The 576,716-nt window shown below is 36.9% G+C and overlaps 1 protein-coding gene across 1 annotated transcript; it reads left to right on the forward strand.

Moving 5' to 3' along the window:
• The first annotated feature begins 45,089 nt into the window (after positions 1–45,089).
• On the forward strand, positions 45,090–355,944 carry LOC131072914 (anaphase-promoting complex subunit 1). Its single transcript, XM_058009211.2, has 37 exons — positions 45,090–45,779; positions 46,828–46,891; positions 57,592–57,676; positions 62,541–62,824; positions 89,864–89,969; positions 90,208–90,371; positions 97,442–97,626; positions 97,710–97,779; positions 99,508–99,693; positions 102,589–103,082; positions 103,644–104,103; positions 112,291–112,641; positions 133,562–133,636; positions 159,977–160,069; positions 160,207–160,266; positions 181,370–181,468; positions 181,874–182,014; positions 198,335–198,415; positions 208,308–208,379; positions 226,574–226,645; positions 248,314–248,407; positions 248,561–248,646; positions 248,826–248,873; positions 249,028–249,105; positions 249,255–249,376; positions 249,463–249,626; positions 290,272–290,348; positions 290,442–290,555; positions 291,078–291,179; positions 321,394–321,534; positions 321,617–321,790; positions 321,936–321,999; positions 322,156–322,295; positions 322,559–322,716; positions 354,722–354,800; positions 354,922–355,020; positions 355,160–355,944. The coding sequence occupies exons 1-37, from the start codon at positions 45,571–45,573 to the stop codon at positions 355,589–355,591; spliced, it is 5,523 nt and encodes a 1,840-aa protein (XP_057865194.2). The 5' UTR covers positions 45,090–45,570; the 3' UTR covers positions 355,592–355,944.
• Positions 355,945–576,716: the final 220,772 nt, after the last annotated feature.

Raw genomic sequence — 576,716 nt, forward strand, 5'->3', positions numbered from 1 at the left:
TCCTTGACAATTCAAATACTATAAAGCTTGATGGTCAACAAATAAAATAAACTATTTTGGCAAAAGATAATGTTGAATCAAGGTAAAAATAGTATGAATATAGATGGTTAGTTAAAACACAAATAAACATAAGCATTCAAATAAACTTAACCAATACCATTATACCTTCACAAGTCCTCACTTGTTCCTTGGATTGAGCATGATGAGGTTGGAACAGCGCCATTTTCCAACCTGATTGGATTTGTTTCTTGATTAGATGTGATTGGCTCTCCAAGTGTGCACAAGATGATTGAGGGGATGATGAAATGGATGGATTGAGGATGAAGCCGGGGTTCAAGATAGATGGCTAAGTGATGGATGGAAGGAAATTTGACTACAGTTTGGGTGCTTGAATGATTTCTTGGACTCAAAAGAGTGGCATGGACTTAGTTAATTTGGAGATGGAAAATGAATGAATGGAGTCTCTAATTTATAGAAGGAGTGAGGAAGTGGAGGGATAGGATTGATCCAAGATGGAGGGCCAGGATTGCATGTGATTCCACACATGGATCAAGAGGAGTTGACAAGAAAAGTGTGGAGTCCAAGAGATATGCCATAAAGGCATTTCTTGTCTCCACACTCCTCAAGGTTTATTGGGAAGGCTTCCCAATGCACCTAGGGAAGACAAAAGGAATAAAAATATTCCTGTAATGATGAGAGGAAGAATTTAAAAATTCTTTAAAAAGGGAGCATAGGGATTGGAGGAATAAAAAGGAATTAAAAATTCCTTGGGTGAAGGGATACCTAGAGGAATGTGAGATTTCTCACATTCACCTAGGAAAAGAGAATTTAAGGAAGGTAGTTGGATGGGGGGATGCATAGAGAGATGTGTGGAGATCATTTAAGGAAGTGGTTGAGTGAGGGGACAAGGAGTTGACTTAATGGCTAATCATGAGGATTAGCCACTAGCAACCCATTAGAAGAAAGATTAGAAGAGGGATTAGGTGAGATTAGAGCAAGTGAGATTTGTAAGAGAATTTGACTAGGGGATATAATGAGTGGAGGCAATTAAAAATTAGGAAATAATGGTAAGTGGGATTAAGAGGGGTTCTAGTAGAATTAATTAGGCTAATGATGGCTTAGGAAAAGGTGATTTGTAGGAAACACCTGGGTTAATTAATTAATTGAGATTAATTAATTAAATGGAAGATTTAGGAAGAATTAATTTTGGATACCTTAGAAGAATGGGGGAGGATTGATTTATTAAATCAATCAATCATTGGACTATAGTGACAATATTAATTAAATTTAATTTAATTAATATTGAGAAGAACAGGGATTAACATAATTAAATAAATTAGCTATGTGGGAGAGTTAAATTAATTAAAATAATTAATTTAAGTGTCTACAAATGTCTCCATTTTCTTAATGCATGAACTATAGCATAAAACTTATGATCATAAACAAAATATTTTACATCATTCAACTTTTCACTTAAATAAGCAATGGGTTTACCTCCTAGAATCAAAATAGCTCCAATAACATTGTCACTAGCATCACAGTCTACCTAAAATACCTTATTAAGATTTGAAAGTGTTAAAACAAGTTGCATTGTAACTTTTCTTTTCAACAAATAAAAAATCCTTGCTAGTCCTTTAGTCCATTTGAATCCTTTCTTGCCTCCTCTCATTGTTTCGATTAGTGGTGCACAAATGCTACTAACACATATGATAAACTTTCTATAAAAACTTGCCAAACTATTAGGGATAGCCAAACTAAAGCAATATCTTAACTCTGTAGCACTCTGTTGGGTAGTCCATTTAGGGATAGTCTTCTTTTTTGGGTCCATTCTAAGGCCAACTGTTGACATAACAAATCCTAGGTATACCAACTCTTTCTTCACAAAGGTACATTTTTTTAGGTTAATAAACAACTTTACTTCTCTTAAGTTTTCAAAGAGATTATTGATATGCTTCAAATATTCGTCTAATGTCATATTGAAAAAATTAAAATATCATCCAAGTAAAAGATAACAATTTACCCAAAAAATCTTTTAGTACCTGTTCATGCATTGCATGAATGTACTTTGTGCATTAGTTGGCCCAAAGGGCATGACTAACCATTCATACAAGCCCTCCTTTGTTTTAGAGGTTGTTTTCCATTCATCTCCTTCTCTAATCCGTATTTGGTGATATCCACTCTTTAGATCTATCTTTGTGAAGTACTCAGCTCCACTCAAACAATCCATAACGTCTTCCATCCTTGGTAAAGAATCTATACTTAATAATAAGCTTGTTAATAGCTTAAGAGTTTCTACACATCCTCCATTCCCCATTCTTCTTCGATGTTAGTACTGTAGGTACCACACATGGACTCAAACTCTTTCAAATCAATCCCTTCTACAACAACTCTTTTACTTTTCTATTCAACTCTTCATTTACTAATGGATTCATTATGTGGGCTATCTTATTTGGCAAACTGAATCCAGGAATCGGGTCTATTTGGTGACTTATCTTCCTCATCGATGGTAATCCTTTAGGTAGATTATTGGATTAAATATCCTAAAAATCATCCAACAAATCTGCAACTTCTATAGATATATTTTTTTCTTCCTCGTTGTTAAATTTAGGAATTAAAGCAAAACACATATGCTCATGCTTGATGCCATCTAGAAATTTGCTTCCATATACTAAACATATTCTTGCATCACTTCACACTTTTTCCTCAACCTCCTTCAGTGACTTTACTTTGTGTCAAACTCCATCCTTTGTCAAATAATAGGTATTTGCATGCCCATCATGTATTACACGACGATCAAATTCCCATGGTCTCCCTAACAACATCCGACAAACATCCATGGGTATAATATCACATAATACCTCATCATGATAGTTTCTAGTTTTAAACTTTACCAAATAGTGTTCGTTGACCAAAGCCTTGTGGTCCTTCTTCAACCAAGCAATCTAGTAGGAATTCAGATGCTTTCTCTCTAACTTCAATTTACTAACCATTTCCTCCAAAATAAGGATACCAGTACTATCACCATATCTAATAGCATTGGAAACTTTATCATTACACTTACATCTTGTGCAAAACAAATTCTTCCTTTGGGTTGGTTCTTTCTCATCATTCAAGAAGGCTCTTTTAGTAACAAAACCTCTCCTCTCTCAACATCTTTAAAATTTAAAGACTCGACATCTTCATCTACATGGGCAACTCGTGCACTACCATCATGTCTTCCATTTGTCATCCCTTGATGTTGGCGACACTAATATGCTCTATGTGCTTCTTCTCTAGATTGGAAACATGTTCCATAGAATCCTCCTCTTCATCTTTCTCTTTGATCTCCATTGTTTTGATCACAAGGATGATAGGAATGATTTCCCTTCTAATTTCGACTAACTAGATTCTTCATTCTTCTTCTTCTAATCTTAATTACAACCTCCATAAGACCATCCACTAGTCTTTGCATCATGACCTCTTCCATTTTACCTCAAATCTTCTTTTCAATATCTCTTCTACCTTCAAAGCAAATTGATATGCATCTTAAATTCTACACATTCTTACCAAACTCAATTTTTCTTGAATACTCGGCTTCAACCCATTTATGTAATGAGAAACTTTCTCCTTGTTGGCCTCCAAATGGCTTATTCAGATAAGGGATCAATAAAACTCTTGTGTATACTCCTTGAGATATTTTCCCACTTGCTTCAACCCTTGTATCTTCTTGAACAAATCAATCTTATAGTCAACATGAATGAATTGTCTCTTCAATTTGTCCATCATCCGATCACATCTTGTTATTTTCTCATTTTCTCTTCTATTTATCTCTAACTAAACTTCTTTCCACCAAATATTGGCAAGTCCTTTCAACTCGGTCTTTGCAAAATCAACACTCTTGAGATCTTCTACTTCTTCATACTCAAAATACTCTTCCATATCATTGCTCCAATCAATCTTTTCTAGGGATTAAGATTTCTATAAAATGTGGAAACTTAAATCTTTGGTATTTTTCCAATCTTGGAAATGGCCCTAAAAAACCTACCCTCGTCAGGATCTTTGGTTGCTTCTTGTTCTTCTTCGAATTGTCCTTCTTTTTCAGATTCATTCTCACTTTCATATCTTGCCCAAATATCAACTCATGTGTAGCTCCTCTTATAGTGCATTGACTTGTTTATGGAGGGCTCTAAAACTCTCTTCTATCACAACATCATTTCTTCCACCACACTTCCTCCATGGAGGCATTTTTATCACCTTTATCAAAGACATAACGATAGTCTTGGTACAACCTACCTCATGTTCCATGATCTATTTACACACTTAGGAACATTTGCTCTGGTACCACTTGATGAAGGGTACTCCCCTTACAAACCCAAACACACAACAACAATAGAGTAATAAACACAAAGTGCAAGAAAGGAAACAATTCCTTTTTATTTTCCCAATGAAATGAACCTACAACGTTCATAAAATAACATGCTACGACCACATAGGTTTTCTCATTACAATAATCTACAAGGCGAAGCCAAAATTTGCACTATTAGAGCTGTCTTTTGTTACCCCCATTCATTTTCTTTATCTAGAATGTACAACTACCCTCTAATGTACTAGAAAGTGAAATCCCCTATTTTTGGGTGCCAAAAGCCTAACCGATGAATTTTTGACTTACGAAAATATTTTACTGGATTTTCTATATTCAAAATTCTGGGAGCCATAACTTTCAAACCGGTCATCGAAAATTTAATCATCATATATCATTGGAAAGCTTGTGAGGAAACCTACGATAAGAAGTGTTTTAATGCAACTCTTGTCAAATTTTGAGCCTATTCAAGGCTTCTAAGGCTCTCAAAATTGCATTTGAAGTTATATTAGAGAAATTTTCTAGAAAACTTGAAATATTTCTTAAATCCATAAGATATTGGGATGATTATTTCATCAGTTAAGAGGCTTGTGTAAGATTTTGTGCAAAAATGAAAACTTATTAAAAATAGTAGCCTTACCAAAAACAGCCCTTATTGAAAAGTTAAACAATATTTTTGTGTGATGCAAGATTTCTCTTACGCCTTGGATGCTCTTGCATCATAAATGAAAAGTAAACTTAAAACCCTACATTTTATATTACTATATTACTATATTACTATAGGTTTTCAAATTTCCAATTGTGACAAAATATGATTTTTAAATACTACCATTTTTTTTTTGGCTAAAAATGGATCCAATTTCTGGTAATATCGTCTAGTTTTTTTTCCTTGTCTCAATCCAATATCTTCTCTTTTCCTCCAAGCATGAGGTCTCCCATTAAATTAAAAGGATGCATTTGGAATCATTGGAACCTTCTCATATGGATATTTTTTTAATGCCTTTCAAAAGTTTGCTTGCCTTGTAATTTGTTTGCTTGACATTAGAGATAGGAACAGTTGATAGAATTACTTTGATTGTTTGGCTTTTTCCAAACAATGTAAGCCATCAACCCTTCTGTGAAGAGATTTTGTGATGACATTTGACAATTTTCACCTTCCACAAATTTGATCTCATTGCCCCTTTGAAGAGCAACACACGAAGGTATTTTTCAAGGAGATCAACGATACTTAACTTGTCAAGTGCATATGAAGATGCAATTGGCATATACATTATGGCATCTAACAAAGAGATGCATAGAAGCATGCATATTCTTACATTATTAATATCTTATATGTCTTATGTCACATCTCGATCCTATGCTTACATTTATCATTAGTATAATTGATAGACCATTAGACATAATTCACGTTATTTGGTTATTTTGATTTTTAATATGAGCATGATTGGTAAAATTAGATGGTTAAATTCAAATGCATGGAAATAAAACTAAAATTAAAATGAAGTTAAATTATGATTACGAGCTTAATATCTCACACATGCTTTGGATATGGTTTATGGCATTGACCTATTGATGCAAATTTGAGTACAAGTTAGTGCAAATACACATTGAAGACGAGAACTTGGTTGAGGTAGAAGTGCCCTAGCCACTTGGTAAGAATATGCATGATGGAACCCAATGTGCTTGCACATAGTCACATACTATATTCATATTGTAATTGGGATGTTTAAGTTTTGCATTCATGGTATTTTCCATTTTTGGTAATCTTGGTGTGTAGTTTGAACATAGAATGTAAATGATATTTATGAAGATACATTAATTACATTATGTTTTGTTTTGAAATGATATGATAAAAAAATTAAACTGTCATCTTTGATGTATTTCATTATTAAATAAACTAAATTTAATATATAATATTATTTGCATGTTTAAAATAAACTTTTATAAAAAGAATTTTTTTATATATATATTAAAAAAAAAAATTATTAAATTTTTTTATAGAAAAGTGGTTTTTTTAAAAGCATGTTGAGTTTATTTTAATTAAAGTTTAGTCTTATTATAAAAAAAGAAGAATCACTGCTTTTATCTTAAGTTAGTGTTTAGTTTAAACAAGTCAAAGTAAATTGACTTTAGAAAGCATAGTCATTTATTTTTATCTTTTTAAACAAGCAAAGCCCTTCATTTGGAAATCGTTCAAATAAAAGACTAAAGTATGTGTTTTAAAAAAATGAATGAATGATTTCTTTATAAGTATAGGCTTTCAATAAACCAATTATGGTGAATTTTTTTGTATTGAATGCAACTCAAACATATAAACAAAAGCAATTTATAAGGAAAGTTCTTCTATATCGAAAGCAAGTATGAAAATATAATTGTGTTAGACTTACAGGCTGGTGCAACAACAACATGGGAAGGTAGATGCATGAACAATATTTTAAGTGTGACAGAATAACACTTAAAGTGTGAAAAAGAGTTCAATATTTTTTCCATGAGAAATCAACTCTCATGCATGCATCTAACCGATATTTCTTTTGAAGTTTATTATTAATGTTTTATACATTTAAAATCATATAATAAAAGCAGATTTTGAGGAGGGAATACATCGAATAATCAATTTCCTTTTTACACAACAAAACTACTATTTTAGATAGAGGTTTTTTTTGGGTTTAGAAGGATAGATTGGGGGGTTTACATCAATATTTTGTCTAAGAAAACCAACACTCTCTAGGGTTTATTATACATCAAATTTTTTAGGGTTTCTATTTGGATTATTAATTTCAGCTTTGGGGATTTATCTTCTAGTTGTTTGGACGGTTTTTAGTAGAGTTGAAGTACTATTTTCAGACACTCTTCAAGCAAATCCAAATTAGGAAGAGGTTAATTTCTCCCTTGTTTCTATGTTTTTCTTGATTTTAGTTTATTTTGGAATGGAAAATGGGTTTAGGAAGAGGTTAATTTCTCCCTTGTTTCTATGTTTTTCTTGATTTTAGTTTATTTTGGAATGGAAAATGGGTTTAAAATGAGAAAACTAGATAATGGGTTGCTATTTGATATTATTTTCCCAAATTTATGTATATACAAGATTATATACATATATGTGCATAAATGAAACCAAGCACCCTTATTTCTTCAAGTGTTATGAAAGCTAATAAAATTCACAATTTTTAATAAACCTACAATTATATACACAATGAATGGAAAAATAATCCCGTAGACTCTTATTTTCAAATTTATATGATTGTATTTTACAAACCAAACTTGCTTGGAAAAAAGTAAAAAATATTTTTTGTAGTTAAGAGCATAAAGGCACATGGAATACTTCTTTTCTTTTATTGTAGCATATGCATATGAACACTTTTGTTTGTTTTGCACCTGCTAGTTTTGCTTGCTCAATGGTTGACAAACTATTCAATAAGTATGAAAATCAACATGCATGTATTAATGGATATTGTTTGACGTATGAATACAAGGACGGTTAAATTATGCTATTCTTTATAGACAATTAAATGCATACAGCCATGTAGATCCCTTGAAAGCATGAAAGATAGATATTTGAGTTCATCCTATTATGCATGAAAAAAGGTATTCATCTTAAGAAATTTTGCATGATTCACAATAGGAAAAAGGATGCATGTAGATTCATGATGCTATCAAAAGGAGAGATAGTTTCTGATTGCATGCATATTTGTTGTTTATATCATTATTGAACATATTAATTTATGCACATGCATGTTTGCATGAGTATTTTCTTTAAGGAGAGAAGTTTTGTTTTGCTTTGTGAGTTATGGGTTTACACTTTTTGGAATGGGTTTCGAATATGGAATAATTTAGAGACGGTCGATCCTCTTTTTAGGATCTTGCCTGAAATATCAAAGCACTGTGGCCAAAGTCATGTATCCATTGAAATAGATGAATTGGCCTAACAGATTATATATTGTGTTTCTCTACCATATTGTGATAGTAGGACATTACATTTCATACAAAAAAATGCATGTAGATAGATCAAGTTGCACCAATATTCTCTCTTGCCTATTGTTTCTAGGTAGTTAGGCATTTTGTGCAAGGTCGAGTATCTTTCATGTCATGAAATATTTTGGGGGAGCATAAGGTTTGCGGTTGGGAAGAGTGCCTGAGACATGTTCTTATCTCGTGAGTTGCAGATGACAAATGTGGTCGATAACACACGAAGGCTCATGATTATTTTTCATATATTTATCATCCTTTATATATGCTTGTACATTGTATAATGTTCTTGTATTAAGTTATCTCTTGGAAATGAAGACCTATGATGTAATTATTAATTATCTCTTGTATATGTGCTAATGCCTGGATTAAGCACTACATTATTGAGAGGTATTGATATTATTTGTGGATATTGAGATATTATCTTTCATTTTTCTATTATTGTAATTATGAACAATTATCTAGTTGTGAGATTTAGTTTAAGGATTATGTTCCTTGCATCTTACTTAATGTCTTACACGTTATTGCAAGTCTTACATGACACAGCATGAAAGACATTAAATTATATTAAACTATAATTATATAGTATTATATTATTAGATTACTAAATATATTAATATTATTTTAGATTTGGTGGTAGGATTAGGGTTAATGGTAGGATTAGAGTTAGGTTTAGGGGAATTATGATTAGCGTTGGAGTTAGCATTAGGATTAAGGTTAGAGTTGTCATTAGGGTTAGGGTTAGACAACTAATAATCATAGCTCTAACCCTTAACATAACTCTAGTTGAACCCTATCCCTAACCTTGACACTAATCCTTACCTTGATTGAACCTTGACCCTAATAAAACACCAACCATAATTGAACCCTAGCTCAAACCCTTTCCATAGTTCTAGTTGAACCCTAAACGTAATCTACTTAAAACTTAATCTTAACCCTAATTTAACTTTGATTCCAACACTAACTCTAATTGAACCCTAACCCTAATTAAACCACAACCCTTATTAAAGGCTAATATTTAATTTAATTGAATGTTAATTCTAATTGAGACCTAATCTTAAACATAACCTTAACTTTAATTCTATTTATAATTGTAACCTCAATTCTACCTCTAATGTAACTAATTGTAGCCTATTTGAACCTAATCACAAGACTAACCCTAATTAAACCTTGATCCCAACCCTAATTGAATGATAACTCTTGTTTAACCATAACCCCAACACTAACTCTAATCAATTTGTAACTCTAGCTGGTAAGTAACCCCAACCCTAATCCAATCATAACCATAAGTTAATTTAAACCCTAAACATACTTTAATCCTGACCCTAAATAAAATATCTTGTTGTAACTGTAATTGAACCCTAGCCGTATCTAATCTTAACTATAAATTAACCGCAATCCTAACACTGTCTCTAATTCTAGTTTTAACCCTAACCTTGATTCTAATTTTTACTCTTAACCCTAACCTAATCCCAAGTGGACCCCAACCCCAACCTTTATTGAACCCCAATCTTAAATTTACTCAAACCCAAGATTTTAACCCTCATTAAACCCCAAACCAAATTGAAGTACAACCTTCAACCTAACCCCGTTTGAACACTAACCCTAGCCCTAACTAAATTATTTTCCCTTAATTGAGCCCTAACCCAACCTTAATCTTCATTCTATTTAAACTTAAACCCTAGCCCTAATTCAACTTTAACCCTAACACTAAGCATATTTGAATTACAATCACATTTTGACCCTAACCTAACCCTAACCTTAATTCAAATATTTCTCCTATAACTCTAATCAAAGCCTAACCCTATCTCAATTGCAATCATAATTATAACCCTAACCATAATCTAACATTAGCCTTAAATCAAATGTTTCTCATATAACCCTAATTGAACCCTAACTAAATCTTAGCGCCAAGACTAACCTTACCTCATCTTAAATTTAATTAAGCACCAAGCTTTTAACCCTTATTAATCACTAACCCAAATTGAAAACTTACTTAAACCTAACCCTACTTGAACCTTAACCCTAACCCTAACCCTAACTCTATAATTTATCCTGATTGAACCCTAACTTAACCTTAAACCCAAGATTTCAACCCTTATTAATCAATAACCCAAATTGAAAACTTACTTAAACCTAACCCTAATTGAACCTTAACTCCAACCCTAACCCTTACTCTATACATTGAGAAGGATATATCTCAATGTATTTCTCACACACACACATGCACTAAACTAAATTTAGTTAATGTGTAAACAATAAATAAATTTAAAGATTGGTATAGTTTGAGATTTTTTTTATTTAAGTTCAAGCTAGACTAATATAACCTCTATTATAAAAATTTCAAGAACTATTGTTAGTAGCAGCCAAGAGGGAAGACTGAGAGGGGGGGGTGAATCAGTCTTCACCAAAATATCAAACTTAATCACAAAATATAGATCAGATAAACTGCAATAATGAGATAGATAAGCAAATTGAAAGCACAACACACAACACCAAGATTTTGATGTGGAAAACTCGGTTAAGGAAAAAACCACGATGGGAACCTACCCACAATAAGATGATACTCTCCAGTAATATGTGAAAATATTACAATGGGGAATGCACATTCATTCAGGCACACTGCCTAGAGCTCACTGCTCAAAAGATAATGGCCTAGAAGGCTACAACCCTCGGGGAAGTCTCATTGACTTACAATAAGATTCAGACTACAATCCAGAAGAAATGAACTGAAAGAATAGCATATCCAAATGCCTGATTACAGTTCCAGTTAAGCACATATGTCTACTCTGCAACACCAATCTCTCCTCAATCACAACTACAAAGGATGAATCACTTGTTCACCATAAACCTCTCTCTAATAATGTATACATAACATCGACACCTAAATTACATGAACATGTCACCTATATATACAAATCATCAACCTCGATAACAAGGTTGACTAAACACTCAACCCTCAATTACAAAATTACAACACACGATACAAAGATCAACCACCAGACCAATATAATGTTTTACATAGCATAACATGGACCTAAAAAAAATTCCCAAATGCTCAACTCCACCGAAAATCACACCAAGATCAAATGCAACACGCTACACCACCAGGAAAGACACATAACATGAAAATCATCACTGGCTAATACAAACCATCAAAAACTCGCACAACAATCAATGTGGATCATCAAAACAAATAGGACACAACTAGGAAACACTAGAAAGCACATTAGAATCATCAAGAATAGTTGCACCAACACCACTTATCAAATCTTTATCGATCAACATCTGAAAGCTCAAAAACACAACCAATCAACAATTGTCACAAAGAAAGATAACTTCCAGAGCACGAAATTACGATCCATCTAAAATGAAGATACACAAGACCATCCCAATCAATATCCCAAAAAATCAGCACAAGATCTGATCACACCGAAATATACCGAAGGAAATACTGAGCTTTACAAAACAGTGACAAGTAAAACAACACTACAAACAGGATCATAAGATCTTTCCCAATCTGCAATCACCGAAGAAATACATAGGAGTATGTTGACATCAATGACAACAACATATCCAAGCAGAGGCAATAACCAACAATCACCAACAATCTCCCCCTTTGGCATTGATGACAACATATGAATGTGAAAACAATCAATGCAAAGAAAGAAAATATCTCTAGCAAACTCCCCCTAAGATTAGGACATATAAAGCAGTTTTTCACGTGATCTATCTCCCCCTTTGACAAAAAAGTCAAAGATCTCAAAACAGAAAACCAAACTTACTCTCCCCCTTGGAATATGAAACATGAATCTCTCCCCAAAACACAGACTACACTAGCAAAGGAGCAACACCAACTCACTAATCCGGATAAAAGGATAATATTGTGAAGTCCACTAGATTGATGCAACTCAATGCATCTAGTTCTCATCAGGAGGGGTGGATACCCCTAACTTGTCTCTCAAATAGAAAAATGTATCTGAATATCCTCTTCACAACTGTGACATGACTCTCTTTTGGATCAACTTGATATCTAGCAGCCATGCACACAATATGCATAACGTTCACCCTAGTCTAAGGAAGATAAAGCAGTCCAACAACCATAGATCTATACAAACTCTGATTAGCTTTTGGAGATTCATCACTCTTAGAAAATTTACAACTAGTCACCATAGGAGCTCCAACAGGTTTGGATTCATTTAACCCAAACTTCTTCAACAATTCCTTCACATACTTAGTTTGAGATATGAATATACCTTTTCCAATCTATGAAATCTGTAAACCTAAGAATTTTTTTATCTCACCTATCATAGACATTTCAAATTCTATCTGCATATCACTGGAAAATTTCATGCTCAAGCCATCATCACCTCCAAAGATAATATCATCAACAGAGACTTCAACAATCATGATGTTATCATTTTCTATCTTAAAGTACAGATTATTGTTAGCAACACCTTTACTAAATCCCAATTTCAACAAATATTTATCTAGTCTAGCATACCGAACTCTAGGGGCTTGCTTCAGTCCATAAAGAGATTTCTTCAGCTTACATACCATGTCTCCTTCATTTGATAGTTAAAATCCACCAGGTTGCTTAATGTAGACTTCTTCCTCAAGGTCACCATTCAAAAAGGCAGATTTTGATGGGCAAGGTCGTTGATGTCACAACTTGGATCATTTCAATTCTTATATTATCGACTTGGGGTGTGTCTAAAAGTTGTTCGCGATAAGGATAGTCTCAATTGTGAGGGTTGTGCACTACAAAACAACGACTTAGGTTGGATCATGCTCCATCAGGAGCTGTCAGGATCTATCTAGAGTTATTCCTAAGACTGCGATTTTTAAAACTTAAAGGCTTCCCAAGATTTAAACTACGAAAATCAATGATCCTAAAAAAGAATTTGAATCTGTTACGAGAGATCTAAACATCACATAATTTAAGACTTTAACCATGGAATTTCCTAATCCTATGCTTAAACAACTTTTATCTTCTTAAGAAATCAAATCTATTTTAAATACTGAAAAAGAAACCTAATGTACATTTGCTAAATGAAATCTACTTTACACTTGCATAAATAATCCTAAATTAAAGTTGCAGAATTGAAATCTAATTAATAACAAGAAAGCAATTAAATTCCATGATTAAATTCCAACAAAGCTTTTGTTCTTTTCTTAGTACCAGATTCTTCATCTTGAAAAAATGAGAAATTGCATCCACTTACCGTAAAGAAACTAATTAACGACTGAAGACTACAACTTCCATGCATTTATTAAATCAAGATCTTAATGAAAATGAAATAACTACGACTTAACACTTTATTTTAATTGGGTATCTAACAATATGAAATGAATTCTAAATAATGAAATCAAACATAAAAGGGAATCAACACAAGGATCACCTCCCTTCAGTTGAGCAGACCTTGCTCTCCCTCTGGTGGTATCCTTTAACACAAAAACTCTTAGATCAACTTGTTGATTTTCACTAAAATTGTACTTCCACCAGGAAGTAAAAATAGACTTGTTGGTTACAAAATGCGGAGCTCCTATCACTGACTAACTTACTGACTAATTTTCCTATTACCTAATACAGGACTCAATGAGATATTTATAGATATCCATTTATTCAAATTCAAATTATGTTACACTCTTAAAACAGAGTAACAACTACAACAGAACTGAAATAACCTTAACAAAGAACATGAAAACTTCAGAGCGAAGTGAATACTTCAAAGACAACCAATGAAATAAGCATCAGGAATATCAAGAAGATCTTTGACCTAGAGCATCACAAAATTTGTCATCCAACAGGTGGTCATTAAACTGGAGTTAATTGGTTCGGTTTGCTTGTCCCTCAAAGTATATTCAAAAATATATTTATGACAATAAAACAAAACAAAGCAACACATTACGACATTCATACTTGCAATCTAATTAAAAATTAAAACATTTAATCCATAAGATACTATTTCTAATATTACTTCTAATTAGCAGAGTATAATAGCAAAAATGAATAAACATGCAAGTATTTAGGATGCCGCCAGGCATTTTTGTTCACAAATAATCAAAAAGTTTTAAACATAAAGTATGATTAATAATGTCATGATGAGCCCTCGTCAGATTTTACATCCATCTAATATACTTGAAATATTTATAAGTGGAATAAGCAAGCAACAGTCTAACAACTTCAAGTCTGGTAGCTGAAGCAAAAGTCTCATCATAATCTATTCCTTCTGTCAGAGAATATCCTTTGCAAACTAGTCTATCTTAATTTCTGACAACTTCACCGGCTTGATTCAATTTGTTCCTAAATAACCATTTAGTACCAATAACATTCTTATCCTTAGGTCTAGGCACAAGTTCCCGAGTATTATTCTTTTCAATCTGATCTAGTTCTTTTTCCATAGCTCTCATCCAATTTTCATCTTTGCAAGCTTCAACAACATCTTTAGGTTCAACTTTAGAAATCAAGTGTACTTCTTCAACATCTAACCTTCTTCTAGTCATTACACCTTTATTTTTATCACCAATAATCGGATTTTTAGAATGATTTAGTCTTACATACCTCGGAGTCTTCTGATTGTTCTGATTATCAGGTTCTTGCACCTCTTCACCGCCAACAACAACATCCAGATTAACTGTCTCTACCAGATCATTCTGCTTAGGCTCCTCATTCTGAATAGGAGCTAAAACAATATGTTTTCCATCATCATAACCACGTGCTCTAATCTCTTTTCCAAGGTTCTCATCCACCTTCACATTTTCACTCTCCACTATCTTTCTTAGTCTCTTGTTGTAGCACCGATAGGCTTTTCTTTTTGTAGAATATCCCAAGAAAATTCCTTCATCACTTCTAGCATCAAACTTTCCTATATCCTTGTCTCTCTTGATATAAAACTTTCTACCAAATACTTTTAAATATCTCATAGTAGGAACATGACCAACCATAGTTCATAAGGAGTCTTACCAGTTTCACCTTTGATGTGAACTCTGTTGAATGTGTAAACAATAGTGCCAATGGCTTCTTTCCACTAGATCTTCAGAACATTCCCTTCAATCAACATAGTCCTTGCAACATCCAAGACAATTTTGTTCTTCCTTTCGAGAACTCCATTTTGTTGAGGGGTTCTAGGAGCAGATAATTATCTTCTAATCCCATGCTTCTCACAAAATGAATTGAACTCACCAGAACAAAATTCTCCACCTCCATCAAATCTCAGATACTTTGCCTTCAATCTAGACTCAGTCTCAACCTTTTCTTTGAATATCTTGAACTTGTCCAACACTTATGATTTCTCCTTCAAAAAGACAACCCACATCATCCTAGAATAATCATCAATTAGTAGCATAAAATATCTATCACCTGCACAATTCTAACATTTGTAGGTCCACATAGGTCAGTATGCACAAGATCTAGCAGTCCATCTGATGTATATTGTTTTCTCTTGAAATAAATCCTTATTTGCTTACCCAACTGACATTCCTTACATATCGAATTAATAGGCTTAACAAACTTAGGCAAATCTCTAACAACATGTGTAGAACTAATCTTAATCATCGAATCAAAATTTATATGACACATTCTCCTATGCAACAACCAACTCTCATCAATCTAAGAAATCAAACAACTTTTCTCGCTAGAATTCAAATGAAAAATGTTACCTTCAGTCTTAGTTCCAGTTGCAATCTCTATACTAGAGGCATTTATGATCTTGCATTTTTCATCCTTGAATTGTAGATCGTGAGCTTTATCAACCATTTGTCCAGCACTCAAAAGATTATGCTTCAAACCTTCAACATACAAGAATCGTCAGTGTTATGCTTACCATCAAAAGAAATAGAGCCCCTCCCACGGATCACATAGGCTTTGTCATCTCCAAATCTAACTATTCCACCATCATATCTTTCCATACTCACAAATCTGCTTTTATTATTGGTCATATGACGTGAATAACCATTGTTAATTACTCATTCATCTTTCTCTTCAACCTTAGCAGTTAAGACTTTCTCCTTAACAATACACCTAGTGGAATCAACATGTACAGGTCTTGCTTCCTTGATGCCAAGGAATATTGTATACACATAAAAATTGGCTATGAACAATTAAATAAATATTTTATATTTATTTAATAATTATTCTTCTATTAAATAGTTAATTTGAAAAGATTAATGTATTTAATTCATTTTCAAGTCTTTCTATTAATTAATATTTTATTAATTAGTTCATCTATCCTATTCTTCTAATTAATTAAATATCTAATATTTAATTATTCTTTTAACCAAGTTAATTAAATATCTCCTCCAATCAATTAAATATCCAATATTTAATGGTTATTCTCCTATCCTATAGTCTCAAGTTTTAAATAATTCTCAAAATTATTTAATCCCTTTTCCAACTCATCTTCCATCTCCACTTCATTTTCCCCTTTGCCAACTCATCCATCATGTGGCTAAGGAAATTAATATTTCTTAAATATTAATTCATCATTTATCTTCAACCTCCAAACTTAATGAAAATTATGTAAGTACACATATTTCATAACCATTTCCTATATTCTCTCCAACACCCCCTACATCTTAGGAAGGACTTGAGTCCACTTGTCCTATCATGCCTAAATTTCCTCCAACCATCCCTAGATTCTCTCAGTCAGCAACCCAGTCAAGGTGAGATGAGTGACACTTGTCTTCTCCTTCCCCCTTTCTCTCAACCTTCACCTTTGCTCACAGCCATTCAAATTTGCAGATCTGATCAGGACCGTTGATTTGAGCCACATCATCTAATCCTCTCAAGGTCTATCAAATCAAGAGCTTCAGTTGAGAGAGAGTTAGTCTTCAAATTAATCATATGCATCTGTGAGTTTTAGTTTTGAAGCAAATAGCAAATAGCAATTATCATATAATATCATTTAGCATAATCATGTAGTATTTGCAGATCATAGTATCAGTTAACTACAAGTTATCAGTCCATTCTTCATATGTCATCTTGGAAGCTATCAGTGCATTGTCTAAGAGCACACCATCTGCAACCAGGAACAATGGAGTTAGGACACAATGAGACATAAGCCATGAAGGTAATAATAGTATTTTATTTTATATGTACTTCATGTAGTTTCATTGGTTGAGGTTGGATTTCCTGTAGTATTTCCATTTGTATTTTGTGAAACTAACTTATTGCAGGTAACATTCTGAAGATGAAATTCAAGTCGACACATTTTGGTACCCACCGTGGGGCTCATAGACCTCGCATATACCTTTAAAAATCTCGCAAAAAGTTAACTTAATGCATTTGTAATGCAGATTCACGCATGTGTGAATTCTGACAGCGCTTTTGTTCTGTAGGTTAGCGCATTTGCCTTCTAGGTTAGCACATTTGTACTATAGGTTAGCGCATGAGCATTTTAGGTTAGCGCTTTTGTTTTAAAGTTTGCGCATTTGCATTACAGGTTCGCGCATTTGTGTCCTAGGTTAGTGCATTTGTCAAAAAAAAATCACGTTTTGTATCCACAGAGTAGCGCTTTTGTAGTCTAGGTTAGTGCTTTTGAGCAAACAAATAGCGCATGTGTTAGATTAGCGCTTTTGTTTACAAACTGCCAAAAAATTCTTGCAGGTCCGAATGTCCAAGAAATCAGATTTTTCAGACTACTAACATGCATGTGCAGGATGGTGTTTAAGGCAAATTTTATGCATTTCCTCATCTAGTTAATTAAAAGTCTTTATTCGAGAAGTACTATATCATATCTTGTTCATCTAGTTTAACTAAGAGGATGAATTGACAGCATGCAACTTGCATTTTTTAGTATTTTCTCTAAAATAGTTACACATAGACTTTTAAAAGGCTAAAATGAACACCATGCTTGTTGGAGCAACATCTCCAAATAGGACTTAGTCATCAATTACTTTGAAAAGGTTAAAAATAACACTTGTATTATGTGTCTCGAAAGTGGTAGGTATATGCTCTCCCCTTAATTGGGTGACCAAAAAGACAAACCCACTCTTTTAGGCTTTCTTTACTTTCAAGCAATTAAATCCTTTAAAGGGCCTACCTTCCCGAGCTTCCTTGAGGGGGCCAGTGAGAGGGGAATGACCTAAAGTGGAAACAGGCTAATACCGAGTCCTTCCAATCCACTATAAATAAATCGTGTTTGTGACAAAAGTCCCAAACAACATGTGCTGATAAGTTCATATCGACACTATGTTTCCCTATAAACCCCATGGAGCATAACCTCTATAGGCTGGGAACCTTCTATATTTATAGGGCTGAAAGTGTCGCATGTATGGCCACATGACCGAAAGCCTTTAATAAAAACCACTTGCTAGTTGCCAAAATCCTTCTAGTTATTGGCACAGGAGGTCGGACCTCTGAAGCGGCTCACATACATACGATTCCTAGTAGAGATATAAAGTTTTCCATGGAGAGTTTTCATAGAAACGGGTGCTTGGTTGCCCCGAAGAAGTGAGTGCCGAGGGTGGAGCCAGTAGGGTCAAGCATCTAAATATCCGCTTTGAATAGTGTAGCCTCGGGGGAAACCCCACGTGAGATTCAACAACTATTGTCTCAGCCTACCATAGGGATTGTACTTGCTTGTGCATTTTGTTTATTAAACATCGTGTCTTCTATGTCTGTAACATGTTCCAAATGGTCAAAAATTGAAGAAAATTATCATCTACAAGAGAGCAAAAATCCAACAGATTATTGAAAAAGTTTGATCAAAAAGAGTAATACAAAAATCTTCCTAACACTTGAAACACCAGATCAAAATGAACATGTACAAACATCAATATCAAAATAATTCTTGAAGTGAGTTTGTCTCTATACCATCACATATTGTCAAAACTAGCTAAAACAACTAGGTCACTAATCCTATAGGTTATTCCCAAAAAATTCTATAAACATTGACATTCAACAAGCTATTGATTCAAACATCTTAAGTGCAAAATCAACATCCTTATCAAGTTTCTCATCAGGATAATCAAATCCTCTATCACAAAGTTTGATCAATCTATACTAGGTTCCTAATCTTGGATATATCTTTCCTATTTTGAACCTAGGTTATATCAAAACCAGAATCGCACCAACATTGGAATCAAACAAACTTGTGAATTTCCAAATGCTTATATGACTTTGAAGTATCACCTTAAGAAAAGGAAACCCAGTTATAAAGCTACTCAGAAAAGGATAAGATTCTTGTATATCAATCGCAAGATCTTATTGAAACATAGGACATTCCTACACCGTTTTCGTCACTATCTATGTGGCTGCAGTACAGAATTTGACGGTGAAATTTTGAAAAGACATGCTTTTCAACAAAGAGACGCTTTATCTCAATGAACAAACAATAGTGGTAAAATCAAAAAGGGATATCTTCCTAAACCAATAATCACCTATTGACTTTGTCCTTTGGAACTTTCAACAACATTGAGATAATCACATGCCAGTTTGGACTAGAGCCCAGCACAAACAATTTAGAAAACAACAACAAATGGAGGAAGAAGATACTCTTGTATTCAACACTTTTGGATTTACCGTTGTTGACGAAGAAGCAGTCCAAATTGTTAGGCTAATGGAAAAATTGTTAGCAAAACAAAAACAAAAATATCTCTTGATGTTGGCAAAATCTGGAGCTAAACTACCACAAGACTTTAACATAGAAAAGCTTGAAACAAGACGCGGAAACAAGTAACACCCAAAACACAGATGATCCAAATAATGAGGATGTGAACAAAGAAAGTCACGAAGAAACAAGGAAATAAAGGGATGACACAAGAAAAGAGCGTAGTGATAAGAGAACTCATGAAGAAACAAGGAGAAACTATGTGGATAATCCATTGTCAAATCTTACTCAACAAATACAAACTCTACAACAACAAATGCAAGACATGCAAAATGGGACAAGCTCCAAGAAGTATTCACTAGAAGATATATGCCCATATTCGTTCGATAAAAATCTGAATATGATACCATTTCTGCAACATTGTGAGATTCCTAAATATGACAAATACGATGGAAAATCTGATCCTCAAGATCACATTAGGGAGTTTTGTACTATGAGCATGGAATTTTCTCATGATGAAACTTACCTTATGCGTCTTTTTCCTAGGAGTTTAAATGGATAATCAATGGAGTGGTTTTCAAGATTACCATCCGGAATCAAATCCTTTGAAGAACTTGTGAATAGGTTTATTTCACAATACTCCTACAATATAAGGAATGAAATAACAATGTTGGATCTCTACAATGTTAAACAAAAGAATGGTGAATCCTTTATGATGTTCTTACAATGATGGAAACGCATGTTTAATAGGTATCCCCGAGATGTACCTGATCAAGAAAAAATGGACATATTCATTGATAATCTTATCAGTGAAATGAGTTATCGACTAAGGATGCAATATCCTCCCTCTTTTGTCAAAATGATCGAGAATGGTCTGAAAATAGAGAACGCAATGGTAAAGAAAGGAGAACTAAAACTTTACAATAATTCATACAACGACAACAAAACAACAACAATGACAAACCCAAGTTCTGGTCAAAGAATAGGAATGTCAGCAATGAAGGGAATGACGATAATAGTACTACAAAACAACAACAACAACAACCAATTTTTAATCTATCAAGTCAAATCCCAAGCAATAACAATCTCAAAAATGATAAAGCCAAGTCCTTTTTCTCCAATCCTCGGAGGAAATTCACAAAAGTTTGAGAATCCTTGGAATCAACCCTAAAAACTTTACTTGCCAACAAATTGATTGTTTTACTAGAAGCAAGAAGTTATGAACCACCAGTCAAGCCCAATTGGTGGAATGACAATCATTTTTGCAATTATCATCAGAATAAAGGACACCTAACAAAGTATTGTCAGAGATTGAAACACCTTATCCAAGATCTAATCGATAATGGAACCATCACAGTGGATAGCCATAAGACAAACGAATCACACTTGGCTTTCAAAACTCCACTTCCGAATTATGACAAAGGCAAACCATCCCAATTAAAAGATGACAAAGGAAAAGCCAAAGTGAATTACACTTATACATACGACGATGTAGTAAATGTAATCATCGTTAACAAAAATGCATCTTCAGAACCAATCAATGTTATCAAGAGAAGCAAAGCAAAGGTTGCCTTTCCAGGTATAGCAAAAGATTCAACATCCACGTCACAACAATACAATTTAGTAGAGCAATTACAAAGAATACCCACTCAAATATCAATTCTAGAACTTCTCAAGGTTTCACCTATGCATAAGGAAATTTTGGAGAAAGCTTTAGTGGAAACAATAGTTTTAAAAGATTTGGATGTAGATCAGTTCCAAAACATGGTAGGACACCTTATAGCTCTTCATTGCTTATCATTTTCTGAAAATGATGATGCATCCTTACAACATCCTCACAATGCTCCCTTACATGTTGAAGTCTCCATTAATAAAACTCGTGTCAAACGTGTCCTCATAGATGGAGGAGTTGGCTTAAACATTTGTGCATTAAGTTTGATAAAAGCTTTGGGATATTCAAAGAATGCAGTAGACCCGAAAAAGAAAATAACCATCAAGGCTTATGATGAAGCAGAATGTTCTTCTAAAGGAATTTTTGTGCTACCAATAAGGATAGGACCTGTGGAAAGGGACACATTGTATCAAGTTTTAGATTTGAACCTCTCTTACAACATTCTTCTAGGAAGACCATGGATTCACAAGATGCAAGCAGTTCCTTCTACATATCATCAATGTGTGAAATTTCCTCATGAAGGAAAAGAGATCACTATAATTGCATATTCCAGTCAATATTGAAATAATTTGAAGCCAACACAAGATACAAGAGTTCCACATAACAGAAAATCAGTATATCCTACCAAAAAAATTCAAGCAAAGTTATGGGAAACTTTTGAAGAAAAACTCAAGTTAAATGATGAAGGAATGGGAAAATACTCTTTGCATAATTTTCCACTTTCCCCTAAGTCATATGGTAAGCCTACAAATATTCAATCAAAGCCATCAGAAAGATCAAAACATATGTTTAATAGAACATTTGTTAGTGCTGGAACTCTTGAAGAAGAAAATGAAGACAAAGACATTCTTGGTTGGTTGTACAAGGATGAAGACAAAACTATAGCAATAGCAACAAAAGTCAATATTCCCATAAAACAATATGTCAAAGGATATGAAATCATGCAAAAGATGGGATATGAAGGAACATGACCAATTGGTAAGCAACATCAAGGTATTTCAAAACCTCTTTGTCCGCACTCACAATCCATAGAAGATAAATCTGGGCTGGGATATCTAAAGTCTAATCAAAAGCAACATATCATCAACAACAAAAGTGGAGAAAGAAACCAGTTTCTAGAGAAGAAAATTGGCAAGAAAATCTACATCAAGCGGTCGAAACAATAACCAATAAATAAAAAGAGCAAGAAGAACATGAAAAGAAAGAAGAAGAGATTACCATCGAAGGTGAAGAAAAATCTTGTCAAACAAAGGCAAAATTTGAACAAGATATTCCGGAAGCAGTAAAAATAGAGATGGCAGAAATCAGAGAACTTTTTGCACCATACGACATTCCAGTATGGTATAGTGGAATAATCTTAGGTCAGAATTCAGAGACAGATTCCAATGAATATGAATGGGGTCCAGATGCCTTATCCACTACATCAAGTAAGGAACACAATGAAGATCAAGCATTTATCACGAAAGAAGACTTGTCTATTGTAGAACAAAAGATGAAGTTAGAAAGAAGACAAGAAAAACTTAGAATTCAGAGAAAAGAGACATATGCAAAAAGGAAAGGAAATGACAAAGACAAAGAAGTAATGCCACGAGAATTACAAACAAAGATAGATCAAGCATCTGAAAATGTAAGATTTTCATCAAAAGAAGAACAAGATGTATCCAGATGTGACAGAACCCTAGAAGAACTAAGAGATAGTCAAGTTGGATTGACTATTAGTCCAGAAGAAGTTGAGTTTGAAAGGAGACAAAATCTATTAAAAGAACCCTCTTTATCATATGCACAAATATGTCAACTTCTAAATGCAAATGAGGTCAATCAAGAAGGAATTTGCAGTGTAAAAGATGTGTGTGTGGACATAATCCATTCATTTAAGGGACAAACATCAGTTGAAGAACCACTTGAATGTGAACTACACAATGCTAATATTAATTTTGTTAAGACTAATTTGGAGACACTTGGGAAAGATAATTCTCAAAAACATTTAATCTATGATAGTACCTATTCTATGCCAAGCTATGATAATTATGTCATGAACGTTGAAACACCTAATGATGACAGTGATTACGATTTACCCCTTCTTCATCTTGAATTAATTGATTGGGATAATTTAGACAACCCCGAACTGAATGTCTTTTCCAATGATCATGACTTAGCCGTGTACCTTAACACTATTGAACCCATACCAACTAAGATATCTTCCATTGTAGAATCAAGTGATGTTTCTCATAGTCAGGAGAATGCCAAACTTTCTAGTCACAAAAGCGAAATAAAACAAGGAAAGAGACCTATTGTTGAAAACCATTTCATGGCAACATTAGATCAATCAAAAGAGAAAACAAAGGACATATCTGATGGTGAAAACCTCCTTGAGGCGCTAGAAGATGGAAAGTTTGACATTCTTCCTACATATTTTTAAGAGAGATCTGCTATCCTGATAGAACCAACAAAAGCAGTAAACATTGATACATCAAAGGATCCTAAAATACTTCATTTTGCTGCCTCATTATCAGAAAAAGAGAGGAAAGAATACATGGAATTCTTTAAGCAAACACAAATAAATTTTGCTTGGTCTTATGCCGATATGCTAGGACTTAATCCTGATCTTATCATGCATCATCTTAATGTGGATTTAAAAGCAAAACATGTTAAGCAGAAGCTAAGAAAGATGCATCTGCACATTGCTCTTCCTGTAAAGACCAAGCTGAATAAACTATTAGAAGTGGGTTTCATTAGGCCAATTGCTTATCTAGAATGGGTTTCAAGTATTGTCCCAGTATCAAAGCCAAATAAGAGCATAAGAGTCTATACAGATTTCAGAGATCTAAATAAAGCATGTCCAAAAGATGATTTCCCGCTACCAAACATTGATATCATAGTGGACTTATCAACAGGACATGCGATGTTTTCATTAATGGGTTGCTTCTCAAGATATAATCAAATAAGAATAGCACCTGAAGATCAAGAGAAAACAACTTTCACATGTGCATGGGGAACATATTGCTGGAATGTTATGTCATTTGGGCTCAAGAATGTTGGAGCAACTTATCAAAGGGCTATGATGACAATTTTCCATGATATGATGCACACATTTGTGGAAGATTATGTTGATGACATACTTGCAAAATCTCACACAAGAAAAGAGCATTTGAACATTTTAAGCAAGATTTTTGATAGGCTGGAAAGGTATCAATTGAGATTAAATCCAAAGAAATGTGCATTTGGGGTAACCTCTGGAAAGCTCCTTGGGTACATTATATCAGCTCATGGCATTGAAGTAGATCCTGAAAAAGTCAAAGCTATCATGGAGATGGAGTCACCCAAGAACATAAGTCAATTGCGATCTTTACAAGGAAGGTTGCAATCAATCAGGAGATTTGTTTCTCAGTTGGCCGATAGATGTGTTCCATTTACCCATCTTCTACATAAAAATGTTCCATTCAAATGGGATCTAAAATGTGAAAAAGCTTTCTTGCAAATAAAATAATATCTTATGAGTCCTCCAGTACTGATATCACTAATCAAAGGGAAACCATTGTTACTCTATATCTCCACAACAAGTGTATCATTAGGTGCTCTCCTAGCTCAACATGATGATGAAGGAAAAGAAAGAGCAGTTTACTATATTAGTAGAATGCTTGTTGGCTACGAATTAAATTATTCCTCAATTGAAAAGATATGTCTAGCAGTTGTATTTGCAACTCATAAGCTGCGACATTAAATGTTGATTCATTATGTGAAACTAATAGCAAAGATAGATCCCCTCAAATATTTGTTGAGCAAGTCAACATTGACAGGGAGACTCGCCAAATGGGTTATGATACTGAGTGAATTTGACATAGAATATGTTGATCGAAAAGCTATCAAGGGACAAGTCATCGTTGATCAATTGGCTGATGCACCTTTACAAAATGACATGCCTTTGCACATCGAAGTTCCTGATGCAGATATCCTGACAATAAGTACAAACTTTTGGGAATTATACTTTGATGGTTCTTATACCCAATATGGATCAGGCATAGGAACCTTTTTCATCACACCTTGAGGACACACAATTCCAAAATCATATAGACTATGATTTCCATGCACCAATAACATTGCAGAGTATGAAGCATTAGCTATAGGGCTTAAAATGGCCATTGAGTGGAACATCAAAGAACTCCATGTCTATGGTGATTCACAACTTTTCATTAATAAAGTAAATGATGAATATCAAACAAAGGATGATAAGCTTATGCCATACAAACAGTTGGTAGAAGAATTTAAATAACACTTTAAAGAAATCACATTCACCCAGATTCCCATAAATGAGAATAAGGCAGCAGATGCAATGGCTACAATAGCATCTCTCTTGCAAAATAAGGAGAATCAACAGTGTTACGAATTTCTCATGGAAGATATCTTAACCCCTACTATCCAATCCCAACATACCTATCGAATTTGCCATATGTCAGGAACCAGTCAATCCTTATATGGTCAAACCTACCAATATTTGAAAGATCATATCCTTCCTTGTGAATTATCTCGTAATCAAAGAAGAAACTTTATCTGTCAGTCCTCTCGCTATACTCTAATTTATGATATCCTATATAGGCATGGTCTAGATGGTACTTTGTTGAGATGTCTTGAAAAAGCTGAATTTGAGAGAGTTCTTAATGACATTCATGTGGGTATTTGTGGTACACACTCAAGTGGTTCAACATTGGCTAAGAAACTTCTTCATATGGGTTACTTTTGGCCTACTATGGAAAGAGATTCATTCACCTATGCTAGAAAATGTAAACAATGTCAAATCCATGGAAATCTCATTCGTGCGCCAGCACAAGAGTTATATCTTATGACAAGATCATGGTCATTTTCATAGTGAGGCCTTGATTTGGTAGGAAAGATCAATCCCTCATCTTCTAGTGGACATAAGTTCATTCTAATTGCTACTGAATATTTCACTAAGTGGATTGAAGCAGTGCCTCTAACAACAGTGATAGGAAAACAAATATCATCATTCATTTTGAATTACATAATTTGTTGCTATGGAGTTCCTATGACCATTATCACTGATAATGGAAGACCATTCAAAAATCAAGATGTGAAAGAGCTATGTGAACAGTTTCATATCCAACATAGGTTATCTACTCCATATTATCCACAAGGTAATGGTCAAGCTAAGGCATCAAACAAAACCATCTTGAAAATCTTGAAGAAAATAGTCAACGAAGCTGGAAAAGACTGGCACATTCAGCTAAATCCTACTCTTTGGGAATACCAAACTAGCGTCCAAACTCCAATAGGGGAAACTCCATATTGTTTGGTCTATGGATCATAAGCTATATTACCTATAGAAGTAGAGATACCTTCTCGACGAGTATCCTTACACAGTCTTATACCAGAAGAAGAACAACGAGTCTCTCGACTCCAGGAACTAGAACTGATTCAGGAACGTCGCCAAAATGCAACAGAACATTTGAAATTATACCAACAAAGAATGGAAAGAATCTATAACCATAGAGTCAAGCCATGTATTTTCCAGATTGGAGATATAGTTCTAAGGGAGAATCCAAGAAATCAGCAAGACCGGGAAAATAAGGGAAAATTTGAACCAAATTGGCTAGGACCTTTTGTCATAGTAGCAACATATGGATCAGGAGCATACAAGTTATCTACCCCCGAAAGTGATTGGTTTGATGAACCTATCAATTCTATCCATCTCAAGAAATTATATGCTTGAGATATACAGTCCTAGAAGAAATCAATAAAAAGCATATAAAGTCCTGAAAAAATCAATAAAAAGCATATAAAGTACTGAAAAAATCAATATAAAACATATAAAGTCCTGAAAAAATCAATAAAAAGCATATAAAGTCCTGAAAAAATCAACAAAAAGCATATAAAAAAATAAAAAATAAAAAAATGCAATAAATTTAGATGGTGAAAACCTGGTAAACGGGCACTATCTAAGAAGTAGGTTCCTCCATCTATGAGATTGCTTTACACACCTATCCACTCCATCCTATCGCATCTATCACTTCCATATATTTTAGCTTATTTATTCCATCTTTCGCATCCATTGCTCTGAACCATTTAGCAAGAAATATGCAGCTTACCAACAGTTATCAAAATAAATCAATTTGCATTTGTATCCCTCCATGGTTTGGATCTTGATCAATTCATACATCCATAATAAATTTATATTTCCGCTGGGGGCAAAATCCTAATTCCTTTTGCTAAGGTGATCTTTTAAATCTTTGAAAAATCCAAAACATTCAAAAAACTTGGAAAACCAAAAACACCTAGGGTTTTGAAATAGATAACGAGCAACAAAGCAACGACAATCAAGGCATTTTATCAATAATTGAATCGTGAAACTCAGGAAAACGAAGAATCGATCAACAAGTAATACAAGATTATTAAAAGATCATTCATCAAGATGATTATATTAGTTAATGACCATAAGAACATGTGAATGACATGCAAGATTCAGTGTTTATATCTTGATTTTATTGCTAATCATGTACTCTATGCAACTCAAGGATGTCCATGACTAGAGAAGCTATGATGGGGCATGATTATTTTCTTTGATTTTTGTATGTGGTTTATATCTTACTACGGTATGAACTTGTCTCGGGATATGATCAACAAAAGATCAAGGAGCACGTTCCAAGTCATGCATGAAAGGAGATACTCCTTGTTTGTTCTGCAAGCAATACTCAGGTCAACTTGATCCATTATATCAAGTTGCTTGTATTAACTTGCTATATCAAAATCCATGTAAGGAATACTCAAGTCATCTTGAATCATTATGTCAAGTTGCTTGTATTTTCTTACAACATTTTAAAGCTCAATGATGAAATCAAAACACTGTTAGAAGATAGCATATGAAGAATGGCAGTACAATTTTTAGTTAGATCATTTTTTTTGTATGCATTATAAGCACTCATTTGTCAGTTGCATTATAAGCATAGCATTTCATTAACAGATCAATGGTCATAAATAAAGATTGAGTATACTTGGACAAACAAAAATAATTTGCATTTAATCATTATAGGTGCATTCATTTCAGAATAATTTTAAATCATTATCCATTTCATTTAGTTGCATTTCAAAAATTGCATTAGTTTGCATTCAATTAAGTGCATTTTATTCATCATATAGTGTATCATCATTATAGTTTATATTATCATTTCATTTAAGATCATTTAGCTACATCTTTGCACTTAGATTCATAATCATCATAAACATTACATATAAAAATACAAAAACATTTTCATATAAGTCATTTGTATTTACATCATCATAAGCATTAAAGCAATCATTCATTTGAATTCCATATAGATTATTGCATTTGCATCATTTAAGATAAAATTTATTTTCATTTGCATCCAAGATCATCAAAATCAAAAATCAAAATCAAAATATTTATCATTGCATCATATAGATTATAATCATTGCATCCATATCATCATCACATAGAATAACATGCATAAAGAAACATCATCCATATAATCACTGCATCCATAAAATCAAAGCATATAAAGCATCATCATCAAATAGAGTAACATGCATATAAATTATCATCATCATATAGAGTCCATGTCTGCATATAGATCATCATAAAACAATAAAATTCCAAGAATATAATGATATCAAATAAACAATACAAATGCCTCATCAAATACAAATCAAGTCATGACTGTCCTGTACCACTACCACCTGACTCTGTCCATCTCTGTGGTTGTGGGCAAGAAGATCCTCCAGATGCTTGTCTCCCATGATCACCACACCTTTGAGGAGGTCCCATGACCCCACCACTGCTAGTATCCATCAACACGGTGGTATGATAGCTACCTGCTCTCTGGCTCTCTGTAACTACCTCCTCATATCGTCGTCGCCAGTGGGAAGTCTCCTTCCCGGCCTGAACTAATGCTCTAACAGTGTCAGCCGAGAGAGTACTTGATCCAACCTGTTGAATGTGATCAAGAAGGCCTTGAGTATCCTATTGTCTCCTAACAACTCTATCCCTCTTAGTCATAAGAGTCTGCACTTGTGCTCGAAGCTGATCAATCTGTGCTCTAAGACTATCAATGGTCTCCTGCTATGGTTCATGAACCCCAATCCACTCCTCACCCCCAACCTGTCCAACTATTGGAATCTCAGTCCGAGTAACTCTTAGAACCCGTCGTCTAATCAGGGGAACATGATCCTCAGGATCCTCATCATCTCCACCATGCTCTGCAATAACCCAAGGATTTGGTTGAATCTGACCAAAATCAATACCTCTCCCATAACCCCCATCCAGTCCACTCACCCTGCCTCCTGTCAATGGCAACCCTCTTGGTGATCTCATACCTGCCCTGCCACGCTCCCTCCCAATTTGTCCAACATCTCTCCCACCCATAGGACGTGCTCTCTCAATCATGCTAGCCGGTCCAAACGGTCCTCCACGGACTCTCAGTCGACCTCCCCTCCGTCCAGGTCTCCTCCCACCACCACCTCCATCCCCACCCTCATCTCCACCTCCCCCACCCTCATGAGCAGCTCTGAGCTCTCGTCTCTGTCTTTGTCTCCTAACAACTGGATCATCTGAATCATCATCCTCATCTCCTGAGCTAGGAGGAGGATCTGCTGGATCAGTAATGCGAGGAAATGGATGAGCTAATATGTACTGAGCATAATCTGCAGTAACCCCAGGATCAAGAATGTGCAATCTCATATCATAGGCCACTCTCGGAGTAGCAACAAACTCTGCACGAGCAATCTCAAATGACAAAGAAGGTCCCCAATCTCGCCTATCTCTGTACCGTCGAGCATATATCGTCACACCAGTAGGCATAGCCTGGATGATACCAAATTGTCTCAAAATGTGACCAATCAACTGTCGCTTAACAATATAAGGAGTCTGACCAATGAGATATCTACTCTGCATGATAAATGGTAATGTTTGTGCATCATCCATCCATGGCTCACAATCAACATATGGTCTCCAAGTAATGCTATCCAATGAATCAATCACCCAACGCCAATACTCCATCTTACCTAGCTTATGCTGAGTAAGAATACCTGCATAAAAATATACATATGGCTGCCTCTCTCCACGAACTCTGTGATGGATAGGTCGCATAATAGCAATGTACTCCCAACACCAGATCTACAATAAAGTGCATCCTATAGACAAACTTGCACTCTCATCATACACTACCTGATGAAGACCATGATATAAATGTGTCAGCATACAAACACCCCAAGCATATCGAGTACGATGTTGCATCATACTCAGGAGAATCTCCCCCCATCTAACGGAAAAACCTCGTGATCTCCTATCAGGACATATAAATCCTCCAATCGGACCATAAAGAATAATGGGAAGAGCCTCGTAATACATCACCATATCAACCCATCAGATCTCTCCTCTGCCAATGCTCTCATCAACAAACATGACTCTGTAAGCCTCTGTCCCAACCCGATCCTGAAAATCATACTGCACTAGCTCGCTAGTCACTAGGATGTGCAGAATCCTGTAGAGATCCTCAAGAGTCACACTAATCTCACCCGTAGGCAGGTGGAAAGTGTTATGCTCACTGTGCCATCTCTCAGCTAACGCTGTCAATAATCATCTATTATGCATAATCTCAGGCATATATAACAAATGGCGTAAACCACAGGCATCTATGTGTCTAATCTCTGCCTGAGCCAGCTCTAGAACTAAATGATGCATTGCCGGTAATTTCTCCCAACACTGAAGAACATCAAGTTTCTCCTATTTATTGAAGCAATCAAATTATAAATCAATCTATCAAATCGATCAACAATCATTATCTATCTATCAAATCAGACTGAAACAATCTATGCTACCTATCTATCAAATCAAATTGAAGCAACTTAAGCTATCAAATCATTTTAAAACCTATCAATCATGGTTTTCTATCAATCACTGAGTTCAAACGAAACTCTGCTAAGTTCTTGCATCAGAAACTAAATCGGTTTCTTAGAGCTACTCTATCAATCTATCAAATCTATTGATCAACAATCAATTAAATCTATTGATCAATCAAATCAATCAATCACGCAATCACAACAATCCTATCAATCAATCCAGCAATAAAAGTTGTCTATCAATCTATCAAGCACAAATCACTCAATCAAGTCCCTGTTTCGTCATCAATGTGTATTAAACACGTTAAATCTAATCATCAAAGTGATTTTTAACATTTGCACTTATCAAAAACATCAAACTTTGAGCAAAAACGCTATCCTATTGAGCATTTGCACTAAACTACAACAAATGCGTTAAATCTAAAGGCATTTGTGCTAAAGTAGTGCATATGCGCTATCCTTTTAAACAAATGCGCTAAATATACAAACATCAACTTTGAGCAAAAACGCTATCCTACTGAGCATTTGCGCTAAACTACAACAAATGCGTTAAATCTAAAGGCATTTGCGTTAAACTAATGCATATGCGCTATCCTTTTGAACAAATGGGCTAAATATACAAACATATGCGCTATCCTTTTGGACAAATGCGCTAAATATATAAGTATATGCGCAAACCCATGCAAATGCGCTACCTTAATGAGCATAAGCGTTAACAAATGAAACATATACGCTAATCTATGCACAAACGCTAACATTCTTAACATATGTGCTAACAGAAAGAGCATATGCGCTAATCTATGCATTTGCACTAAAACAAATTGCATTTGTGCTAAAACAAATTGCAAAAGTGCTAACCTAATGCCAAAAAAACTGCAAAAAAAATTTTAAAGCTCAAAAACGTGCTAAAAAACATAAAATTTTGCACGAAAACTTGAAAACAAAGTCCGGGATAAGATACCCATGATCGACAGGTCGCTGATAATGTCGAACACGCTCGAATCGATGGTTCTCCACGGGAATCACCATTTCGCCACCTCAGCAAGAATATTTTCTCCACAAACTGACAATGATAACAATGAAATTAAATTTAGCCTTGGTTAATTTTATATTTACGATTTGAAGAGTGATTAATTTCTAAAGGAATTGGGAAAATACAACAGCACAGGAGCCCAAATAATCTCTACAAGCTGAAAAACTTGTTACAAGGAGAAGCAATGAAGCAAATCGCAGAAGGAAAGAATACACAGGAAAAATATGCTCCAAAACACGAGAGCTCAATAATCTCCAAAATGTATTGTCAATAATAATCCTTCTTCATACAATAAAAAGAAAAAACTCAACCTTTAATAGGTCAAGAAACCCTAAAAGGGAAAACCTAAGTTTGCACATAATAATTAATTATATGCACCTAAAGTTAGCTTAAGTGTAAAAGAGATAAAGGGAACTTAAATAATTAAACAAATAATGTTCAATTAATCAAGTAAATACTCGAATACTCTAACACGCCCCCTTAAGCTAGACTTAGGGAGAAGCTAAAACCTAGAACTACTAATGAAAGCAAAAAAGATGGGTCCTGGCAACAAGGCTTGATCAGGTACCCAAATACAATGAAATCTCTATAAACTGGAGAAATAGAGAAAACCACGCGGGAACAAAACTCCACTCCAAAAAGAGATGGAAAAGAATACCACTGAAGCATGAAGAACCTGCAAACTTTGTCTCTGAGAAACTTTTGATCTGAAGAAATTCCATTGAAATAGAACATGACCAGGTAGAGAAGACTATAATCTGCATGAGTGCCCTCAAATGACACTACTCGAATCAGAAGGCAAACAAGGCAAACAACTTGAAATCGAAGATACAAATGGCATGAGAAACCAAAGCCTGAAGAGCTGATCAATCGAACCATGGAAGCAGTAGAACCAACGGGATAAACCTCCCCATAATGCGGAAGTGGGAGAGGGACAGGAACACTGAAAATGACAGCCAAAAAAAACTACATGACGAAGAACCAAGAACATCAAAGGTGTTGAGACAATTACATGGTGTCGTGGAAGGAACACTCACTTGACATTCTCATTTGACAAAGGAAGATGGCAGACAACAGGCAAACATCAACCCCCTCATGGCACTTGATCAATAGTGCATGTACAACAAGACACAAGATATGCAAGATTCCAAGTAAACAATGCATGATGGCACTTTATCTTAGTGTGTTTGCATAAATACAAGCTACAATGATAAGAAGACTGGAAATTGGAACGTGAACCAAAATAGAGACATCCTACTCAGAGAAGAGATCCTAGGACCTGAAACAACCATGATATCCACCAGAGTGCTGAAAAGAAAAAAATTGAATAAAATATGCATGGAGCAGAATCTAGAAATAAAACTCAGATGGCTAGAAAGTACACAACACATGCTTTCCAAAAATATAAAATTTCAAAAAATGGAGGTCGGATGCTCATTCTATGGCTCCCGGAGTGCAAAAACTAGACCTCACTTTGACTGGAAAAAAAAACACACTCAAACAGAAAAATTGGAAAAAAATACCAACACCATGAGGTTTGGCTCGGAACCAGCTTTCCAACGCCTATTCGTTTTCAAAAAAACGACTTCGTATGTCCAAGATAGAGCCAAAAAACCAAACCCCCCCTGAAAAAGGCCAAAAAAGGAGGTCTGGTGGCTCTTTGGTGGTCCAGTGGCCAGTGGGTGGTAGTCGGGTGGGGGTCTGGTGGCGGGCTGTTGTTTCCGATGGAGCCTGAGCAGCCGGATGCCGGCGGCGGGAAAGCCGGGCGGCGGAAGCCGGTGACGGGAAGGCCAGGCCGGGCGGTGATCGCTGGGGTGGCGGGGCCAGCAGGCGGCGGTGGCTGGCGATGCAAAGCCGCTGGAGAGGGTCGGGCCGACGAGGAGAGGTGGTGCCGGAAGGGCTGCTGGGCGGTCGCTAGGGAACGTAGGGAGCCGACAAGTGGTCGAGCCGACGGGGGCTGGGAGCTGACAGCGCGAGGCCCAATGCCTGCAGGACTGCGGCAGGGGCCCCATGGTACCTTGCGTACCATGGGAACCCCCTCCCCCCCCCAAAAAAAAAAAAAAAAAATTGCAAAACAACAAAAAAAATTTAAACCCTCTTTTTTCTCGCCCCTTGTTTTTTAATTTTTGAAATTTTTTTAATAAAAAATCAAAATCCGACCTACATGCCGTAAAAAGGCAAAATATTATTTTTTTCAAATTTTTTTCTTGATCTACGTGCCAAGGTCGTATGACCTGGATCTGAGAAAAAAATTCACCCAGAGGCAAAGGAACCAAAATAGGTCAAATTTTATATGACCATAGGGGTTTTTGGGCCTTTTGAGCACGATGGTGAGGTTTGTTTAGGCCCAAAGTGCTTAGAAAAAAGGTCAAACCCTAGGTACATAAAAAATTCTTGAAACCCTAGATCTGCTTCCAAAGCAAAATTCTCAAAACAAGAACAGGTAGCTGCAGATCTGAAGCTCTGATACCATAAAGGAGTTGAGAAATACAACCCCACAGTAGCTTGAAGATCTTCTGCAAGCCGAATAACTTGTTACAAGGAAAAGCAATGAAGCAAAACGCAGAAGGAAAAAATACACAGGAAAAATATGCTCCAAAACACAAGAGCTCAATAATCTCCAAAATGTATTGTCAATAATAATCCTTCTTCATACAATAAATAAAAAGAATTCAACCTTTAATAGGTCAAGAAACCCTAAAAGGGAAAACCTAGGTTTGCACATAATAATTAATTAAAATAATTAATTATATGCACCTAAAGTTAGCTTAAGTGTAAAAGAGATAAAGGGAACTTAAATAATTAAACAAATAATGTTTAATTAATCAAGTAAATACCTGAATACTCTAACAATTTCAGTGGGACAATTTAATTTGTTTTTTCCAAATGAATTTAATTGACGAAATTTTTATCAATTATCATGAGATCAATCGTTTAAACAAGAATTTTCGACAATTTCACGATTAATCTCCTGAGGGGACACACAATCAAGATTTTTATCTCTATCAGGTGCATTATCAAGACTTGATTTAATCTTTGAAACAATGTTGTCTCGAAATCATTTCAAAGAGGGGCAAAATGTATACACATAAAAATTGGCTATGAGCAATCAAATAAATATTTTTTATTTATTTAATTATTATTCTTCTATAAATAGTTAATTTGAAAAGATTAATGTATTTAATTCATTTTCATGTCTTTCTATTAATTAATATTTTATTAATTAATTCATCTATCCTATTCTTCTAATTAATTAAATATCTAATATTTAATTATCTCCTCTAATCAATTAAATATCCAATATTTAATGATTATTCTCCTATCCTATAGTCTCAAATATTAAATAATTCTCAAAATTATTTAATCCCTTTTCCAACTCATCTTCCATCTCCACTTCATCTTCCCCTTTGCCAACTCACTCATCATGTGGCTAAGGAAATTAATATTTCTTAAATATTAATTCATCATTTTTCTTCAACCTCCAAACTTAATGAAAATTGTGTATGTACACATATTTCATAACCATTTCCTATATTCTCTCCAACACCCCCTACATCTTAAGAAGGACTTGAGTCCACTTGTCCTATCATGCCTAAATTTCCTCCAACCATCCATAGATTCTCTCAGTCAACAACCCAGTCAACGTGAGATGAGTGACACTTGTCTTCTCCTTCCCCCTTTCTCTCAACCTTCACCTTTGCTCACAGCCATTCAAATTTCCAGATCTAATCAGGATTGTTGATTTGAACCACATCATCTAATCCTCCCAAGGTCTATAAAATCAAGAGCTTCAGTTGAGAGAGAGTTAGTCTTCAAATTAATCATATGCATCTGTGAGTTTAAGTTTTGAAGCAAATAACAAATAACAATTATCATATAATATCATTTAGCATAATCATGTAGTATTTGCATATCATAGTATCAGTTAACTACAAGTTATCAGTCCATTCTTCATATACCATCTTGGAAGCTATCAGTGCATTGTCTGAGAGCACACCATGTACAACTAGGAACAGTGGAGTTAGGACACAATGAGACATAAGCCGTGAAGGTAATATTAGTATTTTATTTCATATGTACTTCATGTAGTTTCATTGGTTGAGTTTGGATTTCCTGTAGTATTTCCATTTGTACTTTGTGAAACTAACTTATTGCGGGTAACATTCTAAGGATGAAATTCAAGTTGACACAAATACAACTTCATCTCTTTCTGATTCTCCATCTGTAATACCTTCATCAACAACATAATAATAGTTCTTCTGATTCTATACTTCCGGTTAGGCTTGCAAGGCTTATCATACTTCTCATGCTTTTCATTGCTATCATTCTTATCATGCTTATCAAACTTATCATGCTTGTATACTTAGCCATTCTCTTCGAGCATCTAGAAGAAAAATGTCCTATCTTATTATGAGAGAAACATTTCAAAGGCAAGTTTCCATCATACTTACCGGCTCCTTTAGGCAATCTTCGGGCAATCAGTGCTTCAAGCTCATCTAGCTCTCTTTCTTGCTCTTCCATCTCTCTTCTCTCTCTTTTATACATAGATATTCTACACTCGTCAAGATCATATTTCTTCTTATCGGATATAGATGCAGATGCTTTGAATGCAGTTTCAAACTTTCCATGTGATTCTCCAAACTCACTTAGCTCAAATGCAACAAGCTTTCCAACCAACATATCTCTTGTCACTATAGTCACACTCTGGATCTCATCAATAGCAACAACTTTATGTTTATAAGGAGGCAAAGATCTCAGTACCTTAGCAACAATTTCATCTTCCTCGATGGTTCCACTGGCACATCTGATACCTAGGACAAGATCATTCACCTTATCCATGAAAGAGTGTATGTTTTCATCATATCCCATCTTCAACATCTTGTATTTTCCTTTCAAACTCTACAACCTTCACCTGTTTATCACCTTCACATAGAATCTCAAGCTTTAACTAGATCTCATGTGCGGTCTGAAGTCCCATTACATTTTTCATCTCTGAATCAGTCAGGGCATTGAGAAATTCTTCCTTCGCTCTAATATTATGTTTAGCTTCCTTCATCTCACCAGGAGTAGTCGGTCCATTCAGAGGAATAGTATGGGCATTCTTTGTAATCTTCCAATAATCTTCACCAAGATATTTCAAGTACACTTCCGTCTGGTCCTTCCATATAGCATAGTTACTCCTATCAAATCTCAGACTGTCCTTCTTAAAGATAACACCTTGAGCTGCCATCCCGGATCTCCTCAAGTGATTAAGCTTCTATCAAAGGCTCTAGCTCTGATACCAATTATTAGGAACAACCAAGAGGGAAGATTGAGAGGGGGGGTGAATCAGTCTTCACCTGAACATCTAACTTAATCACAAAACATAGATATGATAAACTGTAGTAATACGACTGATAAGAAAATTGAAAGCACAACATACAACACCAAAATTATGATGTGGAAAACTCAGTTAATGGAAAAACCATGGCAGGAACCTACCCACAGTAAGATGATACTCTGCAGTAGTATATAAAAATATTACAATGGGGAATGCACATGCAATTAGGCACACTGCTTAAGAGATAATGGCCCAAAGGCTACAACCCTTAGAGAAGTCTCACTAACTTACAATAAGATACAGACTACAATCTGGAAGAAATGAACTAAAATAATAGCATCTCCAAATGCCTAATTACAGTTTCGGTTAAACACAAATGTCTGCTCTACAACACCAATCTCTCCTGAATCACAAAATCGAAGGATGAATCACTTGTTCGCAGATAAACCTCTCTACGATAATACAAACGTAACATCAACACCTAAATTACATGAGCATGTCACCTATATATATACAAACCATCAACCTTGATAACAAGGTCGACTAAACCCTCAACCCTTAATTATAAAATTACAACACATGATACAAAGATCTACCATCAGACCAATATAATGGTTTATATAGCATAACATGGACCTAAAACAAATTCCCAAATGCTCAAATTCACCAGAAATCACGCTGAGATCAAACGCAACACGCTACACCACCAGGAAAGCCGCATAACACAAAAATCATCACCGATTGATAGAAACCATAAAAAAATTGCACAACGATCAATATAGATCATCAAAACAAATAGGACACAACTAGGAAACACCAACAAGCACGTTATAATCATCAGGAACAGTTGCACCAACACCACTTATCAAATCTTCATCGATCAACATCTGAAAGCTCAAAAACACAACCAATCAACAACTGTCACGAAGAAAGATAACTTGCGGAGCACCAAATCATGATCCATCTGAAATGAAGATACACAAGACCATCCCAAGAAATATCCCAAAAACTCAACACAAGATCTGATCACACCGGAATATGTCGAAGGAAATACCGAGCTCTGCAAAACAGTGATCAGTAAAACAACACTACAAACCGGATCACAAGATCTTCCCAATCTGCAATCATCGGACCAATACATAGGAGTATGTTGACATCAATGACAAAAACATATACTAGCAGCAACAATGAACAATAATCACCAACAACTACCACAATTTTTTACTGTCATAACTTATGGCTAGTTTTATGTATAGAAAAAAAAAATGGAATATAAAAATTTACCCAAAACATAAACTCATCTTATTGAAGAAGTATTATTATAAATCAATATTTAGAAAATATTTTTTTTTACAAAGTTTAAAAGTAAAACTAAAATAATATTTTAAATTTTTTACAAAAATACAAAACCAAAAGTAGATTTAAAACTATAAAAAGTGCATTGCAATATAATCTAGAACATAAAATTTTACAAGAATACATACTATAAATTATAAGAATTATTCAAAACGACTTATTATGGCCAACATATATTGATACAATGTGTTGACATGCTAAACAATGGTATATAATTTCCATATTTTTGGTTTGGGTAAGAAGTTGTGGGTCAAACTCTACCAATTCTATTGTTATAATTATTCTTCCTTTAGTATTATATAGTGATTGTTTCTCTCCTGCAACTAATATGCATCCATTGCTAGTAGCTACTATACTACTATTTTTTTTAGGTAAACTGATATGTAAAAAAGGCCATATATTTCTTTCTTCACCTTGTTTATCTACTTTATCTGACTTCCAGATTTGACGATATTCTTTGTCAACCAACATTATGTAACCTCACATCTAGCTAATTCTTAGGACGTAGTAAAAATCTTCTAGTGAATCATAACTTCATAATATTTTTCATAAACTTCTGTTTGTACTTCTTCAGAGAATAAACTTGCAATTGAAGGGTAGTTCGCAATATGATCTACTACAAATGGAATTATCATCCAAGTCTTTTAGCATAATCAAATTCAATAATCTCACTATTGTTTGTATAATTTTTCAACCTGTAAAATCATCCTTCAGAGTAAAAGCCTGTTCCCAAAAGAAAATAGGAATGTTCAATAAACAATTGATTTCATAATTTAGATTTTGAGTCATAAATCTCAACCATACTTCAACTATTCGTGTGCTAGTAATATTGTCCAAACAAGATTATATGTTGATTGATGGAAGAGAAAAAAGTTGTTGCTATAGAATCAATACATAAAGTGGTTGTGATTTATCTTAGACGAGGAACTTTTGTCCAAGTTGGAGTACTTGCATTAGCTTTATTATTTATGTAGAAATCAAAATGACCATCTCTTACTCGTTTTGACCAACAATAGATATCACCTTCTCCTCTCCTCTCTCTCTCTCCACATCTCTACATGTCTCTCACTTTTGCCTCCTCTATCTCCATCTCCACATCTCTCTCTCTCTCTCTCTCTCTCTCTCTCTCTCTCTCTCTCTCTCTCTCTCTCTCTCTCTCTCTCTCTCTCTCTCTCTCTCTCTCACACACACACACACACACACACACACACACATTATCTCTCCCACTCTACATCTATATCTCTGTTTATCTCCCATCTCGATCACCTCTCTCTATTTCTATTTATCCATATCTCTCTCCCTCCATCTCCTTATCTCTCTCCCTACCCCTCTACGTCCACGTCTCCCTCTATCTATATATCACTCCCTCTCTTCCAGACTCTCTCTCTCTCTCTCTCTCTCTCTCTCTCTATTTATTTACATTTATCTCTTTCTCTTCCTATATATATCCATCTCTATCTCTCTCTCTTCTTGTGTATCTCTACCTCCCCCTCTCTCACTCTCTTATTTCTATCCCACTATCTCCATTTCTCCCTCACTATTTGTCTAACTCTTCTTCTCTCTTTGTTCGTCACTTTCTCTCTCTTTGTCTTTATGTCCTTCCCCCCACTCTATGTGTCTCCATATATCTCCACCTCTTTATCACTTCACCTCAACCACACCATCTACATCTCTGCTTATCTCTCCCTTTCCCTCTATATATCTCTCTATCCTCCTCTGTATCTCTCACTACCTCTCTCCCTATCTCTCTATCTCTCCCTCCACCTCTCTTCATCTCTCTCCCTTTTTCTCTTTGCATCCATCTTCATCTTTGCCTCTATCTTTCTCTCTCCGCCTCTATATCTAGACATCTCTCTCTCTCTCTCTCTCTCTCTCTCTCTCTCTCTCTCTCTCTCTCTCTCTCTCTCTCTCTCTCTCTCTAAATCTCTCTTTATCTATATCTATTTACCTCTCTTTCTCCATCTCTCCAGATTTCTTCTTCCAACTCTCCTTGTATCTCTATCTCATTAACTTTTCATCTTTCTCGACCCATGTATCTCCCCCTCTCTTCCAACCTCTCTTCCCATTTCTCTCTCTATATCTTTTCCTTCTCCATCTCTACCCCTCTCTATCTCTATCTTCCTCTCTATTTGTATCTTATATCTCTATCCCCTTACCCTCCTCACCTCCGCCCCGCCCCCTCCCCTGTCTCCCTCTCTCTCTCTCTTCCCATTACAAACATAAGATGAGCTAAATGGTAATGAAGCTTGATTATCTTTCTAATTCAAATATTTTGTTTCAATCATGTTTGGATCCTTGTAGGTGGATGCACTATTGATTTAAAGCTATCATTTTTCCATTAAAACCTTTGTTACACAAACAATATAATTTGCTAAATGACATTCCAATGAACTTTTGTATAACCTTCTAGACCTCTTCACTATACCCATTAGGCACCTCCCAATCCCTATGAAGCTTTCCATTGAAATGCCGACAATGGCGATTTATTATTGAAAGTCAAACAAAGGTCGAGGGTGAATGACCATTTAACTGTTTTCTCACTCGCATCGGCAGTAGCAGCTTGGGAAGAAAACTACTCATATTAAGCAACATCTGCCTTTTCTCAAAAAAACTATGATACTTTCCAAATGGCTCTAAAGAGGTCTCTTAAGAACAAGAAAATCCCATTCCATGGTCTTCATAGCTCCAAACTAACAAACATTATTCAAGAAGCACTTAATGAATGCAAGAGAGCTAAGAATAAGAAGTCCGATACAAATTGTTTTCTGGTTGATGCTTGGTTTGATGAAGAATGCAAAAAAACTAGAAGGGTCATGAAAGAAACCGACAATTATAAAATAAATCACAAAGCCTACAAGCAGATTTCAAGAAAGAAAAAAGTTGATTTTATGGTCACAAGAAGAGAAGAGTTAATCTCCCTTGGGAAAAATAACCCCAAACTATTTTGGCAGGAGCTCTAGTCGAGAAATAAACAAACTGAAAATACAATTGTTGCATCTCAGTGGTTCGACTATGCTAGACAACTCTATGAGCAAGATTCTCAGGTTGACCCGCCACCCTTGGTCAACACCAACACTAAGCTTTTCACTGTTCAAGGGATTGAAATGGGTATTAAAAATATGAGTATTGGCAAAGCAAAGGACTTAGTTGAGCTTCAAGTGGAATATCTAAAGTGGGGTATGAAAATCCTTGCTCCTCATATTACAAATATTTTCAACAGTATCACTCAACATGGCTTACCCATAGATTGGACTACTAGCTTAGCAATATCTCTTTTCAAAAGTGGTGATATCAACAATCCCTCCAATTATAGAGCCATTATGATCAATCCTTTATTTGCAAAATTGTTTGGGAGTATGATAGAGAGCAGGATCAACAATTGGGGGGAACAAGGCAATAAACGTGCTAAAGGTCAAGTTGGTTTTAGAGCTAAACATTCCACACTTGATCATGGTGTCACTCTAAGACACATCATTGAAAAAGTTTGGGATTATAAGGCTGAAGTCTTTTGCTGCTTTGTAGATTTCAAAAAAGCATTTGACATGATCCCTAGGGACAAACTTTGGCATAGAATGGAGAAACTCGGAGTTCCTAGCCATCTCAGGGTAGCTGTTCATAGGTTGTATGAAGAGGTCAAAGTTAAAATTAGAACTTCGGCTGGCATCTCAGAAAGTTTTAGGAGTGACATTGAGGTCAAGCAAGGTTTCCCTCTATCCCCTACACTTTTTGGTTTATACATTGACAAAATCGAAGATTGGTTAAACTTACAAATTGGGGATGGTGTTCACTTGGGCAAGTTTGACATAAGACTCCTTTTATATGCAGATGACCTTATCGTTATTGCTAAGTCTGCTATTGGTTTACAGGAACACCTACTCTCCCTTGAGAAATTTTGTAGAACTGTGGGGATGCAAGTTAACATTAGCAAAACAAAAGTGATGATTTTCTATACCAAAAGAAAACATGACCAACACGTGTTCCATTTTGAAGGTTACTCTTGAAGAAGTAACATATTACAAGTACCTTGCTATTGACTTCAACAAAAACTTAAGTTGGGAAGGGTGTAGAAACAAGAGAGTTTTTGGGAGGATGGAAAGCGTTTTATGCTTTTCAGAATAGGTGTAGAGAGGTTGAGTTATGGGACTGGAAGACCTTTCAAACTCTTTTTGGTCTTTTAGTGCTTCCAGTTGTCCTTTATGGTTGTGAAGTGTGGGGCAAAATTACTTCTGTCTTGCAATGGAAACAAATTGAGAAAAATCAAAATGTTTGATTACAAACAAGTTCAAGCTTAAAAAATCAATATCTTATGACATGATGTTGAGTGAAGTGGGGGCAACACCCATTGAGGCTATTGTTATGATGAGACTCGTAAGTTACTTAAAAGAATCGAGAGAATGGATCAGGACCAATGGCCTAGGATTGTCTTTAATGATACTCTATGCAAAATAAAGAAGACTTGGATGCAACAAAATAACAAATGGTTAAGTAAATGGAATATCTACTTGAACGCTATAATAGACATATGCTTATCACACCGTCTAGTTTTTTCCTTTTCTAAACTTCATAAGAAGCTACAATGTTTTTACATATTTTTTCAACCCTCCAATAAAGTCTGCCGCAGTAGTAGGAGGAGAAGTTGCCAACAACAATACCCTCAAAGCTGAGAATTGTCCATCTTGAATCTGTGAGGACCACATGAGGCCAAGGGGGACATAGTTTATGCCCTTGGGCCTAGGGTAGTAGATATTTAGGGTACCTTATCATGTCTCCCATCTGAACACTCAGTATGGTTGAACCTCCACATAATCATTTAGATTTGTTATGTGTTATATTTATATATATTTCTTAACCCTATAAATGGATATATCTCATGAGTTATATCTACATTATTATGTAACTCGGTTGCAGGTTTCCAAAGCAGACTTATCTCATCTTATTCTTGGGCGAGGATTACATCTCTAACTATATTATGCTCTTTGTTTCGTTTTGGATTTGTGAATTTAGGGCAAAGTATAATGTGATACAAGAAAGGGACATTACAAGTTGGACCACATGAGGCCAAGGGGCACAAAGTTTTTGCCCTTGGGCCTAGAGTAGGGGATATTTAGGGCACCTTATCATGTCTCCCATCTCAACTCTCATTATGGTCGAACCCCCACATAATCGTTTAGATTTGTTATAAGTTATAAATATATATATTTCTTAACCCTAGAAAGGGATGTATCTCATGAACATATCTACATTATTATCTAACTCGGTTGTAGGTTTCCAAAGCAGACTTATCTCATCTTATTCTTGGGTGAGGATTACATCTCTGACTATTTTATGCTCTTTGTTTCATTTTGGACTTGTGAATTTAGGGCAAAGTATAAGGTGATCCAAGAAAGGGACATTACAAGTGGTATTAGAGCATGATCTTGCCAGCTTGTTGGGTAAAGCTAAATCAATGGATGTGTTCTAGTCAATGAGAAGGGACCTAACAATATGTGTCTTTGTGTGTATGCTCCGTGTTCTCATATATCCATGTGTATGCTTTGTGTTTTTGTGTATGCTCCATGTTTGGTTCATACATGATATGTTTCCAGCATGTCTACTCCATGAATATCTATGATATGAGAATAACTACAAGTGCACTTGGGATAAAAACCTTGGGAGAAAGAAAAAATACTATATTGAAGAGTTTAACCCCGCTTGTAATTATCAACAAAAGACGTACATAGGGGTCAATATTCCTTGGAGAGCCAAAATCCTTATTGCTCAATTAAGAACTAATTCTCACCAGTTTCGTAGTGAAACCGATCGTTGGAAAAGACCTAAAGAAGGTTGGGAGGAGAGAGTATGCATTTTCTGCTCAACGGGTAAAATGGAAACGAAAAGACACTTCATTTTAGAATGTGATGCTTTCAAGGACAACAAGGACAACTATATTAACATCTTGACAACTAACTCTTGGGACAATCTTTTTAGTGAGGGAATTGTTGAGAAGCTGGGAGCACTTATCATTACGCTACATAAGAAGAGAGCAGAAATGCAGAGGGCAATCAATGTTTAATCCAGTATGGTTGACGTTTTTGTCCGATAGACTATATTTAATCTCGTGGACGTTCTTCTTCTTCGGTTCCTATTCTAAATGCGTTAAGAACCCTCTCACAATTTAAAACGGGTTTATCAAAACATATATTTTTTTATAATTCTCCCGCCTGAGAGACTTCTTTATTTGCATAAGCGAATCTTCGTTCTGTTTGTATTGCACACTCAATCCAAACCAGGGCTCGTTCCATTAAAAGATATCTCACAATCCCTCTTCAATTTTCCTTTATACTGTTCATCTGAAAATTTTCGTCCCACAGGTTTCTTCGATTGAAAGCTGCGAGAATTTCAAACGGATTGTATTGAACTGAAATCACCTGCGACCACTCGTATATATTTTTGATTTTCTTTTAAAGCACTTGCGATTGCAAAATAAAAATGGGAGTCGGCGTGCGCACACTAACTGTCCTCAAACAATTCGAACCCTTTGGCTTGACCGTCGAAGCCTCTGACAATGGCGATGAGAAGCCCTTCGAGGGAGAATACAAGTACTCTTTATTCGATTCACAACTTATAAGATCAAATGAAGACATCATTTCTGCCTCCTGCAACGACTGCGATCACGAACTTTTCATTCGTGGAAAACAGTAAGTGATTTCTTGCTTTTTGGGTCCTCTCTCTATTACAGCGGGCAATGCTTTTAGTTTCGAAAGATTCAATTCATTCCTCTTATTTACCCTACTCTGTTTCACTCCATCTGTTACATTAAGTAATGGATTTTATTTTTGGAACATATATCTTGAAGCAACTTCGTTCTGTCCATTTTTATGTATTTTGTACTTGTGTTGGAAATACAAGCGACATGCCGAGTATAACGGGAGCCGAAAACTCAGTGATAAAGCTCTTGAAGTGTACCTGGGAGGTCCTAGGTTCTGGTATTCCTTAGTACATAGTTTTTTTACAATATTCGTTTCAAAAGGAAATGTAAAACTTGTGTGCATTGTCCAAGTTCAAAGCGTTATAAATTTTTCTGATGGGAAGGATGAAAGACTGGACAAATTATATATTTTTACAGCTGAGAGTCACGGGAATTTCAGGTATGTACAACATAGATGAGGAAAATTATAGAACCCAACAATGATGGTCCAGCGGTTTAGGAGACTGCAATCTTACTCAGGAGGTTCTAAACCAACTGATGAGTTTGTTTTTGGAAATTCAGTATTAAAATCAAAGAAATATTAAATTCATAATCTTAAAGCAACTAGTGGGTAAAGTAGAAATTTGCAAGGCATATTATTGTAAAGCATTTCCTGAGAGTGAGAAGCTCGAGGAGGAAATACAACAATTTAAGGCTTGTTATTATTTGATACCAGAGCATACATGGCCACATTGCTCATCGCCTCTTGATAATGAGCAACACACCCCTTCTGAATCATTATTACTTCTTATGTTATTCAAAACCTTTCTTCTTAAGAGGGCATAGATATTGGAGAATTTTGGCGAACCAAATAGAAAATTATTGGTTGGCAGTAGTACTACACGCATTGTTTCATGCAAATGAAATTACTGTCTAGTGTGGCAATCCCGATATTTTATATCAAGCCATTCTCTCATTGGTGTTCTTCAAAGTAAGGATTGAATGCGTCAGTGTTTTTCACTCTCTTATTACAATTTCTTGTTTAATACTCTTTGCAGTTTGGTGTGGAGCTCAAGTTCTCAAGTTCTTAGAAGATACACTGCACCATCAACGATCATTAAGGTACTTTAGAGTAATTTTTTAAATTTATATAATCATCTATGAATAAAACATTGATACCTTATTGGCATTAATACAGATTAGGGCACCTGATTATTTGATCTACTTGTGAGAACTCAATGGTTCAAACTTAAAATCTGATTTGGTTGTCTAATTTTAAGTTTTCAACTCCATATATCGTTCTGTATAACGCTTGTACATTTTTCACCATAATTTTATATGCTTTTCAAGTTTGAGACATTTTCTACTTGGTGTTAAACTGTTGTTTTGAGGTGCAAGTTTTCTACTAGGTATCCCAATTTGTTTTTTTCCTGTATAATTATTGAAAAGGGACCCAAGATGCAAAAGGTCTGGTTTTTTGCTTTTTGCCAATGCCTGCATGGTAATTGTTTCGCCACACGGAGTCAATGATAAATTAAAAAGAAGGCTAATTAGAGGCAAATAATAGGACTCTATCCAAAATTCAAATCAAGGCTAATAATAGGACTCTATCCAAATTGAGGCTAATAATAGGACTCTATCCAAATCGAGGCTAGAAACCATCAACATAAAAGCTGCATTAACATTGCTTTGTCCATACAGGGATTAGATCCTGGTCTGGTTTGGCAGATTTGGTTTGTGGATGGGCATTTTTTTTAGGGATAGCTTCTTCCATACCGAAAACATGTAAAAATTATTGACATAAAAATATTTTAACATAAAACCAAGGATAATCACATACCACACGTTTAATAAACAAAACAAGCATAAAATTTTATAAATTCAAATGTTGCTAATACAAAAAGCTTAACCCCATTTGTGTGGACCCCTCAGAAAGCATAAAAAACAGTATTCCACAAGTTTGCAGAAAGAGGATCTAATAACAGTGAATATCTATCTGTAATAGACCAATTTTTTCTGCATCGGGAACAGTGACGAAACATCTCCTTGCCATACTTATAGGTGTCACCTGCAAAGGGGGTTGTTTTTGGGAAGGCCATGCAATGCAGGCAATCTCCCTTGGGACATTCCTCTCTGCAGGGGATGGCCCTTCACTGCAATGACATTCTCTGTAGGGTCCATCTGGGGATGTGTTCTCATCTTCTGAATTGCTGTGGTACGTCTAGACATCCCTCAATCATAGTGTGGATAGTAGGGCAGCCCCACACCATTATAAGAAAACACATTTATTTAAATCATAGTTATCTGTACATTTTCTTTTTATTAAATTTTTTAGTATTTGATCTTCATTACTCCTTTGTAACCTTAATACTATCCTCTCATTGAGTCTTAAATTCAAAAAATCATAAATAATTAATTAAGTTTTTTTTCCTTGATTGGTACATCAGGAAGTTTAACTTTTAAGTTTTAAGTCCAACCCAAGCTGGTTGAGGACACAAATACCTCATCCCTTGAAGTAGTGCAAAGTGTCTAAACCTGGAGCCCAACAGCCCAATAGGGGCAACAAAGCTCACAAGCTCAATGGCCTGTGAAGATTTGAACTTTGGTGGCAATAACAGCACTACCAAGTAAACCACTGGATCATGTCCTTAAGAGCCAAAAATATTGTTAACTTAATATTAGTTGATTGTCTTTTTAAACCTTGACTCTCATCTTGATATAAGAATCAAACACTTCAAGTTTGAATTTTCCACCATGCATGCATGTTGTCATCAAATTTGATAAATTGTATATTTCTACTTGTACCACTTAAGCTCAGTACGTTTGATAATATCCTGTTGTATATGCTATCTCTTATTAAAAGACCAACTTAAACAAGCAAAGAAATGGTTTGCCTTGGGGAATTAGGACCAGTGTTCCACGGAAACACGTTCCCACCCCCCCTGCCTGGCCCAAGTCCCCCCGTCCCGGAAACCTGTCCCCAAAACTTTTTCCCTTTGTCCCCCCATCCCTGAAGCCCATCATCGCATCCACCCGTCTCCCCGTCTCCAACGGCCGTGGTGTTATTTTTACTACTTTCAGATTAATATAAACTCAGAAATCAGAATTTAGTTTGATTAGCTGAAAGATTTAGAGATTTCTAGATTTAGGCATAACATAGAAATGAACAAAGAAATAAGAACAACACATCGTTACCCTGGGAAAACCTCCTAGGAGGAAAAACCCAGCCAAAAAAGATCCTCAGATCTGATTATGGATTATATTCATATAACAGTTACAACACTTATCTTAGGTCTTTGAAGATGTCTGAAGTGTTTGCTCTTAGGGCTGATGGAATCAACCACAGGTCTGCACTTTCATGTATATCAGGTCTGCTCCTTCAACACACCAATCAGCACTCAGACTCAAGCCCTAGATCTGCACTCTTGATGTGTCTTAGATCTGCACTGATTCAGTAACCCTGGCACTTTAATTCTGGAACAGCTCAGCCTTCTTTATGACAGCAAGAACTTGATGTTTTCTTCTTTAATTGGCAGGGATGATTTGCATAAATTCCTTCACCAGCTTTTGCATTAATCAGATTGTATACTTTGCATCATTAGGCATGTGTGAACTCAGATGTATACTTCGCATCCTTAGGCATGTGTGAACTTCGCATCATTAGCAGATATGTATTTCGCTTGAAGGATGTGTATTAAATTGTATTTTGAATGAGGCAGATATGTCTTATATATATGTGATGCAAAATTCTTTTTATGTCGGCCTAATATAAATTAAATTACTTTTAATTTAATTTGAATCTCTTTAATCTGAAATGCCTTGATAGATAGGGTCAGCCCTCTTTAAGCAAGTACATTATTATGCATGTAGCGTGGGGTTTCATTATGTAGCGTGGAGTGAAGTGAGGTATAGGGCCCAGCCCTACATGTTGGAGAAAGGGGCTGGCCCCCTTGGGTGGATTCCAATGTTGCCCAAGGCAATTGGAATCCACCATTCCCTAATTATAATCAACACGTGGAACATTGATTAGGAGTGAAAAAGGGATTTTTGTTTAACAGTTCTAGAAATGATGAATATAAAAGAACATTTGTATTGGACAATGAGTTTGGCAAACCTAGGAGGACCTTGAAAAGTAGGGAATTTTAACAAATTGGATATCATGCTAAAATAGATAAAAACTAAGTTGCTAAATCGTGAGATTTTTTGGGCGATTCCGGGTACGAAATGTACCAGAATCAGATTCTGAAACGAATCTCTTGTGGGTGCATGGTTTGTGTTTTTAGATGCCGAAATTTTTCCAAAATGTTTAGTGATTTTGGTTTGATCTTTTTGATATTCTTAAGACCTACAGTGTTGATTAGTGAACTCAAAACTTATCTATCATGAGATTCTAGTTTGATTATTTTGATATTGAAAACTGAATATAAATTAGTATGTTATGTTTCAAAGTTTGAAATTTCTAATGATTTTGTTTACCATATGTATTGGTATATGACATTCTAACCTTAGTTCTATTTTTTAGCTACATATAGATGTATGTATTTGTATACATATACATATATATGTATGTATGTATACGTATACATATATGTTTATATATATCATTGTTGGACTACTTGCCGAATTTTGGCGAGTAGTTAAAAACTTGCGAGTTTTTCTTCAGAGCTTGTTTTTATGACTTTTACTCACCAAGTTTTTGGCGAGTTTTTCACTAAAACTTGACAAGTTTCTATAACAAACTCGGTGCATTAAAAAAAGAGGCCCCAAACATGTCAAAAATTTATCTATTTTTTTCTTTCTTTTCAAGTCAGTCTCATTCTCTTCATCAGAATATATACATGAAATATAACATTTCAATATGTCTTTTTCCTTTCTTATACTTTAAGTTATATTTCATGTATATATTGGCAAGATGTTTGAGAGTGGTTTTAGATCTCTAGGAGTTATGATGCAAATTCTAGGTTTTAGAATATCTTTGAAATTTTTAGACTTAGTCAAATGTCAGTAATCAATATGCTCCTATCAACATTCTCTTGCCTCTCGATCTCACTCACTTTATCTGCCCCGAATTTTAGACCTATCTATCTCCCTATCACTCTTCCTCTATCCCCCTTTCTACCACTCTCCATCTCACTCTCTCCTCTCTCCCCCAAGATCTAGACCTATCTCTCTACCCCTCTCTTTCTCACCCTCAGACCCCCGCGAGGGGTGCTACCCTCAACCTAATTTTATTTTGCAGATGCTTGGTGGGAAAGTTGGGGGTGGAAATACCCCAAATCTCAAAAAATATGCCCTTGGAATCTTATGTTAACCTTGTAGTTCATCTAGTTGTGAGCGCAATTGGAGCTTGTTTGAGGCCATCCACATGAAGAAGAGGAGCAAGTTAGCTCAAAAACGCCTCAATGACCTTGTCTCGGTGCAATATAATCTTCGGTTGTGCATAAGGAAGGTAGAGGAAGCACTAGTTGGTCCAATTGATTTGGATGATATAGATCCTTACAGTGGCTGAACATCGCAGGAGTAGCCTCCATTGTTTACAGAGGATGACATCAATGATTTGGAGAGGCATGCTACAGAGGAGGAGGGGGGTGGATTTGGTTTCACACTGGATGACATTGAGTAGGATGAGGAGTCATTGCCAGTGCCTGGTGTAGCTAGAGGTAGAGCTACAACTAGGATGGAGGATGAGCCACAGCCTAAGCCAGTCATAACGAGCGAGGAGGCACAATCATGCCCACAACAGGCTTCTAGGACTAGACCCTTTAGTTCTACCTTCCCCCTAGATTTTATTAGAGTTGGGAAGAGGAAGATGTAATTGTATTGATTTATTTACTTTTAGTTCTACAAAAACTATTGACTATTTTGCTTCTAGCCATCAACATTCCTCACGAGGATGCGATTTTGTACCCGCTTTGCATGTAAATATATCCAGATTCAACTTGTTTCTTTTGTGTTCTCATTTATTGACTCATGGGATGCATCTTCTCATTGAATTTTGCAAAAAATATGCATTTCTAATCAAATTTAAGCAATTTTAAGTTCACGAGTTTTTTGCCGAGTATTGTCCTAGTTTTTCTCAAGTTTTTTTTTCGGGACTTGGCGAGTTTTTGGTTTTGGTGAGTAGTTCAACTATGATATATATATATATATGTGTGATTTATATGTTTACACACACACACACACACACACACACATATATATATACATACATATGTATATATGTATATATATTATGTATGTGGTAAAGAAGTGCTATGAAGGAAATAAGGTGGAAGAAATGAAGGGGTAGAGTGAGGTGGATTCCCTTAAAAAAAAAACTTCTTTCATTTCAAAATTTTGGTGGGGCCCAGGCAATGCAAAAAAATATTCTAAATTCCCAATCCAAAGGTTAGTGGGCCCAACAAAGAGTCCTTTAAAAACTTATTTAATTCTCAATTTTGGAGTGTGTGGGGCCAACATGTAATGTGATACGGCGGAGAGAAAAAATGAGGGGGGGAGTGGTAGGAAATGTTAAGGGTAGCTGCTACGTGGAGAAAGAGGGGGAATGAGATGTTGGAGGAAAGGGGGACATAAGAGATATAAATGATGGAAGTAGGAGATACGTGGGGTTAGGAGGTATAAGGGGTAGTGGATGGAGTTAGGGGAGGTTGGGGAGTAAAATTTAATGGGAGGTATAAGGGGGTAATGAAAGGGTAGAAGGGGTGTAGGTTATAATGGGATGGGGTTTAGGCTAGGGAAAGGAAGGTGGGATAGGATAGGGGTAGGGGTAATGTGGTAGGTAAGGGAAAGGGTAGGCTAAGGGAAGTAGAAGGGTAAGGGGGTGTGAGATGGAGGGTAGAGGATATGTAGGTGTAAGGTCATAGGTAAAGGGTAGGGAGGTATAGGTAAGTGTAGGTGAAGGGTAGGGGATGAGTATGCTAGGATGAGAAGAGGGTTAGGTAGGTGAGGGTATAGGTGAAGGTAGGGAGGTGAATGAGATGGAAGGGGTAATGGAGGTAAAGGTAAAGGTAGTGGAAGGGGTAGGTTAAGGATGTGGGATGGAAGTTAGGAAATATAAGGTAGGTTATGTAGGTGAAGTAGGTTAGGGTATGGGGATGGGTGGAAAGAAGGATAGATGGAGTATAGAAAGGTAGGTGGGTAGAGGATATGGTAAATGGAAGTGAAGTGTTGTAGGGGAGGTGGAAATGGAAGGAAATGGAATGGTGAAATGGTGATGGTAATGATGAGAAATGGAAATGGGAGTGATCGGGTTTGGGCACCCACTGATAGGATTGGGAGAAGTGGAAGGGATTATGTTTTGGCTGGGCAAAGGGAGTGTTGAACCTCACTTCATTCTTAAGAGGGAGACTTGATCAACCCCTGAGCAACTACAAACAAAAGGTTAATAGCAAAGACTCGACAACAACTAACAACTAAACTAAGACGAGTAACCTAGAAAGAGAAAAAGTGGGGGCCCCCCATTGGTAATGGGGCGATGTGTGAATACCTCACAACAAAACCTTAGGTGCAAAACCCTAATACTAAAATTTGGAGAACTAAAGCAATGCAAAGTAGGAGGTAAATTAAGCTCAACTACTGCTAGAACTAATGCAAGATAAGAAAACTCTAGATAACAAAAAGCATTTAAGTTTAGCTTAAGTGAAAAAGTAATAAAGGTCCTAATTATTCCAACACCCCCCTTAAGATTAACTTAGGGATAAGCTAAAAAGCTAATGATGAAAGCAAAATGCATGCATGTATGATTCTTGACAACTAGGCTGGATCAAGCACTCATGTACAAACCAATGCATCTCAAACCAATGCAACTCTCACAAATGGAGAAAAGGAGAAATACCCATTGGGAGAGAACTCCTTTCCAAAAGAGAGAAAAAAAAAAAGAAAAAGAAAGTACATGTGACAAGAATGAAGGACTCAAGATGTTCCCCCAAGTACTGAATCGGTCACATAAGTACAATCAAGATTCCCCGTAAGAGAGAAATGGAGAGACTATGTATCCCCCCATAAGAGAAAAGCTCCAATGCCGAAGATGAAGGCTCAAGGATGAATTTTGATGGAGATCCAAGAGCAGCAAACTACGTTCCTCCCCTTAGGAAGAAACAAATCAAGTGGCCAGGGCTGAAACAACTCTATGAAAGGAGCTAGAAGGAATAGTCTCAAGATGTGTGCCATTGAAAATTGCTCAATTGTCCAACTATCTGACTCAAAATAGATCAAGCTAGGATTGTATGCTCTATATCAACCAGAGGTTTCTGTATTTTTGTACAATTGATTGGAGATACAATTACAATGAATGAATGAATCCTTATAAAGGGTGAATGAAACCTTAGGTGCAAAACCCTAATGCTAAAATTGGGAGAACTAAAACAATGCAAAGTAGGAGCTAAATTAAGCTCAACAACAGCTAGAACTAATGCTAGAAAAACAAACTCTAGATAACAAAACGCACTTAAGTTTAGCTTAAATGAAAAAGTAATAAAGGTCCTAATTAATAAATAACTAGATAAAATGTCCTAATTACTCCAACAAAAAGGTACAAGGGCATGGGTTTTGAGAAGGTGCGTAGCACTTTATTTTAAAAAGAGGTGAAATTTGTAGAGGACTCCTTGAAGTCCATAAGGAAATTGTGGGTCAAAACAAAGGTGTCCATTATTTCTGTTGAATGGAACGATGCAAAAAATTGGTCATCAATTAATGTTATTGTAGTGTCCCCTAAAGGGGCAATTTTTTTTGAGAACAACTGATTGTGAAGGGGAGGTGAAGGATTGTGCATTTATTGCTAACATTCTTTGTCAAGCCATTGCGGAAGTGGGCCCTCGAAACGATGTGCAAGTTATAATAAACAATGCCAAAAATTGGGTGATTGGTTGAGGAGCATTATTCACACATTTTTTGGACACCTTATGTTGCCCACTCCCTTAGCCTTATGCTTAAAAAAATTGGCACCAAAATTGATTGGATCAAACAAGTGAATGGTGAAGCCGAAGTGATCCAAATGCTCGTCACCAACCACCATATGTCACAAGGCATATGTTTCATTTTTGTAAATTTTTTAATTTTAATTTTGATTTTCAAATAGGTTGTTGAGACCTATTTTGCCTCCAACACAATTTTGAGGCACTTTCTAGCATGGTCATTAGCCCAAATTGGTCCATATGGAGGCAATCTAGCACTACAAGAGCAGAAAAGGTTAAGTAAATGATCCTAAATAACATTTGGTGTGATTGTGTTGAGTATCCTTTTGCATGATCCCTTATACAGACATGGATAGGCCTTGTTTGGGTGAGATATGATGTCATTGAATCAATGATTGAGAAGGTGGTTGTTGTAAATGCAAAAAAGCAAGATCCTGAAGAAAAGTTCTTCAACAACTACACAAAATCATTGAAGAGCGATGGAACAAAATGACCACTTTGCTACATCTTCTTTCTTTTGTATCAAGTTCCAAATATTATAGTGTTGAGCTCTTTTCTGTTGCAACAGGGGTTGCCCCATGTAGGGATTTTGAAGTCATTCAAGGGTACACGGTGACACTTCGTAGATTCTTCATTGATTGTGACATATGGGATGCAATGAGGGTCGAGTTCATGGTTTTTGCGTGGTGGAGCAATTGTGGTTTTGATTCTCTTTGGGAGAAGTATATGATCTATGTTTGTAGCTGGTGGTACTTCCATGGCCAACCGTTTACACACCTACAACCTCTTGTGAACAAAATTTTATAATTTAAATTCTTAAATTTTCAACTCTTAATTCTAATTTTTTTCAAATAGGTTGCTAGTTCATCTGCAACTACGAGGAATTGGAGCACATAATCCTTCATCCACTTAGTAAAATGCAATTGACTATACTCGAAAAAAGGTAGAGGACTTGGTGTATGTGCATTCAAACTTGCAGCTCCTTACAAACAAAGAAAGTGGCTACAAAGAAGGGGACACAAGGAAGTGGGATATCAAGCCAAAGCATATTGAATTGGATGCTTGCACTGCCCATTTAGTTGCACTTGATGTTGAGGATGACTATGAGCCAACTAGTGAGCATGGGAGTGCTACTGCCAGTGCTAGTGCCAATGCCAGTGCCGATGCCAGTGGCAGCGATAGTGCTAGTGTCAGTGCCACTTTTTCTATTTGTGGGTCTTCTAATTTATCACTACCTACATCATCTAATATGGATGGTGATGATGATAATTTTGAAGTCCCATATGATTTTTGATCAATGAGGGCTGATTGTTGACACTTGACTGTATTATTTCTTAACTTTAATATATATCATAACATTTGAGTTCAACTAATATTTGACTATTAATATGGTGGTTTTGTTTATTATATAATAGAAGATGCTATGTGTGGTGTATTTTGAACTTAAAACTAATGCTGCAAATATGTATATATTTCTGATTTTTATATGTTTATGTATGGATGAACCCCAAATGAACACAACCCCAATTTTTTTTTGATTGAGTTTGCGAATCGAACCCTGAAACCCAAACCCAGACCTGAACTAGTACCAGTACCAGTAACTTAGCAATGTTGCAAAAATATTCTTTTAAGATATTAGATTTCCATGCTCCAAAGCAGTCTTGTATTTAAATTCAAATTGGATATGTAGAATGCAATTTGGTCATATTGCTAGTGGATATTATTTTTTATGTACGTAAAATTTATCTATTCACAAATCAATGCTTTATGAAGTAAGAAAGCAATTGATCATTGAAGTTATTTCCTAACATTATCCATGCGTGGATCCATCCACTGATGCGTCCTCACACATTTTGCATGTGTATGTGCATAAGTTTGACAATAATTTGAACTATGATTAGTTTATATTATTATTTTTTATATTAGACTAATATACTAATATATTAGAATTATGAGGTAATTGATTGCATCTTGATATTCTAGAACTCTTTGATCTTTATTTATATTAATATTTTTTTGATAAAATGACTTCTTTTTCTTACTTGTTATATGTAATGAATTGATTACTATGAATGTCCTATTCAGCTGAATATTTTCTGGGAGAAGAATTTCTAGACAATTTTATTGATTTCCTCTTCAAGGTTTGCATACATACACGTCCGGATCAACAATAAGTTTTTACAATCTTCATGATAAGGAGTGAAGGATGGTTTCAACAAGAACTGTCAGTGCAATATTTACAAGTCATTTGGTGTTTGCTTTTGACTTCTTATTGCGATTTCAGCTGTTAGTAATTCATTCCTTCAACAAAGTTTGTTGTATCCATCTCACCCAATCATATTTTATCCTCAAAAGACCCAAAAGGCTGGTAATACAAATCTTAGATGTATTATCAACTGAATCCTTACCAACTGTTCTCTGTGGTTTACTAAGCAAGAACATTGAGGAAATTGCAAAGCTACAATTGCAAGCTGATTGGATTGGGCAGAATGCCAGTTTGATTGTCAAATTACAATTCTTATAGACATGCTTTCACGTACTTTCTATTTGGTATAACATTTGTTTCTAAATGATATGGTTAGTCATTGATTGTAATGAATTTGGGACATGTATGCACAGCTTCACAAGTAGAATTCCTCCTTTACATATAGGCTTCTTTTGTTTGCCAGCAGGCTACTTTTATGGCTATGCCTGATTGCCAACAGACATAGATTTCTAGTTGAAATGTGGCATGCTTAGGAAAACAATTCCACAGATTTTCAGTGCTGGTTCATGAATGATATCTCTGTTAAAACTTAAAACAATCATAAAATTCTGTGTAAGATTTCTGTACTTATATTGCATTCTTCTTCTTTCAAAAGAAGTGGATATTATTCTGACTTTTATGATAATCATGAATTGGTTTTTCAGGCTTCCTGGTGCCACATGGGATCCATACCCGAGCCACTTCTGTGTATTTTGCATCTTGATAGCTTGTTAACATACACATCATCTGGTGAGAAGAAGATGTTCTTAAACCTTTCCAGAAATTCTTTGTTGACGAAGGCATATTGGCTTTTTAAAATGTCTTTTTCTACTAACTCTGTATGCAAGAAGATACTTTTGTCGAAACTAGAATTGTAAAACAAAAAATCTAATTTAATTGAATCTAGTTTTGTTAATTGTCAAAGGGACATTCTTCTTCTATGAATAAGCATTGGATTATTTTTTCTATCATTTTTTCTAATTATTTTTCAAAGTGACCAAATACATCTGTCATATTATTTTGAGCCTTTGCATGTTGGTTTGGTTCCGAGTTCATCAAATTAGTCCAATTTTTTATTTCATTTGTCCTAATTACTTTTGATCGTAGTCAAATACATTTATCATATTATTTGGGAACCTGTGCATATAAGTGTTGGCTCGGTGTTCAACTTCTAAAGTCATTGAGGCCCATGTCTGGGTTCTGATTTCATCATCTTCTAAGCATTGATTGCATTGGCTCCGACACTTGTATTGTCTCCAGTCTCAAGATTCACAGGAAGAATGTAGGCTTTTGCATAGGTTGTTGTATGGGCCTGTCTTTGTTATCTTCCTGTACTTTGGAAGTAACTCGTATATAATTTGCTTGTTTTTTGTTCAAGTCTACGAAGCAGCTCTCTCAATCTCCCCTTGTAAGTGTCAATTGTCTATTTTCTCTATTTGGTCTTATATATCTCATATCATAATTTCATTATCATCTCTCAACAGCTGAAATTCTTTTTAAAGGTAATACTTAATTATTCCAAATTCTGAAAATGGTTTCTTTCATGCTCCATGCGCTCCTCAATCACTATTCCTTAAAGGGTAGGTGCAAATGACTGCAGGCAATAGTTTCATCAATCTGAACATATCCTGTGCAGTATGGTCTCACTAGTTCTACAATGTTTGACATGGTCTCTTTTTGTCTCTCTAGAACAGAGGTAGTTTTTCCTACTGACATGGATATGGCCACCTTGGGTCCTATTCATTTTTCCCAAAACTTGGTACAACAATGGTATGGACACTCTTTCCTTCTTTGTCGCTTGATAAGCTGCTAGAGTTTCCTGCTTTGGTAGAATCCTTGCAGCTTGGATTTCTACCCCTTGGTCATCTCAGAATGTGCTTCCTCCTCACTTCATATTTATTTGGCAACAGGGTACTGATTTGTCCTCTTCTCTTTGTTTGTTGTCCGTATTACTTTTTAGAAATTGTTCCAGTCCATGAGTGTTCACTGTTGGACATTACCTTCCTTGTTGGAGCTGGGGTCATATCATGTCACATATTGTAAATTGACTTTCATTTTGATGGGACAATACAAATCTTTGACAGTGAATTGGGCCTTGTCTCTATTGTTCCTTTGCCTCAAATGGCATGTATTCTTGTTGCCATTTCATGCAACTTCTACTTCCTTTCTTGTTTGTCCATCAGTTGTACAAACCTTCTGAGTTCCTGCTCTGCTCTCCTTTTATTCTGTATTATCTCTTTGAAGTATGCCGATTTTTTTGCAAGTGGGAGATGAGGTATATATGTCTTCAATGCCTTTTGTTTTCTTCTTCTTATCTCAATGTATGTTTACGCCATTCTCTGACATTTTCTCATTCAACTTCATTCTTTTCTTGTCATGCAAATATTACATGAACATAAGTCAACATGCTAGGAACTTGGGTAGGTTGACCACCAAATGATTTATATGCTTGTCCAGGTTATAAAAGACTTAATGAGGTGAAGTCTGTGCGTGCTTTGCTTCTCTTTGGACATCATATTCAATTGCTGTATCTTAGGGACTATTGGAAGCTTCTACCAATTGATCTTTTATTTGATTTGTGTTCTCTCCAGCTTCCTACTAATGAATGATTATATAGTATAACTATATACAGCATTTTCAAAAGCTTATCTTCTTCCTATTTGCTAGGAATTCATATTCTGTGAGTGCATTTGACATCTGTGGATCCAACTTTGTGTCATTGATGCCAAATATACAATGTAGTGAGTTAACAACAAATTATTCTAAACATTGTTAGGCAACTCAGCTGCATATAAAATTCAAACTATTTGGACCAAGAGCATAAAATCAGATCTGTGATTTAGAAAATTGTTTTTATTCTCATTGTAATCAACTACAATGGACAGGTTTTCCAGAATACAAGGATGATATTGTACATGAAAAATGACAAGAGAGCTTTCTTATTAGCTTAAAAAAGGGAACATATAGCAATGACTCCCATGGGTATTGTTGATGTGTTTTTTTAGGACACTTCAAACACATAATAAAATACCAAGGTATTCTATCCCCTCTTGAACAAAGAAACCTTATATGCTGAATGATGTGATCAAATAAGGAAACTCCAAGGTTTACAATGCGAACAATCAACTTTATGCTTAGGATTGACTCAGTGTTTATGATGTGATTTTGTTGGAAGCACAAGGTGACTTACGTTTGTGAACACTGTAGGAACGTGGAAACTAAACTTAAACTCACTTGGATAAATGAAGGACAAAAGGAAAGGGTTAAGAGATCTAATCCGATCCTAAGAACAATAATGATAATGGATGATGCTTTGATAGACAAATTCCTTCAAATCAAGCCTTGCTTCATCATGATGACAACAACTACACAAAACTAATGCAATCTTCTAAGGGAATGGAAGATTTTCACAATGTGAATACATCATCCAAATACCCAATGTTGGCACAACTTGAACAAGTATCCACAATCGAACTTAGCACAATGATTAGGCTCAGGCTAGCTTTACACTATAGCTTATAATCAACAAATCACAAAAAGTATGAACCAAGGGATTCATCACATATCATTGCATTTCTCCATTAAGATCAATGAACTTGAACTAAATTTGAGAAGTAACAAATTTTAGAAATAACACAAAGATCCACCATAATTTCAATGAAATCAAGTATTTATTTCAACAAGTTTTGGCAACAACCTCTAGTTTTCTCCTACTCTACTGCTACCTTTTATTAACCCTTACAAATGAGAGAACTGAGCCTTATATAGAGGTCTCATTACAATTCAAGGGCTAAGATTGATTCAAGATCAATGTTCAAGATTACAAATTGAAATCCTAATTAGGGTTAGTTACAACTAACTCCATTCAACAAATAATAAAATTACAATATTTGGGACTCATGCTTCTCTTTGAATGTGCACCAATAGAAAATGAGGTTAGGTATGTGAAACAATATTTGATGAAGTTCGGTGTGTCACTTGCTCCACCTTAAAATGAATCAGGTACATTAAATCTAGACATGTTGACTTGTCACAACTTGATTGGCTTGACAATGATTGGATGCTACATCATCACTCCTCATGTAAATCATCACAAAGGGTTTGTGATTGAGAAATATCTCTTGATACTCAACATTATCCAGTTTGCTCAATATGATATTGATGGGGCATATTCCCAAATTGCATCATCAAGATCAAGCATCTAACTTTTCTTAACTCTTCTGAAACTATTTACTTGATCATCCTTGTATTTCCATTCACTAACTTGGGAAGTTTGACCTTGTGATGTATTTCATTTGCATGCTAGGGAATTTGCCTCTTGATGGTACACTCTATCCTTCATTCTGTATTTTCTCATCTTCACAATGCCTAAGCTTGATCCTCTTGGCCGATGAATCTATGCCTTGATTCTTGCTTTTGATTCGAATTTGCTTGTCTTGTTGTGTGGTATCTCTAGGTTACTACACCCCTCAACCAAGAATCATCTCCTTGCATTGACAGCTATTCTTGGACTTCCAGAGGAAATTCAAGATTGTCAAATTCGTCCCCATTTCATTGCTATGTCTTTACCATGCCTTGAGTATTCTGATGTTGTGACGTGTAGAAGAACACTGCCTCTTCCTTGCATATACAAGTGTAATTACTTGTACTAAGCCCTTGATGTTGCTTGATTCACTGCCTTGTGTTGCCTTTCATATGCTTGCTTGATGAAGTCCTTCACTTTGATCTCATTGTATGTGATGCACAACCTATTTTTTGACTTGGAGTTCAACCTCCACCCTACCTTAAGTATTGATCCTAACCATAGCTCAATTTTCTTGAAAGTGATTGCATATGAGGTCTTAGGGTGGGATTGCAAACTAGGCTTGCAATAGTGCTCAGCATCTTTCAATGTTCCTCCTTTGGTGGAGATTGCAAATTAATGGTTCAATTGTACCCTTCTTTTTCATCATGGTGAAATCCTTCCATGAATATGATCTGCATTCTTTGGCGGGATTTCATGACTCTCATGCAATAGTGCCATGTTTGAGCACAATATCTCTAAATCAATCTTGCAAGTGAATATTAATGGTCTGATCTACCTTCTTTCTCAGGTCCTGTTCTGCTTTCCTTTTTTCCTCATGCCAAGCCTGCAAAACAAACACATAGCATTAGTCCTTTCTTAAACTCTATCATTCAAAATTCTTGCATAGTACTGATGTGATTCACATTTTAATGTCCTCAGGTCTGCCTTTCATTTCTGCTTCCTAATTCTTCCTTCCTTTTCACCAATTTGCACCTCCTAACCTTGATTTTGTTAATTTTGCCCTAGGGTGCTGGTGAAAACTTTAGGTGATGAATGCCATATTTAAGGCCATTTCATCACTTATTTAATAACTAAATCATAACAACAAGTCTTAATATGGCCATAAAAGAACTCATATGCTCATATATATTTTTAAATGATTATATGTTTTTTATGCAACTCTGTTTATTACAAAAGCGTAAAAGATTTGTATGTACTTTATAAACTTTGGCTATAGCAAGTGCTCTTGAATATTTTCATAAAATACAGTCTTTTCTCTATCCAATACTAAATTTTTATGCATTCTAAATTTGGATGAAATAATGACAGGAGACATGGTATCAATTCCAACTCCTCCTGGTACTGCGTCAATTTGGCCTGTTCCTTGTGGATTGCTGCTAGAAAGAGTAGCTGACAGAAATTATCTACCTAGTAGTGCAAGTTCTTCTCCAGGTCAGTCTATGCCGGGCGCACGGGAGTTGGGTCGTGTTAGTAGAGAGAGTTCTCTGACTCCTTTTAATAGTCACTCTCCTTCTAATTTTCGGTGGCCAGCTCATGATCGTCAAGTAATCTCCTCACACTACATTCTGAAAGATACTTTGGAAGAGCCTCAGGTTCGTATTATTTTTTCCTTTTCCTATTTTGTTTGATGTCTCTTTTGTTTTCAGTTAACTAGATGATTATTGGCAGGAGAAATTAAGATAGCTCTAGATTTTTCTTGCTTTGGTTTGAATTGGACTTAGGAACTTCCTTATCAAGGACTTCAGCTGATGAGGATAGTCCCGTCATTGTTTATAGTAAATACCTTCTCTGACAGAATTTAGAGGCTCCACATTCTTAGTGTGCTCTCCTGTTTCCTTGTTTCTCACAGATAAACTTGCTTCGCTCATAGCAGTGGTCATCTCTCATATTCAGGACATTCGTGTCTCACATCTTCCCCTTTGGATGACTCTGCTGTTTTGATCTTCACCCTCCATGTGTTTCGACTCTCTCCCTCCCTGTACCACGACCCGTTTTGATGCCGAATACTCCCTTTAATATCCTTTCAGACTTTCCTAGCTTATGTCTAGATTCTACTCCCTTCCACCCTCCACTGCTGCTGCATTGTGTAAGATTCTCTCTGCTGCTGACTCTTTAACCCACATTGTTGATTAGTCTACTCCACCCCATCTTCATAGTTTTTGCCCTTTGAGTTGTTGGTCTGGTGATGAATGTTAAGGCTTGTATGGGAGAATTCATTTTATCATTGTCCACAATCTTCCCTCTGCTTTTACCACCCCTAGAGACCATCGTTGGTTCTTTGAGTATAAGAAACACAAGTTTCTTTTGTCAAGATAGAACAAGATCTTTGCTACCTTCCATAACTCACGTGAGGTCTTTTGGTGTTTGATTGGGTCACTGATGCCAGCTCTCTTTATGTTATCTTTGATCAGCTTACCAATAGAGTCCCCTACCCCTCCCACCTTTGTCACATGTTTTTGATAGCTCATGTTTGGACAGCTATTTTAAAGGTTGCTCCAACAATGTGGCAAATTGTTAGGGGCTGTAAGTTGAGTATGGATTCACTTGCTTACCCTACTTCACAACTATTGAATGAGATTAATAATTACAGGTTACCCTGCATGGTCACAATATTTTATTGAATACATATCACAAATTTGAGGATCGCTCCAATATAATTAACTACAAGTAAATCATAATTGGACATACTTTTGTGAAATTCTATGCTATAATGCTTGATAGGTTGCTTTTCAAGGTGCTGGTTTTCAGAAAGTTTTCCAGAATATTGTCTGATATCCATGTTTCATTGAATTGACATGCGTGGGACACCCTCGTGCTCATCTGTATGCTTCTCAATGGGCGAGAGATGATTGCTAGAGAAGTACATAGTAGTGAGGGTTGGTTTTGTTCATTTGTGCCTATTATTTTTTAGTTTTGGACGGTTTCCTATATTCTAAGGGCATTTTTTAAATTTTAGGTCATTGGTTGGATGGTGGAGCTTTACACGAAGGGTATTAGAATATTTAATTCTATGTTAGTCACCTATTTTTAGTTCCTTGGTTAATGGCCATTTTTTTTTTATGTAATTAGCTTTTAAGCTTAATTTAGCTTTCACGCTTAATTTAGCGCTTAGCTCTTTAGTCTTTTACTTTAACATTATGTTCTAATTATAGAACATCGTCTTGTAACCTCTATATATACGTCTGTATATCGTTCAATGTAATTATCCGATTATTGAATCATTCATTCAATTTATTTTTCATGGTATCAGAGCTATGTATTAAGTATTTGTTCCTATGTACTAGGCGGATGCAGCGACAAGTTACCCATGCATTTTGGTGAGATGGAATACTTACCATATGGACACTCTTGCATTCCTATTTTCTGGAGGCGACCTTCTATTTTTCATTTGATTAGTTCTTCAGATTGTTGGTACTTGTGCCATCTGTATCTTTGGGTTCCAGATGTTTTTCCTGTGTTTGCCATTTGATTCGGATTCAAGTAGTGTCATTGTGGACACTCATGTAGATTTATGTCTTCTTGATCTTGACCATCTTTTGTTTTAGAGGAGGTTCTTATTTCAGCGTCTTAGCAGTCATTCTACGATAGAGTTTGCAGCTTCTTCATGCTTCAGTGATTCTTCATGCTCGTCTTTTGTTCCTATCTTTTGGAACATTCTTGTTTGGAGGTTTCTTAGTCCTTCACTTGAGCTTTCATCTCTTCTTGGAGAGGAGTTTTGTTCCCACTGGGTTTTCTCCACTTTACAAAGATTTCATTGTACTTGGGTACCTCATCTGGCCTTGTTGCCGAGACCCATTTTTAGCTTTCTAGCATCTAGTCCTTAGTTTTTTAAGCTTCTCCCTAACTTCATCTTAAGGGGGGGTGTTAGAGTAAAAGGTATTAGTTTACTTAATTAATTAAATCATATTGATTTATTAATTATTAAGTTTAGCTTCCTAAATTTAGCTTAAGTGAAATAGAGAAAAGGTGACTTAATTATTAAATCAATATGATTTAATTAATTTACTTAATTATTAATATTACTAAGTTTAGCTTCTTAAATTTAGCTTAAGTGAAATAGAGAAAAGGTGACTGAATTATTAAATCAATATGATTTAATTAAATAAGTAAACTAATACCTTTTACTCTAACAGTCATGTCCAAAGTGTGTGAGGACAATTATGTCTGATGCAACACATATAGTGTTAGGAGCAACACTAGAACTTAACTCCTAGTCTCCTACAACATGGTCAATGATAATACCCCAAGCTGATCTACCCTCTGGTGTGGCTGGTTTAGCTACAAGTCCATACAAATAAGGCAAAAGATCTAGTCACTTGAGATGTGTTAGGATGAGACATTTCACCAAGATTCAATAGTTATCCTCTTCTAGGATGAGAACAACAGGATGAATAGAAAAACACATGATAACTCAAGATGAAAATATCAGACCCCAATAACCTCAGTGCATGTAAAAAAGATCGAATGAAGTCCTCTCAAGTCTCATGCAAACAGATCCTTTCCAGGTGCCAAAACATCCAAGTAATTGACTAGAATGTGAAAACACAAAAAAATGATTAAAATGTACTTGGGGTAAATCTGGGAAAAGTTCATGAGTGGATCAGAAGAGCAGTAAAGCACATTTCCAATGCTGCTATAATTGTGGAAATTGGAGATACTGGCAAAAGTTGTGAGCATGGAAGCAAAAAATAATGATCTGACTGTAATGTCCACCCCTAATTTTTGTTTTTGGAAATGTATATATGAAACAATATAGAAACTAAAGTAGAATGACTGCTGATTGTTAGCTTCAGATTAATGCAAATACGTAAACTAACAAATGCAATGCTCATAACAATAAACTATATGGAGTAGGGGGTTTAGAACCATTGCCACTCAGTCAGGGAGCTAGAAGCTGAAATCAGAATTCCTGATCATTAAAATCAAACCATAAAGCATGCAGCAAACTTAAACTTGACAAGAAAGGTCATATGCAAGTGCCAATGACCCCAATAATCACTTTTTTTGTCAAATTTAACCACCCAATACATTACATAAGTCACCACAATGAGCTGATTTCAGACTTCTTAAAGGACTCTAGATTTGCCTTCCTTCAGAAGATATGAGCAAAATATGAATTCAGCCACGCAAAGAGCACAACTCCAGAAATCAGAAATCTCTGCAATGGCCCCCTTTTTAAATAGGATTTAATAATAAATAATAATAAATAATAATAATAAATTAAAACATAAAATAATAAAAATATAATATACCATAATCAAAATGTAATCAAGTTAATGAAAGGTCAAAAGGCATGGAATGAAGAGTTGTGACTCTCTCAAACGATGAGATATAAAAAGGAGAAAGATAATTTGGAAAGAAAAAAAGGGAGTTGGGAAGAAATGGATGGAAGAATGTGAACCAAGGAAGGATTAATGGAAGAAGAAAGGTTGTGTCTCTTTCAAAGGACAAAAACTATGAAGGCTTGTACTATTTCAAAGGGTGAAAATTGTGAAAGGTTGTGTCTCTTGGCAAAGGCCAGGCGTGATGTAGAGATGTGATCTCTCTTTCACATGGAAGATATAAAAGGAAGAAGGTTCATTTGAGGAAGAGATGAAAGAGGGATCGATTTGGAAAATAATTTATTATACTCAAAGGTAGCAATGAAGGGTGGCGACCCAATTCTAATGAAGGGTGCTGACTCAAGTCTTCTGAAAGGTGGTGACCCTTTCACCAATGAAGTATAAAAGAGATCATTCCAATCATTCAAGGTTCACTTATCAATCATCATATCAATCATTCAAATCGAGCAGCAAATCATTCTACGAAATCAACAATCATCACTTAATCATCACTCACCAATACCTCAAATCATCAAATCAAAAGGAACTCATTCATTCAATCAATCAATCACTGAATGAATCAGACTTGGTTTTACATAAGATATTGAAATACACAGCAGTTCGATCTAATACGGTAGTGTGGTATGAGTTCTCTATATATGGCGTAGTGAATATATATATCTGCACACTGTCATGCATTACTGTTTAAATTGCTTAACATAGCATAGTGAATATTAATTGTATCTGCTCATTATTGTATCATGATATGCTATGGTTTATGTCTGTTTATTATATGTAGAATACATGCATAATACTGGAATTCTTTATATGTTCTAAATGATTATTAAAGTCAGCCATCATAGAGGAAATGAGGGATTACAAGAGGGGTACGGCGATGGGTTACTCTTCTAGGTACACCACCTCATGGTGATGATCAAATAGTCCCATGAGGCCAAGAGGGTACAAAGATTACTGCCTTTGGGCTTAGAGGGGATGGCTTTTGGGGCACCCTGTTGTAACCTCTTTCGCCTGTCATGTTGCATGAATGCAAGGAGACCAATCATAGAGAGAAGGAAAAGGTTGGCAAGATGAAGGGATAATGGAAAGTGGACAACTCACTGGGTAGATCACCTCTTATGGATGGCATAGGCCACATGAGGCCAAGAGGGACTGCATATCCGCTCTTGGGCCTAGGGTAGGGGGATCTAGGACACCCTATCGAGTCACCTTATCCTAGCTTCTTGATGGTTGAATTTCCCCAATAAATTAGAGATATCTTATGATTAAGTTTATGTCCCTAACCCTAGTAGGAAAGTTACTTGGAACTGTGATTTTAGGGCAAAAACGTGGGCATTGACAAAAAGGGACATTGCATATGGTATTAGAGCTTCATCTCGCCATCCCACAGGAAAAAGATTAAACAATAAAATGCAATCTATTTAAAGAGATATGAAGGTCTAAGAATGTGATCTATAAACTCAGTCAAAAAAATAAAATCAAGTAGGCCAACATTGCACTTCTATATGGTGTGCCTTCAAATGTACGTTTCATGCTTGGTGTGTATTTATATGGCTTTATGCCCTACGTGTATTTTGTTGTGCGTTATGCACACCCCACCCTGCTTCACAGGGGGCCCCCCTTTTTTTTTTTTGAAAGTTTGCCCGATAGAGAGAAAAGGCACGTGACTGAGTCGACATAATACCCCAAACTCGGGATTTGATTTGTATTTTGAGAGAAAGAGGGGAATACAATGAAGTTCGCTCAATCTGAGAGCATTGACTGAATTTCTCATGGGCAAATTGGGTGTTCAAACCAAACCTAAATCGTGCAATCCCTCTCATAGGTCCGAAATCGCATGAAAAGGGCGGATCACTAATTCGTTAGGGGCGAAAGTGTATATCAGAGGTTGCGCGTTTTATCTGAGATGCCCGAGTTTGCCAGTGCAAGGAGGAAAGTCGCTTTGAAATGCCAAAATCGTACCATCTACTGAGCTGAAAATATTCCAAGTTAAAAATCGCACATCTTTGGCAAAATACTCGAAGTTGCAAAGCAAACCAAACCCTAAACTTTGGGCGAATCCTCAAAAACCCGAATATTAGTAAAGTGAAAAGTGTAGAAACGGATTCGACGTCGCATCCTTTAGGCGAAGTCGTCTCAAATCGCGTGAGTTTCTCAGTACAGAGGAATTCTTTCAAAGGTCAAGTCACACTCTTTCACCAAAATTGCCAAGTTTCATAGAGAAATGGGGGAGGTATTCAAAGCTAAAAAAAAAGGCCCTCGCAAACGCCTTCACAATGTTGAGAAAGGCCTCGATATTTGCTCCCAATTTCGCCCATAAAGTATTAAGGTTTAGGTTTTATTAAAATGAAAATTTAAATCACTCACTTCAACCAAAAGGCCCAATTTTTACTCTACAAAAGGTCAACGATTTTGTTAAGAAAAACAAAATCGCTCAATTAATCCCAAATAGTCGATTTCTGTCCAGGTCAGCCTTTTCATTCATTTTGAGAGAAACAAATTCGTTCATTTGGGGACAAAAGCTCGAATTTCACTTAAGGGGGGCACTTTAAATCATAACTTAGAAAATTCGCGAGTTTTGTAATAGGCTAGTTAGGCGTTTAAAACTAAAGGATGAAATCACACAATTAGCCTCAAATAGCCGAACTTAAAAGGAGAGTTTAAAGTGAAATCTCACATATCAACTGAAAGTCACACTTTTATAATGGAATGTTCGAGTTTCATCTCAAGTCAAAAGGGGTCACTAAAGTTCGCTCATTTAGAGAAAAATGGTTGAATTTCATGTAAGTAAGGAGGATGTTTAAAACTAAGAGCAAAATTGCACATTTTAAATCTTGAAACCCTAATTTTGCAAAGGAGGTTTTATATTGCTTTAAAGTAAACGTCTTTCGTCTTCGCCAAAACAAAACCCGACATCCCCTACAAATTTAATATTTGTTAAATTAATTTATTTAATTTTTCAAAATGATTAATTCAAGTCAAAAATCGATCGTTTGCAGAATCAACGACATTGGGAAGAGCTAGAGCGTCAACTTGAAGCGCAAAGTGAAGACTTGATTGTGATCGACACCGAGAGGTGAAAATGCCAAGCGCAAGATTAAAACGAGCAACGCCAAGAAGCGCTGCCAATAAAGAACACGCCGCAGAGCGCAAGGTCGAAGTGATGAAATACGGAGAAACGTGCCACCATCAGACGACAAGTTGAAGTCCTAACAAGACCGAAGACAAAAGAACACTCAGAATACAACAAGTGTATGCATTCTCAGAAATGCACAACTGGAATTAATTCTAGAAATTCAGTTTAAAAAGAACTACCTGTGGGTGCCGTCTAATGTATTTAAAATAAGGGGACACAGGTCAGTTATTTCCAACTACCAGATTGACATAAATTGATGCCAAATAGTTGTAGGTAGTTGAGAAAGTGGTTGGGAGGACAGTTGAAGAGTAACTAGGCATGGGTTAAGATAGCCAAGTTCTAGAAGGCAGATCAGGGCCCTTGGTTGTAGTCAATCTTGGCCTTCGATTCAATTTGTAAAATCTATAAAAGGCAGTATGCCTTCTCTTGTAAAGGTTTAGATTTCAGTAGTTAAAATTTGCTAGATAGTTAGATTTTAGTAGTGTTACTCGGGGACGCGTTTCCGACATAATTTGACCCGTCCCAGAAACGGGGACGTCTCGGAAACTCAAAAACTTTCAGAAACCTATACTCTGGCTGTCCCATAAAATTAATGATTGAATTTTGATTATTTGTTTGACTTCCACTCTCATGCAAACTCTCAATTTGAATTATTTAACACAAACGTCATATGTTAAGGTTTTATAGTGTATATAAGCATGCTTTATCCATGTTTTTATACGAATATTTCAAATTTCCCTATATATTTTAAATTTTCCCTATTTTTTTATAGCTGTCCCCACTGCCGTCCCCTACCGTCCCCTACTTTGGGAAAAAAAAATTCGTCCTGGAAACCCGTTTCTTCGTCCCCCCATCCCCCCGTCCCCCCATCCCGGAAACTCGGGGTAACATAGGATTTTAGTAGTTAGATGCAGTTTACAGATTAGGAGTAGCATAGAATTGCTGCAGAAATAGTTGTAATAGCAGTTGAAGCAAATATATGAACATTGAAATATGGTGTTTGTTGTCTTTGTTTTCTTCTGTTTGCATGGTTTGCCTTTAGTTGGTTAGTTAGAATTCAATGGTTTTAATGACAAAATGTGGGGGTATTTGATGCATTTCAGGTTCATACCATTGGGGGCCTGCTGATTGTAGGTCACCGTGCATGGTTAGTCTAAACCTTACCTGTGCTTAGTTCAATCGTATGTATTCGTTTTAGGCTGCGCTAGAATTGGGTGCCTAGATGAGTATCTCCAGTCTGAAAATCCTTCATCCCCTTGGAGATTGCACTGTTCTTGTTGAGTTGTGAGGGTGTCTCTGGCAAAACAAGAATCAGTTTATGGAAATCTGTCTACCCGCCGCATTAACTGTTATCATCACCGTCCTTAGGTATCCTAAACCCTTCCCTTTTGATTTTATTTCCCAATCCGAGAATCACAACATCGTTGGATACAAACCAGCTTGTTGTAAACTAAGGCCCCTTGTGTTTCCGACAAAACACATCAACCGCTGAACTATCCCGTAGTCATGAACTGACATTTGGAACCTTGAGGTTGTCCCCTTTGATCAACTAAAACAACATTAGGGATTTACAAAAGAGAGGATAGAATACTCAGCAAGAACATTCTATTCTGCATTGGCCGGGGAGAGTTGGTTATCCGACTTTAGCCACGTTAACATATTTATACTTTATGTTTAGCATGTACACTTCTTGCCTTACGTGTATTACTTCATGCCTTATGTGTATACTTCATGCCTTACATGTATGCTTCACGCCTTGTGTGTATTTATGTATATTACTTCATGCCTTATGTGAAATTATGTATGCTTCATGCCTTGATGTGTTACAGGTATTCATGTGTATTTATCATGTTTTGCATCTTATGTGTATTTGTGTGTGTGATCCATGCGTATTTGCATTCGTGTGTATACTTAATGCTTTATGCTTTACATGTATTCATACTTTATGTGTATTCACATGTATACTTCATGCTTTAAGTGTTTGCTTCATGTCTAATGTGTTTTCATCATGTTTACTCCATGTGTGTTTTATATATGCTTTGTATTTATGTGTTTGCCCCATGTCTATCATGTTTTTAGCATGATAACTTCATGTGTGTGTGCCTTCCTAATGAATGCCTTATGTCTTGATAATGATTCGCATCATGTTTGATGTGTTTTCAGCAAGTTTATTCGATGTGTTTCCAAAGCCATTTCATTCGGGGAATCATGTTGAACACTCCATGATCATTGGTTGAGGACAAGCAATCGTGGGTAGGGTGGACTGTAATGTCTCCCTTTTGAATAGGATTCAATAATAAATAATAAAATAAATTAAAACATAAAATAATAAAAATATAATATAACATGTAAATGAAAGGTCAAAAGGCATGGAATGGAGAGTTATGAGTCTCTCAAACAATGAGATATAAAAAGGAGAATGGTAATTTGAAAAGAAAAAAAAGGGAGGAGGGAAGATTAATGGAAGAAGAAAGGAATTGGAAGTAGAAAGGCTGTGTCTCTTTCAAAGGGAAAAAAATATGAAGGATTGTACTATTTTAAAGGGTGGAAATTGTGAAAAGTTGTGTCTCTTTCCAAAGGGCAGGCATGATGAAGAGATGTGATCTCTCCTTCACATGGGAAGATATAAAGGGAAGAAGTTTCATTTGAGGAAGTGATGGAAGGGAGATTAATTTGGAGAATAATTTATTATTCTTAAAGGTAGCAATGCAGGTTGGTGACTCAATTTAATGAATGGTGGTGACTCAAGTCTAATGAAAGGTGGTGACCCTTTCACCAATGAAGTATAAAAGAGATCATTCCAATCATTCAAGGTTCACTTATCAATCATCATTCCAATCATTAAAATCAAGCAAATAATCAATCAACAAATCATTCTATCAAATCAACAATCACTTAATCATCACTCACCAATACCTCAATTCATCAAATCAAAGGAATTCATTCATTCATTCAATCAATCACCGAATGAATCACACTTGGCTTTACATAAGCTATTGAAATATACAACAGTTCAATCCAATATTAGTATTGTGGTATCAGTTTGTTGGCCCAAGGTTTGCCATTACACCAAAAGGTCGACCTCTTAATGCTTGACACTAACACCAGATATAAACAAACCAGGAGAGTTGGTTAAGCCATATCATGAATCCTTAAGGGCGACACTCAACAACCAAGGGGATGAAGGCATGAACCTTTCAACAATCCCCCCGCTTCCAACGCGACTGAGGGATTCAAACCCATGACTTGATCTCTGGTACCACTTGTTGGCCCAAGGTTTGACGTTGTACCAAAAGATCAACCTCTTAATGCTTGATAAACACTAGAGATAAACAAACCACGAGAGGCGCTTAAGCCATGTCACGAATCCCCAAGGGCGGTGTTGAACAACCAAGGGGACAAAGGTACAACCTTCCAACATTGTTCTCTATATATGGCATAATGTATATATATATGTTTATATATAGGCCAAGGGGGTACAAAAGGTATTGCCTTTGGGCCTAGAGGAGATGGCTATTAGGGCACCCTGTTGTAACCTCTTTCCCTTGTCATATTGCGTCGATACAAGGAGCCCAATCATAGAGAGAATGAAAAGGTTGGCAGGATGAGGGGATAACAGAAAGTGGACACCTCACTGGGTAGTCCGCCTCGTATGGATGGCATACGCCACATGAGGCCAAGAGGGATGGTATATCCGCTCTTGGGCCTAGGGTAGAGGGTTTGAGACATCCCGTCAAAGTCACTCTTTCCCATACTCTCTTATGGTTGAGTCCTCCAAATATCTTTAATGCTTTATGACTGAATTGATCATTTTGCCATGTATTTACTAATGTTAACTATTATAATCAGCTTATTGAAATTACTGTTGTAGTAAATGATTTCTAATTTGTTTGTAGGGTTTCAATCAAGCGGAGATGATGCAAAGGCAATAAGGATGATTTCAAACTCAAAAAGGAGGTGTTGTGCATTATGCACACCTCGCTCCGTCCTTGATGGAAAGACGAAATCGCGTAGTAGGGGGGGAAAATGGCCGAAAACTTAGAAGAGTCCAAATTGCACAAGTTTGCCGAATGCTCTTCCAGCCCGAAAATGGCGTAACTTTCAAAATAACCTTTCATACCGAAAACGCAAGGGATGAAGGAAGGCGTCATTTTTTTATGAAGTTTGCAGAGTGCATTCCTCAGCCCGAAAATGTGAAGTATCGCGTGATGAGGTAAAACATGAAAACTTTTCAAAAGGCTTCCTAAGCCCGAAATCGCGGAGGGGGAAAAAAAAGATGAAAAGCGTTAAACTTCAAACTTTTCAAAAGCCCTCTTTAGCTCGAAAATAAGTAAGGCGTTTTTTAAAAACTTTGCAAAATGGCTGAAAATATAAAAAATAAGAATATCGCGAAATTGGTAAAGTGTTTTAACTTTAAATAACTTTGCAAAGTGGCTTCTCAACCCGAAAAATGAAGTAGGGCGTCATTTTTACGAACTTTTCCAAAGGGCCTTTTAGCCCGAAATTGGAAAATGAAGTAAAGCGTTGAAACATAAAACTTTCCAAAAAGCATTCCTCAGCTGAAAATTGCGAAATAGGGAAAGGCATTTTTTTTATAAAGTTTGCAAAAGTAGGTTTTAGCCCGAAAATAGAGAATGATGTGAAAAGGGCGTTATTTTTTTAAAAAAACCTTTCCAAAACGCCTCTTTAGGCTGAAAATGGATAAACCAAGGGAAAGCGTTTAACTTTAGACATTTTCAAAATCTTCTTCAGGCCCAAAATTCTTGAAAGCCTTACAAAGTCCCTTTTAGTCCGAAATTGCAAAGGAGGGTGATTAGAGTGTCTAGTGAATCTCCCATTTAGGCTAAAATTCCCGAAATTTGGATTACAAAGTGTTGACATGTATTTTGTACACTATCAAACACAGAATAAAATACCTAAAGGTACCTTATCCTCTCTTGAGTAAAGCCTCCGAATGCTGAAGATGTTGCGAAAAGGATCAATCGGGATGACTTCAAGGTTCTTGTATGTAGGGTCTCTACGTGTGGATAAGCTCTCTGTGGTATGATGTGATTTGCTGGAATCACAAGGGGACTTACATTTGATGATTGAACGTCTGATCTGCTTTGGATATTGCTGGAACACAGACTCTTACTAGCTTAGACTTGAAAAAAAAGGAAAAAAAAACGAGGGCGAGGAGAGGATCTAATCCTAACACTAAGAATGTAAGAGCAATGAATGATCTTTGATGAAATTCTAACTAAGTCTTGTTTTGACATCCCAGGACCATCTCCACAAGGTTAGTGCGATCTTCGAAGGAAAGCTTTATGATGTTCAAATCATCACTGCAGGCATAGACACCATCAGGTTGATGCATATCAATGAAGAAGCGACAATTGAAGTTAAGCTTAAGCTGAATGATTCCAGTTGACTACACAAGGCAAGTCTGCAATCAACAAACTGCTAGTAGTATGGATATAAAATTCCACCATCAATCAAGCACATTTCTTCCACTCATCTAATCATAAAATCAAATATGAGAAGTATAAAGACCATGCAAATTGTCGAATCGACCCATAAATTTCACCATTTCTTCAATGAAGTTACAAGTCTTTTACAACAACATCTTGGCAACAATCTTTGCCTTCTCTCTCTACTCTACTCTAATTGCTATTTTATCAACTAGCTAACTACTCTCTATTCACTAACTCCTTTCTAACTGCTTCCAACTCCTATTCTATTCTAACCATTCCCTTTACAAAATGAAATGCCAGGGCTTATATAGTGCCCTCAATACAATTTGATGGCTTAGATCAATTCGAGATCAATGGCCAAGATTTTACAATGAAAACCCTAATTAGGGTTTGTTACAACCATTACATAACATTTAATGCTTGACCAATGAAATAATTGTATTGCTTGGACACATGTCCTCTCTGGAAAAATCGACCAATGGATAGCCGGGTAGGTACATCGGAGTTTGTGCCACCTTCCATGAGTTCGGTACATTGAATCTGGAAATGCTGAGGTGGACCACACTGACTGGAGAAGTGATGACTAGGATGCCACCTCGTTTGACACTTGTAACTTGGTAAATATTCAACTTGATGTTGTTGGGAAGCTGGCTTTAATTAATTCATCTGGAACTATCTGCTTCTTCAACGAACCCTTGTTCTAACTTCTTGTGTCCTTGATGTGCAGGATGATTGATGTACCTCGCCTTGGAATGCTGGATTGGAAGAGGTCGCCCCTTGATGACGTTAGTCCAAAGAAGGCCGTCCTTGTCGATGCTAGGCTGGAGGAGGTCGCCCTTGTCCTTGCTTGATCGTCCTTGATGAGAACCTGCCAACTTTGTAGATCCTCCGGGCTTTGGAGTCGCCATCTTGATGCCTACACAACATTTCAAAATTAGTAATATATCTTGAAATCTAAAAATTAAACTTTAAAAAGAAGATTCAAGATTTTAATTAGGAAACCTCATGATAAATCTTGAGTTATCATTTCCTAATTAACTATGCAATTTTCAAAACAAATGTCTAAAAAATCAAACCTTGAACAAGGGTGTCAAGATGATTTCGCCATACCTCCTCTTGAGTTTTAAACTCTAAGAAATGATGTAAAAAAAAAAAAGATTTCGCTAGGCAAAGTGTAGATCAAAGCCTTCTCTTGAACAAATTGCGCCTCCTTTAGCTTGGAAAAGAACTCCACCTTCCACTAGCTTCTTCAAGATCTGGAAATTCGCCTTCAAATGTCTTCAAAAATCTGGAAATTATCTTCCAATCTAGCAAGAAATTCACCTCTCCAATAGCCTTCAATATGAATTTCGCCCTCCTCAAATTGCTCTTCAAGTTCGCATGAGAGATAATGCAAGAATGATTTGAATTGTGAAAAAACACCTCCAATATATAGAGCGCTCACCTTCCACTTACCCATGAGGCCGACCTTGCAAATAAAGGCAAAAAAATAAATAAAATTAAAAAAAAAAAGAAGAGGCCGACTTGATAAAATGAATAAAAAATAATGCCTCAAGCGCTTCATCTTTTAATTTTAATTTAATAAAAATTAATTTTAAATGCCTTTATAATTAAAATTCGATTTTTTGAGGCCCAAAATTAATTTATTAAATGCCAATTTAATTAATTTTTTCAAATATTTCGAAGTTGATGATTTTGGCATTTCATGCGATTTGGAGGATATTAACACCCAAGTAGAAAATAGTGAATGCCGATAACTTTGCTCTGGTCCCTTGGAGAGGGACAGGAGCGCCTTTTCACTTTTGTCTTTAATCCTTCATTTTTTAATTGCCAATTCACGTTGTGGGGCTAGCAATGATCCCTTTCGTCCCTTCAGTGCATTTTCAACTCGTTTTTTGCAAGGCAAAATAGACTCTCCAAAGATTTTCGCCCTGGTCCTCCAATGAAGGATAGGAGCGCCCTAGCCCATTTTCATCGAATTATGTGGTCCTTGCAACTCCATTCTTCCTTGAAGCATTTTTAAATATCACTCCAATCTTATGCCTTGACTTGGATTCGTCCCAATTTGGGGAGGAAGGCTTGTTAATGTGTTTTTCGCCCTGGTCCCTTGGTGAGGGACAGGAGCGCCTTGGCAATTATGAGTTCACTTATGTTTTGCTAATTTTCAAAATTATCTTCAATGGACCGATTATGCCTCCCTTCATTCATTTCAAACATGAAACTTGCTTTACCTTTGCCAGAAATTTGTCTTGTGAGAAAATCGCTCTGGTCCCCTGGAGAGGGACAGGAGCGCCTATTGCCATTTGGGTTGATTCTCTTCTTTGTGGCCTACTCAAGTTATATTCAACGGGCAAAACATACTTCCCTTGACCTCTTCAAATCGCGAAATCCCTTAAATCTTGCAAGGATAATGCAAATTTGGAATTCAAGCTCCGGTCCTTCAGTGAGGGACAGGAGTGATTTGTCTTAATCCTTCAAATTTCATTATTTTCAAACCCTCAAAATCCTCAAAATCTTCAATTCACGTCCAATTATCTCCCCTGGAGACCCTGCACAAAACAATTAAAGGAAGTTAGAGACAAATATGCACTAAATAACATTTTCGCCTTGGTCCCTGGGAGAGGGACAAGAGCGATTTCACCTTTCCAAGCTTATCTGTCCTTTGTTAGCCTTCCAAATTATATTCAATGGATAAATCATGTTTTCCTTGGTCTCTTCAAATCATAAAATTGTCTTGATCTTGCAAGAACAGTGCAAATTTGAAATTCAAGCTTTGGTCCTTCAGTGAGGGACAGGAGCGAATTTTGTCTTCTAGGCCAAAATGCTTCACTTTTCACCATGAAATGTCTTGGCTAAGGAAGATATAATCTTGTTACACGCCATGAATAAGAGTTCAAGTCTAAGAAAGGTCTAAAAATGTGTATATAAAGAAAATTGCTCTGGTCCCTTGGTGAGGGACAGGAGCGCTTTTACCTTTGTAGACAAAAACTCCATCATTTCATTGTCTTTGATCAAGTCTGGATGCTCTATCACGTTCATTTCGTCCTCCACCATGCCTTTGATGTCTCAATTTGACGAAACAAGGTCAAGAATGACTCAAACAAGCCTTTTCGCCTTGGACCCTTGGTGAGGGACAGGAGCGCTTTGCCTTGGTCCCTTGGAGAGGGACAAGAGCGAATTTCGCTCTGGATCCTCAGTGAAGGACAGGAGCGAAATTTGACTTTTTGAACTCTCTATCAGGATAATTTTTATGGAATATAACATTTAAGTATAAGAAAGAAGAAAGATATTTCTTATACTTTAAGTTATATTCCATATATACTTTCAGGATGTTTGAGAGTGGTTTCAGACCTCCAGGAGTTATAGCAAAATCTAGTTTTTGGAGGTTTTTCAGTTTCCAGACTTAGTCAAATTCAGGATCAGGACATTCCAGACTTAGCCAAATTTCAGGATCAGGACTTTCCAGATTTAGCCAAATTTCAGGATCGGGACTTTCAGACTTAGCCGAATTTTCAGGATCAGGACTTCACTCCAGTAGGACCTGCTATCCTATTGATCTCCCTGACAGCACTCAAAAATGCAAAAGCCAACTGCCAAAACCCTAAAAGACCTAAAAAAAACAAAAAACAAAAAAAAAAACCCTAAAAAGCAAAAAAAAAAAACAGGGGTCCCCATTTGCAATGGGGCGATGTGTGAAAACGTCACAACACAAAGGCAAGTAACTTGAAAACGAAATCTCACATTTCGCCTAATATGGTCAAAATTCATCAAAAGGACGCATTTAAAAGACACTATAGTTCAACCTTTTAATAAAAATGTTGAATTTTAATCAAGTTAGCCATTTTTTATAGCAAAGTGAAAATCACACATCTTGGACGAGGATCGAATTTCACGTTCGAAGAAAAAGACGACATTTAAAAGATACATCTCACAAAGAGCTTCTCGAGCGAGACGTTAAAATTTAATATTTGTTAAATTAATTTTAATTTTTCAAATTGGTTTATTAAGATAAGATTAATTGTTCGCCGGTTGAAGGCATCGTCCCGAAGAACCAGGAGAAGGCCTGAAACATCAAGGAGCCATGCACTGAACGTTGAAGAAGAAGATGCAGGAACGTGCTGCAGGAGCGCGAGATCTGAACCAAGCATTTGGAAGCGTGCTGCTGGACGACAAGCCAAAGTCCACCATCGAGACCAAAGACCAAAGAACACTCCGGATGCAGCAAGTCTCTGCATTCTCGAGAAATACACAGCTGGATTTAATTCCAGAAGTTCAGTTTCTAAAAAACTGAAACTGTTTTATTGTAAAACTGCTTGTGGGTCTCGTGCAAGATATTTTAAAACAGAGGGGACATAGGTCAGTTATGTCCAACTACCGGATAGACCCAAATTAAAGTCAAATAGTTGTAGGTAGTTGGAATTATGGTTGGTTGGATAACTGAGAATTGAATTGGCATGGGTTAAAGCTGCCAGTTTCTGGGAGGCAGATCAGGACCCTTGGATGCAGTCCATCCTAGCCTTCGATTCAAAATTGTAAATTCTATAAAAGGCAAAGGCCTTTCTTTTGTAAAGGTGAGATTGTTAGAGAGTTAGATTTTAGAAGTTAGAATAGGTTAGATCTTAGCAGTAGCATAGAGATGCTGCAAAAATTGTTGTAATAGGCAACCGAAATCAATATATAGACATTGATTTGGTGTTTATCATCTTGTTTTCATCCTGTTTGCATGGTTTCTTTCAGCATTTTAGATAGATCTTTTTGTTTTGGGTGTGCAGGTATTTGATAAATTCAGGTTCATACCATTGAGGATATATTGATTGTGTATCCTTTCGTATAGTTAACCTGAGCCTTTAATTGTGCTTAGTTCAATTGGAGGTGTCCGTCTAGGCTTCGCCAGAATTGGGTGCTTAGTCATGCGTTTGCAGTCTGAAAATCTTCCAAGTCCCCTTGAAGATTGCACCGTTCCTGCAAGGTTATGAGCTATTCTGGCCAAGCAGGAATTGGTTATGTTGAATCCGTCTACCCACATACCAGTCTTGTTAGTTTTAGATCTCCTATCCCTTCCCTTTTGATTTTATTTTGTAGTTCGAGAATCATAGAAGACCATCTAGTTGCAAAATCGTAAGTCCCCTTGTGCTCCCAACAAATCACATCAATCACTAAGCTATCCTGCAGTCAAGACCTGACAACTGAAACATTGAGGTCATCCCCATTGATCAAATTAACACAGCATTAGGGATTTCCTTATCTCAAGAGAGGATAGGATTTTTAGTATTCTATTCTGCGTTGGCCGGATGAAGTCGTAGCAATGCGATTTTAGACACGTCAACAAGAGGTTTCACAAATTTAGCAAAACATTGGAATTACAAAACCCTTCAATGGTCAACCTATCGGGTGACATAGGAGCATTCCAATTGGACTACAAATGGCAGCAAAGGGGCAGATCTTTCATGGCGTGAAACTACTGTCGTTGACAAGTTTTGAACATTGGGAACCGTTAAACTATTCATTCCAACCCTTAATATTGAGTATTTTCCACATACTAACTCACTTCTTTCACTAACGCCTACTAGGTCTCCTAGACCAAAATTAGGCTTTGGCATAGAAAAACTTGGTCATGAACACATGGTGAGACCTTTATCAGACACTTATCATGGATTATGATGACATATGAGATTCCCACATAAGGTTTCTTCAGACTTTTAGGGCCAAAGGTATGACTGTCCCAGTTTCAGGCTTCCAATTACGCCACTTTAAAGGAGGTGTCTCAAAAACCACACACACTTGCACAACTCCACTTTGGAAGGCAGGGGCATATCACAAATGAACTGATTTCACAGGTTTTAGCATCTCCTTGGCTTGTTTGGCACCAAACTTCAAAATCTTCACCATGCCTATGCTCCACGGCCTAACACATGGGGATGTTAGGCATTCAATGCCTCAAAAGTGCATCAAAACTTGAACCCTGCAAAAATGGACAAAAACCCATCTGGAGGACTCCTTATTTACCATTCCCCAAGATTTGGCTTTCTTGTTCCAAGGGAATGGCGAGTTATTCACATTTTTCAGTCCAAACCCTTACACCTAGGGTTTCAGAACAGATTTCGGAAAAAATGCCCACCAAATGCACAAATCTCAGTCAAATCTCAGAAAATCAGTCTTGAATGAAAGGTGATTCATAGAGCTTTCCAATGAGACTGGTCTCACATTGCAATCTGTCTGTACAAGGAAGATATGAGCAGTTTTGCAGTGATATTGCAGGAAATCGCAGAGAAAAAGCTTCAAGATTTATTGATTCTTTTCTCCAAAACTTACATACAGCAACAACAGCAACTCCCCGACCCAAGGGAGGCTTTTTATACATGCCTTAACCATTTCCAATGGTTATAACCATATTTTGAACTTGGTTAGCCATTGGGATTACAATTTGATATTGTTGCTTGACAACTTGTAAATGTTGCAAGCAACTTTAACATTTTGTGACACCATTTTGCCAAATGACTTCAAACCCACCAAAAACCTTTCCAACATGCTGGAAATGACTTCAAGACACAAGTTACATCATTTTCACCTATCATTAACACATTTGAGTGATTTGACTATCATTGACCCAACTAGGACCTTATAGGTCTTTATGGCAACAATTGGCATCAAAGGCCTTACAATTGATTTGAAATGATTGACAAAGACTACAAATGGATTGATATGGCATCAAATGGTCCATAGGACCTTATATAATCTTGACTCAAAAAAAAAAATAAAACATCATGATAAAAGCCTTTGTGAGGCATCATTGTAGCCTGTTAAGGATATAGCCTCATTCGGATTGAAGCAAGTAATATATATATATATATATATATATTAATTGAGATGTTGCAAATTTCTTGCAGCAGAATTATCCCGATGACTGTCGAAGTCGGAAGACATAGATGGTGACTGTCATCGTCATCCGATGACTGTCGAAGTAGTTAATCCGAGCACCGTAAACAAACCCAAGCATTGTAAGGAAGTCGAGCACCGTAAATGAAGTTAACCAAATGGTGAACGATATACGAAGAGTCATGTTCTCGTAGGGGCATGACTCTACGTGGCATAATCCGAGCACCGTAAACAAACCCAAGCATTGTAAGGAAGTCGAGCACCGTAAATGAAGTTAACCAAATGGTGAACGATATACGAAGAGTCATGTTCTCGTAGGGTCATGACTCTACGTGGCATAAGCCACGTAGAAGTCATGCCCCTACGTGGACATGACCTTTCACTCTATTTATGCATCAGCATCGACACTTGCTGCAGAGTGAAACTAATAACCGTGGCAATTTCACGAACCAACAAGCTGTTGATGTTATCATAGAAGGTTAATAAATAGATTTATACATATACATCGGAGGTAAACATCTTCATCGTAGTGATCTCATTAAAGTCTATCCTGACTACGTATTATCAGACTATTGTCTTCTCTATCTCTGATCTAGATTCCTTAACATGGTATTAGAGCTGGGATAAGAGAATAATAGAGAAAAGTGAGATAGAATAGAGGCATTTTTTATCGGATAGCTCCTTATGCTTGTAGCGTTGGTAGATTCAGATCCCTTTATTGGATCACATGGATTCCATGCTTGAGTCGAGCTGTTCATGATAGGCTCGATCGTTTTTCTGACTTTGCATTGAACTGTGACATCCATTCGACTTGAGGCGACTGTGACATCTGAACCAAACTTGGCATGGAATAAGTGTCGGTTTGCGGTGGCTTCTTTTCTATTGGCGACGGTACAACAGAAGACCGATTCAACTGCATCAAGTGGTCTCTCTGCCATTCTTGACTGTAGCGATCATTTGGCCAGCGTATACACTGCTTGATTGTTGCTTCCCTGGCACACGATTTTTGGGTGGTGATCGATCTATGGAGGTCCAAGAAAAGAAGAAAGACGGTACATTGGCAGCAGGTATACAATCAAATAATGAATGCATGTTGCATCTTTTCTCTTCTCAGGCTTCAGACCTATGCCGGTCGTGGGTTTGAGTTTACAGAGGTACCAAGACTTGGTCAAGATTAGGTCTCATGTATGTAGATTTTTAATTACGCTCACAGGTTTTGCCCAAAAAGAAAGAAAGCCCAAGCAACCATAGCTGAAGTCAAGGAAGTAGAGAATCCTCTATTCTTCTTAGCCTTATCAAGCGAACTAAATTCAAACAAACATATGTGGATAATTGATAGCGGAGCATCACGACACATAACCGGATTTAGAGATCAATTCGAAACCTTTGAAGGGCACTCAACTGAAGAAGTTACAATAGGAGACAATTCTACCTATCTAGTGAAAGGAATTGGGACTTGCTCAATTCAATTAAGAACATGAGTTACATTACAATTGAAAGATGTTCTTTTTGTACGGGGTATCAAAAGGAATTTGGTCTCTATTTCAGGACTAGCTGATCAAGGATATTACGTCACCTTCCATGAAGATAAAGTTCTACTCTAGCCTAAAAATTCCAACATAAAGAATGATATTCCTATAGGATCTAGAGAGGGTAGTTTTACTCAAAAACAAGCACTAAATCATGAAGTATCAAATTCTAATGAAATTTGGCATAGAAGTTTAGGACATCTTTGATTTATTGCCCTACCTTCTATAGGAAAGATCACCACAGGATTACCTAATCTAAAATCTGATCGTGTTGGAACTTGTAGAGGATGTACTCTAGGGAAGAACTCAAAAGGGTCTTTTCCATCAAGTGAACACAAATCAAAAGTTGTACTAGAACTTGTCCACACTGATTTGTGTGGTCCAATGTCATTACCATCACTGGGGGGATTTTTGTATTACGTGATATTTGTTGATGACTACTCTAGGAAAACTTGGATCTATTTCATAAAACTCAAAGAATCAAATGAAGTGTTATTAAAATTCAAAGAATTTAAAGCCTTAGTGGAAAATCAAACTGGGAAGAAAATAAAGACTCGAAGATCAGATAATAGGGGTGAATATATCTCTGAAAATTTTAAAGAATTCTACATTTCTGTTGGGATTAAGAGGGAGTGTACAATACCTTATAATCCTCAATAGAATGGAGTTGCAGAAAGGAAAAACAGAACCATCATCGAAGCCGCTAAAGCCATGATGCATGATCAAAATCTACATATCTCATTCTGGGTTGAAGCATCAAATACAACTGTTTACATTCAAAACAGATGCCCTCATTCAATCCTAGAGAATATAACACCTGAAGAAGCCTTTACAGGGAATGAACCAGATTTAAGCCATCTAAGAATCTTTGGTTGCCACGTGTATATTCACGTTCCTAAAGAAAAAAGAACCAAACTAGAACCCTCCGGGAAGAAAGGCATATTTGTTGGCTACAGTGAAACCACTAAAGGATACAAAGTCTATATTCCAGGACGAAGATCTATTGAAATCAGTAGAGATGTCAAATTTGAAGAAGATGCTGCTTATAAACCCTCTCTAAGTGCAGAAGATGATCAAACCACAGAATCAAATGAAAATCTTACAATTGAGAATCAGAGGGAGAATAGCATAGAAGATTGTGAACCTCAATCATCTAATTTTGAGAATGCTGAAAATCCTAACAACAAGAAAAGACCACTATGGGCAAGAAAGATGATTGAAGAAAATAATGTGGAACCTGATGAAATCTTCAGAGAGAATAAGAAAATAAGAAGTCAATCATGCTATGTTGCACTCATGACTGAGCTTACAAAATCTGAACCATAAAATGTTGAAGAGGCTTTAACATGTCAAGCTTGGAAAGATGTAATGATTGAGGAATACCAATCTATCTTAAAAAAATGATGTTTGGGACATTGTACCTAGACCAAAAGACAAATCAGTTGTCTCTTCAAAATGGTTATTCAAAATCAAATATGCACCTATATCAAAGTGGTTATTCAAAATCAAATATGGTACCATTGGACTTGACTTGAAGTATGAAAATGTTGAGATACAACTCCAAGGTTATTTTGATTCCGACTGGGCAGGCAGTTCCATTGATTGTAAAAGTACAATGGGGTGTTGTTTTAGTCTTGGATCGGCTATGATATCTTGGTTTAGCAGAAAATAGTCAGTAGTTGCTCAGAGTTCCACTGAAGCCGAATATATGGCTGCGTCCATGGGAGCTTGTAAAGCAGTGTGGTTAAGGAAATTGCTAGTTGGACTATCTGGGAAGCCCCTGAACCCCACTGTGATTCACTGTGATAATCAAAGCTGCATCAAACTTTCTGTAAATCCAGTTTTTCATAATCGATCGAAGCATATAGAAATCCCTTACCATTACATAAGAGATATGGTAGATAGAGATGCTATCAAATTGACCTACATCAACACTGAAGAGCAAAGTGCCGACATATTCACCAAACCTCTTGCAAAGTTGAAAGTGGAGTACTTTAGAGGTAAACTTGGTATGACTAAATTATAATTGAAATTGAGTCTTAATCATATGTAATTTGATATATTCATGAATATCTTGGATGCAAAATTGCATGTATGTGTTATGTCATGAAAGGTGACGATCTTTCATGTGATGTAAGTGTAAGATCGCTATTGTAAGGTGACTTTCACAATAGCCCGATCTGTTATCAAGATTGACTACATTAGGTTGCTGTCCCGGAATGTGCCGGAAATCTTGATACTAAATTTGTTATGTTGAGCTATTAAATTGTTATCATTAAGTTTTTTTTCCGAAATGTGTCAGAAATTATGATAACAATCATATCATGATTGACTACATTAAATTGCTGTCCCGGAATGTGCCGGATATCATGATACTGAAATTATTTCACCTGTGATAATGACAATGTTACAGTTGTCACTAGGATCAAGGTTGTTATCTGATTAGACTTCATGTAGTTGTTGTCCCAGAGTGTTGGATATCAGATAATTCATATCTTTCTGAGATATGAAGTATTTCACTAGTAAGCATTACTGAGTGAATGATCATGTCAAATGAATATGTATGTATAGAATGTTGTTCCTTAAACTTAATTATGAAATTCAAACCTCTTTTGCTAAGAGGTAGTGTTAAGGGTATAGCCTCATTCAGATTGAAGCAAGTAATATATATATATATATATATATATTAATTGACATGTTGCAAATTTCCTATAGTAGAATTATCCCGATGATTGTCGAAGTCGGAAGACATAGATAGTGACTGTCATCGTCATCCGATGACAGTCGAAGTAGTTAACCCGAGCACCGTAAACAAACCCAAGCACCTTAAGGAAGTCGAGCACCGTAAATGAAGTTAACCAAATGGTGAACGATATACGAAGAGTCATGTTCCCGTAGGGTCATGACTCTACGTGGCATAAGCCACGTAGAAGTCATGCCCCTACGTGGACACGACCTTTCACTCCTCTATTTATGCATCGGCATCGACACTTGCTGCAGAGTGAAACTAATAACCATGGCAATTTCACGAACCAGCAAGCTGTTGATGTTATCATAGAAGGTTAATAAATAGATTTATACATATACATCAGAGGTAAACATATTCATTGCAGTGATCTCATTAATGTCTATCCTGACTACATATTATCAGACTATTGTCTTCTCTATCTTTGATCTAGATTCCTTAACATAGCCTAGGTGCTCCTGCACCAGAAGGTACACACCAAACCCACCTATTTACTTAGAAATTGAGAATTAGGGTGAACTTAGGGCATTCACAATTAGGGGACATTGTAATCTCGCACCAGCATTCTGAAAACACTTAAAATCACTTCCAAAATCACACCACACAGCTGAAAACTGCACTATACATGAAATACTAGAAACTCACATTAGAAAACTGCAAAGGACTTCATCACTCCAGACCAAAATCTTCTCGAAAGCTTCAAGAACATTGGAAAAACTTGGCACTATGAGAGCCAACCAGCTAGGGTGGTCTTTCACCATCGAAACCAGCAATCTGAATGAGGGGTATTGTCCTCAACCAGTCAAAACATAAACTTCAGAGTCATTCCAGCAGCATAACATTAGATATCAACTTACACAAATAGAAATGAGAGCTCAAAATATGTTTATACAGGCCATCTTTCAATTTCAAACCTTTTACCTCCAAAACTGAAACTTCAAATCCCTTCGAACTTTTTGAGTTCTCAAATAAAAAATTTAAATTTACTTTTGTCTCCTTGTAACACTTGGCATCCCCTTAGGCATGAAATATAAACTCATAAAATTTAAATACAGTTTCCTTCACTTACGTGCCCCTTTAGGATGACAAGATGGCTCCACTTTAAGAACATGCCAACGGGGGATATTCTAATAACACTTAATAAGACTTAGTGAATGAAATTAAATACAATTTTTTTGAAAACAATAAAAATTCACTAAGTTCAACTGAAATCCATTGCTTTGAATTGAGGAAGGAATTGAGACCATGGCCAAGTGCTAAAAATAACACTTACTAAAAATAACAGTATGCCAAAAATAGTTAAGTTGCTGGAAATACTGAACATCACTAAAAGAGTTCACCTCAAGACACTAAGTCCCCTAACCATATCCACTTAGCCTACAGGATCCCAAAAATAGGCTAATGGAAAACTCACGCTAAGCTAGGTGCAAGAAGGGGACATGACATTGACTTTGATTGAGAATAATAGGAACCAAGAACAAAATCTTAGAATTAGAGTTGCACCACTAAAAAAGGTGTGGAACCAGCTTTTTGACAATATCTTGTTTGCTTGATTTCAACTCTATATGCCTAAGTTATGCCAAAAAGAAAAAAACGGCTCCTTTAGGGCAAATGGGGGCTAGGAGGGGGTAGAGGTGTTCATATAGATGACGTCAATGAATATTGTCACCAAAAAAATCCCTTTTGTCGACAGAAGTTTCTTGGAAGTTGCTAGATACCCAGATCCATTGGAATATTTTGGCTTGGTGCCTTGGACTATGTGCTCGCCTGAGGGAATATTCCCACTCCACCAAATCATTGGGAAAATTCATTGTATGTTGGAAAATTAATAGGCCCTTGGCTATTGCCTCGTTGTCGAGAGGATTTTAATTTTAATTTTGCTGGTTAGAAAACTTGTGAAATCGTTGTATAGTTTTTGGTTGTTGGAATTTGAAAGGCTGGCAATATGGCAAGCATTGATATGGTGGATGCTATCGGTGATGGTGGAGGTGGGGCCCACCACATGAATAACTGAGCACAAACCAATTAATGTTGCCCAATCCTTTATTTGACAACACATGTAGATAAATGATCGTTGGTGTTAATGTTGATTGGGAAGAAGGTGTTGACCGACCAAAGATGCAACATGTAAATTTAAATACATTCCCGCTACTAATAATATAGTCCACTGTACATTGTGTAGAATTATATAGGGTATGAAACCTTGTGACCCTTTTTCAATTTTTTTTTTCTTATTAAAAACAAAATAAATTTTTGGAAAAAGTTTAAAATTAGAATAATGTTTTTTGAAACCTTGATGTACCATTGAGCTGTATAGTTGACCCAAGGCTGCATACATCACCTCAAGATCTATGCAACGAGCAACTCTAAATTTTTTTCCAACTGCTCTAAATTTGGTGAATTGACAAATGATCTTAGGGTTTTTGGCCGTTTTGGATCCAACAACGATGCATGTTTTACTCTAGGATGAGCCAATTTTTCCCTCAATGGTGGATCTCAAAGAAAACGTGCAAGAAATTATTGTTTTGGTGCTTTGATACCATGTTGGGGTTGATAGCTAACCCCACAACTCCTAGAAATCACTTGTGACCAAAACGCCTATCACATTTGAAGAGAAGAAGCCACGATTGATGCTATGCAACCTTGAGAGAGTGATTGATCGAAGAGAGAATCAGATATTGAGTTAACATGAATTATCCAGATAGCTTAGAATGAATACAATGAATGCTTATGAAAGCATAAAGATAAAACCCTAGATGAAAACCCTAGGAGAGGATTAAATTAGAGCATGGCAAGTGTCTTGATCATATGACTTGAGACAACTTGAATTATAACTAGCTCAATCTGATAATAGAAATGCACTGTTAAGTTTAGCTTAAGAGTAATAAAGTAATAAGGGACCTATGTAATTAATGATTGATTCATTAATTGCTAAGGTGATATCCTAATTATTTGTACATTTAATCCTTTATAGGGTGTTAAGAAGCTTGCAAACCAAATGATCGCTACCTTGCACCTGAAATCCTTATGCTGCACCATGTACAAATCCGTTTTTAGGAAGGCACTACTGACATCCATATGATACACTTTTCAGCCAAAAAAAAGCTGCTACAGAGTATACTAATTTTATTAATGTTTAGCATGAATGTGGCAGGATTAGATGGAGCATTTCAGATGACCCATTAATTTTAGACAACTGGGAATGATATCATGAATTAGTATGAATTTTGCTAAACTTTTCGTTATATGTGTTAAGTTACACAAGAATTTTATTTGGCAATTGTAATTTATGCATTTTTAGATGAACTGATTAGGTTTCTGTCTATGCAGCTTAATATATATGCTGTTAATAAAATTACTTTTGAAGTATGCTTAATTTTAGCCTTTAGGTACGTTTGGCTTGGATCTCCTCATTGGTGAGGCAGGTTCGATTGCATCTGAATTTAAATTGGTTAATGCAACTTACATAGTGTAAATATGAATACGAAGGCTTTGTTTTTCTTAATCTAGTTGTTGATATGCAACATTTTGTGACATGCAATGTTTGTACAGGCTTTATTAGTTGAAGAGAGGGGAAAAACACTCCCAATTAATGATCCGCATGAACAAATACTTTGGACAAGTGAAGTTGTACCTTATATCGTATCCTACCACAAGGGTATGTTTGTCTTTGATTTCAATTTAAATCTTTGGACGTTTACTCTTTTATCTCAGAATTTTAATAGTTTATGATCTGTACACTGTTGATTGTATGCAAGAGAAAAATTTAATGTGTTTTTTTGTTCATTTTATTTCAGAGTTCCTAAAACTAAAATATAAATATTGAGGTCAGTACATTTTCAGATGATAATTAAGAAATTGTTCGATGATATTAATCAGGTTTGACTGTCTAATAGGGAACATGCGGCATTCCTTGTGGTATTTAAAGACAGTTAATTATAATATGGAAACACCATCGACCTTTATAGTCCACAACGTGGTTTCTCTTGGAGAGCAAACAAAAGGTTTGTGCTTGCAGCGGATTTGGCAAGATAGGGGTCTTCAACCAGTTGCTAATCAGGTATGTTTTCCATTTCTTGATGCATGGACCTTGTAGTAGTTGGCTATTGGGTTACTAGAACACATTGCTGGATTAGTTGAATAAAATTTAGTTTCTTTTGTGTTTTGAGTTATCTTTACTGCTTTTTTTATTTTCAAATATGGTATTTTGCCATGCTTATAGATGACAGAGTGTTGTCTTATTTGCTACATTGCAACTTTTGTTTAATATTTTACCAATGCATTGATTCATAGGTGAAAAGTTTTCTTGGAGTGTTCAATTTTTCGCCCTAAATTGTAACATAAAACATGTTTTGAGGACAAGTTTTGAATATGATTGTCATATAGCATTCACATTGTTCATTCGATGTTCAAGTGAAGGTGTGTATACTGAAATATTATCTATAAAGATTATGAGCTCTACAAAGTGCCTTAAGCAAATGGTTCATAAAGTTTAGTTATAGCACTGCTTAATTCATTGATTGATCTGAAAATACCAATCCCTTTGCTAATTGTATTCTCATTCAAACAGGGCTCTATTATTTGGTTTAGTGCTACTGCTGGAACTGATTAAACATGAGGGAATCGAAAAGCGAACGTGAAAGGAAGATATTCAGCTGTACTTAAATCACCATCAGCATAAATTTAAAATTAACCTTGGAGAAATCCATGTTGGATGAGAACTCCAATTAAGATAGGGCTGTGCATCCTCCCAAATTCCCAGTTCAAAAGATTGCAGCCTATATGCATGAACTATGGATAATCACAAGACCATTGTGAGATTGAAAAAGATTCCTTCAATGACCTTCACACTTGCTTTGCATCATTTTCATTTCTAAGATTGATAATCAGACATGCACCTTTTGACACTGTTTTGAATCAACTCCTCAATTTGTTTACACGTAACTATGCTTATTGAATGTACATTGAGACTTTTTTCATAGATAGCTTCTGGGGGAGGTGGAACTTACATATTGTATGCCTGCTGACAAATATGACTTTGCTGAACTTGCATTTTTTTGATTGTTGTGCGGAATTCAGCTGCCAAACTTGTTGAGATGACCTAGTTTCCTTTCTGTTCTGGGATATTGGGGTGTGGACAATTCCTCATGACCTTTGTCTTAGACCAATTATGTTTTTGCACCAGAATGTCTCATCGATTCCTGTTTTTCTTTTTGGTTTTGGTCTTTGATTTGGGGTTTTGTGTCTTTAGTGTGCTTGGTTAGAAATAGCCCATAGGTACCTTTTCCTTCATCAAGACATGTGATGTTCATTTCTCTACCTCAGCACTTCCTTGCTTTCTTGACATTGAATTTGCTGTATTCACTTTGTTGGTATGCTTGACATTTGACAACCTTCTCTCTCAGACCTTGTAAATGTGTCAATCTAGAATTGATAATGACAAACTTGACAACTTCTAGAAAAGGACTCAAGGATGACATATAAGTGACAAATGACAAAATTTTCACTTTAATTTGAATCAGTACAAAATCTCTCTTTCTCTGCATGTGCACATGATGTGCTGTATATGTGTGTGATGATGAATAAATGAGGGCATATGTTAATTGAGTAGAGGAAAACAAATTGTCAAATACCAATCATCGTTAAGAATCTCTCTCTCTCTCTCTCTCTCTCTTTGCATGTGCACATGATGTGCTGTATATGTGTGTGACAATGAATAAATGAGGGCATATGTTAGTTTAATAGAAGAAAGCAAATTGTCAAATACCAATCATCATCAAGAATGATATTCCTAATATTGTTTGCTCATACTTTTTGGAACTGTCTTGACATTAACATGTCTTTTAATGCTTGTTTTTACTACCATCCTTTTAAAAACAATGTAATGTATGGCAAAGCAAATTTTAACCACTTTCAAGTTCATGCGGATCAAATTGAAAAAGGTGTTTTAAGAAAAATGGAATGACCAGTTGGTAAAACCTAATTTGAAATTTAATTGAGAATTTAGAAAGTAAAACCTGAAAATTTAACCTTTAGTTGCTCCAATTGAGTGAACTGCAGAAAAATTAGCTTATGAGATGTACTTATTACAAGCAAACATTGAATTTATATATTGCCATCATAATATTTTTGTACTCACTTGATTTTGCCAATTTTCCATAGCATTGAGTTCAAAGAATGAAATTTGTAAGGAGCTGAGCAAATATAGGAATATCTCATGTTCAGAGCACCTTTTGTTATTCTACATACGTTGGCATTATCTATGGTAAATTGGACACAAATTTATGACTTGACCAACTCAATCGCCCCAATAAGAATTCTGGCAACAGTTATTGTCTCCTTGTCAGCTTTGTATTCAAATGTTTCTGAAAACATTGTTCCCTTTGGGCTCATTACTTCCTAACATTCTTGTGTTGATCACAAAGGATGACCCTTCTTGAGATATGGCTTGAAGACAAATCCAAGAATGTTGCTCATAAAGCATCACATGATCATAAGGAGTTGACTATAAATGTATAAGTTACTAATCTACATGAAACAACACCTGCACATCCATGCCATCTGCTAACCAATGCGAGCATCTCCAAACCATCAAAGTTATCAACAAAGCAAACAAGAATACTAAATAAAGTAGTATAACCAATTGTCTCAAACCTAGGATGTTATTTCCAAAATGAACATCAAGTCATTAAAAGCATCCACAAAACATTAGAAGATCCTCAAAAACAGCATAGAGCAGCTCCCAAGGTTTCCAAACAGCTTGAAACACACTAAACACTACTGGACAACATCAAAAAAGGCAAGGAAACGATAGTGTACAGGTTTGATAATCATTTCAGTCATGCCCATCACTGAACATGGTGTTGAAAACAGGGGCGACAAGCATAAAGTACTCATAAATCCTCGTAACTCCATTTTTTCAATGCATAATGGCCTGGAATAGATAGACAATTCAAGGCACCACCATAAAGATGAAACAGGACCAAAAAACTAGGTGCTTCAGCCTAGGATGCTCACATGAGGTCTCTAGGAAGTTTGTACAGCTAGCAGTGACATTGATCCAACACTGATAAATCTACTAAATGTCTTGTTCAACTTGCAAAGACAAGGAATGGCATTGGATTATAGACAATAGTAATCTGCAAACTCTTATACCTGGCCAAAGTTGTATGACCAAGCCTAGAAATGAAATGGTAGGACTAGCAATGGGTCTTTCCTAGTCATCCAAGCTCAAACTTCGAACAAACTTTGCAAAAACTGAAATTGACAATACAAATCCGCAAACTAAGACACATCATAAACCTTCCAAAAATTGGAAACTTTAATCAGAAAAATAGTGATTCCTGAAATAAAAGCACACTGGGTCTAGCTATGGATTATCTTTCAAGTCTGAAACTAGAAATGTAAAGAGGGTTTCTTCCTCAAAATATAAAGGAAGAACTTGCAGGTTCAATCCAACAGCATAACGGTATCAAATCTTTAGCATATGCAAAATGAGCCCCCTCAACCTCCCTTAATAGTTTTTGAGGGAAAAAGCCAATTTGAAAATATAAAATAATTCATTTTCCAACCAAAAGACCTTTTTAAAATATAAAATGGCTTTTCAAGTGCAACTCCCTTATCTTTTCCCCTAGGTGTGCACTTTGAGGGGACATAAGCAACTTAATAAAATATAACATTGCAACAAATATTTTATCATTATACTCTAGAAACTTAAAGAGTACATTTTAAATATTCCACCTGAGTTGCGGAAAGAACTGCCAAGACTTCGAAATCCAATTATGATCTTGCTATGATGAAATTGAAGAAGTGGAATGATGGCTGGTGCCAACTTGGAGACTTATTGTAAATGGACATGGTCTCCAAGAAGTTTGGAAAACACACCAGGAGTTCGAAAACAGTTCTGCAATTATCATTGCTATCCATAACGCCAACTAGACTCCATGCCATCAATGAAAACCAAGAAAGATTGAACATGTGGCCTCAAAAATATTTGGAGTCCCCTTAGCAATACCAATTAGCTTATGGGAACTTAGGAAATAGGCTAATGGTCACCTTACTGACCAGGCTTTAGAAGGTTACAATACAGGGAATGATAGAGCACTTGTAAAAATAGGACGAGCCCATTTGGTAGGAATATTTTAAGTATGCCCCCTTAAAAAATTCATGAAATTGGGGTGACATTATGTCGATGTCCCTAGGTTGTTTGGGACATCACCCAAGCCCCTTGGTGTAGTCAAGGATTTTGGGGATAATATGGCATCCATAGGCATAAACAAGGACATGCCCATTTGCTAGGAGTGTTTTAAAGATACCCCCTAAAAGAAATTTCTGAAACATGAAGGGATGTTTCAACCCCATTCATAGGATGTCTATGATGTCATCTAGACTATGCATTGTCGTGGAACTATGTTGATATGTGACTGCGATGAAAGTTGTGGAGAGAGCTTTCCCATGCTTTGAATAGAGCAAAAAATATGGCTGGCATGCAAAAACTATGATTGTTGAAAATTTGGCTTCTCAAAATACTTATACTTACATTTTCTTTTCTGAGATATTAATCATTGTAAAAAAAGTAATAAGCTTTATTTTTAAATAAGTGACCATGCTAGCCTATCACGTGTCATTGATTGATTAAAAATTGATTGATGTCATCTAGACTACACATTGTCATGGAACTATGTTGATTTTTCACTACGATGAAAGTTGTGGAGAGAGCTTTCTTATTCTTTGAGTAGGGCAAAAATTATGGTTAGCATGCAAAAATTATGATTGTTGAAAATTTGGCTTCTCAAAATACTTATACTTAAATTTTCTTTTTCAAGATAATCATTCTAAAAAAAGTAATAAGCTATATTTTTTAAATAAGTGACCATGCTAGCCTATCATGTGTCATTGATTGATTAAAAAATGTCTCCATCTTGACTTTGCTACTTGCTTCCAACAAATTGGATGGGAAATCAAAAGATCTATTATATTTTGTTAATTTAGCATGTCTGGAAACTAAGAACATTTTTCAATGAGTTTGTGGCCTAGACACTTGCTTGGGTGTTTTGTTGGTAGTGAAATGATAACAATGATTGTTTGTACCCTACTACAACTTTTAAGTTATAAATGTATTTGCCACTAATACAATTTGCCATGATTGTTGCTCCTACAACAGTAGTTCTCACCACGTTCATCTTTGCTAGATCCTTTTGCTTTGAATGCTATGGAACCCCTTGTGAGCTTGATGTAATATCCCCTGCTGTTATGTGACTGAAATGTGTAGGGTATATTGACAAATAGTTGTCTGATAATCTTCAATCTGCTGGTCTAGTTTTCAGACTGAATAACCCTGCGTGTTATTGATACTGGACAGCTTGTATAATTCTGCGTGTTATGCAGTTTCCTTTGGTTTTGCTTGTAGGAATATATGAGTACAATGCAATGAATCTAAGAGTAGGTTTACCAACTAATAATGCACACAAACATCATATTTATGTAGTTGACATTTAGTCAAATATATAGCATGAAACCTCAGATTGGAAACCAAATTTGTTACAACACATATAGAGCTCACAACTGAATTATTTATTCATTGCAGTCCTGATTTACAAATATTTATGCAAAGGCCAAGACTCTTGGCTCACACTAAAATATCATTCAGAATTTGTGAGTACTAATGGCAGCCCATTAATTCATGCATACATAACTGAAATCTCAATGTAAACAATGCCAAAAAGAACCTGGATGAAGCGCCTAGGTGTGAGGATGAAGAAGCAAGCAATATCGATACACCTTGTGCTTTCCCTTTGCCAAATCGAACTATTCTCCAAAATCGCCCCTGTTCTAATTGCTGCAGACCATAATAAATATCTATCAGCTGATACGCCCCCTTTCATGTATCAAATAGCATTGTCGGCTTCTCCTAAGGTGAACGCTTCATTCTAGGGGTAGATCGATGCACCAATAAGGTACTATAAACAAAATCGTGGCACCTCTCCAATCTGATATGAAATCTGAAAAATTACTGAGATAGGAACTCGGTGAATGGTAGATACAATCAGCTCCAAATATCAAAATCGTTGAAGACACCAGATGCCAAAATGTCTCCAATTCGAACCCAAGCAAAATTGGCCCTTGGCCACCAAATAAGCTCAAATAGAAAGACTGAAATGTCTTCCTCTCAGCTGCAACCCTTTGGAGGAATCTTTCACCACCTCAGTTATGCTATCAATGGGAGTTTTCATTCCCAAAGACAAATTGATCAACTGCAGAAACCTTCGGCTCCACAAGTTAGTCACAAAGAAGAGATTTCAAATAAACGATGATCAAAACCATGAGGCTCCTCCCCTATTTATTCTTTTTCACACATGAATCAGCCTCCCTTCTAGAAGATTCCTTCATAATAAAATAATATTTAATTGCTCCCCCTTTAAACAATAAATAATTGCACTTTAGGAAATATTAAAATATTTTTATAATATAAAGTGCAATTAGCAACATATGTGACATCATACGTGAGAACACATTATCTCACCATAAAATCATTAAAACAATATGTGAAGCCATAAATAACTGCCAAAACGATCCCCTCATAAACTCCTTGGCCTACGAGGGTCAAATAATAGGCCAAACTCCACAGATATCTGAGTACTAGGGAGAAAGGGGACATTACATTTGATTCACCCTTGTCTTCAGCCTTGGCTATACCTTCTATGAGGGCTGTGAGTATAACCCTTTATCCTACATCAATCCAATATCAATATTCCTAGCCTCCCATGCATTTTGGGCATATTTTAGAATGAAGATGGTTCAAATAGATTCTTTTTGAAGCACAAGTTATAGTGGTTTAATGAAAATCCCTAGATTGTCTCTAAAAAATGCACATATTGGACATTGAAGCTGAAATTTGTAGCACGATCTCTTTTACTTTGTCCTCCAAAGCATGGGGGAGTTATGTTTAGGCATTGAATACTATATTAGAACATTTAACCTTATTCTTTAATATTAATTAATTCCTCAAGCACAAGAGTGTTGGACACGTGTTGTATGGTTTGCTTTTTACACCCATTGTGTATATGACATATTGACACAATAATTTGGGCTAAATAATTCTTAATACATCTTTCTTAAAACATTATGTAGGTATTTTTTGCAACAGATGAAGATGGGGTGCCACTTATCTGCTTTATGCTAAAAGATAAAAAGTGCTTACTTTCTCTAAGACTTCATTCTAGAGAAAGAGAGCAAGATATTCTGACAGAATTAACAGATATAAGTTGGAGAATTCCTGCAATTGATGCAGCACCAGTTGTTGTGACTCGTCCAAGGTATATTCCTTAAATTTTGATTTGAGCTCGGACAGTGTTTATCACTAAGTATCAATCTTCTTATTGCTGTCTCTGGTTGGCAGACTAAAGAGACAAGGAATGCATCAATTTGATTTGCTTATCTTAGCTCCAGATGGTGAGCTTTTTCTATATGTAAGTGGCTGTTAGGACCTTTCTCATTTTTCGTTCATTGAGCATTATTCTTATGATCAGAAAACAATTTGTAGACAGTTATCTCGACTTTCTACACAGTCTATCCCTTTAGAAGATTCTACATTGTACTATAAAATGCATATACAGTAGACAGTTGATATTGATTTTCCACTGAGTCTTTTTGCAATAAATTGTACTATTCTATGCAAAATTCTCATATTATTCAAATGCATGTTCGCTTATAATTCTATTGAAGTTTGCTGCATCAGTATGACGTATATTTCAGTTTTTTGTTGAATTATTTTGCTTTTGTTGTCATTTGAGACTCTTAGTGTTAAACAATATTTTGAAATTGAGAGCACAGCAGCATTTTTTTGGGACAAAATAATGTATATATTGATTCAAAAAGGAATACACTGTAGATTAGAGATAAACAAAAGTAGCAGGCTAGTTTCTTACACATTAAAGGACTTATGAAGTAAGTGATTTTAACAAGTGCCCCTGTTTTGACACTTAGCGGTAGTTACTCAGAAAAAATGCTCAAATAACAAACACAGAATATGCTGATACTACTGTAATAACTTATACGAACAATGCATATAACAGACATGGAAAGTACTCCAACAACAATAATATATATTTTTTATATTAGATGTCATCTTCAAGAAAGAGGATTACAATATAAGGAGCTGGAGCTCCAACAGTATCAAAAAGCCATCATCAACTAAATAACAGTCTTAATACAAATCACTCTGTTGGTGTAATTAAGTGTTGTACCTAGTCATGTCTTCACCTAGGTTGATATTCACTTATCACTTATGTTTACTTTGTGTCCACTATAGGAACATTTCCGCTATAAGTGGAAGTTCCACCTTTGGTGGACTTATTACACTACCACTTATCCACCTTATGTTTCTGATAATTAATTATTTTCATAGGCTTATGACACTTGTCAACATCATGTGCAATCCTTCATTTGACCTTGCCTTTATATGCAAGTGTCATCATGTACATTTTAATGTCCATTAGCAATATTCATCAGTCTTGCATTGTTCAAACAATCTTTCTTGCCATTCTTTCTTGTGGAAGTTATTCTAGTCTTTCAAAGATCCTGGGGTGTTGTAGAGTTACCAAATACTATAACATGGTATCAGAGCTTTCTAGATTTGAGGACTCCTCCTTTTGAGAGTTGTGTTTTGGCATTAAGCAGTTGCTGGGTGCAGTTTGAGGCTGAATCAATCCATGATCCAGACCAGTTTGCTCTGTGTATGTAGGTGTTTGGTGTTGAACTTGATAGCTTAGATAATTACCAATAAAGATTTAATCTTTCTTGATTCTCTGCTTGATTCCATTCCTTTCTAGAGTAACATAGTAGGATTTAACTTTCAGATCCATGTGCCAAGAAAAGTTGCAATTTTCTCAGGATCATTTTTAAATTTATGGGATTATACACGATCCTTGAATCCATTCAAAAACGGGTTTTGTTCCTATCTTAGATTCTGTTGAAGAATTCCTATGATAATAAATTGTGGCAACAAATGGCAATTGGTTGAAACTTGAAACATGTTTGTACAGTATTGCAAGATATTAAGGTCCTTGGCAAAGTATCATCTGTTAATACATGCTGATGTTAAACAAGTTCATCAATTGTTTATTTTTGTTTGCATCAAACAGTTTTTATCCTAAAATATATATTCTATCTTAGACTGACAATTTAATGAATTTTAGGTAGGGCGCCATTGTCTTTGCAAATATATTCTACCACGAAGTGTGCTTGATGTTCCAAATATACCTGTTTCACATTTCAATCAACATATGAAGGATGTTGTACTAGAGGATGAGAACAAATTTGATATAGCTGGATTGTCTGATGCAGTTCGAGGACGGATAAATTGTATAACTGCTTCAGGAGAGGTAATATTATGTCTTTGTAAAAATAGTTGGACAGTGATATATTATCATCTATCAATCTGATTTTACAAACATATGTAGGCGTGCATAAAATGTGTGTGTGTTGTGCGTGCATATGAACTGATGCAGACATGTAAGCATTCTCTACATGTTTTCTTGTTAGTTTAATCATTATTAGTCAAGATCCAATTGGGCCATAGTAAATTACTGATAGATTTCATTTTTATGCTTATATGTTTTTCCTCATTACCTGTTTTATTGTTTGATATTAAAACACCAGTTTTGATGGTTTTTAGTGAATTTTACTCCTTAAATGTAAATTTCAAATTGATATTATTTGATTATTTTATAATGGTAATAGTAAAAAATCAGTTTTAAATAAATTACAAAACAATAGGTCTGGGATAATCCTCATTGAATGGCTGTTCCAAGATACAATGTGGTTTTGTCAATGGCTTGCCTTTCTTAACTTGAATTTATGTGTTTTTTCGGTGCTTATCTTTGTTTATATACAGCATCAATTCCAATGATAGGAAACACTCTAAATGCTTATCAGAAGTTTTTTTTTTGGTTTTAATATAAGAAATTCATCTGCTAGTAAATCAAGAAACAAAGTTTTTTTTTTGGTTTTAATATAAGAAATTCATCTGCTAGTAAATCAAGAAACAAAGTTTTTTTGGGTTTAATATAAGAAATACATCTGCTAGTAAATCAAGAAACAAAGTTTTCATATCAATAAAACAATAGTTTAGCTGAGAGGGGATGGTTCTTGAAAGGTGGCCTTACCTTGCAGTCACTGAAATCCAATAGCTCTCAGCTGAATTGTGTGCTGGTGAAAATTTGTTGCTATCCCTGATAACTTAAGTTCACCCAAGTGAGTATCTTTCCATGATAGGTCACCATAGAATGGATAACTAGATTAGCTTAACTTCAAATCTAGGATGTCTTGTAGGCAGAGTAGCCAGATACTCCTTTGTCCCTCCCTGGGCATGCATATCCCTGTATCTGAAACAGAAACGTATCTGATACGGAGTAGATACACTTCGGATATTGTATCCATGTGTGCCCAAGAAACCTTTTTTCAAACCACACTAGATACTATGTGATTTTTGAAAAAAAAAAAAAAATTGATGTAAATCTTCCTAAATTTAATTTAAAAAACTCCATTCATGCATTAAAATAAAAGTAAAAATTGGTATAAACAAAACCTATACCAAATGAGAAAGACGAATGAATTGTTTTTCTATTTCAGCGACCCATTTTTTGGGATATCAACTCTACTATTTTTGTATATTGTAAATTGTGAAATCAAATTATAATTATTAATGTAGCAATTATGTGTCTATATTGCCTTTGAAGTAATGAAAATCTCCTCTAATAACTTAAGAAAATTGAGTCAATAAAAATAGTCCAGCCAAAATTGAATTATGGATCTAGTCCATGATTAGGATAGTTTCTTGCATTCGTAAATCTTCGCACACATCCTAACACCCAGAAATTCTGATATTATTAATTGAGAATTGTGATGCCTTGAGTGCTAAAATTTGATAAGTATTTGCATAAAATAAAATCAGGAAATAAAAGATTGAAGCAACCCATAGAGAGGAAAATCAACACAAGAAGGGTTCTTGGAAAAACTGAATGTGGAAAAATTTGTTGAGACTCTAGTCTCCTCATTTCCTCTATTATCATACAAGATTTACAAGCCATTTGTTTGAATGGATACTTTGTTTTCCTTTTCCATTTTTAATGCTTCTTTTTTTAACTTGATCCATTTTGGATTATTGTACTTCTTAAAGCCACATATACTTTTTGTCTTAACAGATTATTATAAAATACTCAATTAGTCACAAAGTGCCATCACATAGAATACTCAAATATTTGCAACATGTTCTATTGTTGAATACTCAAATATTGGCAACATTTCTTCTCTTTTTATTGTCATATCTTTTTGAGATATCATCTTTTGTGTGCTTCTATCCATGGCTATGTACTATGCCAACATTGACAAGGCTATTGATTGCTGCTAATTGGTGTTGGCTGTTAATATACTGTTCAGTTACAATTTCTTTCCGTGTTAAAGCCATTGTTGCAGTGACATGATACAAAAATCCTTGTGAAATTCAAATTTAGTCTTGTAGAACACTCAAATATTGGCAACACGTGTTATTGTAGTATACTCAAATATTTGCAGCCTGTCCTTGGCTCTTTTTGTCATAGCTGTTTTTGAGATGTCCTCTTGTGTTTGCTTCTATGTATGGCTATGCACTAGTCAACATTGTCAAGGCTATTGATTTAGAGACACGAGTGCTGCTCCCTAACATTGATGATTAACATAATTATAAGTTAATATCTCTATTTCCATGTTAAGGCAATTGATACAATTCCATTATATGACTATCCTTGTGAAATTCAAGCTCAGTCTTTATTTGAAAACATGCATATTTTGTGCATGGTTAATCTTCATGATGTTTGCTAAAATCTGAAAAGGTAACCAAGAACTATTTCTTAGTATAACAATCTTTTAAGAAGCTTTTTATAGTTACTGTTCCCATTACTCGTGAGTTTTCATATTCTTTAGTATGTTTGCACAAATTTTCTTTGGGATGAATTGATTTATCTGATTCTTGAGCTTTGGAGTGTGGATAAACCGAAGCTTTAAATTGGCATCTATTATAGATGCTTGCAATGAAAGAGCAAGATTTCTCACTTAGTGGATATTGTAATTATGGATACTTGCAAAGCATTGGTCATTGATATCGTCTTTAGTTCACTCAGAACATTTCTATTTTATGCATTTTTTCTATAAAGTGCAAGTTCTTTATTTGTTCTATATATATACTGCTGACAGATTTATTTTCAATCTTACTGATGAGAATTTTTTTGACTTTGTTGTAGGTCTTGAGATGTACGTTGAGGGCTGATCCAGTTTCCTCAGTAATGGAAGATTGTATCAATGCATTGTCAGAGGGACTTAGCCCTTCAGTTTTTCTATTTTTTTTGAAATCACTCTGGGGCCAAGATTGTCGTTTGTCTTTGTCAGAGACAAATTTTGGAGTTGATTCTGAGTGGGAGATCTTTTCAAGGCTGATGATGGAGTGGATGAGAAATGTAAATAATGTATATCCAGTACAAGTGGAGGCCAAGAAAAATTCAGCCTGGGATTTCTTGCTGTGCAGTAAGATGCACATGGATTATGTCAAGAATCCTAGCTTAACTGGCCTTTCACTTCCTCCTGTTGTTCCAGGTTTAAAAATATCACCCCAATCTGCACAAACTACTGCTAAGGTGTCAACTGACAATATCTCTTTCTATGAAAAAGGTTTGGTCGAAGTGCTAGACACATTACATGCTGTATATGAAGACTACAAGCTGGATATACTTCACAAACAGTATGTATCTTGGCCTTGTAGTTCAATAAATATTAGGGATATTGTTGATTTGAAAACAGAAAACAGCATAAGGAAGTTTTAGGGAAAGGCAAACAGGAGTTAAGAGATGTTTACACTGAAACATTTCTTGCAGATACCAATACCTAAGACAGAAATGTTGACAATGTGATGTGATGGAGCACAGCATTACATATATCTTTTGTTTTATTCTGTTTATAGGAAATGTTTCATTGCACTTTAAGATTCACCATTTTTATCCAGAAATGTTTGTCATTTTTATCCCCTGTCTCCTTAAGTTATTTTTCCACAGCATAGTTTTGTCAGTACCTGAGAGCAGAGAATTTTCTTTCAGAAACTGTTTAATTTCTAACTTGTGCATAAGCTATTTGATTGTCAATCAGAACTGGACTTGTCAGTCAACTTTTTTAATTAATTTTTATCTCTCTATATGGTATTCACCTCCTCAATAACATAATCGATAATCATTTATGGTTCTTATATCTTCACTTGTTCCAACCTTTCAATTTTCAGTTTTTGTACTCTTACTGGTGGTTTGTTCAGGGATTTACACCTACTTGCTTCTCTCTTGAGTAACATAGCAGCATGCCTAGGCGAGGCAAACTATGTCGATTATTATGTTCGTGATTTCCCAGGGTTTTCGCTGCATTTTCCTGTCCTTAGAAGAGCATCCAATCTCAAGAATCCACCTAATTTGTTACAGTGGCTGCAGAATCGGTTAAAATATGGATGCAGTTCCAAAGATAGGGAAGGACTGCCCTCATTGCTTTGTAAGGAAGGAATTATGTCTGTAGATTGGTCTCGAAAAGTTGTAGCATTTTATTGCCTTTTGCTAGGCAGTGAAAGCACTGGTAAACATCTTGTTTCAGGTATATCTTTTAATGTTGCCAGTGGTACTGTTAACTCTCCAGAACAGTGGACCGTCTTGTCAATGGTTGCTGAAGGGTTTGGTTTACCACAATTAGATCGACTACCTTGTGGAGTTTCTCTTCCACTGAGGCATGTAAGTTTGTTGGTCTTTATATTCAAATGACTGTTTGGATTGGTTTTCTTGTCCTTCTTGATGCATGTTAAAGGATGCATAATCTTCTGGTTACAATAATGCCCAGTAGCATACAATGATATATTACTTTGTTTTTGATTTATGTCTATATACCTATGAGTGCAATCTTTATTTATTCTTGTTATTTCTATTGAGGTTGGTTTGGAGTTTCTCACACTCAGAGGGCATGCCTGATATAGATTACATTTAGAAGCAAAAGCAATAGTTTAAACACTATTCCTTCCATGCTACGTGTATCTATTAAATGTTTTAACATCCTTGCCTTGGGCAACAATATAGCATTTTGTGTGTTAACAGTTATAAAGACATTGATCATGCACAAGTTTTACTCGATGTGCACTAAAAATGATTGTCTGTATGAAATGCAAGATTGTGGAATTTGGAATGCTACAAGGAGTTTTATCAGAGAAAAATGAAGTTTGGTGAATATTCTGACTATTGCTAATGTCTCATGCACTGCCCTTTCATGTACGATGCTCTTTGAAAGAAAACTAAGTCTGATATTCCCTTAAGTGATACATGTACATCAGATTGGTCTTTAACTGTAATGCATCATATTCCCAGTCAAGTGAGAAGAGTAAATGGTAGAAATTGTGATTTTTTATGTAATCAACACATGCTTTAGTAAACAAACTGCTGTGAGTTTCTAAAGAATGTGCTTGACTAGACTTTCTCAAATTGATGATGCAACCTTAGAAAAATCCAGATTCATGCACTCTTCTTTGACCATATACACAAAGGGAAAAAAATATTAGAGTAACTTATATAAGTACTCTTTTGTTGTATGCAAGTTTATCAGATGAGGATTTCATTGTTCCCCCTCAATTTTGCTGTATGCAAGTTTATTAGAGTAACTTATATAAGTACTCTTTTGTTGTATGCAAGTTTATCAGATCTTGATTGAGACCCCTCAATTTTGTTGTATGCTTGACTAGACTTTCTAAAATGTTTGATTCAAAGTTTTACATTAGAATCACTATTAACTTTCTACGTTGCTTCTCTTCCCCAGGTTTTCTTCAGCTCGTCCTCTTATTTTGCTTGTAGTGTGTCCCCATTTGTCTAGCTCTGAATCAACAATAGAAATCACTTTTGAGATAATAACCTTTGGCAATGATGGCATAGTGTAAATGGCTTTCTGTGATTCTATTATAGGCCAGGGACATTTTTATTAGAATAATATCTTAGTTGTTTATTATTTAATGGTCAATTTTATATCTTAGTGTAAATATTAGATGTTTCTAATTTTGCTTCAGTTATCGATTGTTTTATAATGGAAACATCAATCTTGTAACTCTATAAATGATCGTTTGATAATTCATTTAATTCATTCATTATTTTACCAATTACTTGCGTAATATGGTATTAGAGCAGGAGTTCTAACTTCAAAAAAAACCGTTCCACGATCTTCAACCTTTTTTGAATTAGAATTTTTGAAAGGCTTTTTTTTGAAGGCTTCTGTTTTATGAAAAATTCGTGGGCCTGTTTGTGACTCGTCACGGATTTGGTTTCATTTTTTTTGACGCCTTTTTCTTCAGTTACAAATTGTGTGTGGATTTTTTTTTTGCGCCTGCGTTCTGTGTTGTGTGTTTTTCGCGCCAATGTTCTGCTCTCTATGCTCGCGCAAATTCTGTCTCGTCTCTGCGTTGTTTTTTTCTGTGCTTTGTTGTTTTCTCTCTGCGTGTTCACGACCCGCAAATTACTTTTTCGCGTTGCTGTTCGTGCCTTATCGTGTCTGCGGCGATCTTCTTCGAGCCCGTATTCTAGTTATTTCGGTTTTTTCTGAACCCGCACGAAGGTTATATTTTGAAAATCGCATGTCTTCTTCAATCCGTGACGTAGCTATGCATGACCCGTAGATTCGCACCTAGGGTTTCTGTTTCAGCGCCTAGGGGGACACGTTGTTGAAGAATTTTTTTTTGGGTCCTATCAATATTTTTTTGGGTTTTTAGGCAAATTTTTGGGTTGTCATCAAAATTTCCTGGGTCCTCCAAAATTTGTACATTGGGATTTGTGCAAACAGATTTCTTTAATATGCCTCGAAATTCGTGCTATTTTTTTGCACCAGTTTCGTACGTTATGCGTTGCATTGACGCGATTTCACGCGTTGATAACCTCCAACCTCGATATTCGTGCTGTCAATTGCGCAACTAGCTTTGACCTTAGTTCTCTTGATGGCATCCTTGACAAATATTTTGCTTGAGGGGAGTTTAGAAATTCAACATCAGAAACTACAATACCTAGAAGTAGCGGATGTTCACAATTTTCAAGTGTCGTGTCATTGATCAATTAGTTCTTGGAAAGGCCACCCGTTCTTACTGAGGATCAAATTGCAGATATCCTCACCGAATCTTTGAATCCGGATAGGTTTGTTAAGTTCAGAGGGCAACTTGGTGTAGTAGGCAGATTGACCATTAAGGGAGGGTATTAGAATAATACCTTAGTTGTTTATTATTTAATGGTCAATTTTGTATCTTAGTGTAAATATTGGATGTTTCTAATTTTCCTTCAGTTATCGATTGTTTCATAATGGAAACATCAATCTTGTAACTGTATAAATGATCATTTGATCATTCATTATTTTACGAATTACTTGTGTAATAATTTTCACTTTACTGGTTAATTTAGATTTGCCCCTGAAACTGGGTTCACTTCATACCGAGTCCATGTATGTAGTCCAGTTTGTTGTGGATGTGGAAAGGGCTTGGCAAAGGTTGTGGTGATTCGTTTGACTATGCTCTACAATGTGTTTGACCTTAACGCACGTATGGAGGTTAGGATTTGCTGAATGTCAAGAGGGGAGAAAGTTTCCCACAAGTCACACCCAAAAACAGGTTAACACAACATATATGTGAAAGAAAGCCACAAACATACACTTACAATGAAGGTAAGAACACATACACAACATACATAAGTTGAAGTAAGGCAAGAATGATGATCTCAATTCATTATAAGGCCAATGGTGAAACTTACAGTTGCAAAAATGCAAGATAAATACAAGTCTTTAAGAGAAGTGAAAGAGCATAGAATAGCTCAAGCTAGTAGGGGGAGAACCCTTTACAATGAGGCATAACAACCTTATATAGAAAACTGGTCGCATAGGAGAGACCATTGGTCAAGGGAGAGAAGCCTTGACCCTTGTGTGTGTAGGGAAATGTCAGTCAGGGAATGCAGGGAAGTGCATGCACCTGACATTGTGTACATGCAAGCAAACTGGCCATACCCTAAAAATGTAATCCCAAGAAGAAATGTACTTCTAGAAGGTGGATTGACTGACATTCCAAAGTCAGAGTATGCATGCATGACATAAGTAACCACAAATAAGCATGGCCTTGTACTTCTCTTGATGGAAATCCTACAAAAATCATTAAATGCGCCCCTTTAGCTTCACAAAAGGTGTACAAGTCGCAAGAGTTGTTGGAGCATTAAGAGCCTTAAGTGTTGATCATGCCATCTGGAAGTGTTGCAAGCCGGAAGGAAGTTGGGAAGACTTCGGAAACACAGGTTACCGAAGTTGGGAAGACTTAGGCTTGGGATTTCGGAATTCTGGGGTTCCGGGGTTGAGGACTTAGGAACTTGGGAACCTGGGGGTTCCGGAGTTCCGGGGTTGAGGAAGAGAAGACTTAGGAACTTGGGAACCTGGGGGTTCTGGAGTTCCGGGGTTGAGGAAGAGAAGACTTAGGAACTTGGGAACCTGGGGGTTTTGAAGTTTCGGGGTTGAGGAAGAGAAGACTTAGGAACTTGGGAGCTTGGGGGTTCCGGATTTTCGGGGTTGAGGACTTAGGAACTTGGGAACATGGGGGTTCTGGAGGTCTGGGGTTTAGGAAGAGAAGATTTAGGAACTTGGGAATTTGGGGGTTCCGGTGTTCCGGGTTTGAGGACTTAGGAACTTGGGAACCTGGGGGTTCCGGGGTTGAGGAAGAGAAGACTTAGGAATTTGGGAACCTGGGGGTTCCGGGGTTGAGGAAGAGAAGACTTAGGAACTTGGGATTTTGGGAGTTGCGGAGTTTCGGCAAGACAACACTTCATACTTCATGATTCCATTGTTTTCTCTTTGATCAACTAAGGTGGCGCTTGTCCATAGAACATATCTTTGATTGGTTTTGACTGATGGACCAAGGGTGTCATAAAATGACAACAGTGACCATTGAGGAGGCGGAAGAGGGGCCTCAACAACCGTTTGTTTTGTATATTCTAGGTCAATAATTTCTCCATCATCTATTATTCCCTCTAGAATCTTTGTTAGATCCAGATCTACAATTCGCTCCAAGGTGAGCCTGCTATAGTCCATTTTCTTGACATCTTCCTCTGTGCAAAGATCAACCCATATATACTCAAGGCAATGAACATGAGTGAAGGCTCTCTTAATTTTGTCCTTCATCCCTCGATAATTAAATTGTTTCCTCGCCTTGAACTTCTTCAACCTGATTTCTTGAAGTTCAGTTTCCATTGCCTTGTCTCTCCTTGAGGTTGTCAAGGAATAACGATCAATCTGCAATGGATTGTGGGAGGATATATTGATGCCTAGCTTATGATTGTCTAATTGGACTGCATGAACTGTCATTTGCTGCCTAGCCAATTCCATTAGAATGATCTTGTCAGTGGGATATCTGGGTAGCATGTATGGTTGATCTTCAGAACATCCAACCCTCATGTAGGTGAAATTTGGGAATTATAGGAATAGGCATCCATAGTCGTTTACCTTCTTCCAGGCTGCCTTAGACACTCTCTGATTCTTGAGTGTTTTGTTAAATAAGCACATGAAATGACCAAAGAAGGCATCCCTCCTGTAGTGAATCCTACTAGGCCTCAAAGTAAGTTTCTCATAATACCTCCATACTGGTACCGACGATTTGCCATCCTTGTTGGAAAGACCAGGAAATTGTCTAAGTGACGCTGCTATGTACAGCAAGTAGGAATTCATATATGACTTGAGACTTGTGACAGCTGCTCGCACAAGTTATCATTGATGACTTCAGCCCAGAAGATATGTGATTGCCCATTCTTTATGACTACAATGTACTTGTACATCTAGATCTCAAACACATTGGAATGTTTCAACCCCATTATTCTACTGAGAAGTGTGATCATATTGTTGACTTCCTCAATGAAATCAAATCGATACAACTTGGGCCATCTTGAGAAACAAGTTCGGAGAGTCTTGAGCCATTTAGAGTTAATATACCTTATGTGATATGATCTTTTTTGGTTGTAATGTTCCAACACACTTTTCATAAAGATATTTGCATATACTGGGTCAGCAGGAACCTTGAATAGCTTGTCAATAGTCTCTGCATCCAATCTGATAATGATATTGCCATCATCATCCTTAATTGTTTTGGATCCGCTGGCAAAATGAGTAGCACATGCAAGCACAAACTTGGGCTCCAAGGCAGCCTTTGGGAAAATCGAGACCAAATGGATGTGACTATTCATGAGCAGCTACATGCCATGGGTTGGCGATCCCTCTGCCCTCTCAACATGCCAACATGTTGAGACATATCAGACATATCAACATGTCTGATTTCTGTGTAATTAATTTCATCCACTAGAGAGCTCACTTGAGAAGGAGCAATCTCGTCTTTAGAAGCTATTGGGATGTCATGACACTTGCTTGGAAAACCATTGTCCAACCTTAGACTTATCCTTACACTTTCATGATATTTATCATAGAAAGGGTACAAAGATGAAAGGATGAACTTGAGTGATGCGGAATGGATAAGGTTTGACAATGACAAAAGGTGGATTGCAAGTGCATGGAAGCAAGCTTAGAATACGAAGACTTGAGAATAATGATGAAACCATTACTTGCAATTGGGTCTTTGAGATCCAAATGCAAGCATACTTGCTTTTGAAATTGGATCTTCGAGATTTGATGGCAAGAAAGCAAGTTTGACATATTTAGAAATTACTTGCAATCGGGTCTTGCATATGTGATGTGCACAACTGGAAGAAGTTTATCATTCTACACTTGGAATCAGGCCCTTAGGACCCGATTGCAAGTGAAAGTGTCTTGCAAATGGATGATGAAAAGCTTGCAACATTTATCACAAATAGGTGAAAGGCTTGTTATCGGGTAAGGAAAATTTCCACATTTTCACTTTTAGTCGGGTGTTAAATACCCAATTGTAAGCAAACGTGACTTAGCATTTACAAGGGAAGGATATTAATGAGCTAGCATTTGGGTCTTTAAAACCCAATTGCAAGCGATCATGAAAGTCATATAACAAACTTACAATCGAACCTTAAAGGTCCAAATGCAAGGCCTCGTGAATACAAATTGGAGGGAAGAAAAGACTTGCAATTGGGTTTGAAAAACCCAACTACAAGTAATACGATTTGAAGGCACAATAAACACGAACTGCATACAAGGGTGCAAATTCCGACGGGAAGAAAATGCACAAGGAAATGCATGGGAGGCACTAAAAACTCATAGGAAAGATATGCATATATGGATCGAAACAATTGCTAGCGGGGAACAAAGAAACTTGCAAGAAGAAAAATAATGGCCCTCAAATACATTGCTGGAATGTTGAAACCATATCGCCCAAAGGGATGCAAAACAAAAAAACACGACTAAGCAAACACAAAGGAAAAAGATTGACAAGAAAAGAAAAGAAAACATTGAAGAACATACCTAGAAAGATAGAAATCGCACAACTCTCAAATACAACTTCAAAGAACCAAAAGAAACTTCAAAGGCTCATATAAACGATTTGAAAAGAAGACTCCTTGTATAATGCAATCACTGCATCATTAATGCAATGAAACGCATAACACCCTTCACTGATGAGTTTGGAGATGAATCGAGCTACTAAAAACCCGATGCAAATGTTGCATTTGTTTGAGAGACATCCGCTTGTAGTCAGGGTTTCAACACCCGATTACAAATGAGAAGGAACATTTTAAAAGAAAGAAATAAAAAAGGACCACTTGTAATCGAGTTCCTAAGACCCGATTATAAGTGAACACAAGACATAAAACTAAACCTTCCTTTACTTGCAACTTGGTCTACAATACCCGAATTTGCACAAGAAGAGAGGGAAAAGACATTAAAAATGAACCAAAACTGAAACAAAGATGACAAGAACAATTCCACATGACTAGAAGAACATTTTAGAAGAGACTTCGCCTCGTAAAACACGCTCAAGTAATGAAAACTTTGAATTTTTAAGGGAAAATTCATAGGGGTTGTCACATTTTTGAAAATTAAAAAATGAGGACAACAATATGTAACTAGTAGATTCATTCTGATCACATCTGATATGACAATATTTGACATCTAAAGATAAAATCGTATCTGAACTCAGATATGGTAAGAATATAAATTCTCTTTATACAACATTGCAGGAGTGCTTATTTCTTGATCTATATTACTAGAATTCTAGGTTGCAAATTTTGGAACATTATGCTTTTATGGTCTTGTTGCTTTTCATCAATTCATAGAATAAGAAGATATGGTTTGAGGACATTAGGAAGAAGGTGAAGAAGGAGAGGGAAATTTTGGCTGCAATTCATGTTGACGACTGACATTCTAATGTTAAGAAACATTGGCTATTGAGGTCATTATTAGATGGCTATTAGACTGGTTGAGGATTACCTTTATCTTATGCATATATTGTAACTTGTGTGTCGTTCTTAATTTTATCTCTAACAAGGCTATCTATTACTGTATGGATGCATGCAGCAAGCATAGCGCATAGTTTAGGGAGATACTATTTTCATGTCAATGGCTTTTGAATTCCCCTGGAACATTATTTGTATTACTATTTATAATGATAAAGGGTTATGGTCCTTTCTTTTACCATGCACTTTGCCTAGGAAAATCTGTTTGATTAGATTAGTTGATTAACCATCTGGTTTCTCTCCTTTTGTTGAAATTTATATTCCAGAAATGTGCTTTATAAGGCTAATGTAAATTTATACAGTTGCTTGAGATTGCTTTTACATCTGGGACACTGGCTTACAATTTATTGTTAAATTCACTCAGTATAAATTATCTCCACCTGTTTTTTCTTTCTGGTAGTTCATATTTATGCTGTAAAATCAGTTAAAAGAAACAATGTTGGTTGTACTACATGTTGTTCTATGGATATTCTTATTGTAAGTTTGGCTTTTACTTTCTGTTAGGCTCTTGACAGATGTCGAGAATCTGTTCCATTTGATTGGCCTGCACCTGCTTATGTGCTTGTTGGGCGTGAAGATTTGGCATTAACTGCCATTGGCCGTTCAACTGCAGAGAGATCACCACATAAAGTTCAGAGTGTGTCTAATTATCTTAATCTAATATCTATGTCTGCACCGTACACATTACACTTGCACCCGTTGATTGTTCCTTCATCTACCACTGATCTTGAAGCGACTGTTGTCTCTGGGAAGCAGAGGGTCGATTCTGCAGCAGAATCAGTTGTTGATGGGATGGAACATATGTTCAACCCATCCACACAGTTACGATTTGGCCGTGATCTGCGACTAAGTGAGGTATCTTTTTTCCTGATGGTTGACCTTTTTTGTTAATGCATTGAAAAATGCAGTTAAATGCTTTTTACAGTCAAAAATATTGGCAAAAAACCAATCAGACTATCAATATTTATGAGAATCTTTTCGCTATTTTATAAATCTGTATTTATGCCTATAAAATTATTTCTACTATGGCACGATTTCTTTCACAGAATTGAGAGTTTATCCTGTAGTTTTAGTACAGCTGGTTTTTCTGATTTATGAAAATACAAATACTTTTCCTTTTCATGATTTGTTTTTCTAATTTTCAGTAAATTCCACTTGCTTTTCAAAATGTTTGATTTTTGTGCACTGTCCTCTTTGTATCTGCTTGAGTAAAGAGATAATTTCTGCTGAGAAATGAGTTGCTTAAGTTACATAATAATGTAGACTGTTGCATGCATGAAAGAAACTAGAAAGAAACAAACATGCAGAAAACATGAATTTAACAGGTGGGATTTATCTTATTGTATCCTAGAGGCCATCAAGGTTACTAGCAACGTGCAATGCTGTTCTAATTGCTTAAATGCTTGCTATCTTAATGTACTACTTAGTAGAACTACCTGGAAAACTCTATCCAAGGATTAATGAAATAAATACATTTCTGCTTAGAAATTGTAGAGATCAGTAAGAATGATCCTTAAAAGTCAGTTCAAAATTCTGTCATATTCATGACCACCGTAACAGTAGTGCAACAACCCCCTTACTATGGTTGGCAGTATTGTCCTTGTGCAGAATCTTTTCTGTTTTTCTTCTGGATTTACGACCCTCCTGTAGATGTTTATGATGCCAATGTTTGTGGATCATCTTACAATCCTTTGGCAACTTCTGTAGATCCCTGAACAAATTTTTTTTACTGCGTTCTTTCAGAAATTCAGCATATTGGATGTGATAAAGATGGCACTAGAATTATCTACCTAGTCAATTTGATTAGTGAATAATGGTAGTCAATTTGACTAATGAACAAGAATACTGACTTAGAAAGCTGAGCTTACTGACTTTCCCTGATTCAATTCAGATCACATTATATATACAATATGGGGAATTCTTGTATAGAATTGGGCTTTTGTCGTCCAGTTTGAGAACAATAAGATTTGTTAATTCTTTATAAGTTCAGCTATTGTCCTTTGCTTCTAGATCTGCTTGTGGACATCACTTCTTGGTATGAATTTTTCTCAAATCTTTTGTAATGGTAGTATGAACAATCAAGATTTTATAATGCAAAACAAGGATTCAAACAATGAAATCAAATCCAATTCTACACCTACTTGCACCTACAACTAAGCAAAGGCATTTAACAAAAGTTGAAAATAAAACAAATATTCTCTCACCCACAACTTCTTGTTGCACATACAAGATGCGTTTGGTTGTTCTCCAATGAATTTGTGCTTGGGAGATTGTGTTTGTTTTCTTTTCAAACTTACAACATGACTTCACATCCAAGAGGCTTCTTGCAAATCACCTATGATAGATCTATTTATAGATTGGAGGGATGATTGATCAAGGGTTGAGATTAATTGAAGCTATTGATGGTTGAGGATGATTAAGAGGATTGAGAGAAAGAGAAGCTTCCAAGTGGTACCTTGTGATTAGTGCATTTGAAGAGGGCAAGGATTAAAAGGATTTGGATGGAGAAGATTGTCCTGGAAAGAGATAAAGGGTAAATAAAGTATCTTCTTGGAGACATGTGAAGGGTGACAAATATCTCTGAGAAACAAATGGATAGGATTTGCTGAGAGGACTATATCAATTTGACATTTTCCATCTTTCACATAATGTTTAATTAAACATAATTTTGTGTTGATGTTTTCTGATTTCTTGCCATTTTGATGTTTTCTGTTTCCTGTTTTCCATTTTTGTTGCAAATCTTGACAAATCCTTCTAAGCCACATATTTCATTGGTTGTCTTTGAAGTTGCCATATATTCTACTTCTAGTAAAGTGTAATGTCCCCTTTTTCCAATGCCCTAGATTTTGCCCAAAAATTACAATCCCAAGTAAAATAAGGAATGAAATAGAGATATCAATTACCAAGTAGATCTTGATTGAGACCCCTCAATTATGCTAGATATAAAATCAATTGTAATGTTCCCTATTGGGACTTTGCTTGATTTGCCTTAGGATTCCTGAATAGGGTTTGGATTATGCTCGGAAATGTAAATTGTCAACTTCGTAGTTTGATTTAGAGCCTGCAACTAGGTTAGTTATCACAAGATAAACATATAGCTAAAAATAGGATTCTAATCAGCTTAATAATATTCATAATGTACACACGAAATTCCCTTAAGCTTTCCCCAAATAATTAATCCACTTTAAGAAGCACACTGAGAGGTACTATAAGGCACCTTGAGGTTGTGAGAGGTACTATAAGGCACCTTGAGGTTGTCCACCAAGCTGAGGAGCATGGAATGACACCTGCTATTCAGCCTCCCAGCCCACCCCAAGGTTACACAACTCAAATGGACCCTTAAGCCTCTTGCTCTCCTCATATACACTACCTTCCCTCTATAACGGAACAGTAGTTTGGTTAAAGTTTAAAGGAATCCATTTACTAAAAGTAGAAGCACTTAAGGTAAATTGGATCATGCCTATTGTGTTGTGGATAGCTTAGCCTTAAAAACGTTTTTCAAACAAATATCATGGAAATGAGTTAGCAAGGGGCAGGGAGCTTAGTTTTGGCTAATAGCATAGAAGAGAAAATCGTGATGTTATTCATAGAATAGAAGAGAAAATCATGATGTTATTCATGTGATTAATGCCATTTCATCAAAATATTGACTTGCATGCTACGAAGTAGATGCAAGGTACAATCAATAATAGTAGCTATACCAAAGTGGACAGTGACCTGGCCTCATTAAAGCACTAATATACAAACGAATATCAGTTTGTGGTTAAGCGACACATTTTCCCATACCAACCTCAATGACACATGACATTTCTTTTTCTATCTCAACACTAACATTTTTTCATATGATATAGAGGGACTGATCTCGTCATTCATTATTGAAGGTGTCCCAACTCTTGCAAAATTTTGAAGTTGCTATATACTTTGATTTTTGAATCACTTTAGTCTTAAATAATAATGAAGATCGTCCAATTTTGCTTTGACTTTTGAACTGTAATTCTCACTATTTGTTGTTATGAGTAGGTCATTCACATAGACTACTAGGTAGATAACAGTTTTGTTAACTATTTTTGACAAAAGCAATGGCATCGAGAAGTTCAAATTGCTTGAAGTTCATGCTTAAGAGGTGCTTGGAGCGTTTTTCATACCAACCTCTTGGCGCTTATTTCATCTATGCAATAAATTTACCAAATTACACACTTTTTGTTCATGACCTTGAATTCAAAATGTCTTGGCTGAGTTATGTAAACTACTTGTTTGAGATCATCGTTTAGAAAAACAATTTTCACATCCATTTGATCAACTTTCCATAGTTTTGTGCTAATAAAGCCAAAAAGATTAGAATGGTGGTCGATTTTGTTGTTAGTGCTAATGTCTCATAGGCTATCCCCTATTTTTGAGCATATCTCTTTGTGACAAACGTTGCTTTGTGTTTGTCAAGTGAGCCATCTGCTTCATATTTGTTTCGTCAGATCCATTTTGCAGCCAATAGGTTTATAGTTGAATGGAGAAATCAACCAACTTCCAAGTTCCATTGTTGACCAAGGCATCGTATTCAACTTTGACATCAACTTTGACTTCTTTTCTGCACACATCAACTATTTTCAGCTTGTTTGGATTTGTATGCATCTTGTGAAGATTGACTTCTTTATATGTCTATGTGTAATGTTCTCTCTCTAATTGACAGGCAGTTGAACAGGATTGGCCTATCATTAGGGTTCCCGTAGGTTAGTAGAGTGGTTAGAGGACCCAACTAGGGGTTGTGGAGCTTAGCATGGATCTTTATGAGCCATTCCAGATAGTTTGAGGTAGTCTCCTATTTTTTAGGAGGGTTCCTACTTTTTAGGAGGAGACTAACAGTTAGCCTGATGACCACCTAGAGGGTGGGGAGCAACACGAGGTCTTTGGAGCAGTCTTGGATGATCAGGGACAATTTCCTAAATTTTAGGAGGATTCCTATTTTAAAGGGATTGTTTGAGAGTTGACCAGAACGCATCAGGAGACCTCAGGGATCATTTGGAGGCTGTGGTTGCAGTTCCTATTTTTAGGGAGGATCCCTATTTATTACTAGGGGACTAGCATCGACCTTGCTATATTTAGAAATCACCAGGATGGCACGCGCATTATCAATTTTCAGTTCGGGTGGGCAGGTGATCTGGTTTGAAAAAAAATAATTTAAAGTATTGACTTTAATATTTAATTAAAATAAAATAAAGTGATTTTATCATAATGTCACTTTATAATAAATTATTAAATTAATAAAGGACCCCATATCCTAGTATGACAACGTTGTTTTAAAAGGTGGCCATTTGAGGGGGTGTTCATTCATGAATAAAATTAATTTAATAAATGTCATAAGGGCCTAGAATTCCAATGCCCAACTTTGAGGAGGTTTTATTTATTAAAAATTACTTTATGAAAGTTTATAAAAGCCCCCAAGATGAACGTCCAACCTTGAGGAGGAATTATTTCATGAAATAAACTTTAATAAAGTCGCTTGAAAACCCTAATTAGGGCGTGGGTTTTTGGAGGACAATAAAGTAATATGTGGGGCTTCATTTTGAGCATTCACTCTTTCATTTTCACAACAGGAAATTGCACGTGAGCTCAGAGGAAGGGTTTATACAGCAGAACAGCCTCTTATTAACGAAATCTCCTAAGGGGAATAGTAAATTGGATGAAAACCCAGTTAATATTTGAGGTGAATCTAGATAGGGATCCTGTTTGGGCTTCATTGGAGAGATTCTTATGTAGGTTTGGAGTTATTTTCAGAGAGAAATTAGACATTTTGGTAACAGCAGGCTGAATACACCAATTAGTTGCAGATCTGGAATGTTTGGGCCTATGTCATCAGCATTTAGCAGCAAATCCAGCCTGCCGTACCATTATTCAGTGATAATATAACCTACTACAGCTGGGTCTTAGGGTTTGGAATCATAATCAGATCTGTAGTTGTATATATAGTGGCTGGAAAGTGCATATCAGATTCGTGGCAGCAAATATGATGGCTGGAAATTGCATATCAGACCTGTAGCAGCTCATATCAGTCCTGCTGTTGCAGATCAGACTTCATGTCAGACTTGAAAGTGGTCATTTCACAAACCAGAATTAAACATCAGCTTATATGCATGAATTTGGTCCTTGTATGTGCTAGAAGGACACCTCAATAACTTCTAGATTTGTATCATGCACAACCATTGGCATTGAAACTTAAAACCAAAACCTTGGTAAAACCCTTAAAACCATTTCAATCAGCAGTCAAACAATCAGAAAAATTCAGATTAGAATTGGTGGGGATCTTTCACTATGTGATTCATTTTGGCATCTTTTTATGTTACTTGTAGAACATTATCTGCCACATCCTTTAATTTATTCATACAATTGTGCTCACCTAACTGTATATTGTAAACTCTTTTGAATTCAATCTGAAAATTAAATCACTTTATATTAGTGCTCTTGTAAGCAAGAGCTTCTAACTTATACTTTCTGATACTTTTCCTACTATATCGTGCTCTTGTAAGCAAGAGCTTCTAACTTTTGAGTTTTTTTCCCACTCACACTTGTACCCTAGATTTTACCCTTTGTTTCAAAAGTGAATTTTGGTCTTTGGTGAGGTTGCCCTTTTGCCAAAGCATGCAATTTCCAATGAATGATCAAGGCATGAATTTCATTTCTTGCTGCTCAATTTTTGGTATAAGTGCACCTAGAAAATCAATATACGAGACCTTAGATCTCACATGCAGAAATTTAAAGAGAATACTCTGCAGTGCACGATTCATAACATCATTATGCTTAAGATTCATGCATCGAATATATTGGATAATGTAAGAAAATGCAAGCTTTTTGATTTCATTGTTGTCGAGTGTTTGAAGCATCTTATTCCTTTGTTGCCACAACGACCCACACTTGGAGTTGGCACGAATACGAACCCAACATGAATGTGGACCTGCATCCGAGCTTCGGATGCCGAACCTGGTAACTTAGTGTATATCTAAACTATAGTCACTATGCCGAACCTGGTAACTTAGTGTATATCTAAACTATAGTCACTATGTATATGAACACTACGTTTTGTTTTAGGTTTAGGTAATTTGTTTCAATTTTGAATTTTGTGCAACAAAAAAAAAGACTAATTGTTTGCAATACTCGAGAAGTCTAAAAATTAAATAATTTCCGCTATTTGTAGACCTGAAAATAAACTCTTGAATTTGAAATGGTAAATGATTGATTAAACAAGGAGATGAAAGACTCGTTAAATAAATAAATTACATAACGATGTTTCTATAAGAAACAATTGTGAACTAAAGAGCTGAAATAGAAAGATACTAAACTACATAAATGACCATTATACTAAACTACATAAATGACCATTAAATATAATAGTAACTACACCAAGTTGCCCCCTAAATTTTACAAACTTGTCTGGGCTCAGAGATTTGCTAAGGATGTCTACAGTTTGGTACACTGTTGGAACATACTGCAAGACTATAGCTCCATCTTCAACAAGTTGTCTGATGAAGTGACAATGAAGCCCTACATGTTTGGTTCACTTGTGAAAGATTGGATTCTTGGCAAGTTTAGCAATGGTGAAAGCAGTGTTTGAGACATTTTCATGTCAGAAAGCATCCTCCGTAATCATACTACCTCATATGCTGCTTTAACAGTTACTTGATACTTTGCTTTGTTCGAGGAAAGAGGTACTGCTTGTTGCTTCTTACTAGTCCATGTGACTGCACCCATACCTAGAATGAAGACATACCTAGAAGTAGACTTCTTGTCATCAACAAAACCTGCCCTATCTGAGTTTGTAAAACCAATCAGCCAAGGATCTTTTCTTGTGCTGTATAGAATGCTAAAGTCAGGTGTCCCTTTCACATTGAGATATGTAGCTCACAACATAACAGGGATCAGGTCTAGTAGTTGTAAGATAGATAAGGCTGCCAACTAGTTGCTTGAAAGATGACTTGTTCACCACAGATGATCAGATGAATCTGATTTAATTGATAGTTTCAGCCCTTTCTCCATAGGTCTAGATGAAGGTTTGCAATCTTTCATCGTAAACTTATCCAACAAACTCCTAGCATACTTCGACTAAGAAATGAAAATGCTACGACCTGTTTGCCAAACCTCTACACGAGACAATAATGCAGGAGTCCCAAATCTGTAATATCAAATGCTTGACGCACATTCAGTTTGATTTACTCAAGCAACTGTGCACCATTACCAGTAATGATGATATCATCCACATAAATGTCAAGGAAAATGATGTCATTACCAACACTCTTGACATAAAAGTTGGGATTCGAAGGACCTCTTTGAAAGCCCTGCCCAATCAAATGTTAATCAATCTTGATGTACCATGCCCTCAGGGCTTGCTTTAGGCCATAAAGAGCCTTCACTAGTCTACATACCTGGTGTTTGTTGCTTGCAACCTTGAAACCTTGAGGCTGCCTTATGTAAACCTCTTCCTTCAAATCACCATTGAGGAAGGCATTCTTCACATCCATTTGATGGACTTTCCAGCCAGACTGTGCTGGAATGACTAGAACCAGTTGGATGGTGCTCATCTTTGTTGTAGGAGCAAAGGTTTCCTCATAGTGAACACCTTCTTTTGTGAGAAGCCTTTAGCTAGCAACTGAGCTTTGTATTTATCAAGTGTTCCATCAACTTTGTACTTCACTTTATAGACCCATTTGCAGCGAATTGCTTTCTTCCCTGGTGGAAGATTTGACAGAACCCAAGTGTTATTCTTCAAAAGATTATGATGTTCAGCTTCCATAGCCTTTTGCCTCTAAATATGTTTGGGGCTCATAAACACTTTGAATGTCAGCGATAAGAGAAAAATTGACTTTGTTGTTCTTCTTGGTCTTGCATGTAGAAGATCTACCCTCAACAAGCTCATCATCCCAAACATCACTAATAAGCTGTTCCCAACACTTATGATGGAGAGCAGATTCATCTACTTCAAAATCAGGTGTATCAACTTGACTTGGGCTGCTTGGAACAAAATAATCTGGATGCTGATTCAGGTCTTCTTGAGGGAACTCTGGTGGTACAATGTCATGCCTAGGGGATTCCACAACTTCTTGTTCAAAATCATCAGAATGCCTTCCTTCAGGTGGAGCTAATGGAAGCCTAATACCTATATCTTTTTTTTGTAGAGGTTGCTCTTCAAGATGTTGGATGGGGGAAGAGAGCAGAAGGGATCCACCTTTTTCATCAAAAACTACATCTCTACTAAATGTGAGACGATCAATGTCCACAAAAATTAGTTGATAGGCCTTATGATTGTCATTGTAGCCTGTAAGCATCAACTTTTGACTTTTGGAATCCAGTTTGGTTCTCTTTGCATTTGGAATCCTGTTGACGTGTATTTTGTACACAATCATACACAGAATAAAATACCGACAGGCATCTTATCCTCTCTTGAGAAAATAGTCTCTAACTGCTGAAGATCTGCAAAAAGGATCAGTTAGATGGACTCCAAGGTTCTTTTAGTGGGGTCTCCACGTGTGGACAAGCTTTTTTAGTGGTATGATGTGATTTGCTGTTTCCTCCAAGGCGTCTTACGGATTCCAAAAGTTCGAAGATTTACTAAACTAAAAGGAACTTTCAAAAAAACCAGAAAAAGGACAGGGTTTAAGGAAGTCTAATCTAGCCTAACCCTATGAACGACTTAGCATGAATGAGATTTGGCAAGACTCAACTAACTTCAATTTTGCCATAAGGTAACAACTCAATTGAAATTAGTGCGATCTTCTAAGGTAATATAATGGTATTCAATGCATCAAAGACCAAGGACACTACTACGAAAGTACATATCCTAGATGCGAAAATGCTTGAAGGTTAAGGACTCAAAATGTTTTCCAGTCGACCACGCAAGGCGTTCCTACAATCAGCAAGAAGCTAGTGGTTTGGATTGCGAATCCTACCAAATATCAAATCTCACACTTAGCCTTTCAAATTAACAAACTACTTTGATTGAGCGTGATTCAAGTACATCCAACAACCATGAAGATAACTTAAGAAATTTGCAACAAAACACCATAACTTCAATATTTTATTGATTTCCAAGTCATCATATACAACAATTGCTTGAATTTCTCTCTTCAAGACTCAATCTTGCTACAAAATAAAAATTGCTTACAACTCTAATCTCTCTATTTCACTTTTATCTGACTATTCGACTATTAACTCACTCCAAATGAAATGAAAAATGGGGGTATAAATAGCATCCCCAGTTACAATGAAAGGTCCAGATTGAAAGCAAATCAATGGACAAGATCATGACACCTAAACCCTAATTAGGGTTTGTTACAAATGACCTCCTTTTTACTGAACAATATTAAATACATAGCCAAATATTAAATTTGGCACAAAAATCTAGGAGGTATCAACCAATGAGAAATAAGATGTCATGTCATCTGTAACAACCTTTCATCTAGAATCTTATTCCCTTTCCAATTCTCTTTCTTAGCATATGCAATGAATTTTGTCACGATTTCTTCGATTTCTGTGCTTGGAATCTCGGGAAGATTCTTGATACTCTCTTCTAAGTGGATAACCTGATCAAATGCATCTAGAAGAGCTGTGTCCCAAGTAGGTTCAAGTTCCTTTGTTCTATCAATCAGGAGCATGGTGGCATACATTTGATCATACTGCTCATCTGTAACATCTGCGTCCTTGCGAAAGATGATCTTGATTCTATCCTCAAATTCTTGTATATCCACATCTGTCTCGACCTCGATCCTTCTGCCAAGAATGGTACGAAGTACCTCAAATACTCTGTCCTGGATTGGATTGATCACCTCCTCAACTTGACCACATCTAACACTGATGTCCTCAAAGAGAACACTCTTTATATGGAGTAAGGTTGACCACTGAAACAAACTGTGAGAATCACCTTCTAAGATCCTCTCTTGTGCTAAAATTCTTCTGGATGTGTGTCTTATAACTTTCAAGACAGGGATGACAACGTCCTTGGTATGGGCAAATGCAGCTACTGTTGCCATCAATCTGTGAATAATCTCAAGAACTTGGATAGCCTGATGGGTGATCTTCGACATCCTTGTAACAAACTCAATGGCCACCGTGTGAGATCTATCCATCCAACTACATGTACGCTGGACCATATTCCTAAATCTTTCTGCTTCATTGATTGATTGAAGGGGTAATGCCTGCAATGGTGATCTAACTGGATCCTGACGTCCCAAAGGTTCATTGATGTGACTGAAATAAGTCCTCCATGCACCGACCTCTCTCTCAAGCTTTCTATTCTTTTCTACTTCTTCTCTAAACTTGTCCTTCAATGCCTCAAATGTGTCGGTGGCATCATCTAAAGTCTGCTCTGCTGTGGATGGTCCTAACTCAATAGTCTGTATATGATAGTCCTCTGCTAGGATCTCACCCTCATATTTGTCTGCTGCCGGTGTAGCTATCTGCAGTTTTCTAGATCCAGTCTCATCTCGAATCATCTTGGACATCTTTGTAGCCTTCTTCTTCTCTGTTGTCATATGTGAACGTCCAACAAGGCTCTCTAAATCAATTGCACTGTCCTCGTCCTCAATTACGATCACCTTAGTCAATCTTTCCTTCAACCAATCTGGGATATTCGATCTTGTCTCTTGAACTTGAATTTCTTTATGTACCATTTCTTCTTGTCTGGGAGGAGATGTCACTTCATTATCATTGTTTAAATCATAGTCTTGGAGAGATCCATCGGATGAAACATGCTGCATCTGTCCTTCCTCCTGCCTATCATTCTGTACCATCGATTCCATGGATTCTTCCACTCGAATTGTTCTATCCTCTGGTCTGGAAGAAGTACCTGGTGTTTGATCTTTGTTGGCACCTTGCTTTTTCTTGGACGGCTCTTTCTTTTCTGATCTTTCCTTTCTCTTCGAACCTCTCGAATGGAGATTGCCCTCACTGGCACATCGAAGGTTACCTTCACCTGAATTCCTAGGATTAGGATTGCCTTCACTAACACTGGCTCCACCTTCGGCTGGCCTTTCTTCCAAAGTAAAAGACATGGCTATGCCTTGTTCTCTCAACTTCTGATGCTGAACGTCTACCCATCTGCGAGTACAAGACAAGACTGGTGCCATCAAATCATCTAAATCCACGGCCTCGGGCTCATTCCAATTCAAACTTATTGTCTTGCTTTCTCTATCATATGAAGATTGGATGTGCCTGCCGTTGTCCTGAGCTTGGTCGGCTACTCTGTAAATCTTACATTTCCTGATGAAGTCCAAAGGCAATCTAGAATGTATCTTTCGTTTCACTTCGAGATCATCTAGGAGATTCATCATAAAATCTTCAATCTGGTACTCATGTCTAAATCTTCTACCGACCGTCTCCTCTAAATGTCCATGTGGATCAAAACTATTCCTCCAAGCAAAAGATGAAAAAGGATACAAGGCTAACTCCTTCTCTGCGTCATCCATGGCTAAGACATTAGGACATACCTCAACTGAATTACCCAAAATAATAGGTACCTGAACTCCATTCTGATGTCTGTGTCTGAATGCCTTCACATATGCTGCCAACTGCCTTGTTACTTCAAGTAACACAATTCTGTCTGTCGGGTACCTCGGCAACATGTATGGAGGTAAAGGACATCCATACACTCTAATGTAAGTGAACTTGGGAAACTGAATGAACCAAGCACCGTATCTCTTGATGAACTCCTGGGCATCCTGAGATAATCTGTTGTGAATTCCACCTTGCAACGTCCTTGTGATGTTCATCGTGAAAGTATCATTGATTAACTTGTAGTTCTTCCCTGGTGGATGATGCAAGTAGGTATAGGATTCACAAACTCTGACCTCGCCGGGTCCTCTTCCAATCACTCCTCTGTGAGGTAGTCCTGCGTACTCAACGCTCCTGATTAAGGCATAGATGACGTATGAACTCATGTGGAAGGACTTAGTAGCCCTGAGTCTTCTCAACTGTACGTCTAAGCAATGGCTAATTATCCTAGCCCAATGTATTGTACCCTTTCCTTGAACAATCACCTGGATGAAGTAAAACATCCATTTCTCAAAATAGAAGGCATGAGGTGCTCCTGTAACTCTGTTGAGCATGGTAATCAAATCTCTGTACTCCTCCTGGAAATCAATCCTGTGTGGTGTGTTCGGTACTTTGCTCAGACGGGGACGACTCTTAAGTAGCCAGTTCTTGTTGATTATGCTTAGGCAAGCATCTGGATCATCATCGTACACTGATCTGGCTCCTTCAATGCTCTTGTATATCATGTCCCTGTGCTCTGGAAGATGGAAGGCTTCACTTATGGCTTCCTCTGAAAGGTACGCCAAAGTGTTTCCCTCGTTGGACACAATCGTCCTGGACTGTGGATTGTAATGACGGGCACACTCGATCATCAACTCGTGGCACTGAATAGCTGGAGGAAAACCGGCCGCCTTGATGATGCCACTCTCTATTATTCTCCGGGCGACAGGTGATGGCTTGCCGATGTAAGGGACCTCTCGGAACTTCTTCGTGCTAAAGTTCCCCAAGTTGGTATCTCCAATGTTGCTCCACTTAGACACGATCTTGGTCTCCACTTCTTCGGTCTTCTGATCTTCTTTCATGAGAGCTGAGCGACTAGTGGATGCTCCCGCCTTTGGGGTCGCCATACCTACACAACATTTCATTATAAGAAATAGATTTTGCAATAAATAACGTAAATAAGAGAGATAAATTTTAGGAAACCTCATGATAAGTCTCTAGAGTTATCATTTCCTAAAATACAACGATTGAGCCAAGAGATTCAAAATTCAAAATTTCAAAATTTGAAATATGACGATGAATGAATAAAACAATAATAATAAATCGCCATACCTCGACAGAGAGCTAACTCTAGAATGCAAAAACAAAATTTGCCTAGGCAAAATTGAGGTATAAAAGTAATCTTCAATATGATCTCCTCAAAATTGACTTCGCCACCTCTGGACAGGACGTGATCTTCAATTATCGCCTTGGACGTGGTTTTAGATGGATCTTCAAGTTCGCACAAACAAATCTCCAAGTTCGCCTTTGGTGTGGTCTTCAAATTCGCACTTAGTGTGGTCTTCAAATGAATCTTCAAACTCGCACCACCCTTGGTCTTCAATGTAATTCGCACTCTATATTAGCGCCACCTTTGGTATGAATGAAACTCGCGCCACCTTGGATAATATTCGCACTATCTTTGAACACACTTAACACTTTCCTTCGTCTTCCTTAATTCGCATGTAGAGAGGTAAAATAATGCTGTGAAAATAATAGTTTTCACCCCCCTATATATATAGCGCTCTCATCGATTTATTTACTAAGGCCGACTTGGTAAAATATAAACGATTTTTAAATGATTTGCAATGACATAACAAGGCCGACCTCCATATATGAGCGCTTGAAATCGATTTTTTATTAATTAAATAATTAATTATTAATGCCTTGCGTTTTTTATTTGCAAATTTCGATTTTAATAAAGGCAAAAATAATTAATAAAGATTAACGCCATATTAAATGCCAATTTAAATAGGATTTTCAATTTTTTAAATCGATTTAGCATTTAAGGATATTTGAATTGTTTAATTTGGCGCCAAAAATATGAAAATAAAGGGACGTACCTCATCGCTCTGGTCCCTTGGAGAGGGACAGGAGCGATTCACCATCTTTGGCGTGATTCTTGCGTTTTCAACGTTCAACTCCTTCATTTCCACGTTCCAAATCGATCATCTGGTGGTCCTTCGAATTTGAATTTCTTTCTTGTGCGAGCAAATGCATTTTATGACCATTATCGCCCTGGTCCCTTGGAGAGGGACAGGAGCGATCCTAAGTTTTTTGCTTGAAATTCTCCATTTTGGTACGATCCTTTCCTTGTATCATCTTCCAAATGCTATTTAAAACCTTGTGCGTCCTTGTCTTAACGTGATTTTCAAAGAATATCATGTGTTTTGCCTAACATCGCCCTTGTCCCTTGGAGAGGGACAGGAGCGATCTCCATGTCTTCACGTTCATCTTGTATCTTTGACCTTCGAACTTCCATTGTAAGGCGAATAATATCATTGTTTGTGTCCTTTGCGCTTATTCCATTTGCTTTTGCAAGGTACCTTCGATGTTATAAGGATCATCGCCCTTGTTCCTTGGAGAGGGACAGGAGCGATCTATTATTTCTCCTTGATCTTGGCGACTTTTAAACTTCGATCTCCTTTGCAATGTCCTTCAAACGTCGTCCTTCGCACTTCCTAACCTTGCTTCGCCTTGATCTTTAAAGGAACGTGAGTGTTTTGATAGTATCGCCTTGGTCCTTGTCCAAAGGACAGGAGCGATCTTGATTTTTTCACGTTCAATATGCATTTTTGACCTTCGATCTTCCATTGTGATGTTTTCCAAACGCCGTCCCTTGTCTCGCTTAACCTCGCCTTGTTTCGATTTTGGAGGAATATGAGCGCTTTTGATAGGATCGCCCTGGTCCTTGTCCAAAGGACAGGAGCGATATGAGCTTTTACCTTGATGGACGTTTAAAACTCTTGTATGTTATCATCAAATGATGGCTTGAACCTTGTTTATCCTTATGGAGTCTTGACTTAGCACGTACTTGAAGCAAAACGAAGGATCCAAAGCAAATCGCCCTGGTCCCTTGGAGAGGGACAAGAGCGATATGGTCCCTAGGTCCATCTTGGTGATTATCTAACGTTTGAAATCTTCATGCATCACCTTTCTACCCTTCCGTGGACCATCTAAGACCTTGCGAAATCTTGTCCTTACGTAAATTTTGCCTGAAATGGTTAATACATCTAACATCGCTCTGGTCCCTTCCTGAGGGATAGGAGCGAAGTTCATTATTATGTGCTTGTTCTTGTTTTTATCAACTTGCCATCATCTTCATTACGTGAAATGATGTCCTTTCGACCTTCTTGGTTGCTCGAAACTTGTTCGCCTTTTGAAATTTATGCCATTATGTAGGTATCGCTCTGGTCCCTTTCCATGGGACAAGAGCGATCTGGGTCTTAGAGTGCACGTTCCTTCCATGTGATGACCTTTACAACCTTGCGCTTGATGGAAATGCTCTAAAATGTCTTCGCCACCCTTCGTCTTGACTTGGATCGGCCTTGAACTTTGGAGGAACGACCTTGAACTTGCGTAGAGAGTATTATCATCATCATCGCCCTGGTCCCTTGGAGAGGGACAGGAGCGATCCTTCCCTTGTGGCCACTATCTCACTTTGCCTGGTTCCAAGTTTATATTCAACGGACTCGTCCTTCTTCCCTCTATTCGTTCATGCCTTGACATCATTTGTAACTTTGCAAGAAAAGCAATTATATCAAAAATCGCTCTGGTCCCTTCCTGAGGGACAGGAGCGAACTAGGCATTTAACACTGATATGGACGTCCAAAAAATCTTCAAATTATATTCAATGCGTTCACCTCATGTTCCCCTTTGTTTTTGAACGTAAACTTGCCTTGACCCTTATCTGGATTTTGCAAAATGAGTGAAATCGCTCTGGTCCCTGGGAGAGGGACGAGAGCTACAAGGTACTTCGCCCTGGTCCCTTGGAGAGGGACAGGAGCGATTTGGTCAATATAGGTCATTCTCCTTCGTTTTTGCATCTCAAATTATATTCATTTGGCAAAACATCTTCTCTTGGACGTCCTCAAATCATTAAGTTGTCGAAATCTTGCAAGGACGAGGCGAAATTTGATTTGTAGCTCCGGTCCTTCACTGAGGGACAGGAGCGATTTTCCTCCTGGAGGCCTTTCTGTGCTCATGAAAATCTTCAATTTATATTCAATGGAAAGATCTCGCCGTTCTCCATCACTTCAAACGTAAAATTTGTCTGGACTTTGCAAGGATGATGAGATATTTGAGATTGAGCTCCCGTCCTTCACTGAGGGACAGGAGCGATTTTGCTCCTACAGGCCAAAATAACAAGATTTTTCACATTTTAACACTTCACGAGGCGAAAACAAATCAATTCCAACGCCCAGGATCAAAATTCAAAAAAGTCAAAATTTGGTCAAAATATTCAATCAGACAAAAATTCATATTGACGGTCAACACTTAGACAAATTTAAGCTCTGCATGAACATTCCAATTGAAAATTAGACCATTTTGGCGAAATCATTGCATTCAAAATTTGCATTCTAGAAAAAAAGCTCAGAAGCTCTCAAAAATGACTGGATTTTGGCTTGAAAAGGCAAAATTTAAAACCCTAAGGCTTGGCCCTAAATCCAGACGACTAACCGACTAACAAAACCCTAAAAACGAAAGCGAAAACGAGCGAAAAACAAGCAAAAAGAGGGGGTCCCCATTTGCTATGGGGCGATGTGTGAAATGGTCACAACAAATCCTAACAGGTTTTGTTGAACCAAAAACAATGAGGCTGCTGATTTTTGGTTTCATCCCAGACCAAGCTTCCTTGAGAGTCTTCTTAATGGCCTATGTGGGAGATCGATTTAGAAGGTATACTACAGTATACATTGCTTTTGCCTAATACTTCTTAGGCACATTATTGTTTTGTAGCATACATTGAGCCATCTTTGTTATGGTTTGGTTCCTCTACTCAACAACACCATTTTGCTGAGGGGTATAGGGTGTGGTAAGTTGATGTTTAATACCCTGTTTAGCACAGAAGCTTGTTAATTTAGTGGAACAAAATTCGCCCCCATTATCTGACCTAAGAGTTATGATTTGATGTCATAACTCTTTTTCAACTATTGCTTTGAACTTCTGAAATTCATTAAACACATCTAATTTTGCTTTGACAATAAATACCCACATTTTTCTACTAAAATCATCAACAAACAAAAGAAAATACCTTGCACCAGTGATCAATGCCATATTCATTGGTCCACAAACATTTGCATGAACCAGCTGGAAGACCTTGGATGCTATCCAAGCTTGTCTGTTTGAGAATGGAGTTCGATGCCGCTTCCCTACTTGGCTGTTGAATCTCAGGTAAGCCTTCTACTAGATTCTCCAAAGCCAATTGAGAGATATGATAGGTTGAGATGCCCATACTGTTGATGCCAAAGAGTGCTGACGAATGAACTCTTTTTAGCCATTGCAATCTCTTGAGACTCTCTAGTATCAACCAACCTATACAATCCATGATCTTCGAGGCCAACTATAATTGTTTGCTTGGACTCCTTATGAACAATGCGACACTTTTGTGCACTGAAGACAACATCCAACTTTGGATTGTGTCACATAATTTGACTTACAGAAAGTAGATTGAGCTCCATGCCCGAAACATAGTATACATTGAGAAATATGAGATTCCTCCCACTAGATGTAATGTGATCGTTGCCCTTGCTGACAACTGTATTTTTACACCTGCGCTGAAGATCACTGGATCAGAGCATGCCTTGTACTTCGTGAACCAATCTCTCATGTGTGTAAAATGCTGAGAAGCTCCAAAATCAATATACCAAGTAGGTGATTTCTTATTGTTGATTTTTTGGCCATAAATGCATAAAATAGCAGACTCCTGCTCAGAATACTTTGCAACATGGGCCTTTTGTTGAGACCCACCATAGTTGGATTTCTCATCAACAAACCATTTTCTGCACTATTTCCTCATGTGGCCAAGCTTTAAACAATAATGACATCTGATAACTTTCTTGGAGCTGTCCTCAGGTTTGCTTTGTGCTTTTGGCTAAAAGCACTTGCCTTTAACGTTGCCTTTATCCTTGGCTTTGACAGTAAATGCTTGTTCTGCAGTGGATGATTTGCTGTTGCTTCCAAACTGTTTCCATCTATCTTGCTGCAAAAGTTGTTGTATAGGTCAACAAACTTGAAGTGAATATTCATGAATGTAATGTTGAGTGTTTCAATGAAGTGTTCGTAGGATTTTGGTAATCTTTACAGCATGATAACCACCATATCTTCTTCCATCTTGCGACCGATAGCCTCCAATTGATGGTAAATATCCTTGATCTTTGTAACATGCTCTTGTAGGGACATCTTACGTCCATCATGTTTGAATACAACATATTCTTCAAAAGGAATGCTCTGCCCTTGTCTGACGTTTCATGTAGATCCTTTAGGTGTGTCCAAGTCTTCGCAATTGTCTTGCCAAAGAGGCATATCGTCGGTGACTAACAACTTAATGAACACAACCCCTTCCCGATTGCGCTCATGGAACTTGTCCTGGTCTTTTCCTGTTGTTGTGGGATGAATAGTCTTACCTAGAACTATATGATCTAGACATTGGTATTCAAAGATGTTGAGCATACGCTGTTTACATGTTTTGTAATTTTTGCCATTATAACATTGGTTGCTTTCGAGCATAATGTTGGTTAATGTCACCGTCCCTCTTAATTTCCAATGCAGAAAAATTGAGGTAAAAAGTCACATGCATGTACAAATTCTGATTTTTGAAAAAAGTTCTCGAAACCCTTCTGGCATAGATCACGAGGTATTGAAAACTGTGAAAGTTCTTTCTGACACAAATATGGAGGTGGCAAATTTTCAAGAAAATTTGAAAAAACCCTTAAATTTTTAAAAAATCGGAAAACAAAAACCTTAGTTTTATCCAAAAATTGGGGAAAAAATGTTCCACAGGAAGAAAAAAAGGGCCAGGTTTGAAACCTTAGCCGGACAGAAATTCAGACCCTCTAAAAGTGAAAAATTTGCAAAACCCTAGTCGTGCAGTAGACAAGGCTAGTCACCTTAGAATAGAAACAAAGAAAACCGTAGTTGTAAATTGTGAGCAAAAACATATAGAAAATTGTGATTTCTGAAAAACTATATTGGGATCATTGAGCACAGAAGAAAGTCTGTATAAGTAACAAAAATTTCCAAACCCAGCGCGTGGAGTTGCACAGGCACATAATAACTTGAAGCCACTAAAATACACACAATACCCCTCAATTATGTAAGCAAAGGTGACAGGAAATAATTTGATCAGGCATGAAATGCTTGTTCATCTATAAAAACTCCTTCGTGCAGTTTGTGCTACCCAGAAAGACAGACAAAATAAACCTCGCGATAAAAGAAGATCCTGACACACAATTCCACAAAAATGCGATTTTTCATTGGAAGAACCCACAAATCTCCACAAAAATCCGACGTGAAAATACACCTTCAATTTTTAATAAAAAACCAAGTAATGACTTCTGAAAACAAAGTTTAGGATTAACACAAATTTTTAGTGATAAAAAAATTTGCCAAGAAAATGTTTACTGGCTCTAATTCCATGAAATGGTAAATGATTGATTGAACAAGGAGACAAAAGACTCCTTAAATAAATAAATTACATAATGATGTTTCTATCAGACACAATCGTGGACTAAAGAGCAGAGATAGGAAGATACTAAACCAAAATATACGACCTTTAAATATAACAATAATTACTTTAATAGAATTGAAAGGTTTCAAACTTGGAATTGAGCAGCGTACATGAGAAGGTTTTGCAAGCTTTTTTGGGAAGACATGGTCTAGAACAATAAACCCTCACAAGCCATGGATGGAAATGAAAGGGTCTTTACCTGATGGAAACTGGAGGATATTTGAAGTCTTTTTGCTGTCTTATGAGCTATGAACCAGAAACAGTAACCATCATTAGCTGTTTTTTCTTTGTTGTTTCCTTGTTTTTGAACTGCTTTCCCTGTACAAATTGGGTTAGAGATTTCTTTGCCTTTGCAATGAATGATGCTGCTTGTTGAGTATGGAGGGGCTTGAAAAACAATAGGACGCACATATCGGCGAGCACATGAACCAGTTTGTGAGTGCGTTAGAAGGATTATTGGTCAGGGAATATAAAATGTGATGAATCATGAAACATGAAGACACACAAAAATGGGGCAACTTGGTGCACATAAAGCAAAAATGTGACAGGTTTGATACCAATGGCAGCTTGGAAATTGGACTGTGAAAATGAAATTTAAAAGGAAACACAAACTTAAAATTACATTCATTCAAATGAGATGCAATGTACCTGTTTATGAACAATATGAAAACTCCATACATCTCGAGATAATTATTGGGTTCATCTTCAACATGACTTCAGATTCTTCTAGAAAATAGAATGCCATAATCTATGATTATGTACATAACATTATAGTTTTACTTTTAACTTTTATTTTGTAAGCACATTAGTAGAATTCTATCTACATGAATATAACTGGAATGTGAGTGTATGTGCATATAAAGTAAATCCAGAAAAAAGAGAAAGAGTATTATTAGTAATTAGGAAGATATATGGGATTGATAGCTGTGACTTGAGTGGTCAGGTAGTAATCCATCATCTTCAAATTGAGGTACTTTTTCAGAGCGTGCTTACTCAAAGGAGATTCTTAAAAGAGATATTTCATGTTTTGTTGGGACATTATCTGTTTTGTCTGGAAACTAAAATGTTAATCTAGTGCTTTTTTTCATAATCATTATGTTTGGGGGAAGCTACATGTGTTGTAACCTATCGAATTAGGTGCAATTTCTATGGAAGCCTGTTTGTTGTCTGGAATTTTGAGAAGCAAGATTGATAATCTATGATTTTGGTTTTGATCCTTCCAACGCATCAATAGCAATAATAAGTTATTACCTTGTCATGGTCACAATTACTGCTTTTTGGCTTAATTGAATAGGTTGGATTCAAAAAGTGGAATATGTGAAATAGTTGTGAATTTTTTCAGGTTTGATCATGGAGAAGAAATAATTTATTTTTTATTTATTTCTGAACTTGTGCATACATTTGCTAGTTTTGTGAAAAACCCATAGATTTAGTTGTTGTAGTCATAGAAGATATTCTGTAAATGTTTGTGCAATGGTTTATTTAATCATTTATTTACAGGTTAGGCGTCTTTTATGTACTGCAACACCTGTAGTTATTCATGCGGTACATGGTGCTGTTGATGAAGATCACCAGGTAAAACAATACAGATGTTTAGAATCTAACTTTTCTTTTTGATTTATACAAATGGCTTTTATGCACTGGAAATCAGCAGTCGTGAAATGTTAAATAATTATTGCAACTCAAGGAATTTAGCTACAAATGAATATTGATCCTTTTAAATTACCAAAGGAACTCTAATTGCAATTGCAAATTTAATGGCATATTTGAACAGTTTGCCATTTTTGTTTTCTTATATTCAGGGCAGATATTCATTAATGAGTTTATGTGTTATGGAACACTTCACCACAGCTGCTATAATCATACTCAATTAAAATAGGAAGCCAGAAAACTTAAATCAATTCAAAAGAAATAGAAACCTATTCCTTCATCTATCAAAAATATGCTAGTTAGTTTAAAGAAATACGAGAAAGAAAAGTATTATTAAAGGGCAAATGCATGATTTAATGATGCTTAATTGGGAGGAAGCAAGACTGCATCTTGTCTGGATAGTTTTAGGAAAAAAATTGGTTACTTTCCCTAAAGCCTTCAGTGTAGATAAAAATTTAATGTGTTTACATTTGTGAACAAAGCTACAGAGAAGGAGAAGGCCGTTGATGTCAATATGAAGCAGATCTATTATACCTAGACTTATCTCGAGGCAACGAGGAGGCTGGAAAACTCTAGTAGTCTATAATACACTTGTATCTAGATTATGATGTTTATTGCTTGGTCAAAATGAACTGGTTAGGACTTCAACTGAGGACATCCGAAACAGGTTCTCTAAGAATTGATCTATCAATCACATTTGTTTTAGAGATGGATTGGCTAGGGCTTGAACCTGAGAACTCCTAAACTCCGTTATGGGTGCTCTATAAAGTGAGTTATTACCCCTTTGTCTATTCAATATTTGAAATTTAACATTCCTTAAGGTTATACTTAAGTTGTTAAGTGTCCTGCAACCAAATAAATTTATACATACACATTTGGATTATGTTGTGCTGGGTAGTGTGTCTGTGATGCTCAATCTATTCTTCTTTCTTATACTCATGTTGTGATACTGATTTGGTTGTAGCTAGGAAAACCATCTAGACAATGGTAGATCTCATCTCTTGTCACTTTCCTAAAGAAGGAATATATGAAGGAAAATGGAAGGACATTCATACTTTTGAAATTGAAATAGATGCAAGTCTGGTTACAATCCTTAGTATTGATTATGAGTGTTACCCATTCATTCACAATAATATTCACTTTTGAGAGTATTCCTGCTTTGAGAATTTTCTCTATCTTGAAGAGATAGAGAAAATTGCGAAAGCTGGAGCCTTCATGAATGGATTACAAGTGTTAAATTTTAGCAATCAGATTAGCAGTAAAGAACAGAAAATCAGAATGCAAGATAAATAAAACACATAACACACATATACCCTGGGAAAACCTCCCTCTTGGAGGAAAAACCCAGCAACAAGATTCAGATCAAATTATATTAATGTCAAAGATAGCCAAGTAAAAATTCGCCCACCTAGGGCATGAACAAACTGACTTACCTGAATCTTGAATTCTGATCAGAATTTGACTTGTCCTTCAATCTGATGATAATTGCCACCTTTGATTGGATTCGCTCAGCGAGAATGAATTCGCTATTCTCCAAGATGAGTTTGCTGACCTTAGAGCTTAATGGCAGACCTTCAAAGTATATTCACCGAGTCTTGTAAGAATTCACTGTATCTTGAATCACTTGCAGATCAGATCGCTGAATTGGATGAATGTATGAATGGTGGTAGAATGGGTTAGATTGCCTTATTTATATAGGAGATACAAGTGATCGATTTGCCTTAGTCGGCCATAATGAACTTGGCACCAAAATACAATAAGTTCGAATTCCATTCACAAGTTACATGAATAGGTCTTGACCTGTCATGTCATCACAAGTTACATTTGTATTTACCCTAGCATGTTATACTTAGTTTATGTGCCCAAGTAGGACCAATCTCATATGGTCACAAGTTACATTAAGTTATTACAATATGTCTTTATAATTCAAATTAAATAATCCGATCTAGCTATTAATTTCAACAACAATCACTCCTACATTTTTTTAATTGTGGGTTCCCTTCCAACCCCATATTGACTTTGACAGTTAGAGGTCCTTTGAACTTAATTTCTTTGGCATTTTCATTGGCCAACTTGTATGCAGCCTTGTTGTTAGCTTTTGCTTCACGCTTCCGATGCTTTGTGAATTGTTGAGGGTGTTTGGTGTCTAGAGTTGGGGGTATATGAGGAGGTGACTAAAAAGTGTTTCTCCTAGAAATAAAGTGGAATGAAACCCGAAATATTGAAATAAATATTAATTTAAATCAATAAAGGTCCCATAATGCATAGAGGAAAGGGAAATACTAAAATAGGTGCTAGGAGAGTGTGAAATTGGACACACTAATAAAGGTGTGCAATGTATGACGCTACATTTAGCCCGCATTTAGCGGAGTATGATTTTATTGTCATATTTTCAGTAAAGTAGAAATGAAGAGATAGAGCATCTGAGAGAAAGACAAACTAGGGATAGGACAATAGTGAGGGATGGACAAGCTCCCAAGCATAGGATCGTATCAATCCATGCAAGTAACCTTCAGATATACACAAAAGAAAACAATGTTAGTACTAAAACACAAAGCTCCAAGTCAACTAGTTGAAAAGACTTCGATAATCAAAATGTCTCAACCAGTAATATCATTCTTGATATGTTATTGCAAGAGCACAAGTGGACTTATAGAAAGAAGAAGGATGTACACCAATTGAAAGTGGAATAAACCATGATCCAACACTACCAAAGTGTGTTATGCTATGGGTTAATGGGAGGGAAAGAAGGAACATGGATTCCACGGACTAGCAAGTTGTGTTATACTAGATGATCCATGTATGAAGTGTCATAATAGTCTAACAAGTTGTGCTCTGCTAGTTCCACTCATCTTGCTTAAATGTCATTTGGTTTCGGGAATGAAAACATCTCGTCTAAGACTTTAGATTTGGTTTCGAGATTGTACACCCCATATAAGACATGCAAAAGGATTGCATTTGGTTTCGGGAATGAAGCATCTTGTATAAGAGATAGGTTTGGTTTTGAGAATGTACACCCCGTAGAAGACAAATGATGGACAAGATGAAGATGAAGCATGAAGATGCAACAATCCCATAAATGATAGATAAGATGAGGATTAAGCATGAGGATGCAATAATCCCAAATCGATAATTGATAACTGAAATGTAACTAGGAGGCCACATATATGGCCCCCCCCCCTTAAGTTGTCAACATAGTCCTATGTTGATGTCTTAAGGTAGTTAGAAACACGGATACCCATCTTCAACACCAAGGAGATATCCATTAAGCAATAATGCATGCATTCCAAGCTAGGAAGAAAGATTCCTGAATAGGCTTCATTTCTTTAAGCAAGGAAGAGATAATTCTAAAAGAGATATCTTGCAAAAAATGTAAAGCGATCCTTTTGAGGGATGCATGATTGACAAAGGAGGAAGAGATCTTTGGATAAAGATTCCTACTTCCAAGAGTAGAGGAGATCCTTAATAAAGATAACATCTTGGAAAGGAGAAGAGGACTAAGAATACACACCTTGTCCCATGTTTAGGAAAAAGTGGATTCTTAGTGAAGGATTGCATACTTTCACTAAGGAGATTTTGTTCATAAGAGATGCACTGTTTCAAACAAGGAATAGGTCCTAAACAAGGAACACACATGTACACGCGTGAAGCATAATTCTATGCAAGAAATAACATCAAATGAAAGATGCAACTCAACAAAGGAAAAGGCAATCTTTGGAAAAGGAGAGATAATTTTAATATTATCAATGCCCCCAAAGTATGGAGACAAGGATACTGTCGATGTGTTTTTTATGCACATGTGAACACAAAATAAAATACCAAGGTATCTTATCCTCTCTTGAACAAAGTTTCCCCGAATGCTGAAGATTTCGCCGAAGGATCAATCGAGGCAACTCCAAGGTTCTTATATGTAGGGTCTCTACGTGTGGATAAGCACAGTTGGTTTGATGTGATTATGTTGGAATCACAAGGGGACTTACATTCGAATGCTTGAATGTTGGATTTGCTGGAACTTGATCATCTGATATTTCAATTGGGCGATGCTCTTTGTCCTAGACTAACTTGAATTGAAAAAATGGCAAAGGACAAAGGGTTGAGAGATTCTATTCTAATCCTAAGAATGTAGGAAGATGAGTGAATGGTTAGATGGAATCCTACTAAGCGAGGTCTCACCATCAAAATGAACAATTTGACACAAGCTCAGTGCAATCTTCTAAGGACGTTTCAAAGATGTTCGAACCATTACCACCAAACATTGATCACCATTCAAGTTAATGCATAAACAATGAGTGTAGGATGATTCGAGGTTAGGCTCATATCAATCCAGTTGACCACACAAGGCACGCTCACAATTAGTAAGAGGCTAGTGGTATGGACTAAAAGATTCCACACAATTACATTCAACAATTTTCTCCATTCAATTTAGTTATCTACCATCTAATATGAAGATCTAACAAGAAACCATGCGTATTGCAAGAAACGACACATTTCACCATAACCTCAATGAAAAATGAAGTTTATTTACAATTTTAGGCAACAATCTCTTTCTCTTCCTACTCTACTCTAATTGCTATCTAAGCTTCTATTCTTCTATCCTATTCACAAACTATTCACTATTAACCTTTACAAATGAAGATCCAGAGCTTTATATAGAAAGTTCATTACAATTCAATGGCTCAGATTGATTTACAATCAATGGCTAGGATTACAAGATGGAAACCCTAAGTAGGGTTTGTTACAACAAACTCTCTTAGCCAATGAGAAAATTATATTTCATGAGTGTGGACCAATAGATGTCAGGGGTAGGTGCCTCGAAGTTTGTGCCATCATTGGTGAGTCAGGTACATTGTATCTAGACATGCTGATGTGGAACCCTCGAATTGGTGAAGTAGTGCCTGGGATGCCACCTCAATCTTGCGCTTTGTAGACTTGAGTTGATTCATCATCATGAAGGGATGTTGAGAGATATCTCTTGACACTCAACATTATTCAGTTGCTTAATGCGATGATGATGATGAGAATTATTGATGTAGCTGGGTCCTTCTTCCATCCTTGCTTGCTTGCCTTAGGGTGATTGCATGATCTCTTCCTTTAGATCCTTACTCCAATCTTCCCCCAATATGGTCCTTTTGTATTTCTTTCCTCGCTTCCTGCAAAAGAAACAAATGGGTATCAATCTCACATGATATATAACCTTTATACACTCCCACTTTGACTTGATTTCTTATTCTACATTTGCAGGTCTGATATGTGTTTCTATAGGGGAGATTCCTCCTTTTGATAAGTGAATTCTCTGTTCAGGAAGTATCCTTATTGTCTAAGGGTGAATTTGAGCTGTCTAATGATGAGATCTGTCTTCCTTGATCATCAGGTCTGCACCTTCAAAGTCTGATTTCGCCTTTGTGAGAATGATATTATTGCTTCTTTTGTAAATTCGCCTTGCTAATGATTGAATTCTTTTCGCCGACTATTGGAGCTGCTTACAAAATTTGCTGATAGAAAAGATGCTGTTTTGTTTTTATGTTAGAATGATCTAATGAACTCCTCTATATATGTGGCCTTGGGTAGAGACATGTCTTTGGGATGCAAGGCCGACTTGATCTAGTGTAAACAGCATTGTAAATTATCCCTCTTAGTGCTGGCCGACTTCTATTAAAAAATTCGAAGTTGCTTTTGCCGCCAAAGTGAGATTGGTTTATTAATGCATCAAATATTTCTTGGTTGACTTGCACTTAGTCTTCTCTTGATCTTTTCGGTTTATCACAAAGCACTTTACTCTCAACAAACTTCGCTCTTGTATCTTAGAGAGCGACATGAGCGAGCTAGGATATAAGTCAAATTTTCATCAATATTTGATGAAGGCAAGCTTAGTTCTCACGATTTGCATGAAGTTTAGGATGCTTGAACATTTGAAACCACCATGAAGAAGACTTACAACACACCATCATTAGCATTTTACTCATCCTCAATGCTTTTTGCTCCTATACCTTTGGAAGGTACATGAGCGAACTAGGGGTTGCTCTTAGTTCTCTCGCCTTTCAAATGAAAGCACACTCAATACTTATGTTTTCCAAGATACTTAGAATGTTTTGAACATTAAAATGACCTTCAAGAAGTCCTTTAACACATCTTAACTAGCAAATCACTCCTTTTCAAGAGGTTTCGCTCCTGTACCTTTCGAAGGGTCAGGAGCGAAATTCTTCTTTTGATTCAATTCACGCTTCATTCCTCAATACTTCACCTTGAACCTAGTTTTTGAATCCTTCTTCCATCATGATCAAGTCGATTTGCTCCCTAACAAGATTCGTCCAGTTGCTTGAGTGAGAAATTAGGACCTTTCAAGGATTTCTCTCCTGTACCTTTGGAAGGGTCAAGAGCGAAATGGAAGCAAGAAGCTTAGATGTTGATCAAATGCTCATTCTTCACCTCCATTCACGTTGCTTTAGCCTTGGTCCATGCTAATAAATCACCTTAAGGTTTTTATGCATCGAAATTTTGGATCAAACATCAAGTTTTAACACCTTCGCTTGTGTACCTTAGCAAGGTACAAGATTTCTTAGTCAATTCGCTCTTGTACCTCTGAGAGGTACATGAGCGAATTTGGCAAATATGTCTTAGGCTTTGACAAAATACTCATTTCTCTTCCTTGCTCATGCTGTTTTAGCTTTGGATCATCCTAGGAAAGCACCTTGAGATAACTCTGCTTGGAATTTGGGAGCAAAGTCTATGTTTTAGCAGATTCGCTTGGGTACCTTAGCAAGGTACATGACCTCTTAGATATCCTGTCCCTTTGAGAGGTACAGGAGCGAATTTGGCATTTTGGCTCAAATTCTTTATTATTTTATGATCAAAGTTTGTTTTAATACATCTTCAAAGGCATGTCTAAGTCAATCTCTCTCTAATCAAGGCTTTGGAGCATGAGTTTGATTCAAATTGGAAGCAAGAGGGAGGCTTTAGAAGAATTCGCTCCTGTCCCTTTGAGAGGTACAGGGGCGAATTTGAGCTTTTCAGTCAAATTCCTTAGTTCTTAGCTCCATTTTCATCAAAAAAATATCAAAGTTATATCAAGCTAGAGACGTTGGGAGGTCCTAAGGACAAGACTTCATTCCAACTTGCAAGCAAAGCATTGATCCATCTTAGTTCCTTCCTGTACCTTGGCGAGGTACCTGAGTGAATTTCTCCTTTCTTCTTTTGTTGCTTGCTAACTGGCTGGCTTATGAAATGTTTTGAACCCGGTATGTCGTTCTCAAAGGCACAAGGTTGAACTTGGATAATCACTGGAATGTTTCAAGTCTCAGATCTGAACCTTTATATTGCCACCTTGGAGGTCAAACTTGCTGAGGAGTGACAAATTCGTTGTCCTTTCAATCACTGTTGAAGTATCAAAACTTGACATTGTGTTTCTTCAAGCCTGATTTCAAAAAGAAATCTCCTTGATCATATAGTGAGTGAACCAAATTGTCTTTGGGGTGATCTTTGATGACTAAAATGCCAAGATGAATTCTTTGATGCGAAGGATCAGGATCTCTATCTCAGAATTTGAACAATTGCTGCTGTATGCACTAACTGGGTGAGTCTCATCTTCCCTTCCAAGTGTAGTTATAGTTCTTCCTCTTACATCGTTCGAATACTCCTCATGATCTCAGGTTGATGAGCAGTTTTCTTAGTAATTTGCCAACCTTCATCAATTTGGTGCTTTATTTGTAGCAGATGATTAAATTGATCAACTTTGATCACTTAATTGCCCCTCATGAAATCGGTCCTCAAGGCTTGGTTTGTGTAATCTGTTTTGAAGCAGCTTTGTAAGCTTCATCCGTACAATCTTGGACTTATACTGAGCAAGCACTCATCAAGGTCACTTTCTTCTTTGAAAGTTGATCCCATTGTATAGATGCAGCCTATATGATATGAATTCACACATGATCTTCACTTAGATCTGAATTGAGCTGAATCTGTGATTGAATTGCATGGATATCCACCACTTTTCCTTCTTAAAATTTGCATTTCTGAGTTCTTTACTCCCCCTGTATTGGATGTAAAACCTGAATTCTTGATTGATCTCCTTCGTTCCATGCTCCATGCATCCTTGCTCCCATTAGACCTGGAAACAAACATATTTTGATCAAGATACTAGAAAGAGAACAATGTTTTCTCAAATCTGGAAATAAATTTCGGATCTGATTTCCCTTATTTCTAATATGGATTTGCTCCTTTATGTTGTTATTTGCTTATGCTCTTTTATACTCTGATTTTGAATTTGCTTTGATTTACTTCATTTGAATTTAAATCGCAAATGGTTTTGGTCTAAAGGACACGTCTTTAATTTCAAGGGCCAGCTTCCTTATCATTAACTCCACACCTTGCAAGGAAACGGTGAGGTGGATGCTTTCTTCTTTTCTTTTTCTTAAAAAAAATGTCTTAAAACTTTTAACTCTCCACCTTAGAGTTTGGTGGGGCCCAAGCAATATGTGGCATGGTAATTAAAAACACTTAAAATCCCCAGGCTAAAACTCGGTGGGTCCCAGCAAGGAAAGTCCTTAAAAATCTTGTTTGATTCTCCATTTTTGAGTGTGTGTGGGGCCCAAAGGATGATGAGAGGAATATGGGGAAGTGGTAAGGGAATGTTAAGGGGAGCTGCTACGTGGAGAAAGAGGGGGAATGGGTTGTTGGAAGAAAGAGAGACATAAGGGTGTGGATAATGAAGGGAAATAGGAGATACTAGGGGTAGGGAGGTTTAGGATGTGGGAGGTATAAGGGGTAATTGAAAGTGGATACGGGGTTATAGGAAGTGTTGCGGTGGGAGGTAGGAGTTAGGATAGGGGGATAAAGGGGGTAAGGAAGGTGGTAAAGAAGGGTAATTGAAAGTGGAGCGAACTTCATGTGCTCAAGTCTAAGAGTGAAATTCCTCCTAAGACCTCATGTTGAGCATGCTATGACGTATTAGAGTTGAGAAAGTGAGTGTAAGTGAGCGAAGGAGAGTTAGAGTGTTGATTTTAAATGAACTGCAAGTGCTCCTTCTTTGGAGCTTCTTTCACTTCATGTGCTCTTTGATAGGAGTGAATTTTCCTTTTTGGCCTTCCACGAGGTAAGTTTGACATGTTTGCATGAATAAATATTTGAAAAACCTAAGGTTTGAGTCGATGAAACAATGAAAATGATTGAGAGCGAGTTTACTTTTGATTTGAAATTCACTTCAAGTGCATAATATTTGGAGTGAACTTCAAGTGCATAGCCTTAGGAGCGAACTTCAAGTGGATGACCTTAGGAACGAACTGCAGGTGCATGAGAGTTGGAGCAAACTTCAAGTGCATGGATCATGGAGCGAACTTCAAGTGCATGAATCATGGAGCGAATTCTACTTCAGGTACTCCTAATTGAGAGCGAATTTGCCTCATTTGCCCAAGAGATGATGTGAGATTGCTTATAAAATCATTGCCTTGAGCCGATTTGATGCTTAGAAAAGATTAATTTTGAGTTTAAGATGATGAAAGGCAAAATTTGAGAGTAACTTCAAGTGCATGTGATTTGGAGCGAACTTCATGTGCATGTGATTTGGAGCGAAATTCATGTGCATGTGAGTAGGAGCAAACTTAATGTGCACACCTTCAAGAGCAAACTTCATGTGATCATTGTTGAGAGTGAAATGCCTTTCATAAGGTGAATTATGTTTGAATGCTCTTTCATGCTTATCAACGACTAATCAAACATGAATTTGGCGCCAAAAGAAAATATAAATTTCTTCAATTTGTGTCGAGTCGGCCAGCAAGGGAAAACAAACTTAATTTTACTTTTATTAAGCCAAGTCGGCCTACATAGGGAGAGACACAACCTTTCCTTTAGGTGCCTATATAAGGGTATTCAAACAATCATTTCAACATCAAATCAAAATAATTTCTTCCTCTCTAATGAGCGAATTTTAACAACAGGCAGTGAATTTCATTGGAGAATTCAATCAACACCCAAAGCGAATTTATGCATTAAGATTGCAGATTTAAGAGAGAACTTTGCAGATTTAAGAGAGAACTTCATCATTGAATAACAAAATTCATCAAAGGATAAGCGAATTCCATCTGCAAGAAGGGATATTACCAGCGAATTTGTCCTAAGGAGAACGAATCCATCTCTACAAGGGCTAATTTATTCACTCACATTCAGCAACAGCAGGTTCCTCAATTACATCGTTTGATCAATAGCACCCATATCAGGTTGAAATATCAAAAATTCAGAGGTGAAGAATGGCGGCACCTAAACCTAGTGGAACTGTGAACCGTCAAGTACTCATCAAAGAAGACTTGAGGAGCGGTACATTAGAAACCAAGATCACCTCTCATTGGAGAAGAATAGGAGACACCAATCTTGGGAAATTCGACACAAAGAAGTTCCGGAGCCCATTATACACAAGTGAACCTACAACTACAGCGAAGAAGATGATGTATAGTGGGATTATAAATGCAGCTGGCTTCCCTCCCGCAGTGCGATGCTATGAGTTAAGTGTTGAATGTGCTCAACACTATGGTTCCCACTCAAGAAGAATAGGGGCGAATGATGGAAGAGTACTTGCTTATCTCTCGGAGATAGCCATTAGTGAAGCATTTCATCTACTTGAGCCTAAAGACATAATCTATGTGAGTGTGGAAGGAGCTAAGTCAGCCCATGATGATGATCCAGAAGCTTGTTTAAGGATCATCGACAAATTTTGGTTATCAAAGAGTAGAGGTGGTAAGAGGAGAATGCACGACAGATTACACAGAGTGGACTTCAAAGATGAACTCAGAGACTTCATCACCCTACTTCATCGTGTGGTGGGTGCACCCGAGGCTTCATATTTTGAGGACTAGATGTTTTACTTCATAGAGACAGTCACTCATGGCAATGATCACTATTCCAAAGAAAGATAGTAAGCAACATCTCTACCACACGAAGTATGGAGAGCATCTCCATTGGGTTAAGTCAATCAATCTTATGAGGAAGTTACAAGGTTCAATACAATCATCAGCACCTTCATCAAAAAGGAGGCAACATGATTGTCACCTTCAAGGCATCATGAACATCCCCTAAGTACTATCACTGATATAAGGATTGCATCATGAATTCTGTAATCAGTTTGTGAAGATCAGTCAGTCAACATCAGCAGAGCCATAACTATGCCAGATAAAAGATAACATTTGAGTATATTTAGTCATCTTGACAAGGTATTTACTGTGGAAGGAACGTTAAGCATTGATTAATTGGGGACATCGAGTTGTATCAAGTTAAGACAGCAACTGATATTGTTGATTGATCTAAGGAGATGACAAAGGATTACTCATCGGTAATAGCAGCATTTTAAGAGATCAATAAGTGAATGATTCAGATAAAGCACAGTAATTTGTACAACAATTAATAATATCAATTAACAAATGCTAACTATTACAATATCGATTAAGACACGGATGCTAACCATCCACTAATTGATATCGGTTTTGAAGAGGCACAATATTAAGAATTCATTGGACAACAATTTATTATAATCGGACATCTATCTTGAAGAAGATTAAGAAGGCAATCTAATTAATGACAAACAGTTGTTATGAAGAGGATTAGGGGAAGCGATCTATTATCATGAAGACAACGATTAGTAAGAAGACTAACTGGTTGTCATGAGACAACTAACCGATTGTATGAGAACTGGTGCGATTAGTATAAAGGAAAGGAGGCGATGATGAATGGACATTAGACACGTCATAGGAACGCAATCAATCAATCTGACTTACAAGATATAAGGAGGCATTTGACCTCACTTCAGTGATCATTGAAGTTGTCTTTGTTTATTCTTGTATCCTATTAAATCTGCTCATTAGAGCGTTTTGCCCTTGGCACAATCAGGTTGCATAGTTCAAAGGTGATATTTGGAAACAGCGCCAAACACCATTGCATATTCTCAAAGACCAATCAGATTCAGAAATATAGCATTCTTGCTTCAGCAAGTGAGAAGGAGATTCATTGCATAACTTCATCGATATATCAGGAAGAGCAGAGATCTCTATATATCTGCAGATTGGAATATCTTAACTTTGGATAATCCCTGAAGTCATATCAGATACAGCAGTGATCTAATATCCAATCTATATATTGTCATTTGCAAACTATACATACTATCAAGATAATCTTAGTATTACTATTATCTATATATATATAGATTTAATCACTTGCATATATCCAATTGTCATAATAGAGATAGCAGTGATATTTTCATCAAATATATATAAACATTCATAAGTGGTATCATACATTGTCATTCTTAGTGTAAAGTAAGATTTTGAAGGAAGAAGTCTCTTGCAATTGTTTTTGCAAGTTAATTGTCCCTATTTCCTAAATGTTAACTTAAGGGGACATCACAAGTGGTATCAGAGCATTACATTTTGTGGTTATATTGCATTGTCTCTAAAACAGGACATTACATTTAGATCTTCTTCTTCACACACCACACTTATATCACTTCATGAATCTGATCTAAATCATGGACAATCTTCTTTTACAAAACTGATCACAAATATGGCAATATCTGCACACAAATTTCTGCCTTAAGTTCTGTTCAAACTTTCCCTACAAATCTGTTTTCAAGCTAAGTTACCGGTTCCGGTTCGGATTCGGGTACAGATTCGCGAATTCGGCAAAAAAAAAAAAAATCTTGGGTACGGGTTCGGGTTCGTCCGTACACACATATATATACCCATATATTATATATATGTTCAATATATACAATCCATACAAAAATAAAATATACAATGTGACTTTCCATACATAAATGATAAACGATAAATCATAAATCCTTAATTGCCAATGCCAATAAATATTCATATATCGCAAATATAATCAATAAACTAATAACTAAAGTCTAATATCATATTCATAATTTGCAAAAAAGATAATATTCAAGTTTCAAGTCTTTTTAAAAAAGTCATAGAGGGGCGAATTAGAGTTTTATTATAAAAAAACTATTTTAAAAAGTCTTTTTGTATTGTTTTTTATTGTTTTTTTGACCCGTGGGCCCCGTTGTTGGAAAACCACGGGCCTGGGTTCACGCGGGTCCTTCTGGGTTCACCCGGGTCCTCCTGGGTTCTCCTTGGGTTCCACCCGGGTCCTTCCCAGGTGGCCGGGTTCCCTGTGGGTCCTGCGAGAACCCAGGGAGAACCCGGTGAGAACCAGAACTGGGCAAGAACCAGAACCTGGACCTAGGCCAAAAGGGGAAGAACCGGTATCTTAGTTTTCAAGTTATGCATTAAATAATTTTAACATTCTCTTCATATATTCAGATATAAATCTGAATTACACTTAATATTCTCTGCTGTAGATCTGCTTGAATACATGAATGATTTATATTATTTTCTTTTCAGAATGCTCTCCACACCATCCTTTTATACTGCACAATGTCTCTTATATCTTCTTGAATAGAAACGAATCCATGAAAGAATGGTACTCTTTATTAAGAAACAACCTTTCAAAAGGTTTTCACCTTTTAAATAATTATAATTAATTTCTGACTTTTCAAGACAGATCGCAACACTTCACCATTTTGAATAAGACAAATATGAATCTTATATAACTTTTTCTTTTATAAATTTGTCTTCTTCATTTTGAATAAGACATTTGAATAAGACAAATTTTGTCGTGTATAACATTTGTCTTTTATAAATTCTGTCTTCTTCATTTTGAATAAGACAAAATTTTGGCTTATATAACTTTTTTCTTTTATGAATTGTGTTGTTGCCTTTGCTAAACCACTCAAACCTTGTAAAATCTGATTGTAGACTTTATGATTTTCTTTAAACTTTATTAAGCGCTGTCATAATACAATCACTTGTGTTTACAAAGGTAATCGCTGCACCTCATAATTAATAAATTGCTGTTCTTACAGTATACCATTTGCTGTGCATACATTTGCCATGTATTATGCCATTCGTTGTCCATACTTTATGCCATTTGCTGTCCATCCATTATACTATGCTCATTGTAAATGAGATTCAAATTTATGTTCAAGTCTGAAGTTATATAATCTTATTATTCTTTTACTGATATTTTTTCTGTTATTTCTTATGTCACAGGTTGCTGAAGATAACATTAATATTTTCTATACTTCTACAGCTTTTCATTGACATGTACATATAGGCAATGCCCACCAATCAAGGCATGCCTTGACCGGTCATGTCTTTTGACATGCCCGATCAAGACATGTCTTGATCGTTGCATATGCACCGCTTCACTTAAGCGATGTACCGATAACTTTCGGTCACGTCACATTTAATATATTAAACCGATTGCTATCGGGGCATGTTAGTTAGTATGTTTGACCGATTAGTAATCGGGTCACGTCAGGAATATAATCATCCGATAAATAAGATAATCATTGATCAGTATAAATTGAGATTAAGATGATAACTGTCTGATCTTATTACAATTATAGTATGATCGATTATGCATATAAGATGATTATAACAATTATAATCATAAGATGAATTATGAGTTATCATAATTCTGGTATGATCTTATTACAATTATAGTATGATCGATTATGCATATAAGATGATTATAACAAGTTCATTTATTTAATCATGAGGTCTGCATTTAGATTTTAGTTATATCGATAAGGTATATGATTGAATGAGAGATAAATGAAGTCTCTCATTCAATCATTTATCTTACCGAAGCTACTAAGTTTCAACACTCATTAATAATTTCTTTGTTTTTTAATGGAATTGCTTCTATTAATCAGACTATAGGCATCATAACTTCCATACCTTTGACATCAATGACATTATCAATTATGACAAACTTGTTCATACCAGTGTTACAAGACCCAGACTTGCCTTGGACTCCGCAAGCTGATTTTGGACTCGGGCTCAGACTCGATGCTTAGACTCGGCAAATTGAAAAACCCGAGAAATCAGGGAGTTTTAAGGATTTAAAACTTGTTTCATTCACCCTTTAATAAATAAACATTAAATACAAAATAATCTCATGAAATAGAAGCTACTTTGAACTCATAGACAAGCATACATTTATCACATAAGTATAAATGCAAATTATAGTTGAAGGAAATAACACATTAGATATATAAGTAGTGTCAAATGTCTACAAAGTCATGGAATATGAAATCCATGGCACCAAAATTTTCAAACAAATATCAAAATAAAAGCTTGAAGTCTATTGCTCAGAGGAGCCTATATCACTTGGCAACCTTGCCCTCCTACGTGTGTGCCTAATATAGATCCTGGATGATGCTGCAACCATGATATCTGCCTATGTCTTAGGGACAGGCTCAATGACATCCACATCATCATCCTCCTCCAATGAGTTTCCTCATGCTCTAACCTCCTCCTTTGCCATGGCTACTGCCTTTGCCTCTCGATCCACCAGATCAACCCATGTCGAGTCATCGTCGCTGAAGATAGGATCATCACTCTCAGTGATCTACTTTGACTGTGGATCAACCTCCACTAAAATGATCGGTGGCGCGTTAGTGCCCAAGATCTATTTATGACGAAGGCAAAGGTTGTAATGAACATATACAAGATCATTCAAATTTTGCACTGATAACCTATTGTGTTTTTTGGAGTGTTGTGGTCAAACATACTACAATTACGGTCACATCTTGAAGCACTGCATAGCTGGCTTAAGATATGAATTGCAATCCTTTGTAGATTTGGCACCTTAGCACCAAAACATTTCCCACCACACATCTGAAATGTGAAAAAATAGAAATCAATTGTATTCTATAACTTTGAGTTATTAACGTAAAATGGTAAAAGATAGAAAAGTTCATTACTTGGCTGCATTAGCACTCGATTTTGCTTGCATAAGTTTTGTGCAAAGAGGTCTTCTTGTGCATTCTTGAACATCTCTATCTCATGGCCTATGTGTGCTCCAAGTGATGACTCAAATGGCATTTTCTCTACAACTATGTAAAACCCACTCAACACCTCCTTATCGGCCTTAAATACGTCAATGCAAGCGACTAACCTGCTCAAATGATCTTCAATGAATATTTTGTCTTCAACAATCTTGCTGGTTTTTTGTTCGATGACAACTATTTTTTTCTCAAAGTCCTCTTTGTCTCTCCTCCTTGTGTTTGAAAACAATAAGAATGCCTTTTAGGGGTTGGGGAAATGTTGTGACATTTTCACACATCGCCCGATTGCAAATGGGGACCCCCACTTTTTGCTTCTTGGGGTTAGCCGTTTTGGTTTTGTTGTTAGTCGTTTTAGTGTCTTAGCCTTTGCATTGAAGGGATTGAGTCAGGTGGATCTCCTCAAGAGGTCAGGTCAATTGAGTGATTAAGGGTTATTTAGATCATTCCTAGGGTGTTTTTTGTGTACTATTTGATCGCACTTCAAGTTGCTAAATCAAACCTTGGTTGAATGCATAATGTCCTCCTAGGTCCCATCCCTTACATCAAGGACAAAGCGACTTCGCCTTAAGAAGTCTAGAATGTCATCCTGATCCTCAAATGTCCTGAAATTTGGCTAAGTCTGGAATGTCATCCTGATCCTGAAATTTGACTGTCTGGAAAATTGAAGAATCCTCCAAAAACTAGATTTTGCATTATAACTCTTGGAGGTCCAAAACCACTCTCAAATTTCGGAGAGACTAACATGTCAAATTTCGCTCCTGACCCTTCCAAAGGGTCCAGAGCGAATTTCAATGTCGCTCATGACGCTTCCAAACGGTCCAGAGCGAATTTCCTAATATCTCCCTTCTTGGTCTTAATTTGCCTCATAAACCTTGTCCTTATGGAGGAGTGAAGAGAGAATTGATGTGTGAAACAAAGTGAAGTGATAAAAAGTAAGGAATTTGAACATAATTGCAAATTTCGCTCCTGACCCTCTCAAAGGGTCCAGAGCGAAATTTTTTCAAGCTCCTGACCCTTCCAAAGGGTCCAGAGCGAATTTCTCAAAAACATGGATTTTCCTCACAATTTTAAAGCAAATTGCCCTTAAGGTATTTTCCTAAGATGGTTTGAAGCTAAACAAGCAAGCTAGGAGAAAGCTTTCTCAAGGACAAGACCTATCTTGCAAATTTCGCTCTTGACCCTTCCAAAGGGTCCAGAGTGAAATTTTTCTTGACCCTTCCAAAGGGTCCAGAGTGAAATTTTCTCAGGCTCCCGACCCTTCCAAAGGGTCCAGAGCGAAGTCCTTGGGATAGCCTAAATCCTTGCCAAAGCGTTGAAATGGACACCACTTTGAGAACAAGTTGGCTTCAATATGATAGGATAAAGGAGAATGGGTAAGTCCAAAGACAAATTGGATGTGAATTGAGCTTAGAAATGTAAATTTTGCTCCTCACCCTTCGAAAGGGTCCAGAGCGAAATTCCTAGGTTTCCAAAAGTGATGATTTTAGGCCAAAGGAGGATTTTCGCTCCTGACCCTTCCAAAGGGTCCAGGGCGAAAATCCTAAAAGCTCCTATTCTGCCTTGCAAAAACAAATCAAACTTGGATTGGGTGAAAGAAGAAAACTATTTCCTAGCCTGGTGAAGTAGATCGAAGTTGGAATGATGAAAAATGAGCTACAAGCAAAGAAAATCGCTCTTGACCCTTCCAAAGGGTCCAGGGCGAAAAACACTAAAGGCACCGTTTCCTTCAAGGTTTGAGTAAAACTAAGCCTGGATTGCAGTAAAAGAAGCCATTTGGAATTCCTTGGAAAGATTTGGATCTTCAAAAAATGTGAATTTTGAGCTCAAGAGAGAATTTCGCTCCTGACCCTTCCAAAGGGTCCAGAGCGAAATTCTGGATAGGTCCTGTCCCTGGCTAGGTTATTGAGCAAAATTGACCTTTTTCGCCTTGTGAAGATCAAACCAATGCTAGTAGGTTGGGAAGTGGGTTCAAACTGAGCGAATGTTGATGAATTGAAGTGAAGGAGATTGGAAAATTGGCCTGAGAGATGAATTTCGCTCTTGACCCTTCCAAAGGGTCCAGAGCGAAAATCCCTAAAATGCAGTGTTTCCTTCAAAATCCTGTTAAGCTAACTCATTGGTTGAGATGAATAGACCCTGGAGATTGCCTTGGAGGAAGTTAATGATCAAGCAAAGATGAATTTTGACCTAAAAAGAGAAAATCGCTCCTGACCCTTCCAAAGGGTCCAGAGCGAATTTTCTCAAAACCTATCTTTTCCCTCAAATTTATGCCAAGTTTAGTGTGGGTCAAGATTAGAGGTGCCTCTGGGCATGTCCTTGAATGATCAACAATTATCAAGTTTGAAGGAATTGAGCCAAATGATGAAAATCGCTCCTGACCCTTCCAAAGGGTCTAGAGCGAAATACCTATTTTCACCATATTTACTCATGTGAAGAACTAAAAATTGAAATCCAAGACTTTGTTAGGCCAAAACAAGCGTAAGCTCGCCTTCCGGAAGATTTAGAGGTGAAGAAAGTATGGTATTCATGGCCTAGTCAGGAAAATCGCTCTTGACCCTCCCAAAGGGTCCAGGGTGAAATCCTCAAAAACACCTATTTTTCATCCTTGTTAGATTGAGTCAAGGGCAAGTTGCAAAATTGTGAAGACAAGGACATGGGAGATTGCAAATCTAGGTTGTAAAGATTTTGATTCATGAAGTGAACAAGCCTAGAAAAGGGGTCCAAACAAGACTTGGAAGGATTTAGACCTACATCAGTTTGGATATTCTTAATGCCTAAGGAGAATAAAAAATTCATCAAGCCTTTATCAAGCTTTGACATTCCTAAGCTAGCCCATAATTATTTGCTAAAATTAGCCTATTACAAGACATTTGGGAGGCTGAAACGAGTTCACATGAATCAAGGCATTTATAATTTAATTAATTAATTTCTAAGCCTTGAAATAAATGAAAAATCCACCCTTGAAGCTTTGAAATTAATTTAAAAAATAAAAAATTATGATTGAGCACTCAACACTCATTATTTTGCCTTTATTTGCCAAGTTGGCCATCCTTCAAAAGGGGGTTTTATTTCATTTTATTTCCTTTTTGTCAAGTCGGCCTCAAGGAGAATTAAGTTGAGCGCCCTATATAAGGGAGGTGTATTTTGATAAATTTAAATCATTCATTCGTTGTTCTCATGCGAACTTGAAGAACAGATCTAGAGGAGCGAATTTCTTGCTAGTTAGAGGTTAATTTCCAGAATTTGCTAAGTATTTGAAGGCTAGTAGAAGGCGAAATTCTTTTGAAGGTTGATTGGAGCATAATTCATCCAAAGGAAGACCAGAAATTCAGATCAAACATCCTTGCCTAGCAAATTCATCATCTTCCTTCTTTCATTTTTTCAAGGTTGATAGCTAAAATTCAAGGAAGAGGTATGAAGAATCAGATTTTTGAAGTTTTTTATTCAAGATTTAGTTTGATTTTCCATAGTAATCATTTTGAAAATCTAAGTCTTGTACAATCTGATTTTAATTTAATTTGAAAATCCATAATTCTTAGATTTATCATTATTTTCAAATTAATGTTTAGTTATTTCCTTGAAAGGTCTCAAATCTCCTATAACGAATATATTATGCTCAAATCCTAACTTTAAGCTTTTGTGTAGGTGTCAAATGACGACCCCCAAGGCCGGAGGATCCATTACTCGACAGGCTCTCATCAAGGAGGATCAGAGAAATGACGAATTAGAGACCAGGATCGTGTCCAAGTGGAGTAATATCGGAGACACCAACCTAGGAAACTTCAATGTGAAGAAGTTTCGGGAAGCGCCCTACATTGGCAAGCCGTCACCTGTTGCAAAGAAAATAATTGAGAGTCGCATCATCAAAGCTGCAGGTTTCCCTCCCGCAGTCAAGTGTCATGAGTTGATGATTGAGTGTGCCCGACACTATGATTGACACTCAAGGACGATCGTGGCCGAGGATGGAACTATCCTAGCCTATCTTTCGGAGGAAGCTATAAGTGAGATTTTTCATCTCCCGGAACATAGAGACATGGTCTACAAAAGTCTAGAAGGAGCTAGGTCGATCTATGAGGATGATCCTGATTCTTGCCTGAACTTCATCAACAAGAATTGGCTACTCAAGAGCAGACCTCACCTGAACAAGATTCCCAATACACCGCACAAAATCGACTTCCAAGAAGAGTTCAAGGATTTGATAACCTTGCCTAATTGGGTCACAGGTGCTTCTCAAACTTTCTTCTTTGATAAATGGATGTTCTTCTTCATACAACTGATTGTCCAAGTAAAGGGAATGCTCAATTGGGCTAGAATCATTAGCAATAGCCTGGATGTGCAGTTGAGAAGACTAAGGCCTACCAAGTCATTCCACATGAGTTCATATGTTGTATACGCCTTGATCAGAGGTTTTGAGCATGCAGAACTACCTCACAGAGGAGTTGTTGGAAGGGGACCCGGAGAAATAAGAGTTTGTGATTCTTATGTTCAACTACATCATCCACCCAGAAGTGACTACAAGCTAGTCAATGATACCTTCACAATGAATATTACCAGGATATTGCAAGGTGGGATTCACAATCGACTATCTCTGGACGCACAAGAGCTCGTGAAGAAGCATGGTGCATGGTTCATTCAGTTTCCAAAATTCACATACATCAGAGTTCATGGGTGTCCTTCACCTCCCTACATGTTGCCAAGATATCCTACTGACAGGATAGTACTACTTGGGGTGACTAGACAGTTGGCAGCTTATGTGAAGGCATCCAGACACAAACATGGAAATGGAATTCCCGTGCCCATCATACTAGGGAACTCAGTTGAAGTGTGTCCTAATACTCAAGCCGCGGAAGATGCAGAGAAGGAATTATCTCTATACTCATTCACGTCCTTTGCCTCGAGAGAGAATTTTGATCCTCATGGTCATATAGAAGAAACAGTCGGGAAGAAGTACATGCATGAGTCTCCGGTGGAGGAATTTTGGATGAATGTCCAAGATGATGTCGAGGTCAAAAGAAAGATACATTCCAGGTTACCCTTGGATCTCATCAGGAAATGCAAAATTTATAGAGTAGCCGATCAAGCCCAGGATAATGGTAGATACCTCCAGTCATCCTATGAAAAGGAAGACAAAGAAGTGAAGATAGATTGGAATGAGCCCGAGGTTTTAGACTTGAGAGCTTTGATGGGTCCCGTTTTATCTTGCACTCGCAAATGGGTGGATGTACAACATCAAAAGTTGAAGGAGCAGAATGTATCTATGACATTCACCTTGGAAGCAAGGCCAGAAGAAGGAGAGGCAAGTGTGAGTGAGAATACTTCTCATTCCAAAGGCTCAAAGAGGAAAGAAGGACCCGAGAGGAAAGAATCTTCCAAGAAGAAGCAAAAAATAAATCCTGATCGCCCACCAAGCACATCTTCTAGGCATGAAAAGGAAGCAAGTCAAGGAGAGGATCAGAGGCAGATAGTATATGAAATTGATGAGTCTATGGAATCCATGGTACACAATGATAAACAAGGCAAAGGACAGACACTTCAACATTCATCAAGTCAATCTCCCCAAGTGGGTGCTAATGAGCAACGTGAAGAAAAGAATGATGATGAAGCAACATCTCCTTTTCGGGAAGATAGACCTCTACCTAAAGAAATACAAGTGAGGGAAACAAGATCTGCCATTTCGGATTGGCTGAAAGAGAGGCTGACAAGGCTAGTTGTGGTTGAAGAGGAAGAAGATGTATTTGACTTGGAAAGCCTTATAGGAAATTCTCATGAAGTAATAGAGAAGAAGAAGGCCACAAAGATGTCAAAGGTAATTAGAGATGAGACAGGATCTAGAAAAGTGCAGATAGCTACACCAGTGGTGGACAAATATGAGGATGAGATTTTGGCAGAAGAATATGATCTAGAAACATTTGATCTTGGTCCACTTACCACCGAGCAGGCTATGGAAGAAGCAACTGATTCACTGAAAACACTCAAAGACAAACTCAAAGAGGAAGTGGAAAAGAATAAGAAGCTTGAAAAGGAGGTCAGTGCTTGAAGGAATTATTTTAGCCATCTTAACTAGCCTTTGAGACGACAGGATCCAGCAATCTCCTTTACATGCACTTCCTCTTGAATCAATAAGTGAGGCAGAAAGGGCGAAGAGCCTAGTTCAACTCATGAGTTCTTGGATTGATGAATCGCACAAGGGAGCCGTTGAATTTGCAACAAGAATGATGAAGACAGTTCATCAGGCTATCCAGGCCCTTGAGATTATCCATAATCTAATGATAACTGTGGTTGCATTCACTCACACTAGAAATGTTATCATCCCAGTCTTACAAGTGATAAGAGAAACACCAAGACGGATTCTGACACAAGAGAAGATAATGGATGGAGGAACCCATAGCCTCCTACAGTGGTCAGCTCTGCTCCAGATGAAGGAAGTCCTTTTTGAAGACGTCAACACCAGATGTAGCCGAGTTGAAGGCATCATCCATCCAATTCAAGACAAGGTGTTTGAGGTGTTGTGTACCATCCTTGACAGGCGGATTGAGATCAAGACAGATGTGGACATCCAAGAGTTGGAGGACAGAATCAAGGTCATCTTTTGCAAGGAAGAGAACATCAGCACAGAAAGGCAACGAGATCAAATGTATGCTACTATGTTCCTGATTGAGAAGACCAAAGAACTTGAGCCTGGGTGGGAGACGACTCTTCTCACTGCTTTTGATCAAGTCCTTCATTTGGAAGAACGAATGAAGAATCTTCCTGAGATTCCCATTGTTGAGATTGAAGGAATTGTGTCCAGATTCATTGAATATGCTAGAAAAGAGCATAGGGAAGGGAACAAAGTTCTAGATGAAAAGTTGTTATAAGATGATGTTTTAACTTAATTCTTATTGGTCTCTGTCTCCTCGGTATTTGTGCCAATTTTGTATTGGCTATGGATTAATAATGTTTATCTAAATGGGGACTTTTTTGTAACAAACCCTAATTAGGGTTTAGGTGTCAAAATCTTAGCCATTGATCTTTTTTTGATCCGGGCCGTTCATTGTACTTGAGGATGCTATATAAGCCCTCACTCATTTCATTTTAAAAAAGTTAGAGACAGAGAGAAAAAAAGTTAGAAAGTTGGAGAGAAATAAGTTTAATTTTGTTAGTAGCAAATTTGAGTAGTGAAGAGATAAAGTTGAACAATTGTTGTTTATTTGGCTATGAGATCAATGAAATATTGAAGTTATGGTGTTTTGTTGCAATCCTTGTGGCTATCTTCATGGTTGTTTATCTTCTTGAATCACTCTTAGTAGAAATATCATTTAGATTTTAAGTTTGAAGGACGATTGTTGTGCTTGATCTTTGATAAGACTCACATTCCAAACTACTAGCTTCTTATTGATTGTAAGAACGCCTTGTGTGGTCAACTGGAAACATTGAAATTGATTAAGAGTTCAATTATCATTGGAAGTATTGGTACGTATCTCTTTGATAGTATCTACCTCCTTGGTGATTTGAAAATCGTTGAGTACCCTTAGAAGATCGCACCAATTCCAGTGGAGTTGTAATCCTTTGGCAATACTGAAATTGGTAGAATCTTATCAAGACCAGCCTTCATCAAGTCATTCTTAGGGTTAGTTTAAGTATCTCTTCCTTGAAACCCTCTATCTTTTGATCTTTTTGAAAATCTATTAGTATTAGGAAAATCCTGTTTCCTCATTTGGAAAGATAGTAACACGGACAAGCTTTCTTTGAAAGTACGTAAGGCTCCTTGAAGAAACAGCAAACACAACGACCACTGGTGCTTATCCGCGAGTAGAGATCCTACAAAGCAGAACCTTGAAGTCCTTTCGATTGATCCTTTTTGCGGTATCTTCAGCATTCAGAGACTTTACTCAAGAGAGGATAAGATACCTCTGGGTATTTTATTCTGTGTTTGGTTGTGTGCAAAATAACATCAACAATTACCTAAAATGAACATGTGTAGATAAGTTGTTTTTTCTGTTGGCAATATGCTGGATTTGGTTAAGTGTTGTCATTGATGTCAAACTGTATCCCGGTTGGACCTATCCCGGTTAGTCTAGGTGATCATCTTGGTTTTGGCTATGATTCTTATTTGGAATGATCGGATCTTTGGAATCGGTTTTGGATCCTTAATCTGGATGGTTATATGCTTGCTATATTCTATTGGTTCATGATTTGGTGCTTTGTCTGTTATTACTTTTGGTATTTACCGGTACCAGCTAGCTTCTAGCTTTCTTGATAAGTGATATTTGGTGTTTTGGTCAGACCATCTTGGTCCGGCTTATGGAATCGGTTTCTATCATGTTGAAGGTGCTTCTTGATCATATTCCAAGTGTTTGGTGACTTTGCATTGGCTGACGTGCTATTATGGTGGTCCTATTTGGATCTGGTTAGACTTTCTGTGTTACTTCACTAAGGGTTTCTATCGGCTGGTGAAGTGTGTTGGATTTTGGTCTTAGTGGAATTTCCGGTGGATGGAATTGTTTGGTTACTTGTTTTAGGTCCATGCTATGTAATGTTAATCATAATATTGGTCCGATGGTACCATGTAATGTAATTTTTTGTTATTATGGGTTTATTGGTTTAGGGTTTAGCCGACCTTGTTAATAAGGTTGATGATCTGTATTTATAGGTGACTTATTCATGTAATTTGGATATCAATGGGATGGATGGTTATGTTTGCATTATCAGAGGAAGGTTTATGTGTGAACAAGTGATATATCATACGGTGAAGGTTTTTGTATTGTAGGGCAGACATCTGTGCTTAACCGAAATTGTATCAATCATTAGGAGATGCTACTTTCAGAGTTCATTCTTTTTGGATTGTAGTCCGATGTTTTTGTAAGCCAGTGAGACTTCTTTTTGTGATGAGCAGTGCGCTCTAGGTTGTTGGCCTTTCTGCAAGTGCAAACCCCATTGTAATTGTTCACAATGCTACTGCAGAGTATTCATCTGATTGTGGGTAGGGTTTCCCACCGTGGTTTTTCCCTTTATCGGGTTTTCCACGTCAAAATATTGGTGTTGTGTGTACTTAGCTTTCATGTTCTATTCTTCGTTGTGTTGGTTCCTTTGTGCTCCGGTTTAATGGTTTTGATATGCATTAAGTTCTGATTTCTGATAGTAAACTGATTCACCCCTCCTTCTCAGTTTCTCCCGGTATCATATCTGTCTAACATTTTCAACTTAAATTTATTAATTTTTGTTATTCATTTTTAGAATGATTTGGGCATGGCCACATGCTTGACTAGGTGTGGATACCATTTTTGTTTCTTAAAACCCTTCCTAAGTTGGCCAAAATGTCCATGTCCTGTGGTTTATAAAATATAGGAGAATGCAGTATGTGCGTGTGGCAAAGAGATTGTTTAATATTTTATCCTTAGTGAGCCGTTTTATCTTACGCTCACAATTTTGTTGTAGAGTGCTGGTCATAAATTGATCTTGTAATACTGAAGTCGACACGTGGACACAACATAGTACAATACCTTGGTGCTTTAAGGTGTAGGTTTTGGAATGCTGGAGAATCACATGCCTCAATTTTGGCTAGTCAGTGGGATCCACTGTTATTGTACTATTCTTTGACTAATAATATTTTTTTGGCAGTAACAATTGCTGGACTCCTAAACTATTGTATAACAATGAGTCAGTATTGTAGAAACAAATTGAGAATAGATAAGGGACTCTATTATTAAATTTGGAAAGGGTTTATTTATTTATTTATTAAGGAAATATCTTTTATGATTTACTATTTAAGTACAGATGCTTCAAGAATGTAATGTGATATACGTGAAATATGGATGTATGCATTTGATTTTTTATATGTTCTTTGTACAGACAAATCCAAAGAAGACCGAACTTCAAAAATCTGAACTGACGACTGAACTTTTAATAACAAGCTTTATTATGTAAATGATATGTCATACCATGTGGAAATTTCCAGTTAAGAAGCTTTAGCTGGTTGTGCTTGTTAGATTGAATTTTACCTCAGACACAACTGTGAAATTTAAGTGGTGTTACTCACATAGTTGTGTCTTTGAACTTACTTATGTAAAGACTCTGCTTGCTAGAATAAGTTGGAGGTAGGAATCCCACACATGCTTTGCTTACAATCTGCACCGACTTTAGTCTGATTATACATGTTCATCTGATGTTAATCAGACCCTATTAACTATTAGTTTACTCCAGATCATACTCAAGCTCCTGATGTCACTGGACTGTGTTTGTTCATAAAGAATTCTTTAATTGACTTTGGAATGCTAGCTGGTTATATGTATGGATAGTGTGGTATTGAATGCTGAGATCTAAAAAATGCAACCATTTATTTTTTAAGTAACTAGTTACATTTTCTGATTAAACATTCGCTGGTAAATTGCGTGCAGGCATACTTAATGCATTTGACACAACGAACTACAGCCCAACCATTTGGCCGTGGTGCATTTACCCTTGCTACTACATGGACTCTCTTGACAGAGGTTTTTTCCATCTTTCTCCCTTGCCTTACAAAAAAGAGACATACATGTAATAAGTCTACATCCATGATGGCAATAGGTTATGGATTTATCTTTTGTGCTTTTATTTGATGATATTTTCTCCTATACCAAATTTGCAGGCATTGACAATTCCTACTCTTGAAGTGTGTGGGCGTGTACCGTCCATGCGTAATATGATTGTAAGTTTCATTTATAGTCCGTTTTCCTCAAAAGTCCTTCTCCAGTGATTTTGTTTTAAATTTTTAATACAGGGAGGATTCCTGAAAACATGTCAGTTAAAGTTAATTTGTTGAATCTGTTTGTTTTGATTACAATGCTATAATATATGACAAAAGCTAGCTTGCGATAATAGCTAATCAAGGCCAGGAAAACAAAACCAGAGCTAAAATGAGAGCTCTGTGATGTTTTTTCATGCAAACGGTATTTCATGTTGGTAATAAATGGTGACCCAAAATACCTAAAGAAATAATTGCCAAAATAATATGTTTTTACTGCAATATATGTGCAAAAAATACCAGAAATATGAAGTATGACACGGTAGTCTATTTACAAGCATATTTGAAAAATCTCCACCATTTCAGTCACGAAAGTGTATATACAATCATCTTTGAAAAGTTGAAGGCAGTCAAGTTATGAAAGTATATGCACAATCATCTTTGAAAAGTCTTCAAGGCATTCAAGTTATGAAAGTTTATACACAATATCTTCGAAAAATCTCTCAAGCATCTGAATTATGAATGCTTTCTTAAACTTCAAAGCATTATTTGGAAACTTTTACATTGTAATGTTGAAAAAGGAAATGAGAGATTATAATGTAATGTGACAAATCCATTCTTTGCTACATTTTTTGAAAGTCATTCGAACTGGTGGCCTTTATACTTAATAGTATATCTTTTTTGATTTTCCCCTTCATTGGTAATGGACACCTTTCAGTATTCTAGCTAGATGATCACTTTTTGTTGCCGAATAATTTTGGCTTCTCGTTGTCAATTCTGAATTATTTAGGCTAGGGGTTTAAGGTGATTTTATCAAAATGCCTGTTAACATAGATAGATGTTTGGGAATATGATAGTAGACATGATAAGGGCTGAACTGTGGATGGAATAGATTGAAAAAGAAAATTTATAAAGCTTTAGCAGGTTAAACTGGGAAAATCTCTTTTTTTTTAATTTGAAATAATTTTCTATTAGGTGGAAATGAGTAAAGTGAATGTCAGATTGAAAACACAGGGATCTGCATCTCAGTATATTAAGAAAATGTAATATCCCCTAATTGGGTATGCCCTAAGTTTGCCCTAATTCTTGATTTCCAAATGAATGTGGATTTAGAGAATACGTTTCACCTGACTGAAGCCCTGCAAGCAGATTAGAAAATCTCTTACAACAATAATCCCAGTAAAATGATTAGTGAGTTCATATCAGAACAGTAGTCAGATTAGTGAATCCATATCAGAACAGGAAATCAGATTAGAACAGTAAACCAGATTAGTGAATTCATCTCAGAGCAGTGAATCATATTATCATAATCAGTAGCAGAATGATCGATTCAATCATTAAACATTCCAAATATCTTGGAGGGCTCAACCATAGGAGAGCATGGGAGAATGTGACTTCGATGGGGTGTCTCAGACCCTCTACCCTAGGCCCAAGAGTGGATATTCAATCCCTCTTGGCCTCATGTGGCCAATGCCATCCAGATGAGGTGGTCTACCCAGTGAGGTGTACGCTTTTCGTTATCCCCTTATCTTTCCAACCTTCTCCTTATCTCTATGATTGGTCTCCTTGTATTTATGCACCGCAATAGGAGAAATAGGTTGCAATGGGGTGCCTTGGAAACCATCTCCTCTAAGCCCAAGGGTAGTACCTTCTGTACCCCCCTGGCTTCATGGAACCATCTATTCCCCTCATAGAGGTGGCGTATCTAGAGGAATGCCCCTTCACCGCGCCCCTCTTGCAGACCCATTTCCCTCATGGCCGGAAACACTTATTAAATATAAAGGAATATAGTAACACAACTAACTGCAGAATGTTATTAAATCAGACTGGTATCTATTAGAGTATGTATAATCAATTATGACACAGTATATTAATAATAATAACAAATATGCAGAAATATAAATACACAGTCACGGTGCCGAATATCTATGCATAGAGAACACATACCACACTGTTTTAGTTAATTTCTCTGCTGTATACTTAATGCCTTATCCAATATATCCAGAGTCAGATCGATCTGCTGTATATTCAATGCCTTATCAATTATTAATGCTTTGTTTAATGGATGATGATTATTCCATTTCCCCCTTCTTTGCTTCTCTCATTGTGGTTCTTTATCTTTATAGCCTCATGTCTCGTGGAGAGAGATGACTTTCGGAAGTTGCTGTCTCAGCAGGAGGGTCACACCCCTTTCTTATTGACGTCTCTCCATAATTCAAAACAATTGCTTTTGTTAAGTGCTTTTAATTTCTGTTAGTCATTTTGATTAATTAGTGCTTCTTCTAAAGGGAATTCACTGTCATACTATTCTTTCTATTAATCTCTGTCCAATTTATGGTTTCTCTTGATCGCTGATCTCTAAGGAGTGACTTCTGCTTATCCACATGTGATGTTAGTAGAGGCATAGATGGACTACTCACCGAAAACTCGGCAAGTAGCAAAAAGTCGCCGAGTTTTTGGGCTAGGCGAGTAGTTACGACTTCTACTCGTGGCGAGTTTTTGGCAAAAACTTGGTGACTCCGAGCCAAAAACTCGGCCGCGCAAGCACATAACAAGAAAACGTCAAAAGTTCATTGCATTTCATTTTCTGAGCTGGGTTTTTTGGTGAGAAGGGGGAAGAGTGACCAGCAAGGAGATTTCAAACTATTCTTGCTCATTTCAAGTGGATTTGAAGGGGATTTGAGGTGATTTTTCAAGGAAAATCAGATTCCCAGGTTAGCTTTTTAATTTTTTTTCTATGCTTTTTTAAAACAATTTGTTTATTTTTTGTTGCATTTAGATGAGTTAGAAATGATTCCTAGGTAGTCTAAATCCTTTCTAAGTTATTTGCATAAGATTTAACACTAGATTTGACAAGTTTTGTTGAATTTTTCACAATTTTTTTTTGAAGAATTTCTAGTTTTCAAAAAAAAATCAAACCCTAATATTTAAAAAAAAACAAAGTTTGAATGATGTCTAAATTTATTTAAACTAATGTAGATAGTTTGCTAAATTGTTTAACTAAAATGTTAACTTTCTTTTTCACTTTGTATGTGTAGATTAAGTAAGCATTAATCATGGCAAGGGAGGAATGGCCACTAGATCCATGCCCATCTGGATATATAGGCACCCATCCTAAAGGTGCTGGAGATGGGGCATGGAGGTATGCCTATGAGGGACCCGATCTTGGGTCAGTTATATGCATAAAGTGTGAGAAAATACTTCATGGAGGCATCAACCGCCTCAAATACCACCTTGTAGGAATATACAGACATGATGCTAGAGCATGCCCTGGGACCAATGAAGAAATAAAAAGACAAATGAATGCCCTACTTGCAGCTGGGGAAGAGAAGAAATTGCAAAGGGAGAGGGAAAAGCTAGCCATGAGATCAACCATAGCTGAATCTCAAGGTGTTTTTGTTGACATTGAAGAGGAACAAGAAACACTTGAGGGCATAGTAGGCTCTCGGCGTGGCCCACGTATCTGCAAACCCACCACTACCTCGGCCATCATTTCTGCTTCCTCTAGTAGATACTTGGCATTGTTCCATCATCACGATCAGGGTCCATAGGTGATTATTTTGTGCCTAGGAACACACCTGGAGCACAACCATCATTAGAGGCCACTGTATGGAATAGGGAGGTACATGAGAAAACCGACATTGTAGCAGCTGATTTTTGGTACTTCAACAACATTCCATTCAATGCGGCGGACAATCCTTATTGGCTGAATTTGGTGACTGCTATGATAGTTTCAGGAAACGGGTACAAGGCCCCTTCTCGCAAGGATTTGAGTGGGAGTTTAGTAAATTACTACATAGTCCACTTGATTTCATTTTTAATTATTTTTAGATTTCTTGTTTATTAAATCAAAATTGTGTACTGAGACCTAATTTCACTTTGCTCTTACAGGTTGCTCGCAAATGCAGTTTCTAGGGCAAGAGAAGTGATGGAGGAACAAAAAATTGAATGGGCAAATTATGGCTGCAACATTCTTTCTGATGGGTGGATAGATGCCAAGAACCGCACCATCATCAATTTTTTGGTTGCCTTCACAATCTCTGCAGCCCTTTGTGTAAATTATTTAATCTTTTTGTAATTTGTATTTTTCAATTGTAGGTGTCAGAGCCCTTGGTTTGAGTTCTTCGCTTGGTGGATGGGGATAAAACCCCAATGGGATATCTTTATGAGGCCATGGATAGGGCTAAGGAGTCTATCAAAAATTACTACAAGGGGGATAGACTCAAATTTGATCCCATTTGGGAAATTGTTGATAGGAGGTGGAACAATCAGCTCCACCAACCCATTCATGTAGCAGGGTACTTCCTCAACCCTCGTTTTAGGTTCGGGGGTTCTTACTCAGATTCGAATGGAGAAGTCATGGAGGGCCTCAGTACATGCATTGAGAGGATGGTACCTGATGTTGAGGAGAGAGACCTCATTGTGAGTGAGCTCCAAAATTATGAGGGAGGAAGGGGTAAGCTATTCTCTTCAGAGCTGGCTAGGAGAGGAAGAACCACTCAAACCCCAGGTATAACATTTGCCATTTGGATTTTGGGATCTAAAGTGATTGATAAACTGATAAATTATGTTTTCTCTTTTCTCTTTGCTTTCTAACTTTTCAATTTTTTTTATTTTCCAGATGTTTTGTGGCAAAATTGGGGTGGAAACACCCCCCACCTAAAAAATTTTGCCTTCAAAGTCTTATGTTAGCCTTGCAGTTCATCCAATTGTGAGTGCAATTGGAGGTTGTTTGAAGCAATCCACATGAAGAAGAGGAGCAAGTTAGCACATAAACGCGTCAATGACCTTGTCTTCGTGCAATATAACCTTCGATTGCACGTAAGGAAGGTAGAGGAAGTAGAAGGTGGTCCAATTGACTTGGATGATATAGATCCTTACAGTGATTGGACAACACAGGAGCAGCCTCCATTGTTTTTCGAGGGTGAGATCACTGATTTGAAGAGGTAGGCTATGGAGGAGGAGGGGGGTGGATTTGGGCTGGATGACATTGATGAGGAAGTAGAAGAGGAAGAGGATGAGGATTCATTGCTAGTGCCAGAACAGGTGGAGACATAGCTTCATCCAGGATGGAGGATGAGCCAGCCATACCAAGCGAGGAGGCATAGTCACGCCCACTGTAGACGTCTAGGACTAGACCCTCTAGTTCTACCTCTCCCCAAGTTTTTACTAGAGCTGGGAAGAGGAAGTTGTAATTTTATTTTGTAATGATGTATTTACTTTTGGTTTTACAAAAACTATTTACTATACTGCTTTCAGGCTTCCAACCATCAGCATTCCTCATGAGGATGCGATTTTGTAGAGACTTTGCATTTAAATATATCTAGAATCAGCTTGTTTCTTTTGTGTTATCATTTATTGACTCATTGGATGCATCTTCTCATTAAATTTTGCAAAAAAATTTGAATTTTTTATTAAGTTTAAGCGTGTTTTTAAGTTGCCAAGTTTTTCGCTGAGTTTTTCCCGAGTTTTTTTCCCAAGGGCTTGGCGAGTCTGGCCGAGTCGCGAGTAGTCCAACTATGAGTAGAGGTATTATTCCTTCGCTGCCTTGCATGGATTTAAATTTGTGATGTCTTATGAATAAGACAAATTTTCTGTTGGTTATGTCTAGGTTAATATTTCTATTTTTGTTAGAGGCATGACAGTCTGCCCTTCCCAAAATTGGATGTCCTCAAGCAACTTAGTTTCATTGAATCTGTAACCCTTAGAGTTTAAGGTGCATTTAGCTTCTGCTGTGCAACTCTGATATCACCATAGTTGCGATCTAGAGTTGGTAAGGTTCGTAAGTTTCTCTTATGAATCATTTTGTAACTGTAGAGAGATGATTTACGTTGTCCAACGTTGGCACAATAATGTAGATATCTCTTAATGTCAAGGGTAGAACTTATATATCTTGAGATGAGGATTAGAAGCATCACACACATCTATAACCTCATTTGTGAGATGATCATGCTGACTATGCCTTACAAAAGGAAGATTGAATCTTATTGTTTGAGAGAGGGTAAAATGCTATAACATTTGTGTAGAAGCTTGATTGACAGATGACTATGTTCAGTCATGCTGTGTACAATTTTTGAATATGATTTTAGTGATGTTTTGCAATGTGTTATAAGTAGTTTGTGAAATGTTAAGTGCTGTTTATAGAATAGAAGAGCTTTTGGAACATAGAGATATTGAGTACCACTTATGACTGTTAATGAGAAGAATATAGATATGTCCAAATTTCTTGCTTTATAAGTTGGTGGGTGAAAATGTCCAAGTCAATAATTAAGACAATTGGCAAGATAAAATTTTTAAGAATGCATAAAGGTTTTATAAATTTGAGAATGTGAAAGATGTTTGATCTTGATTAAATAGGTCTAGATGATGATGTGAAAGATAATAATAATAGCTATACTTGGGGTCAATAATTAAAGTATGTATCTTGAACTCTTAACATTGGAATGTGATTAAGCAATGAGAAATTTCGATTGGTAGTGTGAATATTGCTGACATCGTAGTTACCAAATAAAAGTGATTAATGAAAAATATTTCAATTTTTAACACTGATTACAGAAATCTGTCACCACCCCTTTTTTCCATACAGTTTGTATGCACATAGATTGTTATTGTTGGATATTGACATATCGGTAAACTTAGGTGATAGATTGAGATTAAATGTATCATGAGTAAATTAAACATGGCTAGTATTATCATTGTCTCATCACATTCTTAACATCTTTCCTTTCTCCTTTTATGACGATTTATTGGTTACTTACTACACTCATTGAGTTCTTACACTATCACTTTGCAGTTTGAGCAATTGTACTCTCACACATTCTTCCTTCCTATAGGTTTTCATAGTATCATTATGTTCAATAATCCCTAGGTTGTCCTTCCCATGTTATTATGAGTATGGGACTCATGTTTGCAGAAAGGAGGGCCTTAGTGATCTAAAACATGGACCTCATTTTAGATGGGATGTAAGAGTATAGGTCTTAAAACATTTATAAGTGTTCGTGAAACATGCTCATGGGATAACTAAACATATTCAAGGAAGGGACACACACACATGAATTAAGCATGCTGAAAACATGACAAACATGGGTCAAACACATAATTAAGCGTAGAGTATGAAGCATACATACAAGATACATACATGAGAAAGGTACACATACAAAAAACCCATAAGTTTTCATGTTGAAGACACATTGGACATGAAGCAAGCATATAAATACGCATAGACATATGTAAGGCATGGAGAATTTGCATGTAGCAACACACTAAGACATGAAGCTTGAATACGTGTAATACACATGAATACACACAAGGCATGAGTCATACACACGAATACATAGGAGGCATAAAGCATGGAGTGTACACATGAATACACATAAGGTACACATGAACATACATGTAATACATGTAAGACATGAATTATACACGCGAATACACATAAGACATGAATCACACTCTTGAATACATGTAACGCATGCATCATATGCACAGATACATGCAATGCATGAATCACACACTTGAAGACACGTAAAGCATGCAGCATACATGTGTAAAGCATAAAGTATACGATTGAAAGGTACTCATGGAGTAAACATGCTGAAGACACATCAATTGCAAGGCACACATATAAATACACGTAAGTCACAAAGCATACATATAAAACACATATGTTGAAAACATATCAGATCTGAAGCAACACAAATCATACATTACAAAAGCATTCATATACAATACACATGGAGCAAGCATACTCAACACACATAGAGGAATGCACTGTTGGCCTTAAGAGAATGACTGTCAAAGTAGGTTCGCCCTGCATGCTGGCAGAATCATGCTCTGATACCATTTGTAACTTCCCCTAATTGGGTATGCACTAATTTTGCCCTAATTCTTGATTTCCGAATAAATAAGTGGATTTAGAGAACACCTTTCACCTGACTAAATTCTTGCAAGTACATTGGAAAATTTCTTACAACAATAATCCTAGTAAACAAATTAGTGAGTTCGTATCAAAACAATAGTCATATTAGTGAATTCATATCAGAACAACAAATCAGATTAGAACAGTAAACCAGATCAGTGAATTCATCTCATAACAGTAAATCAGATTATCATAATCAGTAGAAGAATTATCGACTCAACCATTAAACATTCCAAATGTCTTGGAGGGCTCAACCATAGGAGAACATGGGAGAATGTGACTTGGATGGGTGTCTTAGACCCTCTACCCTAGGCCCAAGAGTGGATATACCATCCCTCTTGGCCTCATGTGTCCCATGCCATCCAAATGAGGTGGTCTACTCAGTGAGGTATTCCCTTTCCGTTATCCCCTCATCTTGCCAACCTTCTTCTCTCTATGATTGGTCTCCTTGTGTTTATGCACTAGGATAGGAGAAAGAGGTTGCAACAGGGTACCCAGACCTATTGTCTCTAAATTGGAGCTGTTTCATTTTGGCAGGTAAGGGCTATACCATGTATAATGGAGTTGTTTCATTTTGGGAGGTAAGGACTATACTATATACAATGGAACTGTTATAGAACTTATTGAGATATTTTCTGGGTTAGAAAATATCTTTGCAAGCGACGTGTGATTGGAGTAGTGTTACAAGGCCTGGACACGCCTTAGCCTCGGCAAGCTGATTTTGGACTCGGACTCGGTCTCAGGTTCAACACCTAGACTCGACAAAGACTCATCAAATTGAAGAACTCAAGAAATTTAGAGATTTTTAAGGATTTAAAACTTGTTTTATGCACCCTTTAATAAATAAACATTAAATACACAATAATCTCATGAAATAGAAGCTACATTGAACACATACACAAGTACACACTGATCTCATAAGTAAATGCAAATTTTGGTTGAAGGAAATAACACATTAGATATATAAATAGTGTCAAATGTCTACAAAAGTCATGGAATATGAAATCCATGGCACCAAAAGTTCCAAACAAATATCAAAATAAAAGCTAGAAGTCTATTGCTTAGAGGAGGCTTTATCACTGGCCTGCCTGTGTGCTCCTAAGATAGATCTCGGATGATGTTGTAGTGATGATATCTTTTTGTGTCTCAAGCTCAGGCCCAATGACATCCACATCATTATCCTCCTCCAATGGATCTCCTCGTGCTCTAACCTCCTCTTTTGCCATGGCTACTGCCTCTACCTCTTGATCCACTTGATTAACCCATGCGGGGGGGGGGGGCGGGTGAGTCAGTAGTAGATTATATTTTAGATCCATAATCAATTAGAACTTTTGATGAACCTAGCGAAACTTGAAAGTGAAACTGAAAGGGATGCGACTGCACAATGAAGCCAATACACATGAAATACGTGGAAAATCCATAATGGGAAAACCATGGTGAGAAGTGCTGCTAGGATCTACTGTCCTAATCCTGCCCTAGAAAAATAACATGTAAAATGTTCAAGGGCACCAACCCCTTATCAAACGCCTTAAGTGCACCAACTCTTATTGTCACAAACTTTCCAGTCTGGACTCTGAGCACCAACTCAACCAACTGTAAGAATGTTACAAATAAGTTATTACTGATTTCAATCTGCAATATTATGTTTCACAATTATGAAAATATACAAACAAAGTATTCTAAACCGAATAGAACCACCCTTCAGATGTTTTGATATGTTCTATATATCATAACAATAGTAGTCTGCAGATGAACCTTTACAAACTCAGTACTATCAGCAACCTAGAGGTCCTGTCCACAAATTCAGACAAACTTGTCAAGAGCTATTATCAACAATATACAGTCTGCAATTTTTAGAGAAGCCCTGTTCACACCAACTTAACACAACTTCATTAAACAGATAATCCACTGCATTATCGGATCTTATTTACCATTTGAATCAATTAATCAACATAAACTTGCAGCACTATTTGTATTTGCCAAAATAAATAAATGATACAAGTACTATATACCTCAAATTTTGCATACTTTTAGCATCTTGTATTCGATCTAATTTTCTTCATTGTTCATTCTGTATAATGTCTCTCTGCAACTTTATTACTGGTTTCATTTCAGGATTCTCTTGATAATGTAGGCAACAATATACTCACAGAACCTCACCGGTTTTACATAACTGAATTCTTCATACAGGTTGATACAAAACTCATCATGAATGCCACACCTTTTACTTTGCTAAAGTAGTCAACAATCAACACAACTGCATCGGAGATATTGCACTCTATTTCCAAGATTGAATGTAGTTTCAACCAGCTCAGCAGTTACAACCGAACCCAAGCAGTTTGAGAAGTTGTATAACTATCCAACTGCCCATGCAACTAATCATAACTGATTCAATTTGCAGTTAATGATTGGTTCTAACCTCTTTCAACCAATCTTTAGATACTCAGGCTTCACATCGATGATAAAATATAGTATGTTACAATTTCTCCCCTCACAATGACTCAAACTTCTTTGTAACTGATCAGTCTTTACCAACAATGTGTTATTGGAAAATGTATTAATGAATAATACATCAGGTGTGACAGTCGGAACAAATTATCAACTGAATCTAACATAAGTACATTCATTACTGCATCTGACACATTTGCCATGCATTCTTAGTTTGTGAGACTTTCATGGAGATACAGTCCGAGATACAGAAGACATAATGGTAACGTAAAATTTGATCCAACTGATAATCTGAAATCACAGTGAATATAGAATTTATTGTTTTGTTGGTTAGCACACTAACATGGTTTACTGTGTGTTGCTTCTGTCAGATCAGAGGGTACAAAGCCAATAGATTCAAGACACACAATCTTCAATAACATGAGATGATGCAACTATTGAAGATAGGGTTTTAAAATCTCTTGACATCAATCTATAACACCCAAATTCTACCAACTAGTTAAAATATCTGTAGTGTCATTATCAATTTAGGGTTTTAGAATCTCTTGACATCAATGACAAATATACAGACCTTTAACAATCTGCCCCATTGGCATTGATGTCAAAAGCTCCAACCAACAACCTTTTCGATCTGTATCAACACAATAAGCTGATGAGAATGAAATCTAGAAGAAAAATCAAATTTGAATCTATATCAACATCTGAAATTCACAACAAAACTCCCCCCTAAACCATAAACAAAGCAACTGCAAAACTCTGCAACAAAACTGAAATAAACCCGCAAGTTCTCCTGCTTTGACATCATTGACAAAGGGCTAGGGACAACAAATAAGACAATAAAATACTCCCCTTGAGTGGATGTGTGCACGTGGATATAACTAGGTAGGAGAAGCCACAACCCCAAGCTTCTAATCATGAGTCTCAAAAGCTAAGTTATCAATTCAGGTACGGGTATGGACTTGTAATCGCAGGTACAATAATTTTTTTTTTTCCTTGGGTATGGGTATGGGTATGGGTATGTCCGTGTATATATATATTTATATAATTTTGAATAAATATTCATAATATCGTAATTGTCATATCATATTCATAATTTGCAAAAATGATAATATTCAACTTTCAATTCTCAAAATGTCATGACACAATGAAAACTCAAATTACAAGCCATATGAGATTTAATTTTCATCTTCATTTGAAGCATCAAGTGCAAGCTGTAATGTCCCCTGTTTAATCATAATTAATCTTATTTCAATATGACTTAGATTAGTTAAAATAAGAAACTGGCCCTGCAAAAATAATTAAATGTGTGTCATTCCATATTCTATTGATTTGATTGATTGATAAGCAAATTGTTCATCAATTAATTTAAGGTGATTATCTTCAACAATTATAACTTTTAACCTTTGCATTACTCCAGTCTAAGAGGAAGAGAATGACTATGTTGCCAAGCGCTTTGATACCAATTTCAATAGGCTTCCTTCAAAGTTTACAGATCCAAGCCCTTACCCCATTTTGGACCCTGTCCTCAAGGTTCTCGGGTTGCTGATCCCCACCCTCTCTTGGGAAACAACCTATTGACTGGATTTAGACTGCCCCTCTTGGAAACAAGTCCATCACCTCTCCTTAGTTACTGGTAGTAATGGCAGGAATATTTTAAAGTAATTCCACTATTATACTGATTTTACAATCGAATATTGTTATTAGTCTGATCAAACATTATATCTCTATATATACGTTAATAAATGAATCAAATAATATTACCTATTATATAAACTATTAACACTACCATTGCCGAAACACTAATTATTAGTCTATCTAGTGGCTGTAAAGGTAGACAGATCTGACATGCATCAGATCTGGTCTACCAGTATATATGATATTAAATATGACTGTCATACCTATTGCAGCCTATAAATATTACTAATAATATTCATATATTAATATTACTATTAAATTCTGTGTAAAAACATTATCAGGCTTCATATATTAAGCATACTTAATAAGCATATCCCCATGCATACCACCCAAAACAAGGATGTTACTGCCTGTAACTTAATAACAGATCTGATCGATGGCTGCTAGATAATATCTATTCCCCCCTTTTTAATAGTCTACTCCAATGTCTTGTATACCTCACCGTACCTTTTCATGAATAGAGTCCACTTTTAGTCACCACTTTTATTAATTAGTAAAACATACCTCTTGATACAAATTGCACCTTTCCTCGTGCTAATTGCTAACTTCTTCTTAATCACCATTTATGTTTATTAACCAAGGGATCGTTTGATAAAACTTAACATAATTGACAACTCCTTTAATGGATGGCGATAATGTTGATATTATGCTTGCTTATCTGATACAATGACTCATGGATGCTTTGCTGTTTGCTAAGTCTACCCTTTGGCTCGATGTAAACATTACTTAGTGTGATAATTAATTTCTTGTCATTTAATACCTGATACGATATATTATTTTATGGATGCTTCGGTACATATGAATTTGCTGTCCCATGCGATATTCTATCTTCTTGATCAGCAATATTAAATATATAAATTATATATTTATTATTTTATATATATAAATTGTGTTTACAATTAAGAACATGTAAATTATGTTTATAATTTATAACATATAAATTATGTTTATAATTTATAACATATAAATTATGTTTATAATATAAGATTAATTTTATTTTTATTTGAATATTTCAAGAATATTATTAGTAATAAATATTAATAAATATAAATTAAATAATAATATTTAATAAATAAATTTCAAATAATCATTCATTGTTAATTATTATATTAATTAATAGTAATTGTTTCATTTAGGATATATATAACGATCAAGGAGGGGACATGACACACGCCCAAGGTCATCATTTGGTTGAAATTCAACATCATTTGAACCACAATCCATTGGAATGTGACTCCCACTAGCTACGTCTTTGTCAAGTTCCACAACTGTTGTGCAACTGTAGCATCTAAATCAGCACACTTAGGCGCTAGATCCCAATTCCTTGTTGCACCCGCATTATATTTAGGTTTCTTATGTCACAATAGACAAAGTTTGGAGTGTATGTAGACCAAATCCTTTACTTTTTTTGCACCCGAACGATTGCCGCCTAGTACTTGGATTTTTATTATTATATAAGTATTATTTGAATTGAATAATTTTCCTTATTATTATTGTTTGAATATGATATCATGAATTCTATTGACGAAAGAAAAATATGAACTAGAGTTTGTCTATTTAAACTTTTTCTTGTTAGAAAACACAAAAAATAATAATAAAGTCCTAAAAGTTCTAAGAAAAGATTTTAGTGGAAACTTGTCGAGAATTGTGAAGAAGGTATATCTTAGCATTGGGAAGCAATAGCGTTAGTGGCAATCCTGTAGGACTTTGCTTGGACCCCATAGAGACACACTCGTAGAAGTATTTAATTATTGTTGGATAGAGATGATTGGAGGTGTCAACTGCCTTAAATATCATTTTTTATAGATAAATGGAATAGATTTTTCACTTTGCAATAAAGTAATGCGCAAGGTTACTTCAAAGTTTAAAAGGAGAAGCAGCAAAATGGTGGGCAGCAACTAAGGAATTAAAAGGCAGAATTTAATGTGTTAGAAAGGCAGTGATTAAGCATAAAGATTTCTTAACAAAAGGTCATGTCTATTTAGATGGCCATCTCTATTCAAAGTGATACCTACGACATTTATGAGAGTTCTATATAAGAAATATTTTGCTGTGGTTTTCTCCAAAAAGGGTTTCTATGTAAATCTTGTGTTCTTGTGTTGCATTATTATTAGATCTTGTGTGATTGATATTGTTATGGTGCTTAAGTCTTTTTTCTGTGATCGGTAATCAAGAGTATTTTGTTAATATGATCTGAGTCAAATACATAAAAGATAGCAAAATCAAGGATTAACCCCTGCATCAAGTCTCTGAACACAGACAAACACTTCTTCTACCTATTCTCCCTGAACAAAAAGGTGCTTTATTGCAGAAGCTACATTCTATAGACAAAAAAATTCAAACATTTTCCTGCACCCATTAAACTATATGAAAATTACCAAAATGTGGCTTTATTGCCACCATTACTCTATACAAAAGCCATTGAAAAATCAGGCCCTGAATCTATAAACCTACAGGACAAATAGAAATGGAGACAAATTTACAGTTTTTTCTTCTTTTTACCCAGTCCATTAACCAAAAAGTCTTCAGGTTCAAATTTCATTTTCTTTTCAACTTCCTTCTTCGCCTCCCTCGCCATCCATTGCTCCACTTCCATTTTACAGATAAAGTCCTTCAATGGCTCCCAGCCATACGCGCCTCCTCCGTTTGAGCGGTTTAGTCTACTCCATCGTTCCAAAGGACGAAGGGGCTGAATTCTAAGTCGTGTCCATCTTGCATCATGCCTTCTCCAAACTGTTGCCGCAACCCTCTACCTACTTCTGCTCTTGCAAGAATAAAAGTCATCCCAAATGTGTAATGGTCTGGGACACAAGCTTGCAGCACCCACACCACTTCCTCCTTCATGCCAAGCACCAACCCCCACATGACCACCATGGAGATAATGTCCATGTTCATTTTGTAATGAAACTCCGACTTCATGTAATCTTCACCGAGCAGCACATCCAAAATTTGCAGAAAAATGGGGTCATCGAATTTAAACAATCCCCCAAGTCTTTTCTCTGAGATTTTGCCAAAAAAGGCAAGTTGTTGTTTATGGTGGTTAAGTCTTGAAAATGTAAACCTTTGATTTATATGATTTTAGCAGCCATTTGAGAATACATTTATTTATTTCTTCAAGATGCGTCTAATTGTAATAGTCTAGCAAATTCCCTGTGAAATCATCTCATGGATTTGTGTGGTGTCTTGTGAATAGGAAGGAGACCAGCCTTTTGAGTTCACGAGAGTTGTGTTAACGATGTTTTATGACCACACCAACACTATCCAAAGGACACTCTATCCTCTCTTAAGCAAAATACCGTGTATGCTAAGATTGTGTAAGATCATACTAGTGATTCCAATGTTCCTACTCCGAACGTGCGACTTTATGTTGGGTATGAGCTAGTTTGGCTTCATGTATGCTGGTAACACAAAGGGATTTACGTTTGAATCATTCTTCACTTCTTCTGCAATGCTGGCTGGAACTTCTTCATCGGATATTGCAATATCGTGATGCTTCTTTTTCGAACGAACATAATTGAAATGAACTAAAATTAAAGGGGAAAGGGTTAGAGAATCTTTTCTACTCGTAAGGACAATGATATCAATGGATAGTGCTCCAATGGACGAAGTCCACATTAACCAAGTTCTGCTTCGCCAAGCTCAGCGACAACTCCACAAGACCGGTGCAATCTTCCAAGAGTTATGGAAAGAATTTTAATATCATGGAAGAATACTTTTCCGAGTTTAACGATGAATTTGCAAGGCTTTGAACCATGACTGATGTCATATTGCTCTTGCACATCCCGAGAAATCATGTTAGGAGTTGTATTTATTTAGGTCTTGTGAGTATTGCTCATTCGAAACTTTTGTTCGTGTTTAGTTTAGGTTTTCTTTCTGTCTGCTTCGAGTAGTTGTCGTTTAGTTTAGGTTTCCTTTGGTGGATCCCATTTGTGAGAAGGGTGTTGTTAGCTTAAGTGTGCTCAAGCATCTGTACTCAATTATGTTCAGTTCATTTCTTGGATGACTATTTATGAAGTGCTTTGGAATCAAAGGCTGTTCTTTTCTGGTTTTAACCTCCTTATCGTGGTGGTAAGACCACCATCAATGGTCACGTCTTTTATAGAGCGAGCGATCCCTTTGAAAGGTCGTTGCCTTTCCTTCATCGCTTTTCTCAACCACGAAAACCTTTCTTAAATCATGAATATTAATAAATGTTTTAATGTGAATACATTAATAATAAAAATCAGTTAATAATAGTAATCACTAGATAATTTAGAATATAAATAATAGGAATCAATTAATATCATTAATAATTGCTAGACAACATTATTGTTTGTGCCTATAACTTAACAACAGTTCTGTTTTGATCTGATTGATGATGATGCCACTAGATGCTTTTGATTCCTTTCCTTTATATCTCTCAATGCGAGGGAGAGGTCACACCTCTTCATCATGTATGCCCTTTGGCAATAGACACACTATTTTACCATTAGCACCCTTTGAAAGAGTGCAACTCTTCATTATTTCTGCCCTTTGAAAGGGACACAACCTTCCACAATCAGATCTGCACTTATCTAAATCAGCTCTTCACTTCTGATTCCCAGTTTATCCCCTCTCAAATGAGGTACTCTTCTCCCTTTTATATCTCATATTTGAGGGAGTCACAACTTTACATACCATGTCTTTTGATCATTCATTATCTTAATTAAATTTATATTTATTTATATTCTTTTATATTTTAATTTTAATTTCATTTTTATTCTTGTGAATTTTAATTTTATTATTATTTGTCAATAAATTCTATTTCAAAGTGGGGACATTACAATATTATCAGGATTGGTGGGAAGCAATAGTTCCAGGGTGGGAGGAAGATAAAGCAAGAAAGTATGTGTGTGTATACACACACACACACACACACACACACACATATTTGTATATGTATATATAAACATACATATACATATACATATATGTATGTATATATGTATATATATATATATGTGTGTGTGTGTATATATACACACACACACACATGTATGTATGTAAATGTATATATATACACACACACACATATTTGTATATACACACATATATATATTTATTCAGTTTATGTATATAATATACATGTATGTGTATTTGTGTGTATATACTATATATACAAATAATATGTATATATACACACATATACATACATATATACACATATACAAGTTCACTGGTATGTATGTATGTATCCATACACATACATACACAAATGTAATACATACATACACGTGCGTATGTGTGTATTACATTGTATATGTATACACACGTGTGTGTGTGTGTGTGTATCATGTCTATATGTGTGTATGTATCTTTGTATGTATATGCATACATACATACATACATACATACATACACATACACATATACACTTGTAATGCTCATACACACATATATTCATAGATGTGTAATATATATATGTTTGTATGTGTGTATATATATGCATGTACATATATACACACATATATATTTGTATATATATAACATGTATTACATATATATGTGTGTGTATATACATATACAAACACATATTTATGTATATATGTGTATATATACAAAAATATATAAATATACATTTGTATATGTTCATATATACATATATGTATATCTATATGTATGTATATATGCATAGATATGTATATAGTATATACATAAATATGTACATTATGTACATATATGCATATGCATGCATGTGTGTATGCATGTATATGTTTATACACACACACATCTGTCTATTATAATGTGTTTGTGTGTATATATATATGTACGTATGTATGTGTAAGAACCCCTGCCGGTTCTGACTTAAATTTTCATTTTTAAACACTTAGGAATTTTGTTAAACACTTTGAATACAACCCCTTTACTTGCTGTTTCTATGTTTCAGTCTGATAAAGATTGCTTGAAATGATGTCAAATGTGATTTAAATGCCGTCAAATGGTTACTCAGATGTGTAGGCAAAGAACCATAATGTAAATGCAATTCTTTCTGTCTTTATGAATGCATATAGATGACCCACACCTTGTAAATATGCACCTACAACAACTAGACATTACTTAAAACAATTGGCATGCAATCTATTATGCTGTCTATGAAGATTATAACCATAGGCATTACATCAAACATTTATCATGCAACCTCTCCTTCCTTTCATTGATGTTCTACCTCATTACAATACTAGCATAGAATGAGCAGCCTAGACTACTTTCCTTACAATGATTTCCCAATGCTACACAAGTCTGATTTAAAATGATCATCTACAACAGCTCCCTTAAGTCTGATATAACAATTCATCGTTCAGAAAATAACACTGCAATGCATGAAGTGACTATGAAAGAACCTGATTACGAAGCCTCCTCAATTGGTGAAGAGCTGACAACTTTAACTCATACAATCCCTTCAATCGGGTGTGAAACCCTTGTGTATATTTCCACCAAATTGCCAAAGTACTGTAGCGTGTACTGTAGCAGCCGATACAAATTATGCTATGCCAATGATTAACTCTTAAAATTTTGATCTGCTGGTAAAACCCTTATGAATTCTCACAATTTGTGCACAATGTTGACCTCCAATATTCACAAATTTGACTGCTGGTTACAGCCAACTCAAAAGAAACCCTCGAAAGATATTTCACTACCCCAGGTAGCTGTCACAATGAAATAGCTACACACTCGAATGCTAAAAAGCTCTGAAAACTTGCAGAAACCCTTGGTCTCTCCAAATCCAATCAATTTTCTCGAAACAAATGCATCTAGAATGAGTTTATTGGCTTCTTCAATGTATATTTATATCTTTCCAAGAGGGGGTCGACTTTCTCCAAAAAAGCACTTTTTTAACTCATTAAACTTTTGTAATGTTGGCATTATAACTTAATTTCACCCCCTTGGCCTAGGCACATCACTTAAATAATCAATTGGCCCCTTTTTAATTATGCAAAGACCCCTTCTTTATGAAATATTAATAATTTTATAATATAACATTACATGCCTTATTATAATTAATTATTAATAAAGTGGTCACTTAATTAATACTTAAATAATCATAACTCCCCAAATAAACATTATTTCTCAATTTCGTCTGCACTCGGAAGTTAATCATTCAATCCTCTATACGTGCAACCACGTTACTAAAAATAGAAAGGGTCCCTCTCTATGTAACTCCGACTTACTATAAATAGTAAGTAATGCATATGGAGCCCAAACGAATTCCAATCTGAACCAAACAAAGACCAAATTGGAACATACTGAATTCTGAAGAAGACGAGAACCTCCCATTAACCAAGCCCCTGCCTCAGAAGACCCTCTATCCACAATTATTATCCTACGAGGGTCAAAATGATAGGCTAATCACTCAGAAATAGGAAAGAACTAAAAAGGGGACATTATAGTATGTATACACACATATATATACATTATATTTGTGTGCGTGTGTGTGTATTCTGTGCTTAAAATGGTGTATTTTGAGAACAGTTGTGGTTAAGAATGTGTTAAAGTTTGATCAGATTTATATATATGGTAATTTTCAAAATTTTATAGTCACTTAGTTTTATTCTAACATTGTAACTTCTTATATATTTCAGTTTGTAGAATATATATAGAATGGATCACTGATGTCTTTGACAATTTTTAGATTGCAATGTAATGTTGAATTATACTCAGCAGTATATATATACTATAATGTTGTTTACACTATATATTGAACTATCCATAGTTCGATTATATTAGTCAAGTACTGTCAATCACCAACAGCATCACAGACTTATGAAATGCAGATCGTTTCACTATATATATTGAATGATATTGCCTTCGCACAGAAATATATCAGTATCGACTCCTTTATGTTGACCGTGTACTATGATTTGTTTGTTCGCTGTATATGTATCATCGACTTAATGTGATAGTCAATGATTTATAAGCATAGCAATTAACATAGAGTCACGACTCTATGTGGAACCATGTCGGTTCTACATAGAGTCGTGACTCCTATGTGGAGGCATGCTAACCAATAATCACCAACATATAACAAACAGTCAAAAACGATTGTATAATCGGGATTACATGCAAACACAATTGGTAAACTAAACCGATTAATAAGCATAGTCAATCCATTAACAATTAGTGAAACCGATAATAGATTATGACGACAATATTTAATCATTGGATATACACAGATCGGTATATAATACACTCGATGCTATTTATAATCAGTAATATAAAATTATTACTGATTATACATATGATCGATTATATGTAGAATCTGATTGTCATCACAATGATGAAATCGATTATCATACAATATTCTAATTTGTGATCAGAATGCTAATTTGCAGTGAAGGATAGGAATAAGGAAGAATCACACAAATGTCTAAGGCCGTTAGGCCAATTAGACATTTGAACGATTAGAGTCATCCGACTGTTGCTACATAATTTCAACAAAATGCTGATATAGATGACCAAAATATCTTTTACAAGAAGAATTGTGTAGAATGGAAATACAGAACAATTTAGAATATTATATGAACACATGGGATGGGTGAATAGCCTTCCTACTCAAATTATGTGAAAATGAAAGTTTTATTTATTAAGTTGGTTTCATAGTGAATATGTATGTATGTATGTATGTATGCATGTATTCTGTGCTAAAAATGGTGTATTTTGAGAACTGTTGTGGTTGAGAATGTTGATATAGATGACCAAAATATCTTTTATAAGAATTGTGTGGAATGAATAAATGAACAATTTACAATCTTATAGTAACACATAGGGTGGGTGAATAGCCTTCCTATTTAAATTATGTGAAAATGAAAGTTTTATTTATCGAGTTTGTTTCATAGTTCCTTCGGTAAGATTGCTTTGATGCTCTTTTTTTTCTGGGTAATTTTCAATTTCTATTTTATGCAAGTGACTTGACTCTTTTAGATATTTGTTAGCAAATTTGTGCGATTTGTCCATTTTGGTGTATAAAAATATATCATTTATATGCTGCAGGTGCACCTGTCTAACCCAACTGGAAACATAGGAGATATCATTTCTTGGTCCGAGTTTCACAATGGTGTGGCTGCAGGTTTAAGGATCGCACCCCATCAGGTACCCTACACATGGTTTGATAAATTTGTAATTACATGAAAACATTCCTCTAACACATTTGTGCTGATAAATTATGGAAGGAATTAATTCAGGAGGGCAGTTTCTGCTATGCTTAAGAAGCTTGATGTTATGCTTTTTTTCTGGTTAATTTGCATGTTTTATGCAGTTCTAATCTTCAATTCCTTACTATGAAAGTCTTATTCTATCACCTTGCTGTTTGTTCTTTCAGTGATGCCATTTGTTCATGAGGTCATATGTTCATTGCATCTCTAAATGCCAGTGTTGCATAGGTTCAGATTCAAGTTTGTTTGGAAATTCAAGTTCAACTTGAGAAACAAATTGCAGAATTTTATTTAAAACTAGATGGATTTAATTTCTTATCAAACTTTGGATTGCATTCTGCAGGCAAGAATGTCCCGTACATGGATAACATACAACAAACCCGAGGAACCTAATTTTTCTCATGCAGGATTTCTTATGGCCTTGGGTTTGCATGGGCACTTACGAATTTTAGCACGGAGTGATATTTTTGAATATCTTACTCAGGTTTGTTTTTTCTTTCTATAGGTCTTGTTTGTATTACATTAACTATTACATGATACTTATTTTAAATATAAATGGAATGATCTTTTTCGATTTATTTTTATATGGTAATACTGGGGAAATGTTATGGATTTGCAGGCCAACAAGAACAACATTCATGCTACTTCCCACTGAAAACTTGTGCAAGGCTAATAGGACAAAAAATAAAAGCATGAAACACAACTCAGTACCATACAATCATTTTTCCTATGTGACCTGAGAACCATATGGCTATTAACAAATTTTTTGGGTAGCATTTTCTTGGAAATCAGTTTAGTTTTAACCGTTAACCTGTTGGAAATGTTGCCATTGATGTCAAATTTACAAAGGCGAAGTTGTCATTGATGTCAAAGTCATGTCAAGAAGGGTTTTGTTGTCTAAGCATATTATCATTGGTGTATAGATGAGATTGTATGAATATCATCAACATAAACTACAACAATCAATAGGTCATCTCCTTCATCTTTGATATAAAGATTGCTATTCGTAATTCCTCTTTTGAAACCTTCTTGTTGAAGATACTTGTCTAGTCTTGAATACCAAGTTTGCAGGCCTTGTTTTAGCCCATAAATTGCCTTCTTTAGCTTGCAAACATACACTTCTTCCTCCATGCTTCCATTTAGAAAGGTTGATTTCACATCCATTTGGTAGACTTTGAAATTCTTAAAATTGGCAAGGGCTGAAATCATCCTTATAGCTTCTAAATGAGCAACATGGCCAAATGTTTCTTTGAAATCAATTCCTTCGACTTGAGCATATCTTTTACATACTAATCTTGCCTTGTTTCCCACAACTTGGCCATCCTCATTTAGCTTTTTCCTAAATACCGACTTAGTGCCAATCACATTCTTATCCTTAGGTCTTGGGACAAGTTCCCAAGTTTTATTCTTCTCAATCTGATTCTCCATAGCCTTTATCCAATGCTTGTTTTCACTTGATTCTGTAAAGTTCTTCAGTTCTATCTTGGAGAGGAAGCACAGGTTCATATGTTCTGTAGTCTTTAGATAATTATTTTGGACAACATTTGATGGAGTCTTGGATGGCTCTCTTGATGGTGTCTTTGGTTCTCTTTGCTCAACTTCTCCAGTTTCAATTTCTTCTTCTACTTCCTGTTTTTTGCTGTTTCCTTTTTCTTGATGATCAACTTCTTGAACCGTTTCCTTGTGATGCCTTTCTTTATCAACTCTCATAGTTGCACTTTCAACAATTTTGTGCAGTTTTTTATGAAATTTTTTTTTAGGCTTTCCTCCTTGTGGAATATCCAAGAAAGATACCTTCATCACATGTATAATCATACTTTCTCAAGTCTTGATTGTCTTTTCTTATATGGCACTTGCTCTCAAATAGCTTGAAATACTTCATTGATGGAGGTCTTCCCTTCCAAAGTCCATTCGGTGTTTTATTGTTGTTCACCTTGATTTGTGCTTAGTTCAAAATGTAGTGTTGTATGAACCGCTTCTCTCCAAAAAGTATTGGATAGTTTGGACTCATTTAATATGGTTGTTGCCATTTTTTGAACTGTTGTATTTTTCCCCTCAATATCTTCATTTTCCTGTGGAGTTCTTGTGGTTGAATATTGTCTTCTTATTTCATGATCATAGAATTCTTCAAATTCATTTGAAGTGAAATCTCCTTCTCTATCAGGTCTTAGGCATTTGATTTCATTAAGGATGTAGAGATTATTGGCTGTTTAATTGCATTTGCTATCAATTTCCCTTCCTTTTTGATTTTACCTCCTTCAAAATGAAATTTGAGAGTGTGCCCTTGGTCACACATTTGATTGACACTTATGAGATTATGCTTCAATCCTTCAATATATAGAACATTCTCATTTTTTGTTTTTCAATTATCCAAATTAAGATTACCTTTTCCTTTTATATTTGATATAGCGCTGTCCCCAAATTTCATTGTCCGTTCATTCACTTTCTTCATGGTGAGGAATTTGCTCTTATCACCTGTCATGTGGCTTGAGCATCCACTACCAACATATCATTTGTATTTCTAATTTTCAGAATGTAGGGAAATTTGTACAAGCTTGGATCTTTCCTTCATTTTTTGCTCTCGCTTCTTCCAAACTTTAGTGTGTTCCTTCTTTTGCTTGTCACAAACATCCTCTTTTTTGTTTTGTCTTAGAAGTTCCATAATAGCATGTACAAAAACATGTTACAGGTTTGTAGTTGTTGCACTTGTGGCATATGATGTTGTATTCCATTACAGGGGCAAATGAATTATAGTTCCTCTTGGAGAAACGAAAATCATTCCTTGTATGAATTCTACAATCCACTGCTTTATGGTCAAACTAATAGCAAAAGAAGTAATAGCCAAGGAAGGAATGTTGGAACTTGGACATATGAGAATGCCTTGGTGGGAATGATCTTTTGAATCTCTCATGGTTGTCTTTGCAAGGAATGTTATTCTTTTGTGAGATATTACCTCTTTCCTTCTTGGTGCTACTATTGATAGAGTTCTTGAGTGTAGTGGCATAACCTTTAGACTTTTCTTCATTCATCTTCTTTCATAGTTCTATGGCCTTAGAACTTGCGTCATCTTTGGTTGTCTTTTGATTTTCCTCAAAGCCAAGACTAGTATTGATTAAAGGTGATCTTTGGGAGTTGATAATTTCCTCTAGTATTCTGGCGTTCTTTTCAAACTTTATGCTTCGATTTAATTGATCACCATATTTCTCCAAGTCATTCCTTAGGGAAACAATTTCGAGCTCTAATTTCTCACAATCCAATTCCTGTCCCTTTCTAATCTTTTACAATTTCTTCAATTCTTTTTGCTTCCTCAATTTGAATCTTTAGATCCATGATCATCCTTTCCGATTCAAAGATTTTGAGATAGCTTTGCCTTAGACTCATCATCCTCTTGAATTTGTAGTTTTAGCTTTGAATTATTCTTGAGCTTCTTGATTTCGTCTGTAGCACAAATAAGTTCTTCCCGCAAATCTACTACAACATCCCCTTCTCTTGCCCTTCTAACTTTGCTTCTTTTTCTTTGTTTTTACATCCGGAGGCATCATCTCTTGTTTCCATTTCCATGAATAGAATCTCTTGTCGACCACTGTCAAAGAAGCTTCCATCGCTTTCTTTAGATGAGCTATTATCTTCTTAGATGTAGAGGCTTTTCTTATGCTTTTAGAGGTTATTCTTCTTTTCATGCTTCCCTAATGTGGACTTTGTCTTGTTATGTTGATGTTTCCTTCATTTCCTTTTGCTATAGTTTTCTTCGTCTTCACTACTTTCACTCTAAGCCTATAAATCTTAGTAGCAAAAATGAACTATATTACTAGAACAAAAGCATTTAAGAGTATACTTACCTTGGTGCTTGCTAGATCCTTTCTTGAGCTTCCTCACAAAGTGAGTTTCTTCTTCATCACTTGAATTTTCACTTGATTTGGGTTGTTTCTTCTTCATCTTCTTAGATGCTTTGAAAGTGGCTTCTAGCTTTTATCTCTTCTCCTTCTCAATTCTCATTTCATATGTTGTGAGGATCCCATGCAACTTGTCCATCTTCAAAGTGTCTAGATCCTTCATTTATTAAATGGTAGAAACTCTTGCATCAAATCACATGGGGAGAGAGCTTAATACCTTTTGCACGATTGTTCCATCCTCAATCTTCTCTGTAAGACCATGGATAGTGTTGACAATTTGATCCACACAAAGTAGATAGCTTGCATTTTTTTCTCTTGCCCTTCATCTTCAAACTTTCAAATCGTCTCCTGTGGGTTTGGAGCTTGGCCTTCTTCACTTCATCATCTCCTTAATAGGTTTTTTGAAGCTTGTCCTACATTTCTTTTGGTGATGTGCATTGCATAACGCTGACAAATTAGGATTCAGATAGGTCACATAGAATTGTATTCATTGCTTTAGTATTATTTTCACTTGACCTCTTTTTGGCTTGCTTTGTCAGTGGAGAAGATGGTGCCACATATCCATTCACAATTGATTGCCATATATTAAATCCAAGAGTCATTAAATAAGTGCGCATCCTTATGCTCCAAAAGGCATAGTTAGTTTCATCAAACAGTGGAGCTTGATTTGAAGAGAAACCTTCTTGGTACGCGATGTGTATTATTGAGATCTTCCTTCAAGTGGTTAGGCTATTTTTAAAAAAACCCACTTTGATCAATTGAAGAAACACAGACATTTATACTGGGAGGGGGCGTTGAATCAGTATAAGACAATCTTTTACTTATCAAAATTTTATTATTCCCAATGAATAAATGGGAAACATCCACACAAATAAGAGGCAATATGAGGAAACCCTTTGGGGTGAAAACGACGGTGAATTACTGCTTGATCTGCCATCCAAATCCAACCTCAACAAATTGAAAATCTTCTTTACAAAGCTTTGTAGGCAGCAATCCACAAGAGACACTAATCCCTTTCAAGTGGGTAACAACCCAGCGAGAGACAGCAATTTCTTTTAATGAGAGACACCAACCTCCCGATCTCCTTAGATAGAAGGCACTGACCTTCAAAATAACTATATGATAATTATGTGGAATGTCTTCTTGGATCAGCTCCTATTCCCCTTTGTTTACCTCACTGGGTAAACAGGAAGAATACAGAAATCGAACAGCAATGCACAATGCAAATACAAAAGAAGTACCAGAATAAGCTTGCCATTAATGTCAAAAGATGTTCATATTATAATCTGTCGCCAACATTACATGTCCCCCAACACCCGGAGGTGGTACAATATATGACAGCCGAAGGGGTGCGACACAACCGTCGCGAATCCAACTACCTACCCGTCGGCTAACTAACTATCAATAATTAACATTACTAAACTATACATTTTTTCCGATAACATCATCCCCCCCAAAAAGAAGTCGTCTCCGACGACTAACAACAAAATGGAGACAATGCATATGTACACCCAAAACAAAGTCAAGGAGGGGGCTGAGGAAGCGTCCCTGAAGTCGAAGGCTGGGATACTGGTGTCTGGGCCGCCAGGCGGGCGCGGAGGTCATAAACCTGCTGAGTGCGTGCTGCCACATCCCGCTCCGCCACCAATACCTTCTCTAAAGCCGTCTTCACCATATGCGCAGCTTCCAGCAACTCCTCCTCCTTGGTATTCGTGGACTCTGTCATATCGACCAACTGAGTCTGTAACAAACCTCGCTCTGCAGTAACAGCCTCCAACCCCTGCTGCACAAGGCTCCGCGCCCTCTGCTCCTCCGACAGGCGGATGTCAACCGCAACCTTCTCTGCACGGGCTGTCTCAAGCTGTGCTAACAGCTGCGTCCTCTTGGCTGCCCACGAAGCCTGCTATCTGGCGAGATCTCTCTCTATCTCTACACGAGCAGCCTCGCGGACCGCGGACTCATGCTGCGTTTGCCGCAGTGCATAGTAGGCATCCCTGTGAACCTGCTCAATCTGTCGGACGAGAGTAGTCACCCTACTCTCCACGACAGGCTGAGGCACTCTCCAAGCCTTGAGCATTGCATCTGTCTGAATAGCTGGCCACCCTTGTGACTCAGCATGTAACAAAAGCTGTCGAACAACCGACCCGCATAAACTGGAGGACCTGCTCTAATTCCTCCACAACTTGCTGCAAAGCTCGTGTCTGAGCCGTTGCCACCACTCGCCGACCCCTCGTCACCATGTCTGCTAAGTACGCCTCAATGTCCTCCCCATCCTGCCCCGAAGGCTGGGACCCCGATATAGGTGCAGGAGGCTCGAGTGGAACCAAAACTGCTGTATCCTGCTGGCACAAGGGTGTCTCCTCTACCCTTACCTGCTCCTGGATAGCAGGGATGACTTCTCCTATCTCATGCCCTACTGGTGTCTCGCTCGATGAATCCACCAAGTCTAACACCTTCGTCAGAGGCTCTCGCCGGGGTGAAAATACAGTAGCTCCTACTGGTGGCATCATCGTCATCTGAAATCGCCAGGTCAGCCAACTCCCCATAGCCTCCACTGATGGATCCGTACTGAACACCTCCGGGCCTCTCTCCACTTCTACAGTGTGTCTCTCCAGAGGCTCCTCCAACAAAGAGGCCGACACAGTCACTACTGCCTTGGATCCCACAACGTCCAACCGCACCTGAGGCTCTGCGTCGACCCCCTCCCTGTGCTCCTCCTCTGCCACTACCTGCTGCGGTGATCCACACGACTCCACCATGCCTTCTGCACGTGCCTCTATGGCTGGAGGCGGTCCCGCGGGTGGCGCACTAGCCTGCGGAGGTGGTACGATGGAAGGTGATGCCACCTACTGCATGGGCCCAAGCGCAACGGGTGTGTGGCCCTCCCCAAAAGCTGGAATCGACGTGCCTCCCACTCCCGCGGATGACCTCACAAGTGTGCCAAGTGGTAGTGAGGGTGGCGCAAACAAGACTCGCTCCCCCGCAGGCTCCATCCTCTCCTCTTCTGTCGCCCTACTGCTACTATCCTCCGCCGAATCCTCTTCTTCCGAAGTCTCTTCGCTGTTGGAAGTCTCTCTTCCACTATCAGGTTCTGCCGAGGGGGTCTCTACTATCCTTTTCCGTTTCGCGGAGGAATGACCAATGTCAAGGTGTCTCCAATGCATGATAGGAGGCTCACCATCTTCCAATGGTCTTTGTGGCTGTATCTCCAATTCTGCCTCCGGTACTACTTCTCGCGTGGCCTCCAAAAACAATTCGATGGCATAGTGGGGCATGTAAAACGTGCGATGCTCCATCATCAAGAACTCGCACATCCGCTCTGATAACAATGTAGCCCAATCATACACAACGCCATTCAGAAGTCCATTCATCAATATGATCTGCGGGAGAGCGATGTCCGATGCCCTACCAGACCCTGTCAACCTACTCTTGATGACGTCCATTATACACCGCCAATGGCCCTCTGCAACAAAAGACCTACGCATCCCACGGCTCTTCGTGGCACCAACAATGCTCTCTAATTCTGCTGTGGTCAAGTCTTGGGATACTCGTTTAATCCAATACTTTTTCCTCCCGCGTCATCTTTTTAGCTTTCAATTCCACTTTCTTGCCATGTACTCCTGGAATGCCAAACACTCTCGTAAAATCTGCAGGTTTGAAGGATACCGTGATATCTTTCCCCAGGTACTCAAAAGTACTCGTCTGTGAATGGCTATCAAATGTATCAACCATGAATCGTAATGCTCCCTCATACTCACGGATAGCAAACACAGGCATTCGGACGACCCACTTCACTCCTGCTTTCCGAAGGCTCTTCTTCACCAAATCATCATCTGGTGTATCCTGCCACCACTTCCTACATTCGGACCCATTCAATCCCTCAAAGGTGATATGCTGTGGGGTCAATGCGTTCTTCCCTTGTGCGGCATGCTGCTGTGGTGCCTTTCTCTTCTACCTGGCGTGCATTGTGTTACCGGCTATGCGAACACCCGAAGGAAGAACTTGCGTATCCTTATTCATGTGGCTGTCCTCCTGCAACCGTTTTTTCCAATTCCTTTTTCCTGCAGACTCCATTAGTTTCCTGCAACTGATTCTTGACTTTAGCCGTGTCGTTGCAAAAAGCGGCTAACTGCCTCCGGGCAGCTAAAACTGTGCGGAGGTGATCCCTTGTATGTGCCTGTGCGTTGGGCGTGTGGTAGACACCGGGAGGAGCCAACCCAAGCTTGTCGCTGTGGACTTGTTTGTGTCTACGTGCCCACCGCACGGTAGACTTTGTTCGTGGCTTCGCGCTGCATGTGTGCGGTGCGTTTTGTTTTATTGACCGCACGGTGTTCACAGAAATATCAAGCCCCAGGTCCAATGTTGACAAAAAAATCAACTGTATGACTTCTGGAAACGGGCACGGACACCGTGACTCCTATGATTTAATTGGCATCAACTCCTTTGGTAGCGCTTCTTCCTTCTTCGCTTCCACCGCACGGTGGCTTCCTTCTTCCTTCCTCAGCGGTGCCTCCTCCTTGCGGCGTGGTGTTCCTTCGTACGATGGCATTTTATCTTTTCGCGGCTTCGGTGGCTTCTTCTATCCCCGGCAGTATCTCCTTGTTTCCCTTCGGCGGTTTAAACTTGCTGCGTTTTGTGCGTTCCCCTTCCCCTTCGGCGACGTTCCTTACCGCGTGGTGGCGTGTGTTTTATTTCCTACGTTGGGCGCCCTTTATACTCACGCGGGCCTTCGGTGACTTCCACCGCACGGTGGCTTCCACCGTCGGTGGTTCCACCGCACGGTGGTCCCACCGTCGGTGGTGCCACCGCGTGTCCACCGTACGGTGGCCTTTTTTTTTTTTTTTTTTTTCCAAAATTTCGTATATATATATATTTTATTTTATTTTTAATTTTCTAATTTTTTGGAGCGACTGACTGACTGGGGGTTCCCGGTTCCCTCCGTTCGTGATAGATTTTCAGTTTCGATCCGTTGACCGCGTCTGGTATCTCCTTCCCATCCAGTGTCCATAACTTTATTGCCCCGTTCGTGTTGACCTCACGTATCCGGAAGGGCCCTAACCATCGGACTTTGAATTTCCCCGGTTTAATTTCGTTTCGTCCATTATATTTCAAGACTAACTGCCCCGGGGTGAACCTCGCCCGCTGAATGTGTTGGTCGTGCCAATGTTTCCTTCGTTGCTGGGCCACATCTGTCACCCATTGTGCCATCAGCCTTCGTTCATCGAGTTTGTTTAGGGCATACAGGCGCTCCCTCAGGCTCTCCATATCGCCAAGTTTATTCTCAATAGCAATTTGGAGACTTGGCACCATGAACTCTATCGGTACTACCGCTTCCTGTCCGTACATTAATTGAAATGGTGTCTGGCCCGTCGTTACTTTGTAGGTGGTGCGGTATGCCCATAACACTGACGGTAGTCGCTCCTCCCAATCTTCCTTTTCTACCCCGCACGACTTATAGATGACTGAAACCAGAATCTTGTTGGTCGCCTCCGCCTGACCATTGGCCCTCGGATAATACGGACTGGACAAGGAGTGAAAAATTTTGAACTCCGTCGTGAGGAGTCTCACCACATGGTTCACAAAATGGCCTCCTCTGTCACTGGTTATCTGGAGCGGAATTCCATATCTCGTGATAATTTGTTTATAGATAAATCTGGCTATACTCACAGCGGTGTTATTAGGTAGGGCCCGTGCTTCGACCCATTTTGTCAAGTATTCTGTAGCTACCACGTTGTATGTACATCGCCGCGGTCTGCTGACTTTTAAAGGCCCCACAAAATCAAGCCCCCAACGTTCGAATAACTCTTGTGCCGCTGAAGGGTTTAATGGCATGAAGTCTCGTTTTAGTGGTTTTCCGGCCCTCTGGCATGTATCACAGCTTCCGACCCATTCTCTGGTGTCGCTGTGTAGCGTCGGCCACCATAGTCCGGCTAACAGTACTTTCCTGGCCGTCGTGTCCGGCCCCATATGACCTCCTGCGGGTCCTTCGTGTGCTTCCTTCAAAATCCCCGGTATCTCTTCCTCCATCACGCATCGGCGGAGTACTTGATCTGTCCCCATTTTGTAAAGGAGTCCATTGATCAGTTGGAACATTCGGCTCCTTAGGACCAATTTGCGTCGTTCCCCTGGTGGCATGTCCTGAGGGAACTGGGATGTCGATAGGTATTCGCCAATATGAGTGTACCAGGATGGTAAAACCTCAATCCGGAATAAGTGCGCATCGGGGAAATCATCATTCACCCCCTCCGCTCGTTCTCCCGACTTGATTCGTGACAGTTGGTCAGTGATCACATGGCTCTTCCCTGACCGTACTATAATGTTGAATGTGAATTCTTGCAGTAATAACAGCCACCGACTCACCCGTCCTTGAATAATAGGTTTATTCACCAAGTACATCAAAGCTTGGTGGTCTACATAGAAGGTGAAGGGTGTCGCCAACAAATAATGCCGGAACTTCTGTACTGCGTAAACCATGCCGAGCGCTTCCCGTTCAGTTGTACTATAATTCTTCTCAGCTTTCGAGAGTAGTCTACTGGCGAAGTAGACCGGGTGATCCAACCCATGATCCCCAACTTGTGCTAATGTTGCACGTATTGCATAGTTGGAGGCGTCGACGTGCACATGAAATTCTCTGTCCCAGTTTGGGTAGGCCAATATTGGTGCCGCCAACAGTCGTGATTTCAATTCTTCGAAGGATTCCGACTGCGCCGTTCCCCATACGTACGGTTCCCCTTTTCTTGTGAGGTTATCCAGGGGGTAAGATATCTGGGAGAAATTTTTTATAAACCTTCGGTAATATCCGATGTGTCCCAAAAAAGATTTTACCCCTGAGACATCATGTGGGGGTTCCATCTCCACAATCACCCGAACTTTGTCCGGGTCTGTTTTAAGTCCCGCTTTACACACTATGTGCCCGAGTAGTCTACCCTGAGGTACCATGAATCTGCATTTCTTAGGTTTCAGTGCGAGTCGTGCCCTCCGGCACCTGTCCATACATTCTCCCAGTGCCTTCAGATGCGTCTCCTCCCCGCTGTAGATGGACCAATGATCTAGGAACGCCTTGAATTTACCCACGGACATCTTATCAAAAATGTGGAGAATTATTCGTTGGAACGTTGCCGGAGCATTGCAGAGACCGAAGGGCATCCGGTTGTAAGCATATACTCCATCCTCCACCACAAATGTCGTCTTCAGTGTATCTTCCTCCGCTATTGATATTTGATTATAGTCGGAAAATCCATCCATAAATGAATAGATTTCATGGCCGGCCACCTCTTCAAGAATGGAGTCCGTGAACGGTATGGGAAATGGATCCTTGATGGTAACTGCATTGAGTCGCCGGAAGTCCACACAAATCCGGATCTCGTTACCATCCTTTTTGAGAGATATTACGATGGGGGATACCCATTCGCTATTCTATACTCTAAAGATAATCTTGGCCTCCAGCATTCGTTCAATCTCTTTTTGTACTTTTGCTGCATAGTTTTTATTCATCCTGTACGGTCGCTGCCGTACTGGTACTGCGCCTGGTACCAACAGAATACAATGAACACATAACTCCGGTGGGACTCCCTTCAAATCCTTATAAGTCCATGCGAATACATCTTTGTACTCGGTGAAAATCTTGAATGCGGCCGTTTTCAGTACTGGGTTCCAATCATCTCCTACCAAGATGATTTTCTTATCCGTCTCCGTACCTAGATTCAAAGGTTTCAGCGTCGGTTCTTCATACTTCATAGCCTCCTTGTTTCTAAATTGATGTGCGGGTACGGTGTCCATTGTGGCTTCTCCTTCCTTATACTCCCCGTATTCTGGAGGATATTGATCTGGCTCCTCTCCTTCTCCTTCGACGCTTAATATGTTATAGGAGGGTGAAAACATCTCATAGTCCTCCTGCTGCCAATGGAACAATCCATTTAGTGAATCTGTGTCATCCTTCGAACAGCAACCTCCGATTTTTAATATGTCTTCGGCATCTGGATCCATCCCCTCTCTCCCTTCGTCTCGTGGGTCATTTTCCCTTTCGGATTCAGATCCCGAGGAAGAGGCAAGTTCCTTGCTCACCAACTGCGTCCGGAGATCAATAGTGAATTTCTTGCCTCCGCTCTCCATCGAGAGTGTATTTCGTTTCCAATTGTGGTTTGCTTTCGCTGCCACCAACCATCCTCTTCCAAGTATGGCGTCGTACCCTTTCTGCTTCAATGGAATGACCACGAAGTCGAGTACAAAAGGTTGTGCACCCAGGTGACTTGCTGTGCCATCAACATGCCGAGGGGTTTAATCCCGTGCTGGTCTGCACCTAGTAGGTTAAACGTAGGTGGCCACAGAGTGGGCTTTCCTAGCTTTTTCCATGTGTCCTCCGGAAGGACATTTACTCCGGAACCGCCGTCTACTATAGTATCTGTCAGGATGGTGCCCAGGATGCCCATCTCCACCACGGCTGGGTGTCGGCCATTGTTGACGGTAAGTACAACTGGGTTTGTTGCCGAGTTTCCTAGTATGGGAGCGTCCATGTCTCCCGGTTTGGGTTTATCAACCTTTGTGCCCAACAACATTGTCCCCAATTGCGGTATGGTGTGTAGGAGGTCTTCCAGTTTCACAGGTACCTCCATTTGGAGCATCTGCCATACAATGTTCCTCTCCGCGTCTGTGCAGTAGGGTCCAGATGACTCGTGTGTCTCTCTCCGTTGGGCTTTCATGGCCCTTTCTATTTCCTCCCTTGCCTCCGTCATTCTCTGCTTCTCCGTGCGGGGATGGGGGTATCGGGCTTCCTTTGCCTGCCCTCGGGTAAGAGCAAGGATGGCTTCTTTACCCCGTGTGTTGCCTTCGATATCGATCAGATTGGCCCCTACGCCAGACTTCGGACATTCGGCATCTTCATGGTCACCGGGCCCACACCACCGACATAGCTTTTGAGCGGTGTCATTGTTATTACACTCTCGTGCGTAATGACCCCATTGATTGCAAGCCCTACATTGAATCATCGGGCGTCCCTTTGCATCATATTGGACCCTGTTTCTGGTGGTATTATTATTATTCCCTCGTCCGCCTCGTCGGTTTCCCCGGTAGCCTCCGGAAGATGCATTATTGTTTGAATCCGATGTGGAGGGCTGCTCATGTGCAAAGAGCACTTGTTGGTTACGTGCCTTCAGATTGTATGGGCATTCCTTCGTAGAATGTCCCATGATCTGGCAGATGTCACAGAGTGCCTTCTTGGGACAGGCACCCTTTGTGTGGCCGCTCTCCTTACAATCCGTGCACCACAGTTCATCATCCTTGCCTGTGGTCCCCTTCATTGTCTTAAACTCTTTTAACATCCGTTCCATATCCTTCTGAAGAGCCGTGACTTTCTTCTTCGGCTTCTCATCACTGCTACTCTCTTCTTCCGACGTATCATCTTCAGAGGATGACAAAGATCTATTCTTCTTCTTTTTGGCCGTCTTATTTTCACTTTCCAAATCCATGGCCCGGTTGTATGCATCATCGTAGGAGGTCGGAGGCACAATTTTCATCTTTCGTCGTAGCTTAGGGTTCAGACCCTCGACAAACCACCGCTTCTTTAAGCCATCAGCCGGTTGGCTTTCCATCTTTCCGACTAATTCCTTTAGCCGGCGGCCATATGCCCGTACGGTCTCCTTCTTTCCTTGCTTTGTTCCATAGATTTCCGAGACTATCTCATTATCATCTCGGAGAAGCCGAAATTCCTTCTCGAATGCTTTCTTCAGTTCATCCCACGTAGTTACCCCGGTTTTATCCAAGTCTGAATACCAGTCAATAGCCACTCCTCTCAGTGTGGCGGGGAACTGCTTTCTCCATTCATCCTGGTCAGTCACCCCGTTGGCTGTCCAGATGGTTTCGCAGGTACGGCAATGCCGTGCGGGATCATCTTTGCTATCCCCGTTGAATTTGGGCAACTTCTGTTTGGTCGCCATTGATGGAAGTCGTCCACTTGGAGGTGGTTGTGGCCGTGTCTGCCCTCCGGCGCTGCTCCCTCTGATGCCGCTGATGTCTCTTGTGGTGGTGACCAAAGGTACGGTGTTCTGCCTTGTACCTACCGTGCGGTTAGCTTCCCCTTCGCCGTCACCCGTGCCCGGCTCCCTTCGGTGATCCTCCCTTTGTGGCGTGAGAGCGACTACCGTGCGGTTAGCTTCCCCTTCGCCGGTGCCTGGCTCCCTTCGGTGATCCTCCCTTTGTGGTGTGAGAGCGACTACCGTGCGGTTAGCTCCCCCTTCGCTGTCACCTGTGCTCGGCTCCCTTCTGTGATCCTCCCTTTGTGGCGTGAGAGATAAGTTTTTGAACCGATCTCGAGTCTCTTCAACTAGTTCTCTCCGTAACCTAGTTTCCTCCAGAAACTCTTCGAGGCTTCTTGCTCTACAGTAGTCCGGCGATGCGTAGAAATTCCCCTCGGCTTCTGCACCTTCCGTGACACCTCCTTGGTTCCCTTCGGGCAACCCTTCGGCAGGTCGTCCTTCGGCAAGTTGCCTCAGCCTCCGTCTACGTTCTACACGTTGTTCCAGAATCAAAGCCTTCTGCGCAGCCTCCCACTCGTCGGTTTCTAATTTCTTATTTCTGTCTTTATTCAATAAATTGGGCATTAATTGTGGTACAATTTCATGTTTCACAACACATAAACCAAAACACAACAGTCTTTATTAATTCATTCTTTTGTATACAATCAACATAATTCTTCGCTTCCAACAGTGTTCTTTATTTCTCTCCCTTCACAATTTAAGGATTATTTGTCCTTCGTCGGTCCTCTCTACGTCCGTCATCCTGGCGCTCATGAAATTCTCGTAAGATGTGTTGTCGTCGGTTCTCACGGTAGGTGTCTTCTCTGCGGTTTTGAAGAGCCAAAAATGCTTGAGCCAAAAGGTTAGGCAAATTGCTCATCAACCGATTCACCGCCGGGCTTACACCAAGCGTGCTCCACGCAGCATCCTCTGGAACAGCCTCAATGGTGGCTTCCCTCCGTACGTGTGTTTCGATGGCCGCCTGAAGGATGCAAGAGAAATCTTTTGTGAGTGCTCGTTCTCCTTCGAACAGTTCTTGGTGATCCTCGTCAGGTTTACTGCTCGTCCCCTCGGGCAATGGTTGTCCCATTATCCCTGTGCCATGTAGTATATTCCCGTCCCTCCCGAAAAAATTTCGGCAACGGCGCCAAATGTTTACCTCACTGGGTAAACAGGAAGAATACAGAAATCGAACAGCAATGCACAATGCAAATACAAAAGAAGTACCAGAATAAGCTTGCCATTAATGTCAAAAGATGTTCATATTATAATCTGTCGCCAACATTACATGTCCCCCAACACCCGGAGGTGGTACAATATATGACAGCCGAAGGGGTGCGACACAACCGTCGCGACTCCAACTACCTACCCGTCGGCTAACTAACTATCAATAATTAACATTACTAAACTATACATTTTTTCCGATAACACCCTTCTCAAATTTTGTCAAAACCTCTTCAAAATTTGCTTAAAACCTCTTTCAAGAATCTGCAATAAATCTGCTCCAGTATGTCTCATAAATGTGCTCAGATATTTCTTATAAATCTGCTCAAATATCTTTTTCAGTTTTGCTCTTCATATGAATGATATTCAAATGGAAAAATGCTTACAACTCTCATCTCAAAATTATCTTCTAATATTCTTTGCCAAATACACCCTTTCACCTGAGAGGGGTGACTTTTGAAGGAGATCAGCCATGAGGGCATACAACAAATTTTTATTTTATTCAAACACCCTTTCAAATTGGGCGCCAAAGTCAAGAGGGGTTGGCGCCTTTGGAAATTAATTGATTTATAATTTTAATACCCACAAATTGGGTGGCTCCCTATGCAATGTGGGCCCTAGTGAGATGTACTTTTATTTTTATTTTTATTTTTAAACACCTCTTAATATGGGCACCATCTAGAGATGGGTTGGCCAGGCCTGCATAAAATGAGGAACTTTATCTAATATTATTGCTGCCATTGATAGATGAAATCCTGCCTTTGGATATAGTGGGCTTTGGTGATTTGCTTTAGCAACTATCTCCTTTGACATCAATGACAATAAATCATGGGGACATGTCCGTGTATCATAGGCCATGATGTCTATAAATGTGTCAGATTCAGCTATAGACTTAAACATTATTTCCTGTACTTCCAGATATGAAATATTTTAGATCTTAAAGTCAATCTGGGTGAGTAATTGTAAAATTGATCCTACAAATCTAATTTTATGACAACCTGGATGAGCATTCTAATGGATTGTTTACATCAAAATAGTTACCAGCGCAGAATAAATCTACCATAGTTCAATGGACCACAGCAATGCTTTTTTTGAGAAAATAATGTGCTTCCCAAATGATGCTTATCGTTTACAGAAGTTCATTTGATGTTTTCATTTTTATTTAAAAATGGGGACTTAATGTGCTTCCTATGGTTTCTCTCATTGTCTTGAACATATCTTTTCACATGACTGCATCTTTAGTGATGCCTTGCACAGCCCCCGCTTCTATAAATAGGTAATTGTATGTATTTCGTGGAATTGTCACTTCTATGTGATTTTATTAGTATGGCAAAAGGCAAAGGTGCATAGTTATTTATGCAGAAATATGATGTTTACAAACAATACAACTTTTTCTCCATATCACAAAGGTGTTCTTATTGTCTAAAGACAATGCTTGCAATACTATTTCTGAATTTATGTTTCTGGAATAATCTTGAATATTACAAGTGGGCCTGACGAACAACTTGCAACAAGTGCTAGACCCAGTCAAAAGGATTGCAGAATTACAATTAATATGACAATTACTAAAAAATTGAATACATTATTTCCATTCTGACTTTTCCGGTCATCTTGTTTTTAGCATCTACAGCTATTTGTATGAAATTGGGTTATTCTAATTTTTTCATCTCTTAACAGACCCATGAAGCTACAATGATTGGAACAATGCTCGGACTGGCAGCATCACACAAAGGGACAATGCATCCTACCATTTCCAAGGTCAATTCTATGATTCATTTTATTCTCTAGGACATAAATGCTTCATGAATAATTTATGTTTGTGAGAGATTTGTTCTTTAGATAGCTTTCCTCTATATGCTAGTAAAAGGGAGATATTTAGTTAGATTTTGTCTTTCCACACATTTTAAACAGAGCAAAGGTTAGAACTATAAGCTATCTTAATCATCAATTTCCTCCAGTTCCCATTGCAAACACATGACAAAAAGGATGATCATAGAAGTCAAACTGACAATGTAAGTCAAGTATACACAACGGATAATACTTTATGGAAGGATTTGTTGATGTCAAATTACAGTAGGGAAAAATATTCCATTAAGCTTCTAGACAGGAAAAGCAGCCTGAGGTCTCTGGCTGAATATAGTATCATTTACCTGTAATAGGCTAGAGTCAAAATGGGCACCAGTAAATCAGTTTTTAAAATGCCATGCAAAATATAATGTATTGACAGGAAGAAAGGTGGTCCAATGAAGAAGAAGGAATCTCAGGGACAGATTGGTTTGTTTAAGAAAAATCTTATATTGATGATAAAGAAACCTACATTTTTAGCATGATAATTTTTTGATTTTTGTGCCCGTCAGTTGTATTTTTGAAATATCTATTTTTTCTAATAAATAAAATTTGAAACTAATTTATCAAAGGAATTTAACATGAAGTTTGAACAGGATAAAATTCTATTTGGTAAAACCCTTACTAAGTTGAGACTCGAGAGAAAGATCTAGAGAAATATAGTGTTTCAACCTATAGATAGAAAAGTAGTAACATATTTAGATATGTTAGTGTAACACAAGAGTACCAAGCAACTGTTTTGGAACAAGAAGCTATAAACAACAACAATGGCTGTTTACTGTTTAGTAATCTGTAAGTCTGAAGGCTGGTGGTGACATGTAGTATGGAAGATGAACTTGTTTCCATTGTTTTGTTCTGAAATTCATTGTAGATGGGTCCAATTTCTGGGAATGGTAAGAGGGATCGTTTTTGGAAGATTGAGATCTCACGTACCATTTAGGTTCTAAGCCTCATGATTATTTTGATTGGTAACATTTATATGTTGTCTCTTTGTCCTTCGTTTTGTGCCTTGTACTGATAACTTCAGTTAGCTTCTTTTGTTACTTCAATTAGAGAATAGTTCCCAAATAGCTGTTATCTCTTATGTAGATGCTGATGGTACATCCTTGGCAAGTACAAGCATTTCATTTGAGGTCATGCTGTTTTGGAGACCAATCTGATTTTTTTTTGCCATTGAATTTTGACAGTGACATACACTGTTGAAAAAGTGCAATACCAGCCCCTTCTTCCATTTTTTGAAGTAGCGTATAGATTGTTATAGAGGTTTGCTAATAAGATGTTGAGGGAAGACTTATAGGGCAGATTTCATGTGAGGGATTTTTAGGGGTTGCAGGATTAGCAAGGGAAATGGGCTTGATTGGGAAGACTTTTTTTAGCAGTTGACTTTGTTGCAGCTGGAGTCTTGGATATTTAGTATAGATGTAGTTGACATTTGAAGGATGCAATTGAATTGAGTAGAGGAAAGTGGCAGGTTTAAATTTTTTAGTAAAATATTGCTTTCCATATTGATTTTAGTTTATTTTGGATTGTACTGCTTATTTCTTACATTGCAGGGTACATAGGTTTTGCCTGCTGCACGCAAACCCGATTCACCTGGGTTTGGGTTCACTTGTGGGTACACTCGAGTACACCCAGGGTACACCCCAGACGCATTGAGTTCCTTGGGGCGTACTTGGGGCTAACTGGGGGTGAACTGCATACTCATAGGGAAACTTGGGCGTTTGGGGCACACTCGTTGGTCCTAGGGCCAAAAAGTGCCCAAAACAAAATTAAAATATATATTTTAAATTTTTTTTCTGCATTGAAACCCTAAAAAATGTCCCTAAAAGCATCATTTCACCCTACACAGAATATTTTACTCTCCACTCCAAGTTCTCATTTTGGCATTTTGAAGGGCAGCTGGTTTTTTTTCGAAGGTGATTGATCAAGGAGTGCCAAAGGAGGAAAGATAGCTTGCACAAAAGAGATTTAATCATCTAAGGTAAACATATTACCCTATTCTCTAGTCTTTTAACAAATTTTTTCAATTTTTTTGATGAATTTTTTAGGTTTCTTTTTTAGAAAAAAAGAAACAAGTTTCATCATTTGTTATAATGTATTTTGATCTTTGTTTTGAACTTTTGTTAGTTTGTACATATTGTAGGTTTTCATGTTTTTTTATAATTTAAAATTGTATTTCTTATAATAGCAAAATGAGATTACAAGAATGGCCAGTAGTTCAAGTTCAATGGGTGTGGATGCAAACAAAAAAATATAAAAGTGATAAAGCATCTCCTTTATGGAGACATTCTATGATGCTTGAACAATTCTAGGAGGTGGGGGATACCTTTGGAATTGTAATGTGTGATGTCCCCACTAGACTCCAACAGTCTTGCGTTGGCTATACCTTTGGAATTGTAATGTGTGATGTCCCCACTAGACTCCAACAGTCTTGCGTTGGCTTGCCGTGAAAGCTTGTAGTTTGAGGAATCGAAGAAAAGGTTTCTAAAGCACAAGGCTATAGTAATGGTATGAAACGAAATTATCTTAGTCGTAGAAGATGACGAAATTGTAAACCGATACCAATTATGGAAGGCATTCTATATGGGTGATCATATGAGTATCAGAAGATAATTGAAATCATGACGATGGTGTTTATTGATCAAGAGAAGTATGTGTGTGTTGCTGTAACCATAAACATCATGTGATATACTCAGTGGTAATAACTTGAGCACGACACTATGATTTATTCTCCATTGTCGAGCACCTCTATGCAGCTACACGATTATGTGGAAGAATACTGGTTCTGTAGTAGGGGCCTCCAACATGTGCACCGTATCACCATGGATTGATCAGATGTAGAGATGAAGACATAAGGCTACAAGGAATAGACCAAAGCATAAGTAGTGATCGAAATCTGAATATGAGTATCAATCAAGAAATATCAGTGCTTTATACTCGCGTGTTTCTAATCAAGGGAAGACCTTTATAAAGAAAACATGGCATCCGTGTATCAGCAAGATTATCATTGAACAGATGACTAAAAGCAATTAAAGATATCGAATACCATATCGGTCATCACTAACAATACAAATTATTGGGGAGGTATTGAATCAAAGCATGGTGAGGAGATCACTGATCTCTATCAAGGACGAAAGGACCAATGTGGTTGTCAAGAGACCGACCAGGTTTATAGCAATAATTGTGATTAATATTTACCATTGGGAACATTTGGGCATAATCACAATATCGGCAAAGGCTAACATATAAATAAACACCATTAATAAACGGCGACTATTCAATTAAGGAAAGAAGACCATCCATCCTTGAGGGCAACATGATATTGTCCAAGCTTTAAGTATATTAATTGATTAGTGGAGAAGATATATTAATCACCGGTTTGTAAGAAGACTAATAAAAGGTCATGACTCATTAATTATAGATAAATCGACATAAGGATAATGATGCGGTGGATAACATTAATAATGAAAGGATGCAACTACAAGGAAGTAGTGTGATGAAGGTAGGCAATCGCCACAATCCACGAGACATGTCTCATCTACGTAGTTCCTCATCCCAATCACATGGTATAGAAGAAGAATCGCAATCTCTCATTAGGGGGGACATACACTGATAGATCATATGAAGAAGATATAATAGAAGTTTGATCAAAAGCTGATATTTCACAATATCCAAAAAGGAAGAGATATTATTATTACTGGTTCTGGTCTTCTCAATCAAGCATCCGCCTTGGGCTTACTCAGTTGCTCGGATTAGAAGTCAACAATGAGGAATGACACCATTATCCGTATACTTCAAAGGAATAATCAGACATAGCTATAAATGTCAGGGAGAACTCTGGCAACCTGAGTTTACAGTTGTATCAGAAACAACATAAAGGTTTCTCTGTAATATAGGACAGCACATAGTCATTGCACAGTTCCCACCAGAGATGTTACATGTAACAGATTAATAAGGGTCATACATTACAAATTCTGAATAACACTTTCATTGTAATCCTTAGACACCAGCTGTATCATGTTAGAGGCATAAGTATATTCCTATAGCAGATTATAACTATCATTCTTATTACAAGTGGTATCTAGTATCGACTATTTCAGTTTATATGAAGATTTTTGGGTTAATTATTTAGAAGGAAGTCATCTAGGATTAAAGTGTAAGCTAATAGTCCCTTATTTCTAAGGATTCACAAAAGGGGACATCACATAATGAGTGTAAAACCAACTTTAAGAGCTTGTATTATCAAGTGAGACTTCACTTTTGTGGCCAAATAAGAAGAGGTTATTTGTTGAAAGAATTGCAGCAATCGTTAGAGAAAAATAATAAGCTGATGCAATGGTTGAAAGAGAAAAACTAAGATCTCATCCTTCAACAAAGAAAAATTCATTTACATTACCTACAAATTCTCAATCAGTAATGTCCTCACAACATCTTTTTTGGAGACTCCCTCTATCCAATTAGAAAATCCCTATCCTTCCCGCAAAAGAAGCCCATTGGAGAAGGCATTAAAAAATGAAGCAAGAGACTTGCTAAGGAAAAGTTGCATGTTGCATTTATGCCAATGACCTTTCTATCAACATGGTGATATCACCATATTGGTGGGAAATGGTGGTGGCAATCAATTGTGCACCTTCTAGTTTCACAAGTCCTAGGTATGAAAGGGTGTGCACCGCCTTATTGGTAAGAGAAAATAATTTTGTCCAGACATCACTTAAACCAATTAGGGATTCTTGGATTGAAATGAGGGTTTCTATTGTTTCTGATGGATGGAAACATTGTGGGAACCATCCTTAAATAAATGTTAATGCAATGTCCCCCAAAGGGGCAATGCTTTTGAAGGCAGTTGATTGTGGGGCAAATCAAAGATGCATAATTCATTTCCAAAATATTGAGATGGTGGGCCCTAGGAATGTTTTCAAAATCATTATAGACAGTGCAAAAAATTGCAGGGATGTAGGTGCTTTGGTTGAGCAAAGGTTTGATCACTTTATTTGGACACAATGCACCTTATAGTCCTTGAACTTGGTGATGCAAGCAATTGGCACTCAAATAAAGTGGGCGAAAAATATATACCAAGAGGGTGAGGAGATCCAAATGTTTGTGGCAAACCATGATATGTCACAAGTAATTTTTTGGACCATCTCAAGGTTGGAATTGTTGAGGGTAAATTTAGTTTATTTTAGTTAATTTTTAATTTTATGTATGTCCTCTTTAATAAGTATGTAATAGTTGTTTAATGTGTTAATAACATATTTTTACATGATCCTAGGTTGCGGAGACTCGATTTGCATCACATACAATCATTTTGAAATGACTTTTGAAGGTGATCTCATCTCTTCTCTTTCCTTTATAAGGAGATCTTTTATATATTATTAATCACATCATCAATATTTCATTTTCGGGTGATTTATTATTTCTCTCTATTGTGAAGGTTATATTGCTATTTGATGTCCTAGAGTTGAGTTTTTTATCATCGAATGGAGCCGTTATTTATTCTGGCTGAGATCTTAGTTATTCGATCTAATTTGTGAGCCGTTATTGCAGAGGTGTTGGACTTTATGGTGCTCAATTTTTGCTCGAGTGTGGCATCAACGATTTCAATCAGTGAAATTATTATCCTTTTGTTGTGATGGTTGCATTGACTATAGTTTGTGCCTTCAAATTGCTCTTTTTGCATCAAGTTTGTCGCATTTGGCAGGTTTCTTATTTCCTTTGGAGTCATCTTGTGGCAAGTGCAAGGTGATTCATATAAAACCAATAATCTTTGGCTTCCATTCGTTTGGCACGAGCTTCTTTGATTGGGGTTTATTGCTTATATTAGCAAGCATTTATTTATACGATTGGCTGACCAGACCTCTATTGGTGGCCATATTACTTTGATCGACTTTTGTGTTTTTAGTAGAAGTTTTTTATTAGATCGGGTGGCCTTACATATTTCATGGTGTTTCCTGCGCTATTATTGATTCATACTCATTTACATTCGGCTGATTGGCTTAGCGGATCCATGGAGGTTGTGTTTATGGCAAAGATCTGCGGTTGTCAAAGCCTGTCTTTTAATCGTGTTTGGAGGATTTAATTGCAGGCTCATCATTCCTTAAGTATTTTGCATGGACTGTTTGATATCGTCTTCTATCAAACAACCATATTGCTGTGCAGTTTGTATGCTTCTAGCAAACTCGTGTTTCATCGCTTTTGAGTAACTTTGTCCATTGATCTGGTGCTGTGAGTTCAACATTAGGTGTCATGTCCCCATCTTTTTGATGCAATTCCCACATTGCATTTGATGAATAAAGACACTTGAAAATTTCTAAGTGTCAAAAGTTAATAAGGAAAAAGTAACTTTAATAAAGTTACTTTATAAGCCTAAGTTTTTTTTTTAATAAAGGCTTATGTTTGAATAAAGTGCTATGCGTACCTTTTAATAAAGTGGCCCCTTTAATGTCAACGCCACCCCTTTGCTCAAATCACTTAAATAACATGGCATGGTGGGACCCTTGTCATTCTTTAAAAGCCTTTAAGCCTTTAAGCTACGTGGACCCAAAAGATGCCAAGGAAGATGTTTTTTTAGTTGGATTCCAATGGGATATTCCATTTAGGGTTACGCCACTCTTTGGAAAAGGTTATTAGACATTTTGGAGGAGGGAATTGGTATTATGTTATTATTTTATTTCTGATTTTTCTCTGCTCTGCATTAGCAGCAGAAATTGCAGGTTTTTGGAGGACGTAAACCCTCAGATCTGCATTGGTAGTGGAGGTGTACCCACTAATTTGCCCAAGTGGGACAAGGATGTGCCTTGTCTAGACCCATTGGGGGTCAATTTAGTGACAAAACCAGCCCAACAATCACCATTAGGTACGATACATCAGTTCTGAGCAGTTTGTCTTGAAATTGTAGCAAGTGTGAGTTTCATAATTGCAGCCATACCATTCCAGGCAGGGCCGTACCATTCTAGAAGGCTGTGCATCAATTTAAAATTAAATGGAGGGTTCTAACTCCATTTCTTTTGCTTGATCTCATTGTTGGGATTAGAAAGGGGAGTGTGGAAGAAATCACAGTAAACTGACTGGATTTGCAAACAGGGTGAGCAAAACAGTGGGAAAAGAAGGTCAAAATTGTATAATTTTGCTTGACAAAGGTTGGATTTCCAGCTGGTAATTGGGTTCTTGCCCAATATGTTATTAGTAATTCATCTTATGGCAGAATAAGCAGATTGGATAGCAAACCAGCTTCAAACCCTAGCACTGGATTTTTGGTATGTTTTCTGCTTGTACATGTGAATGTTATTTCACTTCTAGATGATTGTAATCTGCTGTCATATAAAAAATCAGAAGCTGATCTCTTGATTACAGTTCATTTTTATGTCTAGTCTCTAAGAAACAAACTCTTCTGCATCTTCTGCATCTTCTGTCTAGTCTCTAAGAACACCAAAAAGGCCCCAAATATAGTTTATTAAATTAAAATTAAAACAGGGCATCCAAAGGCCTATTTAGGGATCTTTCATTAGGTCTGAGTTTTTATTGGCAATTGATTACTTTGGAGCCATATTGTTTCATTGTCTTGTTCTGTGCAATCCATTTTCCTGGTTAATACAATATATCTTGAAACTCAAGCAACTCTAAAGTTTCTCAAATATTTGCATTTAGGGTTTCACCTTCTTCAATTATCGTTGAGGCATGTGGGGCCAGGCGATAGTTGGGATGATCTAATATTCTTTCATTTGGGAATGATTTTTTGTCATGCATTTCTGTTGTGAGAAGCTTTTGGGGACTTTATATATCTCGGTTCACTCATCATTCATTGTGAGCATGTGTTCACGCCCCTCATTGGCTTGTCTCTCTCGCTCATGGTGCTTGGAGTGTTGACTCATTTTTGACCCATGATTGTTGACTTGGTGTGCTCGAGGTGACTTTGATTTAATGGTATTGTGTCTTGCGGACCTTATGTGTTTGACTTGGAGTTGACGTGGTGTGGTAACCTGCCATATCTTATTTATCAAGGTCCTCATCACCCAATCAGTGGGCCCCATATATTTTGCAACAAATCAAGTTTTCTTGTTGCCTCATTTTAACCTCATAGGCTATCTTTATCATGTTTGGGAGTTTCTATTATAATGTGTTGGTGCCATCTTTGAGTGCTTTTTGAAGAATCATCATAGTTTGCTATGGGGTTTTCTTTTCATCCATCTTTGATTATTTTGAAGAGGGGGAACTACAAAAAATGGTGAGATGGGATCGTTAGTCATCTTCGTTGGCTACATTTGCTGCCACACTTGTATGGTCTTGTTCCTCTACCTAGCATACCCAATAAAAGATTTGCTTGGACTTGCAAAAGGGATCATGTCCTAGGAGTTATTAGTATGCATGTAGATGATGACATCTTGGAGTCTATTGTTGGTTTGAGTGTCATGCTTTGTGGACTTACATTTGGGAGTTATATGGAGATATTGATTCTCAACAATTCCTCGATGATCCTATTTTAGATTGCAGTGTGCCTCTTCACCCTTTAAAGAAGATACCCTATGATTGTGATACTATCAGGGAATTCGAGACCCCGGAGTATCTTGAGACTTCAAATGAGGATGAGGTTGCTTCTAACGTTCTCGATTCTGCATCCTACGAATTCCTATTTAGAATGGGAAGCATACCTGCATCTATACATGGTTTTGTTTCTCCCTAAGGGGAGACAAGTGGTTTGTATGCATTAGAGCATTTTTTGCCTCCAGTCACCATTTTTGCTACATAGTCTCTTTCTTTCCCTCCTATGAGGGGGCTATTGATTGTATTTTCGATGGATGTAGTTCTTGGGGGATATTAGTGTTGAGACCTCCATTCATCACTCATCCTATCACTTACCTTCATTTGCATTATCTCTTTTTTGGAGAGAAATTTTGACCCATGATTTTTTCTCCTTTTGTCCAGTTTGTAAGAGATTAGTTTGTACATGGATACCAAACATGGCCTAGTTGTTTGGACCCATCATCATATCATATTGCATAATCAATCTTCTCCCTAAGTTGCATTTAAGGCGGGGTGTTGGGATAAACAAGTTTTCATCTATTTATGGTGTTTAAGTCCAACTCAAGCATCTCACATTTAGTATTTAGGAGAGTAGGTAAACTTTATTATTATTTTATGTTCACCTGTATTTAATAATTTGTGTTAATTGGTTGTACCTACCCTCGCATCTCATTGGTGCTCTCATCTCCATGCTTGCCTTTATAAGCATAGCTCATCTCATTAATATATCATTTCCTAGTGATTTATTATTTCTCTCTCTGCTATGGAAGTTGTAGCTGTTGTGTTCTTGGCTCAAGTGCTTTGCTCTAACAAATAGTTAAGGAAAAAATAAATTTCTGTTGGTTAGATCAGATCTCACTAATATCTCTTTGATAGAATTGTCATCACAGAGGGGTTCATCTATACTAATCATTTCACAAGGTAATAGGCAAGGCAGACATGTGTGCATGAGGGCTTAATTTAGGATATTATTTATATACAAAGGGTTGTAACATTATCTCTGATGCAAGAATTGTGATGTCACCAGATTGTAATTCCTTTTCTAGGCAATTCTTAATATTGTTGCAATTTTGGTTAATTAGTGATGATAGTTTATTTTTAAGGTTTTATTGTTGTACATTCTTGTAATTATTTTCAATTTCTAGAATGATTTTGCATGTGATGCATGCAAGCAATTCTTTACATATTCCAATGGAATAAGAAACAATCTTTAATGTGATGCTAGATTTTCCCTTTTTTTAACTGCTGGTATCTTGCATTTATAAACTATTTATGTGCATGTGTATAGATGCTTTATGTGCATATACCGTCTCGACACCCACCTTCATTTCCAGAATTGGAGTTACCAACACATGTGCAGGTGAATTATTTTTTAGTTACTTATATTTTATGTTGACATTTGGGAATGGGAACAATTTTATTTGTTACCGATTATCAGTTGTTCATTATACTTTATTTTACTATCAACTTAATTGCTGTGTGCTGGCTTTCTTTTGCAGATCTATTGATAAAGTGGATTAATAGTAGTGTAAATTTTTTAAATTGGAATCTGCCATTTCACGAGTCTCTTCGTTCTTGGATATAATGTTGTCATTAGAAGCATTCACTAATTTGGAACTTGATTCCAAATGCATATTCTTACCAGTCTGCTTTCTTGATTTGACCATAGTAAAGATAAACAATGAATAACAAATACTTTTCCTTTTTCGATGAATTATTTCACTGGCAACTGAATAAGTTGACCCACTTATATGTCTTGATCTTGGTATGCTATGAATTTCAGAGTTACTTTGTGTATTGTTTAACATAGAACATTTGTTAATGTGATTTTTTCTCCTTTTTTGTTTGATCTTTTTAAGAGATTGATAATGAATTCAACAAGCTAATGATTTAGAAAAAAGTTTGTTTATGAATATGGTCAAAATCATTTTAACAAATGATTATTATAAAGTAGGTCAAATTTACACTACATTGCTGTGAAGTTGAAAATCAGAACAATTTTGAAATGGGAAATTTTACTATATTTATTAAGGGAGTTGTATATCTGTGAATAAAGGGATATAAAAGTACAGAAACCTAGGAACATGAATAAAATGGATATCACCTGAAGCATTATGAATGATATTGTTTACTTTTAACTTGCATCTTTAATTGGAAAAAATAGAACAATGTGTAAGGTAATACCTTTCTTCAAAATTGTAGGGGAAGTTAGTTTTTAAAAGAGTGAAGGAAATAATCAGTTTCTTCTCAAAGAAAATGATACAAGTGCCTAGAATGTAAAAAAATAAATTAAATATATTTGTTTGTTGCGAGGCAAAGGCCCAAGGGGATTCAATACTTCTGCACTAGGCCAGAGGCTTTGTAGTTTAATATTGAAGGTGAAAAACCCAGATAATAGACATATACATTTTTAAGGTGAAAGAGGAGATAGAAAAATCATAAGTATAATGTCTTAGAATTGGATAAAGCACATGCATAATCTACACTATGAATCAAATAGGAAGAATCGAATAGAAGGGTGCAGATCTTAAATCAATAAGAGCTGCAATACAGAGCTTGGATTAATTATCAAATTATGTTGAACTCATAAGACTTATAAACTAAGTTACTAGTCTTGGTACGGGTATAGTTACTGGGTATTGTGGCACAGCAGTCTTTTTCTGTTTGGTATAGGTGTGAGTTCAGATATTTCTATATTTATATCTACACACACACACACATGTATGTATGTATGTATATGTGTGTGTGTATGTATGTATATCTATATATGTATGTATGTATATATGTATATATATACATATATTTGTACACACACACACACACACACACACACACACATATGTATATTGTTATCCTCGTTTTTAGTATTAGCAAAAAATGAGGGTACCCCACAAATTTTGGCTCATTTGTGGCTTTTCCTACTCTATGGTTCGCTTTACGAGATATTTTTGTTGTCATAAGCGCATTTTTCCCATGTTTTACACCTTTTCAGTTTTATGTGATGTCTAGGTGCAAATCGGGTTTACGAACCCAATTTACACTAACGCATTGAAGAGTGGGTTTAGGAGTCTTTTATCTTGGTTTTTAAGACTTATTTATCTCCTTTTACCGCATTTTAATGTTTCCCAAGTTGATGTCGTGGTTGGAGGGAGAAGATTTCGAATAGACATTTCGGGTATGTATCTATTTTTCCCTCTTGTAAGGGTTTTAAAAACCCTTTTTGTTCTTCCTTATTTTATTTTTGTATGCATTTCATTGGTTTTTATTACTTGATTTTTCGCTTGGATCATATGATCCTAAGAAATTTGTATTGTTTCTTTTGGTTTTACCCTTTGGTGTTGTGGCGGGACCGTAGGCCTGTCACGCACCACTGAGTGGTCTATGACAGGTTTGCGACCTCGCCACAACCCCACCTTTCCTTATTTTTGTGTTATATCGAATGCTATCAAATGTATTGTGGTGTGGATGGGGTCGTAGGCCCGTGTGGTGTGTGGCGGGTCTTGACCTCGACCACACATTGTTCCCTCGCGTTTTATTTTATAGTGTTGGCAGGTCTGCAATCCCGACCAACACATGTTTTACCCTTGTTTTTGTAGTGTTTTTCCATGGTGTTTGGCGGGTCCTCGCCATACACCATTAACGGTGTATGGCGGGTCTACAGCCCCGCCCAACACCATTTTCTTATATGCTATGGTATATGGACGGGCTCTAAACCCGCCCTCCACGATTTCTTTTGATCTTCCTTTTTTGGTGTTCGGCGGGTCTATGAACCCGACCGACACCTCTTTGCCATTTTATTTTTTTTCCAAATGTAATTAGAATTTAAAAATTCCTAATTACGTCTTTTGACCTACACGTTGTAAATGTTTTTCAAAATATATTTATTTGAAATTCATTTATCGCACACACGTAAATGGTGATTTTTCATTTAATTTACCATGGAGATCAATGTGTCAAAAAGGGGTTTTTGGAGAACCTAATTGTTTCAAATACACTATTTTTGAGAATTTGTTCAAGTCATATGAACAAAAGTGAATTGATCCAATGTATCATTATAATGCTGATGAATGTCTTTTTCTCCCCGAATTACACCTATTTTTGATTTTTCCAAATGTAATTAGAATTAAAAAAACCCTAATTACATCTTTTGACCCACATGTTGTAAATGTTTTTCAAAATGTATTTATTTTAAATTCATTTATCGCACACACGTAAATGGTGATTTTTCATCCAATTTACCATATTGTTTCAAATACACTATTTTTAGAATTTGTTCAAGTCATATGAACAAAAGTGAATTGATCCAATATATCATTATAATGCTGATGAATATCTTTTTCTCTCATTATTATTATTATATCAATGACAGAGGCTTCTCCAAACAAAAGAGGGATGAAATTCAAGAAGCAGGACCCACATTTGGTTTTTCCACCTTTAGTTACTTCTAATATTGATCACATTAGAGACACATACATAGGTCATGTTGATCTAGAAGCATTTTAGAAAAGAATCAAGAAACCACCTTCATATCGTGTCATGGAAGCTATTATCAATAGTGGCATCAACTTAGTAGCATCTTTTCCCATGTCAGCTCAAGATCCTGAATTTGTAATAGTAGTGGCAAATCATTTTGATTCAGATAGCACAAGTGTGAAGGATGAATCCGAGAAGAAATTGATCAGGCTTGATGAAGAATTCTTTGATTCAGTCTTCAAGTGTCCCAGTATTGAGAAGTATATTGATATTACAATGCAGTCAGCTATAACCTACTTTGATAGAAATTCAGATAAGTGTAGGTGTAATATGAATGACAATTGGCTTAAAACCCCAAGACCTACTATTGCAAGGTGGTCGAAGACTCTTCCTAGATGTGACTTCATTGAAGAGGTCAATGATTTGATAACTCTTTTAAGTAGAGTTAAAGGACTTCCTACTTCTAATACCTTCTATAAATGGATGTATCAGTAGATTCATGTGATCAGACAAAACAAGGAGAAGATATTTTAGGGAAAACAAATCAGTGATGCCATCTGTAAACAACTCACCAAGGTTTCTACTACACTTAAGTTCTATATGACTTTTTACTTGGTAAATGCTGCGGCTTCAATGAGACATTTTCCTGGATTGTCTATCAATGGCGATAGGAGGCAGATTGAGGTACACAAATATTATTCCTAGTTGGTTCTTCAAGAAAGTCATAATCATTTCCGAAGGGTGAATGATGCTTTCTTTGGTTATTATATGGTTATGCTGAATAAGAACTTGTATAATAAGAGAGTGTCTGATCACCCATAGGAAGTAGTGAATCAATATGGATGCATGTTCCTCTTTTTTTCCAACCTTCACATATATTAGGGTTGGATGTTTCAATGGTGAGCACTTCATGCTCCCTAGATACCCTTTCGGCAAGATTGTATTGATGGAGCTAGCTCGTTAGATGAATGCTGTGCACGAGGCCCAATCAAGTTCTCATAAGACAGGTTTGAAATTTTCTCTTTCAATTGGTAGGTATTCTATCAATTCCATCTTTAAGGCCAAGGCAATGGAGGAGGAGATGAGAAGAGTTACCATGAGGTTCTTTAAGGCTAGAAAGGACTTTGATTACAGAGGAATGAGAAACAAACTGAAGAAGGTGTATTGTAATGTCCCCTACTAGGTTTAGGCTTGTTTTAACCCTAATTAAGCTATTTCAATATACTTATGACTTAAACTAAGTTGATTAGGAGACATATCTATCTTAACATGAATCAAATCAGTGATATTCCATAGCGCAATCAATCAATTTATCAATAAGTAACTTGCTCATCTATCATACATCCATAATTCTTAATGCAAGTGTCAAACTTTGGTACTACTTCGGTTTTAAGGAAAAAGAGTATGTGGATGTTACCAAAGCGCTTAGATACCAAAGCCAATAGGTTCCCTTAAAGTTTACAGATCCAAGCCCTTACCCTATCTTGGGACCCTGTCCCTCAAGGTTCCTTGGACACTGATCCCCACCCTCTCTTTGGAATCACCCTATTGCCTGGATTTAGACTGCCCCTCTTTGGAAACATCTCAATTCCCAACTTCTTAAATACTGACAGTAGTACAAATTCTTCTTACTGTTTATAAGCTCTTCCTGATTTTCTATCTAGTATTGTTATTTATCTGATTAAGGCATCATAAATATATATTATATAACTTAATTAATTATCAAGTGTTATGATAATATATATTACTGTAGAATAGTTTCCAGGAAAAATATTGTAATAATTATAATTACTATATATATCATCAATATTTATAATACTATTAAATCCTCTATAAGAACATCAACAGGCTTCATATATTAAGCATATATATTAAGTGCATACCATGCATACTACCTAGAACAAGAATGTTACTGCCTATAATTAATAACAGTTCTTATATGATCTGTATAGTTCTTTTTCTTTTTATTCTGCTGTTCGATTCATTTATTTTCCCCCTCTCCTTCTCCTTGAATACCGATCTCCAATAAATATCCTCCTTCCTTGGAGTGGGAGAGTCATGTCCTTCCATAATTCACGTCCCTTTCTTCTAAGTTAGTGTCTTCTTCTTAGTGACTGCTGGCCTTTTGACAACCACTAATTGTAATTAATTTAATAATTTTTTTTTTGTGCCTCTTCCATAAGGGCTTGTGGCTGGTGGAATACAATCGCATCTTCTTAATTATACATATCTTAATAAAACATCCTCCTACATCCTATCACTGCAGAATTACTCTCTTACGTAGCTATTGGAGGACTGACTAGTTTAATGAATTGTTAAGACTCTAAACTAAGTGATCAATAGAGTTTCAACCAAGGGAGAAGAGGGATATATTGACTAGCGAAACACACTTTGATTTCTTTTATTTATATTGCTCTTAAGGATATATTAAACAATAAAACATTAATAATAATAATAATAATAAATATTAATAAATATCAATTAATATATATATATATATATATATTTTTTAAGCAAGCGCTTTTGACTGGAGCTATGAATCAGTGAGATCACAACGAGAACCTCATCTCTGAATCGAGGGTCAAGGCATCCTCTTTGAAGCATCCTACACAGCCTGAGAGCACAACTGTCAATTTCCTAGCCAATGAACAAAGAGCAATCGACCAACGAGCATCGGGGGGACCAAGAGCACGCTCCAAATTTATCAATCTCTCCTCGGCGTGCACCAACAACGAACTACCTCTCCGGCCAAAGCAAACCTTTGTCTGCCAAGTCAGCAGATCGGTGCAGGGATAGATGATGTGGAATGGCGGGGGCAGAAAGGGGCCAAGCCCCGTGCATCGAACTCACGACCTCCATTGAGGGAGGCTCGTAGCAGTACCGCTGCGCTATGGGGTGAACCCCAAATATCAATTAATATTAAATATTAATAAGTATTCAATAATAAATATTAATATTGATTATTATTTAATAATATTAATAAAACATTAATGATACATATATAATAAATATTATTTAGAAAATAATATTTAATAAATAAAACATTAATAATAAATATTAATAATTATTACTTAGAAAATAATATTTAATAAATAAATATTTAATAATTTCAAATAATTAATAATAATTATTTTATTTTAAGTTATATATATAACGATCAAGGACGGGACATGACACGTATGTACATGTGCGTTGGATTGAAGATAGCCCTAATTGGATGTAGAAGAGGAGTATGAGCAAGAACAAAATGAATCGGATGTAGAAGAGATGCCACGAGCAGAGGAATCCTTATAAGCCTAAGCCTCCATTGGTCACATGTATTTACCCTTCAAGTGTTATTCATGTATCTTCCAGTAGTGCTTGTGAGTTCGCTCTAGATACACCCCGTGACAATATTGAGAATGTTTTTTTTTTTGATTTTCCCTCATTGTTTGAAGTATCTGCAACCATGATGGATGATTTTGATAAATTCATGAATAAAGCGATCCCTAGATCCAATGAATCAGCCCTTGAGAATCCTCGCCATGTTATTACCATGACCTCTCCTATAGTAACCACCACTGTTTAGGATTCTATCAATCCCTCTCAGGAGATGGTAGCAAGTGAGGATGATGATACGGCTTTACCTACTTGGTTAATGTCAAATGTGCCTAAAAGGAAGAAACAAGCTGTTTCTCCTGAAGACTTTGATTTCAGTCAAGCTTGTTCCTGTGAAATCCAAGACGGTCAAGAAAGCCAAAACTTTGTCAAGGGTAAAAGTTGATAAGAATAGGAATAATTATGCTGAGATTGCTATTCCTCCTCAAGATGCTATAATTGGACAGGTCCAGGACTCAGATTATACCATTCAAAGGATTGATCTAGATAAGCAAACTCATGATTCTGTGGCACAAGACACTTAGTCCGCCTTGGAGTCTTTAGTTTCTAGGTATGACGAGGATAAGGTCTAGAAAGATCAGCTTAAGGCATGAATTGAGCAACTCACTTCAATTCTTATAAAAGTGACTAAGTCTTCAGAAGTTGTTGAACTAGTGGCGACTTCTTTGGATGACCAAGTTGCTATGTGAGCTAAGCAGGCCATATCAAGGAGCAAAGCCGTAGGAGAATGGATGATTGAATGCTAAGCCAAGGTACACGGCTCTTGAGTTCATCTTGCGCCATTGTCAACAACCTTGATGGTGCAAGTACAGAGGTGAGAATAACATAGGAGTTTTCTCCTAGGAACTTGAAACACAAGAAAAGGATTTTGAAGATTATGATCTTGATAACCTCACCCAAAATGGTGGTATTCCTTCACGGCGCATGTACATCGAGCAACGAGAAGCTTTGAAGTAGCGAATGAATATTCTTGAGCGCCTAGTTAAGGATATGAGGAAGGCGCAAAAAGAATGTGTTGATAGGAAAACAAAGATCGTTGCCAAAATCTCCGAAATCCCATGTGCTTTCCTTTATAAAAATTAAAAGGTGCTCAATGAAGATGAAATCATCAAAGAGTTTAGCCTACTCTTGACTGTTGAGGTTGATAGGGAAGACTTCTCTTTGTCCTATATTGATAAATTACTTGATCTTCAATTAATTATGGATTTTCTTGATTCACTTCTAAAGAAACATAAGAAGTGTTGTATTGAGTTCGAAGATTCTATCACAAGGCTCAAAGTCATCATCGGAAACACCTTGAGACCTAATAGAATTCAAATGAAGAATGCTTTGTAGAAGATCGAGGAGTTCCAGAAGCGAGATTTGGCTCAAATGAATGACACTTAGTCATTTCTGCGTTTTTCTAGTGGCATTTTATTATGTCTATTGGCACCTCAGATGTCATTTTGTAACTGCACGTGCACCTGTTGAGTGCACAAGTCCTAAGTCATATCAAACTCTTCTTTTTAATTGGTCATAGAATTAGTTATAATTTCCTATTTTCATGCTGCACCCCTCTCCTCTATATATGAGGGTTTTTATTTTAATAAGGATGTTTTTTCATCTTTGTTTATGTAACAAAACTCTGCCAAAGTGAAGAGCAAATTGAGACTTGGTGTTCATTTTGTAAATTTGCAATTTAATCAAGAAAGACAGAAGCTTGGCATTCAAACTTTGTTTTGAGTTCAATCTTTTATATGGTATGAATGTTCTTATGTCATTGGTGTCATATGTTCTTGAATGATTAAAGTTGGGTATAGTCTTGGTGTTAAAAATTGAAGAGTATTTTGAGTCTTTACAAGTAATTTTTGAGTTACTTTGAAGTTTCAAGAATTGGAAATTGGTTAAGGGAAGAATTGCTTCAAGTCTTTGAGCTTTTACAAATTTTTCTAAAAACTGTATTTGGAAGGTAGAAAGTAGAGTCTTTGTGCTCTACAGACTATCTGGTTAGAGCAGAATATCTTTCAATATGTTCGTGAGTCGTTGAGCTGACAATATATTTGGGTTACAGTGGTTGATAGGAATTTTGGTACATAGAAAGAATCTTTGTGTCCCTAAGTGTGCTAACCCCTGTCCCTAAGTCATTTTGAGAAAAAGAGAAGTAACGAAAGACTTTGTTCTTTCATGTACACTTTACTTCTGTTGTGATGTATTCACACATCGCCCCATTGCAAATGGGGACCCCTGCTTCTTTGCTTTCTGGGGTTTGTTTTCTAGGTCTTTTAAGGGTTTTGCCTGTTAGCCTTTGCATGATGAGTGTTGGCAGAGGGATTGCTAGATAGCAGGCTCTGCTTGAGCTAGGATGAGTCAGTAGATGCTCCAATTTAGGGTTTCTTTCAAGGTCTTCCTTAGGCTTGGTTTTGCTGGTGGTGTCCCGTTTGAGTTCGAGGAAGTCAGTGAGTGGTTGAACAAATTTGGCTAAGACAGGGAAGGAATGAATCAAGGATCTAGCCTAGGACAAAGTCAAGCTAGTTTCAGGCTAAATTAAGCCAAGAATGTAAATTTCACTCCTGACCCTTCCAAAGGGTCCAGAGCGAAATTCATATTTCCTCTATTTTGCTTCTTAGCTTGACCAAGTTAGGAGCTTCTGTGGCATGGTTTGGTAGGTTCTGATGCATATTTGCCTTGAGGGGGAGTTTTTGGACCTCAAAATGATGAAAGCTAGCCTCAAATGAGGATTTTGCTCCTGACCCTTCCAAAGGGTCCAGAGCGAAATCTTCCCTTTTTGCCTTCCTTTGGCCTTAAAACCTAGTCTGACCTTGCTTGGACCCAGTTGAGTGATGGAATATCTTGATCGTGAAAGAAGGAAGTTGATTTGATCAAGTTTGGTGGAGAATGAAGTGAACCTAAGTGAGAAGCTAGCCAAGAGTGTGATTTTCGCTCTTGACCCTTCCAAAGGGTCCAGAGCGAAATTCATTATATACTTCATTTGCTCACTTGTTTTGGCTTGAAACCTTGCTCCTTTGATGGAAAACGATCTATATTTGCCCCTAGGAGAAAATTGAAGTTTAAAAAATGAACAATCAAGCCCGAATGGTGATTTTCGCTCCTGACCCTTCCAAAGGGTCCAGAGCGAAAATCCTCCTAATGCTCATTTCCTCCCTAGTTTGACCAAATTTTGAGTTGCAAGGCATCTTGAGGGGAAGAGTGGACATGTTTGGACTTTGGAAATGTGTGAGAGCTTTGAAAAAATGAAGGATTCTAGCCAAGAAGGTGAATTTCGCTCCTAACCGTTCCAAAGGGTCCAGAGCGAAATTCCTTACGAGCCTACCTTTTTGACCTTGCTTGGGCTTAAGACTTTGTTCCTTGAATGAGAATGATGTTTAGTTACCTTCTAGAGAAGATTGGAGGTGAAAAGATGAAGGATCAAATCAAGAATGAGATTTTTGCTCCTGACCCTTCCAAAGGGTCTAGAGCGAAAATCCTAAATCCACCTATTCCTTTCACATTTGTGCCAAGTCAGGCCTAGACAAGGATGATAGAAGCCCTTGCGATTGCCCTTGAATGGATTTTTGTCTCAAAAAATGATGATTTTGAGCTAAAATGAGAATTTCGCTCTTGACCCTTCCAAAGGGTCCAGAGCGAAATTCTGGATAGGTCCTGTCCCTGGCTAGGTTTTTGAGCAAATTCTCCTTTTTGGGCCTTGTGAAGATCAAACAAATGTTGCCAAGTTGAGAAGTGGATTCAATGTGAGGGAGTCTAGGTGAAGTGAGGTGAAGAAAGTGAAATTTAGTGTGAATAGACAACCAAAAAGCGAATTTCGCTCCTGACCCTTCCAAAGGGTCCAAAGCGAAATTCTTCAAAATCACTATTTCCCCTTTGTGTCAAGACAAGATTTTGATTCCTAAGGCATGAAAAGACTGGAGGGAGGTTATTTAAGCCTTGTAGGGTGAATTGAGGTAAAGGAAGTGCAAAATAAAGCCAAGGAAGGAAAGTTCGCTCCTGACCCTTCCAGAGGGTCCAGGGCAAAATCCTTTGAAACTACTATTTTTCACCTAATTTGGGCTTGGCGAGGAGCTGGTTGTGAGGTAATGTTGAAAAGAGGTCTAAGTTGGCCAGGAATGCAAATTTCGCTCTTGACCCTTCCAGAGGGTCCAGGGCGAAATTCTTATAGGGCCTGTCCCTGGGGAGAACCTTGAGCAAACTTTATTTTGATGTCTTCTTGTTGATGGTTTAAGGTATAAAATGCTATGTTAAAATGAATTTATTATGTGTCCTTAATCATCTTTTGGTTTGTCTTGCAGTTAAAAGAAGACCAGGCCAGGGCAAGGACGACGTTCTCCAGTCCAGCATCATCAGGGACGACCTCTTTCGGTCCAGCATTTGAAGGAAAGGTACACCATCCATCCTGCACATCAAAGACAAAGGAGGTCAGTGCAAGGGTCCGTTGGAGAAGCAGATAGTTTCAGAAGAGTTAATTAATGTTAGCTTCTCAGCATCACCAAATTGAACATCAACCAAGTGTCAGACAAGGTGGTGTCCCAGTCATCACTCCTCCAGTTGGATTGGTCCACCTCAACGTGTCCAGATTCAATGTACCTGACTCATCAAAGATGGCACAAACTTCGATGTACCTACCTGTTGATGTGTTTTTCATGCACATGTGAACACAAAATAAAATACCTAAAGGTACCTTATCCTCTCTTGAGCAAAGTTTCTCGACTGCTGAAGATTTCGCCGAAGGATCAGTCGAGGCAACTCCAAGGTTCTTGTATGTAGGTTCTCTACTCGTGGATAAGCTCTCTGTGGTATGATGTGATTTTGCTGGAATCACAAGGGGACTTACACTTGATGACTGAACGTTTGACTTGCTTTGAATATTACTGGAACATAGGATTTCACTAGTCTAGACTTTGAAAAAAAAAAAGGAAAAGGATGAGGGCGAGCAAAGGATCTAATTCTGACACTAAGAATGTAGGAGCAATGAATAACCTTTGATGAAATTCTAACTAAGTCTTGTTTTGACATCCCAGGACCATCTCCACAAGGTTAGTGCAATCTTCGTAGGAAAACTTTATGATGTTCAGATCATCGCTACAGGCATAGACACCATTAGGCTGATGCATATCAGTGAAGAAGCAACAATTGAAGTTAAGGTTAAACTGAATGATTCCATTTGACTACACAAGGCAAGTCTGCAATCAACAAACTGCTAGTAGTATGGATATACGAATTTCACCATCAATCAAACACATTTCTTCCACTCATCTAATAACATGAAATCAAATATGAGAAGTATAGAGACCATGCAAATTGTTGAATCGACCCATAGATTTCACCATTTCTTCAATGAAGTTTTACAAGTCTTTAACAACATCTTGACAACAATCTTTGCCTTCTCTTTCTATTCTACTCTAATTGCTATTCTATCAATTGACTATTCACTGTTTCTAACTATTCACCTTCTAACTACTGACTAACTATTAGCTATTAGCCTTTACAAATGAGGAGCCAGGGCTTATATAGCGCCCACAATACAATTCAATGGCTTAGATCAATTTGAAATCAATGGCCGAGATCTTACAATAAAAACCCTAATTAGGGTTTGTTACAACAAACTCAATTCTGGCCAATGAAATAATTGCATTATTTGGACACGTCTTCTTTGGAATATTCGACCAATGGATAACCGGGGTAGGTACATCGAAGTTTGTGCCATCTTTGATGAGTTAGGTACATTGAATCTGGACACGCTGAGGTGGACCAATCCGACTGGAGGAGTGATGACTGGGATGCCACCTTGTCTGACACTTGCAACTTGGTAGATATTCAATTTGATGATGTTGAGAAGCTAACTTTAATTAACTCTTCTGAAACTGTCTGCCTCTTCAACAAATCCTTGCTTTAAACTCCTTTGTCTTCAATGTGCAGGATGGATGGTGTACCTTTCCTTGGAACGCTGGACTGGAAGATGTCGTCCTTGATGATGCTAGACTGGAGAAGGTCGTCCCTGATGATGCTGGACTGGAGAAGGTCGTCCTTGTTGATGCTGGACTGGAGGAGGTCGTCCTTGCCCTGGCTTGGTCTTCTTTCATCTGCAAGACAAACCATAAGATGATTAAGGACACATAATATATTTATTCTAACATAGCATTTTATACCTTAAATCATCAACAAGAAGACATCAAAATGAAGTTTGCTCAAGATTCTCCCCAAGGACAGGCCCTATTAGAATTTCGCCCTGGACCCTTTGGAAGGGTGAGGAGCGAAATTTGCTATTTTGCCCAATTTAGACCTCTCTTCAACATTACCTCACAACCAGCGCTTTGCCTGGCCCAAACAAGGTGAAGAATAGGCTTCCCTAAGGTTTTCGCCCTGGACCCTTTGGAAGGGTTAGGAGCGAAATTCTTGATTAGGCCTCAATCACCCCATTTTTTCACTCCAAAATCCTTCGGAAGGTGAGCATATGCTTGTTTTAGTCCAACAAAGTCTAGGGATCCATCCTTTTAGCTTCTCACATGGGCAAATTAGGTGATAATAAGAATTTTGCTCTGGACCCTTTGGAAGGGTCAGGAGCGAAATTCCTTCTTTAGGCTTTATTTTGCATTTCCTTTACCTCAATTCACCCTACAAGGCAAGAATATCTCACTCCAGCCTCAATCATGCCATAGGAATGAAAATCTTGTCTTGACATAATGGGGAAATAGTGATTTTGATGAATTTCGCTCTAGACCCTTTGGAAGGGTTAGGAGCGAAATTCCAATTTTAGCTCAAAATTTGCATCATTGGTGATCAAACATCTTTCCAAGCCATTCCAAATAGCTTCTCTTACCCTAGTCTAGGCCTGACTTAGCACAAAATTTGGAGAAAAGGGTGGTTTTAGTGTTTTTCGCTCTGGACCCTTTGGAAGGGTCAGGAGCGAATTTCTTGTTTTGAGCTCATTTCCTCATATTTGATGACTTCAATTCACTTTCAAGACTAAGGACACATTGCCTCACTTCTATCAAGGCCATAAAAATCAAAATTTTAACTTGTCTTGCAAAGAAAGTAGGTGATCCTAGGATTTTCGCTCTGGACCCTTTGGAAGGGTCAGGAGCGAAATCCTTGGTTTGGGCCAATTTCCATCATTTTTCAACACCAATTAACTTCAAAAGGTAAGAACATGTCTCCTTGCACCCATCCAAGCCATGAAAACCTAATGTTTGACTAGACTTGCAAGGAAAATAGGTGGTTTTAAGATTTTCACTCTGGACCCTTTGGAAAGGTCAGGAGCGAAATTCTTATTTTGGTACTACTTCGGTTTTAAGGAAAAAGAGGATGTGAATGTTACCAAAGCGCTTAGATACCAAAGCCAATAGGTTCCCTTAAAGTTTACAGATCCAAGCCCTTACCCTATCTTGGGACCCTGTCCCTCAAGGTTCTCTGAACACTTATCCCCACCCTCTCTTTGGAATCACCCTATTGCCTGGATTTAGACTGCCCCTCTTTGGAAACATCTCAATTCCCAACTTCTTAAATACTGACAGTAGTACAACTTCATAATAACTTTCAAGGCTAGGATTAAGGAAAGAGGTAACCTAGCATTGTTCGTGCTTAGATGGAACTGCATTATCGGAAGCGAGATCACCAACTGCTTCAGGAGGTCGCCATTGATGATGAACTATTCCACGAGCATCCACAACATGTTGATCTTGATTAGGAAGTTCTTCTTGAAACAAGCTTAGCGCCCCTTTGAATAGCTCAACTTTCTTTGTTTTCATTGAAATATCTTTCATAAACTAGGCATCTTCATGAAATTTTGTTAGCATATCCTCAAAAATGAGAGTCTCCTTGAGGGATTGATTTTCAAAGGTCTCCTCTAGTTGATCAAATATAATTTCTGGCCGCCTTTCTTCTTCAAGCGTAATGTCGGGAGGTCGAAGCTGGTGATGGATCATATCACTCACAGTAACTTGCTTATCTTGAAAAAATTTTGGCAGTGATTCCACTTGTGCTTCCTCTATATGGTCCTTCAGTGCTTCCTCAAATAATATGATGGTGATGAAATCTTTAAGCGCCCCTTTGAATTGTTCTTCATATCTGGGCTCACCTATGATGATTTGTATTTCTTTGTTCAACATCTCAACTTGATTGTCTTCTTCAATGATGCTATTTGAAACCTCCTACAATTCAATCTCTAGGATCTCCTTTTGTACCATAAACGAGAATTCTTCAAGGAATGAGTCATCTTCTCCTTTAATTGCTTGTTCAACTCCTGGATCTTCCTTTATCACTGTTTGAGTATTCTCAACTGATCCTTCAACTTTTGTTTCATGGTATTCCTTTTCAGGTGCAAGGCATGGCGAGCTATCTATACATTGATCATCAGGTGTATTTGTATCGTCAATGTACAACTGATCCCTCTCACAAGCAAGTACTGGAGCAATGTCCTCTTCATAGGTTCTCCTGAATTCAATTGCAAGATGTGCACCCCAAGATCTGTTCATAATACATTCTTCCTCGGACAAAGTTGGCATTCCAAACTGGTTTCTGACTTGATTGATAGCCATTTTACATATCGAGCAAGTAAATTCTGAGTGAGGCGACGACTTGGTTGTTATTGTACCTTGAATTAGTGTAAAGTTAGCAGGTAGAAAAAATAGAAATCAATTGCAGTAGAAAGGGGGAGCCTTCCTTTATGATTAGGAGGGGTTATATCTTGCCTTCTGAGAGATATCATCCTATGTACAGTCGTGAAACACACATTTTGTGAACCTTCATCAATTTACAAAATTTTCACCCAACATATATATATATATATATATATATATATGTATGTATGTATGTATGTATGTATGTATGTATGTATGTATGTGTGTGTGTATGTATATATATGTATATGTAGATATACATATGCATATATGTATATATATGTATATGTAGATATACATATATGTATATATATGTATATGTAGATATACATATATGTGCATATGCATATATGTATATGTGTGTGTGTGTGTGTGTGTGTGTGTGTGTGTGTGTGTGTGTGTGTGTGTGTGTGTGTGTGTGTTTTGGTGGGGGGGGGGAAGGGGAGGGGTGAAACTAGGTATGTAGGCACTTTTTTGTATATAAAAATGTTTTAAGGTTAGTTTTTGTTTTAAAAAGATGCTTTTTTAAACATAAAAATCACAAGGACTCTTGAACAACAATCTTAGTAACATTTCAAATTGAAGTCCAAGTGTAATTTATTTGCATGTGTTTACAAAGTTTTGCATGAGAAATAATAAAAGTTATGATTAAGTTTCTTGCACTCAAAGCAAGCTTAATGTACACTTTTTGTCTACAAATTCCAAATCTTAATTCTTCAAATCTTTAAAACGATAACTGAGAAGGATGACTATCAGCTAAAAGAAGACCTAAAGAGATATCTAAAAACTGTCGATCCAATACAAATTAAAAATTTATTATTCCTGGAATATGAATACCTCCTCAAAAACACTAACAGTTTTAAACAGCAGGGGCTATAAAGTGGTCAAGTTATTAAAAGAAACTCTAATAGCTGGCTCTTTGTAGTGATTGTGATGTGGCTCTTCCATTTTGAACATGATAAATCCTGTAAAGAAACATTAAAACCTTGAAGAGCAATCTTGGTGCCTTGAATTTGAAAAGTCCATTCTGAAATCTGGAACTTTGGAGTATTTTAAAATTGTTGTTTTCTGTATGAAAATCATCATGAAGCTCCATGAATTTGCAATAATGACTCTTGTTGCTTCACTTGTTGAAACTTGTCACAGAAACCCTTGTTTTATGTCTGAATATCAGCCATAGTCATTGAGCCACTCTTCAACAACATCTGTGACATTTTGCCCCAAACGATGCTTTGTTGCAGTAAGTGTATCTTCCATGTGGCTACACATGGCCTTGGCAAATAATTAGTAAATGGGCGATTAAATATGCCATTTGGATGTTAGTGTTTCCCATGGAATTTCAGACTTAGTTGGCAACACTCGTCAAAGAAAGTAGAGCTTGTGTCGATGATTTTCGTCCATTTTCTCCTCCATAGCATCATGAACACCTACATCCTTGAATTGAAATTATTATTGTGTATAAATTCTAAATATTTGCCTTTCAAAAAGAAAGATAATTAAGAAATTGCCACAATAGAACCAAATGAAGCTTTGTAAAGGACATAAATGCATAGTTGATTGTCATGACATTTACAAATTGGAAGTCACTTGTTAACTATGTGAAATCCCTTGACTTTCAAATTCTTTTCGTGCGACATGATAGTGTCGATGCATATTAAGAATGGAGGAGTTCTCTATATTTATGTTTACATTCTTTTCACCCACAATAAATGCTTCTCACCAAATCCAAATAACAGAAAGTTGAATGAGGTCAATTATAATCTCCACCACATCATTCTTAGGTGTAGTATATGGGGAATTTACAAGGGTCGCTGCCCACTTTTGTGCCACTTGTATGCTCATTGTCATGGAATCTAGGCCAACTAGCATAAAGTATTGCCCCTCATCTTGGCAATTTTTGTGTGTCACATATAATGAGTTTTAGTTGTCCTACGTGATCAATTTTGCTAGAAAAAAGTTTTTAAATTTAAATGCAGTACTATAATATCCATTGTTCTATGGAATCTTGTGATGTAAAATGGGGGGACCAATGACCTAGCTTTGGGGATTGTGTTTGTCACCATGGTTTTTCCTATACCAAGTCCTCATTCGCTCTAATCAAATCTTCATTATTTAAAGAACTAGCAGTGAAACGATCTAAATAATGAGAGCTACATAGTTTTTATAGGCTTTTTCAGTGTTTAGGATGTGAGTGGGGCCCATTAGACTACTAGTAGGGTTAGTTGTCCAATTTTAAAATAATACACAAGTTTTTAAAAAATATTTTGTTTAGATATTTGATACGAGGGATGGCTAAGGTTTTTAGTTGTGTTTGAAGGACATTGACAAGTCTACGCAGGGTCCTAGGGATGCCTGTTCTTTCCTTTTAGTGTCCAAATCAGGGCAATTTTTTGAAAACATCTTTTCTTTGAGGGAGACGTCCCCTATATATTGGTTGTGGTGGTGGCCCAATGGGGGGACATTTTCTTGAGTGCTTGCAACTCAGGGGTGTTCTTGTCTTCAAAATTGTGAGAATTTTTGGTGTGATGCATCACTTTGGAACATTGTTAATATCTCTTCGAAGATAATTGATTTTGATTAGGCCTTCAACAAATTGCTTTGTAAATCAAGAGGGTGGCCTGAGTATGCTTCTGAATTTCTTCTGGTTTATATTTTTTAAATGTAAAATCAAATGGTTTTAAAAGATAGTTTTGTACAATATTCCTTTATATAATATAATATAATAATCTTTTATCACAAAATAAAAGTAATTCTTTTAAATTTGTTTGTTTCAATAAATATGGTTTATTGTTTTCTATATTGTAATAGAGCTTTGTTTCTGTTTTCCTTATTTTTCGTTATTGTAGTACAAAGATAAATTATTGTAAATTCTCACAATTATAATCAGGGTGAATATATAAGGAATATTCATTCCTTTGTCAACAATCTGGGAAATATTTTTTTGGTATCTGGTTGCATTCAATACATTGAGCTTGACATTGACTTATTGTTGTGAATTTTCCCTTGTTTTCTTTATTATGTATGAAAGAATGGATCTAAATTTTTACCGTATATGGGTACTTGAATGTTGCTTTACTCTGTTTTGTTATTACAGTCTGCAGCAATATTGGCAGTGGGACTACTTTATCAGGAATCAACACATCCAATGACTATGAAAATTCTTCTTGTATGTGCTTTCTATGAAATTTTCCCGTCTTGCTTTCTTTGACTTAATTTTGGCTGCATTTTACTTTAATAATGATTCTTATATACTAAAAACTAGGTAAAAAAATAAAAAATAAAAACTAACCTCAATTAGAAGCTATTTTTGTATTCTTTCAAACATCTTAAGAAAATAATCATGGTATGGTGCTTAGGTTTATCTTTGTTCCAACTTTATCTGAGTAAGGGAGGGAACTTTTGGATGCCATGTGGATTTCTTATTAAAGCCTTTTCTACTGTGAACATAAAATATTATTGTTTGTAAGGATGTAAATAATTTCTAGTTTTTTAACAAAGAAACAAATGTCTGAATTGAGTTGGTTAGCTCCAATACATATATTATTTGTTAGTTACATACTTTCTAAAACATTGAATAACATATGAAGAAAGGAATTTGGTTGGCTCAATGGAAGTTTATTGCTTATGATAAACAGCTTCTCAAGTTAATGTTTGGTCCCACAAATTGGTCATAAACCATGCAAACAAAGGTCATTTTATGCTAGTATTTCTATTATCTCTTGTTAGTTTTCATCTAAGTTATAGCAACTTACAGTTATAGAGGATGACTTTGATTGAAATAAATTTGAAAAAAGGCAACAGAGGATGCAAATCATTAAGCACAAGATACGTGCTTCGTTGTTTTTATTCAAATACATCACATATTTATAAGATTCACATAGCCTATTTTATTGGAAACTTTCCAAACAACTTTCCTAAATATAGAGTTGTTTTAACAACTCAACACAAACACATCTGTACCACTAAAATATTAACTTATTTAACGAACTACAAACCTAACAATAATTATTATATGCATCCTATGATGCAATATTGCTAACACAAATACCAACATCCCCCCTTAATGACAAACCTAATAGGTTTTGTCGTTACATCATTTTGAACACACGTATTTACTTTTTTGATGTACTGGGACATACAAATAGTTCACTTCTATGAATCCATCCTGAAACCCATAGATAGTTGCCTCTATAAATCCATCCTGAAATTTACAGACAGTCTACCAAGCAACCTCTTCTTATGAACCTATCCTGAAATCTACAAATCGCATCATGTGTGAAAGAGCTTTGTAATAGATCCATACTAAAATCTATAAAGCTTGTCAGGGTTCCCTTAACCTTCACATCAAATCAAGACAACTCATTATTTGTCAAACTACACCTGCTATCTCAGCATCAAGCTAGAATACAAGCACACCTGCCATCCTTGTACCTTCCTAGTGGTTTATTCCACAATTTGATGTCAGGACAGAGATTTGGTACAGCACCTCTTTTGTCCTACATTGTTCATCAAGATTAGTGGATGACTTAACAATAGACTTTAACTGACACAGTTTGAAAACAACTTTTACAAATAAGTAAAGACACTCACACTCAACAATAACATTTTAAAATGCAAATTCCTCATCAAATGTTTGAGAAACATCATCACCACCTTCATCAGTGTCATACCCTTCAATGTTTTCAGATGCGATCAATGCTTCTGGCTTGAGCTTGCCATTCAGCAAGTCCTTAGCCCTTTTAAATCAGTTGATTTCAATATGGCCATTTTTGTTACAATAGTAACATACTAACATGTATGACAATCTTTGGATGAGGATTCTACCTTTACTATTGATGTGTTGAACTTGACTTTTGTTGACGACTTTCTGTTGAATTGGTGTCCCTTGAATACTCAACCTGATCATATCACTATGGATGAGGCACCTATTGAGGATGTTGTAGTTGTACCATCTTCTTCAGCAACACCCACACAATGGGTGCAAATTTTTTTGAGCTTTAGTTATAGATGAAATGTATGATTTATAATTTTCATTGATACAAAAACTTGAAATTAATATGTATTCAGAAGTTCTTGTTTTGTGATCTACGATATATATTGAACTCAAATTTTGATTTATATACAATGTTACCCCGAGTTTCCGGGACGGGGACGACAGGGGACGATAGGACGCGTTTCCAGGACGACAAATTTTTTTGCGAAATTTTGGGACGGCGGGGGACGGCAAAGGGGACAACTATATAAAATATAGGAAAAATTTAAAATATATAGGAAAATTTCAAAATTCTAAATGTTCATGTGAAAACATGGATAAAGCATGCATACATACATTATATTCATATGAAAACAATAAAACATGGATATAGCATGTGTATGATACTATGAAAAGTTGAAAACATTTTAGAATGTAAATTCTGAACATGCAACATTGTTAATACTCAATAGACAATATGCAAGTATGCATTCATAAATCAGAATTTCAATTCATTCACATTGTCAATATGCATATCATAATAGATATTAAAGAAATAACATACAAAATGTCAAAACAAAGAAGTTAAATTTTCCCTACTTCTATCGACGCAGTTTCCCCCCATATTTTTCAACGGGGGTTTGGGGGCAGCGCCCTCAAGGTGGGGTCAAGGGGCATCGCCCCTTGCGCGCTCCCTGTCGTGATACAGGGCGGGGTCGAGGGGTAGCGCCCCATGAGGCCAAAAAAACTTATTCTTTAATAAAGGCGTTGGGTGTTATTTTTCTATTGACTCACCGAGTTTGGCGATTTTTGGGCGATTTTCTAATCTTTGTGTCAAAATGCCCAAAGGCTACACTGCTGCCATATAGTTTCATTGTCAAAATTATGAATTAAATTAATAGATTTAAAATTTAATTAATGTTATCTTTTAATTTTTTATTTTTAATAACAATTTGAATTAATAATGGGCCTATATTAGAAAAAATTTTAAAAAAATTGAAAATACAACTTTTTTTATTTTTTTAATATTTTTTAATGGCCTTAGATATGGGGGACGTCTAGCCGTCCCTGGGATGGATTGGGGACGTCCCAGCCATCCCCAGTCGTCCCTGGGACGTACGGACGTCCCCCAGAGTTAGGGCAGGCGTCCCCCCGTTTCGGGGACGTCCCCTCAAAATACAGGGCAATTTGGGGACGTTGGGAAACATCCCTTGGCCATCCCCAAGTCCTCGAAGCGTCCTCGGGATGGGGATGGGGTTGTTCAGGTCGGGGTAACATTGTATATAAATCAAAATTTGAAACTCCTTCATTCCTCCTCTAAATCTGCACTCCAAATCCTTCAGTAATTTGGAAATCCTCTATTAATATAAATCTGTGCTAATCCAAATTGAGCTTCTTGTGTGAAAACTCCAAGTGATTCTCCTGACTGTATCTTGCAACAGTGTGAAGAATCTTGCTTATGAGGGTTTTTGCCCTCACAAACCTTAGATAAATAATCTCCAGCAAACAATCTTTAAAAATTTCCAACCAAGCATGCTGAAAATGAACTCTTAAGAGTCTTTTATAACATTCCTAGAAGAGCTGACACACTTTTCCAGCCAATGTGGGATAAATAAAAATACCTCCCTTTTAATATTTGAGTCTCCAAGTACCTTTAATGAAGGGGAACTTTTAATATCTAAATAACCTCCTCTTTAACTTAAGTCCCCATATGAATAAAGTTCAATATTTTAATTTTAACTTAATAACTTAACTTTATCGATAAATAAATAAATAATATCAAATGACCATTAAAATCTCCAGTTCGTTTAAACAATTACCATTGACATAAAAGCCATTCAAGATTTCTCTGGTGATATTGACTTGACCCACATTGACTTACTATTCCGAAAACCACACCCAAACACCGCGGAATCGCTTGAAACTGAAATTGTCTAGGCGAAATATCCTCAAGATCCCTTAAATGTCCTAGTTAGCCTATAGGACAATGGAGAAATAGGCTAACGATAACATCATACAACATGTGCTAGAAAGGGGACATTACACTGTACAACTGTTCATTCTTTTTCTTCTTGCTGTCCTTTCCTCTTCATGAAAAATATCATCATAACTCACCACCAATAGCTTAGTAATGGGCAATGTAAAGCCAGTCTATGTGATGTTGGAAACAACTTGTGCGAGGTGATTAGCAGTTAAACTACCATCTAACTTTTGTTGTTTGGTAGGTATTTGAGTCTAGCACAATTGAAGAGGCTGAAGAAGCCTAAATGGCAAGATTTGGGTGTTGCTGACCTTCCCCCCAAGGAAGAAATCTATTGGGTGTAAATAGATTTATAAAGCCAAGTGTAAATAATGTGGCTCTTTACACAAGTATGAAATTTATCTTGTTGCCAAAAGATATGCACAAGAGGAAGTAGTAGATGATGAAGACACCTTTGAGCCTGCTATATAGATAGTAACGTTTTGGTTAGGTATCTCCATTACGCCTTGTTAAAGGGTCTAAAGTAATATAAAAAGATACTTTAAGTAATTTCTAAAAGAAAAATGTGAAAAAAGAAGTATTAAATTTCCTCAAAAAAGTATAAATGAGGCATTTGGGAAAGAGCAAGGTATTCCCTTTTTGTAAAGCAAAAAGTTCTTTCAAGTTTGAACAAAGTTAATTTTTGCAACCAGAGGTCAGAATTTCTCGAGTTTTAGATTGAGTACAAAAACCCTTCAATCCATTCAATGATTTCACATAGCGGTAGCACTTGAGCTAAGTATTGCAGTTGAATAACTTTATGCATTCTTCCGGACTTGTGTTGTAGGCTTTTGTTTTGACATTTTCCTTGTTTGGGTTTGTTTCTTCTATTCAAAGCTGGCCACAGATTTTGGGAAGTTTATATCTGCATTTATTACTTCTTTTTCCAGCTGTATTTTGCTATAGTAGCATTTTCTAGTATCTCCTTGGGTGCATAGGAGGAAGGTGATTGGAAGTTTGAGTGGCCTAATTGCCCTCATCATTGTTCCATTCTTGCTTACTGTATAGAGGTTTAGGCACATGTGACACCTTTAAGCTTGGTTTTTGGGTTATTAATGCCTACTTATAACAGTGGCAATTTAGGCATTTTCTATAGCAGAAATTTGGTTGTTTTCTTCAACAGTTCATCAGGTTTTGGATCAGTTTGCAAGACTTGTTCATTCTACATTTATACTCTCAATTATATCAGCTTCTATTCTCGGTAATTTTTCATTTTGCATGTTATACAATTTGCTTTCCAATAGTTCAACAATTTTTTTTCCCCCAGTCTGTTGGACAACTATTTGTTGATTCCTTAAATTGAAAATAGAAGAGTACTTCATTTTCTTTATCATTCATTGTGTAAAAATTTCTGCAATTCATTACCAGATTACCTTTAAATTGTAGATTGGATAGCTTGCTACTAGTGAGTTTGAAATTTAATTGCTTATTGTCTACATCTTAGTTTTCTGTATGCTCTCACTTTCCCCACCTCTAGATCTTGGTACTAAAAAAGAACTTGGGTTTGTGTTGATAAAAAAATATGGTGAAGTTCGGCTTACATTCCTACAAGGGACATTATACTAGTATCAAAGCAATGATCTTGCCAATAGGAGGAAAAGAGTTTGAGAAAATTGTTTTAGTACACTTGATATGCAAGGAAGTAATAGGGAATACAAATACTAATTTGAGGGAAAGGAGAAAAACACAATCTCCATAACCTTCGATTGCAAAGGAAGAAAAGCTGGGAATAGTTTGTGAAGAGGTTAAGAGGGGAAAAGAGCTATGTTAGATGATGATGCAAAATTTAATGCCCTTATCCAAGGCCAATAGCAATCGACCAATATGATGGCACAGGTAGTGCAAGCTATTGAAAAAATCAATGTACCAAAGGCCACTCTACATCATAATGGGGAAGGAAACTCATCAACAAACAACAACAAAAATCATAATAGTTACAATTCTAGAGCCATTATTGGTTTTGTTATTAGACATCTTCAACGTAGTTTCCTGCAATGAGAAGAGGGGCCTTTGATGGGTAAAGATTAGAATCCTATTAAGGATGACATCATATCCTACTAATATGAGTATAGATATTCTGCACCAGGAATCCAAGCATAAATGACTTACTGATTTTTGCAATCTCAGAATGAGAATGTGTCAAGACATATGATGGTTTGTCATGAATATTTGAATCTCCTCACCCTTGCATATGTTTTTTTCACTCTCTCTTTGAGTGCCAATATTTTGTATCAAGACATATGCAATCTCAGAATGAGAATGTGTCAAGATACAAAATATGCAATCTCAGAATGAGAATGTGTCAAGATACAAAATATGCAATCTCAGAATGAGAATGTGTCAAGATACAAAATATGCAATCTCAGAATGAGTATGTGTCAAGACATATGATGGTTTGTCATGAATATTTGAATCTCCTCACCCTTGCATATGTTTTTCTCACTCTCTCTTTGAGTGCCAATATTTTGTATCACTAAGTTGAGGGAGTGGGTTCTATAGAGTGAGAAAAACATATGCAATCTCAGAATGAGAATGTGTCAAGACATATGATGGTTTGTCATGAATATTTGAATCTCCTCACCCTTGCATATGTTTTTCTCATTCTCTCTTTGAGTGCCAATATTTTGTATCACCAAGTTGAGGGAGTGGGTTCTATATGGTGTCAAAAAAATGTGCTTGTATCCATCTTCAACCAAACCACTTGCTGCCCTACGATTTTTTGCATTGTTTGTTACGACTTGGAAAGTGTTCTTAGCACCCACCATTGTTAGGGACTCAATAAGGATTTTTGAAAATGAAGCTTTCATCTTTCACTTGCCGTTCATAATTGATCACCTTAAAAATATTTCTCTTCTAGGGGACATTGCAATGACATGCATTAAAAGGATGATTTTTACAATCCTTCCATCTATTATAAATGATGGACACCCTTCTTTCAACCCATGAGTCCTTGACTGGTTTTAGTAGTATCTCTACATTTTATTTGTCAACATGGTGGTGCACACCTTCTCATATTGAAAACCTATATAACTAGAGGTTGTTTGATTGATTATCGTCAACATTTTCATCCAATATGGTGATATCACTAGGTTGAAAGGAAAACCATTGGCATAAATACGGTGTGCTATTCATTTGAATCGCTCCTTGTTTCATTTTGAAAGCCTTCTCTAATGGGCCTCCTTTATGAGAAGAAATAAAGGGATCTTTTTGATAAATGGCATCTCCAAGAAAGGGTGAGGGCTAGCCATTGTTGAAGGAGATCTTGTAGGTGGCTTCCTTTATCCTTCACTAAAAGATGATATTTTAATTTCGTTCTCTCATTCATGACATTTGCTTCTCCTTCTTCAATATATATGTTACTGGGTTCTTTTGAACACTCTCATACTCGTGTGGTTATGGTTCTATTTCTAGTCCTTTATCGGTTCTCCTCTAAGCTCTCCTAGGGTCACTCTCAAGCACCCCAAGTGCTCGGGAGTGACGTTGGGCAAACTTGGGCCAAACCTAGGCAAACCTAGGAGGACTTGAGAGTTGACCCCCCTAAAAAAGAAAAAAAAGTTATTTTTAAAAAGTACTTTTAAGTTTATGAACAAAAAATGCTTATACAGATAGTTTTGCCCTCTAAGTGATAAATTTGTGAACATGTCATGTAATATAAAGGTTTATCACAGAAGAAATTCAATTGCAATGACGGGGTGATGAGGAATTGGGATCTAACTCACGAGTGTGTTGTCTTAGACATTATTGCTGCGCTTGCGAAAAAATATCTCTAGATGAGGCAACTTGTATAGTACATGGCAAGTGGAAGTGGCATTGTAACTTATTGTGGTTCAAATCAAATTGAACCAAATGTTAGACTTCGATGCTTTTGATGAAGAGCAATATGAAGATTGTTAAATATTGATTGTAATTTTTATCGTGTATTGACAATTTGACAAATCATTGAATTATGAATTTATAAGTATTTTCATTTTTGCAAATTATGAGGTATTCAAATATTTTTTTATTGGCAATTATGAGTATCATTGTTTTATATTATATAATTTAAATTATTTAATACATATATTATATACATACATGTATACATACACACATATTCCTATACTCGTACCCAAGGAAAAAAAATTGTTATATTGCCATACCATGTTTCAATATCCATACCTGCACCCGAATTGGTACTAGTAACTCAATTTAACATATTTCATAATCTGTTCCTTTGCAACCTCTTCTTACTTGGCTTTTGACAAACTTTGATTACTTGGCTGGTTGTCGCACAAGGTGAGCTTTGCTTGACTATACAAGCTCTTAGACTCAATTCGACAATGACTGCAACGTTAAAGAGAAGCTCCACCTCTTGGAAGTTGTTTAATCACTGTAACATATTTCCATAGAGGTGATGTTTGATCATATTTGAAGCACCTATCTATCTTTAGGACCACCAAATTTAAACTGTTAGCTATTCTAAATAGAGTGTTATAAGAAATTAGTTTAGAAATTGAAAATTTGGGGTACATGAACTTAGATAAATAAAGCAAAAGAAAAAATACAACCTTAAAAAAAACAAAAAAACATTTATATAAACACAGTGAAATCAAAAAATAAAATTAAAAACATTTAAAATATACTAAAAAGTAATTTTTTTAAAAAGAAAAAACCTGAAAAGAACTTCAAAATCTTGAAAGTATCTCATACAATACTTAGCTTGGAACAATAAATTGCTTTTGTGCTAAAGAAAATCAAAATGTAACCTTGGGGTAAATGACCTTAGAAATTTAAAGAAAAAGCAAAAATACAACATTACAATACATATAAACATATTAGAAACAAGAGACATTTAAAATGTTTATTAATTCTCTTTTTGAGGAGAAATTTGAAAAAAACTTCAAAAACCTAGAGAATCTCAAAAAATACTTACTAGCAAATGTCTGTCACCTTTGCAACTCTTCACCTTTAAAAATAAGTGATGAGTTTCACAAATGCAAGAATGCCAGAGGGGAATGATATTGGTATTTTTTGTGCTTTATGATTGTGAAATGGTGATATTGGTCACTTTTAGGTTTGTCATTCATGTATTAATGTATGTTTAGCCTCAATTTTTTTTAATATCAAGAAAGGTTTTTTAATACCTATTAGCGAGTTTGTGGACACAACATAGGTATTGTTCGGCCATCTCGTGTTCTTCCCGTCTAGCTCTGGCTCCCACTCTTGTTTGATAATGATGTTGCACAAATTCTTGATATTTCCGTAACATAGAGTTCATATTGTCACACTGTGTTGTCCTAATTTTTGAACTTGCACAAATTGGGATGACCCCACAGATTTTGGCTTGAAATTTGCGATTTTAAGGCTCTAGACACATTTTCCAAGGCATTTTTCCATCACCTAGGAATCCATTGATGAATCCAAGCCTTTCACCTCCGTTCTTGTCAATTTTCATTGTCTTAAAGTTGGGTTTTTCTTCAATTTCGGGTTTCAGAGCAGTCAGTGCAAGTAGGAGATTTTACAAAATTTCAAGATTTTAAGGCTCTAAGGCATGCTTTTCAAGGTGGAGAGTCTACATTTCTTGATGATAAATCAATCATGAGCTTATCTTCCATCTCTGTGAAAAGTTTGGTTACTTTTGGCTTTCGTTTTGGCCATTTTTTGTGCAATTTCGGGTTTCAGAGCAGTCACTACAAGTTGGGGAACTTGTAAATGTCATTGCAAGTTGGGGAACTTTTAGATGCCATCGCAAGTAAAGTCATTGCAGGTAGGAACTTTTTGATGCAATTACAAGTTTTAAATTTCACTTTATGTTTCTTTTTCACTTTAAGTGTTTGTAGGAACTTTTTGAGTTGAATGCAAGTGTTTGAAATTACAAGTCTTTTCAACTTGTAAAGTGTCCTTCAAAATGCAAAATTGGCCTTTAAGTGATTTTTTCAAACTTGTAAAGTGATTTTAAAAGCTCCCATTACAAGTTATTTTCAAAAAGCAACTTGTAATGAACCAAAAATAACTTGATTTGCTTCGAGTAAAGCATTACAAGACATTTTCAAGTTGTAATGGGTCTTGAAAAACCCAAAATGCTTGCAATGAGGTATTACAAGTTATTTTGAATTTGTAATGAGTTTCCCCAAACCCAAAATTAGTTTTGCAAGTGTTTTTGTTGATTTTTAACTTGGTCTTGCTCATATGTACCCCGATTGGAGAGATTCTTGGCATGAAAAACAGTTGGCAAAGTCTGTAACTTTATTGAATTCCCCATTTTCGCTCTACCATTGCGATGTTTTTGCAGATTTGAGTTTGATTTTAATGCCCTTCCCTCCATGGTCGGATCTTGACAAGGCGGCTGCAGGTTTCTTTCATTCATAAGCAAGTTTTAAATGTTCCCTCTTTGCAAATAAAGAACACTTGTAGTCGGATCTTCAAGACCCGATTATAAGTGGTTGTGTTAAAGTTTTTCCCTATACTTGCACTTGCAGTCAGCCTTCGAAAACCTGAAATTGGTTCAAAATGCACTCAAAAACACTTGAAAATGAGTCTCTAGGAACCGATTACAAGTGCAAACTTGTATTTTCCCATTACACATCTGAAATATCATGTTCATTGTCCACAATTGCAAGTCAATTCTCTTGTTTGTCTACACATGTAATGCAGTCCTCAAAACCCGAAATTCACTTGTGAGACCATTTTTGCATCAATTTATCCCTTACCTTGTCAGTCTTGTTTACACACACGATCTATCAAACCAACAAATCAAGGCATGGGCATTGCTTTATAACAATTCATCTTGAATAAGGTGTTATGGGTTCTTCATCAGTGAACAAAAGAAGAGATACAACAGTAATTCATGGGGCAGCCCAAGGGTCAATAATCCTCATGAAGTCATCTAGTGACAAAGTGAATCAACCATGGAAAAAGAACACAACGAAGAGAAGAATTTTCTTCCTAAAGAAATGGTACTACATGTTGTGACCTAATTCACTCATCGCCTCATCGCAGATGGGGACCCCCAGTTTTTGCCTTTTAGGGTTTTGTCCTAGCTCTGTAGTTTTGTAAGCCCAATTTCAAAGAGAGTTTTGAGTTTGAATTTCTGAAGTCATCCTGAGCCAAGTTGAGAAACCATGCTCAGAATCATGTATGAGTGTTGTCAAAGTGCCTAGGGGGTTTGAAGGATGAGGATCGCAATTGCTTTAGGTCATTTCTGACAACTTTCTATTTTTAGGAATTTTTGCTTTTTTCTGCTTTTTTGAAAGTGGAATCTGGGTTTTGTTCCTCAGGTCATTTCATCTCTGCCCATATTGTCAGAATTTGAAAATCTTGTCTCTAGGTATAAAAAGCAAGGCTTCAAAATTTTTGCTTTTTTTTGAGATAAGGGTTTGTTCTTTAGGTCATATCAATCCTGCCCATGTCTTTAGATTCGAGAAATTTTGCTTTTGAGTATAAAAAGCAAGGGTTTGTTTTTTTGCTTTTTTTCGAGATTAGGGTTTTGATCTTCATGCCAAATTATTCCTACCTATGTTCTCAGATTTGAAAAATTAGGTCTCCAAGTGCAAAAAGCAAAGTGCAAACCCTTTTTAGGGTTTTGTTCCAGATGAATTGTTGACCAAGTGGGAGATGGCACATTGAAAATTTCGCCTAAGTTGAAGAAATGAAATTGGCAGATGATCGGTCAAGTCCATCCAAGAATGTCAACCATGGAAGATGTCCAAGCATGATCAATGTTTGCCAAGGCATAAGAAAGTTGTCCAATGAAGATCCAAGTCCACTTCATGTCCAAGTGAAATTGTCCAACAGTTGGTAAACTCCTATCAAGGGTTAATTAACTCATGATATTGGTGAATCACACTCCTACCAGAGGTTAAGCTCATTCACACACAAGGATGTCTGAAAGTCTTCAAGGTCCGCCTCATGATAAAGCAAAAATGTCCGACACTTGGTAAACTCCTACCAATGGTTAATTAACTCTTGGGCTAGAGTTAGTTAAACTCCTACTTGAGTCAAGCAAGCAAAATCAAGTTGAAAATCAACTATGGCATGGACGAAGTCAAGCAGATAGGATGGTGATTATCCAAGATTGTCCAAGACAACAAAGCATAGAACATGGCGAAGTCTTTGTCAAGTCCGCCAAGACATGACAAGACTCTATCCAACACCACCTTGCCTAAGGCTCATCCAAGTCCGCCTAGGAGCCTTCCAAGTTGGTATGAATATGTCAAGACATCACCCAAACTCACCATGTTGGAATAAAGCAAAGTTGGCATGAGAATTGCCAAGTTGGCAATGATATTAATGACAAGGCACCAAGGTTCGCCCAAGCAAATAAAACAAGTGACATGGCACTCACAAATTCGCTTAAAAGATAGCAAAATGGAAATCAAAGATATTAACCAATAAAGCTAATAAGGAAAGTTCACTTATGTTTTGAATTAGAAACATTATGACATGGCATCTAGAAGAAAACAAATAATGCTTTCCCAAACTCGCATTCTAGAAGAGGGCAAAGGGATTGAAGAAAACAAATAAAGCTTTCTAAAAATCGCACATATTGAAGAAGCTTCCAAAAAAGAAAAGGAATAAAACAAAGAAAGCTTTCCCAAGTTTGCCTTCTAGAATAAAACAAATGAAACTTTCCCAAAGTTCGCTCAAATTGAAGATGAAGCTAAGGCAAGACTTCATGAAGCTTCCAAAGTTCGCTAAGATAGAAGGAGCTTTCTAAAGTTCGAATAAAGCACGGAATAATGCTTCTAGAAACCGCCAAGGAGCTATAAAACATATTTTTTACTTCATTAAAGATTTCTTTATTTGCCAAGCAGCTTCCACGCAAGGTTTGAAGCATAAGCCTATGTCAAAATTCGCTAAGGTTGAGCAAAGCAAGCAGCTTCTAAACATGATAGAACTTGATCAGATTATCAAACTTCAGACAGAGATAGCAAAATCTGCCAAGAAATTATATGAAGCAAGGTTATCCAAACCTTCCAAGTTCACTCAAGCTTTGTCCAAGGGAAAACAAATCAAAACAAGTTAGCAATCAAACTTCCAAGAGGCATGTTGAAAGTATAGAGCATGTTCGCCTAAACAACTTGACAAAGATACACCAAAATCTGCCAAAGAGAAAGCAGATTGAGAGCAAATCGTAAAAGATAGCACAAACTCAGTCAAGACTGCCCTATTAAAGAAGTTTCCAAACTTTGTCCAAGATCGCCTTGACAGATTGGCAAGAGATTGTTGAAAGATGGCAAGGAGTCTTCCAACCCTGCCTCCTCTAGCAAAGGTTTTGTCCAAAGAAGTAAAGCACAAATTGAAACTTGTCCAATGGATTGAGAACTCCACTTTTCCAAGATGAAAGGATTCAAGCATAACAATCAATCCAAAGTTCGAAATCTTTCTTAGAAAAGCATGGCATAACATGATCCAAGTTCGCCTAGGGTTGGGTAATAAAACATGACAAAGAGCAAGACAAACTGTCTGATCACCATTAAAGTCCGCCATGAACAGTGAGCACATGTCAAGACAGCTTCCAAACATACATGCCCATCAAGACATAAAAGACATATGACTTGTCCAAAATCCTTCCAAGTCTGATCCAAGACATAAGTTGGCAAGCCAAACATAAAGCATGTCCATGATCAAAAAGAATGCTTAAAACCTTTCAAACTTCGCCATGACAAGACAAACAATGTTCAAGTTCGCCTAAAGGAATAGAGATTAAAGCAAATTGAAGGATGATTGTCCAAGAACATTCCAAATCCAAGAGCAAAACCAATTGACATGAAGCATGCCAAGACATGGAAGGTACAGATTGAAACTCTAAAGCATGACATATCCACAATCAAGATATAAGACAAAACTGAAAAATTGTCCAAACCGTTGTCCAAACAAATTTAATCAAGCATAGACACAAATTCATTCATCCAGGCATAAATGGAATATGATGCCTGACTAAAGATAAAATTTTGCCATACCAAAAGAAGACAAATTTTCGCAAATTACACATGAAATCAAGCACACAAGCTGGAAAATAATTTCAACATGTGAAATAAATTTTTAATTATTTTCCCAAATTAAGATTATTTTCAAGGATTATTTTCAACACTTAGAATTATTTGAAGAAACTGAAGAATCTTGGAAAATTCTAGAAGATTCTGCCTTTTTTGAAATTGACAGAGAAATAAAAACTTTCCATTTTGGAAAAGATTAAAAAAAAAGAAAGAAAATAATTAAAAAATGAAAAAAAACAAAAATAAAACTTCTAAGTTTAAAAATTCTAGACTCTATATATTTTCAACCAATTCATTTTCACAATTCACTATTCAAGTTGAGAATTCAGGGAGCAACTGAAAATGAGTTTTCTCTCGAGTTTTTGAATTTTGATTTTCAAGAGAAATTTTTCAAGAAGTAAAAATCTTCTATAGTGTTAGAGGTCAAGAAATTGAGTGCTTTCTCTGATTTTAAGACGGATTTTCAGAATGGAAGGCAAATTTCAGTCATAAAGAGGACCTAAAAATTTGAATGACTGAATTTTATTACATTTCTGTCTTATTTTCGTCAATTTTATCAATTTCTTGGCCAAAACCTTCACTTTCAGTATGCTTTTTCGCAGAAACTTAACCTTTTAACAGGGTGAAAGTGAAACTTTTAGAAAAGAGGATTAAAAATCAGAATTAAAATCTGAAAATAACATTAAGTTTTCATGTGTTTTCAGGTGGATGACCAAGGAAGCACCAATGAAGTTCGCTAGCAAGGGAGTGCAATTGAAATCCAAGGTCAAATCGAAATGGAAAAACATTACAGACACTGACCTCAGACATGTGGATATAGAAGAATTCAGAAAGAGAATGTATAGGCACGATGGACACATCCCAACACCCATTGCTTGAAAGATAATGCGAAATGGAATCGTCCAAGCAGTTGGATTCCCACTAGTCAAGGAGTGTGTTGAGCTGATAGTTGAATGTGCTTTGCACTATAACGCACAATCAAGAGAGATAATTGCACCAGATGGAAGAGTCCTAGGTAATCTTTCAGAATTGTCCATTCAAGAGACATTTGGCATACCAGGCCATAGTAAGACCACATAAAAGATTAAGGAGCAAAGGGTCTATGACAGTCAGTTTGAACTCTGTGCTGCGAATGCTAACAAGTCTTGGTGAGAGAAGAAAAGACCTCAGGGGAAAGTGCCAAAGCATTTGCTGCGTCCTTACTTCAAGGAAGAATATGGTGATATCATCCTACCATTGAACAAAATAATGGGCAGTCCTGAAGGTACACCATTGCACACATGGATGTATTATTTCATAGATGAAATCACCTCAGAAACCAAGTTATTCAATTGGTGCCGCATAAATAGCGACAACCTTCATGAACAGTTGATTTACTTGGAAATAACAAAAAGATTTTACTTGAGTTCTTACATAATCTATCTACTGGCTGCCTAAAATGCAAAATTGAAGCAAGGGCTGCCTATGACTTCAATAGTTGGCACAGGACACTGGTTGCATGGAATGAATTCTTAGAAAAGGTAAAGGGTGATGCTGATAGAATAAAAGAAGAGATAAGGGCAATTTAGGACAAGATTTTCCTTATAGTTGTAGAGATACTTGGGAAAGAAACTATCCAAGAAAGGGATATGCAGTTGGAGAATCTAAAATTGGATAATGGAAAGATATTGGAAAGATAATTGAAGTAGGGGCTGCCTATGACTTCAACAGGTGTCACTAGACGTTGGTTGCACGGAATGAATTCTTAGAAAAGGTAAAGGGTGATGCTGATAGAATAGAAGAAGAGATAAAGGCAATTCAGGACAAGATTTTCCTTATAGTTGTAGAGATACTTGGGAAAGAAACTATCCGAGAAAGGGATATGCAGTTGGAGAATCTAAAAGTCAGAACACAAGAAACCTTTTTTGACATCATAGGACCAGTCTTTAGGAGCAATTTGGCTAAGGCATCGAACCTCCTGTCCATTAGAGATGCTTTTTAGAAGCAAGAACTAGATTGGGAAATCACAATGGAGGAAGTTGACCAGATTGTGTCTAGGTTCATCGAATATCAAAAGAAGGGGGTGCAATCTTAAAAGATAGCATCTTGTGCCACTTGTCTCATTTGCAGTTGATCTTGGATCTTCTTTTAAGAAACCCTAATTAATGTTAGATTGTCTTAATCTTGATCTTTGATCTTAAATTGATCTCGACCATTCATTTGATTTTAGAACCTCTATATAAACTCATTCTCTCATTTCATTTCAATGTGGAGAGATTGATGAAATTGTTGCTTAGAGCTATTTGAGTAATAAAAGTTCATTATGAGTATTGTCTTGAAATCTTTTTATAGCTAAATGGTTGCATGGTTGCATATTTCCTTCAACACTTAGATAAAATTTGCTTAAGTTATTTCTTTGAAGTTGTTAGATGAATGATAGATTTGATAATATAGATTGGTGAGATTTTGCTCATACTTTCTTTGTATGGATGATTTCCATTCAATTTGTAAAGTTAGCTTGAGCTTTTAATGTGGATGTTTAACTTCTACTTGGAATAATATTGTTCAATTATTGGTAGTAAGTGTGAAAATCATAAGCACAATCCTAGAAGATTGCACATACTTTGCATAGTTGTCCCAAGTGTGGCGAAACAAAGTATTGTTATTAGTTTCACCCAGTTTATATCGTCTCTTGAGTTCCTAGAATTAGTTAGAATTCGTAAACCCTATCCTCTTTTGTCCTTTTTTGAAGTCCGAAACATAGAGCATAAATTGCTAAATCTGCCTAAGTACAGCTTGAATGATATAAGTTGACAGTGTAAGTCCCCCTTGAGATTTTCAGCATACACTATTGTTGTGACGTATTCACACATCGCCTCATTGTAAATGGGGACCCCTGCCTTTTGCTTTCTAGGGTTAGTTTTCTTTTGCTTAGTTGTTTGGTCTTGGCTTTTAGCCTTTGCATTTGAGAATTGCCAAAGGGTTCATTAGGATAGGATGGTCTGCTTGGGCTCAAATTGGTCAGTAGGTGGTCCAGGTCAGGGTCTCTTCAAAGGCCTTCTCTAGGTCAAACCTTTGCTCTTGTTTCTAGGTTAAGTCTTGATTGAGTTTGACGAAGTCCTTATATCCTGCTAAGGAGTCCTGTCTTTTTGACCCATGTCTTTGAATTAAGGAAGTAGTGTTCTCAAAGATTCTTCCCTTTGAGGGTTTGAGATTGGTCCAGTTGATGAATGATGAAGTTCTAGGCATTGATTGATGTGAAATGAACTTATTTATTTTGGGAAAATGCCTAATGATCAAGTCTAGACTTGAAAATTTGGAGAACGGTTAAGAATTTGAGCATTTTAGAAAATTTCGCTCCTGACCCTTCCAAATGGTCCAGAGCGAAATCCTTAGAAAGGCCTATTTTGTCATCAAAAGCTTTGAGTTGACATCACCTTGAAGACAAATGGACTTGATTAAGATGAGGGAAAGACCCAAAAGCCAAGTCTAAGAAGCAAAGTTGAGGGGAAAGTGAGGAATTTGTGCAAAAAGAGAAATTTCACTCCTAACCCTTCCAAAGGGTCCAGATCGAATTGCCTTATATCTCCCTTCCTAGTCCTACTTTGCATCACAAACCTTGCTCCCATGGCATCTTTGAAGAAGATGAATACACTTGGAACATGAAGAAATGGAGAATTTGTGCAAAAGCACCAAATTCGCTCCTGACCCTTCCAAGGGTACAGGAGCGAATTTGGTGCTTTTGCACAAATTCTCCATTTCTTCATACAGGAGCGAATTTTCTTAAAACACCTATTTGCTTCTTGTTTGGGTTGAACTCTTTGTTCCTGTGGTGTGATTAAGGCAATATTAATGACTTAAAGTGATTTGGGACCTAGAAGAATGGCCTTAGACCTTGAATGAGTTAGGAAATTGACCAAGAATGCAAATTTCACTCTCGACCCTTCCAAAGGGTCTAGAGCGAAATCCTCCTAATAGCTTATCTCTTCACTAGGGACATTGAATGGTGGTCATGCATGGCAGAGAAAAGGATCAAGGATCAAGTTTAAAGCAAAGATGAGTGAAATAGGGATGTGAATTAAGCCTAAAATACAAAATTCGCTCCTGACCCTTCCAAAGGGTCCAGAGCAAATTTCATTATAGGTCCTGTCCTTGGCCAAGTTCCAAAGCGAAATCCTTCTTTTAGGCCTTTTTGGAGGTCAAATCAATGATGTCTTCAGGAGAGAGGGATTGAAAGGTCAAGTCTAAGACAAGACTAAGTGAAAAGGAGTATGAATTGAGCTTAGAGGATCAAATTCGCTCCTGACCCTTCCAAAGGTGCAGTAGTGAATTCTTTCAAAATCTACATGTAACCTTCAGTTTGGGTAGAATCCTTGTTTCAAGAACTTTGCATATGGAAGAATGACCTCATCCAAGCCTTAAGGACCTATAATGATGGTTTGAGCTAGTAGAAATGAGTAAACTTGATGAATTTGAACACAAATGTCAAATTCGCTCCTGACCCTCTCTAAGGTACAAAAGCGAATTTCTTCTAAAAGTGTGTCTTTTCCTCCTAGCTTCAAGGGAAATTGATTCAAATATCTTCTTATTGATGATTCAAGGCAAGAAATGCTATGTTAGTATGAATATATCGTGTATTCTTAATCATCTTTTGTTTGTTTTGCATGTCGACAAAATTAAGATGGAGGAAGATCAGGCCAGGACAAGGGTGACCTATTCCAACTCCATCATCATTAAAGACACCTCAAATGCATGGAGGAGGACTCAACGTGCTTCTAAAGTGTTGGAAGACTTAAAGTGTTCAAAGAGTTGCAAGCTATCCTCAAGATCTTCATTCTACCACATGGAGAAACCACAGGATATCAAAAGAAGGATCTTGTAAACATTTCAAGGCAAGATGGGCTACTAGAGAAGGAGTGACTTGATCGTGAAGAGGACTCATCAAACACAGGAGGGTCAAGGAGAGATATGAGCAAGTACCAGACAAGGTGGCATCCCAATCACCATTCCTCCAGTCAGATAGCTCCACCTCAGCATGTCCATATTCAATGTACTTGAGTCACCAGTGATGACACAAACTTCGAGGCACCTACCCCTGACATCTATTGGTCCATTCTCATGAAATGTAATTTTATCATTGGCTAAAGGAGTTTGTTATAACAAACCCTAACTAGGGTTTCTATCTTGTAATCCTAGCCATTCATTCTAAATCAATCAGAGCCATCAAATTGTGAAGAGCTCCCTATATAAGGCTTTGGCTCTTCATTTGTAAAAAGAGTTAGCTAATAGAGGTTAGAATAGCTAAGAATTAATAGCTAGAATAGTGAATAGAATAACAATTAGAGTACATTAGGAAGAGAAGGCAAGAAATTGTTGCCTTGATTGTAAATGAACCCCATTTTCATTGAAGATATGGTGAAATATGTCGTTTCTTTGCAATATGCATGGTCTCTTGTTGAATCTTCATTTTAGATGTTAAATAATTAGATTGAATGAAAGAAGTTATTGAATGCACTCGCATGGAATCCGCCTAGTCCAAAACACTAGCCTCTTGCTGATTGTAAGGGCACCTTGCGTGGTCAACTGGCATAGAATGAGCTTAATCTCAAGTTGTTACACGTCTATTGTTCATGCATTAACTTGAGTGATGATCAATGTTTGACAATAATGATTTGAACATATTCAGAACTACCTTAGAAGATCGCACTGAGCTGGTGTTGAATTGTTCAGTTTGATGGTGAGACCTAGCCCAGTAGGACTCCAACTAGTCATTCATCCATCTTCTTACATTCTAGGTCTTAGAGTAAACTTTCTGAGTCCTGTATCTTTTGATGTTTCTTTATCTTCCAGCTAGTAGATGGGACTTGTGTTCTAGCAAATCAGACGCTCAGGTATTCGAATGTAAGTCCCCTTGTGATTCCAGCATAATCACATCAAACCACAGAACTTATCCACACGTAGAGAACCTACATATAAGAACCTTGGAGTTGCCTCGATTGATCCTTAGGCGAAATCTTCAGCATTCGAGGAAACTTTGTTCAAGAGAGGATAAGATACCTTGTTATTTTATTCTTTGTTCGCATGTGCATAAAAAACACGTCAACAACTACCTAGGAAAGTATCCCACTAAAGTTGCTTGTTTGCACATATAGACCTTGGAATCGCCATATGATCTTCTTGCAATCTTAGCATAAGCGGTTGTTTTTCAGGAGAGGATAAAATATCCTTGGGGTATTTTATTCTAATGTTTGGTAGATGATAAAATAGACACCAACACTACCCCAAGCCTGTGATAAGGTTGAAGTTCGTTGGCCAAGGACACAAAAATCATTAAGGATGCAAATTCCCGTTTTGGTTCAAGATGTCTTCACTAATCCTGAATACTTCGAGTTCTAAAATCTTGAAGCAACATGAAGATCATCTCAGACAAAGGATGATGTAGTTAGAGTTGTGTCTTCAATTATGCATTTGTCATTTTTTTTGACAAGTTACATGTAAAAACAAGTTTTGTAATTGCAAGTGTCACTTTTACTTGCATTTTTGTAAAATGTAATTATATGTAAAGCAACTGCAAGTTGAGTTAAATTAGGATTGTAGTTGGAATAAGTCATGGTGGTTGAGAGAATTTCTCAAGTTAGTTGGGATCCTCCCACCTTTTTCTTAAGGCTCGTCTCCTATAAATACTTGAGGGGGCCTATTGTAATCGATATCTTTTGGCAATGCAACAAAATTCTGCTAGTTTGTATTTGCACTCTAAGACTTTGAGCTTAGATGTAAATCAAATTGCTTTCAATAAAAGAGGCAAGTTGTGTTGAGACTTTGTGCCAATTGAAGTTGTTATGTGATGACATTTTCTGGAATTGAGTGATATTTGTTCTATTGTTCAAGAGGGATTTAAATTCAATCCTATAGACTTCGAGCTGCTAATTGTATTTAAAGTTATAGGTTTGGTTTTTAGACTCGGTCTTGCAGACTTTGAGCTGCTTATCATGTTTGAAGCTAGTGTAGAAAGCTCAAGTAAGGAGATAACTTGTAGACTTTGTGTTGCTTTTATTTTTAAGACTTGTGCATGTAAGGTGAAGTGCATCATGTAGACAGACCTTGAGCTGTTGTGTGTTCTACACTGTTATCATTTTGAGAAGGTTGCTAGGATAGTAGAAGTGCTGAAGTCTTTGTGTTTTCATTTCTATTTTCCTGTTCCGGGGAAGTGGCAAAAGTTTTTGTGCTTTAATGGAAACTTTGCTTCCCTTTATGTTCTAAAAATTCTACAAAAAGTTTCATTTCTGTATTTACTGTTGTTGCTGTAACTTCTTTTCTGAAATAAGACAAAGAATATCACTTGTTTCTAAGAAAGAGAATAAGATGTTATCCCACCTAAATTAGTTTAGTGTTAGTAGTAGTAAAGGGGGAGCCTTCCCTAAATTGGTAGAGTTTTATACTCACAAATTGTGGCTGAAACCACAATTTCGCACATCTTCCCAGGTGTGCAAAATTTTCAACCAAGACACTGCATGTCATAGCGTTGTATGGTGGGTCTTAGAAAATAGGAAGTTAATTTTTTTTAAAACCAGTTGAAAATTTTGTGGGCATAGCAAGGGCATGCACCTGGTAGTCCCATGCGTGCTCCCACTCCTACTCCCACTCCCGTTCTTGTTCAATTCAATCTCAATATTGCATTGATTCTTTCTATTTCTAGTAACATACAGTTAATGTTGTCACATTGCATGCCATCATGTTGTATGGTGAGTCTTCAAAAATAGGAAGGAAAATATGTATATTTAACATTGCTTGAAAGCCATTATAATAGATTTTTAGTATTGAATTTAAACTCTTATTGTAAATAGGTAAATGATCTCTGACAAAATAATTCTTGTTGGATTATGAAGGATGAAATTGGACGTAGAAGTGGCGGTGACAATGTGCTTGAACGGGAACGTTATGCTATTGCTGCAGGCCTTGCATTGGGCTTAGTAACATTGGGTGAGAACATTGGCATGTACTCATAAATTTTTAGATTGAATCTTGATTTTCCTCTATTGCATATTTGATCATTAGATTACAATAAACTTAGTGCCTGATATTTGACAATGACTAAGATGATTGTAAAAACTGTGGAATAACTTTTGTCTTCAGGACGAGGGAATGATGCATCTGGATTTGCAGAAACCTTGGTGAACCGTTTATTTCAGTACATGTCAGGTTCCATTGAACCGCAGAATGTATGTTCCTATTGATAGCTAATTTCTAACACCTTTTACAATGAATAAATGAGAAATAAAATAATAATTAATAAAATTGATGATGACTTGAATACATTGAATCAAGAAATGGATTTGTTGTGGTTGTGATGGCATCTGTCATTTTTAATTTAAAAAAATATGGATCAACTCTTTTTCAGGAGTCATTTTCTATGGAGTACAGTCTGGAAACACCTAGTATTGGGCAAGTATGTTGATGCTAAGTTGCATATTGTCTTTGTTTATTTGGTAAACACTAGAGTTTTGAGAATAGAAAGGAAGCAAGATGGACAATCTTCATTATTATGGGTTATAGAATGATTGTTAGTGCAAACGTTTATCACTGCATCTTATTTTGTTTAGGTAATGGATGGATCGTTTGTAAACCTTGATGTGACTGCACCTGCAGCAACAGTTGCCTTAGCTTTGATGTTCTTAAAGGTAGCATCAAAATATAATGTCCTTTTTTAGGATACTATTTGTAGTTAATATAGTTTGTGGTTCTTTAACTCACAGAAATATTTGAACATGTTAGTTTTCTTTGTTGTTATTTACACTAAATTTATTTATTTTTTATTGTGTATATCCAGTCAGAATGTGAAGCTGTGGCATCAAGACTTTCTGTTCCAGATACTCATTACGGGCTACAGTTTGTGAGGCCTGATTTCATTTTGTTGCGTGTTGTTGCTCGCAATATGATCTTATGGGAGAGGTACTATAAAATTGTTTTCTATCTATGACTGGGTCATGTAGACTTAGATAATATACTTTAGGTCCTAACACTCTTTGAACCTGCAGAATCAACCCAAGTGAGAGTTGGATACAAAGTCAGATTCCAGATATAATGAAGGAAGGAGTTAGGATTATGGCAGATAATTCAGATGACATACCAGGAAATGTAGATATGGAGGCTATCATTCAGTCTTTTGCTAATATTGTGTGTGGGACTTGCCTTTCGATAGGTACACTTCCATTTATAGTTTTATCTACTGATACTTCTTTTGTTAGAAAACTATTGTGTATGATCAGTGATCACTTCTATGAATACATCTTTTTCCTTTCAATTCTTACTTTTTCATGTTGTTAAAGTGCATCTCAAGTACGTAAGTCCATTAAGAGTTTAGTTAGAAATTTCTTCTATATTAATAAATTTTTCCATTTAGTATAAAAAATATTTGTTAAGAAATGGAAAAATAAAAATTGGGCTTTCACCCAATTGTATGAGCTTGAATACCTGATACGACACCCATTGAGAATCTAAATATAACTCCCACCATCTGGAAGCTGTTGCCCTGTCCTCTTTTCAAAATAATTTAAGTAATTAATCTAATGGTAATATTTACTGTTGGATCCAATAACCTTATTTTATAAAGACAGTTTAAATATTATTATTGTAATAAAGTGACCATCTAAATTGGACATTATAAGGCTTCATGTAATATTTAATTGAAAAGTGTTTTCAATCACTTTTGGAGGGAAACAAAAATTCAAATGTAAAAGGACCTAAAAGGAATTCATAAAAGTAGGGCAAATGGATCACGGGGACCATCCATGCTTTTGTAATCAAATCCTTTTTGAAGTTTGAGCATTTGTTTTTATCTCTTCATTTCAATATAAAAACCCTTGGTGTGTGGGAATTTCTTGATTTCCAGTTGGGTTTCGAGGATGAAATCCTTGCCCTTTGAGGCAATCTTATTTAGGAATTGCGTTTGTGCTAAAAGTTCACAATTTATTTTAGTTTCAGTTTGTTGTAGAGTTGCTATAGTACCACCATAGTGTTGGGAATGTTGTCATTGATGTCCAGAATGGAAATATTATTATGGTGTCAATATGCAGTGATGAGTCTATAAGAGAAACAGTTTTATTGATGTCTCAAGAAAGCCTCTTGTATTTTCTTTATAAATGAGACTTGTACAATTGGAAATCTTATGATACCGAAGATCCAGAACAATAAAAGTAATGTCAGTATTATGTCAGTTGTTTAAGACACTTCATGGTGTAAAGAGATTTGCAACATATATTTTGAAAAAGGGATATATTTTGGTATATCCAAAATGGAGTGGCTAATTTGTGTGGCCTCCAAAGAAATGCAGGTCAACAGCATAAGATTCTATAGTTGACAATAATTAGCAGCCTACTGTTAAGTAATGATTAGGCAGTGACCACAGTAATTTATTGAGTGCTCAAGCCAAAGTATTATAAATACATAATACTGCGATGTCCTAATACACATCAGCAAGAAAACGATTTGTCTGATGACAACAAAGAGCAACTGATTTAGAAGGTGACAGTGATCATAGGTAGCAATCAGCGAGCAGCATTCTTGCATCTACGGCGTTCTGTATAATTCAAAGTTAGCAATTATAAAGAAGCAATCACAAATTAAGAGCAGCGGTTTCTATTATCTGTTTGTGTCAGCTGATTCAAGAAGTACCATTTTGGTAGTAAACAAGTGACTTTGTTAAGAACAAAGGATTCAAGATCATTTTAATATTGTCAACTTTATTGGAGCCCAAGAATAAAAGGATCTTGGTCGACTTTGTTGGTCAAGTTTCTAAGTGCCCAGCAAACCGCCTAGACAACAAGTTATGTGATCAATAATGACAGCAGCGCTTAGTCAAAGGAATGCATTCGTAAATATTGACATGATTTCAAGGCTCTGAATACATAAAGGAAGATGCATGGAGCATTGAAGATGATTACCAGAAGATCAATATCAAGTGCATGTTGTTCCAGCTTTCTCACTGTGCAGTGTTTCCATAATGCAGCGATCTCAATATACAAGCAGTAAATAGCATATATGGTCGACTTTATGAAACAGTTGACTACATTCATGATTGAGATGGTAACGAGGAAAATATGATTGATCAACATTCTATAATGGCAGCGATAGAAACCAAAGAAATATTATGTTCGATGCAAGGATCATACTTGTGCAAACAGTGAATGGTATAAGTTGAAGATTAGCAATTATGAATATGAAAAGATTAATTTATATAAAAATCAGCGACTTAAGTTAGACAGGATGATTATATTAAGCAGAATATTTTGCAGGTCTACACGTGAAGGAATACATATTGGTTTGAAGCATATATGATTTCCTTATTAATGGTGTGGTACTTAATAATTTGCAAAACTAAGCAATTCGTAAGAATTAAAGAACAAGCCCAAATTTATATTACATTCCAAGTCAGAAGTTTAATACAATATGGAGACTTGCCACATAACTTTGTATCATGATCGAACAGAAGAGAGCATAATTTTGGGCCAAAGAAATAAGTTCGATTAACTATACGATTATCATTAAACAGTCACAAAGACAAATGATTGTGTTTAGATCACTATTTAAAGTGATTATTAGAAAGTTCAGAATCAATGTTCAAAGACAGCAGTAAGACAGAGGATCGATGTGGTATTTGCCAAATACGTGAGATTCTTCCAAATGTTATAATTTGTAAAGGCATTGACAATCGTTATTAAAATTAATGCAAGGAAACAACGTTAAAAGGTCAAAGTCAATACATTGTTTATTGTAAGGAGGTGTGGTTTCTTAAAAATGAGGTACTTTCTATTAAGATAATGAAACATTAATATAAGAGTTGTGACTATATGAAGAGACATGTCTTTCGATATAAGAAAGATACAAATATTGATTAAAAATAGAGTTTCGAAGTGTGTGGTGTATGTGTATTGAAGATAAAAGCTTATACACCAAGGTTTGTTGAAGAGAAGAATATTAAAGGAAAATACACATATACAAGGATATAATTTTCAGAATTAAGAGGAGGTTTTTGTGAAGTATTGCTGCAGATTTCAAAAGGCAGATTTCCGAGTATATGGCAGCAAATATATAAGCTAAGTTACCGGTTTGGGTTCGGATTTGGGTACGAATTCGAGTGCGGAATCGCGGATTCAGCAATTTTTTTTTTTCTTGGGTATGGGTACGGGTTCGTCCATACACACACACACACACACACACACACATATATTATATGTTCAAACATCAAAATTATAAAAAATATAATTATATAATTTTTAAACTATCACTACCATTATTGCTTATTACAATGATACAATCCATACAAAAATGAAATATACAATGTGGCTGCTGCAATGATATATTACAACAGTTATAAACATATTAGATATTACAGAGAATAATATAATACAACATCATTCAACCACGAAAAAAGGATCCTAAGTTAGAGCACGACAGAGATGGATAAGAATAGAATTAGGACAGAAGGATGAACAAAATAAGGGCATAAATAAAAGCAGATCTGCAATAGTCTAGAACAGCTTGGTTCGATAGAACAAGAGAATATATGAGAATAGAGGATAAGAACAGATTTCAGAGCAGACTGGTGAAGCATATTCGAAAAGATTAGAGAGACATGGGTTCACATGTTAAAAAAATATTAAAAAAAGTGTTTTTTAATTGGTTTTTGTGTTTGTATGACCTTTGTCCCCTTTTTGGGAACTGTTGATGTGTCTTTTGTACACGACCAAACACAGAATAAAATACCTAAAGGTACCTTATCCTCTCCTGAATAAAGCTCCCAAATGCTGAAGATATCGCAAAAGGATCAATTGGAGGAGCTTCAATGTCATGTCCCCTTTCTAGAGTGGACATCGGAGACGGAGGAGTTGGCCTATCATTAGAGTCTCGTAGGCTAGCAGAGGTTGATTGGGACTCATTCAGTGCATATAGTGATTGGATTTTGGCTTTACAGCCAGTTTGGAGCCAGTTTGGAGCAGTTCCTAGATTTTAGGGGGTATCCCTAAATTTTAGGAGGTCGTGACAGTTGCCAGTCGTGAGGTTATTCATGACCTTTAAGATGGTTTCAGTTTCAAAGAGATTGGGCTTGTTTCCTAAATTTTAGGAACATCCCTAGATTTTAGGGATGAGACTACCAGTGAATCCTTGATTTCCGACTTCAGTCACAGACAGGTGACAGGATGATTTTAGGGTTTGTAATGTCAGTTGGGCATTTTGTGGCTATTTGGGTTATATTTTTAATATTTCCTAAGTTAGCGTTTAATAATTAAATAAGGCTAAGTTGTTAGCCATTTTGGAGTAATAAGGGGATTTTTGGTCTCATCTGGATGCGCATCCTATTGTGTGATAGCTCGTTGGAAAGATCTTGAAATTCTTTAAATCTTTCTCTTTGGTCTCAGGGCAATTCAGTGAGCGGATTTCTGTCTATGGGGAAAAAGGTCATTTTCTAGTAACATGACCACTTTAAAATAAGAAATTATAACATTTCCACTAGACCACGCCACTTGGAGACAATTAGGGTTCGATTTGCAATTGAGAGGGGTTATAAGGGGATAGGAGCTTCATTCTATGATTATCTTTTACACATTTTACATCTTGGATTTGAGATTTGGCTCTGGAAGAGCTTTTCAGCATCTGGGACGCCAACCCCAATGCCTTGCCTGTTTGGGACGTAGCCCCCAATACAGTGGTTTGGATTTGTTTGCAGCTATTAGCATCTTGGAGATTGTACGGCATTCTTTCTAGAGGTTCAGCAATTCTGACAGAGTTCAGCGTGGGGTTTGGGGTTTCTAACCAGTTGGGTGTACTTGGCAACCATACGGCTGTACCTGGCAGCCACTTTCCTTCCCACGTGCAGCACTTGGAGGGCTGGAATCTTGCCACAACTTCATTCCTAGTTATGTTACTCTTTTAGCATCCAGGTTGGAATTATTCCTGATTGTAATCTTCCTGAAATTATTGGAAATCTTCATCTGGTCAAATATTTGATTTTATATTCAGAAATCTGCCTTGAATCGAATTTGTTTTGGCTGTATATGAACTTCATTTTCAGTACTTTGTTCATGTACTTGTACTTCATTATTTACTTGTTGAAAAATCATCAAAATACAAAAAGAATTCAACCCTTCTGCAACTTCTGTCTATTTCTGAAAGAAAATATTAATAAGCAGGAAAAATCAATTTAAATAAATAAAAATTACAGCAGATTGGTAAAAGAGATCCATCAGGGATCTTTCATTCAAGGTTCTGTTATGTAGGATCTCTACTCGTGGATAAGCTCTTCATGGTATGATGTGATTTTGCTGGAATCACAAGGGGACTTACACTCGATGACCTGAACATCTGATTTGCTGGAATCACAAGTCCTATTTACTAAATGGAAGACAAACAAATGGTAAAAGATGCAGGGTTCAGGAAGTCTACTCTACTACCTAGAATGCGAGAAGATGGATGAATGACTAGGTGGAGTCCTACTGGGCTGGGTCTCACCATCAGGCTTGAACAATTCGACGCCAACTCTGTGCGATCTTCTAAGGGATGCTTCCAATACGTTCAAATCGTACACCATCAGACTCTGATCACCATTCAAGATAATGCATGAACAATAGACATGTAACGACTTAAGATTAAACTCATTTTATGCCAGTTGACCACACATGGCGCACTTACAATCAGTAAGAGGCTAGTGGTATGGACTAGACGGATTCCACACAGGTGCATTCAACAATTTTCTTCATTCAATCTAATCATTTACCATCTACAATGAAGGTTCAACAATAGACCATGCATATTGTAAAGAAACGACACATTTCACCATATCTTCAATGAAAAAAGGGTTCATTTTCAATGAAGGCAACAATTTCTTGCCTCCTCTTCCTACTTTACTCTAATTTCTATTCTATTCTCTATCGATCATTAGCTATTCTAACCTCTATGAACTAACTCTTGACTACTAGCTTGCTATTATCTATTAACCTCTACAAAATGAAGAGCTTGAGCGTTTTATAATATTCTCAATACAATTCAATGGCCCAGATCAATTTGAGATCAATGGCCGATATTTTACAATGAAAACCCTAATTAGGGTTTATTACAACAAACTCAATTTTGGCCAATGAAATAATTGCATTATTTGGACATGTCTTCTCTAGAATATTTGACCAATGGATAATCGGGGTAGTGTTGACGTGTATTTTGTACACAATCATACACAGAATAAAATACCCAAGGGTACCTTATCCTCTCTTGAATAAAGCCTTTGATTGCTGATGATGTCGCAAAAAAGGATCAATCAGGGTGACTCCAATGTTCTTTTATGTAGGGTCTCTACGTGTGGATAAGCACCAGTGGTTGTTGTGAATGCTGTTTCATCAAGGGGCCTTACGTCCTCCGAGTTGCAGGAACAAGATTTCCTTAAACTAACAAGTTCTCAAAAAGATCAAAAGGTAGGGTTTGCAAGGGGTAAATTCTAATCTAATCCTAAGAATGACCCAATGTAGGCTAGACTTGGCAAGATTCTACCAATTTCAATATTGCCATGAAATAACAACCTAACTGAAATTGATGCGATCTTCTAAGGTAACAAATGATTTTTCAATTCATCAAGGATCATGGACACTACCACAAAGGCACATATCCAAAGCTCAATGACGATTGAAGGTTTAAGTAATTCAAGTCTCTCCAGTTGACCACACAAGGCATTCCTACAATCAGTAAGAAGCTAGTGGTTTGGAACGTGAATCTCACCAAAGATCAAGCCCAACGCTTAGTCCTTCAAACTTAAATACTACTCTGACTGAGAATGATTCAAGAAAACAAACAACCATGAAGATAGCCACAAGAATTGCAATAAAACACCATAACTTCAATATTTTATTGATCTCAAAGCCAAAATAGACAACAATTACTTGAAATCCTTTCTTCAAAACTCAATCTTGCTACAAAATAACTTTCTTCTCTCCAAAAGCTCTAATCTTCTAACTATTTCTTATTGCTAACTATTTCTAATGACAAAATGAAAATGAATGAGGGTATATATAGCATCCTCAATTACAATGAACGGCCCAGATCAAAAGAAGATCAACGGCTGAGATTCTGACACCTAAACCCTAATTAGGGTTTTATTACAAAAGTTCCCTTTTTTTTGAACAATATTAAATGCATAGCCAAATATTTAATTTGGCACAAAAATCTAGGAAACATAGACCAATGATAATTAAGGTGCCATGTCATCTATAACAACCTCTCTTCTAGAACCTTATTCCCTTTCCAATGCTCCTTTTTAGCATATGCAATGAATCTGGACACGATTCCTTCAATCTCAGCAATAGGAATCTCAGGAAGATTCCTCATTCGTTCCTCCAAGTGAATAATCTGATCAAAGGCCTTGAGAAGAGCTGCGTTCCATTCAGGTTCGAGTTCCTTGATTTTCTCAATCAGGAGCATAGTAGCAAACATTTGATCTCTTTGCTCATCTGTAATAACATTCTCACCTTTGCAAAAGATGACCTTGACCCTTTCTTCCAACTCTTGAAGATCCACATCTGTCTCAACTTCGATTCTTTTGCCAAGAATAGTACATAACACCCCAAACACCTTGTCCTGGATTGGATGGATGACCTCCTCCACTTGATTGCATTTGGCGCTGGTGTCCTCGAAAAGAACTTCCTTCATCTGGAGTAAAGTAGACCACTGGAGTAAATTATGAGCTCCTCCATCCATTATCTTTTCTTGTGCTAAGGTCTTCCTTGGTGTTTGCCTGATTACTTGAAGAACAGGAATGATAACATCTTTAGTATGAGCAAAGGCGGCTACTGTTATCATTAGGTTGTGGATGATCTCAAGGACCTGGATAGCCCAATGAATGGTCTGCATCATTCTTGTTGCAAACTCAACGGCAACTGTATGGGATTTGTCAATCCAAGAGCTCATAAGCTGGACCAAGCTCTTAACTCTCTCTGCCTCACCAACTGATTCAAGGGGAAGTGCTTGCACAGGAGATACTGTTGGATCCTGACGTCCCAAAGGCTGACTGAGGTGGCTAAAGTAGCCTCTCCAAGCACCGACCTCTCTCTCAAGTTTTCTATTCTTTTCCATTTCTTCCTTAAGTTTATCTTTAAGTGCCTCAAATGAATCAGTTGCCTCATCCATTGCTTGCTCGATGGTGAGTGGACCAAGCTCAACGGTTTCTACATCATATTCTTCTGCAAGGATTTCACCCTCGTACTTGTCCACTGCCTGTGTAGCTATCTGCAACTTCCTAGACCCTGTCTCATCTCTGATCATCTTGGACATTTTGGTGGCCTTCTTCCTTTCTGTTACTCCCTGAGAATTTCCAACAAGGCTATCTAAATCAATCACATTATCTTCGTCTTCGATCACAATCACCCTTGTTAGTCTCTCCTTCAACCAATCTGGAATGGCGGACTTGGTCTCTCTAACTTGTATTTCTTTAGGTAATGGCTCTTCTTTCCGGAGAGGAGATTTCGCTTCATCACCATTCTTGTCTTCATGTAGCTCATTGACCTGGGGAGATTGACTTGATGAACGTTGAGATGCCCGTCCTTCTTCATGTTTATCATTCTGAACCATTGATTCCATAGATTCCTCCACTTCAAGTGTCCTCTTCTCTTGTCGAGAAGATGTGCTGGATGAGCGATCTCGATTGGCCTCTTGCCTCTTCTTGGAAGATTCTCTTTTCTCGGGTCTTTCTTTCCTCTTCGCACCTCTAGGATGAGGATTGCCTTCACTTATGCTTCTGGGGTGAGGATTGCCTTCGCTTGTGCTTCTAGGATGAGGATGGCCTTCACTTGCGCTTGCTCCTCCTTCTGTCGATCTTTCCTCCAAAGTAAAAGTCATAGGTATGTTCTGCTCTCTCAACTTTTGATGTTGCACATCAACCCATCTGCGAGTACAGGACAAAACTGGGGCCATCAAAGCTTTTAAGTCCACAACCTCAGGTTCATTCCAATCTATCTTTACTGCCTTGTCCTCTCTATCATAGGATGATTGGAAGTGCCTGCCACTGTCCTGAGCTTGATCGGCCACTCTGTAAACTTTGCATTTCCTGATGAAATCCAAAGGCAATCTAGAATGCATCTTTCTTTTCACTTCTAAATCATCTGAGAGATTCATCCAAAAGTCCTCTACCTGACATTCATGTTTGTATTTTCTACCAACTGTCTCTTCTATATACCCATAAGGATCAAAATTCTCCTTCAATGAAAAGAATGAAAATGAATATAAGGCCAACTCTCTTTCTACATCATCTAAAGCTGGAGCATTAGGACATACCTCTACTGAATTTCCTAGTATGATAGGTACAGGAATTCCATTTCCATGCCTATGTCTGAATGCCTTCGCATAAGCTGCCAACTGCCTATCACCTCAAGTAGTACTATCCGATCTGTCGGATATCTTGGCAACATATATGGAGGTGAAGGACACCCATGAACTCTAATATATGTAAACTTCTGGAATTGGATAAACCAAGCACCATACCTCTTTACAAGCTCTTGTGCCTCTTGAGATAGCCGATTGTGAATCCCGCCTTGCAGTGTCCTGGTGATGTTCATTGTGAAGGTATCATTGACTAACTTGTAATTACTTCCAGGTGGATGATGCAAGTGTATATAAGAGTCACAAACTCTGACTTCTCCAGGTCCTCTTCCAATCACTCCTCTGTGAGGTATTCCTGCATATTCAAAACTCCTGATCAAGGCATACATGATGTACGAGCTCATGTGGAAGGATTTAGTAGCCTTCAGTCTTCTCAACTGCACGTCCAAGCAATGGCTAATGATTCTAGCCCAATGAATTGTTCCTTTTCCTTGAACTATCACTTGGATGAAGAAGAACATCCACTTCTCAAAATAGAAGGCTTGAGGAGCCCCTATAACTCGATTGAGTAAGGTTATCAAATCTCTGTACTCCTCCTGGAAGTCGATCCTATGTGGTGTGTTGGGAATCTTGCTCAGGCGAGGACGACTTTTGAGTAACCAATTCTTGTTGATGATGCTCAAGCAAGCGTCTGGATCATCTTCGTACATGGATCTAGCTCCTTCCAAGCTTTTGTAAATCATATCTTTATGTTCTGGTAGATGAAGAGCTTCACTGATAGCCTCCTCTGAAAGATAAGCCAAAGTGTTTCCTTCCTTGGACACGATCGATCTTGACTGTGGGTCGTAATGGCGGGCACACTCGATCATCAGCTCATGGCACTGGATTGCTGGAGGGAAGCCGGCCGCCTTGATAATGCCACTTTCAATTATTCTCCTTGTGACAGGTGATGGCTATCCAATGTAAGGGACCTCTCGAAATTTCTTCACACTGAAGTTTCCCAAGTTGGTATCTCCAATGTTGCTCCATTTTGACACGATCTTGGTCTCCATTTCTTCATTCCTTTGATCTTCTTTCATGAGGGCTGGACGACTGGTGGATGCTCCTGCCTTTTGGGTCGCCATCTTGACACCTACACAACATTTCATAATGAGCAATATACCTTGGAACGTAGAAATATAGACTGGATTTAAGTTTTAAATTTAGGAAACTTGATGATAAGTCTTTGAATTATCATTTCCTAAATATGACTATGCAATTGGAAATTCAAAATTTCAAAATTTGAACAAGGGAGATCTTGCCATACCTCTCTTTGAGAACTAGCTCTAAGAAATAATGCAAAATTAGGCAAGTTTGCTAGGCAAAGTGTGGATCGAAGTCCTCTGGCAAATGCGCCTCCTTCATCAACTTCAGCACCCTTTGGGTCTTCAACGCCTTGAGGAAAACTCGCTCCACCTCTAACCTCCAACAAAGTTCGCACTCCTTCTTGGATCAAAATTCGCACTTCTCCTTGGATCAAAATTCGCACTTCTATTGCTTCTCCAAATCGCATTTAAATAAATGATTGAATGATGGATTAAAATGCTTCAAAATACCTCCCTTATATAGGTGCTCACTATTGCAATTGCCCATAGGCCGACCTTGCAAACAAAAACATTAAAATAATACCCCAAGCGCTCTCTTCTTTATTTAATTTAATAATAATTAATTTAAATGCCTTTGCAATTAAAATTTTGATTTTTTAAAAGGCTTAAATTAATTATTAAATGCCCATGCGTTCTTATTAAATGTCAATTTAATAAAAAATATTTCAAAGTTTTAGCGAATTTAGCATTTAATGCAATTTGAAAAATATTGGCGCCTCAGCATGGGAGGAATAAGGGACATTAACAACATCGCTTTGGTCCCTGGGTGAGGGACAGGAGCGCCCATGCATTTTAGCCTTGTATTTCTCGCTTTTCACGTTCAAAGTCTTATCTTGGACGTCCAAAATGGCATTTTCGCTTGGAATCTTGAGTTTGATTTATTCCATCTTTGGAAGAGTGTATCTTAAAACATTTTCGCCCTAGTCCCTTGGTGAGGGACAGGAGCGATCCCACCTTTCGTCCTTGGTCCTTGTCTTTTCCAATCACCAATTCATGTTGCAGGGCAATCAATGATCTTCCTTGTTTGTTTTATGCACGCCTAACTCATTTCTCCAAGACAAAATGAGCTCTTCCAAGGATATTCGCCCTGGTCCTTCAGTGAAGGACAGGAGCGATTTTTGCTTTTGAGCTTAAAATTGTCGATTCTTGAGGTTAATTCCTTGTTCACTATCTTCCTAAAGACATTTCTCACTTTGCATAATCTCGCCTTGACGTGGTTTTTGAAAGGAATGATTGATTCTATAGAAATTGCCCTGGTCCTCCAGTGAAGGACAGGAGCGATCTTTAGTCCATGGCACAAATCCTTAATCATATCAATATCTAATTATCTTCAAGGCGTAAAACGTCATTGCTTACTCCATCTCGAGTGTTGGAAACGAAAGTGGCATTTTAAAATTAGGCATACTTGAATATTTTGCTCTGGTCCCTTGGTGAGGGACAGGAGCGCCTTAGCCAATTTCATCAAGTTTTGTGGTTTTTCGCAACTTCGTTCTTCTTTGAAACATTCCAAATATCATTGCCATTCATGTGCCTTGGCCTAGATTCGACCAAATTTGGAAGGGAAGACTTGGTAATGCATTTTTCGCCCTGGTCCCTGGGTGAGGGACAGGAGCGCTTTGGCCATTATAGGCTCCACTTGTGTTTTGCAATCTTTCAAAATTATCTTCAATGGAGTGATTATGCCTTCCTTTACTCATCTCAAACGTAAAACTTGCTTTTCCTTTACCAAAAACTTGTCTCTTGAGAAAATCGCTCTGGTCCCTGGGTGAGGGACAGGAGCTTCCTTTTTTAAAAATCGCTCTGGTCCCTTGGAGAGGGACTGGAGCGCTTTAGTTACTTAGGTTGATTTTCTTCATTGTGGTCCATTCAAGTTATATTCAATGAGCAAAACATACTTTCCTTGTCCTCCTCAAATCGCGAAATCACTTAAATCTTGTGAGGACAATGTAATTTAGGAACTCAAGCTCCGGTCCTTCAGTGAGGGACACGAGCGCCCTTTGTAAACCCAAGCTTATCCGTCCTTTGTTAGCCTTCCAAATTATATTCAACGGATAAATCATGCTTTCCTTGGTCTCTTCAAATCATAAAATTGTCTTGATCCTGCAAGAACAGTGCAAATTTGAAATTCAAGCTCCGGTCCTTCAGTGAGGGACAGGAGCGCTTTTTGTCCTTAAGGTCAAATCTTTACAATTTTCATCTCAAATTTCCTTTGCTGGGGAAGATACCATCATTTTGCAAGCTATGAACAAAAGCCCAAATCCAAAAAAATGTCCAAGAAGGTGTGTTTGAAGAAAATCGCTCTGGTCCCTGGGTGAGGGACAGGAGCGAACTTGTCTTGCTAGGCCAAAAGTTCAACCTTTCATTGCCAACGACTAAGTTTGGATACTCCTTCATGCTCATTTCATCCTTCATTGCGTCCTTGATGCTTCAGTTCGATCAAATGAGGCCCAAAAACGATCTAGGTGAGCCACTTCGCCTTGGTCCTTCAGTGAGGGACAGGAGCGATTTGGTCTTAAACTTTAAAAACTTGTCATTTTTGAGTCTTCAAAATCTTCAAAATCTTCAATTTACGTCCAATTGTATCCCCTGGCGACCCTGCACAAAACAATTAAAACAAGTCAATAACCAAGATGCACCAAATATCACCTTCGCCCTGGTCCCTGAGAGAGGGACAGGAGCGATTTTGCCCTTATAAGCCAAAATATCAAAAATTTAGGTCTTCAGATCACTTCATCATGCAGGGTTAGGTCGTCTCTAAGTCCAGGAATCGGTTACCTTGCTTCCAAAATTTGGTTAGAGTTTGCCCAGACAAAATGTATAATTTAATCATTAAAATGCTAACACTTAGACCTAACTTGAATTTGCCCTCAAAATCCTGACTGGACCCATCCTGAGACATACTCAACTTCCTGACAGACTCATCCTATTTCAAAATTGCAATCATCAGGAGGATGCTTAATAATCTTCAAAATTTGACTGGACTTCGGTTTGAAAATATCAAAAGGGAACTCCTAAGGCTTAACCCTAGTCCAGACGACTCACTCACTTACTCAAAACCCTAAAAGCAGAGAGAAGAACAGGCAAAACAAAAGCAAAAAAAAGAGGGGGTCCCCATTCTAATGGGGCGATGTGTGAAATGGTCACAACAGGTAGGTACATCGAAGTTAGTGCCACCTTTGATGAGTCAGGTACATTGAATCTTGACACGTTGTGGTGGACCAATCCGACTGGAGGAGTGATGAGTGGGATGCCACTTTGTCTGACACTTGTAACTTGGTAGATGTTCAATTTGATGATGCTGAGAAGCTAACTTTAATTAACTCTTCTGAAATTATCTGCTTCTTCAATAGACCCTTGCTTTGACCTCCTTTGTCTTTGATGCGCTGGATGGGTGGTGTACCTTTCCTTGAAATGCTGGCAATGCCCTTTATTGTCATCTTGTGGTTCCTTAGTGTGGCAAAGTTAAGGTTCTGGAGGTAGCTGGCGAATTGGTCGTCCTTGATGATGCGGGACTAGAGGAGGTCGTGCTTGTTGATGCCTGGTCTTCTTTCATCTACAAAACAAACCAAAAGATGATTAAGGTCATATAACAAATTCATTTCAACATAGCATTTTCCACCTTAAATCATCAACAAGAAGATATAAAAATGAAGCTTGCTCAACATTCTCCCTAGGGACAAACCCTATAAGAATTTCGCCCTGGACCCTTTGGAAGGGTTAGGAGCGAATTTTGCATTCTTGGCTCAAATTCTTCTCACTCTGTGACCGTACGTGCTTAGATACATGCCCAAGGATGCCCTCATTCTCAACCAACACTAAGCTTGATGTAAATTTGGGGCAAAAGAGAGGTTTTAAGAATTTCGCTTTGGACCCTTTGGAAGGGTCAGGAGCGAAATTTACATTTTAGGACAAAATCCATTATGTCTCTACTCCAAAATGCCTTCCAAGGCAAGCATACACTAGTCTTCTCTCCACCAAGGTCTGGGAATCCATCTCCTGGTCTTCATCATGAGTAATTTAAGTGAAATTGGGAATTTCGCTCTGGACCCTTTGGAAGGGTCAGGAGCGAAATTTAGGTTTTAGGTCACAACTCTTCATTTCCTTCACTTCAATTCATCTTGCAGGGCAAAGTAACATCATTTCAACCTCAACCACGCCTTAGGACTCAAAGTCTTGACTTGACACAAGGAGGAAATAGGTAGATTGAGGAATTTCGCTCTGGACCGTTTGGAAGGGTCAGGAGCGAAATTCTCTTTTTAGCTCAAAATTTGCATTTTAAATGGTCAAAAATATTTCGAAGGCATTCCAAATGGCTTCTTTCACCTTAGTCTAGGCCCGACTTCACTCAAAATTTGGAGAAAAGGATGGTTTTAGGGTTTTTTGCTCTGGACCCTTTGGAAGGGTCAGGAGCGAAAATCCTATTTTAGGCTTCTTCCTCCATTCTTTCAACATCAATTAACTTCGAAAGGCAAGAACATGTCTCCTCGCACCCATCCAAGCTATAAAAACCTAAAGTTTGACTAGTCTGGCAAGGAAAGTAGGTGATTGTAGGATTTTCGCTCTGGACCCTTTGGAAGGGTCAGGAGTGAAAATCCTGGTTTAGCTCAATTCCTTCAATTTCAATGATTTCTAGCAACGTGAAGCCACTCCTAAGGACCTCTCCCATCTCAATTCACTTTAGTTTGCAATTGCCTTGGCATAAAATTGAGGAAAAAGGTGGTTTAGTGAAATTTCGCCCTGGACCCTTTGGAAGGGTCAGGAGCGAATTTCCCTTTCTAGGCTTGATTTTTCATCTTTTCAATCTCATTCTTCTTTACAAGATAAATTTCATCATTTCTCACCTAAGGAACAAAGTCTCAAGCTTAAGCAAGGTTAAAAGAATAGGTTTGCAAGGAATTTCGCTCTGGACCCTTTGGAAGGGTCAGGAGCGAAATTTCCTTTCTTGGCTATACCCTCACTCTTCAACGCTTTCAAACATTCCCAAAGGCAATAACATGTCCATTCTCCCTTTCAACATGCCTTGGACATCAAAATTTGGTCAAACAAGGGAGGAACTGAGTCCTAGGTAGATTTTCGCTTTGGATCCTTTGGAAGGGTCAGGAGCGAAAATCATGATTTGGGTTAGATTGCTCACTTTTCCAACTTCAATCTTCTCTTGGAGGCAAACATAGATCGTTTTCCACCTAAGGAACAAGGTTTCAAGCCCAAACAAGGTAGCAAATGAGGTTTATAATGAATTTTGCTCTAGACTCTTTGGAAGGGTCAAGAGCGAAATTCTCTTTTAGGCTAAAATATTGATCTTCCAAAGCACCCAACTCCCTCTCAAGGCAAGAACATACCAATTCATCCTCCATCATGCCAATGCCTAGCCAAAATAAGGAAGAAAACAAGAGCTATAAGGATTTTCGCTCTGGACCCTTTGGAAGGGTCAGGAGCGAAAATCATGGTTTGAGCTTGATTCTTGCTTCTTCCAACTTAAATCCTCTTTGGGAGGCAAACATAGACTATTTTTCTTGCATCTCCATGTTGGTCCTATGTTTGGCAAAGGGGAAGAGGAGTGTTTTCAAGAATTTCACTCTGGACCCTTTGGAAGGGTCAGGAGCAAAATTCAATTTTTAAGCCAAATCCTTCATATCCTCCACCTCAAGTTACTCCCTAAGACTAGAACATGTCAAAATGGTTCCATACATGCCTTAGGAATTATGAACTTGGCCTTGATAAGTGAGAAATTGAGGTTTAAGGGGATTTTCGCTCTGGACCCTTTGGAAGGGTAGGAGCGAAATCCCTATCCTTAGTTAGTTTCTCACCTAGGTTCACTTCATTCTCCTCCAAACTAGATCAATTCAACTTCCTTCCATCGCAATCCAAACAATCCATCATCCAACTGGGTTTAGGCAAGGTCAAACCAAGTTTTGAAGGCCAAAGGAAGGCAAAATGGAGGATTTTGCTCTGGACCCTTTGGAAGGGTCTGGAGCAAAATTCTCCTCCCAGGCTAGCTTTCATCATCTCAAAGTCCAAAAACCTCGTTTCTAAGGCAAACATGCATCAAAACCTACCAAACTATGCCTTGGAAGTTCCAAACTTGGTCAAGCTAAGGAGCAAAATAGAGGAAATATGAATTTCGCTCTGGACCCTTTGGAAGGGTCAGGAGCGAAATTCATGCTTTAGACAAAATCCACACTTTCAAACACCACGAATCACTTCCTAAGGCAAGAATATGTCAATTTGCCCTTACCATGCCCAAGGAATCAAGGTTTCCAGTGCAAACAAGGAGAAAAAGGTGTCTAGGGAGAATTTTGCTCTGGACCCTTTGGAAGGGTCAGGAGCGAAATTCACATTTAGGCTCAAATCTTGACTTCATTTCTCACATTTCTACATCCAAACAAGTGTTTTGCCCTCAATAATGCCTGGGAATGAGTTAGTTCTAATTTTGGGTCAAACTAGAATGTCTTATGGAGAATTTCGCTCTGGACCCTTTGGAAGGGTCAGGAGCGAAATTCGCTTTGGACCCTTTGGAAGGTTCAAGAGCGAAATTTGACATTTTGGTCTCTTCGTTAGGATTCATGTATGGAATATATCTTTCTTCTTTCTTATACTTTAAGTTATATTCCATATATATTGTCAGGATGTTTGAGAGTGGTTTCAGACCTCCAGGAGTTATAATGCAAAATCTAGTTTTTGGAGGATTCTTCAGTTTTCCAGACTTAGTCAAATTTCAGGATCAGGAAGACATTCCAGACTTGGCGAAATTTTAGGGCATTTGAAGATCAGGATGACATTCCAGACTTCATTGCTCACCAACTTGACCTGGCTCAGACCTTCAAGGATGATACTCACTCACCAAGCAAGACACAATTAGCAACAAGAGCAAAATCAATCCCTAAGGAAGACTCTCAAAGAAACTCTATTTCTGGGGCCTCGTGGACTCACCCTGGCTCAAGCAGAGCCTGCCGTCCTAGTGATCCCTCTGGCAACACTCAGCATGCAAAGGCTAACAGACAAACCCTAAAATCCTAGAAAGCAAACCCTAGAAAGCAAAAAAGTAGGGGTCCCCATTTGTAATGGGGCGATGTGTGAATATGTCACAATAGGAACCCACGGGCCTGGGTTCTCCTGGGTCCACCCGGGTTCTCCTTGGGTTCCACCTAGGTCCTGCCCATGTCTTGCCCACAGAGAACCCATCCACCTGGGCAGGACCCGAGTGGAACCCGAGGAGGACTAGGACCAGGCAAGAACTAGGACTCGGACCCAGCCTAAAATGCCAAGAACCAGTATCTTAGGTATACATATGCAGATATAAAGAAAATATATGCAGATATGGGAAGGGAACGTGAGCAGATTAATATAGGTGAATTTGGAAGGAAAGTATATGCAGATTTAAAGGAGAAAGAGGAGAATAAAGAAGGAAATTAGATAGCAACATTGTCAAGGTGGAAATTCAGATTGATGTGAAGTGGAGTGGGTTGGCGCTCAAAAAATCAGATTTGGCAGTTGGTGCTTCCAGTGGGTTGGTCCTCAAAAAATCAAATTTGGGAGTTGGTGCTTCCAGTGGGTTGGTGCTCACAAACAGTTTTAGGGGTTGGTGCCTACAAACATTGTAAAAGAAGAAATTTATGAAAGCATTGATTTGCCATGGTTTTCTCCCATAAGGGTTTCCACGTATATATCTTGTGTTCTACTTGTGTCCATATTAGTTAGATTACATATGAATGTTGGTATGCAATGAATATGTTAATGAGATAAGTTATATATTTGTGATGGGAGATGAAAAAGTTTAAATTTGTTATACTGATTCAAACCCACCCTCCCCCGCCCTCAATTTAACCGTGTGCTCTTCACATAGTGCTACAACAATGCTTGATCAGTGTGATAAGTATCCATTTCATTCTATGTTACGCCAAGTATTTGGAATAGGGAAATGGGTTTTCGAAACAGATTTTTTTTTTCTGCCATTTTAGGGGATGGGGGGACGGTAGAAGGGATGACTATATAGAAAAATAGGGAAAATTAAAAATATATAGGGAAATTTAAAATATATTCATATGATAACAATGTAACATTGATAAATCTAAGTTGAAACTCTAAACTTTAAATCATTCATCAATCATCATAAACATTATACATAGCAATTGAGTTGAAAAGAGAGTTGAAACTTGAAATTGATAAATTCGTACACATTCATAAATATAATTCATTGAATTTGGAATCACTGTCAATATCATGCATTTAATTATATCAATATCAAAATGCCCAAAGGCTGCAAGTTTTAATGTGTCATATATGTGAAAAGTTTCAAAAGAGTTAGACTCAAAACCAAAAGTAAGAAAGAAAGCATGTTGCTGCCCCTTATCTTCATCAAATCCAGATTCACTGTCACTGTTAGCCTCAGCCTCTAAGTTTGCATCATCCAACGAAATCCCAACCAATCCCTCTTGTGCCTCCTCATCAACTTGGGTGGCGTCTTCGGAGTTAATATCCCACCATAACGTTGGACTTTGGTAATACACTATAGTCTGACGATCCTCAAGTCACAAAGCACTATGCATAGCCACTAACTTCTCCTCTCATCTAGAGGTAAGCTTATTCCTCTTGATGGAGTGGATAAAGCTATGTGTAGACCAATTCCTCTTTGTATTAGAGGAACTAGCAACCTATGGAAGTAAGCGAATGACAAGCATCCTAAACTTTGGTGCCTCCGACCCATGCCATTGCCACCATCCAATAGGGTTCTTTTGTGCCATTATCGCTCTATCCATCGTCACCTCCAATGTGTTGAAGTTTGGACCATCAAGATTTGAAAAGGCAACCCATTGCTCGTGAAGTCTACTAGCCTCCTCAGGTAAATATATCTTTTGAAGGGCCTTCATCTACCCACGTCTCACCTCGTCATCATCACAAGGAGGGCACCTTTGAGGCTTGGGCTCATACCATTTTGGTTTTAGTGGAAAGGCTTCCATATTAAGTGAAGTGTTCATAGTATTCTACCTCCGCATGACAATGGGCTTAAGATTGTAATGTCCCCTTTTCCTTAGCACATGGACAATCATGAGGTTGGCCTATTATTTGACCCTCGTAGGCCAAGGTGTTGATTAGAGGGTTGGTTGGCGGATATGGATGGCTTCATATTTTTATTTCTTCATGGTTTTGATGAGATTACACGTATGATGTTATAATCGCACTTTATAATATAATATTATTTTTACTTAATAATTAAAGTGCAATTAAATAATTAAAGTGTAAAAAGAGAATATGAGTTAGTTAAAGAAGAATCTTCTAGAAGGAACCAATCATGTGGAGAAATAAGGATTAATAGAGGAGGTTGGTTTATTGTGCATCATTGGTGATTTGACATATTCTCTTGTATTGTGGTTGTGGAACCAAGGGTTGTCGGCAGATTTGGTCTTAGGGAACGATACCTCCCTTTGATCTGCATAACTGAGGGGGTGAGAGATCCTTTGAAGGGTTGCGTTGAGATTGGGGGACATTCAGTCCATATTGAGCTAATTGAGTTTTGATATCAGTTTCCATGGTGTACGATTTGGTGAAGACTTCAGCTCTTGGGTGTATGGTGTTTCAGCACATCACTTTGACATTCATATGCATCGAATTTATTAAGGAGACTAGGTGATTCGTCTAGGAGCACTTTGAAGGAGAAACAAGGTGATTGCTGGTGACATTCTCAGATCTGAAGCAGTTTGACTCAGATCTCCCATACCCACGATTTTGCTCTTAGGTCATTGTGGATGCACCATTTCAAGACTTTGAAGACAGCGACATTTTGTGTGAAGTACGGCAACTCTTTTGAGGGCAATTTAAGGGAGATTTTGTTAAGATTCAGTGATATATCAGTCTGAATTAGAAATCATATCAGACTTTAACTTCCTGCGAAATTGCTCATAAGTCCTCTATTTGGCATCTAACTTCATCCTAGGAGATAGCGCTCAACTTGGAGGAAGAAGGCGATTATTTTCAGAGGTTTTGGCAAGGGTTAAGAAGCTGTTCACAATATATTTTCAGACCTCCATTGCTACAGCAGGGGCGATTTTGATACTTGTTTGATTTGGCAAGAGGAGGCACCTAAAATTGGGGATGTTGATTGCTTCTTCAGACTCCAAGCTAGGAAACTTCAAACCAGGTTTCTTGGCATCATTTCATGTACTTTCAGTTATGTATGTGTAAATCCATGGCTTGTCATTTGTACTCGGACATTCTGAAAATTATCTTTGCTAGCCAAGAGTCTTTAGCTCTAATTTAGACATTGTAATGAGTCTATCGCCTTTAATAAAGGGAGATATAAGATTTCTTTAGTCTACATGTTGTTTCATGATTGCATGCCAACTATTTGTCATAATTACAGTCTGCTGTAGTCACATATTTCTGCATACTAATTTATGATATTGCATCAAACATTAAGAATTACAGTTGCATATTCATCTTAGTTCATTATTCTATTGTTTGCAAGTCACCCATGTTGATAAAACAAAAGTTTATGTTGTCAAAACAAGTCTGAAGTTTTTGTATCAGTCATATGCCAAGTGTTTGACGAAATATCTAGGCCAAAAAGATCAGAATTTCATATCAGAATTGGCAAGGGATATTACAAAGATACTCCTCATATAATTCCAAATTATTATCCTTAGCCAAAATTACTTCATCTTTTGAATCATGTTGTCTAAAGTCTTATATCTCTCTCCAGGATTAGGAGAGTCCGTATCAACATATCTGACGACATCTACAATAGACGAGTTGATGGAGCAAATATATCTGCAAAATGCAAAAACAAATTCAAATAAGAATAAGATTAAAGATTATCAATCTCAAAGTTAATTGATAACTGGGAAACTTAGAAACTTTGAAAAAGTCAACAATAAAATTATATTATTAAAATCAGGAATTTTTAAATAAAATCTGAAAATCAGCAATATTTTACCTCACTGTGGACTAGCAATTGTCATGAAAATCAGCAATATTTTACCTCACTGTGGACTAGCAATCGTCATCAAGGATCCTTTGTTTGATAGCTTTTACTTCTGCAGTGGTTGCATTAGGCCATCTATTCCATTCTAAATTCACCATCATCACTATAGGGCATCATGTACCTCAATCATCCTCTCTAACAAAATGAAGTAACTGGTATATCTTGTCTCCATAGGTTTGAGAAATTCCTTCTTTGAAAAAGTTCTGAAGAGAGCAAGTGAGGTGTGGTGGTTGCAAATGAACATTTGAATATTTCTAGCTTGTGCCACTATTTCCTTTACCCAATCTAATCTGTATTAAGAAACTGAGTATCACACAGTCCTATACATGCATTTATAATAGCAGTTTGCATTCATTCATATGCTACTATGATTAGTGGCAGAATTCTATTTTTTAAGTGGTTGATTAGTTGTTGCATATTTCCACTGCTATTTTGCATCAGAGATTTCATAATAAGCAAATCCTATGACCAGCCTGTTGTTGTAACTAAATTGGGTGAAGATTCTGCTAACTGTCATATTTCTAGAATATACATAAGTTGAGCCCTTATGCATGTTCATAGTATGCTCCCATCTCACCCTCATGGGATCTTGGTTATCAAAGAAAGCAGCATCTCGCTAATCCTAGCGTAGCTAGGAATCTCAAAATTTGTAGGGTTTATTAATAATATTTGGTCTTTGTTGTGCAATGCAAGTGAGGCTTTTTGAATGTACTTTGTATCGGCATTATGTTAGTTTCGAGAACACTGCCATATGCTTATCATTTGAAGTGTTAAAAAGATTCCAATAATTCATATTGGCATGTATTATATTGGTGATCAATATTTGGTTTAATTATTGCCATCTCGTTTAAATATTGCATGAATAGAAACACAAAACAACTACAGAGTTTATGAAGTTATTAGAAAGGACCATTACAACATATTTCGAAAGGATAGATTTTGTGTCTTCTTTGATGTGGGATTGGCCCATGGAGCTAGAATTGGTTCCCTGTAATCCCTATAGCAACAAGTTCAATAAGCAATACATTCAAAAAATGTAAACAAAATAATATTTATACAATTTAACTGATTAAAAAAAGCATATGCCATAGATTCATAGTAGAATGAAGACAACGTAGGAATTTCAAAGCAAAACAAGAGATTTCCTTTGTAAAATGAGAAATGTAGGGAATACAAATAAAACCAAGAACATGGAAAAGCCTACCTCTTTTGCAAGATTCTTTCTCTATGATCTCCTTGGCAAAACGTGGGCTTTTGCACATGTGTATGAATAGCAATTCAACCATTTTGGAACTTTCACTAACTAGTCTTCAACTTTATTCATGCAATGGTAAGGAAGAATGGAATTTCTGCAAGGATGAATCATATTTTTTGTCCCTCATTCACAATGAGGGAAATCGCTCCTTTTTTTGGTCATTAAAATATCTTGGAATGCATATTTTAGGGTTAGGAGAGTGTTTTAGGCATATAGTCAAAGTCAAATGCGGCAATACAAATAAAAATCCTGAAACGGTGACTAGTTTGTTGTGACAAGATTGGCTATGCATCAAATTTATCCTAGGTTTACTTGGGTTCGGCTTGGACGAACCCACAAGTCTTTAACCGTCCTGTTGTCTTCATTTTCTAACAAAGGTGAATTTGTGAGACGATCCGTACAATTTTTGCCCAAATTGTAGTTTGCATTCTCCAAGTTGCATTTGTCAATTTTTAAGTCATGTCTTGAGGCAAAGTTCACTTTAGTCATCTTCTTGTCAAGCATCTAGTTTAGACTTATCATTTTTATTGGTCTTTATAGTCAGACCTCCAAAACCCGATTACTACTACAAGCTGCATTTATTGCTTATGAGAATTACAAACAAAATCAGTTAATGACTCCTAAGAGTTTTTAAATGCATTCTTGATCTTTGTATTTGCATTTCAACTGCGTCTATTTTTTTCAGTTCATTCTTATGCTTGCTGCATTTCGTTTGAAGGAGATTGGTGTTTTGGGAGAATAATTGTTTTCCTCCCTGTTTGTCTAGGTAATTGTCGTTCTTCTTTGTGTTGCTTTTATCTTTTCGTTTCCCTTATGGAACCATATGTTTGATTTGACAGTCGTGTCATTGCAACCATTGTTCATCTTTTTACCCTCAAATTAGGGTTTTATATGTTTGATTTTGTCTGCATTGTTTCTATTGTCAAGTAAGGTGTAATGTCCCTTTTTGTAAATACCCTAGTTTTTGCCCAAAATTCACAAATCCATAATGAAAGAAGGGCAAACATAGTTAGGAATATAATCTTCATTTAAGAATAAGATGAGATAAGCCTATTTTTTTGAAACCCACAATGAGATTAGACAACAATGTAGATATAACTCATGAAAGACATCCAATTCTAGGGTTAGGATGTGTATATATTGATCTTCACAACCAAAAACAACAGCTACATGGAAACTCAACCATAACGAGGGTTGAGTTGGAAGACATGATGAGGTGTCTTAAGTATCCTCTTCCCTAGGCCCAACAACAAGACCTTATCCTCTGTGGCCTCATGTGGTCCTTAACTGATGGTCCTCAACCATCATCATGAGGTGGTGTACCTAGTGAGGGCTTTACACCGTTCCCCTCCATCATATCAACCTCTCACCTCTTATGATTGGTTCACTTCAACAATAAAGTGCCTTTGACCCTCATCTATTTATCATCCTAATACCTTAACGATTTTACTTCTTGTATTTGTGAGCCATGGTTGAGAAGAAGGGAAAGATTGTGGAGAGTGCCCCAGAAACCATCTCTTCTTAGACCCAAAGACCGTACCCTTTGTACTCATTTGGCCTCTATGGGCTCATCTTATCCCACATTGAGGTGGCATATCTAGAAGAGTGTCCATACACCGTACCCCTCCCACAATACTTCCACACTTCCCCTTATAATGTTTAGAAATGTTGTAATACATATTTACGTTCACTACAATATTATTTGTAAATAATATTTATTAGCAACTTATGTTGCATTATCATTTATGCAAGAAATGGTGTCAGTATTGGTAGTGTCTTATTGTTATCAGCTTTACCTTGCATTAACAGTATTAAATTCATGTGAACAGTATTATACTATTTTAGCAATGCCATATCAGTTTGTATTAACAGCTTTGGCTTTAGATCACTATGTTATGTTGGCATCATTATTTTACATCATATTAATAATATTATTATGTACCATCAGAATTGAGTTGGTTAACAATATTAAATTGTATAAAATGTTCTCTTGAAAAGTATGAAATTTTATTGTTTCTCTTTAATGAAATTGAATTTTTCCTCTAATTATTAGAGATTGAATGCATGCAACAGTTGGACTAACTCATTTCTTTAAATTCTCAAACTTTATATGCATAGTATTATTATTGCGTTCAGGAAAAATAGACAGCAATTACAACCTGCTTTTCTAATCTGCATCTCTCAAATTTTCAGAGAACTCATTGATGAATGTCACATGCCCAAACTGGAACTCTTGATATTATCTTCCCTTCAAAAACAGCTAACAGCAGTGAGGTTGATTACAGCGATGTGGAAAAAGCAAGATAATGAAGGCTGTTGCGATTAGATCGATTAAAATTACCTCCAGAATTCTGCCGTCCAAAATCCCTATTATATTTGCCACTGATTTTGATTGCTGATTGCTGGAAATGTCTCCTCCAAAATGCAGCGATAGTGATGGATGCTTTGAATCGCTGCTTCTACTGCAGGTGAATACGGTGAGAATTAGTAAACACAGGCCTGGGGCTACGTCCAGCCTGAGACACGGGTTTCATCCTGTAGGTTGCACCAGATTGCAGAGAAAATCATAATAACTTTAGGCTGAATGAATGAATGAAATGCTACATTGGCCCCTTAATAAAATAACTCCAGCCAATACAAAAAGTCATTGATGCTTCTAGAGACTCCTTTGGCTGACTTAGGCAATGAATACAATTTTATTAATTATTTTATAACCCATAAGTATCATTGCCTAGAGGAAATATTGTTATAACATAAAATGTCCCCTCTTTAAGTCATAATACATTAGTTTTTTGGCCATAATTCAATTATTCCCTTTATTATTTATTTATTCTAGCCTAGGGAATATGGCAGACTAGAATTTGACTTCCTGTGGCTTGTCATTTGAGAAGGGACATTACATTGTACTAATATTAATTGTATTAGTAGTATTAATATTGAATTGTATTAGCAATATTTGATTGTATTAGGAGTATCAATATTGAATTGTATTAACAAGATTAGATTTTATTAGTAGTGCTAATGGTTTTAACCAAGGAAGCAATAATCGTTTGGGGAAATAATCGGCAAAACAAAAGTATAAGATTTTTTCAAAAAATCGGTAAAAATTGGGAAAAAATCAGATATACAAAAAAACGTAAAAAATTGTAGAAAAACAATCAAAAACTATTTTTTTTGATATTTTAGGGTATTTCCATAGCATAGAGATATTGTAGGCAAATAAAATAGACACCTGAGCACATGAATTGCAGGAAATAGATTTTCGTTGTTTATATTCATATCATTGATTACGTTGCACAAAATATACTGCACCATAAATAATATCTAGATGGTGATAGATGTCAAAATGTCAATTACAATATACTTTGTGACTTCGAACAAAGTCAACTTGTAAACTAAGTACGAAATTCCAAAATATCAAATGTAGGCAATGACATGCTAGAGGGCAGGAGGCCTTGATGATGAATCTCTTGGGTAAGAGCCTGTCCTAATTCGTTCATCCCATTCAGGACCAAAGTTGGCTTGCCTCATGAGATCAAAATCTTCAGTCTCAAGCAGACGATCAACAACAACATAATCATCATCAACATCGTCATGAGCATCATCAACAACAATCAACTCACACTCTGGATATATCACATCAAGGTCAATTGGAAAGCCTTCCTCAATAGTTCTTGATTTTGCCCATGTAGAAATTAGTATTTCCCTTACAAGTGAAAAACACAATGAATGGTGAATACAATTTCAAAAACTCAACTATATATTAATATTCTCACCTTGAGCTTTCCTTATCTTCAAGCGAAGGTTGTGATGAACAAATACCAAGTCATTCAGTCGTTGTTGTGATAGGCGGTTGCGTTTCTTGGAATGTATGTGTTCAAAAATACTCCAATTACGCTCACAAGCTGATGAGCTGCACGGTTGGCTCAAAATGCGCACTGCCATCTACCTTAATTTTGGTATTTCGTCTCCAAAAGATGCACACCATGCAGCTGAAAAACATTATATGGAGATGATATTGTAAGACTAAGAATATCTTATAATCTTAACGAACTTAATGAGCATGTTGGCAAAATAAAGAGATTGTCAAAAGTTTTTAGAGTCTACTTGGTTGAATAGTCTTTTTGCTTTATATAGCAGCCCTACAAGAGAGAAAACCCTTAGCATGCTTGTACACTTCCAACTCTATCGTAACCGCATCAAATTTTTCCAAGTTAGTTAACATTTTTTCCATGCACTTGAAGAAGCCTTGTTTGATCTTAGCATCAATTTCCAAGAAGTCAGTCTTATAGAATAACAAAGGATTGAGAAAGTATCTCGCAGCATGGAGAGGAGTGCGCATCCCATCTCCTATCAATTATGTCCCACAACAGCATATACCTATCCCTGTTATTTTCTAGCTTACTCCTTATCACCTCCTTGGCTCCATCCATGGCCTCATACACATATCCCATGGGGGGTTTAACCCCATCCACTAGTCTCAAGACTTATGCTAAAGCCTCTGAAAATTCTACAATCTGTTCAATAGATTCCTAAAAGGTGGTAGAATACATATACTTTGCCATTGCTATGGCATTTGCTTGAGTTGTGAAACCAAACTCCATCCACTTAGCTGAAACAAACATTCGCCTCAAATTACCTTTTTGTTCACATAATGTTTGTAATGCAAGGAAATATGTTGCAAATCTTGTCAGCCCTGGTCGAGCTAGCTCCTTGCCTCCTGTGAAAGAGCACATTATAGCCAAAACCCTTGTGTGATTATAAACAAATTTGGTAACCTTGTGAGCTTTTTGAAATGCCACCTTAACCCATTCAATTTTTCCAATGTCCTCTAGGGTTAGATCAAGGCAATGTGCTGCACATGGTGTAAAAAACATGGAAGGGTATTTATCTATCAGAAGTCTCCCTGCAACAACACAAGCCGCAACATTCTCAGTGATAAATTGAACCACATTTTGTTGCCCTACATCCGTAACTACCACATCATACATCTCAAACAATGCATTTGTGGATTTCATCATATTAGATGCATCCACAGATTTCAAAAAAACAGTGCCAATCTCACAAGAGACAAGGAAGTTAATGAGAGTTTGGTTCCTTCTATCTATTCAACCATCTGACATGATGCTGCAACTAGTTCTAGCCCATTGTAACCGATGTTGTTTAACATCATCTTGAAAATCCTCTACTGCATCTTTTAGCATACCAACCCTCAATGATTCATAAGACGGGGCTTGAAACCTAGGACCTACAACTGCAATAGCATCTACCATGGGTTGCCAATATGGCTTTCTGGAAGCATGGAATGCCGTGTGAGAGGAGTACCAATAATTAGTAATTGCCTTCTTTGCTTGTTCAGTGACAGTTTTCCTCCATCCTGTACTCTCCAAAGTGGTTTGTGATCCTGGTGTAGTACGAGGTTGGAAGAAAGCATTAGTGTTTCCTCCATCTCTGTTTGGTCCACGTGCTATAGAAGTATGTGTCGACCCAGATTCCCTGAAACCCCCATCTTCACCATCCTCACCCAAAATCGTGCATCCTAGGATTTGTCGCCTCATATGGAATTGTATATGAATTGGTTCCTCTTTCTTCCAAGTCGTGGGTGTCATTTCAGTTTTTTAATTTCTCTTATTTTTTTTTTGTTGCACCATCTCTTTCCACTATACCTCGTAATTGATTTATATTCCAATTGATGCCTTTGCGTTTCTTGGCAATTTGATTGATTTGAATTTCTCATTGTATCTGCAGTTTTATTATTCGATGTCTATCAATTTTATTGAATCGTTTCATTTCTTTATCTTTGCCATTTCAAAACACTCATCTCTTCATTCCTTGTGGGCTTGGAATTTGGTTTTACACATGCCACGTTGTGCATATTCTGCAATCATAGTGCCTCTTTGAAGCATTCTATCGAATAATCAACGTCCCTTGTTTTGCTTCCATATGTTGCCAACACGTCTACCAGGGTAATTAGAACATCTGTATTTTAAGTACATTCATGCTCTGATCGAAAGCTCCTTTTCAACACAAGCAAGTAGGATGCAGAGCAATGATGATTAGAGAAATATTTTGACGAATCTGATGAAGCTAGGCTAGTGCTTAGAAATTGACAACCATTACAATGGAGAGATGCCAAGATTGAGACAAACCAAAATAACCAAAACTTGAAAAAAAAAAAGAAGAAAAATATTTTTGGGTGATGTTGATTACCAGTCCACTCGGGCGCTCCTGCACCAATGTGCCTCTCATTTTCATAAGGAGACAAGGACTATTAAAGATGTTGATGGTAAAGTTATTATCAGATTAGATCTCGAAAATATTGATAAAATTTTCAAGGTTCTAGCTCCTCTTGCACATGCCAACATCAGTATAGAGAAAGCTCAAGCTCATTATAGTGAAAATGAAGAATCTTGTAAAAAGAATATTAATGCTAGATGTCCTAGGCTTTACCGAAGTGATTTCAAAGAGGAGATTAATGACATGAATACTCTCCTTAGTAGACTCAATGGATTGAAGAAATCCAATATATTTGAGACAAGGGTGTACACATATATATCTATCATGAAGAAAGGCATACGTCAGATTTTTTGGGGTGAACAGATGAGCGATGTCTTATGTGAACAACTTTCACAGGTGCCCACTACTCTCACCTTTTATATGATTTCATATTTGGTCTACATTGCGGCTTCATTCAAGCAGTTTCCTGGTCTCACCATTTTGAGAGACAACACAAAAGTGCCAAGGTGGACATACTATGATTAGCTAACCATGAAGACTGGTAGACATCATTATAGAAGAGTATCAGAAGCAGCTTGGAAGAAAGTTAATGAGTATGGGTGCCTCTTCTTACAATTTCCTACATTCACATACATGAGAGTAGGTTATTTTGATGATCTTTCGTAATGCTCCTGAGGTGCCCCACGAACAAGATTATCTTGATGGAGTTAGCAAGGCAAATAATGGCTGTTCATACAAAGCGGTTGGCTGCTCATAAAGCAGGTTTTATTATATCCACTTAGAATCCTCTTGCCATTGGGAGATATTCATTGACAATCTCTGCCAAGGCCAAAGCTATGGAAACAAAACTTTAGGAGGTCAAATTAAAGAAGTTGAAAATCAGAAGGGACTTTGACTATAGAGGAATGAAAGATAAGATAAAAAGAGCCTTCACTTATGTACACCACATTGAAGATGTTTGGATTGATCCCCGTACTGAGGAGGATGTTAGAAAGATGGACTATAGTAGGCTCACTTTGGAGGAAATTGTTGACTTAGATCTGACTAATACTCTAGAAGGTATGGAAGATGAAGAAGGGGTGGTTGATCCAATCTATGAGTAGTGAAGGATTGCAGAAACTCCTCTTCCTCCCATTCATTGGTCATAGAAGGAATGTACATTTATTAAGGAAGTGTTTCAACCTATCTTGACCAACACTAATACGTGGTTGAAAAGAAAAGGTATAAAGTTGAAAAATTTTAAAACTAGGTCAAAGGATGATACAATAGAGCTAGTTGGTCGGAAATCTAATTTGAGAACCAAGAACAAGGAAGATGCTTCTTTCTAAAGGGATTAAAATAAAGATCAATATTGGGAAGGCCAAGAGTAAGTCTCAAGAAGGAACATTTGATAAGGGAAAAGAGCAGATTGAAGAACAAGGTGATGATCAAGGCAAGCAGGATCGAGAAGGAATACAAGAATCTCCTGTTGCCTTATATTCAGAAACTCCCCTTGGTAATGTTTCTCAGATATCCACTCTTGCTAGTGCTTCGGAATTTTCTTTGGATACTGTTGTGACATATTCACACATTGCCCCATAGCAAATGGGGACCCCCACTTTTTTTTGCTTTTGAGGTTTGTAGTTAGAGTCTTTTGTTATTAACCTTTGCATTGGAGAGGTATGTTTGGTCAAGAGGCCAGGAGTCAAGAGGATAGACCTTCTTGTGAGGGGTGAAATGAAGTGATGTGAGAAGAGAAGTCAAGTCAAGAGGGTCGCATAGGGCGAGAATTTGTCTAAGTATGGGAAAACTTCCATTGCTCATGCTTTGGAGCGAACTTTCTTTGCCTGGGCATTGGAGTAAATTTCTTCCTTGGCCATCAAAGTGGAGTGATTGCACTTTTTCTAGAGGAAGGTAGCATGGGGAAGATGAGATTAAGATTGATAAACTTCCTTTGCTCCTTTGGAGGAGCGAACTTCCTAAGTTGATTGACCTTGCTCATGAGCTTGGCATAAGCAAGAGATAGAAGAGAATTTGGTGGAGGAATCCCTTAGATCAAGTCTAGCTAAATATGCAGGTGTTTCCTTCATCATCCAAGTGACCCAATTGCACTTCAGTGAGAGGTGAGATACAAGAGAAAAATTTCACTAAGTATCCAAGAATTTCCATTGCTCCTCCCTAGGAGCGAAATTCACTTCCTTTGCTCCTCACTTTGAGCGAATTTTGCTTCCATTGCTCCCCTTTAGGAGCGAAATCCCTCTCCAAGCCTTCCAAATTATCTAAAATTACTTCTAGCCATCATGGGATGTCTTGGTTCGAACAATGAATGCAATCTTTGATCAACAACCTTGAAATGGGATAATTGTGGGGGCCATTTCCATTGCTCCCTCTCAGGAGTGAAATCTTCTTCCTTTGCCCTCACCTTGGAGTGATTTTGCTTCCTGTGCATATTTAAGGGCAATTTGATGAATTTCAATTAAAGCAACCTTGTTTTGATCATTAAAAGGATCAACTTCATCAAGTTCATCATGATTTTGACTAAGGAATAGAGGGGAGATGGCAAATCCGAGGTCACTTCCTTTGCTCCTATCTAGGAGCAAAAAACACTTCCAGTACTCCTGTCTAGGAGCAAAAAACACTTCCATTGCTCTCCTTTGGGAGCGAATTTCCCTTCCATTGCCTTTGTGTAATGTTCCCAGTTGGGGATTGGATTATTTGGCATTCAAGTCCTGCAAACAAACGTTAGTATACAAACAATATGAAAGATAATTAAACATATATATTTATTTGTGCAATTATACAAGAAAGAATGCCATACGTTATTCTACATATTTAACAAATAATGTTAACTGATTTATTGTTATCTATAAAAAAGGATACAATACTCAGTTGGACCTTACCTGGATTGACCGAACCCTCTATTGAGAAATATTTCTCAGTTAGGAGCAACCTAGGATGTCGTCCTCCTAAGGTCTCTATTTGGGATCTCTATTAATGAGTGAAATCATTAATGTTCTCAAAGCTTGGCAGAGATCCCACCCCTGCTCAAGCTTCTCTATTTCTAACATATGCATATGGTTAACCTCTACAATATATATATATATATATATATATATATATATATATATTGTCTCTAAGAGATTCCCTATGAATCTCTCTCTATATTCCTCTTGGAATCTTGGCATTCAATTTTGCCCTCTGGTCTCTATGGCTTCTTTAAAGGGAGCAATCATCCTAGACATTATCAGGGACTTAAATATAATTCTGCTCTGAAATGCCTCAATGATCCCTAGCTCTGTAAATTGCCTCTGAAGCAATCTCTATTTCCTCTATTTTAATTCTGAGTGTATCTCTACAATCTTATGGTAATTGTTATTTAACATCACTAATATATCACTATTATATTATAATCCTGAGTGTATCTCTGTCTCTAGAAGTGTCGTTACAATTCTAAGTGCATCTCTATTATGCTAATTTTGAATGTATCTCTGCAACATTGATTCTAAATGCATCTTTGATATATTAATCTAGAATGTATCTCTGTTATTTACCGGCCATTCTGCTTTAATTTATCTTGCGGTATGATTCGAATTCCACGACATTATTCATGAAGTATTTCCTACGGTTTAGGGCAAACCACTTACCGTTCACTTGCTGGTGGTGTATCTTGGATATGCTGGGTACGCTCTACTCCTTCCATGGTTTTTGCTTCCAACGTGGCTATAACTGTTAGCACTATCCCCATGCATACCACCAAGAACACAAATGTTACTGCCTGTAACTTTATAACAATTCTGATCTGATCTGATCAATGGTGATCTCCCTAGATGCTTTTGATTCCTTCCCTTTATATCTCTCAATTTGAGGGAGAGGTCACAACTCTTCATCATGTATGCCCTTTGGCAAGAAGCACACCCTTTCACCATTAGCACCCTTTGAAAGAGTGCAATTCTTCATTATTTCTACCCTTTGAAAGGGACACAACCTTCCATAATCAGATGTGCACTTATTATTTAAATCAGATCTGCACTTCTCATTTCCAAATTATCCCCCCTCTCAATGAGGTTCTCTTCTCCCTTTTATATCTCATTGTTGAGGGAGTCACAACTTTTTCTTTCATGTCTTTTCACTTTTCATTAACCTTATTAATTTTTAATTAATTATATTTAATTATATTATTTTATATTTTAATTTAGTTTTTTATGTTTTAATTTTATTATTATCATTTATTATTAAATTCTATTTCAAAGTGGGGACATTACACTTTGGGTAGGAGAAAAATCATCTCCAAGGCCTTCATAGAGGGTAACTTGATAACATTTTGTGCATGAAACAAAAACCCTAAGGTATAAGTTGATAAGACTGAGTTAGAGGATGAACTTGAGTTCATTTCCATTGCTCAAGGATCCGAGGAAAAATTCTTTCTTTTGCTCTCTTCCAGGAGCAAATATGCTTCCTTTGCTCTCCCATGAGAGCAAATTTGCTTCTAGAACCTCACATGAGCGTAATTCATTGCATTTGAGTTGAGGGAATGAAGGTAAATAAGCAAAAATGAGTTAAAGTGTTAAATTGGAGACTATTTCCATTGCTCTTCATTTGGAGCAAAATTTACTTCCATTGCTCCTTAGTGGGAGCGAATTTCACTTCCATTGCCCTAGTTTAGGAGCGAAATTATCCTTGAGGTCAAATTGGCACATTTCCATGCATGAATGGCTAAAAAATTAAGGTTTGAGTTGATTAATCGAAGTAAGAGGATAAAATTGAGCGAAGTGTCCAAATTGCAATGATTTCCATTGCTTCTCAATTGGAGCGATTTTTACTTCCATTGCTCCTCCTTGAGAGCGAAAATGCCTTCCTTTGCTTGAGATTGGGAGCGAAATTGATCTCAAAGCCTTCTCCAAGGTTGAATTGACTCCTTCACGAGTATAGATGGCAAATTACTCAAACATGAAGTGATGAAGAGCAAATTTGAAGTCATTTCCCTTGCCTTCTCCTTGGAGCGATATGTTCTTCCATTGCTCCTCTCCAGGAGCGAATTTCACATCTATTGCCCCAATCTTAGAGCGAAATCATCCTTAAAGCATTTGATGAAGGTGATTTAATGATTTTGAACACGAGGATAAAAATTTTAAGGAAATGAATTGTTCGAATGAAGGAGGAGGACGAAAATTTGGTTAATTATCAAAAAATTTCCTTTGCTCCTCTCTAGGAGCGAATTATGCTTCCATTGCTCGTCAAGTGGAGCGAAATTACCTTCCTTTACTCCTCCTTGAGAGCAAAAACCTTCCTTAAGCATTTTGATGACCATTTGGAGCATTTCACATAGGAGAGATGATAAACTTGAGGCATAAGAAGGTGAAATGGATAAAATCTAGCTAAACAAATTTGAGTTTCATGCGAAATTCGCTTCCATTGCCGTGATGTTGAGGCAAACTTGACTTCCTTCGCTACTTTGGAGGAGCGGATTTCCGTTTTGCTCATTAAAAGAGATCAGTTGATGAAGAAGTGATGTAAGGATGTTGAACTTCTTTGCTTCTCGTCAGGAGCAAACTTGATTTCCATTGCTCTCACATTTAAGCAACTTCCTTTGCTCCTTCTTAGGAGCGAACTCCCCTTTGAATGCACTCATCAAACCTGGAACACATAAAAAATCAGAATTCATATAAAATTCAAAGAATGTGTAAAGGTTATATATCATATGTGTTTGATATCATGTTTGTTTTGTTTTGCATATGAGAGGATGATGATGCAAATTGCAAAGCAACACCTTGATAGAATAAGGGGGAAGACCGCAAGACTTACACTACTATGCAACTTCAAGGGGAAAACTTCATCGGCAAGCACAAGGGTATCAAGGAAGGAAGGATCTCATGGTAGTCAAGAACTCTCACCTCATCATGATGATATAAAGAGGACAAAACTTCACAAAGTATAAAGGAGAGATTACACAACTACCTCAAGGTAGGATAAGAAAGCAAATATGGAGGATTGACTCGACCACAATGATGCTTCCCATCATCACCACATTGAGCGAGCTTGAAAATGTTGAGTATCAAGAGATATTGCTGAACATTCCTTCATGATGATCTACTAAGTGTAAATTGAGGTGGTGTCCCAGTCTCTGCTCCACCAATCAAAAAGGTTCCTGCATCAGCATGTCTAGATGCAGTGCACCTGATTCATCTTGTGAAGACACAAACTCCAATACACCTACCCCACACTATTTATTGGTCGAATATTCTAAAGCGGACATGTGTCCAAGCATTGTAATTATTCCATTACAATTAGGGTTGTAATAAACCCTAATTAGAGTTTTTTATCTTGTAATCTTGGCCATTGATTATGGATCAATCCTAGCCACCAATTGTAATGAGCTTTGTATATAAAGCTCACACTTCTCATTTGAAAAGGTGAATACAACAGAGGTTAATAGTTAAGAGTCTATAGAGAATAGTGAGTAGTTGATAGATATTAGATAGCAAGCAGTTAGAATAGATTAGGAGAAGGAGGAATTGTTGTTAAGACTTGTAAATGGAGAAACTCTTTTCATTGAAGTTATGGTGAAATGTGTTATTTCAACAAGTCCCATGGTTTCTACTTGTCATTTGCTTTCATGTTAATTAGATTGAATGGAGGAAATTGTTGAATGCATTTGCGTGGAATCCATTTAGTCCATACCACTAGCCTCTTGGTAATTGTAAGTGTACCTTGCATGGTCCACTGGAATTGTATAAGCTTAACTTCAATTGTTATACATCCATTGTTTAGGCATTAACTTGAATTGTAATCAATGTTTGATGATAATGATTTGAACATCTTTGAATTGCACCTTAGATGATTGCACCAAGCTTGTGTCAAAATTGTTCGGTGTAATGTCCCCATTTTGCGAGCATCAGAGTTTGTAAGAATTAGCGTATCATTTGACCCTCGTAGGCTAACAATTATTGATAGAGGGCCTCGTGTGGCAGTTACTTGGTGATTAGAGACATTACTCTTCAGCTGGATTCAGGTTTTGGCCTTTGCACAGGTTTTTTGACTCAGATTGGCACACTTACTATTTATAGTAAGTTACTATTTTGGGAGAGTCAGGGTTTCTATTAATAGAAAGACACCTGAGCAAAGCTTATTGGCAGTGTTGACCTTGATTGGGCCTTTGCAGCTATTTCTAGACTCAGTTCCACATACTTACTATTTATAGTAAGTCACTATTCAGGGTTTCTATTTTTAGACAGGCATCCAATCACATGGAGAATAGGGAGAGTCGACTCCTGGCTCAGACGGCTTAGCAATCAGACAAGTACATCAAGAGATATTAAAGTTTAAGTGACTTAAGTGATTTATTTAATATTTTAATATTATTATAAAGTTCTAAAGTAACTTTATAATAATAAAGTCACTTTAATATAATAAAGTGCGTTAAGTGAATAATTTAATGTGGGAATAAATCTTTTATCCCACATTGGCCAGGAAGGTGTTTGAGCTCTCTTAAGGAAAGAATAAAAGGAAAGGCAAGAGTTCATTCTCGGCATCCAGTTGATGAATAGTATTTTGATTGATTTTTATTGTGGAGCCTAGGGCTTTCGCAATTTTCTTCTTTGATCATAGGAAACGGAAACTTCCTATTGATAGCAATTTTGAAGGTGTGAAATAACATCTGAATTATTGCAGTTGTGGGAAAGAATACTTCAGTTCTTTCATTTGTGCAAATTGGTGAAGTTTTCTACAAGGGTTTGAAGTTTATTGTTGAAGAACATTTATAGTTGGTTGTGAATCATCCTTCTTTGGCACATGGAGTTATATCATTCTTGTTGGGAGAGATTATCAACAAATTATTCAAGGTTTTAAGAGCAGATTGCAAGTTTTTTCATCCACTGCTACAGTACTCGCGTGAATAGTACCCCCATGAACAGTGCCGTGAACAGTGCCATGAACAGTGCCGTTGCCGTGAACAGTGCACTACAGTGCCGTGAATAGTGCGCTACAGTAGTTTGAGTTCTATAGAAGGGGATTTAGAAAGGTTGAACAGCTATATATATTTGACAAGGGATTTGCATATGAGGAGAATCAAACCAATATATCAAGGCAGCCATTGAAATACCAGGTTTTCTATCTATGGTCATTGGATTAGAAAATCATTACTTCATTGCATCATTTTCTATTATGATTATATCATGAAATATTTGGAGGTTGCATATGTTTAATGGAGATATAATTTGCATATTCCACATTCATGGTAACATTCAACATTGATCAGCCGCTTAGCTTTCATGCCAATTGTTTGCTTAAATGCCTAATGGCTGTAGGTATACATTGGGATGCATGACAAGTGTTTGTCTTAATGTCAACTAGCTGTACTAGTTAATTTCAGTCATTACATATGTGTGGAAAGGTCTAAAACAGCTAGTATATCATTTCTATAACAACTTTGCATTGTTAGAAGCTTTCCATAACTTCATTTGCAACCTACAAACCCAAAGAAGACAAATAAAGAATTCACTACAGCGGCTTCAAACATTGTATGCCAAGTGTATGACAATATTCCTTGGTGTTCAAATAAGCAACCAGGGTCAGATTAGCCAAGGGATATTACATTCGGTTTGATGGTGAGACCTTGCCTAGTAGGACTCCATCGGAGCATTCACCCCTTTCTTGCATTCTAAGTCTTAGGATAGAATTCCTCAACCCTTTCCCTTTTGCCTTTTTTTTTCAACTCAAGCTAGTTTAGGGTAAAAAGCATCAGAAGATTGCAACATTAGATGATCAAGTTCCAACAATTCAAGTATTCGATGTAAGTCCCCTTGTGATTCCAGCATTATCACATCAAATCACTGAGTTTATCCACACGTCATGATTCGACATATTAGGAACCTTGGAGTTGTCTCAAGTAATCCTGATGCGAATCTTCAGCATTTGAGAGACTTTGTTCAAGAGAGGATAAGATCCTTGGTATTTTATTCTGTGTTCACATGTGCCTAAAAAACACATCAACAAATACCAATGTTGACACCTTCTCTACAGTAATGCTAACCCCAATAGGTCCCTTGGTTCCTTCCCAGAATATCTCCACCCTAGCTACCAAGTTTGTCCTAGATGCTCCACAAGATAATTTGGACAATATTTATGACTCATACACATCTATCCGAACTTGTCAGATGTATCTACTTCCACCGTTATTGACTTTGCTAAGTTTATGTCCGGGTCTATGTCCCATGTAATGATTGAGCATATTCCCTCTGTAGTATAAACCGATGTTCCATCCATAGTGTCAATAATAGTGCAGATAGAGTTTGTCCCTTTACAAGCTATAGTTGAAGCTACTCAGCTTGATGTTTTTTGATCTTCCTGCATGGTTGAGAACAATTACTCCTAAAAAGGAAGAAACAATAGATTCTCTTGATGATTTTGAATTTAAGTAGCTTGTTCTTGCAAAGCCTAAAGCCACCAAGTGGTCTAAGACTGTTTCAAAGGTGATGGTAAGGAAAAAGTGAAATATGCTGAGGTTGCAGAGCCTATTTCAGATAAGCTTGATGAGGAGATGCAAACTACAAATTACAGAATTACAAGGTTTGAACTTGGGAAACAAACATATGATAGTACCAAGCATGATGCACAAGAATCTGTAGTGTCATTGATTCGGAGATATGATGAGCTCAAAGAGAAGAAAGATCAGTTGAAACAATAGAATGAACAACTCATTTCAGTACTCCTGAAGATCACTCAGACCACTGAAACAGTTGACCTAGTATCATCTCCCATTGCTGAAGAATCTATCAAAAAGGCTGAAAAGGCCGGAGAAAAAGCAAGTACAATAGATTCTTGGGCAGACAGACTGTTGTGGCAAGGTACTAAACTGGTGAGGATAACTCTTTGAATGCTAAAGGATTCGAAAGAAGTCAAGTTTGGATTGAAGCATGCCCTTGAGGTTTTGTTTCAAGATTTGCAATCTCAGTAGGAGGATCTGAAAACTTGGCTTAAGTTTACAGACTACCGATTGGATGCACTATGTGAAAATGGTGTTTTGTCTTCCAGAAGGCAATATATTGAATTCAAAGAGCTTATGACCAACAAAGTTGAGGTTACTGAAGACTTGATGAGTGATTTAGAATCGGCCCTAAAATCATGTGTTGAAGATGAGCAAGAAATTATTGCCCAATTTGAGAAGGTCTATTGTGAATTGGTAGATAAGGATAAGAAGTTATTGTCAGAAGATACAGTGTTTCCAAAATTCAATTCCTTAATTCGTGTAGAAATGGAGGTTGATCACTTCACCTTAACTTCCATTGATAAGTTAACAAATCTCTAGACTCTCCTAAGAAAAATGCAAAATGCTTTAAAGAAGTATCAAACTTCTTTCACCAATTATTCAGATGTTGTTCCCAGGATCACAGCAGTAGCAAGTCACACTTCTGGGCCAAATGATGATGAAGTGCAAGCTTCATTGCGCAAGTTTGCGAGTTTGTGGAATTTGTGGCCTAGGATGAAGGTCAAGAAAAAGTACCCCAAAATATTTAGTCATTTTTTGTATGATTTCTAGAAAATAATTTTGTAATTTTGTATAGACATATCACGTGAAAAGCCACAATATGTAAATTGCATGTGATCACATTACAAGTCAAAATAGTTTAGGACTTATGATGTTAAATAAGTGAAAATTTGTTAGAACTTTTCCACCTTTTTCTCATGGCTCCTCATTTATATATAGAAGGGGACTCATTATAAATTTTTATCTTTAAGTATTGCAACAAAACTCTGCCGAATTCTGTAGCATTATGAGACTTTGAGCTAATTTTGTGAAACAATTTCAAGTCAATAATGGAGCACATGTGCCTTCAAACTATGTGTTGAAGCATTATTTTTATGTGAATGCATTGTTCTTATGTTAGTGTAATCATTTGACCTTTGAATTTACTTGAAGCATAGTTTTATGGTTGAGAGTTATTTTATAAGAGGATTGAATTTGATATCTGAAAGTGTTTGAGCTACAATATCAAGTTTATAATTTAGGAATTAGAGTTAGCAGATAAGGAAGTTTTAGTAAGTCTTTGAGCTTCAAATATTCCTTCTCTCACATGTTCTAGATAGCATTATATCTGAAAGTCTTTGAGCTTCAATAAATTACCATCTTTTGTCATTAAAATATTTATAAGGAATTGTGACAGTCTTTGTGCTACACAAATTCCCTAGTTGAAATCATTACACTGGTACTACACGGGATTACTCTTTTGTGTGATTTCATGGTATCGGTTATTATCATCCTTTTTAACTTCCGTAGTTGTAAGTCTTGTGAGAAATACCTACTCTGAAATAAGAGAATAGGAAGAGCATTAATTCTGAAATAAGAGGAATTAATGATTGTAAAACCCAAATTGTAATTTTGTTTCAAGTTCTTCAAGAGTGGATAGGTAATAGGTGATAAGAAGGCAGCCCCCTTTTTGTGAGGAGAGATTTAATCTCACACACTATGGATGAAACCGTAATTTTTGTGAACTTCTCCAGTTTAGAAAATTTTCACCCAACAAGAACTTTGGATGGACTCCACTATGTACCAAACCTGGATCTGTATTTGGGCCAAATCAAACTTGAATTGGTAAGTCCCATGGGCTGAACCAGTAACTTGGCTTTTAATTAATAAAATATTTGCGTCAAAACAAAAGGTGGCTAGTTATTTCATTTTGGTGTTCAAAGTGGTTGGTGCTGATACTCTGCATGCTATGGATCAAATATATAATTCCAGAGTGTTGTCTCATTAATTTTTCCTTGAAGTGAGTGGAATGATAAAGAATATTTTTTTTATGCTTTATAGGTATCAACATAGTTTGTATTGTCTCATCACATTTTATACATGGGAATAGTATGTTGCCTCGATTATAAGTGCAATATTTTCATTTTGTCACAGGTTTGAGGTATGCAGGCACAGCAAATGCAGATGCTCAGGAGTTGTTGTATTCTTATTCCATATATTTTTTGAATGAGGTGGTGCATTGTTATATGAATCTTATTTAATGGTGCAATTAAACATGACTTTTTCTATGATTCCATCCTGATTTGTTTGCTTGGATCTTTCAGATCAAACCTGTTGCAGCATCGAGTATAGCTAGACATCCAAAAGGCCTCTCAAAATATGTTGATCGAGCAACTTTAGAGACGTGTCTTAGTGTCACAATTCTTTCTCTTTCTCTGGTAAGGCGATTTGACTTTTATCAAGATTCTTAATGGTTTTGGATCACAATTATCCATTTCAGGTTTAGATTTGCTTGGATGTGCTTCTGTTTGGAAACTTAAGGGACCAACATGATTTCATTTTCAGGAATTAATCCTGAAAATGTTACATAGTTTCATATTCAGTTAAATCTTTGAAAGTCTGCACAACAGTAGGGAAAACATGTAAAGTAAAGAGCAATACACTCTGTTTTTGTTTATCTTTATAAAGCTTGTATAGTAAGATGCTGTATTTTCAAACCATGTTCTATGTTACTGAACTTATGCGATGGAAAATGGTTTCATCATTTATTACCCTGGCCATGGTGACTGATTTTCTATAGTGTAGCATGGGTCTTTTAATACAGTTAGGAATAGTAATGAAAATAATGTCTGGCAAGTTACCTTTCTTGTCTCAAGTGAAAGGCTTAGTCTTACTTGATGAAACTGATAAATAGCTTTCTATTTTAATGTCTAATTCAATTCTTGTGTGTTCTTGACCAGGTTATGGCTGGCACTGGTCACTTAGGGACATTTAAATTGTTGCGATATCTTCGAAGCCGGATTGATCTTCATGGACATACCAAATATGGAAACCACATGGCTGTATAATCAATCTTCCCAATGACTATTTGAATCTTTATCTAAGAGATTAAATATGTTTGAATCTATATTGAAATGAAGCATGCTTGTGGAATGCTTATTATCACGTGTACTTTTTAATTTTGTTCTAGGAGAATAGTGAAAAATTGTGCCATTTTGAAATATGGCTTGGATTATTTTAGCATTTTTGGTAACTTGACATTTTTTTGTATTGAAGTCTGGATAATATTATTGAAATTGGCTTGGAATTTTGACTTGTGCTTTGTTAAACTAACAAACTATTCTCTTACAAGTAATAATTTTTGATAGGACATTTGAAAGGAGTAAACCCTAGTTACTTTGAGAAGACAACCTGGTTTGCTTTGGGTATTGAATTTGTGTGTTCATCTTTGTTACGGTAAATGTAACGACAAGGCTCTATTTCATATTGAGATGGACAAAATGCGGTTTCCATTGCAAACGACCATTTCTTTGCTTTTCATGACATTGCTAGGGAGTTTTGCATTTTAAGTGAATGTGAACAAAAAATTCTGCAATATTTTCAATGTTCCACAAAGACACGTCCCCTCGTAAAAAACCCACATCCCCTGTAGGGGGATGTTTCCGGGACTTGGGGACTTGGGGGAAACATCCCCCCCACAACAGCACCACTTCCACCATCTCTGCCACCGTTGATGAGACACTGCTCGATCGCTTGCTATATGGCACATGCCATTACATGTTGATTGCAACCTTTAACTTTGTGAAAACTACTTGGCCTTTCATGGGGCAATCACAAAGATGTTATATTGCAGATTTTGCGGTGAAAATTTGAATTAACCTTTATTTTTATATAAGCACCCCCCCCCTCGCTTTCCACTGTTGTCCCCTCCCCATCCCCAAATTTAGGCCCTTGGTCCTCTTGTCCCCAAAACCCACCCTTGCATCCCCCCCCTCTTGAAACTTTGTGGAACATTGGATCATGTTTTTAGCCTTTTCCATTCTTCAAGGGAGTTATTAGGAAGTTTTTATTTTTTATTATTAAAAATTTCTAACTTAGTCCAAGTTGCATGTATGTTCATCTTTTATAAAAATCTTTGAAAACTTTGTCATGTGATTTTTATTCTATACAAATTTATTTACTTTTTAAAATCTTCTCATTTTATATGTTTTTAATTTAAATTATTGGTTCTGGTTCGGGATTGGATTTGGTTTCGAGGGTCTTGTTCTCAGGTATGGCTAAGATTTTTTGGATGGCTGGGTTCATTTTGGGTTGGTCCATACAAAAACATATAAAAAATAAGAAATATATGCATATTTGTTGGCATTGTGTTGTCATTGATGTCAACCGGTATAGCATGGCAACCTATATGGGAGATTGATGTGTATTGTTGTCATTGGTGTATACCAGTAATGGTGTCAACTAGTATAGGATGTCAACCAGCATTGTGGTTATTGGAGTCACCGGTACACTAGTCAGTGTTGGCTTGTGTTGAAGACAAGTATTGGAGATTGGTATAGTATGACAACTGGTAAGTGATGTGTTGGCAGTGTATGGTTGCCAACCGGGAAGCATGTGGCCAGTAATAAAGCAAGGAGGATCCAATGAAGAAGTGATGAACCGATATGCAGTTGGATGTCTTATTGCAGGACTCCCATCGGATAGAGATGCTATCATAGGATGAAGAAAAGACTGACAAAAAGTGTGCTACCTCAGATAGCAAGAAAGACATATGGAAGTCTACCGTGGTATCTGTAGATGATGTATCTGCTCGATGTCAGCTTAGGCATATCTGTACAATGCCGGAAGTAGATGACAAGGATCCACTCCCACCGGTAACTAGAGCTTATCCCCCAGCATGTATAAAATGCATCATACACTTCTGAAATAAGACATAAAAGTAGAAGGCAGCTGATTGAGGGCTCACATCGGATGAACCGGTGAAACATGAGGATGTCTCAGGTGTGTGAAACTAGAGATGTGAATCTGATCAGTTAGTGTTGGCAAATTGAGCCACCGGGACAGAGAAGGAACAATAAAGAAGTGAAGGGTTTGTCACTTTGACAAACCGGTTGAGATGATGTGAAACCAGAGATGTGAATCTGATCAGTTAGTGTTGGCAAATTGAGCCACCGGGACAGAGAAGGAACAATAAAGAAGTGAAGGGTTTGTCACTTTGACAAACCGGTTGAGATGATGTTCGACTTGATGAAGATGAAGGTAAGGCTGAGCAGCTGTAGACAGAGAGTGCAACCAAAATGCAGATGCAAACAGAAGGAGACTGTTGTAGTTTGATGAGATGGTGTCATCAAGGTGGTTACTGGTAAGTATGTCCATTGGTAAAGCTGGTAAAGTGCAAAAGTGATAGCCTCCTATTTGATAAAGATGTGCTGCTATGTTTTGGCAAGTGAAATGATCGGGCAAAGGTGTTCCACCAACAAAACAATAAAGTGCTGGCTTGAAGGTTGACCGATTAGGGTAGAATCGACAAGGTTACAGAACCGGTGACAGAGTCTAAAGCGATGGTGATTGAGCTGAGGTGCATGCCGACAATGATGACACGTAAGAGACAGGTGTCATGCATGTGTGGTCGGTAAGGTAGCTGCCGATTGAGTCTGCATTTATGGTCAACCTCGAAAATCACGGGTATATTGTAGGGGTTTGCGGCTCGAAATCAAACGAATAGAGGAGATCTAGGACACACTGATCGAGCATATCAGAGTAGGTGAAGAAAATTGCATCATGCATGATAAGCGACAAATCAAAAGGCCGACATATCAGGATGCATGTCGTCGTGTTTGCTAAATATGGCAAACGTGTTTTGGACACAACAAGATTGGTGGAGTGGATTGATCCGTTGCAGGTGGTCGATATCTGGAAGGAGATCTGATTGGATTTGATATGCCTCGTGGTTGATGAAGGAACCCTAGCGCACCAGAAGTTTGAATGTCGGTTTTGGCGGGAATGCTGGAGTATATATATGCAGATCGAAGACCAGATATGTTGAACAAGATAGTGAAGCTAGAGAAGGGAGTGAAACCAGAGAGTTAATCAGTCAAGTGTCATCGACAATCACAGAGGAGACTGAGTGCGTGAGAGAGAATCGGTAAGAAGAGCTAAACTTGCAAGGGTAAGGCAACCAGTAGATTGTCAGAGTTTGACAGTGGGGTGAACCGGTAAGAAGGCAATAGTGAGAGAATCGGCGAGAGTGTCAGAGAAGATAAGACACAACAAAGATTGAGCAGAGGAGAGATCAAAACTAGTAGAGAGTAGAGTACCGACAGAGAGCAGAGTACCGACAGAGAAGAGTTAGAGGCCGAACCGGTAAGGTTGCAACAGAGAAGAAAGAAGATTAGAGAACCGGTGAGCAGAGCAGAGGAAGACGGGTTGAGAAGAGTAAAATTGGAAGGAAGATTGCAGAGGTTACAAAACTCATTTTTAACCAGGAGATTACTTTTGCATTGAATACAAACTTTGTAATCACTGAGTTGGAGCTTAGTGCAGGGGTTGGTGTTGTAAAATCAGGGGTTTGTGCTCCTTGGGGTGATGCCCTAAATCAGTAGGGGTGGTACTCCTTGGGTTGGTGCCCTAAATGTTGTAACCATTGTTTTATAGTGAGGCTGGATTGGAGCAGTAGACTCCAGTAGCATTTCTTACCGAGGTTTTTCCCATGTTGTGTTTTTCTCGTACATCTAGTGTTATGTGATGTCCCTTTTGTGTGTGGTTGCATTTGTGTCATCCTCCTTTCTCATCGGTATGTTTGCTTTGTGTAAGATTTGCCAACCGGTATACACACACTTAGGATTAAAAGGTTAAAGTTTGGAAAGATGAAAAGCCTCACTTATAGCTTCTTCTGAAAGATAGGCGAGGATAGTTCCATCCTTGGCTATGATTGTCCTTGAACGTGAATCATAGTGCCTGGCACATTCGATCATTAGCTCATGACATCTGACTGTGGGAGGGAAGCCTGCGGCCTTGATGATGCGACTCTCAATTATCTTCTTGGCTATGGGTGATGGCTTGCCGATGTAAGGTGCTTCTCGAAACTTCTTCACATTGAAGTTTCCTAAGCTGGTGTCTCCAATACTGCTCCATTTGGATACGATCCTTGTCTCCAAGTCGTCACTCTTTTGATCTTCTTTAATGAGAGCTTGCCGGGTAGCAGATCCACTTGCCTTGGGGGCCGCCATTTGCTACCTACAAAAAGGTTGAAAGTTAGGTTTAGGTATAGTACCGTAGATAGGTGATTTGAGATCTCTTAATTGAATTTTAATTTGAAAATAAAATGATAAATCTTTAAAATTATGAATATTCAAATTGACATCACCTTCAAATCAAACTAGATTATTGAAGACCTAACCTTAAGAAGATTGATATAGAAATTTGAATCAGACCTTCAATACATCTTCAAAAATCAGATTGCACATACCTTATCTTTGATTTCTAATTATCAACCTGAAAAGATGGATAAAAAGGGAGATTGCTGCTGGATTCGCCTTCCTTCCAAGTGATATTCAAAGGGGGTCAAAAGCTTCAGGTCTGCATCTCAGGTTCGCCTTTGCAGATCTAGACCTTGACTAGCCTTCCTAGATCAGAAATTCGTCTACATCTGCTGCAATTCGCTCCTCCAGTTCTGCTCCTCAAATTCGCTTAGGAAGAAAGTATGAATGAATGATTAGTGATTGCAAAATTTACTTTCCTTTATAGGGCGCTTTCATCCCTTTTCAAAGAGGCCGACCTCTTAAATAAACAAATACAATAAAAAAAATCCATCTCTAAGGTGATTGACCTAGCAATAAAGCTTAAAAAAAAATTCTTGGGTGGCAAAGAGTGAATTTTTTGAATTTTAAAGCTCAAAGATCAATTTAGCCTATTTGACAAGTGTTTAATCAAGGTGGATTTGCATTATTTATTCAAAATGAGGTCTGATTAGTAATTTAGGAGAGGAATAATGTGTTTTGAATGTGACTTGCTTGTGAATCTTTTGAAGAGACATAGGCAACCCTAGGAGATGTTGAAGTTTATTCAAGATTTGATGTTTGCCATTTTACTCCATTCACCCCATCTTTCGATTATTTCAGCATCTTGATCCTTAACCTCTCATGTCCTTGCAATTTACCTTTTACCTAGCTCAAACGAGGTGAAAAATAGGGATTTCAAAGGATTTCGCCCTGGACCCTCTGGAAGGGTTAGGAGCGATTTTCATGATTAGGTCCAAATTACATCATTTCTTTACCCCAAATTGCTTCCCAAGGCAAGTATGCACTAGTCTTCTCTCTACCAAGGCCTAGGAATCCATATCTTAGCCTCCATCATGAGCAAATTAGGTGATTTTGAGAATTTCACTCTGGACCCTTTGGAAGGGTCAGGAGCAAAATTCATGATTTGCTTGATTTTCCCTCTCTTAGCTTCATTCTTCATCCCTTAAGTCATCCAGAACAAGTCTTTGGGCTTTAAAATGAGGAATGCACTAGCTTGTTGATTGTAGCAAGGAATAGTGTCTGGTGAAGAAATTCGCTCTGGACCCTTTGGAAGGGTCAGGAGTGATTTTCTTCCTTTAGGTTGAATTCTACTTTCTTCTTACCTTGCTTTGTCACGATTTTCACGTTTGGATTCCTCTCTCATGAAGAAAAACTTGTTCTATCCTTAGGAAGGCCTGAAAGGAGAAATTTGCTCAAAACCATGGCCAGGCACAGGTTGTATTTAGGATTTTGCTCTGGACCCTTTGGGAGGGTCAGGAGCGAAATTCAAGTTTTAGCTCAATTCCTTTACATTTGGTGGTCACAAGCTATTCAAAGGCACGCCTAGGGACCTCTTCAAGCTCAATTCACCCTGATCAACACTTGTCTTAACATAAAATTTGAAGAAAGAAGAGATTTTGTGAATTTCGCTCTGGACCCTTTGGAAGGGTCAGGAGCGAAATTCAAGTTTTGAGCTCATTTCTTCATTTTTTCAACTCCCATCTCCATTGCAAAGCTAATATAAACCAATCCACCTTCAACCACGCCATAGAAACCAAGGATTTGACCTCATCAAAGGGAAAAATAGGTGTTTTCAAGAATTTCGCTCTGGACCCTTTGGAAGGGTTAGGAGCGAAATTCATGATTTAGGACAAAATCCTTTACTCCTTCACATTCCATCACTTCAAAAGGCAAAGACATGTTAATCCACTTCCAAATATGCCCAAGGAACTTAAAATATTGGCCTAAACAAGGAAGAAAATGAGGTTTATGGAGAATTTTGCTTTGGACCCTTTGGAAGGGTCAGGAGCGAAATTCCCAATCTTGGACAAAATCCTCACTTTTCAATGCTTTCGTTCACTTCCTAAGGCAAGAACATGTCCATTTACCCCCACTATGTCCAAGGAACAAGGCTTTTAGTCTAAAGAAGGAAGAAAATAGTGCTTATGGGGAATTTCGCTCTGGACCCTTTGGAAGGGTCAGGAGCGAAATTCCTAGTCTAGGTTTATTTCTCACTTCTTCCATTCAATTTACCTTCAAATTTGATCAAACTCACCTCTCCTCACCACAATCAAGTCCATTTGCCATCCACTTAGCTCAAAATCCTCACTTTTCAACGTCTTGGGCAAAATAGGGGGTCAAATTGAGGATTTCGCTCTGGACCCTTTAGAAGGCTCAGGAGCGAAATTCCTACTCTAGGTTGATTTTCACTATTCCATCACCTGAATCCACCTTTCAAAGGCAAGAACACATCAACGTTACTCCAACCATGCCTTAGAAGTCCAAAACTTGGCCATAACAAGGAAGAAAATGAAGTTTATGGAGAATTTTGCTCTGGACCCTTTGGAAGGGTCAGGAGCAAAATTCTCACTTGAGCTCATTTCTCACCTTTTTTCTCCCTTCCTTGGCTTGGATATAACTTCTTAGGCCTCCCCTATCATTATCCAGTTCAAATTGGCATTCATTTGAAGATTTTGTGAAGAAAATAGGGTCTTATATGAATTTCGCTCTGGACCCTTTGGAAGGGTCAGGAGCGAAATTCTTCCTTGGGCTTAAATCCTATCTTCATTTTTCACATTTGTTCACTCAAACAAGTGTTTTGCCTTCACTCAAGCCTGGGAATGAGCTAGCTCCTAATTTGGGTCAAGGTGGAGTGTCTTATAGAGGAATTCGCTCTGGACCCTTTGGAAGGGTCAGGAGCGAAACTCCTATTCTTGGCTCAATTCACCTTGGATTCGACTCGACTTTGCCTTAGAATCAACCCTTTGATGAATTTCCTTTCATATCTTTGCAAATTTGCTCAACCCCTCTTTGACTTAGGTGAAATCTTAGGTCCTTTGTGAAATTTCGCTCTGGACCCTTTGGAAGGGTAAGGAGCGAAATTCATTATTAGCTCGAGTTTCTTGATCTTTTCCACCCATCATGCCTTAGATTCATCCTCTTGAGTCTACTCTTTGTCATCCAAGTCTATTATTTGCTTACTGGCTCCATTCAATTGTCTCTGACTTGACAGAAGACAAGACTTTGACCTAAAAAACCTACAACTTTGACTGATTCTGATCAGCTAGTGTTGGCAAGTTGAGCCATCGGGTCAGAGAAGGAAGAGTAAAGAAGTGATGGGTTTGTCTTTGACAAACCAGTTGACATGATGTTCGGCCTGATGAAGATGAAGGTAAGGTTGAGCAGCTACAGACAGAAAGCACAATCGAAATGCAGATGCAGACAGATGGAGACTGTTGTAATTTGATGAAATGGTGTCATCAAGGTGGTTACCGGTAAGTATGTCCACTAGTAAAGCTGGCAAAGAGCAAAAGTGATAGCTTCCTATTTGATAAAGATGTGCTGCTATGTTTTGGCAAGTGAAGTGACTGAGCAATGGTGTTCCACTGGTAGGACATCAAAGTGCAGGCTTGAAGGTTGACCGGTTAGGGTAGAACTGACAGGGTTAGAGAATCGGTAGATGAATCCGGTTGAGTGTTGGTCGGTGACAAAGTCTAAACCGACACGGTGATTGAGATGAGGTGCATGCCGACAATGATGACACGTAGGAGACAGGTGTCATGCATGCTGTGGTCAGTGAAGTGTGGGTCGGTGAGGTAGCTGTGGACTGAGTCTGCATTTATGGTCGACCCCGAAAATCACGGTTATATTGCAGGGGTTTGCGACTCGAAATCAAACGAACAAAGGAGATCCAGGACACATTGATCGAGCAGATCGGAGTAGGTGAAGGAAAGCACATCATGCATGGTAATGGACAAATCACAAGGTCAACATATTAGGATGCAGGTTGTCGTGTTTGCTAAATATGGAAAACGTGTATTGGACGCAACGGGATTGGCGGAGTTGATTGATCCGTTGTAGGTGGTCGATCTTTGGAAGGAGATCTGATTGGATTTGATATGCCTCGTGGTTGATGAAGGAACCCTAGCGCGCCAAAAGTTTGAAAGTTGGTTTTGGCAGGAATGCTTGAGTATATATATGCAGATCGAAGACCAGATCTGTTGGTGCTGAACAAGATAGTGAAGCTGGAGAAGGGAGTGAAACTAGAGAGTTGATCAGTCAAGTGCCCATTGACAATCACAGAGGAGATTGAGTGCGTGAGAGAGAACCGTTAAGCAGAGCTAAACCGGCAAGGGTAAGGCAACCTGTAGCCTGTCAAAGAGTTTGAAAGTGGAGTGAACCGGTAGTGTTAGAACCGGTAAGAAGGCGACAGTGAGAGAACCAATGAGAGTGTTAGAGAAGATAAGGCACAACAAATATTGAGCAGAGGAGAGATCAGAATTGACAGAGAAGAGGTAGGGGCTGAATCGGTAAGGTTGCAGCAGAGAGGAAAGAAGAATAGAGAATCGGTGAGCAGAGAATTGGTAGAGAGCAGAGCAGAGGAAGACCGGTTGAGAAGAGTAAAACCGGAAGAAAGATTGCAGAGGTTACATAACTCATTTGTAACTGGGAGATTACTTTTGCATTGAATACAAAGTTTGTAATCACTGAGTTGGAGCTCGGTGCAAGGGTTGGTGCTCCTTGGGTTGGTGCCCTAAAATCAGGGGTTGGTGCCTAAATTAGTAGGGGTGGTACTCCTTGGGTTGGTGCCCTAAATGTTGTAACCATTGTTTTATTGTGAGGCTGGATTGGAGCAGTAGACTCCAACAATATGTCTCATTGAGGTTTTTCCCATGTTCGGTTTTCCTTGTACATCCGGTGTTATGTGATGTTCCTTTTGTGTGTGGTTGCATTTGTGTCATCCTCCTTTCTCATTGGTATGTTTGCTTTGTGTAAGATCTACCAATCGGTATACACACACTTAGGATTAAAAAGTTAAAGTTTGGAAACCATTCTTTCAACCCCCCCCCCCCCCCCCCCCCTCAATAGCATCTTGTGTTTAACAATATTTGCAAAATTAATTATGTTCAAAATACACCACCATATGAATAGTCAAATAACATAACAAAATATACCATAATAGTCAAACTTGAATGTCATGATATATATTAAACTTTAAAGTTAAAAAATAATAATGTCGAGTGTCAACAATCATCCATCATTGATCAAATATCATACGGTTCATCAAAAATATCATCATCTATATTAGATGACTATCTTCTTGTAGGTTATTTGACTTGGGTTTACTTGACATGACAATCATTTGTGATGATGAGCTCTATAGACTGTAGTCACAATAGATTATGAATGACATTTCATAGATAACAACTTGAGGACTATCATATCCATGGCTCTTCTTAGAATACCGTGATACATAGGATACTCCTCATAGAACAAACACTATGATCTCTCTTTTGATACCACTGTCATTTGAAATTTTGAAGTTTAATATGACTCTTATGATGGCTTATCTGTGCGCTATCTTTGTTTGGTGTTGTATTAAAAGGTCTTTACACATTAATACTACTTTATGAGTTTATAGGACCTTTTAAGTGTTTCAAGAATTTGCATAAGGCTTAAGGTATCCTTAAAGTAATGAACTGGCCCAAAGATTTTAACTTGGTTCTAACCCTTGCGCACTATTATCTCTAGATCTGTACCCCTACACACTTGATAGAGTGTTGAAGGTAGTTTTAGACACAATCCACTCTCGTTAACAATGATAAACATGATTCGTGCATAGTTATGCATTTGATAACATTAGAGATTGAGAATTGTATGTGCAAGGGTTTATGATTTGTATTACTTGTTCCATCTTTTTTTCTAGCATAGCAACTTGGTGATTATTTCTTGATGCCATGGTTTTGACAATATTTTTAGTACCTCTTTTGAAAAACTCACCAAAAACTCTCTTGACTTGTGAGTACTCCCGAGTCAAAATGCCAGGTGAGTTACTTGCTTGAAAAACTCTGAAAGATTTTTTTTCTATAAAACTCCCAAGTAAAGCAAAAACTTGAGTTTTGTATTTAAAACTCCTTCGAATTCTTATAATTTATTTTTTCTTGCTTGCATTTAAAAAAACACAATTTTCATTGTGTTGACGTGTATTTTGTACACTATCAAACACAAAATAAAATACCTAAAGGTACCTTATCCTCTCTTGAGTAAAGCCTCTGATTGCTGAAGATATCGCGAAAAAGGATCAATCAGGATGACTCCAAGGTTCTTGTATGTAGGATCTCTACGTGTGGATAAGCTCTCTGTGGTATGATGTGATTTGCTGGAATCACGAGGGGACTTACATTTGATGATTCAACGTTTGATCTGCTTTGAATATTGCTGGAACACGGGCTCTTACTAGCTTTGACTTGAAAAAAGGAAAAAAGATGAGGGCAAGGAAAGGATCTAATCCTAACACTATGAATGTAAGAGCAATGAATGATCTTTGATGGAATTCTAACTAAGTCTTGTTTTGACATCCCAGGACCATCTCCACAAGGTTAGTGCGATCTTCGAAGGAAAGCATTATGATGTTCAAATCATCACTGCAGGCATAGACACCATCAGGTTGATGCATATCGATGAAGAAGCGACAATTGAAGTTAAGCTTAAGCTGAATGATTCCTGTTGACTACGCAAGGCAAGTCTGCAATCAACAAACTGCTAGTAGTATGGGTATATGAATTTCACCATCAATCAAGCACATTTCTTCCACTCATCTTATAACATGAAATCAAATATGAGAAGTATAAAGACCATGCAAATTGCCGAATCGACCCATAAATTTCACCATTTTTTCAATGAAGTTACAAGTCTCTTACAACAACATCTTGGCAACAATCTTTGCCTTCTCTCTCTACTCTACTCTAATTGCTATTTTATCAACTAGCTAACTACTCTCTATCTATCTTCTAACTGCTTCCAACTATATCCCTTATCTAACCATCCTCTTTACAAAATGAAATGCCAGGGCTTATATAGTGCCCTCAATACAATTCGATGGCTTAGATCAATTCGAGATCAATGGCCAAGATTTTACAATGAAAACCCTAATTAGGGTTTGTTACAACCATTACATAATATTTAATGCTCGACCAATGAAATAATTGTATTGCTTGGACACATGTCCTCTCTGAAAAAATCGACCAATGGATAGCCGGGGTAGGTACATCGGAGTTTGTGCCACCTTCCATGAGTTAGGTACATTGAATCTGGAAATGCTGAGGTGGACCACACTGACTGGAGAAGTGATGACTAGGATGCCACCTCGTCTGACACTTGTAACTTGGTAAATATTCAACTTGATGTTGTTGAGAAGCTAGCTTTAATTAATTCATCTGGAACTATCTGCTTCTTCAATGAACCCTTGTTCTAACTTCTTGTGTCCTTGATGTGCAGGATGATTGATGTACCTCGCCTTGGAATACTGGATTGGAGAAGTCGCCCTTGATGACTTTAGTCCAAAGAAGGCCATCCTCGTCGATGCTAGGCTGGAGGAGGTCGCCCTTGTCCTTGCTTGATCGTCCTTGAGGAGAGTCTTCCGACTTGTAGATCTTTCGAGCTTGGGAGTCGCCATCTTGATACCTACACAACATTTCACAATTAATAATATATCTTGAAGTGTAGAAAGGAAGATTCAAGATTCTAATTAGGAAACTTCATGATAAATCTTGAGTTATCATTTCCTAATTTAGGATTTTCAAAGCAAAATTTAAATCTTCAAAAAAAATGGTGCCAAGGTGATTACGCCATACCTCCACTTGGGAATTAATTCTAAAAAATGACGCAAAAGTAAAGTGAATTTGCTAGGCAAAATGTAGATCAAGACTCCCTTTAGCAAAATGCGCCTCCTTTAGCTTGGAAAAGAACTCCACCTTCCACTTGCTTCTTCAAGATCTGGAAATTCGCCTGCAAATGTCTTCAAAAATCTGGAAATTATCCTCCAATCTAGCAAGAAATACGCCTCTCCAATAGCCTTCAAGATGAATTTCGCCTTCCTTAGTCTCCACACTTGGTAGAAATTCGCTCCACACAAGCTAGATTTCGCACCTCCTTCCTTGCTTGTCCAAATCGCACTTGAAACAATGAGTGAATGATTTGAATAATGAAAAACACACCCCAAATATATAGAGCGCTCACCATTTCACCTCCCCATAGGCCGACTTGATGAAAATAGGCCAAAAAATTAAATAAAACTAAAAAGGAAGAGGCCGACTTAATTAAGCAATAAAAAAATGATACCTCAAGTGCTCTTCTTTTAAATTTTAAATTAATAATAATTAATTTCGAAATGCCTCAATTAAAAAAAACGATTTTCCAAGGCTCAAAATTAATTATTAAATGCTATGCGATTTTCATTAAATGCCAATTTAATTAAAAATTTTTAAAATATTTCGAAGTTTTGGGCGAACTTGGCATCTAGTGCGATTTGCTAAAATAAGGCAAAAAAAAAAATAATGAATTTTGATAACTTCGCTATGGTCCCTTGGAGAGGGACAGGAGCGATTTTGCAACTATGAGCTTACTTGTGTTTTGCTAGCCTTCGAAATTATCTTCATTGTACCAATCACGCCCCTTTTCATTCATTTCAAACATAAAACTTGCTTTGCTTGTGCTCGAAGTTTGTCTTGTGAGAAAATTGCTTTGGTCCCTTGGAGGGGGATAGGAGCGCCTAGTGCAACTTGGGTTGATTCTCTCCTTTGTGGCCTATTCAAGTTATATTCAACGGGCAAAACATACTTCTTTTGACCTCTTCAAATCGCAAAATCACTTAAATCTTGCGAGGATAATGCAAATTCGGAATTCAAGCTCCGGTCCTTCAGTGAGGGACAGGAGTGATTTTTGTCCTCAAGGCCAAAATGCTTCACTTTTCACCATGAAATGTCTTGGCTAAGGAAGATATCATCTTGTTACACGCCATGAATAAAAGTTAATGTCCAAAAAAGGTCTAAAATTGTGCATATAAAGAAAATCGCTCTGGTCCCTTGGTGAGGGACAGGAGCGCTTTTACGTTTGTAGACAAAAACTCCATCATTTCATTGACTTTGATCAAGTCTGGATGCTCTATCATGTTCATTTCGTCCTCCACCATGCCTTTGATGTTCCAATTTGACCAAACAAGGCCAGGAATGACTCAAATAAGCCTTTTCGCCCTGGACCCTTGGTGAGGGACAGGAGCGCTTTGCCTTGGTCCCTTGGAGAGGGACAGGAGTGAAATTCGCTCTGGATCCTTAGTGAAGGACAGGAGCGAAATTTGACTTTTTGAACTCTCTATCAGGATAATTTTTATGGAATATAACATTTAAGTATAACACTTATACTTTAAGTTATATTCCATATATACTTTCAGGATGTTTGAGAGTGGTTTCAGACCTCCAGGAGTTATATTGCAAAATCTAGTTTTTTGAGGTTTTTCAGTTTCCAGACTTAGTCAAATTTCAGGATCAGGACTTTCAGACTTAGCCAAATTTCAGGATCAGGACTTTCAGACTTAGCCAAATTTCAGGATCAGGACTTCAGACTTAGCCAAATTTCAAGATCAGGACTTCACTCCAGCAGGACCTGCTATCCTATTGATCTCCCCGACAACACTCAAAATGCAAAGGCTAACTAACAAAACCCTAAAAGACCCAAAAAACAAACCCTAAAAAGCAAAAAGAAAGGGTCCCCATTTGCAATGGGGCGATGTGTGAAAACATCACAACACATTGGTGGTAAAGATTTCGAGGGCCTTAATTTGGGCTTGCCCTTCGACCCCGTTAGGAGCATTGCCCCCAAACACCCACAAGGGGCATTGCCCTTAATCCTATTGGGGGAATCACCTCTTGAAGCCCATGAGGGGCACTACCCCTCCTCATTGGGGTCTCCACTCCCAAATCCCTATTAGCAATTTGAATCTGTAATATTAAAAATTTGATTACAATGAGGGGGTGATAGGGAATTGGGATATAACTCTTGACTGTGACTAACCTTATTATTGCTCAACTTGCTCAAAATCTCTTTAGAGGAGTGGTGCAGGGGCACCTAACCTTATTTCATGAATATGGTCAAGTAATGAATTTTTGATGTTTTGAGTCATTTTTGGATGTAATGAGGTCAAACTAGACCATTCTTGACGTAATAGGGGTCATTGGAGTTGATAAGGTCATAGTTTGCAAAAGTTGTCAAGTTGCAAGACAAGTAGATTGAACTGTGATAAGGGTTTTGTGGAGTAAGGAAAGATTGATCATTTGAAACGCTCAAACTTGTGAATTTATGTTGTTTATAACATGTTCCAACCCTTGGATGCAGTATAGAAGTTTGGGAGCTAACATTCAATGAGTTGCTATGTAAAGGAGGCCTAATTAGGCCTAGGTTGTACAATAACAGTCCTAATTAGAATCACTTGTTCCAAAACAACTGTATCACCATTTTACATATGTTTTGTAATTCTCAAAAGGGTATTTGAATCTAGGTTTAGGTTGCGAGTATCTGCCCTGTATTGGAAATTGTGCCTTGTTTTGTCATTTGCAAGGGCTAGTAGGACATAAGCCAGTTAGAGGGTGCATATAGGGATTTGATGAAATCAGTGTTCTTGATAGTTGCCAAGGGTGTATAAATGTTGTATTTGTTTGATCTAAGATGTCCCCAAGGTGGATTAAGCCTTGTGAACTATTGAGCCTTTAGTTGGTGTTTATAGCCTATGAGCCATGGTGACCTTGTGGAAGGGAAGCTTGGTGTTCGAAAAGTGTCATGGTTGGAAACAAACTTTAGGGGAATCCTTATCCATTTTGAAGTCTTGAAGTCAAGAACCTGTCATTAAGAGAGGAAAGATTGCCAATATAGTTACCTGATTGGGTTATGAGGGAGTCATGAGCCCATTGTTGTGAAATATACCTACATGTTGATTGAAACCCCACCTTTGCATCAAGGAGGCAACTTGTACATATGACATGGGTAGTGCAACTGGCATTATAATTCATTTAGAGTTGAACTTGTTTTCTGGTCTATGGTGTGTAGTAAATTCTAATTTTGATTTATATATGATGAAAATTAGTAATATGCTCAACAAATTTTGTAATATGTGTGTTTTTGAATGTTTTTTTTAAACATTTATGTATGTAAATAGTTCGATAAAATTGTTGAGTTCTTGCCTAGTCCCAAGTTTTTCAAAATTTTGAGCCAAAAGAGTTCTTGCCGAGTAAGAGTTTTTCAACTATGATTTTTAACACTACTATAGATGAATACCTTACAATAAAAAGTCAAAAAATATTAAAAGAACATCTAAAGTCACTGGCTGGACAGTTTTGGAGGTGAAATTCAGTTTGGGTTTGCTTGGGTTCGTCTAGGCCAAACTCGTAGGTTGTGGGTACTGGGTAGGACCTTGGCCGAACCCACAAAGGATCAGACCAAGACCCTAAACCTAGTCAAACCAGACTAGGACCTAGGGGATGCAGGGAAGGACTCGGTAACATAGTTTTAAATGATATTTTGCTAAATTCTTTGTTTTAATTTTGTCACAAGTTATAATTTACATTGACATATATAATTATAATATAATTTTTTGCATTTTCTAAATTAATTTAAAAAGTTGTTTTAAATATAACCATTTTTTAATTTTTTATATTCAAACTTTTGAAAATGTATATGTATATAAAATTTGTTTCTTATATGCAACCTCCAAATATCTTGTTTCTCGGCAGTTTGCCTTTGCCCTCTTGGCTTATGCTTCTTGGTTTTGGTAACATAGGTGCATGTGTTTGTGCACTTGCATGTAGTTGTGCTCGTGTGTGTGTATGTGCATGCTCATGCATATGGTGTGTGAGGAAATTAGGTAGCGGAATACAACTTCCTACATTGATATATAGTGAGAGTGAATGTGAAAAAAATTAAAACCCTTTAACAATTACAAATTCAAATTCACATCTAATTAAAACATAAGCAGATATTCAAAATAGAATAAACTCATAACACATAATATACATGGAAAAATCCATCTAGGAAAAAAACCACACTCCAAATTGTTGTGACCTTTTCACACATCGCCCCATTGCAAACAGGGACCCCTCTTTTCAGCTTTTTGGTTTTTGTTAGTTTAGGGTTTTGGCAGTCAAGTGACAATTTTGAGCTTTATTGTACGAGTCCTGCCCTTAGATATGGACATGTTTCCATGTCTTCACAATGCAAACAATGTTAGATCTTTAAGTTTTAATGACAATGGGATCAAAATGTTGAAAAGATGTTAAAATGTTAAAATGATCCTAAGTGTTGGTGTGTTGAAGTTGCAACTTGCCTTAAAATGTGAGCGAAAAGTGATGAAAATTTTGCAAACTGATGTGATTTTAGTTGTTTTTCCACTCCTAAGAGGTGAAATTAGTCAAAAATGCACAAAGTCCCGATGGCCTTTTATTTTCCACCCCTCAAATCTTGAAAAACTGTTAAAAGTCCCGATTGAAATAGAATTTCCACTACGGAAATTGATGAAATTGGATAAGTATGAACTTTTAAAGTGTTAAAATTAACTTAGTCCCGACGGAAAACATATTTATGCTAAGCAATTAAGTCATAAAACATAGTCCCGATGGGAGGCGCTTTTCCACCGAGCGATAAAGATAAAAATGGACAAAGTCCCAAGGGGGGTCATTTTCCACTCCATTTTGAGCATGAAGGTACAATTTGATGTTAAGGACTATGAAAGCCTTGATGGAGGTCGAATTTCCACTCCACGACTGAGTTTATAAGTGATATTGTGGAATGCTCTAATGACTAAGGAATTTCCATTGAGTACAAAACAAAGGACAAAGTGATTCCCAATGGAGGTCGTTTTTCCAGCAGGCTTACAAGAATGAAAATTCATAAGGAAAGTGAGTCCTTATGACCCACGTTTTTCCACTTGATGGTAAAATGACCAAGTTAAGGTGAAAGTTAAGTATCTTGATGAGGTTCGATTTTCCACCTGAGGGGAAAATGATGGAGTGATGCAAAAACAACCAAATTTTATGAGTCTTGATGAAAGTCAATTTTCCACTTGGATGATTAATGTGTTTTTTATCCCACATTCATTGTGTGGTGAAAGTTAAAGGTGAAAAGTTGAATAAAAGCCCCAGGCCAGCGATCATTATTATATCATTAAGTGACTGATTCAACTCTTGGTGAGCTGGAAGAGGAAGATTGAGGATTGCCATATCTGGGAGGCTTGTGATTTTGTCTAAGGCCTTAGTGGCGCCTTCATTGGGAGATATTTTGAGCATTGACGAGGGCGCCATTATTGGCTAAAGACACCATTATCAGACCTGATACAAAATTTCCAGCCAACATTTCCAGCCATTGTTTATGCCAAAAACATGTCATTTACAGCCAAGCAAGGGCAGATCTCTTTAGACATATGTTTGCGCCATGAATAAGATGATTTCCATCCATTGAAATGCGTTCGTCAGAGATATTTTCAGACCCTAACACTCAGAAATCAGACCTGGAACAGTGCATTTGGTTGCAATATCACTCATTTTCTGAGTTTTAAAAGGCGTATCTAAACTTAAGCATCAAAATCAGCCCTATCCTAAGTCTGAAAATCAGGTTTCTTGAGGGCAAATTTTCCAGATTTTAATCAAATCACTTGTATTTTTCAGAATTATGTTACATAATGTTGAATTTCTGATTTTAGAAAGCTCCTAATCTGAAAATCATTTAAAAATCAGAACTTAGATCAATTATGAAAAATAATTATTAGAGTTATTTTGCAAGGTTATTGACTTTTAGCTTCATACAGGTAGCGTGTCAAAGGCGGGGATAGCTGCAAGGAAGACCAAGTTGAAGAATGTGCTTGAAAGATACCATCTGGAGTTGCAAATGTCTTACAAGTGAGAGGAAGTTGGAGATACTAACTTGGAGTACTTGGATAGGAAGAGGATGAAGTGGAGAATGTGTGGAATGAAGAACTAGCTACCCTCTCCCTTGGCGATCAACATCACGAAGAGTGAAATCTACCACGCAGCTGGCTTTCCACCATCAATACAATGCAATGAGCTTGTGGTTGAGTGTGCAAGGCACTACGATCCACAGTCAAGAACAATCCAAACACCTAAGGGATTGGTGCTTGCATACCTAGCCGAGGAGTCAATAAAAAAGGCGTTTAGAATTCCTAGCCACCGAGACATGCAAGTAAGAACTAAGGAGGACGCACAAGCTATGTTCGAGAAAGCATCCGAAGCATGCAAGACGCTCATCAATAATGGGTGGGTCCCAGAGACAATGTGTCACCATTCCAAGTTACCCAAGTGACTCCTATGTTCGGATTTGAAAGAAGAGTATAGTGACCTAATATTTTTACTCAATAGGATCATGGGAGCACCTCAAGGAGCTTTATTTGGGACATGGCTATTCTATTTCATTGAAGAGATATCAGATGGAATAGTGATGATCAATTGGGCGAAGATTATAAGTGACAACCTAGACATCCGGTTGAGAAGTTTGGAGAGAACGAAGTCTTTCTACATGACTTCCTATCTGGTCTAAATGCTAGCAAGGGATGTAGAGCAGTGTGCAAAGGTGAAGTTGGAAATAGGCTTGGACAATAGAAGGTGTATGATTGTTATCCATAGCTCCACCTACATGAGAAAGACCGATATAGAAGAGTGAATGATATCTTCACCATGGACATCAGATGGTTGCTACAACATGGAGTGCATAAGAGGTTGTCGAAGGAGGCAATGCCATTAGTAAAGAAGTATGGATCATGGTATATTCAGTTCCCTACCTTCAGATACCTAAGGATTCAAGGATTCACTTCCGAACCATACAAGCTTCCTAGGTATCCGATTGACAAGATGGTGTTGCTTGAGGTAGTGAGGCAACTATCAGAGTTTGATTGTATTCAGGAAGGGAAATGTAGGCAAGGTATTACTTTTCCTATCACGCTTGGAAAGACGATGGAGATATACCCCATCGCAGTGGCAACAAGAGCTTCAAGAGCTGAATGATTCTGCCAGGGCAATTGAGGCACGATTGAATAGAGTTGAAGAGAGAAATGCTAGAGATGGAGAACAAGAGACTCAAGGAGTACATTGAAGGGTTGAATCCTCTAAGGCATGAGGATCCTACATTTGTTTCGCTTATTGCTATTGCTCATGGATCACCTAATGATCATGAGGCAATGAGGAATACATACTAAGAGATTGGAAAATGGATAGAAGATATTTCAAAGCAAGCAAATGATTTCCTAGTCTAGTTCGTCCAAGCCTATTATAGAATAATGCTACTCATATGAAGGATACAATACTCGGAAGGAGTATGGGAAGAGTTAGCTAGTGCAAGACAAGACTATTCCTCGCCTCAAAGTGTTCAAGCGGATTACTACATCTACATTGATCTAGTAGGGAGCTATCCAAGAGGGAAATGTGTATGATTTCCATGGATGGTATTGTTCTTTGGCCATGAAGAAGTCAGTATTTGATCACACAAAAGATGAGTGCGTAGAGATGGAAGGATTGATTCAAGAGATGCAATCGAAGATCCTCGCATCAATTGAAATTTTTTTGGGATAAGATGTCCACACTTCCAATAGTTTGAATTTGGAAGGATTGAAGGAAAAGATGGAGGTTGTTTACTTCAAAAAGTTGGAGTCCATCAAGAAGAATCAGCTGAACAATTTGGTTTCCCTCATGATCCACATCAACAACTTGCAAAAGCTTACATTAGATTGACAAAACATTTTCGATACTTGGATGTGATCAAATTGCAGCTAGATGGTTTGGCAAGTGTCGCAGTGGAGGAGCTCAATTCAATTATGTCCGGATTGTTTTATATGCAGCTAGAGATAGGAATGGAGGAAGGAATCTTCTAGAAGACAACTTGCTTGATGACTAGGTGACACCTCATTCGACCTCATTCCTCGAGTTTTGTGATATGGATAAGATGCCACTTTTTATGTAAACCCTAATTAGGGTTGTATTGGCATGATCTTGACCCTTGATTCTAAATGAATCTTGGCCCTTCATTTCATTTTGAGACTCTATATAATCCCCTTCTCTCATTTTTAAGAGATGGATTTTGAGAATTGTCATTTAGATGCTGCCAAAATTGAATTAAGTCATTGAACTTGGTGATTTTTTAGGAGATCTTGGAGTATTGTGTGGTTCTCTAACCTCCAATTCGGTTTAGAATTTGGTTTAAGTATTGTAGTTGAATGAAGAAAATTGTTGAGTGAATCTATATGAAATTCGTTTATCCATACCACTAGCTATTTGCTGATTGTGAATTTGCCTTGTGTGGTCAACTGGAATCTAATTTGAGCTTAACATCAATTTTACTTGCACATTGATATTGATCGAATAGATGCTGTTAGTGTTGTGAGTAAGAATTTGAATACCAATTGGTTACCTTAGAAGATTGTACTAAGCTTGTGTGGAGTTGTTCATAGTATGACTTTACTAAGCCTAGTTGAGTTTCATTGAATCATTCACTATCTCTTGCATTCTAGGATTAAGATAGGACTAGAGTAGAACTCTCTAAACCCTTTCCTTTTGCATTTTAACTTAAAATCTTTGTTAGAAATAGATGAAGCGCTCATCTTGGGCAATCATAAGTCATTTGAAAATCGTGGCAAACCTACTTCCATTCATGATAAGTTTGAGTCAAATTGTAAGTCCCTTTGTGCATACAACAAATCACATTCACCATTGAGTTACCCACATGTCAAGAACTGATATTAGAAACCTTGGAGTCGTCTTGGTTGATCATATATTTAGCATCCGAGGTGATTTTGTTCAAGAGAGGGTAAAATACTTTTGTATTTTATTCCGTGTTAGAGGTGTCTAAAAAACACATGAACACAAATGCTCAACTGAATTGTATTAATCAGCAACAACAACAGTTACAATACAATCTCAAAGATATGCTCTTTAAGAGTCTTGACACTATTACAAGATTTTGGAATAATTTTGGTAGCATAACGGTCTCTCAAAATCTTCAACGTGTCATACAAAATGAGCTAAGGTGCCACTTATTTATAGAGGTCAACACAAAGAGGTAGGCACCCATGGTTTTTGAAACCAACTTCAACCCCTAAGAGGTAAGTTATGTCAAAAATAACAAATTACCATTGCCATGACATGTTGCACATAGAAACTTTTCAAAGCAACATCACCTATGCCATCCATAACGGTTCAACATAGATAATGCCATAACCAAGAATAGGTGCTTTCCTTACGTCACACACTTGTCAAAAGTGAATTCTACCATAAATGCCTGCTACTAAAATACAACTCCAAACCATAATGGAAATTACAAACCAAGACTCTTTGGTCAACATTGGAAATTTCCAAATCAATTTCCACTCCAAATGGAAATATATGACAACATCTTCCCAAATAATAGAATCTTCCAAGTGGGTGCCAACTTCGTAAAATTATGGATTATGCCATTTCATCACTTGCCATGTAGGATGCCACCTTACAAGAGGTCCCACAAAGATGAATGACAACTTAGGAAATTAATTACTTGGGATAAATGCATTATGCAAAACAACATTTAATTAATTAAGTCAAATAGCTAACATTAGGACTTAAAGGTTGAGACAACTTAATCCCAACAATGTGTTAGTGTGTGTGTGCACATGTGCATGTTTGTGATGTGCATCTACTAAGAAGTGTACTAGAAAATTATTGTATTTAGAAAGCAATGTTTTAATGATAAGTTGCCAGTCCCGATTCGTATTTAGATTCGGGTTTGAGATTGAAGTTCGCGAGTTCATTCAAATTTTTCTTTGAGTGGGTTCGGGTTTCCTTTGGGTTTATCTGTAAAAAAACATATAAAATAAAAAATATATACATATATGCAGCAGCAAATAGGTTCATAATACACCACTATCAACTATGCTAATAGTAAAGTAACATAGCAAAATACACCACCATATATATATTAATGTTTTAGTCCAAATAACATAGCAAAATGTGATAACCCTCTACTGTATCACCTGATGTAAATCTTATAAAATACACCAATAATGACAATAGCATATATCACTGAGTCTAGTAGAAATATATATAAATGAAGAAATCAATTATTAAAATGATGTTAATATATTAAATAATGTTAATATATTAAAAGAGGAAATAAATTATTAAATAATGTTAATATATTAAATAAGGTTAATATAAGAAATAAATTATTAAAAAATGTTAATATATTTAATATATTAAATGATGAAGAGGTGAATTGTTAAATAATTAAATAATGTTAATTATTAAATGGAATTTAGTTTTAATATAAGTTAAGTTCATTTTAAAAAGGGAGGAGTTAATGCCACGGGTACCCCCTCCCCCCTGTTGAAATGTGGCGACTGATCAGCAAAGTACACTCAGCACATATGAGAAACCCTCGGCTTCGAATAAGGTATTTCTTATGAAGCGTTTGTTTAATTTGAAAATGAGTGAGGGAGGATCTGTAGCGGAGCACTTAAATGAATTTAATACAATTACCAGTCAATTGTCTTCGGTAAAAATTACCTTTGCAGAAGAGGTTAGGGCTCTCTTGATTTTATGTTCTTTGCCAGAAAGCTGGAATAGCTTGGTTATGGCTGTAAGTAACTCTGTCTCTGGTAAAAATACTTTGGTATTTGAGGATATTGTTGGTGTTATCCTAAGCGAGGAAATGCGAAGGAAAAGCACAGGTGAGACTCCAACATCATCGGGTAGTGTTTTGAATGTGGAGAACAGAGGAAGATCAAAGGAAAGAGGAAAAGGCCCTGGGAATGAGAAGTCACGAGGGAAGTCAAAGAAAGGACGCTCTCAATCTAGAGGAAAGAAAGATTGTTGGTACTGCGGAAAGCCTGGTCATCTAAAGAAAGACTGTTGGTCTCGAAAAAACAAAGAAGGAGACAAAAATGAAAATGACAGTAAGGAAGCTAATATTGCAAGTAATACTTTACAAGATGCTTTAATCTTATGTTTGGATAATGTTAATGATTCCTGGGTAATAGATTCTGGGGCTTCATTTCATGCTACACCCCATAGAAAATATTTTCTAGATTATGTTCAAGGTGATTTTGGACAGGTATATTTGGGTGATGATGAGCCCTGTCAAATTGTTGGGAAAGGAAAGATAAAGATCAAGTTGCAGAATGGTAATGATTGGTTTCTGTAGGAGGTAAGACATGTTCCTAATTTAAGAAGAAATTTAATTTCTGCAGGGCAACTAGGTAGTGAAGGTTGCATAGTTACCTTCTTAGACAGTATGTGGAAGGTCACTAAAGGATCATTAGTAGTAGTTAAAGGTGCGAAGGTAGGCACATTATATCTATGTACTGGTAACACTTACTCTACCTTAGCTGCTACAGATAAAGTTACTGTAGGGACAACAACAATAAATGTTGCAAGAACAGATTCGATAATGTGGCACCATAGGCTTGGGCACATGAGTGAGAAAGGGATGAAAATCCTTCACTCCAAAAATCTATTGCCAGGACTAAAGAAGATTGATTTAGAGTTATGTGAAAACTGTGTTTATGGTAAACAGAAAAGAGTCAAATTTCTCAAGGTTGGGAAAGAGAAGAAGAGTGAGAAGTTAGAGCTTGTACATTCAGATGTATGGGGACCGGCTCAGGTATCATCTCTTGGTGGCTCTTGTTATTATGTTATTTTTATTGATGACTCAACCAGAAAAACATGGGTATATTTCCTAAAACAAAAATCAGATGTTTTTGAAACTTTTAAGAAATGGAAAGATTTGGTTGAGAATGAGATAGGAAAAAAGTTGAAGTGTCTCAGATCAGATAATGGAGGTGAGTATTGCAGCAAAGCATTTGAAGATTACTGTTCCTTAAATGGGATTCGAAAGCAGAAGACAGTTCCAGGAATTCCACAGGAAAATGGTGTGTCAGAGAGAATGAATAGGACCATCATGGAACGTGTGAGGAGCATGAGATTGCATGCTGGATTGCCCTTACATTTTTGGGCAGACGTTGTACATATTGCTGTCTATTTGATAAATAGAGGACCTTCAACCCCTTTGGATGGTGGTATTCCAAAGGAGGCATGGACTGGTAAAAAGGTAAATTTTTCTTTTCTAAAAACTTTTGGTTGCGAAGCTTTTGTCCATGTTGATAAAGAAAACAGAACCAAGCTTGATGCTAAATCTCAGAAATGTACCTTCATTGGATATGGGATAGATGAATATGGCTATCGATTATGGGATTTTGAAAATAAGAAAATAATTAGAAGTAGAGATGTTATATTTAATGAGAAGGTTATGTATAAAGAAGAGATGCAGGAAAAGAAGCATGAACATGACAAACAAGAATATGTGGTGTTGGATGAGATTCCTGAAAATGAAATGCCACAGGTACCTGATGCTCAGCAACAACAGATTGTTCCACAAATTCCTGCAAGTGTTAGACGTTCTATGAGGACAAGTAGACCCCCTCAAAGATTTTCTCCTTCTTTGTATTCTATTTTATTAACGGATTCTGGTGAACCAAAAGAATATGAAGAAGCAATGCAGGTAGATGCCAAACAACAGTGGGAGCTAGGCATGAAAGAGGAGATGGACTCCTTGATGAAAAATAAGACTTGGGACTTAGTCCCTTTACCTGCAGAAAAACGAGCCTTGCCTAACAAATGGGTTTATCAGCTGAACGAGGAGGAAGGAGGTCAGAAAAGATATAAGGCCAGACTTGTGGTAAAAGGTTTTGCACAGAAAAAGGGTATAGATTATGATGAAATATTTTCTCCAGTTGTAAAAATGATTTCAATTAGAACTATACTTAGTCTTGTGGTTGCAGATGATTTACATCTTGAACAATTAGATGTCAAAATAGCTTTTCTCCATGGAGATTTGGAGGAGGAAATTTACATATTGCAACCACAAGGATATGAGGTCAAAGGTAAGGAGAACTTGGTGTGTAGGTTGAAGAAAAGTCTGTATGGCCTAAAGCAAGCACCCCGACAATGGTATTTAAAATTTGATAGTTTCATGGCTGAACACGGTTATCATAGATGTCATTCTGATCATTGTGTATATTTTAAGAGATTTGATAATGGCAGTTATATTATCCTGTTGCTTTATGTTGATGACATGCTTGTTGCTGGGTCTAACATGCAACATATAAATGATCTTAAACAGAAATTAGCTAGGTCATTTGCTATGAAGGATTTGGGTGCAGCTAAGCAAATTCTCGGTATGAGGATTACACGGGACAGGAAAAATAGAACCTTGAATTTGTCCCAAAGTGAGTATATAAAGAAGGTGTTGAAAAGATTTAACATGCAGGATGCAAAAGCGGTTAGTACACCTTTGGCTAGTCATTTCAAATTGACTAAGGAGATGTGCCCAAAGGCACAGGAAGAGGTTAATAAAATGTGTAACATCCCGTATTCATTAGCTGTTGGCAGTCTGATGTATGCAATGGTATGCACAAGGCTAGATATTGCACATGCAGTGGGAGTTGTGAGCAGGTTTATGAGTAATCCGGGTATGGAACATTGGAATGCTGTGAAATGGATTCTTCGGTATTTGAAAGGAACTACTACGAAGGCATTATGTTTCAAAAGATCTAATGTTGCTCTAAGTGGATTTGTTGACTCTGATCTGGCGGGTGATATTGATTCACGGAGGAGTACTACAGGGTATGTTTTTATTATAGGGGGAACTGTAGTCAGTTGGATTTCTAGGCTGGAAAAGGTTGTTGCACTTTCAACCACTGAAGCTGAGTATGTTGCTGCTACAGAAGCCAGCAAGGAGATGATTTGGTTGCAATGTTTTCTGGAGGAATTGGGTCAGACACAAGAGGATAGCCCATTGTATACTGATAGCCAGAGTGCCATTCATCTTGCGAAGAACTCTGCTTTTTATTCAAGGACAAAGCACATTCAGCTCAGGTACCACTTCATCCGGACTGTTTTGGAGGAGGGTCAGTTATGGCTTGAGAAGATTCACACAAGTGAGAATCCTGCCGATATGTTCACAAAGACATTTCCACAGGAGAAGCTGATTTCTTCATCAGTTTCTGTTGGTCTTCTTGATTGATAATTGTGGAATTTATACCAGCTAAGTCCTAGTGTTTTATCCAGTAGATGTTGCATGTATAGTGGTGTTGTGTAGTATCAGTCTCCAAGTGGGAGATTGTTGAAATGTGGCGACTGATCAGCAAAGTACTGTACACTCAGCACGTATCCTCGCTGGGGTCCGGGGTCGGGCCGGGCCTCGGGCAGGGGTTCGGGGGCGGCAGCCCTCGAGAAATTTTTTTTTTGCCGTTTTTTGTTGATGAAAACCGACATTGTAATAAAATCCTAAAAAGGCCGACTTTGTTTGTTGCTCTAAAAACGCATGTTATAAGCGGTTGGGATGCTTAACGCATTGTAAGGTTGATGTACTGTTTTTGTTGGATAATAAGAAAGATTGGACGGCTGTGTATGGTGGACGTAACCCATTCTGGGTGAACCACGTTAAATCTCTGTGTTATCTGTGTCCTATTTTATTTTTTTATCATTTGTAATTAAATCTGCATATAATTGTTAGTTCATATTTGCTTCGGATCTGCTTGAAACCCTAACACCCCCCTCCTCCCCCCACGGGAAGTGGTGGGACGGGAGTCGCAGCCTGGGCTGCAACCACCGTCACACCCCTTCCCATGGAAGGGACCCCGTGGTGGGATGCAACCTTTCCCTTCCACGGGTATATAATAAAGACAACCCGCAGAGCAAAGAGGAGGCACAGGGGGAATAAGGGAAAATAGGAGGCAGAGAAGTTGTGCCAATAGTCTGCGAGAAGGTAAGTGGTCAAGTTTTACGCTACAAGAATATATATGTGTGTAGATGTGTGTGCCATACACAAACATATATGTTTATAATGGATCTGTCTCTTTGACAGAGTTGTAGTTTTATAATAGTATTGTCTCATATGTAGCAATAGATATATGTATGTATGCAGGATATTTGTATGTATATAGGATCAATAATAGTAATTAAGGAATATGTAGATGCAGGCATAAGTTATAGATTAAAAAATGATAATGAAATATAAAATGTTATATGAATGACAATAATTTGGCTATGTGATGGAGGCTATTGGGAGGAAATTCTCTTAGCCTAATTTAGGGATTATGATAATCCCTGGTAGGCAGTATATACTGAGTATTCATATGCATATGTGTTAAAGGCTTGGGTGTCAAAGACTCACCCAAGAAGAGACGGATCTTGCCGGTCCTCTCTGGTAGACTTGGATGATAAAGTGTATCATCCGAGGCAAGGAATTGATCATATATGACGATCTTCCTTGGTAGGCTTGGTTGTAAGATGCTACATCCAAGACGGGGATCGACTTATCCATCGATTTCCCTGGTAAGGCTTGGAACCATGATGGGTTCCAGGAAGGCGGGCATTACAACTGCCTAAGGACATATCCCAATACTGCATTCATATAAGAATTGAGATTAGTTTTAATTAAGTAATTGAAGTTTAATTGCAAATTAGATTAGTAATATATATATTTTGTTGCATTCTAACAGCCTATTTTGCAGGATAGTGATCTCTAACTAGTAGGGACACTACACAAAATGCCAAAATACACCACCATATCAATGTTTCAGTTCAAAAATAATAATGTCAACAGTAACAATCAGCCATCACTGATCAAATATCATTAAAAGCAGTGAACCACGGGGACGCGTCCCCCCCCTTTTTGGGCGCGTCCCCCCGTCAGAAACGTCTCGGGGACGGGGGGACGGGGACGCGACGTCCCCCGCTGTCCCGCCACCGCCACCCAAACGCCACCGGGACGCGGAGACGTCCCCGCGTCCCCGCGTCTCCCAGGGAGACGTGGAGACGTGGAGACGTCTCCTTGGGAGACGTTTGGGCGTCTCCCCGTCCTTCAAGAGACGTGCAGACGTCTCTCCAAGGACGGGGAGACGCGCAGACGTCTCCTGTCGCCCCCACTTATATGCAATGTTTAAAATTAAAATTTTTAAAAAAAGTGAGTTTTTAAGTTTTTGGAGGGTTAAGGGGTAACTCTAATTGGACGTGGGCCAATAGAAAAATAACACCCGATGCCTTTAGAAAATAATAAAAGTATTTTTGGCTGCCCCTTGACCCCGCAAGGGGCGATGCCCCTTGACCCCAACTTGGGGGCGCTGCCCCCAAACCCCCGTTGAAAAATATAGGGGGAAACCGCGCCGATAGAAGTAGGGAAAATCTAACCTCCGAGTTTGATTAGGCTCCATATAACAACACAACTTAGAAATCTTGGTATTTAGATTTAGTATTTCAAATTTCCTATAGTCTCATTTCAAATGTAATTCTTACACTGTAATACTGTCATACATCTTTTCAAAACTAGTTTTTCAAGTACTATATGTATATGTACAAGTATATAAGCACCACCACCCCGCCACCCCCCCCGCCGCCGTCCCCCCGCCGTCCCCCCGCCGTCCCCAAATTTAGGCCCTTGGTCCCCCCGTCCCGGAAACGCGTCCCCCCCGTCCCCCCGTCCCCCCGTCCCCAACGCCCGTGGAACACTGATTAAAAGTCATCAAACATATCATCCTCCTCCTGTTGTGGCTAATTCACAAATGCACAAATGAGATATGCTTTGCCTTTTTTGCCTTTTTTGTTGATTTTATTGTAGTGCTTGTTAACCACAGGCAAACATCAGATCTGTTGCCTTCCCAACCATAGACGATAAGCTCTTATTGTCACCCCCGAGCACACTACATGACCTTCATGTTGTTGAATTCATGTCTATTGATGCAATCATGACCTTGCATATATATGAATCAATACCTCCTAGTAGACCTCAAGTCGGCCATATACTTTTGGCGCCAAGTATAGGGTCAGACCTATATATTATATGTTACATATGACTCTCCCTTAGTTGCAAGTTACATTTAACTTAATCACAAGTTACATATGACGCCCAATTAGGTCCCGACTATTAATGTCTTCTAAGGCCGGCAGGGCCACATGCACGCTAGGCGAGCTAGGTCGGCCCTAGAAGGGCTCCGACCTAGCTACATACATCAACATTTTTAGTGGTCTATTTTAGGGATGGAGGGTTGAGTTGACCAAAATAGACCAAAAAGGAACTTTAAAAAAATAAACAAAATGTCTTAATTCCGTCAAATTCTTCCCGGGTTCTGCCATTGATATTAAAATCTGCTCAAAATTCTTCCAAATTCTCCCTGGGTCCTTCACAGCGAATCTACAGGCAAACTGCAGGACCTTGGCCGTATTTGGGCCGGACCGGACCAGGACCCGGGGCTGCCATGGAAGAATCTGGCAACTTAGTTTTTATACATTAGTTTTCAGAAGCTCTTATATTAGATCATGAATCAAAGTATTGTTTTTTTTCAAATGAATGAGTACTTTTTGTGGATTCATTTATGAACACATTAATACGGACAAAGCTATTTTAATGTATGTCTTTATGATACCTGCAAATACTTTGAGTTTAATTTGAGTTTAGTTATCTCAGATTCTAAATTAAAGTTAAAACATAGGAAAATCTTAAGTTCATGTGTCACCTTTTTAAATAGTTTCAAGCAAAGCTATTTCTGTGTCTATACGGTTTTATTCTATGTGGAGTATTGTAATTTCAATTTATGAGCTTGAGCTGCAATCAATTTGGAACAATTTTTCTCCTTTAATCCTTTCTCTTTTTTCGGTTTCGAATGGAACATATCATAAAATTATAAAGCATATATTATTATTGCATTTTGTATTTCATATGTTCCCTTGGTTAATTTTGTGTCTCTGAAAAAGTCCACAGCCTTTTTCTTAACTTGTCTTTGGAAACCTGTGTGTTATCCCATCATTATTGAATATTTTTTAATTACTTTAATTACTCAAAAAATAATGATCTAGTGAATATTTAAATTTCAGACATTGAAATAGTATCTAAAGCTATTTTAACTGGTAAGAGTTCACTGCAGGTTAGTATGGCAATCGGTTTCCTGTTCCTTGGAGGAGGGAGGTGTACATTTTCAACTAACAAGGGTGCCATTGCTGCATTGCTGATTTCCTTGTATCCTGTTTTTCCAACAAAGCCAAATGATAACAACACACATCTTCAGGTGAAATTTCAAATTTTTCTTAAATTTTCAAGATGGTCAATCTTGACTAATGCTCATCATAGATTAATAGCATATATTGTAGGCTTTCCGCCACCTCTATGTCCTGGCTACAGAAACACGTTATGTTCAAGCAGTTGATGTGGATACCGGTCGAGATGTATATATCCCCTTGGAGATAACAATCAAGGAAACAACCAACCATTCAGAAACAACATATTGCCAAGTGACTCCTTGTACTTTGCCTGAACGTTCAATTGTGAGTTCTTTGGTTCCTTCTTTTTTGGTTTCATTTCTTGGAAAAAATCATTCTAAGTGCAATTATTCTATTGTCTTGGTGACCCTCATATATATATATATATATAGATATACACACTAAGGTTTCTGGCAAATATCTTCAACAGTTAAAGCGAGTACAAGTTTGTGGACCTCGGTACTGGCCTCAAGACATTCAACTTTCTCCTACTGGTAATATTCCATTTCCAGGAAACTGCTAAGGAGCTATGCTCCTGTCTATAGGAAAGAAGTGAGCAAAGAAAACTTTATAATTTGTATAACATGAATGTCCTTTATTGCATGCTTTCATTTTTTTATTTTTATTTTTCTAAAGAGTTGTCTGGACAGATGATCCATGGTGGGGACCAGCGGATAAAGATGACCCATTCAGTGGAGGTGTACTCTATGTCAAACGCAAAGTTGGAGTTTGTTCATATGCTGATGATCCAACAGGGTGCCAGTCTTTGCTGTCCCGTGTGATGCACAAGGTTAGGTCTATCTTTCAGTATGTACAATGCTGTTGATATATGTGACCTTGTCAAAGGTAGACTTTTTCCTTTGACTCAGTGGTCTTGTTTCTCATTGCGGCATTTTTCCCAGTAAAGTCAGGTTGAGATAGATTTAAGTTTCTATGCTTTAAGTAACTGTGAATGAAAAGGAATAAAACTCAAGCAGCAGAGACCAGGATAGTTGAGCACAAACACAACTGTTCTATAGACTTAATGTTTTCAAATGATTTTTTATCAATCAGGTATCTGACAGAAGCAAAGGATCAGGTACTGGCACAAACATAAGCAAAAGTTGTGGATCTGCACTTTCAAAGGTTGACCAGTTAGTTAGTACATTTTCAGCCGATCCAAGTCTACAGGCATTTGCACAACTATGCTGTGATGTCACTTGGAAAAATAGGTAACTTGACTGCTTTTATGAAGTGTTTCAAAATCTAAGAATACATAGCATTTCATTATCTAAATACCTTCTCTTTATAATAAAATGGTCATCATATAGTGTTGGATGTTTATAGATTTTTTCAGTATTGTATTGTCTTAGTATGTTCATAAATTAGAAAGCATTTGCTGCAATGCCATCTGTGTATGCTATGCTATTATTAAGTATGTTGTACCCATTCTAGACTTCGAGCCAAAATGTTAGAAGTTTGAAGTGTATTCCATGTGCATTATCTATAAAAACAGAAATACAACTTGATTATTTCATGAGGTAAAAATTACCTTCATACCTTTATTATGAAAGCTAAACATTTGATTAAGTTTTGAATGTATAGGTTAATAAAGTCCCAGTAAAATTCCACATTTCATCTCTACCCATGGCAAATAGCCAAGACTTTACCTACACGGACATAATTTGCCTCTACTTGGAGGCCCCAAAAATTTGAGAAGATTTTCTGCTGTCCCTGAAATGCTTTTCTCTGTTCTCCTGTTCTCCCTTCCTGGAAATTTAGAGAGACATAAAAAGATTCTTAATTCGCAGATTTAAGAAAATGCTATGAATTTACTGTTAAAAAATATTAAGACTTTCGAGAAGATTATATCCACAAAACATGTCCTCGTTCACCCATTAATCTGTATATATACATTCACTGACACCAAATCAAACATTCTGAGCCCTGATTAGTGGAAATTATGTATCAATATTCTAACATTAAAATGCTATTATATATTTTAAAACTAAAACAATTTGTAATTTTAAGGTTACCCTAAAGACTAGAATTTGTTCCCAGTGTGGGTATGGGTATGTCAGTATGATATGCTGGTATAGCAGATTTTTTTAGTTAGGTTGGGTATGTTTTGGGCCCATCCTATATACATATCCAAAAAGTAGAATTAAGTTTAGAATGCCATACAACATGCATATGCTAAACAAAATCACTACATATGGGATGACATTGCCACTTGGGCTAAAAATATGTTGGCTACTCAACTCCTTGAAAATTGAAGATTGTGCATTAAAAGAAAGATCCAAGTCAGTTTGCTCGTATTCTACATCCTAGAACTTTGTTGCCCCATTGTTGTACTCATAATCTTTGTGAGAAAGAAGGTGCAAGAAGGTGCAAGTTGGAATGCACGTAAACTAGCTCCTCTACTTTACTTGAGGCTAATTTGTTGTGCTTCATTGAGTGGATGGAGATTGTACTCCAATTCTGTTCAGTTGAACGTGAACTAACAACCAATTGAAGAAAAGGGAACTTCTTGTGACCTAATCACACATCACCCCATTCGAAATGGGGACCCCCTACATTTTTGTTCACTTGGTCTTTTGGTTGGGGTCCCTTGGGTCCTTTAGTATTAGTCTCTTCAATCTCCCCGAGCCTGCAAGTGTTTTGGCAAATTCTCTGATTAGGTCTGCAAGTATTTTGAGTGAATTTGACTAAGTCTGGAGCTTGTTTTGTCTATTTTAGGGTTTTTGCCCTTCAAACTTAGAGTTGAAGTTAGTAGCTTAGGGTTTTAGAAAATCTGAATGAAGCAATGAAGTCAAAACCCTTCAAGGAAGCTGCCAGTGAAATTTGCACGAATTCTAAGGACTTACTATTTTTAGTAAGTCTATTTTTAGTTTCAGTCTATGTTACCCCGAGTTTCCGGGACGGGGACGGTTGGGGATGGCGGGACGAGTTTTCGGGACGACAATTTTTTTTTGCTAATTTTGGGGATGGCAAGGGGATGGCAAATGGGACGGCTATATAAAATATAGGGAAATTTTAAAATATATAGGGAACTTTTAAATGTTTATATGAAAAATAGATAAATCATGTATATATACATTATATTCATATGAAAACATGGATAAAGCAGCTATATGTACATTATAGAACCTTAACATACCACGTTTGTGTTTAGAATTCATTTTTAAATTTTCAATACTCAATATGCATTCATAATTCATTGTCAATTCTCAATATGCATTCAAAATTCAAAATTCGTTGTCAATGCTCAATATGCATTCATAATTGAAAATTCATTATCAATATGCCTGCACTTGTCTGCATGTAGTTCATTGTTTCTCTCTAGTTGGAGGATATTTTGATAGTCTTCCATTACTATTATGACCTACAACCGCTTCTTTATGCACTACAAAGTTATGGGTGTTTGCAAAATTCATTACCAAGCTGTTATTCATATTTCTGAGTGCTTTTGGCTATGATTCAAACCTGTTTACCTTTCATATTAGTGAAAAGTCCAATATTGCAAACCTGCAACCACTTTTTTACACACTACCGAGTTCTAAGTGTTATTGAAATTTATTACTAGGTTGCTGCTCATTATTTCTGTGTAGGGGAAAAAGCGAGATCGGGTGACTAGGACCTATTCCACTTTTGCCAACACACTGGGAATACGAAAGAGCTTAGGGAGATAGCTCACTTTGGCTACTTCTTGTGACAAAGAGAGAGCCAAGGATTATCTCTTAGGGTTTCTATTCCTCTTGTTGTATATGAAGATAAGATGTGAAAGATTGATCAACTAGCTTAGGAGATGAACACTGAAGCATATATGAACTGAAATTGCATACACTTGCAGATCTGAAACTGAGATACTGAAAGCAGAGAAGGGGGAGGAATTTGGATGTGTACCCAATGCTGAAAACTGAGCCAAACTGACTAGGACTAGGGCGCCATGCCCCTGTCCCTGGTGATTTGACAGACAGCTGCAACTGAAAGGCTGCAAACCTGAGATCCTGAGCTTTCACCCTTTTAAAATTCACTGAAATTGAGGGGGACCAGGGCACCACGCCCCTGTCTTGGGCAGGACTAGGACGCCACGCCCCTGTCCCTGATGGATTTGGGGCAATCTGAGGCCTTGGGACTGTCCTTGTGCCTTTTTCTGATTCTAGAAGCCTTCTGGCTACCTGTAACTGCACCTGTAACTGAAAAGAGATGGTTTGGGTGGCTATGTAGGGTTTTGCCTCGGTCAAAACCTTGTTTTGGTGATTTCCACCTCAACAAATCGCCGATTTGTATAGTAAAATAGTGTGTGTAGGAATCTTGTGTGTGTGCAAGACCCTAAGATGAATGCAAACAATCTAGAGCAACCCTAAAGAGTAAACCCTAAATGCTTGTAATTGACAAAGTAAATGCCCTAAATCAATGATGCAAAGTGATCTAAAGCATGAATGCAAATATGCAAAGCGATGTAATGAACCTCATGCAAAGACATGAAAAGAACGTGAAATCATACCCAACCCCTAAGGGAGGGGTACAAGCCAATCGTCAGTCGGTGATCTCCTATTATTCTTCAATGTCTTCAAGGCTCCTAATTGACGATGAATGCTTGACAAATACTTGATGAATGCTTGATGAATGTTGTTGAAGACTCCACATAGGTTTCTCTTTCACTACATAGAAGGCTCCTTTATGCTCGCTAGCTCTTTTCGCCAAAAACTCATTTTTCGTAGCTCTTAGTTCTTAGATTAGATAGATCTTAGTTGTCTTAAAATGAAGAAAGAGAGCTCTTATGTATGAAACCCTAGATCTTAATTTCATCTTTAGGCCAACCTAGGATCTGAATTTCCCACCAATTTCTTGGGGTTAAGTATTATAATATCATAGAATTATGCTCCCGAAATTTCGGGAAAAATGTCAGGGACGAGGTGCACTTTGCACCTGGTTCGACCAACTTTTCACGAAATTTTCAGGGCCGTTAGATATGATGATATTAGAGCGAATCCCAAAGTTACAGCTGATTTCAAGATGTTTTGATATGCGAAATCGGGCCTTAAAGGTCGAAGTAAGACATAATTAGGGTTTATGATTTAATGATTTATTGGAGGAATAAAATGAAAAGGGGCACACTTAGGGTAAAGGGCCCAATTTTATGATGTGGCGAGTGATGAAATATGACTTTAGATTTAATTAAATTATTTAATTAAATGCTTAAAGAGAAATTACAATGCAAGATGCAAACACACTAAGGCGGGTGCTACACTAAGCGTAGAATTGTACCACCCTAGCAAGGGTGTACAATTTACGACGCTACAATTTCTAAGTGCTTTTGGAAGTGATTCAGACATGTTTACCTATCATATTAGTGAAAATCCAGTTTTACAAACCTATAATAAAATTAAAAAATGTTTTTTTGAACATTTGAGTCTTTTTTTTTTAATGTGTTGGGAAAAGGGGGACAGCTGTACGGTTACGGGATGCCATAGACGTCCCCAACCATATTGGGGACGGGGGAAAGTCTCCTTGAGAATCACTACTGTCCCCAAGTTTTCGGGACGTTTTGTATATTTATTGCAATTTTGGGGACGGTGGGTCGATGTCCCCTAGCTGTCCTTGAAATATCCCCCTCCCCCCCTCCCGCCCCCCGTCTATTGTGGATTGATATCAAGGAGATATTTGATGCCAGGGACTGTGTGTTTGTTGTTTGCTACTGTCTCAGATTTGTTTCAGATTGATATTGAACCTCCACACGAGCATTAATTCATTGAAAGAACAGTCTATCTTAAGGATATGATATTTCAAAATGTATAGATTGACAGTCAAATGATATTTTTTCACAAATTTGGACATACAAATCAGATTATGGTCTAGCTGTCATTATGTCAAATGGTTTGCATACGTTGTCAGAAAAAAGGGTAAACTATGGGATTGATTTGATGCACACCTCTAATTCCTTACTGCATTTCAAGATTTCCACAATGTAGTACAAAGGCATACATCAACAATATCTGAGACTTTTATGCATCAATATAGCTAATCTGAATACATGTGACAGACAAGGCTAATATAGCAAGATCAAACAATGAAATGATAGTAGGAGAACCTGAAGCAATTCGCTGTGGAGGAAGTAGTAATATCTACGCTTAATAGCCCTTGAAAGTGCCAAATCAAACCAACTGTGATACCACCCCTGCTGCTATGGAAGACGGACTGAGATCACTAAGTTTTGACTGCTGAATAACCTCCAAATTGCCTCCCAAATGGATCAGATTTAGTGCAGGATGACAGTGCCTTACTAACTTGCGAGTTTGGAGGTTTTAGCAAGTGCTAACACCCAAATCAATGGGTCTCCCCTCTGCACAGGTCCGTCTAGGTCTGATCACTGAATCGTGGTTGTATGGACACCAAAACTCATTCAAATGAATCCCACATGAATCGTCTTGCTCCTCAATAGGAATCATTGCCTTCTAAGATGTGTTTTTGTGCATCAATTAAGAGTAACAAGCAAAATCCAGGGTAGGGGAATGTCTGCACAGTTCAGGTATATGCCTGCAAAACACTTTGATTTCATCCTCAAACCTCCATAATGATATCGCCCTCCTCAATGAACAACAATGCTGAAGTCAATCATTTATATCTTGCATCAAACATGTTTTCATGGCAAATCATAGCACAATAAAGTCTGAAGCAATCTCCAAACTGCAGAAACCGGTATGAATCTCCAATTAGCTCTATATGAGAAGCTGAGTGCCCCTCATTCTCTAAGCAACCCCTTGAGAGATCTTTCACTCTCTCAGTTATGCGATCAATGGGAGTTTTCGTTCCCAAAGACCCTTAGTCTGCAGACACCACTTGGTCCTACAAACCAATTCAATTATCAAATCCAAATTCCAAGCTTGCTTTCCTTCTCGTACCCTCTTCTATTTAACCTTTTCCATAACCCGTCATGAGACACCTTCTAGAAGGGGGTAGGTACAATATATTTATTTTTAATTAAGTGACTATTAATTATTATTCTATTTTTATACTTTAGTCACTTTTAATTAAATTAATTAAATATAAAGTCACTTTTTAATAAATAATTTATTTTAATGACTTTATAAGAAATTAATTTAATTAATTTCTCCTTATAACACCGATTAGCCTAAAGGCTAAAATTGGGGACATTACAGTCCCCAAGTACCTGAAATGTCCCAGGTACAGGGACAAGGGATTTTAGCTTGGGGATGCGTCCCTAGGTAACGTAGATTTCATTGCATCCCGGATTGGCCTAATTTTGCGTTTAAACAAACTTATTGTTTTTAGCAGTGTCTAATTTTAGTTAGTCTATTTTTAGCTAAGTTACCGGTACTTCCCATTTTCCCCACGAATCCGAATGCGGTGCGTATCGGATTCGGATTCGCCCCGGAATCCCTGTGGATTCGGACAGGGTACCGATTTTTTCCCCTTGAAACGTATCCGATATTTGACTCACGAATCTCGACGCATCTGGTGTAGACGTGGCGATTCCATACGGTTTTTTTGATGAATCCACATCATTTGCAAATTTCGAGGGTTTTTTCCACGGGTCGAATATGTCGTTTAACATTTAAAACCCTAAAGCAAAGGCAAAAATAAAAAATCGTGAAAACCGAAAAAACGCGAAATTTTGAAACCATATCGCGCGACGGCACAGGGGTTTGAGGACGCGCGACGGCACACAGGTGAAAGGAGGCACGCAGACACAGAGGAGGCACCACGGCAGGAGGGCAACGACACAGAGGAGGCCCGCGACGACGGCGGGAGGCGCCACGGCAGGAGGGCGACGGCACAGAGGAGGCGCGCGACGACGGCGGGAGGCGCCACGGCAGGAGGGCTTTGGGATCAGGTATGATATTAATTTTTTTATTATAGTGTGCTATAGTTTATTAAATTTTATTATAGTTAAAAAAATAATTAAAATTTATTAGTTTGTTAAATTTTAATATTTATTATAGTTTTTTTTTTTGTTTAATAGTTTGCTAATTAAATTGTTTGTTAAATGAAACAAACAATCTAATAAAAATATAATTTTTCATTAGATTGTTTGTTTTCATTTAACAAACAATTTACAAACTATTAAATAAAGTTAAACTATAATAATTTTTTTTAAAAACTACTCATTTTTAAAATATTAAAAATAATAATAATTTAATAATAGGTATATTTTTTAAAAACCTAATAACTTTCATAATTATAATAATTTCACTTTTATTTTAAATAAATTATTAAATTTAATTTTATATATTTAACATTTATAATCTATTGTTTAATATTAAATATTAATAATTTTTTTTTTAATTTGTTGTAGAAATCATAATGGCAACGACTACTAGCTCTACTCCTCAAAGCTCTACTCCTCAACGGACTTTCAAAACTGACCCAAATTCACCTTTATGGAAATATGTCAAAATAATAGACCAAGTAAAAGGTGGTGGAACATTTTTATGGATATGCAACTTCTGTAGTACGAAAAAAACTAGCTCCTACAGTCGTGTCAAAGCCCATTTTTGTGCCATTCACCAACAAGGAATCAAACCATGTCTAGGAAAGAATGGAAATGGGATGTCACCTCAAGAAATAGCAGGATATATTAGAGAGCAAGAGGAAGCAGATGCAAGAGTTGGTCGTGCCTCAAACCATCCTTTGTTGACAGGAAGAGGAAGTAAATCAAAGAGGCCCCCTACTTCTCCATCTTATAGCGATTTTCCTGATATCGTGGTAGAGAGCCACCCATTCTTGGACCCAATTAGTGAAGAACTTGTTATTGTGAAGAGAAGCAGGGGACCATTAGAGAGAGCATTTAAGAATGATGCTAGAGAGATTGCAGATCAATCCGTTGGAAGATGTCTATATGCAAACGGTTTGTCATTTAATGTGGTACGATCACCATATTGGCAGGATATGTTGAAAAAGGTAAATGAGGCTCCACAAGGGTACACAGGGCCAGGTTATGAGAAGGTGTGTAGCACCTTACTAGCAAAGGAGGTAAAAAACATAGACAATGCATTGGCTCCCATTAGAAATTCATGGAAACAAACAGGGGTGTCCATCATTTCAGATGGATGGAAGGATACCAAAAATCGGCCATTAATTAATGTAATTGCAGTGTGCCCTAAAGGGGCAATGTTTCTGAAAGCTGTGGATTGTGAAGGACAGGTGAAGGATGCACAATTTATTGCTAACATCCTTATACAATGCATTCAGGATGTGGGACCTCAAAATGTTGTCCAAGTAATAACGGACAATGCAAAGAATTGTAGAGCTGCAGGTATGTTGATTGAGACACGGTTTGAACACATATTTTGGACACCTTGTGCTGTCCACTCTCTCAACCTCATGCTACAAAAGATAGGCAGGAAAATAGATTGGATCAAACAAATTTATGTTGAGGCTGAAGAGATCCAAATGTTCATCACAAACCATAACATGTCACAGGCCATTTTCAGATCATTTTCACAGTTGGAGTTGCTAAAGGTAATTGAAACACTTCAATTTTTAAAATCTACATTTCACTTTGATGGTTACTTAATTTTTATTTTTTTATCATGTCTTCTTTGTATTCTAATTTTTATTTTTAATTTTTGAATAGGTTGCCGAGACCCGATTTGCATCCAACACAATCGTCTTGAGGCGACTTGTGAAGGTGCGACAGCCACTTGCTAGCATGGTAATTAGTCAAAGTTGGTCCCTATGGAGGCAATCCAATACTGAAAGGGCAGCAAATGTAAAGCGCATGATCCTAGATGACACTTGGTGGGATCGAGTGGAATATCTTTTGAGTTTCACTGAGCCCATCATGAGTATGATCCGTTATACTGACATGGATCACCCATGTTTGGGAGAGGTATATGATGGCATTGACTCGATGATTGAGAAAATGAAAGCCATCATCAATGCAAAAGAGCAAGATCTCGAAGAAACTTTCTTCAAAGAGGTTCAATCAATTTGTGTTGAGCGGTGGAACAAAATGACCACCCCACTACATCTTCTTGCATTTGCATTGACTCCCAAATTTTATAGTGATGAAATGCTTGCTAAGCCATCAAGGGTACCACCATATAGAGATTCAGAAGTCAGTGAAGGGTGTAGGACAGCACTTACTAAACTCTTCCCAGATTCTGAAATGGAGGATTTAATGACAAGTGAGTTTGCTGATTTTGTAGCCTCCAATGGTCAAAGTGTTTCCGCTCTCCGTGACAAGTATAAAAAGGATTCTCATGCTTGGTGGTACCTCAATGGCCATACATCACCAAACCTTCAAACTCTTGCAATCAAAGTTTTATCGCAAGTAAGTTTCTTAATTTTTATTGCTCTCTAAATTTAGATTTTTTACTATTTTATAATTGTCACCCTCTCACTTTGTGTCAATTATTCAATAGGTTGCTAGTTCCTCTTCATCTGAGCGAAATTGGAGCACATACTCCTTTATCCACTCAGTGAAACGCAACCGACAGGCAGCAAGTAAGGCAGAAGAGCTCGTTTATGTGCATTCAAACTTGCGCCTTCTTACTCATAAACAAAATGAGTATAAGGATGGGAGCACAAAGTTTTGGGATGTAGATCCAGAGCGAACTGATTTGGATTTTTCAGTTGCCACACAATCTTTACTTTCTGGGGAGTCTGATAGCCAATGTGTTGCTAGTGCAAGTGGCAGTGAGGCTGCATGTGGTTCCAGTACTCTACCTACATCATCTAATGTCAATGATGATGTTGATCTTGATCTTCCTAGTGACCCATATGATGCTATTGCTGATTATTAGTTGTGTCATTTTATTGTTGAATGGTTGAGCCAGTGAACAATGAATTCGATATCTATCATAACATTCAAAGTTTGTAATTTAGTTATAGACTTATAGTTATATCAATATGAATTATATATGATAGTTCCAAGTTTTGTTTAGCATATGGATGATATGTGGGATTCTAAATTTAATTTTTGTTTCTACTTATTAGAGTGTATATATGTATATATTTATGATTTTTACATTTTTTTGTACGGACGTACCCATACGTACCCAGGCCCCCCCTAAAAAAAATGCCGTACCCACGTACCCGTACCCGTACCCGTACCCGTACCCGTACTGGCAACTTAGATTTTTAGTAAGTGTCACCTTACCTTGGTTTGCCCTAATTTGATGTTTGGAAGAACTTACTATTATTAGTAAGTCTATTTTTGGTAGGTCTATCTCAAGCAATGGGCAAGACACTAATGGCAGAGCATTCCTGAAAATTCAAGTTCCAAATACGAAAAGTTGAAAAAACAAGCAATTGGTCAGAAAAATGGCGAAGTCTAGAATTCTTTCCTGAAGTGGCAAAAAGCATGAAAAATCTATCCTAAGGAAGGAAAGTGTTCCTTCAATGAGAAATCTTCCTCAATCCAAAAATGGCATTCAAGTCCAAATGTTGAGCTCAAAATCCAAGGTCATGAAGGAAAAGTTCAAAATCGCAAATTTCCTCCTCTATATGTGAAATGCGCTCCAAGCTAGACTTGGACACCAAAATGAGGTCGAGGAAATTTCTCGTCCATCGAAAATTCCTTCCTCCATGAAGAAATGCGCTCCAAAGGGGTAGAGGATGCTAGAAACAAGTTAAGGAGGAATTTCTAAGTTTCTCCAAAATCCTCCACCTTGGTCCAATAGCGCCCAAGCAAGAAGTAGAGCACAGAAGTGAGGGCATGGAGGAATTTTCTCCCAAAGTCAAAATCCTTCTTCTTGGTCAAATAGTGCCCAAGCAAGAAGTAGGGAGCCAAAATGAGGTTAAGGAGGAATTTTCCTCCACACCCAAAATTCCTTCTCTAGGTAGAAATTGCACCAAGTTAGGTGGTTGAGTGCCAAAGTCAGTACAAGGAGGAAATTTTTCCTTCAAGCAAAATTCTTGCTCCATGGTAGAAATGTGCTCCAGGTTGAAGTTGGGCACAAAAATGGCATCATGGAGGAATTTGCACATTTTTCAAAAATCCTTCCCTTCATGGAAATGTGCCTAAGGAAGATGAAGAACGTGAAATTTGGCTAAGGCATAAATAAATTCCTTCCTCGAGAAAAAATTCAAAGTTTCAAAATTCCTCCACCTCATCAAAACTACACTCAAGGACAGAGGAAGAACTTGGAAACAAGGACAAGGAGGGATTTTTTCCTCTTCATATAAATTCCTTCCTTATGGTGAAGAATTTTAAGGCACGAGAGAATTTGGTTGTGAGATTTTTCTCTCTCCAGGACTCAGGTTGACAAAATTCCCTAGACATGAGGATGAAATGTGCACAAGAACACAAAAAATTTCCTTCACGAATAAAAATCTCTCTAGAAAGATTTTCTCTCCTAGAATTCCAAATGTACAGGATTCCTTCAAAGGTGGACAAAATTGTTAAAATTCTTCCAAGGAAGGAAAATCTTTCAAAGTATCTTTATGTGCCCGGAATGGAAAGATTTTCGCAATAAATGAGTTGGCGACATGCAAAGGGAATGTTCTGTATTTATGACACAACTTGAAAACTTATAGAAGTTTCCTTTTTTGAACTCAAAATGATGACGGGGTCCATGTGAGTGGCGAGTTGTTGAAGGAAACGTGACGCATATTAATGCAACTACCAGTTTTAACCCCTCGCCAACTTAACAGCTTGGTGGGAGATTTCTATTTAAATTGCAATTTGGAATTCATTTCCCTCAACGGTTTTTGGAGAAATTGGAGGCTAGAGAGAAGTGGAGAAAAGTTAGAAGTGAAGTTTTATTATTTTCCAGAAGTTCTCGTTCTTGAGGTTTTATTTTATTCCAACAGTCTGGAACCGTAGCATGGAATTCCTTCCTCAATGGATTTATAATACTCTTTTGTCACGAATTTAATGTTTATTATTTTATTTTGCGAGAATGGTGGAATCCAACAAGGCTGCAAACACCTCCCGGTAGGTGCAAATCAAGAATGAACAAAGAGGGTTTCTTCTGGAATTAAAGATTATTTCGAATTGGAAAGAAGTCAGCAACACCAACTTGGGAACATTCAGGCTGGGAGAGTTCAAGAAAAGAGTATTTGGAATAGTTGGACGTGCTCCATTAGCCATTGCCACAAAGTTTGTCAAGAGTGGTATTGTTGCAGTTGTCGGCTTCCCTCCAACCATCCAGTGCCTGAAGCTGTTTATGGAGTGTGAAGCATTACAATACAAAAAGAAGGGCAATTTTGGCACTAGATGACAAACTCCTGGCCAACCTTTCAGTTGAAGCAATTGGAGAAACATTTGGAATTCCGGCATACCAGTCCATGACGTACAAGAGAAAGGAAAGAGGAACGATGATATATGGTGCTAGCTTCGAGAGATGTGCTGGAATAGTTAACAAAGTCTAGATGCAGAGGCCAAAGCCACATATTTTCAAGGTGTCCAAGGAGATCACCAGCATGGATTTCAAATAAGAGTATGCCGACCTTATGCTGATGATGAGCAAAATCATGGGATGTTCGTAGGCCTTCATGTTTGAACCTTGGATGTTTTACTTCGTTGGCGAAGTAATGGAAGGCAAAATAATGATCGATTGGGCAAAGATAATCAGCCACAACTTGGGCCAGCAGCTGAAGAATTTGAAGCAAACCCAATCTTTCTACATGAGTTCATATGTCATCTACTCGCTGGCTAGAATGGGCAAATTCAATGGATTGCTAGGAAAAGGACCCATGGGATGCGGACCAGGATAATTAAAAGTTCATGAGGGTTATTGGTAGTTGCACTTATACAATAGTACTTCTTTCAAGGAAGCAAGTGACACACTCATAATGCACATCACCAGATCCTTGCAAGGAGGACTTCATGCGAGGTTGTCGCAAGAGGCAAGAAAGTTAGTAAAGAAGTACGGAGCCTAGTATATCCAATTTATGAAATTCGCTTACATCCAGGTCTAAGGGTTCTCAGATCAGCCATATAAATTGCCAATAAATCCAATAGACAAGATGGTGCTATTGGAGGTTACTAGACAGTTGATCGACTATGACAAAATCCAAAAGAAAAGTTGTCACTTGATTTCCCAATTGTCATAGGAGATTACGAGGAAAAGTGTCCAACACTAATGACGACAGAAAAGTCAGTAGATGAACTCTTATTCTATCTCTTAGAATTTAATACTGCAAGGACATTCTTTGATCCATACAACAAAATTAGGATGGTTGCTGGAGTGAAGCACAAGCACAAGATTCGGTTGGAAGATTACTGGGCCAATGCCAGAGATGACTTTGAAGTTTGGAAGAGGATGTTTTCCAGGTTGCCTCTCAATTTGATAAGGCTTTGTGAAGTTATACAAGTGCTAGATCAAGTTGAGGAAGATGAAAATATGGTTCAACTAGAGTATGAAAATCTGAAGGATAGGCCTATTCAAGCTCAAGATTGGTCAAAGTCGGAAGTTGATGATTTAAATGTTCTAAGTAGGCATTGGGTTGAGCGGCACATCACAAAGTTAAAGGCCAAGAATGCTCACCTAACTTACCCGTTGATGGGAGACCTAGATTCCCATAGCGAGGCAACAAAAGGGTCATTAGGAGTCCAAGCCAAGGAAGAGGAAATTCCACATGAAAGGTCAGAGAGTAGGAAGAAGAAAAGCATTCTTGGAAATCAACAAGCATAGAAGAGAAAATAAATTCAATCGAAAGAGCTGCAACAGAAGAGGCCAAGGTTAGAAGAAACACTGTCACTTGCTAGCTCTTCCAGCGTGCAAGAAGTTGAAATGTTCTCGGAAAGAGTTGCAAGAAATCAGCCATAGGAAGATGATCTTGACACTACACAAACACTAGATATTCTCAACATTAGTGCTTCCTGTAGACGTGTTCAGTAGAGGAGTCAAATATAGGAACTTCCTCCTAATCCAAAACAATAGGATCAAGATTGTTTCATGGAAACAAATCTTGGATACTTAGGAACTTTTGAGGAAGTCTCATAGGAATAAGCACAAATGGAAGTTTAGGATCAACCAACAGCTGGTCCAGATTGGCTGAAGGAAAGAATGCCAAAGGAGCCAAAAGAAGAGATAGATCCTACGTAGGAATTGGAAGAACTTCTAAGCAGGATAGATAAGCCAACGGAGAAGAAGGTGGTGTTGTGCGTTGCACACGCTCCCTGTCGCCGACAGGGTCCCCCTTCCTTTTTTGGGCCTTTTTGTCTTCGCCCTATTGAGTTCCGCGCAGAGTGTCTCGCTTCCTTTCAAGCGAGCCTGCGATTAGTCCATGAGATGATGATGTTGAGGGGAGGAGCTTATAAATCCGTAGATGATGATGTTGAGGGGAGGAGCTTATAAATCCGTATGGTTAGTTAAGCCCTCGGGCATGAATTCCAAGAGATTGGTCAAGCTTGTAAAATTGTCGTGAATAGGCACGTGATGATAGAAACTGGCGAAGTCCGCCAAGTAAAAGGACAGCGCATTTGAAGGTTGCATGAGGACCCAAAGACGCCAATTTTCGCATAAGAATAATGGGAGAGATTACATGATGTTTCTAGAAGTTTGCACGATTTGTATGAATGTTGATTTTCGCCATTCGGAAGGTAAAGGAGGGGCAAAAGCCTTAAACATGCCCAAGTGCCGAAATTCGGACCTTTAGGTCGAAATGTCAAAATGTGAAAGTTTGCAAAATGGCCAAAAGGGCCGAAATTCGGACCTTTAGGCCGAAATGTCAAAAAGGAAGAAAGTTTGCAAAATGGCCAAAAGGGCCGAAATTCGGACCTTTAGGCCGAAATGTCAAAATGTGAAAGTTTGCAGAATGGCCAAAAGGGCCGAAATTCGGACCTTTAGGCCGAAATGTCAAAAAGGAAGAAAGTTTGCAAAATGGCCGAAATTCGGACCTTTAGGCCGAAATGTCAAAAAGGAAGAAAGTTTTCAAAATGGCCAAAAGGGCCGAAATTCGGACCTCTAGGCCAAAATGTCAAAAAATATGAAAGTTTGCAAAATGGCCAAAAGGCCCAAAATTCGGACCTTTAGGCCAAAATATTAGAAAGTCAAGTTTGAAAGTTTGCAAATGACCAAAAAGGTCCGAAATTGACAAAGGGTGTAAAAGTTCCGAACTTTGTAAAAATCCCAAAAGCACCGAAAATTGCCTGAAGAGGTAAAATGCGTGGAAGATGAAAAGTTTTCAAAAGGCACCAAAACCTCGAAAAGCGCACTATAAGGGGTAAATACCAAAAGTTGGAAGATTTAAAATTCACAAAGGGCTCAAAAACCTCGAAGTTTGCCATAGAAGGGTAAATGGTGAAGTTTGAAAGTTTGCAAATAACTTAGAAATGCCGAAATTCGCCATCCACGAAAACCGCGATTTTCATTAACTGGCGAAATCAACCTAAGTGCCGAAAATGTGTGGTAGGAGAAATCGCGTGAAAGTGTGACCTAGCAAAGCAACTTCAACCCTCGAAAATCACGATTTAAGAGAAACACGTGAAAGGTTAAGCTTGAGGATAGAGGAAAAACCCCGAAGTTTGCCAGGGTTCACGATTTTGAGGCATATTGCGCAGTAAATGTTTCCCACAGACTCCTTTCTCCTTCACTGAAACTTCGCGTAGGGTCGAAACCACGATTTCTAGAAGAGTAAACTTGCAAAGACGCCTCGTTCTCCGAAATTCGCCATTTAAAGGTACCACCGTAATTCTTCTTTAAAGTATTGAAAGTCAAGAGGTTTTCATACCTTGTAGGGAACAATAAAATTGCTGAAGTTAATAACCAAAATCGCCCAAGGTAAATTACTAAGTAAGTGTAAATCCGCAAGTTCTTTTCAAACCATGGGCGCGAAAATTTGAATTAGAAGTTAACCGTTGAGATTAAAATTGCAGAACTCTTCCATTCAAATTTGCAAATCGTGCAATTTCTCGCCATTCATTTTCACCAGGTAAGTGTGCTTTACCTCTCTCAATCCTTCGAAATATTTATAAATTGGATAGATGTGCGTGTAGAAAAATTGATTAAAATGCTAAGTCTTCAAAATTGCATCTTTTTATGTTTGTAAGGCGTCGTGCAAAGCGATTGAAATCAGAACTTACTCCTAAGAATCAGCTAGAAAATGCATTTTTTAAACTTAGGGAAATTTCTCAAGCTTTGTCCATTTTGAAATTAATGCCTAAATATAAATTCGCAATCAAAAGCTTCATAACTATTCATGTTTAAATCAATCAAGCTTTCGGCTAACAATATCATGTTGTTCTTTCAATTCGATTTTTGAATTGATCTTGGATGCTGACATATCCTTTATCTAACCTGCTTTACTTCCCTTTTATCGCCCCGTAATCCGCGTCCGACTGTGCAGGATAAATGCCTAAATTGGTGGTAGAATCATCAAAGACGCCTGCTACAGCCAAGACATCACGAGCATCCAAATCAGATATCCCTCGCCGAGTCGAAAGGATGAACTACCAGTATCAAAGAGGGGGACTGAGGGAGTCAAAAGTTCAGAGTGTTTGGGACAATGTCGGTGATACTGACCTAGGCCATATCGATATCCAAGATTTCAGAAGCCGAGTCTTCTCCCCTGATGCCTATGGCAGGCCTAGGCAGATGATGGAAAGTGGCATCACCCAAGCAGCGGGATTTCCCCCAGCAGTGCAAAACTATGAGTTAGTAGTGGAGGCTGCCCGACATTACAAACTAGGTTCTAGATTGGTGCTCCTTGAGGACACGGTCCTCGCTAACTTCACTCCTGAGGCCATTGGCGACGCATTTGATATTCCCTTCCCAAACAATCCCACAACCACGACTATAGATGAAGCGTAGGGGGCGTATGATATGAATCCTGCCAGATGCAGAACACTGATCAATGAAGAGTGGTACAGGGAGAGAAGACCTCCAAGTGTCAGAATTGGGAAAAAGACCCCAAGAAGTGACTTTCACAATGAGCATGGGGAATTGCTCAGTAGGGTTATGGGACTCCCCAAATCCAACTACTTTGAAGAATGGATGTTTTACTTCACAGAACAGGTCATAAGCGACAACATCCACACTCAGCTGATCGAACTTGAGGCAAAGAAGTACTTCACTATGACATCCTATTTAGTCTACATGTTCGCTAGGAACCAGGCGCTGCCAGGTTTGATTAATGAAAGGTCAAATCGAGAATGGACTTGATCAAGTAAAAGTATACGATTGTTACCCACAGCTACACTATCAGGATATAGCTCCGAGGGAAAAGAACAGCCCGGCCTATGTAGTTGGCCAGTTTGAGCGCATCAATGACACCTTCACAATGTGCTTGGTTAGGCTTATGCAGGGAGGATTACACATAAAGCTCTCGGAGCAAGCTACTATTTTAGTACAAAGATACAGAGCCTGGTTCATCCAGTTCCCAAGGTTCTCCTACATCCGGATAGCTGGCTTCGATGGTGCCCCTCTCCGGCTTCCATGGTACCCAACTGACAAGATAGTTCTCATGGAGGTCGCAAGGCAGTCACGTCCGGCTGGTAGCTTACTCAGAGACAACAAACAGGCTGGATTTGCATTCCCCATGATTATAGGCAACCAGGATGTCCATCTAAAGACCCCATCCCAGGTGGAGGAATCCTTTTCAGAGCTGGCCTCCTATGGCCTACAGGAGCATTTTCCAAGGAAATGCTTCGATCGCGACAATCTGGCGAAGAGAGCCTATGGCAGGCGGTATAGAGCAAAAGAATCAGTTGAAGATTATTGGAAAAACTACTCTGATGACTATGAGGTCCAAAGGCGTGAATATTCAAGGCTGAGTGTGCAGCAAATGCGAGTCTATGAATATCGCTGGGTCGCAGATCTTCAAGGCTGAGTGTGCAGCAAATGCGAGTCTATGAATATCGCTGGGTCGCAAATCAACTTGCAGATTCAGGAAATTGCCTGCAAGTCCGAGAATTTGAGGCAGTAAGGCATCTTTTGCCAGACGTTGATTGGTCGCAAAACTCGATCACTGATTTTGAGGCAGTCATGGCAGCCCCAGGAAGATATACTGACCAATGGTTGCATTAGCAGATTGAGCGACTAATTCATGAAGGAGTCCAGTTCACTTACCACTTAATGGGTAACCTTGATTCTCAGTCCTTTGGAGATGAGGGAACTTCCAATGCACCTAAGGAAGAGATTGAAAAGCCTGAGAAAAGGAAGAAGGCTAAGGCCGACAGAGGAACTCGAACATCCAAAAGAACAAGAAGGGAAAAGATTCCCATTAGGAGACCAGAGGTCACTTCGTCATCAAAGGACCCTAGTTCGTCCGATGATGTAGTAGAATTGGATTATATACTTGCTCCGCCTTCCCAGAGTGACATCGATGCATTTGGAGCTGATGAACCTCCCGCACCCGACATGCTGGACGCCGAGCTAAGAGTAATTGGATCAACTGAACCACATAACCAAATTGAGGAAGGAGAGGTTCCATCCAATCAGGGGATCAAAGTACATGAACCCACCCAACAGAGCCGCCATGAATTGCTACTCCATAACACTTACCAAGGATGACTCCACTATTGAAGGAGAGCAAAAGACAGATAATACCCGCGGGCTTGAAAAGACTAGAGAGCAATCGTCAGACGAAGGCACCGGGCAATTGTTCAGTGAAGTGGGGGAAAACTCGGCTGCAAGCAAAGAACTCGACACCTCCTCTACTCCTCCTATAGCGGAACAACTGCAAATTTGTGATGAGACGGCTGAAAACGTCAAAGAACAGAGTGCAAACTTAACCATAGCATCTACCCAGACTCTACCTCAAGAATGGTTAATTGCCCGAGCCCAGCGCAAGGCCGCCACAAAGCCACCCATCGATTTGGAGGACATCTTCTCACGTATAGATCAAGCTAAAGCCAAGGGGAAGAAAAAGCCCAAGGCATATTCCAGAATAACCAAAGATGAGCAAAGGAACCGTACTCTTCACATCGCCACCCCGCCTATAGACAAGCCAGCAGATCAGATTACACTGGCGGATTATAGCATCACGACTGTCCCCATCGGACGAGCCACTAAGGAAGAAGAAAAGGAGGAATTCAGGGATTCAGTACATAACATACTCAGGCAACTTGAAGAGATAACAGCTGAAAAGAACATGTATCAAGCTCGTGCTGAGCAGGTCGAGGGGTACATTGATCAACTCCCAAGGCCATTACACAATGCTTCCGAATCCCACATTCCCCCGACGGCATTGCACAAAGAATTACAACGAAATTTGAAAGAGTACGGGATACTGCAAGGGTTGTCAGAGAATGGATACAAGGCATCAAAGGGAGGGGAGAACGAATCCTCGAAGAAGTAAAAGAAATGGCCCACCATCAAGAGACCACCCTGGTCAGACTATTGGAGGTAAAAAGGGAATCCCTCAGGATGCATGAAGTGGCTGCCACAACTCTTCCCCTCGTAAGAGCTCTCTTTTGGATCCAGGCACAAATCCCCACACTCTCCGACATCCTGCACCCCCATGATATTGGCATTTTCAAAGAATGGTACTGGACTATCACCATGAAGAATGACACGAGAAATCATTGATAAAGAACACGATGCATGCGAGACAATTCTGAAAACCATGCAAGAACTCGGCAAGATGATCCTCCGATCAGTGGTCTTGGGATGGCAAAATGACCTGTCCGATGAAGTGATACAGCCGGACTAGGAGGAAAGACTAGGGACGAATAGGATCACCTATCCTACTAGGGACCTAATTTTTGCTAGTCAATTCCATTCAGACATGTTGTGCTTTGAGTGTAATCGTTCCAGCTGGAAAGATGGTTTGAAGCACGTAGACCAATACCTTGAAGGCATGCAGTATAAAATTCGTCATCCTCCTATGCCTCTATTCAATTTGCTATTCCAATTGTGCCTCAGGTTCCAGGAATATGTTCGTGAGGAACGTACAACAGGTCGGGACCTTTGGCAAGAATATTTGCACGGCAAGGATGAATTCTTGGAAAAGGGATGTGAAGCTGAAAAGAAAAAAGTGCTCTCCTAAAGTGCTTTTTTCCTTTTGATTTTGAAAAGTGCACTTTTTGGCCAAAGGGTCATATTTGACTTCCAAGTCAACTAAATGTAAAGCTTTATGTGTGCGCACTTTTGGATTATTTTTGATAAGTTTTAATTACCTTTTTGGGTAGTTATTGCTCCCTTTGGGGTAGTTGCTGATATTTACCCTCCATTTATGGGTATGGGTACTCTTTTGTAAGGATGAATCTGGGCCTCTTGTTTAGATTAGATCTTGGCCATTCATCCATTTTTGAAGCCTATTTAAGGGATTGGTTTTCCCTCATTTTGTAAGAAGTTCATGGATTGTTGCTAAAGCTTTGGCGAAATTTACAGGTTTTAATGCAAAGTTAAGATTGTTTCAAGTTTCCTTGTGAGTGCATGGTCTCCTTCTTCATCAATTTAGAATTTTCAGTTATGTTTCCTTCCTTTATAAAGCATTTTCTAAGTAAACATCTTATAGAATCCTTGCTGTTCATACCATTAGGGAATGGCTGATTGTCTTTCCTTCTGCATGGTTAATTTGAATCCTTCATATGCTTAGTTCGGTTATTGAATGCTCACTGAATGAATGTTAAAGTTCTGATGTTGTATTTAATAGCATGAAAACTCAGCTTTCCCTTGAAAATTGCACTAGATTGATGCAAGTATTGTGCTCAAATGGCTGGTAATGCTTAATCTAGTTATCTGGAGGTGTCTGTCTGTTTACTGAATCTGCTATCTTAGTTAAATCATTTATATTTTCTGTACCTCTCTCTCTCCCTATCCCTCTTTTTTCCTTTTTTTACCAAGAGAATCCACAGTCCTACTGAAAACAATATCAACCCGGCTTAAACCATTTGATAAGCAAGACTATTAAAGTTATAGGGAACTCATCCAGCAATTGCCTATTTTATCGTAAGTCCCCTTGTGTTTCCAACAAAACCACATCAAACCACTAAGTAATCCCACAGTCAAGACCTGACAAACGAAACCTTGAGGTTGTCCCCTTTGATCAAATGTGAGAAACAACATTAGGGATTTCCTTATCTCAAGAGAGGATAGGATACTCAGCGAGTACATTTTATTTTGCGTTGGCCGTATGGAGTTTGTAGCAATGCGATTTCAGACACGTCAACAGGTGGTTAGGAAGTTTTCAAAAATTACAAGGGATGAGTCAAGATCTAGGACATTGCATGTAGCTGTGCCTAAAGTCGACAAGGATAGGAATGAGATCACACCTGATGAACATGAGATCACAGAGGTCGACTTAGGGCATGCCTCCAGGGCAGAGGTGGTGGAAGACTTTGATGCATCTTCCTTAGCACTGAAGGAACAAATGAAAATAATGGAAGAGAAGAATAAGAAGTTAAAGAGCATGAACAAAGCCTTGTGCGAATATCTGTGGTGCTTGAAGCATCCACTTAGAGAAGAAGATTAGTCTTTTGTTCCTCCCTCTTCTCTTCCCATTTCCCAAGGAATCCATTGATGGCATTGAAGAAATAAGGAGAAGAGCTGAGTGCTTTAAGGAGTGGGTAGAAGACATCTTCACTTTAGCTAGTAAATTTGTTGAAGACCTGGCTCATTCCCCTTAGGGAATTCTTGCTATCCTAAACAAGCTTGAAACTATGGACAGTTCATGGGAAGATATGCATATCTATCAGAACTTAACCATTCCACGCCTGAAAGCACTAATGGGAATTCACAGTCAGATTTTGATTAGTGGGAAGGTCATCCAGGAAAATGAAATCTATGACTTCCCTCAGTGGTTTTATGCAGTCTGCATTAGGAAGGAATTATTTGAAAGGCTTAGTAAGGAGTTAGCATCATTGAAGGAATTAGTCAGAAAGGATCAAGAAGAAATCCTCAATGCAGTTGAGGCATTATTTGCAAGAAAGTTGACTGATGATGAGCTGACAGTTGACCATTTGAAGAATAGGTTGCACAAATTCTTCTTTGGGGAATCCTTCTTGAAAGGAACATTTGGAAAATGTTTCCTTGTTCTCCACCACAATGCAAAGGACTCAAGAAGCAGCATCAGGATGGGAGAAGTTTTTCTTCATGTGTGAAGAGGACATTTCATTGCTGGAATTCAAACGAGAGACTGTGCCAAGTGTCTCCGTTGGGGAGTTTGAAGCCATCAATGGCCAGGTTTGTCGCATTCACCATAAATGAACATGATAATGGTCATCCACTTTTGGATGAGAATCTATTGATTGCATGAGGGCATGATGGCACATTTATTGCTAGTGGGCATTTTGACCAAGTAGTAGTTGATTTATTACATGGCGGCTGCCATATTCAAGGAGATAGTGGCTCATTCAATGCATGATTGGGGATTTGAGAGGTGATGGGCATTTATTGCATTATGGACGCCCTTTTTGGGAAGCAAAGAGGAATTAATTATTGGTGGGCAAGATTCCTCATTAATGACTCTCCCCACTACTTGATGTCATATTTGGGAATCTTTGGTCAAAACCTAATTAGGGTTTTGCATGTTTAATTTTAGCCATTGATTGAATTGTAATCTAGGCTGTCCAGTTTTCTCTTGGAGGCCTATAAAAGGGGGTCACCCCTTCATTCGTAACAGAGGGAGAATTGTATGAGATTGTTGCGATAAGTTTATGAGAAAATAATAGTGATACATTGGCTTTTGGTGTTCACTTGTGTTGTATCAAAATGTGCATGGTTTCATCTTCCTCAATTTAGATTTGCTTTGAGTACTTAGATGAACAAAATAGATTACATTGCTTTATGTTGAGATTACTTGCTCGTACCTTTTGCTAGTAGGTGATTTCTATTTGTAGTGTAAGGTTAGACTGAGCTATTACATGTGCATTCTCCACTTAGGTTATTGGATGAACATTGTTCCTTGATGGTGTTCATTGATGGTTTAAAATCCTACAAGCACAACCTTTGAAGATTGCACCTCCTTTGTGTAGTTCTTTGAAAGTGGCGAAGCAAAGTGTGGTCAATCTCACTTGAGTCATTGTTATCTGTTAAGTTCTTAGATTTAGTTAAGTCTTTCTAAACCCTTTCCCATTTTACTTTTTGCATTATCTTATCAAAAAGACCCCAAAAGAGCTATTTCATCGCCAAATCATTCTTAAAGTCTCCTTTAAGTCTTAGAAATTGGTTTAAGTCTTCTTCAATGTGTGTAAGTCCCCTTGGATTACCAGCAACATCAACCAAACGAGTCTATATCCATCGTAAAGTCGCTAGTATGCAGTTGGAACCTTGAAATCATTGTATGATCTTGCTGCAATCTTAGCATACACATGATTTTGATCAAGAGAGGATAAAGTGACCATTGGAACTTTATTTTGTGTTGGTGTGGTCATAAAACACGCGTCAACAGAACTCTCATTAGAGTTGTTAAATTAATAAATGGTGAATCAAATTTGAGTGTAATAATTTTGAAAAGATAAAACCAAATTTAGAGATGGTAAAAATTCATAAACTTGTAAAATTTTGATTGCAAGGACTTGGAGATGTGGCAATTTGTGGCCATTGACACACCACCAAGAGTGAGCATCTTTCCTATCCTTGTCATGGAGTGGAAACACTTTGACGAGTGGAGGCTACAAAATTAACAAACTCACTTTTAATTGCATCTTCCATATTAGGATCAGAGAAGAGTTTAGAATAAGCTTTCCTAAACCTTTCTTTGACTAATACCTATGTTACCCTAAGTTTTCGGGATGACAAATTATTTTGCCAATGTTGGGGACGACAAAGGGTACGGCTATATAAAATATAGGGAAAATTTAAAATATATAGGAAACTTTTAATTTTCATATGAAAAATAGATAAAGCGTGTATATATACATTATATTCATATGAAAACATGGATAAAGCAGCTATATGTACATTATAGAACCTTAAAATACCACATTTGTGTTCAGAATTCATTGTCAATACTCAATATGCATTCATAATTCAGAATTCATTGTCAATACTCAATATACGTTCGTAATTGAAAATTCATTGTCAATATGCCAGCACTTGTTTGATTTGCTGAAAATTTGATTGCTCGGCTTAAACAATTATTGTCGGAAATAATTGTTTTTGTCGCTTGTTTGGCATATCCTTCCCTTTTAAATATATGAATATCATATGGTAAGAGATGAAATATTTATGTCGTTCCCTTTTAAAGTTTTAAATATATCATATAGTCAAACATGAAATATGGCCCGATATGAAACATAAATATTTATCGTTGCTTTTAATAATTTATCTCAGTCATGATCTTCAGATGATATTTAATTTTAATATAAAGGAACAATATTATGAATTATTGCATAGTCAAGACTTATATTAAAAATTTAATATTGTTGCCTTTTAAACTTTTAATAATTGGAACAATTTAGGGCAAATAATTTGGGCCCACGTTAGGAAGAAAATAATTAAAAATGACATTTTTTTAATGTTTGTAACTAGCCCCAGCCGCGGGGTACGTCAAATTGTCTCTAGGATGGATTGGGGACATCTCGACCATCCCTCTCCATCCTCGAGACGTATGGACGTCCCCCACGGTTGGGGCAAACGTCCCCTCGTTTCCGGGACATCCCCAACAAATTCCCACATTTTGGGGATGGGGGGAAATGTACCCTAGCCATCCCCAAGTCCTTGAAATGTCCCTAGTATCGGGGCAAGGGTTTTTCAAGTTGGGGACGTGTCCCCGAGTTACGTAGACTAATACATCATGGTATGGTGGCATCCTTGTTGGCATAGCAAGGATCTCTTTTTTGCAAGGTTGCAAGGGTACACGTACCTAGCCCCTTGGGACGCATCCCAGGGATTGGGACATGACTCCTGCACCGAAAACGCTTCAGGAGATGTTGCCGCAAAGAGGAGATGCCCCACCAACAAACCCTCGTCTCTCAGTGTGCCTTACAAATACAAACATAAAAACCCTAAAAAATGTGTGTGAATGTTAAAAAGTTTGTGTGATGGGAAAAAACTCTAATTATTATTGGTGCCTTTCATTCCATCAATCGGTTGCGGGACCTAATCTTAGAGCCCAGGCTTCATTAGGTGGATATGGCATCATTTCCATCTGCTCAATCGTTCTAGCACATTTTTTATGGTTTTCGCCATTTCGTTGAAAGCTCCACTTCCAAATTTACATTTTATCGATTGCTTTGCCTAATTTTATTTTTTGCTTTCTTTAAATGACATTAATGTATTTTTTATTTTTTAATTTATTTAAAAGTTTAATATTTTTTAATGTATTAAATCTTATATTCATATCTAATTACATGTAAATTTCTATTTTATCTTCTTATTACTTTTAATTTTTATTTAATTTCTTTCTGATTTTTCATATTTTATAATTAATTCTCTTACAAATAATAATCTTAAATCTTGTTTTTCTTATTTAATTATTTTGTGAATGTTTTTTTTTTTTTTGGTATTTTGAATTATTATTATTATTATGTTTGATTAGATTGACCCTAGACCTTCCCCATTTTTTATGGAAGGGCAAGAGTCACAACTTAGAATTCATTTTAGATGTCCCTATTGGGAATTGAACTTGGGTCTCCGTAGTGAGAACCCAGTGTTTTAACCAGTTAAGCTCAACCCCTTGGACATTTTGTGAATGTTTTTTATTTATATAATTAACATGAATTATTTTCTTAGGATTTTACTTATTTAAAATGATTTCCTATAATTTTTTTATTTTTAAAGATATTTTAAAATTATATTTACTTATTCATATCTATAAGATATTATTTCTTTATTTTCTAAAATTTGTTAAGTTATATTAAAAAAAATTGATAGACTCCAAGTATCCTCATCTCCTAATTTTGAAAATTTGCCATATCGGAACCGTTCCAGTCTCGGAAGTCTCCTAGTACCCCGTCTCCTAGTAATCAGGCTTTTTTGTAATATTTGGGAGTCAATGCGAAAGCAAGAAGATGGAGTGTCATTGCTCAACACAAATTGATTGCACCTCTTTGAAGAAATTTTCTTCGGGGCCGTGGTCTTTCACATTTATAATGGATTTCATCTTATCAATCAAGTTGATACAATCATAAATTTTTTTGAAGCAAAGCTTATCCATGGTAATAATGTGGATCATACCCATAATGGACTTGGTGAAACTGGGAAGATATTCCACAAAATCCCTCCAAGTATCATCTAGAATCATTTGTTTTGCATTTGCTTCTCTCTTAGTGTTGGATTGCTTCCATATGGACCATGATTGGCTGATGACAATACCAAAAAGCCTCTCACACCTTCACAAGTTGTCTTAAGGTAATTTTGTTGGATGCAAATCTAGTCTCAACAACTTATTTGAAAATAAAAAATTAGAAAACAAAGAAGAATTTATACTGTAAAAACAATAAAAATTATCAAAGGGAAGCATAAAATTAAAAGAATGCATTGTTTGAATTACCTTTCATAGCTATAGTCACAAGAATGATCTAAAAATAGCTTGTGACGTGTGTTTTGTGAGGAAGATTTGGATCTCTACAACATCAAGATAGACTTGTTTGATCCGATCTGTTTTCATATCCAACTATTGTAGTGTGAGGTTGAGTGATTGCACAACACAAGGTGTCCAAAATATATGTGAGAACTGTCTCAACTAACATACTCGCCACTTTGCAATTCTTTGCATCGTTTGTTATAACTTGAACAATATTTTGAGGACTCACTTCGTGAATGAATTGTATTAAGATGCTAGCAATAGATTGTGCATCACTCATTTGTCTCTCACAGCCATGGCTTTCAAAAGCATTACCCCTTTAGGGTACAATGCAATCACATTGATTAACGGTTTATCTTATACATCCTTCCATGCGTTGAAAATGATAGACATGCATGTTTTTTTCCACGAGGCCTTAAATGGGAGCTAATGAAGTTTCTATATCAGGGATGCAAGTATAAGTATGAGATGGAGAAGCAAGTAGCTTTTATGAGCGCCTTCCTGTCCTCAAAGAATGCCCTATTCTATTGAAAACTCTCGCATTTGCTTCTTCTTGCTCTTTGATATATTCTACCATTTTGTAAGTTGGTATAGGTGCATCAGGTTTTCTTGGATATTTTGATTCCGAATCCAAGAATGACATAGAAATGTAGGAACTTATTTAGCGGGTGGTCGGGAAGCATCCCAGATTCAAATGGAGATGGGGAACCTCTATACTGGGATGACTCAGCTTTACTTGGAATCACCAATTACAACGGAAGAATCTTTGGTGGTGACATTACCAGTAGTTCAAACGCTCGCTGCTGCTGCTGCTGATGATCCCACTTACTCAAGCCCTACCAATTCTCCTCCTTATTTGGTCTTGCAATAAAGTTTCCAAAGCCATTCGCCTGATTGTAGGAACTTGTATAGTGCTTATCAGACCTGCTACATATCCAAACATATGTCCCATCACATGAAATGCACCTGAAATGTTTGTCTTCTACCATTTCCACAAGCCTCCACAAAGGTGATTTCAAGTCAATTTTGCAGGATGGTTTGCTAACAGAATCAGAACTTGTTGCCATCATAAAGATCTACGTGCAAAACCCTGCAAAAAGAAGTTTGAAACTTTGAACGATGAAAAAAAACAAATATCAAACAATTTACAAAACATCTAAATTTTTTGATTCAGGCAAAATTGCAAATAAAAATTATAATACATTATTTAACAATTAATCATTTTAAATTTATATAAAAATTGATATTTTGGCACATTATTTATTATTCTTTGTGACAAATACAAAAGAAATTAATTTTAAAAATAAATTAAAATCAAAACAACAAACGATTTACAATACAAACTAGTAATTCTTATAATATATTGTATATGTTTACTATTTTAATTTAGTCATACAGCTTAATAAATATTTTGAAATACAACTTAATTAAGTCAACATTAAATATTAAATAAATGTTTTTAATTTATTGTAGTCCCAACTAAATATTAACATTGTTTTCTAATCTAATGTTTGCCCTAGTTTCGACTATGTTTATGTGTTTTATAATCTTCATGTTTGCCCTAGTTTCGAGTTGCACTTACTAGGTTAGAAAAGTGGCTTGAAACATTTGCATGTTTAATAAAAACATTGAATATGCGTTGGTAAAATGAATCTGTATCATTGTGGACCATTGTCTCTAGTGAGTCCATGAAATGCTTTTTATTTTAGGGTGTTTTTCTTGGAAAAAGTTAAACCTATGCTTGGAATCGATCCAGAAATGGTGTAAAAATGCAATTTTTGTCATGCGCGTATGGGAGGCTTTTGATGGATTAAATTCGGCACCAAAAAAAACCAATCCCTCGACGGTTCCATAGGAGTTTTGGTTTAGATTCTGATTTCAGGACGTTTCGTAGCCAAAATCACCAAGGAAATATGAGGATTCGGCAATATAGATGCATAATTGTTTTTCTGTATTGCTTAGTGAAAATATGCATGAATGCTCGACTTTTCTGCCACTTAGATGAATGCATAAAACTATAGTGCTAATTATCTTAGTCAATTCTAGTATTATGTAAAATAAGTTTAGACGTGCTAAATATTTGATCTTCTGGCCAGCAGTGTATCATTAAATCGTACTAGTATAAAACTCATTCTGCAGGAATGCAGTTGCAGTCTACTGTGACAAGTTACACTAACTTGCTTGTAGCTTGTATATGAAAAGCACACGGACAACAATCTTTACCAATTTAAACTTTTTCAACTTTATCACAAGTACATAACTTATTTCATTAACATATTCATTGCATACCAACATTCATATGTGATCTAACTAATCTGAACACAAGTAGAACAACATGATAGATACGTGGAAATCCTTATGGGAGAAAACCACGGCAAATTAATGCTTTTATAAGTTTCTCCTTTTACAATGTTCATAGGCACCAACCCCTAAGTTTGTTTGTGAGCACCAACTCCCACTTCACGTAAATCTGATTTTCCACCTTGAAAATGTTGCTGTACCAACAGATGATAGATACTATAATCTCCTTTATTCTCCTCTTTCTTCTTTAAATCTACATATACTTTTTCAAATCTGCACATACATATATATCTGCTCAGAAATCTGTAACAGTATCTTTTATATTGCTGATCACAGTTTTATCACAAGGAGATCACACTCTCTGTCTTCAAAACTGATCCTTAACTCCTCTGCAAGTCTGCTCAATAGAGATCTATTCTCCCTTTTAATATTCTGCTCTCACTCTCAGGTGTATGCATTTTATTTTCTTTTATCATATTACTCAGACAGCTCTGAGATCCTTTTTGTTTTTCTGTATTATTATCTAGATATCATATTCCCACACTTAATATTTCTCCACATGCCTGAATTTTTCTTTTCAATATTTTCCTACACAGCACTTACACATGTTTTTCATACTCAACATACACTATATTTCTTGCACACTCCATACATATGCAGCAGTGTCCTCCTTTATCCTTTATACTTTCGATTCTTATCACAGTATTATATTCATACCTTTTTTATTCTTCACACACATACAACTTATACTCACAAAATGATTTTAATTCCTTAATATACTTCTCACGTAACTTTCTGGAGGGTTGCATCCTTTTGTATCAATGGTTATGACCAGTAATAATGCCCTTTCCTTAATCGATGAATGGATATGTTAAATTATCGTGGGTTATAGCTATCGGTTGATTAGCATATACTATGTAATCATTAAAGGTCGCATCTTGTTCTCAATCCTCGTCCAAGGTAGTGACTTTGTCAAACATAGAACATGGATGAAATCCTTGTTATCGCTACTCCTTAATTTATATCGCTCGTCTTATTATCAATGTCCACTGTTCTTAATTTATATCACTTTTCTTATTATCAATGTGCACCGTTGTTGAATGAAACTTAATCGTTTCATATAAGAATTAAATCACTTGTCTAAGAATATCGCACAGCACATAAGCGTTGACTTGACCAAATCATTTAATCATTGTTTACACCCTTTCATTAACAAATCTCCATACAGATTGCTGACTTTTTTATTCAATAGTGGGTAATCGCTGCCTTTTCAACTGTCTTTAATCATCTTAATTATTGCCTGTTATTTTTTGCCGATTAATGCTGATCGCTATCTTTGTCAATGTAATAATTAGCGATGCATTCAATATCTCTTCAATGTAATTGACTTAGGAACATATCATAATCTGCGTCTTTGTATGTTGCTCTCGCTGGTCATTCTCTGGAAGTCGCTGATTGCTATAATTATTTCTTTCATGAAGTCGCATCATTTAGACACCCCATCGGGTTTTTGCCTTTAACATATGTTCAGCGATATCATTTAGAACCAGTCTTTATTAACATCTGTTCGAATGTAATATATAATTCGTATCCCTTAATTAAGTCACTCTAAACTAGTGTTTTATTTCTTAACAAATACGTGCTGTCTGATTGTATCCTTCAGTCACCGTAGATTATATGTATCAAATCGATGCTTTATCTTAATGGTCATCACTGTCTTTAATTAACCTTCACATCTTAAAATATTCGCACCTTTCTCATTTGTAGTCGGCCTTTAACTCGCATCTTTTAATAATTTGTATACTGCCGTATTTCTCTGCATATCTTCACCATGGATGTGAAGTCGTATTTTAACAATCATCGCTTGCATCATGAACATGCTACCGTCCATTGTTATTAACACCATTACTTACTTCAGTTTGCTGACTTATAACTGGTTTTAAAATATGATCAAAGCCACTGCTGTATGGTAATTATCCCTGCCGCCTTCAGGATTTAACCTTCATGAATTTGTTGCTTGAATATTATTCACGTCCTCGGCAAACAATAACAGTCTTTCTTTGAAGTCTGGTCTCCGCCCTTTATATTTTCATCGCTCCTTATATGAATAAGTATTGCTGCTTGAATGTTTGAATTTCTTAATAAATGTTTTCCTCCATGACCACGACTTTGATATTTATTATCCTCGCTATCATGACTAGAGCATCTGAATCAGTATGTCTTACTCCAAGCATTCTGAAAGCACCATTAATTTTGCCATCACTATATTTAATCACTTCTCTTAGAAACTCTTCTAACATGATCGCTGTCATAAGGAGGTCGCTGTTCATGTTCACTGCATGTGTTGAACTCCATGAAGTCGCCATTCATTCTAAATGAAACTTGCTATCTGAGAATAATTAATTACGCTGCATAAAGGATCACCGTGTGGTCTGTTTTGTATTCTTTTAGTCGCTGTTCTTGACACGATCATGATCGCTAACACTTGTTTTACAAACATTCATTGCTATCATTAACAAGCTAGTTGCTGCATTATATAATATGAACTGCTTCTCCTTTATAGACTTTAACTGTTTTGACTTCTATCGTCTTCAAACATATTGCCTAGTGCTTTATGGCCCAATCAGATCAGCTATCTTCATATTGATTTTGCTGTTGATATTCTTCATCATAGTCTTACACATAGTAAGATATTAACATAATAGATATCATTCACTATCAAACCTATTGCATCAACTTCAATAATACAAGAGCTTTCTCAAGGCATCAATAGAGCTATAACTTATCACTGTATAACAATATTTCCATGCTTGACATCGATGACAAACTTATTTATAACATTGTCTACTTACCTTCTTGACATCAATGACAACCTTTCCAACAGTATATACGTATGCCTTTTCTATTGCGACTTCTGAATGAAAGTTGTTTTTTAATATGCCATATTTCGTGCCTTATTCATTGTCCAAAAGACCATCATCTATGGAAAGTAGCTAAGGGAGATGCGATAAAGCATCCAGCTAGTGGTATATTTATCTTCTAGTTAAGACTGTTTTAATGTTCTCGTGTTACTAGTTAACTATTAAATAAGACAACCATCACCTGCAACATTTTATTCGCTCACTTGTGCTTTCTGTTTCTATTTTCTCTTCCCATGACTTTACAGCTTGTCTCTGATTTGTTCATCAGTCTCTTTCTAAGCTGTTGAAATAACCCCTTGCTTTTCAGTTTCTTTTTCTGTTTATCAAGTTTCCTTGTTTGGGCTAGGCTTCTTTCAATTTATATCTATATGTGCATTAACCATCAAGGAAAATGAAACAGAGGAAGAGTCAAATAAAATCGAGTCAAACAGGATGAAATATAAACAAATCATTCAAATTGGAGCCTCTTGCATTAGTCTTCTAGATAGAACCTGCTTATATATCAGAATTCAATTGACATATTATCAATTAAATGAAGTTTGATTTCCAAAGATTTTATATGGTAATCACACAAACATAACTCCAATAACTTGACTAGTAGATTTTAATATTGGAGGAGAAATGGACAAATTTAATATCAATGAGGCATCATAATTGGAAGAGGGAATCCTTGAATTTGCAGGACTGAAAATGAATTCCAAGAGTTTTGTGTACAAGTTCTCTTTGAATGTGTCAGCGCAGATCGGCCAGCCCTTCTACAGGTGCCTCTCATTTCATTGCATCTTTTAGAGAATTTCTTTTTCTTCCTCGGGCATTATAATGTTTTCTCCATTTGGAAACCAATTATGATACGTAGCTGAAATTTTTCTGTTTCAATCTCAGACATATCTTTACCTCTTCACAACAGTTGGCTCGCTTGCTGAGTATGCATCAAGTCAAGGAATTATGTGCAATGACACCTTAGCTCTTTCCAATCTGCAGGTTCTTTACCTTTTATGGAAATAAGACCATCTTAATATTCCATATGGTCATTAAGTAAATGCCCATTGCTTTGTTTCTTTAATCCTACAACTTTATCGCTTTCAATGAAAGTTTATTAATGTCTTGATCTTTCTTGCAGGTGGCAGTGGCGTACAGTGGAGCTCTAGTTAGTGGTAAACTACAGAATGCCAGTGGAGAGCTCATTCAATCTACTTTTCTTGCAACTCTTGCAAAGCGTGTGGAAGACATACTTAATTATTGGCGTTGTTTGCGGATGGATGGAGATAATCGTTACATTGATCTTGCTGATTATTTGCTCAATGGAAAATGGCCTTCCCTAGTGGAACCTAATCAGAATAGAATTCAACCTGGCATGTTTCTTGCTATTTATCTTAGGTGGTATGACATGCCACCTCCTCCTGTTGTAAATTTAGCCATGCAAAGGTTAACAGAGTGCCTTCCTAGATGTCTTGCATCTTCAAAGGATCATCCTAGGATGCCTTTCTTGGCATCAATGTTACCAGGCACACATGTCCGTGCTCTTGCTCATATAGATGAATGCTATCCGTAAGTGTCTAGGAACATCTCATTCAACAGAGAATGGTCAAGTGTCCTGGGACATTGAATTTTATATTTCAAGGATAATTTTTAATATGCTTTCAATTGTATTGGAAGGCCTCAGCAGAAAGGTTAAGTTATTATTGAAAGATCTAATACCAAACATACGAAAAATGATTTATGTATCATATTATTCAGAGGAGATTGAAAAACCTTTGACCTGTGAGATGGGATGCAAGCCTTTTCAACTCTCTATACATGGCAGAATTTTACGCTTTGTATTCTGCTGCTGTAAATATTTTTTATTTTAATAATGCTACTGCTGTTCTTTGTTTCTAATGAATATAAGAATGCTTTTACCATTGATCTGCACGATTTTCTGGTATCGAAAAGCCAAATTTTGACTAGTTACAGTAAGGTATTTTTGAACCAGAAAACTATCATGCAAATTTGTTTTGTTGCAAATCAATGATGCTTCTCGATCAATTAAAAATATTTCAAGGTGCCCTAGGTTTGATGGGGTGTATTAGAATGTAACCATTACCTGAAATTCTATCCAAGAACTATCAAGAATAAAATCAGGTTTCATTATGAAGTCAAGGTACAATCAGATCAAAGTTCAATACATGTAAAGATCAGCATACAAAAAGATCTTCAACATCAAGAGAAAATGCAACAAAATGAAAAGAAAGAGACTACTCAAGGTACAATCCTTTTGATGCATGAAAACCATGAAACCTTTCAAAAAAACACTTGAAAAACAACTGCACAAAGTGAGAACCAATGGGATGGTCAATCCAAAGGTCTGGGCCTAAAAGAAGCAACAAAAATAGCTTTCCAGCAAACCCCTGGTATGATAAGGATTGTAAGGCAGCAAAGAAAACGGCCAAAATATGGATTAATAATAGGGAATATGTAAAGCTGGTCAGACTGAAAAAAAAGTTTATATGCAAACAAGAAGAAAGGAGTTGATTTTGCTTGGGAGGCACAATCCAAGAGGTTGTTGGAAAGAACTGCAGCAAAAGACATGAATAAAAGAAATATCACAGATCTTGAATGGAGAGTATGCAAAGCAACTATATGAGAGAGGACAAGATAAAGACAACCAGACAACCCTCCAATGATCAGTTCAAGAGCTGAACTTTTCTCTTTGAAAAACTTTAAAGGAGTAAAGAAGCTTGCAATGGGTAAGGCTCAAGACATAAATGGTCTATGAGTAGAACACTTAAAATGGGGCTCGGAGTTCCTAATGCCTCACATTAAAAGAATATTTAGCGGGGTCATTCAGTACGGGTTTTTGATGAATTGGATTGGTGTTGTCATCTCCTTGCTCAAAAGCACTGACATTAACAATCCTTCAAATTATCGAATTATAATGATCAATCATTTTTTTTGGTTAACTTTTTGGGAGCATGATAGAAAACTGGAATAGTGTTTGGGCTGAAAAGGAGGGAAAGAGGGTGAAAGGGCAAGTGGGCTTTAGACCAAATCATTCTACCATTGACCATTGCTTGACACTTGGACACTTGATCGAGAAGGTTTGGGATAAATAGGGAGGGGAGATCTTTTGTTGTTTTGTTGACTTCAAAAACCTTTTTCATACAGTACTTAGAAGCAAATTGTGGAGTAGAATGGAAGAATTGGAAATTCCAAAACAAGACAGTGTCGTCGTTCATAAGTTGTATGAATAAGTTTGGGTTAAAATTCGAATCAAACATAGATTTTCAATGTATTGGAAATGATATTGGGGTCAAGCAGGGATGCCCATTATCCCCTACTTATTTAGAATATACATTGACAAATTAGATGAATGGATAGACAAATTTGATGGTGGGGGGGTTTACTTGACCAATTATGTTATAAAGTTGGTTCTTTATGTTGATGATCTTATTTTAATGGAAAAAACAACACAGATTTGAGGGAACACTTAAAAGCTCTAGAGCTATTTTGTCATGAGGTGGGGATGGAGGTGAACACTAGCAAAACTAAGGTCATGAGTTTTACCTTGACGAGAAAGAAGGTTCATAGGGAATTTGTTTTTGAAGGCAACCTCTTATAGGTGGTCAATGAATATAAGTACCTTGGTCTTGATTTCCACAACAAACTTAGTTGGGAAACATGTAGAGAAAAGAAGATACAAGAGGGATGGAAAGCTTTATACTCATTGCAAAATAGATGTAGAAGAGTCGAGCTATGGGATTGGAAGACTAAGAAAACTCTTTTTGGGCTTCTAGTAGTTTTGGTGGTACTATACGGATGTGAAGTATGGGGTAGCAACACTTTTTTTCTCCAAAAAAGTGGAGACAAATAGAGAGATTACAAAAACATTTAATCACAAATAGCCTCAAGATTAAATCAACTATTCCATATGAAATTGACTTGGTAGAAGATCGGGCTTTCCCCATTGATGCATCAACTATGTTCCGGTTGTTATCGAGGAAGATTAGATAACATGGAGACTCATAGCTGGTCAAAAATGGCAACTAGAGAACAATTAAATAGAAGGAAGAGCACGTGGATGAAACAAAACATTAAATTGATGAACAAGGGGGGTAATAGCATACGTGAATGTTCAAATAACAATGGGGAAATAAAAAAGTATGTGCAAGGAAAATTCAAAGAAAGCATGTGGAAATGATCAATTGGGAAAAAAAAAGGAATACTATATCAAACATTTCAATCCTACATGTGACCATATAGAAAATACCTACATAGGTATGAAAATAAAATGGAAAGCAAAAATGCTAATCGCTCATATAAGAACTAGTTCACACCAATTTAGATGTGAGATGAAAGATGGATGATACCTAAAAAGGAGTGCGCAGACAGAAGATGTAGTTATTGCACTCAATAAGTGGTAGAGACTAAATGGCATTACATCATGGAATGTTCAACTAACAAGGACATTTGAATCAAGTATATTGAGACACTAAAAGTGAACACTTTGGGTAATTTGTTAGAAGAAGAGAAGATAACAAGAGTTGTAAATTTATTGGTCAAGATATACAGTAGAAGATCCAAGATGCAAAAGGAAAATGAAATTTAGGTGTCATGTTTTGGGTGTGCATTTTTTTCTTTGCTAGCTATCTATGGGTCCCATAGGTTGCTTGGCCTCGTGGATGTGATTATAACATTCATTCATTCATTCAAGTAAGATCGATTTTGATTTACAGTATTTGGAATAGTTAAAAAAAGGCTTTAGCAAGGAAATATCAAAAGTGAGGTGTCTTCCATTTTATTATTTGTTTCTAGTTGCACTTGGGTGGTTCATACACAAAATTAAATAATGGTCAATGTTTCTAGGGGTAAATTAAGCGTAAATAACATAATTAGATTATCAGAGCGAGTCACCAACTCTAATCTAATCAAATTACTCCTAAATTACAATGAAATGATGCTAATATCAATTGAATTATGAAATGATTTGAAATCTAATTTAAGACTCCCTCAATTGATTTTACAAGGCTTCCATTGCTCTTCTCCTTAGTTGTTGTTGAATTGGCTCTTAGATGTTGCACTGATTTCCTGCATAAGATAGACATTAATTTTGAAGATTGTGATTCTAGATTGAATTGAGAAAAGAGGTTGAATTTATAGATTTTCAACACAAAGGAGGTGAGAAATAGAACTCAAGTGTTGATTAATAGATAACTAAGTTTGATTGATCAGTGAACTCAATTGATTGGTCTGTTAACTCAGATTGATTGAAGAGTGAACTGAATAGATTAGCTAGTTGACTGATTTGATTGAAAGATGATTGATTAGATGGATTAGAAAACTGAATTGATTGATTAGTCAAAAAAAGCTGATTTTGAGTGAAAATGAGTGATTGAAGAGTTAACTAAGTTAACTGATTTGATCAATCAGTTTGATTTGTTGTAGGAGATTCATTTGAAATTCAATTTCATTTTGATTTGGATTTGCATTTGGATTTTTGAATGCTGAAATGCACATGAGATTCAGTGAAATTCAAATTTAGTGAAATGTGAATTTGGAAGAAATGAAATTAATTGAAATGATATGAAATTCAAATTTGGGGAAATGTGAAATGAAATTAGATGAAATTAATTGGAATTAGAATTTGGGAGATTGGAGGAATAAGTTAATTTATTGGAATAAGTTAATTTATTTAATTAATTTAAATGAAATTATTTAAACCTTATAAACGAGTTTAATTAAATAATAAACATTATTTAACTAAAGAATTAATCATGATTAAAATAAATAATTAATATTTAATTAATATTTAGAAGAGGATTAAATGATTAAATTGATTAGATAATAGAAATTCGATAATTAGGAGTGTTGAATGGTGATGATTAGAAGGAATAGTTAGTTTAATCAAATAATTAAAGAATTACTTAATTAAATAGACAAATAATTAGTGTATGATCGATGAGACATTTTTAGGTGTTTACATTTGCCCCTCTTTGACACAATGTTGAAATGACGTTGTTTCAAAGAAAACGAAATTTTTTTTGCCCCAATATGCCCTGGTGATATTTAGGGTATAATGCCCCCTCGAGAGATTATTTGTGCATTGACAACATGAATGATCTCTCGAAAGAAGAAGGATGTTAGATGAGATATGGAAGAATCGTTAACTTGGTGACACAAATGAGTTTTATTAGAGGAAAGAAATAGTTAGAATGATTTGTAGATTGATGAGATTGATAGGATAAAGATAAAGTCTGGTTTTAGGAAGGACACATCCTATATAAGACAAAAATGATCAAAACGTCTAGTTTCAGGAAAGATACATCTTGTATAAGATTGATATGTCTGGTTTTAGGAAAGACTAATCCTGTATAAGACAAATGGTAGATCAAAAACGTCTGGTTTCAGGAAGGATACATTCTATATAAGACGAAGATAGATAAAAATTGGATGAATGATGAAAGTGAAGAATAATTGATTGAAAGATAGAATAGTTGATGTGAGGAAATGATAGAATTATAGATGGAAAGATTAGAATTAAGTGATGAGAGAGATCATGTTAGAATGATTGGAAGATTTGAAAAGGTTGATTCAAGAAAATATTTTTGATGAGAGAATGATCTTGATTGATACAATCGGCATGATGAGATTTAAAAAAATGAAATGATATGATGATGATGAATAGTCTTCTTGTCTTTATTCATAGTGCAACTTTTTCATCACTGAGCCTCATTATGTAACAATGAAGCTTTGTACATCAGGGTATGAAGAACCAAGATGTAAAGATATCTCATTGCAAATAAACAAACACGTAGCAGACAAGGAGTGAACCCTCCATTCTAGGAATAACAATAGGAGTTGAGGTATGTGCAGTACTCACAAGCATAGTTATCCTTCATGAGATACTTGCCAAATGAACGTATCAATCACATACACCCACTGGAACTATTGCCCCAAAACTTCATTGGTTCACACCACAAACAACAAACAAAGAAAAAAATCATGCCCATCATAGCTCCTCTAGTCACTTGTGGACATCCTTGAGTAGCATAGTAACATAATCTGTCGCCAAATGTTGAAAGATAAAAACTAACTAGGACAAAATCCAACAACCATATTGATCCGTGTCTTCGTGTGATTGCTTGATGTGATAGTTGATAATGTATGGTTTCAAAAAGTTGTGGGCCCCGTTTAAGATTGACTTGTCCGGTTTTGAGTGTATCCTCTTCTGTTTAAGACAAGATAATGATCACGTGATAAGGATAGATTGTCGATTGATAAGACTTGATTAATTTGATTGTAGATGTTTGGTTTAAGATAGTTATATCCTTTGTGAACTTCACGCGAAGTGTTGGTTGGATAGGTGCTAGGATATTTGATTCTTGCGAGACATGTTATTGCAAGTTTTTTGATGTTTTTCAATTTTTAGTTTGTGTTCGAAGAGCTTTTCGATGTTTAGGGTTTTTGGTATTTTTTCAACGTTTTTTTTTTTTTTTTTTTTTTGTTTTCAAGATCGTATTTGAATGTTTTTGTTGTGATTTTGATGTTTTCTATTTTTTAATTTTTTCAGGACCTTTTTCGAATGTTTTGGTATTTTTATGGTTTTCAAATGTTTTTGGTATATTGATGTTTTTGATTGATTTTTGGATTTTTTGAAACATGACCTGCCATTAATTGATAAAGATAAGACTAACCTAGACAAAATCTAGCAACCAAACTGATCTATGTCATTGTTTTGATTTGTGTGATCATTGATAGGAATGTTTGGTTTCAAAGAGTGAGTACCTCGTATAAGACTGATCTGCCTGGTTTATTAGAGTGTACCCTTCCTTGTATAAAACATGTTGATGCTTGATAAAGTTTGAGCGATAGATTGATTAACAAGACATATGATCAGTTTGATTGCAGACTTTGATTGTAGACTTTGAGAGCTTGTTTGTTATTGATTTGATTTGATGGATGGTCTATGGTTTCTTGCTTTGATTTTTGAGTTTTTGATTTTGTGATTTTGATTGCTTTTTTAAGGACATTTTCATATTTTTAGATTTTTTCGGTTATGCCCCCAAGTATGCAAACCTGTATGATATGATGATCTAGGCAATGCACATGGAGACACTGAATTTTTGATATGAGTTATGTTAATGCAAGATGCATGATGAAAACGAAGTTCCTATTCGAACAAAGATGATTGTGTGTGTTCTTCATTTTGAAATGCACTAATTGAATCAAAGCTAGAAAACGTTTCAGAGATAGGAGTTCAATCCATTCTCGGAAAACCTTAGACCATCCAACCTAACACACTATGTAACCAAGATTTACGAATGGAGGCGCAGAAAACTTCTCCATCAATTCTCGAAACTTTGATCTTCTTTTGCCCATGTGTGTGCAATTGAATTTATTCTGACTCTTATAACCATCAAAGACCCTTGGAATCCTATGTGACTAGCTACGTGGGTTATTCTGACTTCAAAAGCAACCTGGATAGAGCCTTGTTGGCAGCAAACTTTTAGGGCTTCGATGAGGTTATGCACTGTAATCTCTCAAATATTGCTTTATTGCCAATAGTTGTCCACAGCCCTGATGGAGTTATTCACATGTTCCCATACTCAAGTTTTATTATTGCACTTGTATGCATGATGTTTCATTTATATATCTTTTCTCTTTTTGCCATGATATTTTATTATTGATTTTGGCATAGAACTTTTTTTTTTTCCTTGTAAGTAACGAAACCTTCTTGGGTATGACGATTACAGCGGCGCAGAAGTAGAACTTTAGGTTTTTCATTAGCCACATGACCAACTAGGTATCTGTAATGACTTAGAGCTATTGATTAATGTGTGAGATATAGCAATTGATAGATTTTGGGTAACAAGACTTGATAGTGGAACTTCTACCCAACCAAGCATAAAGCTTAATCATAAGGTGACGTTGAAGATGAATGACTAAAGGCCTCCTAAAGACTTCATGAACAAGTATCTAGGAAATGAGACAACCTTCGTTCCTTTCAATGTAGACAGGTGAATGACTCAGACAATCATCATGTTTTTATTGATGCAACTATATGAGAAAGCAATAATGATATGCAACTATATGTCGTTCAATGGTGATATGCAAACAACTATGATGCACTCTTAAATGGAGATATGTGATGCAATGCAATACATAAATATGCTTAATGCGGTACTAAAAAATGAACCCACCCTTATATGTAATACCTTTTTAGGTGCATGTTGTTATTGAATTGGTATGAACTTAGTGTATATAATTCACTGGTCTTTGTTTGAAAAGTTGGATGAACCTATCTTTTTCAATAGGATATTCATCTGGGAGTCTTTCATGTATAGTTTCTGCTATAGCCTCCTTATTTTCAAACCAATCCAGTTGTGGTAGACCTTCTTGCCCCTAGTCTTTCAAGTGTGGGTGTATGAGGCAAATAGATTTTGTTTTTAGAAGAAATGTAATTAAGTGAAATTCGAATTTGGGGAAGAATGAAATGAAATTAGGTAAATTTAATTAGAATTAGAATTTGAGGATTGGAGGAATAATTGTCAATTTAATGAAATAATTTAAATGAAACTATTTAAATATTAGAAATGAGTTTAATTAAATAATAAAGATTATTTAACTAAAGAATAAGTCATAATTAATTAAATAAATAATGTTTAATTATTTGAAATAGGGTTAACTGATTAAAATGATTTGATTAATAGATAACTAAGTTTGATTGATCAGTGAACTCAATTGATTGGTCTGTTAACTCAGATTGATTGAAGAATTAACTCAATTGATTGAAGAGTGAACTGAATAGATTAGCCAGTTGATTGAGAGATGACTGATTAGATGGATTAGAAGACTGAATTGATTGATTAGTCAGAAAAAGATGATTTTGAGTGAAAATGGGTGATTGAAGAGTTAACTAAGTTAACTCATTTGATCAATTAGTTTGATTGTCAACATGTGTTGTAGGAGATTCATTTGATATTCAATTTTATTTTGATTTGGATTTGCATTTGGATTTTTGAATGAAAAAATGCACATGAGATTCAGTGAAATTCAGATTTGGTGAAATGTGAATTTGGAAAAAATGAAATTACTTGAAATGATATGAAATTCGAATTTGGGGAAATGTGAAATAAAATTAGATGAAATTAATTGGAATTAGAATTTGGGAGATTGAAGGAATACGTTAATTTATTTAAATAATTTAAATGAAATTATTTAAACATTAGAAATGAGTTTAATTAAATAATAAAGATTATTTAACTAAAGAATTAATTGTGATTAATTAAATAAATAATATTTAATTAATATTTAGAAGAGGAATAACTGATTAAATTTATTAGAGAATATAAATTTGATGATTAGGAGTGTTGAATGGTGATGATTAGAAGAAATAGTTAGTATAATCAAATAATTAAAGAATTATTTAATTAAATAGACAAATAATTAGTGTATGACCGATGAGACATTTTTAGGTGTCTATAGTCAACATTTTTCAACAATCAAGTAATGAGCATGGCTAGAACCCTAAATCTCATAACAATTGAGACTTGAAGCAATTTGAGATTGAGGTGATTAAAATCTATAGACCTCAAGGTTTTGGTAAAAGGGCTCCATTGCAACTTCACAATTGCTCTTTGTTGTAGATAATAGTAAGTGCATTGTTTCCACCCCAAGGCTCAATCCAAAGGATAATGTAATGTGCCCTTTGGATTTTTAATATCTCATAGGGAATATTTCATAATATTCAATCAAATTCAAGTTTAATTTCTATACAATAGTATATACATCGCAAATTGTACTTTGAAAAATAAAATTAATTGTCGAATTCGCACAATTAAATAATTTTTTTAAAGACGACAATTAGATTTGTTGATAAATAACAAATGTTATTAAAGACGACAATTAGATTTGTTGATAAATAACAAATGTTATTAACTTGAAATTGTTATGTCTATTAGAAGATCAATCAACTTAGCACAATGGTGATTTTTGTGTGGAAACACTATTGAGAAATTATGGTTCAAGGGGGGTTTTGTCCTCAAATTATATGAATTGCACTTCCATGCTTCAAAGCAATAATAATTATATAATAAAAGATGCATTATTTGTATGGTGGTTACTTCTTGTTTGGTGCCTCTCATATTAAATTTTCCTTCAATAGTCATGGTTCTTCACATGTCCCTTGACAATTGATAAAATAAAATTTTAATTCAAAATTTTATAATTATAATATATTTTACATTTTAGTTTATTTATGTTTTTTATTTCTAATTTTTATCATCCCAGAATGAAAAGGGGACATTGTAGTTTGTCCTTGCCAAGATTGCTTGTCTACAATATTCAAAGGCTATGATACTCTTAGAATTTCTTTTTTAGTTGATTGAATTTTTTTGAAGATGTTAGGATACCAAATTGATGCTAACAATGTTAGGGGGGCTAATCAGACTACCCAACCTTGCAATGAAAGCAACTCACAAACCCATTGCAAGAACATCACACAAAACAGAAAACAATATATACGACAACATTCAAAATACTGTATTTTTGTAAGATTCCAAACATTATATTCATTAGTAGATTACAAGATCGATTCTCTCTTTCTCCCTTTGACAACCTTCTTCTCTTGGTCTCTTCTAGTCACAAATCTCCTCTCATCCAACTATCAACCCTACTTTAATCCTTCTTCTCTCACTTTTTCTCCTCGCTCGACTTCTGAAAAAGCTTTCTTGGTCTCTACCACTCTTGTAGTCAGATGACTCATATCATTGCATAAATCTTACCTTTTATACTTCATAGTTTGGCAATTGAACCTTTTGCATTTGTTATGAATCTGAACTATTGCTTTTCCATTTATATGCTTCTTCCATATATTGGCATCAAAATGACTTCAAAGAGTATTTCAAGATTCGTCTAACCTTGCACACCTAATCAAAACTTTCAGTGAGTTCTTTTGCGGCCAGTAATCAATCCTTCGATTTCATCATAAGGATCCAATATTCATATCTAGATAATTTTTGAGGTTCAAACCTAGGAAAATGTGTCTTTAATTTGTTGTTGAAACTTTCCACCCTATTAGAAACTTGTCCCAAAACTTGCTTGAGTTGCGGATGAGAACATGAACCTTATCAATGTTGGCATTCTACACTCTTATGCGAATAGTTGATGTTTTCATTGATGGCAACCAACTGACAACTCACTGAAAATTGGTTTCTACATGCCCGACATCACAAACTTCATACATCGGTGGACACCGACACTAACAGGCACTTCACCGGTATTCAGATTACATCGGCAACAATGCATACTAGTACTCCAGTCGACATGGGATAAAGTTTCGCTTATATAAATTGTTTTGTAATGAAATTATCTTTTGTAAAGCCGACATGGTATATTGTAAAAGACTCATATATGTATGAGATCTTATAAGACATTTTGAGAATGTGTTATGAGAGAATTTTGTATAAGGTGATATAGTTGACAGCGAAGGTTTTGCTTATTGACTGAGCTTAAACCGGTACTGAACCTGGCATGAGAGATGTTGTTTTGAGAAGTACATTGTATTGGATTTGATAATCCATTTTGTAGTCAGTGTGACTCTTTATTGAGCAGTGAGCTCTAGGCTATTGGCCTCCCTGCATGTGCAAGCCCCTCATTGTAAGTAGTATTTATTCATTGGCCAGTGAATAAATATTGTGGGTCACAAATCCCACCGAGATTTTTTCCACATCGGGTTTTCTCGTTAAATATCTTGTGTTATGGTGTGTTTCTATGCTGTCTCTATTATTTCTATTTATTGCAATAATTCTTATTTACCGGTACACTGTTTTGGGATGCAAAGTTATTAATAAGTTTAAATATTCTGCTAATCGGTTAGACATTGATTCACCCCCCGCTCTCAGTGTCTTTGGGACTATCATTGAATCTAACAATCAAAAGGTTTCAAAGTTTTAAGAACTATAAGAAGTTTTGATTTTCTTTACATGTAAGCCTTTGTTGGGGTTTTTTGTTCCATTGGGAACTTTGTAATAATTATGAAATCAAACTAAACTTATAAATGTTTTTTACTTTGCCTCATGGTTGGGGTTGTTGGATTTTCATTTCGTCAGGAATTTTGAGCCTATTTGAAACTTGGCATAAAACTCTTCATTTGTTCTTTGTTGGGAGCTTTGTCCGTTCAGGAACTCTAAACCTTAATAGTTGTTGGGTCTTTCAAGCTTATTAGCAACTCTCAAAAAGCCAATTGTGAAAAGCTTTGTTGCCTTTTGACAAGCATAAGAATGAGAATCAAAACCCATCAGGGGACTCAAGTGTTGTCAAAATCACTCCCTCCTCCAACTCAAATAATTCTTTCCTTTATTGAAGCTTACAATTGAACTGAGTACTGTGTGAAGACTCTTAAGTGTTGAAGACTTATGCAAGCTTCTTGCCCTTAGGAACCATGCAAACATTTGGGCAAAAACCTAATTTGAGACTAAGAAGATAACCAACTATGATGGTGAAAATGTTAGGGTTTCCGCAATTAGGTGTATGAAAACCACTAATATTTAGAGTTACGGACCACCACATTAAAGAGGGGTGAACCTAATAGATCTAGCCTCAAACCAATAGGGATAGGGCTGAGAATTCTTATTAGATTCACCTTGCAGGAGGTTGTTCATCCTTTTTAAATTGAATGTTGGAATTAGGGTAAATGTGCTAGAATTGAAATGAAAACACATGAACAATGAGGTACTATCTTCAAATTGAGCCATAAACTTGGATCTAAGAAATGTTGGAGTGTTCGGATCTGTTCCCAAAAGGAGCTCTGGAATGCTCCACACTTTTTTCTGTCCAAAGGGGAACATGTTGGTCTTTGTAAAGAAAGCAAATTTTGAAGATCATAGCTCTGTGCATGTTCTTGTGCACACTAGAAAAGAGAAATAGGTTAGGAATAGGGGTTTGCCTTAGGTCAAACCCCAATTTTGGAATTAACCATGGAATAGAAATGAAATGTAATTGAATTGCATAATGAAAATTATCTCCTCTTGAGGGAAATGTTGAATTAGTGTGAAACACCAATGTTGTACCTTTTAATGGAGTTTTGTTTGTCTCCACAAAGAATTAGGATTTTATATAGTCTTCATATACATAGAACATGAATGTCAATTCTAATGCTTGAATCTTGACCTTACTTCTGCTTCAATGCTTGAAATAAGACTGATTGCTTGCTCACTTGGATTTGAATGCTTGAATTGATTGATCGAATATTCTTGTCGGTTATCAAAATGAGAGGGGATAGACCTCCTTTTATACATGCTTGTCCAAAAAAAAAATTTAATTTTCCAACATGAGTTGACACAGGATCAAGATTCCCGCTCAAATGATGTTACCGTTGAGGAGCCCCAAAATAGGTCCTAATTAGGAGGACCAAATCGGTAGTGCACTGGTCCTGACCAATCAAGGATGGAAGAAATGGGGTAAGAAATTTTACATTCTGAAAAAAAATAGATTATTTGCATGGTGTGAGTAGAATCAATGCTCCAATCAGGCCTCGAGACGCGAATGCCAAGGTGAGAGCCCAAATGAGGACAAAATTGTAAGGGAGTACAATTTAGGACGCTACATTTAGCCCCAAATTTAATGGGAGTATGAGACTAAGCATACTCTTGGTAAAGAACAAAGGTTCACATTGAAAAGCTTTCATCAAGTCATCAAAGGGGCAAGATACACCAAGCTCCTAGAGGACTTTAGGATCTTACTACTTCAATATGAAGATAAAAGGGACATCATAAGAGAAAAAGATAGAATCACGACTACTAGCCTAGTAAGGTTCTCTTACTATGAGTCATGAAAAGGAAAATACCAAAATTACAAAGCAAAAGGCTCAGTTTGCAAAGTAACTTGAGTATCGAGATATGCAAAGAATTAATTATTGAAGCAAAGTGTATGCCCCCATGTTAAAGTGATTGTATACATTGCAATGGGAGAAATTTCTTTAAGGTAGCATGCATCCAAAAGGTAAGCACGTTACCACAATGATATGCCCCCAAGGAAGGACAAATCAACGAATAATGGTCACAAAATACAAGGATTCTACTTAACTTTGGGGTCAGTATGCTTTAATGATAAATAATGTATATCATGAAGTATATTTTCATTGAATTGAACTCATTACCCAAGGGAAGTATAACCACAATGGAAGAAGGGAACGTGTCTTTTGAGTTAACATGGAAGAGACCACAATCGATCTCAACACTTTGCATCATCCTCAAGTAGACAACACTGGGGACAACAAATAGAAGAATTGAGAAACAAATAGAGGAAAGTCACAAACAAGCAAAAGAAGAGAGAGAGAGAGAATCTATGGCACAAATGAAGCTAATCAAGCAAATCATCTACCTCCCAATCTTGTTAAACATTGTTTTGGGAAGGTGGAAATTATGCAAGAGGAGCAACTTTGAGAAAGGTAGATGGATCTATTGCAAGTTCCAAACAAGGACCATGCTCTAATGATGAGTCGATTTGTTTGTTACTAGGAGTTGGGATTAATGCTTGTGAAAATTATTTAGATAAACCATTGCCAACATCAACAAGTTCATATTCATCATTAGAATCATTAGCATTGAAACATTGTTAGCATGAGCATAATTTTCATCCATCTCTTCATCATGATTAATAAAAATAGGATCTTTAACATGAATAGAACATGAACCATAATCTTTCTTAATCATATTTAATTTTGGATATTTAGGTTGATCTTCATCCCTAGGATTAGGTGAAGGCTGGACAAATGGGATCATGTCAACATTTGGTGTCTTCGAGGTGGAAATGGGTTGAGAAGCGATTTCATGAGCCTCAACATGATGTTTGTGTCAGCGTTCTCTCACACAATGGTTTCGTTTAGTTTTAGCTGAGGGTTGTGAAGGTTTAGGATCAATAGACATAGTATTTTTCTCTTCCTTTAAAGAAGGAGGGATATGAGAAGGTCTACTAGGTTGAAAAATAGGAGATGTTGGGTGCTTCCCTTTGTAAGATGTAGGAGGCAGAACCACAACATATAAAGGAGGAATACAAGGTATATGAAGTAGACTGGGTCAAATTTTTTAGACCAAAAGTAATCAAGATTAACATCTCCACACCTCACCATGGGTTGGTACATGCTGTGATTAATTGTTATGATTTTTTTATTATGAGGAAATTTATGATATTTATGAATGGCAGAAGGGATCACTTTCATGGAAGAGAGCCAAGGATGTCCCAACTTCACGCAAAATTGATCTGATGTAGGAATGATAAGAAAATTGACATCTAAGCACTTAGTACCAACGTCAATGAGGAGTAATAGAACCAATAGTACGACAAGAGAAACCATCATAGCCCTTAATTGCTACTCAGATTTATCATATGTTACTTGATGCAATTGTAAAGTATATAGATATTCTTTAGTTATGATATTCACCATGCAAGATGGATGAATGAGCACCCCTCATGAGAGTTTGCCTTTGATCTTCACAATAATATATAGTGGGCCATCAGGTGCTTTAATAGTTTCACTAGGATCAAAGGTAATGCATAGATCCTTAGGAGGTATAGGTATATCAACAAGATTCACCATATTGTTAGGCTGAAGCCCAAGGTCATTGGGAGAAAATATAAGATGTTTAGACTCAACCACATTAGTAGAATGGGAAGTCAAAGGATTAGTAAAGATTTGAAGATTTTGATTAGTAGGAGTGTTGGTGTAATTATTTATTCTTATAGGATATAGTTACACTTTACTTAAGTTAACTTAGGATAATGCATCTCATCGTAGTTTGGATATGAGACACTTAGGGAAGTGTGCACATAGGGATGTAGCTTGTAGAAGATTCCACCTTTTGTGGTCTTATCTTGTTGTTACACTCCACCTCTTGTGGAATATTATATTATTTCTCCTACCTAGCCCTACTTTTTCTTACCTACCCTTGTTTCTCATTGAGCCGCATGTCATGATTGTGTACTCACATATCCATTTGGCCTTGCCTATATATGTAGGCCTATATTCATTGTATTGGTTAATCTAGTTGATCATTTGTATATTGATGAGAATACAGTTTATTCTTGTCATACTTTTGTCTCTCTTTTGTGCCTTTCATTGTGCCCTTGATCTTGGAAAAATCTCACATGGTATCAAAGCCATTGGGGCTTCATTGATTTCTTTTGGGAGACATCTTAGAAGGCTTCTATTTTCATATCTCAAGTACTACACATTTTGGAGGCATCTCAGAGTGATTTTGACCTCATCATTGCATCCAGGAGGCAATTTCCATAAAAATCGAGTATAAAATCGACCTATTTTGGAGAAAATCAAATTTTGGGTGTTGGAGGATTTTTTTGCCCAATTTGGGCAATACTGTACCCTGCATCCTCTGTAGCGTTGACCTCTAGTAGCATCCGCTGGCACCAAGCAGCCGCCCAACCTCCCGTTGGCTCGATAGCCTCTCATCGGCCCTGACTGCCTGCCAACTTTGGCACCCTGCCTCCTGTCGGCCCCGACAACCCTGCTCGGCTCTGACCCATCACTGGACTCCGGCTCTGGCTCCGATCAGTCACCAGACTCTAGTTCCGGCCATCAGCCTATCACTAGTTCAGCCACCAGTACCCACCAGCAGACGCTGACAACCTCACCTTCAGTTGCGACACGTCACCTCCTGACGAACCCACGTCCGCCACGTGGCAAGAGGCCATTGGCCTATGGAAAAAATTCTAACACGTCATCCGCTCAGTTAGTGCCAGGGAAAAGGGCGCGACGACCATTTTGATAGTCATACGACCGTCAAATTTAACACAGTGATTTGCTAACATCGTCTTGCGTCGACACTTTTTTGAAAATTTTAGACCCCTCTGCGTTGAGCAGTTTGGTTTTTTGGGTCAACTTTGGAGGCTCACAAGTTGCTCAATTTTGCTCCTTTTTGGGTGCAATTTTTTTTATTTGGGCTAATTTTTCATGCTCTCCACAGTGGTTTGGTTATTTTCTGATTTTTATGCACAGGTGTTTCATAATTTTTAGATTCTCTCTGTTGTACCTATCCAATCCTCAATTTTGCAACTTCAAAGGCTTCGTTTGGGCTCATACGACCTCCTTTTCAGGTGTCATTTTTTCGAAAGTGCATATTTTTTCATCTACTTTCATAATCTAAGATCAATTTTTAGAGATTTTGAATGGATATTGTACTTTCAGATATTGGTCTTTTTTGGCCTACTTGGTACTTGTAATTTGCTTGGATATTAGTTTAGATCTCTTGCATTATTAGTTTGAGTCTCCTTTGAAATTAGAAATCCACTTTTCCATTTTTTGCAAGTGGCCCATTGTACACGCACTAAGTATAAAGTGCCAAATCATAATTTTTTTTTGTGGGGGGGGGTTTCTTTGATTGAATGAATTTGGGGGGGTGTCTTGTGTGATTGTGCCTCTCTTTCCTTGTGCTCTTTCATTTTTGTTGCTATGAGTCGTCATAATTTCCACCTTTAACTCCTCATAATTATGCATCTTGGAAAATTAAAGCATGGAGCAAACTAATGGAAAAAGGACTCACACATTACATAGATGGAACAATAGCAGCACCACTAGATCCCAAGGCTGATCCTAATGCTCAGTTAGAATGGTTTATTAAGAATTTCATGGCTCTTGGAACTTTGCGTAAGTATGTATCAGATGACTTCATTTTTCTCATTGAGAAGTGTTCTACAATCAAAGAGGCTTGGGACATCTTTCATAAATTGTATGGTCAAGTTGATGAAATCAGAGGTTACAAGATTGACAATGATCTCACCAACTTGGATCCCAAGTGTTTTGATAGAATCCAAGATTATGTCACCAAAACAAATGAGCTAAGAGCAAAGCTTAAGGATTGTGGAATTGACAAAAAAGAGGCTCAGTTGATATTCAACTTGTTGGACAAGATTTCACCTGAATATGTAGCATTTCTTTCTAGCTTCCAAACTCATTGTTTGACAATGGGGAGTTCCTACACTATTACTTCATTTGATGCTTTCACATAAATGTTGATGTTGGAACAATCTAAGTTGTTGAACATGGGGATTCTCAAGTCTTCAAAGTCCAATGCTTTGGTGGCTAATCAAGGGAGTCAAGGCAAAGATTCCAAGAAGAAGAAGAAGCAATCTAAGTCAAAGCCACAACAGGAAAAAGGACAATCAACCTCTCCATCACAAGGTAATTTTTCATCCTCTTCCAAGAAGGGGACTCCACCTAAGAAGGATAAACTAATTTATGCTTATTGCAAGAAGTATGGTCATGATGAGCATCGATGGCACACCAAGCAAGTTGATGAGTTGACAAATCTTCTTAAGAAGAACAACATCAATTTTCCATCTGCCTACAACAAGAAGGATTCATCTCCTTCCTCTTCCCCACAGTCTAAGGGAAAAGGACAAGCATTTGTGGCTAAAACAAGTTCTTTACAGCAGTGGATACTTGACTCGGGTGCCTCTTATCACATGGGCTCTACAAAGGAGCAGTTTTCTTCATTGGAGCCATCAAAGGTACCTCATATTTACATAGGTGATGATACTCAAGTTGAGGTTGAAGGGAAAGGTTTGGTTGACATGGATGATGGAACATTTGAGAATGTTCTTTGTGTTCCTAACTTGTCTACCAATCTTCTCTCTATATACCAAATCTCTCACTATGGGAATGGGAAAAAGGTTGAGTTTACACCTAATTCAGTTGTGGTAAAGGAAGTTGATAATGATGCCTTGGTTGCAGCGGGACAAGTCAATGACAACTCAAGACTTTATTCATTCTCCCACTTTGTGCCAAGTTCTCCTCATAGGGCTTTTCTTACTCATTCAAATTCAGAAAGTAAGCTATGACATGAGTGGTTTGGTCACCTCAACTACTGCTATCTTCAGCAGCTTAGCACTAAAGACATGGTCACGGGTCTACCTTGAATCAGTTTCTTAGAGGGTGTATGTTTAGAATGTTCCATGGGCAAGCATCCCAAGGAGAAGTTTGATAAGGGGAAAGCTTGGAGGGCTTTGGAAGTTCTTCAACTTGTTCATAGCGATGTAGCAGGTCCAGTTCCATCACCTTCATTTAGTAGGGCCCACTATGTCCTTGCCTTCATTGATGACTAATCCCGCTTCACTTGGGTCTATTTTCTTATTCATAAGAGTGAAGTATTTGACAAATTTCTAGACTTCAAGGCTCATGTGGAGAAGCAATCAGGGAAAGTGGTCAAGATTCTTCGCACAGATAATGGAAGGGAATATGTGAACAAAATACTTGAGGATTTTTGTACATTTGAGGGGATTGATCTTTAGCATTTATTTGCCTACACTCCACAACAGAATGGAGTTGCAAAATGCAAGAATAGAACTCTCAAATAAATAGCTAGTTGTATGATACATGCACGTACTCTTGATCCTGCCTTTTTGGTAGAGGCTATCAGTTGTGCCACACACATCCAAAATCAGGTTCCTCACAAAGCTTTGACAAGTATTACTTCTTTTGAGGCTTGGGTTGGTAGGAAACCGATTGTGAGACATTTCGGAGTCTTTGGATGTCTAGCATGGGCTCGCATTCCTCCGCAGAAATGCAAGGCATTGGAACCTTAGAGTAGGCCTTGTATTTTTGTTGGATATCCCGAGGGTGTTAAGACATATGGATTGATGGATCCTGAGATGCATGAGGTGTTTATTGAGAGGAGTGTTCATTTAGAGGAAATCTCTCCTAGCTTAACCTCCCTTCCTCCTCTACCTTCCTCCATTGTGGATAGTGATGAGAGTGATTCAGATGGTGAGACTCCTTCAACTTCAACTCACAAGGCAACACCTCCGCAGGGTCCACTTGTAGTTGAGGAGCCTTGTTCTCCACCTCCACCTAGACCTTGTTGGGCTCGACAGACACTTGAGTCAGCGGGTTCTCTTGTTGGGGATCGTTCAAATACACGGAGAACTCAATCACAACACCAGAACCTTCCACATGCATACATTTCTACCGCTTTCAATCCAGAGACATTTCAGGGAGCATCAGGGGTTCCCGAGTGGGACCAAGCTATGGAGGAAGAGTATAGTTCCTTGATGAGGAACAACACGTGGGAGTTAGTCCCTCTCCCTAAGGGGAGAAAGATGGCTCAATGTAAGTGGATCTATCAGACCAAGTTTGCAGCAGATGGTAGTGTTGATAAGTATAAGGATCGAGTTGTTGTGAAAGGTTTCTCTCAGGTTCCAGATGTTGACTATATTGAGACCTTTACGCCCGTAGCCAAGATGAACTCCATTCGCTTGACACTTTCTATTGCTGCAACTCATGGTTGGGTTGTACATCAGATGGATGTGAAGAGTTCTTTTATTCATGGGGATCTTGATGAGGAGATATATATGGAGCAACCACAGGGTTTCATCCATGATTCTTCCTTGATTTGTAGACTGAGAAAATCTCTCTATGGCCTTAAGCAGCCCCCCAGGGCTTGGTACACCAAAATGGATTCCTTTCTTCTCTCAGCAAGGTTCACTGGGTGTCATTTTGATCCGAATGTCTACATTTTGCATCAGGATGACTCACACTTGATACTTGTGCTCTATTTTGATGATTTGATCATTACAAGGAGTACCTCATCCATGATTAGTAGTGTCAAATATGCTTTGCATGACATATTTACTATGACTAACTTGGCTCTTTTGCACTACTTTCTTGGGATAGAGATTTCACAGTCATCTTTTGGGATTACTCTTTTGCAGCCCAAGTATGCTCTTGATCTACTTGCACGCTTTCATATGGCTAATTGTTAGCCTGCATCAACTCCCTTTCTTTTAGGAGTCAAGCTTGAGGATAGGTTCTCTTCTCCACTTGTTGATGCCACATTGTATCGTCAACTTGTGGGTAGTCTCATCTACTTGACTCACACATGCCCTGACATTTCATTTGTGGTTGGCATGGTTTCTTGCTTCATGCAGGAACCACATGAGCTTCATTGAAAAGCCACCAAACACATCCTTTGTTGGCATATGGACACTCCAATGAGACATTGTGTGTGATTGAAGGTTTTGTCATTGATGGCAACCTTGCAATCCTATGGCACCGGCAAGACATTACACCGACAAAGCATTACACATGCAACCTTGCAATCCCATGGCACCGACAAGACATTATACCGGCAAAGCATTATTCAAACAAGACAGTGCACCGGCATTAGCAAGATCAATCTACACCGGCACCGACACAGAAGATGTACACCGGCACAGAAGGAAATATGTATACCGACACAGAGACTGATAGGATTTTTGATATGTAATATTTTTCTTATTATTATAAGCCGACTTGGCAAATTTTAAAATGACTCTTGTATATAAAAGAGATCATTGTAGTCATTTGTAGGATATGGATAGGAAGCATAATAATTATAAGGCAGACCTAATGTGCGAATTGTAGGTCAAGGGTATATGTAAAGAACAGAGCAAGAACCGGTACTGAATCTGGCATTGAAGATGCTATTCTAAAGTAGTACATATCATTGGATTTGCATAATCCTCATTGTAAGTCAGTGTGACTTCTTATTGAGCAGTGTGCTCTAGGCAGTTGGCCTTCCTGCATGTGCAGGCCCCTATTGTAAGTAATATTCTCTTATTGGCCAGTAAGTGAATATTGTGGGTCACAAATCCCACCGAGGTTTTTCCCACACCAGGTTTCCTCATTAAACATCTTGTGTTATGGTGTTCTTTTCATGTGGATGTTTTTGATTCTGTTATTTACATTAATTCTTGCATACTGTTATACTGTTACTTTATGTTCTGCATATTCAGTTTTAAGAAAATTTCATTACCGGTCAGATAATGATTCACCCCCCCCCTCTCAGTATCTGTGGGAACCCTAACATCCTTCACTACATCCAGGGTACATATCATTATGGGATTCACTATGCAACAGGCACAAGACTTCGCTTGGTTGGTTACACAGACTCCGATTGGGCTGGTGATCTTGATGATAATAAGTCTACTTCTGGTTACAACTTCCACCTTGGTTCGGGCCCCATTTGTTGGCAAAGCAAGAAGCAGCATGTTATTTCTCTCTCTTAGAATGAGGCTGAGTATTGAGGGGTTGTTAACGTAGCAATTGAGACTATTTGGATTCAGCATATTCTCACAGAGTTTGGGTTCTCCACTCCACGATCGATAGTTCTACATTGTGACAATCATAGTGCTATTGCAATCTCAAAGAACCTCGTTCAGCATCAGTGGACCAAACACATCGAGATTCATATGCACTACATCCGAGAGCTGATTCAGGAGCAGGTCATTGATTTGCAGTATTGTTCTATAGTGGAGTAGGTTGCAGACATCTTCACCAAACCCTTCATTGAGAGTAAGTTCCAGTAGTTGCAAGATCTCTTAGGGGTGCGAGATGATTCATTAGGGGGGGTCAGCTGACTTCTCCTTCCTCTCTTATGGGGGGACTTTTTCCTCTTAGAGGTTTTTTCCTTCTTCTTTGAGAGTCTTTTGTACATTTATCTCTCTTTTGGGGGGAGTTTTTTCCCACTGGGTTTTCTCCCTTTCTCCATTTGTGAGAGATTGCATTGCATAGGTTTTCTTGCATTTGCATATTGTACATGGGTACCTATCATGGGCTAGTAGCTGGGATCCATATTGCATTGTTGACTTGAGTCTTCATTCCCCTAAGTTGCACTTAAGGGGGAGTGTTGGTGTAATTATTTATTCTTATAGTATATAATTACACTTTACTTAAGTTAACTTAGGATAATGCATCTCATCGTAGTTTGGATATGAGACACTTAGGGAAGTGTGCACATAGGGATGTAGCTTATAGGAGAAATTCCACCTTTTGTGCTCTTATCTTGCTGTTACACTCTACATTCAGTGGTTCATCCACCTCTTGTGGAATATTATATTATTTCTCCTACCTACCCCTACTTTTTCTTACCTACGCTTGTTTCTCATTGAGCCACATGTCATGATTGTGTGCTCACATATCCATTTGGCCTTGCCTATATATACGAGTCTATATTCATTGTATTGGTTAATCTAGTTGATCATTTGTATATTGATGAGAATACAGTTCATTCTTGTCATACTTTTGTCTCTCTTTTGTTCTTTTCATTGTGCCCTTGATCTTGGCAAAATCTCACAAGGAGCTACATATTTGTTTCCTTTACATTCACACTAGCTACAAATATGGTATTGTTATCAATAAAATATTGAATTCTACTCCTTAAGGAATAACACTTTTCGGTGTCATGATTGGGTTGACGATGATATTGGAAAAAATATTTGGGATCATGATAGGGTGGCACAGGTTTGGATTTGTCAATTGGTTTGATAGGAGAAAGTTTCAACATATTCTTATTCAACAATCGTGTCATGGTACTATGTAAAGATTTGGAAAGAGGAGTAAATTCTTTGCTAAAATACTTGGATAAAGGAGGCACACCTGTTGTTGTTGCTAATACTTGGGTAATGTTGTTGTCATTGAACTTGATGAATCCCTTGTTCAATTTAAACTTCACAAAATATTGTTGAGCACTTTCATTCTTATCAGCCAATGCCATTGAAGGAGATTATTCAAATTGACTCACTTGAAGCTGATAATTATGAAGCACCGCACACAACTGCATAAAGGAAGCAAACTCAGAAAAGAGAAGCTTATCCCTAATGTCTTTTTTGTAAATTAGAAATAAAATTTCTTTGAACACCTTGACTAAGCATAGGAAAAGTAATTTGAGAATAAAAATGTTTACATCAACCAATAAAATCTATCAATTTTTATTTAACACCTTGCTTACAATGAATAAAATCAATTAAAGTAATCTTAGGACCAATATTATTGTGAAATTGTTGAATGAAATCATTAGCCAATTGTTGAAATGATGTAATAGAATAAGGAGGCAAAGAACACTACCATTGCAATGCTTTATTCTTAAAAGTTCTAGTAAACAATTTAGCCAAAAGTCTTTGATCATGAGCAAAATCACTACACAAAGTTTGAAATGTTTTTACATGAGTCAAGTGATCACCTTTTTCATTATAAATCTCCATTTGAGGGATTTGAATGTGTTTAGGAGGGATGGTATGGACAATGTAATCAAGTAATGGGCTTGCTACATCGAACGTGGGTAAATTAAACTTGGATTGGTTCATAGAAGCTATTTTTTGTTTTAAGGATGAGACGATTTGAGCTGGGTTATTGATGGTTGCTTCGGTGGATGGATTGAAATTGGTTATGTTGGATTGAGATGGAGGAGTAACATTGTTGAATGAAGGTGGAGGTTGAGAATAAGAAGGTGGAACACTATGATATGTATGTGTAGCGTCATAAATTGTACACCCTTTATTAGTGTGTCCAATTTCACACTCTCCTAGCACCTATTTTAGTATTTCCCTTTAATCTATGCATTATATGACCTTTATTGTAGTTAATTAATATTTAACTCAATATTATGGGTCTTATTTCACTTTATTACATCATCAGATTCTTATTTGGGCCCTCTATTCTAGATGTGTCCTTTATCATTTTATCTCGATTTTTCCTTAATCTTGCCCTAATTTCAACTCTCAAAGCATATTTTTCATATCTAAACACATTGGATTGTCGCACCAAGATGGATTTAACATTAGAATCACGATAGATCACATCCCTATAAATTTTGAGATCTTAATTTGGTGGTATTATAATGTTTAAATATATATTTGTGTGAAATTATATCAATTCTAAGTCGACCTAAAGGTGATTTTAATTATGAAATCCCTATATAAGGCATCTCTCTGAATTGATTTTTTCAACAATTACATCATATACAAATACTATCATAAATTCAAGATCAGATCTGATTCAAGGAGCAACAAACTACATGAGCGCATCTTCAACTTATGTTTCAATTATGATTTCATGATGGATTTTGTATGATTTATCATGTTATTGCATCAACACATAGAGGACTTATCCTAAGAGCATTGCATCACCTATTGAAGGTATGATCGTTTACATTCAAGCATTTTAGCCTTGCCCTCAAAAGGCAAAATTTCCCAATTCAATTCAAGGTCAATTTATATTTCAATTAGGGTTTATTCCAAATCTGGGTTTGACCTAAAGAAAACCCCTATCCACAACCCCCCTTTCTTTCCTTCTTCTGTATAGTTTCAGGTATCCAGTGGAGCCAGGAAGATCAGAACAACTTCAAGACCCAAAGACAGAGCATTCAGCCAAAATTCAATAGAAATTGCCTGGATCAGAGCACCTAATTCCCTAGTCCACCAGGACCATGACGCACAACACCCCAGTGCTCCCCAATCAACTCCAGATTTGACAGGCAGGGTCCAAATCAACCCAATTTGTAGATTTCCAATTTTTCGCTCAATTTGGTAACAAGGACCAAGTTGCCCAGCACCCCGGTCGGGCTAAATCAGGCCCAATTTTCAGTATCAGGTGCACAACATAATTCTATTCTTAGATTTGCACTTGTTGTCTCAGTTCAGTTAAATTATTAGTCTTTGTCTAATTGTTTTAGTCACTTGTATCCATGTTCTTTTGCATAGTTTCATATCCTCCCATATTTTGGACATTCCCTTTCATAGCAACAAAGGAATTGAAACCCTGAAAGTATTCCTTGACTCTCTTTCACAAGAGTTAGTCAAAGAGAATCACTCCTTTAGGTGATTTCGTATTCTGGTGTATGAATGAAAGTGGGATTTGGACCTAATCTACCTGATTCCATTTTCATCCATCATAGTAGGTATGAGAGATGATTGGGTTACAAACAGAAGATTCATGAAAGGAGGTATGAAAGACTTTTGATTAGCAATATTTCCCCCTTGAATAACATGTATAGGATTAACATTTCGTGTGGAAGTAGCCATGATTGTAGATGTGAAAGTAGGCACACTAGGCATAGATGTAGCCATAGGAATAGAATGATTAACTTGACTAGGAGCTTGAGTGCAACCAAGGACTCTAGCATAATTTTTCATAAGCATGACATTAGTGTCAACAATGTGAGAAAGGCCACACATCAAATCAAAACCAGCTTTATGACTTTAAACCATTCTCTATAATCCTTCAATCAATGGATTACTTCGCTTTACGGGTATTGTTGACTCATCCATTGTTGAAGATTTTGAAATTCATTGTCAATATTATCTAATTGATTAATAGAAACCTTAGATAGCAATTCACCCTCATCATGAGAATTATGTAAATAATGGGGATAAATGATATCAATTGTTGGAATATAAGAACCACCAACGTTCTCATGAAACAAGTTATCCAAATTAGGCTCCATGTCCTTAGTAATTAAACCTTGGGAAGCCTTAATTCTACGTCTTATCATGAGAATATTATAGGTAGGACTAATGGTAGCAAAACTCATCCACAAAGGAGGAAATTTGAAATTGAAATTGAAAACTTTTGATTAAACAATGCAAAATTTTATAAAAAATGATTGATTAACCAATTAATTAAGCAATTTGATTTGTGAATTTGAAAGATAAATGCATCTAGATCATAGCATAGCATATTATAAATATCAGATCTGAACATTTACTACCAAAGATTCTGAAATACTTAACTGTAGGTGTATTCCCAAACCATAACTCATAAGGTGTCTTACCGGTTTCTCCTTTGATATGTTTGATGTTTTGTCATTGATGCCAACACTAGTTGTTTGGATGCTTTACCAACAACCTTCTAGTCCTAGTGGTTTTTGGTTTTTTCGGATCCGACATGATCCGATAGGCTCCGGTATGATTTGGTTATGGAATTGGCTTATTCATGATACTCATGTTCAAGACTTGAAGGATGGAGATCATTGTTGTAACATGTGGACCTATACTGGGTCCCGATTGATCTAGGTTATGGACCGACTTTAATGTAACGTGTGGACTGGACCTCTTGATGTGTTTCTAGGATGTCTTATGTGTTGGATATTATTTGTTTGGTCTAAGGCCAACATTTTTTGTAATTATATAATTAGTTTATTATCTGGTGGCCGACCTGATTATTTATGGTCGAGGGTTTGTATATATAGATGCAAGATCTCATTGTAGAATATATATATGGTTATAGTCAAGAGATGTAATGTGCGAATAATGTAATATCATTCAGGAAGAGGATTTGGTCGATCATTGGAGATCAAATTAGGTTTATGTAAGATGATTTAGTCCTCTGGTATTGAGCTTAACTGGAACTATACTTAGGCATAGGAGATGTTATCGTTTGCAGTTCAACACTTCTCTAGATTGTAGTCTGGATTTCTATGTAGTCAGGTAGACTCCTTTTGTGATGAGCACTCCGCTCTAGGTTGTTGGCCTTCCTGCAAGTGCAGGCCCCTAAATTTTAATTCACATACTTTCTACAAAAGTATTATCTGACTATGGGTAGGCTTCCCACTGTGGTTTTTCCATTTATCAGGTTTCCACATACAAATCTTGGTGTCATGTGGATGGTATTTATTCCGTGATTATTGTTTATGCTTAATTGATTTAAATTTTATTCTGGTATTTGGTTTAAGAATTCCGGTATTAAATTTTTAATTGCTAAAGGTTCTATTAATCTATGACAACTGATTCACCCCCCCTCTCAATTGTCTTCTGGTTATTTGAACTGTCTAATAATTGGTATCAGAGCTTTGGTCCTCTCTGCAGAAAGCTTATTCGTTTGAGGAAGATCCTATGGCATCTAATAGTTCAAGTTCATCCAGTTCATCTAGAGCTATCTTTCGGAGAGATATTTTGAGGCTTGATGGAACAAATTACATAGTATGGAAGATTCAGATGGAGACTCATCTGAGAGGTCTTGGCAAGGAAATTTGGGAGATCACACAGAATGGTGTCACACCTCATAATCTGACATTTGACAATCCTCCTCTGAAAAACTTGGATAAGGAACTTGAGAATGATTGTAGAGCAATAGAAGCCTTCTTGTTTGCACTTTCTGATCAACAAATAATTGGATTAACCGACAAATCATCTGGAAAGGCTATATGGGACAAGTTGGAGACTCTTAATGAAGGTGACCCTACAGTGAAGATTGCTAAAATTTATGGTTACTGGGTGAGATATGAAAACCTAAAGATGGAAGAAGATGAAAGGATTACTGCATTCATGGAAAGGGTAAATGAGATTGTTATGGGAATTCAATGTTGTGGTGGAACTCTGACCGAAGATAAAATTGTTTCTAAAGTTCTGAGAGCCCTACCACTGGCTCACAAAATGAAGGCTACTACTATTAATGAGTTAAGAACAATGACTAGTACATCTATCAACAAAGATACCTTGGTTGGGAAATTATCTGCTTTTGAGCTTGAAGAATTTGGACCTTCTGGAGCTATGAAGATTGAACTTGATTTTCATGCATCTACAACTGCAACCAGTAAGAAAGATTGGAAAGATTTATATGAAAAGGAATTGGAAGATATGAAGAGAGAAGATGAAGAGTTTGAGCAACTTGAAGCACTATTTTCTAGAAGAGTACCTAAAGGACCGGTAGGATGTAAGTATGAAGGAAAAGCACCTTTTAAATGTTTTGCATGTAATAAGATTGGTCATTTTTCATCTAGATGTCCTGAAAGGAATTCAATATTTGAAGAAAGAATTAGAAGATCTTTTAAGCCTAACCCTAGATATCAAACAAAGTATAAGTACAATAAAAACAAAGACAAATCATGCTACATAGAGGATGAGGAAGGAATCGCTGATTCTGATGATGAACCGACATAAGACTCTGCTAGTGGTTCTAGCAATGGGAAGGAATGGGTGTTCCTGGCTATCAAGGAAGATGTTCCAACATTGGAAGAGAATGTACTTGAAGAGAAGGAACTTGCTACTAAAATTGAAGACAAGGATGAATGGGTAATTGACAGTGGTTGTTCACATCATATGACAGGAGATAAAGGGAAGTTTCTATCTTTACAAGAATTTAAGGGTGGTCTAGTTAGATTTGGAGATGACAAAGCATGTATGATCAAAGGAAAAGGAACTATATCATTGGATGGTAAGAACAATACTAACAATGTTTATTATGTTGAAGGTTTGAAGCATAATCTTTTGAGTGTAGGACAATTGGTAGATAAGGGATTTCAATTACAGTTCAAGGATGGAAAATGCAAAATCATTAACAGATCTGGTTTGGAGATTGCAACCGGTACATAAACAAAAGGTAATATATTTCATTTGAATTCTGGTGAGAAGACATGTTTGATTACATAGATTGATGAGAGTTGGCTATGGCATAAAAGGCTGTGCCATGTGAATTTTGATTACATTATAAAGATTAGTTCAACTCAAGTAGTTAGAGATATACCAAAGATTATGAAGCCCCATAATCTAGTATGTAAAGAATGTCAAATGGGTAAATAGGTCAGAACCTCTTTTAGGAGTATACAAGATAAATCTAATAATGTTCTTGATCTTATTCATACTGATTTGTGTGGCTCTGTTAGAGTTAAAAGTTTTCAAGTTGATAGATATTTCATGTTGATCATTGATGATTATTCTAGAATGGTGTGGGTTACTTTTGTAAAAGAAAAATCTGAGGCATTTGAAAAGTTTAAAATATTTAAAGCTAAAGTGGAAACTGAGATAGGATTGAAGATTAATGTTTGAGGTCAGATCATGGTGGAGAATTCACATCCAATGAGTTTAATAACTTTTGTGAGAAGCATGGTATAAGAAGACAATTTTCTGTTCCTCAGACACCTCAGCAAAATGGAGTTGTGGAAAGAAAGAACATAACTATCCTGGATGTTGCTAGAACAATGATGATGGAATCGAGTCTACCTCATATCTATTGGAGAGAAGCAGTGAGAACAATAGTTTATACATTCAGTGGACTACATATCAAAGGAGAAACCGATTAGACACCTTATGAGTTTTGGTTTGGCAATACAACTACAGTTAAGTATTTTAGAATCTTTGGTAAATGTCATATTAGGAGAGATGATATCATTGGAAAATTTGATCCTAGATGTGATGAAGGCATATTTCTTGGTTATTCTAATGAAAGAAAAGCATATAGATGTTATAACAAGAGATTGCAAAAAATTGTGAAGAGCGCTAATGTCAAAGTAGATGAGCTGAATAGAAGTCAAATTAGAGTTTATGAGAAGGAACCGATAATGGAAATGATTATATCTGAACTAGTAGCACCTTTACCAGAACAAAGTGTTGAACTAGTTAATACGGATGTATCAGAAAATTCTACAGTAAATGAAGATCAGTGAAGAGGAACAGAGAGTCAGAGGACTCCTAGGTATGTGAGATTGAATCATTCAGAAGATCGGATCATTGGGGATACGAGCAATGGAGTAATGACAAGAAGAAGACTGACAACTAATGAGGTATATTTAATTTCACAAATTGAACCGGTATCGGTAATTGAGGCATGTAAAGATGAATATTGGTTGAAAGCTATGGAAGAAGAATTAGATCAGTTTGAGAAAAATAATACATGGACTTTGGTTCCCTATCCTAAAAATAAAAATGTTATTGGAACTAAATGGGTTTTTAGGAATAAATTGAATGAGGATGGTCGAGTTATAAGGAATAAGGCTAGTTGGTTTGTAAAGGATATTCCTAGAAGGAAGGAATTGATAATGGAGAGGCTTTTGCACCTATAGCTAGGATTGAAGTTGTAATATTATTTCTTGCCTATGCTGCTTATAAAAACTACAAGGTTTATCAGATGGATGTTAAATGTGCATTTTTGAATGGGGATCTTGATGAGAAAGTTTATATTGAGTAACTTGATGGGTTTTCACTATGAGATGATACAAACATGGTTTGAAAGTTAAGGAAAGCTTTATATGGATTGAAACAAGCACCTAGAGCTTGGTATGCAAGGTTGGATAAATATCTTTTGAAGCTTGGTTTTACTAAGGGTAATACTGATAACAATTTATATTATAAAATCATTAATGATGATATACTGATTATTGAAGTATTTGTTGATGACATTATTTTTGGAGGTGATGATGAGTTATGCATAGGATTATCTAAGAATATGGCGAAAGAGTTTGAGATGTCTATGATTGGAGAAATGAAGATTTTCTTAGGTTTGCATATTACTCAGGTTGACAAAGGTATTTTCATCTGTCAAAATAAGTATGCTAAGGAATTGTTGAAGGAATTTGGTATGGGAGATTCTAAACTGGTAAGTACTCTTATGGTTACAAGTGAAAAATTGACAAGAAAAGATATTTCAGCATCTGTAAATCCTACAAGATACAAATCTATGATTGGAGGTCTTCTTTATTTGGCTCAGACTAGGCATGACATAATGAATGTTGTTTGTATTGTTTCAAGATTTCAGAGTGATCCTAGAGAGAACCATGAGAGTGCGGTGAAAATGATTTTTAGATACTTACAAGGTACATTAGAATATGGTTTGTGGTACCCTAAGGATGATAACTTTACTTTATGTCCATATACATATGTTGATTGGGTTGGAGATGTTGATGACCGGAAAAGTTCTTCCAGTGGAGCTTTCTTTCTTGGAAAGAGATTGGTTTCATGGATCAACAACATGTACTTCTTTATCTACTATTGAAGCTGAGTATGTTGTTGTTGCTACTAACTATACACAAATTTTATGGATGAATCAAATTTTGAAGGATATAAAGGTGGCTTGTGATGCACCGGTAGTTATTCACTATGATAACTCTGCTGCTATTGATATATCAAAGAATCTGGTATTTCATTCTAAGACAAAGCACATATCTATCAAGTACAACTTTTTGAAGGAAAAGGTGGAAGCAAATGAAGTTAGATTGGTTTATGTGAACACTAAAGAGAAAATTGCAGATATTTTCACTAAACCTTTGTCTAAAGAATCATTTGAGTACCTGAGAAACAGATTGGGAGTTTCTGCCCCTCCAATAGAGACTTGATTGATGCAGTTTGGCATCAGTCCGGTATGCATTATCAAAGATACTATTCATTCTGGCACTGATGTGGGGATGCTATTTCTCAGGGGAGGTAGTAAGCTTTGTGATTTAGTGGTTTATGTTTTTGCTTTGATATTTTTGTTAGATTTCTGACATTGATGTCAAAGGAGGAGAGATATTGATGTGAAAAAGGAAAAGTAATGGAGAGAGATATTGGTAAGGGGAGAGATATATGTATAATTCAGAGCTTTACAAAGATATCATTCACAGGGAGAGTTTGGCCTTTGTTTCAAAATTTCATTACTATGTGGGAGATTGTTGGTTGTCTTCCATTGAGGGAGACTTGTTTGACATTCCTTGGTACTTAAATGTTTTTCACATCTAGTGTTGCCATCAATGCCAAAGGGGGAGATTGTTGGCCAGTTGGAGGAATTGATTATGTGTTGCATTGATGTTTTATCATTGATGTCAACAATACCTATTTGGATGCTTTACCGACACCCTTCTGGTCCTGGTAGGTTGAGTAGTTTTTGGTTGTTTTGGATCCGACATGATCCAGTAGGCTCCGGTATGATTTGGTTATGGAATTGTCTTATTCATGATACTCATGTTCATATCCAGTAAGATGGTTTTGGTCTGGTGATTGGATGCTATCCTGTTTGCTTAGAAGCTTGGCTTTTGGTTCCAGCGAGGGTTTCACCGACAAAGTTTTTGATGAAGATCTTTGATGAATTGCATAAGTGGTGTTGGTGCAGCCTCTGGTGGAGTTTTAGGATGTTGTTGGTGATCATGTTCAAGACTTGGCGGATGGAGATCATTGTTGTAACGTGTGGACCTATACTGGGTCTCGATTGATCTAGGTTATGGACCGACTTTAATGTAACGTGCGGATTGGACCTCTCGATGTGTTGGATATTATTTGTTTGGTCTAAGGTCGACATGTTTTGTAATTATGTAATTGGTTTATTATATGGTATTCGACTTGATTGTTTATGGTCGAGGGTTTGTATATATAAATATAAGATCTCATTGTAGAATATATATGGTTATGGTCAAGAGATGTAATGTGCGAATAATGTAATATCATTCAGGCAGAGGATTTGGTCGATCATTGGAGATCAAATTAGGTTTATGTAAGAGGATTTAGTCCTCCGGTATTGAGGTTAACCAGAATTGTACTCAAGCATAGGAGATGTTATCTTTGGTAGTTCAACACTTCTCCAAATTGTAGTATGGATTTCTATGTAGTCAGTGAGACTCCTTTTGTGATGAGCAGTGCGCTCTAGGCTATTGGCCTTCCTGCAAGTGCAAGATCATCAATTATAATTCACATACTTTCTGCAGAAGTATTATCTGACTGTGGGTAGGCTTCCCACCGTGATTTTTTCCTTTATCAGGTTTCCACGTACAAATCTTGGTGTCATGTGGATCATATTTATTTTGTGATTATTGGTTATGCTTAATTGGTTTAACTGCTATTCCGGTATTTGGTTTAAGGATTTCAATATTAATGTTTTGGATTCTTGTATTAAAGTTTTAATTTCTAATAATTTTGGTAATCTACGACAACTAATTCACCCCCCCTCTCGGTTGTCTTCTGGTTATTTGAACTATCTAACAAAAATTGATTTAAAAAATTATGTCACCCACATGTAAATTTTAGAATTATAAATTAGGGTTTTTGTAATTTCAACCACTAAATTTATGTAATTCAATTTGAAAATGAGATCTAGGAGGGAAAAATTGAATTGTATATTTTGAATTATCAGATCTGAAGTAATAAATCCAAATTAGATAAGCCACAAATTCAATTTTAGAATTAAAAATTAGGGTTTTTGTGAAATTAACCTCTAAATTTTTTAATTTCAATTGAAAATTAAACTTGTAAATGCAAATTTGTATTTGAAATGCATGAGCACTCAAATTTGAGAACATAAATAAGAAAATAAAAGTGTAAGATATCATGTTCACCAAAATGTGATGGTGAAAATATTAGAGTTTCCACAATTAGATGTATGAAAACTGCTAATATTTAGAAAAGAGGGGTGAACCTAATAGATCTAGCCTCAAATCAACAAGGATGGGGCTGAGAATTCCTATTAGATTCACCTTGGGGGTTGTTGTTTATCCTCTTTTAAATTGAATATTGAAATTAGGGTACATGTGCTAGAATTGAAGTGAAAACACATGAACAGTGAGCTACAGTTGTCGGATTGAGCCACGAACTTGGATTTGAGCAGTATTAAAGTGTTCGGATCTATTCCCAGAATGCCCATCACTCTAGTCCTCTGCACTTTTTGTCATCCAAAGGGGAACCTGTTCATCTCTATAAATAAAGCCAATTCTAAAGATTGTCGCTTTGTACTTTTTCCTATGGACACTAGAGAAGGGAAATAGGTTGGCAATAGGGGTTTGCCTTAGGTAAAACTCCAATTTTGAAATTAACCATGAAATAGAAATGAAATGTAACTGAATTACAGTAATGGAAAGGATCTCCTTTTGAGAGAAACGTTGAATAATGTCTCAAACAATAATGTTGTACCTTTTAATGGAGTTTTGTTTGTCTCCACAAGGAATTAGGGTTTTTTAAAGTCTTCATAAACATAGAATATGAATGTCAACTCCAATGCTTGAAATAATATTGATTGGTTTCTCATTTGAATTTGAATGCTTGATTTCTTGAATTTATTAATCAAATATGCTTGTTGGTTATCAAAATGAGAGGGGATAGACCTCCTTTTATACATGCTTGTCAATTTTTTTTTTAATTTTTCAACATTGGGCAACATGGGATCAGGATTCCTGCTCAAATGATGTTATAGTTGAGGGGCCCCCAAATAGATCCTAATTGGGAGGACCAGAGCGTCGACACCAATGCTAGTGCCCTAGTCTTGAACAATTAATGACATATGAAATCGGGTAAGAAAGTGTACATTCTAAAAAAAATGGATTATTTGCATGGTGTGAGCAGAATCAGGGCTCCAATTAGGCCTTGGGACATGAATGCCAAGGTGAGGGCCCAAATGAGGACAAAATTGTGAGGGAGCACAATTTAGGATGGTACACCAACAAATAAAAATTTATACATCTAAGAGCTTGTTGAACTTTGAGATTGGTCTAGGCACATGTTTAATTGTCAATGCTTGGAACTCATTTGGGCATGGAGAAGGAATAGGTACTTGTTGAGGTTCTTAGGGTTCTTGAAACACCCCAAATTGTTGATTTAGTTTTGGAGTATGAAACCTTCAACCTGATATAACTTGATCAATTTTTCGCCTTTTCCATCAAATGGAAATGATGATACCTATTAAGGCCTTTAGCAAGAGGGCATCATCATTTGGCCAAAATCTTAACTTCAAAAATTCCTCTTTAAGGAAGCATCCAAATAAACAAAAACAAAGCAAGACTAAACCATTAATGAAAATTGAACTTGAATTTTTTCTTTGGTTGATGTTGATCGTTCATTCATTTCAATGCTCTTGCATCACAAATTTATCATGAAAAATTGTAATTTGTATACCTTAATCCAACTAAGACCTATATGCTCAATTTCAAGAAATTGAAGATAATTTAGCATGATCTGATCATCTTGAGCAGTCATCTCTTTTAATTTTTTATACAATTTGGTAGTTGATTTTAATCTTCATAAAATTTGATGTTTGAGAAGGTAATCTATTTACCTCAAAAATACTAATGTTAATATTGAGTGTATTTACTATTTTATGACTAATGCTTGCAATTTGACTCGATTTTGGTTTTCATTGGATAGTTCCCATTGCTTTTTAAGGATAACTAGCATGAAATATGTTGATATAAAGGTGGTAACTTGGGGTTGTGCTTTTGATAAACAATGATTCCCATATATTGCTTGAGACTTATTGACACACTAATCATGAGAAAATGAATGTAGAGTTGTAGAGGAACACATTGCTATTGAGTTGAAACTTCTTGTGCATTATTTGACTTCAAAACATCAATCATAATACTTAATCGAACAATTGTACTCCAACCTCTAATCAAAAATTGAAATTGTGGAGTGCGTACATTCGATGAGATCCTATTAGGTTAATATGAACCTCAATCATAGTCATTGGCATTAATTTTTTTTCCATGACATTTGTCTTAGATTCTGCATTATTTGATATTGTTAGATGGATGATAAAATTTGTAAAAGGCATAGCATAGTTGGATTTTGGTGGGAAGATTTTAATAATCTACATAAATGGTGTGAATATCATGGTGTAAGTTTATTGTCATTAATTTATGAATTGTGTTCTCATTAAAGATATTTGAAGTTTTCATTCTCAAAGTGGCTTGTTATTCTTACTTTTTTAAAGACATTTATAGAATATTTCATATTACATTTTTTGTGTGCAAGTTATTTCATTACAATTGATATCAGAGCATGTTCTTGGCATCAAGAAGAGAAGAAACAAGGTAATTATTTTAGTATTTGATGCAAGAGCATCCTAGAGAACCACATAGGACCATACCACATCAAGAAAAGTTCTCCTATAGAATGAAATGGAAGCAACATGGGAAGCCTAATACAACATATGATAATGACACCAGTTGAAAACATTGATTTGGAGATATCTTTGCCAAAAGATCATCTTATCAAACAACATGCCAGATGTAAAGGTGGTAGCATGTAGATCCTCCGCAAACCTTGTGGAGCCTACACAACATGTCACATAGTAGATATAAGGCAAGACAACCTTCAAATGGGTCTGGACCCATTCATGTCAAGTTTTGATCCCTCTCCAATCATCTGAGGTTAAAATACATGTTATACTAGAGTTGGGACTTGGAATCCAAGGGAGGCTGACGTGGATTATTTCTAGCACTTGGGATTGATATATAAACACCATCAAAGATCTTTGGCAAGGGACATCCATAGTGAGGGAGTGGGAGCTAGGGTAAATAGATTCAAAAGACTTATTTTAGTATTTTCTATGTAATAAGTCCATGATAGTCTATGTGGTAACATATGGGGCCAATGGGTCGAATGTATTGAGCATATGAGGGCCTACATGCATGTGAGCATTCTATTATGATTGATAAAACTCATGTTTCTATTTTACATTCATTTTTTATTGAAATTTTAAAGAGTTTGGCTACAAGGTTGGAAAATCCATTTTAGACCCTCAAACCTTGTTTGCATCAAGTGGTATCAAAGCCATATTCAAATCCTATGGAAGTGTGTGTTGTGAAATATCCTATTGTGGATAGATCGTTGACTAGAGGCAAGTTTGAAGTGTTGTCAACCGAGCATCAAATTGAGGAAGTTTTACCCAATCCAAAGGAAAGATGTCATTGAGGAGGATGTCAGTGATGGTCAATGTTATAAGAAGGGTAGAGGAGATGATGGATGTGATGAGAGCCATGAAGAATTGGCTAGATGTCATGGAGGACTAGAGAAAGGGCATAAACCATAGACCAAAAGGGAAGAGTGATGATGAGGAATGGAGGACACAAGATTAGGATAAGGAGAGCCAAGAAGAAGAAGAAGGGTCAGATAAAATCAAGATGATAAAGGCTATCACCAAGAATGAGAAGAGGTAGAGGATTGAAATCTCTAATTATAACAAAATTTTGAATTTAGAGGAGCTTATTGTTTGGATTAATGATATTGAAGAGTATTTCAAATATGAGGAGGTTGAAGATTATGAGGGAGTCAAGTTTACCAAATCAAGTTGAAGGGACATGTTTCCATTTGGTAGAAGGAGGTAGAATTAGACAGAAAATAAAGGGGGAAGGTGTGAATCACAAAATGGTAAAGGATGGTGGTGAAACTAAAAATTTAATTCATACAGGAAAATTATTAACTAGAAATGCTAAAAAAACTCCAAAACTTGCAACATAGAGAGAAGATAGTGAAGGAGTACACTAAGGATTTCCATAAGATGATGATTGGGACCGGATGTATTCAAGTCAAAAGGGAGAAGGTGGCATGATACATTCGTAAAGGGGGGAAATTTTGATTTGGCAATTTGCAACATAGAAGGGAGATATCACCAAATCAATTTTCATTTGAGAACTTTACATTCAAAAGAGTGTGAAGAATCCACTAGATTCAATCACAAATCATATAAGAACTGAATCTTAAGTGGATTGGATTGATTTGGGTTCCCTCTTTTGTAAGTTGAAATGCTAAAAATAGGTAAAATGTTGGAAAATGGGGGTAAAACTAAGAAAACAGTGAGCTACAGATGCAGGATTGAAATGGGCACCTGGAATTGAGAAGAATAAGCCAAATTGGATCTGACCCTTAAAAAAGCTCCTAAAAATATGGGACCAAGAGGTGGCACCATGATCCTCTGAATGTTCCTCGTGCTAAAAAGGGTTATTCATCTCTGTGAATGGAGCTTATTCTGAAGAGTACAACTCCATACCTATTTCATGCACATAGAAAGAATGGCAAAAAGGTTGGGAATAGGGGTTTTCCTAAGTCAGACCCTGGTTTGGAATCAACCTTGAATGAAATACTGCAAATACTTGAAATAAATGATAGAAAGGTATACCTCAGATTTGGAATGAATGATAATGATGATTTGCTTCTTGAATGTAATCACATATATGGAGTATGAAAATGACATGAAGATGACAAAACCCTAATCACACACACATGCTTGTAAATGAATGATGTAATGTTTCTCCATAATGGATAGATGAAGAATATGTAGCCTTGAAGACCTATAGAAAGGCTTAATGATGAATACTTCAATTCTTGAATGCTTGATTTCTTGAATGTAGATCACCTTATGTTCACCTATCTCCTTTCTTTATTTGCCTTATATCCAAATGAGAGGGGAATACCTCCTTATATACTTTCCCATTGTCAAACATATTAATTTTTTGACATAGGTCGACACGGAGAGGGGATTCCTGCCCAAAATTTGGATAGGGAAAAGGGTTTGAAATGGGCCCCAATTAGGGAGGACCATGGCGTGGCACCCTAGTCCAATCCCATATTTGGGGCAGGGTTAAGGTGCAATGCAAGGTATAATGTGATAATATGACATTTATTAAATGGTGAGGGCATAAATAGATCTTGATTAAGCATGAGGATAAGAAGACTAAGGTGAGGGGCCCAAATATGGTCAAAATTGCAAAGGGGTGCAATTTTAGGATGCTACAACATCAAAATTTCTCATAATCAACATTTAGGAGGAATAAAGCCTATTTCAAATGATCAACATGGAGAAAGACTAACAGTTTGCACTAAAGGTAGAAGAAAAAATATCTAGGAGAGTAGAGTGGATTCCAATTAGCAAATTCGAAGGGTTCTAGAACATTGAACACAATGCACTAGCCTTACACTAAGAAAAACAAAGGGAGGAGTTCCTATTGAAAAGAGGGAAAGAAGACCAAAAGAGAACTCATATTTGAATTTGAGGGAGGAGGAAGAATACCATCATGATGATGGATAGTGAAGGAATGAGAAGAGGTTTGACTAATGGTCATACCAAGTGTAAGATAGAGGAAATGAGAAACTAAACCATTTATCTAACTTGTTCCAACATCCTTACAATAGAGTACCTGCAAGAATAAAACAAGTTCAAACAAACTAACATGCAGATTTAACAGACATTTTCACTCTATTGCCTTCCTATCTTCAAGATCTTGCAATAAATAGTGAGTGCTCTCATATTTTTGCACTTAAACACCAAAATCTATGAAGAACAAAAGAATGATTGATTCAAAAACAAAAAATAAGTATGCAAGTAAGCCAAATGACATTACCAAAAAAAAGATTTCAATCAGAGAGAGAGAGAGAGAGAGAGAGAGAGAGAGAGGCAAATATATTTTATAGGTATTATCATTGGCAAATCAAGTCGAGTGATGAATGTGCGATAAATGAGGTACTTATCGATAAGAATTATCCCACATTCATTGAGTGAATGCAATTTGTGGAGCATGTAAGGATAAATAGAAGATAGTTTGTGATAGGATGGAGATTAAAGATTGAGATTAATAAATAGATAAATGTAATGTTTTAATAATTAAAATGGAAGAAGAATAATGATTTAATGAATTGATGAAAATGATTTAATAAATTAATGAATTCTAATGATTTAGACAATGAAATCCATTTCACTAATAAGATGGTTACGAGGATAATTTTTTATGTGTGTACACCAGGGAACGTGTTCTAAGTGCAAGCAAGTATGACATCATGCCTTCAAATTTTGCCAAGGAAGCATAAGGAAGTAGAGAGATTCCAAAGCCATAATTTCCTATGCTAAGGAGGAATTGGATAGATCGTTCAGGTCCATGGGACATTGGGAAGGAGGAGAATTATTGGTCATAAGGAGAGCCCTACTACTGGCATAAAGAAAGAGCTTGTTTCAAACAAGATGCAAGTTGAGAGTAAAGTGTTGTAATTTCATCATTGATAGTGGTAGTATATACAATTTTCTCTCAGAAGAGATGGTTCAAAAGTTGAAGTTGAAGAGGATGAAACACCCAAACCCATATTGGATTTCTTGGATTCACGATGATCACAAAGTTTTGGTATGTGAGTAGTCCCTTATCATTTTTGACATTGGTTCAGGTATAAGGATGAAGTGTTATGTAATATCACATCGATGGATGTCCATCATTTATTGTTGGGGATACCCTAGTAGTATGATAGAAGAGCCATACATGATGGGAGTAAACACTCCAACACTGTAACCATGAATGGGAACAAGCATATCTTGATTTCTATAGAGGAAAAATAGAAGAAAGTAGTGTGTGTTAGCACAATAATTTGTTTGATGGATGAGAGGAAGTTCCTAGATGGAGAAAATACCTATTTTGCACTCATTTCAAGGAAGTACAACAACCAAGGGCTTGGAAGTGCCAACACAAAACAAATAGAGGTACCACAGAAGGAGGTTTGAGAGTTATTCAAGGACTACTATAATATTGTGTCAAATATTCTAAAAATATGAAGTATTAGCCATCACATAACCCTCATACTGAGGATGATTTTACCTAACAAAGTGACACACTAGATGACACCAACAAAGAATGTAAATTTTGTTGGAAACTTGAGTTATGTTGAGTTGTGTTGTCGTTAATGTAAACCTGTCAAGTGTTGTCATTGATGTCACTATGTATTGTAGATGGTTCAAAAAATGAGTGTTCTAATGTTGTTGTGTGGTCTAGTGGTGATGTTGAGTAAGTATGAGGTGTTTCCAGAAGGATGGTGTAGTGGAAGTTTCAATATTCATGAAACAATATTTATATGTAGGAAAGAGTATTTAATGTCCTAATCGCATTCTTCTAGTTTGTGAAGATTATGGATTGCAACTCTGGATATAATGTTTATGATCTAGTATATTACACTATTATGATTTCAAGTGCTCTATTGCTCAAATGATAGAGTTAGTTGTTGTTTTTTAAAATGAGGTTGTCTATTAGAAATGGTCCAAAGAATGCTTGACAATTATTGAATTGTAAAGCAGAAAAATCTAACCCTAGTTGTTCTCCCCTCCCCAACTCCAAGGAGAGAGAAGGGAGGTCACTAGGGTTGATGGTTTTCACTTAGGAGAGACTTTACATTCAAAAGAGGGGTTGAAACCCACAAGATCCAATCCCACGCAATGCAAGATTGGATTCTAAATGAGGTATAGTAAGGAACACAATTTTGATATGAATTTTAATTTCAACAATTTTTGAATGATTAGAAGCCTTTATCCAAGCAATCACTAGACCAACTTTGACTTTAATTTTGAAAGTGTTAAAATTGATAAAATCAGCCAAAATTCTGGATTTTAGCAGAAAAATACAGTAAGATCTAGCTCCCGAAATTTCAGAAAAAATGTCGGGGACGATGGCGCTCGGGGTGCACACGGTCCTCGCAACTTTTTTCCAAATTTTCAACGATGAGAGATATTGTGATTTTGTTGCGGAATCCAAAGTTACAGCCGATTTGGAGGTGTTTTGATTAGTGAAATTATCGGTCAAAGGTTGAATCAAGAAGGTTTTAAAAATTAGGGTTTTGACATTTAACCACTTAATTTTCAGAATTAAAGCACAAATATGAATTGACAATTTGCAATAGAAGGGTAAATCTGAAACAAGGATTAACAATTAAACATTTCACAAGTTTAATTACTAAAAAGAAAATTTTAGGGTTTTTATGCAATTAGCCTCTAAAATTTGCAAAAGATCAAACATGGAAATGTAATTAAGGAAACAAAATTTTTAGATCTAACCATGAATAATCAAAATGAGGATGTTCACGTCGGGTTCACCAAAATGTAAAGCGGAAAAACTGAACCCTATTTGTTCTCCCCTCCCCAACTCCAAGGAGAGAGAAGGGAGGTCACTAGGGTTGATGGTTTTCACTTAGGAGAGACTTTACATTCAAAAGAGGGGTTGAAACCCACAAGATCCAATCCCACGCAATGCAAGATTGGATTCTAAATGAGTTTCAAGGGTTGTGACATCAAGATACCCTCTTTTGTAAAGAATGTAGATAGAATGATTGAACTAAGAATGCATGTAAAGTAAGAAAGATTCACTTATAAACAGAGATAGGGATACGCAATGAAGTTGTGGACCTAGAATTAACAGTAAAATGTCGAGATGGTGCTATTCTGCAAATTTGAGCAAAAGTTGATGGGACGATGGCGCCCGACGTGCACATGGTCCTCCGAAAAATCCACGAAATGAAGGTGGATCTGTTCGTCTCTGCACAAGGATTCTAGATCTTCAATTACAGCCGCGTACCTACATCATGCGAAGGTGTAATGTATGTAGTATGTTGTATGTTGTATGTGATCTCCTCTTCAATGGTTGAATCCTTGTCTTGAATGCAACACCTAGCCATGAATGGAGACTTAGAATGCTCAATTGCTTGAAGGAATACTTGAATGCTTGAATGTTTGAATGTTTGAATATCGCTTCCGCCTTTTGCACACATATATCTTCCTCCTTCTTGCCTCCTCAATTGGGAGGGGAAATGTAGTTTATATACTTGTCAATTAGGGTTGATAGACTGATTTTTCTGACCTTAGGCTGACCAGGAAACATTATTTCCTGAATTGCAAACTTAAAGACCCGATGCCCAAAAGGAGATCGGGCCCAAAATAGGGCCAGGGACCAGGGCACTGGGCGCCATGGTGCCACCTCTCGGGATAGTAGGGTGCAAGGAGGGATCAGGCCAAGGTGCAGAAAAATGCAGTTTTTGATGTCGTAAACAGGTTTTGGGGGTCTCCATTCAGGTTCAACGTTGTGCCACCATTGTGAAGACCCAAATGCAGTCGAAATTGCAAGTGTCGCAATTTTAGGACACTACATTTAGCCCCCAGTTTAGCGAGAGTATAAGCGTACGCTCATACTTCTCGTAAGGTACAAGGAAACAACATTGAAAGACTTTCACCACGTCAAGGAGGCAAGATATACCAAGCCCCCAGTGGACTAAGGATCTTACGACTTTGATTGACAAAGTAAAAGGGAAGATCATGAGGGAGAACCATGACTGTCAGTAGTAAGGCTCCCTCACTATGAGTCATGCAAGAAAGATATCAAAAATTTTCAAGGCAAAGCTAAATTTGTCAAGAAATTTTCAAGTATCTTGGAGAGATATGAACGGGGTGTATGCCCCCCTATGTTAAAGCGATCGCACACACCTCATCGGGGGTGATTGATTTAAGGTAGTGATACATATAAGAAATGAGAAAGGGAAGGAGCACGTTATCACAAGGATTTAGCCCCCAAGTGTGAGATAAGCCCAAGGATAATAGACACAAAACACAAAGCACAAGGTGACTTCGCTTTCCTCGGGGTCAGTATGTTGTATGATAATTCATGTATATCATATGTATGTATGCATAATTGTTCTTCATTCCCCAATCAAGGAAGGTCACCTAGAAGAAGGGAACACATGTGTCTTTTGAGTCAGCATGAGAGAGACCGAAAGAGATCTCAATGTTTTGCATCATCCTCAAGTAGACAACACTAAGGACAACAAATAGAAGAATGAGAATAACACATCGAAGAAGTAACAAAAGAGGTCAAGAGAGGAGGAGAGAGTCTGCTATGCTAATGAAACTAGTCTAGCACGTCATCTACCCCCCGATCTTGCTGATCAATATTTCGGGAATGTAGGAAACACGCTAGAGGAGGAACATCCAACACAGCAGATGGAGCTATCACAAGATCCAAACAAGGGCTATGTTCATGTTCCGAGCCACGTTGTTGTTGTCTAGGAGCTAGGATAAGTGCTTTAGAAAATTCTTTAGATAAATGGTTATCAACATCAACATATTCATATTCACTATCAGAATGAATAGAAGTAACATTTTCATCATGAATAACATTTTCATCTATATCATCATCAAGATTTATAAAAATAGGATCTTTAACTCGCACAGTATCAAGACCATCATGCATCTTATGTTTAGGAGATTTCGGCTCAATCTTCGGCTAAGGAGATAATGGAATAATACTGGCTGAAGGTGTTTTTGGGGATTGCAAAGTTTGAGAAGCAGCTGCCTGAGCTGTAAGATGATGCTTTCGTCGGCGTTCACGTGCAGAACGATTTCGTCTAGTCTTAGTAGGAAGTTGAGAAGATTGAGGAGGAGGAATGTTCTCATCCTTATCACTTGGGTGTTTAGGTTGTGGTCTCTTAGGTTGGGTAATAGGAGAAGAGGAAGGTCTCTTCTCTGCATAAGAGGAAGGAGGAACTGCTCCATATAAAGGAGGAATATTTGGTTTAGGAAGGAGACCAAGTCCATCATGACGAGGAGGTATAGGTCTACTTTTAGGAAGTTTATTAGATATAGGCATAGTCACATTCATAGGGATGGGTTGGGAATCTTCTTGAGGAAAGACATTAGTTTTATCTTTCAAAGGAAGAACTTCCTTCTCAAGAATGATAGGAATATCAAGTTTGGGTGTTCTAGGTTTGCTTAGAGATAGGATCATATCTTTTTTCCACTTTTGATAAGATTTAAAAAGATGATCACTTCACGGAGGAAGAGATTGGAATTGTTTAGGCCAAAAGTAATCAATAGGAATGCTAGAAGTTCTTTCAGCTGGTTTAAAGAGACTATGATTGACAGTAACAACTTCACCATTATGGGGAAATTTCAAACACTTGTGAATAGGAGAAGCAATAGCTTTCATGGAAGATAGCCAAGGATAGCCTAGCTTCACACGAAATTGTTTGGATGAGGGAATAATAGCAAAGTCCACATCAAGGGATTTTTCTATGGACCTCAATAGGTAATGTAATAGAACCAATTGCAGGAGAAGAAAATGCATCAAATAGTTTCACAACCACATTTGATTCAATTGCAAAGTAAAAAGAAATTCTTTAGTAATGATATTAATCATACAAGAAGGATCAATAAGCACTCCACGACAAGGTGTATTCTTGACGTTTGCAACTATATATAAAGCACCATCAGGTGCCCTGATAGTTTCACTGGAATCAAATGTGATGGAAGGTTCCTTAGGGATTTTCTGCTGCTCTACAAAGTTAATCACATTCGGAGTCATAGACACAAGATCATCAGGTGAGACAGAGGAATCATTAGTATCAATCACATTAGAGGTATGAGAAGGTAATGGATCAGTAAAAATCTTTAGATTTTGGTTAGGAGGAGCTACAGATGTGTTGCCTTTATCATTCACACCAGAAACAGAGATAGTGTTATTGTCAATCAAATCTTGAATTTTACCCTTTAAAGCAAAACATTTTTCAGTATCATGCCCAGGTTGATGATGAAATTGACAAAAAGATTTGTTATCAAAATAGGGCGAATTAATCTTTGCAGAATCTATTTGCTTTATAGGAGGGAGAGTAAGCACATTTTGCTCCAATAACTTATTCATAATACTATGCAATGATTCATTCAAAGGAGTAAACTTTCTTTCTTTCTTGAAAAACTTAGAAATAGGAGGCACACCTGATGCTGCATTCACATTGTTGTTGATGATGTTTTCATTGAATTTAATGGACTCTCTGTTCGGTTTAAACTTCCCAAATGGTTGTTGACTACTATCACCCTTATCACTCGGAGCCATAGGATTTGCTTGTTCCATTTGACTCATAGTCAGTTGATAATTGTGAAGAGTTGCGCACAACTGTTGGAAAGAAGTAAACTCAGAAAACAGAAGTTTTTCTCTAATATCTTTTTGTAAATTAGAAACAAAGATTCTTAGAATATCATTGTCAGGTACTGGAAAAGAAATTTGAGCATACAAATGCTTATATCTACCAATGAAATCAGTCACTTTTTCTTTAACACCTTGTTTACAATGCATTAAATCAATCAAAGTAACTTTAGGACTTATATTGTTTTGAAATTGTTGAATAAAAGCATTTGCAAGTTGTTCGAAAGAAGTAATAGAATAGGAAGGCAACGAGCAATACCATTGTAGGGCTTTATCTCTTAATGTTGTAGTAAACAGTTTTGCAAGCATCCTTTGGTCATAAGCAAAATCAGTACATCTTGTTTGAAAGGTCTTAACATGTGTTAGAGGGTCACCCTTACCATTATAAAGCTCCAAATGCGGAATTTCGACATGTTTAGGGGGGATAGATCGAACAATGTCAAGAGAAAGTGGGCTCGCAACATCGAATGTGGGCACACTAAACTTAGATTGATTCATAGAGGCAATTTGTTGTTGTAAACAAGAGACAGTTTGTGCAAGATTGTTAATGGTTGCTTCAGTCGAAGAGTTCATATTAGATGTGTTAGATTGTGATGGAGGTATTATGTTGTTGAAAGAAGGTATTGATCGAGAGTAAGGTGGTGGGACACTATGATAGTTAGTCATAGGAGATGATTGGAAAGGAGGAACACTACAAGGAGGAATGGAATGGTTAAATGAATTGCCCCCTTGCATCATGTTTATTTGTGGAGATGAAATAGGGACACTCATTGAAGGAATGAATGAAGAAGTTTGATTGAATGAAGGAAGAGGGTTGATTGAAGAAGAAGGATTGCCCCCATGACTAGTGATCATAGGAGGAATGTCTTGTATTGAAGTAGTCATTATGTTTGATGTAAAAGTAGGTATACTAGCAATAGGAGTTGTCAAAGGAATAGAATGATTAACTTGAGTAGGAGGTTGTGTATAACCTAAAGTTTCGGCACAACTCTTCATAGGCATCACATTCGAATCCACAATGTGTGCAATACCACGCAAAATATCAATTCCATTCTTATCATTTTGAACCATACGTTTTAGACCCTCAATTAATGAAAGAGCTTCACTATCAGGGTATTCTTGAGACATCCATTGTCGAAAATCATCAAATTGTTTATCCAATTTTGAAAGTTGTTCTACAGAAACCTCATGGAGAGCTTCTTCATCATTAAGAGGATTAGAGGAATTACCCATGTCCTCGTTAAAAGGGCCATTCAAATTAGGTTCCATTTCCTCGGTAATTACACCTTGGAAGGACTTAATTCCAAGGCTTCGTCTAACGAGAATAGTGTAAGTAGGGCTTATTGTTGTAAAACTCATGCACTAAAGAGAGAGAGAAGATTTTGAATTTTGGAGGTAGTAAATTTCAATAAAATCAGCCAATCTCTTAGATTTAAGCTGTTAAATACAATCAGGACAATCTCCCAAAATTTCAGAAAAAATGTCAGGGACCGTGGTGAACGGAGTGCACACGGTCCTCGCAACTTTTTTCAAAATTTTCAGGGATGAAAGTTATGATGATTTTAAAGCTAATCTGAAAAAATTGAGTGATTTTACGATCTGTAGATAGGCCAAATTAAAGTTGCAATCTCAAAATTGAACCCTACCAAGATTGCTGAAAAATGTAAAATTTGAATTTTGAAAAAGAGGGGGAAACTAAAATTTTGAATTTTATGATTTTAGAGGGAATGCTGAAAGCAATGCAGGCTTTGAAATTTAAAAGTTGACTCAATTTCATGCAAAATTCAATTTTGAAAGTGGAAATCAAGGTTGCTGCAATTAAACACTTAATTTCAAAAGTCACAAACTGCAAAAATTTGAATAAAGCACTGAAATTTCGAATGAATGCTATCACACTTTTCAGATTTAGTATAGTAAGGAACACAATTTTGATATGAATTTTAATTTCAACAATTTTTGAATGATTAGAAGCCTTTATCCAAGCAATCACTAGACCAACTTTGACTTTAATTTTGAAAGTGTTAAAATTGATAAAATCAGCCAAAATTCTGGATTTTAGCAGAAAAATACAGTAAGATCTAGCTCCCGAAATTTCAGAAAAAATGTCGGGGAAGATGGCGCTCGGGGTGCACACGGTCCTCGCAACTTTTTTCCAAATTTTCAGGGATGAGAGATATTGTGATTTTGTTGCGGAATCCAAAGTTACAACCGATTTGGAGGTGTTTTGATCAGTGAAATTATCGGTCAAAGGTTGAATCAAGAAGGTTTTAAAAATTAGGGTTTTGACATTTAACCACTTAATTTTCAGAATTAAAGCACAAATATGAATTGACAATTTGCAACAGAAGGGTAAATCTGAAACAAGCATTAACAATTAAACATTTCACAAGTTTAATTACTAAAAAGAAAATTTTAGGGTTTTTATGCAATTAGTCTCTAAAATTTGCAAAAGATCAAACATGGAAATGTAATTAAGGAAACAAAATTTTCAGATCTAACCATGAATAATCAAAATGAGGATGTTCACATCGGGTTCACCAAAATGTAAAGCGGAAAAATCGAACCCTAGTTGTTCTCCCCTCCCCAACTCCAAGGAGAGAGAAGGGAGGTCACTAGGGTTGATGGTTTTCACTTAGGAGAGACTTTACATTCAAAAGAGGGGTTGAAACCCACAAGATCCAATCCCACGCAATGCAAGATTGGATTCTAAATGAGTTTCAAGGGTTGTGACATCAAGATACCCTCTTTTGTAAAGAATGTAGATAGAATGATTGAACTAAGAATGTATGTAAAGTAGGAAAGATTCGCTTATAAACAGAGATAGGGATACAGGATGAAGTTGTGGACCTAGAATTAATAGTAAAATGTCGAGACGGTGCTATTCTGCAAATTTGAACGAAAGTTGACGGGACGATGGCATCCGGCGTGCACACGGTCCTCCGAAAAATCTGCGAAATGAAGGTGGATTTGTTCGTCTCTGCACAAGGATTCCAGATCTTCAATTACAGCCGCGTACCTGCAACATGCAAAGGTGTAATGTATGTAGTATGTTGTATGTTGTAGGTGATCTCCTCTTCAATGGTTGAATCCTTGTCTTGAATGCAACACCTAGCCTTGAATGGAGACTTAGAATGCTCAATTGCTTGAAGGAATACTTGAATGCTTGAATGTTTGAATGTTTGAATATCGCTTCCGCCTTTTGCACACATATATCTTCCTCCTTCTTGCCTCCTCAAATGGGAGGGGAAATGTAGTTTATATACTTGTCAATTAGGGTTGATAGACTGATTTTTCTGATGTTAGGCCGACTAGGAAACATTATTTCCCAAATTGCAAACTTAAAGACCCAATGCCCAAAAGGAGACCAGGCCCAAAATAGGGCCAGGGACTAGGGCGCTGGGTGCCATGGTCCCACCTCCCGGGACAGTAGGGTGCAAGGAGGGATCAGGCCAAGGTGCAGAAAAATGCAGTTTTTGATGTCGTAAATAGGTTTCGGGGTCTCCATTCAGGTTCAACGTTGCGCCGCCATTGTGAAGACCCAAATGCAGTTGAAATTGCAAGTGTCACAATTTTAGGATGCTACATGAATATGTGGACTCAAGTGTTGTGGCTTGGAGGAAATGTTCATTTGGTTTGTGTAGTGTTCTAGTTCAATGTCCTAGTTTTATTTTGATTGGTAAATGAATTTATGTTGTTTTGTGTTCAGTGTTTTCAGATGATTTGGTTTCTAGCTGATTAATGTGGTGTATCTTATTTGGATCTTACTCATTTGGTTTGGATATGCATTGAAGATTGAGTTTGGATGTTGATATGAATCTCACCATGGCATGTGTAGATTTGCATTGGAGGATGTTTCTAAGCTAATTGGTTAATGTTCTTTATTTATTATCTACATGTTTCGTTTGATCCCAAATTTGGAGGATGTGTTAACATGTGTGATTTATTAAAATTGTTTTAGAAGGATGTGTTGTGATGTGTTTGATTCCCCTCTATCTCCATGAGTAGATTGCATTATATGATCTGTTTGGTGGCCTAATTTATATAATATTGTATATTATGTTTGTGGTCAACCTAGTTGAGGGATTTAATGAATGACCTTGTTTATATAGATGTGTGGTTGTATGAGTTGAGTAATGGAACGCTTGTGAATTGATGTGAAGTGGATGTGAATGATATGCAAGCAGATTTGGTGTGAAACTCATTTTGTGAAGAGCTTTGATGATGATATCTTCAATGTGACAGTGTTTTGAGATGGTAATTGATGTTAGATGTGTTTGTCATGATATTGGTCGCTTGACATAGTGGTACAAGGATAATTTCATGATCAAGAGATATTGTTCATTTAAATTCATCCATTCCATGTGCTTGTTAGAAAATATGTTCTTTTGGTAGTTTGTGCAATTCTTTTTATCTTTCCCTAAGGTTGTGTGCCTCGGCCTTGAGCCTAAAACACTGTAATCAATTTTTCATATTGTGAGTGTGATTCTCACCATGGTTTTTCTCTTTTTAGGGTTTTTTATGTAAATCTAGTCTTCATATGTTTATTGTGCATTGTTCTTTCATATTTCTTCATTGCAGTAATTAGTTAATTGTGGTTTGAAGTTTAAAAGAGAAGAAGTAGAGTTTTTGAGGTCTGAATTGATTAGACCTCCTCTCAGTCATGTGGTGTGTTCAACAATTGCTATCAGAGAAAGGTTCCTCTTAGAGAAGCTTAACCACTTGAGAAAGATCCAAAATGGTGAAATAAGTTAATTACAAAGCACCAAAGTTGTATGGCACAAATTAATCCTATTCAAAGGAAAGGATGGACCAATTATTATCAAGATTGGGTGTACTTCTCTGAAAAATGATCCTCAGACTTTAGAAGAGATCAAGACACGTGATAATAATGCAAAGGCTAGAGTTGCAATTATCAGTTGCTTAAGTGATTCAATAGTTGCTAAAGTTATGGGATTGAAGTTTGATAAACAAATCTAGGAGAAGTCGAGTAGTGTGTGTGAAGGTAATTTTAAGACAATGAAAGCCAACTTGACAAATCTAATGCAAAATTTTGAGAACCTAAGGATGTCTGACGATCACGACATAGAAGGATATTTATATTGTGTAAATGAGATTATGAGTTCCATTAGGGGTATTGGTGGAACATTAGAAGAAAGTGAATTTGTGAGAAATGTGGTGTTAACACTACCTAAATGCTACAAACCTATGATGTATGCCATTGAAGAAAGTCATGATATGGACAAATACACTTTAGATTAGCTCTATGACTCACTCTTTGCATTTGAGATTGTTGAACTAGATGAGTTACAAAAAGAGAAGAAAGAAGCAACATTCAAAGCTACCAAGAATATTTAAGATGAGCCTAAAGAAAGCAGTGACATGGATGAGATAGAAGCAAACTTTGTGAGAAGATCAAAGAAAGGATCAGAAAAAATATAAAGGTAACTGAAGCAGTCATTGGTGAGGAGGGACCTCAAAGAGATCAATCCAGACCAGTCAACATGAGTAACACAACAAAAACACAAAGATATGATGGAAGCAATGCAGAACAGATTGTTTTATTTCATAAAAATGCATTACAACTAATCAATAACAACCTAGTTACAACATAATTGGCTCACAGGCTTGGTAGAACATACACAATAGGTCACAACTGGGACCTTGAATCTTAAGATCTATCTTCTACGTACAGTATCACTACTTGTTTCTTTGATTGATTACATTCTAATGCATAATTACAATTATATATATGATTGAAAGGATCATGTTGACCCAAAAGGGAACAAAACTTGAAGAATAAGACCTAACGTGTAAAATTAACAAGGTCGACCTTTGCCAAAATATTCCTCTAGAAAATCCAAAGGATGAACTGTAGATCATGGGAAAAGGTCAGCCACACGCCAAGGAACATCAGAATCAATGCCCAAGGCTCTACAAGCTTTAGAAGGGGTTCTATTAGATCACCAAAATAGGTATAGGCAACCGATAACAAGAACTATCAACCGATAGTAGGAAACTATCAAGGAAACCGATAGCGATAACCTGCCAAAAAATGATCCAAACGTGATGCGGTCTGGAACTAAGAGAGATGATCAAGTCTTCAAGTAGAATCCAACTCCATAGGATCCGGTGAGACAAAACCAAAACATAGAGAAAGAAAAGCTGAAACTACAAACAAAAGAAAATGTTTTTGGTTGATGCAAGATTACTATGAATCGGGGATGCTCCTACATCAGACATCCAAGGTTATTGAAAAAGTGAGCCTCTCACTTTGTTGGGGTCAGGGAAAAACCAAGGCAGTTTACCTTTTCCTAAGAAATCCAAGATGAATCTTCAACTGGTCTGTCCTTCCACTTCACAAGATACTCCTTATATTGACTGCTTCGAGTACTATGCCCAATCCGACTATCTAAAATTTACTCAATCTGATCTGGTTCATTCCAGGGAAACTGTTTCTCCAAGTCTGCAATACTGTCCTCACTGAATTTTGGTCCATAATACTCATAAAGATATGGAATGTTAAACACAGGTGAAATACTTAGACTATTCGGTAACTCCACTTCATATGCATTTCTAGAACTGAACTTCCTCAAAATCTTGCAAGGTCCAAACTTCTTCATCTACAATTTGTTATAAGTTCCAACCGGGAATCTCACTTTTCCCAGATATACCATCACTTCATCACCAACTTAAAATTCCTTATGTCTCCTCTTCTCATCTGCCTTCTCCTTATATTTGTTGTTCATGTCTTCCAAATGCTTCTTAACCTTAGTATGGAATGCTGCCATGTGATCTACAAAGTCTTCTACTTCTGAAATTCTTTGGTCTTGACTGCTAATATCTCTCAATTCTGATAAACCACTAGGATGCACTCTAGTAACAATCTCAGAATGTGTTCTTCCAGTAGTCTTATTCGCTGAATTGTTGTAGGAAAAAGGATCAAATCCCAACTTCTGATTTTGTCTCCCACTAAACATCTGAACAAATTTCCCAAACTCCAGTTAACTACTTCTATTTGTCCATCAGTCTGTGGATGAAAAGTAAAACTGAACTTCAAATCTGTCTTCATCTTCTTCCAAAGTGTTGTCCAAAAATAGTCAACAAACTTAGTGTCTCTGTCCAAAATTATGCTCTTAGTTAATCCATGCAATCTCACTACTTCCTTGAAAAATAGGTCTGCTACATGTAATGCATTTGATGTCTTCTTACAAGATATGAAATGAGCCATCTTTGAGAATCTATCCACTACCACAAATATAGAATTATTCCCTCTCGATGTTCTAGATGATCCTAGTACAAAATCCATGCTTATATCCTCCCAAGGTCTTACCGGTACTGTCAAAGGTTTATACAATCCTACATTATGACTACTACCCTTTGCAACTTGACAAACTCTACAACTCTGCACACATCTCTTAACATCCTTATGAATCTAGGGCCAAAAGTACTGCTCACTCACCAATGCTACTATTTTGTCAATACCAAAATGTCCAGCAAAACCTCCAATGTGTTTCTTCTTTATCAGATTATCCCTCATAGAACTCTTAGGTATGCACAACTGAAATCCTATGAATAACATCCCATCCTGAATGAAGTAATCCAACCACTTGCTTCTATCTACCATAACCGGTTCTCTACATACTTTCTAGGGTTCTGCAAAATCCGGGTCTTCATCATACAAGGTCTTAAAATCTTCAAATCCTAATACTGTCACTCTCATTTCTATCTGTAAATTCTTTCTTCTACTCAATGCATCAACAACTTCATTAGATTTCTCACTTCTATTCTTCAACACAAAGGTGTAACTCTGCAAGAATTCTACCCATCTCATATGTCTTTGATTCAACTTACTCTGACAATTCAAATACTGCAAAGCTTGATGATCTGTATACAACACAAACTCCTTAGGCAATAAATAATGTCTCCACTTCTTCAAGGCTTTAACTATGGCATAAAACTCTTGATCATATATTGAATATCTCCTTCGGGCATCAATCATTTCTCACTAAAATAAGCTACTTCTCTCCCTTTTTGACTCAAGACTGCTCATATTGTTGTTCCACTTGCATCACAATCCACTTGAAATACTTTATTAAAATCCGGTAAAGCCAACACAGGCTACTTAGTCACTTTCTGCTTCAAGAGTTCAAAACTTTTGTTTTCTCAGGTGGTCCACTTAAATTCCTTCTGATCTCCTCTCATGGTCTCAATCATAGGGTTACAAACTGAACTAAAATTTCTTATAAACTTTTGCTAAAAACTAGCCAATCCATGAAGTGATCTTACCTCTCTAATGCTTTCCGGTATAGGCCATTCAAAAATTGCTTTCACTTTCTTAGGGTCCATCTTCAAACCATCCCTAGATATCACAAATCCCAAATATACTAACTCATCCTTCATGAAAGTACACTTATTAATATTTATCAACAACTTCTCTTCTCTCAACCCCTGTAAAACTTGTCTCAAATGCAACAAATGCTCCTCTTTTGTCTTACTGAAAATTAGAATGTCATCCAAATACACAATAACAAACTTACCCAAGAATATCTTCAATACCTCATTCATCAGCCTCATGAAAGTACTTAGTGCATTAGTTAACCCAAAAGGCATCACCAACCACTCATACAGTCCTTCATTTGTCTTAAATTCTATCTTTCACTCATCTCCTTCTATGATCCTGATACGATGATATCTACTCTTCAAATTTATCTTTGTAAAGTATTTTTCTCCACTCAAACAGTCCATTATGTCATCCATCCTAGGCAAAGGAAACCGATATTTCACTGTGATCTTGTTTGTTGCTATGGAATCAGTAGACATTCTCCACTATCCATTCTTCTTAGGTTCTAATACTACTCGTACTACACAAGGGCTTAGCCTTTCCCTAATCAAAACTTTCTTCAACAACTCCTGCACTTGTCTATTTAGTTCTTCATTCTCTGTCAGTGTCAACCAATGTGCAACTTTGTTAGGCAAACTAGTTCTAGGAACCAAGTCCATGCAATGACTAATACTTCTCACAAGTGGCAATCCATCAAGTATATTATCTGAAATGATGTCTTCATATTCTGTCAGCAAATCTTTTATCTCTTCCATTTGTTATCCTTTCGGTTTTGGTTTCTCAATCTTCTTAGGAATTAAGGCAAAACACACATTCTCATGTCTCAATCCATCTAGGAATTTCCTTCCATCTACCAAATAGATTCTAGCATTTGTACAAACTTCATTCTTCAAAGGTTCCTCCAAGGGTAACAAGGTTTTCTTTATCCCATTGGCCACAGTAGTGTATGTATTCTTCCTCTGATCATGTACTTCTTGTCTATCAAACTACCAAGGTCTACCCAATAAAAGATGACAAATATCTATAGGCATAATATCACACAAGACTTCATCATGATAATTCCCAATTTTTAATTTCACCAAACATTGGTCACTTACTAACAACTTATGTTCATCCTAAATCCATGCTATCTGATAAGTCTTAGGATGTTTCAATCACTCCAAATTCAACTTATTCACCATTTCTTTTGAAACAAGATTATCTGAACTACCACTATCAATAACAACTTTACAACACTTACCAAATACCTTACATCTAATCTTGAACATATTCTTCCTTTGCAAGGGCTCTTCGTCTCCTTTGGTATGACACAAAGCTCTCCTCATCATCAACAGTTCTTCATCTTTTGGTTTATTGTCTGATCCAGTGGGGTTTTCTTCCACCACTGCTACTCTTTTGGTATTCTCTATCTTCTTGCACTTGAATGCATGATGTCCTTCTCCTCCACACTTATAGAAAGTTCCTCTAAATTTTCTCTTGACTTGTCTTCCAAAATTCTCATTTTGGTAGCCATCTGGTTCTCTCCTCTAGTAGAAATTTCTATCATCCTTCTGGTATGAATTACCTTCTTTGTTCACTTCCTTGTCCTTGTTTTAATTTGTATTGGTTCCTCTTCCTCCTTGAAATATTCCTCTGATAAACCTTCCACCTCTGCTTCTTTGCCTCTACTCATGTCTTTTGTTTAGCTTCTCATGTGCCTTTAGGGCATACTGGTAAGCCTCTTCAACACTCTCCAATTTGATCAAACTGAGTTTATCTTGTATAGACATTTGCAATCCATTCAAATATCTTGCAACTTGTTCAACTTCATCATCAACATGTCCAAATTTGATATTCAATTTGTAAAATGCTTCGCTGTACTCCTTCACACTAGATTCCTTTTGTCTCAAATTTTGCAACTTTTGGAATAGATTCACTTGATAATCAGCTAGCATAAACTTTGATTTCAACTTAGCAATCATCTTATCCCATGTCTTAATCTTCTCTTTACCTCTTCTTTGTCAATAAACTTGCAAATTCTCTCACCAAAGAGATGCATGACCTTTCAAGTGGGTACAGGCATATTTCACCTTCCTCTCTTCTGCAGTGTTTTCAAAATAAAAATACTTCTCCATCTTTGACATCCAATCCATCAATTCATCCGAATCTAACTTCCCATCATATTTCGGTGGGGTAAAATGAGGTTTAGTATTCTCCCCACTCAAAACCCTCAAAAACCTTTCCTCATTCGGATCAACTACCGGTGGGTTTGCTTATTTTGTCGGGGCTTCTTCTCCTTTATCTTCACTTATATCTTCGATATGCCGACCTCTTCTCTAGGCTATCTTCACGGGTTCCAATCAGGCTTCTATACCTCGCAACATCTCCATCATAGCATGACATGCATTCCCATGTGCTTCATCATTCCTAGCTCCTCTCCATTCCATCATTCACGTCGGTCCTCTGCAACTGTAGGTCAGATCCACAATCCGCCACCCTACGACAAAAATTTTAAGATACGCAACCTCTGAATCGAAACTCTGCTCTAATACCACTTGAAGCAGTCACAAGCGAGGAGGAACCTCAAAGAGATCAATCCGGACCGGTCAACAAGAGTAACACAATGGAAACACAAATATATGATGGAGGTAATGCAGAATAGATTGTTTTATTTCATGAAAATTGATTACAACAAACCAGTAACAACCGGGTTACATCATAACTGGCTCACAGTCCTAGTAGAACATATAGAATAGGTCACAATCGAGACCTTGAATCTTAAGATCTATCTTCTATGCACAATCTTGCTACTTGATTCTTTGATTGATTACATTCTAATGCGCAATTACAATTATATATGATCCAAAGGATCCTATCGGCCCAAAAGGGAACAAAACCTGAAGAACAAGACCTAACATGTAAAATTAACAAGGTCGGCCTCTGCTAATAGATTCCTTCAAAAAATACAAAGGATGAAGTGTAGATCATAGGAAAAGGTCGACTACATGCCAAGGAACATAAAAATCAACACCCAAGGCTCTACAAGTTTTAGAAGGGGTTTCGGTAGATCACCAAAATAGTTCCAGGAAACTGGTAACAAGAACTGTTAACCGGTAACATGAAAGTGTGAAGGAAATCAATAGCAATAACTTGCCGAAAAATGATCCAAATGCGATGCAGTCTCGAACTAAGAAAGATGATCCATTCTTCAATTAGAATCCAACTCCATAGGATCCAGTGAGCCAAAATTGGGACACACAGAAAGAAAAGATGAAACTGCAAACAAAAACCAAAACATAAAGAAAATATTTTTGGTTGATACAAGATTGCTATGAACCATGTCTCTAGGAAGATGTAAACATATCCCTATGTTGATATCTTAAGGAATCTATAAACAAGGATACCCACCTTCAACACCAAGGAGATATCCATTAGGCAACAATGTTCATAAATCCTAGCCAAAGAGGCAATACTCTTGCAAGCAAGGATAATATAGTTGAAAAAGAGATATCTTAAAACAAGTGTAAAGAGGATCCTTGGAGGAGAAGATATATTGTCTCAAAAGACATCTACCTCCAAGAGGATTTCTTAAACAAACATAGCATCTTCTACCAAAAGAAGGGAAGGAGAAGAAGAATGCATAACTTTCTCCTATTGCTAGGTGAAAGGGATCCTCGATGAAAGATGACTGCACACTTTTGACCCAATGTGAGGGTTGACTCTATAATAGATATGCATTACCAAGTGTAAAAGAGTTTTTGGTTAAGGATACACACCTCTTGCATAAGAGGTAATCCTACATTAAACAACAACTTCACTCAAGGCATAACATCAAAAAATTAGCAAACATCACACAACAAAGGAAAAGTGGATCCTTAGAAAGATAAAGAAAGATCAATGCCTCCCAAGCATACATACAATGAGAATAATAAACCAACCTCTGAGGAGAGACTAGACATAATAAAATGCACAACATAATTATATGAAGGAATATTCAATGCAAGAAAAGACATTAATATATGTAAAATGCAACTCTAAAGAAGAGGTAATATTCAAAGAGAAAGAAATTTAGATGACAGATCACAAACTCCCCTAAGCAGAGATTAATCATAAGAGACATACCATTCCATGCAATAAAGGACATCAAAATATGACAAATGCAACCCTTAAAGGGAATAGTGAGACCTTGGATAGAGAGAAAAGATTGGATAAGATTCTTGCCCCCCAAGCATAAAGGAAAGAAGGAAATATGTTTCTACCCCAAAATGTTTGTTATTAAAAAATCATTACCTCTTATTACAAAGAGCCCCCAATGAAGTTAACTACTTGTTTCATAGGTTGAGGAGCGACACAAAGGGTGAATGGAGGGCTAATGCACTACTTCTCCAGCAAGGAAGAGTGCAAGACTGATTGTAAGAGCTATGTGAGCCCTATCATATTGGTTTTGAACAAATATTTTAAATTATTTACAACTTCCAAGATAATAAGGATAACTACGATGAAAAAGACAATATGCATCACCTTTCTTATGCTTATAGTTATAATTAAGTCTAATGAAAGGAAAGACAAAATTCTTATCATACTTCAATTTCCATAAGATTCTAGTAGCTAACTTCTCTTGGTCATCAATAGGATTAGGCCTTGTCTCTTGAGATTTAGGACAAGCGTTGTTAGAAGATGATGGATTTTCATCTGTGATTTTTAATAGTTCCATTATCAACTAGTTCTTGCATACTTTTTTTTAAATCGGGACAATCATTAGCATGATGATCATGAGTTTGATGATATGAACAAAAATGAGTGTTTAATGAAGAAGCAACCTTATATGGATGATAAGTCTTATGTCTTGCAAGATAATCCTTAAATTTTTGAATCCTAAGGAGATCATCCATAGGTGAATCATGATAATGTCCTAGACCTTCGGAAATAGTTTTTGTAGGATGTTTTATAGGGACTCTAATTCCTTGTTCAAATTTTCCAAGTCCTTGTCCTCTAAAACCTTGTTTTGATATTATGATATAGCCACTCCTATAAAAAAAATATTAATTGAGAAGGGGAAGGAACATTAAAATGAATTTATTTTTAGTTTGTAGTGTAAGTGTTTATAGAAGGAGAAAAGGGAAAAGTAGATGAAGAAGGAATATCTTGTGTAGGGAGATTTTCGTTTATATCATCTTTCATATCCTCTTTGATGGGTTGGGCAAGAAGGTACTTATCATCTAAGGACTCATCTTTACTTAATGTTATGTGGGGAGATATATCATGAATGAAATGCATAACATCATATTCTCTATAAATGTTTTGATGGTTAAGATAGGCTCTAGGAGAATAAGGGGGGTCTAGAGGGATTGAAACACCAATATTCCGATCTTGCCCCACTTGCACTAGGGTATGTGTATGAGAAGAAGATGGTGCCATGTTTCTCTTCAATGTTTTCTCTCCATTAGAGAGATCATTTATAGGATTATTAGCTCTTTCTTCATTCACATTAGATACCCTAGGAGAGATACAAGTATTAGATTTTCCATTAGCATCTCTAGGATTAGGATCTACAAAAGCTTTGATATGCTTTACATATGTAATATATTTTCCTACTAATATCACCATACAACAATGTGCATTATGGTTAAAATCTTTGAGATTCAATTGATTAATAAAAACCAATTTGGAAATTCGAAAAATGCAATATGCCAAAGTGCTATGAATGAGAAAAGGCAATGTGAAATGAACGAAACCACTATCCAACAAATGATGATGATAAATGTAAGTCAAAATCAATGTAACCATATGTGAAATAGAAAATAAATAATATCTATTAAGTGCCATTACGAATGTTTAAAAATTAGATATGAAAATAAATTTGAAAAGTTATGTAACCCACAAATCAAATTAACCAAAATAAATTAGGGGTTTTTATAAATTAAACCACTAAATTTATGTAAGTTTATTAAAATAAGATCTATGAATGCAAAATTGAAAATTAAAATGTTCTCAAAGAAAATCTAAGACAATTAATCCAAATTAGACAACTTGCAAGTTTAATTTTAGAATTATAAATTAGGGGTTGTTCAATTTAGCCTCTAAATTTATGTAATTCGATTGAAAATTAAACTTGTAAACGTAAATTTGAATTTGAAAATGCACAAAAAATTATATCTAAGAAAATAAATAAAAAATAAGGGTGTAAGATGTTGGGTTCACCAAAATGTAAAGGTGAAAATATTAGGGTTTCACCCAATGATGTAGTAAAACCACTAATATTTTTCTTAGGGACCAATTACATTAAAGAGGGGCAAGGATCCTCAATCCAGTCAAGATAGGGTTGAGAATTCTAATTAGATTCACTGATTGGAGTTTGATACCCTCTTTTTAAGTTGAATTGTGAAAATGTTGAAATCAGGGGAAATGTGTTGATATTGAAGAGATTGTGCATAAAAAGTGATCTATAGTCATCAAACGAAGCCAAAAACCTATATCTTAGCAGTATGTGAATTTTTGGACCTTTTCCCAAAAGGTCGACCTAAATTTTTGGGACCAAAGTTCCCGTCGCTCTGGTCCTCCACACTTTTCATCATCCAAAGGTGAACCTATTCATCTTTGTGAATTATGTCAATCTTGAAAGTTACAACTCTGTACCTATTCATGTGCACAATAGAGAAGGGAAAATGGTTGGGAATAAGGGTTTTCTTAAATCAAACCTCAGTTCAGGAATTAACCTTGAATAAAATAAATGCAAATACTAAAATAAATAATGAAAAGATATACCTCAGATTTGCAATTGTTGATGATGATGCAGATAACACCTACCCCATTTTAAATTGGGGCTAGATAAGGAGGGACCATGGCATTTTGGGGTGCCATGGTCCACAGGGGCTTCACTTAGTGAACCTAAGTTATAGCACGTGCATTCATGGCATACTAAAGAATCCCCCTATTTTCAAAATATATTGCCCTAAACTCATTTTTTTCATCCCCTCCCAATACACGGGCTGAATTAAAATCCCCCCTAATTTTGCCAAATATTGCATTTTTTCATAGCCCTAATTAAAAAACCCCCTATTTCATCGATAAGCAATATATTATACCCTCATTTTTGGGATATTAAACCCCCCAATATGAATGTATGTGATATAATATTGCTTAGCTAGTGAAACCCCTGTGCCATGGTCTAGACCAGAGCACTCCACACCCTAGTCCCTCTCCAATCAAGGATCAACACAATGTTAAAATAGGGTGGGTGTCCCATGGTAGAAGCCACAAAAGGTTGTTCATGGCTTCAACCTTGGAGACTAGGCACAAATAGACTCATAAAGGTGATGAGGATAAGACACACTATAGTAAAAGACACAAACATGAGGTGTAAATTGGCTCGGTGACAATTTATGATGCTACAATGTATTATACTCCAAAAACTTTTAAAAGAGCGTTCTAGACCAATTTTCTTCAAAATAATATCCAAGAAGAAAAGACTTCATCTTTTTCCTTTTAACCTTTTTTCTATTTTCTATTTTGAAAATTTGAAATTTCCAATTTCACTTTTCTTTATTTGCTTTCATTTATAAATTCTTACATTTCATTTGAATAAAATAAAACATGCCATGATAATTCATTTACAAATTTATTTAATCAATGATTAAACCAAAAATGCATTCCCAACCTAATGAATTTCTTTAAAATAATTAGCTTAATTTTATTTTGCTCTTTTTTCTCAAAACATGAAAATATTTTTGTAGGATAACATATGAAACATTTAATTCTCAGAATTCCATTTATCAAAAATATAATTAAACCATTAAATTAAATCAAACAATTAATTCTAATTCCCAACATAAGTAGACTCTAAAACTTCCTCCAAAATAACCACCATTGCAGAATAACTTGGAACTACATAATTAGGTGGAGAAATGACTTTGTATCTATATCCACTCAACAAAAATGTCAAGCGTACTTGCTCGATATACAATAACCAAAGCATAGAATAATCATCCAATGGGTGCAATATCATGTAATGTAAATTGGTGAATCTAAACCTCATAAAATCATTATAAAATTTCATCACAACATGAATAATAATACGTATTTCTATGAACTAAAGCATCAAGATAAAATATACATAAAATAATCACACATACATCTCAAGAAATACGACAAAAATGAACAACATCAATCACTTGCAATAAACTTGGCACACTACCAAACATGCATCTCAAAGCATATAAAATATCAACAATTGGTATGTTAAGGAACCTCATCTTGAAATGTGTGGGTGGTCCAAACACAACATATAGAAAAAGAACATTATCCATAATGAAAATGGTGAAGCTAAAACATTAATCACTTCCCAAAGAAACAAACACAAACATAGCATATTCATCCATTGATGCATTATCAAAAACAGATTCTAAAATTTAGAAATCTTAAGGCTACAAACGTGAGAATATTATAAAATATGCACTAAATGTGTAATGCCCACCAAAATACGCTAGAGAAAATAAATAAACCAACTAACAAATAGGATTTTTTTTTATCATTTACTAATGCACATAGTGAACTATCATATCTTTTGTACGTAGGAAAAGGTGGTGATCAAAACAAATAAATCAAGATCAGATGACCTACATACCAATGAGACTCTTAGTGCAAGTATAAACTAATTTGAACTAGTTTAACTTCACAAGGGGTGTCCCATTGTTCTCTTTCTCACAGGATCCCTAAAGCCAATGTTTTGCTCTCAAATCATTGAGCAAATGACATAGGAATGACAACTCCAAGAACAAGTGATATTGTGATCTATATGATGTTTAAAACTATGATGATTAAGCTAGTATGAAGATAGTGATATGATAAAGATATTACTAAATTATCCTAACATGATATACTAGCATGGATATACTATTGATATGAAAATGAAATGCTTCTAAATGTTTATGATGATATTTTAACAAAGAGAGGCTAAAATGTTTAGTAAATTAGACTATAATGTAGATGCATAAAACTTGGATATCTTTTTTTAGAATGAAGAATGAGAGCTCTATTTATATGGAAAATAGGGCAATGGATGGTTAAGATTGAATAATCTCAACAAGGGCTAGGATTGAAAGTTACTCAATCCATGTTTATAATTTTCACTAATGAAATGGTGACAATTGTCAACAATAAGTGGCTTGAGAGGATATGCAAGAGGCATTAAATGCCTGAGAAGACATGAAGGTTACCTTAGGAGGTAAGGGTTAAGGTTAGGTTAGGGTTATCGATTGGATAAAGCTTTTACCCAAGGTGATGCAGGAGCATCCAAGAGACCACATGAGACCAAGAAGATTAAAAGCATGAATGAAGACCCCAAAGCATCCTTGAAAGTGAATTGGAATGTTTTGAAGCCAATAATGGCCATTTGTAATGACCAATATGATTTTAAAGTAAAAAATCCTAAAGGTCCTGATAAAGGCCTTAGGACCAAAAATGCTATGTAAATGGGCAAATGATGCCTAGGAGTCTAGATAGATTGAATAGGGTTCTAATATGCTTTAATGGTCATATCATGTCAAAATAATTTGATTAGGATAGGTTTTAGTTGATGAAATGCTTTAGAAATAAAGTTAGAAATTCAAATTTTGAATTTTAATGGCTAGTTACAGTTTTGGAGGGAAAGTGGTTTATGAGTTGTTTTGTCACTCTAATCACTCAAACTAATTGGATTTCGGTTTGGGAAGTTAGAGGAAGGATTTATAAAGCTTTTTAATGCCATTTTGGCTAGGTTGGATGTATTGTACGGACATAGTACGGACAGAACAGTAAAATCAATAAAAACTAGTCTTTTCTTGCTTTTCCTTTGATTTTATTGATGGTTTATTGATTGGGAAGTGTTGTATGTTCATGGTGGAGGCTAAAGGAATTTAGGAATAATTATTAAACATTGTTTTGAATGATTTTATAGAAGGTTTTGATCAGATATTGTCATTTTTTTGTTGGCTGTCCTAAATTTTCTGAGTGTTACATTGGCATTGAAGGCCCAAAATGCAATTTGGAGCCCTTCTATGGATGTAAGAATCTGATTCTCATAGGAGAGGCTCTGCCTAACATGTATAATACATTTCTAACCCTTATAACATGCTGGAGATGTGAAGTTGCAGGTGTAAACCATGGGTTTTGACTGGGAAAATACATGGTTTTGATGCCATAGTTGTAGCAGCAGAAGATCTACCTCAAGGAGGTAGTATTTTTATGTGAAACAACATTAGGGGATGGTAAATGCATGGTGAGTATTGAAGGAGAAGTTCTGGAAGTGAGTTTTGGGGTTTGAACAAGAAGGCCCTAGTTTTTAAGCCATTTTAAGGAGGGTTTTGGTGTTTGGGTATTTAGGAGTGCAACTAAGACTTAAAACCTTGAAAATCCTTGGATTGGGAGCCCAACTAAAGACTTTACAAAAGGGTTTAATCTGGTTGTGAGTTTGGAGGGTACTTCCTTCACAAAGTGGACCTAATTAACCCTCTTGGGGAATGAGGACAGCGGTTTTTTGAAGGCTTTGTTCCAAAACAGCCATAGGCAATATTTTGGGAGTTGATAGAGGTTTATATTGTGCATCTAAATCAGTCATAACATTGGTCCATGTTTTGGGAAATGTGTGTGAAAAGAGCCAAAAACAGCCCAGCAGGCTACTAGGAAACTAGGCCTAGTGAAGGGCTAGATTTGGGTTTTGATATCAATTGAAGGTTTGATGGTTTGAAAACATTTGGAACATGTTAAGTGAAGTTTTTTGAAGTGTGTTGAGGCAGGGGAAACACCTGATTAAGGTGAAGACAAGTTTTGAGCCTATTGAGGCATATTGAGCATTTGAAACACCATAGGAGTGTTGGGGTTTGGGTCCATATTCCACTTTAGTTTACAAGATTGCAACTAGATCCTCTAGCCTCTGCATCACAAGGGGTAAACTCTTGTGCAAGGGTTAAATGGATAACTATGGTCAAAGCCATAAGTGCTTGATGAGACCCTTGAGTCAAAATAATGGTTAAGTTAGAGGAAAGTCTCTAACCAAAGGTCAAAGGTGAGTTAACCATAAATGGTTATATAAGAGTCTCTAATGGTTTGGAAGACTTTATAGGCTAATCATTTGAAGACATAAAGCCTTTAATGTTTATTGAAGACTTTGGAGGTTTTTGAGAAGTGACTTCCTTTTAATTAGGAATGTGCAAATGTTTAAGAGATGAATTAGGCTACATTGGAAGTGATTAGAAGAATCTAGAAGGGGTTTAGGAGGCAAGTGGGAGATGTAGGAAAATGTAAGTGGAGGAGGGAAAATAATTTTAATTAAAATAAAATTGCTTTATTTCAACCAAAATAGATGCAACTTGCATAAATACAAGTGGGGGAATTTAATTAAATGTAAATTTAATTAAAATGAAGAAAGGGGAATTAATTAAATAAAGTGATTTATTTAATTAAAGGCTAGAAAAGGTTTAGGTGAATTTAATCAAATAAATTGAGTAATTTATTTAATCAAATAGATGAAAATGAAGAAATTAATTAAATCAGATTTAATTAATAGGAGGATAGGGTTAAAATAAATATTAAATATTTATCTAAGAAAGTGGTTAGATTTATACGTCTACATTTTGCCCCTCTTTGAAGTGATGTGTGTGCACATGTTGATTCAAAGAAAATCGTTGGATATGCTGCCAAATTTTATCAATATGATGTTGTCGCCAAAGTTGTTGATATGATGCCCCAGATGTAGATTTGATTTGATATGAAAAGTTGATATGAAGATGGTCTCGATATGAGACTGATATGAAATTGAAATGGAGATTCGATATGATAATGCCCCCTCGGGAGATTGTTCATGCACTAAAGGCATGAATGATCTCTTGAAAGATAGAAGAGTGCATAGTTGATGACATGCATGGGTTTGATAAGATTGATCAGATTGATTGGATTTATAAGATTGATCAAATTGAGATTAAGTTTGGTTTTAGGAATGACACCTCTTGTATAAGACAAAGATGATCAAAATGTCTAGTTTCGGGAACGATTTATCCTGTATAAGACTTGATCAAAACGTTTGATTTCAAGAAAGATACATCTTGTATAAGACATTATAGAATGGATCAGATGAAATAGATTGATAAAATTGATAAGATTGAGATCAAGTCTGGTTTTAGAAATGACACCTCCTGTATAAGACAAAGATGATCAAAATGTCTGGTTTCGGGAACAATATATCCTGTATAAGACTTGATCAAAATGTCTAGTTTCAGGAAAGATACATCCTATATAAGACATGATAGAATGGATAAGATGAAATAGATTGATAGAATTGATAAGATTGAAATCAAGTCTAGTTTTAGAAATGACACCTCATGTATAAGACAAACATGATCAAAATGTCTGGTTTCAGGGATGATATATCCTGTATAAGACTTGATCAAAATGTCTAGTTTTAGGAAAGATACATCCTATATAAGACATGATAGATGAGAGTTGGATGAATGATGAAGATATGAAAGTGAAGAAAGATTCCATGATGATGTGATAGATATGCATGTGAGGGATGCAATGATGAATGTGACTAGATGATGATGGTGAGATGTATCTTAAAAATGAGATGTATGATGTGAGATGTATATTGAAAATGAGATGTAAATGATAATGATAGTGATATGAGATGTATACATGCAACTAAATGAATGCAACTAAGTATGAAATGCCACTAAATGATCATTGCAATCTTGTCATTATCATTCATGTTAGTCACTTTGTGCTCTACCACTAAGCTATTGGCCCCTCTTAGACCAGTCCATCGTCGGTCTGGGTGTCACTTATTTCCAACACCAACACAAATTTCCCCTTCTTTTCTTGATCTTGCCGATTTATGGGATTTTCTTTTAGAACTACATCACCATTTTTTGAATGCCCTCGGGATGACTTCATGATTATAGCTTTTGCACATTTGTTGTTGATATGCCTTGAGATGATCATAGGCAAGTTGTTGTTTTGCGTCAAGAAGCTCTAGTTCCTGCAACCTGTTTACTCGATATTCCTCCTTTGGTATGAGGCACTTCAAAGATAATCAGAGAGATGGGATTTCTATCTCAAGAGGTAGAATTGCTTCTGAACCATACACAAATGAATATGGTGTAGCCCCTGTGGGTGTGCGGATACAGTTTTGTAGGCCCAAAGTGCCAGATTGAGTTGTACATAACAATCCTTTCCTGCATCATTAATTATTTTCCTGAGGTTTTTTAGGATTGTTTTGTTTGATGCTTCTTCTTGGCCATTCCCTCATGGGTAGTATGGTGTGGAAAAGAGATTGTGGATTTTGAATCATTTGCATAGCTCTTGCACATCTTGATTCTTGAAAGGACGTCTGTTATCTATGATGATGGAACTAGGAATGCCATATTTGTAAATGAGATAGTTGAGGATGAATGATGAGATCTCCTTTCCAGTTATGATGATCATTGGGACTACTTTGATCCACTTGGTGAAGTACTATGTGGTGGTGATAATGAACTTATGCCCATTTGAAGAAGAAGGATGAATCTTTCCTACCAGATCAATTCCCCATTGACTAAATGGCCAAGATGTGGTGAATGGTTGCAACTCCTGTGTTGGTACATGTATGAGGTTACCATGAATTGGCATTTAGGACATTTCCTAAAAAATTGATAGGACTCTCTTTCCATTGTCATTTAGTAATATCCCATTCTCAGAAGTTTCTTGGTGAGAGTAGGACCACTTGAATGTGTACCACAAATACCTACGTGAAGATCATGTAAGGCAGAGTCAGATTCATTACGATCTATTTATTGAACAAGAGTACCATCTAGACCTCGATGGTAAAGTGTGTTAGCGGTTAAGGTATAATAGGTAGCTTGTCGAATGAAGCTTCATTTTTGGTTGTGAGATAGGTTGGGTGGGAGGGTATTGTTTTTGAGATAGTCATATATCTTCTCGTATAGAGGGGAATCAAAACCAGTCAGGGCACAAATGACTTGGGATACGAAATTGTCATAGGTTGGGAAAAACAATTGCTCCACTAGGAATTTGTAACGATTCCATTTATCTAGAATTTGTAGAAGAGAGTCGATACTGGCCGTTGCATCGATAACTCTATTTTCCAATCTTGGAATCTACTCAAAGGTCATGTGCACAAAGTACTTTTTAAAGTCATCCACCATTCTCTTGTAAGGCATTAGCTTATCATCTTTCATCTAACAGTCATCATTGATCTGATTGATAACTAATTGAGAATCTCCATAGACTCTTAATCCTGTGATTATCCATTCTACAACTACCTTGAATCATGTCATTGGGGTTTCATATTCAGCAATATTGTTGGTGCATGGAAACATTAGTCTATAATATCTTGGAATTATGTGCCCCTTTGGAGTGACGAACAAGATGGCGACACCTTATCTATGTTGTGTATAGGATCCATCAAAGTACAGGGTCCATTGCTTGGGTGTGATAGTGAGTACATCCATATCTGGAAATTCTACTTGTAGTGGGTGTTGGTCTACTAGTGGTGCTTCTGCCAGTTGATTTGCAATTTCTTGTCCTTCGATAGCCCATCGTTCTGTGTACTAAATATCATACTCACTTAGGATCATGATTCATTTAGCTAATCTTCCTATGAGAGTGGCCTTGCTAAGTAGATACTTGAGAGGATCGATCTTCGCTACTAGCTTGATTGTGTGGGCTAACATATAGTGGTGGAACTTTTGAGAAGAAAACACCACTGCTAAGAAAGCCTTTTCGATGAATGTATAATTGAGTCCATATTCTTTCAAATTCCTGCTGATGTAATAGATAGCCCTTTTTTTGCCTATTGGATCTTCTTGTGCTAGCAGTGCCCCTAGTGATACTTTTGTTGTTGATATATAGAGGATGAGTGGCTTGCCTGCTATTGGTGGTACCAAAACTGGTGGATTCATCAGATATTATTTGAGCTGGTGGAATGAGTCTACACATTTGTATTCCCACCTGAAAGGTATATTCTTATGAAGCAGATGATTGAATGGAAAACATCTATCTACTAATTGAGAAATGAATCGTCTGATGGATTGTAGTCTTCCCTAGAGAGATTGTAGCTGGATGATGTTTTCAAGAGGTGTAATCTCCATGATAGACTTAATATTTGTTGGATCCACTTTGATGCTCTTTTCTAGTGCAATGTAGCCCAAAAGTATTCCAAATGTGACCTTGAAGGAACACTTCTTAAGGTTTAATCTGACACTGAATTGTTCCAATCGTTGAAACATTTTATCTAGGATGTCAAGGTGTTCAACTCTTGTGAATGATTTAGCTAGCAAATAATCCACATAATCCTCCATGAAAGTATGCATGATGTCGTGGAAGATTGTTGTCATGGCTCTCTGATAAGTTGCACTGGCATTTTTCAAGACAAAAGGTATGATGTTCCAACAATATGTTCCCCATGGACATTTAAATGCAGTTTTATCTTGATCCTTTGGAGCCATCTTGATTTGATTATAGCCAGAGAAGCCATCCATGAGAGATAGTATTGTGTGCCATGTTGTTAGATCAACAATGGTGTCGATGCTTGGTAAAGGAAAGTCATCCTTTGGACATGCCTTATTGAGGTCTCTAGAGTCTATATAAATCCTTATGCTTTTATCTGGTTTAGAAACTAGTGCAATGTTTGAGATCCATTCGGCATAGTCTATAGGTCAGATGAATCTGACATCTAATAAATTCTTCAGTTCTTCTTTGACTAATAATGCCACATGTGGATTCATCTTCCTTCATTTCTGTTTGACAGACTTAGCTCCAGGAGCGATGGACAAGTGATGCATGATTAGATTCGGATCTACCCCTGGCATGTCAGGATAAGACCAAGATAAATTGATTTGCTTCTCCTTGAAGAGTTTTAAAAAAAATGGTTTTTCTTTTTCCGTGAGTGATTCTACCAGATGTATGGTTTTGACTGTCACTTCAGTGCCACTATTTATTGATTCAATTAGCTCAATCAAGATTGGTGACCTCTCCTGGTAATGTTCAGGAAGAGTGTTAAGTCTTGCATCTTTAGGTGCCTCAAAAAGGTTTTCACCTTGAGATACATCCTTTATTTTTACTTTTTTGTTTTTGTGATCTAACACTGCCATTAAATGGTTTTCACCATTAGATCCTTTTTTTACTTCATTTTTACGACTGAGAGACTTGGCACTCCCTTGACTACAGATATCGTTGTGTGGTTCACTAGTGGAGCATGTTTCCAGGTTGACTAAGCATAAGTATTGGACAATTGATTCATCATTTAGGAATATTGGTATATCATGATGTTCGGGTTCTTCCCAGACTATGAGGTCAAGATATATGAGCGGTAAGGAGTCATTTGGTGGGTTAAGATCAGCCATTGTAAGTTTCATGATGGAGACATCATCATAGTTGTTTGGGATATCAGTGAGGTCTATGATATTCTCGAGGTCTTTGATGGTACTCTCCTCAACATTGTCTTGTTCATATTTTCACTGCTCGTTCTCACTAGCCTCATAGATATGTTGTGGTCCAAATTCAAATGGTCAAGATATTGAGCCTCGTCCCTCATGATAAATGGGTGTGTATGCAAGGATTGTGTCCACCTCAATATCTTTAGTAACATTAGAATAACTATCCCACTCATATTCATTGGAATCAGTTTCAAATCATTGTCCCAGGCTACCTCACTGAATTTGACAGGTATGTTGTTTGGTGAGAAAAGATCACTGATAATTGACACAAGTTTAGTAGCTTGTTCTGATTCGGGATCGATGCTTTGTTGTACTCTTTGAATTTGTTCTTACACCATTTCATTTCTTTTAGTAGCAATCTCCTCCATGTGCAACTTGGATTTGGTTTGATCAGATTCTTGTACATGATGCACTTTCCTATAAGAAGCTTCCTCCCTTTGAATAGAGATTTATTCTCGTCACCTCTCATTTTCTTCATGTTTTTGTTCCTTCTTTGTCTTTTTTGTTGCTTGGTTCAGTGAATCTTGCCATGAGTCTTCGTTATGTTTTTTCTTTTCTTTCCATTGAGCTTTTTTATGGTGATTTTTTCATTTGCATAGGCAAAACATGTTGTCCATACCCAAGTCATATTTTATCTTTTGCAAATTATGAATAGGGTTGTATGGGTCCTATGATGTCTTCTTGATGCTTGCCAATAAGTCCTTTTCATTTGTATCCCATTCATTGCATGATCCAAAACCCATTTCCATACTGTTCTATTGGTACGACTACTTCTAGGGTAGCTACTCTGATTTCTTCATCATCCTTGTATAACCAGCTAAGGATGTATTTATCTTCTGATTCTTCAGCCAGTGTGCCTATTCAACCCAACAATAAGAATAATAACTCTAGTTGAAGCCTCAACCCGAAGTTTGGATATTCATTTGGTAAAGTCACTATTTCCATGGCTAGTGTTCATTTGATTGTCAACCCAAGGACATAATACTTGAAATGGGTCTGCACTATATATGCACTAAGTTCCTACAACAACTATTTTGCATTACTACAACAACTAACATTATGTAGAAAAGGTAAACAAGAATGGAAGCTATGAAAAGGCTACATGAATACTTCTCTATAGACTCATAAAAGCAATATTGGATAAATTCAATGCTGATAAATAGAAGTTACTCTGTTCTGGCTTGGCTGCAGGAACAGTCAGTGGATCTATTTCCAATGGCTGCAGGAATAGTCAATGCAAGAACTTCTACTGCAGCTAAGGAAAGAAAAATAATTTTAACTAATGCATAGGAACACTCACCAAGTGGCCCCCCTTGGATGAGTGATACCAGGCTTCCCAAAAACAACTCTTAAAGATCAGAATAACATAATTTTATTCATCATTCTGGAAAGTCATTACATGATTCAATATGAAAATAAACTCAAAAATACCTATGAAAATCCTCTGCTCAATTCTTTTCTCTTTTCTGTCTAACCAACCCAAGAAGAAGAAGAGCTTCTTATTAAAAAGAAATCATCTACAATAGACAACACAAATCATGCCGAGAAGAAGAGGTGGATGATTTAACCAATAAAAGAGATGATTGGAGTTATGCTGCAGGAGACGTGGATCTTAAACTGAACCACAGTTGTAACATACTATGGCGGTATTTACAACTTCAATGCCCACTTAAGTTAGACATTGGTAGTATCACTTGATTGCTCCACTTATGTTGTCCCTTACGTTTGCTCAACTCTTCTACAGTTTGATCTTTAGTTATCACTTACGTATCCTTCCCTTCAACAGGCGCGATAGGAGAATATCTACCGCATCACCATTTATTACCTGCACTACAAAAGAAATAACATACAAGAACATACATACACATTTTACTTAATCAACACATCTATTAATTTCACACATGATCTTGCCCTAAATAATCCGCATGGCAATAGGAATAAATCACATGGCTGCAGGAATAAATGACATGGCTACAGGAATAGACTGGAAAAGATAAAACATGATTTAATAAGTTTAGGATTAACACATAGAATACATATAGTCAAATTTCAATACATCACTACTACTATGCAAACCAAAAGATAACAAAAACCCAAGAGTTCTTAAGATAAAAATATGACAAAGTCTCAACTCATCATGCCCCCAACTTTAAGAGCTTGTTGATCCTACAACAAAAAGAAATTTTTTGACTCTTGCACTAACTCTCAGATCAGCAATGTTTCCTTGGCTTGTTCCTCCTGAAGCTAAATTCCAGTAGAATCCTTTCATCTTTTCTAGCCTGGACCATCTGGTTGATTCTTCTATAACTGCATTATAAGGGTGATCCATAGGCTGACATCTCTGTTACCACTTATCAAATTGCCATTAGCTTCACATCCAAAGTCATACTATATACTCTAGTCGGTTAGTATTACCGAATCATGTAGTTGGTACACACAGAGAAGTCGGTTACAGAAGAAAGCAATCATAGAACACAGTATTCACCGAGCTGTTTACCGAGTAAAGTTTCATGGCTACCGAGTGGTAAAGATAACTCACCGAGTGAAACATTTTACCAGATACATTGAACCTGGACATGCACATGAAAATGTGTTACAAGATCGAGGCACATCTAACCATTTTTGCATTGGAAATTGCACTAGGAGATTGTGTATGATTACAAGGTCAATCTAACCAATGAAATATTTTGTTTAGTTATTCATTCGAAGAATCTTTTTGTAAGATCAAAGCAATGAATCAAATCACCGCTATAAGAGATCTATTTATACAACATGATTCTAGGGTTAGATATGATGTAACAAGAGAAACAAGTGTGTGTGTGTATGCATGAAGGAATATTGTTACAGAGACACAAAGAGTTCACCGAGAAGGTTATCAGTGAATAGTCAAAGAATAGAGTAAACAAAAGGGTTTACCGAGTTTCATTATGGGTTACCTAGGTATGCTACAAGCTAGGTAATCTTATTCAAATCACATAGAATTTGCTTTAGCATTTCAGATGTAAAGTTGCAGATATTTGTAATGATTTTATTGTATTATTTGAAGTTGTAAGAGAAACCTTTAACAAGGTAAAAGACTTTAACCAAGTCTATAAATTGTAAATCCTTTAACCAGGTGCTACACTTATATAGTGTTGTAAAATCCTTTAGTAAGGTAGATCTAACTAATCTTGATACTCCTAACAGGGTAAGCTATCAGAAATAGCTAAATGTAGCTCTAACCGAGCATTCTTTATTATTGCAGTAGTGAAGTTGTGGGTGCCATCCCCACCACAGTTTTTCTCTCTAACCAAGAGTTTCTGCTTGACCAAAATATATGTGTTATGGAGTGAATCATGTATGATTGTTATCTATTGATTTTAGTTTTATTTTATGTTACTGCACTATTCTGTTTATGCATAACAGTAAGGTTATTATCAAAGAAAATTTTTGGAGTACTAATTCACCCCTCCCCTCTCAGTACATTAGCTTTCCATATTGGGCCTAACAATTGGTATCAGAGCTTGAATCTTGGAAAAGGGTTTAACTACCTAAAGAGAAAGATCTTAGTAATGGAAGGCTACAAACAATCTCAGAGGATTGTGCATCTTCAAGAAGAGATGGATAATGCAAATCAAGTGATTGCAGAAATGCAGAGACAAATGCAAAAATCTCTGAAAGTAAGGAGAAGATTATCTGATGACTTGCAGGATTCTTAAGAGCTAGTGGAACAAATCGAGACATCATCTGAGAATAGTATATCTGAAGAGACTGAAGAAATGATTGGAATGTTGAAAGAAAAGAACAAAGCATTGGCTGATCAACTAAAAGCAATGAAAAGAGAACATGAACATTTTAGTACACAGATGACTGAAAATCTAGATGCATTAAGGATAGCTGAGGATAAAGCAAGAGATCTACAAAGAGAGAAACAACAACTTGAAGCTCTAGTATCTGATAAGGATGATGAAATCATAAGGTTAACTAGTATTCAACAAAATATGATAGATCAACTAAGTTATGCACATCATGAAGCAATTCTGAAGAATAATGAAAACCAATCATTGAAACTTGAAGTATCAAGGTTGACTGGTGAACTTGAAACTGAGAAGAAATCCAAAGAATCATTGGAGAAAAGTTATGAAGCATCAAAGATGTTGGATGAGAAACTAAATACAAGAAGATTCTACAAAGATGGAGGACTCGGTTACAAAAGAAAAGAATCAACTAAGAAAGGAATTCATACTACCGAGAGAGGAGAATCATCAAAACAAGCTGGAAAAAGGAATAACATCAAAAGGAAGAAGCCTATTTGCTACTACATTGGAAATCAAGGTCATACTGCCAACATATGCCAGATCAGAAAAGCTAAGCAATCGAATATCTCTAAGTCCAATGGATATTGTTATAATTGCAACAAATATGGTCACACACCTAATCAATGTAGGACAAAGTCTGTTAACAACTATTAGAAGGCAAAATTCAAAGGGTTTTGTAAAAACTGCAATAGATATGGACATAGTACCGAGAAGTGTTGGTTTAAGCAAAAGAACTACATGAAGTATCCACACCGAGCAAACACTGGAGGTTACCAAACTCACACAGATCCTTACCGACAATATGTAGCAGTACCATGGGTTTACAATACAATGATATGGTGTGAATGTTGTGGAAGATATGGACATATAAGTGCCAAATGTTTTATAAGATTTGGAATGAACAACCAGAGATCATGGAGAAATCTTGGTATGGCATGTTTTCATTGTCACAAAGCTGGATATTTAGCTGGAGATTGCAGAGATCAACCAAGAAGAGACACTGATGAGATAAAAGAAAAATTCAAGATGATTTGGAAAAAGAAAGAAATTATGTCTGATGAAGAAAGCACCTTACCTACCGAGTTAGGTGCACCTATTTCAAATTAGTCAAGAAAAGGTATGAAGGGACTGCATTCTCTAAAAGTTAAATCATAACAATTCCTATTCTATTGTGTACAAAAATTCAAAATTTGCACAGTTAAGATGCAATTAGTCAGTTTATATACTATACAGGAAACCTGTCAAGTTGGTGTATATAGGAAACCTACCAAGTCGGTTAATGAAGCAAAGTTGGGTACTCGGTGAAAACAGAAAATGGAGTAAATTGGTAAAAGGTGAACCGAGTGCATTTAATATCTTGACCTAACTTGCACAGAGCCCGATAAGGTATTTTTGAGTACTTAAAAGTGTTTTCGCGGTCATTTTCATTCACCCAAGTTTTTGAGAAGTAGAGCAGAGCGAATCAAAGCGATCAAACTTCATTCAGAGCAAATTTTGAGGTATTTACATCAATCTATTCACACTGATCTTGTCAAATTGCTATTGTCTACCGAGTGTGAAGTGTCAGTCACTTGTAAACCCTAAGGATAACTTGTCAAATCTTACCCGAAATCTACCATGGTGCCCAAGATCCAAGACCCTGTAGTTGTCCAAAATGTGGAGAAGCCCTCACTGAAATATACCCTAACTCCTAAAGTCGCCTTAGAACCGGATGATAAAACTACATTTTCACTCATTCCAGTTCGAGTCTTGTTAGTGGAAGATGTCAAATTCTTTACCAAATGCCGTGTTGAGGAACTCGGTCATGTAGAGATTAGTGACACATATGATGAACTGTGCACTGATGGCAAACTGGATAGCAAATTTGAGCATATCAAAATCAAGGGACTAACTAAAGCCCTAGTCTATCCCTGTGTATTCAAACCCCAATGGGTTAAGTTTGTATTGAGCAGAGTACATGATGATTTTATGTGGCTACAAGAGCAATCGTTCAAGATCACGAATGAAGTCATTCACCAGATCACCGAATATCCCATCTACGATCATGCTCAAGCACATAAAATGATATCACAAAAAGAGCTAATCAGTCTAACTAGAGTAGAATCTAATTACCGAAGACTAAAATTGAATAATGTCACTAATGTTGAACTAAAATTTGCAATCAGAATTATTGGTTACTGTTTCTTCCAATGTGCAAGGGAAAATAGTGTACCATGTGCTACAGTGGACCTGGCCTACAAAATAGTGAAGAAGGGAATGAAAGTAGACTTATGTGAAGTGCTACTAAAGAACTTGTTTGAGAACCTAAACACAATAAGGAAATCGAAGAAGAACAACTCGGAAAACACACTAAAGTTTAGTTCACTATTTGTATGTATGTTTTTCTATTTTGAGTTCTTTCCCTTAGTTGGTAAAGTAGTATGGGAGCTACACCAACCTATCACCCATTAGATCAATGACTACATCAAGAAGTTAGGAGATAACTTTAATGATATCATGGATGATTACTTTAGCAAATTCCAAGAGAAAATGCACAACAGGTACAGGATCCCACCATAGCTAGTTGAAAAATACAAGGACAATATATGTTTTGAAGTTGACACTGATTATTGCTATGTAGATGTTGTTGAACCGAGGACTCAATCATTGCAACCAATGGGTTATGAGATTGATTATAACATTACACAACAACAAATTGATGCCTATCTATCATTTCCAAGGCATGCAACTTAACTAAGGTATGGAACCTATGAAGAGGTGAAGGAGAAAGTAAAAATGAGCATTGTAGTACCTAAGGCTACAAGAAAAGCTACAAAGATGATAAAGGTTTTATCTGAGAAATTCGGAGAAGAATCCTCCTCTACACCTATCAAAGGCAATCTTGCCATTACCAAAGAGGAGACAGAAGCTCAAGAGGTTGCAATAACATTGAGCATAGAGTTGCCAAAGGGAAAAGTTCTAAAAAGAAAGAAACAAGACATCACAAAGGCCCTACCGACTCCACCAACAAAGAGACCCAACACCAGAGCATCAACTGCATCACCGAGCAAGAAACAAAAGACTATTGTCGTTCCTAAGGTAACCAAGACTTACAAGAAATCTACTCGGAGACTCATTTTGGCAAAAGAGTCGAGTGATACAGAGTCTGATGATGCAAACAAATTCCAAATTGTGAAAAGCAAAAAGGTAAACATTCACAGTGTTGAAAACTTTTGTGCCAATCTCAAAGAATACGGTGGATTTGCAGGATTCAGATATGTTAAGTATGAGACTAGGAATAATGATGAGAAATGACAGATTGAAGAAGCTGTCATATGTATAGTTTTGAAGTTTCGGTTAGCACCATTAGAACTAGCAAAGTCACTTCCGAGTGAACTCTACTTACACATTGATAACAGATGGAAATATGCAATGGATTCGAAGAAACAAATAAGAGAAAGAAGTCTAGTCGATCTATTTCCTGACATGTCTGTAGCTGAAATCAAGGAGCATTTAACCACATACAATTCTAAATTTCTTGTGAAACAGAGAGCCTTAAAATTGATGAATGGGCTATACATTGATGTGGAGAATGAGACTAAGGCCAAGTGGCAAGAGATCTTCAAACAAAAGGATGTCGGTGAACAATCTCAAATTGAAATTGTTGATGTCACCGAGCAAGATCCAGATGTCACCGAGTAAGGACCAGACCTGGTTGACACTATACAAATTGATGAAGATGTAATGGATGAAGCAGCACCGGAGTAGGAAATGATTGAAGGCACCACTTATGCAAAACTTGTCTCTAGTGAATATGTCTTAGAACAAGTTCAGCCTTATCCGCTGGTGAAGCCACCAATCTCAACCGAAGCTCCCAAGGACACCGAGCAAGCTACCGAAGGCAACAAATCTGAAGCTGTAGGAGATATAGGTAACAAATCTGAAGCCACAGGTGATGCAACCAAAGATCGGACGTCTCAAGCACAGACAAGCACTGCAAATATTACAACTGAGACCCCTAGCACTGAGACACCCAAAGACACTGCAACGACTGTAAGAACAGACCAAAGTGTTGCATCTACCGAGCAACCTACTGAGGGTCAACAAGCCTCACAAGCACTTGTCTTAGTGCCCCAAACCAAAGGCAAAGAGAAGAAGGTGAGAAAGCATGGTTTTAAATTTGACTTATCTAAACTGATCGTGTTGCCCAATGTAGACATTTCCAAATTGAAAGGGCAAGCACTCACTGAATTCAGTGAACTATGCAAAGCAAAGGCCGAACAGGAGAAGCAACTGGCCATACAGAAAAAGAATAAAGTACTTTAGAAGGTTAGGACACTACTCATAGAAATGCTACCATCAGCAACAATGTCAACTGATGTAGCCATCCATATTCAATTGGATGAACTCCTCAATTAGATTGAAACATCTGGAGTTGATGCATCTGAGTACTTAAGCAAGCTAAAGGATAAAGAGCTTACAACAAAAATGATAGAGGAAGTACAAAAATCAATTGCTATTGGCAAGGTAAAACTTGTCAAATTCATTGCTGAGTTGTCCCCACAACTTAAGCACATTCTTTATTTATTCCAGAAATTATGTACATTTTATTTATTTATTAAAGATATCAAAAATAAAACTGATGCAATTGAGAAAGAGATCACCGATCTCTCATCTAAGTTGACCACTAAGACTAATTCCGTTCAGAATTTTTACAAAAAGCTACAACAACTCTTGGCTCAATAGTTAGAACTGAGGAATGAAGAGCATAAAATCAGGATGGATATAATGACCCTTCAAACATTATTCCTTCCTCATCTCTCATCAGTACAGGAATAGATCAACCGAGCTACACGCTTATCAACTACACAAGAGGGAAGCACTCTTGATGGCTTGATATCACTCTTATCTGATATTCAAGCACAAAACTCATTAATGGAAAGTCTCAAGGACTCACTCTCAATCGCCCTCACTGACGCTCGGACCAAGTATAAGACTATTTTTGATCAGTTACCGCCTTCAGATGGAAATTAAGTTTTTAATGTTTGTCAAAAAGGGGGAGTAATATTATGATACTATAAAGAGGAAAGTAATACCCAACAAAGGGGGAGTAATTCTACACTTGGAGAGTAATGCAGTTTTGTTAACACAATTTTGAGTATTGTATACAAGGGGAGTATACTGAGCAGAATATACAGAGCATTCAGAGCACACAAGTACAGAACATAACCAAACATGCAAAATTCAGAGTTATGTACAGAATAATGATAAGGGGAGTATATCTGCATATACTATTTTATTGACTATTGTATATATTGTCAAGTAGTCATTTTGCAAGTATATAGTTTTTTGAGTTATGACTTTCTAAGTAGTTTTTGTCAAACATCTCAACTAATGTCAAAAGGGGATATTGTTACTTCTTATCAAATTGCCATTAGTTTCACATCCAAAGTCATACTATATACTCTAGTCGGTTAGTATTACCAAATCATGCAGTCGGTACACACAAAGAAGTCGGTATGAACAGTCAAGTTGGTTACAAAAGAAAGCAGTCACAGAATGCAGTATTCACCGAGCTGTTTACCGAGTAAAGTTTCATGGCTACCGAGTGGTAAAGATAACTCACCGAGTTGATATTCATTGAGTGAAACATTTTACCATATACATTGAACCTGGACATGCACATGAAAACATGTTACAAGATCGAGGTACATCTAACCATTTTTGCATTGGAAATTGCACTAGGAGATTGTGTATGATTACAAGGTCAATCTAACCAATGAAATATTTTTTTTAGTTATTCATTCGAAGAATATTTTTGTAAGATCGAAGCAATGAATCAAATCACCATTGTAAGAGATCTATTTATACAACATGATTCTAGGGTTAGATATGATGCAACAAGAGAAACAAGTGTGTGTGTGTATGCATGAAGGAAGACTGTTACAGAGACACAGAGAGGTCACCGAGAAGGTTATCAGTGAACAGTCGAAGAACAGAGTAAACAAAAGGGTTTACCGAGTTTCATTATGGGTTACCGAGGTATGCTACAAGCTATGTAATCTTATTCAGAGCACATAGAATCTGCTTTAGCATTTCAGATGTAAAGTTGCAGATATTTGTAATGATTTTATTGTATTATTTGAAGTTGTAAGAGAAACCTTTAACATGGTAAAAGACTCTAACCAAGTCTATAAATTGTAAATCCTTTAACCAGGTGCTACACTTATATAGTGTTGTAAAATCCTTTAGTAAGGTAGATCTAACTGATCTTGATACTCCTAACAGGGTAAGCTATCAGAAATAGCTAAATGTAGCTCTAACCAAGCATTCTTTATTATTGCAGTAGTGAAGTTGTGGGTGCCATCCCCACAATAGATTTTCTCTCTAACCAAGAGTTTTTGCGTGACCAAAATATATGTGTTATGGAGTGAATCATGTATGATTGTTATTTGTTGATTTTAGTTTTATTTTATGTTACTGCACTATTCTGTTTATGCATAACAGTAAGGTTATTATCAAAGAAAAGTTTTGGAGTACTGATTCACCCCTCCTTTCTTAGTACATTAGCTTTCCATGTTGGGCCTAACAATCCCAATAGTGGCCACATAAGAATAGGAGGCTAAAAGATCAATGGTAGCCAGTTGTTGGTCTTCTCTCTACCCAATTGTATATATTTGGGGGCTCTCTGCATAGCTGCATGAACATTTTGCAGTGAATAAGGTTCTCCCTGCTTCAATTTATCTGGTAAGTTATTTCAGCATTGAGTTAACCCATCTATTGCAGCTACACTGTCAGTCTGAACTAAACGCTCATATTCCTGGTATATCTCTTCTCTCATTGGAAGCACTAGTTTCCTAACATCATATCTTACCACTAATTTCTGCCATTCATAATAAATAACCCTTGGTTCTTTTGCTTCCTTCCTCAATGGTAATGGATAGTCAAACTCTAAATCTTTATATGCCCTGGCTTGTGCCCCCATGCTGATCTCTTTTTGGATCCATGACATTAAAGCTTTGATATGTATATCACCAATATATAATAAATGGTTCCACTCACTGTTTGAGGGTACGACATAGTTATGTAAATAAAATTCACATAACAAATTCTTCACAGCTGCTAGAGAAGTCTGGTAAGCATAATAAAACTCTTCAGGGGTTTCTAAAGAGGGTCTAAGGTCCCTAACAATGCGGTTCAATTTGAAATTTAAATACCTTTCCTTCCCTTTTCTATTAGCAATTGGTGAGTCTCTTTGAAGAGAAGTGGAGGGTTTCTCCACATTTTCTTCACCCATGTCTTCCTCTACAATAACTACAGCTCCTTCAACAATGAGCAAATCATCCACTACAACAACTACGGGAGAAGGGGGTTCTGCCATATTTTCTTCTTCAACTGGTGGATCCTCTGCAATAGGAGCATTTTCAATAGGAGAATCCTCATCCCCAAACTATAATATATCCTCAAATACCCCCCATTCCATCTGTGAAATGTCTCTAAGAGAACGTTCTACAAGCAATTTCACCAAACCATGATGGCTAATGGAATGATTTCCATTCTTCCGCGTTTCTTTAACACTTGTAGAAATGAGGTGCTATAGAAAATTAGGGACATTCACCCTCCGGCCATGCCGTAAATGACTAAGTAATTTAAAATGTGGTGAATGTAGATTTGAATATCTCCCTTCACAAGTAATGTATTTCATGACATACAAAGCTACTTGAGGCCATTCTACTAGTAGGGAAACTCTTCTAGTTCTTTGCTTGTCCACCATTAGAGGTCCATCTGTGGGAATTGTAAATTCTGCCCTAGCGCTCCTTGCATCTTTTGATTCTAGAAACAATTCTCCTTCCTACGACAACCCTGTTACTTCAGCTATTCGCTGCTCCATAGCAATAACCCTTAAACCTTTAACCATAGCTTCTCCTTCATTAAAGGAATGCATAAATTTTTCAGCTATTTCTTCATTAAAGTCTCTGATTTTCAAAAAGTAATCAATCCAGCCATGGTGTCTAAAATAATGCTCACAAAGAGAATCTTGCAGCAACACTTCATGGATTGTTGGCTCATGGTAGATTGGATCACCACCCATTTCTTACTCTGTTAGTATTGAACACTCTGCAGCTGAGAAATAGAGGAACAAAATATCCAACAGACTTGTTAAATTGAAAATTCCATACATATCTCAATTTCGGTGACATAATTTATTATTTCCTTGCATGAAATAATAACTTGTTAAAACATTGATGGCAAACAATCAATTCTAAGTACCAAAAAGGATGAATAATCACTAACTTTGGAAACCGAACCATAAAGCACCCCCCCCAACTTAACCTAGTGTGTGTCCACACAAGCTGACAAGATTTCAAGGAGTGCACATGGATTTAGAAAGGCTTAAACATAATGAAATAATAAATGTGTAATTAAAATAAAACACAATATGTACATACCTACAGTCCTACGAAATTGATGGCGAAATGAAGTGAAATGACAGATAAGAAAGTGGGATGGTATGATGTGGATGGAATTTTATTTATGGAGAAGAATGTTCCCATAAAATATGGAAATATTTATTGTGAAATGATGCGATAAGAATTATGAAGCAACAAGCATGTTCACTACAGTGGCTGCAAGAATGTTACCTTTATTACTTTGCTCAATTGTTGCAGGAGACTGATCAGTTGCTGCAGGCACCTTGTCTATTGTTGCAAGAACCTTTGTTGCATTTTTCTATTCAAATTACTGCAGGAACTCCTCTTTAGTGGCTGACTTATGATATTAGACGCAATCGGTGACCATTCACCAAAAGCTTAAACTGAACAGGGTCAATTATGGTCAAATGTACAACTCCATTATTGAAAACTTATTCTATCTCATATGGACCTAACCACCTGGTTTGCAGATTCCCCATAGCATCTTTATATTTGGAGTCATACAATATTGCCTAGTCACCAGCTTTGAACTTCTTCTCTTTGATATATTTATCATGCCACTTTGATCTCTGATTTTGGATCAGTTCTGTCTGCTAGACAACCATTTTCCTCCATTCATCCAGAGCATTCAATTGTTGAATACGTTCTTTTTGTGCTTCAGATAATGTCATATTTAATTGCAAAGCTATCCTTAGAGTTTTATGCTCAAATTCAATAGGCATCATTGATGCTTTTCCATAAACCATCTCAAAAGGTGTAAAACCAATTGGTGTTTTCCAAGTTGTTCTATATGCCCAAATTGCTTCTAAAAGCCCACGAGACCAGTCTTTTTTATGAATAGATATTGTTTTAGTAAGAATAGCCTTAAGCTCCCTATTTGTAACTTCTACCTGCCCATTAGCTTGTGGATGATATGGAGTAGACTTCTTGTGTCTTATATTGTATTCATTTACCAAAGCTGCAATCAATGTTGAAGTAAATTGTGGGCCCTTGTCTGATACAATTTCCCTTGGTACTCCATATCTGGTAAATATCTCCTCATAAAGAAATTCAGCCACCTTATTATCTCTTGCATGTGTCATGGCATGAGCTTCCACCCATTTTGTTACATAATCTGTACATACCAAAATGTAGGATTTGCCATTAGAAGGTGAATCAATTGGGCCAACAAAATCTAAACCCCATTTATCAAATGGTGCTACTAATATTTGTGGATATAATGGCATCTCATCAAATTTTGTAGGTCTTCCCATACACTGACATCTATCACATTTCCTTGTATACTGTGTTACATCCTTGTGTAATGTGGGCCAATAGTATCCCGTATTTAGTACTTTGAGTGTTGTTCTTTCGGCAACAAAATGTCCTCCACATGGCTCATCATGACATGCATGCAGGATATCATATGTTTCATCTTCCCTTACACATCTTCTCATGACTTGGTCAGGCCCAGTATAAAACAAACAATCAGCCTCTACTAACAACCTTCTTTCCTTAGGAGAAAAATTGGTTGGCATTTTAGCAGCAACTAAATAGTTGGCAATATCAACATACCAGGGAGTGTGGGCTTGTATAAGAAATAAATGTTCACCTGGAAAAGCACCATCTATCACTACAGAATCCTCTTGCAACTAAAGTCTTGAAAGATAGTCTGCAACCACATTAGACTTCCTTGGTTTATCAACAACTGTGATATCAAATTCTTGCATCGATAATAACCAATGAGCTAATCTACCAGTAATTGAAGGCTTATTCATGAGGTATCTGATTGCAATATGATTTGTATGCACAAATATGAGATATCATGTGATAGAGTGCCTAAATTTGTTGAGTGCATATATAATAGCTAACATTTCCTTTTTGGTGACTGTGTAATTTAACTCAGGTCCCTGTAAGTTCTTGCTAATATAATATATTACACTTTCCAATTTGTCAATCTTATGTCCTAATACTACCCCTATTGCATAATCAGATGCATTTATATGAATTTTGAATGGTAAAGACCAATTTGGACCTTTAAGAACTAGTCCTTGAGTCAAGGCATGCTTAAGCTTTAAGAAAGCTTCATTGCATGTAGAGGTCCATTTAAATTCCATATCCTTGGTAAGCAGTGAATATAAGGGACTTGCAATTTTGTTGAAATCTTTGATAAACCTTTTGTAGTATCCAGCATGACCAAGGAAACTTCTTACATCTTTTTGCTTCATAGGGGTATTGATATGCTGAATGACTTCAATCTTTGCTAGATCCACTTGTATTCCTTTTACAAAAATATGACGACCAAGGACTATTACTTCCTGCATCATGATGAAGAATTTCTCACTATTTAATGACAAACTATAGTCCTCACATCGCTAAAAAACTTTTTTAGATTCCCTAATGCTTGTTCAAATTTAGAACCATAAGTTGTAAAGTCATCCATATAGATTTCCATGATGTCTCAAGAAATATCAGAAAAGATACCTATCACTGCTCTTTGAAAAGTGGTTGGAGCATTACACAAACCAAAAGGGAGAACAAAATATGCATATGTGCCTGAAGGACAAGTAAATGTTGTCTTTTCTTGATCCTCCGGGGCTATCTAAATTTGATTGTAACCACTGAATCCATCAAGAAATGAAAAATATCTTTTACCAGCCAAAGAATCCAATACCTGATCCATAAATGGTAATGGAAAATGATCTTTTCTTGTTGCTAAGTTTAAGACTCTATAATCAGCACATACCCTCCATTTTCCTCCTTTCTTAAGGACTATTACCAAAGGTGATACCCATTGGCTATCAACGATAGGATAGATAAATCAAACCTTTAACAACTTCTGCAATTCTTCTTTAACTATTTCTTTTAATGCAAGATTGATTCTTCTTTGTGGTTGTCTGAGGGCAACATTCTTCTTTTATATAGATACAGTGGGTGCAAATTGTTGGATCTATCCCATGGATATCTTTGTAATCCCATGCAAAAGCATTTTTATGAAATTTCAGCAAATCCACGAGGGTTCCCTTTTGAGTATCTAAAAGATCTTTATTGATATTCAAACATTTATTCAAATCAACTTCTATCTTGATAGTAAGATCAATCTGGTTCATATCAGAAAAAATGAGAAGAAGAGACTTCCTACGGCAACAAAGTATGCAATATGTCAGTGGCTGTAGGAAAGTTCAAACCTGCAATTGTTGTTCTTGTATCAACTCATTTATCAAAATTATATAAAGAATTGAGTCTTCATCATGTAATTGCATGAATGACCCTCGATTAATCATCATAAGGTGATTAATAGAGTCGACTTCCTCAGATTCTTCTCCCAAAATAGGCAAATGACTTTTTGTTGATCATATTGGGGTTGTGCAGGAGAATGCAAGGCTAATATTTTTGTAGAGTTCCCATCTGAAATAGTCATATCCCCTGATCTACATCCAATATATGCATCAATTGTGGCAAGACAAGGTCTTCCCAAAATTACCGGATATCCTCTCAATGTTACCTTTGGAGACAGAATCATAAAGTCTGCGGGGTATTCCTAGGTATCCAAAATAACCACTACATCTTCAATCATACCATTTGGTCTCACTGTAGAGCTATCAGCAAGCTGTAGAACTATGGGTGTAGGCCTTAGACCATTGATTTCAGGTTGTTTCATTACTTCTCTTGTCATCACATTAATGGCTGCCCCTTAGTCAATTAAAACATTTCTTATCTGGTTGCCATTAATGACTATACTTACAACAGGACTACCTGGATCAAAATATTCTAGAATTGCAACCTTGCCTAACATAATATATGCCATTTGACCCATAACATGCACTGTTTGTGGATCCTTCTTCTTTCTGCCAACTTTTTTTAGACATGCTTCTCTCAGTGCTTTACTATATATAGGAACATCTTTTCTTTCTTGCAACAATGGTATTTTAACACAAACATGCTTCAGTTGATCTATAATATCAAAGCCTTGCTCTTGTTCTGTGAGATCTTCTTTTTCTTGCAGTCTCTAGGGAAATGGTGGTAATATTTACCTTTGAGGTATTGTATCTCTTGGATCAGATATTTCTTGTTCTTCTTGTACCTCAGTGATAACTGGAGGAGATGGATTAGGCATTTTTGTCCCAAATCGAAGGTGAATATCACTTAGAGATAGAGAATAGGGTGGGTATTGATTAAGATCAACTGAATAAGATTGTTGTGGCTACTAAGATTTAATATTAGGATTTGGCAGTGGTTGAGTAGGCAACTGCATTGTCTTAGGTGGAACTGCAGTGGATGTAGGAGGAAGCATTATTATAGGAGGCTGTGGCTGCTGAATAGGCTGTTGATAACCAGAAGATTGGGTAGTTCAAGGCTGACTCCCCCTCCATTGAGGAGTAGGTTGCCAATTCCCTTGAAACTGACTTCCTTAGCTTTGAGGTGGATACCAATTCCCTTGTGGCTACTACCATTGTGGCATTTGATTAGCAAAATACTGCCCTTGGCCTTGAGAATCATACCATTTTTATAATTACCAAGATTTTGAGCATAAGGTGGTTGCCATTGGTTATTTGGTACATTCGATTTTCCACTATAACCAGAAAAAGAAAGTGGATCCGGAGGCATACCTTGTCTTTGGAAATTTGGCCTTCTTTGAGCAACATAGAAGACTTGTTCATCCTCACCTTATATTGGTTTGAAGTCAGGAACATCCACATTTGCAACCATTTTACATCTACAATCCTTCTTTCATTGTCTACAGTGAGGGCAAAATTTTGCAAGAAATGCATCAGCTTCTTCATGCTTCTTCTTAGCTGAAAGTGTATCCAACTGAGTAGCCATATTATTTATGATGTCCTCCTTAAAGTCCTTCAATAAATGACTAAGTTCCATTATAGAAACTCCAATACCAGATGCTGATAAAGGTGTTTCTAGCTTGAAACGCCTATTTTAACACTGAGCCTTGAATTCACTCATGATGACACCTATTTGATGAGGTTATTCCCTAGAAGCTTGGGAGGGCAAACCATGGAATGGTTATCCAAAATCTCACCACCTGTCAGATGATTTGATGAGTTGGTTAACAAATTCATAACCCACTATTCCTACAACATCCAACATGCCATAACCATGCTAGATGTTTGCAATACCAAACAAAAGAACAATGAAACATTCATGGTATTCCTTCAATGCTGGCGACACATGGTCTCCAGATATCCTCGAGATATTCCTGAAAAGGAGAAAATGGAAATCTTCATTGATAACCTGAACGGCGAGATGAGTTACCGACTGAAAATTCAATGCATACCATCTTTCACTAAATTGATTGAAAATGGAATTCAAATGGAAGAAGCATGTGTCAAAAAGGGAACACTCAAATTCTACAAGGAACAAACGCATCAAACTACAATAACCAAAACAACACCAACCTTGACAAATCTTGATTTTGGACTCGAAACAAAAATGAAGTCAACAACGAATCATATGATCCCAAATCTAAACAACCAGTGCTTGCATTATCTGGAAATCCTCAGAACATGAAAAATCTTAAGAATACTGCACCAAATGCTAACACATATGCATCAAACACTTATCAAGGACAGCTCAACACAAACAACACCAACGATACTCAAAGCAAAAACATGAATCCAGGACCTAACAACAATTCACGCAACAACACGAATAATTTCCAAAAGCGTATCTTCACACCACTGGGACAATCATTAGAATCCGCATTCAGAGAACTTTTGGCAAACAAGATTCTGTCTTTGCCTCCAATCAACAATTATGAACCCCCAATCAAACCACCTTGGTGGAATGATTTGCACTATTGTGATTTCCATCACAGCAAGGGTCATAGAACAAATGAGTGCATGAGATTGAAACACATAGTATAGGACATGATTGATCGAGGTGACTTAACGGTTGATGGTCTCAAAACAAATGGTGATCACAGAGCCTTTAAAAATCCTCTCCCAAATTACAACAAAGATGGAGCATCAACCTCAGATGATACACGCGGAGCTTGTATTAATCACATCTACAACAACACCATCAACCACATATCAGTTGAAGATCATCAAGTAAATGTCATCACCATCCAAGATCAGCGTGATCATGAATCTGGCAATGTAACAACCCGAACTCAGAAATATGTCTTGAAAGGACATACTGCACCTGCAACTACCACACCAAAAATCCAATATGACTTGGTCAACCAATTACACAAAACTCCAGCTCAGATATCTATCTTGGAATTATTGAAACTATCACCAAGGCACAAAGACATATTGGAACAAGCGCTATTGGAAACAAATGTACCTCAAAATCTGGATACAGATAGATTCCAAGCCATGGTCACCCATATGACTGGACCTCATAACCTCACCTTCTCAGAGCATGATAATACTTCCTTGAGTCATCCACATAATACCCCTCTCCATATTGAAGTCATTGTTTGCAAACACCGAGTAAAGAGAGTCTTAATAGATGGAGGAGCCGGACTTAATATATGTACTTTAAAGCTTATCCGTGCACTAGGCTTCTTAGAAGAATCTATTGATCCTTGCAAGAAAATTACCATAAAGGCATATGATGATGAGGAAAGGTCCTCTAAAGGCATAGTGATATTACCTATTCAAGTAGGCCCAGTACAAAAGGATACTATCTGTCAAGTCTTAGATATTGATCTAACCTACAATATTTTGTTAGGACGACCCTGGATACATGAAATGCAAGCGGTACCTTCTACATATCACTAGTGTGTCAAGTTTCCTTATGATGGACAAGAAATATCCATATCCGCTGATCACAATCCATTTCAACATTGCAACGCAATGGGGGCAACCCAAGACAGTTTGGTTCCTCATAATAGAGAAAAGCAGCAATCTTCAACATCAGATCTACAAACAGCAAAGCCCAACTCCTTATGGGGAGACTTCCAGCAGAAAATGTAAATCAAAGAACAAGGTATGGGAGAATACTCTTTGGAACCTTTATGTTTGGCCAAATTGCCAACATCACCTAGATCGCATGGTTTGCCTACTACATCAACACATCTGGCCACTCAGCCCATCACTAAATTTGATGGTACTTTCATCCAACTAGGTACTCTAGCACATGAATCAGAGGACAAAGATGTTCTTAGCTGGTTATACAAAGATGAGGAAGAAAACCATAGAGCAGCCGCTCTGGACATTGTTCTACCAACACACCTGTATGGAAAAGGCTACTTAATCATGAAGCAAATGGGATATGGCGGTAAAGGACCTATTGGGAAACGCAAAGAGGGAGTCACTGAACCTATAGATCTTCCTTCACAACCTAGCAGGAACAAAGCAGGATTGGGTTCTAAACTCACATTCCTATTGAAACGGCTGCCACATCTACCTACCAAACCTCAATGGAAAGTAAAGATGAAGTACAAAGATGAATCCTGGCAGGAAGCACTCTTTGAATTAGCAGAAACAATCCGCAAGGCACAGGAACGTCAAGATCAGCAGTTACATCAGGCAAAGCTTCTAAGTCATAAGAAGGCCCTATCTGCAGCAGTAGCTCATATTCAGACACCAATATCTCAAGAAAAAATCATGTCATCTCTAGATACTATTATTCCTCCCCGAGGAAGTACAGTCTATGAACAAATCCAGAACATGGAGGACGGATCTGACATAGAATCAACAAAAACCATCAAAATGGTATCAATCATCAAAGATTTGTTTTCACCATACAACATACCTATTTACAACATAGATAGAATCTGGGATGATGCCTATGAGATTGATTCCAATGACTATGAATGGGGTACCTGCTCCAATGCTACTACAGACATCTCTAGTGATACTGATTTTATATCTATCTCCCAAAAAGAAAATCACGCAGAAGATAGACCTCTTGAATTTGGACCGCAGAATATCTATGACGCCGAGGAAAGCGAACAGGAACATTATGAGCAAGTATATGTAGAAGATAATACCATCGAGGATCTCAACAAAATCCTGAAATTCTTTAAAACCAAGAATAATCACAATGAAAACTCTATCCTAACACTCACAGTAGCCGAACTCGATCCACCTAACGATTCCTTACCACTTGTCTTTCTTGATCTCATCAACTGGGATGAACCTGAAATCCATGATATACCAATTTTCCCAAATGATGAATCTATTATCCATTACCTATGTACCGTAAATCCAGAAATAGGCTCTACCAGTGAACAAAATAACGATGTCTACAAACCAGGGAGTGCCAAGTCTCTTAGTCGCAAAAATGAACTAAATAAAGGATCTGATGCTAAAAACCAGTCAATGGTAGCTCTAGATCATAAAAAAGTAAAAATAAAGGACGTATCTGAGGGTGAAAACCTTTTTAAGGCACCTAACGATGGGAGACTTGACACTCTTCCTGAGCACTTTCATGAGCGATCGCCCATATTGATTGAGCCCACTCAATCAATCAACATTGGTACCACAGAAGCAGTTAGGAACCTACACTTTGCAGAATCTCTAACAGAGGAAGAAAGATCAGCGTTCATCATTTTCTTTAAAGGACAACAAATTAACTTCGCTTGGTCATATGCTGATATGCCTGGAGTGGATCCCCACTTAATCATGCATCATCTGTCCATTTCTACAGGAGTTAAGCCAGTCAAGCAAATGCTATGAAAGATGAATCCATAGGTGGCGCTCATGGTCAAAACTGAACTAAAGAAACTATTAGACGTCGGATTCATTCGACCTATTGACTATGCGGAATGGATTTCCAACATCGTTCTAGTATCAAAACCAGATGGTAGTATCAGAATCTGCATTGACTTCAGAGACATCAACAAAGCTTGTCCAAAAGACGACTTTCCTCTGCCCAGTATCGACATAATTGTAGATCTCACAGCAGGCCATGCAATGCTCTCACTAATGGACGGTTTCTCAGGCTATAATCAAATCAAAATAGCTCCTGAAGATCAAGATAAAACTATGTTCACCTATCCTTGGGGAACGTATTGTTGGAATGTTATGCCTTTCGGCTTAAAGAATGCAGGGGCCACTTATCAAAGAGCAATGACCACAATATTCCATGACATGATGCACACATTTATGGAAGACTATGTGGATGACCTACTAGCTAAATCTTTCACCAGAGCAAAACATCTTGGTATCCTAACCAAAATTTTTGATCGATTGGAGAAATTCCAAGTCAGGCTTAACCCTAAGAACTGTGTCTTCGAGGTTACATCAGGCAAGTTACTAGGCTACATAGTCTCAGCTAAAGGTATTGAGGTAGATCTAGCAAAGGTACAGGCCATTATGGACATGCCACCACCAAAGAATATCAGTCAACTCAGATCTCTACAAGGATGACTTCAATCAATCAGGTGATTCATCGCTCAGTTAGCAGACAAAAGTCTACCATTTAATCATTTACTACACAAAAATGTACCATTCAAATGGGAGGCCAAGTGTGCAGAATCTTTTTACCAAATCAAACAGTACCTGACGAATCCACCAGTTCTAGTACCACCAGTCGCAGGAAAGCCACTTATCTTATATATCTCAACAATAGATATATCACTGGGGTATTATTGGCACAAGAGGATCAACAAGGAAAGGAACGTGCCATATATTACATCAGTAGAACATTGAATGGCTATGAACTCAACTATACATTCATTGAAAAGGCTTGCTTAACAGTGGTTTTTGCATCTCAGAAGTTCCGACATTATATGCTAACACACACCATCAAGCTAGTGGCAAAAATTGATCCTCTCAAATATTTACTCAGCAAAGCAGCTCTTATAGGCCGATTGGCTAAATGGGTCATGATTCTCAGTGAATTTGACATCCAATACACAGAACGATGAGCCATCAAAGGACAAGCAATTGTAGATCAGTTAGCCGACGCACCCCTACCAGGAAAACACACCATGGAGATTGAATTTCCAGATAGGGACGTTCTTGCTCTTTCTACTAAACAATGGACCCTATACTTTGACGGATCCTATACACAACATGGTTCAGGTGCCGGCATTCTGTTCATCACTCCTGAAGGGCACACTATACCAAGATCATACAGACTTATGTTTCCATGCACCAATAATGTGGCTAAATATGAGGCACTGGTCATAGGCATCAAAATGGCCATAGAATGGAAAATCACAGAGTTAAAAGTCTATGGGGACTCGCAACTAGTTGTCCATCAAATCAACAATGACTATCAAACAAAGGATGACAAGCTCTTACCCTACAAGCGAATGGTGGATGACTTCAAACAGTATTTTGTGCACATCACCTTCGAGCAAATACCAAGGTTGAATAACAAAGCAGCAATAGAATACTTCACCAAATGGATAGAAGCAGTTCTCATGACCACAGTAACCGGGAAACAAATTGCCTCTTTTATCCTAAATTATCTGATTTGCAGATATGGTATTCCAAGTTCAATCATTATAGATAATGGACGACCCTTCAAGAATAAAGATGTATAGGAACTATGTGAAAAATTCAAAATCCAACATAGGTTCTCTACACCATATTACCTGTAGGGAAATGGTCAAGCAGAAGCATCTAACAAGACAATACTAAAAATCCTCAAGAAAATAGTGAATGATGCAAGCAAAGATTGGCATGTACAACTCAATCCAGCACTTTGGGCATACAGGACCAGCATCTGCACACCTACAGGAGCAACACCATACTCATTGGTATATGGATCAGAGGCTATTTTACCCCTGGAGGTAGAAATCCCATCTCTCAGAGTCTCTTTGAAAGGCTTAATCCCAGATGAAGAGTATCGAGTTAACCAACTACAAGAACTTGAACTTTTAGATGAAAGATGCCAACATGCTTATACTCATCTCAAAGCATATCAGCAACGCATGTGCAGGAGCTACAATCACAAAGTCATTCCCCACAACTTTAAGGTTGGTGACCTAGTCCTTAAAGAAAATCCAAGAAATCAGCAAGATCAAGAAAAGAAAGGGAAATTTGAGCCTAATTGGTTGGGTCCCTATGTCATCATCTCAGTTTATGGATCAGGTGCCTATCAGCTAACAAATTCTGAAGGAGATGTGCTCGACGAACCAACCAACAACATCCATCTGAAAAGGTACTATACTTAAGTAGCCTAGTGCACGAAAAAAGCCAAAAACAAACAAAAAAAAAATAAAAATCCAGAAACAGCAAAAACAAAGTACAAATAAAAACAAATCGTGAAAACCTGGTAAACAGGCACTCTTGTGAAAGACTGGCTCCTCCATCTATATCCACACCATTTTTATCCTTACAAACACTATCGGCCATTGCCCGACACTTAGCAAATATCTATTCAGGACATACTTAGCGTAGTCACTATCCTGATTTATCTATATATATCCTCTTACCACTAATCCACCATGGCTTGGAATCACTGTATATATTCACATCAAGAGGCACACTCAGCTAGGGGCATATAAATCATATCAATATTGCAAAACACTCAAGACATCAAGCCTAGATGCAAAACTCAACAGCATGACATCCAACAAACAACTACACTTCATCGCCAAACAAAACTAAACAAATCACAAAAATACCAAGGATGGATGATTTTCTGAAGTACTTAATGTTGCACTATAGCATAAAATCTTAACTAGTTTGGCATTTTGAACTTTTTTCATTATTGGATTCTCTTCCTGGTCTCACTAAATGCTTCACAGCTAGAGGTCAGGGGGAACTTCCAATATTTTCTTAGTCTTCTGTCTGGGAGGCGATCACTTGTACTGTGTGAATACTTGCCTCGAGACGTGATACATCGAATATCACTGAAGGCCTGATTCCACTTCATGCATACAAATGATCAAATCTTGTCTGTTTATGCAATATGCACTCCGGCAGTCCTGGTTCAATTATACCTTGACGCTTGTGCTATCTTGCAAAATCAAATATCATGTAAATTTTTCTCAGGTCATTATGGTTCAATTATACCATTATGCTTGTATAAATTTTCAACATATCCTAAACAAATCAATGCTCAATGATGATATCTACAAAGAAAGCAAACAAATGGTTCTATCGGATGGCAAATATAGAATGAGGGATGCTCCAAAAACAATTAGTTGCATATCATTTTACAATTAGTTGCATATCAGTTAACATCATTTACATATCCAGATACATTTAGCAGCATGTTAAAACATACATCTCATAGCATATAAAAAGCATACATCTTGCATCATGCATTACATCATATATTGTATCATCACATAAAATAACTCACATAACATGCATCCATATCAACACATCACATGATAAAAAATGGTGCCATCTATATATATATCTCAAAAATGATCAAAATCTACAAAATGTGTCCAAACACTATGTCCAATACAACGTATAACAATGATCCAAAAATACAACAAAGACCATGTCTCTCAAGTATGACTATCTCCTGACGGAGATGGTCTCGCTCCAGATACACCCGCCCCTGGATCTCTAGGTGGGTCCTATCTCGCTGGCCCCGTCACACCTCAGCTCTCAGATCATGACCCAGTGGCTCGAGATCGACTCGATCTCGACTGCGCAAAACTCTCCACTCGCTGATCCCTGGGTACTGCAGCCTCATAATGCCACCTATAATACTCTGCCTCCTGCGCTCTCAGCGTCAGCTCTCTAAGGGTGTCTCTCATCGGACCACTCGCCGTTGCTCTCTGTACACTCGCCACCACCTCCTTCGCTCATCCTTGCCGCTCTATCTCGATATCTCTCTCAGTGGTCAACTGAGAAATCTACCGCTGATAGGTAAAAATCTGTGCCTGCAGCTGCTGAACGGTAATCTGCAAGGTCCAGATCTGCGCATCCTCCACATGACCTGACACTCGAACTCGCAGTGGTACCTATGTTGGAGGAACTCCTCCCACTCACCCTGTCCTCGGTGTTGGAGGTGGGAGTACATCCATCCTCCTCCTCTGTGCTGGTCTACTTAGCTCCTCCTCACCCCCCACTGTAGCTAGCACCTCCCCCACTCTCCCCTCTCTCCCGACTCCGATAGCCAATCCTCCCCTGCCGCACTGCTCTCTCCACACCTCTACCTCCCCGCCTCCCTCTGGCTCCTCTGGATCCTCCTCCTCCTCCATTCTCCCCATCATCTCCATCCTCTCCCCCGTCTCCCTCCTCCTCATCTGAGTCAAACGCTGGCCTCATCTCCTCCGGATCTGAGATCCTAGCCACTGCCCACACAACAAACAAACAGGCGAACTCATCTGTCATCCCTGCGTCCTGAATCTCTGGGGCATAGTCCCAGATCTGCTCGACCAACTCCGCAAACTCCTCCACTGCCATGACACTATCAATAGTCGGCCCCCAATCGGCCACATCCTGCTGCCGCCATGCATACAAACATGCTCCCTAAGGAATCCCCTGCTGGCGCCCGAACTGCCTCAAAACTCGGGTCACCACAAACCGCTCAATGATGAACGGGGTCCTCCCAATCAGATACCTTGTCATAAATACAAAGGGCATCTCCAGCCCATCCTCTGCCCATACCTCACAGCCTGTATACGGTCTCCAGGTGACCGTATCTATGTCATCAAAAACCCTCCTCCAATGCTCTAGTTTGCCCAGCTTACGCTGGACAACTAGACCTTTATAACCGTAGGCATATACTGCACCTACGGGCCTGTCCCTATCTGCCAGTGGCCTCGCTGCTGGAATGTGCTCCCAGCACCATACCTGTAATAGGGTCATGCCAGCTGATAAACTGTCATACCCGAGGTATACTACCTCATGTAAACTCTTGTATAAATGAGCCAACATCGCTGACCCCCATGCAAATCTCTGGCTCTGTGTAACCATCTCCTCTAACACTAACCCCCATCCCACCGAGAATCCCTTTGACCTACGATCAGGACAAAGGAATCCCCCAATAAATCCTGCTAGTATAGATGGTAGCGGTGCATAACCCAAATCCAAAAACTCCTGCTAGGGGATCTCATAACCACAAACTGTATCAACCTGAAATATGCGGCGCAGTGCCTCTGTGCCACCCTCCTCTGACTGCTCATAGGGAAGTAGTGCCCCTACTACAGGAATGCGCAAAATCCGGTAGCAATCCTCCGGTGTCACTGTCATCTCTCCAGTGGCAAAATGAAAGGTGTTCATGTCGCTATGCCACCTCTCTGCCAACACTGTCAAAAGCCCCCGGTTCACAGTGAACCGAGGCATATCCAGAAGAGAGGTCAATCCACATCTATCAATAATGTCCAAATCTGCCTATGACAATCGCGGTATCAACGTCCACGGTCTCGGGAATCTCTCCCTCGACTGTACAACATCCAATCGCTCCTGTCAACAAACAAAACATATCCAAATATCAGTTTCCACATCAACACAAAGATATCAAAATCAAACCTACATCAACAACATGAAACAATTTGCTCATCTACATCAAAGTTCAAAATCCTATCATTTCATATCAACTTGTAAAACAACTCAAGTTCTCAAAAACCATATCAAAACTTGTAACACAACTCAAGTCTCCACCATCACATAAACTTGTAAAACAACTCAAGTTTCCCACCCATATCAGCTTGTAAAACAACTCAAGTTTCCAACCCATATCAGCTTGTAATACAACTCAGGCTTCACACACATTGAATTTGAAATAGAACACGCAAATACATCATATTCTGATTAACAAAACACATTGATATCTATACATAACTTGGAAACTCGCAAATCAAAACAAGTTATACACACACTCAAATTGGATAAATTCATCAAAACACGACAAGCAAACAAAACAAATTTTCTAATCGGCCAAAACTGTAAAATTTTTCAGATGCGCTAAAATAGATCTTCAATGTGCTAAAACACCCCCACACGCTAGGCTGCCTCTCCTATGTGCTCTTCTATCTAACCTATGTGCTAGATTCAGTCTACACGCCAAAACTTTCACCCAATGCGCTACCTAACCCACCCCATGCGCTAGACTCTGTCTACGCGCTAATCTACCCCTCCTAGGTGCTACCCTTTTAGCTCTATGCGCTAGGTTAGTCCTACACGCTAAACCCCCTTCCCTATGCGAACCCCTGCAGCCCCTATGTGCTAGGTCACCCCTACGTGCTAATCTGTTGACTCGATGCGCTACCCGACACTTTCCATGCGCTATTCTACATGCATGTGCTAACCTAATAATTTTATGCGCTAACCTATCTTTTTTGGATGCGACCCCTAAAATTGACCTCGATGCACTACTCTACACTTCGTATGCGCTACTCTAGACCTTAGACGCGCTAAACTGGTAAACCCAAACTTTAAAATTAAAAAACTGACTGAAAACGACAAAACCAAAAATCAAAAAAGGGTCAAAAACATTGACTTACTGGTGGTCCACGCGCTACAGGCCTCCGATACCTCCGAACGCGCTCAAAATGGTGTCTGTGATAGGGAATAGGCATTTTCTCTCCAAAGCAAATTCTCTTTCTCCAAAGTCAACAAAGCACAAATGAGTTTCAATCAAGCCCTTTTCCCCTTTTATAGGAGGAAAATGAAATTAGGGTTAGTCGACTGGACTTGTAATATGGTCGTGGTCTCCCCTATACCATAACATTTGTAACTTATCGGGAGATGAATCAATTCACACACATTTTACATGCACGAAATCATACACATCATACGCAACTCATCAAATTAAAATCACAAATTTTTATTTTTATTTTTTCAAAATATTGATTCATCTCCCGAGGGGGCATCATCATCAAAAAATCTATCTAGGGCATCACACATCAAATCAAAGTCGGGGCACGACTGGCAAATCAAAAGAGCGACACAAAAATTGCATTGATCATAAAACACAAAAAACACATCATTTTCTTTGAAATAACATGTGCACACACGTCACTTCAAAGAGGGGCAAAATGTAGACATATAAAAATGACCATATTCCTAAATGAATATTTTATGTTCATTTCTCTATTTGATTAAATCTAATTTAATTAAATTATCCACATTCTTCTATTTAATTAAGTAAATTACTCAATTTATTTAAATTAAATTCACTATACCCATTTAATGAATAAATCATTTTATTCAATTAAATTCCCCCTATCCACTTTTAATTAAATTCAAATTTAATTAAATAGTTATCCTAAATTGAATAAATCTAATTTATTTAATTTCTCCAAATTGCAACCAAATTGAATGAAATACTTTATTTCAATTAAATCCTATTATCCCCCCATCCACTTGCAAAATCCCAAACCCCTTCCTAATCCCTTCTAGAATCTTCTAATCACTTCTAATTAAACTAACCCCTCCTCTAAACTTTGTCACATCCCTAAGCAAAGGGAAGTCACTTCTCAAATGGCTCAAAGTCTTTGATAACCATTAAAGGCTTTCAACCTTCAACCACTAAATGGCTCAAAGTCTTTAATAACCATTGAAGGCTTTCAACCTTCAACCACTTAATCCCCAAAGTCTCCAATAACCATTAATGGTTAACTCAAACCCTCCTACATGGTTAAAACATTTGTTTTGACTCAACCTCTACCCAACCCAAAGGTCTCATCAGGCCATTAATGCTTTGACCATGATTATCTCTTAATCATTTGCACAAAGGTTTATCCTTGGATTAAATCTTAATCCATTGGGTAATCCTAACTTAAGCTTGACCCTTACCCTCTAGATAACCATGAGGTCTTCTCAGGCCTTTAATGCCTCCAACCCCTTCTCTCAACCCAACCCTATGTTGACACTTGTCACCATTTCATTGGTGCAAATTGTGCACATGGATCCCCAAATTTCAAACTCAACCCTTGATTAAACCTTTCAATCCTGACCATCCATTGCCCTGTTTTTGCTATAAATAGAGCTCTCATTCCTCCATTCTAACAATCATCTTTAAAATTTGAAGCATTACACTTATGCTCAAATTCTTTCAAGCTTTCTCATTTCATATATGCTCATCATTTGGCCTCTTTTAAATCAGGAAGTAGACTAAATATTCATTTTTTGATTACTTTCTTTATCATTTTAGTTCAATCATAGACTAAATATAGTATGCTAGGATAGTATTCATACTAATCTTGTCATCTTATCATTTAGTTTATTACATTTCTAGAATCATACATAGCTTATAACACATTTCATACTAAAATCTATCAAAGCATCCCTCGTTCTTGCATTTGCCATCCCTAAACCATTTTGCTCAGTGATCTGAGAGTAAAACATTGGTTTGAGGGACATTGTGAGATAGAGAACCATGGGACCCTCCTTGGGAAGCTGAGTAATACGTTATTACTCCATAGCTTGCACCAAGAAGTCCTGTGTGTGTGTGTGGACAAGTCATTTAATGATATTTTCACATATTAAGTTTTATCAGGCCACTTTTCCCACATACACATAGAATTTAGGGAGGGAAGAAGATGGAATGTTCTTGAGATTGGCATTATCATGCTGATTAGATATGGGGAACTCAAACGTTGGGTCTGGTTGTGGTGGTGGATAATTTCTACCAGGAGGTGGGTTTCCTTGCATTGGACTTGTGAGGGTTGTTAGTATATGAAATTCTTCTTCTTGAGGTCCAAAGAGGAAATGAAGACTAACTTCTGGGAATTCAGATTCAGGGTGATTCAAATGCTCTAGGGTTTGATAAAGTTCAGCAAAAGGATTTATATTTGAGGAATTATTTTATGCATGATTAGAATGACTGGGCATAAATCTACCTAGAATATCTCTTCTTTGCCTATGCATGCAGATTCATGAAATTTTTTGAACAATCAAGTATGCCAAAAAACAATTAATTGAAAACTAAAAAAGACAATAACCATAACAGGTTTTTAGTTTGACACCATCCCCGACAACGACACCAAAAATGTTCAACCCAACAATAAGAATAATAACTCTAGTTGAAGCCTCAACCTAAAGTTTGGACATTCATTTGGTAAAGTCACTATTTCCATAGCTAGTGTTCATTTGATTGTCAACCCAGAGACGTAATACTTGAAATGGGTCTGCACTATATATGCACTAAGTTCCTGCAACAACTATTCTACATTACTGCAGCAACTAACATTATGCGAAAAAGGTAAACAAGAATGGAAACTATGAAAAAGCTACATGAAGACTTTTGCATAAACTCATAAAAGCAATACTAGATAAATTCAATGCTGATAAACAAAAGTTACTCTGTTCTGGCTTGGCTGCAGGAATAGTCAGTGGATTTGTTTCCAGTGGCTGTAGAAATAGTCAACGCAAGAACTTCTACTACAACTAAGGAAAGAAAACTAATGTTAATGAATGCATAGGAACACTCACCAAGTAGGCCCCCTTGGTTGAGTGATACCAGGCTTCCTAAAAACAACTCTTAAAGATCAGAATAACATAATTTTATTCATCATTATGGAAAGTCATTGCATGATTCAATATGAAAATAAACTCAAAAATAATTATGAAAATCCTCAGCTCAATTCTTTTCTCTTTTCTGTTTAACCAACCCGAGAAGAAGAAGAGCTTCTTATTAAAAAGAAATCATCTACAATAGACAACACAAATCACGCTGAGAAGAAGAGGCAGATGATTTAACCAATAAAAGAGATGATTGGAGTTATGCTGCAGGAGACGTGGATCTTAAACTGAACCACAGTTGTAACATACTATGGTGGTATTTACAACTTCAATGCCCACTTAAGTTAGACATTGGTAGTATCACTTGATTGCTCCACTTATGTTGTCCCTTACGCTTGCTCAACTCTTCTATAGTTTGATCTTTAGTTATCACTTACGTATCCTTCCCTTCAATAGGCGTGATAGGAGAATATCCACCACAACATCATTTATTACCTGCACTACAAAAGAAATAACATACAAGAACATACATACACATTTTACTTAATCAATACATCTATTAATTTTACACATGATCTTGCCCTAAATAATCCGCATGGCAACAGGAATAAATCACATGGCTGCAGGAATAGATTAGCATAGATAAAACATGATTTAATAAGTTCAGGCTTCTGATACATCACTACTACTGTGCAAACCAAAAGATAACAAAAACCTAAGAGTTATGAAGATAAAAATATGACAAATTCTCAACTCATCGGTGCCCATTTGGATAAATTTACCATCAAAATTTGTGATGGATTGTGCTACCTGATGTCTTGATGTGGAAGGTTGTCCATAAGACCTTGGTGAATTTGGCAACTTAGATAAACACAAGGGTTCAAAGAGTACTTCCCCATGCCTTGGTCCTTTATTTTCATCTTTTTGTCGAAGTTCATGGATAGGGACTTGATTTATTCTTGATGGTTGGATGATGAGGAAGCTTGGGCCTCTCTGTTGTGTGGAACCAGGCTATCTTGAGCTGACCCCATAGCATTGCAGTACTGAAAAGGGTTAGTATCCACAGATATTGAAACTTCTTGTCCATTATAGGGGAACTTGAGACATTGATAGTACGTGAAAGGAACCTATTGTATTTCATGGATCCATGGACGACCCAATAGTATATTTTATGTCAAGTCTATGTCCAAGACTTGGCACATTGTGTCTCTTTGTACAAGACCTACCTGAATGGATAATATCATAGTTCCTTCGGATGATCTTTCTTCATTATTATAGGCTTTGATAGTGATTTTCTTTTTGGGATCAATTGCTTTCTCAGAGAAGCCCAATGCACAAACAAGCTTTAGAGTACATATATTGAGACCAACTCCTTCATCTATTAATACTCTTTTTACTTGATGTTTATAGAATAAGACCTCAATATGTAGTGGGGTGTTATGCAAATGATTCAAAGAGACATCATCATGCTCAAAAAAATATATGTTATGTGGTACCATCATATGGGCCACCATGGCTTGGAATCGATCAATATCCAAATCATTTCGAATGGTTGTTTTGACAAGAGATTTCTCCAAGGTATCCTTATGTTTTGGTGAGTTTTTGAGCAACTCAAGTATAGATATCTGAGTGAGTGTTCTCCATAGTTGGTCGACCAAGTTATATTGAGCCTTGGGGAGAGTTGTTGTTGTTGATGCTTTTCCATTCAAGACATATTTATGAGCTCTTGTTGTCACATTTATCGACACATGTTCTTGTTTATATTTGATTTTTATGACATTCACTTGATTTTCATATGTCAATATGTGATTGATAGTGTTTTCGTATATGTGATTGATACGAGCTCCTTTGGTGTTGTTTGACGTTGACACTCCTCCCTTGTCATAATTAGGAAGAGGATTTTTGAAAGCTTCATGGTCACCATTGGTTTTATGACAATCGACCGTTAGGTTTCCCTTGTCTATCATATCTTGAACTAGGTTCTTCAACCTCATACAATCATTTGTGCTATGCCCCTTTTTTCGATGATAATCACAATAATATGAGTCATTCCACCATGGTAGCTTGAGTTGGCATTAAAAGTTGCTTGTGGATGGCAATGTGATGATCTTATTTGCCAATAGTTCTTGAAATTCTAAATCCAAGGTTTTTCCTAATGGTGTGTAGATTCGTCGATGTGGGAAAGTATTAGTGTTGCCTCTTTGATTTGTTTTGTTCCCTAGGTTATTGTTGTTATTGCCTTGGTGATTGTTGTTGTTGTTTGACTTTGAAGTTCCTTGGTTGGTATTTTGTTGATAAGTGTTAGTGCCTTGATTGGCACTTCTTTGATCATTATTGGATGGTGGGTTGCCTGATAAAGTCAACATGGGTTGTTTAGACTTTACATTGTTGGCATCGATTACCCCATCATTAACAATATTTTTGTTTCTTGTCCAAAATTTGGACTTGTCTAAGTTGTTATTACTTTGATTGTTAAAGGTCTTATTGTTTGACAAACTAACACATTCCTTAAATAAATTCAAGGTTCCTTTCTTGATGGAAGATTCCTCTACTTGGATACCATTCTCTATTAATTTTGTAAAAGATGGTATACATTGTAGTTTGAGATGATAACTCATTTCACTATTTCGATTGTCTATGAAGATTTCCATCTTTTCATTTTCAGGTACATCTCATGGATATCTTGCGACCATGCACCTCCATCGTTGTAGAAACACCATGAATGTTTCATTGTTCTTTTGTTTTGGATTGCATATGTCAAGCATGGTGATCGCGTCTTGGATATTATAGGAGTATTGTTATGAATTTATTCACCAACTCATCAAATTATCTAATGGGAGGTGTGAGTTTTGACAACCACTCCATTGTTTGTCCTCCCAAACTTCTTGGGAATAGTCTCATTAAGTATGTGTTGTTGTGAGCTAACTCCAAGCTCATAGTACAAAATTCCCGAACATGATCATGAGGATCACTCTTACCATTGTATTTGTCATGCTTTCGTATATCTGAATTTGGGGGAAAAAGTACCATGTTCAATCTCCTATCAAAAGGATAAGGACAAATGTCATCTAATGAGTATTGTATCATGGTTCCTTGTTGCATGTCATGCATTTATCTTCTAAGTGTTTGGAGTTGTTGTGTAAGAATAGCTAGGGGTGCATTGGTCTTTTGATGGGGAGCTTCCCCTTGTTCATTAAGATTGTCTCGATTGTGGGCATTGTCTTGTTCGTGAGTTATCTTGTTCATGGGTGTGATCTCGGTTGCGTATGTTTTCTTGATCATGTGTTTCTTCTTATCTCAGTTGTTCTTGATTGTAAACATAGTTTCTCGCCCTTGTCCATGAAATTCTCTCATCCGTATTCCTTAAGTGTTTTGTGTCAAAATCATTAGGAATATTGAATCGTTTACTAGTTAGCATGAGTAGATATTTTTTCTTATCCACTTCTATAAGTATTTCTATGAGTTTTTGGAAAGCCGCATTCTCTTGACATTCTTGGAGAAGCTATTCGGTGATCTCCATTTCTCCCATATTTGTATATTCATCAAAAGGATTGGATAGTCTATGACTCATGCTTGGTTCTGGATGCAATTCCTTCTTTTTGTTTTTTTGAGATCGAGTGACAACGGGCATCAGTATATCTCTATAGTAGTGAATTATTCCTCTTCTATTGGGGTTCTTGGTGGAGTTGGTGGCTCAGGTTGAGCTTCTTTGTAAGTGATAAGAAACTTTGGAGACAAGGCGGGATCAATCCTTCATTAAGGCATTGATTGAATGCTACTTTCTGAATGTAAGCCCTACTTCTCAAAGTTTCTTTGTCAAATTCATTGGTTTTTCCTTGGATATACAACCGCATATAACGCAAGAATATGTGATGTGATATAAAGAGTTGACGATTGATATAGATAAATTTACTCCTCCTGATAAGTGTCTTAGAACTAGGTTGTCAATTCTTCAACTTAGTATTTTTATGAAGAATTCTTCTCAAAATGTGGGGAGTGGTCATACACAAATGATCAATTGTTGATGTTGATGTTGATGTTGGATATGGATACTTTGTTTTGGATACTCAAGTCTACTTGTCAAGTAAAGGTTTAGTTTGATTTGCCCTCACAACAAAGTGTGCCAAATGATATGAGTCAAGTTTCATAATGTAGAAACTTAATTTGACAACTTGAGATCTTATCTAGGTATTGTTTTGATAGGATTCATTGGATGGTGGAACCTTTGATCACTGTTTTGATACTCCTTAATCTTGTTGGATGAAATTTGATCTCAAGATAGTTGAAGATTTGATCTCTTTCTAAGGGTGCTTAGTTGGATTTCTAAATTTCTCACTTATGATATTTCTTTGCAATTTTTGTTGGATTTTGCCAGAGGACCTTAAAGGGTATCTGAAACTATTGATGAAAATTTCACAAGGTGACTAGTTTGCTATTTGTTTTTCGCCACTTTTGATCATGCGCTTGAATAGAGACCTGATGCGCTAAAGGATGCCCCCAAAGCGCTACAAAATGATCTAGATGCGCTATGTTGCCTGTCAAATGCGCTATTTTATACTATTTTATAACACAATTGATGAATTGGTTATGTGCTAATATGTCCCTCTAAGGCACTAATGTTTGGTCTAAATGTGCTATGATATGCTTTAGATGCGCTACAGAGATGTTGGCAAGCGTTATCTGAGTTTTTACCAGTATTATTTTGATCATGCGCTAATGTGAGTGATGGAAGTGCTAATTGTTGGTTGAAATGCATTATCTGATGGTTGATATGCGCTAGGATGTTTCCCCTATGCATTAACTATCCTAATAATTTTTGTTTTGATGATTTTGTTGAAATTTTTGAGAAATTAATTGTGTGCTTTTATGGATGATTTTTTGATAAAATGAATTGAAAACACAATAGATAGAAGTGATAATAGTTTGTTTATGCTAAACAAATAGTGTATGTTCTTTTGAGAATGTTTTCAAATCCTCGATGTTTTCACTGGTTTGGATACAAAGAAGACACATCAAACAGGCTCTTTATTCAAAGGTCATTACAATATCATAGCCCACTAGTCTCGATACTCCATCAGCTCAAATAACCTTGTCACCCCCTAGGAGGCACCTATTTTTTTTGCCTTTGTCCATAAATTAACCCAAAGTGAATTGCTTCACAATTGAGTAGTTATCTTGGGAGATATATGGTGAGTGATCTTGGGGGCAGATTCTTCCCCACCCTTGCATTATGATATTACCAATGTTTGGTAACTAACTCGGCTCAAGGCTTCTAATTCTATGGTTTTTTATCAAGCTTTTGTTTGATCTTCAGTGATGAACTCCCTCAGTAGGCTTCCCAATCTTTAGAACAAAGGCTTTACGTATCTTAAAGATACTAGGGGAAGACTAATCACTGAGCAAAACTGTTGGAGGGGATTTTCATCAGCTTCCACGTTTGATTATAGTGGGTTGGAATAATTGGCAATAAAGTAATTTCCCACTTAAGTCATTCCCCTCTCACCGACCTTAATGGCACCCTAAGGGAAACTCCAGAGGGAAGGCCTTCTAAAGGTGTTAATGCATACAACTGAAAGAAAGCATAAAAGAGATGGTTTTGGCTTTTTGATCACCCTTTGAAGGTGAGAGCATATACCTATCAACTCACAAGCACAAAAGACAAGGATTATTTTTAAACCTTCATTGGAAAATTGTGCAAGCTAGATGGAGATGTTGCTCCAAGAAGACATGATGTTATTTTTTATCCAAATATAGCAATGTGCGAAGATAGCAAATTTTTTGAATTTAAAGAAATCCTAGTCAACCAAAGTAAATTCATCAAATGAATAACAAGGGTTTTGAAATCTTGAAAGCTCTTTTGAAATGAAGTGAAGTTTATTTTTAAACTCACAAATGAAAAATAAGGTTCATTTTAATCAACACCAAAAGAAAATGATGTTCAATTTTACCCCTTTGCAGAAATGGGAAATTTTGTTTTGCTCTTTTTAGAGCTTAAAGAAATATGATCCTTTCTTGCATAAAAGGAAAGATTTGATTGTTGTTGTTCTTTTTATTCATGCAAGAAAGAAAGATGAAGTCTATTTTAGGCACCGAAAAGAAATGATGAAGTCCTTGTTAAGCATCCAAAACAAAGGTGAAATTCATTTTAATCCTTTGCAATAAAGAAGTGAGTTTTTTTTGCCAACTTATAAAAGAAAGTAAATAAAACCAATTAATTCCTCCTTTTCCTGCACTAAAAAATGTTAAAACTTGCACACAAATAGTCAAAAATTAAATCTTGATGGTGGGCTTCACAAGCCTAAATTTTCTGACTGTGTTACAATTTTTCTTCTTTGTTAGAGCCATGTACTAAACTTCCACATAGATGCATTAAAGTATAGTGTAGAAGTGCTAAAAGAGAGCACCTACGCGTTATTTTGTTTCCTGAATGTGCTAAACCAATGCTCCTATGAGTTTTCACAAACAAAAAAGGGTATGCGCTAAGTTATGGTCTCTATGCACTAAAGTTTGACACAAATGCACTAAAGAAAGTCCCGAACATGCTAATTTGTAATTTTGATGTGATTGTTGTCTCCTACCTGAACACAAAATGATGTTACTTTTGGGGATGTGCCCCACGGTGGGTGTCAGAAATGTATGTAGGAAAACATGGCGATCAAAATGAATAAATCGAGATCAGATGACCTACATACCAATGAGCTTCTTAGTGCAAGTATAAACTAATTTGAACTAGTTTAATTTCCCAAGGGGTGTCCCATTTTTCTCTATCTCACAGGATCCCTAAAGCTAATGTTTTTCTCTCATATCATTGAGAAAATGACTTAGGAATGACAACTCCAAGAACGCGTGTTATTGTGATCTATATGGATGAATGCACTCTAATATCTATATGATGTTGAAAACTATGATGATTAAGCTAGTATGAAGATAGTGATATGATAAAGATATTGCTAAATTATCCTAACATGATATACTAGCATGGATATACTATTGATATGAAAATGAAATGCTTCTAAATGTTTATGATGATATTTTAACAAAGAGAAGCTAAAATGTTTAGTAAATTATACTATAATGTAGATGCGTGAAACTTGGATATCTTTTTTTAGAATGAAGAATGTGAGCTCTATTTATAGGGAAAATAGGGCAATGGATGGTTAAGATTGAATAATATCAACAAGGGCTAGGATTGAAAGTTACTCAATCCATGTTTGCAATTTTCACCAATGAAATGGTAACAATTGTCAACAAGAAGTGGCTTGAGAGGAGATGCAAGAGGCATTAAATTTTTGAGAAGACACGAAGGCTACCTTAGGAGGTAAGGGTTATGAATTGGATAAAGCTTTTACCCAAGGGGTAAAATCTTGTGCAAGGGTTAAATGGATAACTATGGTCAAAGCCATAAGTGCTTGATGAGACCCTTGAGTCAAAATGATGGTTAAGTTAGAGGAAAGTCTCTAACAAAAGGTCAAAGGTGAGTTAACCATAAATGGTTGTGTTAGAGCCTTTAATGGTTCGATAGACTCTAGAGGTTAACCATTTGAAGACATAAAGCCTTTAATGATTATTGAAGACTTTGGAGGTTTTTGAGAAGTGACTTCCTTTTAATTAGGAATGTGCAAATGTTTAAGAGATGAATTGGGCTAAATTAATTGGAGGATATGATTAAAATAAATATTAAATATTTATTTAAGAAAGTGGTCAGATTTATATGTCTACAACTTCAATTCATAAATTAACTTCACATGAATGCATAAAACATTATAAACATAACCATGACTAGATACAACATATAACACAAGCAGAAATACATCATATCCAAAACATATATCCATTCATTCTTTCCCTAGGGTATCTTAACGCCACTACTTGCTAACAACATAATGGTTACACATCCATATCGTGAAATCATTAACATTCATTCCATCTAATATTTTATCATTACATCTTCCTATCATGATATTACGACCTATCAATGCATATCATCATATCCCCATCAACTATCTAAGTTCATTTTAAAGCACCGAATCCAATGTACTCGATTCCCATAATATTGCATTATTTACTTATCACATCATGAATCTATATAAATATATCCTTCTCCTACGTATGGAACTAGATTTTTTCCTTAAGAAAATCATTGCCTATCTGATCAAGAATACCATCCTTACACATATCCAATATTATAACAATAAGAACTTTTCTGCTTCCAGTTAGGATTCCATGCTACTAAACAAATTCAAGGGTCATATGATACTACAAGAACTAACATAATATAATAATTCAATCCTCTAATTCAACATAAGATCTCATTCCCAACATAATGAACATTACTACAACATGAATCAAATAATAATACATCTTCTTATTGCAAGATCATGGTTTCTTCATCATCAAGTCCTAATACATAAGAGTACATGGAACAAGAACATAGTCTCTTTTGCTACATCACATCTTAATGTTTAGTATTACAAGTTACATAAGTACATATTATTATTCCATATTTAATAGTCATCAAGATACAACATACTATCTCAACACCTAGAATTCAGCTTTGCATAATTAAGAATCATTGAGTCCATACAAATTCACAACTACTCATTCATTTCCATATCCCAAGGATAACTATCATTAGAGATTAACATCTTTCAAGACAAGTCATACATGATCATTAATGTATTCACTACCATCCACAAGATTTACACCAGACAATCAAATCGTATTACTCTATAATTTAATTCCTTTCTAATCTAGTATTACATACATAATTGAATATCCATTTACAACAATCTCATTCAATACATTTTTTTTCTGAAATCAACTTGCTACAAGTCCTATTACATATGTTCTCAAGATACTGATTACATAGTCTTCTTTACAATTGCATCCCTTCTTGAGTTACAAAGCACATGATATCTATTCCAATGACATAGATTATGCTTTAAGATCCATCCACATGATGAGATAATATAAATCCATGTCCATGTATGCAAGCATCCAATCAAGGACATCCCAATAGAAGAAGGCATCAAACAACCTGACCATGTAGAACTAAATAGGAACCACCCCTCATACTAGGAGATGACATGGGGTTCCAAATCACACTCAAGACCTAGGCTGACACCTAACAACCAAGGGACTCAACAAGACATCCACAAGAAACAACAACTGTAATAATAAATCACAACATAAGGCTAAACATAAATCAATAAACTCCCAAAGGCATAGTCAACAACAAAGGCATAAGGATAATGGGCACATGTAGGGAAGAGTATCATCACATGAAAGCCTCATGTGGAATCCACCTCAACCTTGGAGCCAAATAAGGGATGTTAGTCTTCCGTACCAATGGTCTTCCAAATCATAGATTCCAAAACCATCTCCTTGAAATATATCATCCCAAAATCATCTCCCTAGGACTATCCCAAAATCATCTCCCTGGGACCCATCATTGGGACACGCCACTCAAATTTATTATCTTGATTATTTGAATTCCTAATTACCCATACTGACTAATCAATTAATCATGGTTATCATCTACAATTATCCATAACTCTTCATGTGGTTCCATGGCAGGTCTAGACCCTTTCCTAGTGGTCCCTTGCTCATGACCCCGGTCCTACACATGCAAGAGCCCACTCTCCCAGCCATGGACAATAACCTTAGGGTAAAAAATAAACCAAAATAACATCATAACAACATCATTAAGGATCACAAATAACATAAACATGGTCACAACATCAACAAGGCAAACTGAAGCATAACAAGATTCATATGTCCAAATACAAATACGAGCCTTCACCATCATAATGCAACAATGCACCAAAACATAAATATGAGCTCATGGATAATCAAAAAAAAATTCCAATCCTCTACGATGAGGTAATAACATACCACTGGTGCTATCATAAACATTCCATAACGGCGAGGCAATCTTCCTCTCGCTAGAGCAACTCATCGTATGAACAATCCACTCAATGGAAAGGCACAAAACCTCTCACCAGAGCACAAAATCAATATGTGAAGATCAAGATGACATCATAAAAACCTCTGAGGAACTCAATGGAAACACAAATTGCCTTTGGTAAATGCACAAAATCAGACTCCTCAAACACAGTGACCAAAATGGCAATTCCCTGCATCTTGAAGCAGTTCAGTGCTCCCGGAACCCAGATTAGCATTCCTAGAAGGAAGACTAGCATTTTAGATCATTTTTCTAGTTTTTTAGGTATTAGGAATGGTGTTATAGGTCTTAATATTAGCAGTTTGAGTTTTTAAGCCAAAAATGTAGGAAAAAGTTGCAAAACATGTATGAGACTTGCCTAGGTTTACACATGATCAAGGGACACTTCCAGAAGATGCATAAGGATGAAATAACACTAAGAAAACACATGAAAAACACACGAGGAAGGTAAAAAGAACAACTGGCATAAGTACCCAGTCACAATTGCACTCAAATGTGCCCAGAATCTCACCAAATCTGAATAGAACTCAGAGACATGCAGATAAACCAAAAAAGGAATACAAAATACCCTTTCATAGGGCATAAAAATGACCCACAAACACTCATGCCACCTACAGGGTGGAAAATGAAGGAAAATAAACCCCAATACTTCCTGAAAGCAATTCCTGGGCAATGCTACTGAGGAGATGCAAAAGATAATATGAGGATTATAAAATCAAGAGCATGTTTAAGATCAATAAAAAATCACATAGGAAAGGAAATAAACATACATATAAGAAAAATGTACATTTCCATCAACTCCCTATAGTGTCATAAAATTGTGACCCTTGCAATTTTAACCACATTTTGGGTCCTCACCTTGGTGGTGACATATCCTTTCCTAACCAGGACCTATTTCTGCATTCTCACCCCTTAACCATTCCTCATTCATGTGCTATGTCTACTCTAGACCCTGTTCGGGCCCCAAAATAGTGTAGGACAGGGGCGTGGCGCCCTTGTCCCCACCCCTTAGGGTGGCCCTATATCAGGTCTACCTGATCTCCTATGCATAATTTGTCTTCGAGGTTTGCAATTCCTCCTTGTCAGCCTTCAGTGGTTGAAAATTAATCCTTGAGGCATGTATAAAAATGAATTCAATACCCTCATTCATGGATGGATGAAAATAGATGATAAGGGATAAGAGGCATAAGGAGAGGATACAAGATTTCAAGGTCATCATCAAGCATTCAAGTCTTCTTGATTCATCCATTGGAGAAATATTACAACATTCATTTGCAAGCATGTGTGTGTGTTAGGGTTTTGTCACATTACATGTCATTTCATACAACATTTGTGGTTGCATTCAAGAAGCAAAGCAATCATCATCAACAAGTTGCAGATCTACAAGGTATACATTTCCATTGTTTACATTCAAGCATTTGCAATTACTTTATTTCAAGGTTGATTCCTCAACCAAGGTTTGACTAAGGCAAACCCCCATCCACAACCATTCTCCCTCTCTTTTCTGTGTGTAGGTTGTAGGTGCGCAGCTGTAATTGCAGGTTTGGGCTTCATTTGCAGAGACAAAAGAACCCTTTTCATTTCGCAGATTTTGTGGAGGACTATGTACATTCTCGCCACAATCTCGATGACTTTTCTCCAAATTTGTAGGGAAGATCCGTATCAGTCTAATTAGCTTAGATCTAAAGTTACACTATGATCCGGAACTGGTAGCTCCTCATTTCACTCATTTCCTATCTCTTTTTTGCATAGTCAACAAGTCAACTTTCTCATTTACAAAAGAGGGTAAATCACACTTCAACCCTTGCAATCCACTTAGAATTCACATCCTTGTTTCCCTTGGATTTGGATCTAGTGGATTCAATCCCCTCTTTTAAATGTAGATCTCCTCCAAGTGAAAATCATCCTAGTGGCTTCCTTTTTCTCTCCTAGGTGGGGAGTCACTAGGATCCAATTTTCCAGTTTACACAACCCAAATTCCTAACTTAACAATACTTCAACTACATAATCATTCATTCATAAATTCTTTCCCAAATCAAATGGAAATATTTTAATCATAATTATCCACGCCACAATCACTCTTTCCACAGACACATAGTAGACAATCCTTTCAAATTAAATCACAACCAAAGGAAGAAACAACTAGTGAAGAGAAAACAAAATCCAGTAACTCCAATCAACAATCTTCAATCTCCACTTCTAGCAATTAAAACCAAGATCCAAACAAGATTCAAAATCTTTAACCAAAAATTGCAGAGAAGTGGAACCATGACAATGCACAAAAGATCCAATTAAACAGAAAATTAAACTCCAAACCATAGAAATCAACCGACCAATCAAAAAATTTGATATAACCATATATTATACCTACCTCGCACAATACCAATGTAAATATTATATAATAGTATTATTTACTTACCTCTATGAAATCAACCAATCAAGAAAGAGGGTAAGTAACTTATATTATATCCGGTTAAGCAAATAATATTAAGGTAGTAATATAATTATGAATGGGATAAAATAATAAATCAAATCCCACTATAAATTAAATAAACAAAAAGCTTGTATAAATAGAAACTAATAAATAAATATAAAAATCATATCAACAATAAATCATAATCATTAAATAATTAATAAATCAATAAATAATAAAATAATAAATAATTAATATAAATCAATTAATAAATAAATAATCATTAAACAATAAATAAATGATAGATCAAATAAATAATTAAATCGAATGATTCTAAAATCCCAACAATAAATTAAATAATCAATTAAACACTAAATCATCAAAACCATTTTAAATTAAATAAATAGAATAAACTAAAGTAAAATAAGATAAACATTAGAACCCAATAAATAAATAATACCAATAGATAAATAAATAATAAATAATAAATCATCAAATAATATCAATACCTTAATCTAACCACTAAATAAACTATGCAGTAAAATCAATTATTAATTTAATTAAATAATCATACTCACAAGACCACATGACAAGGTCCTGACAACCACAATGCAACACAAGACAATACTAACATGACTCAATTGACAAGGTGACAAATTAGGCCTAGAACGTGCGAGGGAAACACATGTCATCTCCAACAACTTTCCATTGGGATAAAGACACACTCAGACCTATGAGACCAGGTGGAGTCGATGTCTGGTACTTGCAATCTTGCATCCACCACTAAATGCAATATAATGAATATACAACATGTATACATCATAAATGATCAGACAGGTGATAGAAAATCACAACTTCATATCATGCTCGCATTGAGTGGTATGACATCGTCTCTAATCACGAAGGCACTAGAAGATAATCACAAACATCGTTGCAACAACTCAATCATCATAATCATAGAGTAGGGTTAGCATATTCATAATGTCATCAAAATCCCATAAGCAATATGATCCATCATGAATAAAAAACACATACAAATCAAGATCCATCATCATATCCAATACAACCATGAAATAGGGTTAGTACATAGCATGATACCGTCAAATCATCATAAAGTAGACTAAGCTAGATCAATATAATCCTTTGATGTACAAAAAGATAAGATGAATCAAGGAGGGGCACTACATCCTCCCCTCCTTGGACTTGAGTTGGTCCTAGAAGTCGCCAAGGGTTAAGTTGGAAGCATACAGACATCAACCCAAAACTCCCTAATTCAAACATTTCCTAGCTCAAAGTAAGATAATGACAAAAAAAGTTTTCTTTCTATGCTTCAATTATCTAGAGTAAATATGTTACATAAGAGATAAACACATGTCACAAATCTCTTACCAGTTACAATAAGTATCTTAAGTCATTAAAATATCTTCAAGAGAACTTTATTTAACCACATTTTGCAAGACTAAAACTATAATTCTTGTATCCAAGTCAGCATCTATAAGCAAAATCACAATAACTCACACTATTCAAGCTTGGCAACATTTCTTTAACATCTAGTTGTATGCAATTAAGAAGACAAATATACATTTTACACAATACTAAACATAGGCATATCCTTAAGAAGCCACATGTCATACACCTATATGAGGAAAGTTTGAGTAAACTGCCTTCAAGACCAAATAAAATCAAGAGAATCTCGTAATTATCTGAATTCTATATCCTATAATCTCAAAGCAGTCAAGATTTACAACATTCAAACTTATCAATCCCTACCACATTTATGTTGCACTACTCTAATACAAACATTCGATGCATCTTCCATCCCATCAAATCATTCAAAGACACTCTAATTCATTAATTATGCATGACATATATAGACAATCACTCATTGAAGACATGAAATCAATAGTTCCCTTTGCATTAAACTATTTCGTATATTACAAACTCAAATTCCACTGCACTTATTTTTAACATTTCATGAAATCTAGAAAATTCTAGTACGTTTCATCCTATAAAAATATTTCATTACTCCACTAATATCATCATTATCTAATTGTTCATTAAGTCTAGTGCACTTCTCTACGATATCCTCCCTTGCACACACTATCAGAGGTTCAACATGAACATCATAGAAACAACACTGACACAGCACGAAGGCCCACAATACTCAACATTTGGAATGACCATTATAGACAACAAAAGAGAAAGTCAAAAAGGAGAAGAACATCCAATCCAATGTTAAATCACAAAAATTTGTCCACGAAATCAATCAAGAAAAAAGGCGCGACAAATGACACCGCATATAATGAAAATATATGAAATAAAAATTATACAAGTTCAAAAATTAAGTCAACTCCAACGATGATTGCACAAATAAAAAAGTAACTTGAGACAAATTAACGAACTCATCCAAATCTATATCATGAGGTGACCAATATCAATCACACCAAAGGGAGTAACTGTTACACAACACTCGAGGGTACAATGCCCTGAATGTGTTAGAGTGCATGCCAAACATTTAAAATCATAAATTTATTTATATATTCATATTCCTTTTATTATTTTAATGCAATGCAAACCTTTATGAGAGTCTAGGAAAATATCCTTCATGAAAGAGACATATGCAAGGAGGAAATAAAGTGTGTCATACACACACAAGGAATACACTCATAACATGATTAATATTTAGGATGTCCTATCTATAGTATGACCACATTTACAATGTTATAATAGAAATATATATCAAAACCATAATTAATAACTCAATGATGGACTGTAACATTCACTTTTTCTCTCAATGCACAATATGTAGTGCACAGATGATTACAACATTCTACATTAAGTTATTTAACCATTTAATCAATCACATGTTTACACAAGTAAATATACTCATAGGAAATAGATATCATTACTTTATTTCCAAACAAAATTCAATATCAAACTTCCATTTCATCTACTCCTATCACCTATGATCATTCCCTTAACACACCATCAACCAGTTAGTTTGTTTATATTAAGCATGAAATTAGGTATCATAGCTTCACTTGCATCTTCTTTATATCCACTTCCATTAGATGTCACACGAATGCAAAGACATACTTACATTATTCCATTGAAACTCATTTTCATCAGTCCTTAATTATTATTTTTTGTAAACTAAATATTTTAATATTTCAAGGAAGGTTGTCATTAAGGGGTAGAGTACAACTTCATTTAGTTCATTTTCAATACTTCCTACCAGAGTTAATTGAGAAAGTGCTTCCTTAGAATTCAAATAGGGTAACGAGATGTCATATTTCCTTAATCTATCCATTCAATCAAGCAGATCATTTCATCAAATCATACAACTCCTTCACAAATCTAAGACTTTCATCTTATCAAACCAAGTAAAGACTTAATGATATAATTTCCACATTTTTCGTATGCATTGCACCAATTTTTAATTCATTCAACATGCATACTATAACATGGTCTTTTAACCTACTATTTCCTTAAATTTTCTACACAATTTATGTAAGGGATATTATATTTAGCTAACCCTTCTTTTAAACGAAAGTCATGGATGCAATGCACAAATCCCAATCTTCAAAGCAACTTTTATTTTGTCCAAAATTTTCTTTTTATATATGCAATCATCAATGAGTATCCAATGCTTCTACCTAATATCAATAAACTCCTGGAAATTATGAGTCTTTTATCCATACAGAGAGAAGAAGAGCATTGCTAAACAATTAATATATATGCACACAAAAATTATGCATGAACAATTTGAATTTCCTAGACATACCACATTTATCATACCATGTTGCCACTTACTTCATTTTCTAAGATATGCAAATTCAATCTCTTCTATGAGGTCCACTATCATTAAAAATGTAGTTAGAAATCTCAAATCCATGTTGAAAGATATGATTTACTCAGACAATCTTTTCTTTCATGCAGAATTGCACACATATGTACACCTAGTAGTTCTATTTGGTACCCATACTTCACTAGTTAGCTTCTTTACATTTCATATAAGTGAATAAAGGAAATCAAAGGGCATCATTAAGTTACTATTTTCTTATATATAGGTGTGTCCCATACAAGTTATTCAATTCCACATCATGATCTACACTAAATCATTTTATATGCATAATACAAACAAAACCTTAGTATCCATTGTAACATGCTAATCTGATAAACATACCATTAGTTAAGGGAATACATACAATTTTGTCTCATTCTATAGAATAATCATTCATATGGGGAATGTAGACACCTAAAATTAATCTCCATATAATTAGTTAATTTAATTATGTTGGTCTTTATTCCTCTTAAAATTAATTAAATCTTATTTAATTAATTTTATCATTGTAACCTTATAGTCAACTTATCAAATTTGATTATTCCCCTTATTCTTCTAAAATTATTTTATTTCTTCTAAACCCTACTTAGTTAATTAATCTCAACTAACTAGGCTACTCATGTGATTCCTTCAAATCACTTTTATTAATCCTCACTTAGCCTAATTAATTCTTCTAGAAGCCCACTTAACATTATTCCCTAATTTTTAATTCCTCCACTCATTATCTCTCCTCATGTCACGTCCTCCTAACTTTCCCACTTGCACTCTAATCACTCATTAGGCCACCTAATAATTCTCCTTAATCATTTGCACATCCCTAATCACCTTGATCCTTTTAAGGAAATTCAAATTATTTGAATCTCCCCATGCATCCTCTTCCCAAGGAATTTTTAATTCCTTTATCCACTTAGGCTTCCTTCACATCCTATTATTCTGGAATTTTAATTCCTTTTCTCTTCCCAATGTACTTGGGGAACTCTTCCCCATGTACCTTGAGAGGTGTGGAGACAAGAAATGTCTTTATGGCATATCTCTTGAATTTCACACCTTGTCCTCTCAATCCTCTCCTCTTTCTTTCAATCCTAGTCCTTCATCACAAAATAAATCTTGCCCTCCATTTGGCCTCCTTGAATCTATAAATTGGAGTCTCCTCTCCTCACAAATCATCCATCTTTCATTTAATCTTATGTTGTCCATTTGAGATCCAAAATCATTCATCATGCCATCATAATGCCCAAACATTCCCTCATCTAAGCCAAATCCCTTGCATCCATCCATCTATCAAACATTATCCAATCTTGTTGTGTAGAGGAGAGCAACCCACAATCCACCATCAAAGGAGAAAATCAAGTAGAGCAACAAGGGTGCCTCTACTTCATCAAGCTCAATCAGAGGAAGAGTAGAAGCTAACGTATAATGGTTGACTTGTGCATTTGAATGCTTTTATTTATGTTGTATCTTGGTATATGCACTAACCATTAGGCTTTAGATTTTCCCCTCTCCATTTTGGCACACCCGGTGGGACCCATGTCCCTTTGTTCTAACATTTTTTGGAAGTTTTTGGTGTTTTAGCACACAGGTTCCAGAACAACATGACTGATTGGGTTTTAGTGCCTCCTCTTCGCTACTTCAGTGCGTCCGTAGTGAAACAACGCCTTTGATTTGAAAATTTGAATTTTGACTGGCATTTTTTGCAGGTTCTGTAGTCAGCACATCTGCCACTGAAACAACGCCTCCCCCTCAGTGTCTATTGACACTTGATTTTTAAGCTTAGGATTTTATTTCTTGTTTGCTTTCAATCAAAAAATCACAAAAACACTAAATTTTTTTAAAAAGGAACTCAAATATAATTTTAGGCTAGGTTTCAATCCTATTTTTTATCACTTTTAGGCCATTAATTAAGTTTTTCAGGTTTATAGGCAAATCAGCACCTGCGCAGGTGGATCGACACCTGTGCCATGATTCAATGCTTGCAATGAACGAAATAGCCCACCAATTTTTAAATTTCAAACATTCAAAATTTTCCTTGCTTTCCGTTAACTGCCTGTTTGTCCCATTTGACACCTGCGCATACGCAATAGCGTGTGCAATAGAAATCGATGCGTCCGCATTAGGTAAAATTTGAATTTTAATTCTACACTTTTCAAAATTTGAAACTTATCGCTTTCTATTTTGTTAGGTGCACAGACTTTCTTCAATGTGTGTGCAAGCGAATTAATGCATGCACAGACGTTGCAACACATCTGCCTTTGGATCGGTGTCTGTGTTGTATCCTTAGAGGTTTTCAGTTATTAATTAATTTTGAGTTTTGTAGGGTTTTCTCACTTGTCAAAGACTAAAAAAATCAAACTACTAACTATTTTTTTTCAGCATGTTTGTCCAAGATAAATTTTCTCACTAGTTTAGATTTGATTGTGCAATTTTAGTTAGAAAACATTATACATGCAAGATAAAATGAACAAGTGTTTTATGTGTTTGGTGCACTTGCATGCTTAGTGTAGGGTGGACCCACTATTGTACTCAAGTATCCTCTCCCCTTACATTCGTTGACCTTGGGTGTAAGAGAAAGAGTGATCAACAACACCTATATTTTATTTTTTTCATAGTTGAGGGGTATTTCTCGATTTGGGATTTCATCGCCCCACAAGAGTATCTCGAATTGGGACATGTCGAGGATATCAACTCTCCCGACGTGATCTCAAGTGGATTTTTCTAAGCCACTACATAAATAAGATGGTCAGGCGACTGAGGTGCCAAGTGAATTCAACGTATGTGGGGGCCCTCCTTGCACTGATAAGCTCAGTTGGAGCCTTAAGTGGCTTGCTTCAAGAATCCATTGTTGGATTGGCAATCCCTTAGAAATTACAATAGATACTAGTTTTAGTAGCCAAAATCCCTAGTGTAGAGTCCACAGGGAACCAATGGCTTACCTTACCCACAACCCACAATCATTTCCAACACTCCTTTCCTCACCCAACCACCCTCCAATCTCCTTATTACAACCTCTCAAATGCCCAACTTAAACTTCCTCCCGTTGATCACAATCCTTGATCTATGAGACTCCAACCTTCCAAACACACTTGGGATGGAATAGGGACCCTTTTCCACCATCCTATGACCCTAAGAACCCAAACCAACTCAATTCTAACACTAATTTGTGATAGAAACACTCCCAAGGGTGATTTACCCAATTAAGACCTAATTTGGCTACTAGCCCTAGGTTTCAAGTTTTCCTCCCTTAACTCCCAATCTTCCCAAACAACCTAAGAAAAATAATTGCAGTTTTGAGTACCTTTTTGGGGCTTACATAACATATATCGAAATGGGGTTTTGTTCCTACAAACTAGGGTCAACAACACTGATTGTCCTATTAGGCCTAATGTGGCAATTAGGCCACTTTTACAAAGCAACTACACTAAATTGGATTGATCATCTTGATCCAATGGTTGTTTTGGGTCTTCACACATCCCTAAACACCAAATCCACTATTTCTTGCCCTAGTCCATCCACATACCCCTCCTTCCAACTTATTTTCCATTCATCCGAAACCAGTTGCATGTGGATGTCTAGTTCTTCAATGTCCATTCCTCCTTCCTCCAACACTTTCCTTGCCAAAATCCTCTAGAATCCTATTATACACACATGTCCCTGACTTCCCATCAAAGGTCATGAGATTCCATGTATGGAAAGTTAGGATAAAGCCATGTGAAGCCAAAACCCTAGGTAGGCAAGGGTTTCTGACTTGCTTCTACAAAATCATATGGATCTCACATAATTCATCACGATGTTGCACCAAAATAGAAGAAAATAGAAGCCAACTCACTACGCTACTCACACAAATGCATTACACTCCTTGATCAATCCGTACAATCAAGTTAGAGGGTCAGAACAGTAAAAATGATAGGAAATATGGTTTATTTGCTTTCATTCACATTCCAAACTTCACCATAATACCAACAACCAACATCTACCCTTCCTCCTCAACCATCAAATACATATATGGTCATTCACAACTGCCATCCAACCAAAATTCAAACTAACAATTGGAGGTGAGTTGTTTGCCCAATTACATGTTGTCACCTTAATGACAAATTTGACAGCATTAGCAACTTTTACATTTGGGCACCAAAATGATACATGGATGCCTTCCAATGATGAATGACATGTAAAATAATCCCAAAGGACCTACCCAATCCATCTTAAGCATCCTACTAACTCTTTGACTATATTTGACCATGATGGCTTATACATGCCAATTAGGGTCAATGGTTTTACAAATGGGTCCAAAGAAATCCTAATCAGCATAAAATGGTCATATGGACCTTATTACATTAGGATGACTCATGAACCATCATGAGGCCCTCTGAGCCTTCCATTAGCCATGATGACATGCTATCAAGGTGCTCCTACAACATACTCCCCGGGTAGAAGAATCTCAAGCTCCCCTTGAGATGAGGTCCTCCAAACAAGTGTCATGTTTGATGATATCCTTTTCATCCATCCACACTCCTTTAGATTCAGGTAACCCCTGCCATTTTACCAGATACTACTTATACACATTCCTCCTGGTCTTTTTGATAACCATGGTGTCCAAAACACATTCAAGTTACAGTGGTTGATTAGGTGGAAGATACTTCAACCACTCCACATCATATGCAACCTATGAACTTGATCCATCTCCTACAAAAACATCAACTCTATAGGGAATACGATTTGCAACATTAAAGATGGGTGAGATACCAATATCAGGAGATAATTCTATTTCATAAGCATTAGGGGCAAATTTATGAACAATCATGCAGGGACCTATCTTTTTCATCATCAATTTAGAATACTTCCCTTTTGGCAATCTCTCCTTCCAAAAATGTGCTCATACCATATCCCCAACTTTGTATTGTACATATCTCCTCTTTTTGTTAGCATGTTCCTTGTATTTGAGTGCATTCTATTGAAGTGTACTCCTCAGCCAATCATGGATATCTTGCATTGCCTCTGCAAAACTCTCTCCTTGTGCATCGATAGTTACTTCATTTGGAAAATCCCTAAGCTCCAAAATTCCTTTAGGGTTACTCCCATAGACAATTTGAAAAGGACTCTTCCCTGTGCTGCTATTGATAGAGTCATTGTAAGAAAATTTTCTTGGGGAAGGACAATAGCCCATGGCTGACCATGTTGCTTGGTTAGACATCTCAATAGGTTTCCAAGTGAACTATTTACAACCTCCATTTTCCCATCTATTTGGGGATGATAGGCAGACCCAAATGATAGATTAGTCCCCAATTTCTTCCATAGGGTCCTCCAAAAGTGACCCACAAACCTCACATCCCTATCGGATACAATGCTTGAAGGGAGTCCATGAATCCTAACCACCTCTTTGAAGCATAAATCTGCAATATGTGAGGCATCATTTGTGCTTTTACATGGTAGATATTGTACCATCTTACTAAACCTATCCACAACAACAAACACACTATCAAATCCCTTTGGTTTCCTTGGTAAACCCATCACAAAATCCATGTTGATGCTATCCCAAGGTCGATTAGGAATGGGAAAGGGTTGGTGGTGACTCCCTTGGCTCTTTGGAAAATCATGCATGATTCTACAAACTTCCTGACATTTATTTGCATCTTAGGCCAATAATAATATCTCCTAACCTAGTCCAAGATTTTATCCAATCCAAAATGAACACTTAGGCTTCCATAGTGTTTCTCCTTTATGATGTTCTCCCTCATTGAACACCTTGGAATGCATAGATGACCCCCCTTGGACAATAATTCTACCTGCATCAAAAACTCATAATACTCCACATGACAAGAGCTAGACAACTCTGAACACACCTTATAAATTTCATGAAAGTCCTCATCCTGCTCATACATGGACTTAAGAGACTCAATCCCTACACTTTGTAACTAAATCTCTTGCATTGTCATCACTCTCCTACTAAGTGCATATGTTTCTTTATTAGCGTGTCTTTTCTTGTGCTTAGTTGTAAAGGTGTAGGCTTGGATAGGCTCAACCCATTTCATGCATTTGTGACTCAACTTATCCTAACTATTCAAGTATCTTAAGGCCTGATTGTCCATGTAGACATTGAAATCTTTGGGTAGGAGATAATGTCTCCATTTCTTAAGGGCTTGCAAAAGTGCGTACATCTCCAAATCATAGGATGAGTACTTCCATTTGGCCTCATTTAAGTTTTCACTAAAGAAAGCTACCGACCTTCCTTCTTGACTTAGGACTGCCCCTATGACCATATTAATGGCATCACACTCTATAGTGAAAATTTTATCAAACCTAGGAAGAATAAGAACACGTTGTTGAGAGACTTTTACCTTCAATGTTTCAAAAGCCTTGTATGTTGCCTCTGTGCAAACAAACTTACACTTCTTCCCTCCTTTTATGGTCTCCAACATTGGTTCACAAATCTGACTAAAGTTCCTAATGAACTTCCTATAAAAGGTAGCTAAGCCATGAAAACTCCCAAATTCTCCTATTGTCCTAGGAGTTGGCCAATTTACAATGGCCTCAACCTTTGATTGATCCATCTTAAGGCTTCCCTTAGAGACTACAAATCCCAAATATACCAACTCCTGCTTCATAAATTCACACTTCTCCAAATTGATAAGAGGTTTCTCCTCATGCAGCTTCCTTAACACCACCTCCAAATTTTTTAGGTGCTCCTCCTTTGTCCTACTGAAGATGGGTATATCATCTGGATACACCACCACAAATCTTCCTATAAAAGGTTTTATCACTTCATTCATCAATCTCATGAATGTGCTAGGGGCATTACTCAAGCCAAAAGGCATCACCATCCACTCATACAACCCCCTTCAGTGGTTTTGAAGGTTGTCTTCCATTCATCTCATTCCCTTACCCTTATCTAGTGGTAACTAATCTTCAAGTCAATCTTGGAGAAATAGAAATATCCCCCTAAGAAATCCATCAAATCCTCTATCCTTGGCATACGGAACCCATATCTTATGGTTATCTTATTAATGGCTCTTGATTCGGTGCACAACCTCCATCTTCCATCTATTTTAGGGGCCCAAACTATGGGTACTGCACATGGACTGAGACTTCCTAATCATCCCTTTGTCAAGTAACTCCTGCACTTGCCTAGCAATCTCCTCATTTTGTGTAGGGGTCATTTTATATGTTGTCGTATTAGGCAAGGTGGTTCTAGGGATGAAGTCTATATGATGGCTCACATCCCTAATGGGTGGTAAGGAGTTTGGCATGTCCTCCTTCACCACTCCTTCACAATGGGTGGTATATCCTTCTCCTTACCCTTATACTATCCTACTACATCTTTAGGCTTCAATATCAAAGAAAATCCAACATTCTCCTCCTTGAGGGTCTTCAACATCTCCTTCTCCCCAATCAACATTATCCCTGCTTCCTTTTTCCTATCTCCTGCATTGTCAAGTAGTGGATTCAAAGTGAAAGTCTCACCAGCCTTAGTGATGGTATAGGTGTTCAACTCAACATCATATTGAGCCTTCAAATCATACTTTCATGGCCTACCTAAAAGTAAGTGGAATGCATCCATATGCACAACATCACATAACATTTTATCCTTTTAATTTCCTATATGGAAGTCAACCCACACTTGTTCATCCACAAGGATTTGTTGTCCTTTAGTTAACCAAGAAAAATTATATGGAAATGGATGTGGTAGCCTTTTCAAATGCAATTTGTCCACCATTTCCATGGATACTAGATTACCAGTAGATCCAGAGTCAATTATTCCCTTACATACCTTTCCTTCTGACTTTCAGGCTGTCCTAAATAAGGTCTTCATATGGGGTGGTTCTTGAGAAGTTGGAAATTTCAACAATGTTCTTCTTATCATCAAACTCTCCCCTACTTCTGCATTTATTCCTCCTCCTCTGGCTGGTGAGTTCACACTTTGACAATCCTCTTGGATCAACTGTGTTCTTCTAACTCCTCCTTGAGTGCTGCCTTGAATTGATTTAGAGAATCTTTTTTCAGAGTGTCCTTCCTGGCCACAATTGTAACATCTACCAATCAAAGTGATTGCACCTTTCCTTGATCCTTTGAATCTGCCTCTATCATTGGATCTTCTCCCTTTGAAGTTCCCTCTGAAACCATTTCTTCCTTGTGTTTCCTCTTGACTAGACCCTCCTTAAGTTTTTTGTGACTATCCCCTGCCACCAAAACCTCCTCTCCCTTTGAAGTTTCTTCCTCCTCTTCCTATGCCACTTTGTTCACCCTTTTTTCCTTAGTTTCTCCTCTGCCCTTAGTGCTAATTGGAAGCACTTGCTTATTGTGTCTAGGGATAAAATATTGATTTCATCTTGAATGCTATATTTTAATCCACTCAAATACCTTGCCACTTTCTTTGGCTCCCCCTCATGATACTTGGCTCTAAGACTTAGCTTATGTAATTCTTTTGTGTATGCATTTACATCCATATCCTTTTGCCTCAAGCCTTGCATATTTTTGTAGATTTGAACATCATAGTCTATAGGTACAAAATGTGTCTTCACCCTTGCTGACATCCTCTCCCAAGAGGTTATCATGTTCCTTCCTTCCTTCACCTCGTTACCTTGTAGAAAATTCCACCATGTGAGTGTTGCTCCCTTTATCTTGGACTTAGAAAACATAGCCCTCTTGTGTTTAGGGACTCTATCTAATCTAAGAATTCCTCTGCATTCCATGCCCCACTAAACATAGGGACATCATCCTTGACACTTAAGAAGTTCTGGCTAACTGCATTTAGGGTGTCCACAAATGCCTTATGATCTCCAGGCAATTCCACCTCTTGCCTTGGGATTCCTTCCTCTACCCCCTTCTCTCCTTCTCCATCAGAATTGCGTTCTCCTTCCTTACCTTTACCCTTATCCCTCTCCAACTCCTTTAACTTGGCATAAAAAATTTCCTCAAACATCTTCCTTATGGCCTCTTGTGACAATGCCTTAGGAGGCATTGTGTCATACTCTTCTTCACTTCCTTCTGACATACACCAAGATCACCAACCCCTAGTGACCTAGAACTGGTTCGGATACCAATATGGTGCAAATTCCATAGGGAACTAGTGGCTAACCTAACCCACAACCCACAATCCTTTCCAACAGTCCTTTCCTCACCCAATCTCCTTATTACAACCTCTTAAATGCCCAACTTAAACTTCCTCCCATTGATCACAATCCTTGATCTATGAGACTCCAACCTTCCAAACACACTTGGAATAGACTCGAGATGCTTTTCCACCATCCTATGACCCTAAGAACCCAAACCAATTCAATTCCAACACTAATTTGTGATAGACACATTCCCAAGGGTGATTTACCCAATTAGGACCTAATTTGGCTACTAACCCTAGGTTTCAAGTTTTCCTCCCTTAACTCCCAATATTCTCAAAGAACCTAAGAAAAAAATTGCAATTTTGAGTACCCTTTTTGGGCTTACATAACATATGTATAAATGGGGTTATTTTCATATAAAATAGGGTCAACAACATTGACTATCTTATTAGGCTTAATGTGGCAATTAGGCCACTTTTACAAAGCAACTACACTAAATTGGATTGATTCTGATAATCCAATTATTGTTTTGGGTCTAAACAGATCCCTAAACACCAAATCCACTATTTCTTGGCCTATTACATCTACATAACCTTCCTCCCAACTTGTTTTCCATTCACCTAGAACTAGTCACATGAGGATGCTTGGCTCTTCAATGGCCATTCCTCCTTTGTCCAACACTTTCCTTGCCAAAATCCTGTAAAATCCTATTATACACACATTTCCCTGACTTCCCATCAAATTTTGTGAGATGCTATGGATGGAAAGTCAAGATAAAGCCATGTGAAGCCAAAACCATAGGTAGGTGAGGGTTTCTGACTTGCTTCTACAAAATCGGATGGATCTCAGAAAATTTATCACCATGTTGCACAAAAATAGAAGAAAATGGAAGAAAACACACTATTATACTCACACAAATGCATTACACTCCTTAATCTATCCATACAATCAGGTTATGAGGGTCAAAATAGTGAAAATGATAGGAAATTTGGTTTATTTGCTTTCATTCACATTCCAAACTTCACCACAATACCAACAACCAACATCAACCCCTCCTCCTCAACCATAAAAGACATATATGGTCATTCACAATTTCCATCCAACCGAAATTCAAACTAAGTGACCATTGGAGGTGAGTTGTTTTCCTAATTACATGTTGTCACCCTAATGACAACTTTGACAACATTTGCAAATTTTACATTTGGGCACAAAACCAATACATGGATGCCTTCCAATGATTAATGACATGTAAAATAATCCCAAAGGACCTACCCAATCCATCCTAAACATCCTACTAACCCTTCGACTGGAGTTGACCATGATGGCTTATACATGCCAATCAAGGTCATTGGTCTTACAAATGGGTCCAAAGCAATCCTAATCAACACAAAATGGTCCTATGTACCTTATTACATTGAAATGAATCATGAACCACCATGAGGCCCTTTGAGCCTTCCATTATTCATGTTGACATGCTATCAAGGTGCTCCTCCACCAATCCCACATTCATAGTGCAAGCGATGCAGATCGTACCCCGAAGTTACCTCTTATGTACCTGCTCAAGATGCGACAAGAATTCCCCATATAATAGATCCTCAGATATTTGGGGTAAGAGAATCTGGTAAGCCCAGGAAGTAAGTGTCATGGAGTGGAGCCAGTGCTACCAAAATCTCTATCTATCTACCTAGGTGAGGTATTGCTTATGCAAGGGGTCTATCAAGAGGTTTCCAGTTTCTAGCCTAAGTCATATGTTTGATGTGTGTCTTCATCTTGTACAAAACTAGTGAAAAATTGTTTGGGCTAATCTAGGCTCCCTTCACTTTCATGCTTTCCATAAAGCATTGCCTTGGCCAATGTGTTTTTCATTGTTTGATTTCTCTTGCCAAGAGTAGATAACATCCAAAACATTCCCAAACTTGACCAAATATTCAACCAAACCCCTCCACTCGAGTCAAACCTCTAATCAATTTTCATCCATCTAAACAATCATCAATCTAGTCTCGAGCAACCATCCCCTTCTTCTTCCTATTAGACTAAGCATCAATTTATGGACCCTAGAATAGTAGGCCCCTTAGACAACTATACTAGCAATCGGGGGATGCTGCAAAAGTTTGCCTTACCTTATAATAGTAGGGGTAGGGGGTGGGCAGGCTAGTGGGTCGGGTTTCGATGGCCCTACTGTTTTCCCTATTACTCTATTATTGCTCGATTCTATACGTAACATGCTCGGTTGTGCCATATAGTTCTAATCTACCTCTGCATGCACAACTCTATTCAAGGCTCCAATCCATAGATAATAGAATAGTAGGGCCGATGCATGCATAGGAAGGAGATCCAACCTTCACACAAACCCAATTCAGAAGAACAAAAAGCAAAATAGCAGGGGATAGTAGCCGAGTGAAGCATCTCAAAGAACCAGGTGCCAAGGTATACCCGTAGGTCTTCTACAACAGGAATGTTAGGTGGGAGTTCCCACCAACCCAACCCAACCTAATCGATCCTACCAACCCACTATCAAATTTGAGGGCCCAACTGATCCTCCAAACCTAATCCATCTTGGGGAGTAGCTAGTTTGTAGGGATACGTGGAATTCATCAGGATCCAACACCCAGATAGAGTAGATAGGGCCAACCCAATTGCGCATGCATGCAGGGGATAGTTTTGGGAAGTGCGAACCATTGTGCTACAAAGAAGGAGGTGTGAAGTATCTTAGGTCCGAGCACGGATGTTACGTACTAATCTCGATTAACAATTGCTAGCTAGTAGTCGCTAATAAATGCCTACCCTAGAATTTTATAAAGGGGATGTGCTTCTTTTACTTGGTCTTGATGGAAAAATGGAATTCCATCCTAATATATGTATTAACGGCGACGAATCAATCAATTGGAAGAGAAGAAAATAAATACCTATGATTCCATAGCTCCGAACCTGGGATGAGCGAGGAATGGGAGAAAAGAACCGAGATCAAGGAGAAATGATTGCACCACCTTTCAAGCTTCCCATCCCCGACTGGTGATGTTGTTCATTCCAGACAAGCTTCGACTCAACTAGAGAAAGTGTCAGGTAGGGGATCCGATCGACTGGGGTGTGTCCCAACTCGATCCATTATGTACATTGTCACAATAGATGCTCTGATCGGGCGGTGAAGTGAAGTCGTTGCTCATTCCTGGGTCTTGATCCATCAGAAGCATCCACCTTTAGAATAGTAGGATCGAGTAGGCATGTGTAGTATAGAATCGAGCCCTATTATTCTATTATTCAACTATAGAAGGAACAACATTCTAACAATATTATTTTATTTATCTATTCGGAATTATTCTATTATTCTAGCAACTAGCCATAGAATTGTAGGGGCCCTACTTTCTATTACTGCCCTTCCTACTATTGTTGGGTGGGTGGCACTATCACTATATCCACCCTGCAGTGGTCATTCATTATATCATAGATATGGAAGCAAGCTCATGTTTATCACACCCAATGGACTCCATTTTCATCACGAAAATGTATTATGTCAAGATCTGTTGCCAAAACCAAATCACACCAACATCATAGGAGTTCCTAGATCATGTGAAATCATAGTAGTTCCAAAGGCATTCTATTCCAATGGAGAATTGGCTATGGAGATTCTGCGCGGTCAGAGATTCTTTTTCGATTAGGTTGAGTGCTCTCGGGAACGGGCCAATCCAAACAATTCATTCTCTCATAATAATTTTCATTCCATCCTTAAGGACTTAGCACATTAACCTAATCAAATCTCCAAATTACCAATCAATCAATCAATCAAACTCATCCTAAGGTCGACACTTTGTGAAAGTTTGATTTAGACCTTTATCTTTAATCAATCATCAATTAGATTTTGTGCTTTGGAAATAATCTCCCCCAAGTACCTTTGCTTAATCATTTTGGGTTGGTCAAAACCCTAATCCTTTTGCCCTATTTTTCTTAGGCACATAAGGCTATCCTAAGTAGAAGAAGGCTTGATCAATTTTTCCTAATCCAAAGGTCTAAAATTTTCCTATCTTGGTTTTCACCTTTCTTTATGGTCCATATCAATAATCCTGACACATCGCCTAATCCTAATCCAAGGGCTAAGTTTTTATCTTAATCCAAATCAATCTTGTTCTAATCCAAGGATGAATCCAATCTAGTCAAATAAAATCAAACCCAATACAATCCAAGCAAATCAAATTGAATCCAAACAATCCTCAATCCAATCCGAATTTGCTAAGTCCTAATCCTGATCTTCATCTAACATCATCTCATCATTTTTCTCAAATCAAGTCTATCTGTCCAATTTTAAATTGTCTTCCCATTCTTATCATTTTGAGGTTACCCTTGTACGATCTACACATGATCACAAAAAGAAAATTTGGCTCCCCAAAATCCACATTCAAACATCATGGGTTGGTTTGAGGAAATGGTTATGGAAGTTCAAGGATCACCCTATCAACCATGCTCATCCAGCTCATGCAAGCCTTAAATTTATCCAACTTCGGCCTATTCGTGTCTCCCACCCCAACCCACTTACCAAGTTAATCCCAATTCATCTCACATTCCTTATCCTTTCTCTGCCTTTGACAAGGTAAATCCATCTTATACGCCATCCATGTCTTTGTATTATCCCTCATCCACATATCACTCCTATCCAACATCTATACCTCCATATTCTCCCCCATCCACATCCCAATGCAATCTTCCATCTAATCCTAAACCTTCACATATTCCTAATCCTCCAAAGTCCACACCATCCCCATCCTCCAAGTCCTTTCTCTGCAATTTTATCTAGGAAATGCTAGCAAATGAGACAAAATTCCCACCTCAAAACAAAGTTTCCCAATCCCCCCAAGTCATCCATCCACCTCCATCCTCTCCCCATCAAGAAACACCTCAATCCCCTACACTTCATGATACTCCCATCCCCCTATCCATCCAAGCTGAAGAAACCACCTCCTCCTCCATCACACCATGTGCCCAACCCCAACCAAGTCAAGTGCTTGTTTTAGAGCATGCTAGTATCGATTCCTCTCCACCTTAAGATAAAAACATCCCTTTATGTCATGATCCCCTTTCATAGCAATACCCAATAATCTCCTTCACTCCATCTCATGATCCCCTTCCACCTCAAACTCTATGTATCCCCTACACTCCATCACACAATCCCCTTCCATCTCGTGATGCCATCACCTCCGGTCCATCTCAAGAAAAAATAATTCTTTCATCCAATGCTCTCCTTCCATCTCAAGATCCAATCATCCCTTCCAATCCACCACATGATCTCATCCCAAGTCAAGATCAAATAATTCCACCATCTCCATGTCATGATACCAATCCATCTCATGATCCTAATATTCCTCCTAATCCCTCACATGATCCTAATCCCCCACAAGATCCTAATCCTACACATGATCCCATCACCCTTATCCAAGTTGTCCATGAATTTCATACCTATCAACTTGTATATTCCACCTTAATCCACTCTAGTTTCCTCCAAGAGCTTACAATCCCTTCCACATCCCATCCCCCTCAAAATGGACTTGCATCTTATTTCTGAAATAATAAGTATCCAATTGGAAAAATAATTTGCCAAAAAATTAATTATCCAGGCAAAGGGTTAGGCCTCCATGAACAAGGCATATTTGAACCCCTTAAAGTCAAAGAAAATGAAAGTTCATATGGCCTTGGATACAAATCTCATGCTCAAGATGTTGGTATATCTTCTATTCCTCCTAAATCCAAAATCCCTTCGTATAAATAAAAATCACACCATCCCCCATCTTCCACATCCATTTTGGGGCCTTATGTCCTAAAGTCCATTCCTTCCTCATCCACATCCGGTTTGGGTCTTTATGTTCCAAAGCTAGACCCTCCATCTGTTCCATCTATTTTGGGTCCTTACATCCCTCCATCACCTCAAATGATCCTTAATAATGATCAACAAAGACACACATCCTTGAATCCCTTCCCACACTCTCCTTCCACCATGCCATCCTTAAAATATTCAATTCATCCATCCTCATGCACTCACACCATTGCTATTGGAAGCAATTTGGATGCCAAATATAAAAAGAATAAAGCCATAAATCCACAAAAATTCAAGGATTAACATGTCCCCTCAAAATACATGCTCAAGAAAAGAAAAATAAAAAAGGCCACAAAGGTCCAAAAATCAAAAATCAAAAACCATGTGGATTACCAAACTACTCATAGAAGAAATGCATCTCAAAGTAAAATCCAAATTGGCATCCAAACTATCTAATCCAAAAGCTCCTTCCCCTCATAAGTCCTCCAATGCTCCATCTAAGAATCCTCCATTTTCAAAATCCATTTTGGGTCCTTATGTACCAAAATCGACCATCCCAAGTCCATCATCCCCTTCATCTATTTTGGGTCCTTGTGTCCCAAAAGCCACAATTTATCCTCCATATAATTTAAAATCCTCTTCTCCACAACTCCACCACCCTTCAAGGTGTGTGCCAATGTTGATCATCCCAACATCCCCATCCATTATCCATAATATCACCCGTTTAATTCAAGCTTTGGAATAAATCTTTATCCCCCTCCATCTTTCATCCATTTCATCTCCCCATCTATTTCTACTAACATCTATGAGCATACCTCTAGTTATCTTGGTTCAATGAAGCACATATTTAAGGGATGCTATCCATGGAATTAGATGCTTGAGTCCTCCCTCCATCTCCCTTTCACGCATCCACTATCCTCCACATCCACTTATCCTTATCCTTATCCATCCAAACTATTCCAAAAAAATTCAAAAAAATTCAAAATAAAAAAGTAAATAGAAAAATTTCATCCAATGGTGAAAACCACTTCTTGTGGCACCTTGGGTAAGTACCATGATGAGAACTTGGAAAAAAAGAATCATGTGTAATCCCCTCATCCTCTTGCGCTCTACACTTGGGGGTAAGCATCATCTATTCCATCCTACTATCCACATCATCCATATCCCTTATCCTCTATCCACATCCATATCCCTTGCACTTTATCCTTCCCTCCCATACATATTTATCCACCATCTTTCCATCCTTAATTGCACTACCTTTAGTGGGGCATTTTACCCATTTTCAACATAGGTCTTGGACCCCCATTCCACCTATCTTTCATCTTTTAGTCCTCCATATCTTGTCACTCTCAATCTAATTAATCCCTCCATCTCCAATCCAAGTAATAGATTCCTCCATCCATCCTCTTACCAAGCTTTTGTTCTCCCTTGTCATTGGTTCCAATCCATTTATCCTAGATCCCAGTCCAATCGTACCATATTCAATCATGTTCCCCATTTCATCCAATCTAATCTAAGCATATTACCCATCGCAACCAATCCTATTCAATCATTAATCCCTCTCCAATAATTTACAATCCATTTATGATCCCCATCATTTTGAGCTTTTTCCTATCAAACTAAGCTTTTCCCCATTCACACTGAGCTTATCTAGACTTGCACATAACCCAAATAGCCATCCATACTATGATAACCAAATCCAAGCAACAATCCTTCCATCTATAGACCCTGCACAACTAGCTTATCTATTGCCTCCCATCAACCTATCCACACGTTGTCCATCGAGATGCATCCTTCCCATGTTCGGAAATTTATCCAAATCCATCACCTGCCCATTAGGATGTATCCTTCCCATGTCTGAAACTTTATCTAGATCCATGTCCTATTCTTGGCAAGAGATGTTAGTTGGTCATGTGCATGTTTTTTGCATGATTGATCTTTGCACTTTGATTTTTATCTTGTGTCCCAAGACTATACTTGTTCAGGGTTGCCTCGATCATCCTATATCTCGGTATGTCTTGGTTGGTGTATAATGGGGCATAGGTTTTATGGTATGGCATGTTTGATGGTTTCCCTTGTATGATCCAATAGTCTTGCATCTACACATTCATCAGTGTTTGCGAACATGTGTGCATTGAGATACCTATTGTTTGAAATTCTAGTCCACGCATTGGACATCCACAACATCCTAACTTCTATAGTTGGTGGTGTAGATAGTCCATTGCAAAATCAAAACTAGGTTTTATCTCCACATCTACACAACAATAAATAAAATCCATTCACTTCATTCTATTCATTCATCTCATTTCATCCATATATCTTGGAGACTCCAATTCATTCATTCCCCTTTCAACATCCTCATCCTTACCATTTTCTTCTATACTTCCTATCCATTTCAAGAGCACACCCATGTTCTTAAAACCTAGATGTCCTCTCGAGGGGGCATACCACTACCTCCTTGTCATCCTTCCTCATTTCACTTATGATTGGGGCATCTTGCTACTATTCCTTATCCTTTCCATCCACTATGTTTTATTCTTCTTTGATATAACATTACTTTATGATGCTATATCAAAGAGGGGCAAAATGTAGACACCTAAAATTAATTAAATTAATATTTAATTAATTTAATTGTGTTGGTCTGTATTCCTCTTAAAATTAATTAAATCTTAGTTAATTAATTTTATCATTGCAACCTTGTAGTCAATTTAACAAAATTGATTATTCCTTTTTCTTCTAAAATTATTTTATTTCTTCTAAACCATGCTTAGTTAATTAATCTCAATTAAATAGGCTACTCATGTGATTCTTACAAATCACTTTTCTTAATCCACTAATTATCTATCCTCATGTCACATCCTCCTAACTTTCCCACTTACAATTTAATCAATCATTAAGCCACCTAATCAATCTCCTTAATCATTTTCACATCCCTAATCACCTTGATCCTTTCAAGGAAATTTAAATTCTTTGAATCTCCCCATGCATCTTCTTCCCAAGGAATTTTTAATTCCTTTATCCATTTAGTCTTTCCAAACATCCCCTTATTCTGGAATGTTTAATTCCTTTTCTCTTCCCAATGTACAAGGAGAACTCTTCCCCATGTACCTTGAGAGGTGTATAGACAAGAAATGCCTTTATGGCATATCTCTTGAATCCCACACCTTGTCCCCTCAATCCTCTCCTCCTCTTTCTTTCAATTCTAGCCCTCATCAAAAAATCAATCTTGGCCCTCCATTTTGGCCTCCTCCAATCTATAAATTAGAGTCTCCTCTCCTCGCAAATCATCCACCTGTCATCTAATATTATGATGTCCATCGGAGATCCAAAATCATCCATCATGCCATCATACCAATTGTTTAACACTAGATGCCACAGAGAGGGGGGGTGAATGAATGATTTCCAAACTTAGCCCTTTTCTAACCTATGTGTGCATACTGGTTAATGAATCTAACATAAAGTAGCCATACTGGCTAGATGGGAGACTTGCACAAATGCAACCACATATAAAAGGGGACATCGCATAACACCAGATGTACAAGGAAAATCCAAGATGGGAAAAACCTCAGTGAGAAGTGTTGTTGGAGACTCCTGCTCCAATCTAGCCTCACAATGAAAACCTTGGTTACAATATTTAGGGCACCAACCCAAGAAGCATCAAACCCTGATTGTAGGGCACCAACCCAAGGAGAACCAACCGCTGCACCGAGCTCCAACTTAGTTATTACAATATCATATTTTGAATACAAAATTTATCTTCTTGTTACAAAAGAACTTTGTAACTCTCATGTATGTCTCTTCATAGGTTCACCTCTCTTATATCCTTTGCCAGTTCTCTCCTCTCTTCTCACTACATCAACCTTGTCTCCTATTGCAATCGACTCTCTATTGCACCTTGCTCTTTGTTGCACCCTTACTGGTTTAGTCTCTTCTTCTTCTCTGTCGGTTCTCTTTTCTCTCTACCACACTGCTGCTGTCCACCACCAATCTTGATAACTCAATTAGATGTGTACCATCTAGATTCTTCTGGTTCTCAGCTTGCCTTCTTTGCAATCTTGTACAACTCTTCTCTGTCGATTTAGTCACCACCAGTTTACTCCTTTGTTAGACTCAATGGTCATCTACCAGTTTCCTCACTGTTGTTGATTGAACTCTTCAACCCGTTTCTCACTCACAGACTCAGTCTCTTTGCTGATTCTCATTGAGCACTTGAATGATTTTCTCTCTCATTCGATAGCCACCAACAATATCTTTGGCTCGCATACTTATAGCCATATTTTCCTGCCTAAATGCGAGTTTGAACATTTGCACACTCAGGTTTTTGCCATGCACTGAATCTGCATCCAATATGATCTCTGATCATCATGACATATCAAATCCAATCTGATATCATGTCCTTGATCTATGTTCAATTCTCAATGAAAGGGAATCACCCATCTTTTTACCTTGCAAACCACATCTTCTCTCTGTTTACCATTTGTAGCATGTTTTTCAGCCTTTTGTTTGATCGATTACATGCGTGATGTGGTTTACTTCTTCCTCTTTGATCTGCAAGATTAGTTTGTACTAGATCTTTGTTGTTTCCTTCATCTCAAGCCGCAATCCTCTACATTCCTTTCTCAAGCGTTGTAGACATCATAAATTTTGGATGAGTCACCAACAAATTCATCGACACATCACACCGACATGTCACATCGACCTGTGCATGCATGCCACTTCACCTCCACATGGCCCCTTTTATTGGCATCCAACTTATCTAGGTCACTTATGTCAGTTCAGACAAGATCATCGACCAACCACTTAACTGGGTTCATCTACCAATTCACAGACCCTGTTGCCTTCAACCTTCCACCTAAATTGGTCAGCATATATGCAAACATTCCTCATGCACATCTTCATTAGATGGGAATCCTTTTGTATTTGCACTTTGTCAATATTACCGGTGGACATACTTATCGATAAACACCTTGATGACATCATGTCATCAACCTTCAACATGCCTCCATCTATCTATTTCTGTGGTAACACCTTTATTCACCATAGGACCAGTTCTGCTATTAACATGTTTGTGAAAGTGACAAACATATCCTTCCTTATCTGTATCGGCAACTCATCATGTCAATCTAACTAATCTAGTGCACATCCCCTGATCTCATGCACCTAAGGCAGCTTAGAGTTTCATTGATTGATCTGGTGTGAATCTTCAGTCACCTGCCTAGAATTATTCTATCTTATCTTGGAGGACTATGATGCATTCCATGCATTATAGGAGATAAGCTCCACTTACCTATGGGACTGATCCTTGTCATCTGCATCCTACATTTCACCAATGTGACTTCCCTGTTTGAGCAACATTTCTTCAAACAGGCACATGTGATCCAGTTGGGCATATTCACTATCAGACATCTCTTCATATCATGACTGCATCTTTATCCAGTGGGAGTCCTATTGTTTGACATCCACACATCATATCGGTGTCCTAGCCATACTTCACCTCTAATGTTGATGTGATTTAGGTCAAATTCCCCTCTTCAACATAATCAACCACCCAACATTTTGCTCTCTTTTTGGTTGGCAACTATGCACTGCCAGCATGTCACTTATCGGTCTGCAGTCCTTATGTGTTCAACACAAGTCAACAATAACTTGTGTACTAGTGACTCCAATGGCCATTAAGCTAGATGACACACTCTTCCTTACCGATGACCTATTATGCTAGATGACATTTATGGCACCATTTTTGGTATTCATCAATGCTCGCACTGCTCATCAATCTCCATACCAGTTGCCATCCTATACCGGTTGACATCAATGACAACACAATGCCAACAATCTCCCCCTTTGGCAATGACGTCAACACAAATAGTATCTGGCATACTACAGATTCTCTTTCTCCCCCTTTGTGTGGTCCATTTTTCTCACACATGTATTATACGACATACTACATAATCTCTCTCCCCCTTTGACAACAACAACAGAGGGCACTGACAAGGTTTCTCTCCTCCTTGTGTCTATCGGGCATTGACAAAGATTTCTCTCCCCCTTTTTCTCTACTAGATGCTTCTCCTCCTTCGACCATCATAAATTTCATCCTCTCAATTCTCAACACATGAGATGGAGGGCTCAATCACCAACTGACACCAATTTCTTAGCAACCAAGTATATATGCAAACCAGAAACACATGCATAAGCCAATTGAAGGCACATGTGTCAGTGAATACAACATACCTATCGGTCAGACTACATCATCTCCCTTTAACATGAAGTAGTCATTCTGATCACAAAAAAGTTGATATCAAGTGTTTAAGCTAACACTTATACCAATTGTATCTCTTCTGATACCAAATGCATATTCTTTTGTGCAGGTAACTCTCCCTCTTTGAAAGTAACACACCTGGTGGTCCAGTAGTGATTTTAATTGAATAGGCACTGAAATATCTCACAACCCCAGGTATTTCAGAAAACATAAACATACCGGTACAGCCATAGACACTTGTACACCCTCTGTATCTAGCAAGTTTGATACAAATCAGAAAACATGGTTGTCAACTCCCCCTTAGTCAAGCATATCAGGTCCTCATTTCCCATCAGGTACAAAACATGAGCTCCAATCTTCACCATATATTAGTTGATTTGTGCATATGTGATCATTTGATGATCTTTCATCTCCATTATATCCATCACAACATATGACATGATCTTGGATGTACACAATGCCATACAATATCATCATCATGCCATAAATCAAACTAGATAGCCCACAAAGGATGCATGTATGCATAATCAATAATCAGGCTAACATATGTCATTCAAGTCATCATCGACACCACCTAAGACATAAAATCCTCATTCCATTCGATCGGGGCTAATGTAATGATCTTGAACCTTATTGTCTTACATAACCTCCAAATAACTGTTAGCATACATATTGGTAACATCCTACACATACCGGTTTCTTGTACCGGTCCATTATCACTACCAGAGAACCTTACCATAACTCTTGTCTTCTTGTGTCAATTTGCATCTGATCCCAATTATAAATTTTCCATCCACTGACACATGTAGTAGTGATCCATCTTTCATCTGTAGGTGTGTAGCCAAGGTAGCCGCTACACACACTTGCTGTCTCATTTTCTTCCTTCATACCAGTAGCAACTTGTTCTTCCATGTATCCTTTTTCACCGAGGGGTGAATGCTCTAATCAACATGTTAATCCCCTTGAGGTCTTGCATCTCCTTTACGCTTTAGGAGATATCACTTGTTCTTTGAATGCACAGTGTCGGTCCATGGTTGCATCATCTTGCTTCTTCCTCCAAACCTACTTGGTCTCATTCTTCTTCTCATTTTCAGTCTTGGGAGTAGGTGTTACCTTATTTTTCTAATGGGTCCTTGCTCTACTAGATTCTACATCATGACAAGAAATATTTTTGTAGAAGCAAACAACATTCATGCCACACACATGATTGGGGGACCTTTTGTGAAACCGGTTAGACCATCTTCTTTTGGTCATGCCATTGTAATCTGCTACTAGGACTGGTGGACCACTTGATCTTGTAGGAACAAAACCTCTTCTACTTTTGTTACATGCAACATTTTGTCTCTAATATGCTCTATATCCATTTCCATGTTGAGCATAGCTACTACATCGGTTGTCATGTGACTGCAAGTTCATCCTTCTGCAGTTATGAATTTTATGGCCAAAGTCATTACACCTCTAACCTATGACATTATTGTCTCTAGGAAGAGTAAATTATCTATTCCTAGACTTCATTCTGCATTCATCTTCTCTATAGACATATTCCTTGTATACAAAATAATAACTGGAGAAAGGGGGCACATAACTTACAAATTTGTTTTGCCATACATGTGGAGATCTTATTGGTTGGGCATCTCTATTTATGCTTCTCCGGGAATGGATCTTGGATTGTCCACACTCTACAGCTCTTCCATCTGATCTCTTCTTTTCTTACACTTGCTTTATCTTGTGGGTGGTAGAATTTCCTTGTCTTCTACTGGTAGGAGGCCTTCTTTTCTATCTTCTCATTTTCTTGCTTCCGGTGAAGCTGCCTTCTTCCATTTTCCCTTTTCCTTTGGGATCTGCATTGTTTCTCCTTCTTGCAACACCAATTTTCATCCTTGTCTGCATGTCTTCACCAGTTGTGGTTAGATCACCCTTCTTATGAGGAGCATCTCTAACTATGAAGGTCTGACCCTTGTTATCTCCATTTGAGGAGACAAACAAAATGTCATTGTGGGGGACATTCTTGTTGGTGGAGCATTCACCGACACCACTTCCTAATCCTCTGGTGTCCTTGGCATGATTTTTCTTCTTCAACATTTTGTCCAAGGCATCACTATTGCTATCAAACTGGATTCTCACCTTGAGCTCATCCTAATATTTCTCATGGTCATTTTGGAGATTCTCTATTTCTTCTTCTAACTATTGATACTCTTTACCCTTGGCCTCTAGCTTAGATACTAGATCATTACACTAGCACTTCTTGGTGTCTTCTTGCTGAGTCTTTAACTCTAAGATACATTTCTCAGATTCTTCAAGGCATCTGATCAATCGATCCCGCTCCACAACTACAACATTCTTGAATAACTTGTATTCATTCCTCACTCTACTAAGTTCCTCGAGTGCACTTACAAGTTCCCCTTCAAGATCAAAATCTGCTTCTTCTTCTTTTTCACCTTCACTATCACTCCCAAACACATCTCACCAATGTGAATGAATTGCATGATCATTCTCAAATGTGTGCCTCTCATATTTTGATTCTTGAGCCATGAAGAGGTGGGTTCCTTCTTCATCATTATTGCAACTGCTAACAGATCTACGCTCATCATCTGTAGATACATGAGATGTATTTCTCATCTTGTCTTTACCAACCAGTTTTGCAGTGGTAGGCTTATTTCCATAGAGCTTCTTCAATCTGTCCCATAGGATTTTTTTCGATCTACATTTTTCCACCTATGAGGAGACATCATCTGATATCCCATAGAGTATGGACTTCATCGCTACATCATTACACCTATTTCTTCTTTATGCATCTAAATCGGTGGGAGGATTGACTTTATTAGGACAACCATTTACAATCGACATCCATACAACAAACCCAAAAGAGGATAGGTAGACTTTCATCCGACAACTCCAAACAAAGAAATTTAAACCATAAAATACAGGAATAGGGATTGACACAAAACAAACCATTGTGTTCAAATACCAAAATCTACCCAAGCTAGAGAAAGCTTATTAACAGGGAGCCTAGGCTCTGATACCAATTGTTGAACAATAGATGTCACTAAGAGGGGGGTGAATTAGTGATTTCCAAACTTAGCTCTTTTCCAACCTATGTGTGCATACCGGTTAACATATCTAACATAAAGAAGACATACCAGTTAGATGGGAGACTCACACAAATGCAACCACACATAAAAGGAACATCACATAACACCAGATGTATGAGGAAAACCCAAGATGGGAAAAACCTTGGTGAGAAGTGTTGTTGGAGACTACTTCTCCAATCTAGTCTCATAATGAAAACCTTAGTTACAACATTTAGGGCACCAACCCAAGGAGTATCACTCCTATTGTAGGGCACCAACCCAAGGAGCACCAACCCTTGATTTTAGGGCACCAACCCCTGCACCGAGCTCCAACTCAATGATTATAATATCATATTTTGAATACAAAAGTTATGTTCTTGTTACAAAAGAACTTTGTAACTCTCATGTATGTCTCTTCATTGGTTCTCCTCTCTTCTATCCTTTGTCAATTCTCTCCTCTCTTCTAACTACATCAACCTTGTCTCATGTTGCAATCCACTCTCTTCTGCACCTTTCTCTTTGTTGCACCCTTACTGATTCAGTCTCTTCTTCTTCTCTGTTGGTTTTGTTCTCTATTAGTTCTCTTTTCTCTCTACCATACTACTTCTATCCACCACCGGTCTTGATAACTCAATCAGATGTCTACCATCTAGATCATGCCCATTCTCAGCTTGCCTTCTCTGCAACTCTTCTCTGTCAGTTTATTCACCACCGGTTTACTCCTCCGTTAGACTCAATGGCTATCTAGTGGTTGCCTTAATGTTGTCGGTTGAACTCTTCAACCTATTTCTCAGTCACACACTCAGTCTCTTCACTAACTCTCTTTGAGCACTTGACTAATTTTCTCTCTCATGTAGCAGCAACACTCTATCATTTGGCAACCACCAACAATATATTTGGCTCACATACTTATAGCTAGATTTTCCTGCCTAAACGTGAGTTTGAACATTTGCATGCTAGGGTTTCCACCATGCACTGAATCTGCATCTGATCTAATCTCTGATCATCGTGAAATATCAAATCCAATCTGATATCATGTCCTTGATTGATGTTCAACACTCAATTAATGAGCATCACCCATCTGTTTACCTTGTGAACCATGTCTTCTCTTTGTTTGCCGTCTGTGGCATGTTTTTCAGCCTTTTGTCTGATCGATCACATGTGTGATCCAGTTTCCTTCTTCCTCTTTGATCTACAAGATTAGCCTGTACTAGATCTCTATTGTTTCCTTCATCTCAAGTTGCAATCTTGTGCTTTCCTTCCTCAAGCTTTACAGTCATCATAAATGTTGGACCAGTCACCAACAACTTCACCGATAGATCACATCGACCTATGCATGCATGGCACTTCACCTCCATGTAGCACCTTTTGTCAAAATTCACCTTTTCTAGGTTGGTTGTGTCGGTCCAGACAAGATCATCGACCAACCACTTAACCTGGTTCATCTACCGGTTCATAGACCCTGCTGCCTTCAACCTTGCACTTTGCTTCTCTTCTGGTGGAGCACCTAAATTGGTTAGCACATATGCCAACATTCCTCATGCACATCTTAATCAGATGGTAATCCTTCTGCATTCACACTTTGTCAATATTACTGGTGGACATACTTATCAGTAAACACCTTGATTACATCATGTCATCAACCTTCAACATGGCTCCATCTATCTGCTTGTGGTAACACCTTTCTTCACCACAAGATCGATTCTTTAATTAACATGTTTGTCAAAGTGACAAACTTATCCTTCCTTCTCTGTATCGGTAACTCATCATGTCAATCTGACTGATTTGGTGCACATCCTTGAGCTTATGCACCTAAGGCATCTTAGAGTTTCACCGATTGATCCAGTGTGAGCCTTCAATCACCTACATGCAATTCTTTTATCTTATCTCAGAGGACTATCATGCATTATAGGAGATAAGCTACACTTACCGGTGGGAGTAGATCCTTTTCATCTACATCTTGCATTTCACCAATGTGACTTCCCTCTTTGAGAAGCATATCTTCAAATGGGCACATGTGATCCAGTTGGACACATTCACTGTCAATCATCTCTTCATATGGTAACTACATCTTTATCCAGTGGGAGTCCTATTGTTTGACATCTACACAGCATATTGGTAGACTACACACACTCCACCTCTGATGTTGATGTGATTTAGGTAACATTCCCCTCTTCATCACAATCAACTGCCCAACATCCTGCTCTCTTGTTGGTTGGCAACTATGCACTGCCAACATGTCACTTACCGGTCTACAGTCCTTATGTGTTCAACACAAGTCAACACTAACTTGTGTATCGATGACTCCAATGGCCATTAAGATAGATGATACACTCTTCTTACCGGTGACCTACTATGTTGGATGACATCTATGGAACCATTTCTAGTATTCATCAATGCCAACACTGCTCATCAATCTCCATACCGATTACCATCCTATACCTATTGACATCAATGACAACACAATGCCAACAGGAGGAATATTCTCATCTTTGGTAGTTGGATGGTTAGGTTGAGGTCTTTTAGGTTGGACAAGGGGAGAGGAATGTCTCTTCTCTCTATAAGAGAAAGGAGGTGGAACTGTACCATATAAAGGAGGAATGTTTGGTGTAGGAAGGAGACCAAGTCCATCATGAGGAGAAAGTATAGGTCTAACCTTAGGAGAAGGCATAGTATCATCCATAGGAATAGGTTAGGAATCTTCCTTAGGAGGAAGATTAGTTCTATCCATTAAGGGAAGAACATCATCTTCAAGAATGATGGGAATATCAAGTTTTTGAGTTCTAGGTTGACTTAGGAATAAGATCATATATTTCTTCCATTTTTGATAATATTGAAAGAGAGCATCACTTCTTGGTGGAAGAGATCCAAATTGTTGAGGCCAAAAGTAATCAATAGGAACACTTGGGCTTATTTCGGTTGGTCGAAATAAGCTATGGTTAACAGTTATGATTTCTCCATTGAGGGGAAATTTTAGACACATATATTGGAGAAGCAATAGCCCTCATGGAAGATAGCCAAGGGTAGCCTAACTTATCCCTATATTGTTCAGATGAAGGAATGATAACAAAGTTAACATCTATATATTTAGTATGAACCTTAATAGGAAGTGTGATAGAACCAATAGTAGGACAATAAAATCCATCAAATTACTTAACTAGCACATTAGTATCACCATATATTCGTTAATGAAAATGTAAAGTATAAAGATATTATTCAGTGATGGCATTAACCATGCAAGAGGGATCAATAAGCACACCATGACAAGGTTTGCCTTAGATCTTCACAACTATGCATAAAGGGCCATCAGGTGCTCTAACGGTCTCACTAGGGTCAAATGTGATACATTGATCCTTAGGCGTTTCTTGTTTCTCTACCATATTAACCACATTTGGAGCTGTGAAAGTGACATCAATGGGAGAGAAAGAGGTATGTTCAATCTCAAACACATTAGAGGTATGAGAGGGTAAAGGATCAGTGAAAATCTTAAGATTTTGATTATGAGGAGCTACTGATTTGTTTCCCTTATCATTCACACTTGCCACAGATATAGTATTATTATCAATCAAGTCTTTAATATTACATTTTAATGCAAAACATTTTTCAGTATCGTGACCAGGTTGTCGATGAAATTGACAAAAAGATTTATTATCAACGTGAGGTGAAGCTGCCTTAGAAGGATAAACTGGTTTTATTGGAGGAAGTTTGATAACATTTCTTTGTAACAATTGAGACATGATGCTATACAAAGATTCATTCAAAGGAGTGAATTGTCTATCTCTTTTGAAAATTCTAGAAATAGGAGGCACACCTATTGTAGCATTCACATTATTATTGTTGATGGTGTCATTGAATTTGATGAAGCCTTTGTTCGGTTTGAACTTCACAAATGGTTGTTGAGCACTCTCAACCTTATCACTCAACACCATAGGAGTAGATTGATCCTTTTGACTCACAGTCAATTGATAATTGTGAAGTGTTGCGCACAACTGCGGAAAGGAAGTAAACTCAAAAAGGAGAAGTTTTTCCCTAATGTCTTTTTGCAAATTAAAAATGAATTTTCTTTTAATATCATTACCAAGCACTAGAAAAGAAATTTGAGAACACAAATGCTTATATCTACTAATGAAATTAGTCACTTTTTCTTTAACACCTTGTTTACAATGTATTAAATAAAAAGTAATTTTAGGACCTATGTTGTTTTCAAATTATTAAAAAGAAGTAATAGAATAAGAAGGCAAAGAGCAATACCCTTGTAAGTCTTTATCTCTTAATGTTCTAGTAAATAATTTGGCAAGCAATCTTTGATCATAAGCAAAGTCAGTACACAAAGTTTGGAATGTTTTGACATGTGTTAAAGGATCAAATTTTCCATTATAGAGTTTCAATTGAGGGACTTCAACATGTTTAGGAGGGACAACTCTAACAATGTCAAGAGAAAATGGACTTGCAACATCAAATATGGGCACACTAAACCTAGATTGACTCATAGAAGTGATCTGTTGTTGCAATCAAGACATAGTTTGAGCAAGGTTATCAATGGTTGCTTCGGTTGAAGAATTTATGTTTGAAATGTTTGATTGATAAGGTGGTGTGATGTTATTGAAAGAAGGAATTGATTGAGAATAAGGTGGTGGGACACTATGGTAATTAGGAATGGGTGATGATTTAGTAGGAAATGAGACACTAAAAGGAGGAGTAAAATGATTGGATGAATTTCCCCCTTGTGTCACATTGATTGGTTGAGAGAAAATAGGAATACTAATTGAAGGCATAGATAAAGATGGAGGATTTAATGAAGAAGAGGGATTGACCCTATGACTAATGGTTGTAGGTATGACATTTTGAGTTGAATTAGCTATGATGTTTGAAGTGAAAGTAGGAATACTAGTCATTGAAGTGGTCAAAGGAATAGAATGATTTATTTGTGTAGAAGGTTGTGAATAAACTAAGTTCTTAGCAAAACTCTTCATAGGCATAATATTGGAATCAACAATATGAGCAATACCACGCAATATATCAATTCCATTCTTATCACTTTCAATCATGGATTTTAGACCTTCAATTAATGGAAGAGCTTCACTATTAGGATATTCTTGGGGAATCCATTGTTGGAAGTTGTCAAATTGATTGTCCAATTTTTATAGTTGATCTATGGACACTCTAGTCATAGCTTCTCCTTCATCATGGGAATCATCAATTGGGTAGATAGGCATGTTATTAGGATGGGAAGAATTAGCCATATCCTCATTGTAGAAGTCACCTAAATTAGGTTCCATCTCTTTGGGAATTAAACCTTGGGAAGCCTTAATTTTATTGCTTCATCTAACGGGGATAGTATAGGTAGGACTAATAGTTTTAAAACTCATGTACTAGAGGGAAAATTTAAATTTTGAATTTTGAATTTTGGGAACAAAGTTTGCAAGAAAATGACATTATACAATTTGAAATTTGTGGAAAGAAAAATGACACAATCTCCAAGAAAAATTATGATTAATAAAAAGAGATTGAAATTTAAAATTAGATCCAATGGGATACCACTTAATTTCAAAATTAAAATTGACAAGATTAAGATCTTAAAATTAGGGTAGATTATAATTAACCACTTAATTTTAAATGTTTCTTTGAAACTTGTAGTGTTGAAATTGGGAAGTGTTTTTTTATTTTAGAGGGATAAAAATTAGACAAAAACAGCCAAGTTTATGGATTTAAGCAATTAAATACAGTCATAATAGTCGCTCAAAATTTCGGGAAAAAAGCCAAGGACCAAGTTGAAGTTGCACCCAATCCTCCCAACTTTTTCGGAAATTTTCAGGGATGAAAGCTATGATAATTTTAGAGCTAACCCCCCAAAATGATTAATTTTACGCTCTAGATAGGCCAAATTATGGTTTGAATGTCAAAATAGGACCCTACTATGGTTTTGAAAAAGGTCAAACCTAATGGATAGGGCCACCTTAAATAATATTTAGAAAACTGAAATTGGTTGAAATTGATTGAAATTTGCACAAAATCCAATTAAATTTGAAAATTAGGGTTTTTGGACCTAACCACTGAATTTTGAAATTTTGAAATTTTGGAAAAAGGAGGGACATTGAAAATTTGAATTTTAGACAAGAAGACAAGTCTGCAAACAGTCACAAATCTGGAAATTAAATATAAATCTAATTTATGCACAAATTCAAGTGGATATTTGAAAATTAGGGTTTTGACAATTAACCATTTAATTTTGTAATTTTGATTTACAAATTGAACAAGAAAATGAAAAAATTGAATTTGACAAGAAATGTAATTTTCAAATCTAAGATAATAGATAGCAATTTTTACAAAATAGAAGTTCAATTTTGATTTTAACAACTAGGGTTTTGATTGAATTAACCACTAAGTTTTATAAACTGCAAGAAAATTAAACTTGTAAATGAAAAATATGCAATAATTATCAATGTAAAGCATGTAAGACGTCGGGTTCACCAAAATGTAATATGGTGAAAAGTGATGAGGGGAGATCAACTGGAAAGCTTTACTCCCTCAAGTAAGGGATTACAGTTTCACAAAGGATTCCCTTCAAATTTTCACACACATTACATTAAAAGAGGAGTTAAATCCACTAGATTTAATCCCAATGAAAAGAGATTGAATACTTAGTGAATTGTAGGGAATTTGGAATGTATTAGGAAAGTAAATTAACCCTCTTTTATAATAGAGTAGTTGAATCAAGCAAATTGAGACTAAGTGTAGAGATGACAAAGAAGCAATTATATCTTGAGATAGAGATGCGGGATGAAGTTGTGCACCTAGAATTAGTAGTAAATTGTCCAGACAAAGCTTCCATGTAAATCTAAGCAAAAGTTGTAGGGACCGAGTTGAAGTTACACCTGGTCCTCCAAAAAAACCGCGCATCAAAAAGGGTTTTTCTATCTCTGAAAATAAAGCCTAAACTTGCAATTACACTCATGATCCTACAACCTACACACAGAAAAGAGTAGGAAAATGTCATTGGGATTGGGGGTTTGCCTTTAGGTAAAACCCTATTTTTGGAATCAACCAAGTGATTGAAAAATGTTGCGAGTAAATGAAAAGAAATGTCTAAAGTAAAATCCTCCTCAATAAGGAGATGTAATTTTCTTGAAAGGATATGTGAAATGGGATGTCTTGAATGTTGATAGAAATCTCCTCTTCAATGGTTGAATCCTTGACTTGAATGCAACACCTAGCCTTGAAAGGAGACTTGAAATGTTCAATGCTTGAATGAATGCTTGAATGCTTATGGTTGAATTCGCTTATCAACTTGATTTTTTTTCTTATACAAATAGGAGGGGAAATGCTTCTTATATACTTGCCAATTAGGGGTATTTGGCTAATTTTCCGTCTTAGGCCAACATAGAAAAACTTTTCCTGCTAAATAATTGACAAGCCCAATGTAAGATATGATCAAAGGAGGCTCAAAATAGGGCTAGAAAAAGGGCACCACACCCCTGTCCTGTCCTAATTTAGGACAGGCAGTGACAAAAAGACAATGCGGGGTGATGGAAAATGAAATTTTTTGGTGACATGAGCATGTTTCGGGTCTCCAATCGGGCTTAGGGATTTGTCCGCTAACGAAAAGTCCCAAATGTGGTAAAAAATTACAAAGGTTGCAATTTGATGATGCTACACTAACAAATAGGATTAAAAAAAATCATTTACTAATGCACATAGTGAACTATCATAACTCTAATTCATATATTAACTCCACATGAATGCATAAAACAATATAAACATAACCATGACTAGATACAACATATAACACAAGCAAAAATAACACCATATCCATTCATTCTTTCCCTATGGTATCTTAATGCCCCTACTTGCTAACAACATAATGGTTAAACATCCATATCATGAAATCATTAACATTCATTCCATCTAAGATCTTCTCATTACATCTTCCTATCATGAGATTATGACCTATCAATGCATATCATCATATCCCCATCAACTATCTAAGTTTATTTTAAAGCACCAAATCTAATGTACCTAATTCCCATAATATTCCATTATTTACTTATCAAATCATGAATCTATATACATATATCCTTCTCATATATATGGAACTAGATTTTTCCTTAAGAAAACCATTGCACATCTCATCAAGAATACTATCCTTACACATATGCAATATTATAACAACAAGCACTTATCTACTTCCAATTAGGATTCCATGCTACTAAAAAAATTCAAGGGTCATATGATACTACAGAAATTAACATAATATAATCATTCGATCCTCTAATTCAACATAGGATATCATTCTTAACATAATGAACATTTCTACAACATGAACTGAATAATAATACATCCTCTAATTTAGAGATCATGGTTTGTTCATCATCAATTCCTAATAGATAAGAGTACATGGAACAAGCACATAGTCTCTTTTGCAACATCACATCATAATGCTTAATATTACAAGTTACATAAGTACATATTCATATTCCACATTTACCAGTCATCAAGATACGACATACTATCTCAACACCTAGAATTCAACTCTGCATAATGAAGAATCATTGAGTCCATACAAATTCACAACTACTCATTCATTTCCATGTCCTAAGGATAACTAACATTAGAGATTAACATCTTTCAAAACAAGTCATACATGATCGTTAACATATTCACTACCATCCACAAGATTTACACTAGACAATCAAATTGTATTACTCTATCATTTAATTCCTTTCTAATCTAGAATTTAATACACAATTGAATATCCATTTACAATAATCTCATTTAATACATTTTATTAAGAAATCAACCTGCTACAAGTCCTATTACACATGTTCTCAAGATACTGATTACATAATCTTCTTTAGAATTACATCCCTTCTTAAGTTACAAACCACGTGATATCTATTCCAATTACATAGATTATGTTCTAAGATCCATCCACATGATAAGATAATATATATCCATGTCCATGTATGCAAGCATCCAATGAAGAACATCCCAATTGCAGAAGTCATCAAACCACCTAACCATGTGGAACCAGATAGAAACCACCCCCCGTGCGAGGAGATGACATAGGGTTCCAAATCACACGCAAGACTTAAGCTGACACCTAACAACCAAGGGACTCAAAAAGACATCCACAAGGAACAAAAAACATAAAAACAAATCACAACGTAAGGCCGAAAAAAAATCAATAAACTCCCAAAGGCATAACCTATTGGCAACAACAATGAAGGAAAACTGAGAGGGGGGGTGAATTAGTTTTGATTGGATCAAATAAATTAATCACAATCTCATATTTCAATCAACTGCAACAAGAATAAAGATAAAGAAAATAACAAAAACACACATAACACCAAGATTTTTGATGTGGAAAACCCAGTTAAGGGAAAAACCACAGTGGAAACCTACCCACAATATAATGATAATCTGTAGTAGTATGTGTAAATATTACAATGGGGAATGCACATGCATTCAAGAACACTTCCTAGAGATCAATTCTCAAAACATAATGACCTAGAAGCCTCCAACCCTCAGGGAAGGTTCACTACCTTACAATTATATTCGGACTACAATCTGGATTACATGAACTGCAAGGATAGAATCTGCTAATGTCTGATGATAGTTCCAGTTAAGCTCTTTTGTCTACTCAGCAACAATCTCTACTCAATACATGATATAAAAGGATAAATTCTCTTATTCACACATACATAACTCTCTGATAATGCAGACACCACCACCATACATGAATCTAGCACCTATTTATACATTTCATCAACCTTGACTATGACGTTGGCCAAACCCTCAACTGTTAATTATAAAATTACATCACACAATTCATAAATAGACCATTGGACCAATACAATGCCATAGATGACATAGAATGGACCCAAATAAAATCCTTGAACATGCAAAATCACTAGAAATCTCATCAAGATCAACCACAACACATTACACCACCAAAATACCGCATAACATGAAGAATATCACTGGACCCAAAAGATCTTCAAGAATGCACACAAGTATCAATGAAGACCATTAAAACAAATACAAAATGATTAGGATACACCAACAAGTATGTTAGAACCATCCACAATAGCTGCACCAACACCACTTATTCAAATCTTCATTAATCAACATGCTAACACTCAAGAACACTTGACAGCAGCAACTGGGACTAGAAAGATAACTTGTGGAGCACCAAATCATGAACCATCTAAAATGAAGATATACATGAACATCCAAAATACTCTCTCAAATCTGCAACCAAAGATCTAATCATACCAGAGCACAAGAGATCAAATATCAGACTTTGCCAATCACTGAATAGAAAGACCAAACCTCAAACCAGATCGAATGATATGATTAGGTAAACTTCCAGATCACTGAAACCAATAAAGAATGAAGAGGAGATACTAGAGATACTTCATTACCAAACCAAAAATATTTATTACAAAACCAAACCAAATCAAATCACTACAATCATCAGATCACCAAAACAACTCTCTGCAATAGGAATATGTTCACATTAGTGACAACAACATATCCTAGCAGCAGCAATATCCAACAATTTTTTGGTTTCCAAAAATGGACGACGGGTTTACACTGCTAGCAGGGCATAGACCAAGCTAATTTCCTCCAAATATCTATGCAGAGCCACCTCCAACTATCAATATCTACCAGGATTGGACCAACAATAACAAGGATGCTAGATCCTTTTATGCTTTAGGCTCTACAAAACCAGGGAGGGTGATCCCTTCAGTAAGAACTTTCTTTCTCTCCGTAAGGATATTCAGGGAACTTACTGAAAACAAAGCAAATTTATCTCATTAATAAAACTCAATAGAAAGGGATAATTCTCAAGGATGGAAAATCCTTCAGTGATCCTCAACCTTAACCTGGAGTATGAGAGATGGTGAGACTATTTTTCAGAAAATACATAAATCTTAGCAAATGATTATTCTGATTATTTATAAGATTCGTTCTGAGAGAGCATGAAGAAGATAAAACTGGAAAATTGATAGCCTAACGAGATTTTCTAGCTAATACCAGTGCCTTATTCATTTGGGCTGCAGAGTCGATGAAAGATGTTGTTGAAAATTTGATAAAAATTTATCTAATAGCTAGTCTTGCCTTGAAATAATACTGCCTTACAATATTATTTTGCTTATGATCCTATATCTGAACTACTTAGTGAATCTCATGGCGAGCCTTATTTTCTCTGTAATCTTATTCAAGAATTTTTAATTAACCCCTTGGATTAAAGCATTGAATAAAAGAGTACATACATCATAACAATGCAATAAACAAAAGAAACCCCTGATCCCATTTTCTTTAAAGAAGATAAAATCACACATAGGAGAGTAAAGATTGAGAAACTATATTTGCATTAGTATTATGAGCTATCTTTTATCAAATTATAGCCAACAGTTTCAAATACAACGTGACCCATTTGAAAAGGGGGAAACTACAACCACTTTATTACAATTTTTTCTCTACAAAATAATATTATAGTCCCAGTTATTTCCTATGAATCTCTAGAACTCTTTTGAACCTAACCCCATAGAAAAGATCTATTTTACAGAGATCTTTCTCAGAAATTTTTCGGACCTAAACTAATCGCCTTGAATTCCCTTTTATAGAAAACAAGGGAGCGACAAGCTTCAGGCCATAACACACTTGTCAACAGAACTGAGCCTTGAAGGTTGTACACAATTCTTGTTACAAATAATTCCTTGTCCGCATGCTAGCGCCCGTGATGAGGTGGAACCAAAATTTCCAACTGATTATTGGTAGAAACAAAAATACTTGATTCTTGTCGATATCACCCAGGAAAATAGATCCCGACATGAAAAAAGACTTTCCCTTCAGATTTAAGGAAAATCTCTAGGCTTTATGCCTTGGATCAGAGAAAATGGAAAGAGGAGCTTGGGGACAAATAGGATTTGTTGAGGAGGCATTGCAGCTTCCCTGATGCTACAGAGATGACTGGCTGCTAGTTCTCACCCAAACAAATCCTTCTTTTAGCTTCCCATGAGCTCCCTCTAGGAATACTCTGCCAACGAAATGCAGGGTAGGAGTGGCGAATAGGCCTGAGGTGACTTTTATTGAAAAGAAAAGGATTTCATACCCCCTCTGGCAATCCCTTAAGCTTTCACATCCCCTTTGCTAATGCGGTAAGCAGTCCTGTGTTTGCCCTAATCTTGGGCATGAATGTGATATAGTATATCCCAAGTCTTGCTAATGTATCTCTATCCGTGCTCCTGAGTCTATATCGTAACATGAAGCAGTCTGGTCGGTTCTCCCGCGTGATCAATGGATACTGTCGACTCTGCATCACAATTGGGGCATATTTTGTCAGTTTTAGGGTTTTCTCCTACAGGTTGCATTTCCTCATTTCATCCACAAATCAGGGTGTTTTTCATCTATTTTGACCTATCCTCTTCTTATCCCCCCTTTTCAGATCATTTGCACGCTGTTTTTTGACCAAATTAGGGTTTACACTGCACAATTGCGCCTATGTGATGAGTTCTGCACCCATGTCACATAAGCTACACTTGTGTCCCCTTACACAAGCATAGAAGACATTACACAACCACAAAATTTTCCCTACACAAGCGCAGAATTTGCCCTACGCAAGCACAGAAGACAGTTTCTGCATTCCTTGTGGGTCCCGCAATGTCCCGCAAGCGATCAAAATTCATAAAATTGAAAACATGGGTTTTTGAGATACATACTGCTGCTCCCGCATTGTCTGGTCATCTGTACATGCGTACACATTCTCCGAGCTGATCTGCCATTGGAATGTTTGCCATCTCTCTGCAAGTGTCTTTTTCCAGAGCAACAAATTCTCCTCTTTGGCTAGTGCAAATGAGCAATTTTCCCTCACTTTGTCTCATTTATAGCTCTTTGTCAGTGCATAGATGGATGTGCATTCTCTCCATCTCATGTTGGTCATGGTCTTTTGCATCTTTAATTGCTTGTCCTTCATGCATCCGGTCTCTGATTGTCAGTCTGTTTGTTCCTATCATGTTCTATCATTCTTATCGATCAATTGGCCTCTTTTCTGGATGTTTCCGGCCAATTCCTTGAGGGGGCATGCATATGTCATTATTATTGTCTGGGGCAATTTCATTATTGTTCTTTGAAACAATGCTTGAAATCGCATTGTCTCAAAGAGGGGCGAAATGTAGACGTCTAAAAATGGTCAACGCTTGTGGAGTCGTACTTTAACATTTGGCGCATTGCCTTATTTTAGGGTTTTTGTGTCGCATTAACATTTCTCCTATGATTCACACTTGGTCTTTATCATTTGCGAGCATCGAGTCCTTTTTCTATATCCTTCATCTATCTTGCTTTTGAATTTGGTCTTGTCGATAACAATATCAGTCATGATTTTGGTCAATCTTATCCTGTTGCATCAATGTGTGTATTCATTTGTCATCATTTTGGACATCGTCAATCCTAATTAGGGTTTTTGTCCTCTTGTTAATCTTGTCATCATGCGATTGATAATTGTCATCGATTCTTGTGTTTTGATCAATTTGTCATCAATCTTGTCATCTTGTGATCTATTTTGTCATCGATCCTTGTCCTCTTGTCAATTTTGTCATTTTGCGATCAATTTGTCATTGATCGTCGTCTTTCTCAATAATGTCAATTTGGATCAATTAGTCATTGTCCCTCGTCAATTGGTGCATTTATCAATCACATCATTTATCAGCATCGGTCTTTTATCAAGTCAGAATCATGATCAAATCGAATCGATATCAATTATCCTTTGTCAAGACCTAATTGTCATCCTTGCATTTCTAATTCATCTTTTAGGGTTTCATGATTTTATTCATTTAACCCTGTTTGTCATTTCTCCCTCTAAGTTAAATAATTTATTTATTTATCCTAGGTCTTCGTGTCACAATTAAATGTTTAATTTAATTGGCTAACTAATTATTCCTCTTTTTGTGAATTAATTAATAAATGACAAATTATTAATTGATTTACCTAATTTCTCCTAATTCCTAATTTCCTAATTTTTCATCAATTTCTAAATTCCCTCTTTGTGAATTAATTAATAAATGAAAAATTATTAATTAATTCACTAAATTTCTAATTTCCTCATTTTCTAATTTCTAATTTCCTATTTTCCAATTTTCTAATTTTCCTAATTTCATGGGAATGACATTTCAATTTGTCACAAATTGTCATAATTGACAATCAATCAATTTTGACATAGAAATTTGTCATAAATTATCAATCAATCAATTTTGCATAGAAAGTGCAAATTTTTCATAAATTTGTCATAATTGACATTCTTGATTTGCAATTTCCATTTGAATCTCTTCATGCTAATTTGATCATCTCTCCAATTCGTCTATAAATTGGGATCATCTCTCCAATTTGTCTATAAATTGGATGATTTTCTTCAATCCCAACTAATCACATTATCGAATTAATCACTTTTTCAAATCACTTTGTCGAATCAATCACGTTTCAAGTATTCTTGCGCTACTATCTTGTCTGCCTGCTTTCATCTCATGTGTATGCACTTGTAGGTGAGATCCACAAACAAAGCTATTTGAAGAAAAAAGAAGGACAATGGACCACATGAAGGAGACATTCAAGTCTGCATTTGGTTTGCTTAAGTTTTCAATCTTGAATATCTTGTTTTCATATCTCTATTGGATGTAATTAGGATTGATCATTGCATTTGAGCTTTTGTGATTGAGCTAGATTACTAATACTATTTTCTTTGATGATTTCCAATTTCCTAGCTATATTAATTGGTGAACCTGACGTGAACTAACCACTTAACCATGCTTTTGAGTGCTTTTGAGTTGATTTGCAGGTGAAAAACCCAAGAAACAGGGTAATGTAGGGTTTTCTGGGAACTTTTGCGCCTGTGTCAAGCATTCTACGCCTGTGTCAAGGACAATTTGCTCTTGTGTCAAGCATTTTGCACCTATGTAGGGATAGAAACAGAGGTAAAAAGCAGTGTTTTTTACTTGCAAATTGTTTTGTTTTGCATTTTGTTTCTACTTTTTTGGTTTTTTGGTACTAATTCTCTGTGCAAAACCTTGGCATACGCATGACAAAGACAATAAATGAAACTACTAACACATTTTATGCAGGTTCAATAGTCAAAGACTAAACATATCAAACTTCTGACTTGGGTTTTGCAGGTTGCCTTGGACTACAACTAAACTTTGTGTTTGCAATTAATATTTAGGCACCTAGTATGATTTCTAAGTAGGATGGAATGAATATATGTTTGCTTTGATTGATGAGTTTGACATTGGAGTAGGAGAGTATGCTCTCATCCTTCTTAGGGTGATCAAAAATCCAAATCTTCGATACCATGCTCATGTTTTTGATTGTGTGTCACCTTTAGAGGGCTTGCCTTCCCGACCATTTGCTTTTGCAAGCGAGTGACAATCGTGAGAAGGGAACGACCCAAAGTGAGTATGGCTAGAATACCTTGGCATTCTAACTCACTATAAACAAATACTTGATGGGCGAAAGCTTTGAATGGAAGGGTTATGTGGGAATTGGAGTTACTTGGGAAGTGATGACCCTTGAACTCTTTCTCATATCAACATCTAAGTAGGACCTCACGGTCTAAATCGTGCTTGCGTGACTACATTTGTTTGGTATCTTGGTGGGCTTAATGTCTCAATCACGCTTGCGTGACACCAAGGAGTAACACTTAACAGAAATCCTTACTAAACACCTTGTATTTAGAAGCCAAAAATCCTTCTAGTTGCTTGAGAAGGACAAGTTCTGATACTTGGAAGAGATGCTAAGTTCGCCATGGGGAGATTTCCATGGGGACTGATGCTTGGCTGCCCTGAGAAGTGAGTGCCGTGGAGGGGAGCCTGTGGGGTCAAGCATATATGTATTCTCCTTGAATCCCATAATGAGTCTACCTCTCAAGTACCTAATGTCCTTGCCTACCATAAGAAATGTGTGAATGAGCATGATTGTATTGAGTCTAAGTTGAAATATCTTGTCTTCTTTGCTTGTCAAAAGTTGAATTGCATCTCATTACAAAAACAAGACAAATTGATTCAAAACAAGGCTAAACACAAGAACATTTCATCCAACAAAGTTCAAAACATCGTCAAACATGGTTATCAAACATTTTTCAAAATCTTATCTCAACAGTCATGTCACTTAGATTTAGGTTCATCCTAGGTTTGAATTTTGCAAATTCATTGTCAACTACCAAGGTTAAGTTTCACCTAGGTCATACTCCTTTGCATATCAATAAGGATCATCCATTTGCATGTGTCCTCTTGCATTAGAGTAATACCATTGTCATACATTCATATTTGCATACCCTAGGTCTCTTCATTAAGCTTAGGTCATTATCATATCATATTAGGGTCATTTGCATAGTAATTGTCCCTTTGCATATAGTGTCAAAACTAGGTTTTATCATACTTGAGTAATCCAAATCTTTGGTAAACCCTAAGTCATTGTTAGGAAGTCTAGACCTTATCAAACCTTTTCTCTTTATGTCATTATTGTCATTTGGTCAAACCTAGCTTAGTATCCAAGCATATAGGGGAGACATTGTCATTTGTCCTTTTGTCCTTTGAGGTCTAGATATCATTTCAATTTCCTAAGGGTCTCTCTTTTTAGATTTGCATTCCAAAAAGTTTGTCAAAATATTGAAAAACAACCAAAAACATAGGTTGCATTCTTTCCATAGATTGCATTTAGTTGCATATCATATATTATTCTTGAAAAATTCCAAAAAAAAAAAAAACATTGCATAGTGACATGTCTATTGAAACAAGGTTCCAAGCACCAATGATGCAACAAAGTTTGACGTATCAACCGACAATGCAATTGAATTTTAATCCAAGGCAATCACAATTCTATCCAACCCAACAACAAAGCAACATTGATCAAACTTTTTAATGATGAAACAAGTCTCCAAATACAAAAACTAGAGGAGAAACTAGCTCAAGAAAATGAGATTTTGGAACAAAAAGTGAAAAACATTGAGAAGAATAGATCACAAATGTCCAAAATGTTTCAAAAATTTCCAGGTCGAAATCCAAAGATTGAGCCAATTGATGTAAGATCTCTTCTTGAACGATCAGACATACCAGCTCTCCTCTCACAAATAGAGATGATGAAACAATTTCAAGAAAAGAGACAACATCAATTTCAAAATTATGTGCCTCCACAACAAGAACAAGAAGGTGTTTATTATCAATCAGATTTTCAACCATCACAACCAATTGTTCAACATTTCCAACATATACAACCAACAAAATCAATGGTCCAACCAACTATACAATGTCAACAAATAGTTCAACCAATGGTGGAATATCAACAAGTTCAATCAACATATCAATGTCAACAACCACAACCAAACATTCAAAAACAAAGGTTGCAGCCCACACCAAGCCAAGTTTCAAACATGTCAGAACAATTGAACCAAGTCCAATATCAAAACATGACATTAAACCAAAAACAAGTTCAAATTCCAGATACAACTATGTCAAAACCTCGAAAGAAAGGTGGCTTTATTGCAAGGCTCTTAAGGAACCTACCAAGTGAGTTCTTTGAAGAAGATCAAGATAATACACTTATGTCTAGCAATGCCTCATCCCCCCACAAGCAAATTGACTCTCCAGTGGCATCTATCCCTACACCTCTAGAAGTTTCACAAAAACCTTCCATATTGTCCTCATCAAATAATACACCCAAGGATGCAATTAGCCAAGGGCTATCCATAATTGATTGCCAAGATCCAATTCATGATGCACACCCTTGTCATGTTTCAGAAATACAAGACCCAATGCTACCATGCACTTTATTGCCATTACCTGTTTTAGAGGACCCCATTCGAAGTCCCTCTTCCTCATGTTCAAGCATTGATTCCTTGCCAGAATCCATCACAAATGTTCAAAGTGCATTTCCTTCATGCCAAAGCATTGATACCTCACCAAAATCCCCCATGCATATCCAAAGTCCAACCCCATGTCAAGAGGATAATTTAGAGCATGAAGAAACGTGTCTTGAAATAGATGAAGATCAAGATCCTGAAACCTTATCATCCCATCCAACTGTTGACCAGGACCCCATGTTCCCAGATGCTAACGATGATTCCCCTATTCTTGTCCATCCTATCCAAAGTCCTATTGACACTCCATTCCCCGAGCAAGATCAAGATATCCCAGTTCATCCAATCCCAAACGATCCCCTTCCACTTCATGAACACAATGTCCTTTCAAATCCCATTGACATTCCACTTCCTAAGAAAGATCAAGATATCCTTTACATCCTTTATGATGATCCCATTAAAAGTCAAGAGCAAAGCACCTTTAAAGAGGATTCCAATGATCTTCCTCCTTGTCAAGATCAAATCATTCCTTCAGATCCTCCACAAGATCCACTTGTTCCTCCATCTCCATGTCTTAATACTCCATATACACTCCAAGATATCAGTTATTTTGATGATCCCATTATTTCTTCCATTCCATCTCTTGAAGAGCCTGTCATTGAACCATGTCCACTACACAATCCTAGTCCCCCTCATGATCCTAATCCCCCTCATGATTCTAACATGTTAGTGCAAGATGTTCATGAACCCTCGACATGCATAATGGTTTCTTCCACTTTGGTGCAATCTGATCCACTTCAAGATCTCATTATTTCTCTCATATCATATCCATCTCATAATAGACTCGCATCTTCTTCCCAAAGAAAAGAGTATCCTACAAGTCAAGATATTCATAAAGGCCAAGGGGTAGACCTTCAAGAGAAATAACCCCTCCATATCAAAGAAGATCTTAAGGGTCATGTCTACAAAACTCACTCTCAAGACGTTGGTATCCCTCCATCACAATCAAAACATACACCTTCCCCATCACACCTTCCATCCATCTTAGGTCCTTATATCCCTTCATCCTCTATGCAAGGTCAGCAAAGGCACACATCCTTGAGTAAATTTCATCAATCCAAAAGAAGTCCACTTCATTCATATCCATCCATGCATTCCTTTCCCCCTCCAAGCAATTTGGATGCCAAGTGTAAACGTCATAAGTCTAGCAATCCACATGTATTCAAGGATCAACATGTCCAATCTAATCGACATGTCAAAGCAAAGAAAAATATGATCCAAAAAGAAACGAAAAAATCCAAAAGGCCACAAAGGCCCACTGAGCAAAATAAAGCAAAGTCAAAATATTTATGGGTTCCTAAATCCCTTGGGCAAGCAATGCACTCCAAGGAACCACAAAAGCATGAAAAATCAAAAACCATGTGGATCCCCAAGTGGTTACTTGAAGCACAAAATCCTAAAGAAACATCCAACTTGGCATCCAAAGTTGCTATTCCTCCATCCAACCCTCTCAAATTTGTTCCTCCATCACCTTCTTCATCCATTTTGGGCCCTTATGTCCCAAAATCCCAAGCTATTCCTCCATCCAAATCTCACAATATGAGATCCATTTTTCCTCCATCAATCCACCACCCCTCAAGGTGTGTGCCAATGTCGATCTTGCCAACATTTCCATCCACTCAAGCACAATTCTTCCAATACCCTATCCATTATCCAATTCATATTTTCCATTCTTCGATCCCTTTGGTCCAATCCTTTGTATAACTCCTTGCCTTAATTTCATCTCTTTTTCCATGTCCTTATCCTACCAACGTCTTTGAGCATACTTTTAAAGGTCATGGTCCATTTTTTTCCAAGGCTACTATCCAAAAAAAAACAAAAAGACGCTTGAGTCCTTCTTCCATCCCCTATCATGTGTCCATCTTCTATTGAAAAAGTCAAAAAAAAAAAAAGTGAAAAAAAAGTGAAAAAAAAAAAAGAAAAAACAAAGAAAAAAAGTAAAGAAAAATAATTCGTCCACTGGTGAAAACCTGGCAAACAGGCGCCTTGGGCAAGTACCGTGATGAAAACCTGGCAAACAAGAATCATGTGTAATTTATGAACTTCTTGCACACCACACTTGGGGGCAGGTTTCCTCCTTCATATCCTTTTGTCCTTCATTGTTCCATTATCCTATCGAACCCCTGTCATTACCCTTCATATCCTATTGTCCCTCATGTCCAGTTTCCCTTTCCACCTTTGATCTTGACAAGGTTGAGGATCATCATGAGCATCATGCATCTTGTTTGCAACTTTTAGTCTATCATAGCTTTTGGTCTTTATCCATTTGCTTATTATAACCTTTCATCCATATTCCCTAGCTTATTGCAACTTTCTACCACTATCCCTTAGCCAATCTCGACTTTCAGTCCATGTCCCTTATCCATTCTTGGTCTTGCTTATCCTATCCATATCTTATCACTATCCATACACTCTTTTTCATTCCTTGATCTTGATCTAACATAAGGATGAAAGATTTAAATATGGTTTCAAAAACCTCTTGACATGTCCCTCATGCCATGTTCTTGCTTTACATTGTCATATCTAGTCTCTTGTCCCATCATGCAATAGCCCTTGAAAATTGCATCTGTGTTGTCTCCATAATAAAAGGCCTTTGTCTTCCCTCTATCCACCAACATTTCAGCAAGGCTATTTATTCACCTATCATATTCTTTGCCTTGCTAGACATTGGGGGCAAAATCATAAAAATTGAAAAATGTCCTGAAATATTCAAAAAAATTGAAAAATGTCCTGAAATAAAACAAAAAAATTGAAAAATGTCCTGAAAAAAATCTCTAAAAAATTGAAAATGTCCTGAAATAATCCAAAAAAAAAATCACAAAAAATAAAAAAAAAAATAAAAAAAATGTCCTGAAAAAAATGAACACAAAAAAATTGTAAAATTTCGAAAAGCAAGACAAAAATATAACCCCTTTGTGCATAAGATAGATCACTGAGCATCCCTCCAACGACACGCAATCTAACACTGTGCTTTAATGAAATCACGCATTAACAGATGAACTTTTCACTCAAACTAGACATTCAAACTGATCGCACTTGTCATATCAATCAACCGCAAATTTATTTGTCCTTGTCACTAATATCATGGGTCTTATATAGGGTGTGGTATACTCAAAACCAGACTGTGTCCTATCTTAGACGGGGTACCGTATGTCCTGAAACCAGACAGGATGATCGTCCTATCAACACTTTCAACTTTTGACAATGAAGATCAAGATGTTTGTTTGATTTGTTGGAATTTGTGCATCTTATCTTTTTACTTATTTATCTTTGGCTTCGATCATGTTCCTATGTTGCTCGATGATGTCATTGAGTGATTTAGAGTGACCGGGATGGTTCATGGTCCTTTTCTTTTTTTGTTGTGATTGCTGTTTGTCTATGATGTGTCTGTCTTTTGCAAAAAGGGTTGCATTTCAGCTCTGGCCTTCAATGCCATGATGCTACGCATCCATTTTGCTACATTAAATAAAGGTTCTCACCTACAGAGTGCATTACTAAAAGCAAGTTTTTCTTCACCTCTAACTGTACTCTGTCTTGTTTCTTCTTACTAACATTTCTTCTCTCAGTTTGGGCAATCAGTTCGGTCTAGTGGTCTGATCTCCACAAACTTATGCTGCATCCTGCATCCACTTGGTTAGTGAATTTGCATTACATCAAGCATCACATCAAGCATTTTATCCATTTCATATTATAAATGCATCAAAAACACATAAAAAATATATCCATACATGTTCCACAATAATACATAAACAGTGCATACGCCATCCATACATGGAAAATAAACATAAGTCATAACACATTGCATCCCATCATATCGATGCATATCATATCATATATCCACATAATATCAGAGTACAAAATTGGACTGTCTGTCCTAAGTATGGCCCGCATGCTAACTACATAATGTCAAACTACATCTATCTCTATCCTAAGGAGCACATGCCTCTATCACTGGGTGCTCCCTCTATCCTCCTCATCCCTTCCATCTCTCACAGATGATGTCCCTCCTGGTCCTAGCTATGGTGGTCTCATAGGTCCACTCACCCCCATGCTGCTCAATGACCTCCGAGAGCGTGCTCTGCTCTCTGTCCTTGATCGTGCCCGATATGAAGCTGCTCTCTACTCTGGTGGAACTATACTCTCATATAGTGTCCTCCAATGGCGTATCTCCTCTCCGGTCTCTACCAACATCTATGTCATCTCCCGTGCACTGGCATCCCTAATCGACCCAATATACTCAGTGACTCTCTGTTCCTCTCGTTGTGCCTGAGCTATTGCTGCATCTCGAGCTGCTGTAAGTCTGGCTATCTTCACTCTAAACTGATCCTACTCTATCCTCAAGATGGCATTTTGTCTCTCTAATGTCACAATATGATCATACTGACTCGCTATGGTAGCCCTGCACATCTCCATCTCCTCTATCCTAGTTGTCTCTGGCTCTATGGGTATATCCTGCAATGCCTCATGCTCGCCTGAATCTAGCTCATCCTCGTCATCCCCATCCTCATCTCCATCCTCATCATCCTCCTCATCCTCATCACCACCCTCATCCTCCTCATCCTCATCATCTCCCTCCTCCTCTCCTATGAGTGGGAAGTCCTCCTGTCTCCTCGGTACTGGAATATCAGGATCTGTCAATGGCACTGGCCGTTGTCATGCAAACCATCTCTCATACTCCTCTGTCATCCTAGCATCCTCCACATCTGATCTCCAATCCCACTATCTCTATTGTAGTTGTGTGAAGTCAGCATATGCTATGTGTGGTTGAATCATACTCCCCCACTGACTCATCTCTCTGTGAGATCGGGCAAAGTGTGCAGTCCTCCTAGGTACATCTTGCCTCTCTCCAAACTGTCGTCTGACTCTCTCTTTCAGGTACATCTCAATCACTCTCTGGTGATTCACTGGTCACCCAATCAGGTACCTCTCCTGTCTACAATACGGTAGCTCATCATTATCATCTAACCATCCAGGGCAATCACGATATGACCTCCTTGTGAACTCTCTCAGTCTGTCTAGCTCATGTCGCCAATACAATATGTATCCAAATGGACCTTGTCTCAATGCTCCACCATAGCAGTACACATATGGTTGATGTGGTAATACCTGTCTCTTTGCAATCAGTCGACATATGGCTATGTGCTTGAATGCCCATACCTGTAACAATGTGACTCCACAGCTCAAAGTATGCACTCCCTGATATGCTATCTGATGCAACTGAAAATATAGCATAGCAAGCACACATGGTCCCCATGCATACACCATCCCCTCTTTTGCCATCCACTCTAGCACTCTTCCCCATCCAATAGGGAATCCATGTCCTCATCTGTCTCCTGCTAGTAGGCATGCTATCACCACTGCTATCACCACATATCATCTATCATACTCTGATGCCATGGTCTCCCAGCCAATCTCCCTCTCTATGATATCCAGATCATCTGCGTCACACTCAAATAATCTGCACAATGCATCTCTCCCTATCATTGGGTCATACTCTACCATCTCTCCATGAATTAGAATGCGGAGGATATGCCATACGTCCTCTAGTGTCACAGTCGCCTCTCCAGTTGCCAGATGGAAAGAGGAGGTCTTTGAATGCCATCACTCTGCCAATGCGGTAAGTAGTCTTGTGTTTGCCCTAATCTTAGGCATGAATGTGATATAGTATATCCCAAGTCCTGCTAATGTATCTCTATCTGTGCTCCTGAGTCTATGTCGTAACATGAAGCAGTCTGGTCGGTTCTCCCGCGTGATCAATGGATACTATCAACTCTGCATCACAATTGGGGCATATTTTGTGAATTTTAGGGTTTGCTCCTATGGGTTGCATTTCCTCATTTCATCCACAAATCAGGGTTTTTTTCATCTATTTTGACCTATCCTCTTCTTATCCCCCCTTTTTGGATCATTTGCACGCTGTTTTTTGACCAAAGTAGGGTTTGCATTGCACAATTGCGCCTGTGTGATGAGTCCTGTGCCTGTGTCACATAACCTGTGCCTGTGTCCCCTTACACAAGTGCATAATTCACCCTACACAAGCACAGAAGATAGTTTCTGCATTCCCTGTGGGTCCTGCAATGTCCTGCAAGCGATCAAAATTCATAAAATTGAAAACATGGGTTTTTGAGATACATACCGTTGCTCCCATGTCGTCTGGTCATCTATACATGTGTACACGTTCTCCGAGGTGATTTTCCATTGGAATGTTTGCCATCTCTCTGCAAGTGTCTTTTTCCAGAGCAACAAATTCTCCTCTTTGGCTAGTGCAAATGAGCAATTTTCCCTCACTTTGTCTCATTTATAGCTCTTTGTCAGTGCATAGATGGACGTGCACTCTCTCCATCTCATGTTGGTCACGGTCTTTTGCGTCTTTAATTGCTTGTCCTTCATGCATCCGGTCTCTGATTCTCAGTCTGTTTGTTCCTATCATGTTCTATCATTCTTATCCATCAATTGGCCTCTTTTCTGGATGTTTCTGGCCAATTCCTTGAGGGGGCATGCATATGTCATTATTATTGTCTGGGCCATTTTCATTATTGTTCTTTGAAACAATGCTTGAAATCGCATTGTCTCAAAGAGGGGAAAAATGTAGACATCTAAAAATGGTCAACGCTTGCGGAGTCGTACTTTAACATTTGGCGCATTGCCTTATTTTAGGGTTTTTGCATCGCGTTAACATTTCTCCTATGATTCGCACTTGGTCTTTATCATTTGCGAGCATCGAGTCCTTCTTCTACATCCTTCATCTATCTTGCTTTTGAATTTGGTCTTGTCGATAACAATATCAGTCATGATTTTGGTCAATCTTATCCTGTTGCATCAATGTGCATATTCATTTGTCATCATTTTGGACATCATCAATCCTAATTAGGGTTTTTGTCCTCTTATTAATCTTGTCATCATGCGATTGATAATTGTCATCGATTCTTGTGTTTTGATCAATTTGTCATCAATCTTGTCGTCTTGTGATCTATTTTGTCATTGATCCTTGTCCTCTTGTCAATTTTATCATTTTGCGATCAATTTGTCATCGATCGTCGTCTTTCTCAATAATGTCAATTTGGATCAATTAGTCATTGTCCCTCGTCAATTGGCACATTTATCAATCACATCATTTATCAGCATCGGTCTTTTATCAAGTCAGAATCATGATCAAATCGAATCGATATCAATTATCCTTTGTCAAGACCTAATTGTCATCCTTGCATTTCTAATTCATCTTTTAGGGTTTCATGATTTTATTCATTTAACCTTGTTTGTCATTTCTCCCTCTAGGTTAAATAATTTATTTATTTATCCTAGGTCTTCGTGTCACAATTAAATGTTTAATTTAATTGGCTAACTAATTATTCCTCTTTTTGTGAATTAATTAATAAATGACAAATTATTAATTGATTTACCTAATTTCCCCTAATTCCTAATTTCCTAATTTTTCATCAATTTCTAAATTCCCTCTTTGTGAATTAATTAATAAATGAAAAATTATTAATTAATTCGCTAAATTTCTAATTTCCTCATTTTCTAATTCCTAATTTCCTATTTTCCAATTTTCTAATTTTCCTCATTTCTAATTCAATTTCCTCCTATTTTCCTCCTAATTTCATGGGAATGACATTTCAATTTGTCATAAATTGTCATAATTGACAATCAATCAATTTTGACATAGAAATTTGTCATAATTTTGTCATAAATTATCAATTAATCAATTTTGCATAGAAAGTGCAAATTTGTCATAAATTTGTCATAATTGACATTCTTGATTTGCAATTTCCATTTGAATCTCTTCATGCTAATTTGATCATCTCTCCAATTTGTCTATAAATTGGATGATTTTCTTCAATCCCAACTAATCACATTATCGAATTAATCACTTTTTCGAATCACTTTGTCGCATCAATCACGCTTCGAATATTCTTGCGCTACTATCTTGTCTTCTTGCTTTCATCTCATGTGTATGCACTTGTAGGTGAGATCCACAAACAAAGCTATTTGAAGAAAAAAGAAGGACAATGGAGCCACATGAAGGAGACATTCAAGTCTGCATTTGGTTTGCTTAAGTTTTTAATCTTGAATATCTTGTTTTCATATCTCTATTGGATGTAATTAGGATTGATCATTGCATTTGAGCTTTTGTGATTGAGCTAGATTACTAATACTATTTGCTTTGATGATTTTCGATTTCCTAGCTACAATTCTTATAACTCAAGTCACCACCATTTCCTAGGCCATCACTCCTTTTCTATTGGCATGTGTGCACCTTATGTGAATGATTTTATCTCGATCTTATTCCTCTTTTCAGTGTACAATCTCCTGCTTCAGGATTTCTATCAACAAATACATCTTTGAATTCGTCAGAGAACTCGTGATTCATAACACTTGAACTGGAAACTTATCCAAATCATTTCACATCTCTGAGCTATCATCTTTGACTGTCAAATCAACCTTGAATCGACAAGTCTGAATCCCATTCATTTTGCCCTTTCTTGTGAGCTATAACCGGTGCCTTCATAAATCCCTCCAAACTTCTCATTTGAAGCTCAGCCGCATATCTCATCTAACCTGGCAAATCTAATGGTTGCTATCTGCCAAGTTAGCAGTTTGACCTTCCAACTGTCACTAATACATTTGGGGTCAAATTTTGACAGACAAGGAGAATTGTTTGAAAATTTGATTTTTTTTAAAAAATATGCCCGTGTTTGACAGAATTCCAACAACATTGGGCATTTTATTAAAAAAAAAACACAGCGCATTTTCATTTTGATCGAAGCAATTCGAAGCAAGCAGCGACCATCTTGCCTCCTTGCCCCCCCCCGCCAAAGCGATCTTTGCACAAGCAAGGTAAGGGCAACTAATTTTTTTCCGCAATCATATTGAGACTGGTTTTTTTTTGTGAATTAATCCATTTTGTGAATTAATCACATGCCGTGTGTATGCTACCCCATTTTGTGATTTTTGTTATTGGAGCATTTGCAACTAATTTCTGACAAAAAAACCCCCTTTGATTATGCTTTGATGGATGTCCATACCTTGTTCCAAAGATCCTATTTTGGCACACGCAAGGAGGATGTTGGCAAACATTGTAGAGAAACTTTTTTAACAAAATACAACAGTTATGGATCATGAAACCCTTGACCCAATAGACACTACACATGCAAAGCTCGAAATGAGTTAATAAAATGTTTTTGAACCAAATGCTTAACAATATTTAGACACGACAGTAATGAGGATTTTTACAAAAACAACCCTTAATCATACAATAAATATACATACCAGTTTGTATATTTATCAGACACGGGCTACCAGTTACTGGGAAACAGGGTAATAAACTTTTACTTTTCAAACCTTGAAACAAAATGAGAATAATGAAAAGATACACATAAATATCCATTGTAACTGAAACCAATGCCTTTCATTCACTATTCAACGAGTCATCGACTTCCTTACCAAACTATCATGGAATGTCCAAATTTCTTCCTCATCCAAGAAGCAAGAACCCTAACTATCATGTGTCATAGCTAGAGCTTGAGATATTGTAAATGAATCTCGATGGGATGATAAAAAAAAGTTAAGTATAACATATTCCCATTTTCTAGTGACATAAAGTGACCCATTCTTTTAATGCCTTTAGAAAGTGTTTCAAGCCCAAAGTCTTTTAGGCACTATATTCAATGTCGTTAGAAAACTACTAGGCAACAATTCTCTTAGCCAATGATCAAAACCATATAACATATGCTCACATATTCAAATAGTATCACCAAATTTGATATTCTATGCAATATAAACATAGATTGGAGTAAACATATGAATGATGAGTCTTACTAATAAGACCCTTTTCCAAGTACATATTAAATTTTATCTTTGTCAGCCTATATCATATGGTAATGTATCCTTTTTCAAACCATGTAATTGTATTTGCATATGATCACTATATTTTTCTATAGAAACCAAAGTCAATGAAGATACATGCTAAGAGATGATTGTTCACTGATGTCATTGTAATGTGAATCCTGTTCATATTTCCACATGATCACTAAAACCCACCAAAAACAATCAAGTGCACTATCATATTGAGACCAAACATGCTATGGTCATGTATCAAGTCATCATCATGTATAGACCAAAGACGCTCTAGTCATGTATCAAGTCAAATACCACATGGATACTTGAAAAGCATCCAATGCCAAATGCGAACTACCTTTCTGACACCAATGACAAAATCTTATGACAAGGGTCAACACCTTTATTATTGTGAAGTGCTAATATAACTAAAATAACATCCCATGATATTTTCCCCCCACTATAGAATTGGGAGCATCAATGTTAGATAGTTCAAAATTAATAAAAAAGAGAGATACAAGAACATGAATCCAATTTGTTGAAGAGGAAACTTCAGTAATTTGAACTCTTTTATGATTCCATAGGATAGCTAAACGTCTAGAAGCTCCAATGATTTCATTTAGTGAATGGGTGTTCCTTTTCTAGCTCTAAATTTTTTGTTTCTTATAGGAGAATAACGTTGGGCCCACTAGACTCAATTTGAGATATAATAAGTTGACTCCAGTTAGGGGCATTTAAGTCCCTAATGTTCCAAGATATTATTTTCATGGATACTTATGAGAGCAGAAAATTCTCTAAGACTGCATTTTGTCATTGAATGTAGTTTGAAGACCATTTTTTATATCTTCAAGGGTTTTCTTTCTCTTAGGTGGTGCTCCAAATTTCCATTTAGTCCTCATAATTGGGCTCTTCATTATAGCAAGAGGTGTTTGTCAAATGGTGGATGAAGAGTGTTGGAAAAGGGACGTCTCTAGCTCTGCCAACACCTGATCTCCAATCTCCTTAGCCATTACTGAACAAACCTGGTAAAGGACTTCCCCTATCATAATGTTTAGCTTACCTTCCAACAATGGTTGCTTCAAATGATATACCTCCACCAAAGGGGAGAATGAGCTCCAACATTTCAAATTGACAGTAGCAATAGGAAAGGAAAGGGAGCAAGAATGAATAGTCAACCCAAGAAAGAGATTTTTAGGAAATGGATACCATTGATGACATAGATATATTGGCAATGAAGCTCTCCACACCCTTAGGACAGTTTTACAAAGATGAGGGTGGAAAACAACCAACCAAGGAAAAAATAAATCCATCACACTAAAATCAAAGACTATACCCCATCTTGAAATGTGTGACTATTTAGTAATCCTAGAAAAATTGTGAAGGGGGTAAGTCTTGATAATAGCATTTGGTACAGGTGGTGAAAGAGCCCTAGAATATTTGAATGAGCACAATTGGGGATTCAAAACTGGATCAAGACAAACTATAATTTCTTCAATAGAAAATTCACATGCATTTGAGAAATGCCTAGAAATTTTGTGTCTGGATGATACCTCCTCTCGTTTGTTTATCACAATATGTTGAGACCACAAACCATGTATACATTGGATCTTCAAAGTTGAAGGGACAAATTTGGTAACATCAAATAATATGGATAACTTAACTTAACTGAGAATGTTGCATTATCAACAATAAAAATCCCGATCTAGTTTATAGATGCAATTTTGTGGTTGAAATTTGGGTCTCAGGGCCGACATTGAGATAAACATGATTGTATTTCATGAGGATTTGAACTCAAAGCATTGGCACTATCACTTATGGGTATATTAGCTTTTTAAGACACTTTCATAGTGCACTTCACTTGTCCTAATAATGGACTATCATGAGATTCTTAAGAATGGAAATACTCCAAACATTCATGCCCTCTATGTTGTCATTGTGGTTTTCAATCATTGCGACTACATGCTTTTCAAGGACCAATTAGTGTTCTTTTTTCATTGTTCTACTGTGCTTCTCAAGCTACACCAACATAGTTTTATTTAATGGCTTTGTTTTGATATTGATTTCTCCATGGCTTCCACTATCTTTTTCTTGGCACATTCAATGCATTGTCATCTATCACTACTATTTATTGTCCTTTTTACCTTTATTGAGGTTGTTCTCATACATGTCATTCACTTTGTCTATGAGTATCTCAACCAATTTACTATTGTAAGTAGAAATAAAAGATTAGTCTCATCTCTTTTACTATTTTAGACCTTCATAGTAATCTTTGCAATATATCATTTCCTTCCAATTATATGGAATAATGATTTTCTTTTATGGAATGTGATGAAGGCTTGAGTGTGTCTTCTTGAACAAAAAGAGGACTTAGAGAAAGTAGATTCACATAAGGATAGGTGGATTTTCCTAAAGATGAAGGGATAAGACTTAATAAAAAGAGGACTTAGGATGATGACAAGGAGGATTCATTTAAGGATATGGCATATTCACCTAAGGGATAGTGTATTCTCCCAAGAATATGGAAAAATTATTGATTGGTGGAATGACATACTAGATCAAGGAATGATACAAGGGTAGATTCACCTAAATATAGGGTAAATTCAGCTAAAAGGGTACCCATGAGATTGTGGTACTAAGTACCTATCTATGGATGGTGTATTTGGATACAAGTATGATGAAACCATGCTTGTGTATGATGAAACAAATTCCAGATCTCTATTATAGGTCTAACATAATCTCTATTATTTGAGACACCATTTTATTAGCATATCCAATCAGGGTAATTTATGGGTTTAATTATGGATCATGTTTTCTATTTCCATGCACTATTGAACTTATTTGGATGTATTGTGAGTATTTTAATTTTGAAGTTATAAATAAATTATGTTTGTACCTTAGAAAGGGTAACTCCAATTGATGTTTGGGCAGTTTATTTGAAAACTTATGGTGATTGTTACCCTATGTTATGTAATGGAGTTATTTTTACACTAAGCAATTAACTAGAAAAATGAATTTGTATTGTTGTACAAGTATGATACAATACAAGTATGATACAATACAAGTATGATGAAACCATGCTTGTGTGTTTACATGTTTGTGCATCCTATTGAGAACCAACCTCGTTGTTGAGGAACTCAATAAATGTGGTGTTAAGTAGAAGAATGGAAAACTCAAGAAGCTATGGTGACATATTGTGGCATTAGTAGGGATTATCTCTATTGACCACACCTTTCAAAGATAGTATCCCCTAGTTCTCCTCATAGAATGGACCATTGGATGGCTCATAGTGGTATCCTATCCTACATTTATCTTGATGGCATTGCTGATAGTTGGTATGTGGTTCTTGGTACGGGTTTCCTCTTACCCTATTATCTTATTTATATCTTTGTTCCAACATGTGGAGATTGATTTTTGTCATGCTATGATGATTTTCATGTTTGCATGTGTTTTGACATTATGCAAATAGATATGATGTCACACCATACTTATGTTTTGATATAGTGTAGGTGATGGTTACATGTTGTTGATGGTAGCGATTTGGGTTCAAAGACACAATTCCACACACACACAAATATTTGAACATGCATTTTATATTATTCCTTCTTAGTGGTGATTAGTGTTGGAAGATTTGCACACATGTAGAGAGGAACTCATGTTAGATACAATAGGTTGTGTTTGATAACATATGAATGTGCCTCATGATGTATACATATAGCTTTGGTGTGTGACATGCATGCACATTTTTCCATAAGACACATTGTTATGTAACATGTGCCCTATGTATGTCTTCTTTGTGAGGCACGTTGCTATGTGCAATGTGGCCCTAAGTGTGTCTTCTCTATGAGGTGTACTGCCATGATATGTTAGGATTTGTAGTGTGCAGGCCACAAATGCATGCATGAGGGACTATTATTATAGTCATGTTTTTTGGGCATGTAGCCTAGGCATGTCTTCTCCATTAGGTACATGGCCATGCCATGTGGGAGTTTTTGTGTTCATGCCACAAATGTACACATGAGGGACTATTATTGGAGTCATGATGAATCTTCACTCTATTTAGCCACAATTTCTAGTCATATAGTTATGTAATGTGCACTTTTAAGGATTGTGAAGTTTCCTTCAATTATTGATGATCTCTCATCTTTGTTGCATGGGCCAACAATTTTATTGTATCTTGCTTGAATTAGTTTAATCACTATTGTGAGTTTTTTGTATTGTGTAGTTATTGTGGCTATGTTTGATTTGCTATTGGAATTGAACACATTTATTTGACTTATTATTGGTACTATTTTTTCTTTCTTTCAATATTTATGACCTTTGGTAGTTTAGTGAAACTCTTGCTATTTTTAAATGCTGCCTTCTTTGCTGTGATGTGATTCCTCACCAAGATCGACGTAGATAACCTTGGATGAGTGTATATAAGGAATCAAACATTGGGAAAATTTGAGGATAGGGGTAAGTGTTTGTTGTATGGGTAGCTACGATCCACTTGTACATGCTTAGTGATTATTGATGGTTATGTCTTGGAGGCTAATCCCATTAAACAAACAAGGGGGAAGTCATACATAATCGTATGGATCCTCCCTAGTTGTGTGTGGATTCAAGACCATCATTTCATATGGTTCTTGGTTACTTTGTGAGACCATGGCATCCTCTTAGACCAATATGTGAGCCTTGTATTGTTATCCCTGCAATGTGGATGAATAAGTGTATGCTAAAATAAATGCTTTGCTTAGAATACTCAAAAATGTCTCTCAGAAAGTCTGCAATAGGCAAACTTTTATTAAGAATTTGCAGACACAATGCTCAGAAATTCACACAATCAACTACATTAAATACGTTCTCTATTAAGTTCAATGTTGTAAGATGAAAAAGAAGAGTTAAATGGTTTTGGTTCGATTTGCAATTTTTGTGAAGCTTTTGCACTGAAGTTTCCATAGCCTAATTTTTTTGCCTGTGAAGAAAGACCATGTCAGATAATATCAGCGAAGAACAAAATAAGGAGACAATTGCTAGATTATGGTCTAACTTGAAAAGAAAAGGTGATGGGAAATGTTATTGTCCCTGCAAAATTTGTAAGGGCTTAAAGACTAGAAGACTTCTAATCAAAATAGCTAATAAACATTGTAGGCAACATGGTCACATTGAAGGGGGACATGATTATCATCCACCGGTAAGTTGTTCATTATATTGTTTTAACAATTTATATACATAAGAAATCACTTGATAATGAGATCATGATCACGGTTTATTTACGTATATCAATTTTATATAGGTGGAGCACCCCGGAGCACATGGTATGGATCAACAAAACCCTGAGAATATGGTTTTTGAAGTGGAGGAACATGGAGGTGTGAATATTGAAGTTGAAGATAATGATCCCATGGAAGATGACGATCATGCACCAAAAAACACAATTGAAGATGATGGTACAAATACATTGATACATGACACATTTAGTACTGGCATAGCTGATCATGATGATCAGGATGACCTTGATGTTCATGATTTACCTCTTCTTGAGAAGGCATATGAGCCCCTTTACAAAGGCTCCCAAACAACTCTTCTCTCTAATGTATTGTTGTTGGTGAACTTGAAGGTTATGAATGGTTTATCCAACATAACAATCTCACATATGTTAAGGTGTGTCATACATGTCATTACAGTTAATAAATGGTGAATTACCATTAATATTCTTTATATTAACACCTCAAACTTTTTTTTTTGCTGTAGATTGATAGGTGAGTTTTTCTTACCACCATCAAATATTCTACCTCACTCATACGGAGAATTATCTGCCATTATGAAAGATATTGGAATGGAGTATCAAACAATAAATGCTTGTCCCAATGATCATATTATATATCATAAACAACATGAATTTGGAACAAAATGCCTTGAATGTCATATTAGTAGATATCGAATAGATCAAATAACAAAAAAGGTGCCTTGCAAGGTTCTTCATTATATTCCTATTATTCTACATATGCAATGATTATTCAGGTGCACTAGCTTGGCACAATTTATGGATTACCATGCACACAATAGAAGTCAAGATGACATTATTTGAATGCCTACGGATAATTCAGCATTTATGGACATAGAGGAAAAGTGGCGACACTTTAAAGAAGAACCTCATAATCTCAGGCTTTCATTGGCAGCAGACAGTGTCAATCCATTTGGAGAGTTGAGATCTGTTTACTCAGTGTGGCCTTTTTTTTTTATCAACAATAATATTCCTCCATGGATGTCAATAAAGAGGGAGCACATAATGTTGGCAATGATTATTCCAGGTATTTTATCATTTAATAGTCATCTACATTTAATTATAAATATTGCAGTAAAATGGTCATAATAATTATGTAATGTTTTTGTTCATTCCACTAGGCAAGTACCAAGTTAAAGATATGAATGTATAGATTGAGCCTCTTATTGACGAGTTGTTGGAGTTATGGAATGGTGTGACCATGTATGACATCTCTAGACCAATAGGACAAAGACAATTTCAACTCCATGCAATGCTTGTATGGACAATACATGATGCCCTAGGGCTAACACATTTTTGTGGTACGTTATAGTGTTCAAGTTGCACATGATAATTATAATTATAAAAATTAACAGATTTAATAGAATTATACATTATCTTGTAGGTCTTCAAACAAAGGAAAATTTGCATGTCCAGTTTGTGGTCCAAAGATGAAATCTCATCATTCAAAAAGTTTAGGAAAGCAGGTGCTTGATGAGTATAGGCATTTCCTTCACAAAAATCATAAGTACCAGAATACTGAAAAACATCTTTTCAATGGGAAAGAAGAGACTACATCAAAGCCACAAAGAATGACTCCTCACTTATGGAAGTTGGAATATAATAGAATTAATCATCAAGGTAATGTCATTCCATCTAATGGTTTATGTTTGGAATTTGAATTTTTCTATCATGTTTTGTTTACTGATGATGTAATTGATGATACTGAAGGTCATCAAGGCATGGATGGCCACCTTCCAAAGGGACTAAAAAGTTATCCCAGACAATTCAGTAGGTTGCCTTACTACGAGAAGCTACAAATTGTGCATTTGTTTGATACAATGCATATTGAAAAGAATATAATAGAGACATTATGGAAAATATTGGATGGAAGGCGTGACAAAGAAAAAATTGTCAAAATTTGTAGTGAGATTGTGGAATCCAATCATGCAATGAAAAATGTCATTCAATCAAATAGCAATGGAGATCAGATTAATATAAGTGCCCTTCCTTGGTTATTAACGGAGCAGCAAAGCAATTCTATAAAAGAACTCATACAAAAAATTTGATTTCCCACAGGATTTGCTGCGAACATAAACAATCTCATATCAAAAAAGAGTGAATTTGGGCCAGGGATGAAAATGCATGATTAGCATACCTTCATTAAGGTAATTCATGTTCTTGTGTATTTACTATATATTTGTATACTACGCATGTACTTTTCATTGTATTATGTTAGAAAACAATAAAAAGATCATTTTATAATTGTTGCAGTACGTTCTACCTCTATCTCTCCCAGACCACTTCGACAATAATATCAAGCAAGTCATATATGATCTTGGAAAATACATGAGGTAAGTAGTGATGTTTGTTCAATTTGTTGTATAGATATTATATTTGCCATTTGTTTTACTTGTTATGCAATATATTGTATATTATTTTGTAAAGTCTCGTTTATATATTTTTGTGTCTTTAATCTCTTTTAGGTGGTTGTCATCTAAACCAATCCACAAGGAAGATATAAAATATTGGAAGGGAAAAATCCCTCATCTAATGTGTGAAATGCAAAAGTATCTACCTTCAACTTTTTTCAATGCACAAGAACACTACCTCATACACCAAGTTGAGGAGATTGAATTGTGTGGACCTGTACACACTAGGTCAATGTGGATGGTTGAGAGGCACTTGAAACTTTTGAAGGCTTTGGTTCGACAAAGAGCACATCCTGAGGGTTCTATGGTGGAGGGATATATGGTATACCAAACTATGGTGTACATTACTGAATATCTTCCTAAGTTTGCAGCAAAAATCCACGTAGATTGCATTTGGGATCCCAACCCCATTAATAAATTCGAAGGGGAGCACTTGATGGGGAAAGGTAGATTGAAGAAAGTGAGAGGTAATTATAAGATGTTATTGTAGTAAATTAATTCTTCATCTTCTAAATAAATTAGTTGTAAGTGGTCTATTAATTATTTGTACAGTTGGTCGGGAGTGGGATGCGCTACATTTGTATATTGCAAACAATCTTGATTGGATGACGGTGTGGATTGAATGATGTCAACATTCTGGTCGCACATTAACATGGGATGGTGTCACTTCATTGGTTAAAGAAGCTCATCATAATGGAGATTCCAATGTTACACAAAGGGAAATTGATTTAGCATATGGTTTAAGAGATCAACAGGTACGTATAATTCTATTAATCACCCATATGTTTATCAACTCATGACGCAATAATTTTAATATGTTAGACATATTGCAGGTCAAACACCACAAGGCTATGTGCTGCAATGGTCATAAATTTCGCATCAAACAATTGGATGACACAAAGAAAACTTGTGATTCTGGGATAACTGCAGTCTTTGAGGTGACCAATATTTCATCTAGAAACGACATACATCCTCAATAGTCTCAAAATTGATACTATGGCATTTTGGATGATATACTTGAGTGTGACTTTAATTCCTTCAAATTAGTTCTATTCGTCGTCAAATGGTATAGGCTACGACTGAATAAAAATGATCCTGATAGAACTATTATTGAACATGATAATGGATTTACAATGGTTAATACAAGGTCGTTTGAACGAGTTGGGGATGAGCCCTATGTTCTTCCAAGTCAATGTGAGCAGGTATTTTACTCGGAGGTTCCACATAAACCGGGTTGGTCATTTGTTGTTAGACATGATCCAAGAGGAAGACCGATAATGTATAATGTGATGGAAGAAGAAGATACCAAAGAAGTAGAAAATGATATAGATGATGATCACGATTGACAGTTAGTCGATGATGTTCCTGACGGAAATGTACACGAAGAAGAAGCTGATGATGATGATGCTTCTCCTACTAATGGTGATGGTGATGGTGATGGTGATGGTGATGGTGATGGTGATGGTGATGGTGATGGTGATGACAATGATGATGATGAACACAATGATGATGATGACGATGATGACATCGATGACGACGATGACAACGATGATGACGATGAGTAACACCATCTCTTAACATGGGATGGTGTCGCTTCATTGGTTAAAGAAGCTCATCGTAATGGAGATTTCAATGTTACACAAAGGGAAATTGATTTAGCATATGGTTTAAGAGATCAACAGGTACGTATAATTTTATTAATCACTCGTATGTTTATCAACTCATGATGCAATAATTTTAATATGTTAGACATATTGCAAGTCAAACACCACAAGGCTATGTGCTACAATGGTCATAAATTTCGCATCAAACAATTGGATGACACGAAGAAAACTTATGATTCTGGGATAACTGTAGTCTTTGAGGTGACCAATATTTCATCTAGAAAAGACATACATCCTCAATAGTCTCAAAATTGATACTATGGCATTTTGGATGATATACTTGAGTGTGACTTTAATTCCTTCAAATTAGTTCTATTCATCGTCAAATGGTATAGGCTACGACTGAATAAAAATGATCCTGATAGAACTATTATTGAACATGATAATGGATTTACAATGGTTAATACAAGGTCATTTCAACGAGTTGGGGATGAGCCCTATGTTCTTCCAAGTCAATGTGAGCAGGTATTTTACTCGGAGGTTCCACATAAACCGGGTTGGTCATTTGTTGTTAGACATGATCCAAGAGGAAGACCGATAATGTATAATGTGATGGAAGAAGAAGATGCCAAAGAAGTAGACAATGATATAGATGATGATCACGACTGATAGTTAGTCGATGATGTTCCTGACGGAAATGTACACGAAGAAGAAGCTGATGATGATGATGCTTCTCCTACTAATGGTGATGGTGATGGTGATGGTGACAGTGATGACGATGACGATTATGAACACAATGATGATGACAACGATGATGACATCGACGACAATGATGATGACGATGAGTAACACCATCTCTTAACATGGGATGGTGTCGCTTCATTGGTTAAAGAAGCTCATCGTAATGGAGATTTCAATGTTACACTAAGGGAAATTGATTTAGCATATGGTTTAAGAGATCAACAGGTACGTATAATTTTATTAATCACCCGTATGTTTATCAACTCATGATGCAATAATTTTAATATGTTAGACATATTGCAAGTCAAACACCACAAGGCTATGTGCTGCAATGGTCATAAATTTTGCATCAAACAATTGGATGACACGAAGAAACTTGTGATTTTGGGATAACTGTAGTCTTTGAGGTGAACAATATTTCATCTAGAAATGACATACATCTTCAATAGTCTCAAAATTGATACTATGGCATTTTGGATGATATACTTGAGTGTGACTTTAATTCCTTCAAATTAGTTCTATTCGTCATCAAATGGTATAGGCTATGACTGAATAAAAATGATCCTGATAGAACTGTTATTGAACATGATAATGGATTTACAATGGTTAATACAAGGTCGTTTGAACGAGTTGGGGATGAGCCCTATGTTCTTCCAAGTCAATGTGAGCAGGTATTTTACTCGGAGGTTCCACATAAACCGAGTTGGTCATTTGTTGTTAGACATGATCCAAGAGGAAGACCGATAATGTATAATGTGATGGAAGAAGAAGATACCAAAGAAGTAGAAAATGATATAGATGATGATCACGATTGACAGTTAGTCGATGATGTTCCTGATGGAAATGTACACTAAGAAGAAGCTGATGATGATGATGCTTCTCCTACTAATGGTGATGGTGATGGTGATGGTGATGACGATGACGATGATGAACACAATGACGATGATGATGATGATGACATCGACAATGACGACGATGACGAGGATGATGACAACGATGATGACGATGATGATGATGATGATCATCATCATCATCATCATGATCATGATGATCATGATCATGATGATCATGATGATCATGATCATGATGATCATGATGGTCATGATGATGAGTTGGATGAAGAAGAAGATCAATGACATGAATGAAATGTATGAGATGTGATTATTATATTATCTATTTAATATTGATATCTTGATAGAAATTGATTTGACTTATATGGTTACATAAATAATTCATATGTTTTGAATTCTAATGCCATTACTTAATTAATTCATGATGCACCTCTAGCTATGTGATAGATGGTGATTTAAAATACATATGTGATGGATTACATGCTTATGATGATACATGTGACATTTTTTGAACTTTGTGTTTATTTATGGAATGTGGACTACTTATTAGCTATGTGATGGATGGTGATTTATGATACATATGTGATGGATTATATGTTTATGATGATACATATGTGATTCTTATCATGCTTAATTACATGTATGATGATACATATGTGATGCTTATGATGCTTATGATACTGCAGTATTTATTGTTTATCAAATTACAAATGTAATGCTTATGATGCTCAATTGTTGGTGCAGGAACCTGAACCCCTTTGACGAGGATCATGCATAGTCTCATGGATCGATAGGTATAAGTCAATACACCTTATAGAAATAATATATTTTTAAAAAATTACAAGAAAAACAAACTTCCTCAGTTTTTCAAACCTCAACATTAGCAGCAAATCTAATACAGTTATCAACACTTGAGGCCTTAGTTGGACTTACTTAACTTTTAATCTCAACATCAACTTTATGGCTGACTTCTTCATCAATATTACCCTCATTTGCAAAATATCTCTCTCATTACCAACTAACTCTCTCATTTGATGGTGCATAGGTATCAATAGGGAGATCAACTAGAGGTCAAAAGATTAGAAGAAAATTCAATAAATGCATGAAATTTTTTCTTGCTCAAGGGGGGTCATGTTCTTATGATGATGAGACCAAAGGCGACATTGAGGTGCCCTTGAGGTACAAACATCTATTGAAACAATGTGTACCCAAGAAACTTCCTCCAATAAACATTGATTTTTGTGTTAATGAGAGGATATATCGCATAGCACCTTCGTTGTTACATGGTTTGGGCCTATTTTCCAGGGACAACATAAAGGTCTCTTACAACAAAGTTGTTGAATTGATGGAGTTTGTTGGACCTTGTTACAATTATAATGATTGGATGCAGATTGTTCGATATAAAAAAAACATGCGTAGGTATGCACTATCAGCCAATTATATACAACAAAAAGATAATGATCAAAGTAAATGAGTGGCTGTATACATTGATGGAAGGCCAAAAGCAATAGGGAATATTACAGGTTTTATAAATAGTACACGACCTGGGTCAACTAATAAGCAACCCAATTGCATATTTGAGGCACGTGAGGGAAATTGTGTGTTTGTATGTGCGATAAAATCAATAAGTGCAAGGGAAGAGCTGCTAATTGATTACAATTTGAATTGTATAGATACAAACAAAGTTACTATCATGGGGGTGGTACATACTATATATATACCATTTAAGCCAACTTCCAATTAATGAATCCAATAGACCATTGTATTTTTAAGTTTTTTTGCTAAGTCTATTGATTTCATTTTGCTAATGTTTTTATATTTTTTCTTTGTCACAGGGCCACATGGATCCACCACATAGCACAGATAGGGGTGTAAGTCTCGACACTTCTATGGAGTAGGTAAACCTCATTGTAATTTTTCAAATTAGATAGAAGCAAACTGTTACATTATGATCTTTTCTTGAGTGTTTTGAAGTAATTTTGATAGTGTTAATTATATTCTTGTCACAGACGGATGTTCAGGATAAGGGAAAGGAACCTGCAGAACCTCAGCACCTTCATAGGGATGTGGGGCACTCGACAGTGTTTTGCGCTGATGACATCGCACTTAGCGCAAACCCTATACAATTGGTACAAAAGAATATTAGAAAAATTGGCCAAGAGATTTCTGATTTGGCAACCATAAGCCCTCAGACTGATGAGATAATAGAGAGGGTGCAACTATTGTTGTGGACAGTAGAAAACTTGCAAGTAAGTAGTAATGAAAGCTTTAATCATAACAAAAGTTCAATAATGGTTTATATTTTTTTCTCTTTTATGTCATTAACTAAAATATGTATGTGTTGTTTTTACAGAAATTTATAAGGCCTCATCATCCTGGTGGCGATGATCAGGGTATTGCGGGTAGTTCAGGTGATGACCATGTTCTATATACTAAAAATACTCCTTTGGACTTGTGAACTTGCTTTTTTAATGCTTTACATATTTAATGTATTACTCTTCAGGTGCTAACATGGGTCTGAGGTTGACCCCAACTGTATTGCCAATTGCAATGTCGACAACACATAGCATGCAGACATCATCTGTTGCACCGACTCGTGTTGACCCGCCCACTAGTGGTAGATCCCTCTTTTTCTCTCTCTTTTGTTATGTGTTTATTACCCTTGAAGTGTTCTTTCTTGGAGGCATTTCATAGTGGATTCATTTACTATGGTAGGAGATGCACATGAGGATGCACCAAAGGCGACTACTGGTGATAACATACCATCATTTCTTGGATCTTCCCGTATTGCTAGTATAGGAATGTTGCAGGCCACATTGGTGGTGAGCGATGAAGAATTGCTTCCCTTGAAGATACAGAAGGTTCCAGGTACTTTAAAATTATTATTATATATAGTTTAATTGTAATTTACTTACTAATCACTCATTTTGGACTAATGATCCCGTGTTTTTTTTGTAGGAAATGATATTTTTTATAAAAATCTTAATGACATTACATTGCAGATATTTGGGCCCACCATACGTAAAAGGTAGAACATCATACGTGAACTAACCCTTATCCACTATTTTGATTTCATATCATTGCTAGAATAGTTTTCCTTTTATCCATTTCTTGAACTATATCAAAGGTAGCTTTAGTTTCTTTCTAAATCTAACAGGTTTGTTTTTGCTTTAGAGGTGGAATGACCAAGAAAAAAAGTTAAAAGATGAACTCACAAACCATATGGTAGGGTTGTTTGGAAATGACACATTCGACAAGACTAAGCTCTTGGAAAAAGCTGGCAAATATCTAAAGTATGTGAGGGACCAATACAAGACACATTTAGAGAAGAATGTAAAGTATGAGCATCCCCCCATGATTCTAGAGAGGGAGTGGAAGGACCTGATTTTGGATGCAAAGGAGAGAATTGAAAGGAAAAAAGGAAATACACCACCAGACGCCAGAAGAAGGTATGTGATACTATTAAGAATGTGAATATGTACTAATTATTCATTATATTTATATAATCTAACATATTTCAAACTTTTCATAGATTGAGTGACACGTCAAAGGCAACCAAGGAAAGACAAGAAAAGCATGGGCAACAAAAACTCAGCTCTGGTGGTTATATGAAACTTGCCGCACGAATTGTAAGAATTAGTAAATTAAGTATCACATCAAAATATTTATAAATTGTAAACAATTTTTTTTTTATCAAACAATACAAGCAAAATTCACAATAATAAGCAAAAATGTAGGGCTCTGAATTCAATAGAGTGCCCACAAAAGATGACAAGAGAATAGGCTACCAGCAAGGCTATATAGTTGTGGCTGAACGACTATGAGAATTGAGTGGGCAAACACGAGATTCTGATGCATTTGTCACAACGGTAACTAAGCTAAATGAAAATTATTTCAAATTGAATACTTAACCAATAATCTATTTGATGTTAAGTTTCAACATAAAGTGACTATATTTTTTTAAAATAAGCAAGCAATGATAACACTGCGCATGACATTGGAATGCAACATGATAATCTTTGAACAGAACCTGTACATGAAGGTTCAGATGTGCATCCTAGTAGTGGAGGTATTCATTTGCTATTCAAATTTTTTTATGTAATTATTAATACAATTAAACATCTTAAATTGAAAATTAGTGTAGTAATTAATGTAACCTTTATTGTTAATATTTTAGAGCATGTAGTCGGTGGTGACCAAGTGGAGCATGATCCGGGTAGACAACGTCAGGAACGTGATGTTCCCCAATCAGGTAAAGAGGACCACTGTTATTCCTTTAAACAAATTTAATTGCAATTGGTGTATTGATTAATGTAACATTTCGTATTTCAACTCCAGAGGATCTAGAGGGTGTTCAGCATGTTGAGGTTGAGGCTAGACAAAATGATGTGGAAGATGATGTGGCCCCATCAGGTAAAGAGTGTAATGGTTGTGTTCTTTAAATTAATGAAATACTTGTAACAATAATAAAAAAATGTTTTGAATTTAACCCAATTCTTTGTTATTGCAGAGGACCCCCCTTTGGTTCAGCATCCTCGTCCTTTGTATAGGACTAGGCATACATCAAGAGCACGAGAAGAGGGTAGAACATCCCAAGATGGGGGAAATGATGAAGAAACCGATGTTCCACTTAGTCTTTTCATAGCTTCAAATAAAAAACAAAGAAAGAAATGATTGTAATCTACCTTATTTGATAATGACTGATTTTTATGTGTTAATGAATGTAATTATGTGCTAATGAATGTTCATGAATGATATGTGTTGATGATTATTGATGAATGTTGCGTTTTAATGAAAGTTAATGAATTTTATGTGTTAATGAATATTATGTGATAATGAATGAATGTTATATTTTAATAATGGATGAAAGAATGAATGAATGTTAGATGTTAATGGGGAATTTAGAGTGATGTTAGTGGGGGGGGGGGAAGGGCCAAATGAGCTTCCACCTTCACGTGGTTGGCCCTGTTAAGTAGAGAATATTAAACTATTCTTGAAACAAAGTGAAGCTCAATAAGATAACACACTTTTCAATATTTCATTATGTTGCACAGTTAAGTAGGCCTCCCAATGAAGTGGATCTCATAGACACGAAGAATCCTATATAGAGAATCATTGAGAGCCCTTGAAGAATAAAATTTGAACTTCGATGAAGCAATACATGATGGAGGAATATCTTGCAAGAGGAAATCAAAGTCATTATGGTGTTATCTAGATCTGAAATGTGGTCTACTTTTCAAAAAAGTAAAGATGCTTGATATGAATGTGTCCTAGTGGGGTGAATCTAGAAGACATATAATCCTATTGCAAAGAATCATGGAAAGTTCTAGAAGAAGCAACTTTTAATTATGAAGTAGCAATGTGTATAAGAGATGTTCTTATTTGTAGATGGAGTATCAAGAGGAGGATCACTAGTCCATGTACCATGTCATTGTTGTTAAATACCTATGCTTTTGTTCATAGTCACTTGGTGTAGGAATGAATTCAATGAGATAGGGTAGGAGATCCTACATAATGTAATTTTTCACTATCCCTTGTTTTGAGTACAAATGGTTCTCTGAATTTATCTTGACAATAGAATGTAAGAATTTAATACCATAATCCATGATGAAAACTGCCAAAAATGGAAATTTATCTTAGTTCGCAATGACAAAATGCTTTTGTATAGGCCTCTCGAAGATTAAGTACATCAAATTGAGACTTTATAAATTGAGTGTATGTATTAGCAATCTCCCAAATTGTTCAATGGTCTCCAAACCTTGTGAATTTTTTATTTTTATTTTAATTCCAATATGTATGGTATAGGCATATCATTGGTTGTGTGATTTTTTTTTCCTTAAATGCTTCTACGACCAAAAGAGACAAGTTTTAGATGAAAATGGGGTCTTATGGGCCTTTTTGACACAATGGTAGGTTCTTTAGACCTGAAAATGCCCCAACAAGTAGTCGATTGCCTTAAGTTACAAACAAATCCTTGTTTGTGAGGATGCTTCTTCATCTCCAATTTTGGTGGAATGAAAGATAATATTGAATTTCTCAAGCCTTTTGGATGCTTCAAAACCACCAAAAAAAAGCTACTTTGATCATTGAAATGTTGTAGTGACTTGGATAAAAAAAGAAAACTAAGTCTAAAATTTGGAAGTTAGTTTTTTCTTGTCAAATTGTTTTCAATTTTCAAATCATCCAAGGATGCTAGAGGAGTATATTTTGTTATGACAAGATAAAAAAAAAACTTAGAATCTTTTGAAACCATTGAAACATGGGGACCCCTTCCCCCCCTCCAAAATCCCTATTTTTTCAGGATGCAATACTTAGGGGAAACATCCCCTTGCAGCACCACTTAGGGACGTCCTAGGGACTTCAAGGAGTCTCTTGACCATCTTGAGGATGCCTATGAGTCTCCCATGGCCCCCAATTAGAAACTCCAATTCTAAACAAAAATGGTGAAATTATTGTGAAAATGTCATCCGTATTAAAGGTTTGGCAATGCCCCCTAACCTTGATGGGGGCTCTGCCCCAAATGCCCCACAAGGGGCACTACCCATTGACCCCAAACCTCTACCCACCATTCTTATTGTTAATGCAATCGTTTGCATTTTTTTTATGTTGACTAGTTTAAACACTTAGTATGCCAAAGTTTCATCTGCAATTCTGATACTTATTCTTAGTTTGTTCCCAAAGTTCCAAAACTCTACCACCATTGTTAATGTTCAAATTTCAATGGGCAGACATGTATGCAACATGTGGAAGCAGAGACAGGGTACATGAACTATTTGACAAAATTCCTCCAAGAAATGTGTCTCATGGACTGCGATGGTCGTTGGATATGCAAAATTTGGACTTGTTGAAAAATTTTATAACCTTTGCCAGCATCCTCCCCACTTGTGCCAAAATGGGAACCTTTGAAACAGGGAATGGACATTGATTTAAGCATAAGGGAATATAGCTAAGATCATTGGGATCCACATCTTTTCTTGTGTTTTCATCTATTACATAAAGTCACTGGTTCTACGATTTTATTTATGTCTTCCTGGGCAACTATTATGTCTTTGACATTCAGTTTTTCTCAACTTTCTTCAATTTAGAGAAAAAAAGAAAAAGAATAGGCTAGATGGAGGAAAATATAAATCCATGATTTGGGTTAAATCTAGGTTATTGTTATATAAACAAAACAATGTATCTTTCTGTGGAAAAGTTAAAAGTTAAATCATCTGCACATTCTGACTATTCATGTGGGAGGATTGCCCATGTTAAGCATCGTACTCATCTACTTTAATGGTGTTCTTAAAGATACTTTGTCCCCATGTTCTAGCTTTCAGCTCTGATCTTTTCATCTATGTTGCTCAGTTTTTTAATTTTTTTGTGAGTGCTTTGTAAAACTGATTTCTATGGTTTGAAGATTTCACAACATTATTATCTTTGCGAATCTTCCAACTCAAGCTTGAAAACTCTGTTCTAGCTGGAAAATCTCTTGGTATTTTATTTTGTTTTAAGATAGAAAATTGAATTTGTAACTAACAAATATTATGGTTTCAATGTTCACAGGTTATCTTTACTATTAAGTTAAGAATTCCCTCAAACTCCAGGATTTTATCAACATTTGAGGTAGCACAATTGCTGCACTTTTTAAAACTTTGATGTTTTGTTTCTTAATTTCTGAGATTAAATTCTATATTTAAAGCACTACTGTGCAACATGATTGCCCAAGATTGATGCTCATAAAAGTTTACATTGTACAGACTTTAGGCAAGGTACTGGAAATGTTTATATATTCATAACATGTCATGGAAATAAACTTCATAGTGATGAGGTTGACTCACTTATTCTTTCTTATCAATAAGTTGATTATGTATTCTTTCTTATAATAAGTTTTATCTTACCAAAGCTATCATGCATTAACAGACAAGACATCAAGGATAATTACATCTGCATCAAGGAAAGTAGTTCAATCAGCATCAGCATTCATAAGAGTAGATCAACTCCTAATATATATATTAGCAATCAGGCAAACAGATCATATATGAAATTATTGTTTACTGCAGGCAATAGTAATCTTACTCCATTTGTCATATGCAGCATAATAGTACTCTTATGATTAATTATTCTCATATAGACATAGATAATAATATGCAATGAAATATTATACTTGATACATAACCTCCCCTACATTGGATATGAGAAATAATATTGAATATATGATTCTTAAATTGCTGCAATCAATCATGAGGGGGTTAATAGGGGAATACAAGGAGGGAATACTGTGACGAGGTCCTCTTCTAAGTACACTATCCCATGGTGGATGACTGATGTGTCTACCACATGTGGGCCAAGGGGGACAAAGGTGTATCCTGCCCTTGGGCTTAGAAGGGAGGGATGCTCAGGACACCCTATTGTGGTTTCCCCATCAACCTCTACCATTGTGATTAAAGGGGTCTCAATCATAGAAGGGTGGATAAGGTCGCATGGATAGGGAGGGCAGGGACAAGTTTACCCACTAAGCACACCGCCTCATATGGATGGCGGACTGCCACATGGGGCCAAGAGGGATGGTATATCCGGTCTTGGGCTTAGCATGTGGACAGCTTCGGGTGCCCTATCATGTTTCTCATCCAAGCCCTATTATGGTTTAACTCCAATTATGCATTATACATATTGTGTAGTTCACATAAAATTGAAATAGTTATGAATATATGCTATCTAAACCTAGTTGAAATGGTTGCTCTATGAATTATACTTTCAATACTTGTCTAACATGATTGCAGGTTTTATCTTGATGAAAACGTTTTATTGATAAAAATCTAAACGAGGTGAAGCACACCAGCTAGAGGAATATGTGGACTGAAGAAACAAACCTATGTATAAATCCAAACATGGTGGAATCCTTGCTGCAGCTTTTGAGAACGTTGAATTTGTGATCTATAATTTAAGTGTTGCTCAATTTGGTTGAAATCTTCAAAATAGACTCAAAAACTTATTTTTAGTACTATGTGTTATTATACTTACCTTTTAATGTTCTTTAAATAAAGAATGGTTGCAGACAGCGAAGTTCCTTGCAAATAGAAGAAGCTCAGTTTTGCTTTTGTGACTTTGTCTGTTATGTCTGATTGTCAACAAAATACAGAGACATACTGAAGACGATTATGGTTCATGGTTGTTTTTTTAGTTGAAACCATTATTATGAATTTTATGAATTTTTTTTTTAACATTGACATGGTCAAAGCCTTAACTATGCATACTGTTCTCTTCAGATTATTATCTTACCCCACCTTTTCCATTTTAATTCATTTTAGTTTGATTCAATCTTTTAGTCAAGTTTAATGATAGTTTCTATTATGCCTTTTTAATAACAAAGATTAGATGTAGACATTTGCTTGTCCTTTTATGTTAGTGTGTTCTTATGAGGTCAATTCTTTCTTATCTCAAGAAACCTCATTGACCTACAAATTCTTATACTACGCTACTTACTACCACTGATATCTTAACAAAAGCACACAAACATGTAAGGTAAAACTCTCTCCAGAGAAGCTTGAGAAACACTGTAACTAAAATGCCTTGACCTCTTGCTAAGCATTCAATAGTTAAAAGTCTTAAATCCTGTCCAAATCATAGGATAGACATTCAAATCCTGAGATCATTAATTCCCCTAATAAATGGATCCATGGTAGAAGCCTATAGAAAATGTGTTCCACAACAGAAAGGCAAATTCAAATTCAATTTTGACATTGCTCCAAAGGACAACCTAGGTATTGTAGGAAGTGGAGGACTCATTATGGATAGTGAATGTAAATCCCTTGGCATTATTAAGCTTTAGCCCTCCACTTTGGCATTAGGGGACTAGAGATAGAAGAACGCTCACTCCTTGTGATCAAAGGAATGCAAAAGAAGGGAGTTACCAGTAGGAGGTTATATAATATTAGAATAGTATCAGTGCTAAGCACAGACATAACTTTTGCACATTGTTATGAATAGGCAAAGTTGGCAAACAAACCAGCAGAACTCCTCGTCTCCAAAGGTACCCTTCAAAGGAATCAAATAATTTACTAACGTCATTATAGAACTATCCAAAAGCAAACACTGGATTTCACTTATAAGATGAATAATTTCAATAATTTGAGCGAACAACCATCTGACATCCCATGTTTAAACCTTTCCCGCTAGCATGCAAATATGTAAACTAAGCTCTAAGGACCAGGAAAATAAACAACTATAAGCAATCTGTTCTGTACAATAGAAAACTAGGATCATGTAGAACCTATGTTTTTGTTATAATTAATTAGCCCCGAACAAATAAAAGAATGTGATAACATAGAACCTATTGTTTTATTCTCAGAAATGACAGTGGAATTCAACTTGCAATACCGTTATTTCCAGAGTTTACAAAAATTCTTTCTGACTTGTTTAGATTCTGATGTTCATGAAATATGCAGGGTTGGGTGTTTTTAATAGTACAAGCACATTTTCCTTCACTAAAGCCTCCAACATGTGACATGGGAAGTGCATACAAAGCTGGGATTTCTAAGCAAGTGGAAGGTGGACAAACTATAATACTCTACACTGGTCTGTATGTCATGGCTCTTGGTGTTGGAGGCATTAAGGGTTGTTTTCCTGTTCATGGGGTAGAACAATTCGATGAGAATGATGGAAAAGAGAGAAAGTTGATATCAAATTTCTTTTTTGTACAACATAAGCATTGCACTTGTATTAGATTTCTTTCTATCATATACACTATATGCAAACTTAACTCGTTGTCTCAGATCAAATAACAGTTTGTTTGCATGATGACATTTCATAATGTACAATAATGGATTTATGCTTTCATTAGGCTTTAATTATTAGCCACTTTTCTACAAAACCTTATTTCTGCAATCATTGACATATTTTTAATGTTTATTGTAAAATTTACATATTGTGGAAAAGTTTTATTTACAGTCGTTATACTTATTCTATACACATCCTTTTATAATTAATTTTTTAAGTTGTATATATATTTGCATCCCACTCTGCCCCCTTCGTCGTCCCCCTGTCGTCCCCAAACTTAAGCCCTTGGTATGTTAAGATATGAAAGCTCACAATAGTTTCATTTGATATGTTAATCAGGGAAAAACCTACAATATATAGCTTCCAAGATTCCAAATCCATGAGGATCATGAAGAGGTAGAAAACCAAAATAAGAAATTGCTTATCCAATTTTCCAAATTTGTGACAAGGAAAAAGTAGAATCTCAATCAAAGAAGGAGAATGTGCAACTCATTATCTTATTCTACCTAAGTAAAAATATTACCTAATTAAGATTTTTAATAGTGGAATATCACACTTAGGATAAAACATATCCAAGGTAAATAAAATATTACATTGATAAGCTTCTTTGGTTGCTCTAAAAGTGGTGCCTTATGAATTATGTTCTTGGATACTAAAGTTTCCAAATTCTGGGCACTCTTGATAGCTTCTCGTAGAGATTGTGATTCAAAGGCTTTAACCAAACCTTTCAATGGTTTTTGTTGATGTTTTTTTAATGCACTATGCAACACAAAATAAAATAATAAGTATTCTATCCTCTCCCAAGTGCTAAACTACGTGATCAAATGGGATGACTCCAAGATTCCAATAGTCAGGTCTTGACTTTATATTGCAGATAGACTCAATGATTGTGATGTGATATTTGCTAGAATCACAAGGGGGACTTACGTTCCTTGGGTCAAGACCTATCCATACTCATGTTTCATGATTGATTTACACTCCATGATTTAGGTCATCCTTGAGCAACATCTCGACTTAGCCAAATTTTGTTTTTTGTACCCTAATTCTTTAATTTTGACCCCTTACTAGCATTGCCTTAGGTTTTATTGGAATTATTGCTTCTCTAGCATGGGCACATTTCTAGGGTTCATTCGCACAAATTGCTTTTGATGAGCAAGCTAGTATCATGATCATGACTTAAACAAAATTTTAACTTAGTCAAATTATCTCCTCCAAACTTCTATGAGTTCATTGCCTTCACTATTCATCATTTGGATGTCTTTTGTCATTGGAAGGTAATTCTTGACCACCATACCTAAATCTTGACCTATGCTATACCCTAAGACCCTAGAACCTAGTCATGTTTACAATTGAGATATTGGTGACTTGATCACTTAATACAGCTTAATCATGCAGGTCTCATCTAACTCTGACTCCAACACTTAAGCAAATCAACCCTAGCAACCAAGTACTTTGGGAAATATCTTGCAACTTGACAACATGGGTAATGATAGAGGAATGCAAGGTGAGACCTATAGAGGTGAGAGAGAGAGAGAGGGGGGGAGGAAGAGATAATGACCTGGAGAGGGTAGAGAAAGAGAAGTAGAGAGGGATGGAGAAAGAGACCTAGAGAGGGGAGAGAGAAGAGAGATAGTAGACAGGGATAGAGAAGAGAGATAGAAGAGAGATACCAATGTCAATCTTTTTCTATAAATTTATTTTTTCCAAAAAATTGGCCTATCGTCCAAATTCCGACTCCAAATTCTGATAGATGAGTGTCGTCGGATGCACAGCATCCTTGTCGGAACTCTCCTGGAGGCCGTCGTAATGATGATGGCCTCCAGGAGAGTTCCAATGAGGATGCTGTGCATCCAACGACACTCATCTATCGAAATTTTATCCTTTAGAGTCGGAATGCTGATGATAGGCTGAGATCGCGACAATATTCTTTTAGGGTATGAGCATCCATGGAAGCTGTTGGAAAGTTTGGAGGTGATGTCACAATTGCGATGACCACAAGGATAGTTGAAACTTCTAACACAAATTTTTTGACAGCTTTTTTTATCGGTAGTGTGACGAAATTGTGTCGGAATTACGACGATTTGCCGTCAAAATTTTGACCCAAATGTACTAGTGTGTATCTATGGAGCCACAAAATTCTGACTAGGCAGCACCATATCATCCTTCATTCAAACTCTGTTAGCGAACTCCCTGCAAGTCCTCCTGATTTGACAAGGACACATGGCATCATCTCATGATACCGCGGTTTATAACCACCTCACAAATTCCATTGCGGGAACATGAGGGTCATCCGATCTATTCAAAATTTACCACTGTGCATACTGCCCACCAACTCCTTTAGGACTTAAAAGTCGTGCACCTTTTTCCTCAGGATAAAACATCCTCATTCATTTTGAACATGTGCAAATTGATGAAACTATTAGTAGACCAGACTTTACCGCCTGTGAACCGGTATTACAAATCTTTCAACCAGTTAGGCTGCTAACCCTATTGATTTTGCTGATAACATGTGACATCATCTCGCGATACCATGGTCATTAAAATCCTCACATCTTTAATCATGAGGAAGTGCTTGCCATTAGATCTATCCATTCTTTAACAGGTGGTCAGGGTATTTAGCACTCTCCGAAATTAGGAAAAATAAGCGTGGGCTTAAATAAAAGGGGACTAGTAATAACGAAGTTATGAACTTGACTTAGGAAATATTATCTCATGAACTGGTTTACCAACTTTTGCCTTAGGGAAAAAAATGGCCCCATTTATGGAGAGGGTACCCTTGGTTTAAGTGTGAAAAACTAACAGCGAAATATATCATTTCTAGGGTTTTCCTCACAAAAATATAAGAAATTTTGATAACTCCTAAATCCCAAGCCTTGAAATGTTCTCAGAGGATAAAAGTAACAACTTGAAAATCAATGTTTTGGGCAAAATTTGAATTTTTTATGCAACCAATTTTTAGGGCTATCACAATTTCCCCCTTTGTCATTGATGACAACATATGAAAGTGAAAAAAATCAATGCAAAGGAATGAATCAACACCAACAATCTCCAACAAACTCCCCCTAAGATCATGCACACAAAGCTCCAAAGATAAGGTTGTTTTTCACATGCTTCTCTCCCCCTTTGACAACAATGCCAGAGACAAAATATAGATCATGCTCCTCTCCCCAAAATAAATAATCTCTCCCTCTAAGAAGGAAAATATCTCCCTCTTAGGATATACTCACAACCAAACATCTAAATCATCCACTGACTACTCTTACTGAGTAGCAGAACCAACTCATCAACCCGGATTAGAAGATAAGACTCCGAAGTCTACTAGATTGATGCATCTCAATGCATCTAGTTCTTATCAGGAGGGGCAGAGACCCCTATCATGTCTTACTAATATCTGCAATCTGATCCTTTGTAGATACATACTCCAATCTGACTTCTTCATCACTGACTTTCTCCCTCAAGAAATGATACTTTATTGATACATGTTTTGCTTTAGAATGCAGTACCAGATTCTTTGAAATATTGATAGCACTTGAATTATCACAATATATTACAATAGTCTCATCATAAATAACTCTAATATCCTTTAACATATACTTCATCCAAACTACATGAGTACAGTTGCTAGCTGCATCAATGTATTCAGCTTCTGCAATAGACAAAGATACAACATCTTGTTTCTTGTTGGACCATGAAATCAAATTCTTTCCCAAAAAGAAATCTCCACTGGTAGTTATTTTCTAGTCATCAACATCACCTACCCAATCAACATCAATATAGGCACATTGTATGAAATCATCATTCTTCGGATACCAAAAACCATAGTCAACAATCCCCTTCAAGTATCTGAAAATCCTCTTCACAACAGTAACATGACTCTCTTTAGGATTAGCCTTAAATCTAGCACAAAGAAAAAAATCATGCATAATGTCAGGTCTATTCTAAGTTAAGTATAACAATCCACCAACCATAGATCTATACAAAGTCTGATTAACTTTATGATATTCATCATTCTTAGACAAGTTGTATCTAGTCACCATAGGAGTTCCAATAGGTTTGGAATAATCTAACCTAAAATTCTTCAACAATTCCTTCACATACTTAAATTGAGAAATGAAAATGCCTTTGTTAGTCTCTGTAATCTGCAATCCTTTACAAAATCCCAACTTAAACAAATACTTTTTCAATCTAGCATACCAAGCTCTAGGGGCTTGCTTCAGTCCATACAGTGCTTTCTTCAATTTACATACCATATCTTATTCATCTAATCAAGAAAATCCATCTGGTTTCTCAATGTAAACTTCCTCTTCCAAATCACCATTCAAAAAGGATGACTTAACATCCATCTAATACACCTTGAAATTTTTGTAAGTAGCATATGCAAGAAGTAATCTAACAACTTCAATTCTAGCTACTGGAGCAAAAGTCTCCTCATAATCAATTCCTTCCTTTTCAGAACATCCTTTACATACCTGTCTTGCTTTATTTCTAACCACTTCACTAGCTTCGTTCAGTTTATTCTGGAACACCCATTTAGTGCCAATTACATTCTTGTCTTTAGGTCTCGGAACAAGCTCCCAAGTGTTATTTTTCTCAATCTTATTTGGTTCTTCTTCCATTTCTTTTATCCAATTTTCATCTTTACATGCTTTTGCAAAATCTTTAGGCTCAATCTTGGAAATCAAACATATTTCTTCAGCAACATTCCTTCTCCTAGTCATCACACCTTTATTCTTATCACCAATAATCTAATTTTCTGAATGATTCAATCTTACATACCTTAGAGTATTCTTCTTGAACACATAAGTTGCCATCCCGGATCTCCTCAAGCGGTCAAGCTTCTTTCAGAGAATCTAGCTCTAATACCAAATGTTGGCAACAACAATGAAGGAAAAATGAGAGGGGGGGGGGGTGTGAATCAATTTTCACCGAATCAAACAAATTAAGCAAAATCTCATATTTCAATCAGCTGCAACAAGAATAAAGATAAAGACAATAACAACAACACACATAACACCAAGATTTTTGGCATGGAAACTCGATTAAGGGAAAAACCATGGTGGGAACCTACCCGGAATAAAATGACACTTTGCAGTAGTATGTGTAAATATTACAATGGGGAATGCACATGCATTCAGACACACTACCTAGAGCTCACTGATCAAAATATAATGACCTAGAAGGCTCCAACCCTCAGGGAAGATTCACTACCTTACAATTATATTCAAACTACAATCCAGATTACATGAACTGCAAGGATAGCATCTGCTAATGCATGATGACAGTTTTGGTTAAGCTCATTTGTCTGCTCTGCATCAATCACTGCTCAATACACCATACCAAAGGATAAATTTTCTTATGCGCACATGCATCACTCTCTAATAATTCATACACCACCACCATACATGAATTACATGAATCTAGCACCTATTTATGTAAATCATCAACCTTGACTACAAGGTCGGCCAAACCCTCAACCCTTAATTACAAAATTACATTACACGATTCATAAATGTACCATCGGACCAATACAATTCCATAAACGACATAGCATGGACCCAAATAAAATCCTCGAACACTCAACATCACCAGAATTCTTGTCAAGATCAACCACAACATGTTATAGCACCAAAAATACCGCATAACATGAAGAATATCACCGGACCCAAACAATCTTCAAGAACACGCACAAGGATCAATGCAGACCACCAAAACAAATACAAAATGATTATGAAACACCAACAAGCATGTTAGAACCATCTACAATAGCTACACCAACACCACTTATTCAAATCTTCATTAATCAACATGCTAACACTCAAGAACACTTAACAACAACAACTAGGACTAGAAAGATAACTTGTGGAGAACCAAATCATGAAACATCTGAAGTGAAGATATACATGAACATCCAAAATACTCTCTCAAATCCATAACCAAAGATCTAATCATATCGGAGCACAACGCATCAAATACCAGACTATGCCAATCACTGAACATAAAGACCAAACCTCAAACTGGATCAAATGATATGATCAAGTAAACTTCTAGATCACTGAAACCAATAAAGAATGAAGTAGAGATACTAGAGACACTTCATTACCAAACCAAAAATCCTTATTAGCAAACCAAACCAAATAAACTCATTTCAATCACCAGATCACCAAAACAACTTTCTACAATAGGAATATGTTGACATCAATGACAACAACATATCCTAGTAGAAAGAATATTAAGCATAGTCAACAACACAAGCATGTAATGGTCACCAAAATGTAATGGTGGGTGAAAAATGTGTGAATGAGAGATCAAGAGGAAAGTTTCCCTTTCCCTCCAAGGAGAGATGAGAGTTTCACTATGGCTTCCCCTTCAAACACTTTTCACCCATTACATTGGAAGAGGGGGGGGGGGAATTCACTAGATTCAGCCTCCAATGAAGAAGATAGAATTCTGAATGAAATGAGAATGATAAGTTAATCCCCTCTTCTACTTGGAATGGAAAGGAATTGATTGAATTATGTATAGAGACTAAGTGCAAAAGTGACAAAGAAATGCTTATAACTTGAGATCAAAGCATGGGATGAATCTTTGTACCTGGATCTAGTGGTAATATGTCAAGATGAATCTGCCTGCGAATTTGAGGAAAAGTTGCCTGGGTCATGGCGAAAGTGTACACGGTCCTCCAAAAAAATCATGAAACTAAAAGGGTTTTTCTGCCTCTACAAATGGAGTCCAAATCCAAAAGTACAGCTGCGCACCTACAACCTACACATAGAAAAGAGAGGAAAATGGGTTGGGATTGGGGGTTTGCCTTCAGGTCAAACCCTAGTTTTGGAATTAACCAAGTAATGAAAGAAAGTACTTGCAAGTAAATGTAAATGGAAGACTAAAATGTAAATCACTTCAAGAAAGGTTGTGATAGAAATGTTGATAGAAATGCTTGTATGAAGTTGAATGTTGAAATGGATCGCCTCTTCAATGGTTGAATCCTTGACTTGAATGCAACACCTAGCCTTGAAGAGAGACTTGAGATTCTCAATGCTTGAAAGGGATGCTTGAATTCTTGAATGCTCTTGAACGCTTGATCGCTAATTCTCACCTCATTGAACTTCTTGAACTCTCTTTTTTTCTCCTCTTTCAAAATGAGAGGGCAAATGCAACTTTTATGCTTGTCAATTGAGGGTTAATGAAACTGATTTTTGTCACAGGCCGACATTGGGGAATTTTTCCCGCTCATTGCACAACCTTCTATGCAAAATCAGAAAGGGACCTGCCATAAAATAGGGCAGGGACAGGGGTGTCACGCCCCTATCCTGGGAGGACAAGGGCGCCACACCCCTGTCTTTCCCTTTTCTCCAGGGCACAGTGTAGACAGGGTGGTGTAGAGGGCAAGGGAGAATTAGTTTTTGGGGGTTGAGCAGTCTCCAGTCTTCAATCAGGCTAGGGGATTCGATTTCACATGTGTGAGGACCCTAATGTGGTAAAAAGTTGCTAGGGTCACAATTTTATGACACTACATTTAGCTTCCACTTTAGCAGGAGTATGAGTGTATGCCAATAGTTTCGCTAAAGCACAAGGAAGCAAGATTGAAAGACTTTTACCATGTCAAGGAGACAAGATGAGCCAAGCCCCCAGTGGACTTAGGAACCTACGAATTGTTGGCATTTTTTATGTTTATGTTGTGATTGTCATTGATAGATACACACTTGCATTGAGATCCCCTTTATATGTATGAGCTAGAGCTCAACCGGTATCTATTCCAACCGGCATTTTGTGATGAGTTACCAATCCACCGACTATTTGACGGTGCTGACACACTGACAGTGCTTCTTGTGTCATGTTACTAAGTATGTCTAGACTCATTGAGCCTAGGAAATTGAAATGTAATCCTATTGGACCGACATGAAATCAGACTCCTTTAAAAGGACATCATGTCTAGGGTTTTAGGTTGTTGCTGAAAGGGTTTATGTTGTGCTAGGGCTTAAGGTGGTTGATGAGTTGTTGTAAGAGCGACCTTATCTGAGAAGATTAGGTTGTAACTGAGTGAGAGATAGAGAAGACTGAAGTAATGCTGGAATGCATTAGCTGTGAGCTATACTGGATCTAACCAAGCAATCTATTCTATTAGATAGATCAAACACTTGTTGATTACTCACATCTTTGACAAGTCTATAGCCCTTAACTGGGTAGGCCCAAAAGCCTTTTGTAAAATCCTCTAACAAGGTGGTTCACCTCTATGAATCTAAAATCCTCTAGCAAGGTAGTCTTTAATCAGACTTATCTCCTAATAGAGATTGAGATTCCTAACAGGATCTGTTCTAGTGAAGAACATTGTAAGACCTTAACCGGTCTGACCTTAACTGGTCTAGTTTCTATTCTGTAGATAGTGACTTGTGAGTTCTATCTCACTGTGGTTTTTCCCATTTGGGTTTCCACGTCAAATATCTTGTGTTATGGTTGTATTGCTTTTGTGGGTGAATTCTTTATTTGCATTTTGGTTTGCATGTGTGATAACCGGTCTGTCTGTTAAACTATTCTACTGGTTTATCTTCAGACTGTTTAAGTGTTTTAGTGCAGTGATTTTTGGCATACTAATTCACCCCCCCCTCTTAGTATTCATCAATTTGTATCAGAGCCAACCTTTCTATAAGTTTAACCACTTGGAAAGAGATATGGGGGAATACACCTTGAGGGAACTTACTCAATGACTCACTTAGTCTGAGAAAGCCTATGATGATCTTATGGTCAAATACAAGGCATCACAAGCAAAAAGGAGAGAACATGTAGAAAAGTTGATGGAGCTATCTGAAAATAGTTTTGCAGATGAAGCAGATATGGAAGCCATGATAGCAGAAGTAAATAAGCTGAATGATTCAAACTCCAAATTGAGAAAGGAGTTGGAAGGACTGACTATCTGGTTTAGTCAAGAGCTTGAAAACCGGAGGAAAGCTGAAGATCTATTGAAGGACAAAGATCATGAGATCTCCAAGTTGAAACAAGAGATTAGTGCAGTGACTACTCGTCTTCATGAGAGAAGAACAGAAAAAGAAGGAGTACAAGATGAACTAAACATAGCCATCTCTAAAAATGCAAGCCTAATGGAGACAAATACTATTATTTCCAAAGAACTCTCTGAGTCAAAGGAAATACTTGCTAAGTTTAGCAAAAGTACTGTCAAGCTAGAGCAAAAGCTTGAGTCATCTAGACTAGTAAAGAATACCAATGAACTTGGTTTCTCTGGATATGAGGAAGGAGAATCCTCAGGAACAAATGCTGAAGCATCAAAGAAGCAACCAACATTCAAAGGAAAAGGTAAGCAAAAATTCAAACCTGATTGCTTTAACTATCTTAAAGAAGGACACATTGCCAATGTATGTAGGAGCAAAGCCTACAATAATTTTCCTTACTTTATTAACAATGTACCTAGATCTAATAAGTTCAATGGTCATTGTTATGTATGCAACAAGTTTGGGCATAGAGCATTTGAATGCAAGTCTGTGATGAATAACACTGGAAGATATCCTCAAAGGACCCAAGGAATTGGTCCTGAACCTTTTGTGAACTGGAACCACAACCGATTTAATGTCTTCAATCATCAGCCAAGAAGCGGTGGCCATCAAGCGGCAACTAGATGGAGAGAAAATTGTATGATCTATCATGGTCATGGTCACACTGCTGCAACATGCAGAAGGAAGAATGGAAACATGAACAATGGACCTTGGAGAGCACCTAGATTGGTTTGCTATCATTGCAACAAATGGGGTCACATTGCAAGATTCTGTAGAAGTAGAAAGAGTATATCTGATGATATACTGGTCACTTCGGAAGGAGAGATTGATGTTGAAACAATTCAAGTGGACATGAACAAAACCTGGAGGAAGAAACCAACAATGTTGGAAGAGGAACTGGTTTCTACACCTAGTGTGGAAATATCAGAACTGGCAAACTAAGCTTCAAAAGGCTAAGGGGGAGCAAATGGTGAAATGTTTTTGAACCCCCGGTTTACACCAATAAAAGACCTTAACTGTATGTGATACCTGTCACTTGGAAGAAGACCAAAAATGGTAAAAAGGCAAATTAGGGTTTACGCCCTAATAGAGGAGCATTAATGGTGGTAGGTGAGAGACATGTATAAAAGCATTTTTCAAATCATTTCTCACTATTTGTTTTCGAGCAAAGAAAAGTTCTTCAAAGAGAAGAGCGAAGAAAAGGCCATTTGAGCTGAGATTTCAAGAAATTGACAAATCACGAAGGAGATTCAAATTCAAATTGCAAATGGTCAAGTGGAGAACACAAAGCGGTGATTCAGCAACCAACAAAGTGTGGAGTGAAGGAGAATCAGAAAGCCCTAAATTCGCATTTTAAAGGTATTTTTCAAGTTTTTAAAATATTCTGCAATGGCTTCTGCATCTCATACCTGTTCTAGTACATCCATTGAGTCTGAAAGTTTCATTCAAAGGAAGTCAAAGTATAATGCCCTATCACAAGTTCCAGTAGGAGTGATAGTGGAAGAGGGAATTTCTGACTATATTGATTGCATGATAGAAGACCTAGGGTCTCTAGCCATCCACTCTCAACTAGGTCTGTTTTGTGGAAAGGACAAGAAAATCAAACTGAAATATAGTATCTTAGAGAAGAAGAAGCTCCATAATGTTGTATACTTTCTGGAAGAATTTACAGAGGATCATATTAGGATCATTTTGAGCAGAGTCCATGGTGACAAAATGTACCTGGAGAGGACGCATGATATCACGCCATAGGCAATTCATGTAGTCACTGATTTCTGCAACATAGGGGAAGTGCAAGCCCTAAGAACGGTAAGAAAAACTGAAATGGCCAAGCTCACCGGTTCAACAAGTGACTCATGAGGCATGATAGTTAATCCTATCAAGGATGATCTAGTGAAGTATGTATGTATGGTGATTGGATACTGAACATTCTCAGCTAGCAGGATTAACTCTATATCTACTGCAGTGGTAAATGCCACTTACCGGATGATTAAAGAGGATGCATCATTTGACCTATGCACCGGTATGCAGAGGCAACTCCTATCTAATATGAAGTCGATCAAATAGGATAATGCACTGAGATTCAAGTTCGGACAACTATTGGTTGGGTTGTTCTTCTATTTCTAAGGCTACTTTCCTAGAGTAGGAGATGTCCAATGGTCTCCTGACCAACCAGAAACTAAGTAGATCAAGGAAAGCATTCAAACAATCGAAACTGGTTACCCTGATGTGCTGAACAAATATTTTGATGAGTTCAGATGGAAAATGAGTCAAAGGATGAGGATCTTAGGTGACATCGTCAAGTAATATGAAGTGACATTTGTTTCACCATCCAGGTGGACAAATTCTTAATGGAGGTTGTTGAGCCTAGAATGGGAGAAGTGGAGCCAATGGGCTATGAGGTGATGTACGATATGCTGGAAGGGTATGCCTCAACCCTTATTGCCTCACCTCTTGATCCCAAGGCAAAGAGGATCGGAACCTATCTGGAAAGGATTGCATTGGTTGAGGAATCCTCTGTTAAGAAAGGAAAAGAACCAGCAGCAAAGAAAGCAAAGGCAGTGCCTGCAGCATCGACACCGGCTACTACTGCAACTCCAAGAGTGACCAAGTGGTCACCTGCAAAGAAGAAACCGGAAGTGGCACCGATAAAAGTATTTGAAATAAAAAGGAAGACTAAGTCAAATGAACTAGACTCTGAAGAGACTGAGTCTGAGGAGATGCCAAAGAAGGCCAGACAGATGAAGAAGATGAAAAAGAATGAACCGGTAGTGTCTGCACTAGTAATATTGATATCTCCTCATATAAACCTTTGACACATTGTCAAAGAACAATAAATAATATTAGGAGAAAATTACTTCATGATTTAGTAGATTATTATGATGATTTTAGTGATGAGGAGAAAGAAGTACTACAGGAGATTATTATTTATTTGTGTAAGAATGACTAGTTGCCATCAGAGATTAAATCTTAGACATTGGATTCATTATATAAGACATTAGAAAATAAATGGTGCATTGCCATAGAAAAAGAACAGGAGATTAGGGAGAAAGTCTTTGCACAGTACTTTCCCGACCTCTCAAACTCAGAATTATTTGATGTTTTGGACCAAAATAAAGGACTCTTCTTCACAAGGAGAAGAAGACTCTGGCTATTAGAGGGAAGAATTGATAATGTTGAAAAAGACTCTCATCAGCATATGAATCATGCTATCCATGCTCACAAAGCACGTATGGCCAACCTGCAAGTGGAAAAAGAACCAGTTATATCCAAACCAGATGAAGTTTTTGATGAAGAAGGAAACCCGATTGAAGAACCAATCAACACTATTGATATTGATGTCATGGACATAGAAGATGTCACTCAGGACATAACTTCTAAGGGAACAAAACAGGTACAAAAGGCCGAACAGGGCAGTGAGCAAGCTGAGGACAGACAGGAAGTGGCTGAGGAACAAGTAGAGAAGAAGAAGAGGGATGAAGATGAGAAAAAGCAGAAACAAGAAGAGAAGAGAAAAGAGGAAGAGGAGAAAAAAAAAGATAAAGAGAAAAAGAAACAAGAAGATGAGAGGAAAAAGAAAGAAGAAGAGGATAAGGAAGAAAAGAAGAAGGAAGAGGAAAATAAGAAGAAGGAAGAGGAGGATAAAGAAAAGGAAAAGAAGAAGGAAGAAGAAAAGAAGAAGAAGGAAGAGGAAGAGAAAGAAGAGGAGAAGAGGAAGGAAGCTGAGAGGAAAAAGAAAGAAGAGGAAGACAAGGAACAAGAAAAGAAGAAGGAAGAAGAAGACAAGGCAGCGGAAGCGGTGAAGTGCACACAGATGGAGACTCTGAGATAACCAGGAGTAAGCCAAAGCGGCTGATATCTCCAGTCCTATCGATCTCCAGTCTGCAAGTGAATCAGAGCTAATGCAGAGTATCAAGGTTGCTCAAGAGTGCCTTGAAATCATTCGAAGGAAAAAGGAGCAAGATATAATTCAAGCGGCTGTAGAAACCCTTACCAGTTTGATCCTCGGTACCAATCTTCCCAACACTGAATCATCACTAGCATAGCTTAAGCTACTATGTACTATAGTGGATGATCAGGTGCAGAGCCTGGAAGAAACAGCTAAGGCAAATGTCAAGAAAGAGCATCAAAAGGCTCTTAATATTGCTTTGGTGAAGAAGTTGAATGAACTCCAATCTGAACTGCTGAAAGACCAAAAGGATATAAGGGACACTTTGGATGAGGGAAACCTACTACTAAGCAAAATCTGTCAACATCATCTATTCTATGATGATGTGCTAGCCTAGAAGCAAAAGCTTCAAACAAACTTACAATCTTACTTAAGCACATTTAAGCCACCTTATGATTCCTTTTCAACTTATGGGCAAACCGTTCACTAGTTTCAGATCCAGTCAGCCAAAATGGAGCAAGAGATCAGTACATGGTCTAGAGATTTGCAGGAGCTACAACTGGTTTTACTTCCACGTCTGCAAATTCTTTAGAAGTGTTATCTGAACCTGGATGCTTTGACAATTACACAGTAAATGAGCACAGTTGATGCCATGGAAGAACAGGTCTCCCAGATGCAAACAGAGAAAGAAGTGGCCACCTCCCTACTTGAGTCCTGGTCTCTATCAATGAAACAATTTTTCTAGGACTATAAATCATTTTTTGACAAGTATTATTCCTTGTTGTCATAAACTTTTATTATTTTAATATCAAATGGAAACAAGGTTGTTCAGTGGTACTTTGTCATTGTTGGCAAAGGGGGAGAAGTACTCTATCTATTTTGGAGAAGTATAGGGACAAGTATCTGGTTTTAAAATTTTTCTATATGCTTTGATATATGCTATATGCTCTAATATCTCAATGTTTATTCTCTATATGCAAAATTGCTATACATTGTATTGATTAAGGGATAGTGTATATGCTTAGGGGGAGCAATTTTGTTAATGGCATGTTTTTGTTGTAAAACACTTAGATGTCAAAATTTTATTTTCCTAAGTGTTGCCATCAATGCCAAAGGGGGAGATTGTTGGCATTTTTTATGTTTATGTTGTGATTGTCATTGATGGACACACACTTGCATTGAGATCTCCTTTATATGTATGAGCTAGAGCTCAATTGGTATCTGTTCCAACCGGTATGTTGTATTCTAGTCTTTAGACTATTGGTGATTTTGCAGAATGTGTTTCCTAATCTAAAGCAACATGTTGACCCCAAGCGATTCATAGATCTCAAGTAGTATGAGGGAGAAAAGTGGCGCAACACATTCTTACCATTCTTATTTTTGTCAAACCGGCAATCGGTATTTTGTATGAACCGGTAATACTCTATGATGAGTTACCAATCCACCGATTGTTTGATGGTGCCGACACACTGACGGTGCTTCTTGTGTCATGTTACTAAGTATGTCTAGATTCATTGAACCTAGGAAATTGAAATGTAATCCTATTGGATTGACATGAAATCAGACTCCTTTAAAAGGACATCATGTCTAGGGTTGTAGGTTGTTGCTGAAAGGGTTTATGTTGTGTTAGGGTTTAAGGTGGTTGAGGAGTTGTTGTAAGAGTGACCTTATCTGAGAAGATCAAGTTGTAACTGAGTGAGAGATAGAGAAGACTGAAGTAATGCTGGAATGCATTAGCTGTGAGCTATACTGGATCTAACCAAGCAATCTATGCTATTAGATAGATCAAACACTTGTTGATTACTCACATCTTTGACAAGTTTGTAGCCCTTAACTGGGTAGGCCCAAAAGCCTTTTGTAAAATACTCTAACAAGGTGGTTCGCCTCTATGAATCTAAAATCCTCTAGCAAGGTAGTCTTTAATCGGACTTATCTCCTAACAGAGATTGAGATTCCTAACAGGATTTGTTCTGGTGAAGAACATTGTAAGACCTTAACCGGTTTGGTTTCTATTCTACAGATAGTGACTTGTGAGTTCCATCTCACCATGGTTTTTCCAATTTGGGTTTCCACGTCAAATATCTTGTGTTATGGTTGTATTGCTTTTGTGGGTGAATTCTTTATTTGTATTTTTGTTTGGATGTGTGATAACCAGTCTGTCTGTTAAACTATTTTATCGGTTTATCTTCAGACTGTTTAAGTGTTTTAGTGCAGTGATTTTTGGCATACTAATTCACCCCCCCCCTCTTAGTATTCATCACGAATTTGATTGACAAAGTAAAAGGGAAGATCAAGAAAGGGAAAACCATGACTACAAGTAGCAAAGTACCCCTCACTATGAGTCATGAAAGAAAGAATACCAAAGATTACAAAGAGAAACAAAGTACACTAAGTAACTCTAAGTATCAAGAAGGAAAATATGAGTGGAGTGTATGCCCCCATGTTAAAGTGGTTGTGCATGCCTTATTGGGAGTGATTGCTTTAAGGTAGGATACACCCAAGAGAGAGAGAAGAGAGGGAGCACATTATCGCAAGGATTTAGCCCCCAATCAAGGAATAAATCCAAGGATAATGAACACAAAACACGAGGTAGTTTCACTTTCCTCGGGGTCAATATGTTGTATGATAACTCATGTATATCATATATGTATGTGCATATAACAATTGTCATTCCCCAAAGAAAGGAAACTTCCTTTGGAATTAAGGTAAGATAAGAGTCTTTTGAGTCAACATGAAAGAGACCAAAAGAGATCTCTATGGTTTGCATCATCCTCAAGTAGACATTGATAGAAAAATAGAAGAACATGGATACAAATGGAAGAATAGCCACAAAAGAGCAAGAGAGGAGAGGGAGAGAAAATCTGCAGTGCTAATGTTGCTAATCTAGCATGACATCCACCTCTTAATCTTGTTGATCACTATTTTGGGAAGGTGAGAAACATCGAGCACAACAAATGGAGCTATCACAAAATACAAACAAGGACTATGCTCATGTGGTAAGTCACTTTGTTCAGTTCTAGGAGCTAGGATTAGGACTTTTGAAAATTTGGTTGATAAATTCTTGTCAACATAAACATATTCATAATCACTATCAGAAGCATTAGGAGTTATATTTCCATCATGAATAACATTTTCACTCATTTCTTCATCAAAATTTATAGAAAGAGGAGCTCGCACATGAATAGAAGTAAAACCATCACATGTTTTTGCAACTTATGATTTGGAGATGTAGGTTGAGCATCTTTCTTAGGAGAAAAGGGAATCTTGTTAACTATTGGAGTTCTAAGAGATTGAATAGTTTGAGGGATAGCTTCATGAGCTCAAACACGATGTCTTCACCGATGTTCTCTAGCACAACAATTTCGTCGAGTCCTAGTGGAAGGCTGGGAAGAAGGAGGATCATTTGGTGAAGAAGAAATATTATCATCTTTGATAGTTGAAGGTTTAGGTTGAGGTCTTTTAGGTTGACTAAGGGAAGAAGCATACCTCTTCTCTCTATAAGAAGAAGGAAGAGGAACTGCGCCATATAAAGGATGAATCTTAGGTGTAGGAAGGAGACCAGGTCCATCATGAGGAGGAGGTATGAGTCTAAGCCTAGGAGGAATATTATTTTGTTTCTTAGGAGAAAGCATAGACACATCCATAGGAATAGGTTGAGGATCTTCCTTAGGAAGAAGATTAGTTCTATTTGTGAAGGGAAGAAATTCATCTTGAAGAATGATAGGAATGTGAAGTGTTGGGGATCTAGGCTGACTTAAGGATAATATCATATCTTTCTTCTATTTTTTATAAGATTGAAAAAGAGCATCGCTCCTTGATGGAAGAGACTGAAATAGCTTAGGCCAAAATAAATCAATAGGAACACTGGGGCTTCTTTCAGATGGTTTAAATAAGCTATGGTTGACAGTTATGATTTTTCTATTGTGAGGAAATTTCAAACACTTATGGATTGGAGAAGAAATAGCCTTCATGGAAGATAGCCAAGGATAGCCCAGCTTCACATGGAATTTCTCAGAAGAAGGAATGATAACAAAGTTAACATCCATAGATTTAGTATGAACTTCAACGGGAAGGGTGATAGAGCCAATGGTAGGACAAGAGAATCCATCAAATAACTTCACAACCACATTAGAAGCATCATATATTGGCTTATGCAATTGTAAAGTTAAAAGATACTCTTCAGTGATGACATTAACCATGCAAGAGGGATCAATAAGGGCACCACGAAAAGGTATATCCTTAACCTTCACAACTATATATAAAGGGCCATCGAGTGCACTAATGGTCTCACTAGGGTCAAATGTAATACAAGGACCCTTAGGCATATCTTGTTTTTATACCATATTTACCAAGTTCAAAGCCATAGACATGAGTTCCTCATAAGAGAAATAAGTAGGCATAGCCTCAATCACGTTAGAGGTATGAGAAGGCAAGGGATTAGTGAAAATATTAAGATTTTGATTAGGAAGACTTATTGATTTATTCCCTTTATCTTTCACACCTACCACAAATATAGTATTATTATCAGTCAAATCTTGAATCTTATTTTTTAATGCAAATCATTTCTCAGTATCATGACCAGGTTGACGATGAAATTTACAAAATGAATTGTTATCAAAATAAGGGGATGCAATTTTAGAAGGATCAACTAGTTTTATAGGAGGAAGTTTAAGAATATTTCTTTACAGCAACTGAGACATAATACTATGTAAAGATTCATTCAAAGGAGTAAACTGTCTTTCTCTTTGGAAAAATTTAGAAATAGGAGGCATGCCTGTTGTAGCATTCACATTGTTGTTGTTGATTATATCATTGAACTTGATGAATTTTTTTGTTGGTTTGAACTTTTAAAATGGTTGTTGAACACTCTCCCCCTTATCACTCAGAGCCATAGGAGTGGATTTCTCCATTTGACTCACAACCAGTTGATAGTTGTGGAGTGTTGCCCACAACTGCGGAAAGGAAGTAAACTTAGACAAAAGAATCTTTTCCCTAATATATTTTTGCAAATAAGAAATAAAAATTATTTGAATATCATTATCTAGTACAGGAAAAGAAATTTGAGCACACAAATGCTTATATCTACCAATGAAATCAATCACTTTTTCTTTGACACCTTGTTTACAATGCATTAAATTAGTCAAAGTGATTTTAGGACCAATGTTGTTTTGAAACTGATGGATGAAAGCATTTGCAAATTGTTGAAAAGAAGTGATAGAATAAGAAGGAAAAGAGAAATACCATTGTAAAGCCTTATCTCTTAGCATTCTTGTAAACAGTTTCACAAGCAATCTTTGATTGTAAGCACAATCAATACACAAGGTTTGAAATGTTTTGACATGCGTAAGAGGATCACCTTTTCCATTATAGAGTTCTAATTGAGGGACCTAAACATGTTTAGGTGGCATGACTTTAACAATATCAAGAGAAAGTGGGCTCACAACATCAAAGGTGGGCACACTAATCTTGGATTGACTCATAGAAGCAATTTGTTGTTGTAAGGAAGACACAGTTTGAGAAAGACTGTTAATTGTCACTTCAGTAGAAGAATTGATGTTAGACATAGTTGATTGATAAGGTGGTGTGATATTATTGAAAGAAGGAATGGATTGAGAATAAGGTGGCAGGACATTATGATGAGCAGGTATAGGTGATGATTGGGTAGGAAAAGGGACACTTAAAGGAGGAAAAAAGTTGTTGAAGGAATTGCCCGCGCTTGTGTCACATTGATTGGTTTAGGGATAATAGGAACACTCATTGAAGACATGGGCAAAGATGAAGGATTTAATGAAGAAGAGGGATTACCCCCATGACTAATTATTCTAGGGATGACATTTTGAGTTGAAGTAGCCATGATGTTGGAGGTAAAAGTAGGAATACTAGTCATACTTGGGTAGTCAGAGGAATTGAAAGATTGACTTGTGTTGAAAGTTGTGAATAACCTAGGGTTTAAGAACAACTCTTGATAGGTATGAAATTAGAATCAACAATATGTGCAATGCCACACAATATATCAATCTCATTATTATCACTTTGAATCATGCATTTAAGGCCTTCAATTAATGGAAGAGCTTCATTATTAGGGTATTCTTGGGACATCCAGTGTTGAAAGTTATCAAATTATTGTCCAGTTTGGAGAGTTGATCTATAGAGACTCTAGTTAAAGATTATTCTTCATCATGGGATTCATCAATGGGGTGAATAGGGACATGATTTGGATGGGAAGAATTAGCATGATCCTTATTAAAGAAGTCACCCAAATTAGGCTCCATCTCCTAAGTAATTGAACCTTGGGAGGCCTTAATTCTAATGCTTAGTCTAACAAAGATAGTATAGGTAGGACTAATAGTGGTAAAACTCATGCATTAGAGGGAAAATTTGAATCTTGAATTTTGAATTTTGAATTATAGGAACAAAGCTTACAAAATTGAGTAATGCAAAATTTAAGAAAATAATGATTACACAATTTGAACTTTGTTGGAGAAAGAAAAGGACACACTTTCCAAAGATAATTAATCAAAGGAAATTGGAATTTTCAAATTAGGGCCAAGGGGATACCACTTAAATTTAAAATTAACAAAAACATAATTTTTAAAATTAGGGCAAACTATAATTAACCTCTGAATATTAAAAAAATTCTTGAAATTTGAAATGTTGAATTTTGAATGTTTTTTTAATTCTTGAGGGATCAAAAATTGACAAAATCAGCCAATCTTCTAGATTTAGGCTATTAAGTATAGTCATAATAGTCTCCTGAAATTTCAAGAAAAAAGCCAAGGACCGTGGCGGGAATGCACATGGTTTGGCCAACTTTTTCAAAAAATTTAATGTTGAAGATTATGATTATTTCAAAGCTAACCCCAAAAATTGGCGAATTTTACGATTTCCAGATAAGCGAAATTAAGGTTCAAATTTATAAATAGGACCCTATTAGGGTTTTGAAAAAAAAATAAAAAATTAAATTGCAAATTTAAAAAAGGTCAAACCTAATGGATAGGGGCAACTTGGAAAATGTTTCGAACTTTGAATTTGAATTAAATTGATTGAAATTTGCACAAAATCCAATTAAATTTAAAAATTAGGGTTTTATGACTTAACCACTTAATTTTGAAATTTGAATTTTGGGAAAAAGGAGGGAAATTGAAAATTTGAATTGTAGGAATGAAAACAAGTCTGAGAACAATCACAAACCTGAAAATTAAATGGAAATCCAATTTTTGCACAATTTCAAGATGATTTTTGAAAATTAGGTTTTGAACAAGTAATCGTTTAATTTTGTAAATTTAATTTACAAATTGAACAAGACAACAAGGAAATTGAATTTGACAAACAAAACAATTTTCAGATCTAAGATAACCACAAACAATTTTTACAAATCACAAGTTCAATTTTAATTTAAAAAACTAGGGTTTTTAATGATTTAACCACTAAGTTTGCAGAAAATATAAACTTGCAAATGAAAAATATGCAATTTTGTTCCAAGGAAAGCATGCAAGACGTCAGGTTCACCAAAATGCAATGGTCACCAAAATGTAATAGTGGGTTAAAAATTCATGAATGAGAGATCAAGAGGAAAGCTACCCTTTCCCTCCAAGGAGAGATGAGAGTTTCACTATGGATTTCCCTTCAAACACTTTTCATGCATTACATTGGAAGAGGGGGGGGGGAAATTCACTAGATTCAACATCCAAAGAAGAAGATAGAATTTTGAATGAAATGAGAATGTTAAGTTAATCCCATATTCTAGTTGGAATGGAAAGGAATTGATTGAATTATGTATAGAGACTAAGTGCAAAAGTGACAAAGAACTGCTTATAACTTGAGATCAAAGCATGGGATGAAGCTATGCACCTGGATCTAGTAGTAATATGTCGAGACGAAGTTGTCTTGCAAATTCGAGGAAAAGTTTCACAGACCATGGCGAAAGTGTACATGGTCCTCCAAAAAATCCGCGAGATGAAAAGGGTTTTTCCACCTCTGCAAATGGAGTCCAAATCCGAAAGTATAGTTGCGCACCTGCAACCTACACACATAAAAGAGAGGAAAATGGGTTGAGATTGGGGGTTTGCCTTTAGGTCAAACCCCAATTTTGGAATTAACCAAGTAATGAAAGAAAGCACTTGCAAGTAAATGTAAATGGAAGACTGAAATGTAAGTCACCTCAAGGGAGGTTGTGATACAAATGTTGATAAAAATGCTTGTATGAAGTTGAATGTTGAAATGGATCTCCTCTTCAATGGTTGATTCCTTGACTTGAATGCAACACCTAGCCTTGAAGAGAGACTTGAGATGCTCAATGCTTGAAAGGGATGCTTGAATGCTCTTGAATGCTTGATCACCATTTCTCACCTCATTGAACTTCTTGAACTCTCCTTTTTTTCTCCTCTTTCAAACTGAGAGGGCAAATGCAATTTTTATACTTGTCAATTTAGGGTTAATTAAACTGATTTTCATCATAGGCCGATATCGGTGAAGTTTTCCTGCTCACTAGACAACCTTCTATGCAAACTCAGGAAAGGTCCTACCCCAAAATAGGGCAGGGACAAGGGTGCCACGCCCCTATCTTGCCCTTTTCTATAGGGAAGAGTGTAGACAGGGTGGTGTGGAGGGAAAGGGAGAAGTAGTTTTTGAGGGTTGAGCTGTCTTTGGTCTCCAATCAGGCTAGGGGATTTGATTTCGCATGTGTGAGGACCCTAATATGGTCAAAAATTGCTAGGGTTGCAATTTTACAATACTACAAGGCATAAGGATAATGGGCACATGTAGGGAAGAGTGTCATCACATGCTAGCCTCATGTGGAATCCACCTCAACCTTGGAGCCAAACAAAGGAGGTCAGTCTACCATACCAATGGTCTTCCCAATCATAGATTTGAAAACCATCTCCCTAAAATCTATCATCCCAAAATCATCTCCCTAGGACCCGCCATTAAGGCACACCACTCAAATTTATTATCTTGATTATGTGAATTCCTAACTACCCATACCCACTAATCAATTAATTATGGTTATCACTTGTAATTATCCATAACTCTTCATGTGGTTCAATGACAAGTCTAGACACTTTCCTAGTGGTCCATTGCCCATGACCTTGATCCTACACATGCAAGAGCCCAATCTCTCAATCATGGACCATAGCCTTAGGGTGAAACATAAACCAAAATAACATCATAAAAACATCATGAAGGCTCACAAATAACATAAACATAATCATATCAACAAGGCAAACTGAAGCATAACAAGATTCATATGCCCAAATACAAATAAGAGGCTTCACCATCATGATGCAACAATGCACTAAAACATAAATATTATTTCAATGGCTAATTTGTTGGATATTATTGATGCTAGGATATGTTGTTGTTATTGATGTCAACATATTCTTGTGTGTTGGCATTGTAAAGAGTTGTTTTGATGATCCGGTGATTATGGACAATTGTTTTGGTTTGGATTGCTAATGAGGATTTTTGGTTCAGTAGTGAAGTATCTCTAGTATCTCTACTTCAGTCTTTAATGATTTCAGTGATTTGGAAGTTTACTTGATCATATCATTTGATCCAGTTTTAGGTTTAGTTTTTTTGTTTAGTGATTGGTAGAGTCTGGTATTTGATCTGTTGTGCTCTTATATGATCATATCTTGAGTTGCGGATTTGAGAGAATGTTTTGGCATGTTTATATGTATCTTCATTTTAGATGGTTCATGATTTGGTGCTCTGCAAGTTATATTTCTTGTCTGAGTTGTTGTTGCTGAGTTATCTTTAGTGTTAGTGTGTTGATTGATGAAGATTTGAATTAGTGGTGTTGGTGCAGCTATTGTGGATGGTTCTAACATGCTTGTTGGTGTTTCCTGATCATGTCCTATTTCTTTTGTTGGTCTGTATTAATCATTGTGCACGTTATTGAAGATCTTATGGGTCTGGTGATATTATTCATGTTATACGGTATTTTTGGTGGTGTAACATGTTGTGGTTGATCTTGGATACATTCCTGGTGGTGTTGAATGTTCAAGGGGTTGATTTAGGTCCATGCTATGTCATCTATGGAATTATATTAGTATGGTGGTTTATTTATGTATCATGTGATGTAATTTTGTAATCAAGGGTTGAGGGTTTGGTCAACCTTGTAGTCAAGGTTGGTGATCTGTATAAATAGGTGTTAGATTCATGTAATTCAGGTATGGTGGTCGTGTCTTCATTATCAAAGAGTGGTGTATGTTCTCATAAGAGATTTTATCTTTCGGCATGGTGTATTGAGTAGAGATTGTTGCAGGATAGACAAATGAGCTTAACCGAAACTGTCATCAGGCATTAGCAAATGTTATCTTTGCAGTTCATGTAATCCGGATTGTAGTCTGAATATTATTGTAAGGTAGTGAACCTTACCTGAGCATTGGAGCCTTTTGGGTCATTTTATTTTGAGTAGTCAGCTCTAGGTAGTGTGCTTGAATGCATGTTCATTCCCCATTGTAATATTTACACATACTACTACAAACCAGGTTTTCCATATCAAAATCTCGGTGTTATGTGTGTTGGTGTTATTGTGTTTATCTGTATTCTTGTTGTAGTTGTTTAAATCAGAGATTGTGCTTAAATAATCTAATCCGATGAAAACTAATTCACCCCCCCCCCCCCTCTTAGTTTTCCTTCATTATTTTTGCCAACAATTGGTATCAGAGCTCGATCCTCCAGAAGAAGCTTGATCGCTTGAGGAGATCAGGATGGAAAATTATGTGTTCAAGAAGGAGAGTGTGATATTTGATGGAAACAAGTATACTGTATGGAAGGATCGGGTGGAAGTTCACCTGAAGTGTCTTGGAGATGAGTATTGAAAGATTACAAAGAATGTATACAATGTTCCTTAGAATGGACTGGTTACTGCTATTGAGATCAAGGATGTTCATCATAACATAAGAGCTAAAGAAGCATTGTTGAGTGCCTTGACCAATTCAGAGTTGACTAATATGATGGGTTTGAAGACTACACGTGAGATTTGGAAGAAGTTAGAGACTTTGTATGAAGGAGATGCACAAGTCAAAGTAGCTAAGTTGCAGAGTTTGAAAGTGAATTATGGGGCATTGAAGATGGGAGAAGATGAAAAAATAACATCCTTTATGGCTAAGGTGAATGATCTTGTCATGAACATTAGATGTGTTGGTGGAACTCATGAAGAAGATGAGATTGTTGCTAAGGTGTTGAGATATTTGCCTCCTTACAAGAATAAAGTAGCTGCTATTGATGAAATCCATAGTGTGGCTACTGTGACCAGAGACATGTTGGTTGGTAAGCTTTTTGCCTTTGAATTAAGTGAGTTTGGAGAATCACATGGTAAATCTAAGAATGCATTCAAAGCCTCTGTATCTGGGAAGTAGAAGTATGATTTGGGAGAGAGTTCATGTTGGATATTTAGATTTGAAAGAGAAAAGAGAGAGATGGAAGAGAAATAAAGAGAATTGGATGAGCTAGAATCCCTTATTTCTTAGAGATTTCCTAAGGGAGTCAGTAAGTATGATGGAAAGTTACGTTTGAAATGTGTCTCTTGTAATAAGATAGGACATTTTGCTTCTAGGTGTCCTAAAAGAATGTCTAGATATGATAAGTATGATGAATTTCAAAGGCATGATAGATCTGATAAGTATGATAGATATGAGAAGCATGAAAAGAATGATAAACCCTATAAGCCTAACCAGAAGTACAGATATCAGAAGATATGTTATTATGCTGCTGATGAAGGTTTGGCAGATGAAGAATCACAGAATGGAAATTCAGAAGATGAATTTGCATTTATTGCTATCAAGGAAGATGATTCGGTACCAGTGAATTCTACAAGCAGCATTGTTGAGGAGAAAACTTTGGTTGCTAAGATTGAAGAGAAAGATGAAGTAATTGACAATGGTTGTTCACATCATATGATAAGTGATAAAATAAAATTTGTGAATATGGAGAGGTATAGTGGTGGTATAGTGAGATTCATGGTAGAGGTTCTATACCTTTCAATCATAAGGATAATACTAATGATTTCTTATATGTTGAAGGTTTGAAGTATAATCTTTTGAGTGTTGGATATATGGTTGACAAGGGATATGATTTGCAATTCAAGAATGGTAAATGTAAGATTCTGAATGCCTTTGGTATAGAGATTGCATCAAGGAATAAGACTAAAGGTAATATATTTCACTTGAATGCTGGTGAGAAAAGTTATTTGATTTATTAGATTGCTAAAACTTGGTTGTGGCATAGAAGGATGTGTCATGCTAATTTTAACTGCATGAAAAGGATAAGCTCTACTCAAGATGTTATAGATTTGCCTAAGATTGTGAAACTTGCTACTCTGGTATGTAAGGAATGTCAGTTGGGAAAGCTAATAAGAACTTCATTTAAGAGTAAGTTGTATTCATCTAATGGATTATTATGTCTTATGCATACTGACATATGTCATGGTACTAGAGTGGGAAGTGTGCAATGAGACAAATATTTCATGTTGTCAATTGATGACTATTGTAGAAAGATGTGGGTTACCTTTCTAAGGGATAAATAAGAACCATTGGAGAAATTCAAGATATTCAAAGAAAGGGTGGATACTGGGACAGGGCTAAAGCTGAAGTGTCTAAGATCTGACATAGGAAGAGAATTAACATCAAGAGAATTTGACACATTTTGTGAGAGGAATGGAATTAGAAGACAATTATCTTCTCCTAGAACCCCTCAACAGAATGGAGTTGTCGAAAGGAAGAACATAGCTATGTTGGATGCTATCGGGACTATGTTGATTGAAGGAAATTTTGCACAAGCCATTTGGAGAGAATTTGTTGCCACTATTGTTTACACATTCAACTGGGTGCATATTAAAGGTGATTTAGGTAAGACTCCTTATGAGCTATGGTTTGGTCATGTTCCTACAGTTAGATACTTTGGAGTTTTTGGAAGCAAATGTTATATCAAAAGAGATGAATATATAGAAAAGTTTGATGCAAGATGTGATGAAGGAATCTTCTTGGGTTATTCTACTAAGAGAAAAGCCTACTGGTGTTACAATAAGAGACTAAAGAAGATAGTGGAAATTCCAAATGTGAAGGTGGATGAATGTCATGGGAAGCAGATTAGAGCATGTGGATATGAATCTGATGATCAAGATGTTATTTCAAAGCCTGTACAGACTAAGATCTTAAAGTAGAATGATCCAGTGGAGACAGTTAATCAGGATATTGTTGTTATCGATGAAGAAGTTCAAGAGCTTGAGAATCAGAACAATCAGAAGACTCTAAGGTATGTAAGACTGAATCATTTAGAAAACCAAATTATTGGTGATAAGAATAAAGGTGTGATGACAAGGAGAAGGATTATTGTGAAGAGATATGTTTGATTTCCAAGATGTTGCAGAAGCATGTAAAGATGAGAATTGGATAAAAGCAATGGAAGAAGAACTGAATTAGATTGAGAAGAATAACACTTGGGAGCTTGTTCCAAGACCTAAAGGCAAAAAAGTAATTGGCACTAAGTGGGTGTTCCAAAATAAACTAAATGAATCCGATGAAGTTGTTGATGACATGATGAAAGAATAAGTATCCGGTCAACAACTGAGAGGGGGGGTGAATCAGTAGATAGAAAAAATGATACAAACTTCACCAATCTCAAAAATCAATCTCTCAAAGTAAACTTAGAACTATCAATGAAATACCACTATCAAGATAAAAACTCATAAGATAAACCAATTGACTGTTACAACAAATTAATAGTACACAACTTCAAACTCATAAACATCCAAATGATTTTTCATATGTCAATAGACTTCATTTCTCAATGCTTCCAGTTATCATAACTTATCAAAGTAGTTAAGTAGTTAAGTTAATCGACCATAAGAACATAACCACAAAAACATTCACCACTTAAAACAAATATTTTTGATGTGGAAACCCAAATGGGAAAAACCACGGTGAGATAAGACTCACAAGATAACTATTTGAACTCTTCTGAAGTTTGCCCTATTAGGATCCTAGCCTGTTAAAGCTTTACAAAAGTCCTGTTAAGAACTGATCTTGTTAGGAACCACCCGGTTAAGGGATTGACTACAATGCCTTGTTAGAAGCAATACCCTATGAGGAGTAACCTCAGTAGAGGATTTGAAAATCCAAGCTAATGGATCACCTTGTTAGAGGATTTGAATAGTACCAAGCTTGTTAGAGCTTACCCAGTTAGGGGATTTCAGTTTTGTTGTAATTGTTAGAAAACAACAAGAATTTGCTGATCTGTCTAAATAGCACTACACTTTCTTGATCAGATCCATTTCATGCTCCTATCTGCCTTTACTCAAACTGCAAATACATCATCTAGTTCGGCAACCACACACTCAACTGATCTTTTCCAACTCATTAAACTAAACAGCTTCATCGACCTTATAAACAAATCAATTAGGTCGGTTACACAACAAAAACCTAATTCTCATAGAGATTACAAACAAGTCGATTCAAGTATGACTATTAGATTACATATAAATCTCTGCACATCAATCAAGAAAACCTTGATCTCTCCTTGATCACTGCTTCATCGAACTTAGTAACTCATCATGCACTTTGCATTATATGAAATACATTTTCTCATTCCCTAGACAAAAACCATTACAATAGTTTGCCAAAATCACTTGAAATTGCCTTCATACAATAATCAAACATGTCATAATCATTTCCGCTCATCATTAGATCATAAACCAATATAACCAATTCACCAAACTTAATCAGTTAGGGTTTACCAGTTACCGGTTCAACTCTCCAATATATAGAAATATCGGTTCCTCCACTAATTCTTCCTACCGGTTATAAAACAATACTACAACAATATCAACAATATCATTACTGGTTAATTGACATCAATGACAACATAACATATCATTAATGCAATCTTCATGCAAATGCCAACAATCTCCCCCTTTGGCATTGATGGCAATACAAATATCAATACCATTGATTTCTGCTATGATTGTGAATAAGAATCCTAGTTTACATTACCAATTATTCACCATGCTCTCCATGTCTTCAGCTTGTCATTGGTTCTTCTTCCCATAATCACATAATTCTTCTCCCCCATTGACAGTAATGCCAAATTGAAAGTAAAATATGTAATGTCAAATTTCACTTTGCAACATCAACAATTTGCAACTTCATGCTCCCCCTATGGAATAACTCCACTTCTACACCAATCCTTCTATAAAATTTTGCAAGTAGCTCCGGGATTGATGTAATATACATCATGCTTAACTGACCTCATGAAGGGGTACAACCCCTAGCTGACTTCTAAGATACTCAAAATTAGTCTTAGGCAGAGGTTTAGTAAAAATATCTTCAAGCTACTCCTTGGTAGAAACATGCTCCAAGATCACATCTTTACTCTGTACTTTTTCCCTTAAGAAATGATACTTCAATTCAATATGCTTGGTTCGTGCATGCAAAACAGGGTTCTTGGAAATATTTATGGCACTTGTATTATCACATAAAATCTTTATAGGTTCTGAAATCTTCATCTTAAAACCTTTCAAAATGTGCCTCATCCAGATAGCCTAAGTACAATTCATGTAAACTGCAACATACTTAACCTGGGCAATAGATTTTGAAGTACAACTCTTCTTCTTACTACTACATGAAACAAGTCTTCCTCCAAGAAAATATGCTCCATCGGTTGTGCTTTTCTGATCATCAACATTTCCTACCCAATTTGCATCTGTGCACACCTTCAAGTCAAAATTTCCTCCATATGGATACCATAATCCATAGTCAACAGTACCTTTAAAATATCTAAAAATCCTCTTGGTTGCTATCAGATGTGTTTCCTTAGGATTCATCTGGAATCTAGCAACTATGCCAACTACATGAGCTATGTCTGGTCTACTATGAGAAACATAGTGAAATTTTCCAATCACTGACCTATATTCCTTCTCATCAATAGATGTGGATTCATCTTCCTTAGACAACTTACAACATGTAACCATTGGTGTCCCAACTGGTTTATAGTCACTCATGCCAAATGTCTTCAAGACCTCTTTCACATACTTAGACTGTGTGATGAAAATGCTATCTACATTTGCTGTATTTGCAAGCCTATGAAATTTTTTATTTCTCCCACTAAAGACATTTCAAACTTATTTTTCATTTCATCTACAAAACTATTGCTCATGTCATCATTACCTCCAAATATGATATCATCTACAAATACTTCACCGACTAGTATTTTATCTCCTTCAAATTTGAGATATATGTTACTATCATCACTAGTTCTTAGAAAGCCTATCTTCATTAGATGTGTATGAAACCTTTCATACCATGCTCTCGGTGCCTATTTTAATCCATATTAAGCCTTATGCAATCTGCATACCTTGTCTTTCTCATCAGTGAAAGCATAACCATCTGGCTGCTCAATGTATACTTCTTCTTCTAGTATCCCATTCAAAAATACTCACTTAAAATCCATCTGGTATACCTTGAATTTCTTGTGTGCTGCAAATGCAAGTGAAGTTCTGACACCTTCCAGTCTTTCCACTAGTGCAAAAGTCTCACCATAATCTTCTCCTTCCTCTTGTGCATAACCTTTGCAAACCAACCTAGCTTTGTTGTGAACTACAACACCATCTTCATTCAACTTGTTCCTGAATACCCACTTAGTACCTATCACATTTTTATTTACTGATTGGGGTACTAGGGTCCATGTGTTGTTCTTCTCAATCTGATCTAATTCCTCCTCCATATATTTAACCCAATGATCATCACCAAATGCTTCCTTAGTAGTTCTTGGTTCAATAGTGGATATCATGCAAGAATTCACTCTGATTCTTCTTTTGGTTAGTACTCCAACATCCTTATCCCCAATAATTTGTTCAGGATTGTGATTCAGTCTCACATATCTTGGAATAACATGATCATTATCTTTAGGTTCAACTTCTTCATTATCATCATCTTCTTCTGAATTTATCTATTCCAGTTGAACTGGTACATCAGTATTTTCTTTGCCAGTTTCAGACTTCACAGTTTCTAGCTCCAAAAATAAAATGCAAGGGTCTTCATCATTTTTCTCCAAACTGGTTTCCTCTAAGACTTCAGGGTATTCATCCACTTGAACATCAGCACTCTCAATAATTCTCTATGTCCGATTGTTAACACACTTGTAGGCCTTACTCTTGGTGGAATAGCCAAGAAATATACCTTCATCACTTTTAGCTTCGAATTTGCTAATATAATCACCTCTCTTAATAAAACATTTTCTTCCAAATATCTTGAAATAACTAACATCGAGTGATCTTCCATACCAATATTCATAAGGAGTCTTGTCCTTACCTTTTTTTACCAAAATACGGCTCATAGTGTAGACAGTTGCGCTGACAACTTCTCTTCAGAAAGTTTTCACTACACCTCCTTGTATCAACATCATCCTAGCAACTTCAACAGCTGATCGATTGTTTCTCTCTACGATATCATTCTGTTGTGGTATCCTCGGTGCAAAAATTTGTCTTTTGATACCATTTTCTTCACAATATCTAGTGAATTCCTCAGAAGCAAATTCATCACCTTGATCTATCCTCAGACACTTTATCTTCTTACCACTCTCCTTCTCAACTAAGGCCCTGAGCCTTGAAATTTCCAAAGGCTTCAGTCTTATCCTTCAAGAATGTGAACCACATCATCCTTGAGCAATCATCAGTGAAGATCATAAAATATTTGTCACCTTGAATACTTTTTGTCCTTATTGGTCGACAAAGATGTGTATGAACCAAATCTAATAAATGTTCCACTGAAAAAGA

Source organism: Cryptomeria japonica, chromosome 11, assembly GCF_030272615.1.
Source record: "Cryptomeria japonica chromosome 11, Sugi_1.0, whole genome shotgun sequence".
Taxonomy (NCBI): domain Eukaryota; kingdom Viridiplantae; phylum Streptophyta; class Pinopsida; order Cupressales; family Cupressaceae; genus Cryptomeria; species Cryptomeria japonica.

Excerpts from the sequence above, each read along its gene's own strand:
- LOC131072914 (XM_058009211.2), top strand. The coding sequence starts at position 45,571 with ATGGGAGTCGGCGTGCGCACACTAACTGTCCTCAAACAATTCGAACCC. Across the intron at positions 248,874-249,027 it reads AAACACCTAGTATTGGGCAA|GTAATGGATGGATCGTTTGT; the intron begins GTATGTTGATGC and ends TATTTTGTTTAG. Across the intron at positions 290,556-291,077 it reads CAATTCTTTCTCTTTCTCTG|GTTATGGCTGGCACTGGTCA; the intron begins GTAAGGCGATTT and ends GTTCTTGACCAG.